At 40.4% G+C, this 526,542-nt stretch overlaps 3 protein-coding genes across 14 annotated transcripts; 2 read left to right on the top strand and 1 right to left on the bottom strand.

Annotated features, from left to right (window-relative positions):
• Positions 1-119,816: 119,816 nt before the first annotated feature.
• Positions 119,817-176,704, top strand: LOC134358411 (core histone macro-H2A.2). 2 transcript variants are annotated; one of them, XM_063070621.1, is made up of 10 exons: positions 119,817-120,150; positions 131,237-131,446; positions 131,619-131,725; positions 133,179-133,391; positions 135,185-135,295; positions 136,968-137,067; positions 138,326-138,415; positions 164,431-164,605; positions 174,048-174,089; positions 176,019-176,704. In XM_063070621.1, exons 2-10 carry the CDS (start codon positions 131,275-131,277, stop codon positions 176,182-176,184), a joined length of 1,176 nt encoding a protein of 391 aa, XP_062926691.1. In that variant the 5' UTR covers positions 119,817-120,150; positions 131,237-131,274; the 3' UTR covers positions 176,185-176,704. The 2 variants fall into 2 exon arrangements, with proteins under 2 accessions (XP_062926691.1, XP_062926693.1); XM_063070623.1 differs by lacking the exon at positions 174,048-174,089 and having other exon boundaries at positions 119,819-120,150.
• Positions 176,705-177,412: 708 nt separating this feature from the next.
• gbf1 (golgi brefeldin A resistant guanine nucleotide exchange factor 1) lies at positions 177,413-467,999 on the bottom strand. Of its 8 annotated transcripts, XM_063070614.1 has the most exons (41): positions 467,787-467,999; positions 467,139-467,230; positions 446,592-446,697; positions 438,589-438,655; positions 329,864-329,995; positions 292,878-292,996; positions 289,378-289,486; positions 286,791-286,851; positions 274,498-274,552; positions 262,349-262,526; positions 261,576-261,814; positions 259,154-259,349; positions 257,177-257,400; positions 256,985-257,083; positions 252,960-253,154; positions 250,788-250,974; positions 243,890-244,024; positions 242,732-242,817; positions 239,897-240,099; positions 237,015-237,138; positions 235,404-235,529; positions 233,625-233,707; positions 230,228-230,464; positions 229,091-229,184; positions 224,040-224,216; positions 219,843-219,907; positions 218,693-218,816; positions 217,639-217,710; positions 217,128-217,222; positions 216,339-216,492; positions 213,506-213,731; positions 207,827-207,987; positions 204,824-205,064; positions 204,071-204,273; positions 194,583-194,733; positions 193,995-194,125; positions 193,788-193,889; positions 191,674-191,787; positions 186,722-186,899; positions 183,762-183,908; positions 177,414-179,208 (listed from the first exon to the last, which is right to left on the bottom strand). In XM_063070614.1, exons 3-41 carry the CDS (start codon positions 446,685-446,687, stop codon positions 178,943-178,945), a joined length of 5,652 nt encoding a protein of 1,883 aa, XP_062926684.1. In that variant the 5' UTR covers positions 446,688-446,697; positions 467,139-467,230; positions 467,787-467,999; the 3' UTR covers positions 177,414-178,942. The 8 variants fall into 8 exon arrangements, with proteins under 8 accessions (XP_062926681.1, XP_062926684.1, XP_062926685.1 ...); XM_063070611.1 differs by lacking the exon at positions 467,787-467,999 and having other exon boundaries at positions 177,413-179,208; positions 207,878-207,987; positions 467,139-467,221; XM_063070615.1 differs by lacking the exon at positions 467,787-467,999 and having other exon boundaries at positions 467,139-467,398.
• pitx3 (paired-like homeodomain 3) lies at positions 467,140-484,637 on the top strand. Of its 4 annotated transcripts, none has more exons than XM_063070617.1 (4): positions 467,140-467,265; positions 473,924-474,064; positions 481,141-481,346; positions 483,261-484,637. In XM_063070617.1, the coding sequence occupies exons 1-4, from the start codon at positions 467,181-467,183 to the stop codon at positions 483,822-483,824; spliced, it is 996 nt and encodes a 331-aa protein (XP_062926687.1). In that variant the 5' UTR covers positions 467,140-467,180; the 3' UTR covers positions 483,825-484,637. The 4 variants fall into 4 exon arrangements, with proteins under 4 accessions (XP_062926687.1, XP_062926689.1, XP_062926688.1 ...); XM_063070619.1 differs by having other exon boundaries at positions 467,176-467,270; XM_063070618.1 differs by lacking the exon at positions 467,140-467,265 and adding an exon at positions 468,220-468,371.
• The last annotated feature ends 41,905 nt before the right edge of the window (positions 484,638-526,542 follow it).

Here is a 526,542-nt window from a genome sequence, read left to right as displayed (position 1 = left end):
ACGGTTTTTGAGAGATTGAAGTTGTAGCTTTCATAAGGATGACTCTACATACAGCCTATCCAGATGAATAACTTGTGGAGCAACATTGGCCAGCACCTGTAAGCAACTGAACTGATATACGTTGGTTTCAAGGTTCTGGCAAAAGCAAACTTAGGAAATTAAGCAGGGCATCCATGTCTTTGGAACGAGTACCAGATGTCTAGCCTGTTGTACAGAACCTAGTTATTGAAAAGACCAAAGCCATTTACAAGTTGTAGAGAACTCCCACAGTGATGCCCTGGCTCATTTTTCACACTATGCTCACTTAGCTCTTTATCTTTTTAGTCGTTTTTTGAGGATTACCAGCAAAGGTCAAAGTTGACTGAACATCCAATTACTTCATCTTCCCAAATGTCTTTTATGTGGTTGCTTTGATATCATTCCTATTAAGATCGCGAGGATACATTTGCTTTTGAGGTGCAGTACAACTGGAAGATATTGTTAATGTAATAGAGTGTCAAATGTATATCGTGGCTTCAAAATCAGGGTATCTGATCCAGTGAAACATTAGGCAGAAACGAAAAAAAAAACACTCGCAGAATTTTTTTTTTGAATCACAAATATTTGTTATTAAAAGGAAATAGTGTTGAGATGTAGATTAGCCAGGATCCAATTAAGTGATTGTGCTGGGCTTAGGGACTCAGTAAGTTACCTCTGTTTCTTATGATTTTGCTAAAAAAAAAATTGCTGGTAGTTAGACTACTGTTTTAAATTTACAACAGTTGGCCACTGTTCAAAGCAAATCTCCATTCCACAAAGGTGTATCCAACATGATAATTTATATATAAACCTTTTGCAAAGGAAACAATTACTTCATCAGGAAGAGAATTTAAAAATTAGTACTTGAAACTGACCTTCATTAGAAGCATTTAAGTTTTGAGGACCATGGCAAGTAATGAATAACATTTGAAAACTATGTCCACTTGTCCATCTGTCTTTCTTTTATTCTTTACATCGATCATTTTACTTCATTGGGCTGTGGCCAAAGATGAAGACCCAGTAAAGTATTTTCATGTCTGGAGGAAATACATTTCTGACTTAGAGACAAGAAAAATAACAGAACCACCATAGTGGAAAAAATCTTGGCTTCTACTTGTATCTTTCTGTTCACGATATGCTGTTAAATACCACACAATATAAAATTATGGTTCACATCGTTTATATCATTAATACTATTTCACAAAATGGTAAAGAGTTTTGAGCAAATCCATGTATGTACAGTAAAAACTCCCATAAGCTGCTTTCCGATTGCTTGGAAATCATGATCCTTTTCCAAGCTCCTTCTAATATTCTGTGTCCAATTCGTGCACTCCCTCCAAAACACCACAGTCCTGGTTCCTGTGGTCTGTTTAATCTCATTGGAGGCCCATTTTCAACACTCACTTCAGACTCCCCAGGGCCCCAATTCCTGTGCTACTTCTAAATTCATCACGGCCTCAACTCCCATACTCTCTTTAGGCTCTCAGGGTCCCGCATCAAGATTCAAGATTCAAGATTGTTTAATGTCATTTCCAGTTCACAGGTGTAAAAGAGAACAGAACATTATTACTCCGAATCTGATGTAGCAAAAAAAAGCACAATAAGATAAAGAACACTATAAAAATAAATAAAAACATGAGAAGATAAAAACGCCATAATAAAAAAACAACAAATATAAATAGATAAGATTGCTTATGTACATAAATGATTGTATATCCATAAAGTGATGTTAGGCACAGGAGTTTCTGTGCATAAGGTGACTGACTGGAAATGATAAAGTAGTGGTAGTTGGGGTTGTGGACAGATGGGTTAATAGGTGGAGCTGTTGATCAGCCTTACCGCTTGGGGAAGGTAACTGCTTTTGATTCTGGTGGTCCTGGCAAGGATACCATGTGGTCTCTGCCCTTTTGGGAGTGGAACAAACCGTCCATGAGCCAGGTGGGTGAGATCCTTCATGATGTTACTGGCCCTTTTCTGGGACCTTTCTGTGTATATGTCCTTGTAGGCTGGTCTCCTCTAGCCTACCAGGGGCCCGGTTCCTGTATACTGATAAATTCGCTGGGACCAAATTACTTAAACTGACCAGGGCTCCTTTTAAAGTCGATGGGGCATGAAATCTCTCTTTCAATCTTTTTTTATTGGTTTAAAAGAATAAGGATAAATACAAACCAGAGGAGAGGTTATCTCAAATACATATTTCAATAATAGTACAAACAAAGAAAGGAATATACACTGTCAAAATCATTTATAGTATTAAGCTAATATAAAGAGAGAAAAGAACCACTTCTCCTCTTAACAGTTCATAGAAAAAAAATGCTCAAGATTGCCTGTTATTGAGAAAAGAAAAACCCACTAAACTAACCTAAAACAAAATGAAAGGGGACTGGGCAGTCCATTTTGAGGATACAGTTTAAAAAAAAGGGAAAATCCTTCTGATCAAATCTAAAACTTCGCAGAGAAAAAAAAATTAACTGGAAAGGTAAAAAGAATTAGATCATATGAAAATATTGAATAAAAGGTCGCCAGGGCATGAAATCTCACACTTATTTAATATCAACAGTGCCCTGTTTCCCATGCTCCCTTAAAATTCACCTGATGTTGTCACCTGCATTCACTTAAAGCTTACCTGATCCGTTGGAAAATTTATTATACTCCTACGCTACGTAATATGTTTTTTAAAAAAGTTAAATTAGAATTGTTATGTTTTGTAACTTCAAAATATTAAACTGGTTCAAAGGAAGACTAGCAGTCCAAAAATGTGTACTTTAAGCGAGACACACATATATCACATGGTAACATGATTATGTATGCAATTCACATATTTGTACATATAACCTGTAATGAATTATTTAAGAAGCAAAATATATACATACAGTACATATACAAGATTACTCAAATATAACCGAAATATTAAATACATAACGCTCCTCCCTGCTTAGCTATCAACTCCAATTCAATAGAAGACCTCAACTACATAAATATAACTACTATATACATGCAGAGTAGATTCTGGTTCTTTATACTCACAAAAGCCGAATGCTTACAGCTTTCCTGAAGCTCCTTGAACTCTCTTTCAGCTTAAAACTAGGCTGCACTTCACAAGTAACTGCTTGATTAACATGTCAGAAGCTTTCTCAGATAGAAAATTGGTTGAAAGACAGGAAACAAAGAGTAGGGATTAACGGGTCCTTTTCAGAATGGCAGGCAGTGACTAGTGGGGTACCGCAAGGCTCGGTGTTGAGACCTCAGCTATTTACAATATACATTAATGATTTAGATGAAGGGATTAAAAGTAACATTAGCAAATTTGCAGATGACACAAAGCTGGGTGGCAGTGTGAAATGTGAGGAGGATGTTATGAGAATGCAAGGTGACTTGGACAGGTTGGGTGAGTGGGCAGGTGCATGGCAGATGCAGTTTAATGTGGATAAGTGTGAGGTTATCCACTTTGGTGGCAAGAACAGGAAGGCAGATTACTATCTGAATGGTGTCAAGTTGGGAAAGAGGGAAGTACAACGAGATCTGGGTGTCTTTGTTCATCAGTCACTGAAAGTAAGCATGCAGGTACAGTAGGCAGTGAAGAAAGCTAACGGCATGCTGGCCTTCATAACAGGGGAATTGAGTATAGGAGGAAAGAGGTCCTTCTGCGGTTGTACAGAGCCCTGGTGAGACCACACCTAGGATATTATGTACAGTTTTGGTCTCCAAATTTGAGGAAGGACATTCTAGCTATTGAGGGAGTGCAGCACAGGTTCTTGAGGTTAATTCCTGGGATGGCGGAACTGTCATATGTTGAAAGATTGGAGCGACTGGGGTTGTATACACTGGAACTTAGAAGGATGAGAGGGGATCTGATTGAAACATATAAGATTATTAAGGGACTGGACGCGCTAGAGGCAGGAAACATGTTCCCAATGTTGGGGGAGTTCAGAACCAGAGGCCACAGTTTAAGAATAAGGGGTAGATAATTTAGAACGGAGTTGAGGAAAAACTTTTTCACACGGAGGGTTGTGGTTCTGTGGAATGCTCTGCCTCAGAAGGCAGTGGAGGCCAATTCTCTGGATTCTTTCGAAAAAAGAGTTAGATAGAGCTCTTAAAGATAGCGGAGTGAAGGGATATGGGGAGAAGGCAGGAAAAGGGTACTGATTGTGGATGATCAGCCATGATCACAGAGAATGGTGGTGCTGGCTCAAAGGGCTGAATGGCCTACTCCTGCACCTATTGTCTATTGTCTATTATATGTTGCCTACAAAAACCATTGCAGTCAGACCAGTTCTTTCATCACTTACACAGTTCCTCTGAGCAGCATGGTCCTTCCTCGGTCAAATATGCTTTCTAACTAGAGGTACAGAGATTGGCACCAACACCTGTTTGTCTTCTGTTGGGCAACCGTTCACAGTGTTTGACAAGGAGACAGTCTCTTAATATGCTTTCAGATGGCTTCATTGCAGGGGATGTGGCAGGCAAATGGTGGATGGATCTCCAATCAAGTTGCAGTTGTCTCAGCCACTCGTGTCTCCACAATGCTGGTCCTCCTGTTTTTACCACATACAAGCTCAATTAGCTTGTTGGTTGTTGGATTTCAGTGTCACAATTGTCAATACTACCCAAGTTATCTTTTCTCCAGTATAATTTCTTAGTTGGATATCTGCAGACTTCAGTTCAGTATCTTTGAAATGCTGTTGAAACTCATTTGGTGGAATGACTGAAACAGCTGAACCACTGTCCAATCCCATTTTAGTTAATTTAATGTTTAATTCTGGTGTTGCCATATTGCTTGTCAATTGTTAATTTTCACACTTAATCTCAAGGCTACACAATCCTCTGTCACTCTCATCATTATCAGAGTTTTCACCAACAGCATGAAGATTAGAGCTCTTTTAGAAACTGCATTTTGAACTTTTATCTTTTTTTCTACTCTGTGCAGTCCATTTATTTTTGTCTACCCAACGTGCTCTTTGTATGTATCCTACTTTATTGTATTTTCTGCAAGTTTTGCTTTTAAGTATGCATTTGTTTCGTGTATGCGGGTCCCTGCCACAATGGCAGCAAAATACTGCTCAACAACTGCTCCTAACTGAAGCACAGCTAACATTTAAAAGAGCAATGGGAATTGCTTTTTCAATGGAAACCGCAGGCAGAGATTCGACTGAGTTGTAGTCATGAATGAAAGTGAGTGTAAACAAAAGTGCACCATCTAAACAGAAACTGGCCTGGCTCTTTTAATTATAAACTGTGCTTCAGTTAGGAACTGTTTTTGAATGTATTCTTGTAAGATTCCACAATCTAAATGATCTCTTAGCGTATCCTTAAGCCCATTACTGATCTGACAATGCTCAGACAATCTCTTCAATTCAGCCACGTGTGCTAAAATGGGCTCCCCTTCTTTTTGATTCCACATGTTAAACCTAGAGCATTCTGCAATCAATAATGGTTTTAGTTCTAAGTGTTTCTGCATCACTTTTACAATAGCAGCAAAGCTCATTTCTGATGGTTTGGTTGGAGTAGTCAAACTTCGGAGCAAACTTTATGCCTTTAAATCCAATGCACTTAGCAAATTTGGTATTTGTTTTTCATTGGCTGTTTCATTTGCTTCAAAATACTGCTCAATTTGCTCAGTATATAAAATCCAATTATCTGTTGTGTAATCAAACATATCAATCTTTCAGATGTAGCTAGTCATTTCTGCTTTTTTCAATGATTACACTGGACAACAAACATTTTTGAAATTTTTTTTTGTTCATGATGGACTGCTTGAATCAGAACACATATTTTCAGACTAGTATCATGTGGGAATTAGGAGAAACAAGAAATTAACTTATTGAATATAATGTGTTTAATTGCATAAAGGTGCTGACACTTTGCAATAGTTCAACTAAGCTAAAAATGTTTTGTTGATGCTTTTCATTTGTACTCAGGATCTGAAGTTTCTCGCTTAAGTATTCATCAATAATCAGCAGCAGTAAAGGAGGCCATGTCCTCCTTCTTCAAAGAAAGAGGCTTTCCTTCTTCCACCATCTATGCTGTCCTCATCCGCATCTTTTCCATTTTGCACATGGCTGCCCTCGCCTCATCTTCCCACCGCCACACCAAGGATAGGGCTCCTCGTGTCCTCACCTATCACCCTACTAGCCTCTATGTCCAATACAGAATTCTCCATTACTTCCACCATCTCCAACAGGATTCCACCACCAAGCTCATCTTTCCCTCCCCTCCACTTTCTGCTTTCCACAGGGATCGCTCCCTACGCAGTGCCGTTGTCCATTCATCCCTCCCCACTGATATCCCTCCTGGCACATCCTTGACTACCATTCAGGGCCCTTAACAGTCCTTCCAGGTGAGTCTGTGAGTCTGTTGGGATCATCTACTGTATTCAGTGCTCCTGGTGTGGCCTCCTGTATATTGGTGAGGCCCAACATACATTGGGAGACTGCTTCGCCAAGCACCTATGCTCCATCCACCAGAAAAAGCAGGACTTCCCGGTAGCCACCCATTTCAATTCCACTTCCCATTCTCATTCCGATATGAGAGTCCATGGCCCCATCTACTGCCACAATGAGGCCACACTCAGGTTGGTGGAGCAATACCTTATATTCCATCTGAGTATCCTCCAACCTGATGGCATGAACATCAATTTCTTGAACTTCTGGTAATTGCCCAACCCTTCTCCTTCACCCTTCCACATTCCTGTTTCTCTTTCTCTTCTACCTACTTATCTCTCCATCATCTCCTTCTGATACTCCTCCTCCTTCCCTTTTTTCCAGGATCTTCTACCCTCTCCTATCAGATTCCCCCTCCTCCAGCCTTTTATCTCCTTCAGCAATTGACTTCCCAGCTCTTTACTTCACCCCCTCCCCCTCTCCCAGTTTCACCTATCACCTGCCATCTTCCACCCTTCCCCCATCTTTTTGCTCTGACTTCTCATCTATTTTTCCAGTGCTGATGAAGGGTCTCAACCAGAAATGTCAACAATTTATTCATTTCCACAGATTCTGCCTGACCTGCTGAGTTCCTCCAGCATATTGTGTGCTTTGCCTTGAATTTCCAGCATCTGCAAATGTTCTCATGTGTATATATATATATATTTTATTCAGAGATTACCGAAATATTATATAAGCAAGAAGAATGTGTTGGCATTTTAATTGCAATGACAAGTAATAGTCTGGAAAATCTACTTCCAAAGTCCCAGGTATACAGGATTATTGGAGCTTTACCGTATTCTGAAATATCCTAACTTAATTTTAACATCATCACAATCTGTAGACAAATGAAGAAAAGGATTTCTTATTACAATTAGTAACAAAATTCTAAATGTATATATCGAACACATTAGTGACAAATTGAAATAAACAGGAAAATCTTAGCTTTACAGCTCAAAAAGATCTGCCAGAAAAAAAAACTCTGCATTGTATCTGTCTTATGTCCTTTCCTGCATTCAAGCCTCTCTCTCTGGCTAATTTAAGATTTCTTATTCAGCTCCAATCTTCCACAAAATATATCCAGCAGGACATGTAGTTTATTGATATATATCCTTTCATGAAACTCCCACACAAATTGCCTCTCACTTAACAGCACCAACTTTTCTGACAGGGCCTGCACTGATTTGCAACCAAAGTGCAATAAAGGGATATTTGTAAGAACTTTATCATGATACGTAGATTGATGTCCCAACTTAATTTTCAGCAATTTTGAAAATTAGTGTTTATAATTAAACTATAACAATTTCAGAGATTGCACATGGTCACTAATTTCCGTAATTCACTTTCTTCCTGAATGTCTTTCTTTAAACGTGTGGATAGGTATGTAGATAAGAGGTGGTGTTAGATCTGGGCCAAAAGTGAGCAAATGGGACTACCTTGGTTGGCACCATGGTTAGCTGAAGGGCCTGTTTCCATTCTGTATTCCCCTGTGATCCTCAACTCTGTGATAGATAGAGGAATTATATTTACCCTGACTATGGTGCCTAGAACCAGGGGTCACAGTTTTAAACTAAAGGAAAGAGGCCTGATTAAATCTCTTCACCAGAAGATGGTGAATCTTTAGACAGGTATGGAATCTTAGTTAAGTATTTACAAGGCAAAGATCGAGAGATTGTTTGGATATAAAGGGAATCAATGAATATGGATTAATGCAGGAAGCTAGCACTCAGATAAAAGATCACCATAATCTGGCTGAAGGCCAAAGAGGTAAAGGGGCCAAATGGCGCTCATTTGCTTCTATTTCTTATATTCTTATATTTCTCATTTTCCTACAACTGTCATAATTTAAAGTTGTGCCCTCGGTGCTGCTTTGAACTAAAATTTCCACTTAACAGGAAATGAAAATAATATTTTTACACAATTAATGACCTACTTAAAAAAAGAATTTGTAACTATGTGCAGTTTCTGGGAATAACTTTCTTTAGCAAATCCCTAGTTAGAAAAACAAGCCATTCATAATTGTAAAGAATGACAAATCAATAACAAACTGAGCCAAACGATCTTTGATGATCTAGCAGCTTAATATTTGGTCGATAACTAATAACTTTTACCCTATTTACCCTATTCTGAGAAAAGAAATGATGTTCTAGACTACTAATTACAAGTCTTACTTTGCAGTAATCACAGAGTGCAATAGGTGATAACCATTTAAATATAAAATAATTATGGATCGCAAGCCAATAAAAATAACATGAAGTTAGCCATAAAAGAAATATAGGTTCAATTACAAATTTATTTCCTCCAGAGGATTATTCGATTTCCAAAATTTGCCAGACTCATGAAAGAAAATAATGCTTATCACAGCTATAGCCAAGCTATTCATGATGGAGGTTCTTTCATTTGAGGTTCCAGTTATATTCTGAGAAATATTTGCAAAATTGAGTCTAAAAATAAAGGATTGTGAAGTAATCTATTGATCAATGTGGCATCTAATGTACTGTCTTCCCAGTTCCTATCTCAGTCTGTGCACTGATACTTTTGTTATCTCCAAACTTGATTTTTCTAATAATCTTGTTTCTATCCTTCCATCTTCCATATGTGCAGTCGAATTAATTCAAAATTTTGTTGCTTATAGAACATAGAATAGTACAGCACAGGCACAGGCCCTTCAGCCCATAACATTGTACCCAACCAATTAAATTAGTACTCAAATCGCTAATTAAACAAATCCCTTCTGCTCACACAATGTCCATATCCTTTTGTTCCCCTCACATTCTAAGTAGCTTTTAAATGTCCCTAATCTATCCATCTCTACCGCCAACCCAGGCAATGCATTCCAGGCACTCACCATTCTGTGTAAAAACACTTCCCTTCACATCTCCTTTAAACTTACCTTAAATGCATGCTCTCTGGTATTAGATAGTTCAACCCTGGGGAAAAAAGATACTGTCTGTCTCCTCTATCTATGCCTCTCATAATTTTATAAACCTCTATCAGATCTCCCCTCAGCCTCCACTGACTCCAGAGAAAACAACCCAAGTTTATCCAACCTCTTGTTATAGCAAATGCCCTCTAATCCACGCAGCATCCTAGTAAACCTCTTCAAAGCCTCAACATGCTTCCTATAATGGGGCGATCGGAACCGAATACAATACTCTAGATGTTGCCTAACTGGAGTTTTATAAAGTTGCAAAATAACTTACTGATTTTAGAACTCAATGCCTCGACTAATAAAGACAAGTGTGCCATAAGACTTCTTCACCACCCTATCAACCTGTGCAGCCACTTTTGGGGAGCTATGAACTTATCTGTACATCAACACTGGTAAGGGTCTTGCCTTTAACAGTGTACTGTCTCTTTACATTTCACCTACCAAGCTGCAACATTTCACATTTGGCCATTTATTTGCCCATAATTGCAACCGATCTATATCCCGCTCTATTCTTTGCCAGTCTTCTATGATATCCACAACACCATAAATCTTAGTATCACCTGCAAACTTACTAACCCACCCATCATACCGTTGAACTTATTAGACCGGTATTATAATTATAATAATTATTATTATTATAATTCTTAATATTCTATCTAACAATCCTCATTTTCTCTTGATTTGATCCTGTTAACCAGATGGCCTCTTCAACATATAGCAAACGTGATTTCATACTTTCACAAATGTATGTTTTGACTTTAACAGCTTTGCCCCTCCTTTACTGCAATTTAAAACAATTTTTTCCTCCATTTCTACTGTGATGCAAGATTTTCAAGTTGTAAAATCAACACGGGTTTCCCTTCCGCAATATTGCCTAGCCTGTTTGAGTTCCCAGCATTTCAATTTAATGCAACACATCCTCTAAATTTAATCCTCAAGTTATTTTGATTAATATGCCCAGCATCTGCACTGCTCCCCCAACTACGTCTTTGCTGAAGTCCAGCGTTCAAAACTGAACACAGTACTTCAGATAGAACACTCTATATAAAATCAAAACATAGCTTCATGTTCCAGTTCCTTTTCCAAGAGGAACAATAGTCACTCTGTTTTTGTTTATGCTTGATTTTTGTACCTGACTGCTAGATTTTAAGAGTTATCTAAATTTCATGACTCATGTAGAATGTACTCTGAACTATCTTTTTTTCGTGTGTAAGAAAGATGATCTCATATCTTCACAGAATAAATTCCAACTGCTCTGTAGGGGAAAGGGGGTAAATTCTTAGTCGTTTAATGAAATCTGCAACAGTTAATAAAAGCTTTAACTTGAATCTCTTACGCCATTTTGACAGGAAATGTTCTAATGCCACGGATTCACTTGAAAGAATCCTGTGATCAGCTACGTAGATATCCATTTAAATCTAGGCAGCATGTTGTGACGATTCCAAGTTCTATTTTTCATTAATCCACCTGCGCGTCCATCCATCTCAATATTTTGATGAACAATTCTTTGTTTCAATAATGCTATTTCACCTGCTGGAGATCATCTGTCCATTACTTCAAAAACTTCTTAAAATTGCAACTTCATAGTATAACTTGCAGTACAGCTTCTTTTTTTTCCTGGTGTTTTGCTTCCACATAGTGTTCCATTTAGAGAGTTGCACATGAAAAAGAGAAAGTCATCCATATACGAAAAGTGAATTGCGTGACAGGCAGTGCTCGGACTCAAAATTAAAGTCAACTGCTGAAATGTTTGGATCATTGACCAGTGGCTATTTTAATTTTTGAAAAACACATTAATCATTGTTGCATTACCCTATGTTCCCCTAACGATACTCAATGGTTTTATTTTCTGTGCTAGTTTAAAAAGAACACTTAGCACCTATTTAAAATGATGCCCACAAATTTTTTGCCTACCATACATTGCCCTCCATGTTTCCTTATTGTGAATGAAAGCAAGAATAATATAATGCATTATAAATATCTAATTATCAATATCATAAATTTCTTACTTGTTCTAATGTATTTTGTCTCAGATTTTTACTTGGAATTTTAGGTATCTGTTTTTTTCCTTATTCATCAGGAACTGTTAATTTATGAAAATGAATAGAAACAAAATTAGTAAATAGCCATCACAAGAATGAGAAATGAAAATAATAGGCCATGATTTAATGACCTAAATAAAGAATGATATTTGGGAATATGTATTTATTCTTAAAAATAAATAAACGAATAGGATATTAATTTCCTTTTGGAGAAAATACCATAGACCTTTTCAAGTCCATACACTTGAAGTAGACTAATACTGGAAAGGGTGCATGGAATTCAAGCATCGCTGTGCTACAGAATCACAATCTGTTTCCATTTTAGGCAGATCTTAACCCAACTGTCTCAAGCAGGAGCTTCATATGTCCATATTCAATAAACTTAATACTATGGGAAAATTTAGTGCAATGAAAAATTTCTAGAAGTAGTAACTAGGCGGCTGTGACCATGTGAAGTTCTTACTTTGAAATTATGGCTCCAGCGTTTTTGGTGTGTGAAACCAAATCTGTGTTTAGTACACAAAAAGTGGCCAAAAAGATGTTTGAAGGAGGCCTATCCTGATCTACATCCAGAAACATACACCAAAGCAAAACTTATGTGATACCTAACAGGACTGCACTCATTGCAGTGTAGCTGCTGCTAAATTTGTTTTATTAAAATTTGAAAAGGACAGCTACCATCACAACAGGTCAACAGCAGATGCCAATTCATTGGCTCTTTGCTCAATTCTGACAATCTGGTCAGTGAAGATGCATAAATCAGGTTGCTATTCATTGACTACAGCTCTGCATTCAACAATATCGACCATTCAAAACTAATCCATAATCTCCGAGACCAAGGTCTTAACACCTCCTTACGCAACTGGATCTTCCATTTCCTCACTTGCAGACCCTGGTCATTTCAGGTTGGCAACAACATGTCCTACGCAATCATCATCAGCACAGGTGCACCACAAGACCATCTGCTTAGCCTCTGCTCTACTTGCTTTATACTTCAGGCTAAGCACAGCACCAATGCCATATTTCAGTTGCTAATGACACCACTGTCATTGGCTGAATCAAAAGCAATGACGAATCAGAATATAGGAGGGAGACTGAAAATCTGGTTGAATGATGCCACAACAACAACCTCTCACTCTATGTCAAAGAGCTGATTATTCTCTTGAGGAGGAGGAAACTGGAGGTCATGAGCTAGCCCTCATCAAGGGATCAGAGATAAAGAGAGTCAGCAACTTTAAATTTCTCAGCATTATGATTTCAGGGGATCTGTTCTGGGTTCAGCATGTAACTGCCATTACAAAGAAGGCATAACAGTGTCTCTACTTTTTTAGATGTTTGCGAAGATTCGGCATGTGATCTAAAACTCCTACAAACTTCTATATGTACGTGGTGGAGAGTGTACTGACTGGTTGCATCACAGTCTGGTATGGAAACACCAATGTTCCTGAACAGAAAGTAATGGATACAGCCCAGTCCGTAACGGGTAAAGCTTCTCCCACCATTGAGCATGTCTACATTGAGCTCTGCCACAGGAAAACAACATCCATCATCAAGGTCCCCCACCATTCAGTCCATGCTCTCTTCTTGCTGCTGCCATCAGGAAAGAGGTATAGGAGCTTCAGGACCCACACTACCAGGTTCAGGATCAGTTATTACCCCTCAGCTATCAGGCCCTTGAACTAGAGGGGATAACTTCACTTACCCTAACAGTCAATTGTTCCCACAGCCTATTTTCAAGAACTCTTCATTTCATATTCTTGATATTTATTGTTCATCTATTTATTATTAGTAGTATTTTGTTTGCTTTAATTCTTTTTGTATTTGCACAGTTTGTTGTCTTTTGCATATTGGTTGTTTTTTCCGTCTTGTTGTGTGCGTTTCCTCATTGATTCTACTGTGTTTCTTTGTATTTACTGTAAATGCCTGCAAGAAAATAAATCTCAGGGTAAGCATATGGTGACATATACTGTATGTACTTAGATAATAAATTTACTTTGAACCTTGAACTACCTCCGCTAACCACCCCCACCGAGACAGCCAGAGAACAACACACAGAGGAAAGGGATAAATATTTATTGAGAGAGAATCTGTAGACCTGTTTAGAGAAATTTCTGCTAGTGGGAAGAACTAATGCAGCTAGAATGGGGGCAATGAGAGAGGAGTACAGCAGCAAAAAGGCAGTACGCACCAGGGAAGGGCATTGATGTGAAGAATCCGGGGGGAGTGATGACATCCACCAATGAGAATCCATACACAACAAAGAAACGTTGCGAAACATTTCATATACTAGCAAATTAAGCCCAGGCAAGTTACACATCATTGAAATGAAGGGCCTAATGGCCTCTCAGATACAGATACAGGCATTTGCATGCAAGCGCACACACACTCGCTTCATCACACATGCTGTTATTCCAGCCAACTTCCCTTACATACAGTGCACCATCTTTCCACCACCATATGCAACCTCACACACTAATGGGAAATTGATGTTTGATATCCTCCACCAGCGCACAAAAGTCTCCGAACAAGGGTTAATGCAGAGGTCACACAATGGCCCTCAGCTCCTTCATTTACCTAACAGAATAAGAAACATATGGAGGGGACTCTTTATAATTCAAAGCCTTGGTGAGACCGTCAAGCTGCTCCTTGCTAGTATATCACTGTTTATGAAAAGCTTTAAGCTGCTCTGTATGACTTCTAGGTTAAACATGGTGAAATTACCTAAAACAAGTCTTTGTGTGTCTCCTTCTGTGCTCTCAGAACAGCTATGCCGGAACCAGTAGGTGCTATGCAAGGAAAACTCAACTGTTGATATCTAATTGTGAACAGAGTGAAATGGTGTGCAGTTAGCAGTTGTAACTAGTAGTTCATCTATTGTGCATCAACTGGTGCATTAGTCTAGAAGAACTTCACTTTGTTCATCAGAAGGGCTGAATAACTGTGGGCATTATTGGTTGAAATGATCAACTGGTTATGAGCATTGCTCTCAGCAGCTGTTAGTATAGTACTGTGCAGACAAGATTAATATTGACCTCAAAAATCAAAATAATACATTTATTTAATTCATTCATGGGATGTGGGCTCAATGGGTTGAACCAGCATTTAATTACCCATCCCTAATTGCCCTTGAGAAGGTGGTTGATAGCTGCCTTCTTGCACTGGTGCAGTTCTTGGGATGGCTGTACTCAATATGCTGTTTGGGAGAGAGATCCATCATTTTGACCCAATGACAGTGATATAGTTCCAAGTCAAAATGTTGTGTGACTTGGGGAACTTGCAGGTGGTGGTATCCTTATGTTTTTGCTGCCATTGTCCTTCTAACTGGTAGAGATTGTGTGTTCAGAAGGTGCTTTCTGAAGAGCCGTGGTGCATCCTGTAGATGGCGTGAACTGCTCCTCTACTCTTCTGGAAGATAAGATTGTTGGTATTCAACTGGTACTTCCTCCATCAATCTTCCTGGTTTTCAGCATCCACAGAATCTCTTGTGTTTATAACCTTCCTCAGTAGTCTGTTCCTCTTCCTCCACACACATTGTCCTTTCGGCTTCTGTTCTGCAGGCAACTCTTTCCCTGGCAATGTCTGCTGTATTTGGCTACTTACGTTCTGTACACTGAAGTGTTTTCACAGAAGGATGTAGGAAATGGTATTTTACTTCTAGAAGACTACTAGCATTTTCGACAAAAATCATATATGTGCCTGACACTTGTGTTATTGGCACTTGGTTGCTATTTATAAATTGCTAATTGCTGTTAGTAGGTTCCAGAGAAATGGCTGGGTTATCCATGAGACTATAGTGCTCATTTTTTAAAATGGTAATACAATCTTCACCATGATGAAGGCATCATGTCTTTTTCATAGCATTGAGAATGAGTAATTTTTTCTAATGCTCCATAATCATCTACAAAAACAGACTAAGAAGTTTTCCTACTGATGTAGGCTATTAAAGGGAGCACTTATAAGCCCAAAACTGGCTGCCTATACTGATGGGAAGCCAGCAATGCTGGTAAATCCTAATTCGCGTTTCAAATTGCTCTTCACTAGACAATCAGAATGAAAATCAGATTCAGGTTTATTGTCACTGACATTAGTCCTGAAATTTGCTGTCTTGTGGCAGCTGTACAATACAGGCATAACAACTTACAAGAAGTTAAATTAAATAAACAAACAAACATAAATAGATAGTGCAAAAGAGGAATAGTGACAAAATAACTTCTCTGCAAATAGAGTTGCCTAGACAACATCTCCGGTATTACCGTGAGCAGTGATTTAGAAGATCTACAGTGGCTATTTCAAATAATTCTGTGGTCCAGGATGTTCAGTGTCAAGGTAAACTTAACCTCAATGGAGAAAGCAGCTCAGGTATGAGAGGCAAAGCACACAAAATGATGGAGGAACTCAGTGGGTCAGGCAGCATCTATTGAAATGAATAAACAGTTAACGTTTCAGGCCGAGACCCTTCATCAGGGCTGGAGAAAAGTTTGAGAAGAGGGTCTTGGCCTGAAACGTCGACTATTTATTCATGCCTTGGATTTCCAGCATCTGCAGATTTGACTGGCTGACAGTGTTCCTGCAAAGTTATACATATCTCAATTATAACACCCCTCAAAATGTTCATTACAGAAGTTCAGGAAGAAGATTGAAATTCTAAAGATTCTTATTTAGCAAAGACTTGGAAGAGAATGTACCAGCCATGGTAGTAAGTTTCCAGGTGTTACTGAAACAAATGGCGTCATTGGATGTGAAGGTGGCTATCAGACTTAACAGAAGAGTTTTGATCTTGAGCTAGGCAGGTGGGCCAAGAAATAGTAAATGGAGTTTCATTCAGATAAAGGCAAGGTGTTGCATTTTGGTAAGGGAACTGAGGGTAGGACTTTCACATTGAACATTATGGACCCAGGTAGTGTTGTAGAACAGAAGGATGTAGGAGTACAAGGGCATTTTTCCTAAAAGTGGTGGTGCAGGTCAACAGGGTGGTGAAGAAAGCTTTGAGCATTCTGAATTTCATCAGTCAGGATATTGGGTATAGAAATTGTGAGGTTCGGTTGCAGTTATACATGTTGCTGAGGCTATATTTGGGATATTGCTCTGTTTTAATCACACTGCCACAGGAAAGGTGCTATTAAGCTGGAAAGAGTGCAGAGGAGATTTATAGGGAATCTGCTAGACCTCTGGAAACTGACTTATGGAGAAGCGTTGAGCATGTTAGGATCTTTTTCACTGGAGACTAGGAAAATGAGGGGTGGTCTTGTTTTTGTGATTAACATCATGATGAATATAGATAGGGTTAATGCGCTGGGTCTTTATCTTGGTGTTGAGGAAATAAGAACTAGAGGGAATAGGTTTAAGGTAAGAGGGGAGAGATTTAGTGGAAACCTAAGGTGTAACTTTTCATCCATAGGTTGGTCAATAAATGAAAAAGCTGCCAGAGGAAGTGGTTGAGGCATATACATTAAAAAGATAATTAGACAGGTACATGGATAGGAAAGATTTAAAGGGATATGGGCCAAATGTATAATAAATAAGCAGAAAATCATCAGGAGAAAATGTTCTATATTAGTTGTGATATTTTGAATATTGGAATGTGTTTGTGAAGCCTGCATTAAGTTCTGAAAGTGGCCAGTCTGGTTTCCCAGTGTCGGAAGATACTCCCTTTAGTGGAAAGAAAAGTAATAAGCAAGTGCAATGTGCACCTGGTTGTACTAAACATATTTCAAGATAGTCATAGGTTGCACCTTTGAGCTCCAAAACTCAATAAAGTCAGAAATGGGTGTTCCATTCTGAACAGTGAACTGCACACCTGACAACTATCCCTGCTTCTTGAGGTGCTCACCCTGGTTCTAGTGCAAGATTTGTCCGAGAAAATCAAACGGCATTTTCAAGAGGATTTTCTTCATCTACCTTTATAACCATAAAATCTAAGTTGTGGGAATGGCTAAGGAAATAGTCCAATTTGATGGAAATTATACAGACTAGCTTCTGCTAATAGCCATTACTTATGCTCTTTGTTGCTTAATTCATGTCAAGACTACAGCAGGACTGGTGAGACGGCGTGCTGGTAAAGGGGAAAGATGGTCAATATATAGATCCCCTGAAGTATGGTCTCAACCAGAAAGGTCAAAATATCCCATTTTGCTTCGAAAAATGCTACTAAGCTCTCCCAGCAGTTCTTTTTTGCTCCAGATCCACCCGCAACCTCTTGTCCGTCAACTATGCTTGCTTTACCTATTACCCACTGGAAAGTCTCTCCAAAAAAAGGGTTTGAAATTATTTAATTTCCTGTATAATATTTTAATTTTGCTGAATCTGACTTCAGACAACATCTCAGTTGGCTTCACTAAGATGAAAATAACACTAAAAGTCAGTAACAATCAATTATTTCATTTTCTAATATTCTCTACCAAAACACTGATATTTTTCTTGATCTTTACTTCGCACTACATAAATTAAAAAGCCTTTTTGTAGACTTACTTCTAAAGATCACTGGCTAGGCAGTTTTAGACGAAAGAAGTACAGTGCAATATTAATGCTTTGCCCAGATTATATCAAATATGGAACAGTATTTGAAGCTTGATAGGCATATTCAAACAGCTTAATGTTTATTTTAAGTGGATGCCTTGAGCACTTAAAAATATTTGTCTTCTAAATTGGTAGTTAGTGCAAATTTGTGGGGAAGTTGGGCTTTCAAGATTAAGTGTCAATGACTAGAATTTGAGCTCCCAAACCCTTCGTCAAATCTTTCATCAAAATTACAGGTATGGCTAAGATCACAGAACCAAGTTTCAGACCCACAGATGGTATGCCTATAATGAATCAAGGTTTTGAAAGTTTACACAAACATGTTTTATAATTATGGAGTTTCATTCCAGATGGAAGCTGTGCCCATTACTATAATGATACCATTCAAACATATTGCGGAAATTAGTTTTGAATAGAAGATCAACTCTCCACCATTTGTCAGATTTTTCTTTGGATTTTGTAATTTTACTCACTTCAAGAGGACATCAACACAATAGTTTATTAGCGGACAGTGCGAGGTTACTCCAGTACATTTCAGTCTGTGGCTTACTGGGAAGCTGGAACTTAGTGTGATCAAAATGTATTAACTGCAGTGATAGACTGGGATTACTGATGATACACAAATACATAACAACATTAGAAAATACATATACTGAGAATATACTTATGTTCAAATACATTAATTTTAAGTACATTAAGCAATGCTTCAAAATTACCTAAATACATTCTTGGAAATACAATACTCTATCAGACCTGAACAAGAATGCCAAAAAAATTCACCTTCAAAGTAAATTTGCATTATAATCATATACAGTTGGCATTCCATTGTATACATTGAAAGTCATTTTTAAAATATTGAGATGTTAAATAATTGATGATACTTTTAGTAAATTATCTGAGATCCTCTTTGATTGAGATTAAGCTATATTGTTAAACTAATGCAATAAGAACTTTGGTTTGAAAGCAGGACACATAGCTAATTTAGCGATAACTATCACTAATATTTTTCATGTAAATACACACTGTAAATATAATTGATTCCTTTGGCATTATCTTCGAGAATAACCTGATCTATAAAGAGTTAATGATATATTTTTAATAGATAGGCAAACCAGAGCAAATTACTGATGCTGTATCATTTGATAGGAAGAGGAAATGCTACAAATTTCCTGGGGCTAGTATCTGAGCCAAGTTTAAATGCCAACACTAAAAATAACAACTGGAATTAATATGATAGTGGCTCCAGTTTATTTTTACTGTGGAAAATGCGTGAATGAAACCTGAGAAGCTTCAGGAAACTTCGCTTCTCTTTAATGCCTTATTTTGTTCAGGATAGCATGAATTTAGTTGGATTATCATATGCACCACATGGAAGTATTGATTCACTGTCACATCTATTTTAGCTCACCAGTAATGCCAAAATATTGAGACTCCTGCTGATAATCCTATTTAGTCCATTTCATAACAAAGTTACTGTTGAATATTGGCAACCAGCATCAGGTCTTTGAAAATGTATTTTAATTCATTCTCTTGATCTGTGCGTGGCTGGCAAGTCCAGCGTTGACATGACATGTGTAGGTATTCATGATCCCCTATTTTGAACTCTGCAGTCCCCATGATAAAACTTCACCCACAATTCTGTTAGGTAGGGTGTACCATGACTACTTGATGATATAGGGATAATTTTACCTGTCCAAGTTGAAATGGTCTACAATTGAGAGAAGAACTTGGATCTGGTGATATTTTCACGCATTTTCAACGCTTTTTCGTCCAAGGTTTGGACAGCGAGGAGGTTCATGAGAATGATCTCAGGAATGACAGGGTTAACATACGAGGAGCGTTGATGGCTCTGGGCTTGAACTTGTAGGAACTTAGAAGAATGGGGGGTGGGATATCATTGCAACCTATCAAATACTGAAAGGCCTAGATAAAATGGATATTGAGAGGATGTTTCCAATAGTGATGGAGTCTAGGACGAGAGGGAACAGACTCAGAATACAAGGACATCCCTTTAGAACAGAGATGGGGAGGAATTTCTTTAGCCAGAGAGTTGTGAATCTATGGAGTTCATTGCCATAGATGGCTGTGAAGGCCAAGTCATAGGGTCTATTTAAAGTGTAGATTGATAGGTTCTTAATTAAACGAGGATTATGGGGAAAAAACAGGAGAATGGTGTTGAAAGGAATAATAAATCAGACATGATGGAATGGCAGAGTAGACTTGATGGATTGAATAAACTAATTCTGCTTGTATGCCTTATGGTCTATGATCCTCTAAATGTTTTCCTCTACATATAACAGCAATGCAGGAAGTGGACATTAAAGTTGGGGATGAAGTTCTGACCAAGTTCTCAATAACATCAAGCTTCATTCATATTAACATATCCACGCCAAACTAGACAAGTAATATCATTGCATTTTTAACTTGATCTTTGCCAGTGGTAGAAACATCAATGATGGTCAAGAGGTGATTTACTTGTCAATGCACGTAGCCACATGATGTGGAAAGCTGCAGTTGTTGGAAATAGTCATTAAATGACATTTGCACAACTTCAATGGTACTTGGCTATTATTAGCCTGTGGTTTGGTATTGATGAGGTATTGCTGGAAGTGGGCATGGGCTGTTATAATACCTAAGGTGATACTAGATCAGATACTTCAAAAGGTATAATAAAAGCATAAATATTTAGTTCATAATGCAAGTGGTTATAAACCTAGATTCTCAGAAATGGGGCAAGTATAATCGGAAGCAGAATGGTACACAGAGAGGACCAAATTAGATTAGAGTAACCCTGTGTATTTCTGATGTCAGCCTCAGTTACTAATAATTATGAGTTCAGGAACCAGAAACAACAATAATTTTTGTCTTGTGCTGCATAGAAATTATAAAATGGCAGAAGCAGTTTAAGGAGCAGATGCTATTGTTTATAAAGCAATACCATTAACATTAACTATGTCTGCAGCTTGTTCAATGTGGTTCTGAAGAAGGAAGTGAAGCAGTGCATCACACACAAAATGCTGGAGGAACTCAGAAGACCAGGCAGCATCTAGGAAAAGAGTACAGTCGACATTTCGGGCTGAGACCATTCAGCAGGACTGGAGAAAAATGCTGAGGAGTACATTTAAAAGGTGGGGGGAGGGGAGAGAGAAACACAAGATTATAGGTGAAACCTGGAGGGGGAAGGATGAAGTAAAGAGCTGGGAGGTTGATTAGTGAAAGAGACAGAAGGGCATGGAAGAAAGAAAAGGAGGGAGGCAATGGGCGGGCAAGGAGATAAGGTGAGAGAGGAAAAAGGGGATGGGAAATGGTGAATGGGGGGGTGGGGGGCATTGGGAAAAAGCCTCTGGCTATCCACACGATCGATGTCTCTCAACATCTTATACACCTCTATCAGGTCACCCTCCGTTGCTCCAAGGAAAAAAAAGCAAAGTTTACTCAACCTATTCTCTTAAGGGTTACCATATGAGGAACATCTGGCAGCTCTTGGGCTGTATTCCCTGGAGTTCAGGAGAATGAGGGGGGATCTCAGAAACATTCCAAATGTTAAAAGGCCTGAACAGATTAGATATGGCAAAGTTATTTCCCATGGTAGGGGAGTCTAGGACAAGAGGGCACAACTTCAAGATTGAAGGACGTCCATTTAGAACAGAGATGCGGAGAAATTACTTTAGTCAGAGGGTGGTAAATCTGTGGAGCTTGTTGCCATGAGCGGCTGTGGAGGCCAAGTCATTAAGTGCATTTAAGGCAGAGATAGATAGGTTCTTGATTAGCCAGGGCATCAAAGAGTATGGGGAGAACGCAGTGGAGTGGGGATGACTGGAATAATTGGATCAGTCCATGATTGAATGGCGAAGCAGACTCGATGGACCAAATGGCCTGCTTCTGCTCCTATATTTTATGTTCTTATGGTCTTATAAGGCATGCTTTCCAATCCAGGCAATATCCTTGTAAATCTCCTCTGCACTCTCTCTATAGCATTCACATCCTTTCTGTAATGAGGTGACCAGAACTGAACACAGTACTCTAAGTGGGATCTAACTAAGGTCTTATATAGCTGTAACATTACCTCATGGTTCTTGAACTCCATCCCACAGCTGATGAATGCCAGCACACCATATGCCTTCTTAACAACACTGTCAACCTGCGCAGTAGCTTTGTGTGTCCTATGGACACAGACCCCAAGATCTCACTGATCCTCCACATTGCCATGAGTCTTCCCATTAATATTATACTCTGTCTTCAAATTTGACCTGCTAAGACGAACCACTTCACACTTATCTGGGTTGAACTCCATCAGCCACTTCTCTGCCCAGTTCTGCATCCTATCGATGTCCTGCTGTAACCTCTGACAACTCTCCAGACTATCCACAACACCCCCAACTTTTGAGTCATCGGCAAACTTATTAACCCACTCTTCAACTTCCTCATCCAGGTCATTTATAAAAATCACAAAGAGGGGGTGTCCCAAAACAGATCCCTGTGGAATACCACTGGCCACCATCCTCCATGCAGAATATGAACCAGCCACAATCCCCCTTTGCCAAGCCAATTCTCGATCCACAAAGCAAGGTCTCCTTGGATCCCATGCCTCATTACTTTCTGAATGAGCCTCACATTTTCTAATGTCCATCCATGGCCTTCTCCACTGTCCTCCACTTAGGTCGGAGGGCAACACCTTATATTCCATCTGGGTAGCCTCCAACACAATGGCATGAACATCAATTTCTCAAACTTTCTCTAATACCCCCACTCCCCCTCTTCACCATTTCCCACCCACTTTTCCCTCTCTCATCTTACCCACCTATCACCTCCTTCTGGTTCTCCTCCCTCCTTTTCTTTCTTCCATGGCCTCTGTCTCTTTCATCAATCAACTTCCCAGCTCTTTACTTCATCCCTCCCCCTCTGGGTTTCACCTATCACCTTGTATTTCTCTCCCCTTCCCCAACCTTTTAAATCTACTCCTCAGCTTTTTCTCCAGTCCTGCCGAAGGGTTTCAGCCCGAAATGTCGACTGTACTCCTTTACTGGATGCCACCTGGCCTGTTGAGGTCCTCCAGCATTTTGTGTGTGTTGCTCGAATTTCCAGCATGTGCAGATTTTCTCTTGTTTGTGGTTGAAGTACTGCATGGTGGCTTTGCTGATAATGGAATATATTGGCATCTCATGCAAGCTGTCCAATGAGCCAAACAATATTACTAGCACAAGCAACATATCATATGTATGGAGGCAACATGGATAGAAATTTAATGGCCTTGTCAAGTCAGCCAAGGCAAGAAACACCTGTAGCATTGCTTCAGTAGGCTGTCTTCAATGATTAGTCAGGTAGAATCATACACTTCTTTTGACTTTGTAATTGAGAAGCAAGTGCACGATGATACTAGCTAGTGAACCAGACATTGAAAGAGGAATTTCCTCCAGATAAAATTTGTTATGTAGATTTTTTTAATGGAAGTCTTTCTATCAATGGATACAATCAATAACTACCTATACACTCTGGAATTCTGCTATTTAGTTAGCTGCAGAGCCATTTTATTCTGCAGCAGATTGTCAATTGGGGCACTCTAGTACATAGTAAATTGACTAACTAATATGTTTTGTTTTATCAGTGTATCTTTGAATAACCACAGAAAACATGGCTTTTCACGTATTTCACAGAAAAAGGCAACTATCAGATAAGTTTGACCACAGATGGATTTGAAGCATAAGCCACAACTCAGCTAGAGACTCACTTGTAAATAACAGCCATACAACCATCGAAGTTGTTTACCTGAGGTACACTTCAGTGTCAGCACATATCATCTCCGAGTCACCTTCACCCCATTCAAAACCAGAGATTTTCATGGTAAAGGCCAATGTCACTTGAACTTCAAAATTATCATTGGTTCTTAACAGCTTTAAGAACTGAAATAAATACAGAAAAATAACAAATAAAAAGGGAAAATACCACTTTTTGCCTTGAAAAATTGAGAAGAAAGAAATTCCTGAGATAAATAATAGATGCAAAAGGGTTAGTAAGTTGACAATATGTAGAGCAACACACAGAATGTTGGTCAGGCAGCATCTGTGGAGAGAAGTGGATGCTTCATTTTGATACAGTATGTGGAACCATATTTGGGACAAGACTGTGGTTACAGACCTGCTCATCTGTAATGAATAGCTGTGTGATTTAGGTTCATGTGAGCACATCACCTTCTGGGTTTTTGAATGAAAAGTTCTCCTCTAACATACAAAATGAGTATAGGCTTAGAGGAGAAGACCACAGTAACAAGAGTGGTGAGACAAGATTTGATTTCTGAGAAGTAAATGTTGTTTTAATGCTGTTGTAACTTTGGAGGTATCCAAGAGGGCAAAAAGGAAATATAAAAAGACTATTTTGCCCACACTAGTCAAAAGTATTTTTGGTATTGGTGGTAGGGGAGTCAGTATTGAGTGTCTGGCCCATCTCTGATTAACTTGCAGGTGACTTGCTGAATGATATACCTGTCCCTTTTGCCGTCCAATTCTTCCATTTATTTTATGTGAAAATTCTGAGCATTTTGTTGATTTGTTGCATTGTAAGTACTTTCCGTAAGAGTGTGAGTCATCATATTTCCAGTAATAAGCCTTTCTGATAAAAAATGAAAGATGCCTAAATGAATCAAAGGCAAAGGGAATAAATAATTACTAATTATTTATTTATCTTCCCCTTGCTGGTCCTAAGTGATCTGTGCCACTTCAACACTAAATGATCCTGATACCTCTATAATTCATGACAACTTTAAGTTCTCTAAGCACCACAGCTACTAAAATTCAATAACCAAATTAACCCGGGATTGTGACTTTAGGAAAGGAAAGTCAGGAGAACACATACCAATTCTCATCAAGTTGCCAGGCGTGGAAAGGGCGAGCAGCTTCAAGTTCCTGGGTGTAAAGATCCCTGAACATCTATCTTGGCCAGCTATATTTCAAAGTTCGAAGTAAAATTTATTAACTGAGTACATACATACAACCCTGAGATTCTTTTTCTGTGGGCATACTTAGCTAATCTATAGACCAGGACCCATAAACAGTATCTGTAAACTGTAAGCATCAGGAACTGTAAACTATAAACAAACTGAGCATATGCAGAAAATAAGTAAATAGCAATAAATAATAAGCTGTAGTCGCGCTGATACACAACAAGCGAAAACAACCCACTGAGTCGAGCAGGGTCTGGTTGAAAATGTTTACTGTTTGAATCGGCGCGCGCTTAAGTAACCCGCTCCCAGCAACCCCCACCCTTTGCGGGACAGAAGCAACGTCGGCTTCCGGGCCGAGGTCTGCCCCACACTCAGAGCTCTTTCAGTTGCCGCTGGCAACTGCTGGAGCCAGTTCACTTGCTGCGTGGGCGAGCCGCCACATGACCCCCCCCAGAACCGGCGATAGGAGATGCAGAGTCCACAGCCTGCACAGTCTCAGCTCTTTTAGGTGGCCGGCCTCGACATTGTGGGGGTGGTACCGCAACCGGGCGGTCAAGGTCTAGATGCGCCGGTTTGAGACGGTCAGTGGTAAAAGTCTCTTCATGACTGCCCACGTCAAGAACGTAGGTCGCTCCATTATGGCGCATCCCTCGTATGGTCGCTGCAGGGGTGGTCTGAGCACGCCTCAGAGAACGAAAACATACTCGCTCTGTTGTAGGTCCCTGGGCATGAAAGAGGGTGTTGTTCCATGGTGGGACATCAGGACTGGAGCAAGTGTTCCAAGCCGTTCCCGGAGCTTAGGACCCCAGCAGGTGTGTCCTCCTGGCCATGGGGTGCTGGCACAAACTCACCGGGAACTGTGAGCGGGGCACTGTAAACAAGTTTGGCCAATGATGCGGCCAGGTCCTCCTTGGGTGCCGTGTGAGTGCCAAGCAGCACCCAGGGAGCTCATCCACCCAGTCTGGCCTTCAGAGGCATGCCATCAGGGCTGACTTCAAGTGCCTCTGGAAACGTTCCACCAGGCCTTTGGACTGCGAGTGGTAAGCAGTCGTTCGGTGGAGCTGGGTTCCGAGTAGTTGTGCCAACGCAGACCACAAAGCCGATGTGAACTATACACCACTGTCTGAAGTGACGTGGGCTGGGAGTCCGAACCATCCCACCCAGGTGGCAAGCAGGGCTCTGGCGCATGTCTCCATGGCCGTGTCAGTGAGTGGGATAGCTTCCCGCCACCTCGTGAACCTGTCCACCATGGTGAATAGGTATCTCGCTCCTCTCGAAACCGATGTCCACGTGGACATGTTCGAACCTCCTATGTGTCAGCTGGAAGGGTTGCAGTGGGGCCCTCACGTGCCTCTGGATTTTGGAGGTTTGACAGTGCGTACGTGTCCTGGCCCAGTGCCCGAACTGCTTGCATAGGCCGTGCCACACAAACCTATCTGCGATCAGCCGGATGTTTGCCCGGATGGAATGGTGGGCTAAACCATGCAAGGCGTCGAAAACGCGGCGCCTCCAAGCGGTCGGGACAATGGGCCGAGGTTGCCTGGTGGACATGTCGCAAAGGAGTTTCTTACCTTCGGGCCTAATGGGTGTCTTTGAGGTGGAGTTCTGAGACTGTAGTTCAGTACGCTGGCATCTCGCCGCCCAGCCGTTGCACCTCAGCTAATGCCGTTTAATCCACCCCCGGAGACAGAGAGTGCACTGATTGGACAGAGGTTCGTGACAGCGCGTCTGCCACCACGTTGTTCTTCCCGGAGATGTGCTTGATTGTGGTGGTAAACTCCAAGATGTACGACAGGTGGCATTGTTGGTGGCCCAACCACGGGACCAACACTTTGGCAAATGTGAAAGTGAGGGGTTTGTGGTCTGTGAAGACCGTGAACTCTCTCCGCTCCAGAAAATACCTGAACTGCTGGATGGCAAGGTACAGGGCCAGCAGTTCCCTGTCGAAAGTGCTGTACTTAAGTTCCAGGGCTTGTAGGTGCCAGCTGGAGAAGGCGAGCGGCTTCCACTGACCTTCGATGAGCTGCTCGAGCACGCCGCCAACTGCTGCGTCGGAAGCATCCACAGTGAGGGCAGTGGGGACGTCGACCGGGGGGTGGACTAGGAGCGTGGCGTTTGCTGGCGCGTTCTTGGCTTGTTTGAAAGCCGCCTTCGCCTCCTCTATCCAGGTGACCTCTTTGACCTTGCCGGACATCAAGCCGAAAAGGGGCTGCTGAGGGCAGGAAACGGTGATAAAAGTTAACCATCCCAACAAATTCCTGCAGGCGTTTAACAGTGCTGGGTCTGGCAAATTGGCGGATGGCCTCAACTTTTGCCGGCAGAGGAACAGCTCCATGGCAGTCGATCCGGTGTTCCAAGAAGTTGATGGCGGATAGGCCGAACTGGCACTTTGCCAGGTTGATAACCAGGCCGTAGTCGCTTAGGCGGCGGCAGAGCAGGCGTAGATGTGCTAGATGTTCCTGACGGGAGCGGCTGGCGATAAGTATGTCATCCAGGTAGATGAACAGAAAGGCCAGATCTTGCCCTACTGCATCCACCAAGCGCTGGAAAGTCTGCGCCGCGTTTTTGAGTCCGATTGGCATCCTGAGGAACTTGAACAGGCCAAAGGGAGTAATGAAGGCCATCTTGGGTACACCGTCCGGGTAGACTGAGATCTGATGATACCCTCGGACCAGGTCAATCTTCGAAAAGATGCGCGCCCCGTGCAGGTTGGCCGTAAAGTCCTGGATGTGCGGTACCGGATAGTGATCAGACGTGGTGGCGCCGTTCAGCCTCCGATGATCGCCACACAGTCCCCACCCTCCAGCGGACTTGGGCACCATATGGAGTGGGGAGGCCCATGGGCTGTCGGAACACCACACAATCCCCATCTCCTCCATCTTCTGGAATTCCTCCTTTGCGAGGTGGAGCTTGTCAGGTGGTAGCCTGCGGGCCCGGGCATGAAGGGGAGGTCCCTGTGTGGGGATGTGGTGCATCACGCCGTGCTTGGGGTCTGTAGAGGAAAACTGCGGCATGATGATAGATGGGAACTCCAATAACACTCTGGTGAACTCGTTGTCGGAATAAGTGACGGAGTCCAGGTGTGGGGCCGGTAACCTGGCCTCACCGAGGGAGAAAGACTGGAACATCTTCGCATCAACCAGTCGTCATCCCTTCAAATCCACGAGCAGGCAGTGCGCGCGGAGGAAGTCCACACCCAGCAATGGCTGTGATGCCGCGGCCAGCATAAATGTCCATGTAAAGCGGCTGGAACCGAACTGCAAGGGGATGGTTCTTGTGCCGTAGGTGCGGATGGTGCTGCTGTTGGCTGTCGTAAGTTCCAGTCCCGTTCTTCTAGTTCGGGTATCGTGGCTCGAGGGGGGTAGGACACTGATTTCCGCCCCCATGTCCACCAGAAATCTACACCCGGAGTGCTTGCCCCAAATGTAGAGGAGGTATCACAGTGACCAGACACCGTAGCCATCAGCGACGGCTGGTCCCGGCGTTTCCCATGGAATGAGCCTGGCGGTCAGCAGCGACGGGCCCTGGAACCCCACCTTTGATGATAAAAACACCAAGACTTAGAAGTGGTGCCGTCCCTTGGTGTGGGTGTTACGTGCTCTGCTGCTGGGGTGCTGGAGGGCTGGGCTTTCGGCCGTGCCGCAGCACGAATTTCAATGGTGGTTCCGCCAATTTGTTTGGCATGCGAAAGTACGTCCGCACGGGTCTCCAAAATCTTCATCTGCTAGCAGGAGGCAGATGTCTTCTGGTATTTGCTCCAAGAAGATCTGTTCAAACAGCAGGCAAGGCTTATGGCCGTCTGCCAGTGCTAGCATGTCGCTCATCAGGGCTGATGGCGCGCGGTCGCCCTGGCTGTCCATATGCAGTAACCGCGCGGCCCATTCGCAGCAGGAGAGGCCAAATGTGCGGATTAACAGGGCCTTGAGTGCCTCATACCTGTCTGCTGCCAGGGGCTGATGCAGAAAGTCGATAACGCTGTCTCCTGGTCGAGGGCGCCCACCACGTAGTAATACCTGGTGACGTCTGAGACAATTTGCCTGACCTGGAACTGGGCCTCTGCTTGCTCGAACCAGACCAGGGGTTGAGTGGTCCAGAAGGTTGGCAGTTTAAGGGAAACAGCATTCTGCAGAGCCCAGTCGTTCATGTTGGGTCCAAATGCCGTTGGACCGTCGGGGTCACCAATGTAGTCGCGCTATGTGACGAGCGAAAACAACACACTGAGTCGAGCAGGGTCTGGTTGAAAACGTTAACTGTTTGAATCGGCACGTGCTTAAGTAACCTGCTCCCAGCAACCCCCACTCTTTGCGGGGTGGAAGCGATGTCAGCTTCTGGGCTGAGGTCTGCCCCGCACTCGGAGCGCTTTCGGTTGCCACTGGCTGTGGGCTCGTTGGCGACTGCTGGAGCTGGTTCGTTTGCTGCGTGGGCAAGCCACTACAAAGCATGAAAAACAAGACAAAAGAGTACTTAAATGAGTGTAGTTATCCCCTTTTGATAACAGCCTAATGGTCGAGGGGTGGTAACTGTTCTTGAATCTGGTGATGCAAGTCTGGAGGCTCCAGTACCTTCTACCTGATGGCAGCAGTGAGAAGAGAGTATGGCCTGGTTGATGAGGATTTTCATTGTGGATGCTGTTTTTCTACAGCAATGTTTCATATAGATGTGCTCAATGGTTAGGAGGACTTTACCCGTGATGTACAGGGCCGAATCCGTTAACTTTTGTAGGATTTTCCATTGAAGGATTTTGATGACATGCCGAATCTCCATAGACTCCTGAGGAAGTAGAGACACTGTTGTGCTTTCTCCTCAATTATATTTATATGATTTGTCCAGGGCAGTCCCTCTGAGATAGTGACACACAGGAATTTAAAGTTACTGACCCTCCCCACATCTGATCCTTCGATGATTACTGGCTCGTATACCTCTGATTTTCCTCTCCTGAAGTCTAGGAGACTTCAGTTCCTTGATCTTATTGACATTGAGTGAGAGGTTGTTGTTATTATACCACTCAGTCAAGTTTTCAATCTCCCTCCTCTATGCTGATACATCACCACTTTTGATACAGCCTATAACAGTGGTGTCATCAGCAAACTTGTATGTGGTGTTGGAGCTGTCATAGGTGTAAAGCGAGTAGAGCAAGGGGCTAAAAACACATCCCTGCAGTGCTCCTGTGCTGATGGAAATTGTCAAGGTAATGTTTTTCCCAATCCAAACTGACTGGAATCTGCAAGTGAGGAAATCCAGGATCCAATGGCGCAAGGGGTATTGAACCCAGGTCATGGAGTTTACTGATTAGTTTTGAGGGGATGATGGTGTTAAATGCCAAGTTGTAATCAATAAAGAGCATCCTGCTGTATGCATCTTTGCTATCCAGATGTTCCAGGGCTGTGTGAAGAGCCAACGAGGTCACATCTGCTGTAGATCTGTTGCTTCCGTAGGTGAATTGGAGCGGATCCAAATCACCACTCAGACAGCAGCTGATATGCTTCAACACCAGCTTCTCAAAACACTTCATCATTGTGGATATAAGTGCCACTGGCAATAGTCAATTAAACAGGTTACCACATTTTTCTTGTGCACCAGTACGATTGAAGCCTGCTTGAAGCAGGTGGGTGCCACAAACTGCCAGAGCGAAAGGCTGAAGATATCCATGAATACACCAGCCAGACGGTTGGCCCAGGTCTTCAGTACTCGGACTGATACTCCATCCAGACCGGTTGCTTTCCTTGGATTCACTATCCTGAAGGCAGCCCACATGTCATATTCAGATACTGAGACCAAAGGATCATCAGGAGACATGGAGGTGTACGATGGTTCCTCTCTGGTCTGGTGATCAGAGCGAGCTTAGAAGGCTTTGAGCTCATCTGGAAGCGAAGCTCTGCTGTCCCCTATGTTGCAAGATTCATTAGGAGTTTAAGAAGTTTTGATATGTCACCAAAGACTCTAGCAACTTTCTACAGATGTACTCTGACTGACTATATGGTATGGAGGTGCCAATGCACAGGAACAGAGTAAACTGCAGTGTTGTAAACTCAGCCAGCTCCATCATGGGCACTAGCATTCTCATCTTTGAGGGCATCTTTAAAAAGGGATGCTTCAAGAACGCAGCATCCATCATTAAAGATTCTCACCACCCAGGCATGTCCTCTTCTCATTACCCTTCAGGAAGGAAGTACAGGAGCCTGAACACACACTCAATGTTTTAGGAACAGTTTCTTCCCCTCTGCCATCAGACTGCTGAATGGCCTATGAACCCATCACTAGTTTGCTCTCTTTTTGCACGACTTATCTTATTCTTCTTATTGTAGCTTATAGTAATGTTTTATTAATTGCATTGTACTGCTGCCACAAAACAACAACTTTCATGACAGATCAGTGCTGCTAAGCCAAATTCAGATCCTGATTCTGAGAATTCTGTTCTCTCCCTCTACTGGCTGTCTTCTGCAATTGGACTTGCACTGTAGCTCCAGCTGAGGAAATTTGGGCCCCAGATGTTACCAATAGTTGACAGGTTTTGCTGTGTACTCAGTCTGCAATTAATTAAGTTGAAGAGAATTAGACTATTAAGTATTATTAATTTCTGATGTGAGCATCAATATTTATTTAACTAAAGAGATTATGCATGTGTTGTCCACATAAAAGATAAATACTTCAGATGTTGAGCATTAAGAAGATCACATTCAGCCCAGATGGGGTACCTGGCCAAGTACTAAAGAGCTGCACCAATCAACTGGCTAGTGTCTTCACCGAGATCTTTGAACTCTCACTTCGGCAATGTGCGGTACCACCTGCTTCAATTATTCCGGTGTTCAAGAAGAGCATGGTGACTTGCCACAGTGACTATCACCCAGCAGCACTTACATTCACGGTGATGAAGTGCTTTGAGAAGTTGGTGATGAAACATATCAACTGCTATCAGAGATGCCTCTTCTATCCACTCCAGTTTGCCTAATGGCACAACAGGTCCACAGCAGATCCCATTTCACTGGTTCTTCACTCAACCCTGGAACATCTGGACAGTGAATTTGCATACGTAGATAGATAGATATACTTTATTGATCCCGAGGGAAATTGGGTTTTGTTACAGCCGCACCAACCAAGAATGGAGCATAAAAATAGCAATACAAAAACCACAAACGATCAAACAACAAAATGCAAACTATGCCAGATGGAAATAAGTCCAGGACCAGCCTATTGGCTCAGGGTGTCTGACCCTCCACGGGAGGAGCTGCAAAGTTCGATGGCCACAGGCAGGAACAACCTCCCATGACGCCCAGTGTTGTATCTCGGTGGAATATGGCCGGAGTCCATGAGCAAAAAGGTCAATATCCGGTCTTGATCGTAGTATGACCCGGATTGCACCATTCGTTGTTAAGCAGAACAGTAAACCCCCAACTCCTTTACACTTACCGCTCTCAGTGCACTTCCGGTCAGCCCGAACGGTCTGGAAGCCGTCCATGGAAAAGTTTTGATCGGGTATGTCCACGTGCAGCCCCGTTCCATGCTCTTTATCAACTACAACTCGGCTTTCAATACTATCATCCCCTCAAAGCTAATAAATACTCTTTTAAGACCTTAGCCTCAATACCTCCTTGTGCAATTGGATCTGAATGTCCTCACTTGCAGCTCCCAGTCAGTTCAGTTTGGCAATCAACTTCTCCATCAGCACAGGCGCACTACAAGGCTGTGTGTCTAGTCCTCTGCTTGACTCGCTTTACACTTATGACTATGTGGCTAAGCACAGCCCAAGTTTGCTGATGACACCACTGATGTAGGCCAAATCAAAGGTGGTGATGTATCAACATATAGAAAGGAGACTGAAAACCTGGCTGAGTGGTATCATAACAACAACTTCTTACTCAATGTCAGCAAGACCAAGGAGCTGATTATAGACTTCAGAAGGAAACCAGAGATCCATAAGACAGTTCTCATTGGAGGATCAGAGTTGGGGAGGGTTAGCAATGTTAAATTGCTAGGTGTTCATATTTCAGAGGACCTGCAATATCCTGGGCCCAGTACATAAGTGCAATTACAAAGAAAGCATGGCACTGCCTCTACTTCCTTTGGAGTCTGCAGAGATTCAGCATGACATCTAACATTTTAACAAACTTCTACAGATGTGTAGTAGAGAGTATGTTGACTGGCTGCATCACAGCCTGGCATGGAAACACCAATGCCCTTAAACAGAAAATCCTTCAAAAATTAATGGATACAGCCAGTGCATCACAGGTAAAGCAGTCCCAGCCGTTGTGCATATCTACATGAAATGCTATCACAGGAAAGTAGCATCCAGCATCAGGGACCCCCACCACCCAGGACATACCCTCTTCATGCTGCTACCACCAGGAAGAAGGTCACACTAGCCTGTGCAGGAACAGTTATTGCCCCTCAACCATCAGCCTCTAGAACCAAAGAGGATAATTTCATTCAACTTCACTTTCCCCGTCATTAAAATGTTTGCAACTATGCACTCATTTTCAAGAATTCTTCATTTCATGTTCTTGATGTCTATTGTTTATTTATTTATTATTGTTGTTTCTTCTTTTGTATTTGCACAGTTTGTTGTCTTCTGCTCTCTGGTTGAACCCTCAAGATTCTGTTATGGTTATTAATCTATGGACTTGTTGAGACTGGTAACAAGAAAATGAAACTTAGGGGTGTATATGGTGACATATATATACTTTGATAATAAATTTACTTTGAACTTTGAATATTCATCTGAATTACGTCCAGCATTGGTCACAAACAAAAAAAAACAAGTTTTTATAGGTTTGTTGTTACAGGAAGCTTCGCTGTGCAAAAACAAGCTTACCCTACGAACCTATCCAACATACTATTTTAACTGTTCTATGTCAGGCCTCTTACATGTCTGCGCTCCATTATTCACCCCTTATTCTTCTGAATTCTAGTGAATACAGGCCCAGAGCTATCAAACGCTCTTCATATGATAAGCTATTTAATCCTGGAATTATTTTCATGAACCTCCTTTGAACTCTCTCCAGTTTCAGCACATCCCTTCTAAAATAAGGGGCCTAAAGCTGCTCACAATACTCCAGATGAGTCCTCACCTGGGCTTTATAAAGTTTCAACATTACATCCTTGCTTTTATATTCTTGTTCTCTTGAAATGAATGCTAACATCACATTTCTCTTCCTCACCACAGATTCAACCTGCAAATTAATCCTTAGGGAATCCTGCACAAGGACTTGCAAATCCCTATGTGCCTCAATTTTTTTGGATTTTCTCTCCATTTAGAAAATAGTCAACACTTTCATTTATTCTACCAAAGTGCATGACCATACAATTTCCAACACTGTATTCCATCTGCCACTTCTTTGCCCATTCTCCTGATCTATCTAAGTCCTTTTGTAACTTCTTTATTTCCTCAAATCTACCTTCCCCTCCACCTATCTTCATATCATCTGCAAACTTTGCAACAAAGCCATCAATTCCATCATCTAAATTGTTGACATACAGCGTATCCTTGTGATTTGTCCCTCACTCCCTACTTCCATAAACTAATACGTCCAAATTGTTCAAAAATAACTTAAGTATACTTGAATTCTTGCTTCCACTCAACTACCAGTGCATAAGGAAAGGTGTCAAAACGTTTCTACTTGTGAGAAAATCTTGCTGAAAGAATATGGTTACAAGATTAGGAGAAGTTGATCCAAAAAAGGTGCATAGGAACTTTTCACAGATGGTTGTGAATCTCAAGAATTCACCACCCCAGTGCAGTGTAGAGGCTAAATCATTGCAATACTTGAATGGGGCAGCCACTGTTTCTTTTAATTTTAGAGCTGTTTGTTTGTAATTTAGATGTCATTCTAAATTACTCAAGATGTTATTTTAAATTTAGTCATTGTGTTTTTAGTCATTGAATTGCCAGTAAGTTGTTTTGCACTGAATGGAGTAGCATTGTAATCTCATTGTCCTCAGCAATGACAACAAAGCTCTAACTAACTAACATTTGAGGAGGAAATAGATAAAATTTTGAAAGATTAGGAGATTGAGGGTTTGGGCCAGAAGAGGAGAAGAGGACTGGAATAGATAAGCCATAATGAGCTGGGCTGATTTTAGGGTTGTGTAGCTTACTCCTGCTCCTATTATGTGCTTTTTTGGGGGTTTATTCCATAGTGACTAAATTTGAAAGCAGAAACATTTCTAGAGAGGTAAAACGCTGAACTGAAGCATCTGACAGTTTTTTTTCAAGATGGTGGTGACCATGAACTGAATAAATTCATAGTTCCTGAATGTTGAACCTTTATTAAAATACAATGATGAAGCATATTAAAACAAATTAATGCATGCTCTATCAGTATCCCATATTCTTACCCATGTTAAAACAATTTATGGAGAGGAGAGAAAAATTATATGCAGTAGCGGGTGCCAGAATTGTTAAGACTATAAAACCATAAGACAAAGGAGCAGAAGTTGGCCATTCGGCCCATCGAGTCTGCTCTGCCATTTTATCGTGAGCTGATCTATTCTCCCATTTAGTCCCACTCCCCCGCCTTCTCACCATAACCTTTGATGCCCTGGCTACTCAGATACCTATCAATTTCTGCCTTAAATACACCCAATGACTTGGCCTCCACTGCTGCCCATGGCAACAAATTCCATAGATTCACCACCCTCTGGCTAAAAAAATTTCTTCGCATTTCTGTTCTGAATGGGCACCCTTCAAACCTTAAGTCATGCCCTCTCGTACTAGACCCCCCCATCATGGGAAACAATTTTGCCACATCCACTCTGTCCATGCCCTTCAACATTCAAAATGTTTCTATGAGGTCTCCCCTCATTCTTCTAAACTCCAAGGAATACAGTCCAAGAGCAGACAAACGTTCCTCATATGTTAACCCTCTTGTTCCCGGAATCATTCCAGTGAATCTTCTCTGTACCCTCTCCAACGTCAGCACATCTTTTCTTAAATGAGGAGACCAAAACTGCCCATAGTACTCCAAGTGAGATCTTAACAGTGCCTTGTAGAGCCTGGACATCACATCCCTGCTCCTATACTCTATTCCTCTAGAAATGAATGCAAACATTGCATTCGTCTTCTTCACCACCGACTCAACCTGGAGGTTAACCTTAAGGGTTTCCTGTACGAGGACTCCAAAGTCACGTTGCATCTCAGAACTTTGAATTCTCTCCCCATTTAAATAATAGTCTGCTCATTTATTTCTTCTGCCAAAGTGCATAACCATACACTTTCCAACATTGTATTTCATTTGCCACTTCTTGCCCATTCTTCCAATCTATCCAAGTCTCTCTGCAGACTCTCCGTTTCCTCAGCACTACCGGCCCCTCCACCTATCTTCATATCGTCAGCAAACTTAGCAACAAAGCCATCTATTCCATAATCCAAATCGCTGATGTACAATGTAAAAAGAAGTGGCCCCAACACAGACCCCTGTGGAACACCACTGGTAACTGGCAGCCAACCAGAATAGGATCCCTTTATTCCCACTCTCTGTTGCCTGCCAATCAACCAATGCTCTATCCACGTATGTAACTTTCCCATAATTCCATGGGCTGTTATCTTGTTTAGTAGCCTCATGTGTGGCACCTTGTCAAAGGCCTTCTGAAAATCCAAATATACAACATCCACTGCATCTCCCTTGTCTAGCCTACTTGTAATTTCCTCAAAAAATTGTAATAGGTTTGTCAGGCAGGATTTTCCTTTAGGAATCCATGCTGAGTTCTGCCTATCTTGTCATATGCCTCCAGGTACTCCGTAACCTCATCCTTGACAATTGACTCCAACAACTTCCCAACCACCGATGTCAAGCTAACAGGTCTACAATTTCCTTTTTGCTTCCTTGCCCCCTTCTTAAATAGCAGAGTGACATTTGCAATCCTCCTGGGCAGGGCGCAGTTCACCTGGGCAGGGTGCAGTACTCCTGGGCAGGGCGCGGATCTCCTGGGCAGGGCGCGGATCACCACCGACAGAGGCAAGGGACAGGAAGGGGCAGAACCAACCGCAGGTAACGGCAAGACGGCCTGGATTACCTGGGCATAGGTAAGGGACAGGAAGGGAGCTAGGTACAGGGTGGCTCCAGGACAAGACTGCAGGTGAGACGAGGCGAGAGTTACCAGCAAGACAAGGCAAGGCTTCAGGCAATGCAAGGCGAGACGAGAACTTCAGGTGAGGCGAGAGTTACCGGCAAGACAAGCAAAGGCTTCAGGCAAGGAAACAGAAGGCAGAGCAAGGAATACAAGGAGTAGGGACAAGAACAATCCAGCAGCCATACCCTGATCTCTGAAGTTATTTATGCAGCCAGCCCCAATGAGCATCAGCTGCCTCAATTAGAGCTAAACAAGAACAGAAACAGGGTAAACAGGAAAACCTGGAGCAAGGGTCGATGGACCGGACCGTGAACCGGAATACGGACTTCACGGACTGGACCATGACAGGTTCTCGATAAACCTTTCAATTTCTTGATGAAGTAACCAAAAATGTAGATGATAATAGGGCAATGGATGTTGTCTATTCAGAATCAGAATCAGGTTTATTATCACTGGCATGTGACGTGAAATAAACAGGTAAATCAAATACGTATATTGAATAGATGTTTAAAAACATTCAAAAACAGAAATACTGTATATTAAAAAAAATTGAGGTAGTGTCCAAAGCTTCAATGTCCATTTAGGAATCGGTTGGCAGAGGGGAAAAAGCTGTTCCTGAATCACTAACTGTGTGCCTTCAGGCTTTAATACCTCCTACCTGATGGTAACAGTGAGAAAAGGGCATGCCCTGGGTGCTGGAGGTCCTTAATAACGGACGATGCCTTTCTGAGACACCGCTCGCTGAAGATGTCCTGGGTACTTTGTAGGTTAGTGCCCAAGATGGAGCTGACTAGATTTACAACCTTCTGCAGCTTCTTCCAGTCATGTTCAATAGCCCTTCCATACCAGACAGTGATGCAGCCTGTCAGAATGCTCTCCACAGTACAATAGAATTTTTTGAGTGCATTTGTTGACATGCCAAATCTCTTTAAGATCCTAAAAAAGTGTAGCCGCTGTCTTGCCCACTTTATAACTATATTGATATGTTAGGACCAGGTTAGATTCTCAGAGATCTTGACACCAAGAGGAACTTGAAGTTGCTCACTCTCTCCACTTCTGATCCCTCTATGAAGGTTGGTATGTGTCCCTTCATCTTACCCTTCCTGAAGTCCACAATCAGCTCTTTTGTCTTACTGACGTTGAGTGCCAGGTTGTTGCTGCGGCACCACTCCACTAGTTGGCATATCTCACTCCTGTACACCCTCTCATCAGCACCTGAGATTCTACCAACAATGGTTGTATCATCAGCAAATTTATAGATGGTATCTGAGCTATGCGTAGCTATGTGTATATGGAGAGTAGAGCAGTGGGCTAAGCACGCGTCCCTGAAGTGCGCCAGTGTTGATCGCCAGCAAGGAGGATATATTATCGGACTATTCAGACTTTAGCAAGGCTTTCAACAATCTCTATATTTTAAGTTGGTTTGCAAGGTTTGGTCCCATGGAATCCAGGGAGAGGTAGTTTAATAGATTCAGAATTACCTCGGTGGTAGGAAACAGAGGGCGGTGTTTGAAGGCTGTTTGTCAGAATGGAGACTAATGACTAGTGGTATGTCAAAAGATTTAGTGTTTGGACCCTTGTTCTTCATCTTCATATAAGTGGCTTGGATGCAAATGCGCAAGGCTTGATCAGTTTGCAGATGACACAAAATTAGGGGGTACTACTGAAAGAGAAAAAGGTCATCATAGATTACTAGGAGATTAGCTAGGTAAATGGGTCGAGGACTTACAAAATGGATTTCAATACAGGTAAGTGTGATGTAATTCACTTTGGAAAGTCAAACCAGCATGGATATAAATAGTAGAGTACTAGAGAGTGTAATGAAACATAGACTTGGGAGTATAAGTGTATAGTTTGTTGAAAGTGGCATCACAGGTAGGTGGGTGGTGAAAAACGCTGGAAAATGAGTATAGGAGTTGGGACATTATGTTGCAGTTATATCAGTCATTGGTGAGGCCACAACTGTATCATTTTAGTCACCCTTTTATAAGACTGGAAAGAGTGCATTAAAGATTTACAAGGATGTTGCCAAGAATAGATGGCCTGATTTATAGGGAGAGGTTGGCCAGCCTAGGACTTTATTCCTTGGAATATAGGAGAATGAGGGGTGATTTTACAGAAATGTTTAAAATTATGAGAGGCATAGATAAGTAGATGTAACAGTCATTTCTCCAGGATGGGGAAACCAAAACTAGGGGGCACAGATTTGGGGTAAGAGGGGAAGATTTAAAAAGATTTGAGGGGCAACTTTTTCATTCAGAGGGTGGTGAGTATGGACCTAACTGCCAGAGAAAGTAGTTGGGACAAGTACCATAATATCATTTAAGAAACACTTGGATGGGTACTTGGAGGAATGAGGCTTAGAGGGATGTAGCCAAGTACAGGAAAATGGAGCTAGCTGGGTGGTCACCATATTTGGCATGGACTCATTGAACCAAAGGTCCAATATCTGTGCTATATTGCTCTATGTCTCTATGACCCTAACACTACGAAGGCTAGCATTTCTTTAAGTTCTTTCTTTTCTATAAAATGAATTCACAGCTTATTTCACAGTGACTTGGTGCTTTCAACAATAAAAACAAAAACCTAAAGCTGTGCCCATTTTTGCTGTTAAGGACATCGTGTGTTAATTTCTGATGGACAACTCCAACAAAACTAATTGATAAAAGGAAGAGTGGAAAATCTGTCTGGATAAAGGGTCTTGACCCAAAACAGTGACTTTCCATTTCTCTCCACAGATGCTGCCTGACAAGGATTTTGTCATTTTGTTTGATGCTCCGGATTCCAAAGTCTGCTGTCTCTTGTGTCTACACAGGAACTTGTGTTCTTTGCAAGCCCACAGTGGAAACTATTGGCATGCCATGAAATTATCCTTCTGTATGCCTTTTGGGACATAAAATCTAATCTCCTAGTCCCCAGCATTGTGCAGAGCCATGTCACTATCACCACTGAACTGAGGACACTTCACTTCATATTTAAACGTCATTAACATTTGATCTTAGTTCAACAAGTGAACACTGTCACATAAAGAGCAATGAAAAATGTTTAATTGATGTGTCCTCTGATAAAAATATAAAACTAGAATTTTGAACATAACCAAAATAGGTCAAAGAAACCTTCTTAAACCATAGTTATTGGTTTATTGTCCATTGGGATTTTTAATATGAAGTGACAATACAGTGTAGACTGAGATACAAGAATTGTCTACAGTTAGTGAGGATCATTGAAAGTAGACAAATATTGGAAAATAATGTTAATATCAAAAAGAAAATTATTTTCCTTCCAGCTCCTAATGCACCTTGGGGGGTGGGAATCAAATTGAAGAGACTAGGAGAGAGGAGGTTAGTTCACAAATAGAGAAAGCTAGTAGACAGTGTGTGAGGGAGGATAGGCAGGGGACAGAGAACGGGAGCACACAGACCGCAGATGATATGTTGTGATGTAGGGGAGAAGGAAGAAAAAGATTTTTAAAAAGTTGTTTGCTTCATTAGGAATAAACAGAGAGTAAGAGGTGGAGAGTTTCTTAAGTGCATCTATTTTAATGCTAGGAGCATTGTAAGAAAACTGGATGAGCTTAGAGCATGATTGATACCTGGAAATATGATGTTGTAGCTATTAGTGAAACATGGTTGCAGGAGGGGTGTGATTGGCAACTAAATATTCCTGGATTTCATTGCTTCAGGTGTGATAGAATCGGAGGGGCAAGAGGGGGAGGTGTTGCATTGCTTGTCAGAGAAAATATAACAGCGGTGCTTTGGCAGGGTAGATTAGAGGACTTGTCTAGGGAGGCTATTTGGGTGGAATTGAGGAATGGGAAAGGTGTGGTGACACTTATAGGGGTGTATTATAGACCACCTAATGGGGAGCGAGAATTGGAGGAGCAAATTTGTAAGGAGATAGCAGATATTTGTAGTAAGCACAAGTTTGTGATGGTGGGAGATTTTAATTTTCCTCACATTGACTGGGATTCCCATTCTGTAAAAGGGTTGGATGGTTTGGAGTTCGTAAAATGTGTGCAAGATAGTTTTCTGCAGCAATACATAGAGGTACCAACTAGAGAAGGGGCAGTGTTGGATCTCCTGTTAGGGAATGAGTTAGGGCAGGTGACAGAGGTATCCGTTGGGGAGCACTTTGGGTCCAGTGATCACAATACCATGAGTTTCAATATAATTATAGAGAAGGATAAGACTAGACCCAGGGATGAGATTTTTGATTGGAGAAAAGCTAACTTTGAGGAGATGTGAAAGGATTTAGAAGGAGTGGATTGGGACAATTTGTTTTATGGGAAGGATGTAATACAGAAATGGAGGTCATTTAAAGGTGAAATTTTGAGGGTACGGGATCTTTATGTTCCTGTTAGGTTGAAAGGAAAGGTTAAAAGTTTGAGAAAGCCATGGTTTTCAAGTATATTGGAAACTTGGTTCGGAAAAAGAGAGGGATCTACAATAAATACAGGCAACTTGGAGAAAATGAGGTGCTCGAGGAATATAAAGAATGTAAAAAGAATCTTAAGAAAGAAATTAGAAAAGCTAAAAGAAGATATGAGGCTGCTTTGGCAAGTAAGGTGAAAATAAGTCCAAAGGGTTTCTAAAGTTATATTAATAGCAAAAGGATAGTGAGGGATAAAATTGGTCCCTTAGAGAATCAGAGTGGACGGCTATGTGTGGAGACAAAAGAGACGGGGGAGATTTTGAACAATTTCTTTTCTTCGGTATTCACTAAGGAGAAGGATACTGAATTGTATAAGGTAAGGGAAACAAGAATGGTAGTTATGGAAAGTATGATGATTAAAGAAGAGGAAGTACTGGCACTTTTAAGGAATATAAAAGTGGATAAGTCTCCAGGTCCTGACAGGATATTCCCTAGGACCTTGAGGGAAGTTAGTGTGGAAATAGCAGGGGCTCTGTCAGAATTATTTCAAATGTCATTAGAAAGGGGATGGTGCTGGACGATTGGTGTATTGCTCATGTTGTTCTATTGTTTAAAAAAGTTTCTAAGAGTAAATCTAGCAATTATCGGCCTGTGAGTTTGGCGTCAGTGGTGGGTAAATTGTTGGAAAGTATTCTTAGAGATGGCATATATAATTATCTGGATAGACAGGGTCTGATTAGGAACAGTCAACATGGATTTGTGCGTGGAAGGTCATGTTTGACAAATCTTGTTGAACTTTTTGATGAGGTTACTCGGAAAGCTGACGAGGGTAAAGCGGTGGATGTTGTCCATATGGACTTCAGTAAGGTCTTTGACCAGGTTCCACATGGAAGGTTAGTTAGGAAGGTTCAATCGTTAGGTATTAATATCGAAGTAGTGAAATGGATTCAGCAGTGGCTGAATGGGAGACACGAGAGAGTAGTGGTGGATAACTGTGTGTCAGATTGGAGGACAGTGTCGTGGTGTGCCTCAGGGATCTGTACTGGGTCCAATGTTCTTTGTCATATATATCAGCGATCCCCAACCACCGGGTCACGGACTGGTACCAGGCTGCAGAGCATGTGTTACCGGGCCGTGAGGAAACGATATGAGTCAGCTGCCCCTTTCCTCATTCCCTGTCATGCACTGTTGAACTTGAACATAGGGTTGCCAATGGTCCCGTATTTGCTGGGACATCCCGTATATTGGGCTAAATTGGTTTGTCCCATACGGGACCGCCCTTCTCCCGTATTTCCCCTGCTAAGGTAGAGCGTTCCTATGAAACCTTTCATGCTGAAATGTCATAAAGCGCAGAAGTGATTACCATCAATTTATATGGGAAAAATTTTTGAGCGTTCCCAGACCCAAAAAATAACCTACCAAATCATATCAAATAACACATAAAACCTAAAATAACACTAACATATAGTAAAAGCAGGAATGATATGATAAATACACAACCTATATAAAGTAGAAATAATGTATGTACAGTATAGTCGGGAAGATGAAGGTAAAACCGATTTGTGGGGAAAAAATCGGCACGTACGCGTATGCGCACATCATGCATGCGCACACGGGTGCTCACGCAAGGCTTCATGGTCATGGTAGTATTTTCCCAGGGTGAAGTGTCCCGGGATTTGACTGCTACTTTTGTCCCTTATTTGGGAGTGAGAAAGTTGGCAACCCTAACTGTAAAAGACATGTTGAGGTGAGTTTAACCCTACTTGAACACCTACCCCGGTCAGCCGGTCTGCAAGAATATTGTCAATATTAAACCAGTCTGCAGTGCAAAAAAGCTTGGGGACCCCTGATATATATTAATGATCTGGATGATGGGGTGGTAAATTGGATTAGTAAGTATGCAGATGATACTAAGATAGGTGGAATTGTGGATAATGAAGTGGGTTTTCAAAGCTTGCAGAGAGATTTAGACCACTTAGAAGAGTGGGCTGAAAGATGGCAGATGGAGTTTAATGCTGATAAATGTGAGGTGCTACATTTTGGTAGGACTAATCAAAATAGGACATACATGGTAAATGGTAGGGCATTGAAGAATGCAGTAGAACAGAGGGATCTAGGAATAATGGTTCCCTGAAGGTGGAATCTCATGTGGATAGGGTGGTGAAGAAAGCTTTTGGTATGCTGGCCTTTATTAATCAGAGCATTGAGTATAGGAGTTGGGATGTAATGTTGAAATTGTATAAGGCATTGGTAAGGCCAAATTTGGAGTATTGTGTACAGTTCTGGCCACCGAATTATAGGAAAGATGTCAATAAAATTGAGAGAGTACAGAGGAGATTTACTAGAATGTTGCCTGGGTATCATTTCCTAAGTTACAGAGAAAGGTTGAACAAGTTGGGTCTTTATTCTTCGGAGCGTAGAAGGTTGAGGGGGGACTGGATAGAGGTATTTAAAATTATGAGAGGGGTAGATAGAGTTGACGTGGATAGGCTTTTTCTATTGAGAGTGGGGAAGATTCAAACAAGAGGACATGAGTTGAGAGTTAAAGAGCAAAAGTTTAGGGGTAACATGAGGAGGAACTTCTTTACTCAGAGAGTGGTAGCTGTGTGGAACGAACTTCCAGCAGAAGTGGTTGAGGCAGGTTCGATGTGGTCGTTTAAAGTTAAATTGGATAGATATATGGACAGGAAAGGAATGGAGGGTTATGGGCTGAGTGCAGGTCAGTGGGACTAGGTGAGAGTAAGAGTTCGGCACGGACTAGAAGGGCTGAGGTGGCCTGTTTCTGTGCTGTAATTGTTATATGGTTATATGGTTATAAAAGGCTTGTCTAACAATTTATACTAATATTATAGGTTAACTGTTCTATTCAAAAGTTCCAGATTGTGACACAAGAAAGAAGTCTACTCAAACAGAAAATTGCATGAAGTCAAATGATTCATATTTTATCAGAAATATTCACTTTGCACTAGTTGGAGAACGTGGTTTCAAAACCGTGGTTGAGCATCACCTTTACAAATGTAATTTCGATGAGCGATTGGTCTTGCCAGCAAAGCCAACTTCACTTCGAATTAATTTAAAACAAACTGGTATAAGTTCAAATATAAACGCAGCAAATCTGTCAAATGAATCATAATTCTCTGAATCCAGGGTGCTAATTTACTACTCCCATTCTTCTCGTACCATCAATATATTCATCCCATCTATCATTTCATACCCTGATCTCCAGCCATCCATCAGTACTAGAAATCAGTCCACCCTTGATCTGGTATTTCCCCACCAGATTATTCATCACTCTGTTGATATTCTGATTCCCTGTCCTCCAACTATTTATCACTGTTCAGTGTGTTAATCTATCCTCTCTAATGCCTACCAATCATCCAAAACTTTCCTGATTTCCCTCTTCTGAGCATCCACACCTCTGCATGTTTCAGAAGTTCACTACCTTAACACATGATCATCTATTAGTTTAAAGCCCCAACTCTCCTCTCATCATTCCACCAGCCATCTTGATCCCTGCATTAGAATAAGAATCGGCCAGCAGAGATTCGATGTCAAACGTATGCATTTCCTGGTGATTTGTGTCTGATGCTTTCATACTCAGGCTCTACAGAGAATGCAATAAGGAATGACAGGAGTATGGGGGTGGGGTGGGGAGGAGCTGCTAGAAGGGTCATGATCAACACAGTTATTATCATTTTGTTGCAATGCCCACTTAGCAACATCTTCTGGCTGCACCGGAATTTCTAGATTAAGTTCAGTATATTTAGTGAGAGACAAAATTATTTTGGTATCGCTGATGTCACAGATAAAAAATTCAATGGATAAAAATTTAATTCTCATTCTCTCCAAGTGCATCAGAATATACAGAAAGGTTTATTTTCCCATCAGCACCACAAGCCTGACTCCTAAGCAAGTATCACCTTCAGAAATGTCATTCCTAAGTTTGAAGTTTGTCCCACTTCGTCTGGGCTAACTCTTGACTGCAGTGCTGAGAGGGAGTTGTACGACTGATTTGTCATTACATTAAATGAAACACCCTCACACCTTGTCAGCTTGACAAATGTGAGCTAATATATATTCTAAGAGGGGCAGGGCTTCCTCTCAATCTTGCCCTGGCCGGTATTGATCCGTCTGCCTCCTCCAAGTCAAATTAGCTGATTATTATCTCATTAATATTTGCCAAGATAAATCTTGTGCAAAATTGTCTGTCTAGATTCCTACATTATAATAGTAATTATGATTAAAAATACTTCATCTAATGTAAAGAGGTTTGTGCCTATGAGATCATTATAGAAATGCAAGTTTCTTTTTTGCTTTCTTCTTGGGTATCAACAAATTGATCAAGGGTAAAGGGTTGTGTTCAGTCTTTATCCAGGATATCACTGCCAGTTTATTTGTGGTTGTAAGATAGACAGATCCACAGATATGGTGAGTAACCTTCTCCGCACCTTTTTTTTCAAAATCAGCTCATCTTTTTGCTCTAAAATCTCGTTCTTTAAATATTTTCAATATTTCCACTATTAAAATCATTTGTATTCATATTAAATAACCAAATTCCCTTGCAATTGAATGAATAAAATAAGATACTGTGGTTAGACCATTGAAAAACACTTGACATAATCTCTCAATTTACAGCAAATAACTAAAATATTCATAAGCAGTGTATTTTTGACAAAAAGAACAGGGATTGAAAGCAGTGAATATAAGCAAAATATAATTCACCTGTTAAGTAATAAAATGAATCTCATTGATTCATTTACAATGCATATAAAGACCCATTTTGTTTTAAATCTGACCATATGAGTGAAATACACATGGCTTTCCAGTAGAAGAACTTAAAAAAGAAGCACAGGCATACTTTGTCTCTTATGGTTCCACTTACTGAAATCCTTTGAACTGCATATGATATTTCATATTTATTTTAACACAGTATATCTTCTAATTAAAATATGTACCATAGATTATAAAGCAGTACTTCAAATTCCTAAAATGTATTCTTCAGCCCAATGTAGTTTAACCTCTGTACATAATTTTTAGCACATATTCTTTTTACTGTCACACTTTATTCTGCACTCTGTTATTACTTTACCATATACTCAATACTGATTTATAATAAACTGATTCGTATGGACAGTATGCAAGACAAGTTTTTCACTGTATCTAAGTACATGTGGCAATTATAAAATAATTTACTAATTTAAGTACACAAACAGAGAACATACACAAATTAACCTAGAAAATCCCTCTGGAGTGGTATTAAAGTGGCAAAAGTTTAAAATGTGACCTTCAAGATACTTTGATCAGAATACATAAGGTTTTTGTCCTTTTGTAGCTTTCTTCTAGTTGATAGAATGCTCAGTTAAAAACTTTTTCCAGATCTTACCCATTGTTCCATGCCAACAGAAATAAATATTTTTTTTATTTCAGCTTATCCCTGCTGAAAAAATGTTCAAAGTAAAGCCTGCACAAATGCTTGAAATGGTTTTACATGTTATATACAAATTTAAGTCATGTTCATTTTGACTATTTTGCCATTCCAATCTCCCACTATAAGTGATGAGACTAAATTTAATGTCTGCATCAGAGATCTTACCCTACTGTGGCCACTGTGGTTCACAATTTGATAGCTTCATTTAATCATCAAAGATGTTTCAGTGAGCTTTACTATTTCCTCTGAATAAGCTGTGCATCACTGTCGTATTTTAATGCTGCATTCTGAAGTGACGACACATTGAGGACAAATGTAGCTCATATCTAGGCACTGCATTGACAGAAAATGGTGGTATGTTGGAACATATCACATATATATGGTACTTAAAATCTATTTGAATTTAACTTCAAAATCTATTGAATTTACAATTTATATTCCATGACCAAGAAAATTTCAGACCTTGTAGCTAGAACTGCTTAATGGACATTTTATATTCCTTGTGCAATAAATCTAATGGAAAATCACTTCCAAAGTAACCATATCTAATTCAGGATTATTGCCTTCACACTAAACTGCAAAAGTATTCTTGGGGCCAAGAAAATGAACATGTATGTTATTTGTTTTTTTTATATACCACAAAAAAAATCACCCATAGATAATTTTTTAATGAAACACTGTTTTCACCATCTTACTACATTTAAGGGTATTGTGTCCCAGTTAATTCTAACATACCTGTTTCCTATTAACAATTATTTTAACATAAAATTAATTTTTAAAGATAATTTCTGTCATTATTTCCAGACTATCCAGATTTGCATTGGGGTTCAAATAATCTCATGTTTTTCTATCCTTATTCCTTTTAAATTCCTTTCTGTCTTGTTGTATGTGCAGAATGGCTTTCTGTGACATTGTTTGGTTTCAGTCCTCTGCTGGATAAATTGCTAGATGATCCAGATTGATTATCCACCTGACTTTCATTTCCTTGCAGTGGAAAAATATCCAGCCTTCAATTGCCATCCTTAATAGCTCAGGTGTTTTCCCTTTAGGGAGCATGCTATCGTTGTGGAATAAAGTCGACCTGTGCCTCTGTACTGCCTGACAAGACCTGAAGTGAGTTTATTTCTTAACCTGTAAATAACTACACCTAATAAATTGGGGCAAATAGAAAAACAAAATGAAAGGATATTATTTACAATAAAATATTTATAATTCTGACTTAATAAATGTGTCCAAGATTCCGATAGGTTTTGTGTTTGTTATCTAATGGCACCAGAGAACAAAAACACAGCAGAATGGAAATGACAATATATTTGCAAAGCCTGAATTTTCTCTCTACAAGATTGGTATAAAGGAGATGATCAGTGATTTGAAAAAGAAGTTATAGATGTAAACTTGCAGTGGGGGTACTGACTGAAATTCTTTACAGAATGTGAGAATGGTCTCAAAGGACACACAATGAGCCAATTACTTTTCTGCAATTAAATATCTCAGCAATGGAAATTTCTTTCAGTTATTTCATTGAATTAGTGCCTGAAGTCTTACTTCAATATTATTAGTGAATCACTTCCACCCGTTGTCATTGGTAATAAATACACAAGCATTTTTATAGACACATTGATTACCGCCTGAAATAAGGTTTGAGTTTTATGGACTATGGTTTATGTTACATACATAATTACAACTGCAAGTGACCTCTGATACATCCAGTTGAAACTGTGCAGTCCAAAGGGTGATGATTCCTGTTAGGGTCATATTTCAGCTTTAGATCAAGTTTCAGCTAGTGCTTTGAACTTGATCTTAGAAAGGTTTTGCTGTAATACAGTAACATAGCTTTTTTCATGATGTTGATATATGCATACCTGACACTCACACATTCCATCCCCGGTAACTGTTCAGGGTATGGGGAAAGGATGGTTATTTACATCGCAATCACAAGAATGGCTCACAATTACATCAATCAACATAAACAATGGCATTGCTATGCAAAGGACTAACAATAAATTGGGACTCTTGGGATCCTTGAACAGTCAGAAAATTTTAACAGGATTAAAGTGATTCAGTTAAATTCCAAGAGAAATGAGAATATTCCCAGTCATGATTATTTTTTTTCCCAAATATGGAACTTTAAGGTAAAGTCATTACATTGAACTTAGTTTCTTGTTGACAGCAGGCCACAAAGTTACAAGTGATCTAACACACTACTACAGCAAACAAAAATACAAAAAGGTAAAATAACATACCTGGTGATTGCCTAAATTAGAAGTTAAACATTTTGAACAGGCTAATATGGAGGTACGTTTGTATTTGTTTAACAAAGCCTGTTTCTCCTGAGTGACGCAGTAGGCATCAGGCCTGTTGTACCCAAGGTTACCTTGTTATATCCTAAATAGCTCATACCCCAAACATCCAGTCAACATAGTTTCATCCTCTGCTCTTGATTATTTACTCTGTTCCTTCAATGTCATTATTCTTACTTCTATTTACTCTGGACTCAAGTTCACACTTTTTAGAAGTAATTTTACAAGTCCATTTTGCCTAATGTCATCAGATTTTTTTATTTAATCATTCTTGTCTTTAACAGATATTTCCTTTTACTCTTCCCTCCCTAACCATCCTATCACCAGCCAATCCGTATTTCTCAGTAGATCCTGATAAAGGGTTATTGGCCTAAGATATTAATTCCCCTTCTCTCCAGACAGGTATTCACAAAGCTGATGAGCACAATCTGTAATTTCTGTTTTTGTTCCTTGTCATAGTTGTTGAAGCACTCTACAAACAAGCAAGGTTAAAATTTTGAAGCATCAAGCCAGTATTAATTGCTGAGCATATTGATAAATGTATTCAATAAATAATAAATATATTACAATTTTATTAATTAAAATCCATATACATTTTATGTGTGGCTAGCACCTATTGAAACTGGCAGGCGCTTATTAAAGCCAAGACTCCATTTCTGAAATGGACTGTATCCGATATTTGCTGCAGACCATTTTCAAAGGTTGGAAAGCTTTTTGGTTATTAATTATTGAGATATAGCATGGAATAGGCCCTTCCAACCCTTCAAACCATGCTGCCCAGCAACTCTTGATTTAACCCTAGCCTAAGCACAGGATAATTTATAATGACCAATTAACCTATATCTGGTACTTCTTTGAACTGTGGGAGGAAACCAGCGCACCCAGAGGAAACCCATGCATTCCACGGCGAGGACGTAAAGACTTCTACAGATGACATCAGAATTGACCTCCGAACTCTGATGCACAGAGCTATAATAGCCTTGTGCTAACCGCTACACTACCGTGGCAACCACGGTTTAATGCAAACCATGACAGAGCGGGATAGTGGGCAGGTACCTTGATTTTCTTATGTAGTTGAGATGATGAGATCCGTTATCAAGGAAACAACAACAGGAGACGCATTGTTAAGGTTGGAACCCTGAGAAGAAAAGAGCACATTATTTATCCCAGTTTCATGGTCATGGTATTTTGTAGTAATAGTATTATCTGATAGCAGGGGGAAAAAGCAAACCTTAAAACACTGAGTGTTGATCCTATACCTCCTGACTCCTGTACCTCCTCCCAGATGTGAAGAGGACATGTTCCAGATAGTGAGGGTCTTTAATGATGGTTGCCACTTTCTTGAATTCAAGTTCAAGCTTGTTGTTATCTGATGTCATCTGACATCATTCAAATTATGTTATGTCAAAAAAAAGTCTCCTCTGTACCATTTACTCTGTACATCAAGACTGTCTTGACTCCCTTTCTCTTCACCATTTACACCTCGGACTTCAACTACTGCACAGAGTCTTGTCATCTTCAGAAGTTTTCTGATGACTCTGCCATAGTTGGATGCATCAACAAGGGAGATGAGGCTGAGTACAGGGCTATGGCAGGAAACTTTGTCGCATGGTGTGAGCAGAATTATCTGCAGCTTAATGTGAAAAAGACTAGGGAGCTGATGGTAGACCTGAGGAGAGCTAAGGTACCGGTGACCCCTGTTTCCATCCAGGGGGTCAGTGTGGACATGGTGGAGGATTACAAATACCTGGGGATACGAATTGACAATAAACTGAACTGATCAAAGAACACTGAGGCTGTCTACAAGAATGGTCAGAGCCTTCTCTATTTCCTGAGGAGACTGAGGTCCTTTAACATCTGCCAGACGATGCTGAGGATGTTCTACGAGTCTGTGGTGGCCAGTGCGATCATGTTTGCTGTTGTGTGCTGGGGCAGCAGGCTGAGGGTAGCAGACACCAACAGAATCAACAAACTCATTCGTAAGGCCAGTGATGTTGTGGTGATGGAACTGGGCTCTCTGACTGTGGTGTCTGAAAAGAGGATGCTGTCCAAGTTGCATGCCATCTTGGACAATGTCTCCCATCCACTACATAATGTACTGATTGGGCACAGGAGTACATTCAGCCAGAGACTCATTCCACCGAGATGCAACACAGAGCGTCATAGGAAGTCATTCCTGCCTGTGGCCATCAAACTTTACAACTCCTCCCTTGGAGGGTCAGACACCCTGAGCCAATAGGCTGGTCCTGGACTTATTTCCTGGCATAATTTACATATTACTATTTAATTATTTATGGTTTTATTACTATTTAATTATTTATGTTGCAACTGTAATGAAAACCAATTTCCCCCGGGATCAATAAAGAATGACTATGACTATGACTATTTAGACCAAACTCGTGAAGAACTGTGTTCTGGCAAACTAGATAAGTGGTGGACTCAGGGCTTTGTTGGAGGCCAGGATCCTCTTCTTCAGCATTGTGCATCTCAAGCCAGTTTTAAGGGAACATTAGAGGAATCTTCATGGTAAGCACATATTTGTGCCCTAATCATTCCTCCATCTCACATTGAAAAGGCTGTTCTTCCACTATGTGAACTGGCCACATACTGGCTGTGCATTGGCTGTAAATGGCTGTGCATTGTGGACTATTGATAGAAACATCCACATTCCCTACCTCAAGACCAGTGTTGAGAACGAAGGAAAAGAAAAAGAATTAGGGGCAGAAGCTTGTGAGGCTGATGAAGAACTGGAAGAAAAGTACACAGCACATTGGCCTTGACACTATTGAATACCAGGTCAGATACTTACATTGTAAGACCAGAAGACAAAACTCTGAGGGGTGCATTGCAAAGGAAGTGACTCTTTAGGAAAAATGACATCTTGTATGGTGGCTCATCAGAGAGGAGTTCCAGACATTAATACCACCCAGGGGACTCAGATGAATTACAATTGAGTTAGCAAGAAAGTATCATTATTTTCACTTTGAAAGTGATGTGTACGTTTATGACAGGATCCAATGGTTGATGGATGAAATTTCAACTTCAGTGAAGACCCTTAAAATTCTATGTGACACAGAGTGTCCTCAGATTGATTCCTTGAGAGCTTTACGAACTGACATGGGAGTAGATAATAGGTGGGATGCCACCCACGAACATCATTCATATTGAGCAACACTGTGAAACTTCCCAGAGACACATGCACCCCATTACAAACAGTCTGCTGTTCTGCCTATTTCAGGAGCTGTCTCCAAAGGGAAAGCTGAATCCCTCAGGAGGCATACAGCCGGTGTGCAGAATTCATTCATCACGTTTAGCAATGGCTTGATTGTTTTGATAGCAGATGCATGATCAGAAGCACAGCAGGAATGCAGAAATTTTATAATAATCTCCTGAGAAGCATAGACTCTTAGGACTGATTTTTTTCTACTTTCCTTATAGACAGGTCAACAAAACATTTTATTAAAAAAAATCTTCCTCAAATTTCTATTTGTATATTTTGCATAAATATTAAATCTGTACCCCTCTGGTCCCTGAATTATACACCTATGGGAACTAGTTTCCTCTATCTATCCTGTCTAAGTCTAATTTTGTACATCTCCATCAAGTCTGCTTTCAAAATCCTAACCACTTAGTTAAATTCCATCACTGCTAAAATAATACCAGTAAATCTTTTCTTCACATCTCTATTTCCTTCTCATCCCTTTGAAAAGGAATACACTGAATGGTGTGATAACTCACTTCTTGCTTCTTAACTCTAAACAAATATACTTGACCTCTCAAGTGTATGCTTTCTCTCCAGCATTATGTCTTTCTTAAACAAAGCAGCCAGCTCATCTCCTTTCCTTTCCCTCTACTGCCTTTTCTGAACAATTTACACGCTGAAATATTAAGTGCCCAGTTCCAACCATCTTTTAGGTATGTTTCAGTTATCATCACTGCACCATAATCCCATATGGCTATTTGTACATCCCTGAGAAATGTTTCCTGACATGCCTGCTAGTTCAGGCTCCAGTCAGACAATGTAATATACACAGAATGCTGGAAGAACTCAGCGGATCAGAGTAAACAGTGAACAGAAAAGAGTAAACAGTCAACGCTTTGGGTCAATATCCTTCTTCAGGACTGAGAGGGAAGGGGCGAGATGCCTGAAGTAAAAGGTGGGGGCAAGCGGAAAGCAGTTAGCTAGAAGGTGATTGGTGAAGCCTGGTGGGTGGATCAGGTCAAGGGCTGAAGAAAAAAAGAATCCGATGGAAGAGGAGAGTGGACAATAGGAGAAAAGGTAGGAGGCAATAATAGGCAAGTGAGAAGTAAAAGGTCAGAGTGGGGAATAGAGGAGGGGGGCATTTTTGTTCACTGGAAGGAGAAATCGATATTCATGCCATCAGGTTGGAGGGTACCCAGATGGAATAATAAGATGTTGCTCCTCCACCCTGAGGATGGCCTCATCTTGACATAAGAAGAGGCCATGGATCGATACATCGGAACAGGGATGGGAATTGGAATTAAAATGTTTGGCCACTGGGAAGACCCACTTGTGGTGGATGGTGCGGGGGTGTTCAACAAAGTGCCCCCCCTATTTACGACGGGTCTCACCAATGTAGAAGAGGTCGCATTGGGGCCACCAGACACAACAGACAACCCCAGCAGATTAGCAGGTGAAGCGTTGCCTCGCCTGGAAGGACTGTTTGGGGCCCTGAATGGAGGTGTATGGACAATTGTAGCACTTGGGCTGCTTGTGTGAATAAGTGCCTGGAGGGAGATCAGTAGGGAGGGACATTAGTAGGGAGGGACAAATGGACAAGGGAATTGCAGAGTGCAGGATCGCTGCAGAAAGCCGGTAAGGTGGGGGGAGGAAGGTAAGGATATGATTAGTGTCAGGGTCCCTCTGGAGATGGCAGAAGTTGCAGGATATAATGTGTTGGATGCAGTAGTTGGATGGGGTGGTAGGTAAGGACAAGAGGGACTCTTTCACTATTACAATGGGGTGAGCACAGATGTACAGGAAATGGAGGAGATGCGAGTGAAGGCAGCATCAATAGTAGAGGAGGGGGAACTCAGTTCTTTAAAAACAGGGGACATCTCAGATGTCCTAGAATAGAAAGCCCATGTAATACAAGCAGTCAAAAACCAGGACAAGAACTCATTATAGACATCTACAGTAGCACTAGAAGATCCATACTGACAGTAGAAATAATGTCTTGTGAAAGAACAATCTTGATCGTTACAAACACCAAATGTTTACTCATGCTAGGTTAGACTTCATGAAGGATTCACTTAAAGGAGAAATTTCTAAACGGTATTGACATATGTAGCAAGTGTTCTGATATCCTCTGAAGTGAGAAGGTACTATTGCTTGAGGCTTAATTAAGATCACATGATTTCATAAAACTCTTAACTGAATGAAGTGGAACTCTTGACTGGTCATAGTAGTGGAACTCAAAATGCCATGAAATGTGTAACCACCATGATTTAATGTGTAATTTCTTCAGGGGCGCCCAATTATTACAAGGATATTTACAATTATTACAATTATTGCAAGCAGAGGAACTGAATTCCAATTTTATGCCCCTGGAAGCAGTATCAAAATGCACATTGATCAACAAGGCATTAATCTAACTAGTCATGGATTGAGCTATTACCAGGAGATGAGTACTGCTGGAGACCTCAACTCATCAGGTTGCAAGTGGCTAAATAGTTGAAAAGGATTAACAGAGTAAGCAAAATATAATTTTTTTGAAATACAATTAAATTTTAAAATAGCTAAAAATACATTTATATAATTCCAAACATAAATATATTGAATTTAAATAAACGAAAGTATTGTACTGAAGTTACTTCTTTAAAAGGTCAGCCTTGCTGTTAAAATGAGGTTGCAGTTCATACATTTGTCATGGCTGGCATAAGTTAGAGGGGCTGAATGCAAAGAGTATTTAGTGCCTCAGCTTAGTATCTTCAACAGCTACTACTAAACAGTGATGAGTCCAGTGGCAGAGCAGAGTATCCAATATACAGACATAGAATCTCCGGTCTTTTACGTATTTCCATGCTGCAGTGAACAAGAACAGGTCAAAGACATGCTCAAGCCTGGAGGATGAATGGACAACCAAGGATTGCACACTTCCTAGTTTTTCAGCTCTTATAAAGTAAATTCAGTTATATGCAAAATTTCAGTGTTAGTCTAGGGTAATGTATTTGGTGGAAATGTGGTTGGTTGGTTGTTCGTCCATCGTTGAAGTCTATGAGGACCTCGACACCATTATGATGGTGTCAAGACTAGCGCGTGATTTGGATTTAAGTGAGGGAGAGTTGCGCAGCGTCAGCCTCACTCTCTCTTCCCAATTCCCATCTGGATCCAGTGGCAAGACAGAGTCTAGACGGCTGGAGATGGGGCTAGGTGCAGTGGATGACCAGGATGTTTTCTGTGTCTTGTCCTGCTCTACACGTTCCACGACTCTTGCAGAGACCGCCTTCTTGACCGTTGGACCTTCCATTGATCTCGTCCGCTCAGTCCGCCAGAGTCTGTCTTCACATGCTGGGACAGACAACTCCCTATCACACCGAGGGTTTGAGACCCTTCGTTTACCCTCACCTGGTTTAGCCGGCTTGTCGAAGTCGTTGCCCGGGGTGTGGCAGCTGTCGCATGCAAACAGCTACAGGGAGCCACAGGTGAGAGCTGAGTGCCAGGTGGGGACCAAAGGTGGACTAACCGCCCTGAAAAGGACCCGACATGTTCCCCCACCAGAGGTGCTACCCCTCCCTGACACCCCATACACCCCGGTGGAAATGTACACAATTCACAACCACCAACATTGAGTTGGGGTTTCATTTTAAGAGGCTGATCTGATGTGATGATGGAATTACGCAAAGGGCTTTTTGCAGGCTTTGAGTTCAGTTTTTTGGTGTTCAATATATGAGTTGCTATGGCGTTTCTAAAACATAAAATGCCTCCGCTGTTTTATTTGCAAAAAACTACGTTGGTGACCTCAATGCTCTGGGATGATTCCAGAGTTATTGAACATGTTGGCCAACACAGTCTTTTTGAAACTGCCTGAGTTTTGGGAGCAAAATGCCATTGCTTCATTCGTACAAGCGGAGGCCCGATTCACACTTCAAGAAATCTCCGCTGGCAACACCAAACATCTCCATGTAGTAACATCGCTCAGCAACTCTACAGCTGCGAGAGTGGTGAGTCTACTAGCACACCCACCTAAACGATAAATGCCAATCGCTGAAAACTCACCTTTCCAGACTTTTGGACTATCAGAGACTGAGCACACCAAACCGTTGCTCTCCTTGCCCAGCCTCAGCGATGGTAAGCCTTCGGAGCCAATGGAACATGTACCGTCTCTCCTGGAAAATCGCCATCCTCGTTCTCTTTTTAAAGAACTCTTCATGCAGCAAATGCCTGATTAAGTTCACATAGACCTTGCTAAAGCATCCGGGTTTTTAGGGGGCTTTGAGTTCAGTCCTTTGGTGTTCAATAAATGAGCTGCTACATCTTTTCTGAGACATAAAATGCCTCCGCCGTTTTATCTGCAAAATCCTACATTAGCAATCACCTCAAAATGAAAACACAACTTTCATAAAATTGAACTGAGCACATCTGGTGCGGAAGCATGCTATCAGTAACAGATACATGTGCAATTACGTAACAAGCTCAGCACAACTTTCATCCCCTACCTTCCATATGGAAGTCAAGTGACGGTTACTGACAAAGAAACCTCTGAGATTGCTAAAGAAATAGGGATAAAATGGCCTCCATTCTCAAATTAATGTATTGAATAACATTCGCCACCTGAGTCAACCATGCTCAGGGTACTAGCAAGCTCATTACCCATGATTACAGCCTTTTCATTTCTGCTACACAGTGACCTGCCTCAATGATCATTTCACAATTCAGTGGGGCGTGGAACAACTCATGGATTCCACCAGTAGAGATAATTACCAGGTGGCCTAGACACACATGCAGGAAAAATGTGGTTGCAGTTTATACACCAATCATGTAGAAGATCACTGTTTCTCCTCTGTATTCATATTCTCTCTCACTCTCCTCCCATTATGCATCTGGGCAGTGGCTGTCACAGGGAGAGATCCTTTACCAATCATTTCCCTGATCAGCATGCCAAAAACATGGCAATTGCAAACATTTTATGCAGTTCTTGATAGGAAATGTGCAGTTCAAGATTTACTGGTTCTCTCTCGGCAGAAAAAAAATGATAGTGCTTTCTCAAATAACATTTTATCCAATTTAGTAAATACTTTATTGGGGTTGGGGTAAATGAGCTGATGCTGGCATTGTACATAACAATGTTTAAGCATGTTTTAATACTTCCAGTCCACTCTCTGGCCTGATGGTTTATCTACTGAAACTGACTTGAGAGAGCTCAGCAATGACACATTGAGGGAGATTATCATCAGCAGGTCAACAAGCAGATAGTTGCTCAAAACAGATCACTTTTGCTTTATATTTGAGTAAGGGATGAAAGAGCACAAAAACTACTACAAATAGAAAAATTAAAAGCTGGGAAAATACAGCTACATCAGTGAACAGCAGAGGATTAGCTTTATGTGGGGTAGGAAATATGATCATAAAAGAATGTTAAAAATTGCAATGATGGAAGTCAAGATTTGTTGGAATTAGAGGTGGATGGAGAAGTAGTGAGAGATGAGGTGGGCAAGGATGAATCAGAATCAGTTTTATTATCACCAGCATATGCCATGAAATTTGTTGTTATGCACCAGCACTACATTGCAATATATATTTAAAATGTTAAATTAAATAAATAGTGCAAAAAGAGAAAAAGTAAGTAGTGGGATAGTGTTCATGGGTTCAATGTTCATTCAGAAATATAATAGAAGAGGGGAAGAACCTGTTCCTGAATCGTTGAGTGTGTGTCTTCAGGCTCCTGTACCTGCTCCCTGATGGTAGCAATGAAAAGAGGACATGTCCTGGGTGATGGGCATCCTTAATGATGGATGGCATCTCTATGAGGTATCGCTCCTTGAAGATGTCCTGGATGCTGGGGAGGTTAGTGCCCATGATGGAGCTGACTGAGTTCACAACTTACTGCAGCTTATGTTGATCCTAAGCGGTGGCCCCCCCATACCGGACAGTGATGCAGCCAGGCAGAACGCTCTCCATGGTACATCTGTAGAAATTTGCAAGTGTCTTTGTTGACATACTAAATTTCCTCAAACATAGAAACATAGAAAATAGGTGCAGGAGTAAGCCATTCGGCCCTTTGAGCCTGCACTGCCATTTAGTATGATCATGGCTGATCATCCAACTCAGAACCCTGCACCAGCCTTCCCTCCATACCCCCTGATCCCTTTAGCCACAAGGGCCATATCTAACTCCCTCTTAAATATAGCCAATGAACTGGCCTCAACTGTTTCCTGTGGCAGAGAATTCCACAGATTCACCACTCTCTGTGTGAAGAAGTTTTTCCTAATCTCAGTCCTAAAAGGCTTTGCCTTTATCCTCAAACTGTGACCCCTCGTTCTGGAATAAAACCCATCATGAAATACAAGCACTATCGTACCTTCTTTGTAACTGCATTGATATGCTGGGCCCAGTATAGATCCACAGACATGTTGACACCCAGGAGCTTGAAGTTCCAGGATAATTTTCTAGATAATTGGATGGATAATTCACTGGCAAAACTATTACAAATATATAACATTATTGTAGCAATATTTCTCCCAAAGAAAGTATTTAAACATTGAATTCCTGATTAAATAGACAGCGTATACCTAATTTCTAACTATAGAACACTATGAAAACATTAATCTTCACAGTGATGCTCACTGCACATTCTTAGATCACCATCCATTTTGAACTGATATATGTTACAAAATAATTATACTTAGAACTGAAAAAAGAAATCAACTAATGAAAAATTTTCATGTAGTTCCTACTGACTAAGAAACTATTGATTTTATTATTAACTATATTCTGATCTGGTATACACCTGTTGATTTGGGTAACTAGCATAGAAAATTTCATTTTGTGCTGAATTATATACTTGTCCTTTTGACTCAAAATGGTAATTGAGAATTGTTTCTAATGAAATATTCTCAATATGACATTTATTTTACATCAGATGCCAGCAGATACAGATATCCATATCTCTTCCCTATAGAATTTACAGGTCTGGTTTCTGTGCAGCCAAAACCAGAGAAATGGAATCACAATCCTAAAATAAAATTGTATGCATGGAGGAGTGATAATGAAAAACAATTAATTACATTGGTGATAATTGTTGTATATTTCATATTTCAGAAACATTTGAGTAATATTGTAAATATGTTGTTGATTAAGCATTCTTGTTCATTTAAATAATTCACTACAGTCTATATGTAAAAATGCATGAATTGCATATGTCATGACTATCACATCATACTTGCACAGTTCAATTAAAGTAAACGTGGATTAGACTTGCATTTCAGACTCCCATGTCTTCCTTTTAATTAGTTTCATGTTTTGAAGTTACAAAGCATAACAGTGGTGATGAGGTATTTTTAAAAAGAACCCAGCACAGCTATCGACCTGTTGAAGCACAGTGAAACATCCAGGGCCGTTTAGAATTAAAGCTATTGTTGATAGCAGAACAATTTAGGTTTCTTAAGTGGAATCAAAAAGTAGGGGAATCCATTTCAACATACATGGCTGAATCGTAGAGATTGTCTGAGCAGTATTAGGTTTAATAATACACAAGGAGATCACTTAGTTTGTGGAAATTTACAAGAAAGCATTCAAAAATCACTCCTAACAGAAGTACAACTTACTTTTATAAAAGCAGTTGAAATCATTGTTTCAAAGGAAACTGCACAGAAATGCAATTGAGGCAGTCAGGGATGGAAGTGAGCATGAATAAAATTGCAAAATCGAAACAGAAACCTACCTGGCTGAACAAATTGTGTCACTATTGTCACAAGGACTCACATACACCAGACCAATGCAGGTTTAAAGGCAAAGCTTGCAGAAAATGAAACAAGGTAGTGCACATACAAAGACTACGTCAGGCAGACAAAAATTAATGGACTACAGAGAAGAGAAAAAATGCAGTTTCAAAGAGAGCACAAATCTGCATGCTGTAGATGAAAAATCTGATAATGCTGAGAGCGATACAGGATTCTGTAGCCTTAAAATTTACAATGTGAAAACTAGGAACAGACAAGCAATATGGCTTACAATGGAAGTGAATGACAAATTAATTTAAATGGAATTAGACCCTAGTTTGGCTGTTTCAGTCATTCCACAAAATGAGTTTGAAAGGCCGTTCAAAGATACTGAACTGAAGCCTGCAAATATCCAACTTTGAACTTATACTGCAGAAAAGATACCTCCTATATGAATGACATTCGTAACAGTGAAATACAACAACCAACAAGTCACATTGGACTTGCATGTGGTAAAAACAAAAGGACCAGCCTTGTGGGGACATGATTGGCTGAGAAAACTGCAATATGATTGAAGATCCATCCAAAATTTGCATGCCACATCAACTGGAATTAAGTCAGCTGGAAGTGAATTCAGGAAGGTACTGGGTGATGCCATAACTGTCTCCATGCTGTACACCATGAAATGTTGCCCAGCAGAGGAAAAACAGGTGTTGGTGCCAATCTCTGTACCTCTGGTTGGAAAGTAATTTGTCCAAGGAAGGATCATGCTTCTCAAAGGAATTGTAAAAGTGATAAAAGCAGTGGTCTGACTACAACAGTTTTTGCAGGCAACATATCTGAGAAAGCTTCTGATGTTAATCAGTCAATTACTTGTGAAATGTGGCTTAGTTTTAAGCTGGAAGAGAGTTCAAGTAGCTTCAGGAAAGTTGCAAACATTCGGCTTTTGTGAGTATAAAAAAAACAATCTACTCTACATGCATTAAGATTATTGCATGAACCTCAAATAGGAGACAAAAATCTGCTTGTAAAAGTAGATTCAAAGACCAAGGCCAAGCTGGATAAATGGAAGGCCAAAAAGAAAGCAGGCAGTGGAGATACGTAATCAGAGAATTAGTCAGATGATATGTAGATCAGGAAACCAAGAGGACAGATCAGATTGTAAAGGGAGCAATAGAAGGATTAATAAGAGAATGCTCCAGTGAACTAAATAGACTTTCCCAAGATCAAGATGCACATACTAGAAAGTCAATGTCAAAAATCAAAGTAAAGTTTATCAGAGTTCATACAAATCACCACATATAACCCTGATTCTTTTTCTGCAGACATACTGGGCAAATCTATAGAATAGTAACTGGTAAACAGGATCATTGGACAACAAACTGCAAATGCAAATATAAGTTAATAGCAATAAGCATGAAATAACAAGATAAAAGAGTCCTTAAATGAGTTTAGTTATCTCAAACACCTTCTCATTAGCATTAAGCAGCTATGGTTTCTGGTTAGTGCTACCATTTGAACTGCAGTTGCCTGTTGATGCCACATTGAGAGCTTTGATTGTGTGCCAGTCTAGTTGGATCCTTCTCAACCATTCACTTCCAAAAGTGTTAGCCCTTCACTTTTTAATACATATAACTTTAACTGTTGTGTTTGACCTCCATACGTCACTTCACATTTGCCTTTGGGGGACAATTTTTTGCCTGTGTAGGTCTTTATCATCACTGAGGTCTTTTCAAATGGTTGCTTAGAAAACAGACTGTTGTAGTCAGCCTCTGAAATTATAGACAAGGTTAACCCTGTATCAGTACCTCCAGTTGAACTCTGTCTTTTTGTGTGTTTCTGTCATGGTCCCTTCTGGCAATCCCCCACCATGCTAATTACCTCAGGAATTGGGCCTCAATTCTCTCATTTAATTTCCAGTTATTCCCAGGTTCCACTAAACTACACACACCTGCTTTCCATCAGAAAATGCAGGATAAAGACCCTGTGATCACAACAAGGAGCTGCCAGTTCATTGGTCAGCTCTAGTGTGAGTAAACCTTGTTTCCTGATTCTTGAGAACTATCAGTTTTAAGTTCTGCATCATTTCCTGGATACTCTTCGTGAACCTCATCTCTGTGTAAAGACTCTCCTGGATACCGGTTCCCTATTCGTGGTGGTGCTAATGCCTCTGCCTTAGTGCCCGTGTCCTGCAGTTGGGTTCACCCCCAGCCACATCCTTGCAACAGTTTCTCCCTAAGCTGTCAGTCTGTGGTTTTGTATTGCCATGTGCTCCTGTCCCCACTCCTACTCTGCTCCAGCCCCTGTATTACTGAGTACTCCCTCTCTCATCTATTTCTCATTATTACCTGTATTGCTGCCACCTGTGTCTCATTGTGCTCCACCTATCATCTGCCTCTCTGTTTATTGCTCAGTGTATTTCAGTCCTGTGTTTTCACCTGTTTGTTGCCAGATTGTGCCAGTGAATTTTCCTGAGCCATTCCAGCATTTGTATCTGTACTCTGCCTGTTTCCCAATTCTGGTTTTTGGATTTCTCTGGATGTTTTGATATCTGCCTGAACTTTGACACTGATTTTACTTGCACCTTGGGATTTGTTGCTCAATTAATATCACTGTGTGCACAATACTGGGTCTGCGATTAGATCCCTGCTCCAGCGTCCTGACACTTTGTGTCCAGTTTCATTTTTACACCAGACACTCATATGGTGATCCATATGATTTTGTGATCTGCTTCAGTAATACTATGTAGTTCTAGATATGACAACTCACCTTTGTCAGACTCTGTGCTGTCTGATTCTGTTTCACATTCATTCACTTTATGCATTTGCTTAGTTTTGTGTTTGGAAATTTTTAACTCGGTGTGATTTTTTTCCTCTTTGGTTGTGCTTTTTATCCAACTAGCACACCCTGTCTGTGACCTTGTCTATGACACTATCTGCAAACGTCTTCTCTGAACCAACAGTCATTTGCGTCATGGGAGGATTTGTCACATTGATAACATTTTTGGCTTTTTGTTCCATTCAGGGACATTTTGTACACTTTGTATATTTCACATTCTAACCTTTTTTTCTGTAGTTCTGCTGCATCCTTTACTGCAGTCTCTAACAATATTACAATGGTCAATGCCCATTCTAAGGTTGGGTCTCTTTCTGCTAGTAGCCTCTTTTGAGCACTTTGACTATGCATGCCACATAGAAGCCTGTCCCTTGTGCATCAAAAAGTCCATCTCTAAAGTCACAGTATTAGGAAAGTTTGTGCAGTTCTGCAATGTATTCAGAAATGCTTTCATTCTTTGACTGGTTCCTTTTGTAAAATTTAAATCTCTCACCTATTTCCAGCATTTTAGGGCTCAAGTGATTTTATAAGGTTGTAACAATTTCATCAAACACCTTGCTGGCTTTTCAGGGGTTGCTAAGTTGTGTAAGAGACTGTACTTTCTAGTGCCCATTAAGCTAAGAAGTGTGGGGGCTTTCTTTTCCTCATTCACCTTTTTCGCATTACCATACAGTTCAACCCTCTTGATGTGTCTCCCAGCTTTCATCAGCACTATCAAATTTATCAACTCTCCCGACTAAAGCCATCACCATGTTATTTTCACTTTAACTTTGCTAGTTGTCTTTCATTGTGTGATATGCAGTTACTTGCAAGTCCCTTTGTTAGCATCTGTGACAGCCTTCTCTGTACTGTTTAACTCTTTCCTCACTGTTTCATCCCATTATCGTCCTGTAACTGTCGGTGCAGTTGGTGATGTTCTCTGACATTCAGGTCTGTATTCCTCACCAATTTTTAGTTTTGGTGTAACTGCATGTCAATTAAATAAAAGTGGGCATGCAGGAGATGGCTTTAACTGGTGTATTCACATTGCAGTGAGAGAGGGAAAGAGCAATGTGCCAGATCAATGCACACAGCTAAGTTATCAGTCCATGCATAGTGTTAAGGGGAGTCATTGCTCTAAAAGAAGTAGATCCATACATTACATAACCTCTTCCTCCATGTCAAACAGACAATGGAGATGGTTATCAACTTCAGGAGAACTCTCACTCTCGGCCTGTGCCGCCCCCCCCCCCCCCCCCACCATTCTTTAGCGGCATAGCTATGGAAACTGCAAACAGTTCAAACTCTGGGAAGTCCACATCACAAGCAACCTCTCATGGTCCCCAAACACATCCTGCACAATCAAGAAACTTCACCAACACCTCTACTTTCTGAAAGGACTGAAGACTACTGGACATCACACATCCATTCTCATCCATACTCTAGCTCTCTAGAGGAACAGAATTTCAAAAAATTAATTCTGAATTTAAAAATTTCTTCGCAGCTCAGCTTTAAATGTCTAATTTTTTTTATCGTTAGGCTGGCTCCCTTCTTTTCCAGTCTGAGTAAACAGCCCCTTAAGGTACACACTCAGTTCATTTTAGATCTATCTATGTTTGATGAAGATTGCCATTTATTCTTTTAACCTCCAATGCAGCAAACTAAAATTGTTCAATCTGTCATCCAAGGAATTAATCTAGTTAATCCATGCTGCATCATCTCAATGTTGCATAAATCTTCTTGGGAATAGAGACCAAACCTGCATATCACATTTCAGGTGCATTCTTAATATTGTCTTCCAGTCTCCATGTAATAAAGTTCAATGTACCATTAGATTTTCAAATTGCTCATGATAAACATATGTTAATATTCTGTGTTTTATGAACCAGTATTCAAAACTCCTGCTGTACACTAACATTTACTTGTTTCTTACAATTTAGAAGTATTTTCTTTTCCTATTCTCATAGCAAACAAAATAACCTCACTCTTTTCACAATTTACTCCATTCTAACATTTTTTTACCTAGTCACTTAAACTACATGTACCTATGCAGACTCCCTGCATTGATCTCACAGCCTTCTGTCCAACTAGGTCATCAACAAACTTGGATATCTTATGTTATGCCTTTTAATTTAATTTGTTAATGTAAGTATTAAATAGTTGAGGGCCCAGTGCTGATTCACGTGGCACCCAAATGTCTGCTAACAGATATTTTCAAGTAGCAGTTTTCTGTTCCTTTGTTTTTTCTTAATCTTAGCAACCATCCATAAAATGTTAGCAAAGTGGAAGCTTCATCAACTGTGATTCTCCCATTCTAACGTAGGTGAGGCATGACCTTGCAAAATCAATAAGATTAACTCGACTTGCTTATGATCCAATTTAAATTACATTAAAGGAAAGTCAATTTTGGTAAAAATCAATTTTCTAGAGCAGATAGTACCACATTTTTTCAAAAGCAAAATTCAGTAGATATCCTGACTGAATATCCATGGTCTGAAAACATTAAAATTTGCTTCCGTTACCTTTCACAGGATTCCTCATAAACTGGATAATGGATTTGGGTTTTAAGTTTCCATGTATATCTGTATGTTTAGTTTCTAGGTACTGATTGCTGGTAAGGTCGCTGGCATTTAGGGCAGCCATGAAGATTCTCCACCTCTGGTAGCATGCAGGGCTTCCTTCATCATGTCAGTAGCTTCCTCTTGGTTTTTACTATTGTCAGTCATGCAAGTCCCAGTTGGAGACTCAGGAATACCATCGCACCCATTGGATTCAAGTACAACCCATCCCTTTTGTACAGATCCCACCTGCCCCAGCAGAGATCCCAGTTATCCAGAAATCTGAATCCCTGCCCCCTGCTCCAATTCTTCAGCCACGCATTTATCTACCACCTTATTCTATTCCTATCCTCACTGTCGCGTGGCGCAGGCTGCAATCCCGAGAATACAGCCCTTGAGGTCCTGCTTGTCAGCTTGCTTCCTAACTCCCTGTATTCTTTTTTCAGCCTTCCTCCTTTTTCTACCTGTGTCGTCGGTACCAATATGTACCACGACTTCTGGCTGCTCACCCTCCCTTTTGAGGATATTGTAAACGCATTCAGAAATATCGCAGGCCATGACACCTGAGAGGCAAGTTATCATCTGTGTTTACTTTTCACATCCACAGAATTGCCTATCTCTCCCCACTGACTATAGAGTCAGTTCCCTGTCCTTCAGAGCCACAGGGCCAGACTCAGTGTCAGAGGCACGGCCACCGTTGCTTCACGCAGGTAGGTCCACCTCCCCCCCAACAGCACTCAAAATACAGTACTTTTTGTTGAGAGCGACGGCCACAGGGGTGCTCTCCACTATCTGACATTCACCCATTTATCTTTCTCCTGTAGCCTTGGGGTGACTACCTCCCTGTAGCTCCACTTTCCCTAACAAGCCGAAGATCATTGAGCTGCAGCTCCAGTTTCCTAATGCCGTTTCTAAAGAGCTGCATCTTGATGCACCTGGTGCAAATGTGGCCGTCGGGGAGGCTGGAAGTCTTCCAGAAATCCCACATCTGACACCCAGGACAGAACACTGGCTCTGCATACATACCTCCCTATTCTCTCAAGATTTACATAAGAAATAAGGAATGAACTTACCTTGTCTCTGCCTGTCTTGCCAAATCCTTGTTGAGGCAAAGCCTCAGATTACTCCAACAATGACTGCTCTACTAGACTGTACCTCTCTTTTATAGAGACTGGGTTTTTAAAGCTCTTCGCCGGACCTGCAGGGGAACGCTGCTGTTGCATCAGCACGGTACTCCAATCAATGGCTCCCGTTGGGAAAATCTTCCTGCTTACACCTGAACTGAACGCTCCAAACCTGGAGGACTGGTGGACCACTCTTAGTCTGGCCTCTACCCTTTGACCTATTGGCATGGGTGACCCTACCAAGAGCCAAAGTGTAAAGCTACCATAGCTCTTTGGATCTTGACTCCAACCCATGACAAGGTTGTGGTTGTCCTGGAGGAATTTTTAATTAAGTACATTAAAAAACATTTATTTTAACAATTTATACGATTTATATTTGCATCTAAAGCACAAAATTGTGTACTTTAAACCCATCACAAGTCCATCACTGGACTAGCCTTCCCCACCATTAAGAACATCGACAAGAAGCACTGCCACAAGCAATCAGCATCCATCATCAAGGACCACCTTCTGGGCATGTTCTCTTTTTGCTGCTGCCACTGGGAAGGAAGTACAGGAACCTTAAGTCCCACACTGCCAGATTCAGAATAATCACTGCCAGAAGAAGGGAGGGAAGGAGAAGATGGCGGCGCGACGCAGCGCGCGCAGCCGCTCCAAATGATATCGTATTTGTGAAGTAGGATGCCGTGCACAATCCTGATTTGATGGAGACAGACGTGAAGAAGCACGGAGGAACATCTGGAGAAACTTCTGAAATGCCTGCTTCGCTGCCGCTGCTGCTGTACAATCGAGAATCTCCGGAGGGGAAGGCCCCAAATCCTCAGCTTTGCCTAATGCCTGTTGCCGGGGACAGGGTCGAAGCGCTTGGCAGAGATAGTGCTCGGTGTCGGAGGCTCGAAGTTTTTAACAGACTGAGAGTCGGACTGTGGTCGGGCTGCTTCCAGGATGTTGCATCGGCAAGTTTGCGGCACTGGAAGCCCATGGCAGGGAGTTTCTCCCCTCAACCATCTGCGTGAGAAGATGGGACTTTCGAGAGACTTTGAGACTTCTTTTACATGCCCGTGGTCTGTTCTTCATCAAATTACGGTATTGTTTTGCACTGTTGTAACTATATGTTATAATTATGTGGTTTTTGTCAGTTTTTTTAATCTTGGTTTGTCTTGTGTTTCTGTGATATCATTCTGGAGGAACAAATTGAATCATTTCTTAATGCATGTATTACTAAGTGACCATAAAAGAGGACTGCGTGTCCTCATAATCTAATCTAATTATTATCCTTCAACCATCAGGCTCCTGAACCAGTGTGGATAACTCAACACTGAAATGATTCCACAACCTATGGACTCATTTTCAAGGACCCTACTCTTGTCCTTAATATTATTTATTCAGTATTCTTTTGTATTTGCACATTGGTTGTTTGTCCATCGTTGTGTGCAGTTTTTCATTGATTCTGTTGTTTCTCTGCATATACTGTGAATGCCCACAATGCTGTAGACGGTGACATATACATAATTTAGTAATAAATTTACTTTGAACTTTGAACTTTGATTTTGAAATAACTGTGTTTTGGGTATACATTCCATGTAAAGGCTACAGCCAGCAGGAGAAAACATTCTTATCAAAGCATTTGTTTTCTTTAATCAATTGAAAATTAAAAAATAATGTTAATAAATAACAGATTTATGAAAAAACCATGTCTGACAAACTTGCTGATGATCGTGTGAAATAGCTGGGAGGATTTTATACGTAATGTATTAAATTTATGTGAGGATTTTCAAAATGGAGTTAAATATTAATTGCATTATGTACCTTATCTTAAAATAATAGCTGAATCCAAGTACAAAGAACAATATTTATCTGATTTAAAATTTTCCCCAAGTAGAATGAATGGAAAATTAGATGCAAGGTAAGATAGCTCCCCCCACTCAATGAATAACACTACAGCCAATTTTCCTAAGCCCAGCAACTTCCAATCATCAAACAGTGCCTCATTTTGAATCCCACCACTTCCAATCCCCAAAAGGCCGAATGTTCACATCTCGCTCTCCAAGCACAATACATCCCTTCTACTCCTGATTCTCAAGAAGAATGCCTTTTGCTTCCCTTCTAATATCCAGGCAGTTCCTTCACACACTGTCCTGATTTACTGTTCCTGCTCCAATGCCCAAGTAACATTATCATCCTACCCACACTCTATCCTCCATTCCTTATGAACGTCTGCCAGTTTGCCAGTGAGTACAGCAGGGGGCTGTGTACTCAGCCTCCTGCTGTACTCACTGTACACCCATAATTGTGCAGCCAAGTTTCCATCAAACTCAATATGTAAGTTTGCTGATGACACAACAATTGTAGGCCGTATCTCGGGTAATGATGAGTTTGAGTACAGAGAGGAAATTAAGAACCTGGTGGCATGGTGCGAAGACAATAACCTATCCCTCAACATCAACAAGACGAAGGAATTGGTTGTTGACTTCAGGAGGAGTAGCGGACCGCACAACCCAATTTACATTGGTGGTGTGCAAGTGGAACAGGTCAAAAGCTTTAAGTTCCTCAGGGTCAATATCACAAATGACCTGACTTGGTCCAACCAAGCAGAGTTCACTGCCAAGAAGGCCCACCAGCGCCTTTACTTCCTGAGAAAACTAAAGAAATTTGGCCTGTCCCCTAAATCCCTCACTAATTTTTATAGATGCACCGTAGAAAGCACTCTTCTCGGTTGCATCACAACCTGGTATAGAAGTTGTCCTGTCCAAGACCGAAAGAAGCTGCAGAAGATCGTGAACACGGTGCAGCACATCACACAGACCAATCTTCCGTCCTTGGACTCACTTTACACCGCATGCTGTCGGAGCAGTGCTACCAGGATAATCAAGGACACGACCCACCCAGCCAACAAACTTTTTGTTCCTCTTCCCTCCGGGAGAAGGCTCAGGAGCTTGAAGACTCATACGGCCAGATTTGGGAACAGCTTCTTTCCAACTGTGATAAGACTGCTTAACAGATCCTGACCCGGATCTGGGCCATACCCTCCAAATATCCAGACCTGCCTCTCAGTTTTTTTGCACTACCTTACTTTCCATTTTTCTATTTTCTATTTATGAATTGTAATTTAAATTTTTAATATTTACTAATTTTTACTATTTTTAATATTTAATGTTTGTAATTCAGGGAGCGGGAAGCACAGAATCAGATATCGCTGTGATGATTGTACGTTCTAGTATCAATTGTTTGGTGACAACAAAGTATAAAGTACATCCCTTCCACTTCACCCTTCGAACCATTACTTCCACCTCCTTAAACACAAAATAATCTGCCGATGCTGGGGTCAAAGCAACACTCACAACACGCTGGAGGAACTCAGCAGGTCGGGCAGCATCCGTGGAAAAGATCGGTCGACGTTTCAGGCCAGAACCCTTCGTCAGGACTGTAGGGACAAGGGGCAGAGGCCCTATAAGGAAGGTGGGGGGAGGGTGGGAAGGAGAAGGCTGGTAGGTTTCAGGTGAAAAACCAGTAAGGGGAAAGATAAAGGGGTGGGGAAGGGGAAGCAGGGAGGTGATAGGCAGGAAAGATGAAGAAAGAATAGGGGAAAAACACAATGGGTAGTAGAAGGAGGCCGAACCAAGAGGGAGGTGGTAGGCAGCTAGGGGAGGGGGCAGAGTGACATAGGGATAGGGGAAGGGAGGGGGAGGGAATTACCGGAAGTTGGAGAATTCTATGTTCATACCAAGGAGCTAGAGACTACTTAGACGGTATATGAGGTGTTGTTCCTCCAACCTGAGTTTAGCCTCATCATGGCAGTAGAGGAGGCCATGTATGGACATATCTCCATCTCCTTACCATAATAGAGACTGAAGCAAACCATCTCACCCATGCTCTGGGATAGTGGGACCAAGTGGCATATTTCCAACCGCAAAAATGTCGAATGTCAGGACTCTTATGAATATAAACTCAATTTTGACAAAGTTAAACTATGCCATTCCTGCATACCTTTTAGGGGGCAATGAGATTTCTGGGGACAGACTGCTTTATTGATTTTTATATGCTAAGTCTCTATGTTATGCATTTGTATAGTTAACATTAAAACTTAGTTATGACAAAGCAAAACTAATTTGGTGTTTATATCCAAGAATCTGGAGCAGATGCTTTACCATTTTAATTTTTAGATAATGCTGCCCTCTGGTGTAAGATATAATATTTAAACCACTGAATAAAAGAAGTTGATTAAGCAGAGATGAAAGGCAGCAATTTGGAGATTGCATCATTTTTGCCCAACTTCATGTTAAATGCTCCTAGAAATAATTTCCTTGATTTTTACATCATTAATTTTCTATTGATATATAGCAATGCTGAAGGGTATTCTACAAAGTGGATGTCTTTATCATAAAAGAAACTGTGAAACTAGAATAGCTGGATGTTGTGAAGTTTATTTTTTGTTGTTTCAGAAACATGAATCTGTTATTCTGTTGAATCTCTTTTGTTTTTCCCAGACTCCAAATTTCACACAAGCTTCCCCAGCAAGCTCAAAATCATAGGTTTAAAATATAAACTATGTTAACTTAAAGAAAGAAAAAGTTATTATACAAATTTTTAATATCTTTCTACGTATCCATTTTATATTTTTCTGGAATTTCTAAGTTTGAGACAAATCAGTTCATCTGTTTCCTCACTTTTCCAAATCTTTTTCCTACACCCATAATAACTGTTAAGAAGCTGTTTCGTTAGCCCCTCTGTTATTCATCAGTATTTCTCTTCACCCAGCTTATCTTAAAGTCATGCAGTCATTACACCACAGAATGGCCCTTCAGCCCAACTATTCTATGCTGACCAAGATTCCCATCTAAGTTAGTCCATTTACCCATGTCAACCTTTCCTATCCAGGAACTTGTCCAAGTACCTTCTAAATGTTACTAATATCTACTTCATAACTGTTTCTGGATTCAGTGATTGGAAAAATTGCTAAAGCCTTTTCATCTTTATCCCAGCCTTCAAGATTGCTACAAATACCTTCTTCTTCATGCTCTAACAACACTTCTTGCCATTAGGGCCATCCCTGCGAAGGGTCTTGAAAAAACTGTCATTATTCAAAATTCTGTTATGACTGTCAAAATTAACTTACCTATAAATTCATTTGCAAAATTAAATTATATTCTGAATTCTCACACAAGATTTTTTTTTGTGTTATAATAAGTTTCCGTCCTGATTTCAATAGTCAATGCAACAAATGTTCTTGATAAAAAAAATAACATTAATTACTTCATACGATTTAGTGCTCATGTAATTTATATGGTGCTTTCAATACTTCTCCAAACAAGCAACTACCACAGCACAAAATCCGTGGGATCTTTCAGTCGGTGAACTGTTCTCCTAGATTTAAGTAGCACCAGTTGCTATTCATTTTAGCAAGCTTCTGTTGGGATGTACTCATTTTGCAGGAAGGATTACAATAAATGTGCTATTATTTTGCCATCTGTTAGTCTCCTGAATATCTTAGTTATCTTCAAAACCAGCCAAACATCCCCTAGTGTTAAACAGTTTTCTCCATCTTCAAAGGACATGCCAACTGTGATATGCTAGAATTAGACAGCGGTCCTCCTGCAAGATGATTTTCCAGTCACCCTGCTGACTGTATCTGTAGGAAATACAGTCAGTTCCTGACTGACCACATAAAGCAATTGGACTGTGGTCGGACTTGATATGGAGAATTTGAGATGCAGGGAATTCATGAATGGTACACTTGTGAATTAGTCACACCACAGATACACAACAAAAGGGGATTGAGGCTATCAGGAGAACTAATAAGTGCAGGGAGGTAGTTCAGACGAGTCTGTGGTGGCCAGTGCGATCATGTGTGCTGTTGTGTGCTGGGGCAGCAGGCTGAGGGTAGCAGACACCAACAGAATCAACAAACTCATTCATAAGGCCAGTGATGTTGTGGGGATGGAACTGGACTCTCTCACGGTGGTGTCTGAAAAGAGGATGCTGTCTAAGTTGCATGCCATCTTGGTCAATGTCTCCCATCTACTACATAATGTACTGGTTGGGCACAGGAGTACATTCAGCCAGAGACTCATTCCACCAAGATGCAGCACTGAGCGTCATAGGAAGTCATTCCTGCCTGTGGCCATCAAACTTTACAACTCCTCCCTTGGAGGGTCAGACACCCTGAGCTAATAGGCTGGTCCTGGACTCATTTCATAATTTACTGGCATAATCTACATATTAAACTATTTATTAATTATGGTGCAACAGTAACGAAAACCAATTTCCCCCGGGATCAATAAAGTATGAGTATGACTATGACTATGACTATATTAGGGCAGGGACAAGTATTAGGAAAAACAGTATTGTTGCACTTACAGAAATGCAGTTGAGAGATGAGCATTTATGGTAGCTTAATGTTCCAGGCTATAAAAATTTCAAGCATGTCAGAGTGGAATGGAAGAGAGGAGGATGAGTCACACAACTGATTAGGGAGAACATCACAGTAGTACTCACAGAGGATATTCTGGAGGATCTCCAAATAAGCTGATAAGGTAGAATCAGGAATGTGAGCAGAAATCACTTTATATTGGGATAATTCTATATGCCTCCCAATAAAGGAAATTAGAGAAATGGATATATAAGCAAATTGAAGAAAGGTATAAGAAAAATATTTCATAGAGGTCGAGGATTTTAGCTTTCCCAATAATTATTCGGGCTGTCTTAGTTCAAGATGAAATTTATTAAGTGTGTCCACAATAGTTCTACTAGAAATGGGGTAGTACTCAACCTTAGCTTAAGAATGTTTTCTCGGAACACTCCAACCCTCCTCCCTTCTCTGACACCACCAATTTACTTCCCCTCTGATCCCAGTTCTAATCCCTGCTGTGTCTTCATCATTTCTTCCAACCTTCCCCTCTCTGAGGCAGAACATTCTGTCCTCAGCAGGGGCTTTACCATTGTCTCCCTTCACCCACACCTCAGTGAATTCCGCACCCACCATGAGGTCGAGCTCTCCTTCCATCATCTCTGTCACTGAGCCCACTTCTTTGGGAAAAGATCCCCACCCCACACCAATGAGCCCTTCTTCTCTTCTTGGACAGCCCACACTGGTTCTCTGCCTGCTCAGGACATTTTCATTTCTAATTGCTGATAAGACTTGCTCTCTTCCTTGAATCTTTCCCCTCAGAACACAAAGGGCTCCACTATCTCTACATCAATCCCAATCTTACTATCAAATAGGCAAACAAATGGGGTGCTGTTGTGGTGTGGCAGGCTGTCCTCTACCTTGCTGAGGCCAGGTGGCAACTCTCAGACTCCTCCTCTTACTTATTGCTTGGTAAGGACCTCACTCCAGACCATCAGAAAATTGTCTATGACACTATCACTAACCTCATCATATAACCATATAACCATATAACAATTACAGCACGGAAACAGGCCATCTCAGCCCTTCTAGTCCATGCCGAAATAAATCATCTCTGGAGAACTCCCATCAACTGCTACTAAATTCATACTTCCCTTAACCCACACTGCTCATTTCTACCTCCTACTCAAAATCCACAAACCTGACTGTTTGGGTAGGCCCATTGTCTCTGCCCGCTCCTGCTCTACTGAACAATTATCCACTTACCTCAAGTCCATTCTACCCTCTTGGCTCAGTCCTTTCCCAACTATATCCATGTTACTTCAAATGCTCTCAATCTCCTCAGCAATTTGGCCCTGTCCACCTCATTCTCACCATGTTTGTCCAGTCCACATATACTTCTATCCTTCATCAAGAAACTTTAAAGTTCTCCACTTCTTTCTCAACAAAAGGCTCAACCAATTCCCCACCACCACTCCCCTCCTCCATCTAAGAACTGGACCTCACCCTCAACAATTTCTTCTTCAGTTCTTCCCGCTTTCTCCAAACTCATGGGGTAGCCATGGGCACCTGCATGGGCCCCAGTAATGCCTGCCTTTTTTGTTGGCTACATACAACAGTACATGTTCCAAACCTTCCCTATTAATGCTCCCCAACTCTTCTTGCACTACATGCACCCATGCTGAGCTCGTCAATTTCATCAACTTTGCCCCCAACTTCTACCCTGTCCTTAAATTCATTTGGTCCTTTTCTGACATCTCTCTTCCCTTTCTCGATCTCTCTGTTTCCATCTCCTGGAGACAAACTCTCAACCAACATCTTTTACAAACCTATTGATTCCCATGGCTGTCTTGATGATACCTCTTCCCACCTTGTCTCCTGTAAAAATGCTATTTCCTTTCCTCAGTTCCTTTGTCTCCACCACAACCATTCCCAGGATGAGGCTTTCCTTTCCAGGATATCAGCGATGTCCCCTTCTTAAAAGAACAGGGTTTCCCTTCCTGCACCATTGATACTGCCCTCACCAACATCTCTTCCATTTCCTGGACATCCACACTCACCCCTTTTTCCTTCCTGCTGCCCTAACAGGGATAGAGATCATTTTATCGTGACCTGCCCCCCCATGAGCCTCTGCATCCAACACATCATACTCTGTAACCGCCGTCATCTGCAACAGGATCCGACTACCAAACACATCTTTATCTCCCTACTCTCCTAGCTTTCTGCAGGGATCACTCCCTCTATGATTCTTTTGTCCATTCATTCCTCCTCACTAAGTTCCCTCCTGGTACCTATCCCTGCAAGCGGCCAAACTGCCCATTCACCTCTTACCTCAGCTCTATTCAGGGCCCTAAACAATCCTTCCAGATGAGGCAACAGTTCATCTACGAATCTGTTTGGGGTGTCTATTGAAATGAAATGAAATGAAATGAAATATCTTTATTGCCATTGCATAGTACAGTTGTCATGCACCAACACAGCGAAAATGAGTTTGCAACTCTGATACTCAGTGCTATAAAACAACAAATAAAATAAATAAACAATAAATAAAATCAAGTAACCAGCCAGTACAAGCAATGTCCAGCAGTACAAAAGCACAACTCAGATGCATGACAACCATAAAACCAGTATTAAAGTAGCAATATAACAAATTTATGGATGATGCTTGATTGATTGGTTCAGAGCAATTATAGCTCTGGGGAAAAAGCTATTTTTCAGTCTGGAAGTGCGGGCATAAAAAATCTTTATAACATCTGCCAGATGGAAGAAGTTCAAGCAGATGATTGCATGGGTGTGTATTGTCCTTACAGATGCTTGCAGCTTTCCTTAGGCAGCGAGAGCTGTAGGTGTCCTCCAGGGCTGGGAGCTGTGTCCTAATCTGAACATTCCCAGACCGTTTCACTGGCTCTGCACCCTGCAGCCAGCAAACGACACAGTGCTAAACTGACCTAAACTGAACTGAACATTCCCAGACTGTTTCAGTGACTCTGTGGCTTGATGTTTTATATTTTGCATTTTTCACTCATTCGCGTGATTTGTTCCTTTGTTTACGCGTTGGGTGTTCGATGTTTTTCTTCGAATGGGTTCCATGGTCTTTTCACAAACAAGAGAAAATCTGCAGTTGCTGGAAATCCAAGCAACACACACAAAATGCTGGAGGAACTCAATAGGCCAGGCAGCATATATGGAAAAAAGTACAGTCGACATTTCATCAGGACTGATGAAGGGTCTCGGCCTGAAACATCAACTGTACTCTTTTCCATAGATGAAATTGAAATAGAAATAGAAAATTGAAATATCTTTGTTGTCATTGCATAGTACAGTTGTCATGCACCAATACAGCGAAAATGAGTTTGCAACTCTGATACTCAATGCTATAAAACACCAAATAAAATAAATAAACAATAAATAAAATCAAGTAACCAGCCAGTACAAGCAATATCCAGCAGTACAAAAGCGCAACTCAGATGCATGACAACCATAAACCCAGTATTAAAGTAGCAGTATAACAACTTATGGATGATGCTTGATCGATTGGTTGAGAGCAATTATAGCTCTAGAGAAAAAGCTATTTTTCAGTCTGGAAGTGCGAGCATAGAAAATCTTATAAAGTCTGCCAGATGGAAGAAGTTCAAACAGGTGATTGCATGGGTGTGTATTGTCCTTACAGATGCTTGCAGCTTTCCTTAGGCAGTGAGAGCTGTAGGTGTCCTCCAGGGCTGGGAGCTGTGTTCCGATGATCTTCTGTGCGCTAGAGACGACCCGCTGAAGTGCTTTCCTATCAGCTGCTGTACAACTGAGATATCACACAGAGATGCAGTATGTTAAGATGATTGTATCCAGTGCTCCCAATGCAGCCTCCTCAACGTTGGTGACAGCCGACATAAGTTGGGGGACCACTTCGTTGCACACCATCCACCAAAGGCGGAACTCCTAGTGGCCAACCATTATAATTCCTATCCCCATTCCCGTTCCAAGCTGATGGCCCATGGCCTCCTCTTTTGCTATGATGAGGCCACTCTCAGGGTGAAGGAGAAACACCCCATATTCCATCTAGGTAGCTTCCAACCTGATGGCATGAACATTGATTTCCCCTTCCAGTAACTTTTTCCATCCCCGTTCTATTCTTCACTTTGGCCTCTTAGCTCTTCTCCTCATCTGCTTATCACTTCCCCATAGTGCCCCCTTCTTCCCTTTCTCTAATGGTCCACTCTCCTCTCCTGTCAGATTCCTTCTTCTCCAACCCTTTAACTTTTCCAACCACCTGGCTTCACCTATCACCTTCTAGATAGTCCTCTTTCCCCTCACCCTGGCATATTCCCACTTCCCTTCCAGTCCTGAAGAAGGGTCTTAGCCTGAAATGTGAACTGTTTGTTCATTTCTATAGCTGTTGCCTGACCTGCTGAGTTCCTCCAGCATTTTGAGTGTGTTGATGTGGAGCTCCAGCATCTGCAGAATCTCTTGTGTTTAGGAAAGAGTCGCTGTTAAGGTTGTTGTTCAACGAAGGAACTAAGAATAAGTTTTCTTCCTGATTTCAATAGTCAATGCAACAAATGTTTTTGATAAAAAATAACATTAATTACTTCATATGATTTAGTAAGGCCAGTGAGCGTGATGTCAGTTATGGGGAAATTATTGGAATGTAGAGACTCTTAGATAGGCACATGGATGGAAGAAAAATGGAGTGCTATGTGGGAGGGAAGGATTGAATTGATCTTGGAATAGGTTAAAGGGTCAGCATAATATCATGGTATTGTGCTGTACTGATCTATGTTCTATTCTAAGGAACAGGATTATAAGAACATTGGTTTCCATTTAATTAGAACATATCGGGACCAGTACACTTTGGCCCAATTAAATGGCTGCCCCAATTGGCTAAAGTTTCATGGAAATGGTTAAAAAGGTACAAAAAGACAAACTACCATTTAATTAAGTAACAAATTATGTATTTAAATGAAATACAGAACAAATTAGAACACTAACAATACTATCACAACACTATAAAATTGTGTTTTCGTTCCTAATAGTTATCGATGGAACAATCCATCCAGTATACACTGTCATATTCTTCTGATTGACTGTAAACGAACAAAATCAGCACAGCACAGACACCTAGTTCAGATAATGGACTGCCTTCATACAATGCTTTTGACAATTGCATTCTCCAAATCTTCATTTTCATTGTAACATTCAAGATGATTGCCGATACCTTCAAATCCTTCATAGTTCCTAAATTGTTTCATTTTCACCCCCTACCGTTTCGGGCATCTCCAAACCAGAATGCTTAAAACCACAGTGAATAAAACAGCTCTGAATTGTCATACCACTTATTTCTCATGAACTGCCAGTGACAAAAAATCACTGCTTTTTGAACATAAATACATACAATTGACACTACTTTAAAACTGTTCACATTAAACATGGTGTAGTATCTAACAGCCACATAAGTGTACATGATGGATGCTAGTTCGAAGCTGTTCAGCAACAGTCTCCTGTCCTAAATAAGCGGCTGCTCCGATTAACCAATGGCCCAGTTAACCAGAAAGGTCCTCATTAGCGATAGTCAACATGGCTTTGTTCATGGTAGGTCATGTCTAACCAAACTTATAGAGTTTTTTGAGGAGCTTTACCAAGAATGTTGTTAAAGAAATGACAGAGAGTGTTAGCTACATGGACTTTAGCAAGGCCTTTGACAAAGTCCTGCAGCGGAGGTTAGTCCAAAAGATGAAGTTGTTTGGCATTCAGGATGAAGTAACCAACATTGGCTTAGCAGGAGAAGCCAGAGAATGGTAGTAGGTGGATATCTCTCTTCCTGGAGGCCTGTGATGAGCAGTGTGCCACAGGGATCGGTGCCAGGTCCATTATTGTTTATCATGTATATGATATGGAGAATAATGACAAAGGGATCCAGGAATACAGATCTGTAGTATCTTGAACGTACCATCATAAGTAGACAGGGTTGTAAAGACAGCTTCTGGCATATTGGCCTTCACTGAGCACAAGAGTTGGGATGTTACACTGGAGTTGTACAAGACACTGCTGAGGCTGAATTTAGAATATTGTCTGAAGTTCTGGTCAGCAACCTTAAAAAAAGAAGATGGGAAAAAGCTTAAAATAGTGCAGAGAAAATTTATAAGGTTGTTTCCAGGACGTGTGGACCTGCATTGTAAGGAAAGGCTGAATAGGTTAGGAACTTACTCCCTGGAGCACAGGAGAAACATAGAGATCTTACAGAGGTATACAAAACTATGAGAGGTTTAGATAGGGTGAATGCATGCTGCTTTTTCCTCTCAGGTAGGGTGCGATGAGAACTAGAAATCATTGGTTTAGGGTGAAAGTTGAACTCTTTTCATGTAAGCGGAATCTGAGAGGTAATATCTTCACATAGAGGATGATGTGAGTGTGGAAAGAGCTACCAACAAGTGGTAGAAGCGGATTCAATTGTAGCATTTAAGACAAGTTTAGATAAATACAGTGCCTATAAAAAGTATTCACCACCCCCTTGGAAGTTTTCATGTTTTATTGTTTTACAACATTGAATCACAGTGGATTTAATTTGGCTTTTTTGACACGTCAACAGAAAAAGACTCTTTCGTGTCAAAGTGAAAACAGATCTCTACAAAGTGATCTAAATTAATTACAAATATAAAACACAAAATAATTGACTGCATAAGTATTCACTCCTTTAACATGACACACCAACTGATCACTGATGCAGCCAATTATTTTTAGAAGTCACATAATGAGTTAATTGGAGATCACCTGTGTGTGGTCAAGGTGTTTCAATTGACTGTAGTAAAAATACACATGTATCTGGAAGGTCCAGCTGCTGGTGAGTCAGTATCCTGGTAAACACTACACCATAAAGACAAAAGAACACTCCAAGCAACTCTGCAAAGAAAGTTATTGAAAAACACAAGTCAAGAGATGGATACAAGAAAATTTCCAAGTCACTGAATATCTCTTGGAGTACAGTTAAGTCAATCATCAAGAAATGGAAAGAATATGAACAGCTGTAAATCTACCTAGATCATGCCATCCTCAAAAACTGAATGACCATGCAAGAAATGTTCTAGTGAGGCAGGCCACCAAGAGACCTTTGACAACTCTAGAGAAGTTACAAGCTTCAGTGGCTGAGGTGGGAGAGACGACGCATACAACAACTGTTGCCTGGTTGCTTCACCAGTTGCAGCTTTATGAGAAAGCCACTGTTGAAAAGAACTCACATTAAATCTTGGCTAGAGTTTGCCAGAAGGCATGTGGGAGTTTCCGAAGTCAGCTGGAAGAAGCTTCTATGGTCTGATTAAACCAAATTTGAACTTTTTGGCTATCGGACTAAATGCTATGTTCGGTGTAAGCCAAACACTGCACATCATCAAAAACACACCACCCCTACTATGAAGCATGATACAAACATAGAAACATAGAAAACCTGCAGCACAATACAGGCCCTTCGGCCCACAAAGCTGTGCCGAATATGTCCTTACCTTAGAAATTACCTAGGGTTATCCATAGCCCTCTATTTTTCTAAACTTCATGTACCTATCCAGGAGTCTCTTAAAAGACCCTATTGTTTCCACCTCCATCACCATCACCGGCAGCCCATTCCACGCTCTCACCACTCTCTGCGTAATAAACTTACCCCTGACATCTCCTCTATACCTACTTCCAAGCACCTTATAGCTGGGTTCTCCCGTGCTGGCCATTTCAGCCCTGGGAAAACGCCTCTGACTATCCGCACGATCAATGCCTCTCATCATCTTGTACACCTCTATCAAGACACTTCACATCCTCCGTCGCTCCAAGGAGAAAAGGCCAAGTTCACTCAACCTATTCTCATAAGGCATGCTCCCCAATCCAGACAACATCCTTGTAAACTTCCTCTGCACCTTTTCTATGGTTTTCACATCCTTCCTGCAGTGAGGCAACCAGAACTTAGCACAGTACTCCAAGTGGGGTCTAACTAGGTTCCTATATAGCTGCAACATTACCTCTCAGATAATGATGGCTGCATCACGTTGTGGGGATGATTCACTGCATCAGGCCCTGCAAGGCTTCTGAAAGTAGAATGTACTGTAAAATGAATGCAGCAAAATGCAGAGAAATTTGGAGGAAACCCTGATGTGGTCTGCAACAGAACTACGACTTGGGAGAAGATTTGTTTTCCAGCAAGACAATGACCCCAAGCATAAAGCCAAAGCTACACAGGAATGGCTTAAAAACAACAGATTTAATGTCCTGGAGTGGCTAAGTCAGAGTCCAGACCTCAATCCAATTGAGAATTTGTGACTGGACTTGAAAAAGGCTGTTCACTCATGATCCCCATACAATTTTGTGAAGAAGAATAGGGAAAAATTGCAGTGTCCAGATGTGCAAAGCTGATAGAGACCTATCCACCCAGAGTCAAGGTTGTATTTGCTGCCAAAGATGCATCTACTAAATGAAGGGGGTGAGTAATTATTCGATCAATTATTTTGTTTTTATATTTGTAATTAATTTAGATCACTTTGTAGAGATCTGTCTTTATTTTGACATGAAAGAGTCTCTGTCTGTTGATCAGTGTCAAAAAAGCCAAATTCAATCCATTGTGATTCAATATTGTAAAACAATAAAACATGAAAACTTCCAAGAGGGGTGAATACTTTTTATAAGCACTGCACGTAGAGGAGAAGAGTTTGGAAGGGTATGGATTTGTGTGCAGGTAGATGGAACTAAGCAGATCAATTGGCATAGAGTAAACACAAAATACTCTGCAGATGCTGGGTTCAAAGCAACACTCTCAACACGCTGGAGGAACTCAGCAGGTGGGGCAGCATCCATGGAAACGTTGTCTGATCGTTTCCACAGATGCTGCCCGACCTGCTGAGTTCCTCTAACGTGTTGTGAGTGTGGCATAGAGTAGTTGGCTGAAGAGCTTGTTTCTGTGCAATGGTACACTATGAAATGAAACTGGGCAGGTGGAAGTGTTGGTGAGGGAACATAATTCCATATATTTCAAAACAGTCATGGAAATAGATAAGGTTCGTCCTCGATGTAAGTTCCTAAATTGGGAGAAGCGACAAGGAAACATATGACAGGTATAGGCAACTGGAATTGACATACTTCAAGATGGCACCAATAAGTGGCAATTCTTAATGATCAAGTATTCCCGTTTAATACTACTACTGCCATCAGTACTTCAGTTAGCAACGTAATTTTAAAGCATTTTTTTAATCTATTGATCCTCAAGATCGGTGGACCCCGGACAGCAGGCTCAGGTGCAGTACCAGAGGGACATTAGGGACAGTGGGTACTCTGATTCACAGAAACATGTCTCACTTCCACTATTTTGGACAAGGCGCTTCAGCCTGAAGGCTTCACCATTCACCACCAAGACAGTAAAGCTCAATTTTTTAAAGGTGGAAGAGGTGGGTTATGCTTCATGATTAACTAACTCATCATGTCCACAGAATTGGCAGTTCTGTCTCAATCTTGTTCACCCAACCTGGAATATTAACTGTCAGGTTTCAACCATTTTATCTGCCAAGGGAGTTTTCCGCCATCATCCTGGTAATGGTGTACATTCCACCCCTGACTAAAGTCAGACAGGTACTGGAGGAGCTGAGCACTGTGATCTGCAGTCACAATACAATGCAACCTGATGCCTTCCCGACCATTGTGAGAGATTCTAACCGGGCTAACTTGAAGTCTCTGAACAACTGCCACCGACGTATCACCATTGGAACCAGAGGAGCCAACACACTTGAGCACTGTCACACCACCATCACGAACACTTACTGTGCCATCCCACACCCGCACTTTGGAAAGTCTGATCACCTGGCTGTACTTTTGCTTCCAGGGTGCAGGCAAAGACTAAAGGCGACAGCAAAAGTGGTGACAACCAAGAAGGTATGGTCAAGGGAGGTGAAGGAGCACTTACAGGACTCAATTAAGTCGGTGGACTGGACAAAATTCAGGGATTCATCTTCAGATCTTCCCTCCTGCTTCAAAAGGGCAACAATCATAACAGTGCCCAAGGAGAGCAGGGATACACTGTCTGTACTGTGATGGAGTGCCTCAAAAGGGGTTGGTCATGGCTATAGTAAACTCCCACCCAATCAAGAACCTGGATGTGCTGCAAGTTGCCTGTTACTGCAGTAGGTCTACAGCAGATGCAATCTCACTGGCTCTCCACTCGGCCTTAGATCACGTGGACAATAGCAATACCTATGTCTGGCTGCTGTTTACTGATTACAGCTCAGCATTCAACACAATCAAACCCTGAGTTCTAATCAACAAGCTTCAAAACGAATTCTCGTATTAATATTGATATTCTCATATTTGGAGTATTGTGTGCAGTTTTGGTCACCAAATTACAGGAAGGATATAAATAAGGTTGAAAGAGTGCAGAGAAGGTTTACAAGGATGTTGCCGGGACTTGAGACACTCAGTTACAGAGAAAGGTTGAATAGGTTAGGACTTTATTCCCTGGAGCGTAGAGGAATGAGGGGAGATTTGATAGAGGTATATAAAATTATGGCGGGTATAGATAGAGTGAATGCAAGCAGGCGTTTTCCACTGAGGCTGGGGGAGAAAAAAACAAGAGGACATGGGTTAAGGGTGAAGGGGGAAAAGTTTAAAGGGAACATCAGAGGGGGCTTCTTCACACATAGTGGTGGGAGTGTGGAATGAGCTGCCAGATGAAGTGGTAAATGCAGGCTCACTTTTAACATTTAAGAAAAACTTGGACAGGTACATGGATGAGAGGTGTATGGAGGGATATGGTCCAGGTGCAGGTCAGTGGGACGAGGCAGAAAAATGCACAGCCAAGAAGGGTCAAAAGGCCTGTTTCTGTGCTGTAATGTTCTAAGGTTCTAAAACCTGGGTTTCTGTCCTCCCTCTGTAAATGGATCCTTAACTTCCTCATCGGGAGACCACAGTCAGTGCGGATCGGAAATAACATCTCCTCCTGTTGCTGACAATCAACACTGGCGCACTTCAAGGATGCCTGCTTAGCCCACTGTTCTACCCTCACTACACCAACAGCTGTGGGGCTAGGCACAGTTCAAACACAATCTATAAACTTGCTGATGACACAACTATTGTTGGCAGAATTTCAGATGAAGCATACAGGAGTGAGATAGATCAGCTGATTGAGCTGTTTTGTAACAACAATCTTGCACTCGATGTCAGTAAGACCAAGGAATTGATTGTGGACTTCAGGTAAGGGAAGTCGATGGAACACACACCAGTCCTCATAGAGGGGTCAGCAGTGGAAAGGGTGGGCTGTTCAAGTTCCTGGGTGTCAACGTCTCTGAAGATCTATTCTGGGCCCAACACATTGCTGCAATTATGAAAAAGGCACAACAGTGGCTGTACTTCATTAGGAATTTGAGGAGACTTCGTATGTCACCAAGGACTCTCACAACTTACACAGATGTACTATGGAGAGGGTTCTAACTGGTTGCATCACCATGTGATATGGAGGGGCCACTGTTTAGGTTCGGAAAAAGCTGTAGAAAGTTGCAAACTCAGCCAGCTCCATCATGGGCACCTGCCTCCCCAGCATTAAGGACATCTTCAAAAGGTGTTGCCTCATAAAAGTGGCAGGGGGAAGAGGGTGGATGTGGAAGGATATTTTTCTGATTAGAAGTCTGTGACCAGTGGTGTATTGCAGTGATGTTTTTTGTTATTAACAATGTAGATGTCAATGTAGGAGGTATGATTAATAAATTTGCAAATGACACAAAAATTGGTGATGTGGATAGCAAGATAGATTGTTTAGAACTAAAACAAAATGAGGATCCTAACTGCTGATTCAGAAAAGGCTAAAGGTGGAGGTGTATGTTTCATGACAAACTCTCAGTGGTGCTCTGATCTGGTGGTTTTGTCAAACTTATATTCTCCTGACCTTGAACACCCAACGATCAAATGCCATCCATTCGATTTACCCAAGAAGTTCTCCTCATTAATTCTGACTGCAATTTACATACCACCAGCGGCTGACTATAACACACTTGGGATACTGCATGATGCCATCTCTGTACGAGAAACAGTCCATCCCAATTTCGAATCATAGTAGGGCACTTCAGCCAGGCTTGTTTGGAGAAAACCCTGCCCAATTACCATCGGCATATAACCAGAGATCCCAACACATGAGACTATAGTAAGATAAGGAATGCCTACCGTTCCATCCCCAGACCGCATTTTGGTAAATCTGATTACTTGGCTGTCCTTCTCCAACATGCATACAGTCGGAGGCTAAAGAGAAAAGCTCCAGAAATTAGAACAACAAAGAGGAACAGCTACAGGATTGCTTCAAGTCACTTTCTGGGCTGTGTTTAAGGACTCATCTGCGCATCTGAACAAATACACCATGGTTGTCACGGACTTTGTTAAAACAGTCGCAGATGAGTGTGTCCCCACAAGATCACCAGGAGCCTTGATGAATTGTGAAGTCTGCAATCTGCTGAGAGCCATTTAAAAGGCACTGAAGCCTGGTGATCGAGGAAGTTGCAAGAGATCCGGCTATGATCTCTAGAAAACCATCTCATGAGTGAAGTGGCAATTCAGGACTAAACTTAAATTAATGAAGGATGCTTGACAGTCGTGGCAGGGCTTGAATGCTATCACCTCTTATAAAGTCAAATCAAGCAACATTAGCAACAACAGCACTTCGCTTTAGCCTTCTATGCTCACTTTAGATGTCAAAATTAGATTAGATTATGAGGACACGCAGTCCTCTTTTATTGTCATTTAGTAGTGCATGCTTTAAGAAATGATACAATATTCCTTCGGTGTGATATCACAGAAACACAGGACAGACCAAGACTGAAAAACTAACAAAAACCACATAATTATAGCACATAATTACAACAGTGCAACAATACCATAACTTGATGAAGAACAGACCATGGCACAGTAAAAAAGTTCAAAGTCTCTCGAAAGTCCCACATCTCACTCAGACGGGTGAAAGAAGAAAACTCTCCCTGCCATGCCCCACCACAGTCCGACTCTGAGTCGTCCGAAAACTTCGAGCTCCAATCAGCCCTCCGACACCGAGTACCGAGCACCATCTCTGCCGAATGCTTCGCCCTCAGCCTTGGTCGCCAGCAGCAGGCAAAGCCGGGGATTTTGGGGCCTTCTCTCCGGAGATTCTCAATCGCACAGTAACAGCGGCAGCAAACTGGGCATTTCAAAAATTTCTCCAGATGTTCCTCTGCTTCTCACGTCTGTCTCCATCAAATCAGAATTGTGCACGGCCCCTATTTAACAAATACAATATCATTTCACCGGAGAGGATAATTTTCAAAATTATCCGGCGTAGTGTGGACGTAGCCTAAGAAGCCATGGTAACTTGCCTCAATGACTATCATCTAGCAGCACTTATATCCACAGTGTGTCACGGTCCTGACCATTAATTCCCCATTTTCTCCTAATTCCCTTTGATTGTATCACGGTCACAGCCGTTAATTCCCCATTTTCTCCTAATTCCCTTTGATGGCGACACACCTGGTTCTCATCAAGACCTGCAGCATAAAAACCCTGGCTTTGCATCCACTCGTTGCCAGATCGTTGTTTAGCCAGTGTGGTAATTAACGTTCCCGGCCACTTAGGATTGTGTATTCTAAGTTTACTTCAGTACCAAGGTTTACCTGGGTAACTCCGTCTCTCCATGTCAAGATGAGTATTCTAAGTTTACTTCAGTACCGAGGTTTACCTGGGTAACTCTGTCTCTCCATGTCAAGATGAGTATTCTAAGTTTTACTTCAGTACCGAGGTTTACGTGTGTAACTCCGTCTCTCTGTGTCAAGAAAAGTATTGTCTACCGCTTGCCTTTCTACGCTCCGTGTCAAGATAAGTTCTGCCTGCCTCCTGCTTTCCTGTTCACACTCCTGTTTGCCGTTCAGCTCCAGCCACTCTCATACCCTCGTCTGCATCCTGACTCAAACTCCGTGCCAGTGTCCTGTGTTTGGGTTCACCCTGTTTGCAACACAGTGATGAAGTGTTTTGAGAGATTGGTGATGAAATATATCAACTCCTGACTGAGCGCTGATTTAGATCCATGCCAATTTGCGTACCAGTACAAAAGGTCCACAGCAGATGACATCTCTCTTCTCTCACCCTAGAACATTTGGACAGCAAAGATAGATACAGCAAGATGCTCTCTATCGATTGCCACTCAGTATTCAATACCATCATCCCCCAAAGTAATCAATAACTTCAAGACTTTGGCCTCAATACTTCCTTATGCAATTGGATCCTCAATTTCCACATTTGCAGACCCTACTCAGTTCGGATTAGCAAAAATATTTCTTCGATAATCTCCATCAGCACAGGTGCATCACAAGGCTGTGTGCTTAGTCCCCTACTTTACTCATAGTCATAGTCATAGTCATACTTTATTGATCCCGAGGGAAATTGGGTTTCGTTACAGTTGCACCAACCAAGAACAGAGTATAAATATAGCAATATAAAACCATAAATAATCAAATAATAATATATAAATTATGCCAGATGGAAATAAGTCCAGGACCAGCCTATTGGCTCAGTGTGTCTGACCCTCCAAGGGAAGAGTTGTAAAGTTTGATGGCCACAGGCAGGAATGACTTCCTATGATGCTCAGTGTTGCATCTCGGTGGAATGAGTCTCTGGCTGAATGTACTCCTGTGCCCAACCAGTACATTATGTAGTAGATGGGAGACATTGTCCAAGATGGCATGCAACTTAGATAGCATCCTCTTTTCAGACACCACCGTGAGAGAGTCCAGTTCCATCCCCACAACATCACTGGCCTTACGAATGAGTTTGTTGATTCTGTTGGTGTCTGTTACCCTCAGCCTGCTGCCCCAACACCCAACAGCAAACATGATAGCACTAGCCACCACAAACTCATAGAACGTCCTCAGCATCGTTCGACAGATGTTAAAGGACCTCAGTCTCCTCAGGAAATAGAGATGGCTCTGACCCTTCTTGTAGACAGCCTCAGTGTTCTTTGACCAGTCCAGTTTATTATGAATTCGTATCCCCAGGTATTTGTAATCCTCCACCATGTCCACCCTGACCCCCGGATCAGCTTTACTCGCCTACTCGCTTTACACTTACTGTATGATTGTGTGGCCAGGCACACAGACAATGCCATATTCAAGATTGCTGATGACACCACTGTCATAGCCCAAATCAAAGTTGGTGATAAGTCAACATATAGGAGGGAGATTGAAAATCTGGCTGTGTTAGTGACACATCAACCACTTACTCAATGCCAGCAAGACCAAGGAGCTGATTATTGACTTCAGGAGGAGGAAACCAGAGAACAACGTGCCTGTCTTCAGCACAGGACCAGAGGTGGAGAGGGCAAGCAACTTTAAATTCCTCAGTGTTATCATTTCAGATGGCCCGCCTGGGCCCAGCACATAAGTGCCATTAAAGAGAATGCATAGCAGAGCCCCTAGTTCCTTAGGAGTTTGCAAAGATTCAGTATTTTACATCTAAAACTTCTGTAGATGTGTGGTGCAGAGTATACTGACTGGTTGCGTCACAGCCAGGTATGGAAACACCAAAGCCCTTGAACATTAGGTAGAAGGTAAAGGAGCCTCAGGGCTCACACCACCAGGTTCAGTTATTACCCCTTAACTGTAAGGTTCTTGAACCAGTGGAGATAACTTTACTTCACTTGCCCCATCATTGAAATGTTCCCACAACCTATGGACTCACTTTCAAGGACTCTGAATCTCATGTTCTTAGTACTTATTACTTATTTAATTATTATTATTATTACTTTCTTTTTGTATTTGCACATGTTTGTTGTCTTTTGTAATGGTTAAACATCCTAATTGTGTCATCTTTCTATGATTCTATTATGGTTATTATTCTAATATGGATTTATTGAGTATGCCCACAAAAAATGAGTCTTGGGGCTGCATATAGTGACATGTATGTACTTTGATAATAAACTTACTTTGAACTTTGAAGATGTCAGGCTTGCATTTCCATTAGTGCCTTCATCTCAGCTTTGAGTCCCTCACTCATAATCACATGCCCATGACTATGTTTCCTCCAGTCTTCTTCCAATTTCCAAAGATGTTCTAGTAAGTTACATAGCTACTATAAGTTACTCCTTAATATAGCTAAAAGAATCAAAGGGGAGTTAAACGAATATGAGAGAGAATAAATTCCTGCGCTTTGAGGAAATAAGAATGGAAATGGGACTAATGGGAGTATGTAAATAATCTAACCTGTTCCTGCAAGTAAAATGAAAATCCATCTAGCAGCTGCCTACATTGAATATAGAATTGTGCATGTAAAATATGCTTTATCAAGGAAAAACTCTTCCAGGTACATCCACTGGAGTTCAGGAACGGATGGCTTTAACAAGATGTTTCTGTGTTAGAATGAACTCGTGGGTCTTGAGGTCAAAAATAGACACGAACTTATCAAGGACAGAGAGCAGTGCTCACCACTGGAAAAGCACATACAACACCTTGATCTTGCTGTGAGTGTCTGTGACTGTATTTTGCAGCAGGCTACTGTATTTTTGACAAAACCCTGGATCGATAAAAAGTCAATGAGGCCACATACAAAAAGTGAAAGAATCTCAGCTGAAATTCTAAAGTTTTTCAATCACAATTTTACAACCTCATCTCATAGGTCCCATATCCGGAGTCCAATCATGGTCTTCATCAATAAAGGTAACAAATGGAACTCTGGTAATTACAGAGGAACTGCCCTGCTGTATACCATAGGGAAGGTCATTGTCAATATTCTGTGACACTGCCTCCTCCCTGTGGCCAAAGAGTTGTTCTTTTAATTAGTGTGGATTCCAATGGACAATATTTTCCACCATGTGATAACTCCAAGAGAAAGGTAGCATCAGCCAGTGGCCTTTATAATCTCATAAAACATTTTTATTCCATCAGTCAAGAGACACCATGGGCCATTCTTTACCAGTTTGGTAGTGTACATTTCTCCTATGGCTTATGATTCACTACTCCTCAGGTATGCCCAGTTTTGCATGGTCAGGTCTGCTCTGAATCACAACCATTCAGAACAATTTAATGCAACATAAAGCAATGAAAGGTATCCTCAAGTTGGAGATAGCTTTTGTCTCCACAATTATCATTTCATCTTGCACAGGCAAATTGAGTAGGTTTATCACTCATGTTGATTGACTGACTGCGTGGCACATTAGTAAACTGAGTCTTTCAGGCCTTGGACAGTTAAATCGGTGATGCTACAAATCCCCTTGGCAAAAAGACCCTCACAGAATACAATTTGTGCACTTGTTATTTCCAGTCATTCTTTTCAAATATGAAGGAAAATTGATCCACAGCTATCATAATATGGTAGGTGGTGATCAGAAGAAAATTCCTTTGGAAACATGAAAGACTGCAGCAGCCAGAATCTGGAGCAGCAGATAAGAAGCTGGAGAAACTCAGCAAGTCAGGAGAGAAATGGACAATGTATGTTTCAGGTTGACGTTCTTCATCTGGACTTTCTTTAACCTGATGCCACGATTACTGAGGATTCCAAAAGCTCATCTCTCCCACCAGCATCCTACTGGTGGGTCTATGCTATTGGTGACACAAGACATATACAGAGATCATGAGTTGGGCATATTGTCTCAAAGACTAGTATAGTTGTACTTAGCAAAGGCACAACAGCCTATCATAAGGTGCACTTAGAGTCATACATGCCTACAAAATCAAAATCAGAATCAGGTTTATTATCACTGTCTTATATAACATGAAATTTGATGTTTTTAGCAACTGTGCAGTACAAAGACAGAACATTACTATAAATTACAAAATAAATAAAGCTAAAAAAGAATAATGAGGTAGTGTTCATGGATGTATGGACCAATCCAAAATCTGATAGCAGGGGGAAGAAGTAGCGTCTGAATCAGTGAGTGTGGGCCTTCAGGCTCCAGAACCTTCTCTCTAATGGTAGTACCGAGGAGAGGGCATGTCCAGGATGGTGAGTCATTGGTGATGGATGCTGCCTTCTTAAGACACTGCCTCTTGAAGATGTCCCAAGATAATTATCTTGGGGTATTTGTATTGTAATTTAAACGTCATACTGAAATGCTAGTACATTGTGATCTTTCTTCTGGAAGCAACCTGATCTAATATTAAGAAAGGATAGAAAGCAAAGTACTGTGTGACCATAGGACAGTACAGCACAGAAACAGGTCCTTCGTTCTAACATGACAGAGCTGACAATGGCACCAATCTAACCTATCACATCTGCCTGCATATGGTCTGTATCCTTCTATTCCCTCGCTGTTTATGTATGTATCTAAATGATACATTTTGGTAGGTGGAATGAAGGGGGTCAGTATAACCTAGAAGGCACAATTCTAAAACGCTTTCAATAACAAAAATTACAGGTTCCTGATTTATGAAAAGTAGCAGGGCAGGTTGAGATTCTGGTGAAAAAAATCAAACAGGGTTCTGCGCTTTATTAAACACTAGCTCAGTGTACAAGGGCAAAGAAGTCATGATGGAACAAAATATCTTGGAGCGATGGACGATGAGAGGTGACCTGATAGAGGTATATAAGATGATGAGAGGCATTGATCATGTGGATAGTCAGAGGCTTTTTCCCAGGGCTGAAATAGCTATCACAAGAGGGCGCAGTTTTAAAGTGCTTGGAAGTAGGTACAGAGGAGATGTCAGGGGTAAGTTTTTTTTTACACAGAGAGTGGTGAGTGTGTGGAATGGGCTGCTGGTGACGGTGGTGGAGGTGGATACAATAGGGTCTTTTAAGAGACTTCTGGGTAGGTACATGGTGGCATCCGTTAGTCTCGCGAGACCATGGATCTGCGCCTGGAAAGTCTTGCATCAGTCTGTGATAGAGCAGCGTCTGTTGTGGCTGTAGAGTTCCACACGGGAGTGACAGTCTCGGCTGCAGCGACTGCGCTTGAAGGCGCTGTCCTCCAGTGTTGTCTTGGTGCTGTTTTTCCGGCGAGTGCGTTTTTCTTCAAGCCTCAGCTTCTCTTCTCCTATTTTTCGACCTCTGCGTAGTTCCAGCCTCCAGTGAGAGTGATCGCTTGCGATGTCCTCCCACCTCTCGACGTTCATTTTCAGTGACTTCATGTCTCTCTTGCAGACATCTTTGAAATGAAGATGGGGCTGCCCTTGTGCTCTCTTGCCAGAGGCCAGTTCCCCGTAAAGCAGGTCTTTCGGGATCCTCCCATCTGACATGCGGTGTGCGTGGCCCAGCCAGTGGAGACGGCGTTGTTGGAGCAGGGTGAAGAGGCTGGGTATCTGGGAATGGGCCAGGACCTCATTGTTGGTGACTCGGTCAGTCCACGTGATGTCCAGGATGCATCTCAGGCTGCGAAGGTGGAAGGCGTTGAGACGCCGCTCTTGTCTGGAGTAGAGGCTCCAGGTCTCGCTGCCGTAAAGCAGTGTGCTGAGGACGCAGGCCCGGTAGACTGCAACTTTGGTGGGCGTCATCAGCTTTCTGTTCTCCCAGACTCTCTTTGACAGCCTGGCAAATGTTGAGGCTGCTCGTCCGATCCATCTATTGATCTCGGGGTCTAGGGAGAGGCTGTCCGTGATGGTGGAGCCAAGGTATGTAAACTCGTGAACTGCCTCCAGCTCGTAGTTGTTGATAGTAATGGCAGGGGGGTGCTCAACGCCTTGGCCCGACACGTTGGTTTTCTTCAGGCTGATGGTCAAGCTGAAGTCCTGGCAGGCTCTTGAGAAGCTGTCCATGAGGCATTGCAGTTGCTCTTCAGAGTGTGTTGCCAGTGCCACATTGTCTGCAAACAACATGTCCCTGATGAGTACTTCACAAACCTTGGTTTTTCCCCTCAGTCAGGACAGACTGAACAGCCTCCCGTCTGATCCGGTGTGGAGGTAGACACCATCAGTTGATGTTCCAAAGGCGTACTTCAGCATGACTGTGAAGAAGATGCTAAACAGGGTGGGGACAAGCACACAGCCCTGCTTCACACTGCTGAGGATGTTGAAGGCCTTCGAAGAAGAGCCGTCGGACTGAACAACGCCCTTCAGGTCTGTGTGGAATGACTGAACTATCCTGAGAAGCCTTGGGGGACAACCAATCCTGGCGAGGATTTTGAACAGGCCGTCTCTGCTCACAAGGTTGAAGGCCTTCGTAAGGTCAATGAAAGCAACGTAGAGTGGTTGTCTTTGCTCTCTGCATTTCTCCTGTAGCTGTCGTAGGGAGAAGATCATGTCGATTGTGGAGCATTCCGACCTGAAACCGCACTGAGACTCGGGATATACCCTTTCGGCTATTTTCTGCAGTCTGTTCAGGACCACGCGGGTGAAGACCTTCCCAACAATGCTCAGCAAGGAGATTCCCCGTAGCTGTTACAGTCGCTTCTGTCCCCTTTGTTCTTATATATGGTGACAATGTTGCAGTCTCTCATGTCTTACAGCACTACTCCCTCTGTCCAGCACTGGCACAGTAGTTCGTGCAGGTGGTTTAGCAAGGCACCCTTTGCGCATTTGATGGCCTCTGGTGGAATGCCATCCAATCCTGGTGCCTTCCCAGTGGGCAGGCTGTCGATGGCTTTACTCAGCTCTTCGACAGTTGGCAATGCATCAAGTTCCTCCATGACAGGCAGGCATTCCATGGCGTCTAGCACGCTGTCGGACATGCTGTTTTCTCTGGAGAAGAGTTCAGAGTAATGCTCCACGCATCTCTCCATCTGCTTGCCTTTGTCATTGATGGTCTCGCCTGTTATGGTTTTCAATGGTGTTGTCTTGTTCTGGGTTGGCCCGATGGCTTTCTTGATCCCCTCGTACACTCCACGATGTTGCCTGTGTCAAATGATGACTGAATGCTTTCGCATAGTTGTAGCCAATAGTCATTTGCACAGCGTCTGGCTGTTTTCTGGGCCTTGCTTCTTGCTGTCCTTAGCGCTTGCCGTGTTGCCTGGGTGGGGTGGTGTTTGTGCTCTAGTAGTGCAACACTCTTCACCTCGATGACAGGGGAGAGCTTTCTCGAGCTTGCTTCAAATCAGTCCTGTGTCTTGCCCCGTTTCTTCCCGAAGGCCTTGAGTGCAGAGCTGTGGATAGTGTCCCTCAGGGAATCCCACCTCTGCTGAGCATCTCTTTCTGGTGGGTCCGCAAGGAGAGCATCCTCCAGTGACTTGATGAACTCTGCTGCTTTGGGTGTTGTGTCTTACTGGCATCGATGCGCTGCTTGCCTGGAGACTTGGCGCAGTGCATCTTCTTCGGCTGAAGTCTGATCTTGCAGCAAACCAGAGAGTGATCCGTGTTGCAGTCGACACTCTGAAAGGAGCGAGTCATGAGCACGTTTCTCAGGTGACGGCGTCTTGTGATTATCAGGTCTAGCTGGTGCCAGTGTTTGGAGCGGGGATGCTGCCAAGACACTTCGTGCTGAGCTTTGGTCTAGAAGTAGGTGTTGGTGACACACAATTTGTGGAGTATGCAAAGCTCGAGCAGTCGTTGCCCGTTGTCATTCATGCTGCCAATCCCATACCGCCCCAGGCAGCTTGGCCAGGAGTTGTGGTCAGCGCCCACTCTGGCGTTGAAGTCACCAAGTAGCAGCAACTGTTCCTGACTTGGGATCTCCTGTATCATCGTTGAGAGCTGGTCGTAGAACTTGTCCTTTGTGTCTTGTGTAGAGTAGAGGGTTGAGGCATAGATGCTGACAAGGTTGACAGGTCTGTCGGATGTGTGGAGTCGAAGTGAGAAAATCTGCTCTGTCCCTTTCTCGCTAGGCTCTACCATCTTCAGCAGCGAGTTCTTCACGGCAAAGCTGACAACATGCTCTCTGGTCTCGTCTGAGCCCTTCACCTGCCAGTAGAAGGTATAGTCTCTTTCACGTAGGGTTCCCGATCCTGCGAGATGTGTCTATTGGAGTCTCGACAGTTCATTGTTACTCACTGCTGTCTTGCATGTGTCGCTGATCTCCCGAAGGTCATCTGATATACCAGTTGTCATGGTTCGTATATTCCAGCATCCTAGTCTGAGTGCTGGCTTCTTTTTTTGTCTTCCAGTTGTGCTTGGTGCAGCGCTTACACTCCGTAATTCGGGCTACTTGTATCCCTAAGCCCCACGCACCCAGTGGAGCGGGCGGACTGTGGCGGGACAGCACCGAATTGACTGGGGACTGCCCTGCTTGAGCCAGGCGGTAACTGTCCAGTGAGACGCGATGGTCTCTCCCTCCATCGAAAGCAACCCCTGGCGCCTTGCTCTACGCCAGTAGAGCGCAGGCTTATAACCAGTAGACTGCTGCTTTTCGTGTTGTGCCGTCACGGTGAGGCGACGCTGGAGTGTCCTCTCCGGGGCGCAGGCCTGGGCAAGGTTGTATGGAAGACCGGCAGTTGCCCATGCTGCAAGTCTCCCCTCTCCATGACACCGATGTTGTCCAAGGAAAGGGCAAGGGCCAATACAGGTTGGCACCGGTGTCGTCACAGGAGTTGCCAGAACGAGTTTGAAGGCAACGTCGGACTGCCTTAGGGACTCCAGCTCCGGATTTGTCCTCAGGGTTTACTCCCGAAGCCTTTCCCATCAGTTTGTATGGCCGCAAGGGAGCGGAGGTTTGAAATCAGAGGTTTCCCTCTCTTAGATGGACTGCCTTCCCAGGCTGACGAGCTCCATCTTCCCGAAGCACAGGTTTTAAGGTGCTAGGACCCGCCTTCGCTCCTTCTCCTGTCAGTAGAAACAGTTCCGCCGGGCTAGGAGGCTAAGCCACACTAGAAGGCCAAGAGTTGGACTTAGTTGTCAGAGGCTATTTGAGGCGCATGCCATGAGGAGCACTTTTAGGTAGTGGGAGTTTGTCCCCACTGCCACCCTCGGCTTGACAACCTTGGAACCGGCTAGGTACATGGAGCTTAGAAAAATAGAGGACTATGGGTAACCCCTAAGGTAAGAACATGTTCGGCACAGCTTTGTGGGCCGAAGGGCCTGTATTGTGCTGTAGGTTTTCTATGGTTCTATGTTCTCAATGGTGGGGAAGGGTGTGCCCTTGATGGAGCTAGCTGAGACCATAGCCCTCTGCCACCCCTTACCATCCTGTGCATTGGAGCCTCCATACTAACCAGTCAGAATGCTCTCTGCCATAATGCCTATCAAAACTTGTAAGAGTCTTCTGTGACATATCAAATCTCCTCAAACTCCTAATGAAGTAGAGCTGCTAGCATGTCTTCTTCATGACTGCATCAATGTGTTGGGCCTAGGATGTTGACACCCAGGAACTTGAAGCTGGTTGCCCTATCTGCAGCTGATCCCACAATGGGGACTGGTGAATTTTCTTCCAACCTCCTCTTTTCTGAAGTTCTTGGTCTTGCTGACATTGAGTGTGAGGCCACTCAACTAACTAATCCATCTCATTGGTGCATGCCTGCTCATCACCATTTGAGACTTTACCAACAACACCTGTAAACTTATAGATGGTATTTGAGCTGTGCCCAGTCACAGTAATGAGTGTAGGGAAAGCAGATCAGTGAAATTAGATCCTTGAGGAGTGCCTATGTTGTCAGCAAACAGAAGACTGATCTGAACTAACTGTATTCTTGTAATAAGGAAGTCAAAAGGAAATCCTGTTTAGAGGGAAGTTAGAGGCCCAGGTTTTGAATCCTGGTGATTAGTACTGAAGGGATGATGGTATTGAAAGCCAAGCTATAATCTATAAACAGCAGCCTACCATATGTTTTTCTGTTGTCTAGGTGCTCCAAAGCAGAGTGGGCAGCCAGTGAAAATGCATCCACTTTAAACCTGTTGCAGTAGTAGGCAAATTACTGTGGGTCTAGGTCCTTGTTCAGACAGGAGTTAATTCTACCCATAACTAACCTCTCAAAACACTTCATAATGGTAGATGTGAATGCTACTGGATGATAGTCATTGATGCAGCTCAGCCTGCTCTTGGGTCTCAGTATGATTGTTGTCCTTTTGAAGCATTGGGAACCTCAGACCACAGCAGTGAAAAGTTGAAAATGTTCTTAAACATGCCAGCCAGTTGGTTGATGCAGGTTATCAGTACCAGGTACACGACTGGCCCCTGACACTCTGCGAGGGTTCTTGAAAGAAGTTCTGAGATTGGCCTCTGAGACAGATCGCAGGATCACCGGATGCTGTGGGAATCCGAACAAGTGGAGCATTATTCTCCTTTTCTGGTCATGTATAAAAGGCCTGAGCTCATCAAGGAGTGAAGCATCATTAATATTTATCCTGTTAGGTTTCACTTATAGGAAGCATTGGCATGTAACCCTGCCACAGCTGACATGCATCCACTCATGTATCTAATTTCACATAAACTGCCTTTTCACTCTCTGTAGTTTATACCTGGACTTCTTGTAGGAGTCTGAATTTCTCACTCTGAAACACCATATATTTAGCTCTCATCAGGATGCGAATCTCCTGGTTCACCCAGAGCTTCTGGTTTGGGAAAACTTGATAGGTTAAGAAGGCACATAGTCATCCATGCAGCTCTTTATGAAGCTGGTGGCAACCAATTTAGTTGCTGATTTTTTTTTTGGTATTGCTTAGGTTCCACACTATTTGGTGCTTTTTATAGTTGTTGGGAATCACAAGAGCAAGTGTTATGGCTGATTTCAACACTACTGTGCAACCTACATTTTCAAAGCATGGGTGCATTAGTAGCCATTCTGTTTAGGAGAAAGAACATGAGAGCACACAGTGAAAGAAAAAGAATTGGGAGAGAAGAATACACTGGAAATTCATATCTGTTCAGTGTATTCACAGAGCAATTTTCTCAACTGAACTTTAATATACTACACTTGGTTAAAATATTCTACTTGTTGCAATCATAACTGAATCCTCAAAGTAGGACAAAGTATGAAGGCTTTCATGATATTAATGGCAATGAACATCTGCACATCTGATTCATCTCAGGGTGAAGCAGTCTGGTGTAGTGAAGATGCCTGAAGCTTTCTATTCAAGACAGGTAAATGCATTACACATTTTCTTTCCAAGGGGAAAAGCACATTGCTTTACTGAAAATGCATTCTACTTTAGCTGTAAATTCCTGTGCCAGCTATGCATGTTATCTCTGTACTAAAGTGAAACTAAGAACGTCTCCGCAGTCTTAATGTTCAACTGATTTATGATCAGAGGCAATTTTCTATTCTGCCAACTACATCTACACTATTTCTACAAACCAATCATTACTTGTCAGGAATGGTCATTAACTAATGACCCTGGTGTACATCTATTTACATGAGCACTATTTGCCAGCTACCATACAAATTCTATCGTATCTGGGCACTAATTTTGCTGACTAAACAATTCTAAAGGTGCATTTCCGTACTTGAAAATGCAGGTGCCAAACTTTAGGTCTCCATTGAGCTGCATAAGCACTGGATTTGCTCAGTGGTTCTGGGAGCAACAAGCAAACAACCACTTTAATGGTGGACCTGGCACTGCCAACTTCAGTGGCGTTCAATATGGCACATGTTCACCAATATGTCTTCTGGGATTTCAGGCCAAGTTTGGGGTGGTTAGTGGGAAGTCAAGGGTAAAGACAGGAACAAAACTCGCAGACCCTAATAGGACCTTATAATGTAAGGTTGTTTCTGAGACTAGAGCCCATGATTGATGGTGTTTGCAGTGACTAGGTGTTGGTGCTAGGCCCATTGTTATTTGTCATCCATATAAATGATATAGATGAGAATGCGTAAGACATAATTAGGCCATAAGACCATAAGACAAAGGAGCAGAAGTAGGCCATTCGGCCCATCGAGTCTGCTCCGCCATTTTATCATGAGCTGATCTATTTTCTCCTATTTAGTCCCACTGCCCCGCCTTCTCACCATAACCTTTGATGCCCTGGCTACTCAGATACCTACCAATCTCTGCCTTAAAGACACCCAATGACTTGGCCTCCACTGCTGCCCGTGGCAACAAATTCCATAGATTCACCACCCTCTGACTAAAAAAAAATTTTTTCGCATTTCTGTTCTGAAAGGGCGCCCTTCAATCCTGAAGTCATGCCCTCTCATACTAGACTCCCCCATCATGGGAAACAACTTTGCCACATCCATTCTGTCCATGCCTTTTAACATTCAAAATGTTTCTATGAGGTCTCCCCTCATTCTTCTAAACTCCAAGGAATACAGTCCAAGAGCGGACAAACATTCCTCATATGTTAACCCTCTCATTCCCGGAATCATTCTAGTGAATCTTCTCTGTACCCTCTCCAACGTCAGCACATCCTTTCTTAAATAAGGAGACCAAAACTGCCCACAGTACTCCAAGTGAGGTCTCACCAGCGCCTTATAGAGCCTCAACATCACATCCCTGCTCCTGTACTCTATTCCTCTAGAAATGAATGCCAACATTGCATTCGCCTTCTTCACTACCGACTCAACCTGGAGGTTAACTTTAAGGGTATCCTGTACAAGGATTCCCAAGTCCCATTGCATCTCAGAACTTTGAATTCTTTCCCCATTTAAATAATAGTCTGCCCGTTTATTTTTTCTGCCAAAGTGCATAACCATACACTTTCCAACATTGTACTTCATTTGCCACTTCTCTGCCCATTCTTCCAATCTATCCAAGTCTCTCTGCAGACTCTCCATTTCCTCAGCACTACCGGCCCCTCCACCTATCTTCGTATCGTCAGCAAACTTAGCCACAAAGCCATCTATTCCATAATCCAAATCGTTGATGTACAATGTAAAAAGAAGCGGCCCCAACACTGATCCCTGTGGAACACCACTGGAAACCGGCAGCCAACCAGAATAGGATCCCTTTATTCCCACTCTCTGTTTCCTGCCAATCAGCCAACACTCTATCCACGTATGTAACTTTCCTGTAATTCCATGGGCTCTTATCTTGTTAAGCAGCCTCATGTGTGGCACCTTGTCAAAGGCCTTCTGAAAATCCAAATATACAACATCCACTGCATCTCCCTTGTCTAGCCTACTGGTAATTTCCTCAAAAAATTGTAATAGGTTTGTCAGGCAGGATTTTCCTTTAAGGAATCCATGCTGAGTTCTGCCTATCTTGTCATATGCCCCCAGATACTCTGTAACCTCATCCTTGACAATCGACTCCAACAACTTCCCAACCACCAACGTCAAGCTAACAGGTCTATAATTTCCTTTTTGCTTCCTTGCCCCCTTCTTAAATAGCGGAGTGACATTTGCAATCTTCCAGTCCTCCGGAACCATGCCAGAATCTATCGACTTTTGAAAGATCATCGCTAATGCCTCCGCAATCTCCACAGCTACTTCCTTCAGAACACGAGGGTGCATTCCATCTGGTCCAGGAGATTTATCTACCTTTAGCCTATTCAGCTTCCTGAGTACTTTCTCTGTCGTAATTGTGACTGCGCACACTTCTCTTCCCTGCCACCCTTGAGTGTCCGGTATCCTGCTGTCTTCCTCAGTGAAGACTGATGCAAATACTTGTTCAGTTCCTCTGCCATCTCCTCATCTCCCATTAAAATTTCTCCAGTATCATTTTCTATCGGTCCTATATCTACTCTCACCTGTCTTTTACTCTTTATATACTTGAAAAAGCTTTTAGTATCCTCTTCGATATTATTTGCTAGTTTCCTTTCATAGTTAATCTTTTCTCTCTTAATGACCTTCTTGGCTTCCTTTTGTTAAGGTTTTAAAGACTTCCCAATCCTCTGTCTTCCCACTAATTTTTGCTTCCTTGTATGCCCTCTCCTTAGCTTTAACTTTGGCTTTGACTTCTCTTGTCAACCACGGTTGCATCCTTTTTCCACTCGAAAATTTCTTCTTTTTTGGAATATACCTGTCTTGCACATTCCTCATTTCTCGCATAAACTCCAGCCACTGCTGCTCTGCCGTCTTTCCCGCCAGTGTCTCTTTCCAGTCAACTTTGGCCAGTTCCTCTCTCATGCCACTGTAGTTTCCTTTACTCCACTGAAACACCGACACATCAGATTTCGGCTTCTCTTTTTCTAATTTCACAGTGAACTCAATCATGTTATGATCACTGCCTCCTAAAGGTTCCTTCACCTCAATCTCTCCAATCACCTCCGGTTCATTACACAATACCCAATCCAGTACAGCCGATCCCCTAGTGGGCTCAACAACAAGCTGTTCTAAAAAGCCATCTCGCAGACATTCTACAAATTCTCTCTCTTGAGATCCAGTGCCGACCTGATTTTTCCAATCTACTTGCATGTTAAAATCCCCCACAATTATCATAACACTGCCCTTCTGACAAGCCTTTTCTATTTCCTGTTGTAATTTGTAGTCCACATCCCTGCAGCTGTTTGGAGGCCTATAAATAACTGCCATCAGGGTCCTTTTACCCCTGCTGTTCCTTAGCTCAACCCATAAAGATTCTGCACCTTCCGATCCTATATCACCTCTTTCTGATGATTTAATATCATTTCTTACCAATAAAGCCACGCCTCCCCCTCTGCCTACCTTCCTATCCTTCCGATACACCGTGTATCCTTGGACGTTCAGCTCCCAGAGACATGCATCCTTTAGCCAGGTCTCAATGATGGCCACAATATCATACCTGCCAATCTGTAGATGTACAACAAGATTATCCACCTTATTTCTTATGCTACGTGCATTTAAGTACAACACCTTAAGACCAGTATTTGATACTTTTTGCTTTGATTTCACTGCAACTTTATTGCACTGCAACTCATCCCAATGGCTACACATTTGCCCCATCACCTGCCTGTCTTTCCTGACATCTTTACTGCTCACTATCTTAGATTTATTTCTGTTTTCCTCTTCCTCCGCTCTATCATTCCGGTTCCCATCCCCCTAATTAGTAAGTTTGCAAATGACCCTAAAATAGGTGGTGTCATTGACAATGAAGAAAGCTATCAGGATATATAGAGTTGTATAAAATCATGAGGGTCAATGCTCATAGTCTTTTTCCTGGTTGGGGTAACCAAGAATTAGAGGGCAGGGGCTTAAGGTGAGAGTTGAGAGATTTAAAATGAATCTGAGGGGCAATCTTTTCACTCAGGGACAAGTACATTAAGAACATCTAAAAGGTACTTAGACAGGTAAATGAGTAGAAAAGGTTTAGTGGGATAAAGGCCATGTATGGGCAAATGATACTGGTTTAGATGGGGGTTCTAATCTACACAGGCCATTTAGATAGGTTCCTTAAGATTGCCATAGCCTATTAAATGCTCCCAAAGGCATGCGTCTCACATAGCCTCTGACAACCAAGTCCAGCTCCTGGCCTTCGTGTGTGGCTTAGCTACTAGGCCTGATGGAACTGTTTCTACTGACAGGAGAAGGGGCAAAGGCAAGTTACTGGCATCTTAAAACCAATCATTCAGGCAGATGGGGTTCAATATGCTTTGTCATGTCTTGTGTCGCCACTTTCTTCAGGCAGATGGAGCTCATCAGCTGTGGTTGGCAGCTTATCTAGGAGAAGGAAATCTCTGATTTCAAACCTCCTCTGCCTCGCAGCTATTCCCACTAATGGGGAAGGCTTCAGGAGTAAATCCTGAGGAAAAATCTGGAGTTGGAGTCCCTAAGACAGTCCTACGTTAAGTTCAATGTTGACTGGCAACTCCTGCGATGCCACTGGTATCAAACTGTATCAGTCTCTGCCATTCCTTTGGATTCATCAGCTGTGTGGAGAGAGGGAGCCTGCTCCATGGGCAACAGCTTACTCTCCATATCATTATGTCCTGGTTTATGTGCTGGCTTGCGTAGACAGCTAACATGCAGCATCCATGGTTGACCCCGATCAAGAAAGGGCCTACTATTTAGGCTGAATTGCCGGTTTCTGCACTGTATGACTCGTGAATCTATGCCCTGAAATTGTATCAGCAATCACATAAGTAGATTGTACTGTTTTTAAGCAATTAGACAGTCAATGGAGAGGTAGGCAGGACAGGTTTGTATTATCATAAACAGGCTGGGTTTGGATTACTTCATGCTGTGGCCAGAAGTAAGTTGGCAGGGAACGGTGATTCAGGGCCTCACCTAAAACTGCTGATTTATAACCTCAGCCTTTTGGAGGATCAGGGAAATAAAGGAAAGTCAGTAACAGATACAAATCTATGACCAAATATACTGTTGTGTTAATTGGGGTCAAAAAATGAGGGGTACTTTACTTACTGTGCTACAAAAACTTGGTTATCCTAGATGATTGTTTCCAGGGCAATGTGATTTAATTTCTATTCTTCAAAAGGGGAAATTGCTAGTCAAATTTCCAGAATGGTGCAAAATGACTCAAAAATTCTCACTGTGGTGCAAACTATGGCAGATACGAAGTATTGAAATAGTTAGGACCGAATATCAACGTAAATTAGTATTAAATCAGAGTTTCAGAAGGTTTTGTTTCATATTTTTTTCCAACTCTATTTCTCTTAACAAGTTTCTGAAACCATCTTCATAATATGTCAAGATAATTCTAGTTTAAAGAACCAAATTGGTAAAATACTGTTTTGGATCTTGTTTGTGCAACAAGAAAGAGTCAACTAATTGTTAAGGAATTTTGGAGAAAACTGAACAAATTTGAAAGAATTTTACATTCAATTTGAAAGTGAGGAATTGCAGTACAAAATCAGGATATTAATTCTAATCAAAAGTAATTATGAAGTTATAAGAGGATGGTCAATTGTGCTTGATTGGGACAATGCGTAATGGCATCGTTGAATTTAATGAAACAACACAAACTGAAAAAAAATTAAGGCATTAAAAATTCATAAGAAAAAGTAACTTATCTAAGAATAACAATGGATATTTAAAGTATTATTAAATCAATGGGAGAAACTTATAGAGCAGAAGAAACATCATTATAAGAACACAAGAAAACAAGAAAGTGGGAATTGGCCACTCTGTCCTTTAAACCTCCTTCCATTATAAATTATCATGGCTGATCTGCTCGAGACCTTTTTTGTTAGGTCAATATAGACATTAGTTCTCTGATCTTTCAAAATACTATCCATCTCCCTTCTAAATATCTACAATTTTATAACATCCCCCTCTGTGAGAAGAAGTCCTACACCTCAGATTTTAGTGACATCACCCTGCAGTGTCGTCTTACTACACCATGTCATTCAAGCCACTCGCAATAGTGAAAACTCCACAACTTCTACCTATCTGCACTTCAGTAAGACCACTCCTCATTCTTCTATACTCTGATGAATATGTCTAACATTTTTACCTGCTTATGACAGGGCAACCCTCTTAAAGATTTAGCTTAATGAATCTCTTCAGGACAACCTCCAATATTGTCATCTTCTTTCTTAAATAAAGGGGACCACGGCTGCTTATTGTACTTAAGAAGCTGCCTCAACCGTACCCTGTATAATTTTATCTGTACATCTCTATTTTTAAACTTCAAATCCCCAAGCAATAGTGGACAATGAGTTATTTGCTTTTAATTACTTGCTTCACTTACATATAAACTTGTGTTTCATGCATAAAATCGCCTAAATTTTTCTGCTGCAGATTCTCTCCATTTGCATAATAATCTGTCTCTTGATCCTTTCTGCAGAGATATATGAACTCACACTTTCCTCCATTAAGCTCTTTTTCTTCATTGATAATGGGCTCCAGTGGGCTTGGGGATTGGGAACATTTTAGAACTCAGTTAAGGAGGACAAGGAAATTGATAAAGTCAAGCTAAATGAAAAATTGATGGACAGGCAAGAAACATAAACACTAGTAATATTGATGTCCAAACGGTTTAAAGTGTGTTTGTACGCAAGTCATGGAAGGCCAATGTGCAGATCCAGCAAGCTATTAGGAGAGTAAATGTAATATTACCTTTTCTTATCAGAGGAACTGGATACAAAAGAGTGAAAATACCTTATTACAGTTATATAGGGCTTTGATGAGGCTGTACCTGGAGTTTACAGTATTTTACAGTTTGGATCTCATTCCTTAAGAAGTGTTGCCATAGAGTGAGTGCAGTGGAGAGTCACTAGATTGATTCCAAAGCTATGAGGTTTGCAAGAGAAACAAATGAAAATTGTTTTCTGGAAATGAATTCTTTAGAATTTAGAAGAATGAGGCAAAATTTCATATAAACTTACAAATCTATTTTAAGAGCTTCTCAAGTTAGATGAAGGGAGGCTATTTCCCCCCTTGAGTTGTCCAGGACTAACAAAAGAGCTTCAGAATAAGCGGTATGCCATTGAGGACTGAGATGAAGAGACATGTCTTCTCTCAGAGGATGGTGAACATTTTGAAATCCACCTGTCAACTAAGTAAGGGCAAGGGAGGCTCAGCTGTGTTCACTTAATATACTGATGATAAATTTCTGCACACTAAGAGAGTTGAGGGATATGGGGAATGTGCTAGAAAACAGTCCAGAGTCAGAATCTTGAGGAATGGCTGAGGAGACTCCAAGAGCTGAATTGTTTAGTCCTACTTCTTATATTCTTATTAATGCAATTTTCTTGGAAGACATTAAAGTAAGTGGCATTGGAGCAAAGCTCTCTCTATCTGGAGCAACTGAATGGTCCAAAAATTCTCTTGAAGACACTGGACTGTGAGCTCAGTGCCCAACAAGAAGACTTACCAATGTGTAAACAATAAGCTTCACCTACCACAAAGTTACTCCAAATCATCTGATAAGTTTTCATGACCAGAGGTGATTTTAATACACTCACTCTTTCTTTTATTTGCACTCGCATCCAAACTCTACTAAAAGAATTAATCTTGTCTGTATGAAAGTGTTCAACAAGATCACACAGGTTCCCATTAGCTTCCTCTGACTTAACATTACTGGACCCACAATGTAGAAAAGTAAAATAATAGGGATACATGGAGAACAACCATACTTCTTAAAGTTTTTGGTTTCTCACAAAGCTAACCAATGATGATTTATCATAATGAATACAAGACCAATGTGGCTTCATTGGTTACAGCTGTGGTTATGGTAATCCCTTGCAGCAATCAAAAAGTATTCTTCCCCTGCAAATATTTGGTTCTATTATATATATATTCACTAAGGATCCTTTGCAATGTTTATAACAGTGTTATTGGCTAAGTTTGAATTATTTTATTGGCCGGTTTAAAGTACAGCTGGTTCTCACTGTGCTGGCCAGTAACTTAGATCTATAATTAGACAACAATCTGGAAGTCATTATTGAGCTAAAAGACTTAGTGATGCCCAAAATCTCTGTACATTTTTATAGTTTCATTTGGACTTATGGAACTACATCTAAAACCAAGATGGTATAGGAGGAAACAATTGCAAGCAAATGCAATGAAAACTATTCAAAATTAGAGATACTAATTATTAAAACTGTCATCCATCTTTGCAGGCAAGTTGGCTAATGAGAATTATATGGTAATTTTGGAACAATCTGTAGTATCATGAGATAAACAATAAGAAGACAGGCCAAAAAAGGAACTATTACAATTGGCAGTTTCACAAGGTATCATATTCAATCATCTTACTATTTATGCAAAATGAACAGAATCTTCCGGTGGGACTAGGATTCTCAACAGTATAGTCTCAACATATGGGACATTAACTGTTTATAAATAAAAATGATTTGTATTGCGTTCTGAAACAATGACTGCAGACTCAATGTTGACTTTGTTTTCAAAAATAATCGGGGTAGTGGAGGTATAATTTCTCCATCCGTGCTGATCACCCCATCCTTGACTAAGCTGTTCCACCGTGAACACGATCTGTTATGAGTCAACATGATGCTTTCGGATCAGGTCATGCATAGCACGTACCTCCGCCGCACCACTCAGGTGTGTTTCTGGGGTACAGGGGCTAACGACCCTTGTGCCTGTTATCGCTGAGTAGCAGTGAACCATCTGATTGGTCTATCAGAGTTCTCTTTGGGAACTAGTTGACTTGATCAGCATTTCTGATCTGGCTATTGTTCACGGTTGCACTTAATTGTCCACTTTCAAGTTTTAATTAATTCAACAGCAATAGATCAAGTCATGATTGGAAATGTCCATCATGCTATTATTACAAGGGAACATTGCATTTGTCTGCTACTAGATGGTCAGGATACATCAATCACATAACTTCAGACATAACTGAAGCACTCCACTTTCTTGATGAAAACGAATGGAAAATGGTCTTCTTAATAATTGGTTCTTAATAATTTCTGAGATTCATGTATTGGCTACATGTCAAAATTACCTTGCGTGAACCAGTGATATTGATGCAAATGTTTTTGAAATAATCTTCAAATTTTGTTTAGAAGAACAAATACACGTTTCAATTAATGTTGAGAAACAACAGTATTCAGTACCTGAAACATGATATTGGATTCATACATGTTTTATTTCTGTATCTGAGTCAGCTATACTACCATGATTGCATACAGTCAGATCATGACTTCATACAGTTTTTCATTTACTGTGGTTCTTATGACGCAAAAGGAGGATTTTTGGCCCATTGAGTCTATGTCAACTCTCAGAGCATTCCCCTCAGCCCCAATTCTCATGTGATTTTGGAAAATCCTATACATTTCAGACAACCATCATAGAATGATAACAATGTGATTATACATACTATTGATTATTAAAGATACTTCTATCTTTTCAATTTCTTCCTCAATTGGTCCCTTATTTCCAATTAAGTTTTCGTGACATGATTTAATGCCACATTAAATCAACTTATGAAAGTACTTTAAGAAACTTATTTTTAATAACAAAATGATTATTTTCAAACATATATTTCCAAAGATTAAGTATGCTCTGCTAATGTATACAGTTAAGTGCAGGAGAGTTAAAGGGCACAGAAGCATGAGTCCTGGATACTGTATGCAAGTGTAATTCTGTCACCACTCTAAAACAACAGGAATAGTTTGCCAGTGAATCTACAAAGAACCTGCACTGTAGAATCTGCATGTAGCAGATTCCTGTGTCTTCAAGCTGGTGTGTGGAAATTGGGAGTGCTCTGGAAATCGGTTGTACATTCAGCAGATTGTTAACTCTGGTATTGGACTCACTATTAACTAACATAACTTACTGAGCTTAAGGGCTGGATACACTTTATAGATTAATACCAGTTAATTCTGGTGCATTCTACTTCATTGGAATGGTGTCAATAACCTTTATTTTAAGATTAAATTAAAGTACACTTTTATTTAACGTTCTTGATTTCAGTGATATGTTTCATGTTTTAATTATTCAAAAAATTTTCATCTTAAGTACTTACCATTTTACTTGTTTTAAATGTTTACAATTATTTTTAAAATATTTCTCAACTGTTTCCAAATGTGTCTATCTATCTGAGAAGATTGGAAACAATGAAAGAGTTAATAGGTTATGGATGAGGACTTCGTTTCTGCGGTTTAGATCCCTGCAGCCAACAAGGCCTCATGGGAAGGGCCCTGGCACTGACACTGGCTATTTGCTGGAGCTGTGCAATTAGTGACTGTGGTACAAGACAGGATCACTGAATCTGGTACATTGAGAAATAATGCCTTGAAAGATTTTGCCTGGCAAGTTTATAATGCAGGGTCACTCAATACACCACCACTGGGAGAAGGGCATGACTACAATACAGCAAGTTTACATTATTTCAGACATAAACACTTACAACAGAAAAATCGATGAAATTATGTATGAGTTTACATTAAATATCATATATGTTGGACATATCTAGTAAAAAAAGAATTAAAATATAGAGCTTGCCAAGTAAATTTTCCAGTAACTTGCAACAAAATGTACCTAAATATTTAAGGTTGTAGTTTTATTTAATAAACCTGGCATTATTTGTAAATGTCAAGGAACATGTCGTACTATGTCCCATGGTTGAGCAGATGAGGGATGTAACATCAAATATGAAAAAGTACCAACATAAAGCACTTTGATCCTCAATAAATTAGTTTTAAAGGTGATATATTATCTTTCTCTTACCTCTAGTCATTTTGATGTGCAGGTGTGAATCTGAAACATAATCTAAATTTCCCTTCATGCTATAGTCTTGGCAAAGTAACTATAGGGATCAGGCATAGAGAAGCAGAGATGACTTAATTGAATTTACTTGTTTGCTGTCATTAGAAATTGGTAGAATCCAAAATAGCGAATTATACCATTTTTGAAATTTTTAGTTTATCATACTTTCCATGACATGGGAATACATTCAGCCATCAACTCCATGTTGATTTTCCTCCCATCTAGTCACACCAGGGACAACCCACAGTAAGCATTCAACCTTCCAAGTAAAACACTATCAGGGGGAATAAGAACTCCTGTGAGAAAACACCTTCTCCTCAGTAATAGCAACTACACTCAATTCTGCCCACTGCCACTCTCGATTTTCTGGCATATTGCTAGTGTTTTTCACAGTAAAGACTAACAGAAAATACTTATTAAGTTTGTCCGCCATTTCTTTGTCCCCCATTATTACCTCTCCAGTTTCTTTTTCCAGCAGTCCAATATTTAGTCTCACCTCTCTTTTACTACTTATACAGTATAACTGAAAAGTCTTTGGTATCGTCTTTGATATTATAGGCCAACTTATTTCATTACTAAATGACAATAAAAGAGGACTGCGTGTCTTCATAATCTAATCTTTTCTCTTCTTAGGTTTTTTAATATTTGCTTTCTGTTGATTTTTAAGAGCCTCTCAATCCTCTAACTTCCCACTAATTATTGCTCTATTATATGCCCCCTCTTTTGCTTTTATGCTGTCTTTGACATGCCTTCCCAGCCACAATTGCCTGGACCTCCCTTTAGAATATTTCTTCATCCTTGGGATGAACAGTATCCATCTTGCGCCTTCTGGGTTGCCCCCCGCCCCAGAAACCCCAGCCATTACTGTTCTGCTGTCATCCCTGATCGTGTCCCCTTCCAATCATCTTTAGCCATCTGTAATGCTGATACATCTAACTTTATCTCTCCCTCTCAAACTGCAGGGTAAATTCTATCATTTTATGATCACTGCCTCCTAAGGTCCTTTATCTTGAGCTCCCTAATCAAATCTGATTACACAACACCCAATCCAGAATTGCCTTCCCTGAGTGGGCTCAATCACAAGCTGCTCTAAAAGTCTATTGCATAGACATTGTACTAATTCCCTCTCTTGGGAACCGGCACCAACTTGTTTTTCCAAATCTACCTGCATGTTGAAATCCACCATGACTATCATACCATTGCCCTTATTAAATGCCTTTTCTATTTCCTGCTGAAATTTATATCCGACACCCTGTTTACTGTTCAGGGGCCTGTATAGAACTCTCACCAGGGTCTTTTTACCCTTGCAATTTCTTAACTCTACCCACAAGGATTTTACATCTTCCAATCCTACGTCACTTCTTTCTAAGGATTTAATTTCATGTTTTACTGACAAAGCCACCCCACCCCTTCTGCCAACCTGCTTACCCTTTTGATATAAGGTGTGAATGTTAAGCTTCCAACTATGATCACTTTCGGCCATGACTCAGTGATGCCCACAACATCATACCTGCCAATCTCTAACCTTGCTACAAATTCAATTACCTTATTCTGTGTACTGCATGCATTCAAATATAACACCCTCAGTCCTGTATTCATGACCTTTTTCAACTTTGCCCCCTTTCCCCATGTAACATTTCTCCTCATTTCACTGACTGCAATTTTGCCATACCATCCACCTGTCCTTCCCCACAGTCTCACTACACATTGCATGCCAGGTGCCCTATTCTTAGCCTAATCCATCCGGTTCCCATTCCCCTGACAACTTGGTTTAAACCTTCCCCAGCAGCTCCTGCAAGGATATTAGTCCCCCTTCTGGTTCAAACCTGTCCCTATTGTACAAATCATATAAAAGAGCTTTGACCAGCGACCAATCCAGACATCAGAAGTTTTGAGAGGGGAGGATTTCAATCAGGTCCACTGCCCAAGTAGAAAAGGCAGCAGTGGGTTACTACAGCGAACAAGAGCTTTGACCAACACCTGGGGAGATCCCATTTTGTCCAGGCGCCCTGTGGCCCCAAACCCATTGCCTTTAATACCTACCTTTTGTCCTCACAATTCCGTACCTCTGCCTGGACCATGTCACGCCTATCCCTTGCATTTGCATGCCCCCATTACTGGAAGGGTGCTGAGCTGAGGCCTTGCTATCCCAGGCATGGGTTGCCAATGATGTCTCTCAATTGCAGGGAGGTCTTTGCAAGGTGTATGGCTGAACTGGTGACCCACTTTCGGTCCGGTTTTGTCACTCCTGCTTGGTTTATTAGCTTGTCATCGGAGCCCCTCAGTGTTAACACAACTCTACACTTTGCTCCTGGAGGGATTCAGCTCCTCCACTACCGATGACAATGGAAATGTAGCTGGCCGATCTTATGAAGAGCTCCACTGAAGAAAAACCTGGAGGGATCCCCAGCCACCTCTGCAGGTGCTTGTTGACTTTCCTCTCAATGCCTTCTACAGTGGTCATGGGGAACTCGAACACCGTGAAAAGCCAGAGCAGCCTTGGTAGAAGACCATGCTGGTACAGCCATATCTAAAATCTACTATATAATTTACTCTCCTTTCTTGGAACGTGCCTCCGTCGCCAACTTACTCCAGTTGGCTTTAGGATTCGTTTCCAAGCCTCTCAATTTGGACCTTCTGAGGATCCCAGGTACTCACATTTTATTGACTCTGCCTCTCGCCGCTTCTCCCGTCAAGCTCTGAAAGCGACGCTCTCCGCCATGAGGAGGTACTTGGTGTCCCTATCCCAGACCCTTCCACACCTTTGGGACACTTTCTTCGCCGTCTGTAATGGTCCTACCCGTTATTTCATCCTCCGTCGGATTCACGCCTGCAATCGCCGTTTTTTTTGACTTTGTCATGTTAGGCAAAGATCGCAAGATCTTACATCTACGGACTCCAGAGCCTGCCGGCCCCGACGCTAGCAGGCATGAACTTTCAGTTGCGGCTCCTGCCATTGATCTCGGCGGCTCCAACACCTCAGGACATATTCAAAACCCGGACTCCAGCAACGACCATGGACACCTTCACAGCGATTGCACAACCACCAACTGCGTCTCCAGCCTTGAACTCCAGGCCGGGTCTTTATGTGCTGCTGTTGTGACTCCCGTCTCCCCGTCTCCCCTTCCCCCACCACCACTCCGCAGCCCCGTCTTCCTCAGATCCCACCGTCAGCTCCTGGGCCCTCAGAGGCTCCATCTTCCTCTCACCCCAACCCTCCCCTCTCCATTGACACCCCCAGCCTCCCCCCTCTGATCCCAGCTCTCATCCATGCCGGGTCTTTAGCATCTCCTCCGACCTTCAACTGTCGGAGGCAGAACGCTCTGTCCTCAGTAAGGGCCTCACCTTTGTCCCCCTTCGCCCACACCTCAGTGAGTTCCGTGTTCGCCATGATGCGGAACTTTTCTTCCGCCGTCTCCGTCTCCGAGCCTACTTCTTCGGCAAGGACTTTTCCACCCCCACCGATGACCCCTTCTCCCGTCTTCAACCCTCCTCTTCTTCATGGACACCCCGCTCTGGTCTTCTGCCTGCTCTGGATCTCTTAATTGCCAACTGCCGACGGGACATCAACCGTCTCGACTTCACCGCACCTTGTCCCCATTCCAACCTCACTCCTTCGGAACGCTCTGCTCTCCACTCCCTCCGCACTAATCCTAACCTTATTATTAAACCCGCTGATAAGGGGGGTGCTGTTGTAGTCTGGCGTACTGACCTCTACCTTGCCGAGGCACAGCGACAACTCGCGGATACCTCCTCTTATTTACCCCTCGATCGTGACCCCACTAAGGAGCACCAGGCCATTGTCTCCCACACTATCACCGACTTTATCCGCTCAGGGGATCTCCCATCCACTGCTACCAACCTTATAGTTCCCACACCCCGCACTTCCCGTTTCTACCTCCTACCCAAGATCCACAAACCTGCCTGTCCTGGCCGACCTATTGTCTCAGCTTGCTCCTGCCCCACCGAACTCGTTTCTGCATACCTCGACACAGTTTTATCACCCCTTGTTCAATCCCTTCCGACCTATGTTCGTGACACTTCTCACGCTCTTAAACTTTTCGATGATTTTAAGTTCCCTGGCCCCCACCGCTTTATTTTCACCATGGATGTCCAGTCCTTATATACTTCCATCCCCCATCAGGAAGGTCTCAAAGCTCTACGCTTCTTTTTGGATTCCAGACCTGATCAGTTCCCCTCTACCACCACTCTGCTCCGTCTAGCGGAATTAGTCCTTACTCTTAATAATTTCTCCTTTTGCTCCTCCCATTTCCTCCAAACTAAAGGTGTAGCTATGGGCACCCGTATGGGTCCTAGCTATGCCTGCCTTTTTGTTGGGTTTGTGGAACAATCTATGTTCCGTGCCTATTCTGGTATCTGCCCCCCACTTTTCCTTCGCTACATCGACGACTGCATTGGCACTGCTTCTTGCACGCATGCAGAACCCGTTGACTTTATTAACTTTGCCTCCAACTTTCACCCTGCCCTCAAGTTTACCTTGTCCATTTTCGACACCTCGCTCCCCTTTCTAGATCTTTCTGTCTCTGTCTCTGGAGACAGCTTATCCACTGATGTCTACTATAAGCCTACTGACTCTCACAGCTATCTGGACTATTCCTCTTCTCACCCTGTCTCTTGCAAAAACGCCATCCCCTTCTCGCAATTCCTCCGTCTCCGCCGCATCTGCTCTCAGGATGAGGCTTTTCATTCTAGGACGAGGGAGATGTCTTCATTTTTTAAAGAAAGGGGCTTCCCTTCCTCCACTATCAACTCTGCTCTTAAGCGCATCTCCCCCATTTCACGTACATCTGCTCTCACTCCATCCTCCCACCACCCCACTAGGAATAGGGTTCCCCTGGTCCTCACCTACCACCCCACCAGCCTCCGGGTCCAACATATTATTCTCTGTAACTTCCACCACCTCCAATGGGATCCCACCACTAAGCACATCTTTCCCTCCCCCCCCTCTCTGCATTCAGCAGGGATCGCTCCCTACACAACTCCCTTGTCCATTCGTCCCCCCCATCCCTCCCCACTGATCTCCCTCCTGGCACTTATCCGTGTAAGCGGAACAAGTGCTACACATGCCCTTACACTTCCTCCCTTACCACCATTCAGGGCCCCAAACAGTCCTTCCAGGTGAGGCATCACTTCACCTGTGAGTCGACTGGGGTGATATACTGCGTCCGGTGCTCCCGATGTGGCCTTTTATATATTGGTGAGACCCGACGCAGACTGGGAGACCACTTTGCTGAACATCTACGCTCTGTCCGCCAGAGAAAGCAGGATCTCCCAGTGGCCACACATTTTAATTCCACATCCCATTCCCATTCTGACATGTCTATCCACGGCCTCCTCTACTGTAAAGATGAAGCCACACTCAGGTTGGAGGAACAACACCTTATATTCCGTCTGGGTAGCCTCCAACCTGATGGCATGAACATTGACTTCTTTAACTTCCGCTAAGGCCCCACCTCCCCCTCGTACCCCATCTGTTACTCATTTTTATGCACACATTCTTTCTCTCACTCTCCTTTTTCTCCCTCTGTCCCTCTGAATATACCTCTTGCCCATCCTCTGGGTCACCCCCCCCCCTTGTCTTTCTTCCCGGACCTCCTGTCCCATGATCCTCTCGTATCCCCTTTTGCCTATCACCTGTCCAGCTCTCGGCTCTATCCCTCCCCCTCCTGTCTTCTCTTATCATTTTGCATCTCCCCCTCCCCCTCCAGCTTTCAAATCCCTTACTCACTCTTCCTTCAGTTAGTCCTGACGAAGGGTCTCGGCCTGAAACGTCGACTGCGCCTCTTCCTATAGATGCTGCTTGGCCTGCTGCGTTCACCAGCAACTTTGATGTATGTTGCTTGATATAATTTACTCTGTCATTTCATACCAAAATAATTTTGATTCTTAGTTTTCACAGTGGACTCCTGTTGCCACTGAAGTTATTATCACTAGATCTACCTTTGATCTCAGTACACTCTTTCTGTTCCAATGATATTTCTTGCAGCCTCTTTGCGACAAAATTCAATGTACATAATGCCTAGGATTCTTGATCCATCACAAGAGACATGCTAACAAATCTTAATAAATATGTATCTCAGCTACTGTCCTGAAAACCATCTTCCATATCTTGTATGAAATCTTCTTGAAATTTTCCTGCTATTCTTTTGTCTTCTGCTACCTGCAATTGTTTCACTTTATATTTCCTGGCGGCCGTTTGTTCCCATTGTGGCCCAATGTCCTTTCCAGTTACTCCTCTGAATCTACATAATCAAATTTCCTATGAAACTCAACAACTGGAAGTTCCTTTCAGTGAAACAGTCATTTCAGGGACCTTTTCAGTTCTTCATCCAAGAGTTTAGGCTTCCAATAAATAATGTAAAGGCACATTGACTGGGTTTCCACTTTTGGTACATTTTCTTTGTCTTTGGGTCATGTTGCTCCTCCAGATAAATCTTCACTCGATGTCAGCTTATGCTTTAGCTCCTGATTTTTCCAGACACTTTCATATCCGCTTGTACTACTGGTTTACTTGGGTGTCTATTTCTTTTCTCTTCTTCACAGTAATAAAGGCAGAGCAAATAATTCTGGAAGAGAGGATTTCTATTTCCTGCTTTTGCTCATTTTTTTCCTATCCTACTGACTGGAGAGTTTAAACTGAACAGACTGGATCTAGCCCCAGCCCATACTGCTGGGGAGCATGTCAACTCTCTAAGTTGCCTCTGCACTTCTCCAAAATATATGCAGAACATCACATTGCTGTTAACTAGTAGGAACAGCTAAAGTTGTGTATGTAGGTGACTTGACCCAACATTAATTGGTTGTCCATGGTATCAGTATTCATGATAATGCTTTGAGCCTTTATTATATCTTGATGGTAGTTTTAAATTCACTACAGTCTTTGCTTATTCCATCATCTGTGGAATAAATACTAGTTACTGTGCATTCCCTTTTTGTAACATAAAGTTGTATGTTTTAGAACAATACAGCTCTTCAGCCTACGATGTGCTGACCTTTTAACCTATTTTAAGATCAATCTAACCCTTCCCTCCCCCATAGCCCTACATTTTTCTTTCACCAATGTGTCTATCATTGTCTCTTACACATAACCTCAACTCTGAACAGTTCCAGAGCCTTTGGACACACTTTCAAGGACTCTACAACTCATGTTGTCAGTATTATTTATTTTCTTATTTATTGTCTTCCTTTGCAAATTGCTTATTTGTCAGTTTCTGCACGTAGATTTTCATGTATTCTATTGTATTTATCTGTTCTACTGTGAATGCCTGCAAGAAAATGAATCTTTAGGTAGTATATAGTGACATATGCATAATTTGATAATAAATTTATTTTGAACTTTGAAATGTCTCTAATGTATAAGCCTCTACCACAACACATGGCAACAAGTTCCACACAACCAACAGTCTGACATCTACCTCAGACATCTCCCCTATAATTTCCTCCAATTACATTAAAATTATCCCCTCTTGTATTGGCCATATCCGCCCTGGCAAAAAGTCTCTGGCTGTCCACTCTAAACAGAACATAGAACAATACATACAGGAACAAGCCCTTCAGCCCCAATATTGTGCTGAACCAGATAAATTAGTGATCAAATGTCAAACTAAACTAATCCCTTATGCCTACACAATGTCCGTATCCTTCCATTTTCCTCACATTCATGTGCCAATTTAAATAACTCAAAAGTTTCTAGTGTATCTGCCTCTACCACCACTCCAGGCACCCACCACTCTGTAAAAATTTGCCTCTCACATCTATTTTAAAATTACCCTCCTCATCTTAAATACATGGCTTCTGGTATTAGACATTTCAACCTTGGGAAAAAGAGACTGTGTGTCTCCTCTATCTATTTCTCTCATAATCTTATAAAACACTGTCAGATCTCCCCTCAGCCTCAACTGCTCCAGAGAAAACAACTCAAGTTTGTCCAACCTCTCATGATGGCATATGCCCTCTAATCCAGGCAGCATCCTGGTAAACTTCTTCTGCACCTTCTCCAAAGCCTTGATATCCTTCCTATAATGGGGCAGCCAGAACTGAATGCAATGCTCCAGATGCAGCCTAACTAGAGCTTTATAAAGCTGCAACATAACTTCCTGACTTTTGAACTCCATGCCTCGACTAATAAGGGTAAGCATACCATATGTTGCCTTAACCACCTGTGTAGCCACTTTTAGGGAGCTATAAACCTGACACCCCAAGAACCCACTGCTCAACAATACTGTTAAGGACCTCACTATTGTCTTGTTACATTCAACCTACCAAGGTGCAACATTAAACTCCGTCTTTTATTTCTCTGCCCATAACATACCTGCAACTGATCTATATCCCGTTATATTCTTTACCAATCATCTACACTATCTATAACAGAACCAATCTTAATATCGTCTACAAACTTACCAGCCCACCCATCTACATTTTCATGCTGGTAATTTATATACATCACAAACAGCACAAGCAGCATAGTTCCACCCAGGCTTGACAAGAAGCTCAGAGACCTCAGCCTTGACCCTGCCTTGTGCAGCTGGATCCTGGACTTCCTGTCAGATCGCCAGCAGGTTTTAAGAGTGGGCTCCCTCACTTCCAACCCTCTGACTCTCAATACAGGAGCCTCTCAGAGCTGCATACTGAGTCCCCTCCTTTACTCCCTGTATACCTATGACTGTATCGCCACCCATAGTTCCAATCTGCTAATTAAATTTGCAGACGACACTACATTAATTGGCTTTATCTCAAACAGTAACGAGGTGGCCTACAGGGAAGAAGTAATCTCTCTGACACAGTGGCGTCAAGAAAACAAACTCTCCCTCAATGTTGCAAAAACAAAGGAGCTGGTTGTGGATTACAGAAGGAATGGAGACAGGCTAACCCCTATTGACATCAATGGATCTGGGGTTGAGAGGTTAAACAGCACAAGTTCCTTGGCATCCACATCACCGAGGATCTTACGTGGTCTGTACACACCAGCTGTACACAACAGCGCCTCTTCCGCCTCAGACGGTTGAGGATGTTTGGTATGGGCCTCCAAATCCCAAGAACTTTCTACAGGGGCACAATTGAGAGCATCCTGACTGGCTGCATCACTGCCTGGTATGGGAACTGTACCTCCCTTAATCGCAGGACTCTGCAAAGAGTGGTGCGGACAGCCCAGCACATCTGTAGTTGTGAACTTCCCATGATTTAGGACTTTTACAAGGACAGGTGTGTAAAAAGGACCAGTAGGATCATTGGGGACCTAAGTCATCCCAACCACAATCTATTCCAGCTGCTACCATCCAGGAAGCAGTACCACAGCATAAGAGCCAGGATCAACAGGCTCTGGGACAGCTTCTTCTACCAGGCTATCAGACTGTTGAACTCACGCTGATGTTACATTGACTGTTCTATTTATTATACATTATTACAAATTACTATGATTGCACATTTAGATGGAGACGTAATATAAAGATTTTTACTCCTCATGAATGCGAAAGATGTAAGAAATAAATGTACCAGTACAGATCCCTGCAGAACACCACTAAGCACAGACTTCCTGCTAGAATAAGCCCACCACTCTCTACCTTCTATAGGCAAGCCAGTTCTGAATCCAAATGGTAAATTCATCATTGATCCCATGCTTTGACTTAATCTTCTAGCTGAGCCTCCCATGAGAGACCTTGTCAAACGCTTTCTAAAATCTATGTAGACAACATCCACAGCTCTATCTTCATCAGTCACCTTCATCACCTTGTCAAAAAACTCATTCAAGTCAGTAAGACATGACTTGCCCAGCATCAAGCCATACTGACTATCCCAAATATGCCTGTTAATCAACTTGTACACCTCTCAAGTCATCTTTCATCCTACTTTGCTCCAAAGAGAATAGCCCTAGTTCACTCAACCTGTCCTCAAAAGACATGCAGCATCTTTCATCCAGGCGACATCATAATAAATCTTCTCTGCACCCACTCTAGTGCTTCCACATCCTTCCTATAATGAGGCAATCTGAACTGATCACAATATTCAAGTTTTAAACTCGAATCTCTGGATATATATCATATAGTTGTATTTCCACTGCTCCACAAAAACACACATATGACATTTCTCTCTCTGTGCTATGATTTATCTGTTCTTGCAAGCTGGTACAAGGTACATTCTATTGCGATTAAAAGACAAAGTTATTTTGAATGGCCAGGGGAATTCTAAGGCTTCACCAATGAATAACAATCACTGACCAGTTGTTTTTCTGCCACTTGGGTTGCTGCGGCTGGCTAGCATCATGCCAAATCTTTACATTCAAGTAATAGTTCTATTGAAGGAGACACTGCCAGCAATGGCATTATTTTCCTTGTTGCTTTGCCTCATAGGTTCATGCCCACACCTTGAGCAAATTAAAACTCTTTTACATTATTCAATGCAATTTCCTTTGAAATCTCAATTCTAATTACCTTTAAAAGTACTATCCTAGACATTGAAGTTGGGCTCCCATTAAATATGTATTCATCACTTAAAGAACGTGATTGAACATGAGCCTCCCCTGGATCTAGAAATGCATCCCACAGAGAAAGTCTATGCCTGTAACCCTCCCTCCCCCGCCACACACACACACACACACTCTTCTTTCACAGGATCACTGATATGTCACCTGAGACAGAACCGTGGGTGATAATCAGACTCAGGTTTCATTGTGAACCTTCGTAGGAACTAGTCACTGTTGAGGACACCCAGGAATACTCACTCCTGAGCTTATCTGTAGATTGTGATGGAGTCTTCTAATTTGGATACCAGTTCCCAAATGTTTGCAACTAAATCATTTACAAGAGCAACTGGGCTGGGAACAACTGTGTCCAAATTCGGTGGTAGGTGGCCTGTTTAATTTGATGCAAATAAATAGTTTGCGTTTTAGGGAACAGTTAAGAGTCTTTATGGCTGACCTGGAGTCACATGTCAGAAACTAGATAAATTTAATGTGAATTACAATTATCTGTAATAATTTTAAGTTACAGAATGTTAATTTGAATTTAAGTTTCACAGATACCCTTTGGGACTTGCACTCAAATATCTGCCTAACTAATTCAACCACCCGTCAATGTTTAATTTTCCTTTGTTTATTATAGTTCAGACATTCGCTCAAGGAAGCAGCACTTTTGGTTTGTGGTTTTTTTTGTTCCATTGATCCCACCCAGTTTTATTAAGAAAAGGCACAACCATTTCGACAGAGAGGTGACTCGGAGAGAGAGAGAGAGGGGGAAAGAGGGATAATAGAATGCGTCTCTTTAATACGACAAAGTGGTACATAAGCGGGTGATAACTTGCCTCACATTGCTCAATATCTGCCGACAAAATGTGTGCCAACGGTTGGTTTTAATTTGTTTTTGTGCGTGGCGAAATGTGGGTCTTTTGTAATTCGCCCCTCTGTTAACCTATCCTCCCCGGCTCTGATCATTTTCCTTTGCTGATAGGCTGGGTTTGTATTTTCAAATGGGTTTTGCGAGAGCGAGAAAGAGCTTCCCTTTCCTGCTCCGTACACAGGATTAACGGACGCCAAGGATCAGCAGACTCCACTGTCGCCCATCAAAGGAGGTAAGCACGAAAAACTATTAAGTATGTTTTTATATAAATAAACAGAAGAGCGGGTTCACTTGGCAAGGACGAATGTTGCTCGACGCCCACAAAAATAAATTTGCATTGGCAACTGAGGCTTGTCCCTGACACTTTGTTGTGGGTGTTGATTTCATCTCTGCTGTGTTTAAAATACTGGATAATTGTGATTACAAAAAGTAAAATATTCTGCTCGCATTTATTTCGCAAACGGATGTTTCGTTTGCTGAAGAGAAATGTTTCGGCGGGAATGGGGTCGCTCGGCCTAGTGGTTTTATCGTGTGTTTTACGCGTTTCTGTTTCTAGGTCTCGAGGTTTGCCTTTATTTTTAGTGCTTTTGAATACAAGGAGAGTGTTTTGTTCCAAGTTACCGATTCCGCTCGCGGTGCCGAGCCCCGGAATAAAAGCTTTTTCAGACGGCTTGCAAGCACTTGGTTAACTCCACGTATAAATATAACTCAATTAAAATATGCACATGAATTGAAGAATGCATACCGTGCCGAGTCCCCCCCCCCGCTAGAAAATCGCGGCTTTCTATATGCTGAAGGGAAGCCAGGCTCGGGAAGGCCTTTGAACCAAGGCCCTGTTCAGGCCGTTGGTCCGGGATGACGGTTGAGCTCGCGGTTTGAACGGCACCGCGTTCCATTCGGTTGAAAACGAATGGAACGCCTTTGCTTCCCGCCTTTACTGCAACGCGCGCCTCCCTGTGCAAAAATGGTCGGGACGTGCCCAAAAATTTCAAAGATTTCTTTTTTTAAAAAACTCATTTTGTTCCTGCCTTTCATTTTTTTTGTTGCTATCTTTCTATCCCGGCCTACCTGAATGTGGGTTCGGAGAGGGTTAAGTGTAAATTAAAACCTCAAATCGTTTAAAAAAACCTACATGCAAAAATACTTAAACAGATATAATTGTGCTCAGTAGATTAAGAGGAAAACAAATTGTATGAACTTTGCTAATGAGAATTGAGTGTTGTTTTGATATTACTAAAAGTCATGATTAGCTGTAAATCAGATTACTTGAAGTAAGCATTAAGAACGTGGTGATAGAAAATATAAATAAGCAGAATCATAATAGTTTTATCAGAGGGGAATTCACATCTTGACTTTTTGAAGGTATAATTTAAAGAGTAGATGTGGGAGATCAATGGATATTAAATGTTTGCATTTTCGAAGGGCTATATTAATGTGAAAGATTGGCTAAAACAGTAGGAATAAATGGAAAAAAAGTTGACAAGCTGATCAGACGGCAATTGCAGAGAGAGCACTAGAAAGATCTGACATATCAACTTGAAATGCTTTGTTTTGCTTTCGGTAGATGTTAACTGACCTGAGAAATTCTAGCCATAAGAAAGTCTGCACATGCTGAAATCCAAAGTAACGCACACACAGTGCTGGAGGAACTCAGCAGGTCAGACAGCACTTACGGAGAAGACTATACATTGTTTTGGGCCGAGGCCCTTCATCAGAATTCAGAATTTCGGCCCAAAATGTTGACTGATTATTCCTCTCCATAGTTGCTGAGTTCCTCCAGTACTTTTTTGTCTATTTCAGATTTCCAGCGTGCCATATTTTGCTTTTGTGGCAAAATATAATAGCTTTTTATAAAGCTGATATAACTAGGGTGCCTGAATCAATGTTATTAATAATTAAAATGGGGGGGCATACTGATATCTGAATTTGAAGATAAAAATCCTGGAAGGAAAGTGAGCTGTGGGGATCATGCAGTATTTGCTAAGGAGATCAAGATGGGGAAAGAGGTGGAGAAGAAATTTGGGTATGTGTAACATGGGAATACTCCAGTCTGATACATGGATTTCAGTAATTGCAAAGTCCTTTGAAACAGATAATTTCATAGACCTAGTTGTATGCATAAGGAAAAATTAACTTGATCATTTATCTATAGCTGATCCCCTGCATTGAGACTGCCCCTGGACTCTGGACTTGCCACTGTAAGCTTCTTGGCATTAACTCTTGGTTTCTTTTCTTGTATGCATCAGTGAGATCACATTTGTTTCCTCTAAAGTGTGGTGATCATAAGTCAAGCTTTCTTAGTTCCTTTTTGTAGGACAACTCCTGTTTTTAAGGAATAGGACTTGTATAATAATTTGGGTTGAATCCTTCTGGGATATGAAGACCAAAATAAGAGTATGCTATTCATTACATGTTTATTATTGTCACAGGTGCCAAGATATAGTGAAGAGATTGGATAGCACGTAAAACTAGACAGATTATTCGAAACACAAGACACCTAGGCAATACAAAAGGAAAAACAATAATGCAGGGTATGGTGTTATAGTTACGGAGTGTAGTGCAGGAAGGCAAAAAAGAGGCCAAATGGGGTATCACATGGGGTCTTTCAAAAGAACTGTATAGTTTAAGCAGGTAGGTCTGCCTTAATTTTACACTGCAAATTGCAGTAACAGCTAGTTGGACCATTTGCTCTTCCTGCATGTTTAGCTTTTGCAGTTTTTTAACCAATACACCTAGATGCCTATGTACATGAACATATACTAGTTTCTGACTTAAAATTCTCTTATTCTTCCTACAAAGAAGTTTAATCTTGCACTTTCCCCACATCATAATCTATATTCCCTCCTCCAATACAGTTCCTAAAGTGTCATTGCCTTTTTCAGACTGTCTATACTTTCCAAGTTGATGAAGATTCAGCATGATCTCTAAATTCACTTTCCCACTCTTTGCATGTCAAAATTAACATGCAGGAACAATAAACTATCTGGGAGCCAATGATATGTTAGATTTTATTGCCAGATAGATGGGCTGCAAGAATAATTAAGTTTTATGAGCAGAAAAAGTGTGCGGTGTCTGGAAGTTCCTGTCAGTGTGGTTTCTTCTCAGGGATCTGTGGCTTATAAATTCAAGAAAAATACTGTCCCTTCAACGCAGCCTCTGAGGCTCCTTACAATGTGAAAGTTGCTATTCAATTTCTTCCTTCAATTGAACATCAATAGCCTTGCTATCCATAACACAAGATGAGGACTCATTTGTTTATGACGTAAAAGAACTAATATCTTTATTTAAATACTGTAAAGGAAAGAAACTGGTTATGGGGAAGGTTATAATGGCAGCAACCATTTTTAGGTTGAATAACCTTTCAAACAAACCCGTTAAACAACCTTCCAAAAATACGTGTAACTCCAGGCACACAGCAATGCTGTGGATATTTAACTGACCTCTGAAGTGACTTCACAAATTTCAAGGCACTTAACAATGAGCAAAAATTGTTGGTCATGTCCATATCCTATGGATGATCTTCGACCTTTGGCTTCAGCAATCTGAGGTACTCACCTGCTTCAAGCAGGCTTCAGTTATGTTGGTGCCTAAGAAGAGCATGGTAACTGGCCTCAACGACTATTGTCCAGCAGCACTTGCATCCACTGTGATGAAGTATTCGAAAAATTGGTGATGAAACCTTACTTCCTACCTACCTGGGAAGTGACTTGGATCTGCTCCAATTTGCCTACCAGCACAACAGGACCACAGTAGATTCTATCTCCTTGCCACTTCACTCAACCCTTGGAATATCTGGACAGTGAAGATGCATACATCAGGATGCTCTTTATTGACTACAGTTTGGCATTCAAGACCTTAACTTGAATACCTCCTTGTGCAATTGGATTCTTGATTTCCTCACTTACAGGCCCCAGTCTCTTCAAATTGGCAAAAAACATCTTCACAATTTCCATCAACACAGCTGCACCACAAGGTTACGTGCTTAGCTTCCTTCCCTACTCACTTTACACTTATGACTGTGTGGCTAAGCACAGCTCCAATGCCATTTTTAAGACTGCTGATGACACCACTGTCATAGGCCGAATCAAAGGTGGGGAAAAATCAGCATATAGGAGAGAGATTGAAAATCTTCCAACAACAACCTCTTATTCAATATCAACAAGAATAAGGAGCTAATTAATTGACTTCAGGAGGATGAAACCAGAGGTCCATGAGCCAGTCCTCATCAGGGGATCAGAGACAGAGGGTCAGCAACAATGTTCCCTCTAAAGTGTGTGCCTGTGCATGCGCACTCGTCTTTTGCTACTAGCACAAAAAGGAATTTAAACTGCGCACTAAAGGTTGTCACCCACTACCTCATTGGCATGTTGAGTATATTTATTGTACACAATCATATTTCCTTTGCCGGTTTCTGATGTGGACGGGGTCGACAATGTGGAGTTTGTGATGATTTATCTGAAGATTTTAGAATTGGCTTATTTATACTGTTTTTATTGAAGAAATTATTCAGTGTGCACATATTATTGTCACTGGGCAAAAAATTGCAAAGCACAAGATCTTTGCACACACTGGTCATCACAAGTTAGAGGTAATATTGTCCAACAACTTTACATTCCTCGGTATTTTGATTTCAGAGTACCTGTGCTGGAGCCAGCACGCAAGTGCAGTTGCAGAGGTAGCATGGCAACGCCTCTTCTTTCATAGAAGTTTATGAAGATTCAGCATGACATCTAAAACTTTGATAAATGTCTACAGGTGTGTAGTGGAGAATATAGTTACTGGCTGCATCACATCTGGTATGGAAACTCTAACGCCCTTGAAAGGAAAATCCTACAAAAATTTGTGGCTATGGCCCGGTGCATCACCGGTAAAGCCTCCTCCACCATTGAGCACATCTACTGTGTTATTGCAGGAGAGCAGCATCCATCATCGGAGATCCCTACCACCCAGGTCATGCTCTCCTCTCGTTACTGCCATCAGGAAGAAGGTACAGGAGCTTCATAACTCATACCACTGGGTTCTGTAACGGTTATTACCCCTCAACCAACAGGCTCTTGAACCAAAGGGGGTAATGTCACTTGCCCCATCATGTTCCCACAGCCTATACACTCACTTTCAAGGACTCTTCATCCTGCAAGAAATTGAATCTCGGGGTTGCATTTGATGATATGTACTTTTACTTTTGAACTTATTGAGCTAAAAATTTAGCTCAATTAAAAATTTAATTGAATCGGGGTATTTTTTCTTTATCATATTGAAAACTGCATTACTGCTGATGTTTTTTGTTTGCTGCATTTTTCTTACACCTAGCTTTTATGTAAATGCTATATTTTTAAAACCTAATCAACCAGTTTAATAATGCAGTTTGGAGAGTCAAGGTAATCTGTATTGCTTTCCTATTATAATATGTCAGCTAGGAGGTGATTTGAAATGTCCTTGATCTTGTGCTTGTAACCTATGAGATGCTTGTGGTCACACGTTTTTGTGAATACATGGCACAAAATAACCACACCACTGCAGTCATGCCATGAGGTGAAGCAAGCTGAGGAATCAAGTGACTGATGGGTGGCATACAGATTGCCTCTGAAATGACCTCATATCAAAGAGAATTAAAACAGTGCAAGTAAGTATAAAAATGAAAAAAGTGAATTTATGGTAATTTTTAAAATGTAAGTTAATTGAAACCATTAGCTAAAATTTAGAAAAAGCACCTGAAGCTTTTGAAGGTCATCAAGCCTATTCAAACGAATGGGGTATGTCATTTGTATCCAACCTCTCATCCCAATAAAATAAGTGACCACTGCTAGATTCAATGGTGACTGGACACCTGACTGCCAGTGGGTACTGTACTTTCCAAGTTTCTGTGTGCAGATCTGGAAACCCACAACTTGTTGATGCATATTTCAGTTAATTATTGCTGTTCAGAGTGGCATGGTAGTCAGCATTATAATCAAGAGAATGTCCTTATGCAATGCATTCTTTTGAAAATGCAATTTCTCCTTAATGTTGTACTGATTTTGACTTTTGGAATCAATTTTTAGATTCCAAGTTGGCATTTGAAAAGTTTTGGTGAAATTTTCTGAGAATTACTGGGTTTTACTGCTAATTATTTTTGTTCAAGAAAGTGTGTTCTTTTGTTTCAAATCTAGATATGCTGTGAAGTGATGAATTGCTTTATCTTCAATTATTTGAGTATTTTAACATTTTGTGGATAATTTGACAAATGGTAAAATAGGTACAGATAGTTGAACAAAATAATGCAGATATTTTACTGTTGTAAAAAAGATGTTTTAAGAAGCTGTTTGACACATGCAGGGAGTGGAAGTGTATGGATCATGTAGAGTCAGAAGAGGTTTTGTTTAATTCCACATTAAACTAATGTGTGATTCTCAGTATTTATTTATTATGTGTTTGGTTTTTGTATTTGCACAGTTTTGTCTTTTGCACATTGGCTGTTGGTTTCTGTGTGTAGATTTTCATTGATTTTTATTGTATTTCTTTGTTCTACTGTGAATGCCTACAAGAAAGCAAATCTCAGAATAGTATATGGTGGCATATATGTACGTTGATCATAAATTTACTTTGAAGTTTGAATATATATTCACCACAGACAACATAAACCAATGGGCCTGTTCCAGTGCTACACTGTTCTACTGTAAGGTGCAGACAGTATTATATCATCTGGATTTCTGAGGCCCTTGCATGAACTTTACTAATTATTCTGACATTGAAAGAAGACCAATTGGGTTATTTAAGGCTCAGGTGAGAGGAACAACAAAATGACAAAGTTCATTTTTAAGTTAAATAAGGAAAGCGTTAATTCCTGCATTTATCAAAATAGGTTACCAATATATGCTTAAATATTGATACATAAGAGGAGAAGTAAATAAATAAAATTAGTTTACATGAAAAGGGGTCAATTTTAGACACCTTTTCAATTGTCTTTCAATAAAAATTCAGTGACTCTCAATAGAAATTGTCACTTTTTAAACCCTAGTGTAAGTAAGGAGAGAAATCATAATGCAAAATAGTAAAACAGAAGAATACAATTTTCTATCTTTGCCTTGGAGAGAATAGCCTAGGAGTTGAATCCATTTGGATACATTATTTCTAGTGCAAACATACAAAATGGATTTTTGTTTGAAATGGTGTTCGGATTGTGCTAGTGATCATTTCCAGGGATATTTGTATCCATCTGTATGCATTTCATCTCAACACGGATGTTGTTTCACTTTGTCATTCACACTTAATGGTATCTCAAGCTGTGTAGTTTCCAACATTGTCAACCAAAGTTGGAGCTTTTGTGTGCAACCTGTGAACTTCATGAACTCTCAAAAAAAAAGCCTAGCATCCCATATAAGAATCAGCACTTGAAGCTGCTTCACTGTGACATCACTGCCTTGTGCGCGTGTGCACACACGCACACTCTCTGCCATTGTGAGTTTTCAATGATCAGGATTATGTGAACATGTGTTGTCTCTTGTCTGTTCACATGTTTTGTTTTGCAAAAATTATTTGCATTGAGTAAGCACAGCTTGGTTGGTCGGCCCACCTCAGAATTTATGAGTTGTTCCTGGCATATGACTCACCTGGATCAAACTACTCCACAGGAAGGGTTTTAAGCCTATTCGGTGATTACTACATTTATTATCATCTCCATGGGACCTTTCTCTAGCTGTTCTGTGACTGCTATATGGAGCGTCATTTAAGTTCTGACATACTTGAAGTCCTATTTCTAGGCAAAACAAAAATCATTTCAGAAGGATCTAATAAGAGTGAAGCACTTAAAACTAATATCTTCAAGAATCTTCAAAAAAATAATTAAATCCCCGTCCATGTGCCCCAAAGCACAGCATGAGTGCATTTATTTTGACCTTTCAGAACTCCTTGTATTCCATAATAGTTCTACTTGGGAAGCAGCGAATGAGATCCAACTGCTTAAGAAAACAAATCTTGAGAATGATTGGCCGGCTAACCTGATAAGGATATATCAGGACATTTAGAATATCCTGGGTTGGTAATGTCAACACTTCAATGAAAGGCCATTGACACTTTTTTAAATGATGTAACTAATAAGATGGATAGAGAGGAACTGGTGGATGACGCTACTTGATGTGATACTTTAATCAAAGTTACTGAGGTTGGTAGTGAAATTGTGGAGTGAAATTCTGTTAATGGAGTAGAAATAAATGGGCTATTTTCGGGGTTCAGCACTCTGGTTAGTATTTAAAACCTTAACTTTGGAAGATTGAGCATAATGTATCCCAGCGGTCCCCAACCACCGGGCCGCAAAGCATGTGCTACCGGGCCGCGAGGAAACGATATGAGTCAGCTGCACCTTTCCTCATTCCCTGTCACGCACTGTTGAACTTGGAACATAGGGTTGCCAGCTGTCCCGTATTTGCTGGGACATCCCGTATATTGGGCTAAATTGGTTTCTCCCATACAGGACTGCCCTTGTCCCATATTTCCCCCGCTAAGGTAGAGCGTTCCTGTGAAACCTTTCATGCTGAAATGGCGTGAAGCGAAGAAGCAGTTACCATTAATTTATATGGGAAAAATTTTTGAGCGTTCCCAGACCCAAAAAAAACCTACCAAATAACACACAAAATCTAAAATAACACTAACATATAGTAAAAGCAGGAATGATATGATAAATACACAGCCTATATAAAGTAGAAATAATGTATATACAGTATAGTCGGGAAGATTAAGCCAAAACCGATTTGTGGAAAAAAAAATCGGCACACATGCGCACAGAGGTGCCCGTGCAAGGCTTCATGGTCATGGTAGTCTTTCTCGGGGTAAGCCGAAGTGTCCTGTATTTGACTGCTACTTTTGTCCCTTATTTGGGAGTGATAAAGTTGGCAACCCTAACTGTAAAAGACATGTTGAGATGAGTTGAACCCTACTTGAACAACCACCCCCCCCCCCACCCCTGTCGGTCGGTCCACAAGAATATTGACAATATTAAACTGGTCCGCAGTGCAAAAAAAGGTTGGGGACCCCTGATGTATCCCATGTTTACTCATAACTCATTACTGAGAAAGTGAACAGCAATTGTAACATACATAAGCTTCAAAGGGATATAGATAAGGTCATACAGGTGGGAAACAAGTGTGAAATTGCCTTCTGTAGTAGAAAAAGTTGAAACATAAAATACTTCTATAAACTGAAATAAAACAAAGTGCTAGAAAAATGTTTTACACTGCTGCATGGCCTATTGAGTGCTTCCATGTTTTTCCTGTTTATATTTTACATTCTCTTATAGACAATATCCTTCTGTACAACTCAAAAATTAACATGCTGGTTCAATAGCACTTCTGGGGGGCGGGGGGGGGGGAGGGAAAGTGAAGTTTTGTCCTACAGAAATAGAGTGATAATAAAGTTCAGACCAGTCAAGATAGACTGAATTGGCAAAGGCTCTCAAGATTATCCTGTGACAACCTAATAAGACATAACAAAAATAAGTGGGTTTCACAGGGTAGCAGTGGAAAAAGCCCTTTCACCTACTGGGGAAGCCAGAGCTTGATTCAGACATAATAGGGAATTAAGCGGGGGAAAGAAGTGTGCTTTTTTAATATATATAATGTGGGTTAGTGAGAAGTGCATTTAAGTAAGTTTGATGAAGATGAAATGGTGAAACAAAGTATCCTGTAGTTAAAGGATGAGAGGATTGTGTGAAGCATAAACATTAGCATGGCCTGTTTGGGCCAAGTGGCTTTACTGACTGCAAATACAATGTTAATTGGGAAATTACGTAACCAGTTATATATGAATCTATGAATGCCCTGGGCATTGACATGTTTAACCATGGTAGTATGTAAAATAAGTAAACTTCAAAATAATTTCACTAATCATCTTGTTGTTGATTGTCTTATTTTCTTATGTTTTTAAGGAAAATGGGTTAAAATGTAAAGCAATGATCTTAGTAGAGAATACAATAATGGTAACCATTCATGACTGGATTCTTCAGCCACTTACAGTTTGTAATTTTGAAATTTCTTGATATTTTGTTTTCCTATAGCCAAACTTGTCTGAGTATTCATACTACACACATTAAAGTTGCTGGTGAATGCAGCAGGCCAGGCAGCATCTCTAGGAAGAGGTACAGTCGACGTTTCAGGCCAAGACCCTTGAAACATCGACTGTACCTCTTCCTAGAGATGTTGCCTGGCCTGCTGCGTTCACCAGCAACTTTGATGTATGTTGCTTGAATTTCCAGCATCTGCAGAATTCCTGTTGCCTGAGTATTCATACTTTCATTTTTATTGAATGTATACTTGGAGTTTTACTTGTATTTCAAGTGACTGCTTTCCTCCTTTCTCTAACGATTCAAACTAATGTTTAAAGTCTGGAGATTCAAAATGCTACAGAATTGTGAAGAGCTGCAGTTCTGAAGTACTAATGCCACATATTGGTCCCAGTATTTTAAAATGGGTATTTTAAAACTGTGGGTGATGGATAAGTATTGCTTTTCACCATTTCTCTAAAATTACTGTCAAATTAGCTATCTCTTGCTTTGTCTTTTTTTTTGATATATGAACTGAACTGCTCAGCTTCTTACTTATTCCAATTACAGTCGTCCCTCGGTATCCGCGGGGGATTGGTTCCAGGACTCTCTCCCCCCCCCCCCCCACCGCAGATAGCAAAATCCGCGGATGCTCAAGTCCTTTGTATAAAGTGGCGCAGTATTTGCATATAACCTACACATATCCTCCCGTATACTTTAAATCATCTCTAGATTACTTATAATACCTAATACAATGTAAATGCTATGTAAATAGTTGTTATATTGTATTGTTTAAGGAATAATGACAAAAGTCTGTACATGTTCAGTACAGATGCAACCATCGTAGCTCTTCTGGGAACGCTGATGCTGATTCTCCCGTGATCTTTAAGTTCTTGAGGCTGTAGCGCTTCACGTAGCTAGCCAGCCATCCCTTCAAAGTTTTGCTTTTTGGAACTTCCTGGAATTTTTTTTTCGCATATTTTCGATCCGCAGTTGGTTGATCCGCGGATGCAGAACCCACGGATATGGAGGGCCGACTGTATTGCTATTTAACTTTAATTTTGATAAACTTGATTGGAATGGTTAAATTTGTTTGATAGTGTTGTTAGAAGGAATTTAATTTTTGACACAAGTCATGCACATTAAACTTTTAAAGTGTTGATTTAATTCTAATACACAAACATTTGCAGAAAATGAGGGGGGAAAAGGGGGAGAGTGTGATGAAATCTGGTATATCCTAGATGACCCAAATAGCTTGCTGTGCTGCAAGATCCAGTGTCTAAGTGACTGATTATTGTGTTTTCAGATCTACAGGTGGTATTTTACTAACCCACAAATTGCAAGATGTCAGCTCGAAGTGGAAAAAAGAAACTCTCCAAGTTATCACGCTCAGCCAGAGCAGGAGTCATTTTTCCCGTTGGCAGAATGATGCGTTATTTGCGGAAAGGAACATTTAAATACCGTATCGGGATGGGAGCACCTGTTTACCTGGCAGCAGTCATAGAGTACCTGGCAGGTAAAAATATATAATTTGGAGCATAAAGACAAGTTAGTTGATAGTTTAAAAGTTAAACATTTTATAAGGAAATGAATTGATCTGCCTGTTTTGGGATATATTACTTTGACTCTTCGAGCAAATTTTTAATATAGTTTTAACCTAATCATTTTAACATTTGTACTTGATGCAGCTGAAATTTTGGAACTGGCTGGCAATGCAGCCAGAGATAATAAGAAGAGTAGAATAACTCCAAGGCACATTCTGTTGGCAGTAGCAAATGATGAAGAACTAAATCAGGTAAAGCTGGTGTTAATTATATTGATCTATTTGAAACTTAATGTTTTATTTTTGCATGTGGAATCTTTAACTTTCAAATGTGAAAATCTGTTGGATACCAGCAGAGCATTCCCAGCAGTCCTGTTACTCCTTTCTTCTCCTGTAGCAACCCCTGCTCTCTCCCTCCACATATTTTTGACTCTTGTCATTATCTGTGCTGGGTTAATTTTACAGGAGCCAATTAATTACCAGCCCATGTTTGGGATGTAGGGGTAAGCTGGACAATTCCCATCTGGTCAAGCATCATAGGTTGGATCAGGGTGTGTTGTATGAAAATCAAAAAAAAAAATTACAGATGCTACAAGTTTGAAATAAACAAAGTTCGAAACACTGAACTGGTTTGACAGCATCTGTGGAAGGAGAAGCTTTTAACTTTATAGGTTCTTCATTAGAAGGGCCTTCATGAGAATTATGTGTGCATGAAATGTTTCTGTGCTGTGTGATTCTACAAGGATTTTGAAAAGAAAAAAGAGCAGAAATTGAGCAGGTATGAAGGACACCTACTGGTTATACTGATTTCTGGCAGGTTCTGTTATGTATGTATCTAGACTTGAACTGAAAAGTGCAATTTAATCGTGCCATATACTGTAAAATCGTCCTGAGGGTTGCCACAGGTCAAAGGCAGACATATATCTGCTCCTTTCATGAAGGGCTCTTGTATATTCAGACAGATATTGAAGGGATGTACTGTTGAGTGTAATTTTTAAAAAAAATAATCCATCAATGCAGTTTACAAATCAAGATCATTTTGATTCCATTTCCCTAACGAATTTGAATTTATGGCCAGTTCTGCATTTTTGGATATGCTTCTTTTTCTTTCAATGTATGTAAAAGATCCCTGACACCTGTGTTTTATGCATTCCTGCATCTGTGAACATTGTTAGTAGTGGAAAACTAATTAATTAATTACAGAGTAACCTAATGCATTTCTAACTATCAAGCAGTCATTTCAATTTTTTAAAGCTATTTGTATACCTTTTCCTTTTTCAAATTTATATGCAGTCGCAACAAGAAATATTGTAGTTTCTCCTGAACATGTGTACCATTACTAACAAGACTGATGGTTGATGTATTAAATGTGTAATTACTGACATTTCTGCAAACTGGAATTTACATGAGTAAATTGGCTATATTGGAGCAAGTAGAGAATACAATAATGTGTTGGAAATCTTAGATACACTACCCTTTCATTTAATAAAGTTGCATCTAATTTTGTGCATTGAATCATCTAATTAAGTAGACAAATCAATTATTCCATTCATTGGAACATCTTCCCATGAAGTGTTCCATTTGTATAGAGGAACCAAAAATTGACTGTCCCTTATTTAGAAACTTACTAGTTTGAGATGTAGTTTGCAAGAACAAGAATGTTTTGAAAAGCTATGCCTATGCACTCTTACTCTTGTGCCTCTAGTTACTAAGGGGAGTAACTATTGCAAGTGGTGGTGTGCTGCCCCGAATTCATCCTGAGCTACTGGCAAAGAAACGTGGTGCCAGAAGTAAAGTGGAAACAATTCTTTCTACACCGTCAGAAAAGAAGGCAAAGAAAGCAAAGCCATCTCCAATCAAAAAATCTGCCAAGAAATCAGCTATCAAAAAGGCTGCAAAATCCAAATCAGCCAGAAAGGTATGTTTCGAGCATCAAGTTTCTGATCTCTTGTGGGAGGTGCACTTATTGTACTACAGTGTTTGATCTTAGCCAGTTATTATCTCTAGAAGCGTTAATTCCGTGTTCTGTGGCGCTGGTAAACTGTTTGGCAATCCAGCAATTTGGATATTCTGATGTTTTAACATCTGGCTCAGCAGTGTTTGCAATATTCCCTACCCCTCACTGGGGGCCTGTTCCCTCCTTTCCCTTCCTACTGTCTTGAATCTGTCCCTGCATGCCCAGCTCGCCAGGGCTCTGGTTTCCACATTCCCTTTAAACTCGTTTGCCTTCACTGCAAAATGTATTGCAATACTGTAACATCTTTTAGAAAGTGTATTAGATTGGGAAATTAATAGAAATTATATCTAGAGATCGAAGCCCCATGTGCCACTTAGGCACTAAGGGTTCAGACAACGACAATATCTAGAGATCCAGAAAATCTGGTATGTAACTGCTAAAGTCCCAATTATGTCACATTATTGGAATTTTGCAAAACCAAATGTAAGTAACAGATATACCCCAGTTTAAATTCTGCATTTTACTTTTTATTTTCAGGTCTGATATTCCACATCTCTTATCAAAACAGTGAGGAGCTAAAGTGATATTACAGAAAAAAAAAACTAATTTGGTAAAAGTATTGTTGATTTAACTTTTAGAATATATAATCAAGATTTAAAAATGCACACATATGGAAGTGTAGGTTACTGGCTAAATTAATTTGGATGTTTACAATGTCTTTTAAAATCTCATCCTCAAATATTGAATAATTGAGCAGCTTACATACTACTGTAGGTTAAAATCCTGCAATGTTACTGTTTAAAAATGGGAAATTTTAACATGGGGCAGGAAATGAGTGCACCAGGTTTGTGAACTTGATTTGAGTTTTAGTCACAACAGTTCCAATTTTGGAGATTATTGTTAGACAATTTATGACCAAGATGCTGCTTGTTTTTTCTAAATTACAATTGAGGTATTTTGAGTTTATTAGCTTGTACATTAGTGAAGAGAAATTTCACAGTTGCTTTTCCATACCTTGTTTCAGTCATGACATTATTTTTCTGAAATTGGTATCAAATAAACAAAGGAGAGAAGGAAAGCCAAGTTGTGGGGAATTGGATATCATTGGAGCAAGATTAGTGGACCTGAGATGGGACCATGGGATAGTGTGAACCTGAAGATGGAATTGCTTGAATGTACTTCTTTATGACCTAATTTCTCAAGTGATGATCCAAAAGTGATGATTTAGTATTGACGCCTGAAAGTGAAATCATATCATTCAACCAGTGCAATTTTACCCCTGGAAGTGCTGTTTGCTTAGATTTCTAGAGGGCACAATTCTTCTCAAAATTCATGAAAATATTCTGCTCTTAAAATAACCTTTTTCCATAAAATGTAATAATGTTGTACACACTAATTTTCTGCTAAGGTTTGTCTTTCTGCCTGGATTAAAATTAAATACTAACAAATAGAAAGCCAGTGATTTAATCTCAGCAGAATAGAACGTCTATAACCCATCAGAAGTTTATAGTTTCTATTACCAAATACTGTATATTATTCTGTACAGAAGTTAGCAGATCATATAAATAGTAAGAAAAATGAATATACTACCAAGGTCATTGTGTTCGGTGTTCTCATTGGTAATTTTGCTTTAGTGCAGAACAAAAGTAATGCCTTTTAATAGTGTTTGGTAATTTACTTGGGTCAGTATTAAGGAACAGTTTTGCATTATTGCAGCAATAAAGAAATGAAGCTTTCAATTATTTTTAAATCAGGGTAAACGAATAGTAAGCAGTAAGGAAGGAGCATCTAGTTCTACATCAGATGATGTACCTGGTGAAGGCTTCACAATTCTTTCAACAAAGAGCCTTTTCCTGGGGCAGAAGGTAAGAAGGTTATTTTTTAAATTCAAATTTGTATTTAAATTCAAACCTCTAGGGTACATGGAATTGTGAACTGCACAACATATCAGCAAAACTCTATAACTTATTATAGTTGTGTGTTGATTTGGCATAATATGTTCCAGCTGAATTTAATTGCAATTTTTCAAAGTATAAATTTTTTTTAAAAGCTGTGAATGTGGGTTATGAGGAGCATTCAGAGAGGTTGCAAGTTAAATTACTGGGCATTACTTAAATGGGACATGTCAATATACAAAGTGATCTGAGTGTCTTTATATCTGGTCTCTGATAGCAAACATGTAAGGAGTTAAAAAGGTAATTGGCATATCTGATTTTGTAACAAAAGCTGTGTGTCTAGGAGTAAGGATATCTTGCTACATGTATAAGGGCTTTGGTGAGATCACAACTGGACTATCGTATGCAGCTTGAGTCTTAACAAAAGATAGATTTGCACAGATAATGTTCACTAGACTATTTTTGAGATGGTGGGACTGTCATGTGAGAGATTGGATTGATTAGATTAGATTATGAGGACACTTAGTCCTCGTTTATTGTCATTTAGAAATGCATGCATTAAAAAATGATACAGTGTTCCTCCAGTATGATATCACAGGAACACAGGACAGAATAAGACTAAAACTGACAAAAACCACATAATTATAGCATATAGTTACAACAGTGCAAAGCAATGCCAAAATTTGATAAGAGCAGACTATGGGCACGGTAAAAAAAAATCTCAAAGTCCCAATAGCCCCAACATCTCATGCAGACGGTAGAAGGGAGAAACTCTCCCTGCCATGAGCATCCAGCGCCGTAAACTTGCTGATGCAGCATCCTGGAAGCACCCGACCACAGCCGACTCTGAGTCCGTCCGAGAACTTCGAGCCTCCAACCAGCCCTCCCTCACCGAGCACCATCTCTGCCGAGCGCTTTGACCTTGCCCCGGCCGCCGAGCAACAAGCAAAGCCGAGGATTCGGGGCCTTCCCCTCTGGAGATTTCGGATCACACAGTAGTAGCGGCAGTGAAACAGGCATTTAAGAAGTTTCACCAGCTGTTCCTCCGTGCTCTCACGTCTGCCTCCATCAAATCAGAATTGTGCACGGCACACTACTTGACAAATAACAGATATTCCTCACCGGAGTGGCTGTACGTGCTGCGTCGCGTCACCATCTTCTCCTCTCCCCACTCCAACATAATCATTTATTCATTAGCGTTTAGAAGAATGAGAGAGGTAATATATATTTGAAAAGTATGATGGGACTTGAGAGGCTGTATACAAGAAGGATATTTCCTCTAGCTGGATTGAAGTTCCAGAATGAGGGGTATCATTCTCAAGATCTGGAATGTTAAATATGACATGAAATTTCTCAGAAGCTGGTGAATTTTTGGAATTCTCTACCAGTGAATGCTGTGGTGGCCAAGGTGCAAAGCATTTCTGAGACTGAAATAGATTTGTAGTCATAGAACATCAATAAGTATGGGGAAAGGATGGCAGTATGGTATTGGTTGAGAAGATCAGCCATGATGTATTAAGTGGCAGAGCAGATTTGAATGGCAGCTTGCTCAATGTGTTTCTCCTGCTCCTGTTTTTCTAAATCAAACTATCCTGACCTGCTAATTTCTCTTAAAGTTAACTAAATGTTCTTTTTTTTTTAGCTGTCATTGACACAGAGTGAAATCAGTAACATTGGTTCAGTTAAGGTTGAGTGCATCATCAACCCGACAAATGCTGAAATAGACCTTAAAGAGGACATTGGTATGTGTTTTTCATTTTTTTTTGGTTCAAGTGGGCCTGCAATAGATTTCCATATACCAGAAGGGAGCTTTTTAATGACAATTAAGTCTGCTGGATGTGCTTCCATGAAATTAATAATATAAATTTGCTTGAAAATAATGAAATATGGAAGTGATTAACTTTGAGCTGAGTATATAGTTAGATGCAATATGCACAAAATATTGGAGGAACTCAGCAAGTCAGGCAGCATTCTATGGATATTGCAGATAATTGGATATAATTATGTGATTTATTATCAGCTCTAATGATGGTTTTAAAAAAATTATTCTCTCAAACACTAAGTTCACTTGACTATTAATATGCCAAATAAACCCTTCAAATATTAAAGAAAATGCATTGAAAAAATCAATGTTTTGGTTAGTTTTGTTAGGTAATTAAACATTTCTGGAAAGAGATGTATAGATTAGAAAGTACTTCTGTAGTATTCTCAGACTCGGGTTTATTATGACCGGCATGTGTTGTGAAATTTGTTAAACAGCAGCAGCAGTTCAATGCAATTCATAATGTAGAAGAAATAAATAAAAAAAAGTAATAAATGAGTAAATGAATTACAGTATACATTGAAAGAATTAAAAATCATGCAAAAAAACTGAAATGATACATATTTTTAAAAAGTGAGGTAGTGTTCAAGGGTTCAATGTCCATTTAGGAATCGGATGGCAGAGGGGCAGAAGCTGTTCCTGAATCGCCGAGTGTGTGCCTTCAGGCTTCTGTATCTCCTACCTGATGGTAACAGTGAGAAAAGGGCATGCCCTGGGTGCTGGAGGTCCTTAATGGACACTGCCTCTTTTATCTGCGAAGCACTATAGCTCAAGTTCCAACTGTAAATCCCCTGCCTCTGATTTAATGTGTTTTGTTTTACAGTTTGCTTCATTTTACACCAAGTTTTTGGCCATTAAGCCTAGTATCTCCTTACTTAGCTCTGTCGTATTTGTTTTGCTTGACATCTTGGGATAGTTAGCAAAATTAAAGGTTGTTATATAAACCTTCCAAGATAGATGGGAAAACATATTATTAAATCCTTTTATTGAAGAACTTTTAGAAAGTTGGCCTCATGTTCATTTGATACTTCGATTTAAGATGTAATGAGATTTTTATTATGATGCTCTGCATGTTGAAGTGGGCAACTGGAGTTGCTATTAGGTAGTTATGAATTTGACAACCTCAAGTAGATCTGTCAATAGCGCTGGTCTCATCTAACCAGTAATTGTGATTTCAGGTAATGCGTTGGAAAAAGCAGGAGGAAAGGAATTTTTAGATGCTGTGAAAGAGCTCCGAAAATCTAATGGACCTTTGGAAGTAACTGGAGGTAAATAGTAATTTGTAACTTCTTTTTAAAACTATCTCCTATGCGGTTGATTGAACATAGAGAACATAGAACAGTACAGCACAATACAGGCCCTTTGGCCCACAATGTTGTGCTGACCCTTAAACCCTGCCTCCCATATAACCCCCCCCACCTTAAATTCCTCCATATACCTGTCTAGTAGTCTCTTAACTTTCACTAATGTATCTGCTTCCACCACTGACTCAGGAAGTGCATTCCACGCACCAGCCACTCTCTGAGTAAAAAAACCTTCCTCTAATATCCCCCTTGAACTTCCCACCCCTTAGCTTAAAGCCATGTTCTCTTGTATTGAGCAGTGGTACCCTGGGGAAGAGGCGCTGGCTGTCCACTCTATCTATTCCTCTTAATATCTTGTATACCTCTATCATCTCCTCTCATCCTCCTCCTCTCCAAAGAGTAAAGCCCTAGCTCCCTTGATCTCCGATCCCTAAACCAGGCAGTATCCTGGTAAATCTCCTCTGTAACCTTTCCAATGCTTCCACATCCTTCCTATAGTGAGGCGACCAGAACTGGACACAGTACTTGGTTAGTAATGCTATCTAACTTCAATGAAGTTAGTTAGCTCTGCTTTTCCATGTGTGAAGAAAGTGCTTTCAGATATACTAAGATAGTTGAGATGAGTGAAATTATTAACACTTTGTTAAAATTGACACTAAATAAGTCTCATTTTACAAATGCTTCAATATTTCATGCAGAGTTAATTTTCTATCTTGCATCAGTTACCCACTTTGCAGAAGGGCAGATGGCAACAGTATGTAGAAATATCAAAGGCAGTGATTCTGTATTTTATAATAAATTAAAAGTAGAGTTCTGTGGTTACTCACACAAAATGCTGGAGGAGCTCAACAGGCCAGGCAACATCTGTGGATAAGAGTAAACAGTTAATGTTTTGGGTGAGACCCTACATCGGGAAGGGTCCTGATCAAGGGTCTCAGCCAGATATGTGAACTGTTCACTCTTTTCCATAGGTGCTGCCTGGCCTGCTGAGTTTCTCCAGCATTTTGTGTGTATTACTTTGATGTCCAGCATCTGCAGATTTTCTCGCGTTCTATGATTACTGCATGTTTGTCTTGCTATGCGGCTATGTGGTACTGTAGTGTTTTTCTGCAATTCATGGAACAGCATTGAATCTCAGGAGTACTTGATGGATCTGATTTATTTATGAATTTTTTATTAGGTTAGTGGGAGCCTATCTAAATTTTAAGTTAATAGCATCAATTGAGGTTTGGTGCTTACTGAACTTGCAGTGTATCTACTAGCAGTGTGGTTAAATGTTCTTGATTTGCTGTAGCTCAGTATTTTCCATGTTTCTTTGGGTGTTCTACTCATTTTTACATATGTGATGTTGCTCCTACCTTTCTGAACATTTTGACCAATATCCCTTAACCCAGTTTTTTTTTTACCCAGGTTCTTTATACTTTCAAGGCAAACAATAGGACACAAGTTAGATCCTAACCTCATTTGTACATACATGCATGTATGCTTAATCATGTAGTGCTTTGTATGCCTGGGCTGGATACGGGCATCTTTGCTCTTCACTAAGGTTTGTTCTCTGTCTTGGATTAGGCCTGTGCAATCCTTGTTCCGTTAGTCTGAGCCTTCAAAATAGGCTTTAACTGGCTGTGATCCTGGCCGGTTGCTTTTGATTTTTCTGGTTTGTTGATGATGGTTAGGTATACCCCTGCTGTGATCTTCCAGAAACTTCCCTCAGCTTGATCAGTTACAAGTCACTTGCAAAGGGTAGTAGGTTTAAGAGGTGCTGGAATTGGCTTCTTATACATACTCAAGTACAGTAGAATTTTGTTTGCCTTGGCTTTCCATTCTACTATAATGTACTGCTGTAATGAATTGATCTGTATGAGTGATATGCAAGACAAGTTTTTCATTCTACCAGTACATAATTAAACCAATTTAATATAAAATTTGCATCATAGCTTTGTTCTTAACAGTTCTTAAAAAAAAAAGGTTGACTTTTCAAACTTGAGGTGAGAATTATTGCTGTTGATATCAAGGCATGACTTAATTGTGCATGGCAAAATGGAGCTTAATAAAAAACTGAATTCAGTGGGAGTTTACAGAAAAGTTTTGCAAGCTGACATAATAATTGAATGGAATAGTCATAGTGTAGATTCATAGAACACTGCAGCACAAGCAGGCTCTTTGGCTCATCTAGTCTGTGCTGAAATATTATTCTGCCAATTCCATCAGTCTGTACCCAGCCAATAGCCCTCCATACACTTTCCATGCAAGTACCTCTCCAAATTTCTCCTAAATGTTGAAATCAAACTCAAGTATACCACACCACTTTCACTGGCAGTTTTTTCTGCATTCTGAACACAATGAGTAAAGAAGTTCTCTTCTCCTCCTCCCCCGCCCCATGTTTCCCTCAAAACATTTCACCATTTATCCCATGACCTCTTGTCTCTCCCAACCTCAGTGGGAAAAATCATTTACCTTCTCTTGTATCACTCTTAATTTTGTATACCTCTATCAAATTTCTCCTCTTTCTCATAAGCTCCAGGGAATCTCTTTGATTCGGAGCAGGAAGGCTGCGAGTGAACGGCTGATTTTTCCGAGCGAAGGGAGTTTTTTTTTACTACTCAGGGTAAAAGAGAGGCGAGATTGCGCAGGCGCGTGGCGTTCAGCCAGTAGAGTGTGAAAGGTTTAAAGAAGACCGCCATATCTAGCGGGCAGCAGAGTGATAGGGCTTTGGCTCAACGGGATTAGGTGGTAACAGGACGAGGCGAGGTAGGTTTACCTGTGTTAATTGCGGAAAGGGAGTAGTATGCGTGTGAGGCCAGTTTTCTGTGCTCCGTGTCAGATGTGGGAGGTCCTGGAGTCTCCCAGCCTCCCACATGGACATATCTGCACCAGGTGTGTCGAGCTGCAGCTCCTAAGGGACCGAGTTAGGGAACTGGAAATGCAGCTCGATGACCTTCGCCCGCTCAGGGAGAGTGAGGAGGTGATAGAAAGGAGTTATAGGCAGGTGGTCACACCGGGGCCATGGGAGACAGACAAGTGGGTCACAGTCAGAAGGGAGAAGGGGAAGAGTCAGGTACTAGAGAGTACCCCTGTGGCTGTACCCCTTGACAATAAGTACTCCTGTTTGAGTACTGTTGGGAGGGACAGCCTACCTGGGGGAAGCTACAGTGGCCGTGCCTCTAGCACAGAGTCTGGCCCTCTGGCTCAGAAGGGTAGGGATAGGAAAAGGAAGGCAGTAGTGATAGGGGACTCTATAGTTAGGGGGTCAGACAGGCAATTCTGTGGACGCAGGAAAGAAACTCGCATGGTAGTTTGCCTCCCAGGTGCCAGGGTCCGGGATGTTTCAGATCGCGTCCAAGATGTCCTGCGGTGGGAGGGATAACAGCCAGAGGTCGTGGTACCAATGACGTAGGTAGGAAAAGGGAAGAGGTCCTGAAAAAACACTACAGGGAGTTGGGAAGGAAGTTGAGAAATAGGACCACAAAGGTAATAATCTCGGGATTACTGCCTTGTGCCACGCGACAATGAGAATGGGAATACAGGTGTCCCTCGTTTTTTGAACATTGGCTTTACGACACCTCGCTATTACAAAAGACCTACATTAGTTACCTGTTTTCGCTAACAGAAGGTACTTTCATTGTTACAAATAAAGGCAGCGTGCACCTGAACAGCCAAGCTCCTCCCCCGGAACTGCATTCTAGCCGGCATTGCTTAAACACATGCTTTATCTCAATTTTTTTTTTGTGCATTCGTTAGCAAGATGAGTTCTAAGGTATTGAAAAAGCCTAAAAGAGCTCGTAAGGGTGTTACACAGAGTAAAACTAGACATAATTAAGTGTTTCGATCGTGGTGAACGAAGTAAGGACATTATCTGCGCGTTGAATTTGCCTGCGTCCACCATTCGCACTACTTATACGCAGAGAGAAAGAATTTAGAAAGCTGCCGATGTTACTGTTGGTTCTGCTCGTAGCAAAGTGGTCTCTCTTAAAGAGTCGGCATCCAATAATGGATAAAATGGAAAGTCTATTGCTTGAGTGGATTGATGGGTGTACAAAGCGTGGTGTTCCGTTAAGTTTTCTTATACTTAAGGAGAAGTCAGTCAGTCTTTTTAATAAGCTGAAACAGAAAGCACTGGACAATGGTGATAAAAGTGTTGCAAAAGTGGAATTTAAAGGTAGTCATGGGTGGTTTGATCAGTTTCTGAGGTGAGGGCAGTTTCATAGTTTAAGCAGTGGTCCCCAACTGTTGCGGGCCAATAACGGGCCGCGAAGAATGCAGTGGTAGCCAGGACGCACCCAGCACATCTTTAAGAAAAAAGCCAAAATAAACAAGCTAATTAATTAGGTGACGCCCGGCACATAAATGTCGGCCCAGATCAGAGGCGATTGCTGATTGCATCAGGTGGTTATTCTTATAAGCAAGTGTTTAACTGTGAAGAAACTGCAATTTATTGGGAGTCTTGCTGATTCCGGTTAGTAAAACTACACTGTACATACATTATTTCTACTTTATGTAGGCTGTGTATTTTTATGTGTTATTTGGTATGATTTGGCAGCTTCATAGCTTAAAGGTTACTGGAGAGAGTGTTTTCGTCGTGAGCACTTGCGCTGTCTTTCTGCCGAAAGCACTTACGCGAGATTTTTGCTGCGCTAGACAGTGCTGCAGAAAAGTATTTCTACTTTACATAGGCTGTGTATTTATCATATCATTCCTGCTTTTACTATATGTTACTGTTATTTTAGGTTTTGTGTGTTATTTGGCATGATTATGTAGGTTATTTTTTGGGTCTGGGAACGCTCAAATTTTTTCCCCATATTAATAAATGGTAATTGCTTATTCACTTTACAACATTTCGGCTTATGAACGGTTTCATAGGAACGCTCTACCTTCGGATAGCAGGGGAAACCTGTAGAATGAGGTAGAGGATAAATGCGTGGCTGAGGGATTGGAGCCAGGGGGCAGGGATTCAGATTTCTGGATCATTGGGACCTCTTTTGGGGCAGGTGTGACCTGTACAAAAAGGACAGGTTGCACTTGAATCCCAGGGGTCCAATATCCTGGTGGGAAGGTTTGCTAAGGCTACTGGGGAGAGTTTAAACTGGAATTGTTGGTGGGTGCGAACCAAACTGAAGGGACTGGGGAAAGGGAGGTTGACTCACAAATAGAGAAAGCCTCTAAATAGTGCGAGAGGGAGGATAGGCAGGTGATAAAGAAGGGACACACTCAGACCAAAGGTTTGAGATGTGTTTATTTCAACGCAAAGAGTGTTGTGAACAAAGCAGATGAGCTTAGAGCATGGATCAGTACTTGGAGATATGATGTGGTCGCCATTACAGAGACTTGGATGACTCAGGGACAGGAATGGTGACTTCAAGTGCCGGGTTTTGGATGTTTCAGAAAGGACAGAGAGGGAGGCAAAAGAGGGGGTCGTGGCACTGTTGATCAGAGATAGTGTCACAGTTGCAGAAAAGGTGGATGCCATGGAGGGATTGGCTACGGAGTCTCTGTGGGTGGAGGTTAGGAACAAGATAACTTTACTGGGTGTTTTTTTAAAGGCCGCCCAATAGTAACAGAGGTAGCGAGGAGCAGATAGGGAAACAGATCCTGGAAAGGTGTAGTAATAACAGAGTTGTCATGATGGGAGATTTTAATTTCTGAAATATCTATTGGCATCTCCCTGGAGCAAGGGGTTTAGATGGGGTGGAGTTTGTTAGGTGTGTTCAGGAAGGTTTCTTGACACAATATGTAGATAAGCCTACAAGAGGAGAAGCTGTACTTGTTTTGGTATTGGGAAATGAACCTGGTCAGGTGTCAGATCTCTCAGTGGGAGAGTATTTTGGAGATAGTTATCACAATTCTATTTCCTTTACAATAGCATTGGAGGGAGATAAGAACAGACAAGTTAGAAAAGCATTTAATTGGAGTAAAGGGAATTATGAAGCTATCAGGCGGGAAATTGGAGGCTAAAATTGGAAACACATGTTCTCAGGGAAAAGTACGGGAAGAAATGTGGTAAATATTCAGGGGATATTCGTGTGGAGTTCTGCATAGGTATGTTCCAATGACACAAACCAGGACAGTAAGAAATGGAGAACAAGTTAAGTGTTGCCCATGCAGCAAACTCTCTCTCACCACCACCCCCCCCACGCACATACATACATACACGCACACACACACACACACACAGCTGGTGAATCCAGAGCAATGGGCCAGGGACCAGATACAGTTTTGTACCAGCGGCTGTTGCGGGAGTGGCTGGTCGGTATTGAACTCAATGTAGGACTGCCTTGAAGACCCCAGTTCCAGATTTTTCCTCAGGGTTTGCTCCTGAATGAGTGGTTATAGCCGCAAGCAAGCGGAGGTTTGATCAGAGTTTTCCTTCAAGGTGAGATGCCAAACACAGTTGGTGAACCCCATCACCCCATCTGCCTGAGGAAAGTGGCAACAGAAGTCATGATAATGCATATTGACATACTTGCTGTCATCAGAGGGGTATTGAGTATAAAAGTTGGCAAGTTATGCTGCATCTGTTTCGAACTTTTTGTTCAGACACATTTGGAGTATCGTATACCATTCTGAGTGCTATACAATAAAAAGAATGCGGAGTCATTGGAGAGGGTGCAGAAGAGGTTCACCAGGATGTTGCCCAGATTAGAGAGTACTAGCTATACAGAGAGATTGGCCAAACTTGAATTGTTTCCTGTAGGATATCAGAGACTGAGGGAAGTATATAAAGTTATGAGAGAAGTTGGTAGTTGATTGTCAGAGGCTTTATCTTGGGGGGGATGTCAAAAACTAGAGAGCATAGGTTTAAGGTGAGGGGGGAGATGTGCAAAACATTTTTTTAAACATAAGTGTGTCGCTGGAATGTCCTGTTAGGGAAGGTGGTAGAAACAGATCCGATAACATAACAAATAAGGATTTAGACAACTGAACAGGTAGGGAATGAAATGACATGGGCCATTTGCAAGCAGATCAGATTATTTAGATTGGGCGTGGTGGTAGTCTGAGGCGTATGTTCCTGTACTATTCTATTTTCTACAAAATGACACTCCCAACCAATTTCCAAAGCTTGTTCAACAGTAATCCATGAGCTCTAGGGTGCCAGGCAACACGATTGCTTGTAAATTCCTCTCCAAGCCACATTAAATCTTTACTTGGAAATTGGTGCTGCTCCTTTCCTCTCCATTATGACCATGAAACCACAAGACATAGGAGTAGAATTAAGCCATTCATTCCATCGAGTCTGTTCCGCCATTCCATCATGGCTGATTCCAGACCCCACTCAACCCCATACACCTGCCTTCTCACCATAACCTTTGATGCCCTGACTGATCAGGACACTTATCAACTTACTCCTTAAACATTCCCACGGACTTTGCCTCCATTGCAGTCTGTGGAATGAAAAGCCTCATCCTGAGAGCAGATGCGGCGGAGACGGAGGAATTGCGAGAAGGGGATGGCGTTTTTGCAAGAGACAGGGTGAGAAGAGGAATAGTCTCGCATCTGCTCTCAGGGTGAGGCTTTTCATTCTAGAATGAGGGAGATGTCTTCCTTTTTTAAAGAAAGAGGCTTCCCTTCCTCCACTATCAACTCTGCTCTTAAACACATCTCCCCCATTTCACGTACATCTGCTCTCACTCCATCCTCCCGCCACCCCACTAGGAATAGGGTTCCCCTGGTCCTCACCTACCACCCCACCAGCCTCCGGGTCCAACATATTATTCTCCGTAACTTCCACCACCTCCAACGGGATCCTACCACTAAGCTCATCTTTCCCTCCTCCCCCCCCCCCCGCATTCTGCAGGGATCGCTCCCTACGCAACTCCCTTGTCCATTCGTCCCCCCCATCCCTCCCAACTGATCTCCCTCCTGGCACTTATCCGTGTAAGCGGAACAAGTGCTACACATGCCCTTATACTTCCTCCCTTACCACCATTCAGGGCCCCAAACAGTCCTTCCAGGTGAGGCAACACTTCACCTGTGAGTCGGCTGGGGTGATATACTGCGTCCGGTGCTCCCGATGTGGCCTTTTATATATTGGCAAGACCCGACGCAGACTGGGAGACCGCTTTGCTGAACACCTACGCTCTGTCCGCCAGAGAAAGCAGGATCTCCCAGTGGCCACACATTTTAATTCCACATCCCATTCCCATTCTGACATATCTATCCACGGCCTCCTCTACTGTAAAGATGAAGCCACACTCAGGTTGGAGGAACAACACCTTATATTCTGTCTGGGTAGCCTCCAACCGGATTGCACGAACATCAACTTCTCTAACTTCCGCTAATGCCCCACCTCCCCCTCGTACCCCATCTGTTACTTATTTTTATACACACATTCTTTCTCTTGCTCTCCTTTTTCTCCCTCTGTCCCTCTGAATATACCCCTTGCCCATCCTCTGAGTCCCCCCCCCCCCGTCTTCCCGGACCTCCTGTCCCATGATCCTCTCATATCCCTTTTGCCTATCACCTGTCCAGCTCTTGGCTCCATCCCTCCCCCTCCTGTCTTCTCCTATCATTTTGAATCTCCCCCTCCCCCTCCAACTTTCAAATCCCTTACTCACTCTTCCTTCAGTTAGTCCTGATGAAGTGTCTCGGCCTGAAACGTCGACTGCACCTCTTCCTAGAGATGCTGCCTGGCCTGCTGCATTCACCAGCAACTTTTATGTGTGTTGTTTTCTGATAAGCTTAGTAGTACTTTTAGTAAATTCATTTGGAATAATAAAAAATCTAGACTGAGACGTAGACTGCTATATCTGCCTTTTGAAAAGGGAGGGCTATGGCTCCCAAACCTTAAATGGTATTATGGGTCTGCTCAGTTATGTTGTGCAATGTTTTATTTCTCAATGGAGGCCCTTCCAGCCGGGGTGAGTATTGAACAGGCATCAGTACCAAACCTCCCATTAAAGCTCTATCTATACTCTGCAGACCCAAGAAATCTGGAAAGATCATTGACAAACATTGTGAAAAGTAGTGGTCCCAACACTGCCCTCTGAGGAACACCATAGTCACTGGCAGCCAACCAGACAAAAAGCCCCCTTTATTCCCACTTGCTGCCTCCTCCTTGTTGGCCATTCCTCTATCCATGCCGATATCTTTCCTGTAACGCCATAGGATTGTCTTCAGTCCTGCGTTCTTCGCCCTTTTGAATCTTGCCTCTGTGGCACAATTTAAACTCAAAAATCAGAAACTGGTTTAATATCACTGGCATATGTTATGAAATTTGCTGTTTTGCAGCAGTACATAGCAGTATATAATAATAAAACTACATTACAATAAGTACAGGATGTAAAAAGTTAAGTAGTGCAAAAAAAGATGAATAAATAGTGTGGTATAGTGATTCATTGTTTATTCGGAAATCTGGTGAAGGAGAAGAAGCCGTTCTAGAACCGTTGCGTCTGTACTACGTCCTTGGATGGTAGCAAAGAGGGGATATGTCCTGGGTGATGGGGATACTTAATGGTCATTCCTCACTTTTTTGAGGAATCATATTTTGAAGTATGTCATAGAAATTTGCTAGTGTCTTTGGTGACATTCCAAATCTTATCAAACTCCTAATAAAATTTCTTCAGCTGTTTGATCGGGGCACGACTGTGCAAGTGCGTGGAAGTCAGCCAGTTAGAACTGCGAAAAGAGTTTAAAAAGAGACAGCTTTATAGAGCAGGTGAGAGAGTAGAGGAAGACAGAGTAGGAAGGCTTTGACTCAACGGGGCGTGAAGGTGAGGTAGGTTGCCTATGTAGAATACGGACCCGAAGTATGTCAGTGAGGCCAGTGTTCTGTGCTCAGTGTCAGGTGTGGGAAGTCCTGAAGACTCCAAGCCTCTTGAACAGCCACATCTGTGCCAGGTGCATCGAGCTGCAGCTCCTTGGGGACCATGTTAGGGGACTGGAGATGCACCTCGATGACCTTCATCTGGTCAGGGAGAGTGAGGAGGTGATGGAGAGGAGCTACAGGCAGGTAGTCACACCAGGGCCTTGGGAGACAGATAAGTGGGTAACAGTCAGGAGAGGGAAGGGCAGGAGTCAGATGTTAAGAGAGTACCCCTGTGGCTGTCCCCCTTAACAATAAGTACTGCTGTTTGAGTACTGTTGGCGGGGGTGGGGGGGGTGCCTACCTGGGGGAACCAACAGTGGCCGCGCCTCTGGCACAGAGCCTGACCCTGTGGCTCTGAAGGGTAGGGAAAGGAAGAGGATGGCAGCAGTGATAGTGGACTGTATAGTTAGGGAGTCTTGACAGGTGATTCTGCGGACGCAGAAAAGGAATATGGATGGTAGTTTGCCTCCCAGGTGTCAGGGTCTGGGATGTTTCTGATCGCGTCCACGATATCTTAAAGTGGGAAGGAGAACAGCCAGTGGTCGTGGTACATATTTGTACCAACGACATAGGTTGGAAAAGAGAGGAAGTCCTGAAAACAGACTACAGGGAGTTAGGAATGAAGTTGGGAAGCAGGACCTCAAAGGTAGTAATCTCAGGATAACTGCCTGTGATAGCGAGTATAGGAATAGAATGAGGTGGAGGATAAATGTGTGGCTCAGAGATTGGAGCAGAGAGCAAGGGTTCAGATTTCTGGATCATTGGGACCTCTTTTGGGGCAGGCGTGACCTGTACAAAAAGGATGGGTTGCACTTGAATCCCAGGGGATTCAATATCCTGGCATGGAGGTTTGCAAAGGCTATTGGGAAGAATTTAAACTAGAAATGCTGGGGGGTGGGAACCGAACTGAAGAGATGGAGGAAGAGGTGGTTGGCTCACAAATAGAGAAAGCTTGGGGACTGTGCGAGAGGGAGGATAGATAGCTGATCGAGAAGGGACATGCTCAGACTAGTGGTTTGAGATGTGTCTATTTTAATGCAAGGAGTATTATGATCAAAGCGGATGAGCTTAGAGCACGGATCAGTACTTGAAGTTATGGTGGCCATTACAGAGACTTGGATGGCTCAGGAGCAGGAATGGTTACTTCGAGTGCCAGGCTTTACATGTATCAGAAAGGATAGGGAGGGAGGCAAAAGGCGGCATGGCACTGTTGATCAGAGATAGTGTCACGGCTACAGAAAAGGAGGAAGTAATGGAGGGATTGTCTACGGAGTTTCTGTGTTTGGAAGTTAGGAACAGGAAGGGGTCAATAACTCTGCTGGGTGTTGAAATCGCAGGGGCCCTGGCAGATATATTTAAAATGTCGTGAGGTGGGTGAGGTGCCAGAGGATTGGAGGGTAGCTCATGTTGTTCCGTTATTTAAAAAAGGCTCTAAAAGTAATCCAGGAAATTATAGGCTTGTAAGTTTGATGTTGGTAGTAGGTAAATTATTGGAAGGAGTACTAAGAGATAGGATCTACAAGTATTTGGATAGACAGGAGCTTATTAGGGAGAGTCAATATGGCTTTGTGCATGGTAGGTCATGTTTAACAAATCTATTAGAGTTTTTTGAGGAGGTTACCAGGAAAGTAGATGAAGGGAAGGCAGTAAATATTGTCTACATGGACTTCAGTAAGGCCTTTGACGAGGTCCCACATGGGAGGTTAGTTAGGAAGATTCAGTCGCTAGGTATACATGGAGAGGTACTAAATTGGATTAGACATTGGCTCAATGGAAGAAGACAGAGTGGTGGTGGAGGATTGCTTCTGAGTGGAGGCCTGTGGCTAGTGGTGTGCCACAGGGATCAGTGCTGGGTCCATTGTTATTTGTCATCTGTATCAATGATCTGGATGATAATGTGGTAAATTGGATCAGAAAATTTGCTGATGATACAAAGATTGGAGGTGTAGTGGACAGTGAGGAAGGTTTTCAAAGCTTGCAGAGGGATTTGGACCAGCTGGAAAAATGGGCTGAAAAATGGCAGATGGAGTTTTAATACAGACAAGTATGAGGCATTGCACTTTGGAAGGACAAACTAAGGTAAAACATACAAGGTAAATGGTAGGGCACTGAGGAGTGCAGTGGAACAGAGGGATCTGGGAATATAGATACAAAATTCCCTAAAAGTGGCGTCACAGGTAGATAGGGTTGTAAAGAGAGCTTTTGGTACATTGGCCTTTATAAATCGAAGTATTGAGTATAAGAGTTGGAATGTTATGGTGAGGTTGTATAAGGCATTGGTGAGGCCGAATTTGGAGTATTGTGTACAGTTTTGGTCACCAAATTACAGGAAGGATATTAATAAGGTTGAAAGAGTGCAGAGAAGGGTTACAAGGATGTTGCCGGGACTTGAGAAACTGAGTTACAGAGAACGGTTGAGTAGGTTAGGACTTTATTCTCTGAAGCGTAGAAGAATGAGGGAAATCTGATAGAGGTATACAGGTTTCCCCCGTGTTCCTTTGAAATGGTTCATAAGCTGGAATGTCGTAAAGCGAAGAAGCAATTACCATTTATTTATATGGGAAAATTTTGTGAGCGTTTGCAGACCCAAAAATATCCTATCAAATCATGCCAAATAACACATAAAACCTAAAATAACAGTACCATATAGTAAAAGCAGGAATGATATGATAAATACACAGCCTATATAAAGTAGAAATACTTTTCCATAATCATTGCTTGAACTGTTCTCCGTAGCGAAAATCTCACGCAAGTGCTCTTGGCAGAAACACGCGCAAGCGCTGTCGGCAGAAAATCTCACGCAAGTGCTCTCCAGTAACCTTTAAGCTATGAAGCTGCCAAATCATACCAAATAACACGTAAAAATACACAGCCGATATAAAGTAGAAATAATGTATGTACAACGTAGTATCACTTACCAGAATTGGGAAAGCGCGGAGCACACTGATGGTGGTGTGTTTGACTGAGTCGTCGGAGATTGGGTGTGCAGTGGCCCCCACCCTCCGGGCAGTGAACAGAAATCGATTCGCGGAGAATGCAGCAGTAGCCGGGAGGCACACAGCACATCTTTAAGAAAAAAGCCGAAATAAACATGCTAATTAATTGCCGATTGCATTGCCTGTGATCTGGGCTGACAATTACGTGTCGGGCGGCACCTAATTAATTAGCATGTTTATTTCAGCTTTTTTCTTAAAGATGTACTGTGTGTCTCCCGGCTACTGCTGCATTCTCTGCGAGTCGGTATCTGTCCGTGGCCTGGGTGTTGGGGTGGTGGGACACTGGGGTGTCATCTCGTCGTCTGTTTCCATTAGAGCAGGCAGCTCATCTTCTCCTATGACTGCCTGCCTCGATGTCAAAGGTCGAGGTTCGTCATCTGCTGTGACTGATGTGGAAGGCTTGCTTGACTGCTGAGCCTCGCGCATTTTTCTATCATACAGTTCTTTGTAAGCACTCAAACCATCCTGCAAATATCCCCTAAACCGACGTACCCTTTCAAAATTAAAGTTGTACTGTATCATTACTCATTCGGTTTCGATTGTTATTCTTTCTTCTTCCAATTGCATCAGCTGTTCATCTATCAGTTCTTGGTCATGGGATGCCAAAACCTCTTCAACATCATCTTCGTCAGTTTCCACCAGCCAAACTCACTTAGTCCTTACTTCGTTCACCACGATCAAAACGCTTAATTATGTCTAGTTTTACGCTAAGTGTAACACCCTTACGAGCTCTTTTAGGCTTTTCCGATACCTTAGAACTCATCTTGCTAACGGCTGCTCACAGGCACACGTTTAAGCAATGCCGGGGAGAATGCCGTTCCGAATCCGGGGGAGAACGGCTGCTCGGGGCGCGCGCTGCCTTTCTTCGTAACAGTGAAAACACCTTCTGTTAGCGAAAACAGGGTACTAATGTAGGTCTTTCGTAACAGTGAGGTTTCGTAAAGCGAACGTTTGAAAAGCGGGGGACACCTGTATAAAATTATGATGGGTATAGATAGAGTGAATGCAAGCAGGCTTTTTCCACTGAGGCAAAGGGAGAAAAAAATCAGAGGACATGGGTTAAGGGTGAAGGGGGAAAAGTTTAAAGGGAGCATTAGGGGGGGCTTCTTCACACAGAAAGGGGCGGGGGTGTGCAATGAGCTGCCAAATGAAGTGGTAAATGCGGGCTCATTTTTAACACTTAAGAAAAACTTGGGACAGGTATATGGATGAGAGGTGTATGGAGGGATATGGTACAGGTGCAGATCAATGGGACTAGGCAGAAAAATGGTTCGGCACAGCCAAGAAGGGCCAAAAGGCCTGTTTCTGTGCTGTAATTTTCTATGGTTCTAATCACTACGGAAAAGGACCTTGGCGATTGTAGGGATGACTTGCAGTGGACTGCAAAGCTTGAGCATGTAGATATTAAGGAAGGGGATGCGCTGGAGCTTTTGGAAAGCATCAAGTTGGATAAGTCACCGGGACTGGGTGAGATGTACCCTAGGCTCCTGTGGGAGGCCAGGGAGGAGACTGCTGAGTCTCTGGCGATGATCTTTGCATCATCAATAGGGATAGGAGAGGTTCCAGAGGATTGGAGGGTTGCGGATCTTGTTCTCTTATTCAAGAAAGGGAGTAGAGATAGCCCAGGAAATTATAGACCAGTCAGTCTTACTTCAATGCTTGGTAAGTTGATGGATAAGATCTGAGAGGCAGGATTTATGTACATTCGGAGAGGCATAATATGATTAAGAATAGTCAGTATGGCTTTGTCAAAGACAGGTTTTTTGAGGATGTGACTAAATACATTGAAGGTAGGGCAGTAGATGGTAGTGTATATGGATTTCAGCAAGGCATTTGACAAGGTACCCCATGCAAGGCATTTGACAAGGTACCCCATGCAAGGCTTATTAAAGTAAGGAGGCATGGGATCCAAGGGGACATTGCTTTGTGGGTCCAGAACTGGCTTGCCCACAGAAGGCAAAGAGTGATTGTAGACGGAGCATATTCTGCATGGAGGTTGGTGATCAGCGGTGTGCCTCAGGGATCTCTTTGGGACCCCTACTCTTCGTGATTTTTATAAATGACCTGGATGAGGAAGTGGAGGGATGGGTTAATTAATTTGCTGATGACACAAAGGTTGGGGATGTTGTGGATAGTGTAGAGGGCTGTCAGAGGTTACGGTGGGGCGGGAGGGGGGACATTGATAGGATGCAAAACTGGGCTGTGAAGTGATAGATGGACCTCTACACATGTGAGGTGGTTCATTTTGGTAGGTCAAATATGATGGCAGAATATAGTATTAGTGGTAAGACTTGGCAGTGTGGAGAATCAGAGGGATCTTAGGGTCCAAGTCCTATGGACACTCTGCTGCGCAGATTGACTCCGTGATTAAGAAGGCATATGGTGCATTGGCATTTATCAATTGTGGGATTGAGTTTAAGAGCCGAGAGATAATGTTGCAGCTATATAAGACCCTGGTCAGACCCCACTTGGAGTACTGTGCCCAGTTCTGGTCGCCTCACTACAGGAAGGATGTGGAAACCATAGAAAGGGTGCAGAGGAGATTTATAAGGATGTTGACTGGATTGGGGAGCATGCCTTATGAGAAAAGGTTTAGTGAACTCGGTCTTTTCTCCTTGGAGCGACTGAGGATGAGAGGTGACCTGATAGTGGTGTACAAGATGATGAGAAGCATGAATCATGTGGATAGTCAGAGGCTTTTTCCCAGGGCTGAGATGTCTAGCACAAGAGGGCACAGTTTTAAGGTGCTTGGAAGTAGTTACACAGGAGATGTGAGGGCTAAGTCTTTTTACGCAGAGAGTGGTGAGCGCGTGGAATGGGGTGGAGGTGGCTACGATAGGGTCTTTTAAGAGACTCCTGGATAGGTACATGGAGCTTAGAAAAATAGAGAGCTATGGGTAACCCTAGGTAATTTCTAAGGTCAGGGCATGTTCGGCACAGCTTTGTGGGCCGAAGGGCCCATATGGTGCTGTAGGTTTTCTGTGTTTTTAAAATACACCCTTTGTATTCGCATCAGTATATTGGGCCTAGGATAAATCTTCAGAGATGTTGAGACCTGGGAACTTGAAATTGCTGATCCTTTCCACTGCTGATCCATCAATGAGGACTGGTGGAGTTGATTATATTGCCTCTCGAACCCCTTGTTTCTTTTTTCTTTTTTCTTTTTCAATCTTTTTATTAGTTTCATAATAAACGTAGCATAGTAATGGTACAAGGTTATTGGGAATACATCGTTTTAATTGGCATAGTTAGTTATAAAGCCAGTTGACACTTAAATGATAAAACTCCCAATCATGTAGGATACAGATGAACAATATAATACAAAGAAAAATACCTTTAAAAAAATCATGAAAAAAGAAAAAAAAATAAAACAATAACCCCCCCCCCAAAAAAAACCTAACCTAAACAGTATTAATCAACTAAACTAAAAAAAAGTCATGGGCTGTTATGTAACATCATTTAAAAAAAAAAGAAAGCATTAGTGTCGACGACTCCGTTCCTCTCAACAAATATTACAAAGAAATAGAATAAGTTTGGAAAAGGTCAAATTACGTCATATAAAAATGTTGAATAAATGGCCTCCAGGTCTTTTCGAATTTAATAGAGGGATCACAAACAACACTTCTAATTTTTTCCAAATTTAGACACAGCATAGTTTGAGAGAACCAATGAAATGTGGTAGGAGAATTAATTTCCAATTCAGCAAAATAGATCTTCTAGCCATTCATGTAAGAAATGCAATCATCCAACGAGCTGAAGAAGTTAAATGACTTGATTCTATCATTGGTAACCCAAAAATGGCAGTAATTAGGTGAGGTTGTAAGTCAATATTCAAAACAGGAGAGATAATATCAAAAATATCTTTCCAATATTTTTTCAATGAAGGACATGACCAGAACATATGAGTTAAAGAAGCTATCTCAGAATGACATCTATCACATAGAGGATTTATATGAGGGTAATAATGAGATTTTTAGTGCACAGGGCTCATATGTCTACTTTAAACTGAATCAACATATGTTTAGCACATATAGAGGATGAATTAACTAATTGAAGAATTTTTTTCCCATTTTTCAATCGGTACAGTGATCTTAAGTTCTCTTTCCCAATCGGTCTTAATTTTATTAGATACATCAGGACATATATTCATAATTGTATTATAAATAATTGCTATAACACCTTTCTGAAAAGGATTTAAATCTAAAATTTTTTCCAAAATATCCATTGAATATAAATTTGGAAAGTTAGGAGAAACAGTATTTTTAAAAATTTCTAATCTGTAAATATCTAAAATAAAAAAGTGAGATCTAGGCAGATTATATTTATTAGATAATTGTTCAAAGGATATAAAACAATTATCCGAAAATAAATCACAAGTGTCCTTCGTTAAACGAGGAGGAGCTATATTTGCTTTGCTACGTGCCATTCTTTAATAAACTGAGGTTTTCTGCTTCAGTTTTCAAAGCAAAGCGATACCAATAGGAAAATTTAATGTTCATTCTGATCACATCAGACTGCACTACCCTTCCCTCAAAGGGTGCCCCAGCGGGTCACCCCATTGTCTAGTATCTAAATAAAAATGAGACAACTTATCCTTGGTCATGTGGGCCCTATGGACCACTTTAAATTGTAGGAGAGAGTGGCGGGCACATAACGATGAAACGTTAACCAGTTTAAAAATTTGATTCCAAGTTTCCTCAGAAATTGAAGTCTGTAATCTTGTTTCCAAAGATTTTTAATTTTATCTAAAGGAACACTTCTTATTCCCAACAGCATATTATAAATATTAGATATAGATCCATTATAAAAAGGTTTCAAATTAAAAATTACATCTAGTAGATTCTTATCAGGACTTTTAGGGAATGTACTTATTTGAGACCGTAAAAAATCTCTTATTTGTAGGTATCGAAAAAGAAGTTTTGGGTGAACTATATTTAGTTGACAGTTGTTTAAATGAAAAGAGACTTCCCTCTACAAACAAGTCCTGAAAGCATTTAATACCTAATCTATCCCATTCTTTAAAAGCCACATCAATCATAGAGGGTTTAAAAAAAATAATTAGAAAAAATGGGACTCGAAAGAGAAAATCTCAGTAAGCCAAAGTATTTTCGGAATTGTATCCAAATTCTCATAGTGTGTTTAACTACCAGTTTATCAGTTAATTTAGAGAAAAAGGAAGTGAGGATCCAAGAAGAGAAATAATAGAAGATTTATTAACAGAGTTAGCTTCTTAAAAAAAAACCCAATCGGGCAATCCTCAGGATTAATGTAATATAACCAAAATGTAAGATTTCTTATATTAACTGCCCAATAATAAAATCTAAAGTTTGGTAAGGCTAATCCTCCATTCTCTTTAACTTTCTGAAGATGAATTTTATTTAATCCAGAATGCTTATTCTTCCATATATAAGATATAATAGAGTCAAGAGAATGAAAGAAAGATTTAGGAATAAAAACAGGCAATGCCTGATAAAGATAAATAAATTTAGGTAACATATTCATTTTAATAGTTAATTTGGCCAATCAGTAATAATGAAAGAGGCGACCAATTTGATAGTATCCTTTTTACGTGATTCAGTAGGATAAGAAAATTTTCTTTAAATAGACGCTTATAGTTTTTAGTAATTGTTACACCTAAGTAGGTAAGTTGGTTTCTTACCATTTTAAAAGGAAAGTTAGAATTTGTTGGTATCAAATTATTCAAAGGGAAAAGTTCACTTTTATGTAGATTTAATTTATAACCTGAGAACTGGCTAAAATCCTAGACTGGACCTAAGATTGAGATTTTTGATTGGAGAAAGGCTAACTTTGAGGAGATGCGAAAGGATTTAGAAGGAGTGGATTGGGAAAATTTGTTTTATGGGAAGGATGTAACAGAGAAATGGAGGTCATTTAAAGGTGAAATTTTGAGGGTTCAGAATCTTTATGTTCCTTTTAGGTTGAAAGGAAAGGTTAAAACTTTGAGAGAGCCATGGTTTTCAAGAGATATTAGAAACTTGGTTCAGAAAAGGAGAGAGATCGTCAATAAATATAGGCAGCTTTGAGTTAATGAGGTACTCGAGGAATATAAAGAATGTAAAAAGAATCTTAAGAAAGAAATTTAAAAAGCTAAAAGAAGATACAAGGCTGCTTTGGTAAGTAAGGTGAAAATAAATCTAAAGGGTTTCCTCAGTTATGTTAGTGGCAAAAGGATCGTGAGGGATAAAATTGGTCCCTTGGAGAATCAGAGTGGATGGCTATGTGCGGAGCCAAAAGAGATGGGGGAGATTTTGAATAATTTCTTTTCTTCGATATTCACTAAGGAGAAGGATATTGAATTGTGTAAGGTAAAGGAAACAAGTAGGGTAGTTATGGAAAGTATGACAATCAAAGAAGAGGAAATACTGACACTTTTAAGGAATATAAAAATGGATAAGTCTCCGGGTCCGGACAAGATATTCCCTAGGACTTTGAGGGAAGTTAGTGTAGAAATAACAGGGGCTCTGACAGAAATATTTCAAATGTCATTAGAAACGGGAATGGTGCCAGAGGATTGGCGTATTGGCCATGTGGTTCCATTGTTTAAAAAGGGTTCTAAGAGTAAACCTGGCAATTATCGGCCTGTGAGTTTGACGTCAGTGGTGAGTAAATTGATGGAAAGTATTCTTAGAGGTGGTATGTATAATTTTCTGGATAGACAGGGTCTGATTAGGAACAGACAACATGGATTTGTGCATGGAAGGTCATGTCTGACAAATCTTATTGAATTTTTTGATGAGGTTACTAGGAAAGTTAACGAGGGTAAAGCGGTGGGTGTTGTCTATATGGACTTCAGTATGGCCTTTGACAAAATTCCACACGGAAGGTTAGTTAGGAAGGTTCAATCGTTAGGCATTAATATGAAAGTAGTAAAATGGTTTCAGCAGTGGCTAGATGGGAGACACTAGAGAGTAGTGGTGGATAACTGTGTGTCAGATTGGAGGACGGTGTGCCTCAAGGACCTGTACTGGGTCCAATGTTGTTTGTAATATATATTAATGATCTAGATGATGGGGTGGTAAATTGGATTAGTAAGTATGCAGATGATACTAAGATAGGTGGTGTTGTGGATGATGAGGTAGGTTTTCAAAACTTGCAGAGAGATTTAGGACAGTTAGAAGAGTGGGCTGAAAGATGGCAGATGGAGTTTAATGCTGAAAAATGTGAGGTGCTACATTTTGGTAGAACTAATCAAAAAAGGACATACATGGTAAATGGTAAGGCATTAAAGAATGCTTTAGAACAGAGGGATCTAGGAATAATGGTGCATAGTTCCCTGAAGATGGAATCTCATGTGGATAGGGTGGTGAAGAAAGCTTTTGGTTTGCTGGCCTTTATTAATCAGAGCATTGAGTATAGGAGTTGGGATGCAATGTTGAATTTGTATAAGGCATTGGTAAGGCCAAATCTGGAGTATTGTGTACAGTTCTGGTCACCGAATTATAGGAAGGATGTCAATAAAATTGAGAGAGTACAGAAGAGGTTTACTAAAATGTTGCCTGGGTTTCATCTCCTAAGTTTCAGAGAAAGGTTGAACAAGTTAGGTCTTTATTCTTTGGAGCGTAGAAGGTTGAGGGGAGACTTGATAGAGGTGTTTAAAATTATGAGGGGGATTGATAGAGTTGACGTGGTTGGACTTTTTTCCATTGAGAGTGGGGAAGATTCAAACAAGAGGGCATGGGTTGAGAATTAGAGGACAAAAGTTTAGGGGTAACATGAGGGGGAACTTCTTTACTCAGAGAGTGGTAGTTGTGTGGAACGAGCTTCCTGCAGAAGTGGTTGAGGCAGGTTCGATGTTGTCGTTTAAAGTTAAATTGGATAGATATATGGACAGGAAAGGAATGGAGGGTTATGGGCTGAGTGTAGATCGGTGGGAATAGGATAGGGTAAGAGTTTGGCACGGACTAGAAGGGCCGAGATGGCCTGTTCCCATGCTGTAATTGTTATATGGTTTATATGGTTAAAACAGGAGAGTAAAGAAAAGCGCAGAGGGTAATGAAGTCTCAACATTAGAAATAAATAGCAGCAGATCATCAGCGTACAGCAAGAATTTGTGAATAAATGTCTCTCCTTAAAATACCGGTGATATCATTAGATTCTCGAAAGGCAATGGCTAAAGGTTCTAAGGCCAGATCAAAAAGCAAAGGGCTCAACGGATAGCTTTGTCTAGTGCAACGTTGAAGGTTAAATGGTTTGGAATTATGAGAATTAGTGATAACCCTAGCGGAAGGAACTAAATAAAGTAATTTAATCCATTGAATGAAAACGGGTCCAAAATTGAATTTTTCTAAAGTTTTAAATAAGTAATTCCATTCAACTCTGTCGAAAGCTTTCTCAGCATCTAGGGATACCACACATTCTGATATCATGTTAGAAGGAGAATAAATAACATTTAATAACCGACGAATATTAAAGTGAGAATATCGATTTTTGGTAAATCCCGTTTGGTTATCGGAAATGACAGATGATAAAATATTTTCAATCCTATGGGCCAAAGCTTTAGATAGGTTCTTAGTATCAACATTAAGTAAAGAAATTGGTCTATAAGAAGAGCATTCAGTTGGATCCTTATTCTTTTTAAGGATTTGCGAAATGGAAGCCTCATAAAAAGATTGAGGGAGTCTGCCCAACGAATGAATCCGAAAAAACTGAACGTAAATGAGGTATAAGCAGTGAGGAAAAGATCTTGTAAAACTCTCCAGAAAATCCATCTGGACCCGGAGCTTTCCTCAAACGTAATGAGCGCATAGCCTCAACAATTTCCTCAAAAGAAATAGGTTGTTCCAACAACTTTCTGTTGTCGGCAGAAATTGTAGGAATGTTTAGTTGGTCTAAAAAATTGTTCATTACAGTGTTATCCTTAGAAGATTCAGAACTATAGAGTTTAGAATAAAATTCTCTAAAAGTATCATTTATTTCTAATAATCAATTGTCCTGTCACAACTAGCTTTGCATATTTCTTTAATCTGCTGTTTAGCTATAAGGGTTTTAATTTGATCTGCCAATAATTTACCTGTTTTATCTCCATGAATATAAAATTGACTTTTTATCTTTTAGGAGTTGGGTTTCAATTGGATAGGTTAAAAGGAGATCATATTTAGTTTTAGTTTCAACACGTCTTTTATATAAGGCAGGTTCTGGAGCCAAGGCATACTCTTGGGTCTAATTGTTTCAGGTGATTAGCTAAATCACTTCTCTCTTTATTAGCTTTTTTCTTAATACTTGCAGTATAAGAAATAATTTGTCCTCTAATATACGCCTTAAAGGCATCCCATCTGATAGGACTAGAAATCTCCCCTAACGTATTCTCTTCAAAAAAAGTAATTTGTCTGTGTATAAACTTTAGAATTTTTTTTTATCAGATAACAAAGTTAAATCGCCAACACCTATTTGTTTGAAACAGACCAGGGAGACTTAAAGATAGGATCACAGGAGCGTGATCTGAGACAGCAATCTCTTTATATTCACAGGATCAAACTGATGGAATCATTTGGCTATCAATTAAAAAAAAATAAATCCAGGAATATGTATGATGGACATGAGAGAAAAACGAATATTCCTTGTCTACTGGATGAAAAAACGCCATGCATCAATAATACCACATTTCATTAAAAAGATTTAATAAACACAGCTGATTTATTTGGTATCATTAGTTTAGAAGATGAACAATCTAAAGCTAGATCTAAGCAACAATTAAAGTCTCCACCCATCACCAATGAGTACAGACTTGGATCTAGCAAAAATAAAAAAAACGCTCAAAGAAACATAGGTCATCGATATTCGGAGCATACACATTGGCAATTACTCTTAGCTTGTTATTTAGTTTCCCTGATACTATAACAAAATGCCCATTAGTATCAGAAATTACTTTATGTCGAACAAAGGGAACTTTATTATCTATAAGTATCGAAACACGTCTGGCTTTAGCCTGAAACGAGGAATGGAAATGAGATTCTCTCCATTGATTTAAAAAGGTGTGAATTGTCACACTTAAGTACATGGGTTTCTTGAAGAAAAACAATTGGTACCTTAAGTTTTTTAATATAGGCAAAAAACTTACTTCTTTTCATGGGGTGATTTAGCCCTTTCACGTTAAAACTAAGTAAATTAATACTTTGATCCATTTTTAAATTATTTATAAGAAAGGTTAAAGTATCAATCAGAGAAATGTATATTAAACCCAAATAATATACATTGAGATATTAGCTGAGCAACATAATTGATTAGATTCCCAAATCAGCTTCAAAAAAAAATTCCCCATCCCCCTCCCTCCTCCCAAAGAGAAAAAAATCGGTCAAAGAACAACCGCTATCTACCCCCACTGAAAACATCCCCTTAGAAAGCCAGTTGGAACCTCACCAAAGAATTCAAGGTTATTTACTGTTCCAACCAAGACTAAATAATATACAGTAAAAAAAAAACAAGCTTAGATAGGTTTATCAAACAGAAAGAGCAATTATTTGTACTGAAAAATATTAAACAATAAATTTTTAAAAATATAGTATTTCTGCATTTGCAAGATTTTTTATCTATTCAAAATAAATATATATAGTCATTTTTTTTTGAGTCTAAAAATTCTTGCGCCTGGTCCTTCGTACAAAACCATTTAAATGATCCATCTTCCACTGTGATTCTCAGTTGAGCCAGATAACAAAGAGAAGGCTTAAAATTTTGGCTCTGTAGATCTGCCATAACTTTTTTTAACAACACGTTCTGCCATAACTTCTGATGAAAAATCTTCAACAATACGAATCCTCTGACCTTGGTAGTCAATCATACCTTTTCCATAGGCATCACGAATCAGACAGTCCTTTATTTGAAATTCATGGAAACCTATAATGACTGATCTTGGTTTTGATTTTGAAGTCGATCTGTAGATAGACGATCTGTGAGCACGATCAATCAAAGGCAGACACTTTATAATATCAGAGAATAATTCCATAAAAAGGTTTGCAAAGACTTCTTTCGGATTATCTCCTTCCATTTGCTCTTTAAGTCCCAAGATTCGTAAGTTGTTTCTCTTACTTACGTTTTCCAAATAAATAATCTTCTGTCTCAGTATTTTGTTGGACTTGGATTGTTTTTCATACAGCTTTTGCAAATCATCCATTCTCTCGTCCAGTAATAACCGCTTCATGTTCCTTTATCTTCTTATCGTGCTCTGTTAGAGTTGCTTGAATATCGTCTAATTTCGTACTTATTTGTTTAATTTCAGTGCTGATTTGTTGCGAATCAGCTGATGCTTCTTTTCTGAACTGTTGAAACTCCTCAGTAAGCTTTTGAATAGCTTCCAAAGCTGCTTTGGTAGTCATAGTAATATAATAACCCGTCTAACGGTAGTATTTCAAGAGGTTGGAGACAAAAGTAAGTAAGTTAGGAGCACCAGCAGAGAGCTGTTACTCCATCAGCGGCCACCAGGCATATCCCAATCAGCAGTCTTGAATGCCACCTGATCTAGCCCTCCGCAGATTATGAATCTCCTGGTTCATCCATGGCTTTTGGTTCAGGTATGTCAGTTATGTTTGATATCAGTGACGACTGTAGCGTATTGATTCAGATTCAAAGATGAATCCCTGCATATTGCCCAGTCCACCAACTGAAACCAGTCCTGTGCACCCTCCTTCACCTCCCTTAACCATACCTTTTTGGTGCTCAGCACCGCTGCTGCGGTATTTTGTCTCTGCCTACTTGCTGGGAGTAGAAGTACAGCCAGGTGATCGGATTGCCTAAAGTATGGGCATGGGATGGTACTGTAAGCTTTCCTGATCGTGGTATAACAGTAGACAAGTGTGTTAGCTCCTCTAGTTCCACAGATGAAATGTTATTGGTAGTTTAGAAACTTCTTTAAGCTGACCTGGCTGAAATCCCCTATGATGATAGGGAAGACGTCAGGGTGTGCTGTTTCATGCCTATTGATTATGGTGCTCAGCTCTTCCGGTGCCTGCCTGACATTGAGCTGAGGTTGACTGTCCACCACTACCAGAATGATGGTGGAAAACTCCCTCAGTAGATTTTTAAAAAAAGATATTTGACTTCTAGGTTTTCCCAGTCGTGTGATCAGGACTGAGACAAAATCCTCCTTGGTCTTCATCACTGGTGCTGCGATAATTAGTCTCTGCCTATATGCTGGGAGTCGAAGTACAGCCAAGTGATTGGACTGTCCAAAGTGTGGCCATCTGTGCACTATGATCATAAACCATACTTCACCAAACCTACTTTTTTAAGAATTGGCTGACATGCCTTTATAGAAACATAGAAAACCTACAGCACAATACAGGCCTTTTGGCCCACAAAGTTGTACCGAACATGTCCCTACCTTAGAAATTACTAGGGTTACCCATAGCCCTCTATTTTTCTAAGCTCCATGTACCTATCCAAAAGTCTCTTAAAAGACCCTATTGTATCCGCCTCCACCACCATTGCCAGCAACCCATTCCACGCACTCACCACTCTCTGCATTTTTAAAAAATAAACAACAATTAACTAACTAACTTACCTCTGACATCTCCTCTGTACGTACTCCCAAGCACCTTAATCCTGTGCCCTCTTGTGGCTGCCATTTCAGCCCTGGGAAAAAGCTGCTGTCTTTTTCGTGAATGTTGGAATGTAGCATTGTGTCCAAAATGGTGGGTGACAGCCTTGCTCCTATAAAGCAAAGTGCATTGCAATGCCTGATGCCCCTCTGGTACTGCAGTGTTGCTCTTGGGGTCTTCAATTTTATTTTCCAGAGACTGTATGTTTGCCAGTAGGATAGTCAGGAGTGGAGGTCTGACGCATCTGCAGTTCAATCATACCAGTACCCCAGTGCACTGTCTGTCGTCCACCAATTATAAATATTGATAGATTTTTTTAAAACATCTTAAAGATGATGCTGCTTATTGAAATATCCATGGCTGTGACTATGGATTTCAGCTGTAGTAGTCCTAAACGAAGTATTTGATGATTCCCATCCGAACTGCACACTCAGAGTTGCTACTTACTGGCGCAGTCTTTAACTGGAACAGGGGAAGTGACTCAGGTCATGTTTTCAGAATTTAAGGAATTGAAGCTGGAGTAGATCATATGACCCTTTAAGGAATTAGGAATGGTTACTAAATGCTGCCTTGCCAACAATTTTTAGATTGTTGAGTTCATAAGTATTAAATTCTTTGTTTCTATTACAGCTGTTTTGGGTCAGGCTCCTGGACTGCCAGCCAAATTCATCATTCACTGTAATATCCCACAATGGGGAATGGATAAATGTGAAGAGCAACTGGAAAAAACTGTGAAGAATTGCTTGACCTTAGCAGATGAAAAGAAACTGAAATCAATTGCTTTCCCATCCATTGTCAGCAGCAGGTATTGTATTTTCAGTCTTAAACTAGAGGTATGTTCACAATTATTGGAACATGCACTGGTATTTTGAATGAATTTGACTGTTCTTTTAAAAGAAAAATATGGCACTATCCAATTGAGAAAGATTATTATGATCATTTACTATGAATTTCCATTGACATTTATAAGTTAAAGAATTTGATGTGCCATTCATTGGTTATGATTTCCCAGGATTCTGTTGGTTCAGAAAATGCAAGGTCTAGGTTTCTGCTTAAACAGACATTGAAGAGGGAAATTTTAAAATGAAGCTCCAAATCCCTCATTTTAGACAAAAGGCTGTCAGATTATTTGAAGCATTCCTCTCTCCTTTGGAGACATTTTAAAGAAAATCTAAAGACTAGAGATTATAAAGGATTCTATTTAATTATGCCTTCAAGTTCTTAAGCAATCAGCACCAGAGGTCATTTGTTTGGTGATGCACCTCTAGGTTTTATAAGAGCTCAGCTGCTTTTGGCTTCTTTTTGGGGGCTGCAATCAACATGGCACCAATATTTAAAAAAATGTGGGGGGTGAGCAGAGTGGCCATTGTGTGAGTGGGCCTCTGGTTTGGGCAAGTAGACCCAAATGTTTTAACTAAGTTTCTAGTAAGTATTTTTTGTTTCTGTTAGAACATAACTAGTGTACTGAGAATGGGTCCAGAGGTAGTGGTATGTTCTTTGTGTGACATGTGTGAACTCTGGGAGACTTCCAGTCTCCAAGATAACTATATCTACACGAAGTGCACCGAGCTGCAGTTCCTTAGAGACTGTTAAGGAACTGGAGCTAACGCTGAATGACCTTCAGAAGATGTGAGAAAATAAGGGAGTTGATAGATTGGAGCTACAGCGAGGTAATGGCCTCTATATTGCAGGAGGCAGGTACCTGAGTGACTGTCAAGAGAGGGAAAGGGAATAGGCAGCCAGTGCAGAGTACCCCTGTGGCCATTTTTCCTCAATAAGTATACTGTTTTGGGTACTGTTTGGGAGGGAAGATGTAGTACCAGAAGTCTGGCTCTGTGGCTCAGAGAGGAAGGTAGGGACAAAGACCAGTGCTGAAATGGTAGAGGATTCAATAGTCAGAGGAGCAGAAAGCAGATTTTGTCTGTTTCACACCCACAATCAGATGTCATGTTCCCACCCAGGTGCCATGCTCAGGGATGCCTCAGATCGGGTCCAAGGCATTCTAAAGGTGGAGGGTGAAAAGCTGGAAGTCAATAAGACATGTAAGCAGAAATAGGCCATTCAGCCCATTGAGTTGTTCTGCCACTTCATGGCTGACCCATTTGTGTCTTAACATCATTCTCCTACCTTCTTCCTACAACATTTCACATCCTGACTAATCAAGGACTTATCAAAATCTGCCTTAAATAATTCCTCATCATCATCTAAATAAAACTCCCTCTGTTCCAAAGCTGTGTCTTCTAGTCCTATACTCCCCCACTGTATGACATATTCACTCCATCTGGACCTTTCAATATTCAGTAGGTTTCAATGAGGTCCTCCTCATTCAAGAATTGGCCCAGAGCCATCAAACGCTTCTCGTATGTTAACCCTTTCATTCCCAGAATCTTTCTTGTGAACCTCCTCAGAATGCTTTCCAATGTCAGCACGTACTTAGATAGGGAGCTAAAAACTGCTCACAGTACTCCAAGTGAGGCCTTGCCAGTACCTTATAATGCACATCTTTACTTTTCTATTCTAGTCTTCTCAAAATGAAAGCTAACATTGTAATTTCCTTCCTCACCAGTGACTCAACCTGCATGTTAACCTTTAGGGAATCCCTTTGCACCTTGGAATTTTTGAATTTTCTCCCCATTTAGAAAACAGTCTATGCTTTTATTCCTTCTACCAATGTACATGACTATACATTTCCCGACACTATTCCATTTGCCACTTTACCCATTCTCTTAATCAGTCCAAGTCTTTCTGCAGCCTCCCTGCTTCCTCAACACTACCTGCTCCTACACCTATCTTCGTATCGTCTACAGACTTGGCCACAAACCCATCGGTTCTGTCATCCAAATATTGACAATACAATGTAACAAAAGAAGTGTGCCCAACATCAATCCCTGCGGAACACCACTAGTTACAGGCTGCCATTCAGAAAAGGCCCCCTTTATTCCCACTTCTGCCTGCTGCTAGGCAGCTTCATGTGCAGCACCTTGTCAAAAGGCTTTTGGAAAATCCAAGTACACAACATCCACTGATTCTCCTTTGTCTATCTTGCCTGTTATTTCCCCAAAGGTTCCAACAGATTTGTTGGGCAAGATTTTCCATTAAGGAAACCATGCTGACCTTGGCCTATTTTATTGTGAGCCTAGCAAGTACCCTGAAATCCCCCCTAAACAATTGACTCCAACATCTTCCCAACCACTCAGTTCAGGCTAACTGGTCTGTAATTTACTTTCTTCTGCCTCCCTTCCTTCTTGAAGAGTGGTGTGACATTTGCAATTTTCCAGTCCTCCAGAACTGTCCAGAATCTAGATATCCTTGAAAAATCATTACTAATACCTATACAATCTCTTTAGCTGCCTCCTTCAGAACCCTGGAGCAAAGTCAATCTGGTCCAGGTAACCTATCTACCTACAAACCTTTAGTTTCCCAAACACCTACTCCTTAGTGTAGCAACTGCACTCACTTCTGTTCCCCGGCACACTCAAGTTTCTGGCATACTGCTGGTGTCTTCTACAGTGAAAGCTGGTGCAAAATACTTGCTTCTGGCCGCTCAGCACCCCACCCCCACCCCCACCCCCACCCCCCTTAGACTGTTGTGGACCCAGTCTGAGACATTCCTGGCACCTGGGAAGCAAAATACCCCAGGTTTCTTTTTCACATACACAGAATCTCCTGTCTGCTCCTCTAACTATGCAATCCCTTAACACTACTGTGCTCCTCTTCTTCCCCTCTTGCCTTCTGGGCCATTGAGCCAAACTCCATGCCAGGGACCTGTCACTGTGCCTCCCCTCATTAGGTCAACAGCATCAAAAGTGATATACTTATTGAGGGGAATGGCCTACAGAGGTACTTGGTACTGACTGCCATTTCCTTTCCCTTTCATAATAGTCACCCGGGTGCCTGCCTCCTGCAACTTAGGGGCAACTTTCTCCCTGTAGCGCTAATCTTTCATTTCCTCAGTTTCCTGTATGAGCATTAAGCTGCACTCCAGTTCCTTGACACTTATCAGATGTATTTGTCAGGAAGACGAGATCTTCCAGAGTTTCCGTATCTTGCCTAACAAACACACACAGTATACAGAATAAGGTAGATGATCTTGTAGCACAGTTAGAGATTGCCAGGTATGATGTGGGCATCACTGAGTTGTGGCTGAAAGAAGAGCATAGTTGGGAGCTTAACAGCCAAGGATACACATTGCATCAAAAGCACAGGAAGGCAAGTAGAGGGGGTGGGGTGGCTATGTTGGTAAAAATGAAATCAAATCCTTAGAGGTAACATTGGAATAGAAGTTAAGAAACTGCAAGGGTAAAAAGACCCTGATGGGAGTTGTATACAAGCCCCTGAACAGTAGCCGGAATATGGGTGATAGCAAAGGCATGTAAAAGGAGCAATGTTAAGGCTAATCATGGGGGATTTCAGTGTGCAGGGAGATTGGGGAAAATCGGTTGATGCTTGATCCCAAGAGAGGGAATTTGTAGAATGCCAAGGAGATGGCTTTTTAGAATAGCTTATAGTTGAGCCCAGTCGGGGAAATGCAATTTTAGATTGAGTGTTATGTAATGACCCAGATTTGATTAGTGAGCTTAAGGCAAAGGAACTCTTAGGAGGCAGTGATCATGATAGAATTCATCTTTCAGTTGAGAGGGAGAATATAAAGTCATAGGTATCAATATTACAGTGGAGTAAAGGGAATTACAGAGACATGAGAGAGGGGCTGGCCAAAGTTGATTGGAAGGGGACACTAACAGGGATGACAGCAGAACAGCAATGACCAGTGTTTCTAGGAGCAACTCAAAAGGTGCAGGAAAGTTGTATCCCAGAGATGAAGTATTATTCTAAAGGGAGAATGAGATAACCATGGCTGAAAATGGAAGTGATAGACAGCATAAAAGCAAAAAACAGAGCATATAATACAGCAAAAATTAGTGGGAAGGTAGACGGATGAGACGCTTTTAAAAAGCAACAGAAGGCAACTAAAAATCCATAAAGAGAGAAAAGATTAAATATGAAAGTAAGCTAGCTAATATTGTAAAAGAAGGTGCAAGTTATTTTCAGATATATAACAAGTAAAAGAGATACAAAAGTGGTTATTGGGCTGCCGGAAAATAACTGAAGTGGTAATGGGAGACAGAAATGGCAAATGAGCTTAAATATTTTGTGTTGGTCTTCACTGTGGAAGACAACAGCAGAATGTCAGATATGCAAGTGTGTCGGGGGAAGAAGTGAGTGCTTTTGATATTACTAAGAAGGTGCTTGGGGATCTGAAAAGTCAGATGGTAGATGAGTCCCCTGGACTAGATGGACTCACCCCAGCTTTCTCAAAGAGGTAGCTGAAGGGGTTGTGGAGGCATGGTTTAAGAATAACTAGATTCTGGCATGGTTCCAGAGAACTGGAAAATTGAAAATGTCACTCCAAGCTTTGTGAAGGGAGGGAGGCAGAAGAAAGGAAATTATAATCCAGTTAGCCTGACTGCAGTGGTTGGAAAAATGTTGGAGCCATATTATTAAGGATGAGATTTGGGGTACATGGAGGCACATGATAAAATAGGCCAAAGTAAGCACGGTTTTCTGAAGAGGAAATCTTGCCTGACTAATGTTGGAATTCTTGAGGAAATAACAGGCAGGATAGACAGAGTCAGTGGATGTTGTTTATTTGGATTTTGACAAGGTGCCTGTGAAGCTGCTTAACAAGAGGCCTCTGGAATTGCAAGACAGCTAGCTGACTGGCAGGAGGCAAAGAGTTGGAAATAAATGGAGCATATTCTGGTTGGTTCTTGATGACTAGTGGTGTTCCATAAGGATCGGTGTTGAGACTGCTTCTTTTCACATCATATGTCAATAATTTGGATGAAGGAATTGATGGCTTGGGTGGCCAGGTTTGCAGACAATACAAAGATTGGTGGAGGGGCAGGTAGTGTTGAGGTAGCAGAGAATCTGCTGAAGGACTTGGGCAAATGAGGGATTGGGCAAAGAGGTGGCAGATGGAATATAGTGTAGAGAAGTGCACAGCCATGCACTTAGGCAGAATGAATAAAGTGTAATTAAGTAATAAAGATTGAAAGGGTTAACATGAGGACTTTGCTGTGTCTAGGCTTGTACTTGCTGGAGTTTAGAACTAATGGGGGTGGGGGGGGGCGCACGTTCTCAATGAAAGCCATCAAATATTGAAAGGCCGAGATAGAGTGGATGTGGAGAGGGTGTTTCCTATAGTGGGGCAGTCTAGGACCAGTGGACAGAGGCTCAGAATTGAGAGATGTCAATTTAGAACAGAGATGAGAAATTTATTCAGCCAGAGAGTGGTGAGTCTGTGGAAATCATTGCCACAGGCTGCTGCTCATGCCTAGTCATTGGGTATATTTAAGGTGGAGGTTAATAGGTTCTTGAGGAATCTGCTTCAAATGTTATGGGGAGAAGGCGGGAGAATGGTGCTGAGAGGGATAATTAATCAGAATCGGGTTTATTATCGCTGACATGTGTTGTGAAATTTGTTAACAGCAGCAGCAGTTCAATGCAATTCATAATATAGAAGAAATAAATTTTAAAAATGAGTAAATCAATTACAGTATACATATACTGAATTGATTAAAAATCATGCAAAAACTGAAATGATATATTTTTAAAAGTGAGCTAGTGTTCAAGGGTTCAATGTCCATTTAGGAATCGGATGGCAAAGGGGAAGAAGCTGTTCCTGAATTGCTGTGTGTGTATCTTCAGGCTTCTGTACCTCCTATCTGGTGCTACCAGTGAGAAAACCACCATAATGGAATGGTGGAGCAGACTCAATGGGCTGCATGGCCTAATTTTGCTCTATTGTCTTATGGTCCATTTTAATAAGTAAACAATTTTAACACTGACTCTGTGAAATAACTATGCAAGTACAACCAGGTCAGCTGTATGAGTGCAGGATAAATTAATGCAGGTTAGTGATAATATCCATTGTGGTTTTCTTTAAAACGGCTCCATGGGATATTTTATCTCCACTTAAAATGACATAAATATTGAATAAACAATATCAGCTTTGCTTTAGTTTTGCTGTATTAGAGTATCATTTTTTTTTGTGCTGCTGTCCCTGGAGTGGAACTCGACAAGTGCTATTAATTAAGCTACTACTGATGAGTATTGTGGTAATGTGAATGCTTCCAGAGAAAAATACCCTACCCTTTTTTTTGGCCCATGTTTACTGCTCGTGCAGAATTCATTACTTTTCCTATCAGCTGATAGCCAACTAAAAAACCTACATACACTGGACAAGTGGCCCCAGTGGTGGGGAGGGGTCTTGTCAAAGCTAACACTGCAACTTCCTCTCAGAATTGTCAGAATGGGAAAGGATTGAGTTTACTTCAATCAGAATTTCTAAGTTGGCAACCTTCAACATGTTTGTTGGGTGAGGTAACAAATCCATCAAAATCCTCATTATTATTAAATTAACGAAGTTCATGGCAGTGACCATGTTGTTCTACAATACACTCAGTTCTGATATTAGGTATTCTTTTCTCCAAACTGAGTTTTAATTTATTTTCATGTGTCATATATATAGAACATCAATAATGTAGCTAAGTAGCAGATAGAATTGCTAGATTGACATAATTGCTCTTTTAAATAAATGCCAGCTGAGTGGATCAAGACTTTTTGTTTTAAAAGAAGCATCCAGTGCTTGAGAGTGGCCTCTTCGAGGGTATGAGGAAGATTCACCAGAAGGTCCTGATGTTTAAGCCATGGATTGTGACCAACACAATTTTTTTTAACTTGGTATCATCTGAAAAATGAATGGGTTAGTGAAAATGAGAGCAACCCTTTCAGCTAGGCTTTGATTTAAACAAATGAGTCCACACATGAAGTTAATTGATGCAAGATCATGGAATCTACCAGTCTTCGCAGAAATTATATATTCATGGAGTAAGATCATAACACTACGGAGGAGATCCACTAGTTTTCTGCACTTTTCAAGTGATGGGCAGTTGATATGAGGATGAATGTTACATTGAGGCTTTAAGTACTATAGTGCAAACTAAACAAGTAATTTCAACATTTGGAGGTGTCTTGTGGACTGCTGTACAACCTTTGATTACTTAGGACTTTCAGAATAGTGATTTTGGGTTACCACAGTAACCTGTTGTGGCTTTCTAAAACGATGTTTTAAAGATTGTGTGCTACAAGGCCTTTAGATGTAGCAAGTTTCATCTGAGAATTTGTAAACTGATCATAAAAGTTAGTCCAAAATTCCATGGATTATTTGAATATACTTACGCTTGCATGCATTTAAAAAATTGAGGTTGCCGCACATGTCTGAAAGGGCAGCAAGATCACCAAGTGTATTACCAGTATACTGCAGATAAAATATTTGTAGTGTCTCTTTATAATTCTAAAATTTTTAATTGTTACTCTTTTTGGTACTACTGATGAAATTGAATACATCATCCTTTGACTAATGTTTTTTGGTCCTTGATTACTAGAAAAGGGGCTGTAAATCAGCTGTACAGCCAAGCAAGGACTATAATTTTGTAAAGAAAGACCAAATAAGATGTAGTTCCTTGTTCCTAAATTCATGCCATTCAATTTAAATCCAGTCTATTTAAGCCGAAAGCTGACCTGTAACTGAATTGCATACATACAAAGCAAGCCTTCATAGTGTCAGGGTAAAAATCGGTATGAGCAGATGCTGTTGAGGTAGGTTATAAACAGTATCTGAAACGGGAAGAATAGTTCAAGGGGAAATTGCAGAGCTTCGAGCCTCAGTGTGCTGAATGTACAACAGTAATTGGTGGTTTAAAGCAAATGCCTGTGCTGTACAACATAATTCATGGTTCGCTTATAGCACATGGGTTATTTCTGACTGGCTAGACTTTGTGAACACAATGACTCTGCAGCCACTGTTGCCCTGCTAATACTTATCAGCAGCAAACAAGTCTCCAAAGCTGGTGCTTATCATTAGGTTGCTGTGAATGGCAACCCCTGCCCCAAAAGTGGCTTGACACAGTATATTACTGGTTGTCAGAACTTTAAATTTGTTATTCTATGACATGAATGAACACCAGATGTTAATTTTCACATCAAACTTAACATTGCCCCTAGCTGTTGTCTCCTTTGAAATGACTGGAGCTACTGAACCCATTCTGCTAGAGTAATTGCAGGGAAGCTCCAGGAATTAGATTTTTGCCACTGGGCATCATGAATCAATCTAATATCTGAGTGCAGGTGGAATTATAGTGGGAAAACTGGAAATTCTGTGTAATCACATTGCTATCAAAAATGATCCAGATTGTTAGTTTAGCCCTCCCTGCAAAGTTGTTTTTAACCACTGGATAAGGAGATGGAGGTAAGGCATGAAAGTGATTTGGCAGAATGTATTATTAAAGATTATTTTTATTGTAAAATTAAACTGCCTTTATTCAAATCATTAATTTGTAATATTTTATGATTAAAATTAGGAAACTGGGAGGCATTACTAAATAACCATACATGTACAGTAAAATAATGGTGAAATAATTATTAAAGAGAAGAGATTTATCTTCCTCTAGATAGATTTCATTAAGATAAATGGCCGGCTGGTGGCGCAGTGAGATCAGCACCGGACTCCGGAGCGAAGGTTCCCGAGTTCGAATCCAGGTCAGGCCACCCCCGAGCACGCTTTCCATCTGTGCCGGGTTGAGTGTTGAGCTAGCCACTTGGCCTCATAAAAATACAAGAGTCAAGTCAGGAACGTTTATAACGTGACCCGGTTAATCCCGACACCACGTGCCAGACAAGAATGGCTGAATGTCTGGTATGACACGCTTAAAAAAAAAAAATTAAAATAAATAAGGCAGTAAAAAGTTTGTGGAGGACCTTTAATTGCAAATGTTTGCTACTACATTAGTGTCTAGCAAATACAGTTCTCTTGCTTTACAGCCATTTAATATTGTCAGGTTGGTTTCGGCTTAAAGTTTAAACAGATTTAGTGTTCCCTGTCTGCCCAAATCCCACAGATTTAATTGATGACCAATGATAATGAGGATGACCTGCTGTTTAAAGAACATCACTAGGCCATCGGCTACAATTTAAATGCTCACATCAATCTTGGCAGTGAGATGGAAATAAGTTTGTGCAAAGCACAAACACCAACAAAAGGCCTTTTTTTTGCTTTAATTCTGTGCAAGCTTCACAGTGGAAGCTCAGCATTAAAAGATCACCCCAGAGTGCGGGGGGAAGTCTCCTCGTAAAATTAATAATAAACTCTTTTGTCTTTTGGGGTTGATTTCCATGTCATTGGACAGGACCAGCTCTCAAGCTTCAGGTCGGTCTCCAAACCAATCAAGGTAGGATGTTCAAATGCTTCTGCTATGGTGGTCATCACTTTTAACATTTTCCTTTACCTTGAAGATTGTTGTTAGAAAGGGTGAGTTGCCATTATTTAGTGCCTTGAAAGACACCACCTTTGGTATCCAACAGTTCCTTTACCTTGTTCTAACTCTTTAATTAGTTAGAACATTCCTGATCCCTCAAACAAGCTTGATGAATAAACATAACCATTGATTTTTTTTTTAACATAAAACAATGGCTGAGAATGAACATTTCCAAAATTTTAATCTCATTGTAGTCTTGAAATATACCTAGGAAAAAGAAAAAAAACATGACCAGCACAGAAATTATGACTTGTACTTTTATTTTAAATACCTCTGATCAGCTACAGAGTGGAAATGTTCAAATACATTAATGCAGATGAAAAAATAGGAAAATAGTAGTTTAAGTTGTTACACATTTATACAGTATTAAATGGAGTAGTTAATGAAAAACTGAATTTAAAAAGGCAAAGAGAGCAACCGGTCACTTTTCCAAAATGTGTGGCATTTCATATGTGGAGCTGAACCTCAATATTCTGGACTGTGCACAACTGGATACCAAGCTGGACTCCAGCTCAAAATGGATTACATAAATGCCTAGAGGTATTTAAATACATAAGCTTTTGTGTAAGTGTTGCTCCCAAAGAGCACAAGAAGTGAAGGATCAAATACGTGATCAGAATATTTCCATTTGATCTCTGCTCTTCTCCGTTGAAACTATCACATCAACAGCTGGAATAGAAAACCTACATTGTCAACATTCTTCATGGAACCTGTACAGCTGCACTAGAAGTAATTTACAATGTTCAGATTGAAGATTTATTGGTAATAACTTTGTTAATCTCATGAACAAATAGAAGACCAAACAATTGTGAAATATGAAGAGGAACACTTGTATCACTAGTTTGGAATTGATAATTTTGCTGAATTTAGTTATTCTCTTGTGCTGACTCTGCACTAAAGGTTATTGCTGGCACAAAACCTTCCCAGGAACGTTGTTTATGGAGAAATAGAAGGGACAAAAAAGATGAAGCCCCCATGGGAATTTAAATTTAGTTTTTATTACTATGTATTGCAATAAACTGCTATAATAAATTTCACAACATGTGATATTAAACCTGATTCTGACACCAGGTGCAGCCAGCGACATTCAACTGTAGCGTAACAATCCTAGAAATTTTTATATTGGGGGGGAAAAAAGTTGATCTATATGCTACCAGCAAGTATTTCTTAATGATTTTTAAAGCTGGATGAAAAAATCCATGCAAGGAATAAGAATTTTGCTTTTAAAGTTTACAATAGAGGAGAACCACAGCATAGTATGCTAGTTCTTGAAACTTAAACAGGGAAAAGTTGGGTTTGAATTGTTACTTCCATCTGTTTCAAATATTTATCTACTTCTCGCTCAAAAATTTCAGGAGTCTCCTAATATTCTCTGGAAAGCAAAGTAAATATCCAGCCACACACATCAAAGTTGCTGGTGAACGCAGCAGGCCAGGCAGCATCTATAGGAAGAGGCGCAGTCGACGTTTCAGGCCGAGACCCTTCGATATCCAGCCCCTCTTTTATTCTTTTGTGACGATTTAAAATTGTCAGATTCACTGCAGCAAAATCCTTAAATAGATGCTGTGCATTTTTCCTTCCCCCTCTGATATCCGTCAATGTACTTTTTATAGTTGCCCGTCCCCTTGTTGAATTTGTAGTTTTCTTCAGAATTGTCCTTCTACATAAATATCTAAAATTGTACATTGTACTGCAACTAGTCTAATCATTGCTAGCTGTGAAACATTACGAGATTTTGTCTTTTGCAGCTCATTGGTACACAACTAGCAGTAATGTGAAAAAGCAACATCATTAATGAAGTATTATCAGTGAATTAATGGTTAATCTTCTTTTTACCTTCAGAAATTGCTTCCCGAAGCACATTGCTGCGCAGCTCATCCTCAAGGCCATCTCCAATTATTTTATTAATACAGCATCATCATCATTGAAGAACATCTTTTTTGTCCTATTTGACAGTGAAAGTATTGGTATCTATGTGCAGGAAATGGCAAAACTTGACATAAAGTAACCTTTTTTTTTAAATGACAAGCTGGGAATTTTAAACAGCATTTTGTCCAACAATGCAGAAAAGTGTGCGTGTGAGTGTGCGTTTAAAAAGTAAGAGAAGGTGCAAAGTATGAGTTCTGTGATCACAAACATGGTCTGAAGTTTGAAGTGTAAACTTTTGATTACATTTTTATAGCACTCCTCCCAAATCAGGAAAATGTTTTGAAATTTACTTGTGAAAAAAAATCAGAAAACAACCTTGATACTGTGCATCTTTTACAGTTCTTTTGTGATTTTACTAAAATTTTAAAAGTTTAGATTTTTAAAAGAAAATTGTGACATTTAACTGTCTAGTGGAAAATATATCATACTAGAAGATTTTGACTTCATGAAATTGTGGTTTTAAATATTTGTTTTGTTAAGCTAGTACATTTGGTTTCACATTCCAGTATGTAATGAAACAGCAATCAGGCTGCATTATGTCTCCTAATACCATTTGCTGTAGTTTGATAGTGTTGACAGCTTTTTTTTAAATAATAAAACTTTAAAAAAAAAATCTGGATGTGTTTCTGATCTTACAATGATACTAAGATAAAAGAATCCTTGAAAATGGTGGACGAAGATGAGAGGCTTCCTATCCAATGTACATCCTATTTAGAAGCACATTATTCTCTCGGTGTCAGCTAAGGCTTGGTGGCATCAGTTTGAGGCATAACAAAATTTGATATGAAATGTGTATACATACATGTACATTTCCAGCTTTACCCAAGTTGCAGTTGCCTCACTGCTACAGTGACATGAATTTGGTACTGACTTTGACCATGTGGATCTCTCCCCTCCCACCTGCCCCAATAGGATAATCACCTCAAGCAAGATGTAAGTGGCTAAAAGAATCAGGTGAGTGGCTGGGCACAAAACAAGTTGCAAAATAACAAGTGATATGGAGAATGCTTTGCAGGAAGCTGCCACAGACCTGGTGGGCTGAAAGGCCATCTTCTGTCATCATACTTCAGTGAAATTAATAATGAAAGGACAAAAAAAAGCAACTTCACTGTTCCTGAGTTGCAGAAAGAGTCTTTTTCTGTTGATCAATGTCAAAAAAAAAAGCCAAATTAAATCTACTGGGATTTAGTGTAGAACAATGGAACATGCAAACTTCTGGGGCTGGGGGAGTTGAATACTTTTTATAGACACTACTTCTCCCTTTTCAGCTGAAAAATACCAATTAGTATAATCAGGACTGCTGTAATGCCTTAGCAAAAGAAGTGTTTGAAGCAAGATAATAAAATAAAGTATATACTAAGTTATCTCAAAAGTTTATTGCAGGGTAGATATCACCGAATTGAACTGCAGAGTGCAAACCGATCTTTTGTGACCTTCCTAGCCCAGGCAGGCTTTTTAGGAAAAAAATTATTTAAGCATAATACCTTGTGTATCATTTAATATTTTAAAAATAGAGCTTCAATAATGAATGAAACAATGTATACAGTCCTCAGCAACTGCTAACAGAGCATCTATTTAAATCAACAAACCAGAGCTAAATTCTTTACATTTTGATATTTATTACTGTAAAAAGTACATTTAAATTTTCTTTTTACCATTATTTTATATACATTACTGTCTGCCATCCCTCTCCCGTCCAATGAATGTGGGACAGATCATTTAAGTTTTACCATAACCACAGTAAGTCTTGCTGATATTTTCCACACATCACCATTAAATTAAAATCATTGTGAAATGTACAAAATCTGGAACAAAGACTTTAAATATAGATTCTGTTGGTCTCGAATTGCACAAGGTTTGGCCTTTCATGCCTATTTATCAAGTGTTGGGTCATTTACAGCTAATCCAGGCTTAATGGAAAGCAAACAGGAAAGGATTGTAAAGCAAGGCTCAACATATCCACCAGCATTTTTTATATTACAATTTCACATCTCTAAATATAATGATACAAGTGAAAATCTTAACAACTATAAATTGATTTATATTTATACATTGTTAATGTTTTACAGTAAGCTCCCATTTACTGTGAAGAATATAAACATTTCAGGACAATGGGAAATACAAACCAAAAATAGAGGAAATCACTAGTTTGTGATGAAAATCAAGTTGACAATTTTACATTACATTTGACATGGGAAAGAAAATAAGTTACTCAAATGATGCTATTATGAAAACTGGTTTTGAAAGGCTGGAGCAATTCGATTATCTTATTTTTGGGTCCTACTACAGGGTATTTTTTTTTAAAATATGTATTTTACTAACAAAATCATGTATTAATTCTTTTGAATTATGCAACCTGAGTATCAGGATCCTGTTGTAGCCCTTCACATTGTCACTTCTGAAAATTATTTAAACAGATCAGTTACATTAAGGGCTACTATATAGATGATTTAAAACATGAGTTTGCAGCCAAAAGAAAAACAAATGAATTCTTATGTTCGTTATAACATGGCACCCAGCAGTTTAGAAATAGTGATAACAGGAGACAGGGAATAAAATTTTGCCGTGTACCACAGACAGGTTTTGCATTTGTTTATACTCTACAGTGGCTGTTCAATGTTATTTGGTGCTGAATATGGCTAATGCTCCAAACAAGAAAACCCTGCTATAATGCTACTTTGCAATGGTGGATGCATGGTTTCTTCACTACACATTGCACACTAATGTCAGTGACTGGTTTGAAAGGATGAGAAACTGTAAAACAAAACTAATATAAGTAATGAGTCATAATGTAAAGTACATGTTAAGTAAAGTGAATACTTTCCAAGCTAGAACAACTAATTCACCTCAGATGCTGTAGATGTGTTTGAAGGACGAGGTGGGGACAACAATGGTACAGGAGATGTAGCTTCAATTAAAGCTGGATTAAGTATGATAGGTAGAGTCATAGGTGGAACGCCAACTTGAAGCGATGAAGTTAGAGGGTGCAGAATTAAAGGAGACTGGGTGACTGACTGATTGACATCTGGCCCAACACTCATCTTCACTGGTGTAGACACTGGAGTAAGGCTGGGAGTCCCTCCAACATGTACATTTTCAGAATCTGAGGAGAAGAAAAATAAAAGTTCACTTTACTGAGAATTTTTTTAAAAGGTTATGAACAATGCACCTGGAAAGTAATTATATTTAGTAGTAACTTTGCATAGACCAAATTTTGAATCCTGAAGATGCTGATTATTCATGATGAATGGCATGCCAGGAACTGGCATTGTAAATAGTCTTAATGTGAAGGCACAAAAATGGGATGTGTTTGGGGTGTGGTAGGAGGTGCAGTATTGGACACATAAAATTCCATTGTTATTTGATATAATTTAGGTTTCCATACAAAACATTCCATTTTGTTGTAAACCCAAATATGTTTTACAGGTTTCCCCCACCATCCGAAAGTAGAGCATTTTTATGAAACGGTTCATAAGCCAGAAGGTCATAAAGCGAAGAAGCAATTACCATTTATTTATATGGGAAAAATTTGTAAGCGTTCGCAGACCCAAAAATAACCTACCAAATCATGCTAAACAACACATTATACCTAAAATAACAGTAACATATAGTAAAAGCAGGAATGATATGATAAATACACAGCCTACATAAAGTAGAAATACTTCTCTACAATCATTGCCTGCACTGTTCTCTAGCGAAAATCTCACGCAAGTGCTCTCCAGTAACCCTTAAGCTATGAAGCTGCCAAATCATACCAAATAACGCATAAAAATACACAGCCTAATAAAGTAGAAATAATGTATGTACAGTGTAGTATCATGGGAATCCAGAAGACATCCAGCACACTGATGATGGTGTATTAGGCTGAGTCGTCGGAGGTTGGGGTGGTACAGTGGCGTCAATCGCCTCTGATCTGGGTCGACATTTACGTGCCGGGCGGCACCTAATTAATTAGCTTGTTTATTTCAGCTTTTTTCTTAAAGATGTGCTGGGTGCATCCCCGCCACCGCTACATTCTCCACGAATTGGTAACCATCCGTGGCCCGGGGGTTGGGGTGGTGGGACACTGGGGTGTCATCTCGTCTGTTTCCATCAGGGCAGGCAGGTCATCATCTCCTATGTCTGCCTGCCTCAATGTCGAAGGTCGAGGTTTGTCGTCTGCTGAAGGCTTGCTTGACTGCTAGTCTTGCGCATTTTACCATCATAGAGTTCTTTGTAAGCACTCAAACCATCTTGCAAATATACCCTAAACTGACGTACCCTTTCAAAATTAAAGTCGTACTTTATCATTGCAGCGAAAATCTCTCGCAGTTGCATCACGTTCAGTTCCTGGACAACTTCACTTTCAGTCCATTCGCTACTGCATTCGGTTTCGATCGTTATCCTTTCCTCTTCCAATTGCATGAGCTCTTCATCTATCAGTTCTTGGTCATGGGATGCCAAAACCTCTTCAACATCATCTTCAACTTCCACAAGCCAAACTCACTTTGTCCTTACTTCGTTCACCATGATCGAAACACTTAATTATGTCTAGTTTTACGCTAAGTGTAACACCCTTACGAGCTCTTATAGGCTTTTCCAATACCTTAGAACTCATCTTGCAAACAGATGCTCACAGGCACGTGTTTAAGCAATGCTGGCTAGAATGCGGTTCTGAATCCGGGGGAGGAGTGGCTGCTCAGGGCATGCGCTGCCTTTTTTCGTAACAGTGAAAACACCTTCTGTTAGCGAAAACAGGGAACTGATGTAGGTCTTTCGTAACAGTGAGGTTTCGTAAAGCGAATGTTCGAAAAGCGGGGGACACCTGTATTGGCCCTTGCTCTCTGGCTCTTCATCCCATAGGGTGATGATGGTTCTTTTCAGTCAGTTAGTGGAGTGGTACCCAACTCCTCAGAAAGGAACAGCATGTGCATGAGTGGATTTTAGGTGAGTAGGGAGTTGCACAGGCCCAGACCCACCCTCTCGAAATCCCCTCCCGGATCCAGCTGCATGGTGGGGTCCAAGATGGCTGGGGGAAGTTCTGTTGCAGTGAATGGCCAGACCAAGCTTTGATGAAAGGGATGCCCTTTCCACGCTTCACGGAACGTGTTTGCTAGATGTCCGTTGACCCTACGAGAGGGTTCATCCACCCTTTGACAGGTCTTGTTTCTCGTCCTGCAGGGTGTCTAGCCAGCCTCCTCACCAGGCAAGCCTGGTGGAGGAGCCGGTTTAATCGCCGACCACCCGACCATGCAACAGGCAGTACTGGGTTACATGGTACCAGTAGCACTCAGATGAGTGACCTGACCCTTGTATAATGTCAATGTACTGAAAAGACAACCAGTACTATTATAGAGGTGTAAGTGAGTTTACCAGAAAATGTCTTTTTACTAAGGGCTTATTTTTTCATATAACAGTCATAAGCAACTACTTTTAAAAAGTGCATATACTATTTAGTAACTTAATTTATTGTAGATAAGCCAGTTTTATCAAATATTTGTAAGAAGCCAAAAATGCTTGATTTTAAGACCTTCATAGAGCACAAATTGGCTTACAAATGGATAATCTGTTCACAGTATACTGGGGCCAATTTTGTGGGTTTCAATTGCCATCTTTTAAAATCAGTACAGAAAATCACAATCTTGATTTGTAACAGAAAAATTGCTTTTGCTTGAAATTTCCCTCTTGCATTGCTTGGATAACTAACCGAATTACACTGTAACAAAATCTGCTCATGACCCAGCGGCTATTTGACCATAAATTATCTTGCACTCCACACTTAGCATGAGATGGGCTGGATCTCTCCCTCACCTTTATTTCAACATGTTTGTTTTGGCTTACAGAATGATCCTGTTAGTGAGATTATGAGTTATTAATTTAACAATAATTTACATAAAACCTATGAATGTACATATCATCTGTCAAAAATTGTACAAAGTACTGGGTTAGGATATTATGTTGAAGTTGTATAATACATTGTTGAGGCCTAATTTGAAGTATTGTGTGCATTTCTAGTCACCTACCTACAGGAACGATAATGCAGAAAATTAACAAGGATGTTGCCGGGACTTGAGGATTTGAACTATAGGAAAAGATTGACTTGGTTAGAACTTTATTCCTTGGGGTGTAGGAGAATGAGGGGAGACTTGACAGGGGTTTTCAAAATTATGAGGGGTAGAAATGGGGTGAATGCAAGCTTCTATTGAGGTTGGGTGAGACTAGAACTAGAGGTCATGGTGCGCCAAGGGTGGAAGTTGAAATATTTAAGGGAAATATCTTCAGTCAGAGAGTGGTGTGTGTGGTAGGAGCTGCTAGCAGAAGTGGTGCACATGGGTTTAATTTCAACATTTAAGATAAGTATGTGGATGGGCAGAATATGTAGGGCTATGGCCCAGGTGCAGGTTGATAGAACTGGGCCAAATAATAGTTCAGCACTGATCAGATGGGCTGAAGGGCATGTTTCTGTGCTGTAGTATAAAATTCTACATTGATGTTAACATAGATAACTAATTAACTTTATACTGAGTACCAAAAGGAGGTTATGTGTTGTAGGTTTTAAATCCTATATTGTGTGAGTTAAAGTTACTATTTCTACCATAACATTTTGCAAATGTAAGTTTTGAGAGGCCTTCCCCCATTTGTTTCTACATAATGAATTAATGCTATTGGCGTAAATATGAACCCTGAGTAGTTAGAATGAAGTGTGCTCCAGCAGCCTACAAAAGTGTCAGGAACATGGTATAACAAATGTCAAATCTGGCAAAATATTAATTTATAGTGAACAATATGCTCCAAGCATATAAGGGAGAAATTTTAATAAATCTGTCTCTTAAAAAAATCTTTTACCAGAACATATACATGTTAATGAAGGATCTGAATATTGTGTAAAAGGGAGCAGTAATAGTCGGGAAAATGAATTATTAGTTGATCTTAAACCAAATTATTATTCTTGTACAGTAAGAATACAGTTGAGTAATGTTTTTCTGTAATCTCAATTTTTATCAACTGGAATTCTATTATAATATAATCAAAATGGTTTAATCAAGACAAAAAGGAACATACATTCTAAAACGTTTATCATATCAATAAGGGCGTAAAATGAATTGAATTGTTCCTGGAGCAGGCTTTTGTTTCCCCAAAACACTTTAGTATTAATTGTTACTCTCGACACAACCATAAACAATTTTCTTGGAACAAGAAGCAAGGTTATTTGATTTTTTTTTTGTTACTAAGTTGTGGCTTTCACTAACAGGCCAGCAAGGCCACTAAAGCCTTGAAAATGCATTGAGTCACTGCAATTTATTTTTCTGAGCAATTAAACATTGGCTAAATCATTGGCAGAATTCTTCACCCTCATGAGAGTTTGGGATTTATCACCATACATGCAATTTAAAGCTCATCTGAACAGCTGCTGAACAACATTATGTATGTGCTCAAGCTCTGCTACAGAACTTTCACTCAAACCACATGATCAGAATGACTGGACTGACCGAATTTGAAAGTGGCACTGCTCAGTGATTCAACATAGAGGAAAAATTGACAATTTAAGGCAAAAAACTATAACAAAATCTGAAGTTTAATTTCAGTTAATTTTTATAAAAGAAAGATGGATATGACTTGGTACTTAAAAGCTCCTTGAGCTCGGTAAAATTACTTAACAAAATGGCTCCAACTTACCTTTTGCACTTGCTTCTGTGAGATTTTCTGATGCTGCAATTTGACCAGATGGATTTGCATCTGATCCTGGTACTACAGATGCTTGTCCACTGCTAGGATGCTGCACTGAATTAGGACATGGTTCTGTTGGTACACCAAGGACAGGATCTGCAAATTAAAATTAATTTACTTAAAAATATGCATTGTTTTATCCAAAATAATACTCGAGGCTCCTGTAATACCAAAGCTGTTATTCCAAAAGCAATGCTAATACTTCAAGGGATACACTGGGTAGTCAACACCTAATTTCTAAAACAAGCAGTGGATTATCACTGAAAAATTGTACTGAAATGGGCAATTTGAACACAATATACTGTAGTAATAATTAGGGTGGAAAAGAATATTGTAATGTTCTCCAGTGAGGTAAAGGGAATGAAATTCTGAGGAAAAGGATACATAACAAATCACCAGATAGTGGAAGACGTGGCTTCATGGGGAATATTAAACGGTGAAAGTATTTATACATTTACTATTTGTGTGCACTCTAGCTAAATACAATTTTGGTTTTAGAATTGGTTAATATTGGATTATTTAGTTCCTTGTCTAATGTTACTGATTTGCAACAAAAATGGAGTGTATCCACTCAGAATTAATTTTTAGTTTTTCTTTAATAGGTCTGGAGGACAGAGGGGATTAAGGGGGGTGTCAGATTAGGATTTAGAGACAAGGATGTGGAGGAAGTACAGGTCACGTAATATGTATACAGAGCTGGCCGGTGGCATAGTGGATCTACACTGGACTTTGAAGAAAGTGGTCCTGGGTTTGAAACTGGCTGGCTCCTTGCATGCTTTCCATCCATGCTGGGTTGAGCATCGAACTAGCAACTCAGCCTTATGAAAACCAGACACCAGACACATGCTAAAGCAGCAGTAAGGTTGTCGCCCGATGCGCCAGAAGGCGCAGAAAATAACAACAAACAACTATATATATCCGTACACACACACACACAGTTGTGCATACATGTATCACTTGCCATGGAAGTCTGATCCCAGAACATGCAGATGACTCACTGATTGGGGGGTGTGGGGGGAGATCAGCCTTTGTCCTCACTGGTTTGCTGGCCCACTGACTCGATATCTGAGCAGATCCATGTTGCTGATCTTTGAAATGGAGCAGAGGCTTTGACTCTGTCTGACCTCTAATTCCAGTGCTTTTGATTGTTCATTTGCCTAAACCATGGTTTCCACTCCACCCAGACCAGGATCTCAACCAAATGTGTTTGAATTTCCATACTTCTGCTCTCATTTCATCTCCTACCCAAATCAAGCTTAGAGATTCTTTGCCTGTCATTTTCAACAGGAAGTCCTCTGTAATATGATGCCAGATATATCCTGTAAATTCCTCTCTCCCTCTCCCCCCCCACCCCACCCACCAGAATTCCGAGACTGTTCCCTTGGCAACATTCTGGTTCACTTTTTGATCTCCACAATACAGGATTCCCTTCCATGTGACTACAAGAGATACAGAGCCTACCTTTTTAACCCCTTTCCTATCCACCATCCATGGACTCATTCAAGGTGAAGCAGCAAATTACTGCTTGTTCCTATTTAGTACGTTGTATCTGATGTCACAATGTGGTCTCTGATGATAGGAAAACCAAGTGCAGATCGGATGAGTGTTTTGCTGAACACCTCCCAAGGATTCCTTTCATTTCAACCCCCGCCCATTCTCACTCAGATGTGCTTCTGGCCTCTCACACTGTTCCAATAGAGCATTGAACAAGCTCATCTAGTGAGGCACCTTACAGGCTATAGGACAAAACACTGAATTTCAGATAATCATTTCTTCCAGCTTATAACAGAAGTACTCAGGTCCAACACAAAAAATGTTAATGTGCAACACTGTTCTTTCCTATGACTACTACCTGACCTGACACTGTTCCAGTATTCTTTTATTATAGATCTCCAGCAGCTTGAATCCCGCATTTCCAATTCTGTTTGACATACATTAAACTGCTGTAATAGGTCTTCAGCACCCTCTTTCAGCCAACACAAACACTAACTGTATCAGTCATCCCTCTCAGTCTCCAACCTATGATATTACCTTCATTTCCCACTCTCCTCCTCTATAGTCGTGTCCGATTTATAGCTTTTCCTAGCTATGATCAAACGCCATCATCCCAAAACTTTACCCTCTTCTCTTATTGGATTCTCCCTCACTTGCTGAGTGATTCCAGAATTCTGTTTTAGTTCAGATTTTAAGTATCAGCAACTTTTTCCATTCCAAATGACGAAGCGTGTGGAATGAGCTTCCAGGTGGTTGAGGCAGGTTCGATGTTGTCGTTTAAAGTTAAATTGGATAGATATATGGGCAGGAAGGGAATAGAGGGTTATGGACCGAGTGCAGGTCGGTGGGACTAGGTGAGAGTAGGAGTTCGGCACAGACTAGAAGGGCCGAGATGGCTTGTTTCCATGCAGTAATTGCTATATAGTTATATATGGAAACTCTGCCCTTTATACAGCGGACGACTGCCAGTTTCCACCTGTTTGCCCTGAAAAATTCAGGTGCCAAAGTACTTGATCATTTTTAAGTTGTTTTATAGCAAAATCTTCGATTAACTTGAAGGAACTTGAAGTTCAGATTTTCTTCAATCTGATTATCAATATGATTCACAGGATTTTTATTTGCATCAATTGCCAGCTAAAAGATTGGAATAAATTTTACATTACTTTTTGGTTCTGCCATTTCAGGCCAGCACATCATCTCTACTTTCTCTGATATGGATCAGTCAATTTTAGAACGATCCCAATAGGAGTTAGGCAAAAAATCTGAACCTTTTTTGTCACCAAAATTACTTAGTATATAGACATGTTAGAGACCTAGTTCATATTCAACAGACATGTGGATAATCATTTCTAACTACTTTAATCTATGTGCAAGACAGGCATTCAAGAGTTAAACATGGAATGTAAGTTTTTCACCTTGAATAACCGTTTGTTTAAATAGTTCATCCTTTAGTTGAGGCAAGAAGCAATCTATTCTTTCCCACGTAATCTCCCAAAGCTGAGAATAACCAGTCCTTGACTCAGCACAGTGAAAAATGCCAGCTGTATCCATAACCAGGAGCATGTTCTTGAGTGATTCTGGTATTGCTTCCAACTAAAAGGAAAGAAATTATCAACATTCCACAGCACGATGATAACTGCTCAAGAAATAGAATCTTTGCCAGTAAATTACACAAAGGTAACTGGAATTCAGTTTTGTTCAATTGACAGATATAAGCGTACTTAGTAACAGGTTGAATAAATGACAGCACCCAAACCAAAGTCTAACTGCACTTAAAAAATAAGTTAAGTACACTGAGGTGCATCAATGCTGGGTCTGGGTCTGTATAACTACAAATGCTAAATTGAATCTACTATATGTTTAATTTTACAAGTCCACAGTTTTAGGGGCAAAAGGTTTGCCGTGTTGTCATGTGATAAATCCTACATCTGAATATCTAGATAAAACATGTAACATTCCCAGTAACAGCTGGCTTGGAAACAAAGATATAAAACTCGGATTTTATAAAAAACCATAAAGTCATTTACTGGTTGAACATTGACTATTTTTTCCTTTTCCAAAAAGGCACAGTAAATAATTGGTATCGGCTTCAGGGATTATCTGTAACTTTGTAATCTGTTTCTGTAAAGCTACCAACTATATAGACTTGTTGGGAATTAATTCTTTGCAGTATCATGATGAAAATAGTTATATCAGCATGAATCTATGAGAGATGCAAGACAACATGTGTACCAGTGATCCAAACCACAGGGATTAAAATGGACAGATTAACAATGTGCACTCTTGTTACTCTAACTGTGTCAGGCCAACCAATTAAATGAGAAATTGAGGGTGGAGAGCATGATGTAATTGAGATCTGTAACCTGTCCATACTTCTCTCAATGGCTGTTAGGGAGCAGACAGAGAGCAGGCAGAGGCCATATGGTCAATAAATGGACTAGACAAGAATCGATCTTTAAACCACTTCCAATGAATTTCTAATTATATCATGGAAGTTTTTTTTATTGGTACTTACAAGCAGTAATTGTCGGTGAAATCACCACATACACAAAGGCAGTTCTCTTATTAGAATAACAGCTGCCAGATGCTTGCACATACTGCAGCCACTTGATACAAGTGTTCCTGGAAACCAACCAGGATATTTATACAGAGAATGATCAGCTGTTCTCATATACAGTGTATCATGTGCTGGTAAATTATGAATAGAAAGCAGGAAGATAGACCAACATGGTAGATACCCTCAGCTTATGATATGAAAATACGTAAGAAATGTCTGTGTGGATGAAGAGAGTTTGGTGGGTAGGAGAGAAAGATGAGTCAATCTTCATCTTCCAAGAACTACACAGGGAATTAGCTGTAGGAAAGGAGCCAAACTCTGTTTTCAAAAACTCCAAAGTAAAAGAAAGAGAAAAGCAATCAAAAGCATTCGTCAAAGCAAATGTCAATTGACTCTGAGGAGTTCTGGGGTAGGTGAACCCATGGAAAGCATCTGGCCCAAATGGTATACCTGGCTGAGCACTAAAAATCTGTTCTGATCAACTGGCTGGAGTGTTCACTGAGATCTTCAACCTCTTGCTTTGGCAGTCTGAGGTAACTATTTGCCTCAAGCAGGCTTCAATTATTCTAGTGCCTCAGAAGTACATGATAACCTGCTTCAATGACTGTTGTCTCATAGCACTGACATCCACAGTGATGAAGTGTTGTGACAGGTTGGTGAAGAAACATATCAACTCCAGCCTGAGAAGCAACTTCGGTCCACTTCAATTTGCCTACTGGCACAACAGGTCCAGAGCAGATGCCATTTCATCGGCTTTTCATTCACCCCAAGAACATCCAGACAGTGAAGATGCAAACATCAGGACGCTCTTTATCAACTACAGCTCAGCATTCAATGCCATCATCCCCTCACAATAATAAGCTTCAAGACCTTGTTCTAATACCTCGTTGTGCAACTGGGTCCTCAATTTTCTTACTTGCAGATCATCGTCAATTCAGATTGGCAATATTTCCTCCACAATGTCCATCAGCATAGGTGCACAACAAGGTTGTGTGCTTAGCCCTCGCTCTACTCGCTTTACGCTTATGACTGTGTGGCTAAGCAAAGCTCCAATGCCATATTTAAGTTTGCTGACCATTGTCCTAGGTCAAGTTAAAGGTGGTGATGAAACAGCATATAGAAAAGAGATTGAAAATCTGGATGAGAGGTGTCACAACAACCTTTTGCTCAATGTCAGCACAACTAAGGAACTCATTATTAGACTTCAGGAGGAGGAAACCGGGGGTTCATGAGCCAGTTTTCATTGGGGATCAGAGGTGGAGAGGGTCAGCAACTTTAAATTTCTAGGTGTTATCATTTCAGAGGGCCTGTCCTGAGCCTAGTACGCAAGTGCAATTGAGAAGAAAGTACAACAGTTCCTCTACTTCCTTAGGAGTTTGTGAGGATTTAGCATCATGTCTATAACTTTGACTAATTTTTATATAGGTGAAAAGTATATTGACTGGTTGCATCACAGCATGGTATGGAAACGATAATACCCTTGAACAGAAAATCCTGCAAAAAATCGTGGACACAATCCAGTCCATCACAGATAAAGCCCTCCCCACTATTAAGTAAATCTACATGGAGCACTGTCGCAAAAATGCAGGATCCATCATCAGGGTCCCCCATCACCCAGATCATGCTTTCTTCTCACTGCTACCATCAGGGTGTATGGGGTGTCAGGGAGGGGTAGCACCTCTGGTGGGGGAACATTTCGCGTCCTTTTCAGGGCGGTTAGTCCACCTTTGGTCCCCACCTGGCACTCAGCTCTCACCCGTGGCTCCCCGTAGCTGTTTGCATGCGACAGCGGCCACACCCCGGGCAACGGCTTCCACAAGCTGGCTAAACCAGGTGAGGGTAGCCGGTGGGTCTCAAACCCTCGGTGAGATAGGGAGTTGTCTATCCCAGCATGTGAAGACAGACTCCAGCGGATTGGGCGGACGAGACCCATGGAAGGTCCAACGGTCAAGAAGGCGGTCTCTGCAAGCGTCGTGGAACGTGGAGAGCAGGACAAGACACAGAAGACGTCCTGGTCATCCACTGCACCTAGTCCCATCTCCAGCCGTCTAGACTCTGTCTTGCCACTGGATCCAGATGGGAATTGGGAAGAGAGAGTGAGCGCGCATCAGCCTCCCTCACTTAAATCCAAATGACGCGCTAGTCTCGACACAATCATAATGGTGTCGAGGTCCTCATCGACGTCAACGATGGACGAACAACAACCATCAGAAAGGTGATCAAGAGCCTCAGGACTCACACCACCAGGCTTCAAGAATAGTTATTACCCCTCAATTAGAAGGGATAACTTCACGCGCCATCACTGAGCTGTTCCCACAACATATGGACTCACTTTCAAGGACTCTTCCATATTTATTGCTTATTTACCTATTATTATTTCCCTTTTTTTCTTTTTGTATTTGCACAGTTTGTTGTTATTTGCACACTGGTTTTCTGCCCTGTTGGTGCGGTCTTTCATCGATTTTATCATAGTTATTGGATTCATTGATAATGCCCACAAGAAAATGAATCTCTGGTTTGTATATGGTGATATATATGTTCTTCGATAATAAATTTAGGTTGAACTTTGAAATGTTCTGGGAACATAATGGACCATAGCAAGACAGCTCATAAAGGGTTATTGATTGGATTCTAATCAACCACTTGAGAGGACCATCAAAACTCCCAAGCCATCATAAACTGATTTTACATTTACAATAACACAGAAAGAGGCCTTTCACCCCTTTGATTCCAATATCTCTCTCCTTATTTCCCTGTAGAATCACTCACACACACATAAAAATTAATTTCCCTTTGATTTCTTTTCCATTAACTACACCCAGGGGTAATTTACTTGTCCTGTTAATCTACCATCCAGACTTTGGAATGTGGGAGAAAACCATGGCAGCTGCAAGAAAGGTCACATGTTCACAGACAGAACATGCAAATTCCACACAGGTCACACCTAAAATCTGCCTGAAGCCGTAAGACAACAGCACTAACTTGTTATCACAATCAGGGAAAGCTGCATTGATAAATGTATTAGATAGGAATCAGATAAGACATGAATGCACAAGGCATTAGGGCCATGCTACACATTACTGAAAGCAAGACCTGTCTCCAACTTGTGCAGCAGGCCATGGTGAGTTCCAGTTAGCTGCCTGGTGACTTACAAAAAATTGCTATGACCACATTCGATGGCTGTCACGTTTTATCATTGTATTTAAAAGAGATAAAACTCAATGCATTTTAATTCTCAAGGGAACTTTCCCACCACAAATCTTGTACTAAGACTGACTGAATAAAGGCTTCCTACACAATGGCTCCAGTCTCTGGACATCTCCACAATCCCAACTCATTCTACATCACCAAACCAACTACCATCTTGACAGTTAACCGTGAAATAAACAAATAACATTTTTAATAACTTTTGTTATTTTAAAAATAATTTGTAAATTCTTGTGGATTCAATTAAGAATCCAGACCACGAGCATCAAAAGCAGGTCTACAGACAACAAATGTAGAAGATTTGAAAAGGAACTTCTCTCGTAATGCAAATTTTAAATCACATGAGACTTAAATAACTGAAATGATAAGTATGAAATAGAACAGAAGCAGTGTGAAGATCTCAGTATTGTGGATTGGAAGAGACTGTAAACAGAGGAAGAGAGAAGACCCAAGAAAATAATCATTCACAAGGTGCTAAAAAAATTCTCAAATTATCTTTGAAATCGAAAAGGAATTAGATAATAACTTAAAGAGAATTTTGTTTTAAATGAAATGTTTTGGGGAAATTTTGTAGAAATTCTGATGCAAGATTGATTTTCCTACCAGCAAGTCACTAGATCCAGCATGCATGTATTTGTCCATGAAGTCCAGGATTGTTAACCATAGAGCAGCAAATGTTGGTAGAGATAACAATGGAGACAAATGCTGGAGGAAAACCTTTAAGTGGGCAGAAAAAGAAAAAAAAGATTATGCTATCAATATAGTAAAAAATTATAACTGTATTAGTAAATGTATCTGAGAAAAATGACTGATCTGGTCCATTTAATGCCACCTGGTGTTTTAATCCTTTGTGAATTCCAGCCTTCTTTCCAATTATTGTCAATTCAGTCTCATCATCCATGGCACAAATTCATCCCTTACACCACTATTAAGCTGACATAGACTTCTTCTTCCAGTGAGCAACATATTTATATCTTTATTTTCATTCAACTACACAGCACACAATTTTGAAATGAATCACATTCAGTTGACCCATTAGTTAACGCAAAACATACTCTGATCAGAGATGTAGGCATCAACACCCACCAGGTTAAGATAATTTTTGAACAAAAATCACCCAAATATTTTAAGTTATTTGATTTTTCAGCAACTATGCTAGTTGGTAAAAGAAAAATTAAAACTGCTGGACAGTAGATTTCTACAAAGATTAACCCTGTTAAAATAATGGGGTTGCCTTTCTACTTAATTCTTAGCATGAAAAAATTAAACCCATTTTGTTTTATCTGCTGGGCTTTCAGTTTAACAATCACATTCATTGCACAGATAGCAAATAATTTTCTCAAATAAAACCCAGAGCACTGGTGGCTCTCCAACATGATAGCATTTGGCCATTGTGCTGTACGAACAATGTGGATATAAACAAATACATACTGGAAACTACATCACAGAGCAAGCATAGAAGGAAAAAAAATGGTTACAGTCATTTAGCACTTCAGTGCAAGGGTTTTTAATTAGGTGTGTCAAATATCAAATTTACAAAATTTAGTGAAAATTGTGGGGAAAAAATGCCAATATTTACAAAACAATATATACTAGAAAACACAATAATAGTTCCGTACTTATTCTTGTCCAATGTGAAATCCTGGAAGCCCCTATCTCTCTCCCATACTGAGGTCAATGAACTTTGTTTATTCAGCACTAAAGCATACTATTTTAAATTACTAACAAAGTTAATTTAAAATTACACATGAATTAGAATATGATGCACCCCACAATGTAATTACAACCATATTACAAAATAAACAGAAGCATCTACATTAAATACAGTATACAAACAACATACACACATTTACATATCCCCATTATTAAAGAAATGGAATATCCCACCATGCATGGCAGGAAAGGCACCATAAAGCCAACCCAAGCACATGATCTTGACTTAGGACCCAGCGGACACCACAGAACTGCCAGGAGACGACAGCATGAAGCACGCCAGATCGCTCAACACAATCGCACACTTAAAATTAAATACAAATACAGAATGAAATTAAACTAAACTTTGGTGTCTGACTCTGAATGTATGTAGCAACATGGTGGTAAAACAATGGGTTAATTATGAGAATATACTGGGGAAGACAATGAAGTGCAAACATTCACAACAACAGCAGAATAACAAGGCTCTGTGTGTGTGTGTATATGTATAAGGACTGCATTTATTAAGTGCTCTCCATTGCAATATACTTCAGAGGAATTAACTCACGTACTAAACAATTTGATTACAGTTCAAAACTTGACCATCAATTTACTGAAAATGCCAGGCTTCAAGGTGGCAACACCTAGAAGGACACTCACCATCCATGAATGACATGCCTCATTTTTATTATTACCATGAGGAAGGGGTACAGGAGACTGAAAATGTACACTCAATGTTTTAGGAACAGCTTCCTCCTCTGCTCCATCAGATTTCTGAATGATTCATGAACCCATGAACACTACCTCAACTATTTGCTCTCTTTATGCACCATTTATTTTAATATGTTTCTTGTAATATATAGCAACTTTTTAATGTATGGCACTATACTGACATACTGTACGTCAGTGATAACAAACCTGATCCTGATTCTGAAAACACACAACCCGAGTGTACAGTAGAGGACTCATCAAAGCCCTGGAGTCTGAATGAACACCTCTCATCAACAAGAGGATAAAGAACTTACTTTGCAGAGCAAGGTTGAAGCTCTCATTCTGGTCTCTTCCATCCCTCCAATGTCAGCTGGGCTGATGTTCTCCAAAAGTTTGGTCAGTAATGGAAACAGTACCTTCAACAAACAAATTACAGGACATGACTTAGCAACTGTACTGCTTCAGTTTGATCTGTTTTGAACATTTTTTTTCAATTTGACAGAGGTGAGGTTGCTCTGTACCTTGTTAAAGCAGGATTCCCATTCTAAAGCATCCAGTGTTTGCAGATCATGCACTAAGAGTGCTCTCTGTAGGTAGGTAAGTGCTTGCATTCTAACTTGTCGCCTGGCATCACAACAAAGCCATGCAATGCCTAAGGAGACAAGATACAGAGATGGATATGACACCCTTCTGAAACTCCTGCAGTGTTTTAATTCATTGTAGAATGCAGTATAATCCAAGTTATCCAATTTAAACTGTGGATATCTCCTGTGAGATTATATCAGAACCCAGCAGTAAGCACGTCAAGGTGACAGCACTTTATTCCTACAATCTAAATTAGTAAACTGTCATGGTTCACTGTAATTTTAAACAATACTACGATGTTTTCACTTTAAACAACACAAAGAATTTCTCTGCAGGTGCTGCCCAACATACAGAGCAACAGTTTTCATTTCAAAATTTAAATAGTGTAACAACAGAAATGGGGAAAAAAATACAAACAATAGCCAATTTCCTCTCACCAGGTTGATAGCAGAAGCTCCAAGAGATCATTATTAGCAAAATATACTCGACTTATGAACCTCCAGAAGGTTGTAGCACTTGCTCACCTTGCAGCAGTGGACACCAGCAGTTTGACCACAAAGTTCTGGCATCAGCATCAATTTTTTTCCCAGCCGACTCCAGATGGCGCTGTTCTTCAGCCCATGAGCTATAAATGTTGGCAGCTCGTGTGTGGAGTGTGTGCATCAAATCCAGAAGCTGAATCAAGAAACACAAGCATGTTAACAAGATATCCTATAAGCAAACCAGATAGCAACAAAGCTTTCTTTTTTATACAGAAAAGGTACACAAAGCCATTCATCCCCAAGCCTGGTCCATGATTTAATTATCTCAAGGTTTGTCTTTGATTTCATTGGTTCCATTATCATTAACACCCTTGTTCAACGAATTGTGTCCGGTACTCCCGATAAAGCCTCCTCTACATTGTTAAGAGCAGTCATAAATTGGGGGAATCGCTTCAAAGAGCACCTATGCACCATCCACCACAAGCAGTCCTTCCTGGTGATGAAACATTTTAATTTTGATTCCCATTCCAATGTGTTGGTCCATCGCCTCCTCCTGTGTACCAAACTGAGGGCATCCTCACGGTCAAGGAGCAACACCTTATATTCCAACTGGGTACCCTCCAAATTGATGGCATCAGTATCAATTTCTCCTTCTGGTAAACACCTCTGACCTTTTACCTCTTCTCACCTTAATATTACTTTCTCCTGTGGTCCATCTTGCTCTCCTATCACATTCCTTCTTCTCCATCACTTGACCTTTTCTACCCACCTGGCTTCAACTATTGTTTCTAGCTAGCCTCCTTCCCCACCCCACCCCTCACACCTTTTTATTCTGGCATCTTCCTTCTCAGTCTTGAAGAAAGCTCTCGGCCAGAAACATCGACTATCTATTCATTTCCATAGATGCTGCCTGACCTGCTGAGTCCCTCCAGCATTTGTGTGTTGTCTTGTCTAACAAACACCCCTTTTGAAACCTTCAACTGATCCATAGTCTCGAAGTTTCTACAGAAGACAGTCATTCCATGAAGTTGTGCCACCATGACCTCACACCTGAGGTAGTTTGCAATTTTAAGATTCTAGACAGATCTGATATCTCTAGTCAACCCATCAAATCCCATCACCCAAAGCAAATGAATTTTAATTTTCAAAAATTATGGGAATACAAACAAGGTTTTTTTGCAATGTAACTTTAATATAAACATATTTAGGCCCCATAATGTTCTGATAAAATATGCTGCACTTTATCATCATTCCAGGTGCTGTGCCCAGATTTGAACTTTGCATGGTTATACACCAGCAAATAATCAGTGTACACAATAATCAGTGAAAGTTCTATGAATTACATTGTACAATCTAAAAGCACAGAATAAATTCATCAACACACACAAAATGCTGGAGGAAACTCAACAGGCCAGGCAACATCTATGGAAAAGGACAGAGTCAACATTTCGGATTGAGAGCCTTCATCGGGACTGGAGAAAAGAAGATTAAGGTCGGAGTAAGAAGGTGGGGAGGAAGAAGTACGAGGTAGTGGGTGATAGGTGAAACCAAGGAGAGCGGGGAGGCTGGGAAGTCAATTAGTGGAAGCGATAAAGGACTGGAGAAGGGAAAATTTAATAGGAGAGGACAGAATACCATGGAAGAAAGGGAAGGGTGAGGAGCACTAGAGGGAAGTGATGGACAGATAAGGAGATAAGATGAGAGAGGAAATTGGGAATGGGGAATGGCGAAGGAAAGGGGTGAGGCAATTACAATAAAGTCTGAGAAATCAAAGTTCATGCATCAGCTTGGAGGCTATCCAGACGGAGTACAAGATGTTGCTCCTCCAACCTGAGTGTGGACTCATCACAGTAGTAGAGGAGGTCATACACTGACATGTCCAATTGGGAATGGGAAGTAGAATTAAAATGCGTGGTCACCGGAAGATCACACTTTTTCTGGAGCATAGGTGCTCAGTGAAGGTCTCCTAATCTACACTGAGTTTCACAAATATTCAGGAGGCCACACTGGGAGCACCAGATACAGCAGATGACCTCAGCAGACTCACATCTGAATTGTCATCTCACCTAGAAGGACTGTTTGGGGCCCTGAATGTTAGTGAGGGAGGAAGTGTAGGGGCAAGTGTGGCACTTGTTCCACTTTCAAAAATAAGTACCATCAGGGAGATCAGTGGGGAACGGAGAAGGGAGTTGCATAGAGAGCGATCCCTGTGGAAAGCAGAAAGTGGGGGGGGGGGGGTGATGTGCTTGGTGGTGGAATCCCGTTAGAGATGGCGGAAGTTATGGAGAATTATGTGCTGGATGTGAAGGCTGGTGGGGTGGTAGGCAAGAACAGGTGGAACCCTGTGCCTGGTGGGTTGGCAGGTGAATGGGGTGAGGGCAAACGTGTACAAAATGGAAGAGATGCATGTGAGGGCAGCATTGATGGTGGAGGAAGGCAAGTTCTCCAACGAAAGGGGCATCTTCTTAGTTCTGGAATGAAAAGCCTCATCCTGAGAGCAGGTGAGGCAGAGACAGGAAATGAGAAAAGGCGATGGCATTTTTATAAGTAACAGGGTGGGAAGAGATATAATCCAGATAGCTGTGAGAGTCAGTGGGTTTATAAAAGATATCAGTAGATAAGCTGTCTCCAGAGATAGAGATCAAGAGAAGGGAGGGAGGTGCCCAAGATCAACCAAGTAAATTTGAGGGCATGGTGGAAGTTCGAGGCAAAGTTGATGAGGTTGACGAGCTCAGCATGGGTGCAGGAAGCAGCACCAATGCAGTTGTTAATGCAGTGTAAGAAAAGTTGGGGAGTGATACCAGTATAGGCTTGGAACATAGACTGTTCCATGTAGCTAATATAAAGGCAGGAATAGCTGGGACCCACGCAAGTGCTTATGGAAAAAACCTTTTATTCAAAGAAAGTGGAGGAGTTGAAAGAGAAATTATCGAGAGTGAGGACCAGTTCCACCAGATCGAGGAGAGTGGTGGTGGAGGGGTACTGGTTGGGTCTGGTATCCAGAAAGAAGTAGAGACCTTTGAGGCCTTCTTAATGGGGGATGGAGGTATATAAAGACTGGACATCCATAGCCAAAATGAGACGATTGAGGCCAGGGAATCTGAAATCATTGAAAAGATCAAGAGCACGTGAAGTGTCATGGATGTACGTAGGAAGGAAATGAACCGGGGGGATAAAACAGAGTCGAGGTATGTAGATACAAGTTTGGTGGGGCAGGAACTAGCAGAAACAATGGGTCTACCTGGACAGGCAGGCTTGTGGTTCTTGGGTAGTGCGGGTAAGGGAACGATAGGGTTGATGGCAGTGGATGGGAGATACCCAGAGTTAATCAGGTTGGTGATGGTGTGGGAGACAAATTCCTCAATACATTTGTCACTGAGTGACCACCTGCAGTTCCATTGTTAAAAACTGGGTAAGACCATAAGACACAAGAGCAGAATTAAGCCCCTGGGCCCATCAAGTCTGATTCACCATTCCATCACAGCTGATTTATTATCCCCCTCAACCCCATTCTTCTTTTTCCCCGTAACCTTTGATGCCCTGACTAATCAAAAACCCATCAACCTATGCTTTAAATATATTCGATGGGTTGGCCTCCACCACTGTCTGTGGCAATGAATTCCAGAGATTCAACACTAAAGAAATTCCTGTGTTCTAAATGGACATCCCTCTATTCTGAAAGCTGTGCCCTCTGGTCCTAGACTCACTCACTATAGGAAATATCCTCTGTACATCCACTCTGACTAGGCCTTTCAATATTCAACAGAAGAATGAGGGCAATTTCAATGAAATCTAAACTCCAGTGAGTACAGACTCAGTGTCATCAAGTGCTCCCTTTGATTCCTGGAATCATTTTCGTGAACCTTTTCTGGATCCTCTCTAGCACAATATATCTTTTCTTAGACAAATGCCCAAATCTGAACAAAATACTCCAAGAGTGGTCCGACCAAGACCTTATAAAGCTTCAGCATCATATCCTTGGCTTCTATATTGTAGTCCTCTCAAAATGAATACTAACGTTGCATTTGCCTTCCTTACCACCAAATGAACCTGCAAGTTAACGTTCAGGGAATCCTGCACAAGGACTCACAAGTCCCTTTGCACCTCTGATTTTTGAGGTTTTTTTCCCTGTTTAGAAAATAGTCCACCCTTTTTTTCCTTCAACCAAGCGCATGACCATACACTTCCCAAGACTGTATTGGATCTGCCACTTCCTTACTCATTCTCCCAATCTGTCCGAGTCCTTCTGTGGACTCCCGGCTTCTTCGATACTAACTGCCCCTCAACCTATCTTCCTACTGTCTGCAAACCTGGCCACAAAGCTATCAATTCCATCATCCAAATCATTGACATATAACATGAAAAGAAGCAGTCGCAATACCGTCCCACACGGAACACCATTTGTCATCAGCAGCCAATCAAAATAGCCCTCCTTTATTTTGACTCTCTGGGCTCTTATCTTCTTAAGCGGACTCATGTGTGATAACTTGTCAAAGGCCTTCTGAAAGCCCAAGTAAATAGCATCCATTGACTCTCCTTTGTCTATCCTACCTGTTATTTTCTGAAAGAATTCCAACAATTTGGCAGGCAGGATTTCCCTTTAAAGAAACTATGCTGACTTTGGTCTATTTGTTCATCTGCCTCCAAGTTCCCCAGAACCTCATCCCTAATAATGGTCTCCAACGTCTTCCCAGCGACTGAGGTCAGACTATCTGGCCTAAAATTTCCTTTCTAATTCCCTCCCTTCTTGAAGAGTGGAGTGACATTTGCAATCTTCCAATCCTTTGGAAACATTCCAGAATCTATTGCTTCTTGAAAAATCATTACCAATGCCTCCACAATCTCTTCAGCCACCTCTTTCAGAACACTGCGGTGTAGTCCATCTGGTGAAGGTGACTTATCTTTAAATCTTTCAGCTTACCCAAGCAACTTCTTAGGAATAGCAACTATAATCACTTCTGCCCCAAGACCCTCGCATATCTGGCATACTGCTAGTGTCTTCCACAATGAAGACTGACATAAAATACTTAAGTGCATCAGCCATTTCTTTGTTTCCTCCCCACCCCCCCCCCATTACTACTTCTCCAGTGGCATTTTCCAGCAGTCCAATTTCCACTCTTTTACTCTTTATATAACTGAAAAAATTTTTAGTGTCCTTGTTCATATTATTGACTAGCTTCAATATTTCATCTTTTCTCTTCGTGTTTTTTTTGGTTGTCTTCTGTTGGTTTTAAAAAGCTTCCCAATCTTCTAACTGCCCACTAATTTTTGATGAATTCTGTGCCCCCCCATTGCTTCTATGCTTTCTTTGATTTCCCTTGTCAGCCACGGTCGTCTCATCCTCCCTTTAGAATACATCTTCATCTTTGGGATGTATCTATGTTATGCTTTTGAGTTGCCCCCAGAATTTCCTGCCATTACTGTTGTGTTGTCATCCCTGCTAGTATTCCTTGTCAATCAAGTCTAGCCACCTCCTCTCTCGTGCCTGTTATTCCCTTTATTCCACTATAATACTAATACATATGACTTTATCTTCTCCCCCTCAAACTGCAGAGTGAAACTTAACATATTATGTTCACTACCTCCCAAGAGTCCCTTTACCTTAAGCTCCCTAATCAAATCTGATTCATTACACAACACCTAATCCAGAATATCTGATCCCCTGCTAGGCTCAACCACAAGCTATTCTAAAAAGCCATCTCACAGGCATTCTACAAGTTCTTTCTCTTGGGATTCAACATCAACCTGATTTTCCCAATCTACCTGCATATTGAAATCCCCATGACTATCAGATCATTGCCCTTATTATATGCCTTTTCTATTTCCCATTTAAACTTATATCCCACATCCTGGCTACTGTTTAGTTGCCTGTATATAAATCCCACCAGTCTTTTCACCCTTATACTCTACACACAATAATTCTATATCTTCTGATCCTATGTCACCTCTTTAGAAGGAGTTGATTTCATTTTTTTTTACCAACAGAGCCACCACACCCCCTCTACCTACCTGCCTGTCCTTTCGATACAAGGTTCATCCTTGGATGTTAAGCTATCAACCATGATCTTCTATTAGCCTCAACTCAGTAATGCCCACAACGTCATACCAGCCAATCTCTAACTGAGCTACAAATTCATCTACTTTATTTCATTTACTGGGTGCATTCAAATACAACACCTTCAGTCCTGTATTCTTCATCCTTTTCAATTTTGCTGTTATGTTACGTTTCACCTAATCCTAATCCTAATGACTGCAATTTTACCCTAACATCTGCCTGTCCATCCTCACAGGCTCACTACACTCTGCATCAACTTGTATACCAACTGTGCCATCCTCAGCCCCATCACTCTCGTTCCCATGCCCCTGTCAACTTAGTTTAAACCCTCCCCAATGGCTCCAGCAAATCGTCTGCAAGGAGATTGGTCCCCCCTCAGGTGCAGGTGTAACCTGTCCTCTTTGTACAGGTCATACTGTAAATTCCTCAGAAGAGATACCAATGATCCAGAAATCTGAAGCCCTTCCTCCTGCGCCACTATCTGTACTATCATCCTATTCCTGCCTTGACTAGAATGTGACACAAAGAGGAATTCGGAGATTCCTACCTTGGAGATGCTGTTCTTCAGCCTTTTTTCCTAAATTTTCTATACTCACTGCACAGGATTTCTTCCCCCTTTCTACCTATGTCATTAGTGTCAATGTGCACCATAACTTCTAGCTGCTCACCCTCCCTCTTGAGGATCTTCAGCAGCCACTCTGAGACATCCCAGACCCTAGCACCAGGAACGCAACACAGCACCATGACTTCGTTTTTCAGACACAGAATCACTACCGCTCTGCCTGAATTTACCCTTCCCTGCTGACCCCTAGAGCCAGTCACAGTGCCACTCTGCTTCCTCCCCTTAGTTCTCTTGGTGGTCACCCGTCTATTTACTGAAGCTTGTAGTCTGGGTGTGACCACCTCAGTAAAATACTCATCTATAAAGATTGCAGCCTCCCGGATGAACCTGAGTGCATCCAGCTCCAGTTCCTTGATCTTGTCAATCAGGATTAGATTATTAAATTAGATTAGATTATGAGGACACTCAGCCCTCATTTATTGTCATTTAGAAATGCACGCATTAAAAAATGATATAATGTTCCTCCAGAACCAAACCAAGACTAAAACTGACAAAACCACATAATTATAACATATAGTTACAACAGTGCAAAGGAATACCGTAATTTGATAAAGAGCAGACCATGGGCACAGTAAAAAAAGTCTCAAAGTCCCGATAGCCTCAGCATCTCACGCAGACGGTAGAAGGGAGAAACTCTCCCTGCCATGAACCTCCAAGCGCCGCAAACTTGCCGATGCAGCACCATTGGAAGCACTCGACCGCAGCGGACTCTGAGTCCTTCCGAAAACTTTGAGCCTCCGACCAGCCCCTCCGACACAGCCTCTCCAAGCACCATCCTCTGCCGAGCGCTTTGACCCCGCCCCGGCCGCCGAGCAACAACCAAAGCCGAGGACTCAGGGCCTTCCCCTTCAGAGATTCTGGACCACACAGTAGCAGCAGCAGTGAAACAGGCATTTCAGAAGTTTCACCAGATGTTCCTCCGTGCTCTCACGTCAGTCTCCATCAAATCAGGATTGTGCACGGCACCCTACTTGATAGATAACAGACATCACCACCGGAGTGGCTGCTGCGAGCTGCGTCGCGCCACCATCTTCTCCTCCCACCTTCAGGAGCTGAAGTTGGTGCACTGCCTACAGACATAGTCATCATTAGGTACCCTGAAATCCCACATCTCACAGAAGAAGCATTCCACTGTCTGAACTACCATTTTTACTGCACTTAATATGCTTCTAACTTCTCAGACTTAAGTTCTAGACTACACCTGTTCTCGCCAAAGCCTGACCACTCTAACGCAGCCCACTCACACAATAGGCGCTCCACTCAAACCTGGGTTCTTTTTATTGGCCCTTGCTAATTAACCATAATTACTGTTAACCCAAGCAATCTCCTGCTCCACAGACCAAATTCCGACAGACCCCTTTGCTTTCAAAAACTAACACATAAAAGTCCACAAGGAACTGTCTCCAACCCACTCTGCAACCTCCCGCTTGCAGACAGGTCCCAACAGGTCCCACTCACTTACTAAAACAACATACACATTTCACATTCACCCCAACTATTCTGGGGTGCAATATTTACAAATGATACAGCTTTAAAGAGGGAATTGTAATGCTTTTGAGGGGGAGTTGGGGCATGAACTAGAAAGCTGCATTGCAACACATTTATCCAGCATCACACTGTTGAACACTGCAAATCCACATGCAGGATTTGAGGGGAATTTTCTGAGAGCAATTTTCTGTGTGCACTGTTCCAGAGGAATAGCGATGTCTATTAACCTTATGCAGTCATTACAGATAAATATACCAAGTGCAATTACCAAAGACCTAAAGCTGTATGAATTTCTGTATAACAAGATCTAAAGTTAAAATTTATTTTCACACAACATAGATCAGTATCAAAATCATTGAAACTAGAAATTATCAGTTAGGGGCCGAGACAAGAAAAAAAAATCAAGATGAGATTAAAACTTACGATCTTTAAGCCATTGTCAGCAAGGAAAAAGTTATAGACTACAGGAAGGAATAGATGGCCTGGTCAGCTGGCAAAAAAAAATGGCAAATTGAAATTTAATCCAGGGAAATGCAAGATAATGCATTTGAGGAAGTTCAGCAAGCTAAGGGAACACATAAACAAATAGGATTTGTGTGATGTGGAGAAAGAAAGAGATTTTGGAGTATACATCTATAAATTCTTAAAATAGTGGCACAGGTCTATACGCTAAACCACATACAAGATATTTCCCTTCATTGACCATGGCACAAAACAAAGAACAGAAAGGTTATGACAGAATTATAAAAAAAAAAGTGATTGTACTGCAGAGGAATGCTGAAAAGACAAACATTTTGCTAACAGGAAATGTTGGATAAGTTAGAGTTGCTTATTTTGAAGCAAAGGAGGCTGAGTGGAGACAAATTGAATGGTACAATGGTGAGGTATTCAAATAAACAATGAGGAAATATTTTGCTTAGCACAGGGGTTAGAAATCAGGGTGCTTAAATTTTATTAATAAAAACTTAATAAAAATAATAATCCAATCACTGAAAACAAAATTGTGACTTTAAGTATCAAATAACAGTCGGCACAAGTTATCTGAGAAGGGTAAAGGAGGTTAGCAGTATTTTTGCATGAACATTGTCTGTGACATTTCCCAAACAGTGTGCTTGCTAATTTAAGTCAGACCACAATATAGTACATCTTGATCCACGGTGGGAAGGGAGGTGTTGGAATGGAAAAAAAAGTAAAGTTAAGTTCACTGGGTTACTCATGGTCAAGTTAAGCAAGCAGCAGAAATTTTGAAAAACTAAGGGAAAGAAATAAGAATCAGATTACAAGTTCAACTAGGTGACCGAACATTCTATTGAGAATAGGTAGTATGAGGCAAGAACAGGAATGGGAAAGGCCTGCTATACTTACATCCTGACTAACCTGTAATGACACAGTGTGATAACTTGCAGGTACACTGTCATCCTCATCATCGTCGCTATGTGACTTTGATGGGCGATGGTTAAAGGTCTTTGACCGTTTCATGGAACTCTCCTTTTCCTTTTGCTTCTTCTTAAGTCGATTTGATTTGTCAAGCTTATATGATTTAGATTTCCTTTCATGTGTTTTGTACCCTGTATCAAGCCCCAAATTACAAAAATCACCAACTATGAAATCAACAAATCAATGTTCAAGGAAAAACATTCCAAAAGAAATGACTGATGAGGCATAAGGGTGGCTGCACCATTGTTTTAACAACATGCACGCTAGTGTAAAACAACTTTTAGTTCTGTGAAGTATACGTTTCAGTTTGCTAAACAATCCTATGCCTTTGTCCAGCATACATAAACCACTCACTCTGCTGCTTCTCTTACCATTTCAAAAATATGCAGAAAATAACATGGAATAATTTACTGAGATCAGTCATTATTTAATTATATTATATCATTAAAAACATATGGAATCTCAGTTTGTTGCATCTGGCTCATAACCAACGTTTTGCATGACTATGCCTTGGATTGATTTGGGATGGACACAAGAGGTCTAAGTTATTACTGCTGGACTGTGACATAAAGTAAAATATATTTATGAAACCTTAATTTAATATTAGTCACAATTTGCTGAATAATGAGAAATTCAGATTTCTAATGTGGAACAGGGAAAAACAAACACTCCATAACGTACCACCATTGAGATTTGCTTCTACAAAGATGCGAATTGTTTTTACACAAAGTTCAAAGTTTTCTGGTGTCACATGCGCAGCATCTCTCACAATAAACGACAGCGACTCCACACATTTGATAAGTGACTTAGTATCGTGTGAGCCCATATCCTGCCCCAAGGTTAAGCTGTATTGATTGACAAGAGGAGAGCATCCCGGCTTTGGGCCAGAAGTTCTGTTGGTATCCAAGTCATCTCTCCCCACCTGCCGAAAATACCATCAACGTTATGAGGAAGATGATGTTGAAAAGTTTAAAAATATCAAGCTTGAAAAAAAAACCAAAGAATTCTCATATTATTGCTTCTTTTAGGTACATGGCACAAGGTATATCATACATATATAACTTGCATGACATAGCACAAAGTATCCCAAAATTACAGGTGTCATCTTGTTAAAATAAACTTCAAATTATTACGTGATTATTTCATTGGAACTCAACAGAAAGAGAACACCACCAGTAAGGTAACTTGCTTAGCATTGAAAATATAATTCAAGGAATGAAAGTACTAATGGAATCAATGTTGTTGTTATCTCTATCTCACTTCCTCATGTCTTTCTGATAATGTTAAAGATTAAAGATCTTTAAGTTTAGCTTTATTTGTCCATGTACATTGAAACATACAGTAAAATGCATCATTTGTATCAACGACACAGTACAAGGATGCGCAGGGGGCAGCCCGCAGGTGTTGCCACGCTTTTCCAGCACCCACAAACTGCTAACTCTAACATCTTTTCCAATGTGGGAGGAAACTGGATCACTCAGAGGAAACCCACACAGTCACAAAGAGAATGTACAAATTTGTTACAGACAGCAGTGAAAATCAAACCCCAATCACTGCTTGATGATGTTATAAAGTGTTGCATTAACTGCTAGACTACTGGATCCCAGACCCTGCGGTTGAAAGGGGTGTAACTGCTTGGCACTGAGATGCAGGGCTCAGTGCTGCACCCTGGCTGGCACAGTGAGTGTGGCCTCTCCTGGGAACACCATTTGTTTACTGACCAACTGAATCAGATTCTTCCTCATCACTTCTTGTTAGATGTATAGTGTCCCCCCTTTTGTTTGGCTGCACTGATCTCCCCAGCCCGGATATTTCTCACTGGTAACAAGCTCAATCACAGTTCCTGGCCATTGTGCTTATTATCATACAGAAATCTTGAGCTGTGAAGTCAAACAGAGGGGAGAGAGAGAAAACAGCAGCTTCTACTGTATCCAATAAAAGATTCCAGGCAATCTGTCAATGAGGAACTACTACTTTCGGTACCCAGTGATGCCCTGAAGCAAGGATGCAGCCCCAAGCCCCATGACTTGTTATTCAGCCAACCCCCCCATTAGAAGACTCCACAGACAGATTAGTTACATCAAACTGTGGGCCAATTCACTACTACAGCACAGCAGGAATTCACATCAACTTGATGGCACAGCAGTACACAGTTCACATTGATGTCTTTTTCAAATTCTTGGGGTACATAAATTTACTTCGAAATTCGAACAGGTTGTGAGTGTTCGGACCGAAAGACAGCACTATAATAAATCAGCCTTCTATTATGGTGGGGGTGGGGAGAACAAGTGTTTGATTTTGTTAGGCTTGTGACAAAGTAAAAACTTGATGAAAATTGAACTGTTTCAAAAATCATTTCTAACCTCCAACCCAAACACTTCAGGGACTGGTGTTTTATAATAATGACCTAAATATCCGATCTTCATAGTATGTGCAATTTTATAAATGTTGGTATAAGAAGGACAATCTTGTCTCAAATGAGAAGTTTTGGGAAGGGGTATGCATGGATATTCATATGAAATGAACAGCTTCCAGAAAATGAATTCAAGTGCAGTTCACATTGATGGAACAAAATCCCTCTCACAGTACGGTGAAGCATCACCAAAATCCCCTCAATCAGACTTGGTGCACAAACTCACACTGGAGAACCTGTGCCCCAATCTCAATCAGATGCCAGATGAGAAAAGGTGAGTTTTCTAAAGTCGTAGAAAACTGCTAAACTTGTACAAATCATGTGCTTTCTTTCTGTTTCATAACTGAAACTGAAACGTACAAGCTCAAGCTAATTGGTCACAGATTCCAAGAAAAAAAAGAGATTTTGTTTTAAAGATGATTGTTACAATTTGGAAAATAGAAAACATTCAATAATAACTTAGAAAATTAAAATGCATATACATTCAGTAGTCACTTTATTAGGTGCACCTGCTTGTTAATGCAAATTTTTAATCAGCCAATCATGCAGACATAGTCAAGAGGTTTAGTTTAGAGCAAACATCAGAATGCAGAAGAAATGTGATCTAAGTGATTTTGACCATGGAATGACTGTTGGTGCCAGGTGGGTGGTATCTCAGAAACTGCTGACCTCCAGGGATTTTCATGCACAACAGTCTCTAGAGTGTACAGAGAATGGTGCAAAAATAACTAAAGAAACATCCAGTGAGCAGCACTTCTGTGGGCGAAAATGCTTTGTTAATGAGAGAGGTCAGAGGAGAATGGCCAGACTGGTTCAAGCTGACAGGAAGGCGACAGTAACTCAAATTACCATGCTTTAAAACAGTGGTGTTCAGAAGAACATTGTTGAATGCACAACACATCAAACATTAAAGTGGAAGGGCTACAGCAGCAGAATACCACAAACATTCAGTGGGACTTAATTAAATACAGAGGGTACCTAATAAAGAGGCCACTGAGTGTATGCTTGAAGAGAAAAAATATAAGATTATGGAAAGAGAGCTGAGGCTAGATTGAGTCATTCTTTCAAAATAAATAGCAAAGGCACAATCATTCTGAGAAACTCCTTTTATGCAACTGTATTATAGACAATCATTTATGAAGATGCTCAATTACTTTTACACAGTGCTAATAAATTATCTCAGTGTAGATTAGCAAACAGGACTGAAAACCTGCCTTCAGAACATGGAAACAAAAATCAGAATAAGAACAGTTCACTCGTGTAGGACTCACCACCAGCCAGCCACTGCTGGCAATATCCACATCAGTGGCGGAACGGTGTACCTTAGTCTGCTTCCCATGCTCTGCATACACTTCAGAATCGGATGTGTAACCACGATCAGAACTAACTTCACTAGGATGGTAAGATGCAATTTCACTATCAGACTGTGCACCTTTAAAGAAAAACAATATTCATTATTGTACGGTCACAGCATAAAACTGCAGCTAAAATCCTGAAGTAATAATAGAAAATGGCAGTGATACTCTGTAGATCAAACAGTATCAGTGCAAAGACAGGGTTAACACTTCAGAACCATGGTCTTTCATCAGAACTAGTAAAGGGCTTCAGATAAGGGGAAGAATGAAGGGAACAAAAGAATGTCTGTCAAATCACACACAAGAGAAAAATCTGCAGATGCTGGAAATCCAAGCAAAACACACAAAATGATGGAGGAACTCAGAAGGCCAGGCAGCATCTATGGAAAAAAGTAGTCCACTACGGGCCGAGACCCTTGGGCAGGATTGGAGAGAAAAAGATGAGGAGTGGATTTAAAAGGTGGAGGAGGGGGGAGAGAAACACAAGGTAATGGGTGAGCCTGGGTGGGGGGGGGGGTGGGAAATGAGGTAAAGAGCTGGGAATTTGATTGGTGAAGGAGATACAGGGATGGAGGTGGGGAGTCCGATAGGAGAGAACAGAAGGCCATGGAAGAAAGAAAAGGGGGTAGGAGCACCAGAAGGAGGCAATGGGTAGGCAAGGAGAGAAGGTGGGAGAGGGAAAAGGGGATGGGGAAATAGTGAAGGGGGGGGTGGCATTACTGGAAGCTCGAGAAACTGATGTTCATGCCATCAGGTTGGAGGCTACCCAAGTGGAATACAAGGTATTGTTCCACCAACCCAAGTGTGGCCCATTGCAACAGTAGAGGAAGCCAAGGATTGACATATCAGAATGGGAAAGGGAAATGGAATTAAAATGGGTGGCCACTGGGAGATCCCACTACTTCTGGTGGACAGAGCGTAGGTGCTCGGAAAACAGTCTCTCAATCTATGTCGCATCTTACCAATATACAAGAGGCCACATCAGGAGCACTGGATACAGTAGATGACCCAAATAGACTCAGAGGTGAAATGTCGCCTCACCTGGAAGGACTGTTTGGGGCCCTGAATGGTAATGAGGGAGGAGGTGTAGGGGCAGGTGCAGCACTTGATCCGCTTGCAAGGATAAGTACCAGGAGGAGATCAGTGGGGAGGGACGAATGAACAAGGTAGTCACATAGGAAACGATCTCTGCAGAAAGTCTGTGACAGGTTGGAGTCAATTGTCCAAGTGATAGAAATGCTAGTGACACTGAATAATAGAGGATAATAAGAGCTAGTGTAAACAGGCAGATGAAGCAGCAATTCATTTGTACTTCTTCCAATTTTACATATTGCACAAGAACAAGCAAAAGCAGTAGGGCAGTCAGCCCCCCGAGCCTGCTCTGCCATTCAATAAGATCACAGCTGTGCTAATGCTGGTCTCAGCAACTGTTCCTCCTTCCCCCAATTGCACCATACCCTCTGTTCCCTCTGCCTTGAATACATTCAGTAAATCTGCATCCAGAACTCTCTGGGGCAAAGAATTCCAAACAGTCACAAGCCTCAGAGAAGATATTCCTCCTCATCTGAGTTGTTAAAAAAATGACTCCTAATTCTGAAACTATGGGCATTATGTCTAGATTAGATTAGATCAGATTCAACTTTATTGTCATTGTGCTGAGTACAGATACAAAGCCAATGAAATGCAGTTAGCACCTGACCAGAAATGCAAAGAATAGTGTTATTTACAAAATAACTGCCAATAAAAAGTAAGTGCTACAGCACACAAATATAAATGTACTGAGACAGTACAATATGGGTGCAATACTGCTTAGCGCTGTGATGTGAGGTTCATCAGGGTCACAGCCTGAGGGAAGAAACTCTTCCTGTCCCTGCTGGTGCGGGAGTGGAGGCTCCTGTTGCACCTACCAGATGGGAGGAGAGTAAAAACTCCATGGTTAGGGTGAGATGTATCCTTGATGATGCTTTTCGCCCTGCCCAGGCAGCGTTTATGGTAGATGTTCTCAATGGAGGGCAATTGGGTGCCGATAATCCGCCGGGCAGTTTTCACCACACGCTGGAATGTCTTGTGGTCCGATACCGGATAACTGCCATACCACACTGAGATGCAGTTGGTGAGTATGCTCTCAATAGTACAGCGGTAAAAGTCCATCAGTATCCTGGGACAGAGGTGAGCTTTCTTGATGCTCCGCAGGAAATAAAGGTGCTGTTGTGCCTTTTTGATCAGGATGGAGGAGTTCAGGGACCAGGTGAGATCCTCAGAAATGTGGACACCAAGGAATTTGACGTTTGATACACGCTCCAGTACAGCTCCGTTTTGTAGATGGGGACGTGAGTGCGGCTTCTAGCATGCCTAAAGTCCACAATGATCTCCTTGGTCTTCTGGGTGTTAAGGGCCAGGTTGCTGTCGGCACACCACGCGGCCAGGTGCTGGACCTTGTCCCTGTAGGCCATCTCGTCATCCTCTCTGATCAGGCTAACCACCATGGTATCATCTGCGAACTTGATTATGGAGTTAGAACCATGTACAGGAACGCAGGCATAGGTGAAAAGGAAGTACAGAAGAGGGCTCAGCACACAGCCTTAAGGCACGCCGGTGTTCAGGGTGAGAGTGGAGGAGGAGAGGTTGTCTAACTTAACTGATTGGGGTCTGTTAGTCAGAAAGTCCAAGGTCCAATTGCAGAGGGATGAGCTGATACCAAGCTGGCAAAGTTTGGCAATCAGCGTGGAGGGGATAACCTCACAAGGGAAACCATGCATTCACCACTCACCCTGTCGATCTCCCTCAGCAATTTCATCAGTAAGTTCATGATTCAATGCTACATCACACTGATCTCTGTCTTTAGTCTCCTATTGTGTTCCAATGAAGACCAGTGAAGCTTACTGGAAAGCACCTCATTTCTCACCAAGAATGGTCAGCACACAGATCTAAATATCAAATTCATTTTCAGGTACCTCGCCTTACCTGCTTGCATCTGTTGCAAGTTATTAACCTACAACATTAATTTAGTTTTTCTTTCTTCATAAACACTACCTGATCTGCTGAGTATTTTCAGCATTCTCTTTTATTACAAATCTCCAGCAATTACTGTGTATTGCACCTCATTGTTCTAGCATAGCTTTTCTGTTGTCCACTTTCATTCATCTCCCAACTCCCAAAAAGGGTCCCCCACTTTTTTTTTAAAATGTCATGGAACACTACGTGTACACCAGATTGAGAACTCCTGATTTGCACTCTTTCAGTTCTATCTAATAAGTATGCATCAAACCAGCTTAGAAATCACCAACAGCATGTCACATGGACAATCTTGATCTCCATCCCTTCAGATACATCTCCTTTTTCTTCTTCCCACCATTCTCCTCTCCAACTTGTGGCAACTTTAATTATGGTTGCATTCTAACTCTTCTCATTTTGATGAAAGGTCATCAGCCTGATACCTTGTACTCTGTTTTGCTCTCTGCAGATGACCTGCTGACTATTTCCAAAATTGTTTTTTTTTGGTAGATCTGTATAATCATGTACATCTCAACAAGCAGCAAAATGGAAAAAGTGTTAAAAATGTTTAAGAACTTGAATACTTAAGTTTTGAATTAATTGGCATCCACCCTACTTCATTCACCAGGTAGGACTCCGCCTCTACCACTCTAGTCTCCGGACATCCCTCTCCTGATAGCTGCAAACTTTGCTCCTCCTTCAGTACTTCCTTAATACCCAATGATTAAGCTTTTAGCCACTTGTGCTAATTTCATTTACTTTAGTTCAGCCATTTTTTTAATTGACAGTTTTATGAAGCATCATGTGATATTTTTCTTTGGTAAAGATGTCTACCATAATGAAGTTTATTTCTAAACTCTCAAAATGGAGGAAGAGGAAAGACATTATATACAGAACCTATAAAACAGGAGCAAATAATGAACATCTTCTTCAAAGCGAGAGTGGACAAGGTGTTGGGTATATTTAAAGCAGAGGTGGATAGCTACTTAATTGGTGAGGGCATCCTAAGTTATGGGGAGGAGACAGGATAATGAGGTTGAGAGGGAAAATAATCCACCATGATCATATGTGGAGATGGGGCTGAATGTCCTAATTCTTCTATGTCTTATTGTCTCATTCCATCATTAAAAAATCTCAGTGTAATCATACAAGTTTGGTGAATCCACTTACAGAATAATACTATAAATCAGGATCCAGCAAAAGAACTAAAAGCCAAGACAGATCAATTGCATTATTCACTCTTAAAAGAAGCCTTCATCAAAACTCATCCCAAATGAGGTTCAAGTGCCCAAGAGGCAACAGTTCACAGATTTAAGCCATTTTGTTGTATTTTCCCACTGCAGGCTTTCTGTTATTCATTAAGAGGGACAGGAATCATGGAGCATCTTCTTTCTGGTTTAGTTGACATGTGGTACTCATCATGCTGGAACCATGTACATTATAGAGCCCCAAATACTGCTACATTCCATATGTTTACTCCACTAAATCTGCCCAAAGCATAGAACCCCATATTTGAACTCTTGTTTGCCTTCCAAATCTGGGAGTGGAACCAATGAGGAAAGACCCATAGGAAAGTCTGCTGCAACCTCATTTGGGTTTGATATGCAACATCTCAACAGTCATAGATAATTATATATTTATACACCAGGCCTCCTGGTATGGATTTACACTGAATATCTGCTATTTGGAAGCCAAAACTATACACCCTTTGCAGCAACTCATGCCTTGTTTCAGATGGAATGGGAGAACACCAGACAGATATCAAGTACTGCAAAAAGGTAAATTTGAATCACAGATACTCAGGTTCAGATGTAAACTTTGACTCATTAGTCTCAAATCTCATCACAGACCAGTTCATCCTGCACATTAACATGTAGTCTAAGGGGATGACGTTGAAGGAAAAAGATCAGCAAGTCTAGATACTTCCAATGAAAAATATAAATTCTGGGCATCTGATGAGGAAAATACACTGCTTAAATATAATTCCTATTATTAAAAATGCCAATAATTCACTATTACAACATACTATGTTTCAAAAAAAATATCCATGTTTAGTATGAGTACACATTTGACCAAAATAAAATTTAATTAATTATCTGCAATTTTAATTTCTGCTCTAAGCTTACAAAGACTCATTAAGAAACACTTAGCTGCCAATTTCCTGTTAGAGACCCTTGAAAAATACAGGATTTCCATTTTTTTTGAAGTAGTTAATTGGTATACTTACCTATCGATATATTACATTTGCCACTTCCTACTGTTGTTTAGAGCAACAAGCTCAGCTCAAGGCTCAATGACTGAAACTGACTATATTCATTAATTAATGGAACCCTTACTAGATCAATGAGAATTTCCATAATATATCACAGCACTAATTAATAAGGTTCCGTTTACAGTTAGTAGCTGAATCACCAGCTATCTAATTTCACTTTGTGTCCTTGTTTTCAGTTTGTTTATCCCCCCACTACCTTTTCTGCATCTGTTTTGTCTTGAACAACTAACTGAAATGAAGCAAACACCAGCTGCTTGTTAGCAGATGAAGCTTAACTTTACATAACAGCAGAGAGGCTTCTTAGTAATGGGGTAATTCTGGAAATTAACCTGCGTCATGGTTATCGGCTACAGATGCCATCTGTAGAGCAGGTGGAGGCTTGACTCCTGCCCCAATACATTCTAAGAGAGTAAACAAGGTACACCAGTCATCACTCGAGTGAATGTTGGCAGCATTGGTCTTCAACAGCTCGTGTAGCCCATAAGCAATTTGACGGCTCACTCTTGATAAGACAATCGGTTTCATCATGAGCAGGACTCTCAAGGACAGAAGGACCTGAAAAATAAATCAAAATATTCTTTACAAAAAATAATTCAGGTCCTAGTATTTGAAGTTCAAAGTAAATTTATTATCAAAGTACATATATGTCACCATATTCAATTCCCAGATTCACTTTCTTGCAGGTATACTCAATAAATGCAATAACCATAACAAAAATCAATGAAAGACCGCACCAACAGGGCGACAACCAGCGTGCAAAAGACAACAAACTGTGCAAATACAGAAATAAAGAGATAATAATGATATGAAAAACACCAGAAATATGCTGAATTAAAGGAGGTAATTGAAAGACTGTGGATCATGACCAGGTTATACATTGTCCCCATAAATAGCATCTTCCAGTATCATCCCAAAGGCACTACACAACAGCATTAAACAATCAGCAATATCTAAGCAAATCTTCAGAAAGCCACAATACCAAACACTACCAGAATAGTCTGAAAGTTCCTAGCAACTGAGAAATGAGCGTGCTTGGCTATGCCCGAACCTCAGGTTTTACCAGCTTGAGCTGAGAAAAATAAAGTAATAATAATAATAATAACAACTAAGCAATCAATATTGAGAATGTGAAATGAAGAGTCCTTGAAAGTGAGTTCCTTGGTTGTGGGGCAAGTGAAATTGAATCAAGTTATTCCCTTCGGTTCAAGAACCTCATGTCTGAGGGGTAATAACTGTTCCTGAATCTGGTAGCGTGGGTCCTGAGGCACCTCTACCTTTTTCCTGATGGCAGCAGTGAGAACAGAGAATGACTTGGGTGGTCTCTGATGATGGGTGATGCTTTCCTGTGACAACGCTCCATGTAGATGAGCTCAATGGCACGTGATGGACTGGACTGGACCACATCCACTACATTTTCTACGATTTCCCATTCAAGGGCATTGGTGTATCTATACCAGGCTGTGATGCAGCTAGTCAACATACTCTCCACTACACATCTATAGAAGTTTGTCAAAGTTATGGACATCATGCTGAATCTTCACTAACTTTTAAGGAAGTAGAGGCACTGATGTGCTTACTTTGTAATTGCACTTGCATGCTGGACCCAGTACAGGCACTCTGAAAGATAACACCTAGGAATTTACAGCTGCTGACGCTCTTCACCTCTGATCCCCAGATGAGGATTGGTTCATGGACCTCCAGTTTCCTCCTCCTGAAGTCAATAATCAGTTTCTTGGTCTTGCTGACACTGGGCAAGAGGCTGTTTTTGTGGTACCACTCAGCTAGATTTTCAATCTTCTTCCTAAATGCTGATTCGTCATCACCTTTGTTTCAGCCTGCATCAACAAACTTAAATATGACATTGAAGCTGTGCTTTGCCACACAGTCATAAGTGTAAAGTAAATAGAGCAGGGGTTAATCACATAGCCTTGTGGTGCCTGGGGTCTGCAAATGAAGAAATCAAGGATCCAAATTGCACAAGGAAGGATTAAGACCAAGGTCTTGAAGCTTATTGATTGGTTTTGAAGGGATGATAGCCTTGAATGCCTAGCTGTAGTCGATAAATAGAATCCTAATGTATACATCTCAGCTATTCAGATGTTCCAGGGTAAATTGAAGAGCCAATGAAATGGCACCTGCTGAGGATCTGTTGCTCTGGTAGGCAAATTGGAACGAATCCAAGCTGTTTCTCAGGCAGGAGTTACTATGTTTCATTACCAACCTCTCAATCACTTCATCACCTTGGATGCAAGTTCTACTGGCTAATAGCCATTGAAGCAGGTTACCACATTCTTCTTAGGCGCCAGAATAATTGAAGCCCGGTTGAAGCAGGTGTGTACCTCAGTCTGTCGAAGTGAGAGATTTAAAGACCTCAGTGAACACTACAGCCAATTGATCAGTGAGTCTTTGGTACTCTGCCAGGTACCCATTTCTCACATCCGCCTCAGAGATTGAAATCACAGGGTCATCGGGGGCTGTGGGAGTTTGTGATTGTTCCATCATGTTTTGACGGTCAAAGTGAACATAGAATGCATTGAACTCATCTGGAAGCAAAGCCATGTTATCACTAATGTCATTTGATTTCACTTTGTAAGGAGCGATAACATTCGAGCCCCAACACAATTGTTGAGCATCCTGTAATTAGAACTCACTTTATACAATGACTCACAGGAAGAATTGAGAGAAACCTCACTGAATGCATTTGAACACTCAAGAACAGTCAAGGAGTTTACAATAATGTTCCTTATTTTTTGAAAGGAGTTATATTTATCAAAAAAATATTACTTTGGGTCAGATTTCATTGGCTAATTCCATTGGTTCCAAACCCAGCTTCTGGCTCCTTGCTGTTTAAGCAGTATTAGCCTAATACATCCTAACAGGTACTGTAAAACCGCAATACACTGGACTTGTTGGCAGATTTTAAATCCCATATTTATCAATTTACTTCAAAGATTTATATATAATAATAAAAGTAATTGAATAAAAGGAATATTATAATTAAGAACTGAAAAAGACAAATGATCTACAGTGATCAACGTTATAAAACTACGCATTTCTACATTGCAAGGTAAATTCACAGATTCCTGAGCATTCAAGTTTGATTCAGGTTCATATTAAAGAAAATAAATGTTAATTTTAATTCGTCTCTGCATTTCCTCATACCTGTGAACTGATCTCTTCTCTGCGTAGTAATCGTATTGCCAGCCTTAAGAGACCTACAACTGCTCTTTCAACAAGGAAGCATTGCTCTGTGACATGAACAGTCAAATGGTAGAGATGGTCTCTTACAGCTTGCCAGACACAGGAAACACGGTCTCTACAGGAAAGGATAACCAAAGGTATCAAATAAAAACTACAATTGTTTCACACTTGAAATCACTCAATTAATCTATGAATGTGGAAGAATTCCCAAATAAATCACCACCTGATTAAGGTACATAGTCATTAGTGGCCCTTTAGCAATTTGGTCAACATCAGTTTGATAAATCTGAAGATCACCAAACCATTGAGAGTTGGTATTTATTACAGCGACAAATGACATTTACATCCATTAGGCATTAACTCTGCAATGTGAGGCCTGATTTTAGTTATGTTTAAAAAAAAGATGCTGGAAATTCAAGAAACCTCTTACTAACACACGTCCAAAGAGGAAACCTCTAATCAACCCTCTCCTCTATGACCTTTACCATTTTCTCTCAGGTGACACTACTACTTGTGTCATTCAATTCGACAGATGGTCTCCACACTCTCACAAACATTCTCTACTTGATCTTCAACTTTTCTCAGTTCTGGTTAAAAAAAAGTAATTGGCTGTTGACATCAATTTTGTGTCTTTCTTCATGCATGCTGCCTGAACAACTAGCTACTGCCAAGAAATCAGATCCATATTCAGCTTCTGAGAGTAATCGTTATTGTGTAACCACATGAAATAGCCCAGGTGTTTCCTTGTACCTGTTTTCCAGCACTATCCTTAGCAGCATCTCAAGGCAAAAAGCTGCATCTTCCTCATCATAGGTCTCTTCGTCAGGTGTCACAGAAATGAGAGCCTAATGAAATTACAGGTGAAATAAAATACTTTTAAATGGAAACTGCCTGAATCAAAGCAAGAAAAAGTTCCAAACAAGAAATATCAAAATTAGAACAGCATGCATCATTAAGAATGAAAAATGACCAATCTAGCACTTTTTTGAGAAAATTGTCAAGTGCAGTAGATTTGTACATTGTCATAGTGTATAGTTGTACAACACAAATAAACTGATGAAATAGATTAATAAATCTTCCTTATTTTATAATATTCTCGTCCTCCAAAGGACTTGGGTCTTCCATAAATTAGCAAAATTTGCCATACTGTAGCAAAGGTCTGAATAGAATAATCCAAATCAACAGGTAAACAAATGACAAGGGACAAGACAATGACAAGAGCGTGAGATTTCCCATTTTGGATTGTTTACAATAATCGAACCTTCATCAGCTCTTGAAGAGACTCCAACTGAAGGAATTTGCTTTCTGTAATCAGCTTCTCAGGATCACATTGCTGGAATAAAAGTTAAAAGATGACCAGTCATAACTAATGGACGTAGAGGTGTCAATACTGCAGGTCACTGCACAGTTATTTGACTAGTAAATACCTTTATGATAGATCATAATTCTGTCAATTAATATGAAATCATTTGAGATTCAATCAAATTTCATTTACAAATCCCATGAAGTTGGAAGGGCAAGATACAGTAAAGATTTCTAATCAATGCATGGCCATTCTGTAGAATTTGCACCATGAAAAAAAAACAAACTGATTTGAGACTGCTCCTCTTTAGAGCATTAGCAAAGTAAAATAGTGTTATTGCCACATGGTAAGAAGATGGCCCGTCCGCTCCTAAAGGATGGGAGGGGAAGAATACTGTACCGGTAGATTCTATGGAAGAAAAACAATAGAGAGGCAGGTAGAAGATGAAGCGTTACTACTGTGAATGATTTGTTAAACAGATCTAAAACTCGGTCTAATCCATTTATATATTGGCATATAGGAATTTTGCCCATGAGAAGTTAAAAATTCTATTTCCAGAGCTCAAGTTCACCATCTCATGCCAATATGTACATCATGTAATTTCAGAGTCTTGCATTAGAAAGTTACCCTTTCTTTCATAATAATAATAAAAAGGCAAGGAGATACAAGGACTTTGTGTATAGATATTAAGTGATTTTAACTAGTATAACCACTATGGAAAACCTGCTCTTATTCTCTTGCTAATCTATTAAAAGACGCTGATAAATATTAAATAATGAATGTAACAAAATGGAAAGTGGTAAAAGGTTGAATTAAAGCAATGCAGCAATTCTGTATAGACAAACCAAGTTAAAAAAAATAACCATTTTCCATTTCCACAGCAAATCTTTCCTTGAAGGATAACTGACATTCAATATATCATAAACTATAAAAGTCTACTAAATTTTAAACATCTTGCAAAGAAAAACATGGACATCTTCCAGGCAGTTAAGCAGCATTAAGTTTAATTTACCTTAATGCATTCCAGAGCTGCTTGTTTGGCCTCTTCATTCTCTATAGAGGGCCCCCTTAGACCAGACTGTTCATTACCACTTAGTGTGAGCCAACTAACAAAGCTCAGGACTGTAGATTCACCACTACATTTCAAAACAAAACAATTTACTTTAGCTGCAAAGAATTTTTAGGTGCCCTGTTTGTACAGAAATTTGACAAAAACAGTACAAGAGGTTTTACAGTCTCTACACAATAAATGCTATCATAGTTGTTAAAACTGTGCTCAATGTGTGTGAATCAAATTTAAAACCAGTCAATATTACTCAAAGCTATTTAATTTTGATGAATTTTGAACTGCACTGTTTAAGACCAAGTAGAATGAAGTGTTTTAGTATCAGCTTCTATAAAATTTGTAATAGGACTGGAAGAAATTATTTATTTGAGATGGTAGATTTAAACTATACCAGTTTAATGCCTGACCCAATCATTCCTTCAATTTCTCTTACCACATGAGCTACTACACTGCTCATGGCCAGGGAAGAGGTACAAAGACACGATCCTGAAGAACTATTAAGGAAATTATCACTGTTTCTAACTCTTGTCGTGAACAAAAGTAAAATAACAAACTATCAAAACTTCTTTTCCCACCTCTAGAGTTACGAATTCTGTCAAATTGTCCCATAGTTTCAAAGAGCCATTAAAAATGAAGGCATTTTAAAACAATCTGTTATTAAAATATTAAAGACGAGAAAAAATGTGACTAGATAGAATGAGACTGTGCTGTGATGAAATCTGGATTATAGTCAATTAGCCATTTTACACTCCAATAGTTATTGAAATACCGTAGTCCACTTTACTTCCTGACCTATCACCTACCATTTATCCCTTTCCTCATTAATTTTACCCTCTTCACCTCATTCACTTTTCACTCCTCTTCTCAATCTATCTTCCAACAGCTTCTCTTGAATTTCTTTCTTCCCTCCCCAACTCATGCCCTGCTCTCTGCTGTGTATCCAAGTCTATTTTACCCTTCCTAACTTCAATTAGCATTAATACATAATATATTTTTTCCTTTCCTTCACCCCACAAATGAACAATGCAGTTTAAAAGAACTGTTTGTCCAACATCAGAACTGCTTCATCAGTCAGTGATGAAATTATGCCTCCTACCGATTTGAGGGAGTTTCTTCCCGCTGGAGTGAGATTTTTCCATTGGGTTCCACAAAGTCTTCTACCTGCAAAAACAAAGATGTACTTGCTAACAAAAAGTAAGAATCATAATTGGTCAGTTTAGTCTAAGTACTTTCAGAACTCAGGTGACAGTACAGTAAGCTAATTTCTTTAATAAAAAAGGCAAGGGAAATACATGAGTACACCCTATCCTCGTTATATGCGGGGGATACGTTCCTCGAAGTTGACAAATAATGTGAAATCGCATAACGTGAATAATTATTTAAATGGAGAAAATAGGGATGCATTCCAGAGGGCTTCCTAAATATGTTTTATCTGTAATTTATTCACATTTTCATACCAATACGACACAAAAGCGGTACTACAAGACAACATTTGTATTATATTTCATCAATTTAAGGTAATATTCAATGTAATAAATCATAGAAAGTTAACATCCCAGGGTGTACAGTAGTCACCCACAGTGGCAGGTGTGTTCGCTCCGGGAGATGAGTGGTTGTGGTGCTGTCGGGCAGCTTTACATAGATAAGGTGGATGGTTGTGGTTGTCAGGATCAAAGACTCACAGAACTCTTAGAACTGCCGGCAGAAGGTGTTACCGATTTGAATAAAGTGGTGAGGGTTGTTTGTTTGGCAGCATTTTGTTTTAAATTTGCTTGTAGGGAAGAAGGGTTGACGGCAGAGAACGAATGAAATGCTGACTTCGTTCTAAACGTGGGTCCACGTCCATCGCCATTTGGGCTAAGTGTTCCGACTTCCACCATTCCCTCACCATTGGTAATCTCCCGGCATTTTCAAAATCGTCTGTTGCTTGCAGCATCTGAGAGATAGTTCGCGGTAAAAAAAATACGCACGCTTTGAATGTGGATTACACCTTGGTCGAGTGGTTGAATCAGCGATGTTGTGTTAAGCGGCAGGAAACGCACTGATATGTTAGGATGAATGTTGTCCAAATGTTCAGGATGGGCTGGCGCATTGTCAAGCAACAAAAGAACTTTAAAGGCAAGATTCTGTTCCCAGCACTAGCGTCCCAGAGCTGTGTTACCTTCAGCTGATGCCGTGCTGTTTATAATTCCCAACTTTTTTTCAAGTGTTAAAGCGGTTCTCTGCCGCTCGGCTGACGGCCCAGGACATGACATCGAACACTTAGGAGGCATAGTTAAATATTTCAAGTGCAAAATCACTGCACCGTAGGTAAAACCAGCAGAAGTTTAAGATCGCGCATCCACACCTTGCCAAAACCAATGCGAGAGAGGTGGGACTAAAATTGTGAGGCACGCGCACCTGACTTGTATTGGCGGGAAGGCAGTGCTCCTCGCATAACTGTGAATTTTGGACGCATATAACGAGACGTTGGTAGAAATAAGTTCCTCGCATAACTGTGAATCCGCATTGTCTGAAGACACATATAACGAGGATAGGGTGTATATTGTATGCCTGCCTTGCTGGAAATTCAAATCTTGCCCCGAAATGGATCTTTACTATGTCTGCTATATGCCTGCTAAAAATTTTCCATAATAAACAATCCAACCTCAACTGGTAATCTCTTGACTTTAAGTACAGCACTTCATCTGTTTTTAATGCAAAAACGCAAAATGATTGAGATAAAAAAGTACATGCAACATATTTACATGGGATTTTTAAAGTAGCTGAACCATAATTGGCCACCGAGGTAAATTAACATTGTTTATTCACAGAATAAAGATTCTGTTCCAATGACACATTGGTTAATTCATTCAGAACCAATGAGATAAGATTTTTGTCTGGATTTCCTAATCTGTCTCCAGTGAAAGCTCAGCACAAGCCCTAAAGAAATTGCAAACAGATATTCACACTGAGGTAATATGAGAATGCTAGAAATATTTATTAGGTCAAGCAGTATCTGCGAAAAAACAGTTAAGGCTTCATGACATCCTAGCTTGCCTCAGTTGTGATTTAACTTTATTAACCCAAAATACCAACTCTTTCACTCTCCACAGATACTGCTTGCCCCGTGAACAGTTCCAAGATTCTCTGCAATTACCTCGAAGTGATATAACCCACAGCATTTTGCTTCTCCATCTCTCTCATCTTCCAGACTAGGAGATGAGGAAGACGATATAAGAAATCAAATGACATGAAGTAAATGCAGTTGAATAAAAGCAGTGTGATTTCAACCTGGCTTTTAAAATTGATGAACTATGATCTGAACAGCAGGTGGCAGTACCATCTCAGTATAAGCACATTCACAAACATTAATTAGCTTCATCTTATTAAAACTCCTCTTTATTAAATACCTTTTTTATTCTTTCCACAGTGTAATAAGAAATAATCAGTCAATAAGGACATAACTAAACCAAAATATCATTCATTACTTGAGGTAATGAAAAATAGCTTTTGCAGATTTTCAAAACCTGCTTTTCAAGCGATTTCACCACTTTCCAACCCCATTAAAATCGCAACCCATTATCGAATGTCAGTGTATGGAGTGCTTCCCCATTGAAGATTGGAATCTACTAGTCATGCATGGTGTTATTCATTCATCCTGAAGTCAAAGGTCATCTCTCTAACTCCAGTGACATGATGTAAGGTATGCAGTATTTCTCTTTACAAACAAAGCTCACAGGCTTTATTCAAACATTATTGTTTTCTTTTAATAAACCCCTGTCAAAATCTCAGTGGAACTCACTACTCGCCAGAACTCAGTAATCTCAAACCCCTCCAATGTAATGTAATTTCTGTGATTTAATTCTTCAGCTTGGGCTGTGCGTCACGTGGTTGAAAAAGGAAAAGGTAGTGTCACGCTCAGTACCAGCTTTTATTAAAAACTCATGTATTATAATTCAAATGTATATTGTAATCCAATATTTACGGTAAGCACAAATTTCTGCCACATCACAGAAATGAAAGACATGACTTGTACTCTATCTATTCATGCTTCAATCATTCTAAATGAATAGAAAATGCTGCCCCAACACTTTCAAATAAATCTGTAATGCCAGCCACCATAATAACATTTTGCTGAACAAAACATGGATGTTTTTTTTTCCTCCAAGAGCACAACTGCCCTGACATTAAACTTGAGTTTGAAGTGATTCTGCTGAGAAAACAAGTAGCTCATTTTCATTGAAATCACAAATTATATCTACGACAATAGACATTTTAGTTATCTAGAACTTGACAAGCTGGAATAAACAGAACTCACACAACTACTACAAGGTAACTTAGTACTTAACAAATTTCATATAATAGCAATCAGTTAATGTATCTGAGATTAACAGCTGGCTCAGGTTTCAGAGTGATAAAACCAGCAATCTGAAGCAGTAATTCCTTAAATTTCTATCCTTATTCACTGGAGGGAAAAACAATGAATATTCCCATTTTCCAGCATTTCATCCATGGCTTCCTTTAGCAAGCTCAATGCAAATTCCAGAGGTAGTATTTCAGCATTTTTATTTCTGATCCTCTAACAAGCACTACTACCTTTTCACAAATTTCAACCATGCCCATTTTCCCCACCCAGTCAATATTATTCTCTTCCACAATTCACCATGTGGTGTCTAATGCTTTTTTCATAGCCTGGCTGTAATCACCAGGATATGCTACCTAGATCTTTGCACTCCTCCGGTTTTTAATAATACCATTAAATTATTAGCCACCTCTTTTTATGATGGCGTGCTGCACGAAGGTAACAACCCTGGTTTGAAGTCAATGGACATTGTACATATCCACAGCATTTGCAGCCTGCATATTTGTACAACTTATGTTTAACATACATTCGTGTACTTGCACAATTACAAATTTTCACTGCAACATTTGTACAGATCATTCCTGGCTATCAAAGGCATGATATAGTCAACAAATTTGATTCAAGAAAAACAAACATTTTTGTTTGGCCTTAACTTCTGTGTAGCCTGAAGTTAAGAAACTAAGGGAAGCAAATTTGAACTGGATTGTCACCCACCAATATTCTTAACTCATTTTATTCTGTGTTAGGACTGCACTTTACTACAGACTTGCATGTTCTGGTCACCATCAATAACTGTCTAAATCTTCTTACCTGGCAAAAAATGTATTTCTTTATATTACATCATAATGGGCAGAAATGGCCATTAACATTAGCAGAATTTGTAAGTGGATCAACTCAAGTAATCAGCATACATTAGTAACAGCAAATTACTTTTGACGAAGTCCTCACCTCTACCATGACCTTCGGCAGCAGCTCAGCACGGAAAAGTTGCAGCATTGCATCCATAATGTTCTTCCATCCTTCTCTAAGTATGTCACCATGACGATGTGATAAATTAAACACAGTCTTGGCCGCTAGTTGAGCCTTCATGTTACTACCAAAAACATTTGGAAGATTCTCAACAGACTGTGGGGAAAAAAGTACAATTCAATTGATTGGTGGCAAAAAAAAAATGCCCAGAAAAATGTTACATTTTATTTAATTAGAAGGGTTGAGTTTGAGATGACAGACATCACATGAAAAACTAAAAACTGAAGGAGAAAGATTCAGCCAAAGACAAACTTCAAGTTGGAGTGATGTAGGTAGGGAGTGGAACAGAACAATGCAGAGTGCAGGAATACAGAAACTAGACCATAGATTGGAACAATGTAGCTCATGATATAAAAATCCACAAATGTATTTTAATAAGTACATAACAGTGTTCCGTACTTTTGAGATGATACATAACATCACACAATGTTAATATTATCGATTCCAGTAATCTGACCATTTTTTGAAAGCAATGTGATCCTCAAAGTAAGCACTATTGTATGCATAGTTAAAACAGGTGAACTCAAAAATCAACACTGAGGCACTTTTGGAAAAAAAAGTACAGAAATATTGAGGCACTTTCCTCCAAAGAGCTAACTGAACTTTCCTTTCTTTGAAAAGGCATAAACTTGCGACTAATTCAAGAAATATCTTCTCTCTACCTAGGAATAGACCAAATTCACACAAAGTACATGCTTCTAACAAGAGTAAAATCTAAGAACATCAATGAGTGATCTACACCCTCTCTGTACTGCTCCCAGTGTTATATTATGATGGATCTGTACCCAATGGAATCGAACCCTTGGGTCTAGAGCTAGAAAATCCCCTGGACCTGAACTCTGGTTCAAAAGACAGGATTAAGCCAAACTAGGTTCCTTGTGGCAGACTTAGTAAAAATGAGCCTAGAGCCTTGAACAAGCAGAATCCTATTTATCCCAGACAAGCAAAAAGTAGGGATCAAGCTGATTGCCCTTCTCATAGTCACCATTCAACACAGAAAAGTGGAATTGGTTTATTATACCTACATTGTACTGAGATACAGTGAAGTACTTAGGTTTAAGGCCATTCATACAGATCATTTCAAGACACAAGTACATCAAGATAGTACAAGGGAAAAACAGTAACAGAGTACAGAATATAGTATTACAGTTACAGAGAAAGTGCAATGCAGGTAAACGATAAGGCACATGGCCATGATGAGGCAGACTGAGAGGTCAAGATTTCATCTTTTAGGGCTAGGAATGTGCAAGATTTCCAATCTTTAGACTCTCTTGGTTTTACATGAAAACTGGCATTCCAGTGAATCAGCCAGCTTCTTTATAAAACACAGGGTTTCCTCTACCACAATGTGTTGATGACAACCCTTTGTCTAAAGGATGCATGGTAATAATACTGTGTTATACTTTAAGAGAACAGAAAATATTCACCATAAGTATTATATCATAATTAAATCAACTGCTATTAATCACATGGAATTAAAAGGTTTAAATGGGATTAATAGAAGTTAACTTTTGTATTTCTTGATTAAAAAATCTTCATTAGCGATGTTACCAGTGGCAGTACAGGTAAATAGTTTCAATACACACAAAACGCTGGAGGAACTCAGCAGCTCAGGAAACATTTATTGAAGGAAGTGAACAGATGACATTGCAGGCTGACCCTAAATGAGGATGGCTTCAGTTTCAGTGATGTTCAGGACATATCCTCAGGAATGGAATTGGATAAAATTTCTGAACAAATTAAAGATTTAGATAACATCAATGCAATCTCTCCAAATGTTGATTTGTTTAAAAGAGTGGAATTACAATCACATTATAATTTATTATTAACTTATCCTATTGAAGGATATTTGCTTAAATTGAGAAGTCAGTTTTATATTTTTGGGGATAAAAATATTAGGTTCTTAGCTTCCCAATTAAGGGCAGCTAGAGCTAAAAGACAAATTTTAAAGATTCATAAAGATAATGGAGATATAGTAAGTAATCATGAAGATATTAATAATATTTTTCAGGATTTTTATCCTGATCTTTATAAATCTCAATTTCCTGTAGACTCCTCCAAAATGAAGGTTTTTTACATAAGATTAAATTTCCTCAAATTACTGTTGAAGATCAACAGATCCTTGATGCTCCAATTACTGAACATGAAATTCAGAAAGCTGTGTGGTCAATGCAATCAGGTAAAGCTCCTGGACTTGATGGTTATTCGGTAGGATTTTACAAAAAATTTGAAAAATTACTTTCTCCATATCTTTTGGAAATATTTCATGAATCTTTTGAGAAAGGTAATTTACCTCCTTTTTATGAAGCTTCTGTTTCCTTAATCTTTAAGAAAGATAAAGATCCCACTGAATGTTCATCATATAGACCTATTTTGCTATTAAATGTGGACGCAAAAATTCTTTCTAAGATAATGGCTAACCGTTTGGAAACTATTTTAACTAAAATCATCTCTACGGATCAAACAGACTTTATTGAAGGCCATTACTCTTTCTCCAAAGTTCGGAGATTGATGAATATTATATACTCATCACTATCCAAGATACCTCAATGTGTTATTTCTCTTGACGCAGAAAAGGCATTTGATAGAGTTGAATGGACATATCTGTTTAATGTATTAGAAAAATTTGGCTTTGGTAATAATTTTAATAAGTGGATTCAAATGATCTATAAGAATCCTATTGCTACTGTTCTTACTAATAATTTCAGGTCTCCTTTTTTTCACTCTCACGAGGTACTAGACAAAAATGTCCATTAAGCCCTTTATTATTTAATCTCGTACAGGAGCCTTTGGCTATAATACTCCGTGAAGCTAAAAATATTCATGGTATCTCTATAAATGGGACCACACATAAGATTTCTCTTTACGCAGATGATCTTTTGGCTTATATTTCCAACCCTGAAGAATCTATTCCTAATCTTTTGGAAACATTAAATGATTTTGGAAAATTTTCTGGATATAAACTTAATTTAAATAAAAGTGAATTGTTTCCATTAAGTGCTCCTGTTTTTATATATAATGATATTCCATTTAGAATTGTGAATTCTTTTAAATATTCAGGTATTATCATTACTAAAAAATGTTAAGATCTTTATAAAGCTAATGTAGTTCCTTTAATGGATTCTATGAATCAATTATTTTCTAGAAGGAACCCACTTACACTTCTTTAATAGGTCGTATTCATGCCGTGAAAATGATGATTTTACCTAGATTTTTATATAATTTTCAAAACATACCTATCTTTTTAACCAAAATTTTTTTGATCAAATTGATTCTATTATTTTATCCTTTATTTGGAATAATAAAAAATCAAGAATTACTAAGTATATTTTACAAAAATCTAAAAAAGATGGTGGACTTGCACTACCTAATTTAAGATTGTATTATTGGGCTGTTAATATTCGACAATTATGTTTCTGGCTATAGTGGCTCGATAAGAGCCAAAAACCAGCTTGAATTGATTTGAAATTAAAAGCTATCAAACAATTTCATTTAACCTCATTATTAGGAGCTCCATTACCTTTACAACTTGCTAAAATTCCAGATTTAAATCTCTACCCTGTTATTAAACACTCCTTATGGATTTGGTTTCAGTTTCGCAACTCTTTTAATTTTAAACAAATTAAATTGTCTAGCTCTTTATATCAAAATTTTCTATTTAAACCATCAATAACCGATCCCATTTTTCTCTTATGGAGAAATAATGGGATCTGTTCTTTTGCAGATTTATTTTGTGGTGGTCGACTGATGACTTTTGAAGAGTTAATTAGCAAATACTCTCTCTCTCTAACACACTTCCTGTAATATTTTCAGGTTAGACATTTCTTGCAAAAATACTTATCTAAGTTTCCATATAAGCAAGAATCTGATTTGTTGGATACTACTTTAAATATCAATCCTTTAGTGAGAGGTTCCATTGGTAGAATTTATAATTTATTTTTACTACAAAAAGATAACCTCTCACTAAAGATTAAACAAGATTGGGAGAGAGAACTTAATATGACCTCTGTTAATGAAGATTGGTTGCGAGTTTTTAAAATGATTAATTCTTCTTTGATATGTGCCAATCACTGTTTAATTCAATTTAAAATTGTTCACTGTTATTATTTAACAAAGGAGAGATTATCTAAAATATTTCCTAACATAGACAATTATTGTGATAGGTGTAAAACTGAAGTAGCCACTTTGTCACATATGTTCTGGTCATGTTCTTCATTAAAATCTTTTTGGAAATTTTTATTTTCTACAATTTCTAAAGCTCTGAAAATTAATTTGCAACCTAATACATTGACAGTCTTATTTGGAATAGTTCCGCACAATATTCAGGGTATTTCATCTTCAGACCAACATGTAATTGCATTTGTCACATTGTTGGCAAGAAGGCCTATTTTATTGAAATGGAAAGATACCTCTGTCCCTACATTAATTCAACGGTTTTCCCAAGTAATGTTATGTCTTAGCTTGGAAAAAATTAGAAGTAGAACTTTTGATCCTCGATTCAATTTTGAGAGAAGATGGGGCTCTTTTGCCAAATATTATCATTTAATTTTAATTAATTCATATGGTTTCCTTCCAATCTTATTTTATATAAATGTGAATTGGCGGTTGATGATTTTTCTTCTTTATTTATATAGATGATTATATGACGTACTGCTCCGGAAGTTAGTTCCTAATGGGTTTTTTTTTCTTTCTTTTTCTCTTCTTTTTTCTTTTTCTTTCTCTGGTAGTTACTGGTTTTTTTTTCTTTCAGTAGTTGGGGTTCTCTTTTTCCTTCTTTTCTTTATAATTTTTTTTCATTATCATATTATTCTTTTTTGATAAGTTTTTTTCAGCTTTATTAACTGTATATATCAATTTGCTGTTATCTTGTACCATTTTAAAGCTGTAGAAGATTATGTATCAATAAAAAGATTTTAAAAATGAAAATGAAAGGAATTTTGTGAAGCAATTAAGTTTTATAAAGCACCAACCTCACTGCTAAGAGCTGTAAACTTGCATAGGGAAATGATAAGGTTGTCAAAGACATCACTTAATCCATAGTGAGCCGAGATCATTGCACATTTCCTGTATAGAGGAGAAAGGGAGGCTGATGACTATACATAATAACATTGTTCTAACTACATAAAAGGTTAAACAGCATTGAGTTGGCTGGTTGGTGGCACAATGACATCAGCGCCGGACTCTGGAATGCAGGTTCCCGGGATCGAACCCAGTCGGATCCGCTCCCGAGTACGCTTTCCATCTGTGCTGGATTGAGTGTCGTGATCACAACTCAACCTCGTGAAATAAAGGGAAAAATACTGCGAAATGTCTGTGCGGGGAGTGGCGCGCCACAGTCTCTCTCTCTCTCTCTCTTGCTCCGCGCCTTGTAAAGGCATGAAAAAGACATCATCCCGCCAACATCGCACACGCACGGATGCACACATGCGGCATAAAATAAAATAAAATAAAAAGCACCAAGTTATTACTTGATTATACATTTAATGGTTGAAAGTCCTAAATTAATTTGTGTAATTTCAAGGAAATCCAAGAGACTGGTTTTTAAATCATGACAATTTCAGTGAACAATATTGAAAAGCACATGTTTTAAGATACCCAAATAAACCAGTTTTTTACTCTTTCGACTTAAATTATTAAAGTGGTCATGGAAGAGAAAGCAAAAGCTAATGATAGAAAAAACAGCTCATTTAAATTCTTCTCAATTTTTGATTTGAGGGGCACTGATTGTGGAATCATTCTAATTTATTGAAGATTAATTACAGGTATGACCTTCAAATAAATCTCAACAGGATTGGATACAACACAGAACTATAAGCACTGGTGCCGCTGGAATCTCCCGTGTTGGAAAAGCAACAAAGTTGATTAAAGCAAGAGATAAATCAACATGCTTCACTTAGTTAAATGTCTTCTTTTTGATATCCAACATGCATACACACACCAGCTATTACTATTTTGCAAGAATTAATTTCAGCATGATTGAAAATCAAAGCATGCATGTTCTACACACACACACACACACACTTCTGCCAAGTGCAAAATTTGCTTTCCATCTCAGAGATCCTTCATAATATATTAATATTAAAGCATATGATTTGGTAATGTTTTACCTGAAACCAGATATTGCCTTCTGTATTATTGTTTCATCTAAACTCTTGTCAAAAACATAGGAAAGTGCTGCTATGGTGGGACCCCAGGTCATGGTGAAAAGGTCATGGTCAAAGCTTCCAGGAGGCACATGGAGGAATATGCCTTCGGATGAACTCCCACGATTCAAAAGTACATTCCACATATAGTTCTCTTTCACAAAACCTGTTTGTTCCTCTGGCATCACAATTTCATCATTCCTAAGGTAAAACAATGATTTTTTTTAGAATATACTTCTATTGCAGAGACAATAGAGAACTATTATGCCATTTGATTCTGTATATACAGCCCAAGTTCTTTCGTTTCTAACCAATACTTCACTTTCTTTTAATAGTGCAGTAGTTTACTTTCAATAAGGATAAAATATTCCAGCGATTAAGTGCATTTTTCAATTTGTGTACTGTTATGTCAGCTTTTGTAGGGAAATTAGACATTATTAACATTTGTCCAATTCAAAAGAAATTGCCCATACAGAATTAAATTTCAACATCAAACTTTGTCATTAAATCTAGAGTTAATGTAACAATAAAAAAACTAATTACAAATATAAAATCTAATTACTGCATTGTACCATTTTGTAACCTTCCAATCCCTTTGTAACCATACCTGTTGTTCAGTTAGCATTTTGAACACTGATAACAGCAGTTAATCTATAAAAATAATAGATATGACTAAGAATTATTACAGTACGATTTCATTAAGTGCTCCATCTGCTGTGATACTGAATTACATACAAGCAGCAAAACCAATCCCTGAGGTGTGTTCATGTCAATCAGCAGAATTGATGATAAGACTTGTTGACAGAGAGCAACTTTTTTTGATAAAGCTCACTCAAACAAGCCTATCAGGTTTCAGTTTCCAGAGATAAATGGACCATATGTGATTTTGAGAACACTGGTAAAAATTCTGGAAGTCTATACTAACAAGAATCAGTAGTCATAAGCTAATAATTCTGGACCACACTGAGGAGCTGTTTGTGGATTGCCAGCCGTTTTCTTTTTGAATGTACAGTTTTCTTCATGCCTTCATCAATTTTTGTTTTTCAATTGACATAAAAATTCTGATAAACAGCTTCCAATCTTACAAATTGCAAGTTTATGTAAAAAGACAATCAATGCCTGCATATCGGCATTATTTTGTAGTTGAACAAAAAGTAATTCTTTGGATGCAAAGTCCTTTGGGCTGCTTTGAGGATGATTAATCTGATTAATAAATACTTTCTTCATTCTTTTCAGTTAATTTTAGAAATATGGAATGGTCCCATGAATCAGTTACACCTATCAATAAACCCTTGAGTTATAAAGGATTTTTAACAATAACTCCAGAAGTAAAACAAAGTTCAATAATTAAAAACAGCACAAATTCCCATAATGAAACAACCTAGGAAAAGAACGAAGTATTGTATACACATGACTCTGTGGCTAGGCACAGCTCAAAGACCATCTACAAATTTGCTGACGATACAACCATTGTTGGTAGAATCTCAGGTGGTGATGAGAGGGTGTACAGGAGTGAGATATGCCAACTATTAGAGTGGTGCCGCAGCAACAACCTGACACTCAACGTCAGTAAGACGGAAGAGCTGATCATGGACTTCAGGAAGGATAAGACAAAGGAACACATACCAATCCTCGTAGAGGGATCAGAAGTAGAGAGAGTGAGCAGCTTCGAGTTCCTGGGTGTCAAGATCTCTGAAGATCTAACCTGCTCCCAACATATTGATGTATTCATAAAGAAGGTAAGACAGCTGCTATACTTTATTAGGAGTTTGAAGAGATTTGGCATGTCAACAAATACACTCAAAATCTTCTATAGTTGTACCGTGGAGAGCATTCTGACAGGCTGCATCACTGTCTGGTATGGAGGGGCTACTGCACAGGACCGAAAGAAGCTGCAGAAGGCTGTAAATCTAGTCAGCTCCATCTTGGGTACTAGCCTACAAAGTATCCAGGACACCTTCAGGGAGCAGCGTCTCAGAAAGGCAGCTTCCATTATTAAGGACTTCTAGCACCCAAGGCATGCCCTTTTCTCACTGTTACCAACAGGTAGGAGGTACAGAAGCCTAAAGGCTTCTTCCCCTCTGCCATCCGATTCCTAAATGGACATTGAATCTTTGGACACTACCTCACTTTTTTAAAAAATATACAGTATTTGTGTTTTTGCACTTTTTAAAAATCCACTCAGTATACGTATACCGTGATTGATTGATTGATTTATTCTCTGCTAGATTATGTATTGCATTGAACTGCTGCTGCTAAGTTAACAAATTCCACATCACATGCTGATGATAATAAACTTGATTCTGACTCTGAGAAAGCACTTAAGTCAACAGCCAAGGTAATCTGAGGATCCCTCATCTTTGTATAACCTTCATGTTGCTAAATGAATGTAGATGTTTTTCAATTAACCAATTCCAGCAAGGGTGTTAATAGGGGTTATAGTTGCTCTGAATGCTTCAAGCTTCTAAGAAGTTAAACCAAAACCACCAGTTCTATCAGGAGTCCAGCAGATTTTTCAAAGCAACATTGACTGGACAGGAGAACACAGGCCTGTACATTTCAATCTGGTATAAACCTTCCTGATGTCATCAATATTTCTACATCCAGTATGAAAGAGTGTCAATGAGATCTATCCAGACAGGTACTAGTTGCTACTGCTATTCTACCTCCAACAGAATCCCGAGAAGACAAGATGTGAAAGAAAGCAGCAAAGGAAAGTGCAGGAAGGAGGAAAAGAGTAAGAACAATGAATGATATATGCAAGAGATCTTGCCATCATGAATTAAATTTTAGTTCAAATTCACAGAGATGTTAGTACGTACTAATATACAAGAGGTGCTCATAATTAATTATTGGAATATTTGTCCTCCGTTACTTGTGGCCACAATACCCATGTATCAGCTTAGAAATGTTTTGAGCATCACTATAAACCAGGCTCTGATACAGTACAATGAAAACAAACTGCAGGTCTACTTGTAACAGTATAAATGGTTAGTAAACTTCTGAGTAGCTTATCCAGCTATTTTCAAAAGCACATCATTCCAACTAAGGTTTAGGGGAAAAAACAAGCACATAACAGTGTCTACTTAAAATAAAAACAGTTCTCTTGCCCAGGGGAAGATGATCGGGGCAATTTCTGAGGTCGAGCACTAGTCAGATCCTAGGAGTGCTGGACTAAAGAGTCTTAACCTATATTGATAATTTATTTAATTTCAAAAATATAGTCTAAAAGTAGTTTTTTTTAAATAAAAAGAACAGTTACTGCAGCATACTTTGTAGGCTAATATTAAAACTAAAATATTAAGATTAAAAGGCAGCTAAAATATGAAACTAGGTGAAAGTTTTGGTTAAACAAACTTACTTTATTGCATTGTAGATGTCTTCTAACATATCTTGGTCGAAATCTTTGGAACCATTAACTCCTTTCAAATTCTTTTTGAATTGCTACAAAGAAAGGAGCAACAAGCAAATTAAGAACAAATTCCTGGTAAGATTGCAGAGTAAGTAAAAGTTTTCAATCAATAGAAAGAATAAAAGGGTGTGTGGAATGTCAAAAACCACAAACTCACATTAACACCAAAAATAATCACTCACTTTGCTTCCTAAAATTATCATGAGGGATAACCATGTCCTGGTACATATTTTAACATTCAGTTTATTAAACTGATTTCAAGGAATAGGTCAAGCAGACTATCTGATGAAACATAGTGCCATCTAAGAACCCTAAAGGGATTTAAAGATTTTTTTTTACAGTGAACATATAATTACTGTTGGTTTGTCAAAATGCTCCTTCCTCTTCAAGTTTTAAAAGGTTGACTTCAGCAGATCAGTAAAATGTAAAGTTTCCTTCTTCAGAAAGGGATATTTTATTTAATAGTATAATTATCTTATAAAATTAAAGAAACACTTTCTGTCAACATGAAGATCAGAAGCTACAGTATATCCAAGAACAACAGGAATTCTGCAGATGCTGGAAATTCAAGCAACACATATCAAAGTTGCTGGTGAACACAGCAGGCCAGGCAGCATCTCTAGGAAGAGGTACAGTCAACGTTTCAGGCCGAGACCCTTCGTCAGGACGGTTGGGTTCAGCAAAGCGGTCTCCCAGTCAGCGTTGGGTCTCGCTGATATATAGAAGGCCACATCGGGAGCACCGGACGCAGTATATCACCCCAGCCGACTCACAGGTGAAGTGTCACCTCACCTGGAAGGACTGTCTGGGGCCCTGAATGGTGGTAAGGGAGGAAGCGTAAGGGCATGTGTAGCACTTGTTCCGCTTACAAGGATAAGTGCCAGGAGGGAGATCAGTGGGAAGGAATGGGGGGGGGGGGGGCTGATTGGACAAGGGAGTTGCATAGGGAGCGATCCCTGCAGAAAGCGGGGGGGGGGGGGGGGAGGGAAAGATGTGCTTAGTGGTGGGATCCCGTTGGAGGTGGCGGAAGTTATGGAGAATATGTTGGACCCGGAGGCTGGGGGGGTGGTAGGTGAGGGTCCTGACGAAGGGTCTCGGCCTGAAACGTCGACTGTACCTCTTCCTAGAGATGCTGCCTGGCCTGCTGCATTCACCAGCAACTTTGATGTGTGTTGCTAGTATATATCCAAGAATATGCTTTTCCAACAACAACAAAACTGAACATTATTCACCATGATCCAATCAAATTATTTGACCAAAGCATATGTCAACAAAATTACTACCATATAATTAATTAGGCCCAAAGCACTTTGGGCTAAGAATGGGAAAGGTATTGTATAAATGAATTTTATTGAAGGACCTAGCAGAAAAAGTTCGATTCAGATTGAAAGTAGGATTTACAGGAACACTGATCGGATATTGTATTGAAAACAGGAAAACAAAGTTAAAATTAAAATTTGTTATTAGAGTACATACATGTCACCACATACAACACTGAGAAGAAAGGAGCAAAAAGCAAATTAAGAACAAATTCCTGGTAAGATTGCACGGTAAGTATGTAGGTTTTGTGCTAGTTAAATTGGGAGTGAATTTTTTTTTAAGAGATTGAATAGGAAAGCTTTTCATATCTGTCAAATGTCCTCAAATTCTTTTATCGTTGTAGCAATTAATAATGCAAGAGAAATATTTCTGAAAAGGATTCGCCAATAAAGCTTCCAAAATACATACCTCCATTGTCATTGGTACATTTTGCTTACGAACATTATGATTGTGCTGGTCTGTATTGAGCATAATTACAGCATAAGCCAGTGCAAAGCATGCATCGTTGTTGCAAAATGGTGAACCATTGATTTTCTGTAGAGAGTAAGAAACAAATGCAAAAATTTACCACTCAAAAATGCAAAAACTGGTTCAAATGTATATTTTTCAATTGGATTCAATATGCAAGTGATTATTATAATGAACTTTGAGAGACAGCCATATATTTACTCTTCTCCTTTCATCAGTGTCAATAAGTTTTTTTACTGCAATCTCATGCAGCAACAGCTAAAAATACTTATGACAAGAAAATAAAATAATAATCAATATAAATCCATATATTCAATCATTAATCAAAAACAACATACAAAATGCTGGAGGAACTCAGCAGGACATGCAGCATCTATGGAAAAAAGTACAGTCGATGTTTTGGGCTGAAAGCCTTTAGCAGGACTGGAGAAAAAAAGCTGAGTAGTAGATTCAAAAAGTGGGGGGAGGGGAGAGAGAATGACTGGGTGATAGGTGAAAGCTGGAGGGGGAGGGATACAGTAAAGCACTGGGAAGTTGGTTGGTGAGATGAGGTGAGGGAGGGAAAAGGGAATGGGAAATGGAGAAGGTGGGGGGGGTTGGGGGGACATTACTGGAAGTTTGAGAAATCGATATTCATACCATCATGTTGGAGGCTACCCAAACAGAATACAAGGTGTTCTTCCTCCAGCCTAACTGTGGCCTCATCACGACAGGGGAGGCCATGGATGGACATATCGGAATGGGAATGGAAAGTGGAATTAAAATGGGTGGCCATTGGGAGATCCCGCTTGTTCTGGCAGATGGAGCATAGATGCTCAGTCAAGCGGTCTCCCAATCCATGTCGGGTCTCACCCACGCCAGGAGTACCGAACATGGTAAATGACCATTAATCAAAAACAGTTCAAACAGTACAAGCCTTTTGGTCCAAAATGTTGGACTGATCTATACAAACCTACTCCACAATCCATGTAACTCTTCCTCATACACAGCCTATAACCCTCCTTTTTTAAAAAAATCCATGTGCCGTGGTTATTATGTTTCACAAATATACTTCGAGAAATGTTGCAAGTTCTTCTGAAAATAATTTCTACAGAATTGAAAATTACCTTCAATTTAACACCTTTGAATTAAAAAAACACATTTTTCTCCTTTTCACATTAGTCTCTTGCATTATTACTTTCAGTCAAGAATATGGATAAAAGTATCCGTCCATTCTCCACCGAAGTTGCCATGGAATCAACTAAGCTTTCCTTGTGTGTCTATCAATGAAAAGCATCTCACTTAGTGGCTTTTAACAATGAAAAGCTTTACTACTCTGTGAGGGCAGTAAAATACAACCCTGGACCTCTAAAAGCAAATACTAGCAATCAATTTTAACAGAAATCTGCCAGCTATCTTTCTGTCAGGCACACCTACAGTAGGGACAAATAATATGCAAGTTATCTCCAAAGTATTGTTAACAGTCACCAACCAGTACCTGCACTTATATTCCTCAAGATACTTACAGAACCATAATTTGATAAATTTTAATTTACTTTTCAAAGAACATACATGCCAATGATCTGTGAAGACTTCTAGTAGTCTATGAATTACAGGAGCTTCACCAGGAAGTCGGAAGGCTTCCAGATATGAGCGCAGTGCTTCATCAATTCTCAGTCCTTGGAATGTGAATGTACTAGTTTTAAAACAAGAGCACAAGTTAGCAACACTGCAATGGACAACATAATCCTAACATTAGTAATTTCAGCCCAGTTCCAAAGCAATACTTTTCTCATACAAACAAAATATTAAAATTTGAAATAGAAGGACACCCTCTTAGAACAGAGAGGAAAAGGAGGAGGAATTTCTTCAGCCAGATGGTGGTGAATCTGTGGAATTCATTCCCGTAGATGGCTATGGAGGCCAACTGAGAGGGTGTATTTAAAGGTTCTTGATTTGTAAGGGCTTCTAAGGTTACACTAAAAAGGCAGGAGAATGAGGTTGCAAGGGAAAATAAATGAGCATAATCAAATGACGAAGTACCTTTGATGGGCCAAATGGCCTAATTCATCTCCTGTATCTAATGGTCATCTGAAATCCTGTCCACCCACTACTCTGGACCCCCATCGATTTGCTTATTGCACCAACAGGTCAACAGAGGATGCCATCTCCACGGCACTTCACTCTTCCCTGACCCACCTGGCCAGCCCCAGCTCTTACATCAGAATGCTGTTCATTGACTTTAGTTCAGCATTCAATACTGTGATCCCCTCCAAGCTGATCGCCAAACTTCACCAGCTTGGTATCAGCTCATCCCTCTGCAATTGGACCTCGGACTTTCTGACTAACAGACCCCAATCAGTTAAGTTAGACAACCTCTCCTCCTCCACTCTCACCCTGAACACCGGCGTGCCTCAAGGCTGTGTGCTTAGCCCTCTTCTGTACTCCCTTTTCACCTATGACTGCGCTCCTGTACATGGTTCGCAGATGACACCATGGTGGTTGGCCTGATCAGAGGGGATGAGGAGATGGCCTACAGGGACGAGGTCCAACACCTGGCTGCGTGGTGTGCCGACAACAACCGGGCCCTTAACACCCAGAAGACCAAGGAGATCATTGTGGACTCAGGCATGCTAGGAGCCACACACACGTCCCCATCTACATCAACGGAGCTGTAGTGGAGCGTGTATTAAGTTTCAAATTCCTTGGTGTCCACATTTCCGAGGATCTCACCTGGTCCCTGAACTCCTCCATCCTGATCAAAAAGGTGCAACAGTGCCTTTATTTCCTGCGGAGCATCAAGAAAGCTCACCTCCGTCCCAGGATACAGACGGACTTTTACCGCTGTACCATTGAGAGCATACTCACCAACTGCATCTCAGTGTGGTATGGCAATTGTCTCGTATCGGATCGCAAAGCACTCCAGTGTGTGGTGAAAACTGCCCAGCGGATTATCGGCACCCAATTGCCCACCATTGAGAACATCTACCATAAACGCTGCCTGGGCAGGGCGAAAGCATTATCAAGGATACATCTCACCCTAAATATGGACTTTTTACTCTCCTCCCATCCGGTAGGCACTACAGGAGCCTCCACTCCCGCACCAGCAGGCACAGGAAGAGCTTCTTCCCTGAGGCTGTGACCCTGCTGAACCTCACATCACAGCGCTAAGCAGTATTGCACCCATATTGTACTGTCTCAGTACTTTTATATTTGTGTGCTGTAGCACTTACTTCTTATTCACAGTTATTTTGTAAATAACACTATTCTTTGCATTTCTGGTCAGATGCTAACTGCATTTCATTGGCTTTGTATCTGTACTTGGCACAATGACAATAAAGTTGAATCTAATCTAATCTAAGAAAGATCAGCCAATTAAGGCATACTAGGCAGAGGACTTGATGAGTGGTGGTCTTATTTCATATGGAATACTGTAGAAAGAGCAAACCTTATTCTGCTAGAGAAAAATAAAAAGAACTGGCTCCAGTAATATTTCTCAATTCAAAAGCCTAACCTAGACATGTTAATTCCTACAAACACAGCAGAACTAGTTACTCCTTTCTCCATTTCTAGCAATTTGGTCATTCTTACCAGTCTTGTGTGCTTTTCATGCCAATCATTACAACAATGTGGATGTAGGATTACTATATCAAGTGATTTCTGTGCATTTTCCAACTTACAAACAAAATTAATTTACAGGTGTCTGTAAGAATGGAATCCTATTGTTACCCAATGACAGCCATTACTCCATTCACCAACTCTTAATAAACTTTTTGATACTTCATCATTTTTACATCAAGATTTTTATTTCATTATTTCACTCTTAATTCAATTTTGTTGAAACAAAGAAGAGCAAACTATGCAGTCTGCAAAAGTACAAATCCTTAATTCCCCTAAACTTAGCCCCACTGAGCCCTACAAATCAAATGATAGCTCTTTACTCAAATGCTTATCCAGAAAAATCTGTGCATATTGCTCACCTATGAGTAAAGGCTAAATGGGAGCTAGTTTTTTTCCACCTCACAAAACGAAATGTGTGAACAATCTGCTTTTAATTACAGGCATCCAAATAAATTAGTTTTCAGTCTTTAACAAACTATTTTGATATGAATTACGCTCTGGCAACTACTTGAGGTCAATGTTTGACGTCAGCTAACCAGAAATGGAAAGAAGATCCACTATGCACAAAAAGCAGTCAATTTCTCCAAACATCTTTACCATTAAGTTTAACAGCAATTAATTACAAAGGTATGGAAATAATTCGAGAATTCTTAAACTAACAAGTCACTGTACCAATCCTAAAATTCTCAGCCAATAAAGACAACTTTTAGCTTCTCTTTTTTGAGCAGTTTCCTCCAGGATCTGATATACAAATAACAATTTCATACAATATATGTTACTCATTCTATTGGACTATTTTAAAAAATAAATATTTAGAAAATGCATTTCAATACCCAACAAAACTGTCGAGAAGTTCAATACTTTTCCGGTCACTGATGAATTCCCCAATCATTTTCTTGTCCAGTCGTGGATTTTCCCGTAGCCACTGAGCTACCTCGCGAGTGTCCATGGGAGAAGCAAGCAGGCCCTTCTCTTGAAGAAACTGAATGCCTTTTTTTGGTTTCTGGTTAAATTGTTCTGTTCCAGTGATAAGCAACTTGAGAAAAGATATCAAAATAATAATCACATTTTCAAGTGCACAGAGGTGTTTTTTTGTTCTCCCAAACTGTACTACTTAAGACTACAGTTATACAAGTGGAAAGCAAGCATCTGGTATGAAGATGCTCAGGCAAACAAGAGCTGACTAGCCCTCAAGTTCTGTTCTCTCAGGTAAATATACAGCTGTCTATAATCTGATGGAAATATCAACCGAAAGCAACCAAAACACTGCAGTATAGAGCCCTCATTTGATTAACATTAAATATTTAAGTTAATTCATAGGAATTTCACAGCACCTTTCAATGTATAATAGAGTTTGCACTCAAGATAAACACAGACTGGTCTCACATCTGCTCTTGCAGATGTGGGATGAGCAGAATCAGGAGGAGACAGCGGAGACCTAGATGCCTCAAGGCAAGACTACAATTGGTAGATAAATGGAAGAGACAGTGGAAGAAGCTGGAGTCATAAGAGTGTAATATTTGCATTGATTAATTGTTTGACTGAAGCAGAGTGTTGTTATAGGGAGGGACATAGTCATTAAATTAGATTTGATCATGTTGTGCCTATTCACTTATATTTTCACTACCCCCAAGCGAGTTAACAAGCATTCTATGCACATTCTATGTGAAATCATTGGGTACATTTCACCCAGAAACACCTGCTATAAACACTGAAGAGCTCCTTTCAGGGTGTTCTCAACTAAGATGCATTTACAGGAAGTACTTCCTCTGAAAAAGGGAAGAATAGCATGCAATAGCCCACTATAACACAACCTAGCAATGACTCTGTAAAAGAGCATGCAAGAAACCTGACTATAGGGGAAAATAAAGGGAAATCCCTCTAAATAAAAACATACTTGGAAGAGTTTTATTAATTTGGCATCAGGATATACAAAAAAATGGAATCACTCTAATATTAGTGACTGAAATTGCATGCTGCATATTCTCTTTTTAAAGTCTTAGCGAACTGAAAAACAATTTCTTCATGGTTGGAATACAAGTACAAATATTTCCCAAGTTCTTTTGCATCACTTGGAATACTCATACAGAGAAACCTTGCTGTAATCAATGAGCCAAAATGACAACAGGATCAGGATGGGATATTTCTGTTGATCATTATCTGATTTTCTTTTTCTATTTGTCTTATTGGGTCCGCTGGGCATGATCAACAGCTTTGCTATTAATAACACATTACACCAAATCACAACGTGCTTCTAACTGCTACTCCAACTGTTTCTATTAATCAATTTGAACTCACTCTAAGATAGTCCCTTTGTTCTACAATTTCCTGCTACTGAAAACCAACTTGCTTTCCTTTTATCCAGTTCGACAAAAGGATCCAAGACTAGTTTTCCTGAAACATTAACTATTTCTCTTTCCACAGATGATGCCTAAACTAGATACAAGAGATCCTGCAGGTGCTGGCAATCTTCAGCAACACACACAAAATGCTGAAAGAATTCAGCAAATCAGACTGAGACCCTTCATCAGAACTGGAATGGAAGTGGGTAGATGCCAGAATAAGGTCCAGGGTCTGCTAACACTGTTGTGTACTTTGTTTTTAGTTCAGAATTTAAGCACTTGCAATTTTTTAAAAATTTCACTAACTCTACATAGAAAATTGGTCTACTATATGACTGCCCACCATCTCCAAACGTTATTCACATATACTACCCCTTCAACCAGATGGCTTGCCAAACATCAAAACCTTAGTTCCACTCCCCCCTCCAACCCCTGTACCACATGCATCTAGATGATCTCTTGATGCTAATGGACTTATTTTAGAAACATAGAAAACCTACAGCACAATACAGGCCCTTTGGCCCACAAAGCTGTGCCAAACATGACTTTATCTTAGAAATTACCTAGGGTTACCCATAGCCCTCTATTTTTCTAAGCTCCATGTACCTATCCAGGAGTCTCTTAAAAGACCCTATCCTGCCTCTGATTCCCTATTCGTCCAAAAGGTGTCATGGTTGATAGCTCATCCATCCCATCACACACTGCATCCAACGTCCAACTTGAAATTGCTTTGCTCTTCTCCTAGAGCAAAGACTAGTCTTCAACTCTTAGACCAGAACTACATACCCAAGGACACCCACTCATGCAAAGTATCCAACTCCCAGCTGCCAATTCATCTCCTTTTAGAAGCCCCACTACTCTCACTCACCAACACACATTAATCTCCAGTTTCCGCAAAGCATCCTTACCCACTAATCCACCCCAGCAACAACAAATCTAAGTCTCAGACACACACTGCCTACATCCTCATGCCTTCAAACAAAGTCTCAATTTAACTTACGGCTGACCTTGGATCCCATCAAAAAAAGTTTGATCAGCTGGACCATGGACCAGTGATTGGCTCAACACATCTGCACCATGGAAAGTTACCCCAATAAGTGCACTGGAATTACTCTGTGATTCTATTTATTCAATTAGTTTTCATCTGATATCAGTACTAAACAAGTATTAGCATGCTGAATCTTATAAACAAAGCAGGGAGGGAAGATAATCAAAAGTTTCATAAGCTTAAGTGCAAATTGGAATATATTCGTTACTCTGACCCAGCGTAATAAAATGTTCACTCAATGGCACATAATTAACTTTGTAACAAATGCTCTCCACTACCTTCTTCTTGCTTTTTATCTCCATTAGTTCTTGAGCAGTTGGTAAAAAAGAAGAGAATCGCGGTGGTTTCTTGGGTGTCTTCTCTACTATAAACGAGCACCAAAACTTGTTAACATTGAAAGCTTGCCAACATACATTGTGAAAAATGCATTTTAACAGTTTATTTTCTGGCCCTTTTCAATCCAAAAAGGATAAAATAATCAGGTCCTGCAGTTCAAAAAGGTTCACCTTTATTCCTGAATTCTTATCTTGAAAATGTTTCTTTTTAATAAAAGATGCATTGACAATTAAGAATAGGGACAGAATACAAGTGGCTCAAAAGATGGCCCAACAGCTTCTCAAGGTGAATTTTAGAAATGCGGTAATTGCTGGTCTTGCCAGAAATACTTACACCCTGAAAAATCAATAAATTAAAAATATTAAATACAAGTCAAAAATACAACATTAAATTTACTCTTTCAATTAATTTTTGGAACCAGATTATTGTGGTAAAATTGAATCCCACAGTTTTCCAACCATGGGAGGATGACATCAACTTGCCTCATTAAGTTTATTAATGCAACATATTACAAGCTGTTGGAACTAAAGGCAATTCTTTTTTTCCCTCTTCACCTTAATTCGCAGAACTGCAATCAAATGTAGCATCTTCATTACATCTTGATCAGACACAGACAAGCTCAGTAAAAGCTACAAATTACCCCAGGAGCCTTCATAGCCAGAGCTCAACCGAATTATCCAATAAGTTTCTAATTCTTCATTTTACTACAAGTTAAAAACGCAGGAAAGAATCTTCTGACCGATAAAGAATTCAGTTATTCTTCCAAAAGGATTACACTAAGATTAAATAAAGCTCTATGGCCTCCGTATTTCTAATTAGTTGTATTTGCTTCACACAAAAAAACTTTCTTATATTACTTCATATACTAAGATGAATCATTACTAGATATGCCAAAGTGACCAGGGGCTACAAGATGTTTAACTTCAAAGGGACTTTGTTTTGTTTATGACAAGAGCCAAATAGGCAAATAGGGATTCTCAGGTTCTCATGACACGGACTTAATGCCTCAGTCCAATGTTCAAGGTTAAAGTTCTAGTTATCTGGATCAGAGAAAAAAATTCCAAACAACCAAGGGACATTTCTACCTAAGACATCCTTACCTGATTCATTTTCCTCAAGTTGCCGACCCAGCTTCATTTTCTGAGCCATAAGATGACCACTGGTGGGAGGATGAGGTAGTGATGGTTCCGCATCTAAAGGGACCGACACAGGAGCAACCCCTGTCCTTTCAGCACCTACAAAAAAAAAATACAGACAAGCTTTGAATACATAACGCTTATAGCCTTTGGGATGTTCTGAAAGAGTTCTGACACAGTTATGCATACTGTCACAGTTGTGCAACTACTGTAAATCAGGCAGGTTAAGATCCCAAATAGCAACATAATAAATGGAACCAAAAACTGTAAGTGCTGTAAATTTGAAATAACAGAAAAGATAGGAAGCACTCAGCAAGCCAAGCAGCATTGTGTCATTGCTTCAGATCAAGGACCCTTATCAGAATTAAATAAATGAGAAAAGGATTGGAGAGGGGAAAGGATGGAGTGAATAGACAGTGTACACCAGAATAATTAAGGTAACAATTATATATAAAAACAAAATTAAAGATAGAAGAAAGGAAAGAAAATGAAACAAAGATCCAATCATTCTGTGGAAAGAATGGGAATGCAAAAAGGGTCGAGACCCAAAATTGTCAAATTCAATATTCAGAGCTAGCTAAGGACTGCAACATACCTCAGCTGAAAGATGAAAAACTGTTTTTCAATCTCCTACTGGAGATCATTGCAGAAACACAAGAAACAAAAGGCAGACGTACCATGGTGGGAGAGGGATAAAAAAAATAAAGTGACAGGTGACTGGAAATTCAGGGGTGTCCCATGAAATGAAGAGAGGTGTTCTGCAAAGTGCAAAGGAGACCCAATTTCCACATGACCACATCATGAGCCTTAAATTTAGAGTAAACTGGAAGTAGTACAATCCCATTGAAAGTGGTGTAAATTATGAAGGATGATCTACTGAAACATGGAAACTGATGGGTGGAAGCCGAGGACAAGGGAGACACAAACAAGAGAAAATCTGCAGATGCTGGAAATCTGAGCAACAAGGGAGAGGCCTTTGTGTGGGAGGAGGGAGCCTGAGAGCAGAAAGCAGAAAAGTGAGAGAACAAGGTTAGGAGCCCGATCACAAGTTGTTTATGGAATTCATACAGCTATACGAAAAGCCATGAATTCCATCAACAGCTTGTTCTTCCCTCCCCTTTCAGCCTTCCAAAGTGAAAATTCTGACTGTGATTCCCTGGCCTGCTACTTCCATTTCCACGAATCACTGCTCTTCTCAAGGCATGCTCTCACAGAACTGTGGATACACGACACCTACTCTTGTACATGTTCCCTTCCCCCCCATCCATGTGAAGTAGCAATTTACTTGCACATCTTCCAATCAACTATATTTCATTCAGTGCTCACAATGGATCTCCACTATGTTAATGTTATACTGGGCACAGAATGCCTTCACACATTACACAAAGGTGACAGTGTTAAATCCATGTTAGATTTCTTTGCTGACCTGTCAGTGGTTCTCTACATTGCTCCAACGATGCGATAAGCTCAATCAACTGTATATTGTCTTCTGTCTGCACACTCCTCAGAATTCAATATTGAATTTAAAATTTCAGTTAACTATGTTTTATTCCCTCTGTCCACAGATTTGACTGCACATTCCTGGTTCAATTTATTTTTCATTTTCTCTTCAGTCTCTAACTGCTCGTTTTTAAAGTGAATGTTACCATTGAGAGCTTTGGACTCCACCAAAAAACAGTTATTCTGTCTTCTCTCCACTGCCCTTAGTTCACCATTTGGTAATACAGCATTCTCTGTTTATTGGTTTGTCAGCCTAACAAAATTAGTGTTTAACTCTCTGGGCTCCATGCCATGTCCACAAATGCCTAACTGAAGTGCAAAGATTTTATCTTCAAACAATAACTAACAATGCCTCTCAAAATTTCACAGAAGCCCTATGATACAAACTAGTTACTTCCATAAACTATATTGAAAATATATTTTTGCTTTCAATTAATTTGGCCCAGTTTTCACTGAAATGCCACTGCCCTCGCTCCCTGCTAAACTACACCAATATTCTACATTTGTCGGTTTAAGAAAGGAAAGCTGGCTTACTGAATAGTCGGTTTAAGAAAGGAAAACTGGCTTACTGAGAAGCACACACTAAATCCTGGAGGAAGACAGCAAGTCAGGGAGCATCTCTGGAGAGAAATGAACAATCGACGTTTAGGACCAAGACCCTTCATCAGCCGGTCCTGGTGAAGGATCTAGGCCCAAAACATTAACTGTTTTGTTCTCTCCATATTTGCTGTCTGACCTGCTGCATTCCTCCAGCATTTTGGGCCTTAGTCTGGATTTCCAGCATTTACAGAATGGTGCATTTATTATTGCCTACTGAGCAGTCTTGAGCCAAGTGGAAACACACCAAGCTGAACCTCATACAATGCAATTACAACACACAAGCAGGATCCACGCCAGTTACCTGAAGAATGGTGGTTGATGGTAAAACCATATCACACTAGCTTTGTCATCTGTCAAAGCTATCAACTTTACTTAACAGCCATGGTGTTTAAATACCATTACAAAAAGACACAAAGCTTTCTAAAATTAATTTTCTTCATAATCATCACCATAAAAGTTAGTAACAACTTTGTTGCAAACATAAATATTTAAAATGATATAAAACCTGGCACCTGTTAGCTATCCACTTACATAATATGTTGCTACAGATGTGAGATTTTATATTCTTTCCATAAATCTTATTAATCTCACCTAACCAAATGGAAGATCTGAGAGTTAATTCCTAACCCTCAATGCAAGATCTAGAGTGCACCACCAAATTAACCTGATGGTGAATTGCAACCTGGAAATCACTAACAGAGCTCAGCCAGCAAAGTTGTGAGTCCCAAAGTTACTGACACTGGAAGATAAAGTATTAGCAGTTCCATCAGGAACCAACAGTAAAACCTTGCAAAATCTAGGCTCTATCTTCACTTGAACAAAGTACAATTACACCAATGGCCTAAAATTCCTCTCATATCTCTCCTATAAAAGCAAGTCCTCAAATGCAGCATCTGATTATTTCATCCAGTGGACAATTCAGAGATTAAGTACATAAACTAGTAGAAAAGGTCGGGGTGTTGGAGTCAGAAGTCAACAATAGCCCAATTTTCAGCTCGCTACTCTGCGAGATTTACTCATCTCTGCACTGAACTGAGGTTGTGTCCTGCAACAAATGGGATCCTGGACTAGCTGCAACAATGAACTGGCTTCATGGCTGTGGACTCACTTTTATGAACTTTAGTTCTAAGTGTTATTTGATTACTTTTTATTGTTTGCATGATATACTCTTTTTACTCATATTGGATGTTTGAAGGCCTTTTTTAATGAGTTCTACTAGGTTCATTTTGTGGATACCTGTATATATATATGTGTGTGTGTGTGTGTGTGTGTGTGTGTGTGTGTGTGTGTATACATGCATATATATATACACACACATATTATATATACACACACATATTATACACACACACACACACACACACACATACATATACACACACGCACAAACACACACACATACATTTTTTTTTCTCGCACCAAAAATCTTTAGCTATAATCAAAACCTAACTGCACCACACTGGCACACCTCAGGGATGTGTGTTCAGCCAGCTGCTCTACTCTCTCTATACCCATGACCTTGTGGCTAGGCATAGTTCAAATGCCATCTACAAATTTGCTGATTGTTGGCAGAATCTCAGAAGGAGACAAGAGGGTACACAGGAGAGACGTATACTACCTAGTTGAGTAGTGTTACAACAACCTTGCACTCAATGTCAGTATGATCAAAGAGCTGATTGTGGACTTCAAAAAGGGTAAGGCGAGGGAATATGAACCAATCCTCAGAAGGATCAGAAGTGAAGAGAGTGAGCAATTTCAAGTTCCTGGGTATCAAGATCTCTAAGAATCTAAACTGGTCCCAACGTATCCATGCAGCTATAAAGAAGGCAAGACAGCAGCAACATTTCATTAGAAACACTCACAACATGCTGGAGGAACTCAGCAGGTCAGGCAGCATCAGTGGAAAAGATCGGTCGACGTTTCAGGCCGGAACCCTTCGTCAGGTTCCGGCCCGAAACGTTGACCGATCTCTTCCACTGATGCTGCCTGACCTGCTGAGTTCCTCCAGCATGTTGCGAGTGTTGCTTTGACCCCAGCATCTGCAGATTATTTCATGTTTAACATTTCATTACAAAATTTGTGATTTGGTTTGTCACCTAAAACACTCAAAAACATCTACAGATGTACTGTGCAGAGCATTCTGGCATGCTGCATCACTGTCTGGGGGCTACTACACAGGATTACAAAAAGCTACAGAAAGCTGTAAAATTAATCAGCTCGTTCATTGGTAGTAGCCTCCATAATATTAAGGATATCTTCAAGGAGCGGTGCCTCCGAGAGGCAGTATCCATTATTAAGGACCCTCATCACCTAGGGCATACCTTCTTCTCATTGTCACCATCAGGAAGGAGGTACAGAAGCCTGAAAGCACACACTCAGCTATTCATGAACAGTTTCGTCTCTGCCATCTGATTTCTAAATGGACGTTGAACCCAGGAACACTACCTACTTTTTTTCTGTTTTTGCACTATTTTTAACTATTTAATTATACACACATACACCAAGTGCAATTGATTTTTTTTCTATATTTATCATGTATTGCACTGTACTGCTGCTGCTAAATTAACAAATTTCTCAACATATACTGGTGATATCAAACCTGTTTTTGATTAAACTAACGTTAGCAATGATAGTTCAGAAAATATTTCAAATTACTTCCCGTATTTATAAGAACACATGAGCAAGAGGTTTCTGCAAAATAAACTTGAAATGCAACAATTTATTAGAAACACACTGGTTTCCTTGTAATCCACTACAAGATAACAGATCCTAGATAATTTTTGCTCCCATCTCAAGTGGGAACTTTAGTAATTGAATTAAATTGACTTTATTTCTTATATCCTTAACGTACATGAGTAAAAATCTTTGTTACATCTCCATCTAAATGTCTACCAAATAATAAATTTATCAATCCTTCACAAGCAATCGATTTTCAAAAAGCAACAGCTTTTCAGTTTCATTAAATATTTTAAATCTTCAAAATTTAAAGTGCTATGTATTTGCTACATTTTCAGCATTTATCACACCGATCCTCAAAAATTAAGATGCAATCATGTAACCAACTAAATTCTGTACCGTAAACTGATTCCGATGTGTGGTGTTCTGTGGAAGAGTAAAGAGATGCATTCCAAGGCCTTGCTTATATTTATAGCAAATATTTTTGTTCACCAATTGCATTATTATTTACTTAAGGCTTGCCCTGAAATCCTTAAGCACATAACTTGATGGCATGCAGGTGTTCACTAACACAGTGGCATTTACCAGTAATAAAAATTCCACATGCTATTTTAATACACTGTTTCAACTTTCCAAGGTACAAAGTAATAAATAATGCAAAGGGTTTGCAAAAATACACTGTATTCTCTACAGCAATATGATCAGAATAATACCTCATCAATTAGAGCATGAAAAGGTAATGAGCACCTTTCACCAAACCTGAACATTATTTAGATTGCACATATTATTAAACTGTTACTGAATTCAGTATCATGTGTTTTTAAAAGTTACTTCCAGTCATGCAATTGAGAATATTATTCCATTTGTTACTCACATGATTATCCAGATGCCACTCTAGATGGTGCTCAGATATAAGAACTGAGAAAAGCATTACATAAACTGATTGCAGCTAGTCCAAAGCCATCCAAGTACATAAGACTTTATCCCAACTGAACCATCATTTTCAGAATGCCTGCCCTCTCTCTCCACCTCTTTTTCATACACAGTCTGTCAGCCTTTTTCTTTCTGTTGCATTCTCTGCATTCAGTGTATTGCAAACCTAAATGGTTTAATAAGTACATACACACACCACACATGCACTGCATGCAGAATCAATTTCCTTTGGACTCAGATCAGGTGAGCAGACTCTATCCCATTCTAATGTGCAGCACTGTCAATACTTCCCAGTAGAATTTCTACTGGCTTCTTTAAATAGTCAACCATAAATAATAGTCGTGTGGAGTGCTAATAGATGTTCTCCTGTTCCCCAATAAACCAAGCACAGTTATTTAAGCAGAATGCCGCATCAGCTTTTTCTCCACCCACAATGGAGCCAATGTCCACCTTTCTCAACTGATTTCTGGTCAAGCTTGAATCAATAGTAAGCACCGTAAAGTAACACAATCAATACAACAAGAACAATGAAATTCAATGACCAAAGCAGCTGTCAGTTTTAACCATTTGTATTTTTGAGACAGCAGCTGATTCACAAGTGAGACATAAAAGATTATTTTTGCATTGAAAAAATTTCTGCAATGCAAGAGACTACTTAGCCCATTGTGACCTTGTGACTCAGATCTACAAATTTTGTCTCAATTCCCTGCAACCTCACATTTCCCACTCAAACAGATCCCCAATCCTCCATTGCAAGAGATTCACTCTGAGTTTTCTACACTTTCAAGAAGTGCATAACAGATAGCCATAGTTGCTGCTCTATTTTAAAGAGCAAGTTGTAGGAAAACTACTGCCTTCAGTAGTGAGATCACAGCATCAATATCTGGCAGAATTCGAAGCACAAGCTTCAGCTGCAAAGTAAATAACTAACACTGTGCATATTTGAAATGATAGTCTGACAGACTTAAAAGCAAAATAATTGGTTTTGACTTGTTTTCTATAATTTCAATTAGTTCCAACTGAACATCAATAGTTAGTTGTGTGAGCATTATTATTCTACAATAATGTTTTTATTAAGTTTCTCAAAAATACGATAATAATTTTGGTGGCACTCACCCCTTTGTAGACAGTCTACAAAGAAACTACTGCTTACCATTAGAGATCTCTTTTCTGTGATTTGTTTCTGTTGTCTGAGTACTTCCATCCTTGTTGTCTTGTTGCAGAGTATTATTGAGAACTCGAGCTTGGCAATGAGCCTCTGTGCTGTCAATAACTGTTAACAAGGCCTCAAGTGACAACAAGTGAGTGGTGTACAGTTGTCCAGATACAGGAAAAGCATTCTATACAAACAGAAAAACTAGTTCAGTAGAACTGCAAATACAAACAGTCCAAAAGAATCACATTTCTATGAATATTTCAGCAAACTTGTTTAGATAAAGGCTTATGAAAGTCCAGCAAATTTAAACAACATACATTTTTAAGTGCAGATGGAGGCTGGATTGCAAGTATACTTGGTACAGAGGAAAATTTGAAAATTGTATTACTTCTTGTATATAAAGTATACTTTCACAGTAGAATGTTCAGTCCCTATACACTATTACCCCCTATCAAGATGTTCTTAAAGCTCTCTACTTCTTTGGCAACAAAAGACCCAACCAGTTCCTGTCCTCCACCACCCTCCTCCATCTGGCAGAACTGGTCCTCACCCTCAACAATTTCTCCTTTGGCTCCTCCCACTTTCTCCAAACTCAAGAGGTAGCCATGGGCACTGGCATGGGCCCCAGCTATGCCTGCTTTTTCACTGGGTACATGGAAAGTCAATGTTCAAATGCTCCCCAGCTCTTCCTGGACTACACTGACTACTACACCGATGCTGCTTTATGGATCTATGCTGTTTTAAACAACTTCATCAACTTTGCCTCCAACTACCACCGTGTCCTTAAATTCACTTGGTCCATTTCTGACACCTCTCTCCCCATTCTCAATCTCTCTGTCTCTATCTCTGGACAAACTGTCCAACATCTTTTATAAAGCTGATGATTCCCATAGCTATACCTCTTCCCGCTGTCTCCTGTAACAATGCTATTCCCTTTTCTCAGTTCCTTCAACTCTGCCGTATCTGCTCCCATGTCCTCCTCCTTCAAAGAACAGGGTTTCCTTTCCTCCGTATTGATGCTGCGCTCACCTGCACCTCCTCCATTTCCCAGACATCCGCACTTGGCACATCTTCCCTCCGCCTTAACAGGGATAGAGTTCCTTGTCCTCATCTACCACCCCATGAGCCTCCGTATCAAACACATCAATCTCCACAACTTCCACCATCTTCAAAGGGATCCTACCACCAACCATATCTTTACCTCCCTACCACCACCTCTCTGCAGCAATCATTCCCTCCGTGATTCCCTTGCCCACTCAACTCTTCTGGCATATATCCCTGCAAGCAACAGAAATGCTACAACCTATCCATTCACCACCCCAAACTGTCATTCCAGATGAAGTAACATTTCACTCATGAATCTGTTGAGGTCGTCAATTGTATCTGGTGCTCCAGATGCAGCCTCCTCTACAATTATAAGACTCGATGTAAATTGGGGTACCACTTTATCAAGCACCTCCACTTCATCCACCAAAAGCAGAATTTCCAACCATTTTAATTTCTATCCCCATTCCCATTCTGACATGTTGGTCCACAACCCTCTTTTTTAGCACAATGAAGCCAATTTTGGTGTGGAGGAGCAACACCTCTTACTCCATCTAGGTAGCCACCAACCTGATGGCATGAACATCAATTTCTCCTTCTGATGGTTTTTTTTAAGCCTTCCCCTTCCCCACTCTGACCTCTTGCCTCTTCTCATCACCTGCCTATCACCCTCCCCCCTCCCCCCCCAGTTCCCCTCCTCCTTCCCTTTCTCCCATGGTCCATTCTCCTCTCCTATCAGATTCCTTCTCCAGCCCTCTTCCTTTCCCAATCACTTAATACCTTCTTCCCAATCCCCACCTTCTCCCCCCCGCCTGGGTGTCTTCCCCTTTCCTTTCCAGTCCTGAAGAAGGGTCTCAGCAGGAAACATCAACTGTTCATTCATTTCCATGAATATTGCCTGACCTGCTGAGTTCCTCCAGCATTTAGTCTGTGTTGCTCTGGATATCCAGTACCTACAGTATCTCTTTTTAAAAGCTTACTGTGTTTATGTTTATCAGACAATTATCATAGTATTGTCAATAAATTTCTCAATCAACTTCTTTCCTCACACTGATAAATACTATCAGAATAAGATTTAAAAATGGACTGCCAATAATTCCATTGAGTCAGTCAATTAAAATGTACCTTAGAAAGGAGTTTGGTAAGATCTTCAAAAAGATTACAACAGTAGAAATCACAGTCAAAATTGATGTACAGTTCTGTGGCAAAGCTTGGGATTCGCCAGAGTTGAACCAATGCCTCCAAAGCCATTTCCTTCATTTCATATGGCATTTTGGGATTCTCCGAGGTGACCAAATCCATTAGTTTTTTCAAATACATCTAGGGGGATAATATCAGTCACACACTTAATTTGTATTATGTCATTCAAATATTCATATCTATAAAAACATGTCACTTCAGACTTCTACAATATGTAAACTACTAAATTTTACTAGTTCACTAAAAGTTGCGGAAGTTTGATTTCTGAAACTTACAACTTATCTTCAAGGACAAGACATCTCAGTGGAAGGCAAAGCCTTTAAAACAAACTGACATTGGCCACATTACATGATAACTTGCTAGATGAAAGAAAAACTGAAATTATATATTAAAAACTGGACAAGCCGAATTTCAGTTCTTTGCTAGTACAAGGAGATTCAAGATTGTTTAATATTATTTCCTGTATACAAGAGTAAGGAGAACAAAATAATGCCTGCTCGGGGTCCAATGTAGCACAAAAAAAACACAAAAGGTAAAGATCACAACAATAATAATAAACAAATAAATATAAATGCATAAGATAGCATAGGTTGATTGTACATCCAGAAAGTGATGCTAGGCTGTAATTAAGATGAATGACTTGAAATAATAAAGCAGTAGTGGACTCAGTGGGTGGAGGTGTTGATGAGCCTTACTGCTCCGGAAAAGTAACTGTTTTCGAGTCTGGTAGTCCTGGCGTGGATGATATGTAGCCTCCTCCAAATGGGAATGAGGCAAACAATCCATGAGCAGACTATATGGGATCCTTCATGATGTTGCTGGCCCTTTTCCAACAACTTTCTGTATGTATGTCCCTGATGGCGAATAAGCAATGATGTAGCTTCTCAGGATGCTCTCTATTGCACATCTGTGGAATGACAGGAGTATGGATGTGCAAAGTCCAGCTCTCTTCAGCCTCTTCAGAAAGTGGAGGCATGCGTGAGCTTTCTTGACTGTGTAGGATGTTTTCTGGGACCACGAGAGGTTATGTGCAATGTGGGCTCTGATGCTTGTAGTTTCCACGGCTGTGCCGCCTATGTAAAGGGCTATGTGAGTGATATGAATTCTCTTGAAGTTGATAACCATCTCCTTAGTCTTGATGACATTAAGGAAGAGATTATTTGGCTGGTACAAGGCTTCAAGCTCTTCTACCTCCTCTCTATAGGCCATCATTGCTCACAATGAGCCCCACCACCGTCATGTCATTGCCGAACTTGACGATGTGATTGCTTGGCTATTTCGCTGTGCAGTCATTATGAGCACAGGGTACAGCAATGGACTCAGCACACAGCCTGGGGGTGGGGCGGGGCACACTTCTTGAGGATACTGAGGAAGGCAGGAGCATTTGTGCATGCAATCTGAGCTCTGTTTATCAGGAAGTCCAATACCCAGTTGCACAGTGGTGTATTTACACCAATGTGGAGCTTGTTTACCAAGGTCTTTGGGACAATTATGTTGAATGATAAACTGAAATCCAGAAACAGCAATCTAACATAACTGTCCTTGTTTTCTAGGTGTGTCAGAGCCAGGGGTATGACAAATGCTATGGTATCTGTCGTTAAGCATAGTGGTGAGTGTCCTGCCAATGGAGCTTTTGATATGTGCCATTATCAACTGTTCAAAGCATTTCATGATGATTGGTATCAGTGCTATTAGGCAGTAGTTATTTATATCTGAAGGTGTAGAGTTCTTTGATACAGGGATGATGGGGGCTGATTTGAAGCATGTGGGGACAGCAGCCTGGATGAGTGAAATGTTGAAGATGTCCATAAACATGTCAGTGAGCTGGTCTGGGATGTAATCTGGCCCGGCTGCCTTGCTCTCGAATCTCTGTAGAGTCCTTCTGATGTCTGCTGCTGTTACAGACAGAGAGGCTGCTCACCTGAGAGGAGGCCAGCATTGTGTTGCATGCCTCAAAACATGCATAGAAGTTGTTAGGAGCACCAGGGAGGGAGGCGTACAGTCGACGGTGTTTATCCTTGCATAGTCGGTAATGCCCTTGATGCTCAGCTGCATACACCAGGGATCACTATCAGACAGGTATTTAACTTTTTTTGTGTGTGTGTGTAGGCGGTCTTTGCCCTCTTGATGCCTAAAATGAGATTTCTCCTGGCTGCTCTGAGAGCTGTTATGTCACTGAACTTGAAGGTAGCATCCTAAGCTTTTAGTAGGGAGTGTACATCTGAATTCAGTCAGGAATTCTGGTTGGGTAGTGAGATGACCGTTCTTGAGGCACCAGTATTCTTTACATACGAACTAATTAAGTGCGTTTACACACTTACTGAGAAAAGCTCAGAATAGGAACAGTACACAAAATTATCTTCTGAACAAAATGAAAATTAAATCTTTATATATATCCTTAGGGAAACCACTATAAAAGTAAACTTTGAAAAAGTTTTTGATCAGGGATCAAGACAGAAAAATTAGTTGAAGTGCAATTCATTATAAACTATTTCCTAACTGCTCAAATATTCAATGTTATATTTTTTTTATTTCAAAATATACTTTATTCAAAAATAAATAGATACAATAAACCATTCAATAACTTTTCATCCTTTACATACGTTTCCATTATAGTCAGTACATATCCGTATTTATACCCAACCATGTGGCACTCCAATAGTTCAGCTTACCATATCATTGTTGAGGGGTATACTCCCTGCCCCCTGACCCCTCCCACTCCCACGGGTGGAGAAACCTATACTGTGGTCCTTCCCCACCGGGCCTTTGCGGTGGCTGCATCGAGTTTCAGTGCGTCCCTCAGCACGTACTCCTGCAACCGAGAATGTGCCAGTCGGCAGCATTCTCCCACGGACATCTCCATGTGCTGGTAGATCATCAAGTTTCGGGCCAACCAAAGAGCGTCTTTCACCGAGTTGATGATCTGCCAGCAGCACCGGATGTTGGTCTCCGTGTGCGTCCCCAGGAACAGCCTGAAGATCAGAGAGTCCTCTGTTACGCAGCTGCTGGAGATAAAACGTGACACTAGCCCGTCCATCCTCTTCCACACCCTCTTTGTGAACTGGCAGTGTGCAAAGAGGTGGGTCACAGACTCCTCCTCACTGCAGTTCTCCCGTGGGCAGTGGGGTGCGGAGACGACGTTCCGGGCGTACAGGAGGGCTCTGACTGGGAGGGCCCCTCTCACCGCCAGCCAGGCAAGGTCTTGGTGCCTGTTGGTGAGATCTGGCGATGAGGCATTTTGCCAGATGAACTGGACAGTCTGCTCAGGGAGCCACCCCACTGTGTCCATCACGTCCTTCTCCTGCAGTGCCTCTAGGATACTACGTGCCAACCACTGCCTGATGGCCCTGTGGTCAAAGGCGTTCTCCTGGAAGAACTTTGCTACATAGGACAGGTATGCCGGCAACGACCAGCTGACTGGGGCGTTGCGCGGGAGTGGGGCCAGACCCATCCTTCGTAGCCAGGGCGACAGGTAGAACCTGGGCACATAGTGGTACTTGGTGCCCACATACCTGGGTTCTACACACAAGCTGATGCAGCCACATACGAAGCTGGCCATCAGGATGAGGGCGACATTGGGGACGTTCTTGCCCCCGTTGTCCAGGGACTTGTGCAGAGATCCATTTTATAATCCAAGTGTTCTGAATTCAAATCCCTTCAGTCTAGCCAGCTATACAGGTTACCACATTTCACATATGATTTTCTGCTACAAACATAACATAATCCTCTGGAGATGAAGATAATCCAATTTGTTCATCACCAAGTTTGAAATACGTTTCAAAATGTAATGTGCAAAAATTTGGTGTACTGAACTAAAGAATTGCAAGATGTTTGCAACAAAATTAAATGAGAATTACCATATCCATCGTTATTGGTTGCCATGAGTATTCTTGCAAAGCAGATTCAAACTATCAGGACTTCTAGGCTACAATGCATTAAATTTCACCTACCTCAAGTTGAAATTTAAGATGTTGCCTCATACTCTCAAATAACAGGAAGCACAGCCTGAGAGAAGTAGCATATAAATTAAGACGTTCCACAATTAGCAGCTGTAAAACAAATGGCATAAAACATTTACACTACAATGCAAAGCAATTAAGTGTGCTCAATCACAAAAAGGTTATGCAATTTAACATCCCTACCTGGAACAAGTGTCGGCAGAGCTCATCTTTAACAAGACCTAGCAATGATGTATAATTAGCAATAGGTGCTGATTCCAGTGCGATGGTAAGCAACTGTAAACCCACATGAATCATCACATCAGAATTATGGCGGTCATGTGGATTGGTTAGGGATATGAGGAAACGGAACAGCTCTCGTATACATGGTAACCCATATGGAACCAAAGCTGCACCTGAGAAAGACACTGATATTAATCTAAATTTTAAAACATATTCAACATGAGCCTTCAGATTTTTCATCAACTTCAACTCAGCCATTCAATACGTCTTTCTATCCCTTTACTCTCACATGCTCATCTAATTTTATTTTAAAAGCATCAAAAGGCACCTGTAACCACTTACTATGGTAGTGACTTTTACATTCAAATCACAGAGTAAAGACGTTTCGCGTTTAAAGGTAAATTAAAAGAGGAGTATCAGGCCACTTTGTTCATCAACCCTGCATTAAGCCTTCATTAAGTCTGTGGCTAATCAGATTTTGGCCTCATCTCCACTTTTCTCATTGATCCACATAAACCTTGATTCTCCTGAAGTCCAAAAATCTGTAAGTCTTCAATATGTAAGGTAACCAAGCATGCACAACTCCATGGATTAGAATTATAAAGATGTACAATTCTTTTCTACAATAGGAAAAGCTCCTCCACATCACTTTCTTGAAAAGGTAATACCATCTTCTGAGACACTGTGCCCTGATTCTGGATTCATCCACAAGTCATTTGATAAAAGAGCACAATTCGGCAATTTGGCACATTGAGTCTGCTCCACTGTTCAATCGTGGCCGTTTTTTCCATTCTCCTGCTTTCTCCCTGTATCCCATAACCTCCTTGCAATCAAGAACCTATTAATCTCTTCCTTAAATACACACAATGACTTGGCCTCCACAGCCCTCTATGGCAACATCCAGAAGCAAACACCACCTCAGCATCTACCCTGTCAAGTTCCATCAGAATTTTACATTTTTCAGAAAGATTACCACTCATTTTGATTGGGAACAGAAAGCCTTAGCCTAATCTACTTAAATCTTGCTTTCATTAGATAGCCCCTTCATATCTGACTCAAACTATTGAACCTGCAATGCACACCCTACCTCCATTTCTTACATAAGGAAAGAAAATTGAATTCACTGGTGAATGTATTTTATTTATGGTCTCATCTTTGAACTTGGCAGAATCGGAAGATTTCATTTCAGTATCAGTATCCAATCTATTCATAACGGCAAAGATCTATCAGTTTAAGTTATTAACTGTATAATAAAATCCCAAATCTGTTCAAACTTGCCTAATAACTACCATGTCCAGCTTTAGTATGATCACTGTAATCTATTCTTGCACTTTCTCAATGTGTTTCTGTGTCTTTCTGTTTACAGTAAGGCAAAACTTATATCAGTACTTTAAGCATGGCCTGATAAGATCCTACAAAAGTTTAACTCGTGTCTTCTTGAATTTTTCACCAAGAGGCAAATCGCAGTATTTTGTAGTTGTCTTTTGACATAATATACTGTCCCAAAAGTAGTAAAATCTTTTGTGCTTCTATTCCTTTCTTCTTTCAATTTCAGGAATTGTAGACGATGCTTGCATTTCCTACAGTCAGCTTATGTATATTAAATTTAGGCTGTTACTTTGATGGTTTTCTGTTTTCTTCAATTTTTCCTTAGTGTTAACTATACTCTCACTTAAGTTTTAAGTACTAATTAAATTGAGTAATGAATACAATGATTCCAGCACTATTTCGAATGAATATTCTTATCTGCCAATGAAAAACTAGAATAGAACAATCTGAACATAAATCAACCAGACTATTTACAAGTTTCCATCTCAGACAACAGGGTAGGTCTAAAAAAGTTAGATATTTGATAAATGATCAGATTTAAGAAAAACCATTCCATCTCCATTTGATTCATCTTGTTTCACGTCAAGATATGCAAACACCAACACAAACCTTCTTTCTGAGTTGACTGTGTAAACCTAACCCCATGAGGGTTAACGTAATCCATATCGTGTACTTCATGGATTGAGGCAGTGTCAGATATTTCTGTGAGTGAGTCACGATCTTCTAACACTTCTGGAATAGATTCAACTGATGTTGATTGTGCCTTCTCTTCCTTGGGCAAAAATTCATCCAATCTTCCAACATTCTTAAAGAAAATTAACAAGTTTCAAGTCAGTTCAATTTGTACATCAAAAATATTTTGTCACAATTCAATGAAACAAACTCAAACTTCCTACATGGAGTCACACAAACAGACCCTGCAGCTCACTGAGAACATGGCAATCATTAAACATCCAGTTGAACTCACCCTACATTAATGCCCACATTGTTATTCTTCCCACATTCTGATCAACACCCCCTCCCCCAGATTCTACCGCCAAGCTTCACATTATGAGGAATTTATAGTGGCCAGGTACCCTTCCAACCCATGTCTTAGGGATGAGAAAGGTTACAGGGAGAACATGCAAACTGCAGGGAGACTTTACCAAAGTTTAAGTTCAAACACAGGTTGTTGTAGTTGCAAAGCTGCAGTCCTGCTAGCTGTAACTCTGTGCCGTAACTGTATAGTTGTGAGATGTGCATCTATTTGTGGAATAGGAACGCTCACTACCCATGAACAACAAGAGCAAATTTTCTATCATTAACATCAAGAAGCTTTTAAAACTTACTTAGCCACTGCTAACACACTCATAGATTAAAAGAGGTTAAGTATGATATGATCATATGTTTAACAAAAAGCTGTGGGTACAAGCTCAGAAGATGGAGAGTAAGTATTCACTGATAACTATTACCAAGTTAGTGAACATATGGAATAAACTATTTTTGTAGATAATAAAAGGGAAGGGAAGGGAAGTAGACAATAGACAGAAAAGAAAATAAAAAATGTCTTATGGATAATTTTTCAGTTCAAATAAAAATTAAGCAAACTGAAGAAACAAACTATACTACAATTTTTTGTAACAAAATTACCAGTAACTTACACTTTATTTATAATCAACCTAAACCAGCTCAAGGTAATTCTGTTCTTTCACTTATTTACCTGCAGCCAACTGGCTCTCAAGTCCATCAACACCATTCTGATTCCCCTACCATCCATTTACACAAGGGGTAATTACAATCCTCAGTTAACATATAACCAGCAAGTCTTTGAGAAGTGGGAAGAAAACCACACAATCAAAGGGAAATTGGGCACAACTGGAGGCCAGGATTGAACCTGGGTCCACTGGAATTATAGGGCAGCAGCGTTACCTAGTGTGATTTTCTTCTATTACTTCCTTTAGCTTGACCTAGGTTAGATAATTACCTGCATATAAGGCCCAGGATTTGCCTTGCTTTACAATCAATTCAGCCAAAAATTGCCAGCAATCTCTGCTGAAGTATAGGTAATGCTCAATTGGAAATTTCTACTTGTCCAGTGTTATAATACACAAATTGACAAGTTAAAGGCAGTGAAGAAGCAAGTGAAGGGGGTGGTATATGCACATATGTGGAAGCTACTGCTGCACTTTGGACAGTGCTACCAAAGGTCAGCATATTGCTGAGAAACAAAAAACAAAAAGGCATTAATCAACTGGAGAAACAGATTTAGCAAATATCCACGATAGGCTATTCCCTAACAACAATTGACTAGGTTCAAGATATAACCAGCAGAGTTTGGATGCCAACATATAGACAAGAATGGAAAGGCTCTGGAGTATGGTGTGATCAAACATTTCAAAGGAGGCAGATACATTAAAAAGATGACAAGGGAAATTATCTTTGTCACAACCGTACAAGATGTCCTGAATGGTTTTGTTTCCCTTCAATGTAGCTTGATAGCAGAGATCGAAGTTAAAAATTCTGGATAGGATCAGCACAAACTGGAACTATACAGTATTTTCACGGACCCTAAAGATGAGAGAATTTGAAGATGGGACTGTGCTCTGTAAGGACAGTATGCCAAGAAATTCTTCAAGGACACAGACTATACCTACAAGGTTTCTACATGAAAATGTATTGGCCAAACTAATGAGCATGTTGTTTATTCTTCCACTATCTGTGTCATAATAAACTGAGCACCATGGTAGCGTAGCACTTAGCACAACACTATTACAACTCAGGGCATTCCAGAGTTCAGTTCCAGCAGCATTCTGTAAGGAGTCTTCTGCATGTCCTCCGGTTTCCTCCCACTGTCCAAAGACGTACCGGGTAGATTAATTGGTTAAATAAATTGTCCCCTGATTAAGTTAGGTTTAAGTGAGGTGGCATGGTTCGAAGAATCAGAAGGGCCTACTCCGCGCTGTACTGTCAAATAAACAAAGTGCTAGAAACAAAAGTTAAACAATGCAGTAAGCACCAAAATATTTCAGGACAATAATTGAATAGGATATACCTGAGACTCTTGCTGACTATGTGAATCTACCATTTTCTCTTCACCTGGTTCACCGGAAGGAGTGGTTGCTGGAGTGACTTGATCAAGGTCAGTGAGGTCTTCCTTTGATGCTGTCTTTGAAGAAAATTCCACACCACTGTCTGTGGCTGGGCTTAAAAGTGTTGATGGATTTTCAGAAATAGTTGTTCCAGATGAAATAGTTGAACTTACAACAGAATGTTCCAGGAAGGACGCTTCACCTTTAAATCAAGAAATATAACATACACATAGATGACAAGATACTCTTTACTATCAACTCATTCTTAGTATGTTACATTTTGAAAAGTATTCAAATTACAGGCATTCAAGTATTTTTGTTCTCATATCACGTTAGGGGTATTTGATTTCTTATCTACTATTTTAGAGATTACTCTGAAAAAGTTTCTCCTGAATGTAACTGCTGCTTTAACAGAGATCCAAAAAAAAGATCCAGCTACTCAGACCCAAATAATAGACTATTATAGGCTGAGGTTGACTTTAAGCTACTCACTCATATATACTTGAATCAGCATCCGCACTTTCACCATCACCTTCATATGTATAAATAGTACTCTTTCACAACTCATTTAAATAATTTCTCAAAGCTAATGCTCATGCAGAATACTGGTACCCAAGGAAAATAACCATTTTTGAAAGGCAAATATTTTTACTCTGATTCTTCTGAACTTTTAAGGAGAAATATTGTTTGTAAAGTTTCCTTTCTCAGGAACAATAAATAAAAATATAAACCATACCTGGATGATTGTTCAGGAGCTGAGGTACAGAACTTATTGAACTATGCAAGACCTGGCCAGGAACTGACTGCTGATCAGATGCAAGTGCAAGTTTGTTTGCATGACGAGAAGGACGCGGTGATTTCTTCTGCTTTTTCCATTTTGATGAGTCACTCATTCCTCCCGCCCTCATCTTAAGCTGAAAGTAGAATTTAAATACATTATAGTGCAAGCAGTGTTTTAAAATACTTAGTCAAATCCAAAGATATTTTCCTACTTGTACACTTCCCTCTTCAGTATTTTTAGTTGCAGTAAGTGATAAATCAATACTATGGAATGTCATTCACTCAATGCCTATACCATTATTATAATAAAGGTGAAACACAGAACTAATATGGAAGTTCCCATAAGATTGTCACATTTAGTTTTGACCTAGCTACGTAAGCTTTGGCCCCAGATAATTGCCAATTTTATAGTTATTCATACATCAGATTTTAACTTGCTGTTAAGTTTAATACATTAATTATTACACTTTTCAAAAAAATTTTGAATGTACTCTAAAGGTGAAAGATAAACTATCCAGTAAGATTTATTCATATCTTCATTAATAGCATTCCAAAAGCAGCAAAGTAATCGCAACCAGGTTAATTACTTCTACATAACATGCTAAGTTCACACTGGGAGATAAAAGCAGGAAACTAGGCAAATAAAATCACTGTTTTGGAAATAAAAGCATTCAAAGTTGGAAATTATGAGGGTTTTAAATAATATTTATACACATAAACATAGAAATAGGTTGGAAAAAATTCTGTTAATATTTAAAAAGCAAAATTTAATTTGGATCCTCAGGAGCAAAGAAAAAAATACATCAGAGAATAACAGCAGACACATTAATCAAAGATTTTGGGTCTCTCTTCAAAGAAGACACAAAAACCCCTCTCAGATAGTAGAGGGCCTAGAATGAAAGAGGAGCTCAAAGAAATGAACAGCAGTACTGGAGAACATAATGACAGAAAAGGACCTGATGAGTTGCATCCAGGACTTTTGAAGGTGGTAGCTAGGGAGATAATGTGTGCACTGGTTGTCACCATCCAAAATTCCACAGATCCTAGAATTATTGCCATGGCCTGGGAAGTAGCAAATCTAATTCCAGTAGAATAGTAGAAAGAGAAAACAGAGGGAACTATATCCCAGTTATCCCGACATTAGAATAGAAAAAGCTGGAAATTATTGAGAATTTAGTGACAGAGTACTTAGAAAGTACAATAGAATTGTGTTATAAAGAAGAGAAAATCTGTAGATGCTGGAAATCCAAGCAACAAACACAAAATGCTGGAGGAACTCAGCAGGTCAGGCAACAGCTATGGAAAAAGAGCACAGTTGATGTTTTGGGACCCTCCAGCTGGACTGGAGAAAAAAGATGAGGAGTGGAATTAAAAGGGGGGGGGAGAGGGAGAGAAACACTCAGTGATAAATGAAACCGGGAGGAGGAGGGGTGAAGTAAAGAGCAGGGCAGTTGATTGGTAAAAGAGATACAGGGCTGGAGAAGGGAGAATCTAATAGGAGAGGACAGAAAGCCATGGTAGAAAGAAAAGGGGGAGGAGCACCAGAGGGGGACAATGGCAGGCAAGGAGATAAAGTGAGAGAGAGAAAAGGAGATGGGGAATAGTGAAGGGGGTGGGGGGGCATTAACAGAAGTTCGAGAAATCGAACTGGGAGATCATGCTTTTTAGCCACCCATTTTAATTCCACTTCCCATTCCAATAAATCCATCTATGACCTCCTCTATTGTCGCGATGAGGCCACACTCAGCTATCTCTTTCACCAATCAACTTCCCAGCTCTTCACTTCACCCTCCCCCTCTCAGTTTCACCTATCATCTTGTGGAGGAACAACACTTTATATTCCATCTGGGTAGCCTCCAACCTGATGGCATGAGCATCGATTTCTGGAACTTCCATGATGCCCCCCCCCCCCACATTCACCATACCCCAAGACTTTTTCCTTCTCTACCTTATCTCATTGCCTGCCTATCACCTCCCTCCGGTGCTCCTCCCCCCTTTTCTTTTCTTTCATGGCCTTCTGCTCTTTCCTGTAAGATTCCTTCTTCTCCAGCCCTGCATCTCTTTCACGCACAAATCCCTAGCTCTTTACTTCACCCCTCACCCTCCCAGTTTCACCTATCACCTTGTGTTTTCCCTCCCCTCCCCCCACCTTTTAACTCTGCTCATCTTTTTTTTCTTCAGTCCTGCTGAGGGTACTGGCCTGAAATGTCAACAGTATTCTTTTCCATAAATGGCTGGCCTGCTGAGTTCCGCCAGCATTTTGTGTGTGTTGATAGAGCTGTGTCAGGGTTATGGGCTGAGTGCAGGTCGGTGGGACTAGGTGAGGGTAAGAGTTCGGCACGGACTAGAAGGGCCGAGATAGCCTGTTTCCGTGCTGTAATTGTTATATGGTTAACATGAATTAATAAAATTATGCTTGACAAATCTTTTTGAATTTTTAGTTTGTGTTTTTACTTAACAGAATAGCTGAGGGCAGTCCAGTTCCTGTAGTGTACTTGGGACTTTCATGAGGCCTTTGTTAAAGTATCATGCAGGAGATTATTTAGTTAGGTGGGTATGTGAGTAGTGAGGAGCTGCAAAGATATTTTAGAGGGATATAGAAAGTAAGTGAGCAGTCAAGGATGTGGCAGATGGAAAACCAGGTATAACATTACATTGGTCATCACTTTGGTAAAAAAGAAAGGAAGGCGGGATTTGCTTTTAATAGCAAGAAATTGGTGTTCAGAGGGACCTTGGTGTCTTTGTATACTAGTTACCAGAGGATAATACGCAGATAGTGCAAGCAATTAGGAAGGCAAATACTTTGTTGGCTTTGATTGCCAGAGCACATGATTACAAAAGTTTAAAAAAAATCAATAAACAGAAGAGATTATGCAGATGCCGGAAATTCAGAGTCACACATACAAAAATGTTGGAGGAACTCAGGTCAGGCAGTATCTATGGAGAGGAATAAACAATCAGTGTTTCAGGCTGAAACCCTTAATCAGGACTGGAAAAAAATCTTTTTTCTACAGTCCTGATGAAGGGTCTCGGCCTAAGGAATTTGGCTGTTTACTGTTTTTCCGCAAATATTGCCTGGCCTGCTGAGTTCTTCCATCATTTGCGTGCGTTGCTTTGATTTCCAGCAACTGCAGATTTTCAAACGCAAACACGAGGAAATCTGCAGATACTGGAGTTTCAAGCAACACACATGAAAGTTGCTGGTGAACACAGCAGGCCAGGCAGCATCTATAGGAACAGGTACAGTCGACGTTTCGGGCCAAGACCCTTCGTCAGGACTAAGTGAAAGAGCTAGTAAGAGATTTGAAAGTGGGTGGGGGAGGGAGGGATCCAAAATGAAAGGAGAAGACAGGAGGTGGAGGGATGGAGCCAAGAGCTGGACAGGTGATTGGCAAAAGGGATATGAGAGGATCATGGGATGGGAGGCCTAGGAAGGAGGGGGAAGCCCAGAGGATGGGCAAGGAGTATAGTGAGAGGGACAGAGGGAGAAAAAGGAGAGAGAGAGAAAGAATATATGTATGATAATAAATAACTAAATAACGGATGGGGTACGAGGGGGAGGTGGGGCATTAGCGGAAGTTTGAGAAGTCAATGTTCATGCGGTCAGGTTGGATGCTATCCAGACAGAATATAAGCTGTTGTTCCTCCAACCTGAGTGTGGCTTCACCTTTACAGTAGAGGAGGCCGTGGTTAGACATATCAGAATGGGAATGGGATGTGGAATTAAACTGTGTGGCCACTGGGAGATCCTGCTTTCTCTGGCGTACAGAGCATAGGTGTTCAGCGAAACGGTCTCCCAATCTGCGTCGGGTCTCGCCAATATATAGAAGGCCACATCGGGAGCACCGGACGCAGTATATCACCCCAGCCGACTCACAGGTGAAGTGTCGCCTCACCTGCAAGGACTGTCTGGGGCCCTGAATGGTGGTGAGGGAGGTAGTATAAGGGCATGTGTAGCACTTGTCCCACTTACAAGGTTAAGTGCCGGGAGGAAGATCGGTGGGGAGGGATGGGGGGTACGAATGGACAAGGGAGACGCGTAGAGAGCAATCCCTGCGGAAAGCGGGGGGGGGGGCGGGAGGGAGAGATGTGCTTAGTGGTGGGATCTAGTTGGAGGTGGCGGAAGTTACGAAGAATTATATGTTGGACCTGGAGGCTGGTGGGGTGGTAGGTGAGGACCAGGGGAACCCTATTCCTCGTGGGGTGGCGGGAGGATGGAGTGAGAGCAGATGTACGTGAAATGGGGGAGATGTGTTTAAGAGCAGAGTTGATAATGGAGGAAGGGGAGCCCCTTTCTTTAAAAAAGGAAGACATCTCCCTCGTCCTAGAATGAAAAGCCTCATCCTGAGAGCAGATGCGACGGAGACGGAGGAATTGCGAGAAGGGGATGGCATTTTTGCAAGAGACAGGGTGAGAAGAGGAATAGTCCAGATAGCTGTGAGAGTTTCTCCAGAGAGGAACAACACCTTATATTCCGTCTGGGTAGCTTCCAACCTGATGGCATGAACATTGACTTCTCCAACTTCCATTAATGCTCCACCTCCCCCTCGTAACCCATCCGTTATTTAGTTATTTATTATTTTATATATATTCTTTTTCTCTCTCTCCTTTTTCTCCCCCTGTCCCTCTCACTATACTCCTTGCCCATCTTCTGGGCTTCCCCCCTCCTCCCTAGGCCTCCCGTCCCATGGTCCTCTCATATCCCTTTTGCCAATCAACTGTCCAGCTCTTGGCTCCATCCATCCCCTTCCTGTCTTCTCCTCTCATTTTGGATCTCCCCCTCCCACTCCCACTTTCAAGTCTCTTACTAGCTCTTCTTTCAGTTAGTCCTTACGAAGGGTCTCAGCCCAAAACGTCGACTGTACCTTTTCCTATAGAAGCTGCCTGGCCTGCTGCGTTCACCAGCAACTTTGATGTGTGTTACTGCAGTTTTTCTCCCATAGGTGATGGGTGAAATCAAATAAGGGGGAAGGTGGGTGTGTGGGGGCTGAAGTGAACTGGAAAATGATAGGTGGAAAAGGTGAGGGGCTGAAGAAGGAATCTGATAGAGATGAGAGTAGACCATGGGAGAAAAAGAATGTGGAGTGACACCACAGCGAGGTAATAGATGAAGAGAAAAGTGAGGGTAAATGAGCAGCCAGAAAGGGAAATGGAAGAAGTGAGTAGAGGAAGGGAGAAGAAATTTTTATTCTGGCTTTTTTCCCCTCCTTTCCAGTCTTGATGAGGGGTCTCAGCTAAAATGTCAACTGTTTATTCCTATCCATTATTGCTGCCTGACATGCTGAAATCCTCCAGTATTTTGTGTGTGTTGTAGAAAAAAATCAATTGTGTACAGCACTGAGACTGCTTCTGGAATACTATGTGCAGGACTAATCTCTCCAAACAAAAAAAAAGGGTATATTTGCCTTGAGGAAAGGTAGTGAAGGTTTACCTGAATGATTCCAAGGATGGATGGTTTTTTGGCTTGTAGGCAGACTAAAGTCTCTCTTGAGTTTACAAGAATGAGAGATTGCCTCTTTGAAGCAGGCAATCTTCTTATGGGGCTTGACAGTGTTGATGTTTTCCCTAACTTGCAAGTTTAGAAACAGGATTCAGTGTCTCAACAATCAGGGTCAGCTATTCAGGATAGAGCTGAAAATCCTCCATCCAGCTGCTAATGAACTTTTTGGAAGTCACTACACAAGTGTCCCAAGAATCAGCTGCTGAATCTACACAAAAGAGCCATCCACAGATTTTTAGCTGTTAGGAGAATCAAGGAACATAGGCAGTGCAGAAATGTGCGGCTGAAGGAGAAGATCACTAGTGAAGTAGGATCAAGAAGCTGAGAGGCCTACTGCTGCTCTATTCTATGTGGTTAGTCCACAACAACATCCCATTATAAAACAAAATTAAGAAACTACAGAGACAAAAAAGATCTAAGAAGTTGATTCACAGACTCAGGTCAATGAAGATCTTTCACAAGCTACAGTTTTAAAGAAAATATGGGAGGAGAGGGGGTAAGGGCAATAGTTTTCCATCTTAAACAGGTAAGATCCTGCAGATGCTGAAAATCCTCAGAAACACAAACTGTTGGAGGATCTCAGCTGGTCAGGCAGCATCTCTGGAGAGGAATGAAAGGTGAAGATCCTTCATCTGTTTTCTATCTTAATTGGCTCCGAGTAAGCCAATTAATTCAGAGGCAAAAACACAGATGATAAGGAATTTAACATTCATTATATCACTGCAGGCAATAGTGTACTAAACAGAATATGAAACCATCAATTTCACACATAAACTGTTTTAGATTAACAGTGTTGAGACCAAGTAAATTGAAAAATAAAATGCCAAAGTAAAAACAAAACAAATAAATATTAGAAAATGCCAAACAACATCTGAAAAGGTTCTGATCCTTTGGTCTGGATAGATGGTTTATTCCAACAGCATTACACTACTTTTCCTCTACTCATGTGGTAAAAAAAATTTTGAATTTCTTGTCCCAAATTGAAAGTATTATCATAACTTCTCTGCACCAAACATGAAAATAGAAAAGATGAACAAAACTTCAGTCAGTTAGCTGTATGTTAAAAATTCCTCACTGAAGTTTAAATGGCAGGTCGGAGGCCCAAAAAGAGAATGGTGTTTGAATTATGTGAAAATACAATTGGAAAGAATGCATTTCTAAGAAAGCTTCATTGCATGCTACACTCTACACATTTTGCTCCAATTTCTATGAAGTTCTCTCTCTGACTTGCTTTAAACATTTCCAATAAAATCCAGCAGTCACAACAACTGTGCTTCAATTTTAACTGGTAATATGAAAAAAAAATCAAAATCAGCTTTCACATGTCTGCTCTTTTCATGTCACTTCAAATCATCCTAAACTTTACCAGGAACTTAAATGATTGACCTTAATATTGAATTATTTTCAGCAAGCTGAGAATCTTTAAAACATAGAATAGCTTTCATATTGCTTGCCACCGAATTTTTAAACAGTGTTATTTACACTACTTTATTAATTATGACCATCCTTTTTGATAACACTCCCATGAACTATTTTTGTTAAACATTAGTATTCCATGTAAAGTTAACTAAAAAGAGATCATATTCACTTTTTCTATGAACATTACAATAAATTTTATAATTGAAAAATATTGCCAATAACTTTGCCTTCAAAAGGAACTATCTATAAAATGTTTCACATTTACATAAATATTTTGCTCATGTATTTACACCTGTTTTATCAGCATTCAGATACAAATATAAATAAAAACAACATGACAGGAGTTTCAAGGATTGTGATTTGGAGGGTTAACAGTGTTGAACAATATAATTATGGATGAACTTAAATGAGAACCAGTGTTAAGGAAATAAAACCCGAACATAATTTAACTTCCAACTGGTTTCACTAACTATGAATATCAATCATTCTGATTCTGTCCCCTTGAAACTACACAAGGGAAGACAATAGATGAATGATTTTACTATTAACGCATTGCTAAAAGTATATCCCTGCCACTTAATGTTGTTGGATCCAAGTGTTTAATTTTAATTGACAGTTTCTTTGCAGTTTAATAATCAGTTATCTGCGTGTACTTTACGTAGCCTTTATATACAGTTTAGTATGCCCCTAGTGGCTCTACAAAGTATAATCCTTTGTTCTTTCATCAAGTCTTTCCTCATTGGTCAATTTTATCACAGTGTCGAGTAAGTATTTTCTAATTGGATTATTGTTTTCTATAGAATTCTCAGATTTTTTGGGTATAAATGTAGCTGTTTTATGCTAGGCACCACCTTAAAATCCCCTCCAAGTAGTAAGACCCCACCTGTCACTGTTCTGTTCTTGCTCTTTGCTCTATCGACTCTTAATGAAACAATTGTGAAGCAACAAGTTTTATGCCTCCATCCTGACTTCAAAGTGAACCTTGGATTTCAACACCAGAATCCAACAATGCACAGTTCAGGCCAAAACTATTTTGTTACTTAACCTTCTAGTTAGCCATTAGCCATGAAGCCATCCCATAACTGTGTAGCAAAGGGGGTATATTTTGGGTAACACACACAAAATGCTGGAGGCCAGGCAGCATCCATGAAAAAAAGTCCTGCCGAAGGGTTTTGGCCAGATTAACATCAACTGTACTTTTTTTTCCCTGCCCCCGCCCAATAGATGCTGTCTGACCTGCTGAGTTCCTCCAGCATTTTATGTGTGTTACTTGGATTTCCAGCATCTGCAGATTCTCTCTTTTTCATATTTTGGGTATCTAGCTTTCTGAACAGACACCAGCATTGAATATTCAAAGGAATTCTGCTGGATGGAACATGCTGCCATTGTAAATATGGTATTCTGTAAATTTACCTGACTATATTCCAAATGTTAAAGTTAAGTAGATGATTATAGCAACTGAAACTGCAGCTAAACATTTATTATCTTTGAAATATAAATTATTGTGTCAGAAGAGTGAGATTCTCTTGGATTCTCTTGAACTTCCTCTCTCAAGGTTTGTGTATTATTTGGAAAACTACAAGACAAAATTTAGAAGAAATCTAATTCCTCCCACTTACAGAAAACTGAGGGACTGGGCAGCAAAATCTCAGAAAAAACATTTTACATGCAGTATTGTATGGAACTGCATTTGCTTTATTAATGTCTCCTAACACATATTTTAACATTATTGCTAACTTATGCTAATTCTATTTCCCAAAAATTTCCTAATGGCCAAATATTTCCCCTTCACATTTTGACTGTATTTTTAATTTACTGAAATCTAACCTTGCTCATAAATTGAAACTTAAAACATCAAATACAAATTTTCAGTTTCTATTAGTTTGTATTTGGGGCAATTTTATTTGCACCTCAAGTTTTTGCCTGTGTAATACTAATTTAAAACAGAAAATGCAAGTTCCTAATTAAAGTGTAATAATAAAGGGATATACATACTCACAAACCGTTCCAAAAATACTTAATGCAAGAATTGAATCTGTCTGTTAAATATTTCAGAAATATACTGAAGGTCTAAATTGTTGCACAACGTAGTATAATAAATGGAGAGAAATGCATTCCATTTATCTGTTGTTGCTCATTAGAATTTGCAGCAAGAATGATCAGATTTTAAAGAGTCCAATCTATCTACTCGTAATCTTTTCAAGTGTTTGGGTTTGGGTATTTGGGTATTTAATCCTCCACAATATTCTGCGTGGGAATTAAACTGGAGGTGGCAGTGTTTTTTTTTATGAGGTCGAGTTGCAAGCTCGACATCAACGCAGCACGGATGGAGAGCGCGCTCGGGAGTGGTCTGTCACTGGATCGAACTTGGGAACCTCCGTTCTCGAGCCCGGCACTGATCTCACTGCACCACCAGCCGACCTAGATTGTTACCAATCAATTCATTGTGTAATCAATAATAGTTTCTAAGGACCAGCATCTGATACTTTGGGACCAACTATTATCTCACATATATTGGTAATAAGAATGGACACCTTATCAAAAGTTTTGCTTAAATATGTATTTAATATTTGCCCATAAAGGGCATTTATGGGGTAGGACAAAATAAAATTGTCTCTTCTGCATTTCATTTATTGTAAATTGATCTTGTAAAACTGTATTTCACAACATGATTGCAAACTTGAAAGAATATTATGTGAGACTATGGCTATTTGGCACCCCAACTCTTTCCCCCAGTTCCCATCCCAGACTAAACAGAAACTTTGGTGACCTTCCTTCTATTGACATAGCTTTCATCATTCCAATATCCTTACCTGCACTCGTTTGTTTTTCCACATGATAGTGTAAGCCTCAGGGGGAAAGAATTGCAGTTGCCAGTAAATAGCAAATTAAAAGTTTAAAAATGATTATAATAAAAGGGATTCAAAGAAAATCTCAATTAAACTTTACACTAAATGTTAATTACTTAAAAATTAAAAGCATACAAAACTACAGATCCTCATTATAAATTTAAGCCATGTGTGAACTTTAAGACAGATGTTCATGCCTTAGAATTTCCATTTTAACCAAACTTTATTTGAAAGAGAAGATTCCAAGATATGACGACCACCTCATGCAGGACTTGATGCAAACCATGCAAAATAATCAGAAGTTTTATAATGAGGACAAAAGATCACTGCAAAGTCTACAACTTTATTTCAAATTACAGATCACCTGCATTTCAATGAGGCAAATATTAAAATGTTTGAACTAGAACTTCAACAAATATTAAGGTAGTGCCTATTTGTTAAAATATTGCATTTCTGCATATCTATTTCTTGTACTGCTTAAAATCGTTTGCACAGAAGCTATGTATTTTGATCTTCACAAGGAGAAGCTGGAACATTCCTCTAGTTTACATGCCATCTTACACGTGCTTCAAAATCATAAAGTTTTCCGCATGCTCACGCATTAATTTAAAAAGTGCTACGTATTTTCTATATATTGGCAGGTATGATGCATTATTCAAAACTAAGTGTCCGAGGACATAATCTTGCAAAGAATATAGTAACATAAAATTTTATTTTATAGTACTGGTGAAAGTACAATTTAAAACTGCATGGTGTTCACATTAAAAACTATTCAGGGATTAATACTGACAGCACATCAGAAGAATAAAAAAAAATTTGTAATGGAAACGTCAATTCATGAATGGATAGTCTTTTTTTAAAAGCTGATTCTGACATGAAAACCAGGGAAGTTGATTATGCCAGAGATAGGTAGATCCTGTCAAAAGTCTAATATGCTCTGTTTATTAACACCACACTAAAACAAATTTTAAGTTGTCCAACAGATAATATCAGCCAGACCTCAACTGTTGTTTTCAGGCATTAAATTAAACATCCTAATCATAGATTTATCTCTCAGAAAAGGAAAAGACTCGTGTACATTTAAGAAACTTAAAAAATTATGGCAGGGAGAAGAAAGCAAAAGAAAAAATGTTGAGAAACTAAGTAGGATGAAAGTTTCCTTATCCTATGTTTCTTTTTCTTACTTAGTCACTGAAATGTTTGAATAAGTAAACACAGTAAATGTTTCCGCAATTGCAAAGTGCTAACATGAAATGATATATAATTTGAAAGGAAATGCTGGACAGGCAGAAATTGAATTGCAATCACAAGTTGTCCAGACCGTCAAGACATCTCATGATTTTCTGCTAATGCAAATCTAATCTGTCAAGGTAACAGAAATATGCTAAATCAGAGGACAAAAAGTTGTGGATTTCTCCATATGCTTTTCATATTTTATGCACAATAACCTCTTTTCCAATATTAAAATAACTATAACAGGACTAGTAAAGAAAAACTAGACATTTTGATAAAAGTCAATGCATCTAAACTTATGAGGGCAATGACAATGCCTTATTTGCTAGGCGCTCTCAATATTGAGTTTTATTTCAGACTTGGAGCATCTACTGTATTTTGCATGTCTAATTTCCAATTTGTTCTCTTGTTCCTTTACTTTTCTCATTCAACTGTCAACAAGACAACACCAAAAATGTCTGTGCCCCCTGGATAACGTTGGTCTCCACTCTATTCATTTTTCCCTCTTCATGCCTCCCTCTCTCTGCAGCTTTAATGCTGCCTTCTCATTTTTCCATTCTTATGAAGGATCACTGACTCAAAAGCTTAACTATTTCTTTCTACATAGACACTGGCTGACTTGCTGAGTGTTTCTAAAAAAGTTTTGCTTTTGTTTCAGATTTCCAGCATTTGTAGTCTTTCATTTCAAGAACAGTAACACAGATTGGTCTTCTGTGTTGCAAGTACTTTGACAGACCCTCCGAAAAGTGAGGAAAACAGGTAGCATGACTAGATGCCAAATTATCCAGACTTTTCAAACGATTTTTTACCAATTAAAAGGGTGTTTTCCATATGTTGGGAAAACTCCAAAGGAACACTCAATCCTCAATTTCCTGTCAAATAACAACTTAGTGTTATGGCAACCTTTCAAATGTTTTATTTAAAATCCTTAACTCTTGGTGAGAAACATTAAATAAGCATAGCCAAGCGCAAAGCAGTCAAAATAAGATCATAATGCATACAAGCCAGGAAAACACTGAAAACAGGATGGAGTAAATTAAACACACAGCTCTATTTAAGCAAAAAGCCACTACGAAATCCACAGAAAATAAAGCATCAGCCTACCTTCTTCATACTGGTTCCCACAAAGCTCTTGGCTTCCTCTTTAAATTGAGGTAACCTACAGAAAATTAACAAATGTTAAAAATTATCACAGCAAAATTTAAGAGAATTTCAGAAATAACCACTATTTTTCCTCTCATTCTTTTACATAAATATACATAACCATAGCTTAGTACTATGCAATGGGAAGGGTATTCAACTTATCAAATATATATTATTGGAAGTGTAATGCAATCCAAGTAATCCCATCTTTATAGCTTTCTTCCAGACCTCAACAATTTATGTAACCACCCAATCTCTTCTGGTTTCTATTTAATCTATTTGCACTTCTACACCATCGGACAGCAAATTCTCAAGCCCAGTCATCTACTACATAAATATTGTTTGTTATTTAATCTACCCAGTTCAAATTCTGCCATTCACCACAGGTGTCTTCTGTCCCTTGGTAATTTTACATTCATGCTACAAGTGCCTAGGCTTTTAATAGGCTTCAATTTTACCAGTATAAAGTGCAAAGACAGATATGATGTTGTGGGCATCACAGAATCATGGTTGAAAGAAGATCACAGCTAAGAGTTTAATATCCAAGACTGAAAAGACAGGCAGGTGGGCAGTGGTTAAAAAAAAAGGAATCAAATTCTTAGAAAGAAGTGAGATAGAATCAGAAGATGTAGAATCCTCGTGTGTAGAGTTAAGAACCTACAAGGGTAAAAAGAACCTGATGGAAGTTATATGGGCCTCCAAACAGCAGCCAGGATGTGGGTACAAATTACTATGGGAGACAAAAAGGCACGTAAAGAGGACAAGGGTAAAGGGCCATGGTCAATGGTGATTTCAATGTGCAATGAGATTGGGAAAACCAGGTTGGTGCTGGTCCCAAGTAAAGGAATTTATAGAATGCCTACAAAATGGCTTTTTGGAGCAACTTGTGGTTGAGGCCATACAGGGAAAAGGCAATTCCCAAGTGGGTGTTGTGTAATGAACCAGAATTGTTTTATGGAGCTTAACATAAAGGAACCCTTAGGAGACTGTGATCATAATATGACATAATTCAGTCTGCAGTTTGAAAGGAAGAAGCTAATATCAGATGTATCAATATTAGAGTTGAGTAAAGGTAACTATAGAAGCATGGGAGAGACGATGGCCATAGTTGACTGGAAGGGGACACAAGCAAGGATGATCGTAGAGCAACAACGGCTGAAGTTTCCGGATTAATTTGGAAGGTGCTGGATAGATACCTGCACATCCCAAAGAAGAAAAAATATTTATAAGAGAGGATGAGGCGACCATGGCTGACAAAGCAAGTCAAAGACAGCATAAAAGCAAAAGAGAGAGCATACAATATAGCAAAGATTAGTGGAAAGCTTTTAAAATAAAACAAAGGGCAGCCGAAAAAGCAGTAAGGAGAGAAAAGACAGAATACGAAAGTAAGCTAGCCAATAATATAAAAGGAGATACCAAAAGCTTTTTCCAGATATATTAAGAGCAATTCAGAGGGTAGCACAGATATCAAACAGCTGAAAAATGATGTTGGAGAGGTCGTAATGGGGCAAAGAAATGACAAATGAACTCATTTTGAGTCAGTCTTCACTGTGGAAGATATCAGCAGTACACCAAAATTCAGGAGTTTCAGGAGGCAAAAGTGAGTGTAATTACTGTTACTAAGGGGAAGGTGCTTGGAAAGCTGAAAGGCCTGAATGTAGATAAGTTACCTGGATCAGATGGACTACACCCCAGTTCTCAAAGAGGTTAGCCGAAGAGACCTGGAATGGTTAAAGGGGACTGGAAAACTGCAAAAGTTACTCCACTCTAAGAAGGGAGGGAGGTAGAATAAAGGAAATTATAAGCCAGTTAGCTTGACTTCAGTGGTTGGCAAGATGTTAGAGTCAATTATTAAGGATGAGGTTTTGGGGTACCTGAAGGCACACAAAATATAGGCCAAAGTCAGCATTGTTTCTTTAAAGGGAAATGTGCCTGACAGATATATTGGAATTCTTTGAGGAAGCAACAGGCAAGATAGATAAAGGAGAGTTAATGGATGTTGTTTTCTTGTACTTCCAGAAAGCCTTTGATAAGGTGCCATATGAGGCTGCTAAACAAGGTAAGTGTCCATGGTATTACAGGATGAATCGTAGCATAGATAGAAAATTGGCTGACTAGCAGAAGGCAAAGAATGGGAAGTAAAAGGGGCCTTTTGTGGTTGGCCGCCAGTGACCCATGGTGTTCCTTAGGCTCGGTGTTGTGACCATTAGTTTTCACTTTATGTATTAGTGATCTGGATGACGGAATTGATATGTTTGTGGACAGGTTCATGGATGATACCAAGATTATTGGAGGAACAGGTAGTGTTGAGGAAGCAGGGAATACGGAGAAGGACTTAGACAGATTCAAAGAATGGGCATAAAAATGGCAGATATAATACAGCGTAGGGAAGTATATGATCATGCACTTTGGTAGAAGGAATAAAGGTGAAGACAATTTTCTAAACAGGGAGGGAATTCAGAAATCAGAGTGCAAAGAGACTTGGGAGCCCTAGTGAAGAAAACATTCTCCATAACTTAATTAGAAATGAGTGACCTCCCATTCCAAAACAATACGTCTAGATCTATATCAGAATCAGATTTAATATCACCAGCATGTGAGGTGAAATTTGTTGTCTTTATGGCAGCAGTCCAATACATAATAATAGAAAAAATGTGAATTACAGTAAATATTAGTTACATTAAATAAGTAGTGCCAAAATAGAAATTTAAAGAAGTAGTGAGGTAGTGTTCATGGGCTCAATGTCCATTCAGAAATCAGATTGCAGAGGGGAAGAACGTGTTCCCAAATCATTGAATGTGTGCCTTCAGGCCTCTGAACCTCCTTTCTGATGGTAGCAACAAGTATAGGCATGACCGGGGTGATGGGGGCCCTTAATGACAAATGCCACCTTTCTGAGATTACACTAATCTCACACCATTTAAATAAAATTTGCTTTTTCATTCTTCATTCCAAAGCCTAGTACACATGGATAGATGAACCAAATAATTAATATAGGTTTAAAAAGTTGAGATCCGGCACTGATCACTTCGGTATTCAGTGACTACAAATCCAAAAATGACCCATTTACCCCTGGAACATGTTCCCGGGGATAAAATATTGGATGCAATTAAAATATTGAAGAAGTATATCGATAGGCACATGAACAAAGAGAAAATGTAGAGATGGAATAATATGGAATTGACATCATAGGTAGCACAGACATCATGGGCCAAAGGACCTGTTCCTGTGCTGTAGTGTTCTAAATGTTATAACTTGGCCCTCTATTTTCTGTTAATGAGCCACTTTCCTAGCCTTGCCCCATATATTAACCATAACGGCAACCCTCACCCTTCTTTTACAGGAAGTGCTTAATATGATACCTTATCAGATGCCATCAGAATATCCAAAATTTCATGAAATCTGCTGTTTGTTACAGTACATTCTCTAAGATTCTAATAAAGTCTTATTTCCCTTTCATAAACACCCTGTTGGCTCTGCCTGAATGCCCTATTTTCTAAACACTATTACTTCCATAATAAATTAAAGCATTTTCCCAATGACAGATACAAGGCTAACTGACCTTTAGTTTACTGCTTTCTATCTTTGCAGTTTCTCAGTCCTCTGGGATCTTCCTGAACCTAACAAATTCAACCAAAGTATACACCATCTCTTCTGCCTCTTTGTTTAAGAGCCTGGGCTGCAGACCAGTAGGCTCGAGAGCTGATCGGTCCTTGACTTGATCATTCTGGCTTCAGCCATTTGATTATTCATAATTTAATGTTTTTCTGTCTTCTATCATGAAAACCTATTCCAAAAGTCATTTCAAATATCTGCCACTTCTCTATTTTTCATCAATTCCCCCATCTCATCTTATAATAGACCAGCATTTACCTTATCTATTGCCTTTCTTATATAGGTGTCCCCCGCTTTTCGAACGTTCGCTTTACGAATCCTCACTGTTACGAAAGACCTATATTAGTACCCTATTTTCACTTTCAGAAGGTGTTTTCACTGTTATGAAAAAAAAATTCAGCACGCGATAAAAGGCAGCGTGCCCCAAGCAGCCACTCTCCCCTGGATTCGGAGCTGCTTTGCTTTAACACGTGCCTGTGAGAAGCCATTTGCAAGATGAGTTCTATGGTATCGGAAAAGCCTGAAAGAGCTCGTAAGGGTGTTACACTTACGGTAAAACTAGACATAATTAAGCGTTTTGATCGTGGTAAACGAAGTAAGGACAACGTGAATTTGGCTTGTGGAAGCTGACGAAGATGATGTTGAAGAGGTTTTGGCATCCCATCACCAAGAACTGATAGATGAAGAGCTGATGCAATTGGAAGAAGAAAGGATAACAATCGAAACCGAATGAGTAATGATAAAGTACGACTTTAATTTTGAAAGGGTAGGTCTGTTTAGGGGATACTTGCAGAATGGTTTGAGTCCTTATTAAAGAACTGTGTGATAGAAAAATGCGCGAGGCTCAGCAGTCAAGCAAGCCTTCCACATCAGCCACAGCAGACGACGAACCTCGACCTTCGACATCGAGGCGGGCAGAGATAGAAGAAGATGAGCTGCCTGCTCTAATGGAAACAGGTGACGAGATGACACCCCAGTGTCCCACCACCCCAACCCCCAGGCCACGGACAGATACCGATTCGCAGAGAATGCAAAGGTAGCCGGGAGGCACACAGTACATCTTTAAGAAAAAAGCCGAAATAAACATGCTAATTAATTAGGTGCTGCCGACACGTAATTGTCGGCCCAGATCAGAGATGACGCAATTGGAAATCGGCACTGATCTGGGCCGACAATTACAGGCGGCACCTAATTAATTAGCATGTTTGTTTCGGCTTTTTTCTTAAAGATGTGATGTGTACCTCCTGGCTACCGCTGGACCCCTGTGTTCTTCGCGGCAAAGTATCGCTCAGCGGCCTGGAGGGTGGGGAGGCCTCTGCACCACCCCAGCCTGCGACGACTCAGTCTAACACACCATCATCAGTGTGCTCGTTGTCTTCCCGATTCCCGTAAATGATATTACACTGTACATACATTATTTCTACTTTATATCAGCTGTGTATTTTTACATGTTATTTGGTATGATTTGGCAGCTTCATAGCTTAAAGATTACTGGACAGCGCTTGCTCCATGTTTTTGCCAACAGCGCTTGCGTGAGATTTTCTGCCGACGGCGCTTGCCTGAGGTTTTCGCTACGGAGATCTGTGCCAGCAATGATTGTGGAAAAGTATTTCTATTTATATAGGCTGTGTATTTATCATATCATTCCTGCTTTTACTATATGTTATTGTTATTTTAGGTTATTTTTGGGTCTGCGAACGCTCACAAAATTTTCCCATATAAATTAATGGTAATTGCTTCTTCGCTTTACGACATTTCAGCTTACGAACTGTTTCATAGGAACGCTCTACCTTCGGATGGCGGAGGAAACCTGTACAGTATATCCATAGAAGCTCATAACATTTATTTTATTTGTGTACCACATGCTAGTTACTCCATCTTCTTATTTTTTTGTCATTGTGCAAACATCCCAATTCTTTGATCTACACTTTATATTTTGTATCCTTTCTTTTGTATCCTCGTACATTCCTTGGCTTCCTTTCTTTATCTCACAGTAATATACTTTTTCTGAGATTTATAAACCATCTCCTTGGAGTGGTACTATAAAGTTTGTAAACCTTGCAGAATTTTCTGTATTTCTGCATAAATATGACCTAAAATTTTATGAGATCTTCATGCAAGTCCTAAAACTAAATAAAGATAACCCAATTAAATAAACAATACAAAAAAATAAAACAGCTGGAAAAGGCTACAAAAGCATTTCTAAAGGCCTAAGTGTTCATCAGTCCACAGTAAGAGAAATTGTCTACAAATGGAGGAAATTCAGTACTGTTGCTAGTCTCCCTAGGAGTAGGCAGCCTGCAAAGATCACACCAAGAACAATGTGCAATGCTGAAGGAGGTGAAAAAGATCCCAAGGGTAACAGCAAAAGACCTGCATAAATCTCTAGAACTTGCTAAAGTCTCTGTTCATGTGTCCACATTAAGAAAAATACTGAACAAGAATGGTGTTCATGGAAGAACACCAAGGGGGAAACCACTGTTCTCCAAAAAAAAGACATTGCTAAACGTCTCAAGTTTGCCAAAGACCATTTGGATGTTCTACAATGCTTCCGAGACACTGTTCTGTGGACAGGTGAGACAAAAGTTGAACTTTTTGGCAGAAATGCACATTCCTATGTTTGGAGGAAAAAAGGCACTGCACATCAACACCAAAACCTCATCCCAACTGTGAAAATGCTGAAGGAGCATCATGGTTTGGGCCTTCTTTGTTGCCTCAGGGCCTGAATCGCTTGTAATCGTTGAGGGAACAATGAATTCAAAATTGAATCAAGACATTTTACAGGAGAATGTCAAGGTAGCAGTCCAACACCTGAAGCTTAATAGTTGAACAATGCAACAAGACAATGATCTGAAAGACAACAGTGAATCAACAGAATGGTTTAAAAAGAAGAAAACTCATGTTTTGGAATGGCTGAGTAAAAGTCCTGACCTTAATCCTATATAAATGTTGCGGAAGGACCTGAAGCAAGCAGTTCACGCTAGGAAGCCCACCAACATCGCAGAGTTGAAGCAGTTTTTTGAGGAGGAATGGCTTAAAATTCCTCCGAGCCAATGTGTAGGTCTGATCAACAGTTGCTGGAAATGCAAACACGAGGAAATCTGCAGAAGCTGGAATTTCAAGCAACACATATAAAAGTTGCTGGTGAACGCAGCAGGCCAGGCAGCATCTATAGGAACAGGTATAGTCGACGTTTCGGGCCGAGATTCTTCATCAGGACTAACTGAAAGAAGAGCTAGTAAGAAATTTGAAAGTGGGAGGGGGAGGGGGAGATCCGAAATGATAGAGGAAGACAGGAGGGGGAGGGATGGAGCTAAGAGCTGGACAGTTGATTGGCAAAAGGGATATGAGAGGATCATAGGACAGGAGGCTGAGGGAGAAAGAAAAGGAGGGGGGAAACCCAGAGGATGGGCAAGGGGTATAGTGAGAGGGACAGAGGGAGAAAAAGGAGAGAGAGAAAAAGAATGTGTGTGTATATAAATAAATAAATAACAGATGGAGTACGAGGGGGAGGTGGGGCATTAGCGGAAATTTGATAAGTCAATGTTCATGCCATCAGGTTGGAGGCTACCCAGACAGAATATAAGGTGTTGTTCCTCCAACCTGAGTTGCTGGAAATGTTTGGTTGAAGTTACTGCTGTACAAGGGGGGTCACACCAATTACTGAAAGCAAAGGTTCACATACTTCTTCCAACAAATACATGTAATATTGGATCATTTTTCTCATTAAATAAATGAACAGGTACAGTGGCATGCAAAAATTTGGGCACCCCAGTCAAAATTTCTGTTACTGTGAATAGTTAAGTGAGTAGAAGATGCACTGATCTCCAAAAGTCATAAAGTTAAAGATGAAACATTCTTTTCAACTTTTTAAGCAAGATTAGTGTATTATTTTTGTTTTGTACAATTTCAGAGTGAAAAAAGGAAAGGAGCACCATGCAAAAGTTTGGGCACCCCAAGAGATTTGAGCTTTCAGATAACTTTTACCAGGGTCTCAGACCCTATTTAGCTTGTTAGGGCTATGGCTTGTTCACAATCATCGTTAGGAAAGGCCAGGTGATGCAAATTTCAAAGCTTTATAAATACCCTGACTCTTCAAACCTTGTCCCAACAATCAGCAGCTATGGGCTCCTCTAAGCAGCTGCCTAGCACTCTGAAAACTAAAATAAATGATGCCCATAAAGCAGGAGAAGGCTGTAAGAAGATAGCAAAGCATTTTCAGGTAGTCGTTTCCTCAGATTGTAATGTAATTAAGAAATGGCAGTTAACAGGAACGGTGGAGGTCAAGTTGAGGTCTGGAAGACCGAGAAAACTTTCCAAGAGAACTGCTCATAGGATTGCTAGAAAGGCAAATCAAAACCCCCGTTTGACTGCAAAAGACCTTCAGGAAGATTTAGCAGACTCTGGAGCGGTGGTGCACTGTTCTACTGTGCAGCGACACCTGCACAAATATGACCTTCTTGGAAGAGTCATCAGAAGAAAACCTTCCCTGAGTCCTCACCACAAAATTCAGTGTCAGAGGTTTGCAAATGAACATCTAAACAAGCCTGATGCATTTTGGAAACAAGTCCTGTGGACTGATGAAGTTAAAATAGAACATTTTAGCTGCAATGAGCAAAGGTAGGTTTGGAGAAAAAAGGGTGCAGAATTTCAGGAAAAGAACCACTCTCCAACTGTTAAGCACGGGGGTGGATTGATCATGCTTTGGGCTTGTGTTGCAGCCAGTGGCATGGGGAAGAATGAATTCAATTAAATACCAGCAAATTCTGGAAACAAACATCACACCGTTGTAAAAAAAAAGCTGAAGATGAAAAGAGGATGGCTTCTACAACAGGATAATGATTCTAAACACACCTCAAAATCCACAATGGACTACCTCAAGAGGTGCAAGCTGAAGGTTTTGCCATGGCCCTCACAGTCCCCTAACAAATATCATCAAATATCTGTGGATAGACTTCAGAAGAGCAGTGCATGCTCAAGAATCTCACAGAACTAGAAGCCTTTTACAAGGAAGAATGGGCAAAAATCACCCAAACAAGAATTGAAAGACTCTTAGCTGGCTACAGAAAGCGGTTACAAGCTGTAATACTTGCCGAAGGGTGTGTTACTAAGTACTGACCATGCAGGATGCCCAAATTTTTGCTTCGGACCCTTTTCCTTTTTTGTTATTTTGAAACAGTAAAAGACGGATATAAAAAAGTAATCTTGTTTAAAATATTAAATAAATATGTCATCTTTAACCTTATGCCTTTTGGAAATCAGGTAATCTTTTATTTGCTTAGCTATCTATTCACAGTAAGAGGTTTTGACCAGAGGTGCCCAAACTTTTTCATGCCACTGTATAATGTTTTTGTGGTATTTATTTAATTGTGTTCTCTTTATCTAGTTTTAGGACTTGCATGAAGATCTGATCCCATTTTAACTCATATTTATGCAGAAGCATAGAAAATTCTACAGGGCTCACAAGCTTTCTAGCACTACTGTACATCTGCCACTCCTGACCTACTTTCTTGCCCTTTAATCCATGTTTTCAGTCTACATAGCCTACTCTATGCTTTTTATATTTTGTATATGCTTTAATTGGAATTCAGGATGCAAATTGAATTAGAAATTTTAATCGGATATAAAATAGTCTACCCCTGGTTAGTTCCTCATAATATTACTCAACAAAAACATACTCATCTACTTTATGAATTTTTCCCAAAGGCTACACTTGTCAATTTAATTTGTCCAATCTATATAGTTAATATCAACCATGATTAATGCAGTAACTATAATACAACCCCCTCTTCTTTTTAATTAATACTCTGTCCTAATTATTGTGAAGGGATCAATATACAACTTCCACCAGTGACTTCTTATCCTTACTACTTCTTATTCACACCCAAACTGATCCCGTATCTTGAGCTTGGAACAGTAGTTCAAGAGCAACTACAAATAATCAATTCAAAATGAAAACCACCTCTGGCTGCTCCAATACCCACTGAAGAGACATTTTGGCACAAGGACCCTCAAAGTGTGAAGGAGTTGTACAGTATGTTTGCCTTATTTGCCAAAGCACCGAGCATAGGAACTGGGACATCATGATAGAGCTGTACAAATCATTAGTTGGATGCATATGGAGTTCTGTGCACGGTTCCGTTTGCCTAGCTATAGCAAGAATGCAATTAAGCTACAGAAGATGCAGAAAAAAAAATCATAGTAACATTGCCCAGACTGGAGGGTTTGAGTTCTGAGGAGAGATTGAGTGTTTTCCCTTGAACAAAGAAGGGATTCTTAAACAAGAGGGCAAAGGTTTAAGGTGAAAGGGAAGAGATTTAAATGGATTTTGAGGGGGCAGGTTTTTCCCCCACACAGAGGGTGGTGGGTGCCCAGAAGGAGCTATCAGAAGATATAATAGAGGCAAGTACAATTACAATGTTTATAAGACATTAGGACAGGTACGAGGGGTAAAATGGATATGAAAGGTTTAATGGAACATGGGCCAAATGTAATCAAATGAGATTTGCGCAGATAAATATGTTGGTCTGCATGGACACGCTAGACTGAAGAGCTTTATTCTATGACTCTATGAATCTATGAAGACTCATGACAGAAATTACTCATCAAGATATGCCAATGTTAAAAACTGGACCCACATCGCCAAGCACTTATAGTTCTGATGGCATGTATCTCTTTGATCATAATTACGCACTAAAACATCTAGTACCAAAACAAAATTATGTACTAAAACATTCTAACCTTTTACACATTTCATCATGACTCTTACACCAAACATAATAAAAGTATTTCCATCTAGATTGCCAGGACAATCCACAACATATTCAAAGAAAAATGCTAATATGAATACAAAATGCAATGAAAGCATATGTATACATTGATGTGAAAATCTTTAATACTTGATGAAACAAATCCCCATATTTTAACAAATGGCAAAAATTATTACTTTTGTAATTTTCGGTGTATGCATGAGCAACTCAATGGCGTCATATAGGAACTCATCACAAAATTACTCCTCCAGGCAATACGTATTAAGATGGTAAGACAAGAGATCAGGTGCCAGATCATACAATCCATACACTGCTCTCCCAACTTTATTTCAAGAGCCGAGATCGTTTGTAACAAAAATGCTTCTGCCTTAATTGAACAGTAAACAGCAGGAGGAAAGATGAATATTTAGGCAAGACAAAATAACATATTATATACTAAAACAATGCAAAAGCACATAAAAAGGAAAAAAAGGACAGAACTCAAAATCTGCACAGTGATCCACAAACACAATTGTTTCTCTTGACAAACTAAAGATACCAGTTTCATTTCATATAACTTACCCATGATCCAATGATAATCATATCTTTATATAAATTTCCAGAGGGATTGCAATTATATCTGTTCATCTAGACAGAAATCTTAGAACTAATAAAAACTAACTGATTGTGTGCATGCTACACTCTAAGAGAAACTATCTTAACAATTGTACAGAAACAAGTACACTACAGGACTACTGCTACATGCCAAAAATGCAGAGCATGCGTGTAAAATCCTTAATTTTCCATTCATTTTCTTTTCAAAACTCAAAAGAAGGACATTTATCCAAAGAAACACAGAAAAAGAACAAAGGGAGGCTAAGTATAGAAGATACTGGGAATAAGTATGTACAAAATCTGAATTACAAATCATATTTTTGCACATCAATATCAAAAGTATTACTTACAATGGACACAAAATAACAGTATATCTGGAAAAATAGGAACCAATTTGTCTGGGATGAGACAGAATATAAAGAGAGCTAGAAGGATCAGCTGGGCAGTAGCTTTATAAGATGACTCTGCCAGCACAGTACAGGCAATCCCAAATCCACTTGGTCACGAACCTGCTAAGTCACACTCCAGATGGTCATCTTGGTGTGCAAAGGGGACAATATAACAGTATCAAATTCTGCCACGATTAACATAGAAACTTAAATTTGAGACCCAGAATGAGCTGCAGTTGAGATAACTGGCTTACCCCAGCTGATCCTGGGAATGAAGGTCAAGTTGGTAGGTTTACTGGGCTTTGAATAAATTAGGAAGTCACTTTGAACAGACAAAATACCTGTGTACATCCAGTTCATTAAAGTCAGCTTACACTGCTTATACATATATAAACCATTATACCAGAGGATAAATCAACCCAATACCAGCACACACACCCTAATAGATGGCTCAGTAATCTGGTAGGCAGAAGAGCTGTTTGTCAATTCAACTAGTGAAATGGCAGAGGAAATGGAAAGAGAAAATTTGAAGGCAGTGAAATTCTACGATAAGCAAAAGCAAAGATGATAATACTGTTTCTAAATAAAAAGAATAACCCTGATGCACGCAAACAAAACGGAATGTCCAAAATGTATTTATCCAATCACACCTAATAGATCTTCAAAATATTTCACATCAATGTAGGAAGGAAAAAAAACTTAATTCCAAATAATAGTTGTTTGAAAATTTTAAAGACCTCTTTTGAATAATAAAAGCTTTCAGTATTGATCACATCAAAACAATGAAACAAATCCTTTTTTATATATTAAGGTATCAACACACCAAATAGTTGCCCTTGGTTAGCCCCAAAGGAGAACTATGACAGGTTAATCTCAGCATTTCTACCTTGAGAACAGCAGCTGCACCATGTCTACCAGTGTGTGTTCAGCAGATTTCCTCAATAACTCTGCAGAGAGAAAAAAACAAATAACACAGGTGTCATTATGCATTGTGATATTATCAAGAGGCTCCAACAAGTAGACCTCCCTCCTAGTTTTGTTTACCAAGGATTAAGCAGAGCTTATTAAACCATTTTAAATTAAACTCAATGCATTTGTCTGACACAAACAGAAGGAAGATGGCACTAGAGCACTGTCAGCCATTGTAAGCAGCTGTCTGTTTATCTGCTTAGAGCAGAAAATGTCCTTTCACTGCTTTTGATATGATATGACACAAATTTCTGATCACATATCAATTTACCTACATAGTCCCAATATACCTATAAAATCACTTCTTGATGAAAAAGAAAGCATTTTAACACTAATCTGGAAACTTCTATAAAAGATTTTAAGGGAAATGTTCCATTTGGACATGAAGGACTAAAATCATACAGACAGCTAGAATGGAAAACTTGGATCAGCATGATTTTGCAGAGGTCCTTTAATGGCCGGTCTGGAATACAACCAAACTTTTCACATCATACAACAAGCAATGCACCTTTTGTGCAAAATATTTCTTATGCCAACCACATTGCAGGTTAGGTAAATAAAATAAAAGAAATATTCCTATCATGAAATATGTTCCACCTAGTCTTAGTAATTTAGTGATTTATACTTTCAAACACTATGACTTTTATCTTTCTAATGGGATAAAACTGCATATGTACTCCAATTCCAGCTACTAAATAATCAACTTTTCAACTGATTTTCCACAAACTCCAGGACTTTAAATTGCTCCTAAAGTCATCATGCACAGCTAAATTGGCCAAGTGAACTGCATCACAAGAAGCAGTAACATCAAAAGCTACTCTTTTAAACTCCGTGAAATGAGGCAATGATTGAACAGTGACTACAATAACACAAGAAAAATTTTTTACCAGAATGCCAACACAGACCTAAGAATTCAGGCAAGTGACATTTGTCTGCTGTCCGCTACTTGGGGTGAGGTATCAAATCACAAAATGGGACAAAGCCAAGAGAATGTTACATAAGGTTTCCATTTTCACTCAATGGTGAAACAAAAGAATTTACATCAACAGTAACTTCTGCAATGACTGCTGATCCAGGGTCATCAGCAAGCAGTAATGATTCCACGTGGAGGCAGCCTACAAACCTGCAGGTAAGTGCAAAAGGAATGTTGATTTCCTGAGTGGAAAATGTCATGTCGTTGCAGCAACAATGATAAGTTGAATGGCTGATGAATGTCAGGTCCGAAATGAGCCTACCCAACCAGTCAGGTGTAAATTCAGTATGTTTTTCAATGAAGTAAAACAATCTTGATAGCTGTGATTAGTTTGCTATTTAAACTGTTCTGCACCTAGTTTTAAGCCGTGTCGAGTAGCCATTATGAAGAACAACTGCATACTCTACTAGCCTTTCACACAAAAACCTTATTAAATGTCCTCGCAGCATTAATCCAAAACTTCTACAAAGTTCCATGCCCAATACATCAAATATGCTTCACTTCTAAGCCATAATTAAGGCTAGCTTTATTCAAATGGTTGTAATTTGTTAAATTAAAACACAAAGACATAACAAGTGCATACAAACAGATACAAAATTATTCAAGGCCACAAGTTTTTTGTTCCATTTTTGTACTTCAAGAAAATGTTTTGCAATCCCTTTTAAGCAAAATTTCAAGAAAATAAAGATTATACACAATGTTAATCTTGGAGTCTGTCCAGATTTTATCTCAACCTATATGATCAGAGTGAAGGAAATAGCATACTGTCAGTGGTGAATTACATCGAAGCAAAAACCATTATAAATATTTTTTGGTGATACGGTCATAAACTGGGGGCTTCAAACACATATAAACTGCCACAGAGCACCATCATCCCTGCACATAATCAGTTAATTTTAAGGTCTACTTTCACCTACTTGTGAACATTTTTAATGGAATAGATAACTAAATGGGGAACAGGAAGCAGACCACCAAACTTCAGATTAACAAAGAGTAATTCAATTGTTAAATGCACACCAACAGAGGAAGGGGGGGTTCAAGAAGTAAAAGACTTAATGGATTCATCACCTTCAGTTTCATCTAGCTGCACCTAGTTCTTTCAGATACAAAGTATTAGACATGCTGACAAAGCAGAGCAGGCTCCAAGTTTTGAGCAAGCTTCGAGGATGAAATGAGACTTATGGGTTTGCATTGTTGTAATCCAGCATGAACCCGATAGACCAACACAGTATTAAGTATAGCAAAACCCCATCACCAAACACTACAATATCCTTTGACAGTTCACCAGTTGCCAAAGGCTTTTTAAATATTTCTAAATGTCACTGATAGAGACATTTATAAACTATGCAAATAGACTTAAATCACTAAAAACAAAATTAGATTAAAAGTATTCAGTCTGTGTGGGATATACTGCATGTGTGATCCAGAAAAGTTGCCAATTAATTACTTCACCCAGCCATCAAAAGCAAGAATATTAAAAGTTATAAAAAAAGATAATAGAAAAATGGGCATAAAGCCAAGAAAAACTCACCACTGAGCCTCATTTCAAAGCATATTCGAAAACATGACTGCATAATTTCACAAACTGATTCATTAGTCAGGTGAGCACCAACAGGAGTGAGTAGTAAGGTTCTCAAGACCTAAAAGACATGATAGTGTAAAATGTTCATGTTTTATCCATGCAGCATTACAACATAAATCCTTTCCAGAAAGAAATCACAAGGTTTAATTTCAGAATTTTTCACTGTTCATTTTACAGATTGCAAATAATCCCTACATCAATCTGATTTGTTAGTTTTATAAAACTTCTATCAAAGCTTACCACCAAAACCACAGAATCATTTTTTAAAAACATTGAAATCAATATAGACCAAATATTTTCAGTTCAATGATCGCTGCCTATAAATGATCATTTTCCCCGGATTACATTAGTCTGATCAAATTTATGTAAACAATTCTAAGATATTTGAGAAAATTGTCTAAGTGCATTTTTAAAAGAATTAAACTTACATTCCCAAATACCAGCAAACACCCCAACATTGAACATTTTCAATCAAAAGCCAAAATGCTTTTAAACTATTCTTGGTTAGTACTTTTGTTAAATGTATATGTGACAAGTATGCAGTGCAAAAAAAAATTATGGAGGACACTGATATTAATTTTTTTTCTCTTTTTATCTCTCCACACATTATTCTTAAAAAAATGCACATTCATCTATTCTCAGTCTAAACTGGCCTTTAATGGACATAGGTAGTATACAAGAATATTTCAAATTCCTTATTTTCTCTAACCTTTGAAATTATTCAAATTAAAGAAATGCAAATTATTTAATTTCAAAGTAAATTTATTATCAAAGCGCATGTGTTGCCATATACTACCTTGAGATTCATTTTCTTCCAGGCACTTACAGGGAAAAAATTACAATGGAACTATACATGAACAGAGACGGACAAACAACAAATGTATAAAAGAAGGCAAACTGTGCAAATAAAAAAATACTGAAAATGAGTTGTAATGAGTCCTTGAAAGTGAGTCAATAGGTCATAAAATCAGTTCAGAGTAGAGGTGATTGAAGTTATCCATGCCAGTTCAGGAGCCTGATGGTTGTGGGGTAGTAACTACTCCTGAACCCGGCAGTGTGGATCCTAAGGCTTCTGTACCTCCTGCCCAATGGCAGTAGCGAGAAAACAGTATGGCCTGGATGATGGGGGTCTTTTAATGCTGTGTTCTTGTGGCAGCACTCAATGGCTATGTGTACTTTGTTGGGGCTCAAAAATATTTCAAGCAAAAAGCTTAGCTTCAATCCCCATTTTCTATACCATGCTCTTAGCTGGTCTAAACCATGGCATTTAGGAAGGTATGTACTATAGTAATAATAGCATCCCTGCTCAGAACCAAAGAAAGAGTGTAAAAAAAATATCAGATCATCTGTTCCCAACACCCTTCAATGGTTCCCCACTAGAGACTATAGTACAAATCGTCGCAGCTGCCTGTGTTCTAAACTAATTCCAGGATCTACTTGGACGCAACACAAGTTTGAGTCAGAACCCAGCCTTGCTCTAGTTCTCCAGGGTTATGCAGGAAAGAGAAATTTTTTTAAAATTCTTCATCAGGTCAAACATACTTACCCTAAACTTACAATAAAGCACAAGAACATTTGGCCCATTAGGTCCACAATCAGCACAGTGGAAAGTAATCCCATTACTTACATCTCACTCTCTATTTCCCCATAGTCCTGCAAATTATTCTCCTTCTCACAATCCATCAACTCCTTTTGCTGTCTTTTGCAGTTAATGGTAATTTACAATGACAATTAACCCACCAGCATATCTTTGGGACATGGAAGGAACCCTTACAATTAAAGAGAAAGAGCAGTCTCCACATAGATAGCACCTTAGTTTGGGATCCCGCGGAATTCTAAGCCAGCAGTAATAATTGTCCACACAACAGGTCAAAGATAAAAATTGGAATATTAGCGTTTGTAATTATTGTTGTTTTTCATTTATTTTTAATTTTTATGTGGAAAACACTTGAATGTTAAAATTCATTACATTTTTGAGAGAAAACAGAACTCTCTATCCCCACTTTATCTTGTCAAGCCATTCAAAAATCACTACCGCTGCATCACACTGCTACCCTTAGGCTTTGCTGCAACTAAGACCCACCCACACGAGCCAAGAGTGCCAAAGGCCAACAAGAACGTCCTTTCACATCCATTTAAGTCCAGGGAAAGTGGAAAGCATGGGATACCACTTTGGAGTGCAGAGTAAAGGCAGCATGAGTTAGGCCCGCATGTTGACATCAGTTGATGACAGGGTATGTGCAGTATGCTATTCCCCATTTTAAACAGGCTTCAAATTGGAGCCGGAGCAAAGTTAAGATGGCACTAAACGGCAACTCCTTTGCTTGCATCTTTGGAAACAACTCTATTTCCATCTTTGATATCTTTATTTTTCCTTATCAGGGTTCTTTTGAAGACCCTGACCTGGAGTTACATGCTGACTTCGGTTCTTTGCGGGAATGGGGCCCATTCTCGGGATTTCAGGACTGCCGTTGTTCGGCACACCAAGGGTTCAGCCTGAGAGTCCAGCTCAGATTTGGAAGTCTAAGATCTCGGGGCTCTGCAGACGGGCAGATCAAGGGTCGGTGTCATGGCAGGAGACCCATGTGTCGTTAGCGGAGTCAGAAAATCTACAGCTGTGTGCCCAAAGACCTGGGATCTTTGGAATCAGAGCTCAGAAAAAGCGACGTAACGGACTTTTAACATCATAAACCAGCGAGTTGATCACTGTCCCCGCCCGCTGGGAAAAACGGAGACACCTCTTTCTCCCTTATTAGGGGGAGAGAGAGAGAGAGCCTGCGGTATGTCAAAGCCGGGTGAAACGCTAAGTTTTTGGAGTAACTGCAGTCTGTGTCTTTGCTATTGCTTTGCTCACACTTGAGTGCTTGGTGGGTGATGATGCTTTTTTTTTGCTGGTGGAGGAGGGGGGGGATCGTTGCTTGCTTACTGCCGCTTATGCGCAGGAGGGAAGGGATCGGGGGGGAGGATTTGGAGTTCTTGTGTTTAACTGTCATTCATTCTTTGAGGCACGCCTCTGCTTTCGTGGATGCTTGCGAAGAAAAAGCATTTCAGGATGTATATTGTATATATTTCTCAGACTTTAAATTGGACCTTTGAACCTTCTACCACTTATTATTTAGAGTGCCAAAACAAATGGCTGAGATGCGGAATCCACTATGCCCATGAAAATTTTACGGAGCACAGTGGAAGGATTTGCCAAAATGACTTCTGGTAAACTGAGGACAAGACAAGGAATTCATCGGAATAATGTAGAGTACTATGTAATCCCCTGGTTCACAACAGAGACAAAGGAGAAATCTTGAAGCCAAAACATGGAATTCCCACATGGATTTGAATGAAATTGAATACATCATTACTCTAATTACTGGCCAAATAACAAGTTTCTCTTTAATACCAGTAACTAATTGGTTCCGCTGTTTTTCTTTACATTAACCAACAGACAGCATTACCTGCAAAATTTTCATTAGGACAACTTCGTCACTTGCTGGGTCTGTGCCCACAAAACGGGCATGTGTGACAGCATCAGCCATATTTTCAATTCCCTCTGCTGCACCTTCATGATTAGGGTCTGCAAAACAAGAACCTACGTATTAACATCCCTAAGCTATTAATTAACAATACTTAGCAAAACTAAATAAAAACTATTTCTAATTAGTCAAATTTGCAGCCCAAGTAGTGTTTAAAACTGTTAACAGAACTAATGATCTGATATTACTTTCTTTGCAATAATACAAGTCAGGAGTAATTTTGTTAAAGATTAAAATTGAGGTGGCACATTTTATTTAGATTCAGCTTCTGTAACAAACACAAAATAGAGTCAAGCAAAGGGAATGAATAGGCCATGGGCATTTTGTCATGGATTTTTAGCAACCTGAAGGCCTTAGTAGAAAGCATAATCTTCAGATTGGGATGTGATATAGGTCCTGTAGTTTTATCAAACAGATACCACAGCAAGGACATAATGCTGGGGTTTCAGACTGTACTTGTAGTATTCTGAGCAGTTTTGGACCCCTTATTCAAGAAAGGATCTGCTGGCATTGGAAAATGTCCAGGAGGTTCACCAGAACAATCACAAGAATGAAAGGGTTAATTCATGAGGTGTGTTGATGGTTCTGGGCCTGAACTCGCTGAAGTTTAGAAGAATAAATGGTAAATATTGAAAGGCCCAGATAGAGTGGACATGGAGAGGATATTTTCTATAGTAGGGGAGTCTAGGACTAGAGTGCACAGCCTCAGAATAGAAGGATGTTCCTTTGGAACAAAGATGAGAAGCAATTACTTTAGCCAGAGGTTGGTGAATATGTGGAATTCACTGCTACAGACAGTTGTGGAGGCCAAATCACTGGGTATATTTAAAGTGGAGGCTGATAGGTTCTTGATCAGCAAGGATATTAGAGGTTATGGGAAGAAGGCAGGAGAATGGGGTTTGGGGGAAAGTAAATCAACTCTGATGGAATGGCAGAGCAGGCTCAACAGATAAATGGTCCAATTCTGCTCTTATATGCCACTGTTTTTTTCTCAACATCAATATTTTTGACATATTCCCGCTAATTAGATCGACTTTATGTGATCTTTCAAACAATCCTCCCATAGTGTGTGGGTGAAGAATGGACCTAACCCAAATTGCTGTCAAGCACTTTGGCAGTGGAAAGAAGTAGCTATGTGTCCTGTGGATAGATGTATAAAGAGAGAAAATGGTCAACTTTGAAAGTTTAGAGAAGTGCTTTTAGATTACATCGGGGAAAATACCGCACTAATGAATCATTGCTGTTTCAAAAACATTGAGCAATCTGAAATTCAAGAGCCACTTATTGAAAATGTAGATACATTACAGTAAAAGGCTGAAAGATAAAGCTCAAAACATCAGGTTGTAAGAACTGAAAGGTAATAAAATTCTCACTACATCACTGTCACACAAGGCCTTATTGATTAAAGCTACTGCTATCAATAAAGAGTTATGTAATGCTAAATAAAAGCAATTTTCATGCTGGCTAGAATCATAATGGAGATATTCCTTGACTTAGTTGATGTGGCTAAAAAGAACAGCAATTCTGTTGGCCCATGCAAAAAGGTGATACACAGTTCAGCTCCACATAGCGAATGTGCCAGTGCAGTGCATTGGTAAACTGCACATCAAACAGCATAAAATCAACTTTTTCAAACATATTCAGATCAGAAATGCAGTACTAAAGTGTTGTGATATACATAATCCAAAGTTGAACTTGTCCCTTGTTTTCAGCAATAGCAAGGACAATATTTTCCAAAAAGCAAACTTTTATACAAAAAATTGGAATTGGTTTCTATTTGTCATATGTGCCAAGATGCAGTGAAAAGTCTGCCTTGCATACTGTTCATATAGATCAATCATTACAGTTTATTGAGCTTTAATAAGGTAAAACAATAATGTAAAATGAGGTGTAAAACCTACCAAAAAAAGTGCAGTGTAGGTAAACAATCAAGTGCAAGATCATGATGAAGTAGATTGTGAGGCCCAGAGTCCATCTTAATAACTAAAAGTCTATTCAAGAGTCTGATAACAGTGGGATAAGAAGCTGTCCTTGAGCCTGGTGGTATGGGCTTTCAGGCTTTGGAATCCTTTGCCCGATGGGAGAGGGGAGAAGACAGAATGTCTGGTGTGGGTGGGGTCTTTGATTATTCTGTCTGCTTATGATCACCGTAAGCGAACATTGAAATTCATGGCATCAGCACCAAGGGTGGACCATACAAACTAAAGTTGTCAATAATTTTTACATTATTAATTTTAGTACAGAAAGGTCCATGGGAATAGGACCCTTAAATTACCCCCTATAAATGGGGGGAGGGGTGGAGAGGTGGTGGGTGGCAGGTGATTATCTCCTACCAGTAGCACAAACTGAAAAAAATACTTTCACAAAGTTTAGCGAATTGTTGGCAGAACTCCAAGCAGTAATTTGATCTGGGGGTTCTGCTCCACTCATGCTGGCAACAAGGCATTAGGCAGTAATTCCACCATTTATTACCATTCATGTCTAGATAATTATTATAGCGGTACTCCAATGCAAGGACAACATTTATCTTTTTGTCATGGGACACTGTCTCATTACTAAGAAATCCAAAACTGGCAGTAACTCAAGAAATGAATCAGAATACCAAAAGAAAGTTTATAAATCAGATCCACATTCACAGCAGCTGGTTGGGATCTTGTAGTTCAAAGCGGTACCAATCTCCAAACCAGCTAGAATTTTACCTGTTTCTGTAAAGTGTCACTTCTTTACTGCAGCAGTTCAAACTGCCAGCATGGTATTTAGCATTTTCCTTACTGGCAGTTTATCCTTCCCAAAAAAGATTGGTACTTGTTAACAATTTAAGATGCTGAAAATCAGACTCATCACATTCAGCAAACGGGTCAACCACAGTAATTTGATTCCACAACTAATTCTTGACAAACTAGTTAATCTGTATCTTACTGAAGATCTATGTTCACTCAAGATCATCCCCAAGTGTAAATAACAGCAATTACTGGAGATTCAAATATGCTAGCAACTGGATCAAACATTTCTCCCCCACAACCCCCCACCCCAACAGTTCTGTCTGACATTTTCAAATATCTGCATATATTAAATAAAAGATAAGACAACAGAACAAGTTTGCCCAGCTTTTTTTCCTGTGTGGTGCCATCAGTGTTCATTAATTAAAGTAACATTCAGAAACAAGCTAACATATCAAATGTAATCACACTTGCAGGTCTGCAGCAAGTTTCCGGATTGGATTCAGAATAAGCTTTATGCTCCCTAGACTACACAATTAAAGAAGCAACTCAAGTCATACACAGCTAATATTGCCACCTCTCCAAATTTGAGACTCAGTCATATTTCAAAAGATTTGGAAGTGTTCCTAAGCCTTATTAAAAATTGAAAATCCATGTACCAACGTGCAATATAACACATTAAAAAATACTTATTTTTCATTACAACATAGGAGACTATCTGGCACATCATGTCTAAACGAGCTCCTAAAGCAAACCCTGTAACACATTCTTTCTCATGAGTCCATCAGACATAATTTCAGTTGCACTCAGTAACCAAAACACCATAATAAAAATATCTAATTGTAGTTTATATTTGTTATTAAATATTGTTATAATTAAATGAGTGCTATTAAATAATTACTATTAATAGTAAACACTGGCATTTTACATCACATTTTCACGTTAATTAAACAGAACAGATTTTTGGTTACCTCCTGAGTTCAAAGTGAATTTACATAAAGTTCTGCTTGCAGTGTTGAATAGGTTATGAAGGCATATTATTGGCAACTATGCTGAATATAAAGATTAAACTGTCAGCTCCATATTACAGTTTACCCACTAAACAAAACAGAGTTCAATTTGTAATTCCCTAATACATCATAATTTCTCTTCAGTGCAATTATGAAGAAAGCATGGCAGCTCCTCTACGTCCTTCGGAGTTTGCAAAGATTTGGCATAGCATCTAAGACCTTGACAAATTCCTACAGATGTGCAGTGGAGAGTATATGGAATGGCTGCATCACAGCCTTGTATGAAAGCATCAATGCTCTTGAATGGAAAATCCTACAAAAAGTAGTGGATATGGCCTAGTCCATAATGAGTAAAGCCCTTCCCCACCATCAAGCACACCTATATGAAACACTGTAGGAGGAAAGCAGCGTCCATCATCAGGGACCCCAACCACCCAGGTCAAGCTCACTTCTCACTGGAAGCGTGGTACAGGAGACTCAGGACTCTCACCACCAGGTTCAGGAACAGTTACTCTTCACCCATCAGGGTCTTAAAGCAAAATGGATAACTTCACCCAACTTCACTTGTCCCATCATTGAAATGTTACCACAACCAATGGACTCACTTTCAAGGACTCCTCATCTTATGTTCTTGATACTTACTTCTTATTTATTTATTATTACTATTTCTTGTTTTTGTATTTGCAGTTTTGTTGTCTTTTATACATTGGCTGAATGCCCAAATTAGTGCGGCCTTTCATCAATTCTGTTATGTTTATTACTCTAGGGATTTATTGAGTACGCCCACAAGAAAATAATTCTCAAGGTTGTACCTGGCCACATATACAGTGGCATGCAAAAGTTTGGGCAACCTGGTCAAAATTTCTGTTACTGTGGATAGCTAAGGGAATAAAAGATCAACCGATTTTCAAAAGGCATCAAGTTAAAGATAACACATTTCTTTAATATCTTAAGCAAGAAAACTTTTATTTCCATCATTTACAGTTCCAAAATAACAAAAAAGGAAAAGGGCCCAAAGCAAAAGTTTGGGCACCCTGCATGGCAGTACTTAGTAACACCCCCTTTGGCAAATATCACAGCTTGTAAACACTTTTTGTAGCCATTGTGGCCAAAAGGTTCTATTCAAAAGGTTCAAAGGAACATCTAAACAAGCGTGATGCATTTTGGAAACAAAACCTGTGGACTGATAAACTTAAAATAGAACTTTTTGGCCACAATGAGCATAGGTATGTTTGGGGAAAAAAAGGGTGCAGAATTTCATGAAAAGAACCCCTCTCCAACTGTTAAACACGTGGGTGGATCGATCATGCTTTGGGCTTGTGTTGCAGCCAGTGGCATGGGGAACATTTCACTGGTAGAGGGAAGAATGAATTCAATTAAATACCAGCAAATTCTGGAAGCAAACATCACACAGTTTGTAAAAAAGCTGAAAATGAAAAGAGGATGGCTTCTACAACAGGATAATGAACCTAAACACACCTCAAAATCCACAATGGACTACCTCAAGAGGCGCAAGCTGAAGGTTTTGACATGGGCCTCACAGTCCCCTGACCTAAACATCATTAAGAATCTGTGGATAGACCTCAAAAGAGCAGTGCATGCAAGACGGCCCAAGAATCTCACAGGACTAGAAGCCTTTTGCAAGGAAGAATGGGCGAAAATCCCCCAAACAAGAATTGAAAGACTCTTAGCTGGCTACAAAAAGCATTTACAAGCTGTGATATTTGCCAAAGGGGATGCTACTGAGTACTGTCATGCAGGGTGCCCAAACTTTTGAATCGGGCCCTTTTCCCCTCTCGTTATTTTGAAACTGTAAAAGATGGAAATAAAGAAGTTTTCTTGCTTAAAATATTGAAGAAATATGTCATCTTTAACCTTATGCCTTTTGGAAATCAGTTCATCTTTCACTCGCTTAGTTATTCACAGTAACAGAAATATTGACTGGGGTGCCCAAACTTTTGCATGCCACTGTATGTACCTTTTGCCCATTGACTGATTAATTTAATTTGTATAGCAGTTTGCAGAATGAAACAAGTTGCTTCCTTTAGTGCAAAAAGTACACTGCAGGAATGTCATAAGCAGTAAAGCAATGTACAGTACTTTGCATTTTCCATGTAAGTCTGGGATTATTAAAAAAGCTCTTTAGGCACTGGAAGACACTCCAAATCTAAGGAAGCCATTTCAGATGTTGAAACTTAATAATATTATGAGTGGAAGTCACAAAATCAGCAGAGATTGCAGAGATGATCTAACATGACAGCAAAATATAAGGTCGACATGAAGCAAATGCAGCAGCAAGAAAAGAGGAAAGAAACTATATAGAAAGATTGCCAATTAATTGGAATAATTTCTACAGAAACAATTTGCATAAATACCTATGATATCCAAATATCTTGCATTAGTTTGCTCCATATACAAAATTAGATACCAGCCTCTCACCCAAGATTACTTGAACTGATGATCAAAAGGAAAGGGAAAAGAGGTCTAGGAAGGCAACCTTGAACCTAGGTGACTAAAAGCACAATCAGCAAAGGTAAAGTGGCAAAAATCAGAGATGAACAAAAGGCCAGAAAGGAAGGATTGGAAAAATCAGAGCAGTAACAGAAAGGTAGAGGCAGGAAGGAAGAGGGATAAGCACATTAAAATTTAAATGCTGCATGACTGCAAACCAATTTTGACCAGAAGTTCGCATGATGGGTGATTAAAGTGCAGGGATTTGAATTTTGTACGAACACATTTCACAGAAGATGCAAGGCTCCCTTGCTATCCATTCAAAAATTGTTTGCTATGCACATCTACAAACTACATAGAACGAGTCATATGACCAAAACAAAACTAGAATATGCAAATTGCGGAACTTTATTCTACAATACACCATTTAAACAAGTTACAGGTAATCTTTTCTCCCTATATGGTGTTTGAATGCCATCAGATTTAACCTGTGAATAAAGACAGCTTCAAAAATATTTTTTCAAAAAGCAGCAGAGTATAGGCAAGCAGAAACATTTGATCTCAGAAAGTAATCCCCATTTTATTTGTATCTGTCGCAATACAAAAACCATCAATGACTGAACTGCATGAAAGGTAAATCACTAAAAATGGGCAATACAGGTTTAGACAAAAACTAGTTCCACTTCCTCCAGTGATGTCTGTCTTCACTGCACTGAGCGATCATAAACCATAATTAACAAGTCACAAATCAAAACTCATACCCTTTGTGAAGAAACAGATCTTAAATGATAAGATGCCTGTTTACAATGGCAAAATCAACCCCATCATGAAGAAGAATATAATTTGTACCCTAGAATACTAGTGGTATCTTAACAGCAGCCTAAGTTGACTATTGTTATACAATTACCAAATGTTGATAAAATATTGAAATGAAAAGCAAAGGCAGAACAAGTAAGTGTAAGTGTATTTTGTATTGCAATTTCCAAATTTTCAAAAATTCTTCAAATATCAGCAAAAACATTAAAGCACAGACATTGCAATTATGAAACTTCCAAATAATAATCAAATAAGCAAAGATTGCAGAAAATTCCTAGCTAAATATCATTTTTTATTTCCTAAGTTTTAAATTCATCCATTTTCAAAGTAAAAACAGCTCATGCAGTTGGCTTAAGACTAGCATAGTTGTTTTACTTCAAATATTCATTATTCTTTCTAATGAAAATTGACCTTTTCAATCTTACCTTATCTCAAGTAAACGGTACTTCCTTCTCAGTTCAACAATTATCTTTCTGATGGGTATTTATATTTTGTCATGGAACCATCAGATTTGAATTGCTAAATATTCTGTAGCCAAATTTCAAGATTTTAAAAACTGGGATCTCAAGCAAATGCTCCAAAGAAGAAAATAAACCCCACTTTGCTCACCCAATAAGTACCTTTTTTTCTTTCATCCAAAATCCAATTTGTTAAAATTACATATTTGTACTCATATTCATTATTTCTTAGATCAACTGACCATAAAAAAACTTTTAAAATAGAGTACTAAAAATTAATGAAGTACTAAAAATTAACTTACATTTAACAGCAATCAAACAAGAACTGTGGGCCCCGTCATTACTGTTCCCTTTTCTGTCTAATGCTATCTAGCTATATTTCAAGCTAACATGCAATCTGATGATTTTCCTTTCAACTACTTTCTTTTTACACCAAACAGACAATGGTTAAATTATATAAATCAGTATACTAACATTTTCTATTCGCATTGATTATTCCATGTTACCCATATAATTAACTACTTCAAATGTAGCTTTTTCAGGGCTAGATGTGTCAGGAAAGAGAAAATTAGAGCAGCATTAAGCCCACTTCCAATATTCACAAGATGCAGTACTAGTTTCCCTTATGCTCAATTTAACCCTCATGTGTGGAAATTATGAAATAATTGCTACTGCAACACAATTCACTAGTTGAACCACACCTAGAGTGGGTGATCACCTCTGGGCATTACAATATTGGACTAAAGCGAAACAAGAAGCCATAGCATAATTTCTCCCCCTTGTGCTTCAATTCTCTACAAATCATGACCAGTACAATCTCTTTAACTCTTTCTGCACCTGTTCATGATCATTGTACATGAATTTTTAAGTTTATTTGGATCCCTAACGCCAAGTCATATGTGAAATATACTATTCTATCCATTACAGATTAAAAGAATATTACATTTTTGTCTATACCAAAATCTTATTCCCGTTAATAACTCTTTGCAATTTCATGTATCCACCCCAAATTGTCTGCGATGTTGCCATTAAGTTTTTAGCAAATTATTTGTGTTATGTTTTCTTTACCGATTGTCTAAATCACTTATGGTATGTGGTTGTGTCCCAATACGTATCCTTGCAACTTGGACATTTACTCCAAGTCCTTGTTCATCCCTGCAAATTTTACCACAAGGTCAGTAATTTGCATTCAAGCTCCAAGCTTCTATGTTAGCTGAAAGTCTGAAAAAAAATGCTACCAAAATAACCCCAATTGACAGACATTTTCAAAATCATTTTAGGTAAATCAAGAGTATTTCACCTTCAATGCAAATATTTTCTAAAAGATGTAAAATACAAGTAACTTAAGAACACAAGAACATAAGAAATAGGAGCAGGAGTAGGTCATCTAGCCTGTCAAATCTGCTCTGCCATTCAATAATATCATGGCTGATCTGACCATGGACTCATCTCCACCTACCTTCCTTTCCTCCATAACCCTTAATTCCCCTACTATACAAAAATCTATTCAACCTCGTCTTAAATATATTTACTGAGGTAGCCTCCAACGCTTTATTGGGCAGAGAATTCCACAGATTCCCAGTCTTTGGGAAAAACAGTTCCTCCTAATGTCCGTCCTAAATTTACTCCCCCGAACCTTGATGTCATGTCCCCCAGTTCTAGTCTCACCTACCAGTGGAGACTAGTTATCATAAACTTTTCAAAATATAGATGAAGTACACAAATAACTGTTAAAATTCCCCTCCTCCTTCCTCTACTCCCCATTCCGACCTTCTACCTCTTCTCACCTGCCTATTACTTTACTCTGGGTCCTTTCCTCCTCCCCTTTCTCTTATGGTCCACTCCCCTGTCCTATCAAATTCCTTCTCCAACCTTTGACCTTTCCCACCACCTGGCTTTGCCTCCCACCTTCCAGCTTGCCTACTTCCCCTCCCCCCACCTTTTCATTCAGGCATTTTCCCCTTCCTTCTCAGTCCAGAAGGGTGTTAGCCAGAAAGGTACCAACTATTCATTTCCATAGATGCTGCCTGACTTGCTGAGTTGCTCCAGCATTTTGTACATTTTGCTTTGAATTTTCAGCATTTGCAGACTTTCTCATGTTTAAAATTTAGGTGTTTCAGATTTTAAGAATTGCTAAACTATTAATATGTCCAGCATAACATCACTTATAAAAGCATGTCAATCAAATCATCTTGTACCTTTAGTAAATATTCTGGGTAACCTATAGGTGTCGCTACATACAAGCATGGACAAAAAAGAGTTTTGAAAAACTATCCAATAAATTTTCGCAAAGCATTGCAAAACTGAATCATCAATAAAAGTTACCATACACAAATCCTATATCTAGTTTTCCATCAAATCTACTTCACTACATCTTATTTGCTTTTGTTAAGTCCTTATACTGTATAATGCCATTCATACAGCAGGTATATAGGATAGGGGGGTTCTGTGGGCAAGAATGAGATTCCCAGATGGTATGTTGCCCCCAGAGTGCTACAGTCTGGAATATCTCGGATCGAGTCCTCATCATTCTTAAATGGAAAGGTGAACAGCCATAAATTGTGGTCTATGTAGGTACCAATGATATGGGTATGACAAGTGATGAGGTTCTGCATAGGGAGTTCAGGGAGTTAGGTGCTAAATTAAGGGCAGTTCCTTCAGGGTTGTGATCTCAGGATTGCTACCCACACCTCGTGTGAGTGAGGCCAGAACTAGGAAGCTTATGCAGTTTAATATGTGACTGAGGTGTTGGTGTAGGAGGGAGGGCACAAGTTTTTTGGATCACTGGGTTCTCTTCCAGGGAAGGTGGGACCTGTACACAAGGGATGGTTTGCACCTGAACTGGAAGGGGACCAATAACCTAGAGGGAGGTTTGTTAATGCTGCACGGTGGGGGTTTAAACCCCCAGTGTTGCGGGGGCAGGGAGATGGGAACCAGAGTGCCAGAACTGTCAGTGGAGTGGTTGTGGAGGCAGATGTAAGTAAGACCTCAGGCAAAGTCACGAATCACAAGGTTGAGGATGGTGTGACTAGTGTCCTGAGCCGTGTATATTTCAATGTAAGTAGTACCATAGGAAAGACAGATAATAGTGCTGAAGATGAGGTAGCTGGTTTATAAACAGAGGCAATGTGTAGTGAGGAGAGGCTGTTGATAGGCCAAAATTACAGTCAATAGAATGAGTTGCAATGTAAAGGCAGACAAAATAGAGAAGAGTGAATACAGACCTGAAGGTGCTGTATTTGAATGCGCACAGTATACGGAATAAGGTAGATGAACTTGCAGTACAATTGCAGATTGGCAGGTATGATATTGCAGGCATCAATGAATCATGGCTGAAAGAAGATTATAGCTGGGATCTTAATGTCCAAGAATACACATCATATCAATAGGGAAGGCAGGGGGGCGGCATTGCTCTGTTGGTAAAAAATGAAATGAAATCATCAGAAAGGGATGACATAGGGTCGGAAGGTGTTGAATCATTGTAAGACGACACTCATGGGAGTTGTATACAGAGATAACCCAAACAGTAGTAAGGATGTGGTCTACAAATTACAACAAGAGATAGAAAAGGCATGCCAAAAGGACAATATTACAATAGTCATTGGGGAGTTCTATATGCAGATAGACTGGGAAAATTAGGCTGGTGCTGGATTACAATAGGGGGCATTTCTAGAGTGCCTACAAGATGGATTTTCAGAGCAGCTCATGGTTGACCCCACTAGAGAATTAGCTATTCTGGAATGGGTATTGTGCAATGAACCAAAACTGATTAGAAAGCTAATGGGTAAAGAACCCTTAGGGGCAAGTGACCATACCATGATCACATTCATCCTGAAACTTCAGAAGGAGAAACTAAAGACAGATGTATCAGTATTACAGTGGAGTAAAGGGAATTACAGAGGCATGAGAAAAGAGTTGGCCAGAATTGATTGGAAACAAACACTGGCAGGGATGACGGCAGAGCAGCAATGGCTGGAATTTCTGGAAGCAATTCAGAAGACACAGAATATAAACATCCCCAAGAGGAAGAAATATTCTAAAGGAAAGATGACGTAGTTGTGGCTAAGAAGAGATGTCAAAACCAGCATAAAATCCAAAGAGAGGCCATATAAAAGAATTTAGAGGACTGGGAAGCTTTCAAATACCAAAAGGCAACTAACAAAGTCATTAAGGTAAAAATAGAATATAAAAATAAGCTAGCAAATAATATTAAAGAGGATACCAGAAGGTTCTTTAGATACATAGAAAACCTACAGCACAATACAGGCCCTTCGGCCCACAAACTTGTGCCAAACATATCCTTACCTTAGAAATTACTAGGCTTACCCATAGCCCTCTATTTTTCTAAGCTCCATGTACCTATCCAAAAGTCTCTTAAAAGGCCCTATTCTATCCGCCTCCACCACCGTTGCTGGCAACCCATTCCATGCACTCACCATTCTCTGCGTAAAAAACTTACCCCTGACATCTCTTCTGTACCTACTCCCCAGCACTTTAAACCTGTGTCCTCTTGTGGCAACCATTTCAGCCCTGGGAAAAAGCCTCTGACTATCCACAGGATCAATGCCTCTCATCATCTTATACAGCTCTGTCAGGTCACCTCTCATCCTCCGTCGCTCCAAGGAGACAAGGCCGAGTTCACTCAACCTGTTTTCATAAGGCATGCTCCCCAATCCAGGCAACATCCTTGTAAATCTCTTCTGCACCCTTTCTATGGTTTCCACATCCTTCCTGTAGTGAAGCAACCAGAACTGAGCACAGTACTCCAAGTGGGTCTGACCAGGGTCCTATATAGCTGCAACATTACCTCTCGGCTCCTAAATTCAATTCCACGATTCACAAAGGCCAATACACTGTATGCCTTCTTAACCACAGAGTCAACCTGCGCAGCTGCTTTGAGGATCCTATGGACTTGGACCCCCAAGATCCCTCTAATCATCCACACTGCCAAGAGTCTTACCATTAATACTATATTCTGCCATCGTATTTGACCTACCGAAATGAACCACTTCACACTTATCTGGGTTGAACTCCATCTACCACTTCTCAGCCCAGTTTAGCATCCTATCAATGTCCCGCTATAACCTCTGACAGCCCTCCACACTATCCACAACACCTCCAACCTTTGTGTCATCAGCAAAGAGGCAAGAGTGGATATCAGACCACTGGAAAACAATGCGGAGATGTAGTAATGGGGAACAATGAAATGGTGAACAAACTGAGTGAGTATTTTGCATCAGTCTTCACTGTGGAAGACAATAGCTGTATGGTGGAAGTTCCTGGTGTTGGGGGTCATGAAGTCTGTGAATTTACCATTATTGGAGAGAATATTCTAGGAAACTAAAAGATCTGAAGGTAGATAAGATACCTGGACCAGATGGTGTACATCCCAGAGTTCTGAAAGAGGTGGCTAAACAGATCGTGGAGGCATTATTAATGATCTTTCAAGAATCACTAGATTCTGGAATGGTTCCAGATGACTAGAAAATTGCAAATATCATTTCATTTTTCAAGAAGGGAGAGAGGCAGAAGAAAGGAAGCTACAGGCCAGTTAGTCTGACTTCAGTGCTTGGGAAGATGTTGGAGTCAATTATTGAGGGTGATGTCTCAGGACACCTAGAAGCACACGATAAAACAGGCAGTATTCCTCTAGGGATAATTTTGCCTGACAAATCTGGGAATTCTTTGAAGAAATGACAAGCAAGATAGACAAAGAAAAATCAGTTGATGATGTGTGCTTGGATTTTCAGACAAGGTGCCACATGAGGCAGCTTAAAAAGCTATGAGCCCACGGTATTACACGAATGATTCCAGCATGAATAAAGCAGTGGCTGATTGGCAGGAGACAAAGAGTGGGAATAAAGGGAGTCTCTGTTGGGACCGATTCTTTTTACGTTTTAAGTCCACAAGTTGGATGATGGAATTGATGGCTTTATCGAAAAGTTTGCATGCAATATGAAGATTGGTGGAGGGGCAGGTAGTTTTGAGGAAATAGAGAGGCTACAAAAGGATTTAGACTAGGAGAATGGGCAAAGAAATGGCAAATGGAATACAGTGTTGGGAAGTGTAGGGTCATGCACTTTGGTAGAAGAAATTAAAGGGTTGACTATTTTCTAAATGGAGAGAGAATACAAAAAAACTAATTTGCAGAGGGACTAGGGAGTGCTTGTGCAGGATTCCCTAGAAGTTAATCTGCAGGTTAAGTCTGTGATGAGGAAGGCAAATATGATGATAGCATCCATCTTAAGAGGACTAAAATATAAAAGCAAGAATGTAATGTTGGCGTCCTTCCCGTTTTTCCCATTCTTAGACATAGCAGACCTTAAAAGCATCCAATTATCAAAGAGCCCAATTTATTTCAAAATATTGTAAAAGTCGGTGCCTTAATGGTTAATTAAAATATAGCTGATCATAAGAAGAAAAACTCAGAGGTAATGGAGCGAGTCAAGAACACGACTTCACTCCATGAGCTCTACCGGAAGCTCTACCGGATAAAACTGGAGAGGGTTCAAATGAGGTTCACAAAAATGATTTCAGGCATGAATGGGTTGTCATATGAAGAGCATTTGATGGCTCTGGGTTTCTATTCAGTAGAATTCAGAAGAATGAGGGGTGATCTCATTGAAAACTATCAAATGCTGTAAAGACAGCAGAGAATGGATGAGGAGAGGATGTTTCCTATGGTGGCAGAGTCTAAAACCAGAGGGGATAGCCTCAGAATAGAGGAGCATTTTTCTAGAATGGAGATGAGTAATTTCTTTAGCCACAGAATGATGAGTCTATGGAATTCTTTGCCAGAAGCAGCTGTGGAGGCCAAGCCTTTATGTATATTTAAAGCTGAGGTTGTTAGATTCTTGATTGGTCAGGGCATGAAGGGATACAGGGGGATGGCAGGAGATAGGAGTCGAGAGGAAAGTTGGATCAGCCATGATGAAATGGAGAAGCAGACTCAATGAGCTAAATGCCCTAATTCTGTTTCTATCTATATACTACTAAAACTCTCATGCTCTGTTTGTAGGTTTGTGACCTCCAATTAGCACGAACAGTGTATTACAGCAGCACTTTTTATGGCTAAATCAAATTAAACTGCGCTAACTTACAGAGCGTAGGCAAAGTCCAGGGTTATATATTCGTATAAAATTGCTCATTCGCCAAAATCAATAGGCTCCCTTTTAATCCGAGAGCCGATCCGCCATCATGGAAATCGGGACACGACAGCCGACGCATGCGCATGGCCAGCCTCAGCAGTGACACCTACCGGAGCAAAAGGGCAGGGCAGCTCTATTTCGAGGGCACAAAATAATCTGCAGATGCTGGGGTTAAAGCAACACTCACAACACACTGGAGGAACTCAGCAGGTCAGGCAGCATCCATGGAAAAGAACAGTCAACGTTTCGGGCCAGAACCCTTCATCAGGACTGAAGAGGGAGGGGGCAAGGGCCCTATAAAAAAGGTGGGGGGAGAGTGAGAAGAAGGCGGCTGGTAGGTGCCAGGTGAAAACAGTAAGGGGAAAGATAAAAGGGTGGGGGAAGGGAAGCAGGGAGGGGATAGGCAGGAGAGGTGAAGAAGAAATGGGGGAAAGCACAATGGGTAGTAGAAGGAGGCAGAACCATGAGGGAGGTGATAGGCAGCTGGGGGAGGGGCAGAGTGAAACTAGGATGGGGGAAGGGAGGGGGAGGGATATTGAGGGGTCACATTCTGCCAATCACCATCAGCATGTGCAGGACTGGGACAGATCTAACTGCTACCCATCAATATGAGATAATTAAATCTTATTGTGATGACGTACTTCGAGATACCCATAAAACCCTTTGCTGCAGTCAAACGACAACGGTGACTATATCATGTCCATTTAGGACAGCGCTAACCACATCATCAAGAATAATCAGCATCCTTTTCTGTTAGTGCTTCGTATCTTCTATCCAGCATTAGGGTAAAAAAATGGTCAGCCTAATTATGCCGCGTGGAAAGGGAAGGAGGACATTATGGTCAAGGGATGACGCCAAACATCGTCGGGAAGTGGCAAAGAAAAAGAGAGAACAAGAATCAGATGAGGCCAGTGCCGCACGACTTCAGGATCAAAGAGTCAGGACAAAAAACGATGAGAGAAGAAGAGACAGCGGAGGAGAGCCATGCATGTCTCCAGGATCAGAGACAAACAACAAACAGCAGAAGAGCTGAAGAGACAGGGGATGAAAGGGCTGCAAGTCTCCAGAATGACAACAAGAGGCACAAGGGAGGCAGATAAACCAGAAATGATGCCATCAAAAGTGTCCTTCATTAAACGAGGAGCAGCTATATTTGCTTTGCTACGCGCCGTTCTTCTTTAATAAACTGAGGTTTTCTACTTCAGTCTCCAAAGCAAAGCGATACCAATACCATTCAGGGAAATTTAATGCTCATTCTGGTCACATCAGACTGCACCACCCTTCTCTCAAAGGGTGCCCCAACGGGTCACCCCATTGTCTAGTATCTTATAGTCTTAACATCGCATTATCCAGTATAAGGACTGTAACAATGCCAAATGAACCACTTACTACAGTTGGGTAAGGAACCAATATCTTTAGATTTGACTAAATTCAAGAATATTGGAGCAATTTATTTAATGCTTCATCTTGATTCTCCTCCAGGCAAGACTTCATATAAGTTCAGTTTACTTTTTTTTACTAATTTTCTTGGGGCTGATTAACCTTTTTGTGACTGGTGAACCATGCACATTATCATAAAACTACTCTTCAATCGTAAGAACAAGCAAAGATTCAAAATAAATGCATCGATCTCTAACATATAACCTCCATCAAACAGCAATACTAATAAACCATGTTGAATTCAAATCTACTTCTCTCATGGATAATCAAACCTCATGAGAAGCACCAGAAGAACCTCACAAGTACCCTGTGCATGCCACAAAAGCACTGTCCTGAGTAAAATAATCAGTGTATTGAATAAATAAGTTAGCAAGCCAATGGGTTTAAGCAATGTGTTCACTGAGTTTTTTTAAATTTTCTTAGTCAAGCCTGTTTGTTTAGTCCCATCTCCACAGAGACTTTAATTGAAATTTATGAGGTCAGACTTTCAGATTTGAAGCTATGCATGCCTTTGCGAAAACAAGTAAAGTCAGGCTGTTTACTCATCGTTCAGGAGACTGCTTTACTACAGAACTCTAAAATTAATATATCTTTATTTTAAATATTGAGCTACAGTATAAAGTAAACAACAGGAATTCTGCAGATGCTGGAAATTCAAGCAACATACATCAAAGTTGCTGGTGAACACAGCAGGCCAAGCAGCATCTATAGGAAGAGGCGCAGTCGACGTTTCAGGCCTAGACCCTTCGTCAGGAAGGGTCTCGGCCTGAAACGTCGACTGCGCCTCTTCCTATAGATGCTGCTTGGCCTGCTGCGTTCACCAGCAACTTTGATGTATGTTACAGTATAAAGTTTTGGGTTTGCACCCGTGCTGAAGAGTAGGAAGTCAAAAAATAACAATAGCCATAATTACAGTCAGGCTTTGTAGATGTTGATCAAAGCATATGGCGTAAAGAATGATGTTAGTAAAATAGAAGGGTGGTCAAGGAAATAACAACAAAAATAAGGCTAAAAATATACACTATGTCTAAGAAATATAGCTGTAATGGAAATATACTGTTACTTAACCGTATGTATAATCTTTCACATGCTTTGATTGAATACTAACTAGCTCTGTGCACATTTAGATAAACTGCACTCATCACCAGATATACAGTGACATGCAGAAGTTTGGGCACCCCGGTCAAAATCTCTGTTACTGTGAATAGCTAAGTGAGTAAAAGATGACCTGATTTCCGAAAAGCATAAGGTTAAAGAACAAGCAAGATTACTTTTTTATTTCCACCTTTTACAGTTTCAAAATAACAAAAAAAGGAAAAGGGCCTGAAGCAAAAGTTTGGGCACCCTGCATGGTCAGTACTTAGTAACACCCCCTTTGGCAAGTATCACAGCTTGTAAACACTTTCTGTAGCCAGCTAAGAGTCTTTCAATTCTTGTTTGGGGGATTTTCACCCATTCTTCCTTGCAAAAGGCTTCAAAGTTCTCTGAGATTCTTGGGCCGTCACTGCTCTTGAGGTCTATCCACAGATTTTCCATAATGTTTAGGTTACGGGACTGTGAGGGCCATGGCAAAACCTTCAGCTTGCGCCTCTTGAGGTAGTCCACTGTGGATTTTGAGGTGTGTTTAGAATCATTATCCTGTTGTAGAAGCCATCCTCTTTTCATCTTCAGCTTTTTTACAGACGGTGTGATGTTTGCTTCCAGAATTTGCTGGTATTTAATTGAACTTATTCTTCCCTCTACCAGTGAAATGTTCCCCATGCCACTGGCTGCAACACAAGCTCAAAGCATGATCGATCCACCCCCGTGCTTAACAGTTGGAGAGGTGGTCTTTTCATGAAATTCTGCACCCTTCTTTCTCCAAACATACCTTTGCTCATTGCGGCGAAAAAGTTCTATTTTAACTTCATCAGTCCACAGGACTTGTTTCCAAAATGCATCAGGTTTGTTTAGATGCTCGTTTGCAAACTTCTGACGCTGAATTTTGTGGTGAGGACTCAGGAAAGGTTTTCTTCTGATGACTCTTCCATGAAGGTCATATTTGTGCAGGTGTCGCTGCACAGTAGAACAGTGCATCACCACTCCAGAGTCTGTTAAATCTTCCTGAAGGTCTTTTGCAGTCAAACGGGGGTTTTGATTTGCCTTTCTAGCAATCCTATGAGCAGTTCTCTCGGAAAGTTTTCTTGGTCTTCCAGGCTTCAACTTGACCTCCACCCTTGCTGTTAACTGCCATTTCTTAATTACATTACGAACTGAGGAAACGGCTACCTGAAAATGCTTTGCTATCTTCTTATAGCCTTCTCCTGCTTTGTGGGCATCATTTATTTTAATTTTCAGAGTGGTAGGCAGCCGCTCAGAGGAGTCCATGGCTGCTGATTGTTGGGACAAGGTTTGAAGAGTCAGGGTATTTATAAAGCTTTGAAATTTGCATCACCTGGCCTTTCTTAACGATGATTGTGAACAAGCCATAGCCCTAACAAGCTAAATAAGGTCTGAGACCTTGGTAAAAGTTATCTGCGAGCGCAAATCTCTTGGGGTGCCCAAACTTTTGCATGGTGCTCCTTTCCTTTTTTCACTCTAAAATTGTACAAAACAAAACTAATACACTAATCTTGCTTAAAAAGTTGAAAAGAATGTTTCATCTTTAACTTTATGACTTTTGGAGATCAGTGCATCTTCTACTCACTTAACTATTCACAGTAACAGAAATTTTGACCAGGGGTACCCAAACATTTGCATGTCACTGTATCATCTTGGAATTCTGAACAGGGCCTAGTTCTTTTGTAGTTAAATGATTTTATATAGTGTATAACAATATTATGTTGACACCTGCACACAAAGACATACATAAGCTGCTAACTCAGCAATTCTCATTTGAATCTGGTGCTCTCTTCCATGTTACATTGAAAACACTACCTTTAGGCAATGACTAAGAAAACAACTCTGCCAAAAAAAAATCAAGTGGACACTATGGTTATGTTACTTTTATGAGCAATAGTGCGCCTTGCTTTCACTCTAGTTCAGTGAATTCTGAGGCAGCTAGGGAGACTAATAGATACAGAGTGTTACAGCATTGAAATAATGCCTTCAGCCCACCAAGTCTGACTCTTCTTCCCATCTACACCAATCCATTTGCTCTTATTAAGTCTTCATTCTTCTCTGCCTAACCTATCTAAGTGTACGTCTCATGTTTCTTGAACACAGTGATAGTATGTGATTCCACCACAACCTCTGGCAACAAGTCTCAAATATAAACTGTCCTGTAAAAACCTCAAAAAGGTTTTAGAAAGCTTTCCTCTCATCTTAAAACTGTATCCCCTTGATGTTGACATCCACGTACTCTGCCACAGGTAGGACGGGCAATCTTTGATGAGGTGGGCAGATGGTTGCATGGAAAGAGATATTCACCTTCCACTGGTCTCTACAGGCACACAACATATGCTCAGGTCATCAATGCCACCCCAATGCAACTTCTACTTCAAAGAGTTATGAGATTCTCATCTGTAGGTTGAAATGTTACAGTTTATCAAAGGGGCTTGGAACTTCCCTGATTCTTTTTCCCTGTCTACCATGTAATCACATGGCTGCATTAATAGGTGATTCCTAAGATTCCAAGTTTTCCAAAGTCCAAAATTGCACAATGAGGGCAGATTGATGAAAAACCTTTGTTTTTTGAATGTTTTGTGTAAGACTCATTCTCTTGTCTGATTCAGTGAATGAGATGATGACGACTCGCATAGTGTATGCAATATTTCAGTAAAATTTAATTGTAAATATATTGTTTCATGGAGCATTCTTTGTATTTTATGTAATTTATTATGGGCTATAACAAAGTAGTTTCTTGGCAGTCTATGACATTTTGCCACCATGTCATATGTGACCATCTCACTAAAAAAAAGATAAATTAAGTAGACAATATTCCAGCTCATGTGTTTTTCTTTCAATTAGTTTCTGGACTTACAAAACATACCAGTGGCAATAAGGAACTTTAAAACTGAACCCAAGATGATTACCTACCTGTTGAAGCGCAGCATGTGTTTCTTCAGAGAGGGAGAGAGATGTTCAAGTTGAAGGGAAGGCAGAGAGCAGACGAAATTAACAAGTGGTGAGTACACCAATCAGTTAATAAACAGTGAATACCAGGTTAAAATAATAAATAGGAAAGAGAAAAGCAGAAATGGCTGGCAACATCAGAAATTAAGACTCATTCAACTGCACAATGGATAACTGGATGACTTATACTGAATGAACGGAGCTGAATTTTGAAGCAAATAAAATCGCTGAGAAAAACAAGTGTCAGTGTTGCTGACTACAATAGGTGGAAAAGAATACAGTTTGCTTAGAACTCTAACTGCTCCAACCAAACCAGCTGAAATTAGCTTTGCTGATATCATGAAAGTAATACAGGAACACTTAAGACCAAAACCATTGATGACTGCAAAGTGCTTTAGGTTTCATAAGCGGAATCCAATGGAAGGGGAGTCCATTTCGGCTTAATTTGCTGAATAGAAGCAACTGCACGCACATTGTCAGTTCAGTGGTGAGCTTAGTGATGCGCTAAGAGATCATTTACTTAGTAGAATCTGACAAAAAATGCATTCAAAAACGGTTCCTAACTGAAGTACAATTCATTTAAAAGAGCAGTTGAAATTGCTAAATCAATGAAAACAGCAAACAGACACAAGTGAGATGCAGTCAGGAATGAAAGTGAGCATGAATAAAATTACAACATCTCAACAGAAACCAGCCTGGTCAAATAAATTATGTTACTGTTGTGGCAAGGACTCACATACACCAAACCAGTGCAGATGTAAAGGCAAAACCTGCCAAAAAAAATGCAACAAAGTAGGACAGATACAAAGAACATGTTGGACAGACAAAAATAAATGAACTGCACAGGGAAGAGACAAAAGATAAAAGATCAAGTTGCAGTTTCAAAAAGAGCACTAATCTGCATACAGTTGATGAAAAATATGATAATAGAGTGAGAGTGACACAGGACTAAGTAGCCTTGAGATTTACACTATGAAAACTAACAAGAAACAGGCAATATGGGTTACACCTGATTGATTTCCTTCACCTTGTAGCTGTTCTATAGGAACATTGTGCATAATTGTCTTATTTCCTCAGGGAGACACTCTGGGTCCAAAATAGTTTTCACACAGGAAATCAAAGTACAAGGAACCACTCTACATTGGGAAGTGTGATGATGGCTGTTATTGCTGAGGTACAAGTCCATGTGAGTGGGTTTCCAATAGATGCCATGTCCACAGCTACCATCCAGTTTCTGTCATATTAGAATGTCTAAGGAATGGGAGGCAACCATTCTTCTCAATCTCCATCACAAATTGAATGTTTGGATGTATACTATTCAGATGGTCGTGGAACTGCTGGAGTGCCTGGAGTCCATGAGGCCACACTATAAAGGTGTCATCGACCTATCTGAAGAAGCACTTAGGGCGTAATGGCAATAAACTCAGAGCCCTCTCCTCAAAGTCCTCCATGTAGAAATTAGCAACAGCCGGTGACAAAGGCGATCCATGGCCATTCCATCTGTTTGTTCATAGTAGTTCGCCTTATTGAGGAAGTACGCTGATGTAAGAACAATAGAGTGGTTCTTTCTCCTTTGATTAACCATGCGAAAACTATTTAGGATCAGGTGTCAAACTAGAGAAAATCTGCAGATGCTGGAAACCCGAGCAATACACACAAGATGATGGAGGAACTCAGTAGGTCAGGCAGCATCTATGGAAAAAGTATAGTTGACGTTTCGACCTGAAAGGTCAACTATACTATTTTTCCCATAGATGCTGCCTGGCCTGCTGATTTCCTTGGACCAGGAGAGGCTCCCCAGGAAATAAGATGATTACGCATGACATTCCTACAGAATGGCTACAAGGTGAAGGAAATCACTCGGGCCCTTAAAAGGGCCAACGGTAAAACCAAGAAACCTAAAAGCAAGGACAAACCCATCGCTACCGCCCGTCTTCCCTGTATTTCCACACTTTCTGGAAGGATCACCAGGATCCTGAAGAAATATCAGTTTAATTCCATCCACAAACCCATAAGGAAGCTCAAATCACAGCTTATGTGAGTCAAAGTTGATCTGGGGTTTACAGGATTCCCTGTGAATGCAGATCAGCATATAGTGGCCAGACAGGATGCACGATAGAAACCCGCATCAAAGATCGCAGGAGGTGTAAGTGTTTGGGTTACCCAGAGAAATTGGACTAGACATGCCCAAGCATCATTCCTGATGAGGATGGCAGAACTGATAATCAAATTGTCAGTTACTGACAATACCTGTACCGGCTGGAAGCCCAACAAGAGTTTATTTGTCATATATTCCAGGAAAGCACTGCATCCTATATCAAGAGTAAAGTAATATTAAATGAAAATGCCACACCCAAGTTTTAAAAAGCCCGTCCAATTCCTTATACCATCCATGATAAGCAGCCAGTGAGCTAGACTGCATGAAGGCTGAAGGAATTCTTTCTTCACGGCTGTTATTATCACAGCTGTGTATATTCCGCCACAGGCTGATACTGACCTGGCTCTCAAGGAACTGTACGAGACCATCAGCACCCTGGGGACTGCACACCCAGAGGCTGCCTTCATCGTCACTGGTGACTTTAATACAGCGACGCTGACTAAAGTCTCTCTGAGGTTTTGTCAACACATCCAGGTGAGCACATGGGGAAACAGCATACTTGACCACTGCTACTCCCCTTTCCGCACCACATACAAAGCGCTCCTCCATCCTCTGTTTGGAATATCGGATCATTCCTCCATCTTGCTGCTGCCAAAGTACAGGCAAAAGCTGAAACAAGAGGTGGCCATAGTTGAAACCATCCACTGCTGGTCCGACCAATCGGCCTCCATGCTACAGGACTGCTTTGATGACATCAACTGGAATGTCTTCCATGATGAGTATGTCTCCAAGTTCACGGAAGGGGTCACAAGTTTCATTTGGAAGTGCATCGAGCATGTTGTCCCCCCAGAAATCGGTCAGGGTTTATCCAAACCAGAAACCCTGGATCAACAGTTCCGTGCGAGCAGCACTTACTGCGTGACACAGAGCTTACGTTGCCGGTGACCAACAGGAACTCAAGAAATGCAGCTACGATATGCGCAAAGTCATCAAGGTAGCGAAACAATACAGGCATCTTGGGGTGGGTACTTAAGATGTGCAGGGCACAACTGGCAGGTGTGTTTACAGACATTTTTAATCTCTCCCTCTCCCAATGTAGAGTGCCCTCCTACTTCAAAACATCCACCATTGCTCCTGTACCTAAAAAAAATCAAGGTAACATGTCTTAACGACTGGCGTCCTGTCGCACTCATCTCAATAATAAGCAAATGCTTTGAGAAGCTGGTCAAGGACTACATCTGCAGCATGCTACCTCCCGCATTGGACCCTCTACAATTCGCCTACCGACACAACCGATCAACAAGTGACACAATAGGCACAGTCACAGCTCTACACACTGTCCTTACACATCTGGAGAAGAAGGATGCTTATGTGAGAATGCTGTTCTTGGACCACAGTTCAGCATTTAACATAATAATTTCCTCCAGGCTCAACGAGAAGCTCAGAGACCTCGGCCTTCATCCTGCCTTGTGTAACTGGATCCTGGACTTCCTATCAGATTGCCGGCAGATGATAAGAGTGGCTCCCTCACCTCTGCCCCTCTGACCCTCAACACAGGTGCCCTTCAGGGCTGTGTCCTAAGCCCCCTCCTTCACTCTGTATACCCATGACTGTGTCGCCACTCACAGCTCCAATCTGCTAATTAAATCTGATGACGATACTACATTGATTGACCCAATCTCAAATAACAATGAGGCAGCCTACAGTGAAGAAGTCATCACCCTGACACAGTGGTGTCAAGAAAATAACCTCTCCCTCAATGTCGCAAAAACAAAGGAAGTGGTTGTGGACTACAGGAGGAATGAAGACAGGCTAATCCCTATTGACATCAATGGATCTGGGGTTGACAGGGTGAACAACTTTAAGTTCCTCGGCATACACATCACCAAGGAACTCACATGGTTTGTACATATCAGCTGTGTGGTGAAAAGGGGTCAAAAGCACCTCTTTCACCTCAGACGGTTGAAGAAGTTTGGTATGGGCCCCCAAATTCGAAGAACTTTCTACAGGGGCACAATTGAGAGCATCCTGACTGGCTGCATCACTGTCTGGTATGGCAACTGTACTTCCCTCAATCGTAGGAGTCTACAGAGAGTGGTGCGGACAGCCCAGCACATCTGTACATATGAACCTCCCACTACTCAGGAGGTTTACAAAGAGAGGTGTGTAAAAAAGGCCCAAAAGATCATTGGGTCCTGAGTCACCCCCCAACCACAAACTGTTCCAGCTGCTACCATCCAGGAAACTATACCGCAACATAAAAGCCAGGACCAACAGGCTCCAGGACAGCTTCTTCCACCAGGCCATCAGACTGAATAATTCATGCTGATACAATTGTATTTCTATGTTATACTGACTGTCCTGTTCTACATACTATTATAAATTACTATACACTGCACAGTTAGACAGAGACATAACATAGAGATTTTTACTAGTGTATATGAAGGATGTAAGTAATAAAGTCAATTTAATTCAATTCTAAGGTTGAATGGAGCCCATGGGCAATACCAGTGGTCCCAATTGTCAAGTAGGATGGGTCTGTCAGGATCAGTGGTCACTATAATAAACATATTTTTGGAGTAGCATCTGCACCTGCACTCTGGCATAAAGCTATGCACCAGGTGCTGCAAAGCTGCCCAGCACTCAGTGTTATCTGGAAAACATAATTGTTACCAGTGAGAATGACAAAAAGCATCTCCAAAATCTCAAGACAGGGTTAAAAAGTTTAGAAGATTGAGGGCTCAGAGCATGACACAACAAGAGTGATTTATTTAAATCAAGCATTACTTGCACCATTGACACAAAAGGATTGCACAAGTATGCAGACAAAATTCAAGCAATGGCAGTTGCCCCGATGCCCCAAGTCCAAAAGGATGTGTCACAGTTATGGTCCTTTTTAGGATTTGTTAATTACTATAACAGGTTCCTGCCAAACCTAGCTATTGCGCTTCACCCCTTGAAGTCATTACTACAGATCTGGAAGAAATGGCAATTTGCAAGGCTTTCCAAAAGACAAAGGAAATGGTAATGTCAGACAATGTAACACACATTATGATCAATATCATCCAGTGAAGCTTGCCTGTGACCTATACCATAAAGCTCATCTTATGGTACAGGTGCAGTCATGTCACATATTATGAGTAATGGAAGTGACCACTCCACTTTGTGTCACGTTCCCTTACTGCTACAGAGAAAAAAATTACGCACAGATTGATCAAGCAGCACGAGTCTGGATGGGGGGTGGGGGGGAGAGAGAGAGACTTTTAAACCAGTACTTGTATGGGAGAGAGATTAGCCTCATTACTGATCATCCACCAGCAGTGTCCATTTTCATCCACAGAAGGGTATTCCACAAACAGCAGCAGCACGTATGCAGAGATGGGCTGTTCCTAGAGGACACTACTACAAGATCGAATTCAAGAGGACAACTAATGATGATGAATTGTACCATTTACCCTTGGAAAAGAAAATACCTGAAACATTTACAAAAGAAAACACTCCTCTTGACGCATCTCCTTAAAACAAATCGAAAGTCTCCCGATTACGACAGAGATGATCGAAAAGGAAATCAGAAAGGACTCACTGTCTCAGATCTACATGGCAACCCAAAATGACTGGGATGTGCAACAGAAATTCCAATTCCCCCCATTTTTACCTGTGCCAGGATGAATGTGCCCATGACTGGGGTTGCCTCACATGGGGATTGAAAGTTGTTGTACCATTCAAGCTGACAGCTAAAGTGTTGGAGAAGCCTCATGCTGGTTATCAAGGTGAAAATGAAAGCATTGTCTCAAAGCTTTGTCTGGTGGCCTGGGATAGATCTGCAGATTGAGCAACCTGCAATGCACTTCTCAAGGTGCCTACATGTCCAGAAAATGCCAACACCACCACCTCTTCATCCCTGGGAATGGCCTGCATTGCCATGGCAGAGGACTCGTGGATTTTGCCTGACCATTCACGAGCACAAATTTCTTGGCAGCAATGGATGCAGCTACAAAGTGGCCAGATATGTTCCCAATAGCCTCCTTTACACCCTTGCACACTATTGATGTGTGAGAAGGTTCTTTTCAAGGACTAATCACTGACACTTAGTCAGTGACAATGGTTTGTTGCTGAAGAGTTTCAGTCATTCTAGAGAATGAATGGAATAAGATACCATACCACCCAACTATATATATTAATAGCTTGATGGGAAGGTTTGTCCACAGCCTGAAGAATGCACTGCAAGCAATGACAGCAGAACACACTACACTGAATCGGAAGCTCACCAATTTCCTCTTTGCATATCGCAAACCACAACCAACAGCTCACCAGTTGTGCTGTTCCTCGGTCATCCCTTGTGCTCATTCTTGAATTTCCTCAAATCCAATCTCAGTAGGAGTATATAGGACAAACAGCTGAGACAAATTGAGGGCTCCTCAAACAAGAAGGTCTGATGTTTCACTCCTGTACAAGAACTCGTGGCAAGGGACAACAGAGATGATCAAAAGTGGGTACTTGGAAAGATTAAGGATTGAACTGGACCACTTTACCATAAAATGGAGATTGCGTATGTCATCACCTGGAGACAACACATCAATCAGCTGGGGAGAGCAGAGTCAATTGTTAGAGAAGAAAGGTGCCCAGAGCTGTCAGAACCACTTTCCGTTACAAATTTGAGTGGACAAGCATCCTATATAATATATTGTTTGATTAAGCATTCTTTGTTAGTCATATTTTGGTACAGAACATGAATGGCATACGTCATTACCATCACTTCAAATTTGAGTGCCTCACTACTTAAAAGGGAAAAGAGAAACTAAGGAAACAAATATTCAGGTTCCTGTTTTTTTGTTTCAATTAGTTTCTGGAGTTACAAAACATAACTTGGAGTTTAGCCTCCAGGTGCTCATCATCTCTGCAATGCAGCTCCATGAGTGAAGATGAGGTGATCTTAATTCTAGAATGGCGATTTCTTAGGCTGAGCAGTCTCATTAGTCCTGTAAGTTAGCCCTACTTGGACAGGAAGTATTGCAGGAAAACCAAACCCGTTGGATAGAGTCACAGTATGCATTCCACATGAAGTCAATATCTGTGGAAAACCAAATTTGAGAAGGATTTTCAAAGGTCTACCTCATGTGGCAGAAAGGCAGGCTTTTATCCAGAGGTTCATGCTGCATTGGTATTTATCTTGAAGATGTCACACATCAAAAATCTTGCTTGTCAGGCCACCAAAATTTGCGAGAATGAGGTAATTATTCACAGACCTTGACTGATTAAAACAAAACCACCTGTCAAGATTTAAGGTAGCTGGTTTGGACTAATAATCCCACCATGGAAATTTAAGAATTTCAATTCAGTTTAAGAATTTGTGCTACATGGTTTTTATTTTGGCATATGTAGCCTGAGTTCCCCCTGTATAATTATCAATAAATCATGCCAATGACTTCATTTTATCTTTTTTTAATTAAACACATGGATTTTGGTAGTTCAGATGTCTTTCCATATACAAGAAAGTGAGGAAGGAAATAATACAAAAAAAAATCTTGTTTAAGGGTTCCATCATTCCATCATATTCTTGCTCCACCACTACAGCAGGTAAATGAGACAATGGTAAAGGTCTCCATTAGTGTTCTGAGAAAATATCTGCTAAACATCAATTGGCAAATACAATACCAGGAATCAAAGCAACAATGAAGGCACTGGTGAAAAAACCCATCCATGTACTCTTGCATACCTTCTGAAATTTAAAAAGTATCTTAGATCGTGATTTTACCAGTAACTGCTTAAAAATTGCTTTTCCAATGGCTCATCATTAAAGACAAGTAATTTCATTTCAAAGATCTACAGATTCTCTACTTTCAATAAGGCCAAACTGTTATGTTTAGTCACTTCTCAAAACAAGGAAAATATTATGAGAAATTATTATTTTTAAAAGCCACAGTCACATCCTATTTCAAAAAATGAAAACAATTTGATTTGATTAATTCTAAGGCAAGGTCCTGAAAAGACACGCATTGAAGACTTATTGTCCACAGGGAACAAACCTAGTTGCTCCTCACTCTCAGTTCACCAAAATGTAATTATCACGTGACTATGAAGAAAATGAATGACATCATTTCCTGTTAATGTGGCAATTGAAGGAACTACAAAAAACTAAATCCAAAGTTCAAACAGGAACAGCTGTCAACCCAAAGAAACCATCACACTGAACAGTTTCTTTAACAGATTCACGCTCAGGGCAGCCAGTTGACATATCCAACTCTGAAACATAAAAGATCAGCTGCAACCTCAAAATAAGCCTTTCAAATTCCAAATAACAGAAAGAACTATCAATAGTAAATAAAATGGTACTCTTCCAAGACATTCAGATCAGACAAATAAGTTGTCTGGAAGCTTTTAAAGCAGTGGTTGAATTTCAGTTGAAAGTAGTATTAAAACATTCTGAAGTATCCATATGAAATGAGAATCAAACTACTGAAGTACAGTGGGTAGCGGGGTGGACATACATTTCTACCAAAGGAGGTGCAAGGCTCCCCTCCATTAGCCTGCAAATCACCCTTGGGCAAGGTGTAGCACCTGCTTAGCCCCCCAATCAGGGTGACATGAAGCCATAGGAGGTGGTGGATGGACGTATGAATAGCTGGTGCAAGTCCTAGTTATGCAACCACTGTGCCAGGCAGATAATCTTTAAAGAGCATTGAAAATGGCTGGGGTAAAAGACACTGCCAAGAAGGCAGCAATGGCAAACCACTTCTGTAGAATATGCCAAGAACAATTATGGTCAAAGACCATGATCACCTACATCACATGGCATGGCACATAATGATAATGATGAAAGTACAAAAGATTAAGTGGAATTCCAAAAATTACAATTTTTTGGACAACAAGGCTCTCCTCCTTATGACAAAGAGGATGGTATAAGAAGGCCACCCAGAGCTAGAGATGGATTAAGTGAATTGGGAAAAACTGACAACAGAAGTATATCAGAAAAATGTGCACCCATTCTGGCAGGAAAAGTGAATTTGTCTACTATCCAACTGATGAGATACTACAGACTTATGACATTCAGAGAGAAATCCATGCCATCGCAGGGAGAATGAACAAACTCAACAAAGACAGTGAAGGTAGAGTCAACGAAGGCAGAGGAGTGATTACACGATTATTTTGAACTGTGGACTGGACCATATTCAGGCATTCACCTTCAGATATAAATGAATATGCCACGGATGTCACCAATTTTACCAAGACCCATGTGAATAAGTGCATATATTTGAGAGGATAAATTTTCCCAAGCCAGTAGCCCTGGATGAAACAAGAAATTCATAGTCTTCTGTGGGCTAGAGTTATGGCGTTCGAGCCCAACAACCCAGAATCCTATAGATCATCCAGGTATGACAGACAGAAGACCATCATGACAGCAAAGAGGCAATTCTGTGTAAAGATTTTTTGTGTATGATTATGACTCACACAACTCTGTATGAGACACAATCAGATGCACAACAGCTGTGGCAGTGTTTGCATGCCATTACTTTCTACAAGACAAAAACTAACTGCATAATTGGCGGTGATACTTCACTCCCCAATGAGCTCAACACCTTTAATGCATGCTTTGAAAGGGAGAACACTGCACATGTGCAAGTCCCTACAACATCTATTGACCCTGTGATCTCTACCTCAGAGGCCGATGTTAGAACATCCTTCAAGAGATTCAGGTCATGACGGAATACCAGATCACATACTGAAAATCTGTGCCAACCAACTGGCCGCAATATCCAAGGACACATTTAACCTCTCATTGCTGCAAGTCAGAAGTTCCCACCTACTTCAAAAGGGCAGTAATCATACCAGTGGCCAATAGCTGCCTCAACAACTATTGCCCAGTAGTATTCACATCTACTGTGATAAAGTGCTTTGGGAGACTGGTCTTGGCTAGAACTATGCTCATGCCTGAGCAAGGACCTGGACTGAATGCAATTCCCCTACAGCCACAACACATCTCAACACATTCTCACTGCTGCCTATTCGGCTTTTGAGCACCTAAATAACAGTAAATCATATTAGGCTGCTGTTTATCAATTACAGCATTGTGTTCAACAGCATCATTCCCTCCATGTTAATCAACATGGCTCAAAACCTGGGGCTCTGCAGCCTCCTTTGCAAATAGATCCTTTTGGGCGACCACAGTCAGTGCAGATCAGTAATATTGCTTCCTCCTCCTCACTGACAATCAACGATCAACACTGGCACACATCAAGGATGCGTGCTTAGCCCACAGCTCTATTCTCTCTACGCTCACGACTGCATGGCTACACACATCTCAAACACCATTTATAAACTTGCTGATGAAACCACTGTAGTTGGCAGAATCTCAGACTGTGAAAAGGAGGCAGACAAGAGTGAGCAGGATCAGCTGGTTCAAGATTAATTGTCATTCACTCATACATGTGTAATGCCCTGGTTAAGGTTTCTACAGCTATAATGCAGGGTATTTCAGTTAGTAGTTTTCTGTAACAGCAGTGTGTCCTGCTGGTAGAATGTTTTGGTTTCAGCTAAAGATAAGGAGGCATGGAACTCAATTCAAGAATGTGGTATCAGCCAGTCAGGATAGTGGAATTAGGAGAAGGTTCTAGAGAGAGCTGGTCGGAGAGGGATTTCTGACAGACACTGGTGGGGTTCATGGTCTTTTGGTGGGAGATATGGTAAAGAGAAGATCTGGAGAGATGCCTGTGGGATTCAATCCGATGGGAAGATGCCATTGCAAGGAGTGCTTCGCGAGCTCAAGGAGTCTAATATGGGAAGCTCTACCCATGATTGTTGATGAGAATTCAGCACCATGAGCAATGGTTATACCTAGCTTTCGGAAGAGACGAGCTCCAATGGCCATGTGCACATTTAGACTGGTCCCCAGCATATTGTATGCCCTCTCTTCTGCTTTTACATCGGTTTAATAGACAATTTCAATACTCAGGGAATATTTCAACTTATTCAAGAATATCCTGTAGTCACTTCCTATTTTAACTCTTTATATTATGTTCCTTACATTTTGGTCTGCAATAATCATTTGCTTATGCTTAATAAAGTCCTGATCCCTCCACAAAATACATCAGTATAATGGTTCCTGCATATCAGCAAGACATGAAATGACAGCCTCTAATAACTGAATGAATTTGAAAATGTTTTCAGTATATTTTGTTCAAATTAGGAAAGAAAGTCAATTTACCATTTTCATTCAGTAACAATAATCAAAGATCTTATCACAGAACACAATCAAGGTAAACTAACCCAATTTGAGTAAATATCTTTTAGTTGAACTGTCAACTTTTCTGTAATTACAAAACAGAGGAAACTTTGCCTCTCTTTCAAACACAGACACACACAGCCACGATTTTACTTAAAAATGAATTGAGCTTCACCATTCCACATCCCTCAAAAGGGATTACTGACGGCTGGTAACACTGTACTATCTATTATCCTTCAACAAACGAGCCCCAGGTGACTCAATCTAAAGGAGATATTCCTAGTCATATTATGTTGAAACAGTATCACCAAAGCTGAAGAATAACTGCTGCAAGTAAAATTGAAAATCAATGTTATAGCTGCAGACACACATCTCAGCAACAATTACTTTCTCGGAGCCAATGTAGCACTAAGAGTTAACTGTAAATTTTTTAAGGACAAATGCTTTTGGAGAGCATATGGATAAAATGCAAAGCAGTTTGTTGCATGTACTAGTTGGAAAATTACATTCATTCTAATCTAAAAATCTGTCATCTTGAAACCAATTAAAAGTCAGACTGATTCTATGATTTTATAAAATCAGAGAAATCTACTGCACAGAAGCAGCTATTTGGACCATGAGATTCACAAAAGCTAATTAACAGCTATTTGAATTAATCCTATTTCCTATCTTTTCTTATGCCTGGTCTTTCAGTTTGTAGCCTTGTACATCTCATGCAGATGGCTCCATTACTCTTTCAGGCAACAAATTGAAAATCCTATTATCAGGTAGTGAAAAAATTTTATTCAGTATTTCACTATTCCTTTGACCAATTACCTAAACTATTCTCACTCATTACTAACCTCTCTGTTAATGGGAATAGATTGTTCCTACTTGCTCCAAATAAGCCTCTCAATTTTCTATAGCTCAAATATTTTTCCACTCCAACCCTTCTATTCAAAATAAAATAGCATATGAAACATCTTCAAATTTGCATCACTCTTGCACAGCTCCACAGCGTTCTTTGTAGTTCTATCACATACACGCTAGCTTGAGGTGATCTAATGACTTCAAATTGGTTATGGGTAAATTTCCCAACTCTTGCATTCTATGCCTCAACAAATAAACTTGAAAGAAACTTCAGCTCAAGGACAAATGCAACAAGGATGTAGAATATTCCGGTCCGTTCATTATAAAACAGTTTTCAACTTGATTTTTGTCATGGAAGAAGTGCAAACGGAATAATAGCAAGTCTATACGCTTGGGAGAATGAGATGGTGAGCTTGTGTGTCCATATGGGTTCCTACCGATAGCTGCGCTTACACGCACACACACATGCACACACTAACACACAAAAAGTGACTCAACATTTTGAACAAGAGAAAAATCTGCAGATGCTGGAAATCCAAGCAACACACACACAAAATGCTGGAGGATACAGCAGGCCAGGCAGCATCTATGGGAAAGAGTAGAGTCAACATTTCGCACTGAGACTCTTCATCAGGACTGGGCACGGAAGTCACTGAGGTGTGGGCGCAGGGGGCAAAGGTTCTGTCCTCACCTTTAGGCATCACTTTCTACCTCAGAGAGGGGAAGGTCAGAGGGGAAGGTCGGAGGGGATGGTGTAGACCCAGCATGGATAACAGCTGGGATCAGAGGGAAGAAAGGGGGTTGGGTGGTGTCAAAGGAGAGGCGAGGGTTGGGGTGTTCAGGGAAGGTGGGGTGAGAGGACAATGGAGTCTCTGAGGATCTAGGAGCTGTCAGTGGGACCTGAGAGACACAGGATTGCAGAGTGGTGGTAGGAGAAGGGGAGACAAGAGTTCAAATGGCAGCATGCAAGGTCCTGGCCTGGAGGTCCTGTCGGTCAAGGCTGGAGTCAGAGTTGGTGGTTGAGCAACTGGCACCTTGAAAGTGTCTGAGGTTGTTGGAAAACACATTGATGATGGTGGAGTCCAGGTTCTGAATCTGCTCAGGGTCGTTAGAACCACTGAGGTTGGCAGCGTGGTCTTGAGACATCCATGCCTGCTGGTGTTGGAGATGGCAGGTTCTGTAGTCTGTAGACGTGCAATCTTCCGATCCTTGAAGGATGTGAGAAAGTCTAAGAACCAGCAATAGAAAGTGTAGATTCGGCAAAGGATAAAGTACTGGACAGGTCAATTGTAGGCGGCAGAGAGTGTGTCTTGGAGTTGTGAAAGTGACCAGGCTAAGGACCCCAGGTACCTCCTCATGGTGCAAAGCATGGTATGGAAAACATGGTGGGAGAAGCAGACAATTAAATATGAGTACCTGGGGACCTCAGAGGGTCCAAATCGAGAAGCTTGAAAATGGATCTGGAAGCCATGTGGTACAAGATGGCAGTGAAGACATGTTCCGAGGAAGGATAAGTGACTGTGGTAGCAGGTCTGGGTAGGCACATGGTCAAAGAGTTAGAGGGCAGCAGAGTACTCCAGAGCAGAGCTGAGGGCAACATTTTGATTTCAGAACTGACTCACTCCCAGATTTGCATCACTTTAGAAGTTTTCACTGATATATCAAACGATCTCTGTGTTTCTGACAGGAAATTATAAAGTGGTAGTGCTGGTAGGGGTGTATAGAGGGGTGGGTTAGTGGGAAGAAGTGTTGATCAGCCTTAGTACTTGGGGAAAGTAACTGTTTTTGAGACTAGTGGTCCTGGGATGAATGTTATGCAGCATCCTCTCTGATGAGAGTGGGACTAACAGTCCATAAGCAGGGTGGGCGAGATCCCTTATAAAGTTACTGGCCCCCTTCGATATATACATGTCTTTGATGGTGGATAGGCTGACTCTGGTGATGTGTTGGGCAGCTTTGCATACCCATTGTAGAGTCTTCCTGTCCACCACAGTGCAGTTTCTGTACCATGCAGTGATACAGCATGCTCAGATGCATTGGTGAACTTTCCTGATTGTGAGGAATGTGTTCTGACAGATTGTGCAAGATGGGCACACCCAGGAGTTTGAAACTGCCATAACCAGACAGAAAATAACCTGATATTAAAATTAAAGCAGCAAAAGTTAAAGCAGAATTGAGAATACAATGCTGCAAGCATCCACCAAATACAAACAACAATGCAAAGGCACATAGGTATTACTGCTGTACTGCTGACTGGGAGGGAGATTCAGCAACTGCTACTGATAGACAATAATGAAGAGGTCATTGCCCGCTGTGGAAGAGTTGTGTTTCTGCAGGCTGATGTCTCCTTCCCATTGATCTTTAGACAGATTCTTCATTTTAATAGATAGATTCAGTGTGTGCTTCACACCAATTTAAGCTAAGTGAAAAGTAGGAGATTCAAATAAATGTAAAATGCCTCATATCCCCTTGTCTTTTCACTAGTTTTCCCATAGAAACTCATCTGAAAAATATTCACTTGGTTTCACTCTGCACCTTTAAAAAAACAACCCAGGAGTGTCGAAAACTCAGTCAAAAAATACAATGCATGGCCATCAAACAAAATTTACAAAATTGTGCCTGGAAGGAAATGCACCATTCAATCCACACCAATTCTATGTACAAAACTAGTGTTCTCAAAAAGAAAATGAAAATTTAATTTTAATGCATGCTTATATTAGGGCAATTAATACTAGTTTTCTTATTCTGAGAAAAATAGGCTGTAGAAAAATGTGAAGTTTTGTGACTCCAAATTAGGCCAACTGTAATGACCATAAATTTAATCTAATTTGGGTCACTATCAACTTTCTAACCTGCTTCACATATATCTGTTTCTCTTTTAAATTATGAAAGGATTAAATTTTGTCTAAGTGGCTAAGCCACTTACTTCAAGTTAGTGACAGAGGAGCAGTTACGCAAGTACAGAACTAGATTAGGTGAAATTAGGACCTGTTTCAACAGAACAAGCAAGCAGCTTGCGCATTACATGCAAGTTCACCGTAAGCACTTAAAAACGTGCCAGTGAGTTTCTGTCACATGTAATTCTCACACGACAGAAATTAATGTGATTAGTTGAATAGGGTTCTGGTCAGTCAAGGAATGGTTAAGTTGCACCTTGAGAGATTGGAACACATTGTATGGACCATCTGGTCTTTTCCAGCTTTCTGTCTGAGTGTTTGAATATCACATAATTCTATTCTAATTCAGTACAGCTACCATAGCAAGTCAAAATATTAAAGTGCACAATGGAAGTTCTTCAGGAATTCTTATGTACAATCTCCCAAGCACTCCCGCAGAATGTTTATTCATCACTTCATTGCCATTGCAGGCAAATAAATTAGGGTTTGCCCTTCTCATCAAAATTCCCTTCCAGGATTCCATGAATCGTGCTTTGTTTGTGAATAGTATCTGCTATCTCACATCGTGCCTTAAACACAGCACTTACATATAGTATATAAAATATACACACACACACAGCTAAAATATATATTTCCAATTTAAAAAATACAAATTTCTTTCACTGACAAAGTACACTAGTTAATTCTCCATCTGGGGGCAGTGGAAGTGATGAGAAGAAAAATACACAAAGACAAGTAAATGTCAGTGTAAATTGAAATAGCCCTGTGTAAATTTACCAAAAACAGTTTTATGACAATTAAAACCCACACTAAAACAGTCAGGGAAAGAAAAATGTATATTTCAACATCTTAAATAGTTTCTCACTACATTCCCCATCATCACCCCCACCTCAAAATAAAACAGAAGGTAGAATAATTGCACCTTTTGAACTGTGGGCACAGCTACCAGCTAAAATGATAAAGAAAGCTGCATATTAAGCACCAATGCTCATTTTATCTGATATCTAACAAAATATCTCTTCTACTGTACTTAGAGCAATACAAAACTCCCTTTAAAGATGCCAGGAAAATCATCTTCAACAATAACACATATTTTCCTAGAAATTCTGTGCCTTTTTAATAAAGGCACCACCACAAGAAAATATGGAGTAACAGTTTCTGCCAAGTGGAGAAGCAGCAAACCCAGACCACTCTGCTAAAAATGATAGCAACAAGAATAAGAAAAAAATGAAAGAGCCACCATGATTTCAATCTAAATCCCAGCTCCAGCAGTCTGCTAATTATTGAGATGGAGGAGGGACAGAAATATTTCAAATAAGTCAAAGTACACCATTGAATTCCATACACTGCTCTAAACTTGAAAAGAGAAAATTGTTCATGACCTTTAAAAGAAAAAGCATATGAAAAATTTACAAGCAATGATTTCAAAATTGGTTAACCTCAGAACAGCAGTGTTCAAAAAAGCTAATGCACAGCATGTTACAATTGCTTACCATTAAATATTGGTATCTTTAAAAGGAGTTTTGCATTGCTCTAAGTACAGTAGAAGAGGCTATTTTACAGTGATGATGTGGGAAAAAAAGAAAAGCTGAGGTGCCATTTCCAACACACACTGATAATTACAAATGCGTAAAAAAAAGATCAACCTCAAAAATTCATGATGGCAGGATACCTTGGAGAAGCAAAGTAACAACTATCATTTTTGAATGGTGAGCTATGTTCATAATTGAACACTACAATAAACATACCTATCAATCCATACGAGAGGAACTTGTTAACAGATGTTAGTGCTAACCCAGTGATCGGTCCAGTTGTATTTTCTGATCTAATCACCTCCAGAAATGGTCGAAGGAAAATATTTGGTTCTATGACTGAAAGCTCTGCAAGAGAAAAGGAAGCCTGCTGTGATAACAAATTCCAAATAATCAAACTACAACAAGACATATTAGAAAGATGAATGTTAAAATAATTATTGTTGTACTACATCCTTTTTTGTAATAAATTCTATTTCAAAATGCATGTTACACGGGTAAATGTATATTCCATGCCACTTACTAAAACTTTCTAAAACATAATGCTTTTGCCACACATAAACTTATGGCTTTTTAATCTTCTTCTGACAAAACAATGGGTTTCCACCAATAATTATGTGGGAACTACAGCATTCCTTTTTCACACAGAAAGCCACAATTAATGTAATGAATGACCATTTACTTTACCTTCAATGTTGAACAATGGCATGGAATTAAGTTTACCTTGTTCTTCAATTGTTAAAAGACGCAAAGAGGCTCTTAATGTATTGTCCCATTTGAAGGATTCCTACTTTTGTATTGCAACTAAGCTTGAAACTGGTTCATAATTCCTGCAGCCAAGCTTGAAAGAACACCTTGCTGATGAAAATCTTACAAAATAAGGTAGGGAAATAATACTTAATGATCTCAGATGTCATTTGCCTCTTTCATTTGTAATAAAAGAATTTTGAAATGAAAAAGATGCTTCTTAAATAGTTAAAATATAAATATTGGCAGAGACATGCAAAATGAGTTTTATAATCATAATGAACTAGATAAACATAGCAATTATTGTGCACCTGTTCGGCACGCAGGAAATGAAAGATCCTTTTACATCAAAAATATTGGAAAGGGCACATTTTTCTTGCGATGGTCTATTTAATGCACAGAATAAAATAAGATAGTTAATTTCATTGAATTCTCGCAATATTGCAGTGCAAACTATGCTTTATTTTCCCCTGATGGGTTATTGGCATTTACATTTGGAGATGTCTGCCAGTCATGGGGCTTGGACATAACCGCAGTGAACCTCCCTGTCTCACAGCATTTGAGTGAAAAACAGATGTGTCTGGTCCATTATTGTGTGGCATTTAAAATAGCCACATACCATCACTGGTGATTGCTGTACCCAAACAATCTGACAATAAACACTCGCAACATCAAAAGTTGATCAAAATGAGACACCATTCCATTAATATTTCACATCCATCGCTGTGATCAGGTATCAGTTAAACTGTCTTGTCACCTCTCACTTACGGTTCTACAGTATTCTTGATGCATTGCAGAGGCAAGTATAAAGTATAAAATAGGTAATCAACTGGTATCCATTGGTGTAAACAGCAAGAAGCCTCAACACAGTTCTCAAATGAACAGCTGGACACATTTATGGCTAAAAATCTCCCAAATGATGAACTTTTGAGATCACCAGTATGACAGGACATACAACATTTATTTCAAAATAAACAGGAAAGCAAAGTACGTACTACCTATCTCATTCTATTCGGGGAATCCCAAATGGCAAATTATCACTGGTTGCTTGTAGGAAACAAAACAACCAAGTTGTACCCAGACTCCCATAAAGAACTATGTGACAACAACCAGTTATTCCATTTTGAGTAATGCTGGCTGAGGGACAAAAGTTCAGTAACAGAGACAGTGCCAATTGCTTTTTCTGAAATGAGAGTGCAAGAGAAAGCAGTCTGAAGAGAAAAACCACACACTTTCAAAGAAAATGGTGAGATCAGCAAGATAAATTCCCACACAATGATAACAAAATGGCTTAAAAATACAATGAAATATACCAAATGCTTAAAGGAGCAACAGGTTAAAACATCATTTTAAAAAAAATTTTAAAAAACTCCCATAGCATCAGATAATTAAACTACGAAAGTGTATGGCCACAAAAGCAAATAATGCTAATACATAGACTTAAAAACCTCAGTGAAAACTTGAGATCTCATCCTAGCATAAACACTGAGCAACACTGGATCTTCCTTTTACAGGTAAATAATTAACTTGCAGTTAATAAACACATTTACAGTAAACATGTAAACTCTCTTCTAATTTTCCAGGTATGTTCATTAATGGGTGCTCTGCAGGGTCTTTCTCCCACTATGAATGACTGAAACCTAGAAATTTCAACAAATCCAATCCCCTTATGGATAAAGCTTCACATTCAGTTAAATTTTCTGACAAACAGAATTCAAGGCCCACTTTTTTGTTAGCTGAAGGTCTTTTTCTCCCCTAAGAGCTTGATAATTATTGCGGTGTATGGGAAAATATACTGTCAAAGCACTGAAAAATTCAATTCTTACTGTAATCATTTTTCTCCATCAATTCTATTGACTAAGTCTTTCATTATGAGTTCATTTCTGTTATTAGATACAAGGCCAGCAACCAGTCATTTTTATAAATTAACATATGGAAAACCTAAACTAACGCCACGAAGCAAATGAAAACCTAATTATTCAAACTATGCCTGTAGTCAAATCAAATTTTATGATGTGCTACTAACACTTTATCTCAGGTCATGTGCCTCCCAGAATCAGTTACTGAACAAATCTGATCTCCCATAACAGAGTCTATTACTGTAAAAGGCTTGGTTAGCTGACACTTAGTTTTGATTTCTGTATCCATGGAAATATTTACTTGCTTTGGAAGACATGGAAAGTGGATTTAAGACAGATTCCCTTGATTGAGGGAAGTTCTATGAACAGAGTACGAGTAGATGGGCCAATACTCAGTAGAAATTATAAGGAGGAGAAGAGATCTCACAAGAACACAAGAGAATTTTGACAGAGTTTGAAAGGTGAATGTTATGGGGATATTTACCCTGACTAGAAAGCCCAAAACATAGATGCATAATCTTTAGATAAGACATTAGCCTGTTAAATGAGATGATGAACTTTAACATTCAGAGGATGACACATTTTTGGATTTGACCACCTCATTAAGATTGTTGAATAGTCAATTATTACACTTAAGGCTAAGATCAATAGATTTTTGGAGGGAACAGTAAGAAATGAAAATAGAGTATGAATGCAGATGAAATGGAGGATCAGACAGAACTTACTGAATGACTGGACAAAACAAAAGAGATAATTCTGGACTTTGGGAAGCAGCAGGCTCACCACTCTCCATTGCACATCAATGGCTCCACAATGGAGAGAATGAAAAGCACTAAGTTTCTTGGTGTATACATAACAGACAATCTAACCTGGACCCATAACATATCCTCACTAGTCAAAACAGCACAGAATGTCTACACTTTTAGAGGCTGCATCTCCATTCTAACAACTTTCTACAGGAACTCCATCGAAAGTGCCCTGTCTGGCTGCATAATTCTGTGGTACGGAAGCTACAAGGCATCGGACCACATGACTCTACAGCGGATAGTAAAGTCCACTGAGAGGATCACCTAGATCTTGGTCACACCCCCCACAACTCACTATTTCTGACATTTACCCAGAAAATTGTATACAAAGGACCCAAACCATCCAACCCACAATCTCTTTGGCCCACTACTGTCAGAAAGACAGTACAGGAGCATCAGGTCTAGGACTGCTGGACTGGGGCAACATCTTCTCTCAGGCTGAGAGACTAATGAGTATCCTGTCACCGAGGTCTCGTCACTTGGACAGCAAGCTGTTTACTGTAGTGTTTACCTGTACTGCGCACTATGTGCAGTTTGAATATTTTATTAACTTATTTAGGCTAATATTTTGTTTTATGTTCTGTATGCTTTGTGGGTGCACTGTGGACTGGAGGAACATTGTTTCATTTGGTTGCATATATCGATAGTCTAATGACAATAAACTTGAATTCAGTAGAATAGATTCAAAGGGTATATACCCAACTTTGACGCCATTTAGAATGTTTTCATGTACTTAAAAATGAAATTAGCCTTCCATCACAGTAATGAATTGCCTCACTGGTGCAGTCAGGCAAGGTACTTACAACATTTTCTGTTCACATTTCACTCTTCCAGCATAAATGGTACCTTGCCTTACGTCATGATTAAGAGTTTAGTCAGAATGGCTGGGGTTGTTTTCCTTAACATGGCAACAGTTGCAGCAGCATTTAATAAATATCTTCAAAGATATAGAGGATCACGATAAGGCACACAGGAAGTAAAAGCTTTCAGTGACAGTGGGAGTGGTAAGCACAAATTTATAATAACAGTCAAAGAGCTTCAGTTTCAAATCAAAAGAGAGCTTTTAAAGATTTGTGAACAGGCATATAGACTGCACCACCTAATATAATAGATGTGGAAAATGACTCAATGGTAACCCTCAGAAAGTAATTATATCTATACTTTAAAAATCAGAAAGTTACTGGGAATAGGGCAAGATGTGAATAATTGGGCAGACCTTTTCAAAAAGCTACGACAGACATGAGCTGAATGGCAGTGAGAATTCTGGTCAATGAGACATCTAACGATGAATTTACACAGTGCAGTTCTGTATGTTTGCAGTCTTCCGCTGCTATAGCCCATTCACTTCATGGTTTAAGGTGAACTGCATACAGAGATGCTCTTCTGCACACCACTGTTGTAACACATGGTTATATATTTTATTTATTTATTTAGACACAGAATGGAATAGGCCCTTTTGCACTGCCCAATAACCCCGATTTAAACCGAACCTAATCACAAGACAGTTTACAATGACAATTAATCTATCAACTGGTACGTCTTTGGACCATGGAGGAAACTGGGCATCCAGAGGAAACCCACAGAGTCACGGGCAGAACATCCAAACCCATTACAGACATCGGTGGGAACTGAACCAGGTTGCTGGTACTGTAAACTGTTGTGCTAACCACTATGTGACTGCACCACCCGAATTTTTTATGTTACTGTTGCCTTCCTGTCAATTTGAACAAGTCTGGCCATTCTCCTCTGACCTGTCTCATTAACAAGGCATTTTTCCTCCCACAGAGTTATTTGTTCACTGGATGTTTTATTGTTTTTCGCAGATTCTCTGTAGAGTAGTGATTCCTAAAGGGGACAATTATATGTCCCAAGGGGGATGTTAGGTGAAATAGAAGTCATCAGGGACGTTCAAGATTCTTGGGGGGGGAGGGAGGCAGCAAGGACAACCCTAACTTGAGGCACGAGACCTGATTGACCATTAGTAGAGCGGGCACTTCGAAAAGGATGCGGCACTGGAGCACAGGAAAAACGACAGCTGTGCAGGCAGTGAGTACTCATCATCACAACGCATCTCAAACTCAGCAACTTCGCCCAACCATACCAACCAAACAAACTTTATTAGGGATGCATAAATTAGCAATCAGAGTGCACAAAAGTTCCCCTTGAATCACAGCACAGTAAGAATTCATGCAATTTAACAGTTGGTAAGTCAAGTACACCCTCTCAATTTTCTCCACAAATGTACAGAAAAAGATCGCACAACAACGCAGTGCTGTCCGGAACCAAATGGTGAAACAGAGCCCAATCAGTGAACCTGCTGACCCTGAGGATTCCTCTTGAGGTGTTCAAAGCAACTTCAGCTTCATGTGTATGGTTAAGAACCATCTTTGGGAATTATGAAACCTTATGTGATTAGTCAATCATGCTAACTAGAAATAGTAAATAGCTTGCCAAAGAGCACCTCTATCCTGACTAACATTCAGATTCCAATCTAAATCCTTGTCAACATAATTTTCACAGCTGTAATCGTCTTCATCTTTGCCTCGCTGTTCCTTTGCGTGCCACAACCATCATTCCAACTCGCTGCCATCGTCAATGAGTATGGCACCCTCCTTCATAGACGGCGATTTGCAAGAGCACTGCTTACACCTGCAGTCACTTAAGAATCAATTCAAGGATTTGAACGATCTGGAAATTCCATACTGGGTAATTGACCTATTTCTTTGCAAGGTGGAAGAACAGGAAGAGAACTTGCAAGAAATTATTGAAATTCAGAATGATGAAGCAGCAAAAATGCTTTTCAAAAATGTTGGATTTTGTGGCATGAGGCTTCACTGTCATACAAAGTTTCCTGGTGTTTGGAGAAGAGCCAAGCTGCTCTTCAGTGCATTTCCATCCTCCTACCTTGTGTAGAAAGGGGCTTTAGTGCAGTGAATCACATACTCATAACAGTGTTACACGTGGGGACTTCAGGATTTTGCCGTCACAATTTGACCCAGATATTTCAACTCTTGCTAAAAACCATCATGTTCAAGGGTCATTTTGATATCAAAATTGTTGTACAGTGCAGAGGTACTGTGTAAGCACGGGGGCGCTGGAAAATAGATTGTGCTCAAGAGAGATGTTGGCAAGTACAAAAGTGCTTTAGGGGGGCATTGGCAAGTATGAAAGTGCTTTAGGGAATTTTGTGCCAAAAGGTGTTGGGAAACACTGCTCTAGAGACTGTTGTGCAGACTGTTCGTTCCAGATCAGCAGTTTCTGAAAGGCTCAAACCACCCCATCTGGCACCAATCATTCCACAGTCAAAGTCACTTATATCACATTTCTTCCCCATTCTGATGTTTCGCCTGAACAACAACTGAACCTCTTGACTATGTCTGCATGCTCTATGCACTGAATTGCTGCTACATGATTGGTTGATCAGATTTTGCATTAATGAGCAGGTATAGAGGTGTACATAATAAAGTGGCCACTGAGTATACACTACAGTGACAGCAGTGAGGTGAAGAAATTTTGCTATGCACCTCCCAACCCAAATTGAATGATGCACATCATCTCACTTTGCAAAGCTACAGAGTCAATATGGGCTTTCATACCAGACTACAATTATGCAAGCTTAATATTTATGCAAGGTTGAACATGTTCAAAGAAAAATCCAAATTTCCTTTGTTAAGTAACCTAAAAAGTCTACAGTAAAATCTGTTGGACAAGTTTTGAGAAATCATTCCAAGCAATATCTGAATGATCAAAAAAAAGCATGTTGCGCTTTTCTCCAGTTACTTGTATTTGGAGTTTTTAAAACCTTAATTCCTTTGCAGAAAGGAGAAGAAAGTTATCAACTCAATTGCATTCATGCTCATTCAACTGTACCTTAAATATCACACGGGTAAAATCTCCTAAATTACTAATTTGTAATTATCTTGCATTTATAACTCCAAACTCTAATAATAATAGGCATCCGTTAGTCTCGTGAGACCATGGCTTTGCGCCTTGGAAGGTTTCCAGGGCGTAGGCCTGGGCAAGGTTGTATGGAAGACCAGCAGTTGCCCATGCTGTAAGTCTCCCCTCTCCACGCCACCGATGTTGTCCAAGGGAAGGGCACTAGGGCCGATACAGCTTGGCACCAGTGTCGTCGCAGAGCAATGTGTGGTTAAGTGCCTTGCTCAAGGACAGAACACGCTGCCTCGGCTGAGGCTCAAACTAGCGACCTTCAGATCACTAGACCGACACATTAACCACTTGGCCAGGCGCCAACACAACTCCAAACTCTAGTTTTGTGGAAATATCTTACTGTATCTTTCATATCAAATCTTTACAAGGATTGCCCTTTGAGTCTTTTTTTTAAATGTGACTGATTCAAATCTTCCTGATAGTTCACACAGTGGTCCTGTTCTATTCCTCATTCTTTCTTTTATCAGCAACAAATCTCCTGTGGTGTTGATCACAAATCATTTGAATTTGAATACACAGCCTGAATTTGAATCAACTGCTAGGGTGAACTACAGTGAACCTGGACTGGCACTTACAACCTTTTGGTCTAAATAAACCATCCAGGTAATTGTACCTTTTAAGAAACCTTCAACTTAATTGTAGATAAATTGCACATTGTCTTAAACTGACATCAATACAGCGGATGAAGAAACCTGCAAACTTCATGCTTAGCAATGGTGTTTAACAAATTCATGGAACAGCTTCCATGATCCATTGCACAGATTTTCATTTACCGGACTCTGATTTGGATGTACTGTATTCTGCCAAGCCTGTATTGAGGTTGCAACAAGTTTCACCTGATGACATGCTGTATTCATGCAACATGTCAAAACTACTGGAGAAAAAAAATAAACTACAAAAATACAAAATTTTGGAAACACTCAGCAGATCAAACAGCATTTGTGGAAAGAGTGTACATTTTAGATTTTTAAAAAATTTTCTCAGAATTTTTCCAGTTATTGCTGATTTTCTTTCCAGAGATTCTGCCTGATCTGTCAAGTATCCTCAGCATTTGTGCTTTTTTGTTAGAAATTTCGTTGCTCAAGGATTCTTTTAGAGATATGCCAAAATGAGCACCCATTCCTAAGTGACAGTATTTGCCTACTTCAAACAATGCTGCAAGAATTTTACATAACTGAAGCAGAGTATGGCTCCTACCAATGAAGGTGGCTTTCAGCTTCTATTCAAACTGTACAAAAGTCAATCACTTATGAACAAAATACTTACTTTAAAGTAATTGCAACAAGGAACTGATGTCAAAAAAATAATGATTTTGAAGAGCGAAAGAAATCACTAACAACATGATTTGCCCCCTTTCTTTCTTCCTTGCTGAGTCTCTTTACCACACATTCACCTCTGCAACTGAGAGCTATCGCGAATTTTCTGACTCAATGTCAACTTTAATTAAGAAGAAAATTCATGGATTTTTAAAAAATAATTTGTCAAATAAGTCTTACCACAATAGCTATTTAAAGTTTCAGATAATTTTGCTCATTGCTACTCAGGATTTTTTTTTTGCTGCTTTTCAGTTTATAGCGAAGATTTACATTGACTTTACATGTCAAAATAATTTTTGTCACTCCTTTGTGTGGAATGAGTTGATAAATCCTTTAATTTTACTTTTAGCAAGCTACATTAAGCAGACCCCTTTTAATTTGATGAAAAATATCTTGGGGCTATCAGCCACTAATAACAGCTATTTAATGGAAACAGAAAAAATGCACAGAAAAATATAAAACAGGTAAGAACAACATTCAAGAAGTTTGAGAGTCACGAATCACTGAATGACCTGATCCAGCTTTACACAAATGGATTGCAAACAGCAGTTTGAAAGAAACGACCCTGTTAAAAGCCGTACATGGCTTAATTATGCTGGGATGCAATAAAAGACTTCAAAGGCTAACCTGACCTCCTGTGCCAAACAATTTAAAAGCTGAACACAAAGCACATTTTCATCAACAGTATGTATACTCAATTTCTCTGCAGAAAACTGGTGAGCCTTTTACCATCTTATTATATTATTATTATTTTAGCCTTCTCATACAGACATAGGAGCTCATTGACAATACAAGATAACCAACTACACATGAACTTAAAAGATCTGGAGCTTGATTAAGACAACAACGTTTATGGGAAATTTGATGTTTAAAAAACATTGCTCGAAAGAATGTAAATCACGCTGTCCAAACTGCTCAGGTAAAAATGTTTTTTTAAAACTAATAATTTTATTGCCTCGACAGCAAGTAACAACTAATGGAACTTCTCATTTGCTTTACCAACAGGTATGAATCAGAGTGTTTAAATCCACAGCACATGGTAGTCTAGTTACCTATTTCTAAGTTGCCAATGCTTACATGATTCTTGACAAGGCATTATTACAATATATTTCGCAGGTCATATATTGTACCCTATACTATGCATTCTATAAACAGTCATGGGCATTTTTAAGGTAGATATGAAAGGGTGTTACAAAAAATTACACTTGAAAAATCACTACTTTTTACATTCATTTGAAAATGGATTTGCTTTAAAATACATTACCAGCTGAAAGGTTTCAAAACAGAATATTAACATTGAAACCACCAGCAAATGCTTTCTCCTAATTGGCATCTAACTGACATTATTAATAATCCTCTAGCCAATATGCTCCACCTCTAATTGTAGTACAAAAGCTATTAACCAAATTATTCCTCAATTTATCAGGAGAAGAATGCTAAGCATACTTAGTTCCACGCAGAAATCAAACCAAAGACACTAAGGAGTTGATGAACACCTAAAGTTCAACTTCTGCTTGCTTCAATTTCAAAGAACATTTCAGATGATTGACCTAACAATAACCACACATCCCATTTAGTCACTTCACCTACAAATGGCAACTTAAACATGCTCATTAAGACCATGAAAGTATGAGAAAATCCCTGAATCTTTCAGTAAAATACAAATGTGACTACCCCAAAGTATTAAATGTAAGGCACTTTGGAGAAGTAGAGAAAGGATGACATACAAATGCAGACTTTATAATAAAATATGTACAATTTACCCTTGCTTAATTTCTTAAGTTAAAAATGAAAATAGAAATGGAAATTTATTACTCAGTTTAATTTTTGGGATTGCAGAAATTTAGAGTGTGAGGCAGACAGTTTACTGATAACGGTATACTATGAAAAGCTTGCTATGAGCACTTGTTCAAATATAAAAATAAGCATTAATCATTAAATTAAATAATTGCTTTAAAAATCCATGGGATTTTAATTACGTACATTACTTGTTTAGGAAAAAATGAAATGATAAGTACTATCATTGGGATCTCTATGCTCTATTTAAAACTTTATTTGGTCGTTGATTACCAATAAGATACATCTCATTCTTATGCATTTAGCCAAGGAAATGTGGACATCAGTGGAACTATTATCAGTCAATCTGTGAATGAGAAGGTAAAAGAATAATCGAAGTCAAGTGCTGCCAAATCACAACTTTCTTAGCACGTTCTGTGGGAATTTACAGGATAACTGCCCAATCACAGAATGAATTATATACTGGGAGTCTATTTGCAAGCTCTTGTTATCATTTTATCTATCTGCAAGGACCTGCTATATACAACTTTCAGAATTGCATTCAGCTATGCATAAATGGCTGCGAGATATTGTCATATTTCCAACATTTTAAAAATCCAGGCCAAAATACCAAGCACAATTTTAAGTATGTTTCAAAGTTAAGACACTACATAATGAATAATAAAGTGTATGTGTGCATTGTTGGGAATGGGGAGGAGAGGAAGGAGGCTGCTGAGAAATGGAGCAGCAGGGTTGGAGGTGTATAATGGATGGAGGAGAAACTGTCATGGATAGATAATGAAGAGCTCATCAAAGATCATCACCTCTTAAATATCAAAACTCAGGAGAAAAAAAACTGTCCACACTATGCGTCTATAAGATATGAAATGATTTCTGCTATATTGATCCACTGCCCAGGGGCACTTTCAGTAGGCTACCTCTAACAACCTCCCAATCTTCTTCAATATTGCTAGAATAAGACACTATACTTAAAATCAATTTTCAATACCACAGAAAAGAACGAGATTCAGCAAGACAAACAAGCCAACAATGAGAAAGAGCTTTCAAATTCTTAAGGTCAAAGACAATGACCTGTGTACAACATTCCTAATGATTTAACGGTCTCCAATGAAACAAATGCTTCAGTGCACTGCTAGAGTGGATTGTCCTCCAAACTTGCGACCCTGTCATTTCAGAATTTTTTTTATAGGCTCCATTGTAGGAACAATGCACATGATAGATATGGTCTAATTTTTATTTATTAATAAAGATAACATATTTTGGTGGCTTAAGTATATATGTCATTGTTTTACATGCTTTGAAACCACTGACAAAGTGGAATGGCAATTAGTTCTCCTTGATGAAAAAGGATTCATCAACTGTAACACCAATTTCCTTGACCGTTACAGTCAGCTCATTTAACTGGACTAGTACTAAGTCTTAGAAGGACAATAGGAAGGCAAGTTCATATCCCACTCCTGAAACTTTAGCAGAAGTCATGATTAATGCCTCAATAACTATTGAGGAAGTGTTGTACAGTTATATTGGCCATCTTTTATTTGTAAAACAGAGTTCTCTCAACTTCTCAAAATAAATCACATGCACTATTTTGCTGAGTCGAGTTCAGAGGACCAAATACATAACCAGCATCACGAAATGACATAATGTGGATAAGATAGGATCGAGCGAAAAAACCACTGATGCTGGAAATCCAGAAGCAAAATTACAAAATGCACACAAGCTCTCAGTGAGTCCAGCAGCACCTGTGGGGAAAGAATCAGAATCAAATTTTCATCAGAAAAAAAACATAGCGCAATTTAAATTGCAGACAAGGTGGACAGAATACCGGGAATGTCTGTGATCAGTTGTCAAGGTAAAAATTACTGTTTAAAAAATCAAATAAAAAGGAGAAAATAATGAAAAGGCACCACTAAATCTGTCAAGAGATTTTAAAAAATGACTATGCAGTTATCTGAAATTGACAAATTTAGTAAAAAGAAATCCGCAACATGCCAGACAGATGAGGTGCTGTTCAAGATTAGATTGAGCATCAGTGAATGATATTAACAGCTCAAAAAGAGTTCAGAATGACAACTATATGGAGAATTAAAGTGATAGGCAACAGGAAAATCAAGGTTGCTCACTTTCCAGAGACCTTCTCTCAAGATCAATTCACAATGGGCTGAACAGACATATTCTGCAAAATATCACCAAATCTGTGAAGGTGAGACCACATTGTGTACACTGAATGCAATATACCGGATTAGAAAAACTGCAAAAATAAATTGCTGTTTTAGATGTAAAGGGTGCTTGGGTTCATGAGGTGTGGGAAGTATTATCTCTCTTTTACTTACATACAAGTGCTTTGAGAAGTGTTTGGTGAAAATAGAATCATGGAGAGAACACTTCCACTTGGTCCTTATCTAACTCAAGATTCAAAGTACATTTATTTTCAAAGAATGTATAAATCAAAGAACGTTGAGATGTGTTTGCTTACAAGCAGTCGCAAAGCAAGAAACCTGAAACAATCCAATTTAAAAAAAATAAAGACCAACCCCCAAAGTGCAGAACGAGAAAAAAAAACACAAATCATGCAAACAATATAAGCGAGCAACAACAACAGCATTCGGAACCAAATTGACTCCTTGGATCCAAATATCCAGAGCAGCCTGGAGTAGGCCCAATGTCTCAGAATTCAGTTCATCATATTAGCAGGGCAAATCACCGTAAAGTTTGCAGACACGAAGCACAGCAGCCGAGTACAGTATCACAGCCTTTGTGTCATGGAGAGAGGAGTCCCCAGTCTATTTAGGCCATGTTTAGATTGTCTGAACAATAAATCATACCCTGCATTAGGACCCGGGCTCCTCCACAGCAAATCGCTCCGAGACTAGATTTTGTTGCCAAAGAGGCCATTCTCGACCTCTCCAAATTGGCTCAGCACCCAGAGTGATGTATCCTCACCAGACTCTCAATATCCTGCCTTTCCAGTTTATCTGGGCCAGCATTTAATTCATCCAAACCATAGATTTTACCTCACATTAGGGCCCAGGCTGTGGCCACGTGGCCAAGTGGTTAAGGTGTCAGTCTAGTGACCTGAAGGTCGCTAGTTCGAGCCTCAGCTGAGGCAGTGTGTTGCGTCCTTGAGCAAGGCACTTAACCACACATCGCAGATCAATGCGACGACACTGGTGCCAAGCTGTATCGACCCTAGTGCCCTTCCCTTGGACAACATTGGTGGCATGGAGAAGGGAGACTTGCAGCATGGGCAACTGCCGGTCTTCTATACAACCTTGCCCAGGCTTGCACCCTGGAAACCTTCCAAGGCGCAAATCCATGGTCTCACGAGACTAATGGATACCTATTAAAAAAAAAAGGGCCCAGGCTCCACCACAGCGACTTGCTCCATAGAACATGCCACCCAGCGATTAACTTCAGACCTAGATATCGCTGCTAAAGTAGCCGTTCATGACCTCTCCAAATCGGCTTGGCACTTACAGCATCCACCCTCGCACCCAGGTTAGTTGGACAAACATCGGAACTCCTCCGCCTCTTCTTCTCCTCTCCAAATCATTCACTCCAGCCAGCACAACTCAAACTCCAAGCGCATCAATTTTGCAGTGCACCAGCAGGGAACATCTCTTGAATTGGCTTTGGCTTTGCCTTTGCTCACTTCTTCATTGTCATGGTGATAGTTTACCATAATTTACCTTTTTTTTTAAAAAAAAGGATTATTAGTAATGTTTTTTAAAATCAAATTCCTTTGCTTTTGAACTATGAGGAAGCTGTCACAGGCCTTTGGTAGCGACATCTTAAACCAGAAACTATTCTCATCCTTGGTATTTCCATCTCAATCTGTAGGGATAAGTTAGCAACCAATATCTGCTCCATTTCATTTTCCTTGTTTCTCATCTATATTTTATCTATTGATTATACATGTTTTTCTCTCTCATATGGTTTAACACTCAAGGTTCCATCCTAGGTCCCATTCTTTTCTATATATATATATACTTCCCCTCGGCCAAATTATTCAAAACTACGACATTTCTTTCCACTGTTATGCTGATGACACACAGCTTTATCTCCCCCTAAAACCAAATGACCAGTCAAATCTAGTCAGCCTCATGAACTGCCTTGAGGACATAGTGTTGGATGGCACAAAACTTCTCACAGCTGAATGAAGGCAAGTCTGAAGTTGTCCTATTTGGCCCCCCTGACTCCATCAAAGTGAACCAACAGTCTTGGTAACCTGTCCACCCTTGTCAAACCCCATGTTAAATCCCTTGGTGTGATATTTGATTCCACCTTTAAGTTTGAAAAGCAAGTTAATGCAGTAGTAAAAGCCAGTTTTTTCCAGCTTCATACTATTGCCAAAATCAAGCAGTTTCTCTCTTTCAAAGATCTCAAGAAAGTCATCCACGCCCTTATATCGTCCCGCTTGGACTACTCCAATTCCCTGTATACTGGGATTACTCAGTCGTCCCTGTCCCATTTGCAACTGGTCCAAAATGCCACAGCTAGGTTCCAGGCAGGTGCCCGGAAGAGGGACCATATTACTCCTATCCTGGCCTCCCTCCACTGGCTGCCAGTATGGTTCAGAATTGATTTTAAGATTCTCCTATTTGTTTATAAAGCCCTAATGGGCTGGCTCCCCCTTTTATCACAGACCTTTTAACCTCTTATTCTACTTCCAGGTCCCTCAAGTTGGCTGACTTGGGGATCCTGGCTGTCCCGCAATCTAAACTTAAGCTCAGGGGTGACAGCGCTTTTGCTATTGTAGCCCCTCTATATCAGATCTGCCTCCTCCATCGACTCTTTTAAAATCCAGGCTCAAATCTTACTTTTATTCAATAACACTTGAATCCTCCTGCTGTGGCTGATTTTTGGCTTGTGCCTAGGCCCTTGTGTTGTTTCTTTTGTGCCTATAAGCTGTTTGCCTTGTTGGTTATGTCTGTGTTTCTTGTATTTGTAATTTTAGCTATTCTGCTCTGATCTGTACAGCACTTTGGAAAATGTGGGTTGTTTTTAAATGTGCTATATAAATAAATTTGACAACTTGACTTGAACACTCAAATGGGCTTCCTTTATTTTCCACCATTCTGGTTTCACTTTCTTTCCTCCCAGCCACAAGGAGGAATGAATTCCCCTTCAGCTTATATCTCACCGTGCTCCACATCCAATAGATTATCTTCCACAACTTCCACCAGTTTCAATGAGATTTCATCAGTAGACACATCTTCCACTCCCTTGTCAGCATTCCACAAGGACCATTCCTTCCATTATTTCTTTATCTGCTTTTCCATCTCAATCAACACTCCCATACTTGCAGGACATTCACATGCAACTCTTATGCGGGGCTGAAACACCTGTTATTTTTACCTCCTGTTCTTTGACCATCCAGAGTCCCAAACAATCCTTCAAGGTGAAGCATTATTCAAGTGTGTTCAAGAATGGAAGAAATGGGAGCAGAACATATGGCCCTTTGAGTTTCCTCCTGCATTCATAAAAATCATGCTTTATTTATTTTTAACTTCAGTGCCATTTTCTGATACTAGCTCTATATTTCTTGATTCACTTAAAGAAAACTGTTGATCATTGTTTTCATTGAACACTATGACTGACCTTCCACACATTTTGACTGACAATTCCAAAGCTTCACTATCTAATCACCCCCAGACCCTCAAGCTCTCAAGATAAGAAACAATTTCTTCACTACTTTAATTATTCACTACCCCTTTTCCTGAAACACTGCAGTGAAACCATTCATCCTGCATCCAGCCTGTCAAGCCCTTTAAGAATTGCATAACTTTCAACAAGATCTCTCCACATTTTTTTGAACTCTAAAGAATACAATCCCAGTATTCTGCATCTCTTCTCAATTAGCAAACTTGCCATCCCTGAACACAATCCACTGAATTTTTCACCACATTTCCTTTTTGGCAAGTATCTTGGGCAAGATGACCAAACCAGGGTGCAACGGTGGCGTAGCTGTTAGCGTGAAGCTATTACTGCTCAGGGCATCTGGGAGTTCGGAGTTCAATTCCAGTGCCATTCTGTAAGGAGTCTCTGTACACTCTTCCCATAGAATGTGTGGGTTTTCTCTGGATCCCCCGGTTACCTCTCAAAGTCCAAAGTAGTAGTGGGTAGGTAAATTGGTCGTTGTAAATTGTCTTGTGATTAGGTAAGGTTAATAGCGCTTTTCAGGGGTTGCTGCAACAGCATGGCTTGAAGGACCACAAGGGCCTACTCCTCATTGTATCGCTAAATGAATAAAATATACAATACTCAAGGCACTATTTCAGCAAGATCTAATTGCAATGAAAATGTCTTACTCCCATAGTGAAACTTTCTTTTATCAAGGCTAACATGCCATTTACACTCCTAATCACTTGCTGAATTTGCACGCTGGTCTTCAGCGACTTCACATACAACTCCAACACAACATTAACACTAGCCAATCAAATATACTACCATTCTGTAAGGTATGACAAAGTGATAAGCTCACATTTTTCCTATATTCCATCCAGCATGTACTTACTCAATGTTCAACTTGCCCATATTCCCCTAAAGCCCTAAATGCTCCTTTGAACTCACAATCAGGCCGAGTTCAATACTGTTATCAAACTTAGAGATATCCCTTTGGCTAAATCAATACTATTGATCAACAACAGCTGGAGCAAAGGCACAGACTTCTTCAGTATCCCATGTCAACTTAAGAAGTATTTACTTATTTATTCCCATTCTGTTTTATGTACAATAACTAATTCTCAATCTGTATCAATACTTTATTTTCAAACCCAAGTGCTCTAACCTTGTTAACCTTAATCAACCTCATCAAAAGCCTTCCAGGAATCCAACTATTAGGTAGACCTCAAAGCACTCCAATAGATTAGTCAAACAGATTTTCCCATCATAGTTTAGTGGATTGCATTCAGTACTCACATGATCTCTTATATATCTACACAAAAAGTGATTTTTACTTAATTTCAGTCCACAAAGGCAATTCTGAGCTTCTAATCACCTGTCACATTAAGCCTCTGACAAACTCTGCACACGTTGTCTTAGGCCACCATTCATTCCTCCAAAAAAATATCAACTGCAAGTTCAAGGAACAGCATCTCACCTTCTGTTGGAGAATATTGCAGACTTTAGAGCTCAATATTGAACTTAACTTAAAAGATATCTACTGGTTGGAGTACTCACTAAGATCTTTAAGCAGTCTGAGGTGTCCACCTGCTTCAAGCAAGCTTCAATTATACCAGTGCCTCAATGACTATTGTTCATTAGCAGTTACATCCACAACAAAGTGTTTTGAGAGGTTGATGATGCAACATATCAACTTCTGCCTGCAAAACAACTTGGATCCACTACAATTTGCCTAATGGCACAATTCCACAAAAGATGCCATTTCATTGGCACCTCATTCAACCCTAGAACATCTGTATAGCAAAGATGCATACATCAGGATGCACCTTATCACCATCATCCCCTCAAAACTAATTAATAAGCTTCTAGACCTTGGCCTCAATTTTTTATTGTGCAGTTGGATCCTCTAGTTCAGGGGTCCCCAACCTTTTTTGCATTGCTGACCAGTTTAATATTGACAATATTCTTGCAGACCAGCCGACCCGGGGGGAGGGGGTAGGGCTGCTAACAGACAGGAGTAGCAGTCAAATACGTTGTGTTTACCCAGAGAAAGACTACAATGACCATGAAGCCTTGCACGGGCACCAGTGCGCATGCGTGACCTGCGCATGCATGTACCTCCCAATCATTTTTTTTCTGCAAATCGTTTTTGGCGATTCTGTTCGGGGGTGGGGTGTTGATCACGACCGGAATATAGGTGATAAGTGGCTAATACACTGAATTTTGTTTCTAAAAGGGTTTATCTAACAAATCTAATATTAAACACACAGCGCATATTTTCCTCGCATGAATATAGTGATAAATCAATTATCAGGGGAGGACGGGGAGCTTGAAGTAAGTGTTGAATGAACTTCCAGTAGAAGTGGTAGAGGCAGGTTTGATATTATCATTTAACGAAAAATTGGATAGGTATATGGACAGGAAAGGAATGGAGGGTTATGGGCTGAGTGCAGGTCGGTGGGACTAGGTGAGAGTAGCGTTCGGCACGGATTAGAAGGGCCGAGATGGCCTGTTTCCATGCTGTAATTGTTATGTGCTTATATAAGTCAATAGCATCATAACATTTTAAGTTACGTTTGGATATTAAACACACAGCACATATTTTCCCCGTATGAACATATAAAATCATTGCAACACACCAATATTGCTGAATCAGTGGGAGCCCTGGGCTTGTTTTCCTGCAACAAGCCGGTGCCATTGAGGGTGATGGGAGACAGTGATACTCGAAGGGGGTTCCTTATGTCCAGTCTATTCTGCAATTTAGTTTTCATTGCATTCATTGCAGAAAACTCCGCTTCACAGAAAACTGTTGGAAATAGAAGCAACATTTTCAGTGCTTTCATGGCTATCTCAGGATACTTAGCCTTGACTTTGATCCAGAATGCTGGCAGAGATGTTATGTCAAACATACTTTTCAGCCCGCCATCATTTGCAAGCTCGAGGAGTTGATCTCCTTCCTGCGCTGACATGGATGAGGCGTGGGTAATGACCTCACGCACGTTCAAGTTCAAAAGTGGCTGTGACAGGAAATGAGGAAAGGTGCAGCTGACTCATAATCGCCAAATCACATCATTTCCTCACGGCCCGGTAGCATATGCTTTGCAGCCCGGTGGTTGGGGACCGCTGCTCTAGTTCCTCACTTGCAGACCCCAGTCCATTCAGATTGGCATCAACATCTCCCCCACAATCTCCATCAGCTCAGGCACACCACAAGGCTGTGTGCATAGTTCCCTGCTCTACTTACTTTACCATTATGATTGTGTGGCTAAGCACAGTTCCAATACCATATTTAAGTTTACAGACGACACCAATGTCATAGGCCAAATCAAAAGGTGATGATGAATCAGCATGTAGGAAGGAGATTGAAAATCTGGCTGAGTGGTGCCATAACAACAACCTCTTACTCGATGTCAGCAAGACCAAGAAGCCAATTATTGTCTTCAGGAGGAGGAGGAAATCAGAGGTTCATGAACTTGAGGGGATAACTTCACCTGCCTCATCACCAAACTGTTCCCACAACCTATGGACTTGCTTTCAAGGTCTCTTCATCTCATGTTCTCGATATTTACTGCTTTTTTTTTTGTTCTTTTTGTATGTGCAGTTTGCTGTCTTTTCCACGCTGGTTATCCGCCCTGTTGGTGCAGCCTTTCACTGACTGTATTATAGTTATTTGATTTATTGAGTATGCCCACAAGAAAATGAATCTCAGGGTTGCACATGGTGACGTATGTGCACTTTTATTACCATGTTATCTTTGACTCCCCCCCCCCCACCAAATCACAATTATCACCAAGCGCCACCACAATGTACCCCATTCTTCCCCCAATCTCGCCCCCAATGTTTGAACTGTTCTCATCTTTCCAGTACTTTTCTATTTTGATTCTGGATAATCTGGTATACTATCATGAGTTTGCCGTACTTACGTGGCTGCCACATTTCCTACACTCCAACAGTGTCTATACTTTAAAGATGCTCAATTGATTCAGCAGCAATTTTGACAACCATCAGGTTATGGAAGCTACTAATATAAGGCTTTCCTCCTTTTTCTGTATTCTGACAGGACAGGATCATTCAGTAGTGTCAATTATACTATAACTGCAGCATCAGCATAAAAATGTTTTGCTTTGTAACAAGATAGAATAAATGGAGAAATTATGCCACGAGAGTTGACGCAACACCATGACAGAATGATTCTATGGTAAACAGTAGCTCATATACCATCTACTCTGATAATACAGTGACCTCCAGATAAATGGGACATCAGCTAATCAAGGCAGTTGTTTACTTGGGACAATTCTTAAAGAACAAAAACTAAATTGAGAAAATAGCTGGAAATTTCTTGTTTATTTGGGACACTATGCCACCTAATTAGGGCAGGAGACTGTTGCCGAACAGCTCCAAGCTAACATCAGTTGTGAGCACTTGCATGGATGTTAAGACACTACATCGTGGTTAGAGAAAACAGCTTTTAAATAGCAACACACATGTTGCTGGTGAACACAGCAGGCCAGGGAGCATCTCCAGGAAGAGGTGCAGTCGACGTTTCAGGCCGAGACCCTTCGTCAGGTTGTCCTGACGGAGGGTCTCGGCCTGAAACGTCGACTGCACCTCTTCCTGGAGATGCTGCCTGGCCTGCTGCGTTCACCAGCAACTTTTATGTGTGTTGCTTGAATTTCCAGCATCTACAGAATTCCTGTTGTTACCTTTTAAATAGCATCAGTTTATTGTGTTTGTGTTCAAAAAGTAGTGATTTTTGTCACTGACAGTTGGTGAGAATTAAGCAGCAAGACAATTCAGAACTGTTTTGCTCACTGCAGTTTCAAGCATTCACGCCTGAAAAACCCAGAAATGGCCAGAAGTGAAAAAAGTCAACGATTCCACTACTTCAACAAAAGTATCAACAATTATCTTGAATGTTACAATGCAAATGAAGACTTTGAGAATGCAATCATCTGAAGCATCGTACAAATATAGTTTTATAGTACCGTACAAGCATTGATAGAGTCTCAATTTGTTCTATTTTTTGATTTAGATACATGAATTGTTATTCAATTAAACAGTAGTTTGGCCTTTTAAGATCTTTTAACTATTTCCATGAAACTTCAGCTAATTCCGGCAGCCACTTAAATGGGCCAAAATGTACCGGTCTCAAAAGGTATCCCAATTAACAGGAATCCTCTATACAACTATAATAACAACACTTTTTGTTGATAGACACACCCTTTGCATAAAATATTATACAAATTGAAAAAATTTGTATAATTTGGCAAAAATTAAATATTTTTCAAGCATCCAAAAAAAACAAATGAATATAGATTTCCAGTATTGCCTTTAAATTTTTGAGAACCAAGAATCCCAAAAGTGGATCACATACAGATATTTTACAAATTTATATTTTAAAAAATACGAGTTATTTCCAATGAACTGAGAAAGAAATATACAATTGAAAAGGCAAATTTTATTTTGTGAATCATGGAGTACAAGCATGGGAAATAAAAACAACTTCACAATTTAACCAACAAAAAGCTCACAATGCAGACGGCTATTCAAAACCACATGTTAATAGCACTGGACACAATACAACTTGACAGATGGCAGTAAACTCATCATGAGATTGTATTTGCTTAATCCAATCAGAACCTACCAAATAACTTGCATCAATTCATTCTCCACCACTAGATTCCAATGTCAAATTCTGTATAATGTGATTTCCTTTAATGTAGAATTAACAGTACATGGAGCATTTCATCAGACTTAAACATCTTAAAATCATGCTCAAAAAATAGAACTAAGGATACTTCTGTTACAAAGGCAACTTTAGGCAGTTGCTCATATTTAAGTTTAACAAAGATAAATACTTCTTCAGTAATTTACTCCTCTCAGAAACTTGCCCCCTATACAGATTAGGATCTGAAGTCAATAAAATGCAGCTGCAGTGGACAAAATTCAGTAGTTTATGCATAACAGACGTGTTTTTCCTGTTATTAAATGGTAAGTTTGAACAAGCAACCATTCATTTCATAGAAAAAAAGGGCAAATACTTGAATAAAGCATCTTGTCATTAATGGATAGAAAAATATTTTGTTTTAATCACAATTGTTTGAGCTTGTGGGAAGAGTAAGAAAATGCATAAAAATGGTTCTGAACGTAGAAAGGAGGCTGTATTTTCCTCTCATTACTGGAGTAGATCTCAAAATACTTCACCAGCAAGCAAGTTGTAGGGTAGGGCAGGACTGACCAGCTCATGACAGAATCCTGACTTAATATCTTTTATACCTGACAAACAATATCCATGACAGACCGAGATTACCTCAGAACAAGTTTATTTATCCAAATAATTTATTCATAAAACTTGCAAATCCAGAACACACCTATGCTTGTTGAAGATGTTTCATTTCATTTAAATTATATCAGCCTATTATTCATGAAGACTGTGGCAGCCGCACCAAGTTTGTGTATTTCCTCAGCACATCGCCCTACAGCTTGCAACAAGGTAGCTAACAACATTCAATACATAAGACAGCTCCTTGCACTCGGAAACATAGCTTTTGGAGGACAACTAATCATCCATCAGCAGCTGACATTCATCCTTGCAAAAGCCCAAGGATCATAAACTTCTGCATCACACATCTACAAAGACCAGTGCAGCACTCTTCAGGCTTTTCTGGCAAACATATCTTCTAGGAGGTGATGAATGACTCAGCGACTTCAAGGTAGCATACAGCAGTAATGAGATTCTGGTCCTGAATGCTCTGATGTCAAGTCATTCTACTAAGTTACTTAGATAAGCTGCTCAGAAAGCCATGGATCTACCACCTTTTTTAACCACCAGGCCTCAAAGACATCTCAGGAAGACTGCTGCCTAATTAACAAGTAGTCAAATACAAACTTTTCCATGAGGGACATGATGTTCTGCAGCCTTGTGGCTAGACCCATTCTTTGCAACACCAGTGGCAGATCACATCTTTGAGTACAGATTACCAAACCTGGAGTACCATGTGCAAGTTTGGTCCTCATATTTAAGGAAGAATATACTTGCATTGGGGGCAGTGCAAAGAAAATTTACAAGTTAGTTCTCAGGATGAATGGTTGACTCATTAAGGGAGGTCGAGTAGGTTGGGCGTATACTCATTTGAGTTTAAATAAATGACAGCAGATCCATGAAGCATGTAAGATTTTGAGGGGGGAAGTTGAAAGCGTCAAAGTTGAGAGAATACATCACCAGATGAAGATATCTATCATTAAGAAAAATAGTTTCAGAATAAGGTCCAGTGCGCCCCCTCCCCACATTGGTGAGACCAGTCATAAATTAAGGGACCACCTCCGCTCCACTGCCAAAAGTGGAACTTCCTAATAGCCAAACATTTTAATTCCGATCCACGTTCCAACATATCAAATCGAGGCCACCCTCAGGGTGGAGGTGCAACACCCTATATTCTGTCAGGGTAGCATCCAACTTGATAGCATGAATATTGATTTTTCCTTCTAGTTAAATAAAATCCCTTGCCCTTCCTTCTTCTTTTGTTCCCCAATCTCACCTCTTACTGCCTATCACCTATCCCTGACCTGCTGAGTTTCTTCAGCATTTTGTGTGTGTGTTGCCTTGGATTTCCACCATCTGCAGAATTTCTCATGCTCAGGATAAGGAGTCGCTTACCTAAGGTAGAGAAAAGAGGAATTTCTTCTCTCAGAGAATTATATTTCTCTACCCCAGACAGTTGCAGAGGTGATGTCATTAAATATACTCAAGGTGGAAATAACAGGCATTTAAACTACAGTGAATCAAGGGAAGTGGGAAAGTGTGTCAAGGCCAAGATCTGATCAGCCGCAATCCTATTAAATTTATAGATGAACCAACTCAAAGAGCCGTAAGTGTTTCATGTTCTCAGCACTGTGACATGGTGCATCCCAAGGACTTTGCACAGCTTAGTCCTTCAGACAAAAAGGTAACCATCAGGATGAGGGCTAACCCAAGTTCCTTTCAACTATAAGAATCTCCTTTGCCCCCACCCAACTTATCAACAACTTGCAAGTGCCCAAATGAGTTTGCATATTCAAATTCCTATAATTAAATTCACAACTTTTTGTAATAAAGATAAATTTATTTCCATTTAACCAATTATGACATCAGGAACAAGAAATCACAGCTTCTTAATTATGTTATTTTCACATGAGTCAAATATTTTTAAAACTCTCTGGCTGATTCCTAAAGCTTTTAGGCAGCACTAAATTTGAAATTCCTTGCTTGCTTCAATTAACACACGAAAGCTTCAAAGAACACACATCAAAGTTGCTGGTGAACGCAGCAGGCCAGGCAGCATCTCTAGGAAGAGGTACAGTCGACGTTTCAGGCCGAGACCCTTCGTCAGGACTCACTGAAGGAAGAGTTAGTAAGAGATTTGAAAGTGGGAGGGGGAGGGGGAGATCCAAAAGAGAAGACAGGAGGGGGAGGGATGGAGCCAAGAGCTGGATAGGTGATTGGCAAAGGGGATATAAGAGGATCATGGGTCTGGAGGTCCGGGGAGAAAGACGGGGCAAGGGGGAGGGGCAAGAGGAACCCAGAGGATGGGCAAGGAGTATAGTCAGAGGGACAGAGGGAGAAAAAGGAGAGAGAGAGAGAAAGAATGTGTGTATATAAATAAATAACGGATGGGGTACGAGGGGGAGGTTGGGCATTAGTGGAAGTTAGAGAAGTCAATGTTCATGCCATGAGGTTGGAGGCTACCCAGACGGAATATAAGGTGTTGTTCCTCCAACCTGAGTGTGGCTTCATCTTTACAGTAGAGGAGACCGTGGATAGACATGTCAGAATGGGAATGGGATGTGGAATTAAAATGTGTGGCCACTGGGAGATCCTGCTTTCTCTGGCGGACAGAACGTAGGTGTTCAGCAAAGCGGTCTCCCAGTCTGCGTCGGGTCTTGCCAATATATAGGCCACATCGGGAGCACCGGACGCAGTATATCACCCCAGCCGACTCACAAGTGAAGTGTCACCTCACCTGGAAGGACTGTCTGTGGCCCTGAATGGTGGTAAGGGAGGAGGTGTAAGGGCATGTGTAACACTTGTTCCGCTTACAAGGATAAGTGCCAGGAGGGAGATCAGTGGGGAGGGATGGGGGGGGACGAATGGACAAGGGAGTCACATAGGGAGCGATCCCTGCGGAAAGCAGAGAGTTTTTTCAGCAAAGCGGTCTCCCAGTCTGCATCGGGTGTCGCCAATTTTTTCAGCAAAGCGGTCTCCCAGTCTGCGTCGGATCTCGCCAATTTTTTCAGCAAAGCAGTCTCCCAGTCTGCGTCAGGTCTCGCCAATTTTTTCAGCAAAGCGGTCTCCCAGTCTGCGTCGGGTCTCGCCACACTCAGGTTGGAGGAACAACACCTTATATTCCGTCTGGGTAGCCTCCAACCTGATGGCATGAACATTGACTTCTCTAACTTCCGCTAATGCCCCACCTCCCCCTCGTACCCCATCCGTTATTTATTTATATACACACATTCTTTCTCTCTCTCCTTTTTCTCCCTCCGTCCCTCTGACTATACCCCTTGCCCATCCTCTGGGTTCCCCCACCACTTGTCTTTCTCCCCGGACCTCCAGTCCCATGATCCTCTCATATCCCCTTTGCCAATCACCTGTCTAGCTCTTGGCTCCACCCCTCCCCCTCCTGTCTTCTCCTATCATTTTGGATCTCCCCCTCCCCTCCCACTTTCAAATCTCTTACTAACTCTTCCTTCAGTTAGTCCTGACGAAGGGTCTCGGCCTGAAACGTCGACTGTACCTCTTCCTAGAGATGCTGCCTGGCCTGCTGCGTTCACCAGCAACTTTGATGTGTGTTGCTTGAATTCCCAGCATCTGCAGAATTCCCGTTGTTAAAGCTTCAAAGAAGATCCTCGCGGAAACAATAGTGTAATTAGGTGAAGAATTACACGCAGTAGTCAAATGTATTGGGCCACTATGTCAGTGCAGTGAGAGAATAATCACTTTAAAATTTGCCCGAAGGAAAAGGAAGAAGCTGATACAATTTTATTAGAGACAATATTTTATAATCAGGCAGGAACAGTATTTTATAAAAAATCATTAGCATTCATATCTAAACACATATCAACAAAATGCTGCTACCACAAAATCACTCAGAGGAAATAAGCATTATATCTCTGCTGACAAACTAAATTGAGCAAATTTGAGAAAGAAAACAGCCACTGAAAAAATAATGAGCAGCCATTAAAAGCGACAGCAGTTCAGCTGTCAACATGCAACATTTTTGAAGTGCAATTTTGGAATGCCAAGACTGAGTGCTTTTACCTGAGTAATGCCACATCCTTATAGTTAGTCACACATGCACTAATCAGTAAAATAGAATGTAGCAACGTGATATGCAACTCGCACAACTAAGAATGAATATACTGTAGTTAGGCTGGAAGATAACACATACAGAAAAAAACAAGTATTCTCTCAATTAACACTAAGTGTCCAAAGTGCAGTAAATATTATACAATCATATCAACTAAAGGGACTACACTTAGTGGCCACTTTATTAGATACACCTGCTTGTTAAAGCAAATTATCTAATCAGCCAATCATGTGGCAGCAAATCATTGCATAAAAGCATACACAGGTAGTCAAGAGGATCTGTTGTTGCTCAGAGTAAACATCAGAATGGGGGAAGAAATGTAATCCAAGTGACTTTGACTATGGAATGATTGTAGGGTCCAGTTGAGGTGGTCCGAACATCTCAGAAACTGTTGATCTCCTGGGATTTTCACACACAACAATCTAGAGTTTAAAGGGAATAGCACAAAAAACAAAAAAAAAATCCAGTGAGCAGCAGCTCTGTGAGAAAAAAAATCTTGTCAATGAGAGAGGTCAGAGAATGGCAGACTAGTTCAAGCTGACAGGAAGGTGATAGTAACTCTCAACCACACATTACAACAGTGGTGTGAAGAAGAATATCTCTGAATGCACAAAACATTGAAGTGGATGGGTTACAGCAGCAGACAACCACAAACATACACTAAGTGGTCACTTTATTAGATACAGGAGATACCTAATATAGCAGCCATCAAGTGTAGTTCACAACAATAAGGGAGAAGAGATCTGGAATGAGCTGGTGAGCAGCACAATCTACACAGGCTAAACAATCAAACAAGTTATTAATTGGAAGATAAAACTCAATTCTCAGAATATAAGATGACTGTACAAAGTATTGGTTCAGCTCAACTATAAAACAAGCTCTTCAAAACTTTCTTCCATCATGTCAGTATGAGAAAGTATATTGGCTACAGCAGCCCATGAACATTCTTATGTACCAATGTTTCTGAAATCTTGAGCTTATGTTTAAAAAGATCTTAACAATATAAATTTCACTAATTTATACAAAGCACAATTAATATATGGGCCAGACTATGAACAGCTAGGGCAACTGATACTTCTGGTAAATTCAAAAAAAGCTGCTGTTAAAAGCAAGTGAGATTCGGGAGTGCAGCAAACAAGCTGAAGAAACTGGAATTTTCAATTCACTTGTTTTGCAATACAGTATATCATTGTCAAATCTTCTACAACTATACTCTAACTTCTTAATGAATGCTCCAGTCCCCCTACCCCCATGTTCAAGTGCAACATACACAAGTACTGAGAATTCTGGTTCATACTCAAGTATTTAAAATGTACAAGAACAACCAATAAAGCTTCTAACTAATGCAACAATCTACCTAATACAATTAAGGCAAGGGAGAATCACACTCATGAAATATTAGACTGCTTCAATGCAAATCTTGAAATCCTGAGGCAGTGAATTAGCTCTGAATTACAACATTGGAAAAACAATGCTTCCCTATTGCCAGCCCACTTTCATAATGACAGACTGGGAACTCAAAAGTTCAGCAAAAGAGCAAGAGCAGTAATTTGGTATCTCATCTAAAACATTTATCATTTAATAAATTGTAACAGCCTGGGAAAGGTTTCACTGCTAACGTAATGGTCTTTCTGTAGAAACAGCATTTGGGTTATGGTTAGAGATAACGGATGCTTTGGAATATGAGCTGGCTCTTTTGTTTAGCGTGACAGGAAGAGAGAAGACGCTGGAAGAAAATCGGTCATAGGATATGACCTGGTAGGGAGATCATGATTCAATGGAGCCGGGAGGGATGATTGACTGAAGATCGATGAATTGAGCCTATTTGACTGTTTCATTATACTCAATGAGCCCTTCTTGTTTTTTCCTTTCTTTATTAATCTTTGGTTAAGATTTATTAATATAACTCCATTAATCATACGCAGGGTGCTGTCTGTTGTTTCTTGGCACTGAGTTGTAACAGGGTTGCAAATTACACAGCATCCACACAAACCGGGGTTTCAGGTGGGAAAGCCATCTCAATCTCATAGGTTTGGCAGGACCAGAGTGTGTCTTCCGTCGACTTCCGCAGCCAAGGAAACCAGTGGGGTTTCAAAGTGATATTATTCTTTTATGTTCTTAATTACAGAAAATACACAGTAAAAGAGATGGTATTTTGAAGTGGAAAATGCCTATAAGCAATCACTTGAATGTATATTCATCATTGCACAGAAGCCAACTGCTAAATTGGGGGAGGATTTATATTCAGAAATAGATTAGGAATTAGATTAGGGACAACTGTTTTGGGGGGTAAATTCACATCTAATACGTGGAACTCTTTTAAAGGCCAATAGGTTCTTAAGGTTGTCATAGCCAGAAGAGGGGTAGTGGGGATAAGTTCCCACGACCTAGCAAATGCTCCCAGTGGCGTGGGTCTCAAGTAGCCTCTGACAACCAAATCCAGCTCCTGGCTGTCACACGTGGCCAAGTTACTAACCCTGGCAGAATTGTTTCTACTGACAGAAGGGGCAAATGTGGCTTACATTCACCTTAAAACCAGTTGTTTCAGGTAGGTATGGTCAGCCATGGTTGGCAGCTCATCTTGAAGGAGGAAAACTCAAACCTACACTGCCTTGCAGCTGTACCCACTCATAAGAGGGTTCAGGAGTAAACCCCAAGCGAAAATCCAAGGTTAAAGTCCCTAAGGTATTCCTGCGTTGAGGTCAACATTGACTGCTAGTGCCAAATTGTATTGGTCTCTAAGGTCCCTTCAGATTTATCAGCTGCATGGAGAGCGGAAGCCTGCTACACAGGGAAGAGACCATAAGACAAAGGAGCAGAAGTTGGCCATTCAGCCCATCGAGTCTGCTCTGCCATTTTATCATGAGCTGATCCATTCTCCCATTTAGTCCCACTCCCCTGCCTTCTCACCATAACCTTTGATGCCCTGGCTACGCAGATACCTATCAGTCTCTGTCTTAAATACACCCAATGACTTGGCCTCCACTGCTGCCCATGGCAACAAATTCCACAGATTCACTACCCTCTGACTAAAAAAATTTCTTCGATTTCTGTTCTGAATGGCCACCCTTCAATCCCTAAGTCATGCCCTCTCGTACTAGACTCCCCCATCATGGGAAACAACTTTGCCACATCCACTCTGTCCATGCCTTTCAACATTCAAAATGTTTCTATAAGGTCTCCCCTCATTCTTCTAAACTCCAAGGAATACAGTCCAAGAGCGGACAAATGTTCCTCATATGTTAACCCACTCATTCCGGGAATCATTCTAGTGAATCTTCTCTGTACCCTCTCCAACATCAGCACATCCTTTCTTAAATAAGTAGACCTAAACTGCCCACGGTACCCCAAGTGAGGTCTCACCAGCGCCTTATAGAGCCTCAACATCACATCCATGCTCCTATACTCTATTGCTCTAGAAAAGAATGCCAACATTGCATTCGCTTTCTTCACTACCAACTCAACCTGGAGGTTAACCTTAAGGGTATCCTGTACGAGGACTCCCAAGTCCCGTTGCATCTCAGAACTTTGAATTCTTTCCCCATTTAAATAATAGTCTGCCCATTTATTACTTCTGCCAAAGTGCATAACCATACACTTTCCAACATTGTACTTCATTTGCCACTTCTTTGCCCATTCTTCCAATCTATCCAAGTCTCTCTGCAGACTCTCCATTTCCTCAGCACTACCGGCCCCTCCACCTACCTTCGTATCGTCAGCAAACTTAGCCACAAAGCCATCTATTCCATAATCCAAATCGTTGATGTACAATGTAAAAAGAAGCGGCCCCAACACGGACCCCTGTGGAACACCACTGGTAACCGGCAGCCAACCAGAATAGGATCCCTTTATTCCCACTCTCTGTTTCCTGCCAAACAGCCAACGCTCTATCCACATATGTAACTTTCCTGTAATTCCATGGGCTCTTATCTTGTTAAGTAGCCTTATGTGTGGCATCTTGTCAAAGGCCTTCTGAAAGTCCAAAATATACAACATCCACTGCATCTCCCTTGTCTAGCCTACTGGTAATTTCCTCAAAAAATTGTAATAGGTTTGTCAGGCAGGATTTTCCTTTCAGGAATCCATGCTGAGTTCTGCCTACCTTGTCATATGCCTCCAGGTACTCTGTAACCTCATCCTTAACAATCGACTCCAACAACTTCCCAACCACCGATGTCAAGATAATAGGTCTATAATTTCCTTTTTGCTTCCTTGCCCCCTTCTTAAGTAGCAGAGTGACATTTGCAATCTTCCAGTCCTCCGGAACCATGCCAGAATCTATCGACTTTTGAAAGATCATCGCTAATGCCTCCGCAATCCCCACAGCTACTTCCTTCAGAACATGCGGGTGCATTCCATCTGGTCTGGGAGATTTATCGACCTTTAGCCTATTCAGCTTCCTGAGTACTTTCTCTGTCGTAATTGTGACTGTGCACACTTCTCTTCCCTGCCACCCTTGAGTGTCCGGTATACTGCTGATGTCTTCCTCAGTGAAGACTGATGCAAAATACTCGTTCAGTTCCTCTGCCATCTCCTTATCTCCCATTACAATTTCTCCAGCATCATTTTCTATCGGTCCTATATCTACTCTCACCTGTCTTTTACTCTTTATATACTTGAAAAAGCTTTTAGTATCCTCTTTGATATTTATTTGCTAACTTCCTTTCATAGTTAATCTTTTCCCTCTTAATGAACTTCTTAGTTTCCTTTTGTAAGGTTTTAAAAATTTCCCAATCCTCTGTCTTCCCACTAATTTTTGCTTCCTTGTACGCCCTCTCCTTTGCTTTAACTTTGGCTTTGACTTTTCTTGTCAACCACGGTTGCATCCTTTTTCCATTCAAAAATTTCTTTTTTTTCGGAATATACCTGAATTGCACCTTCCTCACGTCTCGCATAAACTACAGCCACTGCTGCTCTGTCGTCTTTCCCGCCAGTGTCCCTTTCCAGTCAACTTTGGCCAGTTCATCTCTCATGCCACTGTAATTTCCTTTACTCCACTGAAATACCGACGCATCAGATTTCGGCTTCTCTTTTTCAAATTTCACAGTGAACTCAATCATGTTATGATCACTGCCTCCTAAGGGTTCCTTCACCCTCAATCTCTCTAATCACCTCCGGTTCATTACACAATACCCAATCCAGTACAGCCAATCCCCTAGTGGGCTCAACAACAAGCTGTTCTAAAAAGCCATCTCGCAGACATTCTACAAATTCTCTCTCTTGAGATCCAGTGCCGACCTGATTTTCCCAATCCACTTGCATGTTAAAATCCCCCACAATTATCATAACACTGCCCTTCTGACAAGTCTTTTCTATTTCCTGTCGTAATTTGTAGTCCACATCCCTGCAGCTGTTTGGAAGCCTCTAAATAACTGCCATCAGGGTCCTTTTACCTCTGCAATTTCTTAGCTCAACCTATAAAGATTCTGCACCTTCTGATCCTATATCACCTCTTTCTAATGACTTAATATCATTTCTTACCAATAAAGCCAAGCCTCCCCCTCTGCCTACCTTCCTATCCTTCCGATACACCGTGTATCCTTGGACATTCAGCTCCCAGAGACATGCATCCTTTAGTCACGTCTCAGTGATGGCCACAATATCATACCCGCCAATCTGTAGCTGTACAACAAGATCATCCACCTTATTCCTTACGCTGCGTGCATTTAAGTATAACACCTTAAGACCAGTATTTGATACTTTTCGCTTTGATTTCACTGCAACTTTATTGCACTGCAACTCATCCCAATGGCTGCAAATTTGCCCCAACACCTGCCTGTCTTTCCTGACATCTTTACTGCTCGCTAAATCAGATTTATTTCTGTTTTCCTCTTCCTCCGCTCTGTCATTCCAGTTCCCATCCCCCTGCCAAATTAGTTTAAACCCTCCTTAACAGCTCTATTAAACGTTCCCGCCAGGATATTGGTCCCCTTCGGGTTCAGGTGTAACCTGTCCTTTCTGAAAAGGTCAAACTTTCCCCAGAAGAGATCCCAATTATCCAAGAATCTGAAGCCCTGCCCCCTGCACCAGTCTCTCAGCCATGCATTCATCTGCCTGATCCTACTATTCTTGCCCTCACTAGCACGTGGCACAGGTAGCAATCCCGAGATTACTACCCTGGAGGTCCTGCTTCTCAGCTTCCTTCCTAACTCCTGGAAATCTCTCCTCAGGACTTCCTCCTTTGTCCTATCTATGTCATTGGTACCAACATGTACCAAGACAACTGGCTGCTCACCCTCCCCCTTCAGAATATTCAGGACCCGATCCGAGACATCCCGTACCCTGGCACCTGGGAGGCAACACACCATGCAGGTATCTCTATCAGGCTCACAGAATCTCCTATCCGTTCCCCTGACTATGGAATTCCCTACGACTACCGCATTCTTCTTCTCCCTCCTTCTCTCCTGCACAACAGCGCCAGGCTCAGTGCCAGAGACCCGGTCACTGTGGGCATCCCCTGTCAGGTCATCCCCCTCAACAGCATCCAGAACAAGATATTTGTTGCTGAGGGGGACAGCAACAGGTGTGCTCTCCACTATCCGGGCATTTCCCTTCCCTCTCTTGACAGCTTGCTCTCCATAAAGTGCTGCACTGGCTTGTATATTTGACACATATGCTGACAGCCAGAACACAATGGTTGACTCCAACCAACGCCTTATTTTAAAGGCCAGTTGATTCAACGTCAGTACCAGCACATTCCTGTGAGGATGAAAAACAAGGTTGGCAAGATTTCGGAACCTTCAATGACAGAAGATATTGTAACTTCTGTCAAAATGGGGGAAAAAGCAACATACGCATGTGGTTTGAGAAGTTAAAAAGAAAAATCAATCAGTTGCCTTGAGGAACACAAATAAAGTAGGAAATTTAAACAAGAAATTTAGGAGGGCTAAAAAGGACCATGAAATGTCCTTGGCAAGTAGGATTAAGGATTTTAGTGCATTTTAGAAGCAGAGGGTAGCAAAAGAAAGCAGAGGTCCACTTAAGGGCAAGAGAGGGAATACATGCATGGAGCCAGGGGAAGTGTTGTGAGGTCCTTTAGTAAGTAGTTCGCATTGATATTCACCACGGAGAAAGAAATGGAGAATGTTGTGATTAGGGTAGGAATGTTGAAATTCTAGGTAATGTTGATATTGAAGAGGTGGTGATGTTGGGTGTCTTGAAAAACATGAATATGGATAAGTTTTCAAGGCCTAATGATATCTATGTCAGGATGCTAAGGGAAGCAGGAGAGTAGATTGGTGGGGCTTTGCCCATGGACAAGATGCCAGAAGGAGATTAGCTAGTGTTGTCCTTTACTTTAAGGGCTAAAGGAAAATTCAGGTTAATTACACACTGGTGATCCTTTTATGAGTGGGAGGGAATTTATTGGAGAAGATTCTTCGGGACAGGATTTACTTGCATTTGGAAAATCATGGATGTTCAGAACAGTCAGTGAGGCTTTGTGCATGTGAGGTCCCGTCTCCACAAATTTGATTACTATTTTTGAGGAAGTGACAAAGCTGAGAAGTTGAAAGTAGAATTGGACACTGCAATCAGGAACAAACATTCTTAATTCTAAACTCGTTTTCTCAACAAATGAAATACTCCTTGCATGCAGCAAGGTGTAGATAATATTCAGACAAGGGTTGTTAGGTGGCAAGTGATACTCGGTTCGCAAGCGAACCAGACAACGTCCATCAAGCAAAAGAGAGTCATTGCTATTTAATGGTGTTACTATTGTCAAGTTCCACACCATCAATATCCTATGAACTACCAATGAAGTTCACTGAGCTAAGGACATTAACCTGAAGAAAGCTTGCAGTGATAACCTTGGGTGGGGGAAAAAATGGCTCTATCAACCACTTCCATTTTCTTTCTTTTGTGGTGGACTTTGACCGCTGGCATAATTTAACCAGAGGTATTTGATGCGACCCAGTTAAACACTGCCTCAATGAGACTGTTAACTCTCTTGTAGTGCAAAGCACTACCATTAAATAAAAGAATCCAATTTTGCTAAAATATCAATAGAATACATTTCTGAGTTTTCTAAAGGATGCTACTGCTGACATTGATTAAAATAATTAGGACACACAATTACTTTTACCATTTGGACTCGAGAATATAATGACGAGTGCTTATGCTAAGAATGGCGAGTGCATGCATTGGATTTTGCATTTACATTGGGGGAAAACTGAGGCACCACCCAGACTGAAAGCTAGTCACATCACAACAAAGTGAAGTCGGTAATTTATGTTAAAGTTTTCAGCTACAATAACAAAAACGTGAAAGTAATATTCTGATCCAGTGTTTTTTTTTAAATTCACCCAAGATCAAACCTCAAAACTTATTTTCTAAATGACTGAGCATATCAAAAATATTGCCACTTTTTAGGAAGCTTTGAAGAGGAATTTAATTTGATTTATAGGTCACACCTCCTCAAGAATTACTCAGCCACATTAAATTTACTGTTTCCTAAACAAGTGATTCAGGAGACAAAGTAAACAAAGTGCAGATCTGCAGACTCTGGTGTGAAGAATATCCAGTACAACATACCACTGTTCCAAACTGTACCTTCACATTTGCACTTAAAAGCATGTAGCAATTTAATTAAAAGATACAAGATTCAAGATTGTTTCATGTCATTTCCAGTACACAAGTGCAAAGGAGAATAATATAAAAGTCACATCAATTGTCTTTGGGAGAAATGTGCTTTTTGGAATGGGACCATTTCATGTGGGGATAGATTTTGTTAAACAAGTTTTTCATTCACCCATATTATCAGACAAGTTATTTTGAATTGATAATGTTGATTAGCAAAACACAAATTTTGAGAAACCTGAAGGACAGTGCAATCTCAAACATATTTCATGTGATATAGCACAAGATGGACATAAAAATAGAACACTCTGTCAGACAGCGGCACAGAGCACACAACAATCATGCAACAGTTGTTAGAAGTTATATTAAGGAACTTACCAAAACTCAAGAGATTAAGAATTACATTTAAAATGTTTCTAAAGCTTCAACGGACATGCAATCAGCAGGGAGTGGGGTGGGGGTGCGAGTCATATTTTGAGCCCTAATTCGCAAGAGAAGAAGGGACACTAAAACTAAACCTAGCTGTGATTTTGCATGAGAAGTCCAAAGGTCACCTGGGGAAGGATTAAATAAATGTACAGCAGCCAGTTCATGCCTCCCGATACTTACCATGTGAAAATATTTGGAGAGTACTATATTAGATATAGTGTGCAATTCTAACACAGTATGGCAATTTCAAAGCAGCACTTAATAAATTGATATTAGCTCTACCGTGTTGTGCAGCTGTAATGTACCAATTTATGTAAATACATTATGGTAGGTTGAAAAGAATCTTAGATGCCCTAGATTGAACTGATACTGACACTGGGCTTTGTTGTTTTTGCCCTTCATGGGACCAATCAGGAGGATCCCAGTTATTTCACTCTGTATGAAATTACTAAATAAAACTGAATCAAAGTAAAGCAGTCACCCCATGACAAATTCATTGGTCCAAAACCAAACACTGATAGATATTGATCTCAAGCTCCATTGTGAATTTAAGTCAGGTTCTGAAGCCCACTTCTAATGCATAGAAGGACTGGTTAACAAGGTTGGCTAGACTAAATAAAACCCAGAGAGAATTTCAATTCAGCAGCAAAAGTCTGGAGGACATTCAGATCCATCTGTCTTATATCCGAGAACTTTGATGCATGTCAACTTTAAGCACTCTGTCTAAAGGAAATTGGCACTTGTCAAACAAAGCAATTAGATTGTCGGCTTGTTCACATGTAATAGTGCTCTACAATTTATGGTTATGTTGCACAATCTGCCTATGGTATTTTATGTACGTTTCCAAGAGTCCTCACCAGACTAAAAAGTAGAAACGTTGAACAAAACTAGCAATTTAAAAGCCCCTGGGAAATTAAACCTTTTGCCAGTATCTTCAGTAGCCTTGTTATATTAGTTACTGTATTATCCCAAAAGTTTTGGCCAAATGCAATTTAAAGCATTTACAGTTGCACACAGCGGATGCACAGTATGCAGCACCAAATATTATTCAGTAGTTCAAAGTCTAAGATGATTTTTGTGCAAGGAAAGCATGTAATTTCCTTTGAGTATCCCAGAAAGTACCAAAATGTCTATGATAAGGCAGCTCCTTCTGTGAAACATCTGAACATTACCAGTGCATATACAGAAAAATACATCACAAAAACATTGCTGCCAGGGAAAAAATATTTAAATAATTTCCTAAAATCAGTGTAAAATGAGCAGACAAATACAAGGTGCTGCATAATATTTAGCCATAAAAATCAAAATGGTTGCAATTCCTACTTCATACAGAAATTAGCTATTGGAAGGCAGACCAGTGAAGGGAACATTATAATTGGTCTCAAGATCCCTAGGTTGTAAAAAAAATGAAAACACAGTAGGCACATGGCATTTATATGGAGGACATAAATTAACATGAACCAACTGTCCCCTTGCCCCATACTGCTGTTTCAATGTAGTTCTTGTAACAATCTGATTATTTCTGCTGGAAGCTGGATACGAACAGACATCAGGTTAGAATAAAGCTAACTGTGATGTGATGCTATCATGATCAAACCTTTACAGATACAAATGTAATAATTACCAGATCACCACCTGGAAAAACAAGGGTGCTACTAACTCAGGAAGAGAAGGGGACAATAATGATTTGAATGGGGGTAACTAACATTCCTCGGATTCTTCAATTAGTATTGATTTAACCTTGCATTTTCTTTTCGTCAAAAGATTTCATGATATAAATACATGCTTCAGGCTGAAGCAAGTCTCAAACCAGAAGAAATGATAAAATGAAGCTTTGAAACTTCCAACATTCTTATAACATTTTGCAACCTTCAGAATCAGATTTATAACCAGCCTTGCACATGTTGAAATGTATTGGATTGTGGTAACCAGACAGTGAAAAGACATAGAATTACTATATTTTACAAAATAAATAGTGCAAACAAAAATAATGATGTAGTGTTCATGGACTGTTCAGAAATCTGATGACAGAGGAGAAAGAAGCTGCTCCTGAATCACTGAGCATGGGTCTTCAGGCTCCTGTACCCCCTCCCTAATGGAGGACATGTCCCAGATGGTGAGGGTTCTTCTTGATGAACAACCTCTTAGAGATATTCTTGATAGTGGGGAGGATTGTGCCTGTGATGGAGCAAGAGGAGTCTACAACCCTTAGCCTCTTGCAATCCTGTGCATTAAAACTTCCATAGTAGGCCATGATGCAACCAGTTAGAAATCACCCCAACATACAACTGTAGAAATTTGCTAGTCTTTAGCAATATACCAAAGATATTCAAACTCCTAACAAAGTAGAGTTGCTGGTGTGCCTTCTTTGTTATTGAATCAGTATACTGGGCCCAGTTCATATCCTCTGAGATGATGACATCCAGGAAAATAAAACTCTTCACCCTTTCCACTATTGACACCTCAATGAGGACTGGCGTGTTCTCCCAGGTTCCCCTTTCTGAGGTCCACAATCAATTCCTTGCTCCTTCTGACATTGAGGGCAAAGTTCTTGCTGCAACATCACTTAACCAGCTGATCCATCTCAGTCCTGTCAGCCTCCTTGTCGCCATCTGAGACTGCCAACAACAGTGGTGCAATCAGAAAAGTTATAAATGCCATTTGAACTGTGCCTAGCCACATAATCATGTGTACAGAGAGTAGAGCCATGGGCTAAACACACATCTTTGAGGTGTGCCTGTGTTGATTGCTCTTGAGGAGGAGGAAGTGTTATCACTGATCTGCACAAGCTGAACTCCCCATGACAAAGTCAAGGATTTAATTGCAGAGGGATGTACAGAGCCCTGGTTTTGAAACTTGATGATTAATAGGGGATGATGGTATTGAACACCAAATTGTAGTTGTTAAACAACAATTTGGCATATGTTTTGCTATTGTCTAGATGCTCCAAAGTAGAGTACAGAGCCAGCATGATTGTGTCTGCTGTAAACATATTGCAGCAGTAGGTGAACTGCAATGGGTTCAGCCCCTTGCTCAAGCTGGAGTCAATTCTAGCCATAACCAACCCCTTGAAGCACTTCATTACAGTATGTCAGTGCTACTGGTTGTTAGTCATTGAGGCAGCTCACTCTGCTCCTCTAGGGCACAGATCATGATTACTGCCCTTTGAAGCAGGTGGGAACCTCAGAATGCAGCAGTGAGAGGCTGAACATGTCTCTGAACACACCTGCCAGTTGGTCAGCTAAGTTTTCAGTGCCAGGAACACCATCAGAGCCTGATGCCCTGATTATCATATACACAAGAGATTCTGCAGATGTTGGAAATCCTAAGCAACAATAATAAATACAATAAATTTCCCCTCTCCCCCACTTCCGTCCTCCTCTTTTTTGGATACCCTCACCCTCATTCTTCTTGCCTGCCCATCACCTCCTTCTAGTTCCCCCCCCTTCCATTTTTTCCATGGTCCATTGTCCTCTCCTGTTAGATTCTGCCCTTTAACTCTTCCATCTATCCCATCTCAGCTTCTTGCTTCATTCCTCCTCCCCCACCACCTACTCTCACCCATCATCTACCAGCTTGTACTTTTCCCCCTTTCCACCATCTTCTCATTTTGGTTTCTGCCTCCTTCCTTTCCAGACTTGATGGAGGGTCTAGGCATCAACCGTTTATTCCGCTCCACAGATACTGCCTGACTTGCTGAGCTCCCCCAAGTATCATATCAGCATTTGCACAACTACTACTAACATTTGTACAGCACAGCAAATTGGCCAAAGATGCTACACACTAGAATCACCAAACACAGTTTAAACACAGACCTATAAAAACTGACATTTAATCAGCAACGAACAAGAGAAAATCTGTAGATGCTGGAAATCCAAGCAACACACACAAAATACTGGAGGAGCTTGGCAAGCCAGGCAGCATCTATGGGGGGGGGGGGGAAAGAATAGAGTCAACATTTCGGGCCCCGCTGAAGGGTTGATAAAGTTTAAGGGAATGGGGGATTCTCAAGAACCCTGTAAACAATGAACTATGTCTGTGACTGCAATGTGTTTGAATAATGTCTCACAGCTGCCTTCTTTGGAGCGAGATGATTAAAGTTCACCCAGATCTACATAGATGTCTCTGGGCTTTTCACACCTTTTGAATTTGACAAAAAGCAGTACCTGATGGAAATTAAACAGAACATTCCTTCTTAATTAAAGCATAAATTTGATGTTCTTATCTTTGTAATTAAGTTGTGGCTCCAGCAAACCAGGTAGGACATTCTTTTCTTCATTTAAGGTGGCTGGAGTGTCTTACAAATTGATTGTACTTTTGTATCAATAGTCCATTGAATTGACCGGAATGGTTATCAAACTGATTGTTCTCTGTATCAATAGTCCATTGAATTGACCGGAATGGTTATCAAACAGATTGTTCTTTTGTATCGGTGACCTTATAACTTCTGACAATTGTGACACCGGGCAGTGAACTTGTAGAACTGCCAGGGAGATGAGAAAGAGTCTCTCCCTTATGTCGGGTCTAAGTTCACTCGCCGACTGAGCTCGAAGAAATAAACGGGTGAACAGATAAGTAACGATCTTTTTGTGCTGTCGTTATTTGATCCAGCAAAGTTGCATTTACAGGGTCTCAGCCTGAAACGTCCACTGTACTCTTTTCCATTGATGCTGCCTGGCTTGCTGAGTTCCTCTAACATTTTGTGTGTGTTGCTTTAATCAGCAACAAGAAAGTTTTAATGAATGCCGTAAAGCTAGAAAGTTAGGTAGCTGCATTCCAGGTATGGCAATTCAAAATTCTTAGCCAAATCTTCATGGTTTAATAAAACACTATTTTCTACATTCAAATATTATTGTGCTTTTAATGTCCACATTGCAGAAAATTAATAAAACCATAAGATATAGGAGCAGAATTAGACTGCTTGGCCCATTGAGTCCACACCATCATTTCATCATGGCTGATCCAATATTCTTCTCAGCCACAAGCTCCTGCCTTCTCGCTGCATCCCTTCATGATCTGACCAATAAAGAATCTATCAACCTCTACCTTAAACATACATAAAGATTTGGTATACATGTTTTAGTAATAGTAATGTTTTACTTGGTATAGCAACACACATCAAAGTTGCTGGTGAACGCAAATGTTTACTTGGTATACATTTGTTTTAGTAATTCCAGCCAGGTAACTGGGGTTCTACAGCAAAAAATAAACTAAAACACAACATGAAGCACACATTTTGGAGGGAGCAAAACATTCTTAAGGATTTTGTATTTATAACATGACAAATTTTCAAATGGCATATACATAGAGTGAAATAGACCTCACAGACCAATGAAATATTTTCCCCCTACAAGCACAGGCTGCCTCTGTGCATTAAAGTTACTCAACATATTTTCTTATTTAATATGGTACAGACAAAAGTGAGATCATAATGCCTTCAAAAAGAAAAAAATGAACTGACATTTAGAATGCAAATTTCACAATCTGGGATGTCCAACAAAAATAAGAGTGAAAGTGGGGAAAAATGCTGTAACGCATTATTAAGATCTGTAACATAAGAAATAGAGCAACACTAGTCTATTTGGCCCTTCATACATGCTATGTCTGTGCTTTAACCTCAGTGCCATTTTCCTGCAGGTACCTACATCACATTCAAATCCAAAAACAGATTAAAATCCCCAAATCCAATAATATCCAAACAGGTAACAGTATGTTTTGAAGATCATTAGCAATCAAATCACCACAGCCTACTGGGAACAAAAATTCTAAACTTTCACTATTCTCTGGATGAAGAAATTTCTCATCTTAATCCAAAAGAGGCAACTACTTATTTTAATAGTATGACCCTTAGCTCTAAACACTTCAGCCAGAGGAAATATCATCCTTGCATCTACCCTGTCAAGTTTTGTAATTACATTTTAATGAGGTCACTGCTCATTCTCCTGAACTCCAGAGGGTGTAGGCTGTCACAAGCACAGTCATGGAGATGCATCTGTCATGAAGTGTTTTATACACCTTGATAATTTAATATACTCTTTCTGTATTGTCGGATCTGCAGTTATTTATCATCTAGTCCATGAAGTACTTTTGAAGAATAATTTAAAAGCAAAAAGTACTGCACATGCTGGAAATAATACCAACACAATTAACTTTTCAAGTAAATGACACCATTTTCTTGGCAACGAAATATGCATGCTTTTCCACATTTCTAGTTCTGATGAAGTCACCAACCTGAAACCCCAATTCTCTTTCTTTCAACATGTTCTCTTACCCACTAAATGGTTCTAACACTTTGTTTTTGTTTCAGAAGAGAGGTTCAGTCTTCTTAACCACTACTCACACAAGGAAATAAATCAGGTGACTGGTTGCTACACTCCTCTCTTTCACAATGATTTTTTTTCCTTAAGCACAGAGGCCAAATCTGTGCATGTTATTTCAGGTGCAGTCTCATCTAGGCTACCTTTACTCCTAAACTAAAATCCTCTTGCAGCAATGGCCAAAATACTCTTCCAGGTGTCCTCACAGGGGCCTGAGTCCAACAGGATAACATGGTATTTCACAAGTTTCTCAGCTCCCAGAAAGAGAAGTTTATTTGTTTAACTATAACAAGCTAAACCCTGCACATGCTGTTTGCTGGAAAAAAGTATGCAGTTTTTATTTACCAAGGGCCTTCTTCCTAACACAATAACCTAGCATCTTTCTCCAGAAATGCTGCCCAGAGCTGCTGAGTTTACTACTTTTATATCATATGTTACTTTCAATGATTTTAGTTGATTTCTAGTGCATGAAAAGTGTTTTAATAGAAATAATAATTTCTTAAAACAATGTATTTTTTAAACTGGCTGACATCAACTATCAGGGACAAATATACTGGTGACAACTGATAATCCTGAGATCTCAACCTCCAACTGTCAAAGTGGTTCTATGAATGTGTTAAGTTCATTACGATAAGACAATCCTGGACTACACAGGATCATGCTGAGGTCTCAGAATAAGACTGCAATTGGGGGCCAGACAAACAAAGAAAGTTACCCAGGTTCAGACAATAAGCACAGAGCAACAGAAAATTTTGTCCCACTATTTAAATTGCTACTATTTACTGCTGCTATCCAGGCGGATCCAAATCCTCATTCATGTAGGCCCAGAAAATAATTAGGAAGCCTATTGGATGGATATAGTTGCATTGGAATTCAGGGAATATTCAGAATATTAATTCCTGAGATGCAGGATTTTTCAAGAGGAATGATCATGGAGATCAGGCCTTTGCATTTTAAATACAAGGAACTGCAGATGTTGGAATGCATAACAACAAACAAGAGGAAGCATTTTGTCAAAGGAGCATCTGTGAAGCACAATGGTCAGTCAGCATTTTGGGTTAAGGCTCTTCATCTGAACTGAGTGTAGGTTATAAACTTGCATTGATTATATCCATACACTTCGAACACACAACCTGTCACTACTATTCAATCTGAGAAAGAAATCATTTTTAAAAAAGTCCAGATGAAGTTTCTCAACCAACCCATTGACTGTCCATTTCCCAATATACTGGAGTGAAGAAAGAGTGATGATTTTATTGATTACATGGATTGGCACTGAGAGGATATTTTCCATCAAAGGGGCACCTTCATCAAGAGGGCATAATAATAGTCATCTATTTAAGATCTCTTATTAGAGAGTTATGAATTTTAGCAACTCTCAATCCCTGAAGGTTGTGAAGACTGAGTCACTGAATACATGCAAACTGAGGAAGATAGAAAAAGAAACTTGTACTTGGGGAAATCAGCTATTAAGAAAAAGCAGTAAAAGCAGGAAATTGGAGGACAAAAATCAGATCAGCTAAGAAATAATTGAATGGTGAAAACTGTGGAGCCTATTTAGGACATAAGAAATAGATGCAGGAATAGGTGTAGGCCAACTGGCTCGTCAAGTCCAAAAATCTTTGCTGAAGTGGTCATGAGTTATCTCCACCTACAGCCTTTTTCCATTAACCCTGAATTCTTCTACTATGCAAAAATTTACTCAACTCTGTCTCAAATATATCTAATGAGGTACCTTCTACTTCCCATGAAAGCAGAAAAATTAAGAGATTTACTACTCTTTGCGAAAAACAAATCCTCCTCACAACTACCCTGAAATCTACTCTACTGAGTCTTGAAGCTGTGTCTCCTTGTTCTAGTCTCACCTACCAGTGGAAACAACTTCCTTGCCTCAATCTTATCTGTCCCTTTCATAATGTTTCTTTAAGATCCCCTTGCAGTTTTCTGGATTCCTCTGAGTTTTGTCCCAGGCAACTCAATCTCTCCTCTTAGGTCATCCCCCTCATCTCTATAATCAACCTCCTGAATCTCCTCTGCGCCACCTCCAAAGACCGTAAACCTTTTCTCAAAGAGACCAGAATTGCATTCAGTACTGCAGATGTACCATAGTGGTTAGTGCAACTCTAATACAGTTTGAGATGTCGGAGCTCAGAGTTCAATTCCAGCATCCTCTGTGAAAAAGTTTGCACATTCTTCCCATGTGCCGTGTGAGATTCATTCGGGTGCTCCAGTTTCCTCTCTCAGTCCAAAGGCATACCAGTTAGTAGGTTATTAGGTCTTTGTAAATTGCCCCATGATTAGGCTAGGGTTAAATCATTGGTCTGGTGAGCAGCTGAGCTCACTAGGCCAGAAGGGCCTGTTCTGTGCTGTATCTTAAATTTTAAAAAATGTTACAGTTGCACATTAGCTTCCTTGCTCTTAGATTCAATACTGCAGCAATGAAGCCAACATTTCATTTGCCTTCTTGATAGCCTGTTGTACCTGCAAACCAACCTTTTGTGATTTACACACAAGACTTCCCAGTCACACTGCAAAACAGCATGCTGCAATCTTTCACCACTTAAAATAACAATTTGATCTTCTATTTTTCCTTGCAAAATGCATTACCTCACATTACCAAGACCCCGTCCACTCACTTAACCTATCTGTATCTCTCTGCACTTCATATCTTCTGCATGACTTGCTTATCCAAATCAGCATTAGCAAATGCACACAAGCTGAACTCAGTTCCTTCCTCCACATCATTAATGTACGTATATAGGGCACAGTTTCAGGACCATCACTGAACCCTGCAGCACTCTGCTGATCACTGATTGCCAACCAGAAAAAAAACATTTATCCCAGCTCTCTGCCTTCTGTTGGCTAACCATTCTTCTATCCATGCAAATACATTATCCTAACTCCATGCAGCCCTATCGTATGAATGAGTCTTTCATGTGGCACCTTCTCGAATTCCTCTGGACATCCAATCGTACAACATCCAGCTGTTTCTCTCCATCTACTACTTTCAGTATACCCTCAAAGAACTCTAGTAGGTTTGTCAAACACAGAGCTGCCCTTCCGGAATCCTTGCTGTGCCTGCCTGACTTCTATCCGAATGTCTTTGCTTTTATTTCCTTAATGACAGCTTCAAACATTTTCCTGACTACAGATGATAAACTAACTGGCTATAGTTGCTTGCTTTTGCTTCACCCTGTTTTAAGCAGTGACATGACATTTGCTGTCTTCCAATCTTCTGAAATCTGCCCAGACTCCAGAGAATTATGATAATTTACCACAAAAATCTATCTAATATCCTAATACAAAGCTCTTGAACATCCAGTTAAAGGTAATTGTTTCACTGAACTTCAGTTTTACCATGTGTTCAGTATATCTTGCAACATGGAAAAAAATAGATTAAAATATTTTATTAAAAGAGAAAAGAATAAGCAACCATTTCTTGACACATTTTACTTTACCTGTACAAACGGAGGCGAATAACCACACAAATATTTTTGATGACTTTCCCTGAGAAAACACTGGAGAGTTGTAAATCACGTACGATTGTGGCAAACTAAAGAGGATCAAGATATCAAGACTGCCACATGTTGTCTTTGACCAGGTAAGCAGTGGTTATTTATCAGTCACATTGACTCCATTGCAAAATAAGTAAGCCTTTAGATCAAGTTTTGAACAGTCAGGTTATGTGCTATTATCAACTAATCAATCTTTTAGGAAATGACAAGGTCACTGCACCAGAATCCAAACTTTAGTAAGAAACTTGAAGTGGGTTCTATCAGTATGTGTGATCTGTCTGACATTTGGAGTGGTCATTAATGCTTAAAAGATGATTTTTTTCTTATTATCCTCACAGTCATTAAAGCAACTGCTCAAAACCCTGCGTGAGATTGCCTTGGTTACTCTTCTAGGTGACCTTGTTCGCTGTCTCAATAATGCCGTTATTTGTTGGACAAACCACAATCAAATCTGACCTAAAAGTGACAACACAGCATAAGCTCCAACTAGATAAACAGCAGCTGTTTAATCAGTCCTGCCTCTCTCCCTCTGCCTCAGCAATCTACACGCACAATACCTCAATCAGTTTTCTCAGGTCACTATATTATATAACCTATAATTTTGTGTGCAATAACTCTACAAAATGAAGCACATTTAAGCCATAAAGCACACATATTAAGTGCATGAGTCTGAAGACCTGAGTGATACAGGGTATCTGAATTTCAGATCTAACAAATCAAAAGAATTGCATAGTGATGTAACATGCAGATGATTCAGTGACATCAACTAGTTGCAGCTAGTCCTGTACTGTACTGAAATGGTTATGCCTGGAATACAGACAAGATGTTGAAGCTCCAGTGGTTTCCTTGTTTAATTTTCTTATCAAGAATAAAATGAAAGATGTCAATCAAAACGCTACAAAAATGGATTAATAGAATTCCAATACTTGAATTTGGTAGGTAATGCTCAATTATATATAGTACAGGTTTCCCCCGCCATCCGAAGGTAGAGTGTTCCTATGAAACTGTTCATAAGCCAGAATGTGGTAAAGCGAAGAAGCAATTACCATTAATTTATATGGGAAAAATTTGTGAGCGTTCGCAGACACAAAAATAACCTACCAAATCATGCCAAATAACACATAAAACCTAAAATAACAGTAACATATAGTAAAAGCAGGAATGATATGATGAATACACAGCCTATATAAAGCAGAAATACTTTTCCACAATCATTGCGCACTGTTCTCCGTAGCAAAAATCTCACACAAGCGCTCTCCAGTAACCTTCAAGCTATGAAGCTGCCAAATCATACCAAATAACATGTAAAAATACACAGCCGATATAAAGCAGAAATAATGTATGTACAGTGTGTCTACTATAAGCCTACTGACTCTCACAGCTATCTGGACTATTCCTCTTCTCACCCTGTCTCTTGCAAAAACGCCATCCCCTTCTCGCAATTCCTCCGTCTCCGCCGCATCTGCTCTCAGGATGAGGCTTTTCATTCTAGGACGAGGGAGATGTCTTCCTTTTTTAAAGAAAGGGGCTTCCCTTCCTCCACTATCAACTCTGCTTTTAAACACATCTCCCCCATTTCACGTACATCTGCTCTCACTCCATCCTCCCGCCACCCCACTAGGAATAGGGTTCCCCTGGTCCTCACCTACCACCCCACCAGCCTCCGGGTCCAACATATTATTCTCCGTAACTTCCACCACCTCCAATGGGATCCCACCACTAAGCACATCTTTCCCTCCCCCTCCCCTGCATTCCGCAGGGATCGCTCCCTACGCAACTCCCTTGTCCATTCGTCCCCCCCCATCCCTCCCCACTGATCTCCCTCCTGGCACTTATCCGTGTAAGCGGAACAAGTGTTACACATGCCCTTACACTTCCTCCCTTACCACCATTCAGGGCCCCAAACAGTCCTTCCAGGTGAGGCGACACTTCACCTGTGAGTCGACTGGGGTGATATACTGCGTCCGGTGCTCCCGATGTGGCCTTTTATATATTGGCGAGACCCGACGCAGACTGGGAGACCGCTTTGCTGAACATCTACGCTCTGTCCGCCAGAGAAAGCACGATCTCCCAGAGGCCACACATTTTAATTCCACATCCCATTCCCATTCTGACATGTCTATCCACGGCCTCCTCTACTGTAAAGATGAAGCCACACTCAGGTTGGAGGAACAACACCTTATACTCCGTCTGGGTAGCCTCCAACCTGATGGCATGAACATCGACTTCTCTAACTTCCGCTAAGGCCCCACCTCCCCCTTGTACCCCATCTGTTACTTATTTTTATGCACACATTCTTTCTCTCACTCTCCTTTTTCTCCCTCTGAATATACCTCTTGCCCATCCTCTGGGTCCCCCCCCCTTGTCTTTCTTCCCGGACCTCCTGTCCCATGATCCTCTCGTATCCCCTTTTGCCTATCACCTGTCCAGCTCTTGGCTCTATCCCTCCCCCTCCTGTCTTCTCCTATCATTTTGGATCTCCCCCTCCCCCTCCAACTTTCAAATCCCTTACTCACTCTTCCTTCAGTTAGTCCTGACGAAGGGTCTCAGCCTGAAACGTCGACTGCACCTCTTCCTACAGATGCTGCCTGGCCTGCTGCGTTCACCAGCAACTTTGATGTGTGTTGCTTGAATTTCCAGCATCTGCAGAATTCCTGTTGTTTATGTACAGTGTAGTATCACTTACGGGAATCGTGAAGACATCAAGCACACTGATGATGGTGTGTTAGGCTGAGTCGGAGTTTGGGTGGTGCAGTGGCCCCCAACCTCCAGGCAGCGAACCAATACCGATCCGCGAAGCATGCAGGGGTACAGCAGTAGCCGGGAGGCACACAGCACATCTTTAAGAAAAAAGCTGAAACAAACAAGCTACTTAATTAGGTGCCGTCCGGCACATACGTGTCGGCCCAGATCAGAGGCGACACAATCGGCAATCGCCTCTGATCTGGGCCAACACTTACATGCCTGTTTATTTCAGCTTTTTTTCTTAAAGATGTGCTGAGTGCATTCCAGCTACTGCTGCATTCTCCATGAATCAGTATCTGTCCGGGGCCCGGGGTTGGGGTGGTGGGACACTGGGATGTCATCTCATCGTCGATCAGGGCAGGCAGGTCATCTTCTTCTATGTCTGCCCACCTCTGTGCCGAAGGTCGAGGTTCGTCGTCTGCTGTGGCTGATGTGGAAGGCTTGCTTGACTGCTTAGCCTCGCGCATTTTTCTATCACACAGTTCTTTGTAAGCACTCAAACCATCCTGCAATAAACCAACATACCCTTTCAAAATTAAAGTTGTACTTTATCATTGCAGCGAAAATTTCACGCAGTCGCCTCACGTTCAGTTCCTGGACAACCTCACTTTCACTACTGCGTTCGGTTTTGATTGTTATCCTTTCCTCTTCCAATTGCATCGGCTCTTCATCTATCAGTTCTTGGTCATGGGATGCCAAAACCTCTTCAACATCATCTTCCTCAACTTCCACAAGCCAAACTCACTTTGTCCTTACTTCGTTCACCACGATCGAAACGTTTAATTATATGTCTAGTTTTATGCTAAGTGTAACACCCTTACGAGCTCTTATAGGCTTTTCCGATACCCTAGAACTCATCTTGCAAACGGCTGCTCACAGGCATGTGTTTAAGCAATGCCAGCGAGAATGCAGTTCCGAATCCGGAGGAGAGCGGCTGCTCGGGACGCGCGCTGATTTTTTTTCGTGCGCTGCTTTTTTCGCGCACTGCCTTTCTTCGCAACAGTGAAAACACCTTCTGTTAGCGAAAACTGGGAACTAATGTAGGTCTTTCGTAACAGTGAGGTTTCGTAAAGCGAACATTCGAAAAGCGGGGAACACCTGTATTCTAAGGTAGCAAACTAAAATCTCCCAAAAAAAAATTGGTGTTAATAAACATTTAAGATTTCAAGAAAATACCACAAGTGAAAAAGATCCAGATTGTACAAATTGCTTTTTTACTAAATCAGTACTATAAACAGTATATCATTCAATGATACCGGTCAAATAATACAGTATAAATAACTAATTCCTTAGTTCTTAATGTGACCAACACTATTGAATTGCACAGATGGGAGTGAGAATCCAACTTTGGATTACAGTTATCAGGTGAATGCAGGTGGACACCAGGTGACAGGAAGAATGTTAATTTCATTCTACAACTTCTACACCCATTCATCATCACCTTGTAAACTTCATGTGAACATCAATAAACAACCACAGATTTCTTCACATTAAATCAGAACAAATAGCTGCATGGTGTGACTGGGACACAGTAGAACTTTGTTTCTCATGTATTTTTTGCAATTTTTATATAACATTACAAAGAAATTTATAAATCAACTTGGAGTTTCAGCTCTGAAAATAATGTATATTCAGAGCTAAAAAGACAACATTTTTGCACAGAAAGTTGGCATTTGTGTTTTGTCTTTATGGAAAAAGACAAAAAAAATCCATTTGCGACTGAAAAATTACAAAAGCTATCATTTACAAAGAGGAAAGTGAAATATTTCAAATGTTAGCAAACTGATTGGTAAACAAAAAACATACAGCATTTAAGACCAGGTCTATATTATCCAATCAGCAATTGCAATGGCTCATTACAGAATTTACTGGAGTACCTTGTAATCCTTGAAGCTTGAAGGGGAGGGGTCACAGAAGCACAAATAGGGTAAAGGGAAGCAACAAACTTTACTTGCATAAATAATTGGAAATGGTGAAAATAATTACCAATGTGTTCAAATTTATGCATATTTTATCTGTCATGCCAGAATCAAACCTATTATTTTTATTGCCCTTTGCATCTCCAAGCCCCAGAAACATCCAACCCTTCTTTGCTTGTCACCCATACGTTTACCTTCAAGTTCTCCTCCTAATGATTTACTCCTACTATCTAAATCTTTATGTCTTCTCTGCCTTTCAAAACTCATATCACAAACTCAGGTTTGAATTTGATCAAGGCCAATTAGCCTCTACTGCACCATTCCAGTGTATTCTTAGAAAAATCGCGCTAGCCTCCTTCACACTCTACTCATCTAGTCCTCCAGATTTTGCAAGATGATGAACCATCATGTTTTTTTGTATTCAACAGCAAGGAGTGCCAAAAAAATGGAAAAATTGAAGCAATGATCCAAAATAACTATTTCTCATTATCAAACATTTTTCACTTTTGAAAATGTATCTGTGTTTTTGAGAAAAGCTTATGTTGCAGTAACAGGTTTTAAAAGCAGGCAGTAGGGGCAAGGGGAGAGAAAACTCCACACTTTGTCCTTTAGTAGTAAAATATTAATTCCTGAAAAACATTGGCAACTTTTTAGTTTTCAAACATGTTAAAGCTTCAAGCATAACTCTTCCTTGGAAAACACTTGAGCAGAAGAACAAGCAAAAATGGCAAGGTTTGAATATCCAGAAGTATACAAAGTATGTTTTGAATGTTAAAAATAAAAATAGAAGCTACTAGAAATACTCAGCAAATTGGGTAGCTTCCACAAAAGAAATTTAACGTCTCAGGTTAATAGTTTTTTTTTATTGGAACTTTCTTTTCTGGGTTATCAACCAAAAATGGGTCTATCTCCACAGATGCTGCCTAACTTGCCTAAGATTTCACTAATTCAGATTTCAGGTTCCCTTAGTGTTTTTTTTTGTTTTTCTTGGCAGTTAATGCTTACAACGGTGAGAAAGACAAGTGTAGCTGAGTAAGATTTGAGTTTTGAAAATCACGATAATACTGTAGAAAAGTGGTTCAGGAAGGTACAGTTGTATAGGTGATGTGCTCGACAGAGCTGACTGAGTGCAATTAAGGCCCCGGTACTGGGGGGAAATGGAGGACATTATTTCACTTCCAGTATGCTTGGAGAATTTTGCAGGAACAGTGTATTAACATGCATCCAGTATGTGATTCAAGTCTCAAAAGTAGACGGCAGGGGTGATTCTTGTCTAGTAAACTATGAGTTTTCTGCAGGTATGAATTTCAAACACTGTTTTCCTCAACACACCAAAGACTGTGTTGGCACATTGAAGGCAATGGTCAGTTTCACAAGTGATGCCTTCCTTTGCTATTTTTGGCCTCTTGAGGAAAAGACAGCTTGAATATCAAGAGATATACAAGCTTTCTTGAAAGAGATATGTAAAAAGGTCAATCCTTTTCAATGTCTCAATTTTAACTTTAATTGTTGGGGGATGATGTTATACAGAGGTTTTATTTGAGGACTGCCTTGCAGATATTGGGCTCAAGACACACCCTCTTGTATATTGTAATTGATGATGGTTGCAATAACCTCTCAGTACATGCAAATGAAAGCACTGTCAGCATACTGCAGCTCAAGCACATCGTGGTGGGGGGTGGGGAGAGAAGGGGAGTGGTGATTTTGGTTCTATCGCATACTCCGCCTAAGTTGAATAGCTTCCTTTTAGTTCTGAAGATTAGCTCCACTTCTACATTAACTTTGTTGGAGGTGAAGTTGAACACTGCAACAACTGAAATATTGGGAAAACCACACAACCATACTTGTCAATCTTCAGTGAGATTGGTTCTATTGTATATCTTGCAGGAAAACATTCAATTCCGGGCATCATAATGGGAAAAGATAACAAACAGAAGAGAAAGATTCAGGGACGCTTTCAAATTTTTCTTGAAAATGCCCCCAATGTCTCCTCGTTATCCTTGGCTTAGGACCACTTTAAATGGGGCAGTAGCATTTGGGTTACATTGAGAACCTCCAACCCCTATACATTAGATGTAAATAAAATACCAATTTATATGACATCACTTCACAAACTATCCATGTGCCTGACCCATCAAATATTTCCTGCCTTATCTGGAGATAAGTTTGCAGTTCCTACACTGGCATCCCCCAGTCTCCTCAGATCCCAAAGAACCAGAATGGAATTAAGCTACTCTCTTCAGCTTATGATAGGTGAAAGAAGTATAATCAAGGAGTTAACAAAATGCATGGATGAAGATTTTAGCAGCAGAAAATCTGAGGCAGGAAGAAGAATTGGACAGTGCTAACAAGTAATATTTGCAAATGGAAAGGAAGTGTCAAATCAGGGTCAAATAAAAGCCAAGAGCAATCTAGTTCAGTTTGCTTATGTAGCCAAAAACAGATTGATACAACAATATTCTAGGTGTTAAAGAGGAAGAATCCAGAACTTGGTCATTGCCAAAATGGATTAGATACATTGGTCAATATCACAGAGCAGTTGAGATGAGATTGAACTGTATGTACAACCCAAAATTATGCTTCAATAACTGCTGGAAATATGAAGTCAGATGAAAAATAAAATGATCTGAAACCTGCTTTTCTCTTAAGAAAGTAGTATTTTGAAGAAAGAGCTTTACTTTTAAAAATGTAGGAGACAATGCAAACTTGTTAAAGGAGGAGGACATGTGGCAAGGGAAAATGAGTTACAAGTTCATCAGCAAGCATAAAACATTCCAAAGAATAACCTTAATGATAATACTCAAATAGTTAAATCCATTTCCTTACTTTCTGATCTCCCATGACATACAGCTAATAATTTCTAAGTAATTGCCATAGATCCAAGTTGACTTGCTTCCAGCACGGCATCACTAATATGCAATAGGAAGGAGGAAAAGAGATGACATGGAGGAAGCAGTAGAGAAAAGAGAAAAATTTTAAAAAGATTACTACTGAAAGGAAATCAAATGAATCCTCCATTTTATTTATTTTGACTTCATGCTTACTTTTTTACTTCCAAGTCTATCAGTAAGATCAAAGAAATTTTCAAAACAAAAATACAAATAAACCACAAATTCACATCAGCAGGACTCACCCACTGAAAGCCACAACACAAATTGATTACCTGACTGGCAGACCACAGTACGTGTGCTTGCAACACTGTATGTCCGACAGACTGATCAGCAGCACTGGGGCTCCACAGGGGACTGTCTTGTCTCCCTTTCTCTTCACCATTTACACCTCAGACTTCAACTACCGCACAGAGTCTTGTCATCTTCAGAAGTTTTCTGATGACTCTGCCATAGTTGGATGCATCAGCAAGGGAGATGAGGCTGAGTACAGGGCTACGGTAGGAAACTTTGTCACGTGGTGTGAGCAGAATTATCTGCAGCTTAATGTGAAAAAGACTAAGAAGCTGGTGATAGACCTGAGGAAAGCTAAGGGACCGGTGACCCCTGTTCCCATCCAGGGGGTCAGTGTGGACATGGTGGAAGATTACAAATACCTGGGGATACGAATTGACAATAAACTGGACTGGTCAAAGAACACTGAGGCTGTCTACAAGAAGGGACAGAGCCCTCTCTATTTCCTGAGGAGACTGAGGTCCTTTAACATCTGCCGGACGATGCTGAGGATGTTCTACGAGTCTGTGGTGGCCAGTGCTATCATGTTTGCTGTTGTGTGCTGGGGCAGCAGGCTGAGGGTAGCAGACACCAACAGAATCAACAAACTCATTCAGAAGGCCAGTGATGTTGTGGGGATGGAACTGGACTCTCTGACGGTGGTGTCTGAAAAGAGGATGCTGTCCAAGCTGCATGCCATCTTGGTCAATGTTTCCCATCCACTACATAATGTACTGGGTGGGCACAGGAGTACATTCAGCCAGAGACTCATTCCACCGAGAGGCAACACTGAGCATCGTAGGAAGTCATTCCTGCCTGCGGCCATCAAAATTTACAACTCCTTCCCTGGAGGGTCAGACACCCTGAGCCAATAGGCTGGTCCTGGACTTATTTACTGGCATCATTTACTTATTACTATTTAACTATTTATGGTTTTATTACTATTTAATTATTTATGGTGCAACTGTAACGAAAACCAATTTCCCCCGGGATCAATAAAGTATGACTATGACTACTATGACTAAATCAAAATGTGCGAAGTGACTGCTCATAATACAACTGTGATTGTATAATGTCAACCACTTAGAAAGTCCCATTTCTGTAATAACTCAGAGATTTAGACTATTAGCAAGTACAAAGGAAACATTTTCAACCACGTTAAAATTAAGTCTACATTGGAATCACTTTATAGACTACCATTACATAAACAGATTCAGGTCCATTTGTATGATCAATGGCAAATGGTATGTGTTCAGCAATGATCTTGCTTTCCTCGGGACTTGCACTTAACTTTTCCACATGCTGGCAAACTGGCAAGCCTCCACCATCTACAGAGAATCTGTAGAATCTGGGAACAGTAAAGTCACTAAACTAACTAGATTGAAGACAATGCCAAAAGATTAAGTAGAAAGCATGTTTTTTTAATATATTTTACAGAAGGTAACCTAAAACTTAGGAAATGATAAAACTAAAACCTAAAATGTAAATAATTATTGTATAATTTTATTAAATGGGAAGAATTAACTATTTCAAGATCTGAAAGGTTGTTTAATATCAATTAGAGGCTTAGTACATTCAATCAAGCTTGACATTTTCAGCAACTTTCTACAATGAGTGGCACATGAACAACTGAAATCCAACATCAAATCACCGGCTTCCCAATGATTGCATATACTAAGCAAAACACCCAGTGATGGAACATTTAAATGCATGTGTAGACCTTAAAAGTTGTCAATTTTATACAAATCGGTGCCAATATTGCCATCATCACAATCACAGGCGATTTAAGGTCTAAGTTTTCTACCCATGACTCATGACATAAAAAGCATAAGACAAAATATTTAGCTCCCTATATACTCTAAGTTGTACCACCCCATGGATTGGTGGTAGGGTATATTTGTTGTCCAAGGACCTCCTAATGGCTAGCTTGGATAACTTGGCCTACATGCATATGGCTGATGTGAGGAAAACTCTATGCAGGGTCAACCCACAGAAGGCAGCTGGACCAGACAATATTCCTGGCAGAGTGCTCAGAGGATGTGCAGACCAGCTGGCAGATGTTCTCACTGACATCTTCAACACCTCCGAGCAGCGCTGTCATTCCAACGTACTTCAAGGCCGCCACCATCGTCCCCGTGCCGAAGAAGTCTTCAGTGTCCTGCCTCAACGACTACCGTCCTGTTGCACTCACATCCATCATCATGAAATGTTTTGAGAGGCTTGTTCTGAGGCACATAAAGACCCTGCTGCCCCCCTCACTGGACCCCCTGCAGTTCGCGTATTGTCCCAACCGCTCAATAGACGACGCCATCGCCACCACCCTCCACCTGGCCCTCACCCACCTGGACAAAAAAGACACATACGTTCAAATGCTGTTCATAGACTTCAGTTCAGCATTCAACACAATCATTCCTCAGCACCTGACTGGAAAGCTGAAACTGCTGGGCCTGAACACCTCCCTCTGCAACTGGATTCTAGACTTCCTGACCGGGAGACCTCAGTCAGTCCGGATTGGGAGCAGCATCTCCAACGCCACCACACTGAGCACGAGGGCCCCCCAGGGCTGTGTGCTCAGTCCACTGCAGTTCACTCTGCTGACCCACGGCTGTGCAGCAATACACAGCTCGAATCACACCATCAAGTTCACCGATGACACGACCGCGGTGGGTCTCATCAGCAAAAACGACGAGTCAGCATACAGAGAGGAGGTGCAGCGGCTAACAGACTGGTGCAGAGCCAACAACCTGTCTCTGAATGTGAACAACAAAAGAGATGGTTGTTGACTTCAGGAGAGCACGAAGCAACCACTCTCCGCTGAACATCGACGGCTCCTCCTTTGAGATCGTTAAGAGCACCAAATTTCTTGGTGTTCACCTGGCGGAAAATCTCACCTGGTCCCTCAACACCAGCTCCACAGCAAAGAAAGCCCAGCAGCGTCTCTACTTTCTCCGAAGGCTGAGAAAAGTCCATCTCCCACCAACCCCCCCACCCCCATCCTCACGTTCTACAGAGGTTGTATCGAGAGCATCCTGAGCAGTTGCATCACTGCCTGGCTCGGGAATTGCACCATCTCGGATCGCAAGACCCTGAAGCGGATAGTGAGGTCAGCTGAGAGGATCATCGGGGTCTCTCTTCCCGCTATTACAGACGTTTACACCACATGCTGCACCCGCAAGGCTATCAGTATTGTGAAGGACCCCACACATCCCTCACACAAAGTCTTCTCCCTCCTGCCATCTGGCAAAAGGTACCGAAGCATTCGGGCTCTCACAACCAGACTGTGCAACAGTTTCTTCCCTCAAACCATCAGACTCCTCAATACCCAGAGTCTAGACTGACATCAACATCATTTATTATATTGTAATTTGTCCTCTACTGTGCCTATGTCTTGTTTATTAATTATTGGACTGCCCTGCACTGTTTTGTGCACTTTATGTAGTCCTGTGCAGGTCTGTAGTCTAGTGCAGTTTTTATGTTGTTTTACATAGTCTAGTGTAGCCTTGTGCTGTCTCACATAGCCTAGTGTAGTTTTGTGTTGTTTCATATAGCAGCAGGGTCCAGGAGGAACATTGTTTCGTTTTTACTGTGTACTGTACCAGCAGCTTATGGTCGAAATGACAATAAACTTGGCTTGCCTTGATTCATATGCTCACAGATGCCGGTCTTGCTATAGGAGAATAAGAGTGACAGAGTGATAGTCAACCCCTCAACACTTCAAGTAGGTCATAGAAACACAGAAAACCAACAGCACAATACTGACCCTTCGGCCCACACAGCTGTGCCAAACATGTCCCTACCTTAGAACTACCCAGGGTTTACCCATAGTCCTCTATTTTTCTAAGCTCCATGGAGCCATCCAGGAGTTTCTTAAAAGACCCTATCATATCCTCCACCACCACCGCCGGCAGCCCATTCCACGCATTCTGCAAAAAACTTACCCCTGACATCTCCTCTATACCTACTTCCAAGCAGCTTAAAACTATGCCCTCTTGTGATAGCAATTTCAGCCCTAGGGAAAGGCCTCTGACTATCCACACGATCAATGCCTCTCATTATCTTGAACACCTCTACCAGGTCACCTCTCATCCTCCGTCGCTCCAAGGAGAAAAGGCCGAGTTCACCCAACCTTTTCTCATAAAGCATGCTCCCCAATCCAAGCAACATCCTTGTAAATCTCCTCTGCATAGCTAAGATGTCTCAACTCCATCCTACCAATCTTGATTATGTCATCCTCAATATGTTTGCCCAGCAATATGAATCAGGAACTAGGAAAGGTTTAAGGTGAGAGGGCAAACATTTATAGGAACTTGAGGGACATTCTTTTTAAAAGAAACACAGTGAGGGTAGTACATATTATGGAATAAACTGCCAGAAGTGGTTCAGAAAGGTACATTAACAATACTTAAAACACAGTTGGACAAGTATATGGATACAAAAGGTTTAGAAGAATATGGGACAAACCCGGGGGGGGGGGAATCAGTCTAGTTTGGATATGCATCTTGTTCAGCATGGTTCGAGCAGTTGGGGCAAAGGGCTTGTTTCTATGCTGTATGACTCATTACTAAAGGTTTCCTTAAAATTTTAAGAAGAATTTTTCAGATTTGTATTACTCGTTGTGTGTTTCTAACATCATCTCTCATTGACCCCAGAAGATTATGGCCAACTAAATAAAGGAAGAACATCTGCAGGAATAAGTACAGGAAAGAGAGACAAAACACTGCGAGGAGGTGGAGGCTTGGGGGTGGGGGCATGGAGTGAAATTTTTTGGATTGACCAGACACTGGTGATTAAGTTTACAGAATATTGCATCTGCATGAACACAATAGTGATACAAGTAGCTGGGGAAATATACAAGTTTATTTCTGGACTCCTGATCAATTACTTCTATCACACCTTCTGAGACCAGAGCGTTGATTCTGAAGAGATTGCTTAACGTTGCAGAAATTTGCTGCGCAAAAGTCAAACGTGCAAATAAAATTAGCCATTTTGACAGATGTAGTTAAAAATACCAACTGTCCAGCCTGCTTCTGGCATGTTTCATTAAATTAATGACCAAACTGCAAAACAGTGAACATTTCATTGGTGCAATATGGAAAAGCTTTACAGAATACATTTAGCTGTTAAGACAATAAAATCTAGCAACTTAAAGAAGCTACCTTTTAACATATTTGGCAAAATATGCAGAAAATGGAAATTTTTTGAATATTCCAGATACTTAATGTCAGAATATAAACACTTCTATACTGCAAACTATATTAAAAGCTGACAAGGGTGAAATTATAGGGAAACTGAAACTAACTGCAGTTTGCAGGCTTGAAAAAAAAAGTGTGATTAACATTCACACAAGAAACATAATGTGCCTTGTAAAATATGAAGAAAGCCTATTTTGTAATAACTTCCATTTATATATCGATATAAATGTTGAAAAGATTCCAGCACACTGTTCAGGAATTCTATAGCACACATGAAGAAATGGCATGCAAATATTCCATGATTTAGCATTGGAATTAAGAGCTTAGGGGACTGTCTTACCTTTCAGAATAATTTATAAAATTAGACATGTACAAATTTGATCTTTCATTTAAATATATAATACTGCCTCTATCTATAAAGGTGGGACTACATTATGCCTCAAGATTAATAGTTCAATGCTTGGCACATAATATAATCTCCATTAACCCACTAAATCACAGCATTTCTGCATGAAACAAAACTGGTTTCTTTTCCACACAGTTAAGAAATACCCAAAGTATTAAAAACACTGTTCAACACATTTGGGTGGAACCATACTTGTTTGACTCCATGACAAAAGGTGAATACATGCAAATATTACTGGAACATGAAAATATAAAACATGCCAGTCATGAGAGCTGCCTATTTCCCCTACTACCACGTTAACGCACACTTCATATTCTAGCAAAGCTACATTCAAATCTCAGTGAATCACTTCAAGAGATAGCTATGTACTTCACAGTAATCAATCACAAAAGTGTTCCAATTCTTAATACGTAGACTGCTAAAGCATTTTCTTGACTATGAGTAGTAAAAGCCCGCAAAAGCAGGCCAAACACACTACAGAAACAGCATAAAGGATGTGAAACAGAAACTCAGGGGAAAAAGGGAAAAGGAATATTATGCTACAAACAGCCACCTGTTTTTATGCACAGTGGATTCATTTTTTATGCTGCATACTTGAAACAGAAGCTGTATTATTCTAATGGATTAAAATGTCAGGCAAACCATACAGTTAATGCCTTTTGCAGGCCTCCATTATATCACAATGTGATAGATGGTCATTTTTTATAATGCAATATTTTATGCTTCATCAACTTACAAATAACTGATGTCTTATCACGCAAAGTGGAGAAACAAGCAGCAGCAACCGGAGCAATTCCCAGTGCTATTCATGTTCTCACTTAAGCACAGCTGGTGTGTAGTTTGCATAGAAAATCCCCACATGCTCCAGCTCTGACAACATTTCACACCAGTCCTGATAAGTTCCAGTATCCACAACTGTGCAATAACCTCCTCTTATTTGTTTCACCTGCTCAGTCCCTTCAGGCCCACTAATGGCATGCCTGTGGGATTGTGAGAATCCTCAGCCACGCACAGCAGACTTATTTGTAGACCACATTTCTGCATTAGAAACGAACAGTAAAAAGCAGTGCACAAATGAGCTGAGCTTGGATGAAGCTACACAGTAAGCTTCATGGTAAGCTCATCTGTATGCTTTTCCTCCAAGAACCTCGATGCTAGTGCCAGATTGTACAAATTGGCAATGCAATTTAGAGCCCTCTCTTCAGATTCAAGGAGCAATTTGACAACAAATTCTTTTTCTACAATGAAATGACCAATTACGTGAAATGTCAAATCACTTACTTTTATACTGGCAAGTTCATTACTTTTCTTCTACTGTCAGGACTATGCAGGATACCGACAAACCAAGTCATCTTCACAGAATATATTTTGAGAGTTATAATACACTTGAGCTCCAGATAAATCCACAAATGCAAAATGCACATTATTCAGGCAACCAGTAAAAACAGAGAGATGATGGGTGCATTTATTTGATGCCCATTCATACAAAGCTGTATTATGGGTAATCTGCAATGTGTATTTAATAAATCATCCTGGTTAGGTGGGCAGGATTAGTTTCAAGTCACCTAATGACTATATTATGAGCAGCAGTATTAAAAGGATTAATATTAATCTGAGTTGTTTCAGCTAACTGGCGGAGATTGTCCACAGTGCTGACAGCAACAGCAGCACCAGAAGTAATCCAAAACTGAAGCAAAAGATTAATGAGAGCTTTAGCATTCCGCCTGTGAGTTTTAATTTACCAAATGAAACAGCAGTAAAGCCCAGTGTATATTGCAATTCAGTCCATGAATAAACACATAGCAAGTCTCAGATAACTGATCCTTGTTTTAGCCATTCATTCACAATATTCCTCCTGTAACTAGTATCACTGAAGCCACCATGGAATTCTAGCATCAAGCAAGTTCACAGTCGATCTTCCACACAGTGCCAGATCAAATGATGTCTGTTGTATGTCAATTGCTCTAGGTTGAAGAGTAGGCTATTCCTACTTATACATTTTAAAATTTAGTTCAGAATCAGATCAGAGTATTCTGAAATCTGCTCAAATCATTTCATGGCAAGTTCACCCATGTCCTAATGATTAGCCAACATCATTAATACAGTATCTAATGATTCATCTTATTATTATTAATCTGTGTGTGCAAATAGTCTGCTACATTTTTCATATTACAACACTTCAAATAAAAGCATTTATTCTAAAGCATTTGAGAACTCAAAAGGTGGTTAACAATACCATAAGATCATTTTTCCTCAATATGAAAGATAACATTTAAAAATGCTAAACTGGATGAATCTTTACATTTTTAGTCCCAGGAACTCAAAATGATTCCTCCTCATTCTCGACCTACCTAATGTTACCCATACCACATTTTTGACATTTTAATGATTTAACCTTAAAAATGCTCTTAATAGGAAATGTCATAGTTAACTTATTACCCAGAAGGATACTTTTACTTCATGCAAATAAATCAAATATTTTCATCATTCAGCATTGACAGAAAATCATTTCTGCAGTTATGCACTTATGAAACCCAGATTATTTTTGATCATAATTAATTGCAGCTATTATACTGAACAAATTATTCCATGCTTCGGCTACGAATCAAATCATTATCATCTTCCCCATTCTCAAAACATGGAAAAGAAACAGAAGACATGGTTAACAGTTAATTTTAAAAAGATCTTGCTCGGTAGCATGTTTTAACTTTACAAAATTCACCACCTGTACAAAATCCCAAAGTAAAGAAACACATAGCTTAAATAGTACCAAACAGAAATTGATGTAACTTCCAAGTGATGAATTACAATTTACAAAGGCAAATCCAACTGTGATTAGCGGTATAAGTTATTTTGCTCATTCCCCAAAAGTTTAAAGAAAAAAGAAATTCCAAAACACACTTCCACCACCAGTCTTCCTTCTTGCATCCTTTTACCCAAGACCACGTGGATAATTTTTCTCCCATCATTAGTTTTCTGTAGATATTTAAGAACAAGCAGGCTGAAGCAATAATTATAATGCTGAACCCATTTAAAATCACCTTTTTGACTACCCATAGTTAGAAGTTTGCGAAAACAATACTTTTTCCACTGTTTCCAATCCGGAAATTTTCTTGACTCAAACTTGTTTCACAAAAAATATTGAGAGGAAGCACTAAGTGGAATATTTTACAAACGTGCACAATCAGTTCTCAAAATCAGACTTCAGAAGAAAGTACTTTGCCTAGAGGAGTCAGCCACATCCAAGATATGGAACAGTATTGCTACTAAATACCACGCAGATGATGAGATCCTAAAGTCAAGCCATGTCTATTTTCTCAGGTCAACATAAAAGAACCCTGGAATTATTTTGTGAATAATTGAGGAAGTTCCTCTCGAATTCCTCAGCAATATTTGTTCCCCCAATCAACATGTTACATAAAAAGACTACATAGTCATTAAGATGGAGCAATTTGTGGGAGATTGCTGCGTGTAAATTGACTGCTGTCTCCTACATTAAACAGTTATCACTATTCAATAGTGTAACAAGATAAAAAAAAATTCAGGATAACCTGAGGATGTGAATGACACTGCAAAATGACAAGTCAGAATGCAAGAATCATCCTGCTACACTTAACAGGGATGATGAAACAGTTGCTTATGAGTAAGCTATCAATAAAATGAAGTAAACATGTTGTGTTAACTTGCATTGCCAGCAACTCAGTTTTGATCAAGATAAAAAGGTCTAAATAGGAAATAATCATCAATATTAATTGAAATCTGGATCCCCTCATTTGTTTCAGAATTTCCATAGGAACTACCTATATTGCTTTGCACATTTATAACTCTGCTAAATCAGTTTTATCATCTCTAACTGCTTCACTACTCTCACCAAACTCTAAAACATTCTGCATTGATATTCAACTCACAAGTTTCAGACAAGTCAACATTAAAACAGTGAAGAGTCAAAAGAAAAATCAAAATGCATTCCAGAATCAAGCAATGAACAAATTCTAATACAGAATTACATGCAAGGACTCAAATAATGCTATTTTCATGGAAAACTGATATTTTACTCAGAGACCATGAAAATGAATATAACTCAACAAATGGGAAGCTATCCAATAGATGCATTACTGAAAAAAATTGTTATGGTATAATCGACCACAGATTTAATTTAAACTTTAATGCTATAAACAGTTTAGGCCAATTTCACATGAGAATGTGCACTGCACATCCAGAATGCTTCTTCCAAACTGTTATCCTTATTTTATATTTCTTAATAAAGCATATGAGACATCACAACCACAATGAAAAGCAAAACAGTCTTGAATTGCACTTAGTTTCTCAGTGTTTTGTAATCTTATTTCCACATCTTTCTTTAAACACAACAATTTGACAGTAGATTTTTAAACCAATTCCAAATTCCTTAGCTGAGTATCTTAATATAAAACAAAATCACAATTAACAAGATTGACAAGAGCAGGGTCAACATCTTTGGCCTTGTTCATCTGTGAATGTTACAATGTTTATTCCTTCATTATTTGCCAATTCTGAATGCTAGTTTCTGAATAAATATTGTAGATTAAACTTCCTGTTTATATCAAAATATTTTCAGCCTTTTAAACTGTATTTTATCCATTAATTTAAAACCTTAATTTAAAAGAAGTCAACTAATAACTTCAAGGCAGTCATAGTACTCCTAGCAATACAGTAAACACATTGGTCAGATTAAGATCTCAATTGTAGTTGCATTACCTTGCACTTTGTGATTTCTGCTATAGAATCCTCAGAATTACATTCTACAGCTTTAATCAACATTTTGTGAGACATACTACACCCATACTTCAAACAAAGTGGAAGCAGATCCCTGTTTTCCATAGGGATTGCCCCCTAAGTGACTCCCTTGTCCATTTGTCCCTCCCCACTAATCTCCCTCCTGGTATTTATCCTTTCAAGTGGAACAAATGCTACACTTGCCCCTACACGTCCTCCTTTTCAGGGCCCCAAATAGTCCTTCCAGGTGAGGCGACATTTCACCTGTGAGTCCATTGGGGTCATCTACTGTATCCAGTACTACCGGTATGACACATCATGGACTGGGAGACCGCTTCGCTGAACACCTATGCTCTGTCCACCACAAAAAGCAGGATCGCCCGGCCACACCCACTTCAATTCTACTTCCCATTCCGACATGTCAGTCCACAGCCTCCGCTACTGCCGCAATGAGGCCAAACTCAGATTGGAGGAGCAACACCTTATATTCCAACCGGGTAGCCCCCAACCTGATGGCACGAATACTGATTTCTCAGACTTCTGGTAATTACCCCCCTTCCCACCACCTTTCCTTCACCATTCCCATTTCCCTCTCTCAACTCATCTCATTAGCTGCCCATCACCTCCTTCTGGTGTTCCACCCCCTTCCCTTTCTTCCATGGTCTTCTACCCTCCATCAAATTCCCTTCTCCAGCCCTTTCCCTCTTTCATCAATCAACTTCCCAGCTCTTTACTTCAGCCCTCCCCCTCTCCCGGTTTCATCTATCACCTTGTACCTCTTCCTCCCCTCCTCCCCACCTTCTTAATCTGACCTCATCTCTCACCACCCCACCCCCAAAGTCCTGATGACGAGTCTCAGCCTGAAACATCAACTGTTCACTCTTTTCCATGGATGCTGCCTGGCCTGCTGAGTTCCTCCAGCATTTTGTGAGTGTTGCTTGACATCTATACTCCTTTTATACAAGAAGCTTGCTACCAATGTAGATACCTACTGGCAGTAAACTGTGAATGCTAATAAATCAGAAGTATAGATTTAAGTGATGTCTTACGTTCAAGGCAGCACTGACTAACCATCAAGATAAATATAATACTCCATGCTGAGACAATAGCAGGCAAAATCCATCCTGCTTACATTCTAATATTTCTATTTACAGGTTGCAAAATAGACCCTGCTGAAAGGAAAGATTAATCACAAACTTGAACTTCAAAGCATGTGTGCAATTCAGATGCTACAAATTTCCTACGCTGAAATTTTCAACATAATTGTTATAGGGGCCTGCTACATGCCACCCAGTTAGCTGTGCTCTCCAGCACAGAGACTTTTAAAAGGAATTTGATGAATTGGATAGCAGTTGCATTTTCAATGTCTGGATATCATGTGTTTTTTCCTAAACAAAAAAAAAACATAGAAATGTAGTTCAGAACAGAAATATCTCAAGTGCACTACATGTTGAGAAGTTAAAATGCAAGTTCAGGCCTGCAATTTCCCACTCAGCAAATTCAAAATGATTAAAGAGACAGCATCTGGAGTGTGGTGCTTCCCCATAATAAACGAAGACCAAACTCACAGATTAAGCCTTTCTGACCAATGACATCAGCTCAATGCAAAGTAGCGATGGTCTTCAGTGTTACCATCTCAGAGCAAGTGTTATCCGAGGATCTACCAATGATCCTATTACAGAAAAGTTCAGTGCTTTATTTAAACACTTGGAAGGGAGAATGGAAAAAATAGCTGCTTACAAAGGTTAAAAGGCAGAGGAGTGAGATTCCAAAACAGTATCAACAAGGCAAATCAATTACAGGATAGCTGGATTGGTTTGGAGGTTAAACCTATGATTGCCAATTGGCAATAGAGTAAAGAACTACATCACAGGAATATAATCTTAACTTCAGATACAGTAACAGCACAGATGAAAAAAGATCGAAGGATTGCTAGCTCACTGATATCAAGAGCCATGTGACAAACATGTGTTGGATATATTCACTTCATGTATCCATTCAACAAAAATTCCTAAAGTGAACTTTCTGTATAATTCACCCTTGTGACACCTATTGTCAAGTAAGTTCAGAAGACAGAACACATATAGTTGAATTGAATGAAGTCGAATGGATGCACAACCACCAGGAATGTACCAAGGCAAACAGAAAAAAACAAATATAGAACTTGCTTTAAATAATTGATTTTACAAACTCAAGATACTCCACATATTTAAAAAAATAATGGAATATAATCATTGCTATAACGCAGAGAAACTCAGCAGCCACATCTCTACCAAAAATGGTTTAGGAAAAAACAGCATAACAAAAAAAAACAGATAATGGCTGATGAATAAACACTGGCCAAGGTGCGAACAGAACTCCCCCTCACTGAATAAAACCAGAAAGGACATTTTACCATAGACTGAAAAAGCACTTAACAACATGTTTCATCAGGGCACAGAATCCTTCAGCTACATCGGACTTGTACTATACCTTCCAACTCTAAATCAAAATGTTTTAAATTGCGTTATGTTTGAAACCTAAAATAAAAACAGAAAATGCTCAAAATTCTCAGAGAGTCAGGCAACATCTGCGGAAAGAAAACCAGAATCTGCCAAGTTCTACAGGTGTGCAGGAAAACTTACAGACACTTAAGATATTGAATATTACAAGTATGTTACATTTGGCATCAGCCAAATAAAATGGAAAATGTCATCTAAATGGAAGGAAAAAAGAATGCAAACAAGGGTCATTATTCAAATTGTCACCATAGTCACGATTTTAATGGATGCTGGTAATCTGTCAAGATTCACATGGCCACTTTGTTGACTTTGACTCTAATAATACAATCCTATTGTAATATTTAATCAGGAAATTGCATGGAAGTAGATACCAAATGAATTCACTTTAAAATAAATTTCAAATTAGAGCATATTTCCAGAAGTTTAAGTTGGTTGCATTCATATTCAAATATTCAAATATTCCAGCTCTGTTTCCATCTTTAATATCTTTATTTTTCCCTTTCAGGGTTCTTTTGAAGACCCTGATCTGGAGTTGCACACCGACTACGGTTCTTTGCACAAATTCGACATGCTCTCAGGGTTTCATAGCCGGATGTTGTTGTTTGGCACGCCAAGGGCCCGGCCTAAGTATTCAGCTTGGCTTTGGAAGCCTAGGATCTCAGGCCTCTGGAGGCAGTCAGATCAAGGGCCAGTGTTACAGAGGGAGACCCGTACGTCATCGGGGGAGTTGGAATATGTGCGGCTGTGTGCCCAGACTCGTGATCATGATCTTTGGGCACGGAGCTTGAAAAAAGTGATGTGGAGGACTTCTAACATCGTAAACCAATGAGTTGTTTGTTATGTCTCCCTGCTCGCTGTGAAAACGGAGACACCTCTTTCTCCATTTAGAGAGAGAGAGAGAACCTGTGGTATGTCAAATGCCGGGTGAACAATGTAGTCTTTGGGGTAACTGCAAGTCTGTATCTTTATTGTTGTTTTGCAGGGTGGCGGGTGGCAATGCTTTTTTTTTGCCAGTGTTGCTTGATGACGCTTACGCATGGGGAGGCGGCTAGGGGGGACTTGGGGGTCTAACATTTGACTGTCATTCATTCTTTGGGGCACCCCTCTGATTTCCTGGATGGTTGCAAAGAAAAGGCATTTCAGGATGTATATTGTATACATTTCTCTGACATTAAATTGTACCTTTGAACCTTTGTATCAGGATGGGTTCAGAGGTCTGGATAACTGAAAATCCATACAGGAAAAGGATTTAAAAACCCATGTAAAGAGGTGCAGACTATACCATAAATACAAACAAATGCTTGCTATATTTGGAGCATTGTATGCAGTTCTAGTCACATTACAGGATGGATGAAGATGATTCGGAGAGGGTGCAAACGTGTTTCGTCAGGATATTCCTAGGATTACAGTGTTAGCTACAAGGTGAATTTAGACAAACTTGGATTGCTTTAATTATCAGAGGTTGAAGTATCAGAGGCTGTGGGTCGACCTGACACAAGTACATAAATTTATGAAAGGCAAAGATTGGTTAGATAATCTGAATGTTTTGCTCCAGGGTAGAAAATGCCAAAGACTGGAGGAATTGGATTTAAGCGGCAGGGTGAAAACTTAAAGACAATTTTTTGAAGCAAGTATTTTTTCTACATAACAACAAGTGGCGATTGTCTGGGACATGCTGCCAGTGAAGGTGATAGAAGCAGCTAGAACAGCAATATTCAAAAGGCATCTAGAAAGTCGCACTAACAAGTGGCAGATGGAGGGACGCGGACCACGTGCAGACAGATGGGATTAGTTCAAATTGGCATCATGGTGAGCAGAGACATTTTCAGTTAATAGGGCCTGATCCTGTTCTGTACTGTTCCTTGTGCTAAACATGTTTTTTGAAATGAAATTTTAAAGTAATTTTTATATTCTTTGCTACAAAGGACAAAACCTTATGAAATCCAGCTTCTTTTATTGATGAGAAAGGCATCATTGAAAACTTCTGTTAATTGACCCAAAAGCATAAGCTACTAAAAGGATAGCTTCCAGAAAGATACACACGTTGCATGATTGAGTGAAACATGCAAGATTCTAAACATCCAACTTCACAATGTAAATGCTGCATGTTTCCCCTCACACGACAGTCTCAATTTAAGGAGATGAGGAAAAATTTCTTGTTCAAACCCTTGTGCACAAGAACTGTGAGGTTAAATCAGATAGATTATAAGATCTATAAAAAGAATCAAGGGTTACTGACAAAGGGTAAAAAATAAGGTGGACTTAAGGAAAGTTAGATCAATGTAAAAGTTTCAAGGTGCCAAATGGCTTATTCCTATCCCTATTTCTTATGATTTATGACAGCGGTCCCCAACTACCAGGCCGCGGACTGGTACCGGGCTGCAGAGCATGTGCTACCAGGCCGCGAGGAAACAATATGAGTCAGCTGCACCTTTCCTCATTCACTGTCACGCACTGTTGAACTTGAACATAGGGTTGCCAACTGTCCCGTATTTGCCAGGACATCCCGTATATCAGGCTAAATTGGTTTGTCCCACATTTCCCCCACTAAGGTAGAGCGTTCCTATGAGACCGTTTGTGCCGAAATGGCGTAAAGCAAAGAAGCAATTACCATTAATTTATATGGAAAAAATCTTTGAGCGTTCCCGGACCCAAAAAATAACCTACTAAATCATACCAAATAACACATAAAACCTAAAATAATTCTAACATATAGTAAAAGCAGGAATGATATGATAAATACACAGCCTATATAAAGTAGAAATAATGTATGTACAGTATAGTTGGGAAGATGAAGGCAAAACCGACTTGTGGGAGGAAAAAAAAATCGGCACGTACACGCATGCGCGCATCACATGCGCACACAGGTGCCCGCGCAAGGCTTCATGGTCATGGTAGTCTTTTCCCAGGGTAACGTGTCTCGCAATTTGATTGCTACTTTTGTCCCTTATTTGTGAGTGAGAAAGTTGGCAACCCTAACTGTAAAAGACATGTTGAGGTGAGTTTAACCCTACTTGAACACCCACCCCAGTCGGCCGGTCCACAAGAATATTGTCAATATTAAACCGGTCCTGGGTGCAAAAAAGGTTGGGGACCCCTGATTTATGAGATGATTGGGAATGTTAATTTAGAAGGAAACAATACTACCCAATTCTCTATCTGGTGAGGCAACCCAATCATCACTGTTCAATTTGCTTTCTTCCTCCTCTATCACAAAATCAAACAAATCCCTTTTGCACTTATTCAGTTAACACTGTGAACTACATGTGTAGATAACTCAATGCTGGCCTCTTTGTTTATATGTCCCAGATGTATCAATGAGGGTTACTCTTCGGTCAAGTAAAATTACGAGCTTCATTCATTACTGGATACACACTTCCACAGTGGAAAGCTCTCATCTATGTTTATACAACCGTCACTATGTTATTCACATGACATTATCTGTGAACAATAACTTAAGTGCTTGCAAGAACAGTTTTAATATATTGCTTCACTCCTACAATATGTAATATTACACCACATTCAGCAAATAATAACTATTCATTTAATCTTTAATAAGATCAACAAATGCAGCCACGATATAACTTATATTTGGGCAGCTAGTCGATGGTTTCACAACATACACAAGAAGGACCCACACTTGGCTGAGATACACAAAGGATGCAGGTGCATTAAACTTTGAAAGGATAAATAATACTTTACTTTAAAATTCAGTTTCTGTATTAAGAATAGTAACAGACTGTCCTGTCAGTCAAATGCTATAAATGATGGTGGAGAAGTATGTATTAAAATGGAAATTTAGAACTATACGCAAGTTATTTCATGTTGATGAAGAAACTGGCAAGCTGTGTGGTTTTATTCACATTGCTTAACTGAAGAGCAGAGTTTTCCAGCACCACTGTGTATTCAGTATTATATACAAATCACATTAATATACATCTTCCATTTGAACAGACATACATTTACTTTAAGAAGTAAACTAAGCTAATTAAATCCAACAGAAAGAAAACATCTATCGTGAATCATTGCTCTTCACTGTGAATGACAGAAACCGTCTTTGGAATACAATTTAACCAAACTGATGTAAAGATATTGGGTGTTGCCAATATAACTGCTAAGTTGAAAATGATACAGTGAAAAAAATAAGAACTGGACATTTTATAATTTGTCATAGTTTGCTGTAAACATTACAAGGAAGAAACTGCACACACAAAATGCTGGAGGAACTCAGCAGGCCAGGCAGCACCTACAGAAAAGAGTACAGTCGATGTTTTGGGCAGAGATCCAAAGTGTCAACTGTACTCTTTTCCATAGATGCTGCCTGGCCTGCTGAGTTCCTCCAGCATTGTGTGTAGCTTGGATTTCCAGCATCTGCAGATTTTCTCTTGTTTGTGGAAGGAACAAACTGCATGCGGTCTGGTCTACGGTGCATTTTGCATACACAAGGTCAACCCATCCAACCTGACTGCATCAGTGACATGGAATGCTGAAGTGCACATATTTTCTATTCAACTAGGGAAAAAAAAGCTTTTCAAGTTTAATCAGCTATAAATGTTGCTTTGTTTTTATTTTCCAATGAACTTCCTGGAACCCATTATAAAGCTGTCAAGTATGTATATTTAGCAATGGCAACACAGTCCTGCCATTGCACCAATAATCATGCCATGTACAACAAACACAAAAAACAGTCCTGAAGCAGACCTCAGAAAAACATTGTTTTCTCCTCACAGCCAGCCCATGCTGTCAATATGCATAAAGGCACATGAGTTCACCACCAACAATATCACACTTTTAACTCACTTAAGGCAGATCTTCTATCTATATGCATATATACTCACTAGTTCCCTTCAAAAGTTGTATTTCATCAGTCTTTTTGCTCCTTGTGACAATGATCATGGTACTCTGACACAATTTCACCACAAATTATTTAAATTAAAATTTATAATAAATAGTTTCAGAATAAAAGCTCTGCAGAGTTGTATAAACAACAGAAGTGAAGATTACATGAGGTTTTTTTTGTTTTTTTTAAGATTTAGTGGAAGCTATGAATGAGGGATTGAAAACATAGAAAAGTGCTAATAAAAGCTGCTTCATCATCACAAGAAAACTGCTAAGAATGTACAGGTTCTCTTGCAATTTCTCTTCTCATTATACAAAGACATACAAAGCCAAGTTCCAAAAATGCACTAAATGCCATTTGACAATACAATCAAAATTCAATCAAACCAGATCAACGATTTGTGGTAGACAAGCTGATCACACTTTTACTTCAATAGGTACATTTAATGTCAGAGAAATGTATACAATATACATCCACGAAAGCAGAGGAGTGCCCCAAAGAATGAGTGACGGTTAAATGTGAGAACACAAAAGCACCCCACCCAGCTCTCCCCTCCCATGCATAGGCAGCAAAGCGACGACCCACCCCCACTAGCAAAAAAGCATCTGGACCCTCCACCAAGCACTGAAGCATGCAGCAAAGCATCAATAAAGACAGAGCCTTGCAGTACCCCAAAGACTTCTCTCTCTCTCTCTCTCCTTCTCCCCCTCCCCCCCCTTCTTGACAAAGAAAGTGCAAAATGTCAATAACAAACTCAACACAGCCTTAAATCAAATTAAAGCCTTCTCTGTTTGCATGGCTCAAGATATCTTTTCACCATTTGTTTGGTAATTTGATTTTTTTTCCTTTCATCTTTTCAACATCTTTCTGTACAAGTGATGTAAACTAGATCAGGGGTCCCCGACCATTTTTTTCAACGCGGACCGGTTTAATACTGACAAATATTCTTGCGGACCAGCCGACCCGGGGGGTGGGGGGGGGGCGGTTCAAGTAAGGTTAAACTCACCTCAACATGTCTTTTACAGTTAGGGTTGCCAACTTTCTCACTCCCAAATAAGGGACAAAAGTAGCAGTCAAATCCCGAGACACTTTACCCCAGGAAAGACTACCATGACATGAAGCCTTGCGCAGGCACCTGTGTGCGCATGCGTGATGTGACGCACGCACATGATGTGCGCATGCGTGTACGTGATTTTTTTTCCCCACAAATCAGTTTTGCCTTCATCTTCCCGACTATACTGTACATACATTATTTCTACTTTATATAGGCTGTGCACTTATCTTATCATTCCTGCTTTTACTATATGTTAGTGTTATTTTAGGTTTTATGTGTTATTTAACCATAAGACCATAAGACAAAGGAGCAGAAGTCGGCCATTTGGCCCATCGAGTCTGCTCCGCCATTTTATCATGAGCTGATCCATTCTCCCATTTAGTCCCACTCCCCCATCTTCTCACCATAACCTTTGATGCCCTGGCTACTCAGATACCTATCAATCTCTGCCGTAAATATACCCAATGATTTGGCCTCCACTGCCGCCCATGGCAACAAATTCCATAGATTCACCACGCTCTGGCTAAAAAAATTTCTTCGCATCTCTGTTCTGAAAGGGCACCCTTCAATCCTTAAATCATGCCCTCTCGTACTAGACTCTCCCATCATGGGAAACAACTTTGTCACATCCACCCTGTCCATGCCTTTCAACATTCGAAATGTTTCTATGAGGTCTCCCCTCATTCTTCTAAACTCCAAGGAATACAGTCCAAGAGCGGACAAACATTCCTCATATGTAACCCTCTCAATCGTGGAATCATTCTAGTGAATCTTCTTTGTGCCCTCTCCAATGTCAGCACATCCTTTCTTAAATAAGGAGACCAAAACTGCCCACAGTACTCCAAGTGAGGTCTCACCAGCGCCTTATAGAGCCTCAACATCACATCCCTGCTCCTATACTCTATACCTCTAGAAATGAATGCCAACATTGCATTCGCCTTCTTCACCACCGACTCAACCTGGAGGTTAACCTTAAGGGTATCCTGTACGAGGACTTCCAAGTCCCGTTGCATCTCAGAACTTTGAATTCTCTCCCCATTTAAATAATAGTCTGTCCATTTATTTCTTCTGCCAAAGTGCAGAACCATACACTTTCCAACATACATTGGTATGATTTGTTAGGTTATTTTTTGAGTCCGGGAAGGCTCAAAAATTTTTCCCATATAAATTAATGGTAATTGCTTCTTCGCTTCACGCCATTTCGGCATGAACGGTTTCACAGGAATGCTCTACCTTAACAGGGGAAATACAGGACAAACCAATTTAGCCCAATATACGGGATGTCTCGGCAAATACGGGACAGTTGACAACCCTATGTTCAAGTTCAACAGTGCGTGACAGGGAATGAGGAAAGGTGCAGCTGACTCATATTGTTTCATTGCGGCCCGGTACCACATGCTTTGCAGCCTGGTACCAGTCCGCGGCCCGGTGGTTGGGGACCGCTGAACTAGATAGTGACAAGTCATTATGTACAATTTGGGTAATCACCACATTTTAGGACTGCAGGTTTTCTCAACACTAACAGTATTCCTCAGTGCATATTTTTAAACTTGCTTCTAAATTTATACAAATGTCCAGATTTTTTTTGTTAAGTCTATATTTCTGAAGCAAATAAGTAGATTTCCTCCTCCAGATTAGAGTTTTGCAACATATTCTATTAAAGATTTCTCTGGATTGAACCAAAAATACATATTGACTAACATATACAGAGCACTACCAAAACAGCAAAGGTGTTGGCTTTAAATCACACCCTATGCTTCTGATTTGAACTAAATTAAATGGAAGTTGTGGAGTTCTCTGTATGATTCCCTGAGTAAAACAGCAAGAAAGCCATCCCATCACACCTCCAGGCTTTCTTAATTATCTTCTAGAGCAGGCAAAGAAAATTAGCTTGGTAGAGGATGTACATCATTCCTCTAGACTGCATAAATAAACAAGTTATCAATTTTAAGGAAATTGTAAATACTTTGTTCTAATCCACAGTACATCCCAACTTGGAAAGTAGCTGAACAACAAGGATCACACTAGACTAAAAGGAAAAATTAATTGGACACGGAGTGCATGTCAAACTAGTACTCTCTTAATCACAACGATTATCTTCTTTTTCCAAACATCACAAGCAGCACTCCACTCAGCTGCACAAATGTTCTGACATACCTGACGGCATGAGTGAAACTTTTTTTTGTTTTTAGACATCATGATCAAAGCACACTTTCAAATGACATGTTATGAGCTTCAAATTGCCAATGTATGATGTAGTGCTTTGCATATTTACACATGATGTTCACCCTAGTCATACAGAATACCTGACACCAAGCCAAAACATTCCACTCCTACAGGAAGATTTCACAAAGATAGCAGAACTACACTATGGCGAGGGTAAGGTGCATCCTCTGTATATCACAACAAGCCAGCAACTGCAATTCTGTTGTTTACAGTAGCAGAAACTAATCTTTTATGTTTAAAGGCACACAGTCATTATTACTAATAATATTTAAGTCAGGTCAATATAGAAAATATAAACGCAAGCGACTATAGATGCTGGAATCTGAAGAATCTGAACAAGAAAGTGCCAGAGGCACTCAGCAGGTCAAGCAGCACCTGTAGAGGGAAATGGACAACTGAAGATATTTTTCATCTGGAATGAAAGTCAGAAGGGAGATAATCAATATAGAAGACGTAGATTTCCCCAATAATCAAGATCTGGAACACATTAGGCCATCTACCAAAAAAAAACAAAATCACTTGGGTACATGATTTTGGAACCTTATACTTTCCACAGGATTTAAAGAATTTACATTGAAGACAAAATAACTTACAAATAGCATTTACGAGTCTGGAACTCTGGAATATATTGACCAAAAACAGTAAGAACTAGCTTAAACAGTGAAATGTGGAAAGGTCTGTTTTAGAATCAGGATATGCAGGATATGTTGCACAATCAAGCAGCACCCATTCATTATTGGCTATAACAGTCCAATTGCATTTATTGTTCTGAATGACCATTATTTACTGAATGATTCAGTAATTAAGTATAGCAACATTTTCTGGAAATAGTCAGCAGGCAATGCAGTGTTAATAAAAGTGTTGTTCAACAATACATGTAATAATGGGAGTAGTGAACCTTACATCATATGCTGATTTAAGGAAAGATTCTCTGAACAACAATATTGGAAAAACATAAAGTTCTCAGATTTTTTCCCCTCAGTAAATGTCATTATGTGAGCCAAAGCTAAGCTAAAACAAAGTAGCAAAAATATCCTGCTAAATTAAACACCAAAAAATGGGTTTAAAAATTGAAAACCTGCAAATCCAACTTGTTTATTTCCTTTCAATGATACTACATCTGTTCTTTCATTCATAATTTGAAGGACAAATAGGCCAACTTAGTTACTAGAGTCATGGAGCTAAAGAGCATAAAAGCAGGCCATTTGGCACACCACATCCATGCTAACCTTTGTGCCCATCTACACTAATCACATCTGCCTGTATTAGAACTGTTTCCTCCTTTTTCTTCCATACTTTAGAGTCTCACACACAAAATGCTGGAGGAACTTAGCAAATCATACAGCATCTATGGAGGAAAATAAAAAGTCAATATTTCAGGCTAAGACCCTTCATCAGGACTGGAAAGAAAGGGGGCAGAAGCCAGAATAAGGGGGGGGGGGTTGAGTACAAGGTGGCAGATGGAGGGGGTTGGTGAGTGGATGGGGAGGACGACAATGATGTGAGAAGCTAGGAGGTGACAAATACAAGAGTTAAAGGGTTGAAGAAGAAATTGAAGGGGAGAGGACAGTGAACCATGGAATGAAGGGAAGAGGGTGGGGAACCAGAAGGTGGTATGAAACCATGAGGTTGGAGAGGAAGAGAGAAAGGGAGAAAGGGTGAGAAAGCCACCAGATAGAGAAAAAACAAAAATGAGGAATGGGGGTAGAAACGAAGAGCAGAGGCTGTCGGAGATTAGAGAAACTGATGTTCAGGCCCAGGTAGAATATGCTAAATATGAGGTGTTTCTCCCCCAATCTGCATTTAGCCACATCGTGGCAGTAGAGGTGGTCATGTCTGTGTAGGAAATCAAATTGAAATGGGTAACCATTGAGAGATCCTGGCTGTGGCAAACATAGCAAAAGGTACTCAACAAAGTGAACCCTAACTTGCATCAGGTGTCACTAATATAGAGGAGGCAGCACTGGAAGCACTGGATACAATAAATGACCGCAATAGACTCACAAGTGAAGCACTACCTTATCTGAAAGGGCTCCTTAGGTCCCTGATGGTTGAAGGGGTAAGTGCTAGTAAGGGTGATCTGTGGGGAGGGATAAGTCACCAAGGGAGTCACATAGGGAATGACCACTGCAGTGTGGGGCAGGGGAGAAAGAAAAGATGGGCTAGGTGGAGGGATTCCTTCAGAGGAAGATGGCTGAAGTTGCAGAAAATATGTGCTGAATATGGAGGCTCATAGTGTAGTAGGTGAGGAAAAGGAGAGCCTTATCCCTAATATGCTGGTGGGAGAGGGAGGGGATTTAGGTTTCTAGCATCTACAGTTGTGTGTTTGTTTTAAAATTTCCATTTACTGTAACATTCTGACTGATTGCACCTTCCAGTCATTCATATGCTCATGGAACAGGCCTGATTGGAGGGGAGGTTGCCTTTTTTGATTATGGTGGACATTACAACAGTGTTCAGAGAGGATATTCTTCAGGGATCACTTAACGAAGCCACTTGGCTAGAACTCAGAAATAAGAAAGGGATGGTCACCTTTAAGGGACTACATACCCCCCACCCTCAATAGTCAGTGGGAACTTGAGGAACAGGTGTGTTAAGAAATTACAGTTTTGAGACCTGTAGGGTAGTATGAGCAGGAGATTTTAAATTTCCCAGAATCGACTGGAATTAAGCTTTGAATACAGTGCAAAATGGCCTGGATGGGGGAGAATTTGGATGGTACATGCAATATATAGAGGAACCCATTTGAGAAGGAACAATACAGGACTTCCTCTTACGGAATGAGATAGAAACAAGGCGGGCTAAATAACTGAAGTAGCAGTTGGGGAACACTTTGGAACCAATGGCCACAATTATATTAGTTTTTAAAAAGTGATGGAAAAAGATAGAATACGTATATCCACAGGTTTACGTCCATAACTGGAGCAGAGCCAGGTATGACAGCATTAGGCAGAATCTAGCTGGGGTTGTACAGGTGATTCTATTTAAAGGCAAAGGAACAGTTGATCAAGTGGGAGGCTTTTAAGAGGGTCATATCAGGAGTCCAGGAGCAGCACATTCCGGTTAGGATTAAGGGTAGACATACCAATTTAGAAAACCCTGGCTGAGAAGAGATATGTAGAGGCTCCGTTAAGGCAAAAAAAAAAGGCAGCTAGATACAAGTGATTCTCTCAGTATAAAAAGCTTAAGAGAGGCTTAAGAGCAAAATCAGGAGAGCAAAAAGAGAGTACGAAATGGATCTGGCAGGCCGGGATAAAGATATGCCAAAGGGTTATTAACGGTAAAAGGTTGACTAGGTCCTCTTAGGTCCCATGTTTAGGGTTGTAGGAAATCAGAGATTTTTTATGCTTACTAAAAAATGTGTTTGTGTTTACCAAAGATGCCATAGATGCCAAAGAAATTATGATAATAAGTAATCAGGTCTTGGATCCTATGCATATTCCAAGGCAGGAGGAAGGAGGAACCAAGTACAGTCAGCCCTCCTTATCTGCAAGTTCCGCATGCGCGAATTCAACCAACCGCGAATCAAGAAAATCCAGAAGTGCTCTTCCAGCACTTGCTGCTCGAGCATGTACAGACCTTTTTCTTGTCATTATTCCCTAAACAATGCAGTATAACAACTATTTTACATAACATTTACATTGTATTAGGTATTATAAGTAATCTAGAGATGATTTAAAGTATACGGGAGGATGTGCGTAGGCTATCGTGGATCGGGATCGAAAAAAAACAGAAGTTCTCTTACTAAGGAAGTCAGAACAGGTACATCCGGTATTATTTAGTGTCAGTTAGTCAAACATTTGTCTTAGTATATAGTATATATTTTACCTTTCTATGCACATAAAATACTTAAGAAATGTATGTTTCAGTGCCGGGCTCGGGAACAGAAGTTCCCGAGTTCGATCCAGTGACAGACCGCTCCCGAGCACGCTCTCCATCCATGCTGGGTTAATGTGAAGGATCAAAAGCCCAAAATCCAATAATTAAACCACTGTGTTGCTTAGTAATAATTGTAGCTTTCATCAGGGCAGGGCCTTTCTCATTTTATCCTTTAAAATTGTTTCAATCGTTGACCAACTGTAGCCTAACGCTTTTCCAATGACCGCTGGCGTTTCACCTCTTTCTGATCACTTTATTATTTCCACTTTATTTTCAATTGTGATCGTGATTATTTTCGTGAACAGAAACACTGTGGATTCAGAGCTCTGCTGCCGGGTCCTAATGTCCACCGCACTGAGACAGGTTAAATAAGGTCCAGGGTTCCGCTGGGTCCTAAGGTCCACCTCATTGAAACAGGTTGACTGAGGGACTTCAGCATCTGCATTTTTTGGTATACGTGAGGGGTCCCGGAACAATCCCTCGTGGATAAGGAGGGCCGACTGTATTGAGTTTCCTAACCAACAGACTTCAGATAGTCAAGATGCACAACTACTCCTCCCTCCCCATTATCCTCAACAGGCGTGCCCCTCAGGGCTTTTCTTGCCATCAGAGTCGGAGTAATAATTATTTCCTTCTCCTTTACATTTGTGTACTGGAAATGGCATTAAACAATTCTGAATTTACAACCTTCAAGCACATTAAGGTGGGCAAATCCCCAGGGTACAATCACTATGATTTTGTATGTGGGAGATCATGTCTGACAATTTGTTTAATAATAATAATAATAGCAACTTATTATAGAGCATTTTTGATAATGTAGTTCAAACACATTACAATGAGATAAAGTGAAAACATGAAAATAAAATAAAAAATATAAATAAATATGAAAATGAAAGACAAAAAGATGTTAGTTAAAAGCAAGTTTAAATAAATAGGTTTTAAAGTGGCTTCTAAAAGTGTCAACTGAGTCTGCATCCCTTATAATTTTAGGTATTAAATTCCACAGTTTATGATCGCAGTTCAAATAAGCTGACCTGACAATTAGCTTTTCAGGGAGATTGTTTAAATTTAAGAGACCGACAGAACGCGACCTGAGAGCTCGAACAGGATGATAAAAGAAAAGTAATTCTGTGATGCACAGTGGTCCCAGACCTTTAAGAGTTTTAAAAACAAGTAGGAGAACTTTTAAATCAATTCTTAAGAAGTACAGGAAGCCATTGCAGAGCAACTAGTATGGGATTGATATGCTCTCTCATCTTGGTTTTAGTTAGAAGTCCAGCAGCAAGGTTCTGACAGAGTTGAAGCTTGTCAATAGACTGCTTTGGAAGACCAGTAAAAATGCACTGCAGTAATCTAACCTATTTGATATAGAGGCATGAATTAGTCTTTCCACCATCATTAAGTGACAGAAACAAATGGACCTTTGCAATATTCCTTAAGTGTAGAAATGTTGCTCTGGTCACTTTCTTTATGTGGGATTTAAAATTCAAATCTGAATCAAGGATAACACCTAAATTTGTTACTTCTGATTTTACAAGAGGAGCCAAATCCCCAAGTTCTTCAAGAAGTTTATCTCTTTGGGACTAATCAAAAGTATTTCAGTTTTATTTTCATTTAGTTTTAGGAAATTATTGCTCATCCGTCTGTTTATTCAGAAGTTAGTGAAGCTAAGGGTGTCTTCATCATCAGGCTCAAACAGGATTTACAATTGAGAATCATCTGCATAACTATCAAAATCAAGTTTATGCTCCGTAATGATGGTTCCTTCTTTTGAAGTTTTTCCAAAGGTGAAAACTCAAGGAAACATAAAGGTAGGGCAGTGGATGTTGTCTATATGACAAGTTCCACAAGGCAGGCTGATCCAGAAGGTGAGGTTGTGTGGAATGTGAGGAGCGAGCAAGGTAGACTAGCTCAATGACTGAAAGCAGTGGATGATAGTTGAAGGCTGATTCGTCAACTGCAAGCCTGTGACAAGTACAGTACAGGTCTCCCCCGCTTTTTGAACGTTCGCTAAACAAAACCTCACTGTTACGAAAGACCTACATTAGTTATCTGTTTTCGCTAACAGAAGGTGTTTCCACTGTTACAAAAAAAAGTAGCGCGCACCCCGAGCAGCTATTTTCCCCCGAATTCGGAACGGCATTCTCGCCGACATTGCTTAAACACGTGCCTGTGAGCAGCCATTAGCATGGTGAGTTCTAAGGTATCGGAAAAGTCTGAAAGAGCTTGTAAGGGTGTTACACTTAGCATAAAACTAGACATAATTAAGCGTTTCGATTCTGGTGAACGAAGTAAGGACAAAGTGAGTTTAGCTTGTGGAAGTTGACGAAGATGATGTTGAAGAGGTTTTGGCCTCCCATGACCAAGAACTGATAGATGAAGAGCTGATGCAATTGGAAGAGGAAAGGATAACAATCAAAACCGAATTCAGTAGTGAAAGTGAAGTCGTCCAGGAACTGAACGTGAAGCAACTGCATGAGATTTTCGCTGCAATGATAAAGTACAACTTTAATTTTGAAAGGGTACGTCGGTTTAGGGCATATTTGCAGGATGGTTTGATTGCTTACAAAGAACTGTATGATAGAAAAATGTGCGAGGCTAAGCAGTCAAGCAAGCCTTTCACATCAGGCACAGCAGACGACGAATCTCGGCCTTCGACATCGAGGCAGGCAGACATAGAAGAAGATGACCTGCCTACTCTCATGGAAACAGACGACGAGATGACACTCCAGTGTCCCACCACCCCAAACCCCGGGCCACAGACAGATACCGATCCGCGGAGAATGCAGCGGCAGTCGGGAGGCACCCAACACATCTTTAAGAAAAAAGCCAAAATAAACAAGTTAATTAATTAGGTGCCGCCCGGCACATAAATGTCGGCCCAGATCAGCGATGATTGCCGATTGCGTCACCTCTGATCTGGGCCGACACATATGTGCCGGGCAGCACCTAATTAATTAGCTTGTTTATTTCGGCTTTTTTCTTAAAGATGTGCTGGGTGCGTCCCGACTACCGCTGTACCCCTGCATTCTTCGCCGATCGGTATCGGTTCGCTGCCTGGAGGGTGGGGGCCACTGCAGCACCCCAGACTCCGACGACTCAGCCTAACACACCCTTATCAGTGTGCTCTGCACTGTCTTCCCGATTCTCGTAAGTGATACTACACTGTACATACATTATTTTTACCTTATGTTGGCTGTGTATTTTTACGTGTTATTTGGTATGATTTGGCAGCTTCATTGCTTAAAGGTTACTGGAGAGTGCTTGCGCCATGTTTTGCCAAGAGCGCTTGCGTGCGATTTTCACTACGGAGAACAGTTCAGGCAATTATTGTAGAGAAGTATTTCTACTTTATATAGGCTATGTATTCATCATATCATTCCTGCTTTTGCTATATGTTACTGTTATTTTAGGTTTTGTGTGTTATTTGGCATGATTTGGTAGGTTATTTTTCCCATATAAATAAATGGGTAATTGCTTCTTCACTTTACAACATTCCGGCTTACAAACCTTTTCATAGGAACGCTCTATCTTCGGATGGCGGGGGAAACCTGTAGTATGCCCCAGGGTTCATCGCTGGGAACATTGTTACTCCTTTATTTTAAATGGTAAATGATTTGGATATGAATGCACATAGCACAATTAGCAGGTTTGCTAACGATACTAAATTAGGAAGAGACAGTGAAGCAGGTTACAATGAATTACAAAGCGATCTTTGTAATGATGAATGGAATGGAAGTGTGAGGTCTTGGACATCTTGGACATTCAAACCAGTGAATGCTAGGGCATCGAGTGTTGTGGAATAGAGGAAACTGGGAGAACAAGTGCACAGTTTGCTGAAAGCAGCCACACAGGTAGGCAGTGTGTTGAAGAAGACATTTACCACACTGGTGTTCATCATTTAGTGCACCGAGATTAGGAGTAGAGACCTTGTGTTGCAGTTATATAAGTTTTTGATAAGACTGCACTTAGAGCATTGTGTACAGTTTTGGTCACACTGTTGTAGGAAAGACATTGTCAAGCTAGAGTGGGTGTAGAGTACACTCACGAGGATGCTGCTTAGACTAGAGGTTGACCATGCTGGATCTTTACTTTCTGGAGCACAGGAAAATGATCTCATGGAAGTTTATAGAATTATGAGATGTATGGATAAGGTAGAAGGTCATAATCTTTTCCCCGGAGTTGGAGAGCCCAAAGCTAAAGGTACAAATACAAGGTAAGAGGGGAGAAATTTGAAAAAGACCTGAGAGATACCCTCTTTACACAGAGGGTAGTGAGTACCTGGGATGAACTGCCAGAGGAAGAGGTCAAGGCAGGTACAATTGCATTATTTAAGAAGCACTTAGATAGGTAGATGGAAGGCAGGGGAAGGGAGTGCTATGGGCTGAACCTCAGCAATTGGGACCCTCTCACCTATACCTGCAACACTTCTCATACTCCCGATATCCTCAGCAATTTTCAATTCCCTGGCCCTGACTGCCTAACCTTCACCATGGATGTACAGTCCCTACACATTTCTGTCCATCATCAAGGAGGCCTTAAAGCTCCCTGCTTCTTTCCAACTAGTTCCCCTCCTCCACCACCACTCTGGCACATCTGCTCCCATGATTGTTTCCTTTCCAGGACATCAGAGGTGTCCTTCTTCTTCAAAGAATGGGCTTTTCCTTCCTCCACCACTGCTGCTGTCCTCACCTGCATCTCCTCCATTTCCCAAATGTCCACATTCACCCCATCTTTCTGCCACCAGTGATAAGAATTCCTTTTGTCCTTACCTACAACCCCGAGCCTCCATATCCAACGCATCATTCTCCGCAGTTTCCATCTTCAAAGAGATCCTAACATAAAATGCATCTTCACCTCCTCCCCGCTCCCCACTTTCTTCTCCGTGAGTGTTCCCTCCACAATTCCCTTGTCCATTCATCCCTCCTCGTTCCCGATACCTATTCCGGCAAGCAGCCAAAGTGCGACACCTGCCCATTCACCTCCTCCCTTACCTCCATTCAAGGCCCCAGACAGTGCTTCCAGGTGAGGCAACGCTTCACCTGCAAATCTGTCGGGGTCATCCACTGTGCTCCCACACATCCTCTACATTGTACCTCCTCTACATTGGTAAGATCTGTCTTAAATCAAGGGGTTGCTTCTTTGAGCACCTCCACTCCATCCTTCAAAAGCAGAACTTCCAGTGGCCAAATATTTTAATTCAATTCCCATTCACATTCTGATATGTCGGTCCATGGACTCCTCTTATGCCACGATGAGACCACCTTCAGGGTGGCGGAGCAACACTTTATATTCTGTCTGGGTAACCTCCAACCTGATGGCATGAATATTGATTTCTCCTCCCGGCAAAAAGAACTTACCTTCCTCCTTTGCCCTTTGTATTCGCCACTCTGGCCCTTTATCTCTTCTCACCTGCCTATCATCTCCTCCTGGGTCCTCCCCTTCTTCCTATGGTCCACTCTTCTATCATCTGCAGCCCTTTATCTTTCCTACCCACTTAACTTCATCTATCACCTTCTAGCCGTCCTCCTTCCCCTCCCCACCTTTTTATTCTGGTGTTTTTCCTCTTCCTTTCCTGCCCTGAAGGAGGATCTCAGCCCGAAACGTCAACTGTTTATTCTTTTCCAAGGATGCTGCGTGACCTGCTGAGTTCCTCCAGCATTTTGTGTGCCTCGCTTTGGATTTCCAGCATCTGCAGAATTTCTTGTGTTTAAAATAATATTACACATGATTTTATATTCCAAATTGGTTAAATAACTTGTTCTACATAAATAGCAAATTCTGACCACTTCTTCATTGAGAAATTATGGAAATATATCAGTTAACTTAAAGAATAATGCATCACACTCATAAAAGAAACTGATTAAAAAAAAACACAAGACCAATCTCTGAATAGAGTTGCTCTATATCTTTACTAATTGGTGAATGACTGAACTGAGGGAGGTGGGGACAGAAACTGAGATTGTTACTAAGAAAACATATAATTATTTAAGATTATAATCAAACCACATACTGACCTATTTTCATATTAATCTCAGAACCTAAACTATTTCAATTCCCAAATAGTTTTACTTCTAAAAACGCTTACAAATATTAGTGCCAAATGAGCACCCCACAAAAAGACTGATGTGTCCAATAGTCAAATACAAACCTCATTTCCAGAAAAGTTGGGATATTTTCCGAAATGCAATAAAAACAAAAATCTGTGATATGTTAATTCACGTGAACCTTTATTTAACTGACAAAAGTACAAAGAAAAGATTTTCAATAGTTTTACTGACCAACTTAATTGTATTTTGTAAACATACACAAATTTAGAATTTGATGGCTGCAACACACTCAACAAAAGTTGGGACAGAGGCAGGTTTACCATTGTGTTACATCATCTTTCCTTTTAATAACGCTTTTTAATCATTTTGGAACTGAGGATACTAATTGTAGTAGATTTGCAATTGGAAATTTTGTCCATTCTTGCTTGATGTAAGACTTTAGCTGCTCAACAGTCCGTGGTCTCCGTTGTCTGATTCTCCTCTTCATGATGCGCCATACATTTTCAACAGGAGATAGATCTGGACTGGCAGCAGGCCAGTCAAGCACAGGCACTCTGTGTCTACAAAGCCACGCTGTTGTAGCCCGTGCAGAATGTGGTCTGGCATTGTCCTGTTGAAATAAGCATGGATGTCCTGGGAAGACGATGGCAACATATGTCTCTCTAAAATCCTAATATACACCTCAGAGTCATTTGTACCTTCACATACATGCAACTCACTCATGCCGTGGGCACTGATGCACCCCCATACCATCACAGATGCTGGCTTTTGTATCTTTCGCTGATAACAATCTGGATGGTCGTTTTCATCTTTGGCACGGAGAACTCGACGCCCATTTTTTCCGGAAACTAGCTGAAATGTGGACTCATCTGACCACAGCACACCGTTCCACAGTCTTTCGGTCCATCTGAGATGAGCTCGGGCCCAGAGAACTCGCCAGTGTTTCTTCATAGAGTTGATGTATGGCTTCCTCCTTACGTAATACAGTTTCAAGTTGCATTTCTGGATGTAGCGACGGACTGTGTTGAGTGACAACGGTTTTCAGAAGTACTCCCGAGCCCAGGTGGCTATAATTGTCACAGTAGCATGACGGTTTCTTAGGAAGTGCCGCCTGAGGACTCGAAGATCACACGCATTCAACAGTGGTTTCCGACCTTGCCCTTTACGCACTGAGATGTCTCTGAATTCTCTGAATCCTTTCACAATATTATGTACTGTAGATGTTGAAAGACCTAAATTCTCTACAATCTTGCGTTGAGAAATGTTCCTTTTGAACTGACTAACAATTCTCTCACGAATTTTGGCACAAAGGGGTGAGCCACAACCCATCCTTGCTTGCAAAGACTGAGCCTTTGATGGATGCTACTTTTATACCCAGTCATGATACCTCACCTGCTACCAATTAGCCTGCTTAATGTGGAGTCTTCCAAACCAGTGTTACTTGAATATTCTGTGCACTTTTCAATCCTATTTTAACTCTGTCCCAACTTTTGTTGAGTGTGTTGCAGCCATCAAGTTCTAAGTTTGTGTATATTTACAAAATACAATTAAGTTGGTCAGTAAAACTATTGAAAATCTTTTCTTTGTACTTTTGTCAGTTAAATAAAGGTTCACATGAATTAACATATCACAGATTTTTGTTTTATTGCATTTTGGAAAATATCCCAACTTTTGGGGTTCGTAAATTCCTACCTGTAATACCAATATTTCCCATAAACCAACATAGCACTGGGAACTGTGAAACAAATTTGGCTGAATAAATGATAGAATGCAAGTAAAATCTCTGCTAATAACTGAATATCCACTTCACAAATTACCTGCACAATACTGTTTGACAGATGATTTTATCACCCCCCCCAAAAAATTTCAGAACTTCAGCAGAACCATGACTAATTTGAACTTACAAGGTAAATAGGACAAAACTGACCATGCAACAATTAATTCTACCAAATATTAAACATGTGCCACTTTCAAGAAAAGTTTGTTCAATTCATGAACATGATATGGATTTGCCACTTGCTATTTTCATTCCCCATCCTTTGCCTTTTCTGACTCCGTCCTTGGCGTCCTGCATTGTTCTACTGAAGAGCAAAACTAATCAAAGAATAGCAACTTTAGTTAATGCAAAGTAAATTTTACACAAAGGCATCATAGTATTTTTTTTAATTAATTGCCAAGCTTCAAAACCTCCCTCTGCAACTAGATATCTGACTTCCACATTGACAGACAACAGTTAGTACAGATCAATAACTTCTCCTTTTCGCTGACAATCGCTGACAATCAAAACAGTTGTACCTCAAAGCCAAGTGCCTAGCTCACTGCTCCTCTGCACTCATGACCGCGTGGTTAATCAAACCTCAAAACACCATTATTAATTTGCAATTGACACCACTATTGTTGGTGAAGCCTCAGATGACAATAAGGTGGTCGACAAGTGAGGTAGATCAGCTGGTTCAGTGGTATCACAGTAACAATCTCAGACTCAATATTGGCTTCAACAGTTCTGGATTGTGGACTTTCAGGAAGGGAAAGCTGGAAGGACATTCACATTGAAGGGTCAGAGATGGAAAGGGTGAGCAGCCTCAATTTCTTGGGTATCAATATCTTGAAGGATCTATCCATGGCCCAACATACTGATGCAATCATGAAGACGGTATGCCAGCAGATCTACTTCTTCTGGAGTTTGGGGAGATTTGGTATGTCAAAGATTCTTGCAAATCTACCTCACTATTCCTTTTCACTTCTGCACTATTTCATAATTTAATTTCTTTGTGCTATATTGCTGTGCAAAACAAATTTCACATCATGTAATATAATGATAATAAACCTGATTCTGATTTCTCTCTGCTAGTCCTATTTTCTCCTGTGAATTTTTCTGAATTCCTAAATAGATTTGTTTTTCAAGGTCCCTTGCTCTAGACTCCACCTTAATGAAAGATTTCTCTTTGTCCAGCCTATAAAATCACTTTGTAATCTTTCAGCTCCCAATTGGGCCATCCCTGAGCATTCATCGACTTGCTTCAGCAAACATCTATAAAAAATAACTTTATCTTTCCTTGTAAACATTGATAAAGAATGTTTAGTAGAAATTGCGGCAAATGAAGAAAATGTCTCTTGCTCGAGTTGACTAGCACTGTTGCGTCCTGGGAAAATGGGTGCATTATACATGTACAAACTGTACAATATTTTTAGATCACAGCACCACACCTCTGGATGAAAATATCAACTCCAAAGCCAGGCTTTTGAATAGACTGAGAATTCCAAGCGAAAGCTTTAATGAAGGCATATGGAATCACAAAAGCCAATTCAAGTTTAATCGTATCCCATGGTGTAGATTTCTGAAGTGAATTGTTCAACACATCTCAACTGAATTCTAACCTGAGCAGTCAATAAGGTTGACTGACAGCATACCAATAATACAATTGACAGCAGCAGACTATTGATCTTATAGAAATTATAGAAGCCCGAACAAACTCAACAATTCAGGAACAGCTTCTTCCCTTCTGCCACCCAATTCCTGAATGGACACTGAGCCCATGAACTCTACTTTTTTTAAAATTCCTTTTTTTTAAGTACTACTTATTGAACAATTTATATATATTTATTATAATCCAGTTTTTCTTTTTCTCTCTATTATCATTGTACTGCAGCTGCAAAATTAACAAATTTCACGACATACGCTGGTGATATTAAACCCGATTGTGATTTCAGAGTTATAAAAATCACTAAGGAAACTGGTAATGGCTATTCTGCACTCTTCCTGGTAAATTTTCTAATTTAAAAGACTATTTAACTTGTAGCCTGGAGCAATGGTTTACAGTGATAGAAAAAGTCAAACACTCTTTTTAAAATAAGTTTTAAAGATCTAAAAACAGGTGTATATTCATTTTAGTCTATAATACATAAAAAATTTTATTATTTGTCGGCAGATGAAGCTCCCACAATTATATCCAGTTCTTTGAAGATTCAATCTTTTAATGCACCTTGCAATCCTAATTTCAGATTATGCTAGGAAAATGACAAGTATTTTGAACTACAATCTGTTTTCACTATTACCTGTGCATTTTACTTCTCCCTAGCAAGTCTAAAGGAAGTGCTCAAAGCATGTTTTAAAAAAAACACCAACAGAATCTTTTACACAGGTTCAGCAAACAAAAGTGAAAATTATTCCACATCAAAGGAATTAAGAGTTTGAAACTGCTGACATTGTGTGTGGGATGTAGATCAGTTCAGAAATATTTCAAGACAGCCGTTGGCACGTTTTATATCATCCAAACTGATAATTTACAAATTGCACATTAGGAAACCAAAAGAATCTACCTTTTCCCCAATCAAAATCTCATCCAAAGTCCTCTGAAATGTGTTCACCCAGATGTGTCAGTGTGTACGTAAACAAACAGCAAAATGAATAGTGAATCACTCCAGAGTCCATATAGTCAAATAATCATGTTGACATAGAAAACATTTTTTTTTGCTTTCACTTACTGCTCCACCTGGTGGCTTGGCGATAAATCCAGTCCTAACTTGAATTTTATTTATCTCCATGATTAAACTTGCAAACATTCGATTAGATAGTTCACATACTTTGAATAAGTATCATAAGGACACAAACTACATTGACTCATGGAAATACTAAACAATAATTCTGTAAGCCCAATATAAAATCCCACTAGTCTTCCTGCAATTTGCTCTGGGAGCACTTAAATCCTGATGAATGTTCTCAGCCCGAAATGTCAACTGCACTCTTTGCCATAGATGCTGCCTGGCCTGCTGAGTTCCTCCAGCATTTTGTGTGTGTTGCTTGGATTTCCAACATCTGCAGATTTTCTCTTGTTTGTGATTGGAATGCTCTTACACCATGCATGTTCTTAACTTGCTCCAGCCCTCCCTTTTGAAAATTCTGTGATCCTTCAATTATTGTATATTGCTCATATCTATTTTTCATTGTTCCACCATTGGCAACCAATAAATCACATATCCCTTTGATCCCCCTAAAACAATTCTTAATATCTCTTTAATATCTCCTCTGTAATTCAGTGCCAAATTTTGTTTGTTAATCCCTTCTGTGAAGAGCTTTGGAAAGTGTTACTGTATTAAGGGCACAATACAAATGCTATTTTGAGAGTGACAAAATGCTCCTCAGAGGTTACTGGACTTTCAAAGTCAACTGAAATTCAACTTAACCACTTCCAGTTGGCCATCACGGAATGAACGATTTACCAACAAAACCGAAATGTCATTTAAGCCAAACAGTAGGTTAGTCACAATCCATTATACATAATGTATTTAAAAGTAACAAAACAATCTGAATCTTCAGCAAAAAAAACTAAATTCCAACTGTAGCACAAATAACAAATTTGATTATGGTGCTTCAAATAAAATGCTCTAATATTAAAATATTTATAAATTACAACCATAAAACAGGAGTACACCATTTATTACTCAAATGAAATACGAAGCCAATCCTAATGATTGCTGTCTCTGAAATTCATGAGTTTATTCTGCAAATGTTTTACAAAATACTTCTGTCACCAAGTTACAGTCCTAACTGATTAATTACTTCCTGCTGAGGTAGTTAAATTATTCAGTACATATAAATGAACAGTGCTTTGAAAAAAATTTTGCATCCTTCCTCACACCATGCCTGTCAGCCCTCATCTAAACCACCACTAAATGCTCAGATTTATAGCCTGAAGCATTATTCCTGGACAGCAGTTTATTTTTATCTAGATTAATTCGGTTATTTTTAGAAAGATCTTTATACTGGTCATCAAAAGGTGTGCAAGTAAAAGGTGGTGATTTTACAAACTAACTAGGTGAAACATTTTCTGATCTTAGGGTCATTTTTCAACTAAGAGACAGTAAGTGGAGGATAGTTACCCAAAAGCTATGTACACAAAATCAATCTTCGGCACTTAACTACTGCAGTTACCAAACCTGATTGGCAGGGGATTATCAAATCATCACCATCCTCATAAGCAACTTATATGAAATAATGAATGTGATCTTTACCATGTATTGATAAATCTTACAGGACAAGACCCAGTCTACTTGAAAGGATAACTCTCTCTTATCTCCCTTTCCTAACAAAAACTTGAACCTCACAATTCAACCTCTTCTCGATGGAAAAATATAACACTTAGAAACAAAATACAATAATTTTATTTGAAATGAATAATCCTTACATAAATTGAGTCATTACTTTAAAGCATTTGTAAGCTTCCTAGAAAACACCACGCACTTTTAAATCTTATATGGCAATACTTTAAAAAAAAGTGTAAATGTAAACTCTGTCCAAAGCAAACAAAATGGCCTGGCATAACCAACCTGGCTGCTGACTTCATCTCCAAATGTGACAATAATATATGCCCTTGAACATTCTTTTACAAATAAAGGTCTGATGTACAGCCACACTTAAAATGTTTCAATTGTGGACATTAAAACAGTCAGAAATGTTTAAAATGACCAACTAACGTCTGTTCTATCAGGGGAAAAAATAGATCCTTTAATTGCATTTTTCTTTATAAAAGATATGTGCCTGTAAATTTAATTCAAACGAGTGGGGGAGAAAGAAAGGGGAGCCTGTTGCAGCTGTCATTCAAAATCCAAGCTGCCACTGAGTCTTGTGGTTGTCTGGGATTCACTAAATGCTTGTATTTGTATGAATAAAAATGAGGGGATTTAGCAGCTCTGTTCCTCCACTAAGCTATCAAACTTTGACCTTTACAGCAAGAAAATGATTTTTTTAAAACCACATCTCACAAGCAAGAGCATTGCCTACCTATTGTTTTACAGTAGCATTAAAAAAAAGGGGGGGGCAGAAGACTGAAATAACAAAGAAAAATAATCTCTTTGCCAAATGAAGATCACAATTCTCTGGCAAACTAATTCATCAGCTACATTGCAAAATTTTGGCTAAACAAAATGCACCTAATAAAACACCAAACCAATTGGCTTCTAACTTCAATGATTCCCCCCAAACACCCCCCCCAAATCAAGATAACCACAAGTGATTCTTCAATTGCACGCAGACTTGCCAATTCCCTCACTGTATTGTCTTTGTAAAAAAAATGTACTCCCAGAAGTGAAGGAAATTATTTTCAGAATATAGACAGCACTTCCTTTCCCAGAACAATCCATCTCTCAACTGGACAGACTGTCTACTATATTTACCCAACCGAATTTGCAGATGATATACTTCCAGCTGTACAATATACACATGTTCCTGTCAATCACTTGTTGGAGAAGAGACATGGAATTGTGTACTAGGAAATGATCTGGTAACTAAATTCATCACAAGGACAATTCTTCAAAATGATTTAACTGTAACTATTCAAACAAGATCATATGTCCAGTAACTGCAATTTAAAACCCAATACCAGTTCATCAACTGAAATAAATTAAACTGCTATAGCAAAAGATGGCACTCATTAGCAGCAGAGTTTATAATTTAAATCTGTTTGTATGAATTAGTAATTATGACCATGAAGCAGCAAAATAATTTTTTTACTGAAACTGAAAAAACTACTCAACATGCAACACTTCTAAGAATCATGCTAAACCAAGGAACATATTTGCTTCTAAAAACCCTAACACACATTGCTTAATACCAACTTAAGTTTTCATTTCTAAAACAAAACAAATGACCCTTTTCACCCAATATGCATGTGCCAAGGTGGGGCAACCATACAAGTTCAAGTTCAGTTTATTATCATTCAACTGTACACCGCCAAATGAAACATTTTTCCAGAGCATGGTGCACAAAACAGTATTTACAACTCACACACATAACACAAAGTAATATTACCACTGAAAAATTAATAAATAATAAGGTGCATTTACAACACAAGTTAAAAAGTAAACATAACGCTACTGGCGCTTCGTGTGTGATGACCTGTGTGGTAGCAGGGAATTCAGTAGCCTTACAGTCTGGAGGAGAAAGCTGTTTTCAATCCCAACGATTCTCCTCCTAATGCCACAGTACCTCATGCCTGATGGTAAGGGGTCAAAAGAGATTGTTGGACAGATGAGAGGGATCAATGACAATGTAAGGACCCTGAAATACGCAGTGCTTCTGATAAATATCTCTGATGGTGGAAGAGAGACCCCGATGATCCTCTAAGCAGTCCTCACAATCCAATATAGGGACTTGTGGGTCAGATTCCTTGCAACTCCTGTACCAGGTGATGATGCAGTTGGTCAACACACTCTCAATGGTGGTCCTGTAAAAACTGGCTAAAATGGTGGGGGGGGGGGGGCGAAGCCTCAATCTCCTCAAGAAGTAGAGACACTGCTGTGTTTTCTTGACCAAAGAGATGCTGTTGAGGGACCAGGTGTGATTGTTCATTATGTGCACTCCCAGAAACTTGGGTGTCCACATTAAGACTCAAGTTGTTGTGCTCACATCATTCTAACAGTCATTCTACCTCCCCTCTATATGCCACCTCGTTGTCAATGATGCGGACAACCACTGATGTTTCATCTTTAAAGTTCTTGGTGTGAATCCAAAATGCTTTTTTCTCATTCATATCATTAGAAGAAGATGAAGAGTCAACACTTTTGAACTGGTAGTCCTTGCTATAGATGAAGCAGATTTAATTTCCAGGTCCAGGTGAAGAAAACCCAAGGTTAATACAAAGGCTGATATACTTTTCTCTTTGCCCCCTTTCTTCATAAATTGCTTTATTTTCCCAAATGCACAACTCCCCAGTGTGGCTTCTTGTTAGATGCATCTTTCCAGTTTGTTGTAACCCTACTTCAAGTTTTTAAACTTAATCTTGTATGCATCTTTAAACCCAAGCCTAACTCAGCACTGACTTCTTTTACAAAGAACTGTATAATATACAAAAAACTCACTTTAATATATTTGGGAAGAACAACTTAAATATACATTTAAAAAATCAAATAGCTGAACACAGCAATGTAAAAGTACATACAAAATTGGTCTGGTAGTAAAAGGCAAGAGGAGGCCATTTGTAGTGGATGCTTGCTCTTCAGATTGGAGATCCATTGCTAATATTGAGCTAGAGGGATCACTACTCCATCCCCTGTTGTTTGTCATAAATGGTGATAAATTGGAAAAAAATGTATGTGTTAGAATTACTAAGTCTGCTGATAACACCAAAATTGGTGGTATAATGGACAGTGAAGGTGGTTGTCCAAGGTTACAATGGAATTTTGCTCATTCGGGAAACTGGGCAGAATGGCAGGCGGAATTTGATTCAAACAAGTGCGGTGATACATTTTGGGAAGTTAAGCAAGTCCAGGGTGTACACAGTTTACACAGTGTACACAGGGCTCTGTGGAGTGTGGTTGAACAGGGAGACATATGGCCACAAGTACTCGGTTCACAGAAAGTAGTGTCACTGGTAGTGAAGAAAGGTTTTTGCATGCTGACTTCATCATCTATGATACTGACTACAAGAGCTGCAAGTCATATTACAGTTAGACTACACTTGGAGTATGCATGCAATAGGAAAGATGATAAAGCTACAAAAAATGCATAAAGGATGTTGCTAGGACTGGAGTGTTCGAGTTACAGGGAGAGACTGGAACTACTTTTTTTTTTGAGGAGAGAGGGGCATAGATAGCAAAGATAGTTATTCCCCCCCCCTTTACCCTCCTACCACCCTTCGTGGTTGAAGAGTCAAAATCTGGAAGCACAGTTTAAGGTGAGAGTTGAAGAGATTTAAAAATCTGAGGGGCAAGTTTGATTGAGAAGTCTAACTTCTCCTCATTCCATTCGTAAATCTCCAAAGGCAGGTTAATTTGCCAGCCAAGGGAAAATATGCTAGAATGTGTTTTAGCTAAGTCTGTTAGATGTTAGTATCACCTACTATTGTCTTCACTGAAATTCTCAAATCAAGACTTAAAAACATCTAAGTTGGTTAGCAATTCTTTTCGTGACCGAGTGTCAAATTTTTATAAGTGGCTATTTGTTAATTTATTTTTACCAATTTAAGATTCATGAAGATGAAGTAGTGGGAAAGTATCACAGAATACCAGAATAGAAATCAGAATGCAGGAAAGAACCTTTATCAAGTCCATCAGCAACCATGGAGTCAAAAGATGTCAGCTGACGTTTTGGTTTACAACCATGAATCGGTACTGAGAGGAAAAGAAATAAGAAAGATTGCTACTATATCACACAACCAAAGAGGATGATGGGCAGATTAAGGGGTGTCTGTCCGACTGTCAAGAAGAGGATAGCGTAGTGGTTAGCATGATGCTATTACAGCTCAGGGCATTTGTGGAGTTTCGAGTTCAATTCTGTCACTGTCCTGTAAGGAGTCTCTGAACTTCCTCCCCGTGGAATGCATGGGTTTTCCCTTGGTGCTCCGGTTTCCTCCCACAGTCCAAAGACGCACTGGGTAGGTTAACAGATCATCATAAAGTAACCCTAACCTAGTCACAGGACTGTGGGGTTGCTGAGGCAGCATGGCTCGAAGGGCAAACTCAGCGTTGTATCACCAAATAATTGATTAAATAAATAGAGCAGCAAACTAGGTAGATGGGTGATGGGTGAATGTATGCACGGGAGGAGAATACCGGGGCTTTGGCTTGAGTAGCTTACAATGAAATGAACATTAAATTTTCCTCTCCATCGCCATCACACTTGATTCCATCTGCCCATCATCCCCATCCCATCTGGTTCAACCCATCAACTGCCAGCCTCTATTCCAGCACCCCCCCCCCCCGCCTCAAATCCCTTCCTGAGTAATCTTTTCTCTTCCCTCTCAGTCTTTTGCAGGGTTGAACCAAAACTTCAACTTGTACCTTCTGTCTCCATAGATGCTTGACCCACTTTAGTTCCTCTAGTATCTGGTTTTTGCTCCAGATTCCAGCACATGCAGTTTCTTGTTATCACAGAATATTATATTGACAGACAACATAAAAGATCTGGTCCATTGCCCTTGAGTCCTCTGTGGTGACTAAGGCAAATGAGTTGGGAAACAAGTCTTATAAAGCAACTTACAATTTTTCAAGCATTTGTATCTTGTTTGCTCATCAGCAATGGAAAGTTACTATGTAATTGGCTATTAAGAGGGGAAAAACTATTGCAGCCAAGTGTACATTTGTCTCCACAGCCCTCTCCCCTCCTCCACTCCATCAAAAGGAAAATAAAAATCCATGAAGTAATACAGATACTCTGCATACAGCAGCAACTCTTCACTGTCAACTATTAACATTCTGCCATAGAAATGACAAGCACCAAGCAATTAATGATAATCCTTCTAGGAACACAAAATAAAGAGTCCAGAATTATGCATGTGTGGCAGTTCTTCAGAATACATAGGCACTAACAGGAGTTTGCTATTGAATAAAGCTCTATTGCAGGATGCTTGCCGTGTCACTGCCACAAGTGCTTGTCCATCTTACGTCTTTCCCGCACAGCCAGCTGTACTAAACATGGTGCAAAGCAATCCACAAGAGGCAAGCTATTGCATTCCACAATAAGCATATTGATTTTATTACATAGCAGCACAGAAATCCCTATTTCAAATCATTGAGGTGGAAAATTCTGCCAATTAGATCCAAAAACAGATCAACAAAATTAAGGGTAAAAATTAAAGGTTTAATTTGCTTGAATGCACATATAATTATTTCTTCCCACTTTAATTTATGCACTGTCATAAATAAATTCTTACTTTAATCATGCAGTGTTTCTTTTACATTTAGGGAAATGTTGAGACCAGAAGTTGGAAAAGGGACATGGAAGGAGAGTAACAATACAGACAACTCGGATACCACATACTCCTGTAACTCACTGGGATTTTTCAAAATCTAGCAACTTCTTTGATTCTTTTTAAACTTTGTTGCCTACTGGACAGCTTAAAAAGTTTAGACTTTTCTTCCCACTAAAATGCAAATCAATTAAGTCATTGACTAGAACTTGCACAAGGCCTCCACAACCTAGTTTTGATCGGACAGACAAACGAGGAAAAACGATGCTACAGAAGATTAAACAGCAAAAAAATAAAAACCTACCATGCAACCAAGCCACACCAATCAATGTTTTCCATTGCTTCAGATTAGTTTCTTCATACACTTTACACTCAGAATTCCAACATCCCATCTACAGTTGAAGTCAGAAGTTTACATACACCTTAGCCAAATACATTTAAACTCAGTTTTTCACTATTCCTGACATTTCATCCTCAAAAACATTCCCTGTCTTAGGTCAGTTAGGATCACTACTTTATTTTAAGAATGTGAAATGTCAGAATAATAGTAGAGAGAATGATTTATTTCAGCTCTTATTTCTTTCATCACTTTCCCAGTGGGTCAGAAGTTTACATACACTTTGTTAGTATTTGGTAGCATTGCCTTTAAATTGTTTAACTTGGGTCAAACGTTTTGGGTAGCCTTCCACAAGATTCTCACAGTAATTTGAGAACTGGTGTAACTGAGTCAGGTTTGTAGACCTCCTTGCTTGCACATACTTTTTCAGTTCTGTCCACAAATTTTCTATCGGATTGAGGTCAGGGCTTTCCAATACCTTGACTTTGTTGTCCTTAAGCAATTTTGCCACAACTTTGGAGGTATGTTTGGGGTCATTGTCCACTTGGAAGACCCATTTGCGACCGAGCTTTAACTTCCTGGCTGATGTCTTGAGATGTTGCTTCAATATATCCACATACTTTTCCTTCCTCATGATGCCATCTATTTTGTGAAGTGCACCAATCTCGCCTAAAGCAAAGCACAGCACCCCCACAACATGAAGCTGCTGCCCCCATGCTTCACGGTCAGGATGGTGTTCTTCAGCTTGCAAGCCTCACCCTTTTTCCTCCAAACATAACGATGGTCATTATGGCCAAACAGTTCAATTTTTGTTTCATCAGACCAGAGGATGTTTCTCCAAAAAGTAAGATCTTTGTCCCCATGTGCACTTGCAAAATGTAGTCCGGCTTTTTTATGGCAGTTTTGGAGCAGTGGCTTCTTCCTTGCTGAGCAACCTTTCAGGTCATGCCCATATAGGATTTGTTTTACTGTGGACATAGGTAGATAATAGATAGATAGATAGATAGATATACTTTATTGATCCCGAGGGAAATAGATACCCGTCTACCTGTTTCCTCCAGCATCTTCACAAGGTCCCTTGCTGTTGTTCTGGGATTGATTTGCACTTTTCGCGCCAAAGAATGCGTCCCCTTCTTGAGCGGTATGACGGCTGCGTGGTCCCATGGTGTTTATACTTGCATACTATTATTTGCACGGGTGAACGTGGTACCTTCAGGCGTTTAGAAATTGCTCCCAAGGATGAACCAGACTTGACATCATTTTCTGACCTTAATCCGATAGAAAGTTTGCTCTAAGTGGGGTGGCGGGAGAATGGGGTGAGAGCAGATATGCGTGAAATGGGAGAGATGCATTTGAGAGCAGAGTTGATGATGGAGGAAGGGAAGCCCCTTTATATAGGGTTCCCCTTGCACTCACCTACCACCCCACCAGCTTCCGGGTCCAACATATTATTCTCCGTAACTTCCGCCACCTCTAACGGGATCCCACCACTAAGCACATCTTTCCCTCCACCCCACCCCACCCCGCTTTCCACAGGGATCGCTCCCTACGCGACTCCCTTGTCCATTCGTGCCCCTCCCATCCCTCCCCACTGATCTCCCTCCTGGTACTTATCCTGTAAGCGGAACAAGTGCTACACATGCCCTTACACTTCCTCCCTTACCACCATTCAGGGCCCCAGACAGTCCTTCCAGGTGAGGCAACACTGCGTCCGGTGCTCCCAATGTGGCCTTCTATATATTGGCGAGACCCAACGCAGGCTGGGAGACCGTTTCGCTGAACACCTACGCTCTGTCCCCCAGAGAAAGCAGGATCTCCCAGTGGCCACACATTTTAATTTCACATCCCATTCCCATTCTGATATGTCTATCCACAGCCTCCTCTACTGTAAAGATGAAGCCACACTCAGGTTGGAGGAACAACACCTTATATTCCCTCTGGATAGCCTCCAACCTGATGGCATGAACACTGACTTCTCTAACTTCCGTTAATGCCCCACCTCCCCTTCGTACCCCACCCGTTATTTATCTTTTATTATTATATTTTTTTTCTCTCTCTCCTTTTTCTCCCTCTGTCCCTCTCACTTTACTCCTTGCCCATCCTCTGGGCTTCCCCTCTTCCCCTTTCTTTCTCCCTAGGCTTCCCGTCCATCCCATGATCCTCTCATATCCCCTTTGCCAATCAACTGTCCAGCTCTTGGCTCCATCCCTCCCCCTCCTATCTTCTCCTATCATTTCGGATCTCCCCCTCCCCCTCTCAAATCTCTTACTAGCTCTTCTTTCAGTTAGTCCTGACGAAGGGTCTCAGCCCAAAACGTCGACTGTACCTCTTCCTATAGATGCTGCCTGGCCTGTTGCGTTCACCAGCAATTTTTATGTGTGTTGATTGAAATTCCAGCATCTGCATATTTCCTTGTGATGGCACCAACTGAAACAGTTTGGTTTGGGTTACTGAGTAACAAAAGGTATTGTCTCAGGGAGATGCAAATAGAAGAAATTTCATCTAAAGTTATCTTAGGACAAAAGAAAATAAATCTCATCTGCAGGAATATAATATAAAAGGCTCAAAAATCCTAAAGCAAAAAAGATGCTGGAAACACTGAGGTCGGCCTATATCTGTGGAATCAGAAGGACAGAAGGTTGAAGACCCTTCATCGGACTCTCCTCTTTCCATAGATGTTCCCTGACCAATTCAGCATTTCCAGCCTTTTCTGTATTTTTTTCTTTTTCAGCATCTGCATTTTTTAGCTAACTAATGTCAACTTTTACCTGTATTGCACCAGGCTGTAAAATGAACTGCTGCCTTTCATTCACACCAAGCCCTGCTAGATATGTGCAAAATTCAACAACAGAATTAAGAAAATAACAGATTAGAAAATTTAAGTAATAATACGCAGGATTACTTATGGGACTAGTCAAAGGTGTTCAGCAACACCATTACTTAACTTTGCTTTGCTTCAACTATTTTAGGGAGACAACAATGCGTGCAACCAATATGGTGCACTAAACCGGAAGCAGAAGTAGTAAATTATTGTTAATTTGGACTTTGGCACTGGGTGATTATAACATAGCACAAATCTAGAGGAAAGAGAAAATCAAACAAAGAATTTTGAGATGAAGGTTTGGAGATGCATTGAGTAAATAACATGAACAGATAAGAAAAGTACAAAGGTAGTGCAAGAAAAAGTGCTGTGATCTGAAAGAAGTGCATGCAGCAATGAAATGGGAATTGGAAAGAGGAATTGTAAGAAATGTGAAAAACGATAGGAAAAAAATTGTGAAACAAGATGCACAGACAATCATGAAGAATTGAGGAATTAGAGCAACTTAGAGGTCTTAATGATTCAAAACCTCCGTAGATCATTTATGAAGGCTTCTTTCTACTATGATACAAAGCCGCTCTATGTGCATGTCAAAAAAAATTACTGGCATTTTTTGTGATATTTTTTCCCAATTCAGTTGGATGATCAACTTGTCGTTAAAGATGTTAGTTTTGGTTCACCTGCAGCACATTAGCTGTCAAAAAGGTTGCATATCCAAGCCAAACTGAACCGAACTAAGCAACACAGAGTAAATATTAAAAAAAGACTTCTCCGTCTCAGGTACTCTCAGTATGCTTGCAAGCTTTTTGTGTCCATTTCTTTTTACCTTGCTTACAATTATTCTGACACCATCATTCAAGAAAACAAAAATAAGCTCTCAAAACAACAATCATTATTTTAACATGTTAAAAATCAGATTCAGCAAGAGTAATCTGGACAACATCTATTTTAACCAGGTTTGTTTATCCAGCATAAACATTATAAACTCTATTAAATGTGTGCTCTGCTACAGTAAGCATCTGTTCCACAATGTGCAGCACTGAAGCACAGCTCTGTGCAGGTGGGTCAGGGATTATGAGCAGCACTTTGCACAGAGATACCATGAGGCAACACACAGGAGCAAACTGTGCACGACTGGAACACTGCTTAACATTTACACTGCCTCACTCAGTTCATTACAATTTTTGGTTAAATAATGAACAGACCATGTTTCCACTTCCTGAGGGAATCTGAAAATTATAAATAAACTCTGAAATCCATAAAATGGGAAAAAGAGATAATATTGACAAACCTAAAGAACACTACTTCACAATGGATATTTCTACCACACCTGATCAAATATTTCAGATCAGAGTCTTGGTACAAAAAAAGCATTTCAAACTATGTTGGAATTTATTACAATGTGGCTCACAGGATTAGAAAAATTTATTGAATATATTCTACTAACCTTAAAAGAGACTAACCTTCAAGAGAATATTAACTTGACTAATGTGCTATATAAATGTACATTAAAATCACATTTACTTGCTGAAAAATTTTTCATCAAATGTTGACTATTGAGAACATATGAAATAAGCCACTCAGCCCTTCACCTTCATACCCTTATTCCCTTAGTATCCAAAAACCTACTACTTACTGTCTCAAATATGCATAGCAATTGCTTCCAAAACCCTCTGGGGTAGAGCACAGAAAAAATGGTAAACGTTGTAGACATTTTTTATCTGGGGGCAGAAATATTAAAAACCAGCATCTATAACCAACAGAAACAATCAAACTTCCAGTTCCATAGTAAATAATGTTTTTTCACTGAGCTATTCAAAACATGAGGAAAAAACAGATATGATTCTCCTCATACCAAAATGCATTTGACAGCAGAAGTCAGACTGGTCAACCTTCACCACACTTCTGCTAAGAAATTCATAACATACTGCAGTACTATGCAAAACCCTAGAAATTATTGTTCAATAAATCTATCTAAATTTTTGTATGGATAGATTTGGCAATTTTTGTTCACAGGTCTCTTTACCCATCTTGCTTTGTATAATCAAAAAAACTTATGAAAATTGTATACAATTCCCCAATGTAAATCATTAACTCAGAATATAATTCTGAAGCATGTGGTATCCTAACAATTGAAGCCTGTCAACTCAAAGAGCTGTTATTCTCATCTTTGCTTTCTCTCTGTTTACCCACAATCTAGTGGACAACAGCCATGATGATCATGAAATGATTTTAGATTAATTACATATAACCTATAAATGCTGTAAATCCAAAAGAACAACACAAGATGCAGGGAATAATAAACTGATTAGGCAGCAGCTGTGAAGAAAGAAACAAAAGTTAACAATTGAGATCAATGAGTTTCCATCAGAATTGGAAGGTTGCAGAGAAATAGGAGGATGATGAGAACCGAATGACACAATCTTTATTGAATGACGAAGAGATACCAAATGGCACAAGTGATGATTGCTGAGGGAGTATTATAAAGGCTTTTCTCAAGGAGACATAAAAGATAGCAGAATGAGAACAAAGGACAGGGAAAAGATAGAATACCAGAAATATTGTATGTAAAATACTGCAGATGCTGTAAATCTAAAATAAAACAACGATAGGTGGGAATATATAATAGTTCAGGTGTACCTAGGGAATGCTGTACATGGCTGCTGTTTCAGTATAATGATCTTTAAGCACAGCTTGGAGAAGTTGGGGAACATTTTCTAGTGAATAAAGGTTCTAGCTAATGAAAGTTCATTGACCTAATTAATAATAACCCTATTTTCCTTTCCACATGCTGCCTGCTGCTCAACACTTCCAGAATCCACAGTTGCAGGTCAATTTCAAGTCACTCACCATCCTGACTTGGAAACATATCACCATTCTTTCACTGTCACTGGGTCAAAAATCATGGAATTCCCTCCCTATCAGCACTGTAAATGTACCTACACTTCAGGGACTTGTAGCAGTTCAAGAAGACAGCTCATCACCACATTCTCTCAAGGGCAACTATGGATGGGCAATAAATGGTGGTGACACCCACATCCTGCAAATGAATAAGTAAAATAAAAAATTGCTGCAATCAATGTTATCTTGAATGCCGATTGTCATAGCCTGTGCAATTTTAATATGAAATGCTTATTTTCTTTGTGACAGGAATAGGGCAAAGACAGAGAGGGAGTACAACGGATGATTAGAAGTTGCAGACAACTAGAAGCTCTGTACCACCCTTGCTGACTGCACAGAAGTACTCTATGCAGCAATCAGCCATCCCTGTGCTTAGCTCCTCCAGTGTCAGACGTTTTGACCACTGTCACAGTACAATTAGATTAGACCTCTCCTCATTATCTTTAACACCCTTACTAATTAAGAACCTCCACTTTAAATATACCAAATAACTTGTCCTCAACAAAAGTAGACTTGTTTATCCCCGGCTGTGTTTTTCTTTCAATTAGTTTTAGAAAAAGTAACACGGCTCCATCACCTGTCACAGTACTGTCTGCTCTCCTTTTGGAGAATTTTCCTGTCATTATCTCCTCTCCATCTTTCACAATCCCAACTTTGCCTCTTTTAACTTTCCAAGACATATTGTAATTCTTGAACACATAATCCAGGAATTAAATATACCCAATAGCTTTTCTTGCTTTGGCAATTCAAGTGCTTGCCCAGATGCTTGTTAAATATTGTGAGAGCATTTATTTCCACCATCTCCTCAGATAGTACATACCAGATTTCAACAACCGTGTGAGAAAAAAATCTACCTCAGATTCCCTTGAAACCTCTAACTCTTACAAACTTACACCCTGTCTTTAATGCATCACTGTGGTGATAAAGATTCTTATATAAAACTGAGGCGAATAGGTACAGCACATAACTCTATCAAGCTATCCCTCAGCCTCTCTGCTCCAGGGAAACAAGCCAGCCTACCCAATCTCTCCTTTGAACTGAAATTCTCCAATTCAGATAACATCCTGGTGAATCATCTGGGCACCCACTCCACTGCATCAAAACCTTCCAGCAATTTGACAAACAGAAATGCAAACAATAATCCAAAGGTAGTTTGAACAATGTTTTATTAAAGTTGTCATCCCATCTTTGATATTCTATGCAATGCTCAAGGAGGACAAACATCCCATGTCATCTTAATCACCATCTCTATCTATACTGACACTTTCAGAGATTAATGGATGTACTCCAAGGTCTCCATTTATCAACACTCCCTCGGTCCCTGTCATTTACGCTCTACTCTTGGTTGCATCATCTCAAACAGGCCAGGATTAAATTCCATCTGCTATCACTTTCCAGCTGATTTATATTATACTGCAGCCTTAAAATCTCTTCACCATCTATAACAGCACCAATGTTCCTATCACCTCTAAGTTTACTAATCAAACCTTTTAGGTTCTCATCAAATTATTCATGGGCATCACAATGTTCCCTCTAATTTGTAATCAGCAGAGGTCACAAAAATCTTGTGTTGTGCTATTCTTTGCCCAGTGACAACATGTGCACACCGAGTTTTAAATACAGAGGTATTCATTTTAACAGCTAGCAAAACACTGTCTACTCTGAGTTTGATTGTTTTCACTCTCGTTCATCTGCACTCTCACGAAACATACCTAGCAGGGCTGTAGTGGATAATGAAAGATTTTCTCACTGTCCATGTATAATTCGCTTGCTAAATGACATTTTTAAAATATCAAGTTTCCAGATAATCACTCCACTTCTTCCCACTTGCAAATCTTCTAGTAACTTTTGCATTGCGACAATACAGGCAGTTTCTGTATTGTACATAAATATTTCTCGTAGCTGCACGTTCCTGACCTCATGAACTTTTGGTGTAGCAGTTTCATTAAGCCATTCCACTTTTGAATAAACAAGCAGTTCTTTTGCACTTCATGCCCTTTGCTTCTTTGGAATTCAATATAGTGAAGCAATAATTTCTCCAATAAAAACAGTATAAATAAGCCAGTTCTAAAATCTACAGACAAATCATCACAAACTCCATGTTGTCAACACCATCTACATCAGAAACTGGAAAAGGAAATGTGACTGTGTACGATCATGAAATATACTTAGCTTGCTAACAAGGTAGAGGGAGACAACCTTTTGCATGCAGTTTAAACTCCTTTGCGCGCTAGTAGCAAAAGATGTGTGTGCACACACCTTAGAGGAAACATTGATCAGAGATGTCAAAGGTCTCTATGACCAACCTTTGTGATACAGCTCCGATCACAGTTTCGAATTAAAATAGCAACCCTTCACCAACACCCTCTGCCTCCTATTAATAAGTTGGATCCACTGCCATTCCAGCATGGATCCGTTGGACTCTGAACATTTCGAACAGGCTACCATAGATGACCTTGTCAAAGGCCTTACTAAACTCCATTTCGACAACATCTATTACTCTCAACAATATGCTTAGACATCTTGTCATAAAAGTTTATTCAATAAGTGATACAGGATTTTCCATGAACTATACGATGCTGTCCATCTCCAATCGATCTCTGTCATTCCAAAACATAGATAAACCATGTCCCTTCGACTTTGGTCCAATGGTTTCCCTAACACTAATACCAAACCCACTGACCTGTAGTTTTCTGGCTTTTCTCTATCGTCCTTGTAAAAGTAACAACATTCACTATTCTCTCATCATTTCATATCTCATCTGTGGCTAATCAAGAAACAAATTTTGCCAGAGCCCAAGCAATTTGGTCCCATAATACCTTAGGATTCATCTCAAATTTCCCTAGGGCAATTTAACCACCTTTATGCACTACAAGGTGCCAATTTGCTCCTCCTTTTTAATTGCAACATGCTCTATGTTTATCACCGTCTCTCTCTAAACTCTTCATCTACCAGGTCTTTCTCCTCAGGGAATACAAATGAGAAGTATCCACTTAGGACCTTGCTCAGCACAGATCACCCCTCCAAACCGCAGAAAACAGTAGATCCTTTTCTCACTGATGGAAAATGTCTTCGAATTCATAAGGCTATAAGATACAAGAGCCCACTGAGTCTGCTCCACCATTTCATCATGGCTGATCCAATATTCCTCTCAGTACTAATCTCCTGCCTTCTCCCCATATCCTTTCATGCCATGACCAATCAAGAATCCATCAACCTCTATCGTAAATAAACATAAAAACTTGGCCTCCACGGCTGCCTGTGGGAAAGAATTCCACAGATTCACCACTGTCTGGCTAAAGAAATTCCTTATCTCCATTCTAAAAGGACACTCCTCTATTCTGAGGCTGTGTTCTCCAATCTTACGTTCTCCCACTATAGGAAACATATTCTCCACATCCACCCTATCAAGGCTTTTCACCATTTGATAGGTTTCAATGAGATCACCCCTCCTTCCTCTGAATTCTAGTGAATACAGGTCCAGAGCCATCAAATGCCCTTCATATGACAAGCCATTCAATCCTAGACTCATTTTCATAAACCTCTTTTGAACCCTCTCCAGTTTCAGCACTTACTTTCTAAAATAAGGGGCTCAAAACCGCTAACAATACTCCAAGTGAGGCCTCACCAGCAGCCAACCAGAAAACACTCCCTTTATTCCCACTCCTTGTCTCCTGCCAATCAGCCACTCCTATATGCATACCAGAATCTTTCCAATAAAAATACCATGGGCGCATAGTTTGTCAAGCAGCCTCATGTGTGGCACCTTGTCAAAGGCCTTCTGAAAATCCAAGCACACATCAACCAGTTCTCCTTTGTCTATCCTAATTGACATTTCCTCAAAGAATTCCAACAGATTTGTCAGGCAGTATTTTCTCTGGAGGAAACCATACTGACTATGGCCTCTAAGTACCCCAATCACCTTCAATAGTCGACTCCAATATCTTTCCAACTACTGAGGTCAAACCAACTGACTAAAAGTTTCCTTTCTTCTGCCTCCCTCCCTTCTTGAAGAGTGGAACAACATTTGAAATTTCCCAGTCTTCCAGAACCATTCCAGAATCTAGTGATTCTTGAAAGATCATTACTAATGCCCCCATGATCTCTTTAGCCACCTCTTTCAGAAATCTGGGGTGTACACCATTTGGTCCAGGTGTCTTATCTACCTTCAGATCTTTCAGTTTCCCAAGAACCTTCTCTCCAGTAATGGCAACTTCATGCACTTCATGACCTCTGACACCAGGAACTTCCACCATACAGCTACCGTCTTCCACAGTGAAGACTGATGCAAAGTACTCGTTCAGTTCATTCACCATTTCATTATTCCACTTACTACCTCTCCAGCATTGTTTTCCATTGGTCTGATATCCATTCTCGCCTCTCTTTACACTTTATGTATCTGAGGAAACTTCTGGCATCCTCTTTATTATTATTGGCTAGCTTACTTTCGTATTCCATCTTGACCTGAATGACTGTTAATTGCCTTTTACTTGAAAGGTTCCCAGTCCTCTAACTTCTTAAAAAATTTTACTCTATTATATGGCCTCTCTTTGGCTTTTATGCGGGTTTTGACTTATGTTAGCCACAACTGCGTCATCTTTCTTTTAGAATACTTCTTCCTCTTTGGGATGTTTATATCCTGTGTCTTCCGAATTGCTTCCAGAAATTCCAGCCATTGCTGCTCTGCCGACATCCCTGCCAGTGTTCTTTTCCAGTCAATTCTAGCCAACTCCTTCCTCATGCCTCTGTAATTCCCTTTACTCCACTGTAATACTGATACATCTGACTTTAGCTTCTCCTTCTCAAATTTCAGGGTGAATTTGATCATGGTATGGTCACTTGCCCAGAAGGGTTCTTTCACCTTTAGCTCTCTAATCAATTTTGGTTCATTGCACAACACCCAATGCAGAATAGCTGATTCTCTAGTGGGATCAACCATGAGCTGCTCTGAAAAGCCATCTCGTAGGTGCTCTAGAAATTCCCCCTCCTGTAATCCAGCCTGATTTTCCTCAATCTACCTGCATATTGAAATCCCCATGACTATTGTAATATTGTCCTTTGGCATGCATTTTCTATCTCCTGTTGTAATTTTGCCTGACACCGGCCCCCTAGGCCTGAGTCGACGTAGTAGTAGTGTTATAATTTGTAGGCCATGTCTTTACTACTGTTTGGGGTTCTGTATACAACTTCCATCAGGGCCTTTTTACCCTTGCAGTCCCTTATCTCTATTCACATTGATTCAATAGCTTCCGACCCTATATCACCTCTTTCTGATGATTTGATTCCATTTTTTACCAACAGAGCAACACCACCCCTCTTCCTTCCTGCCTGTCCTTTTGCTATAATGTGTATCCTTGGAAATTAAGATTCCAGCTATAATCTTCTTTCAGCTATGATTCAGTGGTGCCTACAACATCATACCTGCCAATCTGCAACTGTACCGCAAGTTCATCTACCTTATTCCGTATACTGAGTGCATTCAAATACAACACCTTCAATTCTGTATTCACTCTTTTCTATTTTGTCTGCCTTTTACATTGCAACTCAGCCTATTGACTGCAATTTTGCCCTATCAACAGCTTTTCCTCACTACGCATTGCCTCCATTTATAAACCAGCATTATTATCTGTCTTTCCTATGAAACTATTTGCATTGAAATATAGGCAGCTAAGGATACTAGTCACACCATGCTCAACCTTGGGATTCCTGACTTTGTCTGAGGTCTTACCATCATCTGCCTCCACAACCTCTCTACTAACAGTTCTGGCACTCTGGTTGCCATCTCCCTAGTTTAAACCCTACCCATGCAACATTAACAAACCTTCCTGCTAGGATATTGGCCCCCTCCAGTTCAAGTGCAAACCGTCCCTTCTGTATAGGACCCAACTTCCCAGGAAGAGAGCCCAATGATCCAAAAAACTTATTCCATCCCTCCTACATCAACTCTTTAGTCACATATTAAACTATATAATCTTCATAATTCAGGCCTCACTAGCACATGGCACAGGTAGCAATCCTGAGATCACAAACTGCAGGTCCTGCCCTTTAACTTAGCACCCAATTCCTTGAACTCCCTATGCAAGAGCTCGTCATTCGTCCTACCCATGTCACTGGTCTTCAGAAGATCATGACTTCTAGCTGTTCACCCTTCCACTTAAGAATGCTAAGGACTCGACTGGAGATATCCAGGACCCTGGCTCCCAGGAGGCAACATATCACCTGGGTATCTCATTCTTGCCCACAGCCCCCTGTCCATTCCCCTAACTAATGAATCCCCTATCACCACAGTGTGCCTCTTCTCCCACTTTCCATTCGGAGTCACAGAGGCAGACTCAGTGCAAGAAACATGACCACTGCGGTTTTCCTGTGTTAGGTCATCCCCAGCCCCATCCCCCTCTATATACCTGTTGTTGAGGGGGGTGGTCACAGGGGTACTCTGCACTGGCTCTTTAACCCCTTCCCCTTCCTGTCATCCAGTCTCCTGTGTCCTGCACCTTGGGTGTAACCAGCTCTCTATATGTCCTATCTATCACCCCTTCAGCCTCCTAAATAATCCAGAGTTTATCCAGTTCCAGATTCAAATCCTTAAAGCGAATTGTTAGAAACTGCAGCTGGATGTACTTCTTGCAGTTGAGGTCATCAAGGACACTGGAGGTCTCCCTGCCTTCCCACATCTCACAAGAGAAGCATTCAACCATCCTGCCTGGCATCTCTACCATCCTAGCTGAGCAGATATAAAATAAAGGAAAAAAGAGTAACCTAGCGTTTTTCTTTCCTTTTCTTCATCTTATACTTTTCTACCAATGATATTTCATGAACCCTTTTTGTCACTCTTGATTTCTATTTTAAGTACTCCTCTATATTTCTGTATATCTCTAGGACGAGTTCTCTGCATGTTTGAGTTTTAACTTCCCATTTCTGATTAATTCAGCTTTTTTCCACAGATGCTGCCTGATATGCTGATAATTTCCACATTTTCAGTGTTAATTCAATTACTCAGAAAGCAACTTTGCTTGCTACTATTGTGGTCAAAGAATTTATTTCAACTAAAATTTAAATTCTCTAAAAAGAACACAAATGTTCTGAATAGAGAAGTAATAATTTACACAAGGTGGTGCCAAATTATTAAAATGACCTACTTGACAAACATGACAGCATATTATATATCAACTAATTAGTTGGTACCTGTTATATTATTCAACACTTCTTTAAGATGGTTGAAACTATTTAGAAGTGGATCTTGCTCTTCATCCTGCAATAAAAACAGAATACAACAATGTCAATTATAAACACATACTTAGAAATGAAGAACATTTAGTGTTGGTCAGGATTTAATATCAAAATTGAGGGATGGGGAACCAACATTCTTATCTAACACAATGGTTCACACTCTTCACAAATCTTCCCTGGGTAATTATACCATTCACTTTGAACTAGACTTTACTATAATCAACTAAGGACAGCAAGTGCAAAATTGAAACCTATGTACTCTAAAATACATGCCATTATCAGCAAATGTTAAACATACAGTCACAAAGAAATAAAATCTGTGGACAATGGCTCATTTCTGATCACAACGTCTAGAAGTCAATGCCACTAATGTCTGAAAACCGGTCAATTTAACTCCCAAATAAAAAGAATGCCATGTTGGATTCCAAAATGCTTGGTAGCACAGCCAGAATGAATTAGCTCAGTCAAAATTGACCAATATCTGATAGAAAGCTAAATTTCTATCAAAGTTCAAAGCAAATTTATTATCAAAGTACATAGATGTCACCATACAAACCCTGAGATTCATTTTCTTGTTTGCAAACTCAGTAAATCCAAAAAAAACATAAAAGAATCAATGAAAGACCACATCCAACTGGAAGATCAAATAACCAATCTACAGAAGACAACAAAACTGCAGCAATACAAAATAAATAAATAAATAAATATCGAGAACTTGAGATGAAGCATCTTTGGAAGTGAGCCCATAGGTTCTGGGCACAGGTCAGTGATGGGGCGAGTGAAGTCATCCCCACTGGTTCAAGAACTTGATGGTTCAGGGGTAACAACTGTACCTGGATCTGGTGGCAAGGCTCCTGTACCTTCTTCCTGATGGCAGCAGTAGAAAGAGAGTATGTCCTGCGTGATGGGAGTCCACTGATGCTGCTTTCCTGCAACAACGCTCTATGTAGATGTACTCAATGGTGTGATGGACTGGGCCATATCCACTAGTTTTTGTAGGACTTTCCATTCAAGGGCATTGGTGTTTCCATACCAGGCCATGATATAGCCAGTCAATATACTCTCCACCATGCATCAGTAGAAGTTTGTCAAAATTTTAGATGTCATCTTCACAAACTCCTAAGAAAGTAGAGGCACTGTATGCTTTCTTTGTAATTGCACTGACGTGCTGGGCCCAAGAAAGGTCCTCTGAAATGATAACATCAAGTACTTTAAAATTGCTGACCTTCTCCACCTCTGATTCCCCCGATGAGGACTGGCTCAATAATCTCCAGTTTCCTCCTCCTGAAGTCAATAATGAACTCCTTGGTCTTCTTGACATTGAGTGAGAGGTTGTTGTGGCACCGCTTAGCCAGATTTTCAATCTCCCTCCTATATGCTGATTCCTCACCACCTTTGACCAATGACAGTGGTGTCACCAGCAAACTTGTGTATAGCATTAGAGCTGTGCATAGCCACACAGTCATAAGTGCACAGTGAGTAAAGTAGGGGGCTAAGCACACAGCCTTGTGGTACACCTGTACTGAGGGAAATAGTGGTGGAGTTGTTGTTGCCAATCCAAACTGGCTGGGGTCTGCAAGTGAGGAAATCAAGGATCTAATTACACAAAGAGGTATTATGACCAAGATCTTGGAGTTTATTGATTAGGTTTTGAGGGGATGATGGTATGGAATGCTGAGCTGTAATTGATAAAAACCATCCTGATATACATATATTTGCTGTTCAGATGTTCGAGGGTTGAGTGAAGAGCCAGTGAAATGGCATCTGCTTTGGGCCTGTTATGCCAATAGGCAAAATGGAGTGGATCCAAATCACTTCTCAGACGGGAGTTCATATCATAACAATGAATTGTTGTCTATTTTACAACTCATTTTAAACTATCTATTTGAACTCACTCTCACAAAAGGTTCTCCAGATGATTTCAAACAATGTTTTCAAATCTTAAGTTAATATAAAGGGACATAGAGCCAATGAAATTGATGTATTGAACCAATACAGATCAGCCATGATCTCACTGAACAACAAAAGAGATTTAAGAGTTTCAGTGGCTTCAGTTTCTACTTATTAGAAACTGTGAGCACCAGTACAAATTTATCATTTAAGCCATAATATCAGCAATGCCACATAAAAAGATATAAAATGCAAAAAGGTATACGTGGTCCCAAGCACCTCTAAAACTTTCATCCTAACTAGCAATATTTGTCAAGAACACTGTGCCAAAAGCCTCACTGCTAACCAGACAAAAGTTACCAAGAGTTTCTTCAGATACATAAAGTGTAAAAGAGAGGCGAGAGTGGATATCGGACCTCTGGAAAACCATGCTGGAAAGGTAGTAACAGGGGGCAACAAAATGGCGGACAAACTGAATAAGTATTTTGCATCAGTCTTCACTATGGAAGAAGACATTAGCAGTGCGGTGGAAGTTCCAAATGTCAGGGAGATTGAAGCATATAAAGTTACCATAACTAGACAGAATGTTCTTGGGGAACTGAAAGGACTAAAGGTAGATAAATCATCTGGACCAGACGGTGTACACCCCAGAGTTCTGAAGGAGGTGGCTAAAGCGATCATGGAGACATTAGTAATGATCTTTCATTAATCACCAGATTCTGAAACGGTTCCAGAAGACTGGAAAATTGCAAATGCCGCTCCACTCTTCAAAAAGAGAGTGAGGCAGAAGAAATGAAACTGTAAGCTAGTTAGTCCGACCTCAGTGGTTGGGAAGATGTTGGGAGTCAATTAAGGATGAGGTCTCAGGGTACTTGGAGACTCATGATAAAATAGGCCATAGTCAGCAGGGTTTCCTCAGGGGAAAATCTTGCCTGACAAATCTACTTAAATTCTTTGAAGAAATAACAAGCAGGATAGACAAAGGAGAATCGCTCGCTGTTGTGTACTTCGATTTTCAGAAGACCTTTGACAAAGTGCCACACCTGAGGCTGCTTAACAAGCTATGAGCCCATGGTATGAAGGGAAAAGTTCTAGCATGGATAAAGCAGTGGCTGATTGGAAGGAGGCAAAGAGTGGAAATAAATGGAGCATTTTCTGGCCGGCTGCTAGTGAATAGCGGTGTTCCACAAGATCCTGTGTTGGGACTGATTCTTTTTACATTATTTGTCAATGATTTGAAAGATTGAATTAATGGCTTTGCTGCAAAGTTTTCAGACAATATGACGATAAGTGGAGGGGCAGGTAGTTTTGAGGAAGTAGAGGCTACAGAAAGACTTAGACCAATTAGGAGAATGGGCAAAAGAAATGGCAGATAGAAATCAGTACCAGGAAGTGTATGGTCATGTACTTTGGTAGAAGAAATTAAAGGTTGTATTATTTTTGAAATGGAGAGAAAATACAAAAAAACTGAGGTGCAAAGGGACTTGGGAGTCCTTGTGCAGTATTCCCTAAAAGTTATTTTGCAGGTTGAGTGTGTGGTGAGGAAGGCAAATGCAAAGTTAGCATTCGTTTCAAGAGGACTAGAATATAAAAGCAAGGATGTAATATCAAGACTTTATGAAGCTCTGGTGAGGCCTCACTTGGAGTATTGTGAGCAGGTTTGGGCACCTTATCTTAGAAAAGATGTGCTGAAACTGAAGAGGGTTCAGAGGAGATTCACAAAAATTATTCCAGGATTGAATGGCTTGTTAAATGAAGAGCGCTTGATGGCTCTGGGCCTCTATTCGCTAGAATTCAGAGGAATGAGGGGTGACCTCATTGAAATCTATCAAATGGTGAAAGGCCTTGACAGAGTGGATGTGGAGAGGATGTTTCCAATGTTGGGAGAGTCTAAGAACAAAGTACACAGCCTAATAGAGAGCTGTCCTTTTAGAACAGAGATGAGAAGGAATTTCTTTAGCTAGAGTGGTGAATCTGTGGAATTCTTTGCCACAGTCAGCTGTGGAGGCCGTCTTTCTGTATATTTAAGACAAAGGTTGATAGATTCTTGATTGGTCAGGGCATGAAGGGATATGGGGAGATGGCAGGAGACTGGGGCTGAGGGGAAAATTGGATCAGCCATGATGAAATGGTGGAACAAACTCAATGGACCAGATGGCCAAATTCTGCTCCTGTATCTTATGGTCTTAACATCTGCAGATCCACCAGTATCATCTCCGAAACAAAGAGGTCCTAATTTTCGTCAACTAAACAATACATGATGGTAAGGCTTTGTGATTACAGATACTGACACGTATGCCAATAAGAATAAGAATAAGCCTAACCCTTAAAACCACTGCTTATAACCAAAAATTCGATAGCAAACTAAGTCACACATGCTAGAGTATCCAGTTATTAAAATTCACAAGCTTATCATGATTTTGAATGATTGTGACATTGAGATTTTTTCTGAACAGCTTCTTACTCTGCAAACATTCTGAAGCATGAAAATTGAAAATAAAACTGACAAAACTTAATTGAAAAAAAAATCAAATGCATGTGTATTACAGTAACAACACGCTATGGTTTCTTCTCCTTTGATGAAGTCAATGTTGCAGTTCCACATCTAACCTGGCAGAAGGTTTTTTAAATTGCTCAGGAATCGCTGGAAGCTTACATCCCACCATAAATGAATGAAGAAGCCATCAGACTGTGGTACTGGATTGACTTTCAAAGGCCTGCTAACACATGCTGCGATTGAATGCACCTGCACAGGAATCCTGAAATTTGTTCTACAAGGAACTGCCAGCATTTCCCTAGAAAATCTAACCCAATATTTCAACAGTAATTTTTTTTCCTCAGTTGTGATGAAAATTAACCTCAGAGCACCATCAACATCAAGATTGTGTTTTTAAGATGGAAAAAAATATTGAACAATGTGTCAATATTCTAATATTAACTGCTCAATTTCAGAGATATGAAATAAGTAAGAATAATTATTCTTAAGTTTGTTGAAACCACTTTCATATCTCAACAACCGCAAGTTCCACATTCCTATCATACTATCAGTCAACGTGTTCTAACAGGCTAGCTCAACACAACTATCAAGAAAATAAAGTCTAACTGTCAAACTGGTCCACAAATAATGCAGACATCGCATGACAGCTTATAGCCACTAACACAACAATGTGACATACAAGCAATTTGACAGAAAACATCTGGCACCCACCTGATGCTTCAGTTAAGTAACAAGCACGCAGCAGATACATCACAGTAAAACTACTATGACATACCTGATACGGCCTTGTTGATTTGCTCTCTCCCAGAAATACAGTCTGCAGCAGCAAAAGAAATGGAAGACAAAGCAGTAAAAAAATAGAAGGCAGGAGCAAAGAGCTAGACAGATTGGCTGATATCAAACCATTAAACCAGAGATTAAAGTAATATTTTCAATTAATTTAAAGCCATCTCACACACATCCCTTTCCTCATGAAATCCAACTCAATAAAGAAAATAAATTACATTTTAAAATACCAACAACAAAGTTGTAACCGGACAGATCAGGGTGGACTTTTCCTTTTGATTGGCATAGATTATTCTGAGACTGTGCTTGTATCAGTTTCTTCCAATTCTTGTAATTTCTAAAGTGCTCCAACCGTGAGTTTCAATCCAACAGATATTGGAAATCTCTATCAATATCTTCCCCAGGCCAATTAAAGTACCACTCATTCTTTCTGGCATACATAACGCATGTATGCAAATAAGTTCTCAAGCAGATGAACTACTACAAACAGAAAAGCTACAGTAAATCTACACTGCCAACAACATAAAAATATGGAAAGCAAAAAACTTAAATTATAAATCTACATCTTTATCAGGAACAGTTTTGGCTACAGTTATATTTACAATTTCCATAAAGAGACTTCAAATAGAAATTGAAAATAAAAAGCTTCCAGCCCCAGATCTAATACAAGAACCTCTATCCACTTACAGATAAATCGGTGAACCAAAATGACATACGAGGGGTGATTGATAAGTTCGTGGCCTAAGGTAGAAGGAGTCAATTTTAGGAAACCTAGCACATTTATTTTTCAACATAGTCCCCTCCTGCATTTACACACTTAGTCCAATGGTTGTGGAGCATACGGATCCCTTCTTTGTAGAAGTCGGCGTCTTGGACCTCCAGTAGGTGGTCCACAGCAGGGGTGAATGGTAAGTTTGTGGGTTAAGGTAGAAGGAAATGAGTTATTAACTTCAAACTTTATGCATTTTCACTGAAAGAGTTAAACTGCACGTGCATGTAACGAGAGCTGTATAACTCATCTCCCTCTACCTTAGGCCACAAACTTATCAATCACCCCTGCTGTGGACCACTTTCTGGAGGTCCAAGATGCAGACTTCTACAAAGAAGGGATCCATATGCTCCACGACCGCTGGACTAAGTGTGTAAATGTAGGAGGGGACTATGTTGAAAAATAAATGCACTAAGTTTTCTAAAATTGACTGCTTCTACTTTAGGCCACGAACTTATCAATCACCCCTCATATCTTTAATGAGAAGCATCCCCAGTCTGCACTCCTTTAAACTTCTTTCTGTAAAATACATTATTTAAAAGATAAAGTAGAGGGCTATGCCCTATGCCACACTGGGACCATGACAATAAAATAACTTACAATGATTTTTTTCCCCTTTCAGTGTGGAAGCATAGGGCCCCCTTGGCATCTTCTAATGCTATCACTATGTTGCCTCCATGAACCACATTAAAAACTTGCACATTATAACTACAAAGCAATGAGATATACAAGTGATGAAATTTGCCAATCATAAGGGATCTCCTCTCACCAGACAGATCCTCATGAATAAATATCAACCTGTGGTCAAATGGAAGTTTAATAACAAATAATTTAAGTATCCTGGCTCCTGACTTAGCAACCATATAAAAATACTCACCGAAAAAGATTTTACTCCGATAACCAAGTGAAAAGCCTTCATGAAACTCTCAAACAACATTAAGCACAACAAAGGTGCACAGCACCAGGGGCCAGGGAGTAGCAGAAAAGACTATTCTATTGAATTGTTTCTGCTGTCAAGTTTAAATATCACTACACAGGGGCTCAGTCACAGCTTTCATGGCTGTATTGTCTGAGCTCATGATGAATGGTCTGTTTAAATGAAATATCCAATAATGGCCAACACCTGTGCCACAACCCCAGACATCAGTACCTTTCTAAAAGAATGGGAGACAGTGGCGGTAGGTGGTGAGAGGGGAAAGAGGTGATGGGCAATGGGAGTTTGTGTTTAAAAAGATGAGGGACCACCCTGGTGAAGCCTTTTCTTCCAGGTGTTAAATAAACAAATTGCTGCTCACAGCTGTGCAATGTTATTACAGTTACAGTACATTAATTATTCTCTTCACTACTTCCCAGCACTAATTCTAAGTACAAGGTCATTAAGGAAATAGATTAAATATATCAAAAGTAACTTAAATTGTCATGTAACACTTAACTTAAATAAGGACAATGGATGACTAATTTTTCGGCTCTTTCTGAAATTTAAAAGAACATGCGCTAGCAATGATGAAAATAAAGAGATTTTAATTTCTTTGGTCATGGCCCAATATTGAGAGCAACACTACTGAATTTACCAAGCATAGAATAATATGGAGACCTGACGGGACTGTGCAAACAAAAAAAATAATTAACATGTCCTACTGAAATCATTCCACTCATCCCACTGAGAAGGTAATGAGTTATCTGTTGAGCTCATTGTGAAATACAATGTGGAAATAAACCACCTAAACTAGTAAAAAATAATGGTCCGACAGGGATGTCATAAAGTAACTTCTAAAGTATGGTCTCCACTTTTCCAAGATCAGTGCTGTTTCCATCATGAAAATCTTACTAATAATCATAAAGGGAACTTATAACTCCAGGCTTGACTAGCAGACAAGAACTAATCTAATGCCAACCTTATAATTAGATTCAAGGATAATCTGCTATAAATACATTAATCAGTCAACAATGATTTTTTTTTTTACAAATTATCTTTTTGTAAACTATCAGAACAGCAAAAATAACATTAAAACTTACCAATGGAGTATGTGTAGTCCATCTTGAATTTCGTTTTATGGCACCAACAACACTATTTATTTCACCTTGCACAATATAAATGCTTTTATCAATCATGGTGAAGAATCTGCAAAGAAAATGAGATTGAAAGCTTGTTAAGAAGAACTACAGAATGTATTCAGTAGTACACTTTTCTAAATCACTTTCAATGATAAAAAAGCACACTCTCTATTTCCAGTCACTTGAATTATTACAGGTGACAAACTTAATGTCTTGCCATATTTCAGAGGCATATAATGTACTTCAAATATGATTAACAAACATCCAATAATAAGAATTTAATGTGGGATCTCTTCTTTTCCCTTGTGTTGAAAAGTACAGGATTTGAAAGCTGACATTTGATTGTACAGTTGTGAGTTAATCTCTGGATTTTGCTGTGATAACTGATCATTTCTCTGATTTTTTTTGTTGAATTTGGGCATTGCTGGCAAGGCGAGCATTAATTTGTTTTGTGTATTTACCCTATGGAGGGCAATGCTAATGTTTATCTTCTTGAACCAATGTCGTTCATGCTATAGGTACCAACACAGCACTGTTGTTAATTAGGGACCTAGGATTTTGCGCCCTGCAACCAAAAAGGTTCAGCAATATACAAATTTGGATAAGTGATATTGCTGGAAACTGTGTGATCTCACCTGCTGCATTTCTCCTACATGGTAGAAGTTTGAGATTGACAGTTGCTAATGAAAGAATCATGGTAAGCTGCAACAATGCATCTTTTAATTTTTTAAAATTCTGCTCAATAATAAGAAAGTGAATGCTTCAGGTGTTGGAAAAGTACAAATCATACAAACTTGTTTTTCTGGACTTTATCTGGTGTCCAGTAGTGGAGCTACAAATATCTAGCCTAAATTCTGACTAAGTAACTGATCCAGCTACCTTTACATCTCTGGTCAACGTTAATCCTCATTCCCACCCTAAAAAATCTGAGAATACTGAGGGTTAATGTTCCTCCGACAACAAATAAGTTGAATGTCAAGATCTAAAGATTATACCCTCTTTTTATGGAAATCACTTTTGGCATAAATTAAACTAAGCCAGAATGTTACAAAGTTATTTTTCCATAAGAGCACTGAAAGCTTAATTATCCAAGATGATGCAATGAGAACTGAACATTAATCATTGAGTGGTCACCTTTTCCAATGTCTGATGTCAAAGTTAACTGGCCCTTTACCAACCACATCCATTCACTCTTTGTTGTGATTATGACTCCAGTCAGTGAAGGACTCTCTCCAATCAATCCCAATGGCTTCAATTTTATTCCTGCCACTTAATGCCACACAAGACCAAAGATTGCATTAACACAAAAGCAGTCACTCTTGCCTATTCTCAGGAATTCAGTATTTTCATTCACATTTGAACCAAACTGTTATGACAGAATCTAAACTGAGTATTGGTGAGAAGAATTTGGTGAATTTACTGTACGTTGGCACTTGGAGCTAGGAGAAAAATGTACGCATGCTATTATCTAATCAGAATCAGGCTTATTATCACTGACAAACATCATGAAATATATTGCTTTGCAACAGCAGTACAGTGCAAGACAAAAAAATTACTATGAGTTACAATCAGAAATAAAATAAATAAATCGTACTAAAGAGGAATAATGAGGTAGTGTTAATAGGTTCGTGGACCATTCAGATATATGATAGGGGAAGGGAAGAAACTATTCCTAAAATGTTGAATGTACATCTTCAGACTCCTGCACCTCCCTGATGGTAGTAATGAGAAGAGGGCATGTCCCGGGTGATGAAGGTCCTTAATGTTGGATGCTGCTTTCCCAAGACACTGCCTTTTAAAGACATCTTTCATGCTACGGAAGCTTGTGCATGTGATGGAGCAGGCTGTAACTATAATCCTCTGCAGCCTCTTCTGATCCTGTGCACTGGAGCCTCCTTATCAGGTAGTGATGCAACCTATCAGAATGCTCTCCATGGTACATCTGTTGAAATTTGCTAGTCTTTTGTGACATATCAAATCTCCTCAAACTTCAAATGAAGTACACCCTCTGGTGTGCCTTCTTCATGTTTGCATCAATATGCTGGGCCCAGGACAGATACTCTAGGATGCTGATGCCCAGGAACTTGAAGCTGCTCACATTTTCCACTGTTGACCCCTCAATAAGCTTTGGTGTGTATTCTTACAACCTCTCCTTCCTGAAGTTCACAATCAATTCCTTAGTCGTGCTGACTTTGAGTGTAAAGTTGTAGTTGTAACACCACTCAAACAGTCCTTCTATCTTACTCCTGTCCGCCTTCCCATAGCCATCTGAGATTCCAACAACGGTGGCGTCATCAGGGAATTTATAGATGGTGTTTGAGCTGTGCCCAGCCACACAGTCATGAGTGTAGAGAAAAATAAAGCAGTGGCTTAAAGCACACACCCTTGAGGTGCAGCTGTATTGAATGTCAGCAAAGAAGAGGCAATCTAATGACACCTTTGAAACATTCTTCAGCTTGACAACCATAACCAAGTGGTAAAACCACTTCAGGATGAAGAGTCCTAAATAACTGTCTAGAGTTGCCAGAACGTGGTTAAACCTTTCAAAGTTAATGCGTTAAGTAGCCATACTGAACAATACTCCACAGAATTCGTTCCTTCGCCTTAATGCTTTGGCACTTAATTATGCTAAAAATGAACTTTTCAAAATAAGCAAGTTCTAAGTCAAATTAATATATCATACAATACATTGGGAAAAAATAAACACTGCAGTAAGCTCCATTGGAAAATCCCATCAATTTCAAATGTACTGGCACCAATGCCATCAATGTACAACAATATGTAGCCTTGAAAATTTAATGCACAGTATTATTTTCTACAATAATGCATTCCAAAACCTCAGGCAAGCCTATCATCTTCTAAATGATCAATGGAAATTAACTTCAAGGTTGGCACCAAGTCAGGAATACATATGGCAATAACAGTCACACAAATTGTAAAACGGTACCAAAACTAAGGAAACACCTTTATCAATGCTACCAAAATACATCAAATGGGTCAGCCATAAATGTCATAAATCCCAGACCAGCTAAATTTGCCTGCATGAAATCAAAAGTGACACTACTTTTGATCCAAGCACTATTTCAACATATGGATGGGAATGTAAAGGAAATCATTGTGTTGCCATGTTAAACATAATTTATAAAACACCATTCCATATCCGGTTAGACAGGAAAGAATACAATAGCCATGTAATCCACATTAGGTGGCAGTTGTACAATTACTAACACCCACTTTTCTCCTGGCAAAAAAGCCACATTTAAGTCACCACCTTCCTTTTTCAGACTGTCCCTCAGAGTCAAGGATGAGTGGGTTCTGAGATTGCTGAATGGACTATTGCAAAATCCAAAAAAGTGAACAGGTGGTACTTCAAGCAACACACATAAAAGTTGCTGGTGAACGCAGCAGGCCAGACAGCATCTCTAGGAAGAGATACAGTCGACCCTTTACCTCTTACTAGCTCTTCTTTCAGTTAGTCCTGACGAAGGGTCTCAGCCCGAAACGTCGACTGTACCTCTTCCTAGAGATGCTGCCTGGCCTGCTGCATTCACCAGCAACTTTTATGTGTGTTGCTTGAAATTCCAGCATCTGCAGATTTCCTCATGTTTGCATTTTTAAACAGGTGGTACTTAATGGCGTAGTTGTGGGAATTGTTTGGGATGTTGCTTGCTCCTGCTTCTACTTGTACAGTTCTCATATATTTCCAAATACTCAATACCTTCCTAAATGCCCTTTCTTCCATTTTGAACAATCATGACCCAGAACACCCACAAGATTGTAAAATGTGTATTGTTTTCCCAAGTCGACTTTGGAGAATATCCTTGAAGCATTTTCCTTGAAATCGCTTGCTGTGATGAAGCTAATTTTGTAGTCAAACAGAACAACGTAGCCCGCTCACCACTGGAGAGTGGTCAGATCTTCAAGGCTGTGGGTATTGGCCTGGTAAAGTATTGGATTACCTTTCTCAGCAATCTCAATGACATTACCCCATCTTCAAAAGTCAAATATAGATTCTTGCCAAATGAACTTATCAATTGCCTCCAGCTAGGAAGAATAGCACAAGCCATGTTCTTTGTAAGCACAGATTAATGGAGAATCCTGCTCAGATACCTAGCAGGAAGAGCTCCCAATATCTTGGATGATAGGTTCTTAAAGACCTCACAGCAAATTAAATCAGTCAAAGTTCAAAGAAAATTTATTATCAAAGTACTCGTGTCACCATAAACAACCCTGAGATTTATTGTCTTGCAGGCATACTCAATCCATAGAAAAATAACCATAACAGAATCAATGAAAGACCGTATCAACTTGGCATTCAACCAGTATACAGAAGACAACAAACTGAGCAAATACAAAAAGAAATAATAAATAAATAAATAAATAAATAAGCAATTAAGCAATAAATAGAGAACATGAGATGCAGAGTCCTTGAAATTGAATCCATTGGTTGTGGGAACATTTCAATGATGGGGTAAATGAAGTTGAGTGAAGATATCCCCTTTGGTTCAAGAACCTGATGGTTGAGAAGTATTAACTGTTCCTGAGTTAGCTTCAGACAAACTACTGCCATATTTGACTACATAATAGTCAAAGTAATACAGGACGGAAAAAGGCAGTTCGGCCCAACTGGATCATGCCAACCATGGCATCCTCCCTGTTACTTCCAGTTGCCCACATACAGCCGATAACCCTCCAATCCCTCCCTTCCATGTACCTATCCAAATGGCCCTTAAATGTTACAAACGTACCCGACTTGACCAGTCTGTCTGGTAGCTCATTTCAGATACTCACAACTGTCTGTGTAAAAAAAGTTACCTCTCAGGTCTCTTTTAAAATCTCTCCTCTTATCTTGTATCTGTACTATCACGTGATCGGCAACAATGAATATATTGAGTCAGGATTTATAAACAAACATTTATTAAATCCTGATAAACAATGAAAAAAAAACGAAAACCCTAACCGGAAGTAAACGGCTATGCGGCCATTCCGTAAACCGCTACTCAGTACTTGTTCTTAAAGCGATAAATGTGAAACCAGTTCTTAAAGCAAAGTTCAAACACAGTTCCTCGAACGGTGAATTTTGAAGTCCAAGAGATTTATATAGTCAAATAGGAGAGACTTTCATGAAGTAACGAATTCCTCGAAGACACGACATCACTGCCACTCCCAGCCGGATCCTACCTTGTCCACAGAATTCACGCCGACGGAAATAAAACAGTTTTAAAGGCACTGACCTTCCTCCTCTGTAGAATAGATCCTGCACAGCCTTTTCTACCACTTTTAGCAGAGGCCATCTCATGCAGATCACTCTTTCTTGAATAAATTCAATAATGGTCGATTCTTTCCAAACTCGTCGAACGTCTCCTTCAGGGTCCCGCCTTCACTCTCCAATGTTACTGAAAAGATACATTAACAAACCTGGCAGCGATTGATCAAACTGCCGGCCCAGACTTCTGTACCTTACAACAGAACATAAAACTCCGTTTAAAATCAAACCTGCGTCATAATACACAGCGGAGCGGAGTACCTCATTGACGTTCTAACTGGAAAACTAAGTGCGTCACCAGGGGTCTTCCCCTTTTATACCCGTGGTGAACATGTCATCACATGACCTCACATCGGCGGGAAAATTACATCAGGTGACCTCCGAAAGACCATTACATCATTCTCACGAGATCTCCATGAGGTATGTAACAGTACCCTCAAGTTTGGGCTCCCCAACCTTGCAGAAAACACTATGACTGTCTCGTTTATCCATGCCCCTGGTGATTTCATAAACTTCCATTACATCACCTGTCCTTTTCCTGTCCTTAAGGAATACAGATCCAACATAGCCAATCTCTCAATTTCTCACTATAACTCAGACCTTTCAGTCCAGACAACAATCCCATAGATCTCTTCTGCACAATGTCTTTCCTACAACAGTGTAACCAAAATCATACACAAGACTTCAAATACTGTGTCACCAACAATTTGTATATCTGAATCATAATATTCCTCCACCTAAACTCTATACCCTGATCAATGAGGACCAGCATGCTATATGCCTTCACTACCAATAAGACTCCACTAACTTAACGCCATCTGAAAACTTTATTAAATATGCCATGTACATTCAAATTCAAATCATTTACTGTACATATAATGAATAAAAAAAGGAAGTCCCAATACTGACCCCTGGAGTACCCCACAAGTCACAGGCCTCCAGTCAGAGATTTGACCTTTGGAAATCACTCTCTGTTTCCTATCATTGAGCCATTCTAAATCCACCTCGCTAGCTCCAATGAATCCCATGTGATCTAATCTTCTAGATAATAGGGATTAAACTTGAAAATCAATTAATTAGCTATGAAGTGCTTCTAAAATCCCGAGAGCGAGGCTATTTAACTGCAAGCACTTGCATCCACCAATTTTATAACAAAAGCATAAAGTTTAGGGGGAGAAAAAAAGTCATTTTCTACTAATGACTGAGTTTTCTTAAAAAGAACGAGCAACAATTTTAGCATTTGTTGGCATGATCTGCTAGTATGGGAGCCCTGTTGTGTACTTACTGATTATACATCTATGAGATGCTTTATGATATTTTTCCACTGTAAATGGTGCTATACAAATACAAGATGTGCAGATAGAAATAGGCAATTTTTTTTTTAAGTAGTGTTCTTCTACTTACTACACAGGCTAAGCTTTAAAGCTTTATATCATCACCACCTTCAAAAATATCTTTACCTACTATTGCTGTTACTTACACTGACTTAATGATAAAATTAGGAACAAGTTCAGTTTATTATCATTCAACTGAACACATCTGTACCACCAGACAAAACAAAGGGTCCTCCAAATCAAGATGTACAACATGGCACACATGATTCAAACACATAACACGTCTGTTAACTTGCTTGTGGTAATATTACTTTACAATAAGGTGCATATACAGTACAAGTTAAAAACTGAACAGTATTATGATACTGGTGCTTCATATTTGATGAGACCTGGATGGTGGCAGAGAGCTCAATAACATTACAGCCTGAGGGAAAGAAGCTGTTTCTTGTCCTAATGCTACAGTACCTCCTGCCTAGGGGCTCCCAAGAGATTCTTGGACAGATGGGAGGGATCACTGACAATGCCTTACACTTCTAATAAGTATCTTTAATGGGTGGAAGAGAGACCCCAATGATCCTTTCAGCAGACCTCGCAATCCTTTGTCAGGACGTGGTCAAATGCCTTGCAATTCCCATACCAGACAGTGATGCAGCTAGTCAGACATTACTGACTGTGCTCCTGTAAAAATTGATTAAAATAGTGAGGGGCTAGCATCACTCACCTCAATCTCCTCAGGAAGTGGAGATGCTATTGTGCTTTCTGGACCAAAGAAGTGGTGTAGAGGTGGTGTGAGTTATGTGCACTCTCAGAAGTTTAGTGCTCCTAACTCTCTCCACAGAGAAGCTGTGTATGTACAGTGAAGAGTGGTCAGCCTGAACCTTTCTAAAGTCCACAAGGGGGTGGGGGGAACCAGAGGATGGGCAAGGGGTATAGTCAGAGGGACAGAGGGAGAAAAAGGAGAGCATCCTCTGGTTCCCCCCACCCCCTTGTCTTTCTCCCCGGAACTCCTGTCCCATGATCCTCTCATATCCCCTTTGCCAATCACCTGTCCAGCTCTTGGCTCCATCCCTCCCCCTCCTGTCTTCTCCTATCATTTTGGATCTCCCCCTCCCCCTCTCAAATCTCTTACTAACTCTTCCTTCAGTTAGTCCTGACGAAGGGTCTCGGCCTGAAACGTCAACTGTACCTCTTCCTAGAGATGCTGCCTGGCCTGCTGCGTTCACCAGTGATTATCCTTGTACTAGTTCCCTCAGCAATTGGAAGCATTACTCCACATCTAATTTTAACATCAGTATTTCATCTCTTAATATCTTCTGCTTCAATAAAAGTACTTTTATACAGTGCCTATAAAAAGTATTCACTCCCCTGCCCCCGAAGTTTTCATGTTTTATTGTTTTGCAACATTGAATCACAATAGATTTAATTTGGCTTTTTTTGACACTGATCAACAGAAAAAATTTCAAGTCAAAGTGATCTCTACAAAGTGACCTAAATTAATTACAAATACAAAACACAAAATAATTGATTGCACAAATATTTGCCCACCTTCAAGTTAGTATATAGTAGATGCACCTTTGGCAGCAATTACAGCCTCAGGTCTGGGTGGATAGGTCTCCATCAGCTTTGTATATTTGGACACTATAATTTTTCTGCATTCTTCTTTACAAAACTGCTCAAGCTCTGTCAGATTGCATGGGGATCATGAGTGACCAGCCCTTTTCAAGTCCAGCCACAAATTCTCAATTGGATTGAGATCTTGGCTCTGACTTAGCCACTCCAGGACATTAACTTTGTTGTTTTTAAGCCATTCCTGTGTAGCTTTGGCTTTATGCTCAAGGTCACCGTCTTGCTGGAAACAAATCTTCTCCCATGTCACAGTTCTCTTGAAAACTGCATCAGGCTTTCACTCAGGATTTCACTGTATTTTGCCGCATTAATTTCGCCCTCTACCTACACAAGCCTTCCAAGGCCAGCTGCAGTGAAGCATTTCCACAGCAAGGTGTAACCACCACCATGCTTCACAGTAGGGATTGTGTTTTTGATGACTGTGTGTTTGACTTACGACAAACATAGCGTTTAGTCCGGTGGCCAAAAAGCTCAATTTTGGTTTCATCAGACCACAAAACCTTCTTCCAGCTGACTTCAGAGTCTCCCATGTGCCTTCCAGCAAACTCTAGCTGAGACTTCATATGAGTTTTTTTCCCTGCAACAGTGGTTTTCTCTTTGCCACTCTCCCAGAAAGATGCAACTGCTGAAGCTCTTGGGCAACGGTTGTTGTATGTGCAGTCTCTCCCGATTTAGCCACTGAAACTCGCAACTCCTCCAGAGTTGTCACAGTCTCTTGGTGGCCTCTCTCACTAGTCCTCTTCTTGCACAGTCACTCAGTTTTTGAGGATGGCGTGCTTCAGGCAGATTTACAGCTGTGACATATTCTTTCCATTTCTTGATGATTGACTTAACTGTACCCAAGGGATATTCAGTGACTTGGAAATTTTCTTGTATCCATCTCCTGACTTGCGCTTTTCAATAAGCTTTTTGCAGAGCTGCTTGGAGTGTTCTTTTGTCTTCATGGTGTAGTTTTTGCCTGGATACTGACTCACCAGCAGTTGGACCTGCCAGATACAGGTGTATTTTTACTACAATCAATTGAAATACCTTGACTGCACACAGATCTCCATTTAACCAATTGGCTGCACCAGTGATTATTTGGTGTGTCATATTAAAAGGGTGAGGATGAATACTTACGCAATAAATTATTTTGTGTTTTATATTTGTAATTAATTTAGATCACTTTGTAGAGATCCATTTTCACTTTGATATGAAAGAGTCTTTTTCTGTTGATCAGTGTCAAAAAAATCCAAATTAAATCCATTGTAATTCAATGTTGAAAAACAATAAAACACAAAAACTTCTAAGAGAGGTGAATATTTTTTATAAATGTAACCCTCAGGTTCAGCAAGCCGCTTACTCTAAGGGGAGACCACCTCCGGCCTGGCCAAACTTGAGAAATCTTGTTCGAGGGAAGGTACGCGATGTGTTCCCGTTACAAATCAGTACCATGAAATAACAAACAGTACACAATATACAATTAAACAATTTAGCTTTATAATTCTTAATTTGACTATAGGGTTAGTAAAGAAACAAAAATGAAAAAGGGCCCATTCTCATGAAACAGTCTAATGGGCAATGTTGGAGCTCACGGTTTTGCCGTCTGTTCATTCTCCATCGATTTTCCCCCAGGGCGTCGACTCCCAACCCGCCTCCAAATCCACTCCGTCCTGTAGACTACAACTCCTCCGTTCTGGCATCTTCTCTCTCCAACTTCCACCAAACAAAAACCCGCAAAACCTTCTCTCGGTCACACAAGAAAGAAAAACATGCCTCTCATTGGATGGCGCACATTCAAAAGCCCCCATTATCTCTAGTCATAACACTGCTGCTATAGAGAAACCATTACATTAGTAGAGAAACATTACAGAGAGGCCATTCCATTAGCAGTGAAACCTTATGATGCGTTACACTCTTCCCCCAGCAAATTTAGTCGTGTCCTCATGACATTGAGATAATTCGCCAACACTTCCTGCAAAGCACAAAGTCCAACCCAGGTGTAAAAGGCAGTGACATAGCTCCCTGGAACGATAGGGGCCAGTGCTACATAGGCCAGCCTATCCAGTGGTCTCCTAATTCTCTGAGACCTCCATTCCCCCTCACCTAACTCTTCAGGTTCAGGCCCTACTGGGGATACTTCTGATCTACCCAGCGAGGCCTATCCTTCATGCCCACCTGCAACTCGGACCCCTCTGTCCCGTGGCCAAGCCCCACTTCAGCCCTTGCAGAGTCCCGCTGCAAAGCAGGCTATTCACAGATAGCCCCCACAACTTACCTGACTCAGCAGGAGAAAGGCTGGGAGTCTCTTCCTCAATCAATGGGGAGTTAGCTACAGGCAGCATATACCACACATCCAGGTCCTCATCCTCCGAATCAGTATCCTCTCAGGGGTGGGGGCCAGCTTAACCTCTCATGATGTTGGCCCTGCAGTCGCCCTGTGTCTCCGCAGAGTTCTCTTACTAGGTGTAGGCTTCAGGTCAGGCTCTGGGTCAACCTGCACCTCTTGTCCCAGAGGCAGAAGGTGGTTCCGATAGCGAATCTTGACAGGCCCATTCCCATCCTCTGGTTTCACCCGGAAAACTGGTAGGTTTGGCATCTGGATCTCCACCACATAGGACGTAGCTGCCCAGTGGTCAGCCAACTTATGCTTCCCAGGTAGCCCCAAATTCCTTATGAGGACTCGGTCTCCCAGCAGGAGTTGGGAGAACCTCACTTTTTGATCATACCTCCTCTTACTTCCTTGATTCTGCTTGGCAGCCGTGACCTCAGCTAATTCACAAGCCCTTTTCAGCTCCCTTCCAGTATCAGATACATACTTCAGATAAGTCTTCGGTGGTAAGTCGCCCTCGTCAGTCCCAAAACAAAGGTCAATGGGCAACCTCGCCTTGCGCCCAAGTATCAGTTAGTATGGAGTACACTGTAGCTTCATTTCAGGTACACCTGCTCTTCTTTGCTGATCTCCAAGGTCCTGAGCATGTCTAGCAAGGTCCAATTAAACCTCTCGGGCCAGGGATCACCCTGCGGATGATAGGAAGTGGTCTCGACTTCTCAACTCCAAGCACGCCCACTAACTCATGGATGAGCCTGCTCTCAAAATCCTGTCCTTGATCACTATGCATCCACCTGGGGAGGCCATAATAAATGAAATACTTCTCCCATAACACTTTGGCCACCGTAGATGCCCTCTGGTCCTTGGTAGGGAAAGTCTGCAATATCTGGGTTAGTGATCCATGATGACCAAGACATTTGCCATGTTGCTGACATCCAGTTCTATTGACAGGAAATCCATACACACCAGATCCAGGGGCCCCACGCTTTGCAAATGGGACAAGGGAGCTGCCTGCGTAGGTAGCGTCTTCCACTATATGCATCCAATGCATGACTTACAGTATTCTTCAACCTCGGACTTCATTCAGGGCCAGTAAAACTAGTCTCTGAGGAATCCATAGGTCTTTTCGACCCCCAAATGTCCAGAATTATCATGAAGTGACTTCAACACAATTCTCCGATCCTTCTCCAGCAGAACCAGCTGGGAACGCCGAGGTTGGTCCAGAGGTGCCGTGACCTAGTATAAGATCTAGTTCCGCAACTCCAGCCGGGGCCATTCTCTCAATAATGGGAGCATCACCGTGTGTTTCGTCTTCTCCACTTGAGCCATGTCTCCCTTCTCGACCGCTGACCAAATAGTACAGAGATGCCAGGGTCATCTCACTGAGTAGCTGCCGCTTCCCCAGAACTCAATTCTGGCAACTGACTTGTCTTCAGAGCAGTATACTTGTGGAATGATGTCATCAGAAGCTCCCGATTGATCTACCGTTCGATCCTGCCCCTGCTTTCCTTCTGCCTTCACTGTAGTGGCAAACTGACACATGGCCTTCACGCCCAGGGCAGGAACGCTCTCCCACTCTTCGTATCTGTCCAGCCCCTCATGCACATGTTGGGACAAAGCATCCACATCAATGTTTCTCCTTCCCAGCCGGTACTTCAGCCTGGAATCAGAAGCAGACAATGCCATGCCACCAACCACCAATGGCCTGTGGCATCCAATTTTGCCGCGGTCAGGATATATGTTACGGGATTGTTGTCCGTCCTCACCTCAAACTTGGCACCTTAGAGGTAGTCATTCAGCTTACCCACCACAGCTCATTTCAACGCCAGAAACTCTAACTTGTGCATGGGATAGTTCTTCCTCAGTGGGCAACAGACTCCGGCTGGCAAATGCAACGGGTCTCAACCCAGTGCCCTGATCTTGATACAGGATGCCCCATAAGCCCTCTCGGCTGGCATCCATATGCAGCACATACGGCAAGCAGGGGTCTGCAAAAGCCAGTACCAGCGCCTGGGTCAGCAGCTCCTTCAGCACCTGAAAAGCCCCTTCACATCCCACTTCAGTCCAAAGGGCTCTCACGGATTAAGATACTCTCTACCCTCCTCTCCTTTATTCCCCTCCTCCTTTTCTTCCCCAAGGGAGAGTAAACACAGAAGCTGATTCAACGGGTGACTCACTTTCGATGAGCCCTTCACAAACCTCTGGTAGCAACCACAGAACCTGAGGAACGAGTGCAGAGCACTCACAGTCTGGAGCCTTGGCCAGGTGGTCAACACCTCTATCTTAGACAGATCTTTAGCTACTCCGTCCCGTAAGGCTATGTGCCCAACATAGCGAACAGACATCTTACAGAACTGGCACTTGTCCAGGGAAAGTTTTAACCCTTCAGTTTTCAGGCAGCCCAGCACCTTCAGTAGCCTCACTTCATGTTCTTCCAAGGTAGCCCCAAACACTATGAGGTCATCCAGATACACCAATACCTCAAGCAAGTTCATATCCCCCACCGTCTTCTCCATGACCCGCTGAAGGTTGCAGAGGCTCCCGATATGCCCTGGGGCATCCTTTTGAACTGGAAGAAACCCAGGGGACATAAATGCCATCTTTTCTTTTTCAGCCTCACTCATGGAGATCTGGTAATATCCACTCAAGTCCAGCACACTGAACCACTTCGCACCACTCAGACAGGCCAGCGTGTCTTTGATCCCTGGGACCGTTTACTGGTCAGGGACGGTACACCTGTTCAGAGTCCTATAGTCTAAACACATCTGTACCTTCTCATTCTTCTTTCCAGCCACTACTATTGGAGACACATAGGAGCTTCGGGACTCAGTGATGATCCCAGCTTTCTTCAACTTACACAAGTGCTGCCAAACGTCTTCCATGTCTGCAGGGTCCAGTTGTGGCGACATCTCTCTGAACAGGGTGTCCTCAGTCACCCAGATAGTGCGACAAGTGCTCTTGGAACAACCCACATCAAACTCGTTACTGGAAAAGACAGCTTCCAGCTTCAACATCTTCTCTACCACCCTCCTCTTCCAATCCACAGGAACCGGGGAGTCCCCGAAGTTGAATTACTCAGCAGTCAACTTTCCCCCCCTTTTCCAATAGTTTCTCCCCAGCTTGTCTCACAGGGACACGAGACATTAAGGTCACCAGGAACCGATGTGCCAGCGGCATCCCTTGCTTGAAGGTGACCCTCCTCTTCATAGCGTTCGTGACAATCACTGCCATCCTGCTCACCTGTACAACCGAAGGCCGCTGCAGTTTGGGCCTCACCAGTACCCCAGCAGGAAATCCCGACTCCCCCTCGTGGTCTTCCGGAGCGTCCACTAAGAGGGCCTCTCCCTCAGGCATTCCGGGAAATTTGGGTGTCCCATCACTCTCGCTACTTCCCCGGGCCATAACACCATTGGTTTCGAATGGGTGAACCACACAGTCTCTCGCCCAAAGTCGGTATCCGGCTCAATGCAGCCACGCACTTCTTCAAAAGCAGCTCGAAACACTGGGTGCATGGACAATGTTCCCAGAAAGCTCTCCCCAGCCTTCTCCTTGCAGGCCCCCATCAGCCTGCTCACCAGTGGAGTGTTAGTCCCCACCAGGACTGAAACACCATCCATCTCAGCGGAGTCCAGACAAACCAGCACTAATGTATCAAGGTACTCAGCCTCATCGGCCTCCGAAAACTCCAGTTTCACTGATAAATAACCATCGTATGGATAATCACCTGCACTAAGCCCCCAGTGCATTGCATGGTATCAATAGTAAATGCATACGATGCCAGTTGTAAAACGAACGGTAGAGCAACATGACCTACGACTCGGTGTTGAGTATGGCTTCAGCACAATACCTTCTATCCATAACAACACACTGGAGCATGGCCCCACTAAGTCTTCAGGAATAGGGTCTTTCGCTTTCAGGGGTTCCTTGGTATATTGCTAGGAATGGGTTTCTCCAGAGCCACCAGCCCATTCCCTCACTGGGTCTCCTCTAAGTTTTCCCAATGACTCTCTCTGCTTAGGTACCGGGGGGCTCACTCCCCTTCTCGCATGACACCTGCTACTAGCAGCCCTCCATATTGTTCATCATTGTTCATTCCATTAGGGGATTCCCCCAACCCAATCAGCTCCATCATATTGGGGGGGGGGGTCACACCCACTGATAACAACTCGGACATCTCAGTTCTCAACTCTGCCACAATCTCCTCTACCACTCCCCAGGACAGGCTATCACGTGGTCACTTCACTGCAGGGGACCACTACTGAGGACTGTACCCTGCTGACTGAGGCCTCCCGACGCATTCTCCTCATCTCATACTTCCCTAATCAGTTCAACAAACTAGGGAGGGGGACACGTCTTACGAGACAGTCAGAGACCCCAAGCGTTCAGGTCCTGGGACTGGGCACCCTTTGCTATCTGGTCCATTCTTAACTGGGCCACCGCAGCCACCTGAATGGCCCCTTTGCATCGCAAGCAATTTAGCTGCCTCTCTAGCCGAAAGATGTCGGCAGAAAGCTTCTTCCCCTTCTCCTGATGCATGTTTTGAAACCCCGCCATGAGCTCCATTGGGCTTCCTGTCGTGCCAAAGGCATTTTCCAGTGCTCGCATGTAATCGCCCACAGTTGCAAGGGGATACCGCAACCTGACACCTCTCACAACATCGGGAGCCCGCCACTCAAACTCTCAACCAATCTCTGTCACTTTACATCATCAGAGCACTGCCACTCATCTAACAACTGAGAGGTCTGCTCTGCCCAAGTCTCATACTCCTCTCCCCTTTAGGGGTGGGCTTCATTCCTGAAAATAGGCGAAGCCTATCATAGCTGGGACTTTGAACCTGGGATTTTTCCGTTTATTTGCCAGAGAGGCAAGGGCAGACACTAACTCAGAATTCTCACTCTTCCCTGGGAGAAGGGGACTAATTAGACATTCCAAATCTGACCACTCCTTCCCCTCACTCTTCAGAAACGATAGAACCCTGCCTTTGAAATCTTTGTCCCCAGCTACAGGAAACTCAACTTGTGATTCAGCCTGTCCCATTGCCACTACATCAACACTGGTCTGCATTAAAACAAGAGCTGTGCCCGTCATTTTATCAAACCTCTGTAACTTTGCTGATAACTTAACAATACTTAACAGGTGAATTAACAATTCATCTGGAGTACAAATCTCCACCCCACTGGTTCAATGATCAGGGTAATCACACAACATCTAACGAAATCAATCCCAGACAAGCCCCCACAATTTTAACCCTCAGGTTCGGCTAGCAGCTTACTCCAAGGAGAGACCACCTCATGCCCGGCCAAACTTGAGAAATCTTGTTTGGGTGGATGGTGCGCGATGTGTTCCTCCATTACAAATCAGTACCACAAAATAACAAACAGTACACAATATGCAATTAAATAACTTAGCTTTATAATTCTTAATTTGACTATAGGGTTAGTGAAGAAACAAAAAAGAAAAAGGGCCCATTCTCATGAAACAGTCTAATGTGCAACGTTGGAGCTCACGGTTTTCCCGTCTGTTTGTTTTCCATCGATTTTCCCCCCGGGCATCAACTCCCAACCCCCTTCCAAATCCACTCCGTCCTGCAGACTACGACTTCCCCGTTCTGGCATCTTCTCTCTCCAACTTCCGCCAAACAAAAACCCACAAAACCTTCTTTCGGGCACACAAGAAAGAAAAACACGCCTCTCATTGGATGGCGCACATTCCAAAGCCGCCGTTATCTCTAGTCAAATACTGCTGCTACAGAAAAATCATTACATTAGCAGTGAAACCTTACAAAGCATTACATAGGCACTGTGTTTTCAAGCCCTTCTTATTGTCGATTCACAAAAAGATAAATATCCTCATGATAAAAATTATCATTATGTATTGATTAGTCTATTTGCAAATATATCCAGTGCTGTAAATGGTGTGTTTTTGGTACTGTGATAGCGATTCTAAATTACAGTTATTACATTTAAAACTTGTTCACTTCATAAGTCAATCATGATCCGGAACACACTGATGCACTGTTATTGTTAACACAAACTAATACAGTAGACACTGAACTTCTGTCATGAAATTTGTTATTTTGTTTGTGGCAGCAGTACAGTGCAAGACAAAAATTACTGAAAGTCACAATAAAAAAGAAACGCAAAAGAGGAAGGGTGAGGTAGTATTCATGGATTCATGGACTATTGAAAATTCTGATGGAAGTGGAGAAGAAGCTGCTCCTAAAATATTGAGTGTGGGTTTTCAGGCTCCTATATTTCCTCCCTGATGGTAGTAATGAGAAGAGTGCATGTCCCAGGTGGTGAAGGTCCTTAATGATGGATGTCACCTGCTTCAGAAATTGGTGTTTCATGATGTCCTCAGCAGTGGGATGGAGCTGGCAAGTCTACAAGCCTCTGTCTCCACCTTTGATCCTGTGAATTGGAACTTCCATACCAGACAGTGATGCAACCAGTCAGAATGCTCTCCACTGTACATCTGTAGAAATTTGCTATTCTTTGATGACGTATTTTAACTCCTAATGAAGTAAAGCCACTGATGTGCCTTCCTCATCAATAAGTTGAGCTGAAGGTAGATCCTCTGAGACGCTGACATCTGGGAACTTGATGAGGCCAAGAACCATGGTAACCCTGTCATCAATTGACCAGAAACTCGATTTGCCCAGTTGCATGAATACCATGGAGAAAGAATAATAAGGATTAATGATTAGTAAATAGCGATGTGGATTGTGCTGATGTGCTAACAGACAAAAGTACAAACATGGAATGCAACAACGACGACACTGAAGTTTCAGGAACTTCACTAATTATAGTGTGCATCCATTGTTGTAATAGAAAATTAGATTCATGGCTAGACCTGTGGACAATCATTCATTTGGCAATCAGGAGCTAGCCTGTTACTTCATTAAGTTTTCCTCTAGCCACCATTCTGTTATCAAAATATAGTTTTACTGGTAATCTCACCAACTGAGATTGTAAAAGCCTAATGAAATTGATGCTCAGGTAGCTGGTCTCCTTGTGTGCAGCAGCTTTTAATAAGTCGCCCATTATTCAAACACCAACTCCACGTGATCTTTCGGTTTGCTCCTACACCATGGCTACAAAAGCAGTTCAGCACCTGGACACAAGAAGCTAGTAACTCACCTCTTGTCAGCTCATCGCATTTCCTACCTCTTCAAGGCACATCAACAGGATGATAAGCCACTCAGGACGAAGTGGTCTGTCTGATTGGTACAACAATCACCCCAAATATCTGTTCCCTCCACCATCAGCCACATTGGCTGTAGTGTACCATCTATAAAATACACTGCAGTTACTCCCCCCAACTACTCCACATTCAACCTTACTTGAAAATATAAATCACCATTCCTTCCTCACTGTCAAGTCTAAATACTTGGAACTCTCTGTCCATTAGCACTGTGTTCATATCTTTACAAGAACTGCAGCAATTTGACAGTTTACCATCACTGTATGGTCAGATCCCAAAACTCAATAAAAGAAAAAGAAAATTGTGGCATAAATCATACTGATATGTAGAGATGGAAAACAGGTTGCAGAGGTAGAAGGTAAGACAATGTGAAGTAGAATAGGAGATAATTGTAATCGCTTTTGGACTGTAAATGGAAGGCAAAATGGGTCAGCAAGAACAGGGGGTAATAAAAACAAGTAATAGCAAATTTTCCAAAGGAAAGGCCAAAAGTATATGACAGTGACAAGGGATTAGTTCTCTAAAAATCTACTGATCAGGAAAAACTCAACAGCAATCAATGCCAACTCCATCTATCTAAATAACAATGGTTTGTATACTAGCCCAGATTAAACTTCACACCTTCCACAATCGCAACACATCCTGAAGGGCAAATAAAGTACGCTTGTAGAGTTTTAAAATACAAAGTGCAGCATTAATATCAATATAGCAAAGTCCCATACAGCAATGTCAAATAATTTGTTTACTTAATGTTGATAAGATGACAAATATTGCCATATACATCGGGTATCTCTGCTGTTCTTCAAACAGAGCCATATCAGTCCAAGAGAGTGAAGAATGTCTCATGTGAAGGACTATCTCTGACATAACAAAGCGTCAGTCGAGATTTTGTCCAAGGTCTGAAATTAACAACTGTCTACCTCTTAGGTGAGGGTGTGGCCCAGTGTACTATTCATTAGAAGGAATCAACATTATTTATCAAATTTTCAAATCTGTTGCTCATTCTATATTAGTCTGGGATTAAATTATTGGAGTTTTAAAACTGGAAAAATTATACCCTGATTCGGAGTTATTTGAAGAACATTATGGAAGCTCATATAAAGCACAAACTAGGTACAAAGATGTCAATTTTTTTTAAGTAAAAGTCTTAGGGCAATTCATTACAGTAATACCACAGTATAAAACTTAAATTGTTGTCATAATACAATATTGGAACAAATTCCAGCAGTACACCATTCAATACAACACACCCATGTTGGTCCTTGATAACACTAACCAACTAACTTCATCTCTTCCCTCAATACACTATAATTTCTGCCTTTTAAATATTTGCCCAGTTGTCTTTAGAAAGTTCCCATCAAATCATCCATCACCCTCTCAGGCAGTATGTTTATTTAATTTTTAAAGAAAAGCTTCAGGCCACCTCAGACTGTTCTACTTATCTTTCATCAGTGCCTAGTCCAGTTACTGACCCTTCTACTAGAAAGATCGATCCTCTTCACCTCTCCTTATCAAAATAATTCAGGCTTTCAAAAACATCTATTAAATCTTAGCATTTTCTAACTTTACTGTGCATTCACAATAGATGACAAGGGCAGCATTTAATGCCCTTCCCAAAGTGCCTTTAAAATGAGGGGCGTGTTTGATCTTTAGATTGAATCTGGAACCCAAACCTCCATTCCTTCCATGTAACTGAAATCTCTTATCCCCTGAGAATATCCCATTAAAGTCCCTCCACATACATACCAAATGGAGCCTCTTACAAGAATTGGGAAAGACTCTGGCAAGGGGCAAGACAATACCACTGCCTAGTCCTTGAATTTGAATGGAGATTTTGCTAAGTGGGGAAAACAGGGGGTGGAGGGGGGGAACAAGGCAAATCAAGCCATACCACTGCGTTGCACCGTGAAGAGGAAGAACCTGAGAGGTGGTAATTAGGGAGAATGGCAGGACTATCAACAAACAGACAGTCTGAGACTGGCCGACTTACCCCTCAGGGCAACTTCCAACACATCCAAAATGGCGACCTGGATACCACGGCGGCTGGTGATGGGCAGTGGGTACACCGGCAGACCCCGACTCACTTATTGCCTCGGACATCGACACCCACGACAGAACAGAGTTTTCCTATTACATCTCCGTCCCAGCCTCGACAGAAGCGAATCGTTAAGGCAAAGGCAGGGGAAGCTGCTGCTCAGGTCCCGGTGAACCGGTACGGCCTGCGTGACGTGGTACGTGGACGCCAATCTAACTTGCTGATGGACGCACTAACTGACGCTCCCCAAGAACCAATTGAACGCTGCCCAGCGAACATATTTTACGATGTTAACCAACCAGTATAGTGCGAAGGCGGGATGTTAGTTATCAAGTTAGAGAGATCTGACAGCGTTTCGCAAAGGCCTTTGGGACAAGGTACTGTAATTGGTATTTCCTCAAAGTCGCCCAGCGATAGCAACAAGATCTGTTCTCGGGCCATGGATATTTGACAAACATTGCAACCTGTCCGGCTTAAGCACATCAGCCTGTACTCTGTGCCTAGGATCACTTTTCGCATTGATGTTTCTTTGTTTATGTTTTATCCAATGCCCCAGCTGTGAACTCTGTTCAATCCACAATGAACCTTGAACTCTGTGCAATCAATGTTGGCATTTAAGGGAATGACGTGGCACATTATGAAATGTTACTCGTGCCATTTTTGTAATGCACTAATAGAAACAATGAACAGGCATATTCGTGGAATAAATCTAAGAACTGCAAACACTGCTCACCTCGTCACCTCATCGGGCTTCAACCCCACTCCAGATACTTGGATGCAAAATCCCAGTAGGGATACAGATCCAGCCTTTCGGATCCCATCGTACTATTTCGGAGAGGAGAGAAAAAAAGAGAGCATAAGTAGTGTAACTATTTCAATTTAAACACTAACAAAATAGAATACCTGTATCATATTTCTGTTTCTACAACATTGTTATGTGTAAACTGGCCGGCGTTTTTGCGATATTATGACACTTAAAATCGTTCATAAATTCTATAAGTATTCTGGGACGTCGTAAATATAGTGTGAAATATGCTGCCCGAATGTAAGTAATTCTTTACACCGCGATGTCGGTTGTTTTGACATGAAAATACATTTACAGGTCCTTTCCAGTATGACAAAAGGTATATGGCAGTGTGAATCATTTTGCGAACAAAATCCTATATTAAAGTGCGCCAAGTGAAACTAAATCAGATGAAAGTTTCAGGCCACGTTTAGTTGGTTTGCATTTTATATCAAGCGTCAGTGTGTTACTTATTTCCAATTAATTTAAATCACGTTAGCAAAGAACATTCAAGAATAGTACTGACTAGAAACTTTTGACTTTGCCAAGCCCTTATACTTGGGAATATGCACCATGCGATATTCAACATGCGCCTACCGGCTGTCCCCTGGGAGAGCAGTTGAGATGCAAGTTTCTTTTATCGCTTGATCCAGAGTTTACATTTTAAATAATTAATTTTCTAAAACACTCTTCATAACGGCGCGAGACTCTGAAGGAGAAGAGTTGCACAGCAAGCGTTTTATTATCTGCAAGAAGTCGATGCTCGGTCCAGAAGTAGCCATTTTACCCCTATTGTGAACTTGTTAATGTTCAGGCCCGATGGACTCGTATTCAGAGATCCAATCCAATCTCCCTAAACTCTTCTGAATGAATCAGGGATGGGTGAGGTGGGGGCGGGGAAGGGTGGGGGCGGTAGCTGGGACATAGTGTACTCCGGTGGGCTGGACCTTTCCGCTCACACAGTGGTCGAGTCGTTTCGTAGCAGCCGATGATATTGGCATAAAATCAATCCTTCCAGCAAATGGGATCGCATAGCTTGGGTTTCGCTGAGACTCTCCGAGCAACTGCAAGGACCTTCCGCGTGTTTTCGAAGGAACTCTTAATTCTAACAGCTCCGGGAACCTCTAATCTTCGGTAAACTTATCCTATCCCCGGATTTAATCATTTAAAGAGGGATTTACTGTAAGTGATTATTGGTATCGACATTCTCATTGATAAATGTTTGAGATTCTGTTTTCTCGCGAGTTGCCTTGCCCTTTGCCTGTATTGTATATCTCAACAATTAATATTTGTAGCTATATTATGTAGAATTTCATGCATTATTTCTTAAACAGGAAATCCCCCTTAATCCATGATACGTAGCTCAGCTGTAGCGCGCATTAAATGTATTTTAGGCAGAGGTTTGGGCCACTCTGTGTGTGTGTGTGTGTGTGTGTGTGTGGTTCTCCGGTGGTTGAATTCACAGCTTTTTGGGGAGTTCTTGCAGTACTATTTTTGAAGCCTGACCCTATCAGCAGTGAACCAACAGCGCGACTTCATCTCTGTATTACTCCCCGTAAAGCCTGAATGACCCATTCCCTCATGCTCAGGGTTTGCGATCGGAGACGTGTTAACAGGAGGATATTTTGAGCATGATTAATGAAACACGGTTTACAACGCTTTCTCCATTTAGACTGGAGGAGAATTTCACATCTCTTGGCAAGCGGGTAAAATTTAAAAATGTTTGCAAATGCATTGTTTTTTTTTAATTGCATACCAAACCTCTCAGTGCCTAATACTGTCATGGCCGGACCGATCTGTTCCGCGTGTCAAGTCCAATATATTCTGGAAAGAAATATAGTGACAGCAGGAAGGAAGCGATTTTACGATCCCCGTCCAATTATTTGAGTACATAACCAGAAACAGGTTTAGAATGGGAACTGTCATTTTATTCTTGGGTCAAGAGAACACTGTGAACAACTAGGAACCGGTTTCCAGACACAAAATTTGTATGAAGAAAACCAATGTGTCAGAAAAGAAGTCAGCCTCAATAACATAAGTGTGCCTTTTTGAAATGTTATAATAAACATCATAAATATGTCAGAACTGATCAGATAAAGAAGTTTGCAAAATAGTTGTGATGTTAAACCCCAATAAATTTCATTAAATAAGTTGCTTTGTTGTTTCATGGACGTGCGAAGAGTGATGTTCGTTCAAAAGTAACATTCTCTTGAAATTATGTCACCCTTCCTGAAAATGGGCAGCTGCGAATCAACCAGTGTACATTCTTCCATCTTATATACAAGGGCCGCCAGACTCGCGACCAGGATTTGAATGATTATTGCCTTCTGACATGAGTTTACTAAAATCTCTATTTTTAAAAACTGGTGTCGGGCTGAAGAATTTTATACCGTTATTAAAATATGTAAAGACTAAGAAATAAAATTCAGCTGAAGTAGTTTTAAAATGTATGGCTTTTTTTAAGCAGTTGTAAAACATTTTTGTCTTCCTTCGCGTAATTAATGGGGTTGTCTGTCGTGGATGGAGCAGCTGTCTTATTTCGGGTGAATTCCAAGGCTTATTGAACAGATTCATGAGAGGTAGGGCGGGTTGGTTTCTGACACTTACCTTCATATCTATTCCAGGTAGGCCCGAAAAGGAGTAATAGCTTCTTCAAATAACATATAAATATATTCTGCTGTCCGCGTGCGGCTGGACGGTGAACAAAAGAAATCTTTCACGATTGTGCGGGGTAGGTTCGGTTGGAAAATTGATGGCTAGCAGGTGCTCTCGAGCCACGGGAGACCCTGTATAAGATCCGCAGACTTTCCACACATTTACTGCTAGAGGGAACATTCAGCTTGGAGAAACTACTAGAGACAACACCGGCATTTGTTCTATTTAAAAAAGGAGGGGTTGGGGTTGGTAGAACGCCTTTACCAATCCCAATTTTAAATACACATTGCAATGACCCTGCGTGCGCAAGCTCTGCGTTTTACGAGAAGATATACTTAGCATTTTACTTAATTGCAAAGCTGTTTTTTTACAAGCATGAACGGTAAGTGTCTCGGCATAGTTGTATTTCTCAGTATGCACAGAATCAAAACATTATAGGAGGCGGCCGGCTAATGTTTAAAAACGTAAAAGCGTCAGTTTAATAATAATATTGTACCAATAGCTTGTAACAATTCATTTCTATAGAAACGGATGTTAAAGTAAACGTTTAGAAATAAATAACTGTGTAAACGAGCAGGTCTGAACAAGATAAATAAAAACTGTAACGAATTCGTCACAAGAAACATTTCCCCGGGTGGATTGTAATACCGATATTTAACGAAATTCTCTGTTCGCGTTAAAAAAACAGATCGTTAGAAATAAATAAAGGAATAGCATGTAAATTATTTCACAAAATTAATCACGCGGTCTGTCCTATATTTTGCATATGAGTTACTGCCCGGGTGATAAAAAAAAACAGCGCTTTGTGAAATGTCAAAAGAGTTATGTTAGCGACAGTTAGCTTTTGAGCATAATATAATCAAAAGTCAAACATGATTCGCCGATGTATTAAACATTGCTCCGCCGAAATAAGAAACATTCTGTTATTTACGACTGAGATGCAATTTTTTTCGATTTAAAAAGAAATGCTTCATGACTGATAGGCCAAATTATCTAAATGTTATTAGTTCTATACACGACACAAATATAAAGAACCTGCTGTCTAATAACAAAAGGTAACGCCGGTTATTAGATTAATATTAATTATGAAATCCACATGGGCTCATGTTCCATTTCAGACGTCTTCTATTCAATAGATAACCCAACCCCCCCCCCCCCCCGCGACGGTGTTTGGGGTGCAGCAACACCAAGGGAGAACAGTTTATATTAATTGGTAACATTCCTAAATCAGCCTCCTTCGCCTCTCTGGCTCTGTTAAGTTGGAATGATGGACAGATATTGGACATAGAAGGTCGTTAATGGTATGTGATTGTGTACATCTGGAACATACTGTACAATGCTTTCAGACTCGAGCTAGGAATCACTCACTGGACCGTTTTTTTTGGGAAAAATGAGAAAATAAGTATATGGTAAACAATGCACCGAAAAGGTCGTATTAAATACCCACTACAGACGTTTACTTTCTTGTAGGTTACCGAAGAGAAATTACTCCACAATTGCTCAGTCAGTGAATTAACTTTGAATTTCCAGGTTAAAGTGTATTTTCAGAGACTTGGCTACACACACCTAAATATTGCTGTTTTTAAACTGACTGGTGACACTCTGGTTTGAACCGCTGAAAGTGCCCACTATTGTACAACACACGGTGGGACAAAATCTTATTTTAGTGCATTAAATTAACTCCACAACGCCCAAGAACACGAATAAAGCTCCGACTCGACTCTATATTGAATATTAATGCGACCAAACAGATTGGATAATAAATGTGACTTGGAATTAAATGAAGCTGTTGCTGATCTACATGACCCGACATCCCCCCACCCATCCCGAGACAGGCAGTTCTGGAGAAAGAAAATGCGCCTGACAGATGCAATCAGATGCAAATGGGGGCAGAAGAGCTGAAATTATCATCTACAAACATTCCGTCAAAATTCCATCTGCTCCCTCTATATCTATATCTAAATGTATATATAGGGACAGACCTGGAACCGCTGCATCTTAATAAGTTATGGGACGGCAAATTGACACACATCTTAATCAAATCTTAATCCAAGAAATTAATTCACGGCGCGTTTATGTCTCTCTCTGTTTCACCCCCACCTCTCTCTCTCCCTCTCCCTCTCTCTTTTCTCTGTCTGTCTGTCTCTCTCTCTCTCTCTCTCTCTCTCTCTCTCTCTCTCTTTCCTCCGTAGAAGATAGAAGATATTGTATAAAATCATGTCTTTACTTGCAGATGGGGGCACCTGACTTCGAGGATTGAAAGATATATTAAACCGGTGTGTTTTTTTTTGCACTCGGCGCTTTAATCAAAAGCTAAGTTTGGGTTATAGATACCACATAATTAGAACCCCCACTTCAACCCTCTTCCCCAATATTAAGACGACATTGCTCTATCAGATATCCTGATCCAGAATTTCAGTGTAAGTGGCGTTAGTTGAGATGTGTTCAAATAATCTTAAAGTTTTGAAACAAGGTGCGAATATAATGTGCTGATTTTCACAGACAACTGTTAATACTTAAATCTTAAACTGGCCGAGGGAGGAATATGGAAGAAGCGAATGAAAATAATGCTGCCAGGAAACAAACAAAAAACGTAGTACTAAGCAGGAATATCCGCGTCATTGAAGTTAGTTAGGAACAAGTCAAACCATGAAAATCGCATTGCAGAAGTACTAACGGTTTCATTTCTTGAAACGCTTTAATGGGGCCTGAAATTCTGAGCAGGCAGTGTATGAACGAAGTTCACAGAACATGCTAGAGGAACTCAGCAGGCCAGGCAGCATCTATGAGAGAAAATAAACAGTCGACGTTTCGGGCCGAGACCCTTCATCGGGACAACGATGAATGCATGCTTTTTATATAATATTTAAAATGTGAGCCAGATAGATGTGATTTCATTAACTTGTAGTCTGTTTCGAAGGAACTTTAAAGCTCTTGTCTTTGCAATAAAGTTTCACTAAACAGCACAATGTTGCTCTCTTGTCTAATTGTCAGGGAAGATGCGTGAAATGCTTTGTCGCCCTATAATGCACTAAATAAACCAAAAGTTCCATTAGTTGAATGCATTGTTCCTAATCAAGACTGTCATCTATATTTCACCTCAGACATTGGAACTACTTGGAGATTACCGCCGATAGCTGTCTAAGTTTATATATTTGTGGAAACCACTGCGTTTTTTTTGTATCATGTCAAAAACAACATTTCAAGATGATTAATACCCAATAAATTATATCACGGAATCCATCGTCCAGTAGACAAACTATATTGACACATGCCCTTGAAGACAAGATTCGCCATTATAAGAGGAACAAATCTGCTTTCTTAATACTACAAAAACGTAAGGGGGGGGTACAACAACTCTTCGACCACTATTTATCAAATTTAACGCCACGTTTAATTACAATTACAATAAGTTTCGTCAGATTATTTCCATAATCGTATCGTGAAATGCGGAATATGGTCCAAAGAGAGCCACTTTAACAAGGAAGCATATTTAATAGAGTTCGGCGCTTGTAGGTTGGGATAAAATCTCGTTTTCATAGGAAAGCGGGTAATTTTGTGAACCGCAGTGAAGAAAGTCATGTTATAATAGAAACGTAATTATATTCATTGACCTTGTGTGATATTTGAAAAAGTTAAAGATAATGGTTATTGATAAGGAAATAAATTGGTTAGTGATTCTCGCCGCGATTTGCGCAGAATGGGAGACCCTCCCATTTCAACTTCTCTCTGACGAAGGCTCCGCCGTGAATAGTAGTAACTAGAACGAGAAAGATTAAGAAGAATTAAGGAGTGAGAACGAATAGGATTGTGTTAAGCAATAACGACGGTATAATGGCCATCCTTCTTTCGAGAACGAGATGTAAACTCCAAACCAGAAATATGGCGTAACGCATGGTGTTAACTCTATTCCAAGTGATAGATTTTTAAAATATGATTAATTCTCAGGTGAAGATTTTAACTAACATTTTAACAGTCCCAACAAAGGCTAGATGCCCATGAAGCAGATTGAGTCTTTGTTTAGGCTGGATTTGCACATGTTTATTGACGGAAACCTGAATTACGTTTAATTTTTGCAGTTCCAGCACATCGAATGGAATATAACCTGTCGAGCGGGGTTTTGACCGACTCGGACGCTCCAGATCACAGCCCTATGACTCTCTCGGATTCCGGGACCCCACAAAGAGAGCCCATCTGCAAAGCACACCAGGATAGCAGCGGTGAGTTAATTATATTTTAACTGCACTCGCGGCTTTTCAGAGACAAGGGTGGGAAAGAGTGGCGGAAGAAAAGAAGGCGAGAGCTGACCAATTTCCCCAGAATAAAATTCAGAAAGGTTGATAATTTGGAAGAAATGATGTCCTACAGCTAAGTAGCGTCAATGATTAGAAAGCACGGTTGACATTGGATTCTGCGACCTCTGGCGGTTGCTTGGGTTATAAAAGGCCCTCGGCGAACCGACTAACGGAGGTTCATTGTTCTCAATGAACATTATCGACTGCGTTTGTCACTTCCCTTCTGATCTGCCTCCGACTGTCAAATTTTAAACAAAGATTTTGATAATCTGGCCGTGGGTTCTCATAAAACTGCAAGTGACCATGCCTTTCAATCGATCGGATTACAACTAAAATTCAGAAAGAAAGCAAATTGAAAGCGGAGATTCTGTTGGATTAAGTGGTGGAATGAACTGGCTCCTTATCACAATATTAATTTAACACTGTGACTCGACTAGGTTTCATTGTACCTAACATCAGTCTGAGGTCAATTTCAGCGCGCCAAGTAGTTCTAGATTAAGCAAAAGGAGAGAACAACGGTTGCTTATTTCTGAGCAATACAACAAAGTCAGCGAAAGAATCGCTGTTAGTGTTAGGGGCCTGCATTGAAACAGGTTCTTATTTTGGTCAGTCGTTTGTGAATCGCTTATTGAGAAATAATATAACAAGATCTTGGAACTTGTAGATACAATTACTCGCTGATTTAACGTTTCATCGGCAGTATTTTTAGATAGAGTGTATCAATGTCTCTTGTACAATCTCTCAAGTGACTAAGGGTTCGAACCAGTTTAGCATTTCTGTTTTAGAGAAAATTGCTTTGGATTTACCAGAGATTGCAACATTAAAAATTGAATGGTTAAATGTTACAATCAGTCAACAAAATGTTTATTCCCATAACAGTAAAATCGCAACTGTCATGCCATGAATGATAAATATTGTTTAGTGTAACAATACGTTTTACACGCGATACTGGGAATATAAAAATAGATATTTATTGAATAATTTGCAGAAATTTGAATTGTCGTATGACTCGCCATTCTATATATGATCACACTCCGTAGCAAAACTACTACTGCGTTAAACAAAAATATAAATCGCAGGTTATTGGTTCGATAAACGGCGTACATGGTTAAATTCATTACATTGTTACTCGATCTAGTGGCAAGGAGGAACGTGACTGAGATGTATTTAAACCTAAGAGCCCCCCCCCCCCCCCCGCCAACACGACTACCCCCAGGAATAGGTTTGGATAAAGACACCAGATGCAAAGTAGGGTAAATCTCGGCCTAAAAAATGCGAATATCCCGGGAAAAAAACACGGTACGCATTATTATGTCTGTTTACGGATCTCTAGGGTAGTTTGCACCCCACCAACGCTATTTTGCGCAGATGCGTTAGTTTCGTTGAATTCACATTTTCTTACCGACGAAAGTTTCCAGCGATTCTCTCTCCCCAACCCCACCCCTCCGCTCCAGGCCATTTGAACTATGTCTATTTTATTTATCTCCCTGACAATGTTAATTAAAACGGAGAGCAATCGCAAGTGCAAGTATTTCCCGAAAGCTTACACAGTCGCCCAAAATTATTTTAAAATTATTCCATTCCATTCCAATGTGCAAACCAGAGTTCCATTCAAAACAATTGAGAACTCACTCAACGTTATTAGGTTTCTCATTAAGCAAGTAAACTTAAATTCTTTTCTTCTCCGGGAAAAAAAAAGATAGATGCTTATTGTTAAGGAACAATTGGTCAAGTATTTTGGAGAAACGTGAAGGTAAAATAATTACTCCCCTTCCTAAAAACTTCAAAAGCAACATATTCCAAACATGGCCAGCTGGTTTCCACTAAACAAAGGTCAAAGTTTGCACTGTTTGCAAGAAACCCTCCTTTATATTATAAGTTTATGCAGTGGACTGCTTGCGGGGTCGAGCAGGCCGTCTTTTTTCCCCTTTGGGGAACCGTCTCCCTAGTTTGATTGAGGATTAAGCAGAATTCATGAGAAGTATAAAGCATACACTTCAACAAAGATCAAACCAGAGCAGATCATTTCCGGTTGCAAAACTCAGTGCCGCGTTTTGGATATTTTCCTCCCTCCCTCCCCATCGCCCCCTCCCCTTCCCAATGCCAGGTCGTGAGGTGAGAAGAAAGTGGCAAACCCCGCAGTTCCCGGCTTTGGAAGTGGGATTTTTTAAATTGAATTGGAACAAGTTGATTAAAAAGGGATTGACGGCGCCGCGATCTGGCACGCAATGGGCTCTCTGTTTAAAAACCATCAAAATATTTACTTTCCAAAAGCTAATCTTTCACTGACAGATCAGTCACATCTTTATTTGTTGGAGCTCTGAGCACACACACAAAAAAAAGAGAAAAGTGAGACGAGAAGAAAGCGAAAAAGCTAAAAAAAATAGAGAGAAAGAGAGTGTGTGTGTGAAGGGGGCTTGTGGGGCTAGATTACAAGCGGTGTACTGTCACATTTTCCACTTGAAATCAATTTTATCCATGTCAGCCAATAGGCCCTCATATCTTGCGCTGATATGGGCATAAGGCTTGCTGTTTGTTTTTATATATTCGAGCCACTGAAGTATTGACTATCTTATGATATTTGCAGATCAATTTTAGCAGTGGATAGATAAGACTTGCGTTCGATCCCTTGCATGTTTTCAATATATCCGGGAATTGGTCTGAGGATTTGGCGCGTGTGTGTGTGTGTGTGTGTGTGTGTGTGTGTGTGTTTATGTGTGTGTGTGTGTGTTGTGTGTGTGTGTGTGTGTGTGTGTGTGTGTGTGTTTGTGTGTGTTTGAAACTGCGTGGACACTCTGTTGACATTACCTAAATTTATAGTTCAGTACACGAAAGGAACATTAAAATCAGAGTGAATATCTGTTGCGATACCACGTTCGTTACCGAGCCCTAAAAATAATTGTAAGATGATTCATATAATGAGTAGATATATTCTAATAAACAGATAGTCATTTACAAGGAATCGATATAACCGAAACAATATGGATTGTTTTGTAGGTCATTTTTCGGTATTGCATTCTGTGATCCCAAATGACACATATAAATGTACATTCTTCTCATATTTATTTCTGGGCGCCGGTGCTTATATATGTTATAAAATTACGGAGAAAAAAGAGTGATGGTGAATATATTGCCACAAAATCGCATGTGTAAGAAGTCAATGCTTTTTTCCAAAGAAGGAGCAACAAGGCAAAATGTTACGTCTTGAGAAAATTGCAATAAGTACTGTACATAATTCTTTCTAACGTCTATAAATCAATAAATGTTTATATTAAGGTTTTTTGAGGGTCAGGTCCAGACATGACTCGAGGAATTGCTGTATGTGTCACTGTGGTTAAATTAATGAAAAGCGTTTTCACATATTCCCAATTTTAAACCTATTGAACAGCAAGAAGTTCATTCCTATAATCTGAGACTGAAAGAGAAAGAGAGAGAGAAAGAAGGAGAGAAAGAGAGGAGGAGGGAGTGAACTCTAATATTTAGGTTTTTCATCTCAAGCAATTCAGTTATATACTTTTAGGCCGTGATAAAACGTAATAATTAATCATTCTGTGTTGTAATGCTGGGATTAGATTTACAGGATTCGCACATACAGTACTTGTTTCAGCTATTATGAAAATCTGGGCATCCCCTTTGCTGTGAATTATTTTCCTTAAAAATACATTTTGCGATGAATATTTTTGAGAGAGATATACCTCCCGTTTTTAAACTCCATGATTATATCTGTACAATTTTAATTAAAGTTTATTAAAGTGGCACGTCTGTTTTTTCTCAAGCATAAACCTGCACAATCAACGGTACACAACGATTAGCCGCAAACTCGTTCCTTAACGATCTGTCTTTTCTATGATAATTTATGTTAGCTACATACTATAAATTTTATTTATTATAGTTATAAATAGAGCTGCTGAATTTCGCAACCTTAAATTTAAAAAAAACATTCTTGCGATGGTGCGAAGACCAACGTTTAAAGCCTACGGCTAATAGCAGAGACACAAACAATATAAAGCGGCGATTATTTTAATCAAACACTTTATTATTGGATCCGTGTTCACTTTAGTTCTCCTTGTTGCGCTTTTCATGTAGATTAATAGCTCGTATACAGTACATCCACAAAGAGATTGGAATGCGAAAACGATAATGGAGTTGGAATAGCCTTCAGTTAATGAGAACTAACCAGAACCGGTCTCGAGAGTGAGAGCACACTTACAGAGAAGGGAGCAAGTAGTAAGCAAGAAGTGTCTTTATCGGAGTATTCAAATAATCACAAACCAGGGAAATTATCATGTAGGAATACAGTATTTAAAAGATTTTATCCCCCAATCATACATATATAAAATATGGTAATTATACACTGTGAATTATACACTCGCTTTCTGTAATACTATACTGAGAGATTTCCATCGCAGATACTCGGATGTGGGTTTCGTTTTCTTCTCCGAAGGAACTTTGATATAACTGAAATATCAAACCTAAAGACATTAAAGCGATTCGGGCGAGATTCTACTATTGCAGAGAAAGACGATAGGAGTATAACTATTGAAGTCGCAGTCATTCCAACCTGTAAATGTTTTACGTGATACCGAAAGGACTTTCACCATAAACTATTTGGAAGTTAAATCACCTTAGGAGATTTCGCACCTTTTGCTGATACGACGTGACTTCTGATGTCATAAAATCCACCTGCCCAGCAGGGTTTACATTTTAACCAGAATGGGCTCAACTGATCAGCAGCGAGGATAACCTCGGCGAAAAATAGTGTGTAATTAGTCAATAATGAATTTCTCAACTGGAGACAAAAGTTCATTTTTCTATTCCATTCCCCAGTTTAAGCACGACTCGGATAGGGTCGACCCGCAATCGGTACAGATCCAATGCGTGGAAGCAACAAGCATAAGTTTCCCATGCTAATTTTCTTTCTGTACTCTTGTCGTGTATAAATTTTTTTAAATGCCTGATCTACGTGAAAATACCGATCTACGTGAAGGGATGGGTAATAACATTTACTTCCAAAGTAGGTGTATATTTATTCAATGTGTGCGTACAGTGGGTTCCTTCTAAACGTGAGAACGATAAGTATAGACACACGGCTCAAAACAGAAAGGCATTTAACGAACCCTCCCCCAATTCCACAAAAAAACTCAATACACTTTTCTCCTCAGGAAGTTTTTAATTCTGTAACATTTTATAGTTTGACTTCTGGATTTAAAAGCCACAACAACCCCATTAATATTGCTTGTCGTTTGTCTTTGGCTCGGGACGAGAGAGATCTTTTATGAATTTACAATCGCTTAATATAAATTAATATCATTGCCCGCTTATTCGGAGCTACTAATTTGATCAGCTCTTTGGGATGAGTAATTGAAGAAATAAGATCAAACCTTACAATTTCAAATGTCTTAGATCCAATAAACTTAACGTTAAAAATAAAGTGCAGGATTCCCTCAATTAATTTAACAAATCGTCAATAAACAGGAGTTGTTCGCTGCACAGGAATAGCTAAACCATAATTTTTTTGAAGACTTGTATGTGCCTTGTCAGACTTATATGTGCCTTCGAAAACTTAACTTACAATATTCCGTCGATGTTGGCTATATTCTCTTTCAATCTTCAGCTAATCCATTCCAGAGTCGAAAAAAAAGCCTCGGTGCTCTGGTTATTCTAAATTGTCTACCCTTTTGTCTGATGTGGATTTTTTTTTGCACTTTGAGGATGCTCAGAGGTTCTGACCGGCTTCCTGTGTCAGCTTACATACATCTTGCATCACCAACGGATCCGCCTAGACGTCCCTGCCCTCTAAGCAAGGAGGGTCTGAAGGTTCATCTGTTGCCCATTTATAACCGCCCAGAAGCTAAGCCTTTAACAAACAAGAGTTAAAAGCAAGGTGACAACTAGGGGGTCCTCATACCTGGCCTTGTCAGCTTGTCTGAGCTGGGGATTTACTTGCAACTAAATTGATGCTCTCTGTGGGGTCCAGGGATTGCGAGAGGCTTATTGGCTTGGGAAGCTATACAGAACAAGGCGCGTTTTAAGGCAAATTGGCCCCCAACTGTTTTGGTGGGAGATAAACTAGATTTGAGATTTATTTGCTTGGTGTTCAGCACTGCAATGTTATCTAATGTCCACATGCTTCGGGTCCCGAAAGGACAATACGGCGATCATCTGAGAGATCTAACTGGCATCCCGAACAGTCAATGTCCAGGTAGGAACATCGTAGACACCTGGATTAAAAAAAAATCCCAATCTGTTAAAAAGTGCTCGCTTCAGGGAGATTGTTTATAAAACAAGGTCGTATTTGCCTCTCGCCATGTATCTGTGATTAACTGTTCTGCAGAGGGAGGAGGGGTGATGGGGGTTGGAGGTGAAAGGTAATTAACGTTTTAACTTTCTTTAATCTACTTTAAATCAGTATTTCAAATGACGTCAAGTCGAAGTAAAATAAATATGGCCTTTAAAAGTACTCACCTGCAATCTGGTCAGAATGGATCGGGTGAACAAAACAGTTAAAACAGCAACGAGTTAGAGCCAATATTTCGGGAGAGCGAAAACGAGTTTTTGGTTCCAAGCCGCAGTACTGGCGTCCCATAATCTCCATCGCTTGAAGTCGTATGTTTCAATTGGTAACTTCAACTCAGCCAGACACGTTCCAGTTCAATTTTCGTGCTTTGCTGAATTTTCGGAGAAATTTGAATGTGGCTTTTATTTTGGGCGGGGGAGTCTATGCGCCCACGAAACGCAGGAAAAAAAAACAAATTGAACCGCAAACTTGTCAGAAATACAGAATGGTATTGCTGTTATATGGGGATGGGGGAATTACATTTAGTGTGTTTTCTCTGTGTGTGTGTGTGTGTGTGTGCACGCATTTCATTGTATTGTATTTATCAAAAATGCACAAAATAAACAGTTGGATTGATAGGAGTGTTTCGGAATTGCCTGTTTATAAGGTCGAAGATGAAGGGGAAAAATGGCGATTAATTTAGACTCTTATATCTACTTTGCAGATAATGAGAAATCGCAGCAAAATCAGACCGATGATTCGGATTCAAAGGATCCCACAATCAAGAAGAAACAGAGACGCCAACGGACACATTTCACAAGCCAACAACTTCAGGAGCTCGAGGCAACGTTTCAAAGAAATCGCTATCCCGATATGTCAACCAGAGAAGAGATCGCTGTGTGGACAAACTTAACAGAGGCACGAGTGAGGGTAAGACGAAAGGTCATTGACCTGAAATGTTAACTCGGTTTGTCCCTGGTGAAAAATTGCAGCATTTGCCTTTCTGTTTCAGTTTCCAACTTTTTTTTTATTGACAGTAAGGTTGGCTTGACTGAAGGGCTAATTTAAACTTAGAATGAATAATGAGCTCCATTCAATTTATCGTCATAACACACATTGGACAGATTGTTCCTTGCTAGAATGAAGACTCCATATATCAGATAGAGAAACAGAAAAGAGGAGGGTATCCAAATATAGCAACTGATCTCGAAGACATTCCCCATCCGAAAGATATATATAACTGATCCAAAGACATATCTGATCCCATCAACTTACCAAATCCTAATTACACACCGGATTCCAAGACTATACTGGTCAGTGGACATAATTCATTCTGAAGAAAACATGCTTGATCCAGAATCGGTAGCCGATGCAAAAGTTGCCCAAAGCACTATATCACCAATTCCCGCTTCATTTCATCGCCACTTACAATACCGAGATGGACAGTTCTAAGCAAAACATGTTATAATTTGCTGTATCAACCAGTATCACGATTTATAAACTTCACAATTTGTGTTCCACAAATACTTAAAAGTTGGCATTTATCGAACTCTTTGAACCATGAATTATTTAAAAAGTGACATATTTGGCTATAAATCGGCTATTTGATTTCATTTCTCCATTTATAAATCTAACTCTAAGCATAACACCCATCGGCAAAGAAATTAGGAGTTAAGAAATACCGAGTATTTTGCAGGATCTCCAAGCCCAGCGTATTATTGGAGCATTCACCAAATGAATCTCAAAGCCGTAGATTGAACTAAACGTTCAGATTTGCTATTAGCGACTATCACTATTAATGCCACAAACAAGAGAAGATCTGCAGATGCTGGAAATCAAAGCAACACACACAAAATACTGAGGGAACTCAGCAGGCCAGGCAGCATCTATGGAAAAGAATACAGTCGACGTTTCGGGCCGAATCCTGAAGGGTCTGCTGCCTAGACTGTTGAGTTCCTCCGGCATTTTGAGTGTGTTGATGACTATACGTGTTATTAGCCACGCGCTTTAAATGAGGGAACACCATTAATTTTGCCTTTCAGCGAATGGGCTGTCTGTCTTATCTTAGTGGTGGTCAATATATGAGCATGAACATACAAGAATTATTCAGTGTTGACATCTTGCGAGAAAACTCGCATTCATTCCATGCAAGCAGTTACGTGGATCAGAAATTATTCCAGCTGCATCATTCCATCACCATGTTATTTTGACAACCGAGCTGGAAATCAGATTTGGGCTGTATTAGAGACAGATGAGAGAACTGTTTCGTTTTAAGCAACAAGCTGTGATCGGAAAGCATGGGCGGTAAATGAAAATAGATTCAAGCGTAACTTTCAAAGGGGATAAATATTTAAAAAGAAAAGCAAGAAGGGGTATAAAAAAAGACAAAAAAAAGTGGGGCTAATTGGATAGCATTTTCACGATGGGCGCCTTCTGTAATGAATGAATTATATATTTATTTATTTTGCCGCGTCTGCTTTGGTTGGGAATAGACGCTTTTTCTGTTCTTACACAATAAAATATTGTCCAATTATTACCAATATTTAATATGTGGAGAGGTAAGACACGAGGTCTGACTGGTTGACTTTTGATGACATCGAATATGAATGAATATGGGTCAAATAAATTGAAATCTGTTTAGAGGGAAGCGAATAATCTCAGCTGGTCAAGCAGCATCCGTGGGGGAAGGGAGCAGCTGATGTTTCGGGTTGACACCTTGTGTCAGCATTGTTTATCATGGAAATGATACAGAAACACACACGTACACACACACACACACACACACACACACACACACACATACCCCTGGGGTAGGCTACATTTAATGACATCTTTCTGTTCCAGGTATGGTTTAAGAATCGCAGGGCCAAGTGGAGGAAGAGAGAACGCAATCAACAGGCCGAGTTTTGTAAAAATGGCTTTGGCGCACAGTTTAACGGACTTATGCAACCTTACGACGATATGTACTCCGGCTATTCCTATAATAACTGGGCCACCAAGAGTTTGACGACCAGCCCTCTTTCGGCCAAGAGCTTTCAATTCTTCAACTCGATGAACGTTAGTCCCCTGTCCACACAGCCCATGTTCTCTCCCCCCAGCTCCATCTCCTCCATGACCATGCCGACCTCCATGGTCCCTTCGGCCGTCACTGGGGTTCCGGGAACCAGCCTGAATAATTTAAGCAATCTGAATAACCTCAACGGCCCCTCCCTCAACTCGGCCATGTCTGCCGGCGCCTGCCCTTACGCATCGAGTGCCAACCCTTACATGTATCGGGACACCTGTAACTCCAGTCTCGCCAGTCTGAGGCTCAAGGCCAAGCAACACGCCAATTTCGGTTACCCAGGAGTCCAGAACCAAGTGTCTAACCTAAGTCCGTGTCAATATGCTGTGGACAGACCTGTATGAGTTTTATTTCTTTTTAAACCAATTCGGTTAAGCCCAAATATGACCATCAATGTATGTTACCAGCCCCTCGACAGAGCTGGCTAAAACGATATCCGTTCACACGAGAAGACAACATTCTCTTTCATTTGAACCCGTTTAGAAAGCTTTCACGAAAGAGTGTTATATACATAACTGTTGTAGACAAATATTTGCTAATATTAATATACAATCCAAAATATGCATGCCATTACAACCCCGGCTTGTAGGTTGTAACGCGGGATATAATGTATATAATGAACTTTTCTTGTTTTCCTTTTTGTATGTGAATTAATTATCTGTATAGTGTTTTAACATGTAAAAAGAACGCATGTCCTCTAACAGCAGACCTACGAGTATCTGTCGCGCCTTGGTTAGATTAGGAACGTACAGACTGACTGCGGTGAATTATTCACTGCTGTATATCAGTGCACAGCTCCAGTCCTATATCCCCGCATCTTGTGATACTTCACCCGGTGTCATTTCTCTGTATCAACCGAGACCTTTTATTTTTTACATTTAGCACATCAATCGTTAATTCTTAGACCGCACCCCCCACAGTACATCTTCACTTGTGATCTTCGATTCTCTGTAGGCCGTTATAATCATTTTCTGTGTGTGTGTGTGTGTTTTTTTTTAATTTGTCCGATTCTCATATTTGTAACGGTTTGACTTGTCGCTTGAAGCTGACAGCTATAGTGTTTCTCATTCTAATCTACTGTGCGCAACTTTTTTTCCAAAAGCCCAAAGTTTACAGAAAAGACAGCTTGATTTGCACACTGTCTAACGCTTAATAAACAGATTCTACAATGTGTGTGTACGTTATTTCATTGCTGGAACCCTATAAGACGACTATATTGCGTGAATCAGGGTTTCAATAACAATCCACAAAAAATTCTGAAAACATCTCATTTAATTTTATCTCAAAGAATAGGACGCCAAGGGGAGCCACGTCGTCGTAAAAGCCACCTCTTATGTAACCGCCCTAGTTACCATGTTGCCACGGAGACCACCAATTGGTTCATTAATCACAAAATGAAAAATTTGTAAAATTTATGTATGTAAACACGTTTACTTAAATTTTATTTATGCTTCAGTGTGAAAATTAATTGATTTGTTTTTTTTTACAACGATCTGGGCTGAAACTATTTTCCTTTATTTTACATCTGAGCCTGAAAGGAAGCTTTATCTTTCCGAAACTCTTGGCTTGCTCGTATTGAAGTGAAGGGGAGAATATTTTGCGTGTCAGAATCCAGAACAAACACACCCGCATGAAGTAGTGATAAAATGTGCATTATTTACTGCAGTGATTCCCTAGATCCTGTAAGAAGGCAGGACAGTAATCCGCGGTGAATTCTCTATGACTGCCACACACCGAGAACCGGCGCCATAAATTACGTGAAATATCTCGTTTAAAGAGTGGAGGCCCTATTATTATAGGATATTCAGGCCCGTGAGGAGAAAGTGCTGAACATTCCTCTACTTGGAACAATGTTCTGCAGAGTCGTTGAACTGGGGAAACCTGAAGAGAAATTGCAAAACAAAGCCTGACACTTAACCTGACCCTTCAATCACGGTAACAAATATGTGCTGATCTGACAAACGAGAATTTACTTAAACGTTTATGTTCATTTAGATAAACAACAAAACATAACATTCAAATATTCGGTTGAAAGGACGCATTATCTATTCTTCTTGTGTCCGTACCAATTTTGTCATTTGTATTATTATAGATCAAATATAATATCCCAGAAAATTAGTGACTTTTTTGATGGTTTCACGATAATTTGTTGTTCATATTTTAAAATTCTTATCTGCTGCCGAGATCTAACTGGGTCAAATTATAATATCTTCTAACGCATAGGGTGAATCATTATACTATAGAACAGCCTTCTGGATGATAACGGAATTTCATTACAATTTTGTTAAAAATACAGGGCTTGCATAAAACAGAGCTGTATTTTTATAGTGCCGTCGTAGCACTGAAAGACCACAAGTACTTCCTGTCTGATTAATTACGTCCGAATTGCAATGTGAGAGAACGCTGACTGCTCTCCAGGATTCCACTGATTTGCTCCCGGTATTCCCGGCAAGGCAACGAAGCAAATTTACATCTTTATTTGAATAATGCCCCAGGATATTGACAGAAGGACGGCCCGCCGCAAAGATGCAGCACCCCCTCGCCTTAAGGTTTGCATGTAATCTGGTTGGAATTGCTTTCTCTGCCGTTCGCTTTATCTGAGCACCACCATTTGATTCTTTGCCTGTATTTTTCTGAGCATGAAGGTGTGTGCTTTTTGTTAACCAGTCCGCGCCCGATTATATTCCAGTCTACGGTATGGCAGCTGTTCTTAAAATACTTAGACGAGACATTCCACCGGAGGTTGCAGTTTTTTTAAATGCATGATGACGGTCAATTATTGTTTTGGTGAGAAAGTCTAATTGAAAAATTTTCCAACCGCCTTGTTTTAAAGTTCAAAGTAAACATATGATCACAGTACATATATGTCATAGTATAGTATTTTGAGATTCAGTTTCTTGCAAGCATTTACAGGAAAGCAAAGAAATAAAATACAATTTATGAAAAGCTATACACAAAGACTGAGAATGTGCAAAAGAAGACAAATTGTGCAAATAAAAATGAATAAATAAGAAAAAAAATACTAAGCACACGAGTTGTTGAGTGCTTAAAATTAGTCTATAGGTTGTGGAATCAGTTCAGAGTGAGGTGAGTGAAGTTATCTCCCATGTCGGTGCAGGAGCGAATGATTGAAGGGTAATCCAGTACTTGCTCCAGAACCTGGTGTTGTGGGACCTGAGGGTCCTGTGCCTCCTGCTTGATGGTAATAATGAGAAAAGAGCATGGCCTGGATAGTGGGGCTCCTTGATCATAGACGCTGCTTTTTTATGGCAGCGTTCCTTGTAAACATGGCTTCCCCTCCTGGGGTCCACGGACTCTTTACTTAATTGTATTGGTGCATGGCACATGAAAGGTTGGGGACCTCTGCTTGTAAATGTGCTCAATGGTGGGGAGGTATTTGTCTGTGATGGACTGAACTGTCGCCACCAATTTTAAAATAGTTATAATTAAAAGCGCTTTTAATTTTAAAATAACTATTATTTTAAAATAATTATCTTAAAATTATTTAAATGCTCATTTAAACCATCTAGCCTTAATGGTTTAGATGGACGTTTGATGTTACCTCTAATGGTCACACCGTGAACATGGAGAGTTCAGCTCGCACTTTCGGCGTTGGTATGTCAATGGTGCAAAAAGAGACTGCAATTATACTGTCCTCTTACGTCTGTAGACGGTGCGAGGGAAACAGAGCAAATGAAAAATAAACAGGAAACTTTACTCATTGATTTGTCTTTACAGTAGAACCAGTTCTCAAAAATAAGTGTTACCTCCCAAGTTCCTTTCCCGCAGACGTTGTCTAAGGAAAGTCTTACCAGCATTAGGTAAGAGCTAAAAATGCTTATAGATGTTATTGGAGAAAGAATCAGTAAACGATTTAGAGCGAATCGTTAGTTTTTCTCAGATTTTACTTCAGATTTCCAGCGTTTGTATTTTTAACTTTCAAATTATCTTTAATTCACTCCCACGTCTCTTCCAGAAATACTGAGCTTTGACGAAGGGTCACTGACCAAAAATGTTTCTTTCGCCACGCTTGTTGCTTGAACCTGGTGAGTGTTTTCAGTGTGTTCTATTTTTCTCTCTCTCTGACTTTCAGCAACTTCAGTCGTTTTTATTCACTTCCAGCCAGAACGACCCGCCTTGTCGCTGTCGAGTTAGAAACAGATAGAAATCAGTGTAAGACACACAAAATGCTGGTGGAAATCGGCAGGTCAGGCAGCATCTATGGAGATGAATATAGAGTCGACGTTTCGGGCAGAGACCCTTCATGATCCGGATCTGTTTCTCTCTCTAAAGATCTGCCGAGCATTCTAAGCGTTTTCAGTTCTAAATTTATGGTGGTTGACAAAGACAAAGTTAAAGGTAAAGGTCCTGGTGAAAGGTTCGGCTCGAAACGTCAACTCTTTATTCCTTCCCATAGACGCTGGGTTCCTCCTGAATTTTGTGTATGTTACGTTGGATTTTCAGCATCTATAGGATCTCTTGTGCTTGTGATTAAAAAAAAACACTTCTAACGAGAAAATTATTTGAGTTTTGACATGAAGTTTATACGGCGCTAGTGTTGCTGCTTGAGGTAGGAGAGCACATAAGGTGAGCGTGAATCTGGTCAGTAGCGTAGGAAACAAACACATGTTTCAAATGCTCCAGTAATATCTGCAGAGAACGAAGCCGGATGAACACCGGCTGCCCATCGTTTGGCTCAATTTCGAGTAGATATCACGGGTCTGAAAGGGAAGGACAGGATACGTGGGAAACGCTGCTGGAGCACGGAGAACTTCTCCCGATGAAGGGTCTCGGCCCGAAACGTGGACGACTTATTTTTTTCCATAGATGCTGCCCGGCCTGCTGAGTTCCTCCAGCGCTTTCCTCTTGTTTTTAAACTTCTCCAAGGTTGACATTCCTAACAGACAACCGACGAAGGGTCTCGGCCCGAAACGTCGACTACACAGGGTACTTCTTCCTATAGATGCTGCCTGGCCTGCTGCGTTCCACCAGCATTTTGTGTGTGTTGCTTTTTTTTGCTCAGTTCTGTTGAAACGTTTTCGTCTTGAACCGTTAAACGTTAAGTGATTTTCTCTCTCCACAAATGCTGGCTAGCTTGTTGAGTATCTCCAGCATTTTTGTCTCTATTTCGGACCGGAACCGTTATGTCCTGATTCCCTAGATACTTCCTGATGAGTACTTCCTACGCGATCTACTTGTATGTAGTGTTTTCCATCTACACTAGCTTGCCGTTATAAAAAGAAAGCATTGTAATAATAATGTAGTTAGACCTCTTATTTGAGAACAAGGTCGGTTTCTAGATTTAGAAGACATGAATTTAAGATAGAGAAGGGGTAAATGTAATCTAAGGGGTATGTTTTCACACTATTTAGAGTAAATGAGCTGCCAGACGAGGTGATGGAGTTACAATCAGAACATTTAAGAGGCATCTGGATGAGTGATTGAATAAACAAGGCATAGAGCGATATGGTATTAATGCAGGCAAGTGGAATTATTATAGATAAACATGATGACAGTGGAGACCGGTGGGCTGAAGGCCACGTTTCTGTGCAGAACAACACTGTGACTCTGATTGTATATAGTGCTGGAGAGACAAGGCCATAATTTGATAGGATTCCAGCGCACTCCCGTGGACTGCAGAAGGAGCTCTGGGTAAGTCAACTCGTCCATGGCTTGACGCTGATAGACATTTTCTGCCGCTTCTATCTCTGGTCGTGGCTAAGGACGACAAAAGCGTATCTGTTTAATTAGAAAAAAAATTTAGAGATGCAGCAAGGTGGCCCTTCGGCCCAACCATCCCGTGCTGCTCAGTTACAAACATGTGACCAATTAACCATTTTGGAATGTGGGAGGAAATTTGAGGAAGGACATTCTTGCTACGGATGGAGTGCCGCGTAGGTTCACTAGGTTAATTCCAGGGATGGCGGGAATGTCATATGTTGAAAGACTGGAGCGACTGGGCTTGTATACACTGGAATTTAGAAGGATGAGAGGGGATCTGATTGAAACATATAAGATTATTAAGGGATTGGATACGCTAGAGGCAGGAAACATGTTTTCGATGTTGGGGGAGTCCAGAACCAGAGGCCACAGTTTGAGAATAAGGGGTAGGCATTTAGAACGGAGTTGAGGAAAAGCTTTTTCACACAGAGGGTTGTGGATCTGTGGAATGCTCTGCCTAAGAAGGCAGTGGAGGCCAATTCTCTGGATTCTTTCATGAAAGGGTTAGAGAGAGCTCTTAAAGATAGCGGAGTCAAGGGATATGGGGAGAAGGCAGGAACAGGGTTCTGATTGTGGATGATCAGCCATGATCACAGTGAATAGCGGTGCTGGCTCGAAGGGCCGAATGGCCTACTCCTGCACCTATTATCTATTGTCTATTGAAACCGGAGCACCCGGAGGAAACATGCGGTCACACGGAGAACGTATAAATTCCTTACAGACAGTGCAGAAACTGAACCAGGGTTGCTGGCGCTGTTATAGCGTTACGCCCGGTACAGTTGGTATTCACACGACTTGTAATAGTAAGTGTAGATTAAAGTGACAGTGACAGTACAATCCTTTGGCCAATGCTGTCGATCACAAGGCAAGATCTCCTCTCTTCACAGATGCTGCCTAGCTCGCTGAGTATCTCCAGCACGTCTGTCTCTATTTCAGACCTAGATACTTCCTGACGAATACAAGTCTTCCACCAGTCTTCCAGCTTGGCAGTTCCAGTTGCAAGAGAGCAGTTTCTTCTTAGCTACTTATGAGATCTAAGAGTTGAACGGATTAGATCACGGAAGGTATTGAAGGAGGAGGCAGATACTTTTTTGAATAATCAGGAAACCGAGGGCAATGGAGAACTGGAACAGAAAAGGAGCATAGAACCTGGGGTAGATCAGCCAGAAACATGTTGAATGGTGAGGTAAATGTGACAGGCTGAATAGCCTATTCCTACTCCTAGTTTTTTTCTCTTTGTACCGCTCTAATCTCCACAGTAACTGAGGTGCCTCAACTCTGGTACCACTGGATCATCCACTCTGCACGATTCCTAAAGCACCGAGGTCAGAAGAGGACACAATATTCCAGCTGATGTCCAACCAGTGATTTGAAAAAGTTTAGCAGTGACATACAGTATTTGTCATCATATTCTATTTTACTGTTTATCTTTTTGAGAGCACTTTTGGGAAAACAAAACACGCTCCATGCACATAAATAAATTGATTTATTTATATAGCTGGCAGGAGGTTGAGAGTAATTTTTGTTTTGGCAGGCAGGAGTTATGTTGCAGAGTCAGACAAATGACCTCCGAGTTATCTTTAGAGTCAGACTTACTCAGAAATTTGGGGTTGAATGGAAGTATATGAAGTTTACATTTACAAATCACTTGTTATATCTGTTAATATTTTAAGTGCTGTATGCGATATACGTATGCGTTATGTTTTGCACCTTGGTCCTGAGTGGCATTGTTTGTTTAGCTGCATACGTGTGTTGGGTTGAGTGAAAAAAAAGCTTGAACTTGAGCTCGAAATGAAACTCACCACAGTGAACAAAAACTTTAAAAAGGTTAAATTTGTGAAAATTAGTCAATTTGGCTCAGCCTACACAGAATGACTAAAACATTTTGAAACTTGTTCTGGAACCATCCACTCTGGTGTAGTTTTGTTTTCCAGTATTCTTGGATTTCTGCTGGATCTGTTGCCAAGGAATGCATATGGAAGCTAACCCTCTGGTTTCTTTTCCTAAATTTGTTAATTCCATGGAGGACAAACCAGGGTCGGACTTACGCATTGAATAATGGAGCATTGATGAGTGCGTTAGAAAAGAGGGATCTGGAAATACAGATACATAAGTGGCGTCAAGAGGATCGTAAAAAGAGCCTTTGGCACATGGGCCTTCATAAATCAAAGTATTAAGTACAGGCGTTGGGTTGTCTTGTTGAAGTTGTATGTCAGTGAGGCCCAATTTGTAATTTTGTGACAAGAAAGATATAAATAAGATTGAAAGAGTACAGCAAAATTTTCAAGGATATTGTTCGGTCTTGAGGAACTGAGTTATAGGGAAAAGTTGAAAAGATAAGGACTTTATTCCCTGGAGTATTGGAGAATGAGGGGAGATTTGATAGCAGTATATAACATTATGAGGGATGTAGATAGGGTAAATGCAAACAGGTATTTTTCCACTGAAGTTGGGTGAGGCAACAACTAGAGATCTTAGGTTAAGGGTGGAAGGCTTAGGAGGACATGGGGGGAAACCTCTTCACTCAGAGGGTGGTGTGAGTGTCGAATGAGCCGCCAGCAGATGTAGTGAAGCCTCCAAGAGGATCACAATTTTGACGTAGGGTTTGGAGGCCTGCGTGCCTCAATGACCCAGAGAGCTACGTTGGCTGGAGTCAGGGCTTTACCTTTGGCTCTTGGTAGGATCACCAATGCCAAACAGGTGAAAGTGTAGAGGCCAGACTAAGAGTGGATCGCTGGTCCTCCAGATTCGGGGGTTCAGCTCAGGACTGACAACCCTGATTGGTCAAACAAAATTGTTACAGAAGCAGCAATGAAGAATCGTTCTATAGCTGAGTCCAATGGTATTCCTGAGTTCCTACCCGGGGCTTGCATGTCTGATAGTAGTGAAAGCCAAAAACAAGCCATGAACACCACTAGGGATGGTGGACCTTCATTGCTGCTCTAAACCCCGCCTGCATAATGGGCAGTAAGTGAGTAAGAACTGGTGAATGGGGATTCGATTTCAATATTTAAGAGAAGCTTGGATAAGCTCGTGGATGGGAGGGATATGGAGGGCTATGGTCCAGGTGTGGGTGCGGATCGGTGGGACTAGGCAGAATAATACCTAGTTCACCAACGGACTAGATGGGCCGAAAGGCCTATACTGCGCCGAAGTTCTCGTGGACTCTAATTCCAATGTAGGGCAAACGTTAAAAAAAATAGGAGACACGGGAATCTGGTGCGACAATTTGCTGGAGGAACTCCGCGGGTCTTGGCCTCGGCAAGTCAATGGTACAAACAGGAGAGGTGGTACCAGGCTTGCTTGCAGCGTAGACCGATAGTCAATGTTCGGAGTTTATGGCGCTGGTTTGTTAAATCAGCGAAACATCGCTGTCGTCCCTGACGCAGCAAAACCTGGATGAGAGGGCCGGGGTCACAGAATCACATTTTAAAACAGCAAAAAAATTGACTATATATATTATTGAAGAAGCCTTTAATTAACCCAAGCTGCTGTTTGACTATATGTAACAATATTTTAGGTTTCTTTGTACCTCCCCATCCGTACATTCCTTCGTTTGTACTTTCCCTTCCGTTCATTCCTTCTCTTTGAAACTCGGGGCAGAGCTGTTTCGACCAGGTCTACTGAAATTGATCACTCATTCAAAGACCCAATTTCCTCGAATGTCTTAAAGTACAATCTCCGGTGTGCTGGCATTTCACAGCGAGCTCCCACTAACAGCGATGTCGTGCAGCCAGTACCAGTACAGAGTGCCAGGCGAGTACAGAAATGACCTTTCCAGATCTGATGAAGGTCTCGGCCCCCACACCAACTCTTAATTCCTCACCATAGATATTTGCGTGACCTGATAATTTCCCTAGCATTTTATGCGGGTTATTCAGGATTTCCAGCATCTGCAGAATTCCTCGTGACTGAAATTGAACAATGAGGTATTTTCGCATTGGTTCGTCTCCTCTGACGATGCAGCTCCCTCGGTACCACACGGCTGTTTATGCTCAAATGGCCCTTGGAGCCTAACATTTCCAACTCAGAAGTGGGTGTTACCCACGGAACCACAAATGAAATAAAATAATTTCAGCATTATCTTTAGGGTCAGCAATATTGTAAGCATCTAATAACAAGGATGCCATAATAAAATCAGGTAATAATTCTTTCTATACTGTTCACCGTGAATTCATGCAATTAGTATTACACATTCAGAATCTCTTTTTAGGACATATATTTAAGGTGAGGGGAGGAAACCTACAGGAGATGTCCTTGTATTCTTTTACACGGAGACGGCGGGTGTCTGAAAGAAGCTGCTAGGGACGGTGGTAGCAGATGCGATAGAAGTGTTTAAGAAGCTCTTCGGTAGGCACATGGATATGCAGAGAATGGAATGATATGGACCATGTGCAGGCAGAAGAGATTTGGCGTTATTGGCTTAATTACTCGACACAACATCGTTGGCCGACGGGCCAGTTCCTAAGTTGTACTGTTCTAAGATCGAAATAAGTTCCAGACGCATATAAAACTAGTCAGCTCCATCATGGGCACCAGTCTCCGCAGTACCCAAGACATCTTCAAGCAGCGGTGCCTTAGGAAGGCGGCGTCCATCATTAAGGATCCCCGCTACCCAGGACATGACCTGTTCACATTGTTACCGTCGGGAAGGAGGTACAGAAGCCTGAAGGCTCACACTCAGCCATTCAGCAACAGCTTCTTCCCCTCTGCCATCCGATTTATAAATGGATATTGAACCCATAAACACTATCTCACTATTTTGTATTTCTTTTTTGCACTAGTTATTTTAACTTAACTATTTAATAGACATATTAAACATTCATACTAAACAGACATACACATATATACACATTATGTAACTCAGTAGTTTTTCTCTATTTATTTATCATGTAATTCATTGTACTGTTGCCTTAAAGCTAGCAGATTCCACGATATATGCCGGTGATAATAAATCTAATTTTACAGTAGGAACTAACTTTACTGAAATATTCTATGAGAACACCATCGGAAATAAATGCCTCGTATGGTTATGTGACAGCCCGCTCAGTAACGTCTGTTGCATTAATAAATTTACACTTTCTGTGAGGAAATAAACAGAAATAAGCCATTGGACTAGCGTTAATATAAAATACTCATTAAATATTATTTTTTTTGAATTTTGTTTCAAATAGCAGTTTAAAACATGAGTTGCTGTGTGGATTGGAAAGGGTCTGAAATTGGCCAGAGTTCTATTAAGTTGAGCAAACTCGGTAATAGTTTCTTCGACACTTCAATGTGTTTTAAAGCAGTTTACGATTTCGTTACAACTTGACGCAGAGTGAAAATTTGTCCCCGTTATTTTGGGTGGTAGAAATGCAACGTTTCTAATCGATGTCGCAAAAGGGCAAACGAAATATTTAGTCGAGAGGCCGTCGGACAAATGATTGGCAAAAGGAGCCCGACACAAGCTGGGAGAAAGCGGCCTGAATGAAGACGCGCACGCGGATATTCACTGGAAAAGCTGCGGATTTAAAGCTTGTGCTGTTTTAACCTTAAAACGAACTTCTCAAAGCGGGGGAGGGGGGAAGGAGGGAGGGATGGGTGGGGAGAGTGGAGGAGGGAGAGGGGAGGCTGAGAAAGAGAGAGAGAGGGGGAGAGAAGGGAGAGAGAGGGGAGGAGAGGCAGTAGGGGAACTCGGAGAAATTATCAGCCAGTGGCGGTGCAGTTTTTGGGTTTAGTGGAGTAAATGGGGAAAAATTAAGTTGAAAATCCTCGCTTACGATAGTGAAGTGAGGCAGATTCACACATGGGAAGTTACTGATGGTAATTTTGATTCGTGTTGTGGAATAGCTAAGCCAAGTATAATAAGCAAATGGACCAAGAAGGGAGATGTTGGGATCCGAGCAAAGAAGCAACCAGCAGGTTCCCTTCACTACACTACTGTTGAATATAATTTATTTCAACGCAAAATATCAGTCAATTTTCATCTGCCCGAACCACACTATTTGTGTAGACTCCACTGTTAAGTAAACAAATCACCGGTAATTCACACCGGGTTTATAATATTTGGCTGCCCTTGGTTTCCCTGCTAATTTCCCGACCACAATCAGTGCCCGACCTTTGCCCCCACCCCCCCCGTCCTGTATTTTGTGTGTATGTGTGTGTGTGTAGGTCCGCATTTTAAAATTGTAACATGATGTGATGCTGCAGGCTACCGTTTCTGAGCACAGTACCGGCCCTTCATCTGCCACCTTGACCCCCTCCCGTTTCTCCTCAGCTAAACAGAACCGTATTTACAGATGGCCTTCGATTTACACTGAGATTTAGGATAATCAACACGAGGATTAGAAAATAAAGTCCTGATTTGTAGAATAAAGCCCAGCGTCGCCTGCATGATTTCAACTGAAACCACACTGCCTCTGACATTCAGACTTGTATCATGAAGTGTCGGAAAGAAACGGGAGAACAGAGCGGAGAAACAATATAGACAATACTGACATCCCCTGAGATGAAGCAAACTACACAGATCGGTGGGGAATGAACTGCCTGGAATTCTACTTCAGAACTGGCCCCGATCCTATTCGGGAATAGATCGGAACGTGTTTGATGAAAAGGTTAAAACTGAATTCCAGATTCATGGGTGAGTACGTGAGCAGAGTGGGACTGGGCCCAGATTTTTGAATGTCGGGACATTTAAAGTCATTCTGATTATTCATGCAGAGAGACTCTCACCCCCTTTATGCCCGGAGGCTCTTGTCAGAGTTTACACTGATGGTTGTGTGGGTGACCGGTCCTATGAGGGCAAAGCGTTGTGAAGTGTTTTACATTGAGGTTGGGAGAGCGTTGTCGACAGCTTGCATGTTATTTAACACCTCCACAAGCGAAGAAGAATGCAGTCAGTGTAATCAACAAGGTCGCTAGATTAAGTAACAAAAACAAAAACAAAAACAAAAAATCCAAATAAATACCAGATAATATATAAAATGTGCAAAGTTTTAGCGAATTAAACACTTTGAAATATATGATTCTGTATCTTTTTTTGGTGACCAATAATAATCATTTTGATAATTTTTTGAACTCCAGCTAAAGGCTTCAACTTGTAAAATTATCATTTTTCAGTGTTGGGCCAAAGCAACTAGGAAAATCGAAATCTACTTTAACATCTTACATTATATTTGGTTGTCAACATTTGAATTTATTTGTGTAAACATGCCTATAGGTTCCCTGCAACCCTACTTTAACCAGTTCAGTTAGTAAGCAAGGTTACTGTACCCTCTCCTGGGATTTCTGCTTTCTTGGTCTCTTCTCTCATCGCTTCAGTTATTTCTATACTTGATGAATTGTTCATCTGAAAATGAACAGCTAAGACTTTGGGTATTTCACATTCTAGAAGCCTAAGATATAATCAACAGTAATTACAAATTGATGGAAAAAATTAATCATTCTAAACTTGAAATCAAGGCAGGAAAACCAAACTAATTAAATATCTCAGAACTGATGTCATTCTTGTGTGCATGTAGAATATAATGGTAGGCCTGGTTCAAAAACAGACAAAATAGTCAATGCCAACGTTTTATGGTTCAGAAGGACATCTACCACTCCTTCAGCTTTCACAGTGCTCTTCTATACTCTTCCGCCTTTAAATGAGTACTCCATCTGATGAGTTCAACACTTAGGAATTTCCTCCTAACTTCCATAACTGTTCTTCTGGTTAGAATCTTTATTAAGTAACTCTCCTTTGTTCTGATCTCATGCACATGGAATTATTTCTTCTATATCCACCTTACACAGTTTCAAATACCCATCTCAGGTTTCCTTCTTAATCTTCAATTTACTCCTCCCCGTTCCAAAAAACAGTTTCCTTTGAACCAAATGTCTCATTTAAAGAGATTGCAAAGGGTTAATAATTTTTTGCTACAAACACTTCAGTCATTTACAAATCAGAGTGTTAGGTTCTAACATCAATATAAAATGAACCTGACTTGTCACCCTTTTAATACGTAAATGTTCACTGTCACCCTTTTAATAGGTAAATCAGTCAAGGAGCATGTCCAGATCTTGTCATGGATTGGTAAATGACAGTCTTCTGTTTGAGTTATGTGTACTAACCTGTGCCTGACAAGATATTTCACCAGGCACTTAACGGTTCCATTCTAAAACTGACTTATTTTTCAAGGAAGTTTCACACCATGCCTTACATTATCATTGCAGCTTGACCTAACTAATTTCTGTGTTTAGTTACAAAGGCAGCTTACTTAAACAATCTTTAATACTGTCAGATCATTTATTAACCAGGGGGATGTAAGTGAAAGCAAATGGAAAGTATATTTAGAACAGGAACCAGGAAAAATAATTGCTTTACCCAAAGAGTGACAAATGTTAGGAATAATCTGTTAAGGCAGAAAAGAGTCAAAATTAAATCTTGTTAATTCAGCTACTTCATTTATTAGCTGTCATGGTGAGAGGAGGATTGAACTGATTGTTTTTTTCTCATCTCAGCCATCATTTTATTACAGGATGTGCACACGGTTGGTTTTGTGTAAAAATTGGACTGGTGCAAACAGAGGTTAAACAAAACAATTTTCTGTTTTGTGGCTTTAGCAAGCAAAGACACATGTAAGTCTTCCACTTCTTTGAAGTCTTTCATGTGCTTCAAAGCGCTACCGAGCTATTGAAGTGACTTCTGAAATAATTTCAGTGACTGCTGCAAATATCTGAAATGCAAAAAAAGTGCAGATGCAGCAAAATGGTAATTAGAACAGAGGATGCTGGGAATATTTCTGGAAGTCAGGTAGTATAAATGGGGACAGAAAAACTGACTACGTATGGCAACTTGAAATGACCAGCTCTGAAACAAACTGAAAAGAGTATCAATTTGAAATTGTTAAATTCAATGTCAAATCCTGGGCACTGCTGGTCGTACAGCCTGCTCTTCCTCTATGTTCTTGTGGGCAACGTTACACCAGGAAATTAAGTGTTGTCTTTTTATGAATGCATTGAGTTATATTGGAATTGTGTGAGGAGTCAAGGAGGTTTGAATGCGGATAGGACCGAGAGTCAAAGTGATATGGAAGTATATGTCAATACTTCAGGTCAATGTACACACTGTTCCAATGAATGCTGAGAGGCCAAGGTGAGGAAGGTAAGGACCCAAATGCAGGGGTATCCAAGACTAGGATCGAGACACAATTTTGAGACTGAGACGTGGACAGGGTTCCTGACCAAAGGCTGGATCTGATGAGACTAGATGACAGTCCAACCGAGACAGAAATCTTAAACACAGTCGCAGACTGAACCAAAGTTGAGCCAATGATTGAGCACCGATCCTGAGTTCAAGAGCTTTTTAAATATCTGAATCTTGGTGCCAAACCATGGCCGCCGATTAGCAGAGTGGGCCTGAATCTTTAAAGGGAGTGCGCCAGATATCCATTCTCTGGAAAATCGGAGCGTCTAAACCCCAGAGGCTGGTGTGATCGGGGGGGGGGGGGTTATCGTAACACAAAATGGTCTTTTTATCTCTCCATCTCTGTTTTCATTCCTTTCCTAATTCCATGTCCCACAGAATTATCACCTGAGATGTCAAGTGGCACTGCATATATTATTTAGTCTTTCTTAGTTCCTATCCTATCACACACATTTCTTTTAACTCCAGACCCCTCCCCCTACCCCTGTGTCTTAAAAAGCATTTTCGATTTCTAACTTTTCTCAGTTTTGATGAACTGTTTATCTCACCACAAAATCTATATTAGTATTCCCAGTATTTCCTGTTTTTATCTCATCTAGTGAGATTAGTTGAAAAAATATTGATTGGGGAGAAATTTCTTGCTTTTCTCTGAAATGCCACTATGAGATCTTCCATAACCATCTTGACAAGTTGCCATGTCCCATTTTAAATATGGCACATCATATTTCAATATACCTGCTAAAGTAACCAACTATTTAATTATGTCCAAATCATTCCATCAAATATTTTATGACATTCTTCAAAGATCTTGCAGTATTAGAGGAAAACTTTTCATAGAATGGCCCATTCCAAAGGCACTTATTCAAAGCTGATTAGGGAGTTGAATCTGCTTCCACAGCCCTTTCAAACAGAAGATTTCATGATGCATTAACTCCTGGAATACATTTTCTTTTCTGGATGTCATCTGTTAGTTCCTTTGCGAGATGCGGCAAATCTAGGCATTCTGATTGCTAAGCTTTACATCACTAGAAATGCCTAATGTATCAACACCTTTCACAGTTTGAACCTCTCAACCTTTCTCCACCTTCAGGCTTAGGCCTTTCTCTGAAGTCCTCTGCATGTCAATGAAGCCATTCTTCTCGCTGCAGCAAACGGGATCATTCTAGTAAACCTCTTCTTTATTCCCTCCAGTCTTCAGGACCTATCCAAATGATGTCCCTCAGAGTAGGATGCAACATTCTAACCTCCACAAAGGTTTTCTGTATCTGTTCCAAGTTTATGCTGAATAAATCAATTTGTTTTGTTCCATTTTGCTACCTTTCTGAACAGTCATATTGCCCAATGCCGGCCCCCTAGGCCTGAGTCGACATAATAGTAGTAGTGAACAGTCATAGAATCAGAATCAGAATCAGGTTTAATATCACTGACAAACAGTATGTCATGAAATTTATTGTTTTGTGGCAGTGCATTACATAAGATACTAAAAATTACCATAGGAAATATATCTCAAAATAAATTAAGTAAGTAGTGCAAAAATAGTGAGATGGTGTTCATTGTCTATTCAGAAATCTGATGTAGGAGGGGAAGAAGCTGTTCTGAAAACACTGAATGTGTGTCCTCAGCCTCCTCCCCTCTCCTCTTTGATGGTGGTAATAAGATGAAAGCATGTCTAGTAGTAGGGGTTCTTAATTGTGGATGCCGTCTTTTGAGACATCATGTTTTGAACATGTCTCTGTGAGGGAGCTGGCTGAGTTTGCAGCCCTCTGCAGCTTTATCCGATCCTGTGAAGTGACCCCTCTGTACTAGACAGCGGCGAATCCAGTTAGAACACTCTCCGTGGTACATTCAGCACAGAAACTCGCCTTTTGGTCCAAACTCTCCATGCCGACCAAGATGCACATCTAAGCTACTCCCATTTGCCCATGTTTGACCCAGATTCCTCAAAACCTTTTCTACCCACATATCTGTCCAAAAGTCTGTATCTGCTTCAACCACTTCCTCTGTAAGATATACTTTAAACAAAGTAAACACTCTGTTCCTCTTTCAGAAAACTGCTTTGGAGTTTGCCTCCATCCAGCCATCAGTATTTCAATATCACCACTGGTTAAAAATAAAATCTTTTTCATCTTCTTCATTAAATTGAGAAGTTCAGTTGAATCTCAACCACCAAGTACCAAATACACTTCTTATTATTGAATTTGAATAGCTTTATCAGATCTGCAATTTTTTCCCTAACAGGTAGCAACACTCTGATTGAAATTGTGACATTATGTTCTATTATATCATAACTCGAACACTTAGGGAGTAAGTACAATATATCTGACTACTGTCATCTGCACACATATTACAGCCTAGATTTATTTACATTGTCCTAAATACTAATGCAATCCATGATTAAATTTGAAGCATTAATTTGCAAATGCGAGAGTGGCTTTCATATTTTGCATTATCTGTCCTATTACTCACATATTTGATTTTGAGGATATGGAACCTGCTTTGTCTGCTTTGGTCCCAAATTTCTTCCTCATACCTTTTAAAAAATTGTGTCAGAACAAGAAAAGCAGTCCAATTTAAATTTGACAGGTGTAGGTGTGGGATTTGAAAAAAGCAACTGTCTTTCGGGATGCCACACCTTGGTAGCCAGAGCAAAAAAATCTAACAGGAAATGAAGAAGGCATTGCAAATGTAATTTACAAAACAAGTGCATCAAAGCATACAATGAAATGTCTCATTTCTGTCATTGTTTTTGCGATGTGCTGGGGGCAGCCCTCAAGTGTTGTCATGCTCCTGGCACCAACACAGTATGCCCACAACTCACTAACCCAAACCATATGTCTTTGGAATGTGGGAGGAAACCTGAGCACCCAGAGGAAAGACACGTGGTCACAGTGAGAACGTCGCACTCCTTACAGGCAGCGAAAGGAATCAAACCGGGATCAGAGATTGAAGTGCTGTAAAACAATTGCGTTAACTGCTTTACACATCTGCAGTTCTAGCCTTTAAAAATACTCGCTTTCTCACAATAATTAACTAAGTTCAAACTTTGTTTTATTTAACTAATTCATTGTCAATAGGGTGTAGAACGAAATTAGCTTGTATTAGTTATCTGAAGAGCTGTTAAGGTCAGCCTCTGTATGATCAAGTTCAGAAGCAACATGACCAGTTGTAGATTGCACCAGTGTTTATTAAGATAAGTTTGAGTAAATACATGGACGGGAGGGGTGTGGAAAGCTATGGTCCAGGTGCAGGTTGATGGGACTAGGCAGAATAATGGTTCAGCATAGACTAGTTGGGACAAAGGACTGTCTGTAGTGCTCTACGACTCTTTGACACTAAGTTGTTGCATGAGTTACTTTTTTAACCATAGCTTCTAATTCATCTTTGATGCTTACTTTTAATGTGGTATGCCTTTGCTATTTACTGCTCAGTAAGGTCTAAAAGTCGAAATGAAGTATTGTTGCAATATCAAATGAAATAAATATTTTTTGTTGGCTACTGTTAAAACAAATGCTCATTCTGTCTGTGTGGATAATAGATGAATGTGCCTCCCCATTTCCCTCCACTTACCCCATGCAGGAATAATTGGCACAAATAATTTGACTGAGAACCTTCATAGACATACTGAGCTGGGATTGTTTCATGCTTGCTGGCATGACTCAGCACTGAAGAATAACAGTGCTTATGTCTGAGAGCTTTAATGTAGGTCTAGCAATCTGGCCTGGTCATAGAAAATATTTTTAATTTTCACGTCTTCACCCAGTATATTACTGGACGATGGAAGATGCTTGGTCTCAGCAAAGGATACCCCTGCCTTACATGGGCATTGTTTAGTAGATTAATTCCTGTAGTGAGAGGTTTAACAGATCTACACTCTGTGGCCTCTTTATTAGGTACACCTGTGCACCCGCTGGTTAATTCAAATATCTAATCAGCCAATCATGTGGTAGCAACTCAATGCATTAAAGCATGCAGACATGGTCAAAAGGTTCAGTTGTTGCTCAGACCAAATGTCAGAATGGGGAAGAAAAGTAATCTAAGTGACTTTGATAGTGGAATGATTGCTGGTGCCAGATGGGGTGGTTTGAGTAGATCAGAAACTGCTGTTCCGCTGCGATTTCCAAGCACAACAATTTACAGAGACTTCTGCAAGAAACAAAATTACATCCAGTGAGTGGTAGTTGTGGGGGTGAAAACATCTTGTTAATGAGAGAGGTCAGAGGAGAATGGCCAGACTGATTCAATCCGACAGGAAGGTGGCAGTAACTCAAATAACCATGTGTTACAACAGTGGTGTGCAGAAGAGCATCTCTGATTGTACAACCTGCTGAACCTTGAAGTGGATCGGTTGCAGCAGCAGAAGAACATGAACATACACTCAGTGGCCTCTTTGTTAGATACAGGATGTACCTAATAAAGTGGTCACTGAGTGTAAATCTGAACCTGAATCAATTGTTCCAACTAAAAGCTAACAAGGACTTGTCCCACAATATGAACTTCTGGGTTTCAACCAGCTGGTGTTTGTTGTGCTATCCGGAAAGCATGATTTTGTAAAATATAGAAAGCAGAAAACAGAGCAATACCGTAAAGAGATGGCCAAAAGTTCTTCATTTCCACCAAACAAAAACAACTTAGCTTAAGAACATTTGATGGAAGCCAGAGAGGTATAAGGTAAAAGGACATGTTGAATGGGTGAGATGAAGACACCAGAATGAAATCTAATCAAGTCTGGTCTAGATAAGATTGGTGGAATGGCTTGTTTTGTGCTGTAAATTCCGTGTAATTCTTCACAATTCTAGAATTGCTTAAGCTGTCCTGAAAATCTGTGTCTTGTGGTTTTGAGATTCATGGGGAGTCTGACAGAACTTTAAGTTTTCATTTAAAGGGTTGGAACAAAACTTGGTGTTGAACAATTAACTTAGAATCTTTCCAAGTAGGATAAAAGACAAAGAAAGTTAATTTACAATAGTAATAAAATTATTTAATGATGCAAAAAATATTAAGTTAATGAAGCATGTTGCCAGTGCCCCTAACTTTGATGTTTTCTGCTGTTCATGTAATGACATGAGTGGAACTCAAGCAGTTAATGAATCAACATTCTCAATACAGAATAAAAACGGACTGTGCCTGATTACAAAGCTGGATAGATTGAGAACTTCTGTGCTGAAGTATTGGATTGAGCAAGCTACTGTCAACACGTATTTAGTTGAAAGCAAACACATTAGGTAAATTTATTTATATACTTCATAGAGGGTGGAGACCCATAAACATTTTCAATATTTGTGAGCATTTGTTTAACACTCCAGGCTTTTTGATTGCCTCTGTTTATTCCTAATACTTAAACATTTAAGTGCCTCTAGGCAATAATGCACTATGATTACATACTTCTGGTGTTTTAACACAAACTTCTTGCTAAACATGAGCTCTTGGTTTCTGTAAATAGGAGAAAAGGAGGATGCATTTGATGTCCAGTTTGCTTAAGGCGTATGTTTAGATTTATGCAGTAAAGTTGATGGTCACTACATTCTGTTAGTCTCCAGCTATTGATCTGAGACCATGAGCAGCAGTTCAGCTTCTAGCCAGGACTAGTTCTGTTTACACAGCTGGAACTATAACTAGCTTGTTATATAGAGAGCTTTGTGTAAAGCTAGAGGTACTGGCTCAGATAGAGCAGCCTCTTGAAGATTAAAAGAGAACTATGCATCTACCCTGGAAGTTGGAAGCCATTTTGGTTTGATAAAGGCACTAAACTGACCTGATGTCAGTCAGGCACTAATCTCTGATACGATGTCAGGGGGGTGCCAGTGAAAGGACTCTGTTGTGAATTTGAGTGAGAGTTTTTCTCCATGTAATGACACTTTCCTGGAATCCTGCATGTTGCAATAAAGTAGCATCTGCATAACGGCTCCATTTGCCTGAAATCAAGACTGACGACAGATATCATGTGCCTGCATCCCTAGGAAAGGGAAGAAGTGGGAAGAATACTCACCCTCTAAGCATTGCATTTAACGTCAGACCAAAAATCTGCCTTTTCAGCCCTTTACAAAGCAGGTTTGAAATGACCCTGGATTTACACTGCAAGTGATGTCAAACTCAGGTGGTTTCAGTCCTTTGCTTGGCTCCAGCTGCTCAATCTGAGCTCATTTATTTATCAATACAGTGTGGTGAAGGCCCTTATATCCCTTCCGGCAGCACTGCCCTAGCAAGACCCGGACAACCCTGATTAACCTTAACCTAATCTTGGGGGCAATCACCAGTCCTGATGAAGAGTCTTGGCCCGAGACGTCACCTATTTACTCTTTTCCACAGATTCTGCCTGGCCTACTGAGTTCCTCCTGCATTTTGTGTGTGTCACGGGATAATTTACCTGGTACGTCTTTGGACAGTGGAAGGAAACCACAACACTCTGGGAAAACCCATGCATTCCATGGGAGGAGGATGTGCAGATTCTTTACAAAGGATGCTGGGATTGAACTCTGAACTCTGACGCCCCTAGCTGTAATAGCATTGTACTGACTGCTATGCTACCATGGAATTGCCCATTCAAATCTGATTGGAATGAAGCACAAATTGTGGATGGATCATGATTTGTCCCTGATCACCACTCATTGCAGGCACAAAATTAAGGCAAAACAGCAAACACTCCTTCAAATCATTTCTACAAATGTAGATAAAGGAGAACTTCCGCTGAAGGCATATGACAGCTTACTGATAGTTCGAAAGCTAAGGAAATTGATTTAAAACATTACTAATACCACATTTTTGGAAGTAAATTGTGGTAAACTATCACCGAAAACAAAGAAGAGGTGAGCGAAGGCAAAGTGAATTCAAGAGATGTGCCAGCTGATACGCTGCAAAATCGACACACTTGGAGTTTGAGTCGTGCTGGCTGAAGTGGACGATTCAGAGAGGAGAATATGAGGCAGAGGAGTTCCGATGCCCTTCCAACTAACCTGGATATGAGGGTGGATCACTGTAAGTGCTGAGCTGATCTGATTTGAAGAGGTCCAGAATGGCTTCTTTGGCAGCAAAATCTAGGCCCAGAGCGGTGGAGCTGAGTCCTAATGCAAGGTATGATTTACTGTTCAGACAATTTAAACATGGCCCAGATAGACTAGGGGCTCCTCTCTCCATGACACTAAGGCTGTGAGACCTGGTTGTCTGCAAACTTTGTGGTGGTTTGTCCTGCTAATATGATGAACTGAATACTCAGGCTTTGGGCCTACTCCAGGCTGCTCTGGGGATTTGGATCTAAGGACTCAGTTTGGTTTGAAACCTTTTTGCTCGCTTCTATTTGCATGATTTGTGTTTTTTCCCTCTCTTTCTCTGTGCACATTGGGAGTTGGGCTTTATTTTTTTTAGTTGGGTTCTTTCGGGATTCTAGCTTTGTGTCTGCCTGTAAGCAAAGAAGTCTCAAGGTTCTATAATTTATACTTTCTTTGATAATAAATGTACTTTGAATGTGTGCAGATAGGCATCCGTTAGTCTTGTGAGACCATGGATTTGCGCCTTGGAAGGTTTCCAGGGCGCAGGCCTGGGCAAGGTTTTATGGAAGACCGACAGTTGCCCATGCTGCAAATTTCCCCTCTCCACGCCACTGATGTTGTCCAAAGGAAGGGCACTAGGGAGCTTGGCACCGGTGTCGTCGCAGAGCAATGTGTGGTTAAATGCCTTGCTCAAGGACACAACATGCTGCCTCAGCTGAGGCTCAAACTAGTGACCTTAACCAATTGGCCATGCGCCAACACACAAATGCTTCATTCACACAAAAGAAAAAATAATATATATATAAAAAGATAAGACTCCAGGCTATAAAACCATAAGGCATCAGTTAGAGCAAGGAGTCTAATGTTGGCCATCCAAACTGTGGCTAAGATAAGCTTAGCTTTATTTGTCACATATTCATTGTAACATCGAAACATACGGTAAAATGCGTCATTTGTCTCAAATCAGATTAGCGAGAATTGCGCTGACAGCAGCCATTCTTCCGTGTCAACATAGCATGCCCACATCTTACTGATCCTAACCTTAACTGTACATCTTTGGAAATATGGCTGGAAATTGGAGCATCCGTAGGGAACCCATGTGGTCATGGGGAGAACATACAAACTCCTTGCAAACAGTGGTGTGAATTGAACCCCGATCGGTGATCACTGTATGCTACTGTAGCGTGACTAAGATACAGTCATTGGATAGTTCACAAAACAGTTTCATTATGATGCTGATAGATATGACAAGTAGGGTGAAGACAAACCATTAGTTATTCTTACATTAGAATAGTTCAGATTTAACAGTAAGATAAGATTTAACAATCATAGAAACCATAGAAACCATAGAAACTACAGCACAGAAACAGGCCTTTTGGCCCTTCTTGGCTGTGCCAAACCATTTTCTGCCTAGTCCCACTGACCTGCACACGGACCATATCCCTCCATACACCTCCCATCCATGTATCTGTCCAATTTATTCTTAAATGTTAAAAAAGAACCTGCATTTACCACCTCGTCTGGCAGCTCATTCCATACTCCCACCACTCTCTGTGTGAAGAAGCCCCCCCTAATGTTCCCTTTAAACTTTCCCCCCTCACCCTAAACCCATGTCCTCTGGTTTTTTTCTCCCCTTGCCTCAGTGGAAAAAGCCTGCTTGCATTCACTCTATCTATACCCATCATAATTTTATATACCTCTATCAAATCTTCCCTCATTCTTCTACGCTCCAGGGAATAAAGTCCCAACCTATTCAACCTTTCTCTGTAACTGAGTTTCTCAAGTCCTGGCAACATCCTTGTAAACCTTCTCTGCACTCTTTCAACCTTATTTATATCCTTCCTGTAATTTGGTGACCAAAACTGAACACAATACTCCAGATTCGGCCTCACCAATGCCTTATACAACCTCATCATAACATTCCATCTCATCATGGAAGTATTTTGCAAAGTAGATGGAAGAAGAACATTTTTAGTTGAGATGGAGTTGTAGTCTAAAATTTGGAGCATTAAATGCAAGATATGCAAGATAAAATGCAAGACAATAAAACATACTTTTATAGAATTATGAGTCTTTTCCAGGGTAACTGGGTGAGGCAGAACAATCTTAACCTTTAGAATCACTGAGTAGTGGAAAACAATTCCTTTGGCTCGCTGAGTTCATATCAACCACCAAACTCACTTTGACACCAATCTACAATAATCCTATTTTATTCTCCCCACATTTTTGTTGACTCCTCCCTCCCTGCAATTTTTACCACACACCAACACTCTTGGGGCAATGTATATTGGCCATTTAATTGAATTGACTTTATTGCTTACATCCTTCATATACATGAGGAGTAAAAATCTTTACGTTACGTCTCCGTCTAAACGTGCAATGTGCAATCATAGTAATTTATAATAAATAACTAGTATGTATGTAACTCTCGCTTCGCCTAGCGGCTTAATATAGAGGGTGATAACCCCCGGCCCGGCCAAACTTAAGAAATTTCGTTTGGGTGGATGCTGCATGATGGGTTGCCTGTTACAAATCAGTACCCCAAAATAACAAACAGTACACAATATGCAATTAAACAATTAAGCTTTATAACTCTTACTTTGACTATATGGTTAGTAGAGAAATGAAATAAAAGAAAAAAAAGGGCCCAATCTTATTAAACAGTCTGTGCGCAAAGTTGGAGCTCACTCATAGGCTGATCGTTCACCATCAATCTCCTCTGATTGTTGCTGCTCTTCGGACCCTCACTCCGAGCCCACCCCGTCTGGCGGTCTAGCAAATCTCTCCATTCGTGTCACCTCTCCTCATCTCTCTCTCTCTGGCAAAAGCCCGCGAAATCAACTCCTTCCAGATTCACAAGACAGGGCAACAAAATCCTGATTGGCTAACTTGCATCCCACAGTCCTGTTATCTCCAGCCATAACTCAAACATTGCTGCTACAGAGAACCCGTTACTTCAGCAGTGAACATTACAGAGAAGCCATTACAGCGTGTTACATGTACAACAGGACAGTCAATATAACATAGAAATACAATTGTATCAGCATCAATTAACCAGTCTGATGGTCTGGTGGAAGAAGCTTCCCAGGAACCTGTTGGACCTGGCCTTTATGCTGCGGTACCGTTTCCCGGATGGTAGCAGCTGGAACAATCTGTGGTTGGGGTGACTGGGGCCCCCAATTATCCTTCAGACCCGTTGTAAATGTCCTGAATAGTGGGAAGTTCACAACTACAGATGCACTGGGCTGTCCGCACCACTCTCTGCAGAGTCCTGCAACTTAGGGAAGTATAGTTCCCATACCAGGCAGTGATGCAGCCAGTCAGGATGCTCTCAATTGTGCCCCTGTAGAAAGTTCTTCGGATTTTGGGGCCTAAATCCATATGCCTTTGGGATGTGGGAGGAAATCTTCTAATCCATATGTCTTTGGGATGTGGGAGGAAGTCAAAGCATCAGGAGGAAATCTACAAAGCCTTTGAAGGAATGTGCAAACTCCACACAGACAACACTACTGGTTAGAATTTAATGCTGGGCCAATGCGCTTCTTCTGAATGAAACACGATAATGGACAGGGTGTAATGGCTTGTCCTCAACCATTCTTTTGCTACTGTTAGACTGACCCTTATTTTTAATTACCTACATAAGGTTTTGAACCAACAAATAATTGATTTTAAAACTTTTATCCCTGCTTTAAAATCTCTTCCTTTTCTCGACAACCTTATCTAGGCCTACACCACTTCGATATCTCTGTGTCTGGTTGTGGACCCTTGAGTACCCCTGACTTCTTCCACCAGTCCTGGTATCTCTGTGTAGGAATTCATGTCAGGGTTTCTTTGATAAATGTTCCTATGAAGCACTCTGTGACAATATGTCACATTAAAGGTTACGAAGTATAATTGAAACCAATTCGCTACTACGTCGACTCAGGCCTAGGGGGCAGGCGTTGGGCAAAAATTGGATAATTTTTGAAACCAATTCAACACACACAAAGTGCTGGGGGAACTCAGCAGTTCAGACAGCATCCATGGAAATGAACAAACAATTGATGTTTTGGGCCAAGACCCTTCAGAATTGGGGAGGAAGGGGAAGACACCAGAATATAGAAGGTGAGGGGAGGAGAAGGAGGATAGCTGGGTTGTGATAGGTGAAGCCAGGTGAGTAAGAAAGGTAAAGTACTGGTGAGGAAGGAATCTGATAGGAGAGGAGAATGGACCACAGGAGAAAGGAAGGAAGGATCGGTACAAGGAGGAAGTGATAGGTAGGTGAAAAGAGGTAAGATGCCAGAGTGGGGAATAGAAGAAGAGGGAAGGGGTAGGAATTTTTTTTACTGGAAGGAGAAATTGATATCCATGCCATCAGGTTGGAGGCTTCCCAAATGGAATATAAGGTGTTGCTGTTCCACTCTGAAGGTGACCTCATTGTAACACGAGAGGAGGCCATGGAATGACATGTGGGAATAGGAAAGGAAATTGGACTTAAAATGTTGCTAGATTCATACATACTCATAAATACTATCTGACCATTCACAACCACCCACGTCTTTGTTGTAAGAACTCTGTACCTCTATGAGCATTAAAACCTGTAATTGCTTTTTCAAGTGCAACGTTTATTTAGGCACAGGACAGGATAATCTCAAGTTTGTAAACTGCATTGTTTTAAATTCTGTGACCTCATACAGAAAATAAATGAGTTAATTTTCTTTGAAATAGTTATCCCAAACGGGTAGAAAAAAAATTAAACAATATCATGGTAACCAAACACAGATGATTTATATGCACTGAATCATTAAAGAATTTAAAGCTTTCTCAATTTACCTGATTCAGTTTGCAAAGCACTGCACCTTTGGAGTTCTAAGAATGTAATTGCTTAACTCATCAGGCCCTATTGGTGTTCTAACCCACACACAGTAATTATGCCCCTCAAGTGGGAACATGCTACTCAGAAGTTTGATTACACAATTGAGAAGAAATATTTTAATGACTTTAGACAACTCAACTATTATCTGAAATGAGTAAGTATGACAATAGCGTCCAGTAGCTCATCAGATGTAAATGTTTCGGTTGTAACTTGTTAATGTTAATTCATGACCTTCGGATGTACCCTTTTCAAGCGAATGGGGGATTAATGATGATTCTGGAATGTGGATTTGTGTTTTATTGTTTTGACTGAATTTACTTAATATCAAAATCAAGATGTGTCTTTGTATCCACTCCCCTGAAGGTTACCCATATATCACTCTTCCCAAGGTTCCATATTTAGAGTAGTTTTTAACTAGAACAATCAGATTCAGAATCACTGACATATGCCGTGAAATTTATACGTAAAAGTTGCTATAAGTTGCAAAATGAAATGTATAAAAAATAAATAGTGCAATAAAAGAGTAAAATGGTGAGGTAGTGTTCATGGGTTCATGGCACTTTCAGAAATGTTATGGCAGAGGAGAAAAGCTGTTCCTAAAGTGCTTAGTGTGGATCTTCATGCTGGTGTATCTCCTCCCTGATGTAGTAATGACGTGGAGGCAGGTGAGGGCCCTTAATGATGGAAGCTGCCTTCTTGAGGGATCATGTACTGCTAAACTGGTGTGGTATTTTTCATAGCCTGGATTGCATCGATAAAGCAAACAGCCCTTTGTTTTGTTAGCCAGATGGAAATTATAATGCCCAAGATTGATCATGACTGAGGAGAAGTATTGATAGTAGTTGTAAATTTAAATAAAGTTGAAAGAAGAATTTCATAAAGGAAGAACATTATAACAGGTACAATTTGTATTTTAGACTTTTTAAAGTATATTTATATATAATCAGTCACCCCACAAAATGCCTGTCCTTATTTGTATGTCGAGACTGATGATAAAGTGATCTGTTTTAAGCACCAACCACTTATTCAGTTTTAATGGAGTAACATAGAGAAGGACAAATTGAAGACAATTGGACAGTTGAAGTGTCAGATATTAACTTGTAGGTCACACAAGATATCTTCAAATAACTCATCTAATTAAGCAGCTCATCACATTTTCCATTTTACACATCAGAAAAATAGATTTAATCTGGACATTTGAGTGGAATTGGCTGGAAAATGATATAGAGCATTTATATATGACAAGAGTATTCAGATTGAGGATGTCTTTGAGTTCATTATCAAGCACTCATTGTCGAATGAATTAGTTAAATGCAGGTTGTAATGTGAGGATACAATTACATTTACAGAGTTCCTGCTCAGTTAGATCATAATGGTTTAACTGGATTGAGAGTATGAGTTGAAATAGATAAACGAGGTGAAATAGATACACAATAAAAGAGAGTATGCACTGGTTTAAAATAAACTGGCATCTTTGAAGTCCTTCAGCTGGTGCTAGTTGTAAGTGCTGCAATTTATTGAAATCATAGTCATAACTTGTTATATTGCTTGTAAGGAGGCATTGTCATGATTAGCTAAAAACCTGACAGAGGCTGGTGTTTCATTGTAGTATATAATATTGAAGCTGCAGTCTTGGAAGTTAAGCCAATGTCCCACCTACTCAGTCAGGTGAACTAAAGATCATTATATTACAATATAAAGAAAGGCAGAACAGTTCCTCCCTACAGTTCTTCCATCTCACTCAATGTCATTGCCAATATTTATCATCTCATTGACGGCACTGAAAACAGGCAATTGATCTTCCATTATCTTCCACTGGATACAAACTTCCAGTTGTTTTTCATTTATTCTTTCATAGAATATGGATTTTACTGGCTAGGTCAGAGTTTGTTGAACTCAGTGGGAGTAATTTTTTTTAATCACATATCTATCAAAACATACAGTGAAATGTGTCATTTGTAACAATGAGCAATACAATTTGAGGATGTGTTGGGGGCAGCCTTCAAGTGTTGCTATGCTTCCGGCACCAATGTAACATGCCCCTGACTCACTAGCCCTTACGAGTACATCTTTGGAGTGTGGGAGGAAACTAGAACACATGGAGGAAACCCATAAGGTCATGCGGAGAATATACAAACTCTTTACAGACGGCGGCTGGAACTTAACTCCAGTCGCGACCGCTGCACTGTAGGGCATTACACTATGGTGCCATTAGAGTGAACCAACTTGTTGGTCTGGAGTAATGGTGACAGATTTTCTTCATTGAAGAATAAATTAACTCCAGATTTTATTTAACTATTATTCAGTTGTTGTGGTATGTGTAATTCTATGTACTTTTGATTTTGTAGTTTACAAAAAGAATTACTTCAGAATACTTTGGCGTAATGAATGGGTAACACAAGGAGCTCTGTGCCTGGTTTGCTTGGGTCTTCTCTCAGAATTTGCAAATACACACATGATCAAATAAAACACACAATGTGTATCTCTTTTAGATTAGTTTTAGATTATGAGGACACGTTGTCCCCTTTTATTGTCATTTAGTAATGCATGCATTAAGAAATGATACAATGTTTTTTCAGAATGATATGAAGAAAACACATGACAAACCGACTTAAGAACTAACAAAAACCACATAACTATAACATACAGTTACAACAGTGCAAAGCAATGCCGTAATTAGATAAGAACAAAACATGGCACAGTAAAAGTCTCAAAGTCTCTCGAAAGTCTAATCATCTCATGCAGACGGTAAACCTCTGGCACCACCAACTTGCTGATGCAGCATCTGACCACAGTCCGACTCCGAGTCCGTCCAAAAACTCCGAGCCTCCGACCACCTCTTCGACACCGAGCACCGAGCACCATCTCTGCCGAGCGCTTCGACCCCAGCCATGGCAACAGGCAATAGGCAAAGCCGAGGATTTGGGGCCTTCGTCTCCGGAGATTCTCGATCGCACAGTAGCAGCGGCAGCGAGAATCTAGAGTGAAAATGGGAAAATCTCCAGAAGATTCGATGCTAGTGTAGAATTATTCTGCTCTAACCAATGAACCATGGCTCACTGTTTCACCAATGTGTTGATTCCACTTATTCTGCCTAGATAACAACTATGGCTTTCAAATTAGGTGCTGCACTATTTGGTGGGTAGCTCACTTACCTCATTTATGCACAGGACTCTCCTGATGCACTTGAGGATTGAATACAAATTTACAAGGAAAGTTAAAGGGTCTCTTCTGGTGCTGGTCTTGCATTAGCCTGTGTAGGAAAGATTAAGACAGCTCTGATTCCGAAGAGACTTTTTAAGTCACTTTAGAATCAAAGGGCTACCATGAAGGGTGGCATGGTAGCATGGCAGTTAACATAATGCTGTTACAGTGCTGGCATCCTGGGTTCAGTTCCTGCCACTGTCTGTAAGGAGTTTATACATTCTCCCCATCATTGCGTCGGTTTCCTCTGGGTGCTCTGGTTTCCCCCCACGTTCCAAAGACTTACAGGTTAGAAGGTTAATTTGTCATGTGGGTGTAGTTGGACAGCATGGGCTCATGGAGTCAGAAGGTCCTGCTACTGTGCTGGATCTCTAAATAAAATAAATAAAAAGAACACCTTCAGAGCACTGTGTTTCCCACAGAAATTATGTGAAGCAAGTTCAGAGTTCAAAGTAAAATTATTTTCAAAGTACTGTACATATATGTCACCATATTCGACCATGAGATTCATTTTCAGGTTATAATATGTTTAGTTTTAGGAAGGTATATTCTCATAAATTTGTTTTAAAAGGTACTTGGGGGAAAGCTCAATGTCTTAACTAAACAAGAAAAGCAACCATGCAGATTAAACAATGATCCTTCACCGGTACCTAGGAATCTGAGGAAGAACATTACATCATGTAAATTGAGAAATCTTTTTATCCTCGCCTATCTGCTCAGATCAAGAAAGGATTTCTCAGAATTCCAAAGGCCTTGGGTCAATGAGATTGCAAAAAGGCATTGATGGTCTCTGAAGATCAGAACTATTTCATGATCAGTTTAATTACCTCTTTTTCAAGTTATGTAAGATGACTGTCTTATGTTAGGACACATGGAGAACTCTTAATTTTGTACCTTTATATGAGGAAAATGTTATACTAATAAATGAAGTCAATCCTTCATAACAGATGCAAACTTCCCCCAGAGTGTGGGTGAGTGATAAAATTAGATTGCTCTGTGAGCTAGCTGTTGTAACATGAACACAGTTATTGGAGAAACACTGAAGCTGGTGGATATAGGGTGTTTTATTCAAGAAAATGAGACACTCTTGAAGGAAGAGGTCTAATTGACTCAATATTACATGGCATTTTTATGCTAAAGATCAAAGGACTATTCTATAGTTACAACGTATCGCCAATGCTTCTTTTGAATTATGTATAGTTTTCACACCTCCTTCTTTTCATCCACACCCCAGACACAAAAAAATTATATTAATCGGCATTGTCTGGGTTTCAATTATCTGATATCCATAGCTTCAGGAAACTGTTGTCTGGGGCTGCATTTTAAATTTAATTTACAATCCATGTTCAGGTCTAAAGATTGGTTATTAAAGCTAATATTTTCCCTAATTCCAGAATATGTCCTAACACTAGGGTAGACTCTTTGGGACAAAATTGTCCCCATCTATGTTGTGTGAAAATATGAAAAATGCAATAAACATGGATAGTAGTACTGTATTTGAAAGTGTTTGCTTGGGTATTTATATAAAATATCTGGTCAGTTTGATTTTAGCTACTACTTTCAAAGTGCTCAGAACAACTGGTTGGTATAAACCCCAGGAAAAATATTTCTCAATAACATTATAATTTAGATTCTTCAGAATTATCTCTGACTTAATAATATAATTATATGGGGAGGAGAAGATGGCGGCGCGATGCGGCTGCACCGAAATGATATCGTATTTGTAAGTAGGGGCCGTGCACAATCCTGATTTGATGGAGACAGACGTGAGAAGCACGGAGGAACATCTGGAGAAACTTCTGAAATGCCTGCTTCGCTGCCGCTGCTACTGTGCGATCGAGAATCTCTGGAGGGGAAGGCCCAACTCCTCGGCTTTGCCTATTGCCTGTTGCTGGGGTCGGGGTCAAAGCGCACGGCAGAGATGGTGCTTGATGCTCGGTATCGGAGGGTTGGTCGGAGGCTCGAAATTTTCGGACGGACTCAAGAATCGGCTCGTGGTCGGGTGCTTCCAGGGTGCTGCATCAGCAAGTTTGCGGCGCTGGAAGCTCATGGCAGGGAGAGTTTTTCTTCCTTCTACCGTCTGCGTGAGATGATGGGACTTTCGAGAGACTTTGAGACTTTTTTTACCGGGCCCATGGTCTGTTCTTATCAAATTACGGTATTGCTTTGCACTGTTGTAACTATATGTTATAATTATGTGGTCTTTGTCAGTTTTTCATTCTTGTTTGTCTTGTGTTTCTGTGATATTCTGACTCTGCTTTGCACACTTTTGACTTGCACTGGACACTTATAACTTGATTTTAACTGACATGTGGCTGTTATGTTTTACTATTTATTGTTATGTTTATTATTTAGTGTTGCGTTGGTTATGTTATGATTGCACTGCTCCTGGGAAACACTGTCTCATTCTGCCCTGAAGAGCTGATGTACGGTTAGAATGACAATAAAGTTTTTCGAATCTTGATTCTTTGAATATCATTCTGGAGGAACATTGTATCATTTCTTAATGCATGCATTACTAAATGACAATAAAAGAGGACTGCAAGTCATCATAATCTAATCTAATAATAAATTTGCACAATGAAATATTTCTTTCTCAGATTTATTTACATGTTCATTCTGTCCATATCTTACATAATTCCAATCACCTGGTTCCAATATATCAACAAATGGACTATATAGGATAGGTACTTAAAAATTCTTGAGAATTCAGGAGAAGTATCATCAAAGTATCATCATCTGGCAATGATCTTTGCATCATCAATGGGGACGGGTGAGGTTCTGGAGGATTGGAGGGTTGCAGATGTTGTTCCCTTATTCAAGAAAGGGAGTAGAGATAGCCCAGGAAATCATAGGCCAGTGAGTCTTACTTCAGTGGTTGGTAACTTGATGGAAAAGATCCTGAGAGGCAGGATTTATGAACGTTTCAAGAGGCATAATATGATTAGGAATAGTCAGCATGGCTTTGTCAAAGGCAGGTCGTGCCTTACGAGCCTTATTGAACCTTTTGAGGATGTGACTAAGCACATTGATGAAGGTAGAGCAGTAGATGTAGTGTATATGGATTTTAGCAAGGCATTTGTAAGATACCCCATGCAAGACTTGTTGAGAAAGTAAGGAGGCATGGAATCTAAGGGTACATTGCTTTGTGGATCCAGAACTGACTTGCCCACAGAAGGCAAAGAGTAGTTGTAGACAGGTCATATTCTGCATGGAGGCTAGTGACCAGTGATGTGCCTCAGGGTTCTGTTCTGGGACCCCTATTCTTTGTGATTTTTATAAATGACCTGAATGAGGAAGTGGAGGGATGGGTTAGTAAATTTGCTGATGACATAAAGGTTGGGGGTGCTGTGGATAGAGTGGAGGGCTGTCAGAGGTTACAATGGGACATTGATAGGATGCAAAACTGGGCTGAGAACTGGCAGATGGAGTTCAACCCAGATAAGTGTGAGGTGGTTCATTTTGGTAGCTCAAATCTGATGGCAGAATATAGTATTAATGGTAAGACTCTTGGCAGTGTGGAGGATCAGAGGGATCTTGAGGTTGGAGTCCATAGGCCACTCAAAGCTGCTTCGCACGTTGACTCTGTGGTTGAGAAGGCATATGGTACATCGGCCTTCATCAATCATGGGATTGGGTTTAAGAGCCGAGAGGTAATGTTGCAGCTATATAGGACCCTGTTCAAACCCCACTTGGAGTACTGTGCTCAATTCTGGTCGCCTCATTATAGGAAGGACATGGAAACCATAGAAAAGGTGCAGAGGAGATTTACAAGGATGTTGCCTGGATTGGGGAGCATACCTTATGAGAATAGGTTGAGTGAACTCGGCCTTTTCTCCATAGAGTGACGGAGGATGAGAGGTGACTTGATAGAGGTATTCAAGATAATGAGAGACATTGATCGTGTGGATAGTCAGAGGCTTTTTCCCAGGACTGAAATGGCTATCAGGAGAGAGTATAGTTTTAAGGTGCTTGGAAATAGGTACAGAGGAAATGTCAGGGGTAAGTTTTTTATGCAGAGAGTGGTGAGTGTGTGGAATGGGCTGCCAGTGGCGGTGGTGGAAACGGAAATGATAGGGCCTTTTAAGAGACTCCTGGATGGCCACATGGAGCTTAGGAAAATAGAGGGCTGTGGGTAAAGTCGAGGTAGTTCTAAGATAGGGACATGTTCGGCACAGCTTTGTGGGCTGAGGGGCCTGTATTGTGCTGTATGTTTTCTATGTTTCTAATATTGGTTCGACAAAATCCTTCAAATCCAGTGGCAAGATAGGCAAGTCAAAGTTAGAACGCTGTCCCAGATCAACACCAAGGCTCTAATCAAGCTTAACTAGCTCTGGTGTTGAGGTACATCTTCCCTTGCCTGATAACTAAACTGCCAAAGAAGGTAATCTACCCTGAACACTTCTGTGACATACGATGGAGGAAAAATGCCCCATGAATGTTCCAAAAATCTCATTAAAAAAATGTAACATTCTTGCTAATTCATGGAGTTTCTTCACTGGTGACCATTCTTAATGGAGAAGAAGCATCCAATGAGGTATTAAGCCACTTGGGCATCTTCGAAGGGAGGATGCTATGGTCATAAGAAGTGCAATGAAAAGCCAATCCATGAAGCCCATCAAGCACCAACTGTTCCATCTGGCCCGCCTGCGGTAGAGTCTGTCCTTCTTACATTAAACTTCCCAGCCAGCTCAGACGGCCCTGAGCTGCAATGGAAACAAGTCATCCTCAATTCCAAGGGACTGCTGAGCAGGAAAAGAATTAAAAATAGAGAGAATCATATAAAATGACTATCCAAAAAGTGGTAAATGTTGGAAATCATCTTTAGTGGTCTCGACTCAATTGTCCTGTACAACACAATGAGGCATTCGACACTCAGTGGCCACTTTATTAGGTACACCTATACTTCTGCTCATTCATGCAAATATTTAATCAGCCAATCATCTGGCAGCCACCCAATGCATAATCATGCAGACATGGTCAAGAAATTCAGTTGTTGTTCAGACCAAAGATCAGAATGGGGAAGAAATGTGATCTAAGTGAATTTGACTGTGGAATGATTGTTGATGCCAGATGGGGTGGTTTGAGCATCTCAGAAACTACTGATCTCCTGGGATTTTCACATACTGTAGTCTCTAAAATTTACAGAGAATGGTGCGAAAAACAAAAATAAAAACACCCAGAGAGTGTCAGTTCTGTGGGTGAAAACACCTTGTTAATGAGAGATGTCAGAGGAAAATGGCCAGATTGGTTCAGGCTGACAGGAAGGAGACAGTAACTCAAATAATCATGCGTTACAACAGTGGTGTGAAGAACAGCATCTCTGAATGCACAACACATTGATCAAACAATCCTTCCAGGTGAGGCAACACTTCTCTTGTGAGTCTGTTTGGGTCATCTATTGCATCCGGTGCTCCCAGTGCGGTCTCCTCTACATCGGTGAAACCCAACGCAGATTGGGGGACCGCTTCGTCATGCACCTCCGCTCCATCCGCCACAACAGACAGGATTTGCCGGTAGCCACCCACCTCAACTCTGCTTCCCATTCCCATTCAGATATGTCCATACATGACCTCCTCTACTGCCATGATGAGGCTAAACTCAGGTTGGAGGAGCAACACCTCATATGCCGTCAAGGTGGTCTCCAGCTGCTTGGTATGAACATAGAATTCTCCAACTTCTGGTAATTCCCTCCCCCTCCTTTCCCCTATCCCTGTTTCACTCTGCCCCCTTCCCCAGCTGCCTAACACCTCTCTCATGGTTCTGCCTCCTTCTACTACCCATTGTGTTTTCCCCTATTCCTTCTTCACCTTTCCTGCCTATCACCTCCTTGCTTCCACTCCCCCACCCCTTTACCTTTCCCCTTACTGGTTTTTCACCTGGAACCTACCAGCATTCTCCTTCCCACCCTCCCCCCACCTTCTTTATAGGGCCTCTGCCCCTTCCCCCTACAGTCCTGACGAAGGGTTCCGGCCCGAAACGTCAACTCATCGTTTCCACGGATGCTGCCCGACCTGCTGAGTTCCTCCAGCGTGTTGTGAGTGTTGCTTTGACCCCAGCATCTGCAGAGTATTTTGTGTTTACATTGATCTTTGAACAGCAACAGAAGACCATGAACGTGTTAGGTAAAGGAGGTACCTAATAAAGTGGCCACTACTGTAAGTATATTTCCACACTGTTCCTTGTTTTGAATCTTAAAAAGACAGCCCATCTTTTTTCATCTTTCACATATTGCTCCCCTGTTCATTGCATTTTTGCCTAATTGCACAGTTGCTTTAAAGTTTCTGTACCTAAACTGTTCTGTTAGCTTTTCCCTTTTTCTCTCTCTCCATTACTTTCTTTCCATTCCTGATTGATGAGCAAAGTGCTTCATGTGTCGCCAGGATACAGATGGCCTGAATTAACTTGACAGCCGTTCCATGTTTCTCCTGGTTTATTTGCGCCACTGAACAAATTGTGAACATTCAGACATTCCAATACACAAAGGGCGTGGGGCGGGGAGGGGTATGTAGTGCAAATGATGATGAGTAGCAGGATTAGTGACATCCTGCTACTCATCATCATTAGTGGCAGATGATTGAGTGACATCCCAGTAGGTTAGAGTCCGTTAGATTACACCAGAATGTGCTTTATTTTTCATTATATACTGGATGCTAATCTGTTTAATACACCTCATGTCCAGCACCAGTTTCAACTGAGATCCAGCGCACAATTGGATGTAGATCCTGTTATAAATTGGTGCAGTCAAAGTAAGCTCTACACTTAATTGCTTGAATTGAAGTTCAACACATCTTTTCACAGGATGACAGAATAATTTTGTACCTATTAAATAAAGTATATGAAATAGTTAAGTACATTTAAAATGATTTATTTTCACCAAATCCACACTGTGTCACCAATTAAGTTGCCCAGGAGTTCAGCATACAGTGAATGTCAGTTTCTACTCTGAAGATAAAGAGCATATTCTATGGATTAATTGAGGAACACTCAAAGGACAGCACAGTAGTGCAGTGGTTAGTGCATCATCTCACAGTGCCAGCCGTCAATTCCTGCCACTGTCTGTAAGGAGTTTCTGTGTTCTCCTTGTGACCTGGCAAATTTCCTCTGGGTGCTCTCGTTTCTTCCCGCATTGCAAAGATGTACGCTTAGCGTCATTGAGTTGAGGGCGTGCTATGTGGATGCTGGAATTATGGCGACACTTGTTGGCTGCCCCCAGCACAATCCTCACAGATTTGATTTGACAGAAACAACACCTTTCACTGACAAACCGTCTCGACTTTAACACTCCTCTCTCCAATTCAACCTCACCCCTCCTGAACGCTGTGCTCTCCACTCCTTCCACACTAATCCTCACCATCAAACCAGCAGATGAAGGGGGTGCTGTAGTAGTCCAGTGGACTGACTTCTCTCTTGCTGAGGCCCAGCAACAACTCTCAGACACCTCTTCTTACTTACCCCCCGAACAGGTTCCCACTAAGAAGCACCAGGCCATTGTCTCCCACACCATCACTGACCTTATTAGCTCTGGGGATCCCCCTATTCTCTGCCAACAACCTTAGTTTTCGCACCCCACACATCCCATTTCTACCTCCTACCCAAGATCCACAAACCCTTTTGTCCATGTAGACCTATTGTTTCAGTTTGTTCCTGCCCCACTGACCTCATATCGGCTACTTCGACTCTGTCTCATCTCCCCCTTAGTTCAGTCCCCTCCTACCTACATCTGTGACATTTCACACGCTCTGGATCTTTTCAATGATTTCAAATTCCCTGGCCCCCATCATATTTTCACTATGGACATCCAGTCCCAATACACATCCATCCCCCTACCAGGAAGGCCTCAAAGCGGTCTGCTTCTTTCTGGACACCAGACCTAACCAGTTCCCCTCCAACAACACTCTCCTCCATCTAGTGCAACTTGTCCTCACTCTTAATAATTTCTTCTTTGGCTCTTCCCACTTCCTTCAAACAAAAGGTGTAGCCATGGGTACTCGCATGGGTCTCAGCTATGCCTGCTATATTGTCGGCTACGTGGAACAGTCTATGCTCCAAGCCTGCACTGGTGTCCTCCCCAGTTTTCCTGTGCTACATCAACGACTGCATTGGTGCTGCTTCCTGCATCCATACTGAGCTCGCCGACTTTGTCAACTGTGTCTCCAACTTCCACCCTGCCCTCAAATATACCTGGTCCATTTCCTACACCTCCCTCCCCTTTCTCAATATCACTGTCTCTATCTCTGGCGATAGCTTATCTATTGACGTCTATTATAAACCCACGGAGCCACAGCTACCTGGACTATGAACGAGATCTAGGTGTCCTTGTTCATCAACACTGAAAGTAAGCATGCAGGTACAGCAGGCAGTGAAGAAAGCTAATGACATGTTGGCCTTCATAACAAGGGGAGTTGAGTATTGGAGCAAAGAAGTCCTTCTGCAGTTGTACAGGGCCCTGGTGAGACCACACCTGGAGTATTGTGTACAGTTTTGGTCTCCAAATTTGAGGAAGGACATTCTTGCTATTGAGGGAGTGCAGTGGAGGTTCACGAGGTTAATTCCCGGGATGGCGGGACTGTCATATGTTGAAAGATTGGAGCGACTGGGCTTGTACACTCTGGAATTTAGAAGGATGAGAGGGGATCTGATTCAAACATATAAGATTATTAAGGGATTGGACATGCTAGAGGCAGGAAACATGATTCCGATGTTGGGGGAGTCCAGAACCAGAGGCCACAATTTGAAAATAAGGGGTAGGCCATTTAGAATGGAGTTGAGGAAAAACTTTTTCACCCAGATAGTTGTGGATCTGTGGAATGATCTGCCTCAGAAGGCAGTGGAGGCCAATTCTCTGGATGCTTACAAGAAAGAGTTAGGTCGAGCTCTTAAAGATAGTGGAGTCAAGGGAGATGGGGAGAAGGCAGGAACGGGGTACTGGTTGTGGATGACCAGCCATGATCACAGTGAATGGCGGTGCTGGCTCGAGGGGCCGAATGGCCTACTCCTGCACCAATTGTCTACTGTCTATACCACTTCCCACCCTGTTACTTGTAAACATGCCACTCCTTCTCTCAATTCCTCCGTCTCTGCCACATCTGTTGTTAAGATGAGACTTTTCATTCTAGAACAAAAGAGATGTCCTCCTTTTTCAAAGACAGGGGCTTCCCTTCCTCCACCATCAATGCTGCCCTCAACTGCATCTCTTCCATTTCACGCATGTCTGCTCTTACCCCATCCTCCCACCACCCTACCAGGGATAGAGTTCCTCTTGTCTTCACCTACCAGCTCGCCAGCATCTAATTCTCCTGAACTTCTGCCATCTCCAACAGGATCCGACCACCAGGCATATCTTTTCCTTCTCCCCCACTTTCTACTTTCCACAGGGATCGCTCTCTATGTGTCTCCCTTGTCCACTCGTCCCCCCCCCAACTGATCACCCTCCTGGCACTTATCCTTGCAGGGGGAACAATTGCTACTTCCGACCCTCCTCCCTCACTCAAGGCCATTCAAGGCCCCAAGCAGTCCTTCCAGGTGAGGTGACACTTCACCTGTGAGTCTGCTTGCGTCATTTACTGTGTCCGATGCTCCTGGTGTGGCCTGCTGTATATCAGCGAGACCCAGGGTAGATTGGGAGTCCATTTCGCCAAGCACTTATGCTCCATCCACAGAAGAAGTGGGATCTCCCAGTGGATACCCATTTTAATTCCACTTCCTATTCCCATTCCCATATGTCAATCCTTGGCCTCCTCTACTGTCACAATGAGGCAACAACTCAGGTTGGAGGAACAACACCTTATATTCCGTTTGGGTAGCCTTCAATCTGATGGCATGAACATCGATTTCTCAAACTTCCAGTAATGCCCCCCACCCCCGACCCTTCCCCATCTCTTTTCCATCCTCTACCTCATCTCCTTGCCTGCCCATTGCCTCCCTCTGGTGCTCCTCACTGTTCTTCTTTCTTCCATGGCCTTCTGTTCTCTCCTTTCTGACTCCCCCTTCTCCAGCCCTTTACCTCTTTCACCAATCAACTTCCCAGCTCTTTACTTCACCCCTCCCCCTCCCGGGTTCACCAATCACCTTGTGTTTCTCTCTCCCCTCCCCCACCTTTAAATCTACTCCTCATTTTTTTCTCTCTACTCCTGCCGAAGGGTTTCGGCCTGAAACGTCAATTGTACTTTTTCCCCATAGAGGCTGCCTGGCCTGCTGAGTTCGTCCAGCATTTTGTGTGTGTTGCAACACATTTCACTGTATGTTTCTATGTACATATGACAAGTAGAGCTAATCTTTAAAAAGGAAACTACTGCATTGCTTGAAAATACTTGAAATGATAAATGATGAGCCTGTTCATGTTCATGTAAACCACATTAACTCATTCCATTTCAGGTTGCTTCAGTGTGCTTTTATAACTCCCAATTCAAAGGCTTTCCTGAGAAACTTTGACCTTGTACCTTGAAGGGACATATCATTTCAGAATAGCTTTGATATATACACAGCTGACACCAGACATGACCTCAGATGGTAAGTGTTAGGTCAGTCGCAGTAAGAGCTTGCATCCTTCACATTTTTGGACGTCAACAGTTCCCAGTCCTTTGTTAAGAATCCAGTGCTGCAGTATTCTATTCTGGGAGTCCCGTACCGTTGGTGGTACTGTTTCTCCCGTAAGTCTTGAACCTGGGGCGTCACAGCAGTGCAGCGGTTAGCACAATACTGTTACAGCACCAGTGGCCCAGGTTTAATTTCATCGCTGTCTAGAAGGAGCTTGTACGTTCTCCCCGTGACTGTGTGGGTTTCATAGAAACATAGAAAAATAGGTGCAGGAGTGGGCCATTCGGCCCTTCGAGCCTACACCGCCATTCAGTATGATCATGGCTGATCATCCAACTCAGAACCCTGTACCAGCCTTCCCTCCATACCCCGATCCCTTTAGTCACAAGGGCCATATCTAACTCCCTCTTAAATATAACCAATGAACTGGCCTCAACTGTTTCCTGTGGCAGAGAATTCCACAGATTCACCACTCTCTGTGAAGAAGTTTTTCCTCATCTCGGTCCTAAAAGACTTCCCCTTTATCCTCAAAATGTGACTCCTCATTCTGGACTTCCCCAACATCGGGAACAATCTTCCTACATCTAGCCTGTCCAATCCCTTTAGAATTTTATATGTTTCAATAAGATCCCCCCTCAATCTTCTAAATTCCAATGAATATAAGCCTAGTCGATCCAGTCTTTCATCATATGAAAGTCCTGCCATCCCAGGAATCAACCTGGTGAACCTTCTTTGTACTCCCTCTATGGCAAGGATGTCTTTCCTCAGATTAGGGGACCAAAACTGCACACAATGCTCCAGGTGTGGTCTCACCAAGGCCTTGTACAACTGCAGTAGTACCTCCCTGCTCCTGTACTCGAATCCTCTTGCTATGAATGCCAGCATACCATTCGCCTTTTTCACCGCCTGCTGTACCTGCATGCCCACTTTCAATGACTGGTGTATAATGACGCCCAGGTCTCGTTGCACCTCCCCTTTTCCCAATCGGCCACCATTCAAATAATAATCTGTTTTCCGGTTTTTGCCACCAAAGTGGATAACCTCACATTTATCCACATTAAATTGCACCTGCCATGAATTTGCCCACTCACCTAACCTATCCAAGTCATCCTGCATCCTCTTAGCATCCTCCTCACAGCTAACACTGCCGCCCAGCTTTGTGTCATCCGCAAACTTGGAGATGTTGCATTTAATTCCCTCATCTAAGTCATTAATATATATTGTAAACAACTGGGGTCCTTCGGTTTGCTCCCACATTCTAAAAGATGTATGGGTTAGTAGGCTAATTGCTCAAGGGTGTAATTGGGTGGTGCGGGAAAACCTGTTACTGTGCTGTATCTCTAAATGAATAAAATAAAGTAACTCCCATCTGCCATCCCAGGCCTATGTAAAATATCCCAGGGCAAATGTGGAAGAAGGGCCACATAGTTTCCTAGTGTCTAGGCCAATATCTGGCTTTCAACCTGCATGTTAAATTCTGAATTGTGCATTTATTTCAATGCTTGTTAAGGCAGCCTTTCGGGCAGATGGGTCCCATCAGCTGTGCTTGGCAACACATCTCGGAGAAGGAAAGCTCTGATCTCAAACCTCCCCTGCCTTGGGATATACTCATTCATGGGGAAAAATCTGGAACTGGAGTCCCTAAGGCAGTCCTACGTTAAGTTCAATGCTGTCCGGCAACTCTTATGACACTGCTGGTGGCAAACTGAATTGGTCTCTGCTGTTCCTTTGGATTCATCAGCTGCATGGAGACGGGGAGCCTGCTGCATGGGCAACCGTTTACTCTCCATATCGTACTGCCCTGGCTTGCGTACTGTCTTGCATGTTGCATAGACAGCAAGGACACAATATCATGGTTGACCCCAAACAATGGAAGGCTCCAATGTTGCAGCTTGGTGGGTACAAAGTGGTTGTCTTTTTTTTTGCATGGCAATAATGACTAAGCATCAGAAAGAAAGGCACTTGCTTGTCTTTTGAGCTCTTTGAGAGCCTTCTTCTTCTTTATTGTGAGCTGGTGGGAATAACTTGTATGTTTGATATCTAGATTTTGAAATCATGTTACAGATCTGGCTAGGTTGGATGAACATCACCTATGATTGGTGGGATAGTCTTTGATAGTGTGTTCCATTGGTTGATTCTTGTTTCCGGAATCACAACTAGATTTGAGTTTCTCTTGGTGCAAAGGTTTGCCTGTCTTCCTCTCTGTTTTGTATCTGGTAAAGTCCTGCCTAAGTTTTGTGTGGAAGGTTTCATTGAGGTGCTGGTTCCAATGGGCTGTTCATGAAATCTTTGAAGCACTTTTATTGTTAAAATTAGATTTCCAATGTTCCCCCGCACCCCCCCCCCCCGCATTAACTGAAGTCCACCTCTGGAGTTTCTTTGCTTTGGGCCATAATTCTACAATACCAAAGTTGATCTCATTGATCCAGTGTACCAGAATGTAATCAGCGAAACAGATAATGAAAGTTTCTGTTATATTATCTGAGAAAAGGCTAGTTATTAGTGTTGGGAACCAAACAAATGCAATTGACTTCAATATTTTGTTAATGATTTACACGGATATCTCTAAATGTTTAGATACACAAGAAGTCCAA

The sequence above is a fragment of the Mobula hypostoma genome, chromosome 18 (assembly GCF_963921235.1).
Source record: "Mobula hypostoma chromosome 18, sMobHyp1.1, whole genome shotgun sequence".
In the NCBI taxonomy this organism is placed as follows: domain Eukaryota; kingdom Metazoa; phylum Chordata; class Chondrichthyes; order Myliobatiformes; family Myliobatidae; genus Mobula; species Mobula hypostoma.
This window is presented reverse-complemented; position numbering and strand designations above follow the sequence as displayed.

What these genes read in the sequence shown, in the direction of transcription:
- LOC134358411 (XM_063070621.1), top strand. Translation starts at nt 131,275, where the DNA reads ATGTCAGCTCGAAGTGGAAAAAAGAAACTCTCCAAGTTATCACGCTCA. An exon ending in ATGATGAAGAACTAAATCAG is followed by an intron (nt 131,726 to 133,178) that starts GTAAAGCTGGTG and finishes TTGTGCCTCTAG; the next exon opens with TTACTAAGGGGAGTAACTAT. An exon ending in CGGTCTCCAAACCAATCAAG is followed by an intron (nt 174,090 to 176,018) that starts GTAGGATGTTCA and finishes TTTTACCTTCAG; the next exon opens with AAATTGCTTCCCGAAGCACA.
- gbf1 (XM_063070610.1), bottom strand. Translation starts at nt 466,470, where the DNA reads ATGTCCGAGGCAATAAGTGAGTCGGGGTCTGCCGGTGTACCCACTGCC. An exon ending in ACAGTCAACTCAGAAAGAAG is followed by an intron (nt 257,401 to 259,153) that starts GTTTGTGTTGGT and finishes GATTAATATCAG; the next exon opens with TGTCTTTCTCAGGTGCAGCT. An exon ending in AGAAGCAAATCTCAATGGTG is followed by an intron (nt 204,274 to 204,823) that starts GTACGTTATGGA and finishes GGCTTGATACAG; the next exon opens with GGTACAAAACACATGAAAGG.
- pitx3 (XM_063070617.1), top strand. Translation starts at nt 467,181, where the DNA reads ATGCAAAATCCCAGTAGGGATACAGATCCAGCCTTTCGGATCCCATCG. An exon ending in GAGAAAAAAAGAGAGCATAA is followed by an intron (nt 467,266 to 473,923) that starts GTAGTGTAACTA and finishes TAATTTTTGCAG; the next exon opens with TTCCAGCACATCGAATGGAA. An exon ending in TAACAGAGGCACGAGTGAGG is followed by an intron (nt 481,347 to 483,260) that starts GTAAGACGAAAG and finishes TTTCTGTTCCAG; the next exon opens with GTATGGTTTAAGAATCGCAG.